The 571,830-nt window shown below is 42.3% G+C and overlaps 29 protein-coding genes, 1 long non-coding RNA gene and 5 pseudogenes across 33 annotated transcripts; 1 reads left to right on the forward strand and 34 right to left on the reverse strand.

Annotated features, from left to right (window-relative positions):
* Positions 1 to 27,194: 27,194 nt before the first annotated feature.
* FOCAD (focadhesin) lies at positions 27,195 to 228,258 on the forward strand. 3 transcript variants are annotated; one of them, XM_074953460.1, is made up of 44 exons: positions 27,195 to 27,334; positions 43,257 to 43,346; positions 46,599 to 46,673; positions 49,153 to 49,307; positions 55,900 to 56,004; positions 72,788 to 72,889; positions 77,070 to 77,274; positions 85,692 to 85,898; positions 87,255 to 87,342; positions 88,075 to 88,283; positions 93,734 to 93,991; positions 118,728 to 118,832; positions 119,250 to 119,351; positions 122,263 to 122,393; positions 124,812 to 124,938; positions 143,727 to 143,861; positions 146,625 to 146,675; positions 147,295 to 147,378; positions 149,358 to 149,487; positions 153,213 to 153,401; positions 153,815 to 153,936; positions 172,296 to 172,388; positions 175,692 to 175,780; positions 178,579 to 178,620; positions 181,985 to 182,093; positions 185,942 to 186,058; positions 188,434 to 188,672; positions 190,471 to 190,560; positions 196,845 to 196,992; positions 199,826 to 199,945; positions 203,727 to 203,849; positions 208,083 to 208,160; positions 208,574 to 208,645; positions 208,835 to 208,937; positions 211,202 to 211,282; positions 212,226 to 212,354; positions 215,306 to 215,421; positions 217,359 to 217,619; positions 218,314 to 218,403; positions 219,781 to 219,958; positions 222,432 to 222,529; positions 224,072 to 224,323; positions 226,775 to 226,850; positions 227,838 to 228,258. In XM_074953460.1, the coding sequence occupies exons 2-44, from the start codon at positions 43,290 to 43,292 to the stop codon at positions 227,909 to 227,911; spliced, it is 5,415 nt and encodes a 1,804-aa protein (XP_074809561.1). In that variant the 5' UTR covers positions 27,195 to 27,334; positions 43,257 to 43,289; the 3' UTR covers positions 227,912 to 228,258. The 3 variants fall into 3 exon arrangements, with proteins under 3 accessions (XP_074809561.1, XP_074809560.1, XP_074809562.1); XM_074953459.1 differs by lacking the exon at positions 27,195 to 27,334 and adding an exon at positions 27,369 to 27,647; XM_074953461.1 differs by lacking the exon at positions 27,195 to 27,334 and adding an exon at positions 27,370 to 27,647 and having other exon boundaries at positions 88,075 to 88,277.
* Positions 120,031 to 141,981, reverse strand: LOC141987751 (uncharacterized). The gene is made up of 4 exons (XR_012639612.1): positions 141,796 to 141,981; positions 140,888 to 140,979; positions 138,498 to 138,664; positions 120,031 to 120,222 (listed from the first exon to the last, which is right to left on the reverse strand). It is a non-coding gene; the product is annotated as an uncharacterized LOC141987751 (long non-coding RNA).
* Positions 228,259 to 228,294: 36 nt separating the features above from the next.
* Positions 228,295 to 254,919, reverse strand: HACD4 (3-hydroxyacyl-CoA dehydratase 4). Of its 2 annotated transcripts, none has more exons than XM_074953462.1 (7): positions 254,122 to 254,919; positions 244,618 to 244,721; positions 243,743 to 243,870; positions 239,553 to 239,662; positions 235,108 to 235,214; positions 234,297 to 234,428; positions 228,295 to 232,915 (listed from the first exon to the last, which is right to left on the reverse strand). In XM_074953462.1, the coding sequence occupies exons 2-7, from the start codon at positions 244,712 to 244,714 to the stop codon at positions 232,833 to 232,835; spliced, it is 657 nt and encodes a 218-aa protein (XP_074809563.1). In that variant the 5' UTR covers positions 244,715 to 244,721; positions 254,122 to 254,919; the 3' UTR covers positions 228,295 to 232,832. The 2 variants fall into 2 exon arrangements, with proteins under 2 accessions (XP_074809563.1, XP_074809564.1); XM_074953463.1 differs by lacking the exon at positions 254,122 to 254,919 and adding an exon at positions 249,012 to 249,029.
* Positions 254,920 to 259,152: 4,233 nt separating this feature from the next.
* Positions 259,153 to 259,827, reverse strand: LOC141988274 (interferon kappa-like). The gene has a single exon (XM_074954109.1). The coding sequence runs from the start codon at positions 259,728 to 259,730 to the stop codon at positions 259,167 to 259,169; it is 564 nt and encodes a 187-aa protein (XP_074810210.1). The 5' UTR covers positions 259,731 to 259,827; the 3' UTR covers positions 259,153 to 259,166.
* Positions 259,828 to 274,165: 14,338 nt separating this feature from the next.
* On the reverse strand, positions 274,166 to 274,723 carry LOC141987964 (interferon beta-like). The gene has a single exon (XM_074953794.1). It carries the CDS (start codon positions 274,721 to 274,723, stop codon positions 274,166 to 274,168), a length of 558 nt encoding a protein of 185 aa, XP_074809895.1.
* A 27,748-nt stretch (positions 274,724 to 302,471) lies between these two features.
* LOC141988275 (interferon epsilon-like) lies at positions 302,472 to 303,406 on the reverse strand. The gene has a single exon (XM_074954110.1). The coding sequence runs from the start codon at positions 303,039 to 303,041 to the stop codon at positions 302,472 to 302,474; it is 570 nt and encodes a 189-aa protein (XP_074810211.1). The 5' UTR covers positions 303,042 to 303,406.
* A 19,714-nt stretch (positions 303,407 to 323,120) lies between these two features.
* Positions 323,121 to 323,719, reverse strand: LOC141987966 (interferon alpha-1-like; annotated as a pseudogene).
* Positions 323,720 to 330,384: 6,665 nt separating this feature from the next.
* Positions 330,385 to 330,960, reverse strand: LOC141988276 (interferon epsilon-like). Its single transcript, XM_074954112.1, has one exon. The coding sequence runs from the start codon at positions 330,958 to 330,960 to the stop codon at positions 330,385 to 330,387; it is 576 nt and encodes a 191-aa protein (XP_074810213.1).
* Positions 330,961 to 342,310: 11,350 nt separating this feature from the next.
* Positions 342,311 to 342,886, reverse strand: LOC141988277 (interferon beta-like). Its single transcript, XM_074954113.1, has one exon. It carries the CDS (start codon positions 342,884 to 342,886, stop codon positions 342,311 to 342,313), a length of 576 nt encoding a protein of 191 aa, XP_074810214.1.
* A 4,398-nt stretch (positions 342,887 to 347,284) lies between these two features.
* LOC141987967 (interferon beta-like) lies at positions 347,285 to 348,517 on the reverse strand. The gene is made up of 2 exons (XM_074953795.1): positions 347,944 to 348,517; positions 347,285 to 347,328 (listed from the first exon to the last, which is right to left on the reverse strand). The coding sequence occupies exons 1-2, from the start codon at positions 348,515 to 348,517 to the stop codon at positions 347,285 to 347,287; spliced, it is 618 nt and encodes a 205-aa protein (XP_074809896.1).
* Positions 348,518 to 354,768: 6,251 nt separating this feature from the next.
* LOC141988278 (interferon beta-like) lies at positions 354,769 to 355,343 on the reverse strand (annotated as a pseudogene).
* Positions 355,344 to 365,778: 10,435 nt separating this feature from the next.
* Positions 365,779 to 368,544, reverse strand: LOC141987968 (interferon beta-like). Its single transcript, XM_074953796.1, has 2 exons — positions 367,971 to 368,544; positions 365,779 to 365,822 (listed from the first exon to the last, which is right to left on the reverse strand). The coding sequence occupies exons 1-2, from the start codon at positions 368,542 to 368,544 to the stop codon at positions 365,779 to 365,781; spliced, it is 618 nt and encodes a 205-aa protein (XP_074809897.1).
* Positions 368,545 to 374,963: 6,419 nt separating this feature from the next.
* Positions 374,964 to 375,539, reverse strand: LOC141988279 (interferon epsilon-like). Its single transcript, XM_074954114.1, has one exon. It carries the CDS (start codon positions 375,537 to 375,539, stop codon positions 374,964 to 374,966), a length of 576 nt encoding a protein of 191 aa, XP_074810215.1.
* A 9,761-nt stretch (positions 375,540 to 385,300) lies between these two features.
* On the reverse strand, positions 385,301 to 387,332 carry LOC141987969 (interferon beta-like; annotated as a pseudogene).
* A 4,186-nt stretch (positions 387,333 to 391,518) lies between these two features.
* On the reverse strand, positions 391,519 to 392,746 carry LOC141987970 (interferon beta-like). Its single transcript, XM_074953798.1, has 2 exons — positions 392,173 to 392,746; positions 391,519 to 391,562 (listed from the first exon to the last, which is right to left on the reverse strand). The coding sequence occupies exons 1-2, from the start codon at positions 392,744 to 392,746 to the stop codon at positions 391,519 to 391,521; spliced, it is 618 nt and encodes a 205-aa protein (XP_074809899.1).
* A 1,564-nt stretch (positions 392,747 to 394,310) lies between these two features.
* LOC141987971 (interferon beta-like) lies at positions 394,311 to 394,670 on the reverse strand. Its single transcript, XM_074953799.1, has one exon. The coding sequence runs from the start codon at positions 394,668 to 394,670 to the stop codon at positions 394,311 to 394,313; it is 360 nt and encodes a 119-aa protein (XP_074809900.1).
* Positions 394,671 to 399,331: 4,661 nt separating this feature from the next.
* LOC141988280 (interferon epsilon-like) lies at positions 399,332 to 399,907 on the reverse strand. Its single transcript, XM_074954115.1, has one exon. It carries the CDS (start codon positions 399,905 to 399,907, stop codon positions 399,332 to 399,334), a length of 576 nt encoding a protein of 191 aa, XP_074810216.1.
* Positions 399,908 to 408,675: 8,768 nt separating this feature from the next.
* On the reverse strand, positions 408,676 to 409,287 carry LOC141987972 (interferon beta-like). The gene has a single exon (XM_074953800.1). It carries the CDS (start codon positions 409,285 to 409,287, stop codon positions 408,676 to 408,678), a length of 612 nt encoding a protein of 203 aa, XP_074809901.1.
* Positions 409,288 to 414,639: 5,352 nt separating this feature from the next.
* Positions 414,640 to 416,076, reverse strand: LOC141988281 (interferon beta-like). Its single transcript, XM_074954116.1, has one exon. The coding sequence runs from the start codon at positions 415,213 to 415,215 to the stop codon at positions 414,640 to 414,642; it is 576 nt and encodes a 191-aa protein (XP_074810217.1). The 5' UTR covers positions 415,216 to 416,076.
* Positions 416,077 to 426,529: 10,453 nt separating this feature from the next.
* LOC141988282 (interferon beta-like) lies at positions 426,530 to 427,105 on the reverse strand. Its single transcript, XM_074954117.1, has one exon. It carries the CDS (start codon positions 427,103 to 427,105, stop codon positions 426,530 to 426,532), a length of 576 nt encoding a protein of 191 aa, XP_074810218.1.
* A 5,640-nt stretch (positions 427,106 to 432,745) lies between these two features.
* LOC141987973 (interferon beta-like) lies at positions 432,746 to 433,978 on the reverse strand. The gene is made up of 2 exons (XM_074953801.1): positions 433,405 to 433,978; positions 432,746 to 432,789 (listed from the first exon to the last, which is right to left on the reverse strand). The coding sequence occupies exons 1-2, from the start codon at positions 433,976 to 433,978 to the stop codon at positions 432,746 to 432,748; spliced, it is 618 nt and encodes a 205-aa protein (XP_074809902.1).
* Positions 433,979 to 440,177: 6,199 nt separating this feature from the next.
* On the reverse strand, positions 440,178 to 441,528 carry LOC141988284 (interferon beta-like; annotated as a pseudogene).
* A 9,697-nt stretch (positions 441,529 to 451,225) lies between these two features.
* Positions 451,226 to 452,458, reverse strand: LOC141987974 (interferon beta-like). The gene is made up of 2 exons (XM_074953802.1): positions 451,885 to 452,458; positions 451,226 to 451,269 (listed from the first exon to the last, which is right to left on the reverse strand). Exons 1-2 carry the CDS (start codon positions 452,456 to 452,458, stop codon positions 451,226 to 451,228), a joined length of 618 nt encoding a protein of 205 aa, XP_074809903.1.
* Positions 452,459 to 457,811: 5,353 nt separating this feature from the next.
* Positions 457,812 to 459,248, reverse strand: LOC141988285 (interferon beta-like). Its single transcript, XM_074954118.1, has one exon. It carries the CDS (start codon positions 458,385 to 458,387, stop codon positions 457,812 to 457,814), a length of 576 nt encoding a protein of 191 aa, XP_074810219.1. The 5' UTR covers positions 458,388 to 459,248.
* An 11,449-nt stretch (positions 459,249 to 470,697) lies between these two features.
* Positions 470,698 to 471,273, reverse strand: LOC141988286 (interferon beta-like). Its single transcript, XM_074954119.1, has one exon. The coding sequence runs from the start codon at positions 471,271 to 471,273 to the stop codon at positions 470,698 to 470,700; it is 576 nt and encodes a 191-aa protein (XP_074810220.1).
* Positions 471,274 to 483,759: 12,486 nt separating this feature from the next.
* LOC141988287 (interferon tau-2-like) lies at positions 483,760 to 484,335 on the reverse strand. The gene has a single exon (XM_074954121.1). It carries the CDS (start codon positions 484,333 to 484,335, stop codon positions 483,760 to 483,762), a length of 576 nt encoding a protein of 191 aa, XP_074810222.1.
* A 10,439-nt stretch (positions 484,336 to 494,774) lies between these two features.
* Positions 494,775 to 496,007, reverse strand: LOC141987975 (interferon beta-like). The gene is made up of 2 exons (XM_074953803.1): positions 495,434 to 496,007; positions 494,775 to 494,818 (listed from the first exon to the last, which is right to left on the reverse strand). Exons 1-2 carry the CDS (start codon positions 496,005 to 496,007, stop codon positions 494,775 to 494,777), a joined length of 618 nt encoding a protein of 205 aa, XP_074809904.1.
* A 7,176-nt stretch (positions 496,008 to 503,183) lies between these two features.
* LOC141987977 (interferon beta-like) lies at positions 503,184 to 505,201 on the reverse strand (annotated as a pseudogene).
* A 4,200-nt stretch (positions 505,202 to 509,401) lies between these two features.
* LOC141987978 (interferon beta-like) lies at positions 509,402 to 510,625 on the reverse strand. Its single transcript, XM_074953804.1, has 2 exons — positions 510,052 to 510,625; positions 509,402 to 509,445 (listed from the first exon to the last, which is right to left on the reverse strand). Exons 1-2 carry the CDS (start codon positions 510,623 to 510,625, stop codon positions 509,402 to 509,404), a joined length of 618 nt encoding a protein of 205 aa, XP_074809905.1.
* A 6,593-nt stretch (positions 510,626 to 517,218) lies between these two features.
* On the reverse strand, positions 517,219 to 517,794 carry LOC141988288 (interferon beta-like). The gene has a single exon (XM_074954122.1). It carries the CDS (start codon positions 517,792 to 517,794, stop codon positions 517,219 to 517,221), a length of 576 nt encoding a protein of 191 aa, XP_074810223.1.
* Positions 517,795 to 527,519: 9,725 nt separating this feature from the next.
* LOC141987979 (interferon beta-like) lies at positions 527,520 to 528,752 on the reverse strand. Its single transcript, XM_074953805.1, has 2 exons — positions 528,179 to 528,752; positions 527,520 to 527,563 (listed from the first exon to the last, which is right to left on the reverse strand). Exons 1-2 carry the CDS (start codon positions 528,750 to 528,752, stop codon positions 527,520 to 527,522), a joined length of 618 nt encoding a protein of 205 aa, XP_074809906.1.
* Positions 528,753 to 534,311: 5,559 nt separating this feature from the next.
* Positions 534,312 to 534,887, reverse strand: LOC141988289 (interferon beta-like). Its single transcript, XM_074954123.1, has one exon. It carries the CDS (start codon positions 534,885 to 534,887, stop codon positions 534,312 to 534,314), a length of 576 nt encoding a protein of 191 aa, XP_074810224.1.
* Positions 534,888 to 543,689: 8,802 nt separating this feature from the next.
* LOC141987980 (interferon beta-like) lies at positions 543,690 to 544,301 on the reverse strand. Its single transcript, XM_074953807.1, has one exon. It carries the CDS (start codon positions 544,299 to 544,301, stop codon positions 543,690 to 543,692), a length of 612 nt encoding a protein of 203 aa, XP_074809908.1.
* A 5,355-nt stretch (positions 544,302 to 549,656) lies between these two features.
* Positions 549,657 to 550,232, reverse strand: LOC141988290 (interferon beta-like). Its single transcript, XM_074954124.1, has one exon. It carries the CDS (start codon positions 550,230 to 550,232, stop codon positions 549,657 to 549,659), a length of 576 nt encoding a protein of 191 aa, XP_074810225.1.
* Positions 550,233 to 562,528: 12,296 nt separating this feature from the next.
* On the reverse strand, positions 562,529 to 563,104 carry LOC141988292 (interferon beta-like). The gene has a single exon (XM_074954125.1). It carries the CDS (start codon positions 563,102 to 563,104, stop codon positions 562,529 to 562,531), a length of 576 nt encoding a protein of 191 aa, XP_074810226.1.
* Positions 563,105 to 571,830: the final 8,726 nt, after the last annotated feature.

Here is a 571,830-nt window from a genome sequence, read left to right on the forward strand (position 1 = left end):
TCTGCAGCAGTTACTTAAAAGTGTCTCCTAAGTGCCTTAATGATAGAAATTTACTAGAAGTTGTCAGTTTCTAAGAGGTATGGGGGCTGAAAACGTGTTTGCATTTTGGAGTCTGTTGGATTGCATCAGAAGAACTAGTATTAACCCGCTTACAAACACATGATGCAACTAGCAGACTTAAAATAGCAAATAACGTTAATACGTACTGCAATGTGTATAAATTGGATTACGACCTTTATGCGCTTTAGTAACAGCGAATATAATCCATATAAGAGTACTAATCTGGTTAAATTCCTGAGTGACAAACAACTAGTTGCTCCCCAAGCTCTGCTGACACAAATGTTCAGTTCTAGTTATTATCTGATCGATGTCAGGAGAACCGGCATGGGGGGATGGCATTATTTCATTTCAAGAAAGAGATCAGATAACCATTACCACACTGTAGCAGTCAGGAAGCACAATAAGCGATTGAGTGGAGTAAAAGTAGAACGGTTTATCCCTAGTTTGGTGGGAGTGAAGAAAGGAGAAAACGGTTTTCTAGAGTTGGCAAAATAACAGCAAAGCTTCCGTAATCTCTAAAGCCCCTTTCCACCCTTACAGTCAGGGAGACTCTTTGATCTCATTCAGGTTATATGCTTTTTGTCAAACCTGCCCATCCTTAGAGTCTTGTAACTTCTACTCCAGTACCCAAGAAATTTTACTCCAACGTCAAATTTTATCAGCCCAACAGCGCTCTGTTTCTTAACAGGGAAATCACAAGCAAGTATTTTGAAAGATACTCTCCAGTAAAATTTGGGGCAAAATTCAGACGTTACAAAGTTTTTTAAATTAGCTAGAAATGTTTCCGTGGGTTCTTTTTCACTTTTAAAAAAAAATCAGAACCTATGATATTTTCCACCTAAACTTAGTGTCTGAAAGCATAGTGTATAAAAACGTGGAAATGAAATTGACTAGAAAATGACTATGAACAAAATGGAAACTCACTAGTCTCTTTTCTTTGCCTAAATTGAAAGAAAGGTAAAAAGTAAATAAGCAGCAAAAAGCAAACTCGTTTAAGTTTAATAATTTCAGTTTTAACAACCTAGGGGTCCTGTCCTTCAAAAACTACACACTTGATTAACTTTATTCAGGCCAATAGCCCTTTTGAAGTCTGGGGCTACTTACCTGAATAAAGGTATTTAGGTGGATACCTGTTTGCTGGATCAGGCCCTGCAGTATTATTTGTAATATAGGTATCAAACATGTTGGTTTTAAATACGATTTTTGAGCCTGAGTGTCTCTTTACATTTTTCAAATTACAATATATTAGAAAAAAAAGATGTTCACCTTTTCCATTGATGGGCTGTATTAGGCCTCACCCTCTAGAAGATCTATAATGAAAATAAACAATATGTTAAATACACCATATGTTAAATACACCATAAAAACATATTTAAAAAATGGAACTTTCAAAGCCCAAGCTTCCATCCTGGCTATTCAAACAACCTAATATTTCTGGAGAACTATAATTTACAGACTATAAAAGCCCTTTTAGCAAACAAAGCAAGGAAATATGCTAAACATGCATTAATTGAACAAGTATCACAAATGGTGATGGGTAGTAGAAAGAACACAGGATTTAAGTTTATTTAAATACTGTTTGCGTCACCTACTAACTGGTTGAAAACATTACTTTAAAAAACTTTAGATCCTTTCTATAGCATATATAATAGAAAATGCTTGCTCACAGCACAGAAATATGGCAACGAGAAATTAGACACTTGATTTACAGTGAGCTTCTGGGTCAGAGTGCTTTATTCTGTTTGCTGAGTACCTTCTAAGTCTACACGAATAATATTTTTGCCACATATAAAGTACTAAATTATCCTGTTTTAGTAATGATAATTGCAGCTGATTATGTCAATAATAAAAAAAATCAAACCCTTACGGGCTGGTATTTTTAATGAACTGTACTTAAAGCCAGTTTGAAATATCCTCTCTGGAAACTATAGATGTTACCAGCAGATGGCGCAGTGCGTCCTTGAACTGACGTCCTCACTTGACCTCTTCAAAAAGAACTAAATAATCCCAGACCCGTTGTATTCTCCTCTCTATTCGACCTGAGTTACTCATATGCATATCATTAACAATATTTTACAACTATATTCAGCTAAATTTACCAGTACAATCAACATCATGTTGAAACAAGTAGCTGAATTATATATTTTTATATCCATTATTTTAAATTAGGGGTTTTTTTCACCTACATTTAGAAGGATAAGTAAAAAACACCACTTTTGCTAGCTTCATTCTAAAATGTGCCTATAAGATCTTTTAGCCTTAAAAAATGAAATAGTAAAACCAGTGCTAACTAATCAAGAGTCAAGAAGGAACTAGAAATTATTTAAATAGAACAAACCACAATATGGAGAATAATATAATAACATTTACCCATCAACTATACATATATTTTTTGAAAATTGAATCATTTGAACTTTAGATTGTCTTATACGTCTATTCTATATTGTTTGTAGGGCTGGATCTAGCAAGCCATCATGGATAGAACTCCCACTGATGTTGGTAGAGTGCCTAATTCTGCATCCTGCATATCATGATAGTAACCCTTACAAGAAGTCCCAGTGAAGACAAAGGGACTACTCAGATGAGTAATGCTTGCTCATATGAGTAAGAATCCCTCGGCCAATTAATTCAATGAGGCTTTGCATGAGTACAATGGTTCACCTGAACAGAGCAGTTTGCCAGCTTAGGGTCCTAGAGACTGTAAGATCTTTTGGGACAGGGTCTTATTCTACATAGTGTTCAGCATCTCCTCCAAAATGCTAAGTACCTCAATTGTTTTCATGGGAGTTGGAGGCACTTAGCACCTCCCAGAAGACACACAGGGTGGAATTGATGAAGGGATTTAGGAGTTGCAATGCTGAGCATCACAATGGCTAACTTTTAGGAGCCTAGAAAAATTGCAGGAACACCTCTTCTATCCAAAAAGCCAAGTTAGGTGCCTAGGCTCCCTGAACAATGAACGGGGAGATAGGTGCCTTAGACTGGGATCCACAAAGCCAGCATGCTAGGCAGCTCCCTGCCTAATGTAGCCAATGGGAGATGCCAAAGTACTAAGCCCCAGCCAATGTTCCCTCTAATTTTTGACAGGCTGTGTGTGCAAAAAATTTCTTCTGTGCAAATTTTTGACAGGCCGTGTGCACAAAAAATGTCTTCTGTGCAAATTGTTGTGCTTCTGTGCAAATTTTTGTGCATGCGGTGTTTCGTCATGTGCACGGGGTTTAAGATCTGTGTGCATGCGCACACATGCACAGCTTAGAGGGTACAGTGGCCCCAACCCCTTTCTCAGAGATAGGCACTTAGCTCTGCTAGTGATCCATGACCAGGAACCCCTCTCCTGGCTTAGGTGTCTATGTAATTTCTTGCGTGAGTGAGTTAAGTGCCTGCCTCACTCCACACAAAACAGCTTGGGGAAGAGGTGGTGGTGCCCACTTTATAACTTTGAGACCAGAGTGCTCACCCTGGATGTGGTAGACCGAGGTTCAATTGCCCCCTCTTTGCCAGAGGGGGAGAAAGGATTTGAACAGGGGGTCTTCCACTTCTCCCAGGAGGGTACTCCAATCACTGAGCTATGGGATAGTCGGACGTGGGGCTTTCTCAGTCTCTCCTGTTGAAGCTGTTCCACTCTGGATAAATAATGAAAGAGTAGGAATGACTCTAGTCCAGGGATAGAGCACCCACCCACCTAGTCCAGGGATAGAGCACCAGGGATAGAGTAAGATACCCTTGGTCAAGTTCTCCTGCTCCACTCACTCTTTCACCAAACCCCCTGTAGGTACTGAGTGAGTTTAGGTACCTACGGGGTTCAGCAGTTTTGTGCATTTCATGGGGGGGACTTAGGCACCTAAAAATGGGATCCTGGGGCTTAAATCTGGGTTTAGGTGCCTAAGAAGCTTTGTGGATTCCACCTACAGGTCCTTGTAGGTTTGATTCCTATGTCGTCTTCTATGTTTGTACAGGGCTGAGTACATATTCTGCTCTCAATAAATAACAATAATATATACTGTAATAATACTCTGCATGTATAGATTACGTTTCATCCAAGGATCTCAAATGACTTTACAAACATTATAATATTCTTAGGTGATAAGTAGGTATAATTATACCCATTTTACAATGGGGTGAAGTGAGGCACATAGGTTATGACTTTCTCAAACCTACACCTTAATACAGTTGCAAAGCTGGGAATAGGATTTAGGAGTATTGGTCAAAATCTTCAAAAGTGATGAGTAATTTTGGGTGCCTCAATTCTTGGATGGTCAATTTGAAACACCTTGTAAGAGCCTGATTTTCAGAGAAGGGGCACACAGCTCCTTTATAGAGTGCCTTGAGTTGGGCACCCAAAATCTGAGCTGTCCATATAATCAGTAAGGTTTGAAAATCTTGCTTGACTATTAGTCCATTACTCACAGCACTAACGAACTCTCCACTAATACACTAGTTGTAGTATTTAAGCAGATTAATAATTTCCCTTCCTTCCCTTTGCTTCACCTCCAATTAGTAACTGAATACACATTACTGGTAAGCCTCACTGCAATCTTATGAAAAAAACAATTTTCAATGAAGAAAAAGACTCATACAGCTTCTTGATATCCAAACCCATTCTTAATACAGTACATGTACAGTGTTTTTAACAACCACTGTATGATCAAAAGCTTCATCTTAAATGTCATTACTTTAAAAAAAGTGTAAAATGATCAAATTTAATTCATTACATCTTGAAATCTTCTTGATAGTGAGAGCACACATTAATGTGGTTAATTAGTAAGTCCACAATTTTGAAACTACATTTAGACACCTAAATTGGTATTTAAGCACCTAAATATGTGGTTTAATTTTCAGAGTCAGTTAGCACCTGAAGTTCCCACTGACATCACTGGGAACATGTAAGAAATGTGCGTAGGTACTGTCCTAAAGAAGGATACTTTTCTGAAGGGACTACTCTCATAAGTTATGGCTGTAGGATCAAGCCCTAAGAGCCCAATCTTGCATTTCTCGTGTACCCAAAACTCCAATTAACTTCAGGAATACAGTACTGGGCTCTAAAATATGTAGGGGGTTGTATGTACTGTGTCAAAAGAATACATGAAGTAGAAACAGACATTATTTTATTAAGTAAACTTACAGGTGAATATTTGCAGCTTAAAATTCTATTATATTTGAACTTCTGTCCTCAATAAATCTTGCAAGCTAGAAGGTAAATTAATTTACAGCATCTTTCTGTATTTCTGGGCAACTCTTCAGAAATCTTGGCTGCCTGTTTGTAGTTTTCTTCCTTGTTTACATAATTGTTTGACATTGTGAAAAATATATGTACTACTCTGCAACACCACTGAAGTGGTAGTGGGCACCTATATCCCTATAATGCATTTATCATCACTTTTTGGAGAGCATATAAGGACTAAATAAACAAATTGTTCATATTATTAGACTAAATAGGAAAAATATATAATAGACATATTTTGTGTGACCCACACTATGTTCTTCTGGCTGGATAGAAAGAAGGCAGAAAAACAAAGTAATGAAAAGAAAAGACATTATTTGTTGATGTTCTTCTTGCCAACCTCCCCTGGCCTTCTCTCCATCCCCAAAATATCTTGAATTAGTCTCCCCACATTTGTTTTGGAAACTATTATTAATGATTATGATTGTTGCTTTGGGTACGTTTAGACTGATGGATTCTCCTTCCACATAAAAGCAAAAGCTGTCTGTAACTATGGATTCAATGGGAGGTCACAGAAGGGCTGATCCTGAAATGTACAGAAAGCATTCACTATTCATTGACTACAATAAGAAATAAGGGGTGAGGATCTGACTGGACGGCCCTCAATACCTCTGTTAAGGAGCTGAACACTTTGCAGTATGTGACCTATGAAGACTTATTTCTAGACCTAATATATTTGTAAGTACGTAAAGTTATTCATCCACGGTTTTTTCAAATGGCTACAGTGCGAGGTTTTGAGTTTTCCCTTTTCTTTCCCATGTTCATTTTCTTAATAGTGAGGGTTCTTGAGGTCTGGCACAATCACAACAAATGTATATTATAAAATAGAATAAATCGCACAAGGAAAAAAAGAGTTGTTTCTACTCTAAAAAGACTGTGCCTATGCTAGCTGTTTCACTGAAGTTCACTAGTAAGGAGTTCAAGTCACATCTGAATCAGATGGAATTTTTCCTGAAGGCCATAAAACTCTAACCATGTTAATGGTAGTTTTGTCTGCTTCTCGTTTTATGATGCCTTTGGTATTTTTTGCTTTATTAGACTTAGAATGTAGACTTATACAGCACCTTTTAATTACATGCAAGTCACTTTACAAGATAATGAATTGGATTCTGGTAATGCAATGACTGTATAAGCAAACAGACCAGCTATTAGGCATTCAACAATAGCTTCCACACAGCCTGGGATATCTGAACCTGTTTACTAAAAGAGGGAGTGTGGCCAAGACACAGGGGATATCCCCTACCCTTTTTGAAAAGACCCATGGGATCTTTAATTTCCACCTGTAGAAACAACAGAGAGGTAAAAAGAAATCTGAGTACAATGTTTCACTTGAAGAGCAGTGAGCTTTATTTCCAGTGGTTCTGATGTTGCGTGTCTTCTCTCAAGGCCAGCTTGGGTTGCTGCAGAGAATGAGCTGAAGTAAGGGTTTGGGTCATTGGGAAAGCAGTAATTGAAATACCCACTAATTTTTAATGGGTATCAGTGAAATAATTCTCTTTATGAGGTCCCTTTAAAAGATACTGTAACAAGGTGGCTTGCCCCAGGGGCTGCAGAGCCTGGAGTTAAGCCAACCCTGATTACAGAATGAATTCCACTTGAGAGGAATCAGGTGATGCCAGTATAAAAGGAGCAGGAAGTTACACAGAAGGGAGAAAGCTCAAAAAATTACAGCTATGTCTGTAAACACTGTAGGGAACAGAAAGAAGGCTACTGTGAGACTCAGAGTTAGTAGGGGGGGTCACCATATGAGAAAGCTGGAGGGGGAGAGCAAACTCCAGGCAACAGGTGGAAGAAAGCAAAAAGTCAGTCCCTCTGGGAAGAGGGGCTGTGCCCACTTGAAAGTGGGATAAAGACTGTGTGAGTTTGTGTTCTATTTGAAAGACTTGGTTATTTTTAGAATACCTGGAGAGAGACCCTGAATTAGGGTTAGGGCCTAGAGGGCCAGTATGTACCTGAGAACTCGATAAATTGGACCTTCAGGAGAGGACTTTTCTGAACTACCCTAGAACTGAGTTCTTAAGGAGCCCTGAAATGCTGGGAGAGAGGGGAGCCCTGCCCTGCACTACAAGGCTTCTGGTCCTAGGCCCTTAAAGAAACAGTAGCATAGATTTCCCCGAACACTTATTTCCGCAGGACATCTTCCTCTCTTCCAGTACCTGTCTCTGCCTTTTCTTTTGCGTTTGTCGACTCAAGAAGCCCCAGGAACTTTAAAGTGACACACCATGGTACAGGGCTGACTGACCCATCAATGGCTATTAGCCCACATGGTCAGGAGTGCAACCCTATGCTCTGGGGTGTCCCTAGCCTCTGATTGCCATAAGCTGAGAGAGCACAACAGGGGATGGATCACTCAATGATTGCCTGTTCTGTTCATTCCCTCCAAAGCACCTGGCATTGGCCACTTTTAGAAGACAGGATACTGAGCTAGGTAGACCATTCTGAACCAGGGTGGCCATTCTTATGAGCCACAGTCTTTACTACCCTGGAAGGGGTCAGTCCCCTGATACAATACAGTAGTTAATTCTGGCACTTAAAGGAATGTGAAATTGCTTTTAAAGGTATAACAACACTGAATTTTTCCATAATTTTACATCTTTAACTTCTTTATACAGCCTATATTTAAAATCATGTAGTGGTCTTATTGCAAGCTAGATATTTTGATTACAGACCTAAGACACTGGTCTGACTTATGAGCCAAAACAAACTGAGCCTAAAGATGTGATCATAAAACAAAGAATATCTGTATATTGCTATGAAATGTCATTCGGCCTGCCAGGAAATAATGGCAAAATATTCTAAGAGGTTTGGCTCTTCCTTGAATTACCTACATTTACACACACTGATCTAAAGCCAAGTAGCCTGGGCCAGGCTATGAGCTTGTTTAGAAGTTTTATTGGCTTGTCCGCTTCTAATCACGAGTAAAATAGAAAATGAGCACTTTAGTCGGCAAAGACCTTTACAAGTGATATTTGGATATTTTAGAAAACAATATAAAATGGTTTATAACTCACCACCAACCACTTCACTAGGTGGGAGAAAGGACAACAGATAAATTCAAAAGGAAGTCGTAGCTACGTACGATAACACAGTATGGATGGTAAAAAAAATAACAACTTTAGAGGACTCTAGGGACATATAAGGAAACCTGTTCAGAGTGGAAAGTCTTGTTGAGAGACCTACAAGGAAGTATTTCGTTTTTGGTTTCCTCACGATGCTATAGTCCCTAGAGGAAATAGTCTTGTAAAACAAATAAAGGAATGCAGAGTCAAATTCTGCTCTCAGTTAAGCCAGTGAAATATCTGAATCCAAAGGAGTGACTCTACGTTTATACCACTATAGCTGGGCCTGATTCCGATCACACTTGTGCTGAAGTTAATAAAGATTAACTCCATTGAAGTCAATATCCCTGATTCTTTTCTACATGAAAATCTCCTCAGTGCTGGAGAGAGCCTGTGAAGGAGCTAGATACAGCTCCCTGATTGTCATCATGCCAGCCCATTTCCTGTCCTGCCATAAGTTAGAGCTGTCTTGAGGCTTCTCTAAATTTGTGCCAGCTAACACTGTTCCATATGGAACTGTACACCAGCTGAAGATAATTGGAGTGCAGTGTGCTCTTGTCACAGGCTTTACATTCCTCCTGTGCCAGGGCTTTGTTGGGGGACGTCACATGGGCTGGGTATACTGTCTCTCTCCAGGTAAAAGCTCCCCTCTACTGGAGGAATTCTCAGCTGGCCAGCCCCAGGTGCTTTCCAGCACCACTGGAGCAGCACTAAAGGACTAGAACACAGAGAAGAATATGACTTTGTGGCATTACATGGGCATAAAGCCAATCTGGGAACCCAGAATTAGGCCCACAGAAAATAGAATTTGGACCTAAGAAAAGGAAAAGTCAATGAAACAGGTAGAAACATATAACAAAAAACAACATGGGAAGGAGAAAGAGGTTGGACAAAGAACAATTAATGAAAAATATCTGTCAAATGTTGGATTCAAAAACCATTGCAAGAGTTGATGAATATATGCTACGTGTTTGCAGGATCAGGGCCTCAGAGTTTAGAAAGGCCCAATTCAGAAATTTAAACATGAATCATGAGAATGGAAAATAGTTGCATTTACACATGAGAAAGCTGTAAAGCAAGACTGTTCAACATATGGATGTTTGGGAGCCAGTTTGGAATCACTGCAGTACAAGAGAGCTGGAGGTAATTTTATGAAGGCACGGAGGGGGGCAAAGCAGAATAATATGGGGTGGAAATACTCTGCAAACTGTTGGAAGGGGAATGGTAGCTCTGCAGCATACAGATTCCTCCCTGTCCCAGAGATTTCAGCTCTGTGTGGTCCATGGAACCCAGTAGACTTTGGGAGCAGAGAGGCAGAGCAGCTGCACTCAGTTTACACTACTCCTAATGGTATGCACCCTTCGACGCATGCTGGATTTCCTGTCAGAAGACTTTCTGCCACCACATGACTTTAATTCCAGGCACTTTTCCATATATTAATGTATTAAAATAAAACATTGGAGCTAACAAGATACAAATGTAACAAGCATGATCTCATTGCTTTTCCCTATTATAACTCATTCTCCAATACCCCAGGCTCCTTTTCTTTGTCATCCCTCACCATATAACTTCAGATTCAGATTTGAAACTGCACAGAGCAGGAGTCTATCAATTGTATTTGTCTGTTAAGTGCCATAAATGCCTATGTTACTACATAAATAACAATGGTAATGAGTAATCAGAGCACCATTCATTCCTGTGCTGCACCTGCATCCTTCTTGGAGAGAGTGGTTCTGAACAGTGGTGAGGAGAGATGCCAAAAGCGAGCACTGGTCCTAAGGAATCTGGGGTGCCAGGATGAGGAAAAGGAGGAGCTGGGCAATATTTCTGATGTGGCAGCTCCCTTGTGGGTACATCTGGGATGTGTGGAATCTGCCTTGGGAGTGCAGACTTACAGGCAGGCAGGGTTTAGAGTCCTCCCATTCTACCTCTTGCACAGGGCTCCATGAGCTGATAACTAAAGGGAAACATTTAGCAGAAACTCTTCAGGTTTGACCTGGTGGGCTTTTTTCAGAAGATGGGAGGGATGGGCCAAAGAAATGCTTTTCATCTCCAAATGTAGTTCAATTTATGTTAGTCCCAGGAATGGAAAGTGATTGATTCAGTAGTGAATGAAAATATAGAGGATCCCAGAATGCAAAATTTGAGATCGAGTAAAAAGAACAGTTATTTAAATGTGCCTCAGAAAAATAAGATGACAGAAATATTGTTCTAAAAGATCTCTGAAGAACATAATTGGAAATAGGAATCTAAGAAGGCCAGGAAGCAGTTGTGACTGAAGAGAAAAATAAAGGCGTGGCAACTAAACTAAACTTAGTGTTATTGAATAGCTTTTCTCAATGAATAAATGGTTTTCACTAGAAAACTTACTCTTGTGAGTAGTCCTTTCTCGTGTTATTGGTCTCCCTTATGTCAATGGAACTATTTGTATGAGTAAGGACTACACGTGAGTGATGTATTGCAGAGTTGGACCCTGAAAGGTACACATACTTTGTAGTTTTAAGCCTCACATATCAATGGTCAAATCCTGTTTACTCAGGTAAACTTTCACTGACTTCAGTGGGAGCTTGAATCATTAAAAATGAAGGCCCCGATCCTGCTAAAACTTATGCATGAGAAACTTTAAACACATAAGTAGCCCCAATGACTTAATTGACACTAATGGTGCTATCATGTTTAAAGAACTCATGTACAAAATCTTTGCAGGACTGAAGTCTAAGGAACTGAACTAATGCCCACTGAAGTCAATGGAGAGTCCTATTACCTTCAATGGGGCGTGGGAAGAAGCCCTAAATAAAAGGTTCTCCTGCCAGTGCACCTCCTTGATGTGGATGAAATGACAATTCTCACTTGGGCTAATGATGGTGGTAGTGTTTGTGATAAAGACACGTGTTCACTCACATTTCACAGAAGTCACATTTTCTTATTTGTGTCTATTATTCAAATGCTGCTCCAATCTGCTGGCAAACTCTGTGGAATCTAATTAGGCTGCGTTGCTCTTGGAAGGAAAAGAATCACAAGACGTCATTCTGATTCTTGGAATCCTTACACCGTCAGAGACAATGTTTTCCTCCCTTCTGTCTGGCTTCTTCATTTGGAATTTACAAAAGTGTAAATGTATACTGCTCTGAGATGAGCTGTCTGAGAAGCAGAGGGTGGAATGTGAGCAGCAGGACTGTAAAGCTCAGCAGTTCTAACCCCATGTAGCTTGAACTGTGAATTAGGTACCTTTAATTCAAATAGAGGTGAACCTCACAAAGGTTTACAAAGCAATTGTAAGAATACCCGCTTTATGTTTTAAAGAGACAATGTCAAGATGACATCCCTTTGCTCCAGTGGGGTTGCACAGTGTACCTGGAGGTGGAATTTACCCCCATTTATTATTTTTATTATATATTAATTGTTTTGTGGTAGTGCCTAGGAGCCCCAGTCATGAACCAGGGCCCCAATATGCTAGGCACTCTACAAACACAGAATAAAAAGATGGTCCCTGACCCAAAGAGCTTGTAATTTACATAATTTGCATTTTACTAAATAAAAATATAGGGCTAGATTGTGATGCTGAGCAGAGTTCTGAGCAAGGAGTTGAGCACAAGCTGCAGCAATTCAAGAGTAGCCCCAGGGTACATTCTGCTCAGAGACACTCCACAGAGGCACAATTCCTCTCCTACATCCTCCTTGCTCTAGGAGAACATATTAACTAAGGGTATGTCTACACTACGGAATAAGGTCGAATTTATAGAAGTCGGTTTTTTAGAAATCGGTTTTATATATTCGAGTGTGTGTGTCCCCACAGAAGTGCATTAAGTGCATTAACTCGGCGGAGTGCTTCCACAGTACCGAGGCTAGAGTCGACTTCCAGAGCGTTGCACTGTGGGTAGCTATCCCACAGTTCCCGCAGTCTCCGCTGCCCATTGGGAATTCAGTCCCAATGCCTGATGGGGCTGAAACATTGTCGCGGGTGGTTCTGGGTACATATTGTCCGGCCCCCGTTCCCTCCCTCCCTCCGTGAAGGCAAAGGCAGACAATCGTTTTGCGCCTTTTTTCCTGAGTTACCTGTGCGGACGCCATACCACCGCAAGCATGGAGCCCGCTCAGGTAACCGTCACCGTATGTCTCCTGGGTGCTGGCAGACGCGGTACGGCATTGCTACACAGTAGCAGCAACCCATTGCCTTCTGGCAGCAGACGGTGCAGTATGACTGATAGCCATCCTCGTCATGTCCGAGGTGCTCCTGGCCACGTCGGCTGGGAGCGCCTGGGCAGACATGGGCGCAGGGACTAAATTTTTGGTGACTTGACCAGGTCATTCTCTTTAGTCCTGCAGTCAGTCGTATTGAACCGTCTAATGGTGAGCAGGCAGGCAATACGGATTGCTAGCAGTCGTATTGTACCATCTTCTGCCGGGCAGGCAAGAGATGACGATGGCTAGCAATCGTATTGTACCATCTTCTGCCGGGCAGGCAAGAGATGAGGATGGCTAGCAATCGTATTGTACCATCTTCTGCCGGGCAGGCAAGAGATGAGGATGGCTAGCAGTCGTACTGTACCATCTTCTGCCGAGCAGCCATGAGATGTGGATGGCTTGCAGTCCTTCTGCACCGTCTGCTGCCAGCCAAAGATGTAAAAGGTAGATGGAGTGGATGAAAACAAGAAATAGACCAGATTTGTTTTGTACTCATTTGCCTCCTCCCCTGTCTAGGGGACTCATTCCTCTAGGTCACACTGCAGTCACTCACAGAGAAGGTGCAGCGAGGTAAATCTAGCCATGTATCAATCAGAGGCCAGGCTAACCTCCTTGTTCCAATAAGAACAATAACTTAGGTGCACCATTTCTTATTGGAACCCTCCGTGAAGTCCTGCCTGAACTACTCCTTGATGTAAAGCCACCCCCTTTGTGGATTTTAGCCCCCTGAAGCCAACCCTGTAAGCCGTGTCGTCAGTCGCCCCTCCCTCCGTCAGAGCAACGGCAGACAATCATTCCGCGCCTTTTTTCTGTGCGGACGCCATACCAAGGCAAGCATGGAGTCCGCTCAGCTCACTTTGGCAATTAGGAGCACATTAAACACCACACGCATTATCCAGCAGTATATGCAGCACCAGAACCTGGCAAAGCGCTACCGGGCGAGGAGGCAACGTCAGCGCGGTCACGTGAGTGATCAGGACATGGACACAGATTTCTCTGAAAGCATGGGCCCTGCCAATGCATGCATCATGGTGCTAATGGGGCAGGTTCATGCTGTGGAACGCCGATTCTGGGCTCGGGAAACAAGCACAGACTGGTGGGACCGCATAGTGTTGCAGGTCTGGGACGATTCCCAGTGGCTGCGAAACTTTCGCATGCGTAAGGGCACTTTCATGGAACTTTGTGACTTGCTTTCCCCTGCCCTGAAGTGCATGAATACCAAGATGAGAGCAGCCCTCACAGTTGAGAAGCGAGTGGCGATAGCCCTGTGGAAGCTTGCAACGCCAGACAGCTACCGGTCAGTTGGGAATCAATTTGGAGTGGGCAAATCTACTGTGGGGGCTGCTGTGATGCAAGTAGCCCACGCAATCAAAGATCTGCTGATATCAAGGGTAGTGACCCTGGGAAATGTGCAGGTCATAGTGAATGGCTTTGCTGCAATGGGATTCCCTAACTGTGGTGGGGCCATAGACGGAACCCGTATCCCTATCTTGGCACCGGAGCACCAAGCCAGCAAGTACATAAACCGCAAGGGGTACTTTTCAATAGTGCTGCAAGCTCTGGTGGATCACAAGGGACGTTTCACCAACATCAACGTGGGATGGCCGGGAAAGGTACATGACGCTCGCATCTTCAGGAACTCTGGTCTGTTTCAAAAGCTTCAAGAAGGGACTTTATTCCCAGACCAGAAAATAACTGTTGGTGATGTTGAAATGCCTATATGTTTCCTTGGGGACCCAGCCTACCCCTTAATGCCATGGCTCATGAAGCCGTACACAGGCAGCCTGGACAGTAGTCAGGAGCTGTTCAACTACAGGCTGAGCAAGTGCAGAATGGTGGTAGAATGTGCATTTGGACATTTAAAGGTGCGCTGGTGCAGTTTACTGACTCGCTTAGACCTCAGCGAAACCAATATTCCCACTGTTATTACTGCTTGCTGTGTGCTCCACAATATCTGTGAGAGTAAGGGGGAGACGTTTATGGTGGGGTGGGAGGTTGAGGCAAATCGCCTGGCTGCTGGTTACGTGCAGCCAGACACCAGGGCGGTTAGAAGAGCACAGGAGGGCGCGGTACGCATCAGAGAGGCTTTGAAAACCAGTTTCATGACTGGCCAGGCTACGGTGTGAAAGTTCTGTTTGTTTCTCCTTGATGAATCCCCCCGCCCCTTGGTTCACTCTACTTCCCTGTAAGCTAACCACCCTCCCCTCCTCCCTTTGATCACCGCTTGCAGAGGCAATAAAGTCATTGTTGCTTCACATTCATGCATTCTTTATTCATTCATCACACAAATAGGGGGATGACTACCAAGGTAGCCCAGGAGGGGTGGTGGAGGAGGGAAGGAAAATGCCACACAGCACTTTAAAAGTTTACAACTTTAAAATTTATTGAATGACAGCCTTCTTTTTTTGGGGCAATCCTCTGTGGTGGAGTGGCTGGTTGGCCGGAGGCCCCCCCCACCGCGTTCTTGGGCGTCTGGGTGTGGAGGCTATGGAACTTGGGGAGGAGGGCGGTTGGTTACACAGGGGCTGTAGTGGCAGTCTGTGCTCCAGCTGCCTTTGCTGCAGCTCAACCATACACTGGAGCATACTGGTTTGGTCCTCCAGCAGCCTCAGCATTGAATCCTGCCTCCTCTCATCACGCTGCCGCCACATTCGAGCTTCAGCCCTCTCTTCAGCCCACCACTTACTCTCTTCAGCCCGCCACCTCTCCTCCTGGTCATTTTGTGCTTTCCTGAAGTCTGACATTATTTGCCTCCACGCATTCATCTGTGCTCTGTCAGTGTGGGAGGACAGCATGAGCTCGGAGAACATTTCATCTCGAGTGCGTTTTTTTTTCTTTCTAATCTTCACTAGCCTCTGGGAAGGAGAAGATCCTGTGATCATTGAAACACATGCAGCTGGTGGAGAAAAAAAAAGGGACAGCGGTATTTAAAAAGACACATTTTATAAAACACTGGCTACACTCTTTCAGGGTAAACCTTGCTGTTAACATTACATACATAGCACATGTGCTTTCGTTACAAGGTCGCATTTTGCCTCCCCCCACCGCGTGGCTACCCCCTCAACCCTCCCCCCTCCCTGTGGCTAACAGCGGGGAACATTTCTGTTCAGCCGCAGGCAAACAGCCCAGCAGGAATGGGCTCCTCTGAGTGTCCCCTGAAGAAAAGCACCCTATTTCAACCAGGTGACCATGGATTATATCTCACTCTCCTGAGGATAACACAGAGAGATAAAGAACGGATGTTGCTTGAACGCCAGCAAACATACACTGCAATGCTTTGTTGTACAATGATTTCCGAGTACGTGTTACTGGCCTGGAGTGGTAAAGTGTCCTACCATGAAGGACGCAATAAGTCTGCCCTCCCCAGAAACCTTTTGCAAAGGCTTTGGGAGTATATCCAGGAGAGCCGCGAATGCCAGGGCAAAGTAATCCTTTCACATGCTTGCTTTTAAACCATGTATAGTATTTTAAAAGGTACACTCACCGGAGGTCCCTTCTCCGCCTGCTGGGTCCAGGAGGCAGCCTTGGGTGGGTTCAGGGGGTACTGGCTCCAGGTCCAGGGTGAGAAACAGTTCCTGGCTGTCGGGAAAACCGGTTTCTCTGCTTGCTTGCTGTGAGCTATCTACAACCTCGTCATCATCATCATCTTCTTCGTCCCCAAAACCTGCTTCCGTATTGCCTCCATCTCCATTGAAGGAGTCAAACAACACGGCTGGGGTAGTGGTGGCTGAACCCCCTAAAATGGCATGCAGCTCATCATAGAAGCGGCATGTTTGGGGCTCTGACCCGGAGCGGCCGTTCGCCTCTCTGGTTTTCTGGTAGGCTTGCCTCAGCTCCTTCAGTTTCACGCGGCACTGCTTCGGGTCCCTGTTATGGCCTCTGTCCTTCATGCCCTGGAAGATCTTGACAAAGGTTTTGGCATTTCGAAAACTGGAACGGAGTTCTGATAGCACGGATTCCTCTCCCCATACAGCGATCAGATCCCGTACCTCCCGTTCGGTCCATGTTGGAGCTCTTTTGCGATTCTGAGACTCCATCATGGTCACCTCTGCTGATGAGCTCTGCATGGTCACCTGCAGCTTGCCACGCTGGCCAAACAGGAAATGAGATTCAAAAGTTCGCGGTTCTTTTCCTGTCTACCTGGCCAGTGCATCTGAGTTGAGAGTGCTGTCCAGAGCGGTCAAAATGGAGCACTCTGGGATAGCTCCCGGAGGCCAATACCGTCGAATTGTGTCCACAGTACCCCAAATTCGACCCGGCAAGGCCGATTTAAGCGCTAATCCACTTGTCAGGGGTGGAGTAAGGAAATCGATTTTAAGAGCCCTTTAAGTCGAAATAAAGGGCTTCATCGTGTGGACGGGTGCAGGTTTACATCGATTTAATGCTGCTAAATTTGACCTAAAGTCCTAGTGTAGACCAGGGCTAATAGACATACCTAGAAAGTTAAAGGAAACACAGTGAAGCACCAGAAAGAAGTCAGTGTCTGATCAGTGATAATTAGCAGTTACATATATTATGTCTGATTACTTGGTGCAATAGGATTTTAGTCAACCTTGTATCTCAATATATCTATCTTAGGTACTTACATGCCCCTCACCATCTCTTTAATGCATTTATCCTCCCAACCCCTCCGTGGTTACAAATGGGGAAAACAGGCACAGAGAGATTAAGTGATCTGCCCATGGTCTGTGGTGGAGGAGAGATTTGAACATGGTCTACAAAGGTCTCTGTGAGTACACTAACCACTAGACAATTCTTCCTCTTTTCAAGCAAATATCACTTTATTTACTGTATTTTAATTATTAGTATTATTTGCTTTTGTGCAACATTGGCAATATGCTCATCACTGTCAAATAGACAAAAATAAAGACCGTCACTGCCCCCAAACCACTTTAATCTAAATGAAACACCCACAGCAGACAGGCTGCTGGGTCATCCAGAGCTTCATATTTATATGTGATTAGATATAAGAAATTAAAACTACAAAATATTTTGGTTTCAGAGTAACAGCCATGTTAATCTGTATTCGCAAAAAGAAAAGGAGTACTTGTGGCACCTTAGAGACTAACCAATTTATTTGAGCATAAGCTTTCGTGAGCTACAGCTCACTTCATCGGATGCAACCGATGAAGTGAGCTGTAGCTCACGAAAGCTTATGCTCAAATAAATTGGTTAGTCTTTAAGGTGCCACAAGTACTCCTATTCTTTTTGAAAATATTTTGGGTGGGACTTTGAAAGCCACTTTGCGATTGAATTCCCCCTTTGGGATTTGGGTGTCCAAATAAAGATATATAGCCTTTTTCATAATCATTCTAAACTCACTTCTTGTAAACATCATGGAAGAAATGGATTTTCAGAAGGAGTTAATATGATGCTACTGTCATCATCACGTATTATGAAAAACACCACTGCCAATAAACCTCTACTTTAGAGTAAGTAGGTGTATAGAAATTCCAGTATGGAACCTGCATTCTTAATTAAAGGGGTCATTTCCCATTTTTATAGACTTTTTGGCATTTAAATATATGGTGAAAAAAGTCTTTTTTTACTTTAAATATTTTGATTAGCAATGTGGTTTTTAGAATCTGAAATGGATGAAGGTACTTTGGAAAAGTCAGAAACATTACTCAGATTGCTCTTTTGTTTGTGTTATTAACTGTGAGGTTTAGGATAATAAAATAAGCCTACATGATTATATTCCTATCGGCCTTTTTCGAGGAAGTTTTGCAGATTGTGCTGAAATGGTCATTTGAAAATACAGATCGCAAAAGCAAGGAATGTAAGCAAGTGTTTGCTAAAGAAACTTCACTAGCAGTTGAAGTAATGGAGGGCAGGATTTGGCTTTATAAATACATTTGACAGTATTTCAGACTTCCTAATTTCAGTTTCTTAAACTGGAAGTGGTGAGGTCTGATACGGAGAAGGTTGTGGGAACAGAATGAGAATGGACACAGGCTATGAGGAAGGTGGGGCTCTGTCCATCAGAAGTGAGGAAAGAAATAACAGTGGGAGATTCTGACATGAAATAGCCATAAGCAGGGGGAGAGGATAAGTGTTTAATAGTTAGTGCTTCAGGAACGGATCAAAGACTCTTCATTACCCTTCCCTCATCCATCCTGGGTTGCCATCAGAGACAACTATGAAAAAGAGGGAAGAAGCCATGAGGCAGGTCCCATGCTTGAAATTCTGCCCCTAATGAAGTCAATGGGGTCAAAAATTCATCCCATGGGTGCATCCTGTTATGATATAAAAAGTGTCCATCTGAAGCCAGATATCTGAACTTTGACTGAAATTTGGCTATCCATTGAAACTTGAAATTTAATTCAATCCAAGTCACAAGGATGCAATACTATGCCACAAACTTTGTAATAGAATATCAGGACATCATTCCACAACTTTGTGGCTCTCCATAGAAGTGATGATGCTTGAGCTCTAAGGTATTATAACCAAGAGCTGTAGTATTTCTTTACTCATATCTGCACTCTTCCTCCCTCTTCCTTTTTCCATTTCTTGTTTAGTTCTTTTTTCTTTCCAGTTGCAATGTCCCAGGCAAGTTGCTTGTCCTCTGCCTACTTGTAATTTACTTTGGGATCAATGATGTTAGATTATCATTAATATTTGAAAACTAACCACTGTATATGCGCAGAAGTTACTTTTCATGCCTTTATTGCCCACTCTGTGAATTACATCGGTGACATGTTATAGTGACACTGAATTTAGACTGAAGTATCACAGTGTATACTTACTAGCAAAATCAAGGCAATTTTTGATAGCGCTAAAAGAAAGCTATAATGACTCTAGCAGAATTGTTTTGGGTCCCTTGGCCTTTATGACCTAATAATTTTTAGTGGAATTGTCTTAGAGCACATTTTTCTTAATAGTGAAATACCAAGTAATGGGATTTTTTCCACTGTGCCATATTCTTAATGGACAAAATATTGTAAGAGGTTCAGAGGCTGAGCTGTAGTAGTGTTGATAGAACTATTCTATTCCAGTTTTGTTCACAGAGGACCAAATATAGGCCCTAAGTGTTTCTGGTTTGGACATGAGCCAAAGCTGCATTACTGTGAGCCCATATTCAGATAGGCTACAATCCCAATTATTACCCTTCTCTGCAGATTGTGTCTGCCAGGTGCAGAAATAATAATGTGTGAGAGGTGGGATAGACACATTAGGACCATAATTGCTAAAACATATGGAAAACATCCCACTGAAATGCCTTCTCTGTAGCTCCAGACCCTCTGCAGATTTGGGGGCAGCACAGAATAGGTAGAAAGGAGCTGTGTGGCTTCCTGATTTTGCATATATGCACAATCGGTAGGTTGGATTTGACCCATTGTTTTGAATATATCTCCCGCCGACATAGCTACTGCTGCTCATTGGTTTAATTATGCCGGCAGGAGAGCTCTTTCCTATCAGCATAGAGCAGCTAGACATGAGACCGTACAGCGGCACAGCTGCAGTGGTACAGCTGTGCTGCTGTTAGGTCCATAGTGTAGACACAGCTGTAGTGTTCAACTCCTTAAACTTTTTTTCTGAAAGATCCTTTGGGACCAAGAGGTTGAACTTCTTTGAAATTTTGGAGAAAATTCTGCTGTCATTTGCATTATGTAGCTGTGAAGCACACACACACTTCCATTTCTAAAATGTCTTCCTCCTGCAAAAAAATGTTGTTAATGCTACATGACAGCTGAAAATTTAAACACAAAAAGTCAGCAAATTCTCTGTTAGATTTCCAACACCAGCCCAAGAATATCCAGGGAGGCATGATCTGAGTTCATGTCTGAGGGATGAGAACTCCCACATTTCTAATTCTAGCTTTCTTTTACTAGATTCACAGTAGGTCTTGGCAAGTTACTTAAGGTCTCTGACTCTGTTTCCTCATCTGTAAAATGTGGATAATACTACTTTAGTTAATGTTTGTAAAAATGCTTCAAAGATAACCATTAAATATTATTGTTATCCCTCAGTCCAATCACCAACTTTAACTGTGCCCTGTTGCTCACACACATGAGGGACCTAATCTAAGCTTATTAAAGTAAACGGAAAGATTCTCAGGTCTTTTAGAACAAGTCCTATAACATGAACACACACAGGTAGTAATAAAAAATACCAGCTTTACACATCTAAGGCTACAGAAAAAGATATAGGGTCAGATCCCCTATTGACTTCAACTGAACCACCCTGAGTCACACCAGCTGAAGACTTTTCCCACAGTTTTTGTATTATGTTACCCAGAATGTTTGACCAGATAATGAAAGCCCTTTATTGTAATTAACGTTGGGAGAACCTAAAAAGGTTGGTTTCAAATAAGAATCCAATGCTAGGAACCTTAAGCCATGGATATTTAAACCATGTCACTTGGGGCCCAATTCTTCAGTAATTCTATTCTCAGAACTCCACCTGAAGTCATGGGAGTTTGTGGTGTAGGAACATGCAAGACTGATGACAGCTTTCAAGGAGAATGAACCTTAGAATAAAGAAAAAAACCCTTGTGATATTAAAACCTTCCTGGGATTCCATTATTTTATACGTAGTCATGGCTCATCGATCCAAATCTGCTTGCAATCTCCATTTTTATGTGCTCAAAAATTAAATCAAATTAACAGCTCAGCAATGCATAAATACCATCAGATTGCTTACCCAGGTACATGGACAAATCAAGCATGGATTAACTATATTCAGGGACAATAAAATCTGCAGGTAAGTAAAGTCAACACAGAATGAGTGGATATGAAGTCACTGCCTGGACTTTGCTGTGCAGTATGAAGGATTTAATTCAGGGTTTCTCAAACTGGGGGTCAGAACCCCTCAGGGGGTCACAAGATTATTACATGGGGGGTCACGAGCTGTCAGCCTCCAGAATTTATAATGGTGTTAAAAGTGTTTTTAATTTATAAGAGGCTTGCTATGTGAAAGAGGTCACCAGTACAAAAGTTTGAAAACCACTGATTTAATTTGAACAAATAAAGGGCCTGATTCCATGATGCACTGAATACCCATTAATGTGAATGGGGACCGAAAGTGCTCATCATTTCACAGGCTTAGGTTCAGACAATGTTCAGCCCTTCTGTTTGTGAAGGTAGTTTCTCACTGCAGATCAATTCACTACTGTCTTATTGGCTCTTTGTTAAACAAAAACAATATAGCACCAGATATGTGAACACTTTACTCATCTTTAAGTATTATCTTCAGAACAGTTTAGATTATGTAAATGTTTTCACATTTACACCGGTTTGTCCAAAACCAAAACACCTATTTCTAGTCATTGTGTGAGACAAATGCTTCACTACTGTGGAGAGCCCTGACTCAATGAAACTTGTAATAAAAGGGGAAGACAGAATTTGGGGACCCTCTTGATGAGGCTCTGCATCCACTACATGATGCAGAGTTTTGTGGCACAAGGGCTCCCTGCACTCCAGCATGTGGAGGTTAAAAACACTGGAAGGTAAACCATGCGCTGGGCTGGTAAATGTGCCTAGACAGCTTCACCAGCCATTCTCCCCTATTCTCTCCAGCTCCGCTATAGAGCTGGAACACCCCAGGTAAAAGAGCTACTGTCTGCTGCTTCTCTGTGTACTTGGAGCAGGGAGGATTCTTTCTCTCCTCAACCCACATGGTGATCCTGAGCATGCATCCCAGCCACTTGGACTGTGCCCCTAGAGGCCAAATGTTCAAAAGGTATACACACCACACTGAGCCCAGATTTTCCATATTGTCCACACATGAGGTAATTGCACACTTTTGGGCTGGTTTTCCTGACCCATTATTCAGTCTGAACGTATAACTCAGGCATTGACGCTTGAAAATGTAGCCCTCCATCTTAAATACAAAATAATTATTGTTAATCAACCATACATTAATATACTGTATACCTAAGACATTTTTGTTTCGAGTACCCTTAACTTGTATATCAAATTCAGGAAATCTTTGAGGTTAGTAATACAGATGTAGATAGCAACATACGGTCACATCATCCTCTCCAAGCTCAGACACTGAAGGGATAGTAGTAGAAGAAATACTAGCCAGTATGGCAGGCAAAGGGAATTAGAACCTAAAAGAGGCACCATTCCCCTTCCCCCAAGTCCATGGAGTATGCCCCTTACTCATGAACACTATGTTGTGGAAGATCTGTGGGTTTTTGGTGGAAAACCTAACCAAAAGGAAGAGGGTGATGTCAGGTATAGTCACTCCATGCAGCATCATCTCCTGGTAAACCCACAGCATTTCCAGTGGAAGTTAATACTGCCAATGTCAGCAATAATTGTGATTCTATGACTCTTCAGAGAGCTTGTAATATGTGTAACTGGGAGAGAGAGAACCAGTGGCAGCATAATTCTAGAAGTAACTGCGCTGTCAGAAGGGAGCAGCCCTCTGGTTTCTCAAACTTCTGCCAGGGGATGATTCAACCACCTAGCCAGCCCAGGATGTGGGGAGGTATATGGGTGTCCTAGAACCTCCATTGCTTCAATGTTCCTCCAAATGGCACCAAGTGTGAGCTCATCAGGGTATTGAAGACTGAGCTCTGAGATTTTATTTCTTGGCCCCGGTCACATGACAAGGGCCAGGATAACAAGGGTTATATACTCCGAGTCCTGATCTATGACAGGAGCAATATCCAGTGACTCACAGGTTACCGTTACACTCCCTAACCCTATCCAGACCTGTAAATCACTCACCCAAGAAAGGAGAAGGTCTAGTGTTTACTAAGGCCTCAAGGCTGTGGAAAAAAATATACCTATTTTTTTCTTTGTGACTGTGCAAGGAAAAGGGTGATTTAGCCTATATTTCAGATGTTCCTATATTTGTATTCCTACCAAACATACAGTATCCACAAAACTAACTAAAAAGGGACCACTTTTGACATCTCGATCCAAATTCTTCTCTAGAATGCATGGCCTTGACTTCAATAGGAATTGTATGTGCATATATAGTTGGTTCTCAATCTACCACATTTTGCTGTTTTGGAGAAAACTTCCAGAAATTTTGGGCCTAATTTTGCATTCCTTGTCTAGCCCAGCCTCTCACTGGAGCCAATGAGAGTTTGGGGTGTCCAAGTAGTGTGTGAGTTGACCTTTTGCTAGGATTTTCCACATTTTTATATTGTCCCAGATTATATTTGAAAAATATACTAACCATTCAGTTGAATAAATTTATATCTAGGACCCTATGTGGTAGAGACTTTGGAAATTATACACAACTCTGAAGTCCCTATGAATGCTTAACTCCCACTAAAGTCAATGGGAATTTTTATATGTGTAACCATTGCAGGATCACATTCTTTAAGAGATTTCAGGCCCAATACTTTGACCTACTGAATGCCTCCTGGGAAGTGCTAAGAAACCTCAACTTACACTGACGTCAGAGGGTGCTGAGATACATATCACTTCCCAGTATCAGGGACCTAGGGCCCAATCTTGTCATCATTCCACACACAGAACTGGCACTGAAGCCTATGGAAGTTTTGTGTGTGAAGTAAGGCCCCTGTATAGCCTAGTATTATTCGTGGTGAAAGCAGCTGCATCTAAAAAACTGTGGTTTAAATCAGCCTTAATCTTAGTAGTGATGGTTAATGTTATAGCTGACAAGCCGCATTTGCTAAACTTATTTTTATTACCAGAACTAAGAGATTTTAAATAAATATTGTTTTTAAACATGGCAGGGTTTACTGCTATTGAATCATGTAATACATTGTTAACTTTGAGGTTCCTTATTCCAGTCCTCATTTTTTTTAAGCTACAATACTTCCTAGTTTAGATGGAACTCTGTTTAAGAAATGAGATTTTCATTTTCAGTGGCTGCTCCTGAATGATTTGTATTTACATACCATCTTTTAACAGAAAAATGTCAAAGTGCTTTACAAAAGCTGTAAGGAGAAGGTACTAGTAACTGTAGTACTTTGAGATCGTTGGCTCTGCACATTCATTCTTGTGGAATAAGCAACTACTCATGCACAAACTTGGACTCTTCCTAAGAACCGATTGGTCAGGGTCATTAACCTCCCCTTATCCTCCCCCCTGAAACAGAGTTCTCTGGGTACAAAAGTGGGAGTTTTCTTAAAGTAGATTACTCTAGGGTTAACAAAAGCTGTTGTTCCATGTATTGGAGGTTGGTGAACTGATTTGGTAGCCCACTCCACCCTCACAGAATTCAAAGACAACTTGTACTGTTTCAAGTGCATTAGACAGACCAAGTTAAAACCGGTAGAGGACCATCTCAGGTCTACTCTCAGAATAGCGAATTTGATTTGAATTGGAGTAAGTGAAAGTGGATTGCCCAGCAAAGCTTGTAGCTGCTTTAGTGTAGAGCATGAACCACCCCAATTATGGCTCGGCAGTCAGGATTCTAAGGACTCCAGTGACTTCCTTTTTGCTGAGTAAAAGGGCTTGATTTATTGTGACCCTTCATGGAACCATAGACAATACAACCCTGTTCTGAGGACCAGTTCTTGGAAGATCTCCAACCAAGAAGGCCCTCACAATCAAAAGCAAGACCCTTGATCCCAGAGACCTGAGCTCACTAAACAGGGCTCTATGCGGAAGAGCTCTCCTTTGACTCAGGCAAGACCTCGGTTTCTGATGCAATCTACAGGCCCTTAATATGAAAGGATCTTCTGGGTTAACTTGCCCTTCTCTTTGATGGCGCCATGCCCTTGGCGCTGTACCTGGTCAACCTGGATGATATCCGGGACCTTGAAAATGGCAAAGTTGGGCCCTTGGCACTGGACTCAGTCAACCCTGAGGAACCAAAGTCTCTTATACCAGACATAAAACCACCCTGATGAGCAGCCTATGGAAGTGAAATGCTTCTTAGCATAGACAGGGCCAGACCATCAGCACCAAAACAGTACAAAGGGACAAACTCTGACAAACCCAGGGATCTCAAGTCACTTACACCTGGGAGAAAGCCTTCATGGCAAGTGTTCTTTGGAGCAGACAGTGCCAGACTTTCAGCACTGTACTCGTTTGACTAGGGTGTCTGCAACATGGAGATACCATTTCCTTTGGTTTGTTTTAAAAGGAAAAAATGAAAAACTAACCAATTAATGGGCAGTGTGATGGAGTATACACACCCCTCACCAGCCAGGAAAGGGTTAATGAGCTGCTGTGGGCTCAGCCAGCCCCAATCCAGTGTACCTGCATTAGGGGTCAGGCTTGGAGACGGGGGCCAAAAAGGGGGGAGAGTCCATTTCAGTTGGGTGCTGGGTGAGAGGGAGACCACACCTCCAGTTCTCATTCTGTGAGACAAGCCTGGCTAGGGTTAGGAATGGACTGCAGCCTGCCACAACCTCCCTGAGGGAAGGAAATCCTAAGCCGGGACCATTGTTCTGATTTTCTACCAGTCACTTGCCTATTGTTGCGGAGCCAGACTGTTGCAGGAGGTGCCCTCCTGAAGAGAGTGACAACCAACTAAAATCCTTTGTCTTCTGCACCTGACTGGGGATGCAGCAGCAGGTTGTTGTAAGTCCAGGAGTGAAAATGGTCACAGGTGGGAAAAAATAATAATAATTTAAAAAAAAACAAACAATGAGGAAGGTGCAAGGATACCAAGTGAGTTCACAGCATTTTCAACAGTCACAAGAACACAGTGGCTGTTGGGGGCCACTCCCCAATTTATACTCTCAGAACCCTAGGTGAAGCAGGAGTGTAAATGGCCCCAACAGACACTGCTTTCTAGAAGATTCTGAGCTGAGGGCAGGCATGTCCCATTATGTAGAGCAGTAGTTCTCAACCAGGGATACTCATCTAGCCTTGTCTCCAACAGTGGACAGTAAGACCCCTCTTTTACAGCACGGGGCCATGGTTGCTGGCAGAGATAGTGATGCTTCCCCACCCCCTTGTATGATCTCAGTTCTTAAACTGCCCCTGAATTTGATTCCCCCAGAGGTCAGATGTTCAAACCCTCCAAATCAATGGTGGCCAGTACTGGATGCTCCAGTGGAAGCTCTAAGAACCCAGCAGTTAATCTGCCCACATCAGATTTTATCCTGACCTTTAAAAGAGATTGGTTTACTCCCTGAAAGTTTAATATCCCTTCCAAAATGTTTGTTATATAGGAACAGATCCTTCTGTAAACTTTTGAACCTTATAGAAATTAATTTCAGGGTTGTTTTATTTTGTGAAAATTTTATAAAAATAACTTTTTTTTTTTAGTATGTTTTACCTGAGGGTCCTGAACCAAAAACCTGGTTCCAAACAATCCAGACTTTAGGAAAGTTTGCATCCAGCTCTGCACATTGTGGTCAGCTCACCTCTCCATAATGGACCAATGCAAAACTGTTAATTCAAATGCTCCCACATTTTGGATCTGGACCCAAACTTTATGGTCAGGCAGAGACTTATTTTTAGATTAGAGATGGACTAAATTCTATTCTTGGTAACACCTGTCAAATCCATCAAAATCAGTGGGGCTGCAAGAGTGTGAACAACAGAAGTTGGCCCTGAACCTCTAATAACAACACAAGGCACACCGGTGGGGCAGTGGAGAGCACGGGACATGCCACGTTCTCTGAGCTAGACCAGCTCTTGATTTTGCTTTCAGCCGCAGTACAGAGACACACTGCCCTGGGCGCTGTCTCTTTTGCGCTGGATCAGAGGGTGAGGGCAGAGCGAGGGCAGCGGCTTCATGGCTGCAAGTGCGCATGTCGGGATCTCTGGTCAGCTGCCTCGCGCCTAGGGAGCACAATCTCACGCTACAGTCTCTCCTTTGCCCGGCAGCTGGGGGAGAGAATTGACGCGGCTGCGTAACGCCCCGGTGGCACGTGGGCGGGGAACGTAGCTGCAGCTTGCGGGGCGGGTGGCTAAGTCAGGTAAGCGGCGCAGTGGGGTTTCCAGAATGCGGGGGGAACGGCTGCCCGCTCTCAGCCCCCTGGGCGGTGTCCGTTGGAGCGCCGGCGGCTGCGGCGTTCCTAAGGCCCGGCAGGTCAGCCGCGTAGGCCGGGGGGCCGCCAGGCTGCGCTGGGCAGGGCGGCGAGGCGCCTGGAGCGGACGCATCGCCCTGCTTTCGAGCCCGTGATGCGGGCTGGGTCTGGTGCGTCCCCTGGGCTGTGCGAACGTCTGCCCGGGAAACAGAGCCCCGGAGGCGTGGCAGTGGGCGCAGAAGTGCTCGGTGTCAGGGATACGGTGGGTAGCTGCCCCCGCCGGCGGCTCTGACTGTGGGGGGCTGGAGAAGGACAGCGCCCCACCCCCCCCCGGTCCCCCCGCTGTGGGAGCGCCTTTGTAAACATCGAGGTGCACCAGCAGCAGGGCTGTTTTTCTCCAGTTAGGACTGGGGCGAGGCCTTCCCCCCACACACACTCCGGGTGTGTGTGTGTATGTGGGGGTCTAAAAGCCTCTCGGACTGCGGAGGATAGAGTTTGCTGCGTGCCGTCTTCCTCCTTCAGGTGGCCGCATCCTTAGACACCACTCAAGCCAGGGGGTTGTATCCAAGTGAGTGCCCTAGCCTGAACAGTTGCCTTGAGGCCTCAAGTCTTGTTGATTTCAGTGGGAGTTGAGAGTGAGCACCCCATCTCACAGGCCTGGGTTGCAAATCCGGTTTTTGCAAACTCTCTGTCATACGAATAATGCACATTCAGCCTAACAAGTAGAAAGTCTTACTACTCCCTATGACTCTAGAGTTCACAACTCTGACTGAAGTTGTTCCGGGAGATTTTTTCCCCCAACGTGACATAATGTCATTTTCTTTAAATATCCTATTAAAAGCTCCTGGATTGCTTTCAGTAGTCAGCGGGAGATCGATGCCAGTTCCAGGAGACTCCAGGCCAAACCTGGAGGGGTGATAACCCTACCTGTTCTCTAAGCCTTTCTGATGCTGTACTCCTCCCTTCCTGCCCCACCGCCCTTTTCAGGGCAGGCTGTCAAAGTCAGGATTATTGTCAATCTAATAGCTGCTGTGGGAAACACAGTAAGCCATTAAAAGCATTCTACAAATTTATAAATAAATCTGATCATTCACAATGTTTTCTGCATTTTTCCCTCTCAATTTGTATTGCTGTGGACATGGGACCTCTTTGTTTTTTGAAAAATTCACTTGTTCCTGTTACTTATTCTCCATCCTACTCTTGTATTTGTGATATAGTCATTTCCATAGCAATTCTGACATAGAATTGTGATTGTGACTTGGAGTGAGGAGTGGGTGGTAGGAGCAGATACTCTTAGAATACTGAGGTTAAAAGTTTATGTCTACGCTACCCACATTACAGTGCAACCGCGGCAGTGTAGACATGCTTTATCGCCGGGGGAGAGCTTTCCTGGTGATTTAAAAAAAAACCCCCAACACCCCGAACAAGGGGTGGTAGCTTTATCGCTCCCGGCGATAAAGCACTGTCTAGACTGGCGCTTTTCAGTGCTAAAACTTTTGTCACTCGGGGTGTGTTTTTTCACACCCCTGAACTACAAAAGTTTTAGTGCTGGAAGTGGCAGTGTAGACACAGCCTAAGAAGTCAACCTGTTAAATGGCTCTCAATAATGGGTCCCATTCAGCTGGAGTTGAAAATGCCTTAATTGAAGTGTAGACAGGACAAAAAATATGTTCAGCACTGTGTGTGAAAGAAACCATGACTGAGACTTGTAGCTGGATCCTCCACTGTGATCTGGCTGCTTTGTGCTCCTCTGCTGGTAAACCAGTTTAAACTAGCTACCTGGGGATTTCCCTAGTGTAAGAATTCATCCCTGTCATAGAACTAGCATAGTGTCTCTACACTCCTCACACCCACAGGCCCTTTAGCATAGGGAGTCTTCATACTGAAGAGGGATGTGGCTGGAACACACTTGCATTCTTGGGGGAATTCCCATTTGCTAATTTTTTTTAAAGCCCTAAACAGATGGGCACAATTTTGTACAGCCCTTGGCCACCCCTAGGATTGGGGATCAGTAAGAATGCTCTAAAGCCACCTTTGTGCTCCGCACCCCCCCTCCCCCACCAGCTGGCCAAGTGCTTCCCTAGCATGTCTAAGGGTTGGATTTTTGGAGTGTGATAGTGTGACTGACACTAGTTCAGCTGTGAGGTATGGCCCTATACCAAGGGTAATCAATTATTTTTTTGTCAAGGTCCAGATTTCTTGGACAAGGTACAGTCAAGGTCCAAACTCCAGAGAAAATAATACAGAAATAATAACAATAATGATAATAAGTAAAAAAAAAATAAAGATTTCGTGGTCCATTCAAAAGCATCTGATGGTCTGGATTTGGCCCGTGGTCTGCTTAATGACTACCCCTTCCCTATACTGTTAATGGCTAATGGAATGCTGCTTTAGCTCAACAAAGCATGACTCACTTTTTAACTGTGTAAAATGATTTTATTCTGCCTATATTGGTAATTAAAGGGATATTGTAAATTTACGAATCTTATAACAAGAATACGTTCACTTTTTCAAGAATCACCTGAGATCACTATAACTGCCTATAATCCTATAAGGATTAGGAAAGAGATGTTTCTCTAATTTTTCTATTATGTTTATTTTGTGCATTTGATAGCATGTAGGGTGTACAGTCATTTCCCCTGGTTTTCTTCGTGTGTGTGTGTTTTGGGGGGGGATGGGATGTGGTCTTGCTCACAGGAACAGAAGATACAATCACATTTTCCCATTTTTGAAATGTTTTTCTAGGATCACAAATAGTCTGGAAGAACTCAGGTGCCTATGTAGTATCCAAAACTACTTTAAACTAATTTATTTTTAGATTGACTACTTTTCAGGTTGATGGTTTTGTCACTGACTCAGTGGAACAAATCATTGTCATTATTGTAGAGTAGACCTATAACTTCTTTGGAAGTAGGGTGACCAGATGTCCCGATTTTATAGGGACAATCCCGATATATGGGGTTTTGTCTTTTATAGGCCCCTATTATCCCCCCATCCCGATTTTTCACACTTGCTGTCTGGTCACCCTATTTGGAAGTCAAATTGGACTTCCTGTTGCTTAAAGAATGCAGGACTGAACCTTTAAGAAACAAAGACCTTGATTCTGATTTCATTCAAATGCTCCCAGTAAGTAGAAAGCAGTATGAGGAGGAGTATAGGAACTACTATTGGAATGATCTGAATAGAATGTTTTCTGTAATGTCATTTAGTCTGGTTTAACTTACATACTGTGGTGGGTTTTTTACTTATTTTTCTGCAAACTGTCACAATACAAGTCCTAGGTCTGGATGGCAGAACTGTCCTTTCTGTTAGAATTGACCTAGTCTTGGCCATCCCTCACAGCTTTACCAATTTGATGATGTATTATGTATCAGGATACTTCTCATGCAAGTTGGCGTTGTTAGGAAAAACAGAGGAGTCTTTCCTATAGCTTGTGTTCTTTATTTATCCTTTGCTCTTGTGGGTTTTCTTTTTATTCCTGCTCTTTAGCTGCTTGATGTGTGTAAAGTGCCTCTTCACCAGTCAGACTAGGAAAAATCTTATTGTCCAGTAGCTGAGGACAAACAAAAACCCAGTCAGGACAATTGAAATTTAATTACTTACTGCTAACAAGGCAGGCTGCTGACCTACTACTTAGGAGGCTTGAGGGGGTATTTAGTGCCCCATGTGTCCAAACTGAGACAAACAATTTTGGGTCTAAACTTCTTTCCCTGCTTTTATTTAGTAAATGAATGTCAATTATTTAAAATTACCTAGTATTATAATAGTATTGGGAAGAGGAATAATTGTCTTCCTGTGAAAAATATGATGGCACTTTTGCTTCTATTTTCTGGAGGAAAAGCATGCGGGGAAAATAACTTCCAGCTCAGTCTGATGGTTTATTGGGAGTGAGGTGGATTTGTTTTAAAGGACTACTGCTCTATTTTCTTTGGCATTTTATAAAATATTACCTATGCAAGAGTTCAGCATCTGATGTGGTGGGATAGTAAATTACATAGCATTCATGGCATTTTAAAGATTGAAACAACTTGATCATTTCTTATTTGTTTGAGGCCAAATCCTCCCCCCAGCGCACAGTCTGAGAACCTGGAATGTGTGTTAGGGCAGAGGTTCTTAAACTGTGTTTCATAGTGGTTTGCAAAGCACTTGTTGGTTCATAGAAACCTGACGGCTCACATGGGTGCTGGCTCTCTAGCTGTGTTCTAATGTGGAAACAAGGAAAAATATATTAAATACTTTTCTAATGTTACTTGTCCATACAAGCAATTGTTGTTGTTGCCATGTGGCTGTTACATTATTGGGAAAGGGGGAGGAAGTGCTCCGTATGCTCCAAAAGGGGAGGGGAGTTAGTCTATGAGTCAATCTTTCTGTGAAATAAGGTACATGCTATGAAAATGCTGATGAATCCCTGTGCTAAAGTGATGTGTGAGTGGGAGGAAATCCTTTCCCTAGGCCATGCAGTGGCAGTGCAACTGTTCTGTAGCTTGAGAGTTGCCATCACGCCCTGGCTGCAATATGCCCTCTTGACTAGCAGGTGAGTATGCAAAATAACTCTGATGCACGTAGTTGCTGCTTAACCACAAAGTACCTTGGGGTTCCCAGTTGGAATGAGGGACAACATTGGCTTTGGCATCATAGAATAAGGCAGTGTTTGGTACAGTACAGTGTATTTTAGTGGCTGCATTTTTAAAATTATGTCAACAAATGGCTTTGAATTAAGTATTAAACTAAGGTTGTTTTGTAAACTGAAGTAGAAACACAACAAACATTGGTTCTTTTGACTTCTTTCTGATTGGCTCAGTTTTGACTCAACAGGTGCAATTTTCATGAAGATAGTGCAGTTGGATAAGAAAATGACCGAAATGAAAACATACTTGAACTCAGCCTTGTGAATGGTAGCACGATTTCTTTTTCTCTTTTTTGCACACTAAGGGAAGGGACTTACAAGGACACTGTATATTTTTTCATGTTCATTGGCCCCTTGAGGTCAATGGTTTAGTTTGAATGACTGCAGTATTGGTAGATGACTTATTTTTAAGCAAAAAGAGCATAATAATGTTAGTGATCTATATGCAGAAGGAAAGTATGTGTGTATTGTATAAATTCCAGTATGAGGTCACCTACCTTTAGCAGTTAAACTGCTAGAAGCTCTGCTTCTGTTCCTAGACTTTGCCTTCACTCTCCATCCTTCTGTCTCATGTAGCATAGGCCCCAGAGAGGTCCATCAAATGATTGTCACAATGTTTCCACCATATGTGGCAATATCTGTACATGGGAAGACCAGAAATGGAATAAATTAACATACTGAAAGTCAGGATGTGAATGGGTTGGCTGCATGATTGGAGGTTTGCCTGCATAAGGCTGTGCTTAGGCTCCCCTTTTAATGGGCCTTAACTTCAGTGAATATTGTCTGAAACCTCTTCCACTCAACCTCCCCATGAGAGTAAAAGTTTAATAGAACTTCAGTAATGCTGTCTATAATACATATTTAAACCAGTTTTTGTTGCGTGTTAGGGCTGTAAATGTAAATAATGCTCCAGTCAATTTAGTGTTCTGGGGATTAATAGTCTTCGTACTGATGCACTTTGCATGGATGGGCAAATGTGAAAACATACTGCTGTGTGTTTGGAGAATATGAAGCTTTCCTCAAAACTGAATAGCCGTACATACGTGGCTAAGGGGAAGATAGTCAAAGCACAAATGGGACTTGAGCACATATCTAGATGCCCTTTGTGCCTTTGAAAAATCTCTCCTTGAGAATTTTTGACTGGAATTATTTTATTTTACTTTTTCTATTTATAATACTATATTTAATATTTGCCAAAAAATGTTTCATCCTTACTATCAGATATTTCTATTTCTGGTATTTTTTAAGAGAAGCGCTCTTTTGCGCCTCTTTAAGTGCTTTGCTGAATTGGAAGGGACTTAAAGCGAAGCATGTGTTTATGTGCTTTGCTGAAATGAGATCTACATAGGTGGCACTCATCTTTTCAAGTTATTACTGAACAGACGCTCTTAGCATCTTGCATAGGGGACTCTATTTCAGATGGGTTATAAGTCAGATTGACCATTTCTACTTTTTGAAAATTTTTTGCAAGTTTAGGAGTGACAGATTGCTTTCATAACCAAATTCCAGTTGGAGAAGATGAATGCATATTTAGGAGACCAAAATGTAGTTTCCATCACATATGAGATTCTTCCAATTCATCTGCACAATGAGTAGTTTTACTACGTGGTATTACACTGATCCTGCTTTCTATCTCAGGGGAGGCTGCCTTTCAGTTGTAGGGAGTTGATTGCTGTATTTGTGCAACGCAGGGTATCATTGAAATTTAAGGTAGTATTATACTGTAATCTGGGTGCAGCTGCAGCAAAGTTTCTTTGATCTAGTTCAGTGGTGGGCAAACTGTGGCTCCTGGGGCGCACATGGCCTGTCAGGGTAATCTGCTGGCAGGCCGCGAGACAGTTTGTTTACATTGGCACAGCTGCCCGCAGCTCTCAGTGGCCGCGGTTTGCCATTCCTGGACAATGGGAGCTTGGGAAGCAGCGCCGGCCGCAGGGACGTGCTGGCCGCCACTTCCCGCAGCTCCCATTGGCCGGGAAAGGCGAACCACGGCCACTGGGAGCTGCGGGCGGCTGTGCCAATGTAAACAAACTGTCTTGCGGCCCGCCAGCAGATTACCCTGTTTGTTTACATCGGCACGGCCACCTGCAGCTCCCAGTGGCCGTGGTTCGCCATTCCCAGCCAATGGGAACTGCGGGAAGTGGCGGCCAGCATGTCCCTGCGGCCCGCGCTGCTTCGTGCAGCTCCCATTGTCCAGGAATGGCAAACCGCAGCCACTGGGAGCTGTGGGCGGCCGTGCCAATGTAAACAAACTGCCTCGCTGCCTGCCAGCGGATTACCCTGACAGGCCACAGGTTATCCACCACTGATCTAGTGGTTTGCTAGAACAAAGTTCAAAACTGAATTAATGGAAGTATCTGTCCGTAACTGGAAAGAATGTTGCTTTCTACTTCATTCTAGTGTGGCGTTCAATTATCCCCTTGCATCGCTATTTGTATTCTGATAGTGCCCAGAACGTTCAAAGCACTGTTTACAGACACACATGAATAAGGAATCTGGGCCTCAGTGAGTTTATATTCAGGTATAATGCCCTGATTCTGAAAAGCACTTAAGTGCATGCTTACATTTCACCTTTACTGCTGTAAAAGTTAATGCAGAGTGCATGAGGGGGAAATATTGCTGCCCTTGTTCTCATGACTCCCATTGAAGATGATGGATGAGCAATTTGACCTAAAATGTATAAATACTTGGCTAGTTCATATGTTGTACATTTAATGTCACTGATAGATTCATAAAATACTTACTACAGCGGAAGACATACTACGTTGGAGGGTTATTGTAGAAAAGGCAATAGTTGCTTACGTTAAATAATAGACTTTTGTTTTATCTATAAACTGGGACATCTGATTCCAGTTTGTATAGAAGATTCAACACTTTTAATGATCCTATATTGTTACTACTTTTTAACGTGAATAATAAAAAGTAGCTCACTGACAAGTTGTAGTCAGAAATGAATCTGTCTGCAAGATAGAGACTATCATAAATATAAAGGGAAGGGTAAACCCCTTTAAAATCCCTCCTGGCCAGAGAAAATCTCCTCTCACCTGTAAAGGGTTAAGAAGCTAAAGGTAACCTCGCTGGCACCTGACCAAAATGACCAATGAGGAGACAAGATACTTTCAAAAGCTGGGAGGAGGGAGAGAAACAAAGGGTATGTGTGTCTGTCTGTATTCTGTCTTTGCCGGGGATAGACCAGGAATGAAGCCTTAGAACTTTTAGTAAGTAATCTAGCTAGGTACGTGTTAGATTATGATTTCTTTAAATGGCTGAGAAAAGAATTGTGCTGAATAGAATAACTATTTCTGTCTGTGTATCTTTTTTTGTAACTTAAGGTTTTTGCCTAGAGGGGTTCTCTATGTTTTGAATCTAATTACCCTGTAAGGTATTTACCATCCTGATTTTACAGGGGGGATTTTTTTTTATTTCTATTTACTTCTGTTTCTATTAAAAGTCTTTTTGTAAGAAAACTGAATGCTTTTTCATTGTTCTCAGATCCAAGGGTTTGGGTCTGTGGTCACCTATGCAAATTGGTGAGGCTTTTTATCCAACATTTCCCTGGAAAGGGGGGGGTGCAAGTGTTGGGAGGATTGTTCATCGTTCTTAAGATCCAAGGGTCTGGGTCTGTAGTCACCTAGGCAAATTGGTGAGGCTCTTTACCAAACCTTGTGGTTTTGGGAAGTATTTTGGGGGGAAAGACGTGTCCAAACAGCTCTTCCCCAGTAACCAGTATTTGTTTGGTGGTGGTAGCGGCCAATCCAAGGACAAAGGATGGAATATTCTGTACCTTGGGGAAGTTTTGACCTAAGCTGGTAAAGATAAGCTTAGGAGGTTTTTTTCATGCAGGTCCCCACACCTATACCCTAGAGTTCAGAGTGGGGGAGGAACCTTGACAGAGACCGTATCTAGTTCCTCTGTTGGTCTACCGTATGAATGAATATCTGCTTTGTGCAATAAAATAAAATAAAATGTATTTTTATACAATAGGGATTGATAGGGACACTGATCTGAATAGTCCTTACTCTCACAAGAGTTCCATTGAAGTTAATGGAATTACTCTTGTGAGTAAGTTTGTAGAAATGTAACTCTCAAATACTGGGAGACATGACCCTGATTTAGCTAACAGGGGTTTGGGTTAATTGAGGTTGTAACAATTATCCTGTGATTGGTGGATGTGATTCTCCTTCTATTGTGAGTTGCACCATAAGACATAACAGGCGCCAGGGCCTGATTCTGCTCCAGTCAAAATCAGTAGAGAAATTCTCATAGATTTCAGTAGAGGCAGGAATGGGCCATCCATGTGTAGTGAAGCACAGATCTGAAACATGTGCGCATATATATATTTTTTTTGTATGAGTGCTTTTGTACATGTAGAATTATTTTTTAAAATTTCAGTCCACACTAGATTTTTTTTTAATCTGTTCCTGTGTTACAAAGGACATATTATTAAACTGGATCCAAACTTATTGCTTGATATTTATACTGTTCACACTTCAATTTGAACGGTGAGCCAAGGCAAGTCAGATTCTAATTATTTTCAAGTTCTGGTTCTTGTGCACTGGCACAATGTTGCTATTGTGTTTGGGAGCTCAACCTGGCTTGGTCCATTCCAGAAACAAATCAAAATTATTTTTTAAGATATAAACAATTTCTTAAGAATATTTTATACATTTTTAAAACAAAATCTAAATGTGTCTGTCTTAGGTGAGAAATTATTTGAATTGTTTTTTCTTTTTAAATGTAAAAGGATGCTGTGAATAAACAGCCTATAGTTGGAGGATTCAGAAAACAAATGTTCAAATAGCCATAAGTAACTATGGATGCATCTCAGCAATTTGGTTCATTCTGAGGTGTCCCTTTTTGAAATCAACAGTGCATGGATTGATGATCCTGCAGCCAAACTTGTTATTTAAAGAAACGTTTGACCTTATGTTGTACTGTTGGGGGACTACATCTTGACTTTAGTAAAGTTTTTGATACTGTCTTGCATGACCTTCTCATAAACAAACTAGGGAAATGCAACCTAGATGGAGCTACTAAAAGGTGGGTGCAAAATTGATTGGAAAACCATTCCCAGAGAGTAGTTATCAGTGGTTCACAGTCATATTGGAAGGGCATAACGAGTGGGATCAGGGATCAGTTCTGGGTCCGGTTCTGTTCAATATCTTCATCAGTGATTCAGATAATGGTATGGAGAGTACACTTATAAAGTTTGCGGACGATACCAAGCTAGGAGGGGTTGCAAGTGCTTTGGAGGATAGGATTAAAATTCAAAATGATCTGGACAAACTGGAGAACTGGTCTGAAGTAAATAGGATGAAATTCAATAAGGACAAACGCAAAGTACTCCACTTAGGAAGGAACAATCAGTTCCACACATACAAAATGGAAAATGACTGGCTAGGAAGGAGTACTTCGGAAAAGGATCTGGGTGTCATAGTGGACCACAAGCTAAATATGAGTCAACAGTGTCACACTGTTGCGCAAAAAAAAAAAAAGCGAACATCTCTGGGATGTATTAGCAGGAGTGTTGCAAGCAAGACATGAGAAGTAATTCTTCCGCTCTACTCTGTGCTGATTAGCCCTCAACTGGAGTATTGTGTCCAGTTCTGGGCTCCACATTTCAGGAAATATGTGGACAAATTGGAGAAAGTCCAGAGAAGAGCAACAAAAATGATTAAAGGTCTAGAAAACATGACCTATGAGGGAAGATTGAAAAAATTGCGTTTGTTTAGTCTGGAAAAGAGAAGACAGAAGCTACGTCTGCACTAGAAACTTCAAAGTGCTCCCACGGCAGCACTTTGAAGTGTGAGTGTGTGAGCACTGGGAGAGAGGTCTCCCAGTGCACCTGGTAATCCACCTCCACGAGGGGAATAGCTCCAAGCGCTGGAAGCGCGGCACCCAGCACTCAGAGTCTGTCCACACTAGTGCTTTAAAGCGTTCAAACTTGCTGCGCTCAGGGGGGTGATTTTTCACAAGTTTGGTGTAACTGTAACCTTCAAAGTATGCAGTGACTGTACTGGGCAGTGTAGACAAGGCCTAATTTTGTTATTTCTGTATCTGCAGCTCGACAGTGATTATAGTGCTGCATTCTTCTGTTGATTTTTCTAGTGTGCCCCTCCTTTCAGTTACTTTCCCTGCTTGGGGTCCTAAGATCACCAATGGGTTTTATACTCACATTTTGGAAAAAGAATACATTTTTTGGCAGTGCAGGATACTAGATTTCCACCCTTCACATGGGGTATTGTGAAGAAGAATACATTAAAAATTGTGAGGTACAGATACTACAGTAGTGGGAGACATATAAGTATCTTCGATAGAAATTCACTTCACAGGCATGGCCTGATTCTGAGAGTTGCTGGGCATCTACACTTCTCATTGCAAGAGTGGTAAGTGCTCAGCACTTCTCAGGATCAGGACCTTTGGGGCTTTGCAACATGCAGATGCCTGTGATGATGACACATCAAGGATTAGTCTGCAGGTAACTACGTTGTGGTTCATCCAGGGGATAGAGAACTGGGACATCCTGCCTCAGTTATTCACTCTAGCCATTCATGTGACCTTGGGATAGTTACTTAACCTTGCATAATGACAGGTTTCAGAGTAACAGCCGTGTTAGTCTGTATTTGCAAAAAGAAAAGGAGTACTTATGGCACCTTAGAGACTAACCAATTTATTTGAGCATAAGCTTTCGTGAGCTACAGCTCACTTCATCGGATGCATACTGTGGAAAGTGTAGAAGATCTTTTTATACACTCAAAGCATGAAAAAATACCTCCCCCCACCCCACTCTCCTGCTGGTAATAGCTTATCTGAAGTGATCACTCTCCTTACAATGTGTATGATAATCAACTTGGGCCATTTCCAGCACAAATCCAGGGTTTAACAAGAACGTCTGGGGGGGCGGGGGTAGGAAAAAATAAGGGGGAATAGGTTACCTTGCATAATGACTAAGCCACTCCCAGTCTCTATTCAAGCCTAAGTTAATTGTATCCAATTTGCAAATGAATTCCAATTCAGCAGTCTCTCCCTGGAGTCTGGATTTGAAGTTTTTTTGTTGTAATACCGCAACTTTCATGTCTGTAATCGCGTGACCAGAGAGAGTGAAGTGTTCTCCGACTGGTTTATGAATGTTATAATTCTTGACATCTGATTTGTGTCCATTTATTCTTTTACGTAGAGACTGTCCAGTTTGACCAATGTACATGGCAGAGGGGCATTGCTGGCACATGATGGCATATATCACATTGGTGGATGTGCAGGTGAACGAGCCTCTGATAGTGTGGCTGATGTTATTAGGCCCTGTGATGGTGTCCCCTGAATAGATATGTGGGCACAGTTGGCAACGGGCTTTGTTGCAAGGATAGGTTCCTGGGTTAGTGGTTCTGTGGTGTGGCATGTGGTTGCTGGTGAGTATTTGCTTCAGGTTGGGGGGCTGTCTGTAAGCAAGGACTGGCCTGTCTCCCAAGATCTGTGAGAGTGTTGGGTCATCCTTCAGGATAGGTTGTAGATCCTTAATAATGCGTTGCTGGGGTTTTAGTTGGGGGCTGAAGGTGACGGCTAGTGGTGTTCTGTTATTTTCTTTGTTAGGCCTGTCCTGTAGTAGGTGACTTCTGGGAACTCTTCTGGCTCTATCAATCTGTTTCTTCACTTCCGCAGGTGGGTACTGTAGTTGTAAGAATGCTTGATAGAGATCTTGTAGGTGTTTGTCTCTGTCTGGGGGGTTGGAGCAAATGCGGTTTTATCGCAGAGCTTGGCTGTAGACAATGGATCTTGTGGTGTGATCAGGGTGAAAGCTGGAGGCATGTAGGTAGGAATAGCGGTCAGTAGGTTTCCGGTATAGGCTGGTGTTTATGTGACCATCGTTTATTAGCACTGTAGTGTCCAGGAAGTGGATCTCTTGTGTGGACTGGTCCAGGCTGAGGTTGATGGTGGGATGGAAATTGTTGAAATCATGGTGGAATTCCTCAAGGGCTTCTTTTCCATGGGTCCAGATGATGAAGATGTCATCAATATAGCGCAAGTAGAGTAGGGGCGTTAGGGGACGAGAGCTGAGGAAGCGTTGTTCTAAGTCAGTCATAAAAATGTTGGCATACTGTGGGGCCATGCGGGTACCCATAGCAGTGCCGCTGATTTGAAGGTACACATTGTCCCCAAATGTAAAATAGTTATGGGTAAGGACAAAGTCACAAAGTTCAGCCACCAGGTTAGCCGTGACATTATCGGGGATAGAGTTCTTGACGGCTTGTAGTCCATCTTTGTGTGGAATGTTGGTGTAGAGGGCTTCTACATCCATAGTGGCCAGGATGGTGTTATCAGGAAGATCACTGATGGATTGTAGTTTCCTCAGGAAGTCAATGGTGTCTCGAAGATAGCTGGGAGTGCTGGTAGCGTAGGGCCTGAGGAGGGAGTCTACATAGCCAGACAATCCTGCTGTCAGGGTGCCAATGCCTGAGATGATAGGGCGCCCAGGATTTCCAGGTTTATGGATCTTGGGTAGTAGATAGAATATCCCAGGTCGGGGTTCCAGGGGTGTGTCTGTGCGGATTTGATCTTGTGCTTTTTCAAGGAGTTTCTTGAGCAAATGCTGTAGTTTCTTTTGGTAACTCTCAGTGGGATCAGAGGGTAATGGCTTGTAGAAAGTGGTGTTGGAGAGCTGCCAAGCAGCCTCTTGTTCATATTCCGACCTATTCATGATGACAACAGCATCTCCTTTGTCCGCCTTTTTGATTATGATGTCAGAGTTGTTTCTGAGGCTGTGGATGGCATTGTGTTCCGCACGGCTGAGGTTATGGGGTAAGCGATGCTGCTTTTCCACAATGTCAGCCCATGCGCATCGGCGGAAGCACTCTGTGTAGAAGTCCAGTCTGCTGTCTTGACCTTCAGGAGGAGTCCACCTAGAATCCTTCTTTTTGTAGTGTTGGTAGGGAGGTCTCTGTGGATTAGTATGTTGTTCAGAGGTATGTTGGAAATATTCCTTGAGTCGGAGACGTCGAAAATAGGATTCTAGGTCACCACAGAACTGTATCATGTTCGTGGGAGTGGAGGGGCAGAAGGAGAGGCCCTGAGATAGGACAGCTGCTTCTGCTGGGCTAAGAGTATAGTTGGATAGGTTAACAATATTGCTGGGTGGGTTGAGGGAACCATTGCTGTGGCCCCTTGTGGCATGTAGTAGTTTAGAAAGTTTAGTGTCCTATGACCATCACAGGGCCTAATAACATCAGCAACACTATCAGAGGCTTGTTCACCTGCACATCCACCAATGTGATATATGCCATCATGTGCCAGCAATGCCCCTCTGCCATGTACATTGGTCAAACTGGACAGTCTCTACGAAAAAGAATAAATGGACACAAATCAGATGTCAAGAATTATAACATTCATAAACCAGTCGGAGAACACTTCAATCTCTCTGGTCACGCGATTACAGATATGAAAGTTGCGATATTACAACAAAAAAACTTCAAATCCAGACTCCAGGGAGAGACTGCTGAATTGGAATTCATTTGCAAATTGGATACAATTAACTTAGGCTTGAATAGAGACTGGGAGTGGCTAAGTCATTATGCAAGGTAACCTATTTCCCCTTGTTTTTTCCTACCCCCCCCCCCCCAGACGTTCTTGTTAAACCCTGGATTTGTGCTGGAAATGGCCCACCTTGATTATCATACACATTGTAAGGAGAGTGGTCACTTTAGATAAGCTATTACCAACAGGAGAGTGGGTTTGTGTGTGTGAGGGGGAGGGCGGGAGGAAACCTGGATTTGTGCTGGAAATGGCCCAAGTTGATTATCATACACATTGTAAGGAGAGTGATCACTTCAGATAAGCTATTACCAGCAGGAGAGTGGGATGGGGGGAGGTATTTTTTCATGCTTTGAGAGTATAAAAAGATCTTCTACACTTTCCACAGTATGCATCCAATGAAGTGAGCTGTACCTCACGAAAGCTTATGCTCAAATAAATTGGTTAGTCTCTAAGGTGCCACAAGTACTCCTTTTCTTTTTACTTAACCTTGTGCTGCTTCTTACCCCATGTGTCAAATGAATAGAATCCGACCAAGTTCATGGTCAATTTTGGTCAATTTCACGGTCATAGGCTTTTAAAAATCCTCAATCTCATGGTTTGAGATATTTACATGTGAAATTTCACAGTGTTATAACTATGGGGGTCCCAGCCTAAAAGAGGATTGAGCGGGGTGGTGGTGTTGGAAGGCTATTGTAGGAGGGGTGTGGTATTACCACTCTTATTTCTGCACTGCTGCTGATGGAAGTGCTGTCTTCAGAGTTGGGCAACCGGAGAGCAGAAGGCAGTGCAGATATGAGGGTTTCATGGTATGGGGGGGGTCATTACTTTTTGGGATGGCAGGACTGTCCTCTTGGGGGGCAATGGCAAGGGTGCCGGAACCTTTGTAGAAGTGGGGGGCCACCAGTGCCAGAACTGGGGAGACTTGGAGCCATGCCCACCTCTTTTTAACATGGGCAGCATTTTGGGAGGCAGGGGGCAGCATTGTCCCCCCCCTCAAACTGCAAGCCTTGGGCAGCTGTGGAGCGGTGCCAGCTGGGGCTGCGGTTTGCAGTGGAGGAGCTGATAACGGTGCCCCCCCCACAGCGGTGGTATCTCTAGCTTCTGTTTGCCAGAAGCTAAGAATGAGTGACAGGGGATGGATCACTTTGTGATTACCTGTTCATTCCCTCTGGGGCACCTGGCATTGGCCACTGTCGGAAGACAGGATACTGGGCTAGATGGACCTTTGGTCTGACCCAGTAGGCCGGTCTTATGTTCTTATGACCCCTCCTCCCGTGGCTGGGGAATGATGGGGCAGGAAACGTGGCGGGGTTGTGAAGCTGCCTGCAGCTGTGGGAGGTTCCCAGAGGTTGGTTTGAATTAGCCCCATGAGTGACCCCTGCAGGGGAAGAGGAAATCCCATCCCTCCTCAGCCCTGCCAGGACTAGCAGCTGGAGTCTGGTGCATGGTAGGAGCCCTGGCTGGGGCACCCTAGCTCTGCCCCTCCCCAGCAGATTTCACGGGGGAGACTAGTTTTCGCGGGCTGTGATGCATTTTTCACGGCCATGAATTCGGTAGGGCCCTACAAATAAACCTACTTATGGTTGATGCTTGTAATCCTAAGTGATTCTTAGATCTTGCTGTCTAAGTGCAATGTAATACATCTTTAGTACTGTTTATTCCTCATGTGTAATATGCCTTCTTTCCTAGTCCTAAACAGCATATTTTTAATGTATGTTGCAGAACCTAAATTAATATCATGTGAAAGAACCAGAAATGTCAGACGATATCAAGAAGCGGCTGGAATTTCCTAACACGCTTATTCAGTCACAGGTAATTAATTTTTTAATACTAACCTGGTGAATTGTCACATTCAGAACTTTTCATTTTATACACATACCTTTCCACAAAGCCTTCTGCACCCCTGCAGTAAAGAGACAAAAATAACATTTCCCCCCTCTGCCATTATAGCTGTAAAATCAAAGCCAGCAGAGCTTTCTCCTATAATAAACACTGGCTAATCAGCCTGACTGCACAATCCAAACATCAAACCCATTCACCCACCGCTGCAAAGAGCTCTCATCTTACTTTGCAGAATAGATCAACTGAATATGACAGGAACTCTCCAAGTCTGCAAACTCTAAATGAGGCCGGATGGCATTAACCACCCAACTGCCTTGACAGAGTTTGACCCTTGTTGATGCCTTGTAGCTCTGGAAGTCCTTGGGAGTATTTAAGCTACCACCTACTAAAAACAGATCCTTGCTACACACACTTGGCAAGATGGAGCCAGTAGAGAGCAGCTGCACCCATCAGAGAATGGCTGAGGGTGCTGACTGTTGAAAGTTACATTCTGATTGGCTGGCTAAGCCTCTCTTATGATGTCACAGCCATAAACCAACTCACAGTGATAGAGTTGGAATCTCATCATGCAAATAAAAATGTATCCCTACGCCCATTATTTTTAATGGGTCAGAGAAGAATAATAGAATATGGATGAAAATATGTCGTCCCTACACCTATGATTATTTTTCAATCATTAAAAAAAAAATATCCATACTGTTTTTAGCTGCACAGACTATTAAACCTATAACCAGCTTCCACCTTTCCCTTTGCTTTTCTCTTCTTCCTGCTGCTCTGCCTTAAAAATTGAAATGCCATGCAAAACTCATAATTTTTGTGGCAACCTTCTTCCTCAACAGGACAGGTCACTGTGAATGCAGTCTGTATAACTTGGAGCCTTTGCATTGCTTCCACATTTAACCCCAGCTACACTGATTTACTAGTAAATCCTGTCTGTCGAAGATGTATGTAGAGCAGTGTGGCTAGATCCTTGTGTTGTGGGAATGGGTGGAGTTTCCAAAAAAGCTGGAGGTAGAAGGAAGTTATTTTTCATCACTGATGAAACCAGATCACTGAGACTGAATGAGAAGTCAAACAGGACCCTGACACTTTGAACCACTTGATAAACCAGTATCAGATTCCTTCAGTGGAAAAGGACAGTATCCTGGCTAGTTCTTTGTAGCATTTACCCCTTTGAAACAGTGAGATTTGGCATTCTCTCCTGCTATCCATTGCCGTGGGTGGTTATCTTTTAAGGTCACTAGTTTTGTGTTTGTGCTTTGATTACTCCACTAGCCCCCACTTTGCTTCTGTTGCCCATTCCAGAGTTTTGCCATCAATTCATCAGGAGCCAACTTTCAGAACCCAATGGTATAAATGACCACATCTCTGTCTGTGACACCCCCCTCCCCCCCCCAAGAAATCTGCACTCTGGGACAATGTGGCTTACAAAGCCCAGGATAAAGATGTGAGGGCCATGTTCTTGGTCAAGGCGGTTTGCCTGTGAAATGATGTCCCAGAGGAGGCTAGGTTGATCCCAGAGTATTACCACCTTTATTGTACACTGCAAAGCCCTCTATTGATAAAGCTTTCCCACCCTAACCAGAGTGTCTGTAAGGATGGGGTTGTGAATGTATATCTGAAGAACAGCTGCTTATAATCAGGAAAGAGATGAACAGAAGGCTCACTGAAGTGCACCAGGACAGTGTCATGCAGATCTAAGCAGTTAACTAGTGTGGGGCTCTCCATAGAAAATCTTAGATATCTGACTTTTTGCCATTCTCTGTCTTGGTTTACATAATAACTAGACACACAGATAATAACCCATCTATTTTTTTCTTTTTTTGGTAAAACATGTTAAAATACTTAAAACAGTGAATTGAATAACCTCCTTCTCGTAATGTTGGACAGAGTGAACTGGTTATAATTTGCGGTTGTGTTTTCTGGAAATGTGAACTGTTAACTAGAAGTATTATTGCTGGTTTACGTTTATAAAATCATGGCATGCTATCAACTAGTGTCTGAAGGAAGATGTAATTAAACTATAAAAGGAGGAAGAGGGAGCTTGGAAATGTTTAAAACAATCTGCATTCCTGTTCCTTCATCATTTCTTTACACACTAATGAAATAGATGTGCTATTTTTTCTTTTAGCTGGCATCCCAGTTTTTCCTCTCAGACACTAATGATCTGCTCTAGCTAGTGATGAATAAATTCGGCTGTTCTTTTGGATACAGTAATACTGCTGAGCATCTTTGTATTTTTATTGTGAAAGGATCTCTCACAAAGGCTTTCTGTTTCGAGACAGCAACACAAATGAAACAAGAAAGAGCAAAGAATTAGATATGAGCCAAAACTGTGGCTCCAAACACCCGTACATGTGCAGTTGTTTAAAATCTGAGCTGGAGTTGAGAATTTCAAGCAGTCTAGGGGACTTTGACACATCTTCCATTAAATTAAAATCTCAACCCTCTTTCTAAATTTTACTAATGAACCTTATTATTGTAATGGATATAAACAAAATGCCAGATCTGAATAATCCTTGAACTTCGGAGGTTTTTGAAATTCAGATATGAATTTGTTTCATGAGCCCATCTCTACAAAAGATACAACTTAAGTTGAATACAAGGGTTAAAGGTAACTAAGCATATTTGGCATTAACTACTCTGTGCACTGTGGCTTTTAGAAGCAGTGGGCCTCATTTAGGGCTGGAAGTCAGGAGGCTATGGCCCTGTTCCCAGCTCTGCCACTAATTTGCTGTGTGACTTTGAGCAAGTCACTTAATTGCCCCTTATCTCAGTTTCCTCACCTGTCTGGGTGGGGGCATATAATGGTGTGTCTGTAAAACACTTAGAGATCTGTGGACAAACAGAGCTGTATACGTGTCTGTTGTTAGAGCTGATGTTCTAAAGTATCAACAACTTTTGCTTAGGCCTGATTAGGGTTTAGGTCTTAAACATGCAAGTTGTTCCATGTGGATGGACCCTCATGCAGAACTCTACTGAGGTTAGTTTCTGATAGGATAATAGTACAAGGTGATATCGCTGGAGTTTGGTGGTTCTATGATATATTTCAACTTCTCTAACAAATTGTTGATTGGCATCTCTTTTTATCCAGATGTTGCATTAACAAGTTCTTTGGCTGTCCTAGCAGTGCAGCTGCAGCTTTGATCTTGGTCTCCTTTCTAAACAATAGTGCAGAGTGCTTCTTTTGTTGCATATTTTAATTACTTCTGTCTTTTGTAGGCGGTGGGACATCTTATTGCTGCAGTGCTAAAAGAAAATGTTTTATTCGACAAGATCAGTCAGTCTACTAACCAGGTCTGTATTTGTTTTCAGCTTCTCTCCTACATCAGATTCCAAGCTTCTTCTGTGGTCTCCCATATTCTCTGGTTCATGTTTAATAAAGTTGCAAATACTATGTTATGTTTCAGAGCATACAGGTGGAGATTGTAAATCTCTGTGATCTGAAGGGTAACTTTTTTTTCCATTTTGAGACCCAGTGGCTAATAGTAACTGACAATAAAGTGATAATGTTTAACTGGCTGCTAGACTCAGGCTGATGACAGTTTTGTATTCTAAAATTTGCGTCACTGCAGACAAGAATTTCATTGATGCTAATGAACTGTTTGTATATTAAAATCTTGCAGGTTAGACCTCAGAGTTAAAATTGCAGGACATATTTAATTTCAAATCTCTGTAGCTAAATGTGTCCTTTTGTATTAGAAAATTAGGGTTCATATTTCCTTATGAGACAACGTGACTCAAGGCCATAATTTACTTTTCAGTTTGTCCAACCTTTGTTAGTTGAGCCGCGTAGAAAATGCCAGTCATGATGAGTGTCACAGAGCACCATAGGAGAGGGCTCAGGGTTGGCATTTCCTTTTCTCTAAAGGTGACCTGTAAAAGGGGAGAAGGAAGGAATGGTTTTGTGGCTTTTTTGTTTGTTTTTGGATAGATAAAGACCTGAAAGATATAATTTAAAAAGGTGGGGTTTTATGTGTTTTCCTTTAAGATATCAGGCATACTAAGACTTGTTTTTTTGTTTTTTGTTTTGAAGTTCTTGAATGACTAAAATGTTTCAGAGTTTGTCTACACTGGCAATTAACAGCGCTGCAACTTTCTTGCTTGGAGTGTGAAAAAACACCCCCCTGAGCGCAGCAAGTTGCAGCACTGTAAAGCGCCAGTGTAAACAGTGCCCCAGCGTGAGTACTGTGTGCTTGGCACTTCTTAGGAATGTGTATATATAATTTATGGATTACACCAAGATGGGAGGAGTTACAAGCACTTTGGAGGACAGGATTAGAATTCAAAATGGAGAATTGGTCTGAAATCAACGAGATGAAATGCAATAAAGGACACACAGGAACGAAAAATCAAATGCCCAACTACAAAATGGGGGATAGTTGTTTAGGCAGTAATACTGGTGAAAAGGATCTGGATCAAAAATTAAATATGAGTCAGCAATCTGATGCTGTTGTGAAAATGGCTAATATAATTCTGGGTTTATTAGCCAGGGTGTCATATGCAAGATATGGGAGGTAATTGTCCTGCTCTGCTTGGCACTGGTGAGGCCTCCTTTTATGAAAGATATGGACAAATTTGAGAGGGTCCAGAGGAGAGCAGCAGAAGTAACAAAAGGTTTAGAAAACCTGACCTATGAGGAAAGGTTGAAAAAACTGGGTATGTTTAATCCTGAGAAATGAAGACTGAGGGGGGACCTGGTAAGTCTTCAAATATGTTAAGGGCTATTATAGAGGATGGTGATTAGTTGTTCTCCATGTCTGCTGAAGATAGGACAAGAAGCAGTGGATTTAATTTGCAGCAAGGGTTAAGTATTAGGAAAACTTTCTAACTATAAGGATAGTTCTAGTTACATATTCCGTGTTCTCATTGTAAAGGTTTCAGAGTGTTGATTTGTTAGAGTTTAAAAACATGTATTATCCTTGTACCTCTGCTCACAAATCAAATAGTAAATCAACCAATTAACAGATGTGTAGCATGAAAATAACAAATAAAGGGCCTGATCCATAACACAATGAAGTCAGTGGATTTTGGATCAAGCTTCCCTGTATTCACAACTCCAGGTTAAGAACACATTTTGCTTAAGGTTGAAAGAATTTTAAGTCACTTCAGTTCTACAGAGGGATTATTGCCTGTCTATAGCAAATTCAGACATTTGGAAATGCAGCAATTCTTAAAGCAGTGGTCCCCAAACTTTTTCCATCATCTCCCCCCACTCCCCCCTTATCCATAATGGAACCTGTCCATGGCCCCCGCCTGGGAACCGAACTGAAACTTTTCATGGGAAAATATTGCTTCCAACAATAAATTTTGAACAGAGATTATTAATTTGAAATTTCTCATGGGAAAACAAACTGCATTGGTAGCAAAAAGTATCTCAGACTATCAAAACTTTCAGATTTAGTAATCTAAGGTAGTAGTAATAACGTAGGTAAGGAAAATGTTTAGGACATTAACATGACAATGTTGCTTTGAAGTTTGAAGTTTTTGTGTGTTTTTTAACAGAAAGTAAGAGATTTTTATAAATGACCTGCTTTGGCAGCTTCATTGGATAACAGAGGTTTGGTTGGTTTTGTCTTGCCTTTGTGTTTACTAAATACAGTAATGCCCAAAGAAAGCAGAGAACCTGATCTTAGTTTCACCTACTCTCTACTTTAAGCTGCAGCTCTGGGAAAAGGATTTCAGGCAGGGTTTTGTCTAATAGAATACTTAGAGTGAACAGTATTTAACTTCTGTCAGCATCCTAAATGCTTGTTCCCCATGCTTTTTATTTCAGACTCCTGCTTTGAACTTGCTCTGGGAGAAGTGCTGCAGTGAGAATGTGGTTGTGCGGATGGCCTGCTGCGAAGGCCTGGTGGCCCTTGTTGCACAGGATTATGCTGAGTTCAGTTATGTTCTCAATACAGCTCTCAACCTGATTCCCTCTGCCAGGTAACATTCATTTACAGTATTTGGGGCCTTTTGTTTGTGAGTACTTTATGCACTTGAAGTAGTTGCACGGATTTATTGGGACTTCAGTGCATAAAGTTGAGCCCATAGTAACACTCTGCAGGTTTGGAGCCTTGCTTATTGATGTAAAAAGACTGATTTTTTTTTTAATCACCATCTAATTAAACATAGCACACGTACTTTCCCCTCCCATTTCAGCTTTTATTCAACTGAATTTCAAATATAGAGAATCCGCATGTCTTGTAGCTTTTTAATAAACAGATTAATTAAAAATAGGAAAAAGAATTGCAAAGACGTGATTTCTTGATGTGGGAACTACAAACCAGGATGAGGTCAAGGTAGGGTAGCAAACAAGGAAAGGGATATCTGACAGGTTTTTTCTTAGAGATGTCTAATGCAGCAGTTCTGCAAACAATAAAGCTCATATGTAATTTGACCCATGTGGGTAGTCCCATTTATTTCATGTATGAGAGTAATTTTGTGTATATGAATAATCCCACTGGAATGTTTAGGATCTTGTCTGAAAATATTGATGGGGATGCAGGAGAGCTGGTTTCTGGTCCCAGTGCTGCTGCAGATTCACTGTGCAACTAAGGGCAGATCAATTAACCTCACTGTGTTACTTCCTCTGTAAAATGGGAATAATAACACTTAGCATCTCTCAAGGGTGTTTGGGGATAAATGTGTTGTGTAGTGCATAGATATTATACTGCTGAGCATCATAAAAAGCCTACACATAAAAACGTGAATGTAGTCAACTGCATGAGTGTAATAATGTTTGAAGATGTATTTTGTTAGTCTCCTTACTAAGGAGACTAAAGTCGCATTGCCAAACTCAGTGAGATACTATTCTGTCTGCTGACTTATGGCAAGTGTTTGGTTTTTAGCACTAAACCATTCTGCATAGAAAACACTAGTATATTTTCTTGCTCAGAGCTGCTAATTGATGCTACACCTGTGCTGTATTATGGGGTCGTGGTAGTGACCCCATAGTCAAGGTTGCAGGAACTATGCCATTCAAAACATATTTGTAACTAACCCCTTCTAACTTTCACTAAATTAGGTTTAGGATGAAATTTCTTGTGCTTAACTTCAGCCAAAGGTGATTTTAAGTTCGTGTAAACTCAGCTGAACCATTTTTGAGTAATTCAGCTGATTTAAAAAAAATGCAGTTTTGTTTTTAAAAATTACATTTCAGTCATTCCCAGCAGATAATTCAAAATTAGATTACTCTGAAAACTTGCTACGAGGATGCCTGCTTTAGACCAGGTTTACAATATTTTGATTAGAATTCCCGGACAAAAGTATTGTAAATCTGTATTGCAGGAAACTGGCTAGTGTGTGCACATGTTGCCCTCTACAGGATAGAAGCAGAACAGTTCAGCTGTGTGTCATAGCTAACAAGCCGTAGGTATACTTTTGGAGCATGAGGATCTCAGTCCTATCCCTGCTGCTGCTATGAAGTTTTCATTAGTTGTGGTTAGCAGGCTAGTGACAACTGTGAAATTCCTATATGGTTGTGAGTTTGCTACAGTAGTAATAATTTAAGGAGAATATAATTGTAATCAAATTTTGTACTTTAGAAAATGTGTGTAAACCAGGACATTCAAAGTCAAGGTTAACGTTAAAAACAAATGTGTGAGAAAGTTGAGTTAGGGTATTTCAAACGACTTTAACTGTGCTATCGTTTTCACACCACTCTGTTCACCCTGCCTGTGAAACAGATCCATGCCTGTGACTTGTATCTCAGATGGTTGATATGTTAACCACTGGCTATGTTGGCAGTTTACCCATGAAACCCATATAATATATAAAAATCTAGTATATTTTTACATTTTCCCTCTGACTCCAAGAATTCAAACCACATCCACTATGATTTGCAAAACAGTATATGTTTTGCCGAACCACAAGGGGTATATGGGTTTAAAATGTTTTCAGCCACAGGGAGTAATGACTGACTAACCTAGCCTTTTCATCCTGGTTCATTTTAACATTAATCTCTTTTTGACCCTCCCAGGACCATGGCAAGCCGTTCCTTCATCCTGTTCCCTGCCAGTTTTTTATTCAGATTTGTTGTGGGCTTGAGTGCACTGTGTCTTTAAAGGCATGTAAATACGAAATTGACAGTCAGTGGCAGCACAGCAGAAAGGTCATTAAAACTGCTGGGCTCCTTCCACTTCTGTTTAAAGCAGGTGTGTGTTGTGACAGTGGAGAAGACTATGTTCTGCCCTCAGCAACTCTCTGCATCTTCTACAACATTGGTTCTCAAACTTTTGCATTGGTGATCCCTTTCACACAGAAAACCTCTGAGTGCGACCCCCCCCCCCTTAAAAAATTTTTTTGTTAATGTTTAACACTATTATAAATGCTGGAGACAAAGCGTGATTTGGGGGCGTAAGCTGACAACTCGCGACCCCCCACATAATAGCCTCGTGATCCCCTGAGGGGTAATGACCCCCAGTTCGAGAACTCCTGTTCTACAATGACCTTGGCGGGGTGTTTAGCATACCTGCTCGTCTTTCTGCTGTGCTACCTATTTCATATGCCATGAAGGACAACCTGTATTCTGGGATGGCACTCCAGAGCTCACATGATTTGATATTTTGCATGTGACACCTAATCATTTCACATTCAAATTATCATCCTCACTTCCCCATGAGTTTCCTCCTCAGTCAGTTTTAAAGCTCTGCTGATTTCCTCTGATCCTTTAATACTACCTCCCTTACAGAATACTCCTATGGAATTTCATCTTATGAGGTTTTTTAACAGCACTTTTTACATAGAAATCTAAAACGGGCAGTTTTTTTTTTAGAAAACACTCGTGAGAGAGACTGATCAATGCTTTACAGAACAATCATTAGGAATTAGACCCTTTGATATTACATAGTACTATTTAGAAAAAGATAATATTTACTTCATGGACTGTCTTGAAGTATCTTTAACTTTCCTAAGAATATCACTCTTACAAGGAATATTTGTTATCCCAGGCTTCCATGCCCTGTTTCTCAGCATAAAGACAATGGAGCAGCTCCTTAACTGGTGCAAATTGTCATAGCTCCATTGACTTCAGTGGAGTTGCATTAATTTACACCATCTGAGGATCTGCCCCAATAGTGGATGAAATTCGATGGCTTGTATAGTGCAGGAGGTCAGACTAGATGATCGTAATGGTCCCTTCTGGCCTTAAAGTCTATGAATCTTTGCCATTATTGTTACATATTTTGGAAATTATTGTAAACAAACACTTGTTTGCACGGGAAAAGTCTTTTAAATGATTTTTCTCACGTTAGGATTAATGCACACAGTGAGAACAGAACCTTCCTCCTTGCATAATTTAGTGAGGAGATCTTTTGGCTTAGTTCATCAGTTACATACACATCCTAACACACGTCCCTCCCCCAATTCCAGGTGGGAGCTAGGACTGGATATTGTTGATATTTTGTTACGAAAAGTGAGGCCTGCTGTTTTGTTTTGCTCAATCACTTCATAGTTACTCTTCTTTGATTGAGTGACATGCGTTAGACACCAGAGGCTCGTTCACCTGCACATCTACCAATGTGATATATGCCATCATGTGCCAGCAATGCCCCTCTGCCGTGTACATTGGCCAAACCGGACAGTCTCTACGCAAAAGAATAAATGGACACAAATCTGACATCAGGAATCCTAACATTCAAAAACCTGTAGGAGAACACTTCAACCTCTCTGGCCACTCAATAAAAGATTTAAGGGTGGCAATTTTGCAACAGAAAAGCTTCAAAAACAGCTTCAAAAGCTTCCAACGAGAAACTGCTGAGCTTGAATTAATATGCAAACTAGATACTATTAACTTGGGTTTGAATAGAGACTGGGAGTGGCTGGGTCATTACACATATTGAATCTATTTCCCCATGTTAAGTATTGTCACACCTTATTGTCAACTGTCCAAATGGGCCATCTTGATTATCACTACAAAAGTTTTTTTTCTCCTGCTGATAATAGCTCATCTTAATTAATTAGCCTCTTACAATTTGTATGGCAACTTCCTCGTTCTGTGTGTGTGTGTGTGTATATATATATATATATATATAATACACACACACTTACTATATGTTCCATTCTATGCAGCTGATGAAGTGGGCTGTAGCCCACAAAAGCTTATGCTCTAATAAATTAGTTAGTCTCTAAGGTGCCACAAGTACTCCTGTTCTTTATGCGTTAGTAAGTTAACCATGCTGAATTTTCCCTAAGGCCAAACATTCCAAAAATTGACCCTCCCTCCACCCCATATCTGCCAGCTAGTATACCAACTTCCAGAAGCCTACTGCAGTCATCTTTTTCTGTTGCCTGGCAACAGGATTGTGAATAAAGCTGTAACCTCTCCTACAGTAAGATTTTCAATGTTTTGATGCTGAGGAGTCATGACAGCCTGTAATTTTAATGATTACAAACATCTTAGAACTGGACCATTTACTTTAAAAAAAAAAAACAAAAACAAAACCAAAATACCTAGCAACAGCAGTCTATCAATAATGAACTGCGCAACGTTTAATAGTACCTTTTGCAGGAGTGCAGAAGACACATCTGTGGGAAGAGATGGACTACTCACTGTACTTTGCATCTTGGAGATCAGTGTAAATTCTTGGGTAAGGAATCCACTCTGGAGAGTCTGAAATTTTAGAACCTCATGCCAATGACTCCCACCAATTGTTGTATAAACTTATGCTGAGCATTCATTTTGAAATGGTTGTCCGTGTTGATAAAAATAATAAAGATGTAGCAATCAAGTGATTTTGCATGTTTCTGATTTCTTCTTAGGAATGACATGGATTTAGGATTATTGCGCTGTAGAGATGATGATAGTTTGTCCCTAATATAACTCCTTTTATTGATGAATCTCAAAGCCTTTGTATATATTAATCAAGCCCATAAATTCCTTGTAAGATAAGTTGTATTATCCCATCAGTGGAGGCTGATTATGTTTTAAGGTCTTGCCAACATGAGAAAGATGTACCGATTTAGTTAAATAGATAGCTATATATGTTCAACTTTCTTGTGTACGCAAGTCATGTGGGTGTCAATGAAACTGATGTGCAAAGGTCCATTAAGAGCCAATTTATAGTAGCAAGTGTAGAGCATAATGTTCCTTGTACAAGTCACTTCATGTTACTGTACCTCAGTTTCCACATCTGTAAAATAAGAATAGTAGTGTTTACTTGCCTTCTTCAAGGCACCTTTGAGAGCTATGCATGAGCATTGTATAAATGTGATCAGAATCAAATGAGCTAAATCTGCCTGATGATTAGGTGCTTCTACTGGTTCGTATTTCACAGACTGGGAAATTGAGATACAGATTAAGTGACTTGCTTAGATGTACTGCTCCCAGTGAAAAAAGGAGAAAGACTGTCATAAAATGTGTGGCTGTCAGTTTTCTTCTCCTGCCCACCCCATTTGTTGTTTAAAGGAATTTCTCCCCATGTCTTAATGTCATTTTATTCCTTTTCTCTTTCTGTTAGGCTTTTCATTCATGTAATGAGTTGCTATCCCTTCTCTTTCTGCCAGTGGATATGTACTCATTTTGTAATAACTGAAATAAAGTTGGGGCAAAACCCAATGCGAAGCTTTTAAGGTGTATTTAGAGCACCCTGAAGTGTTGCTTATTCATTTTTAAAAATAATGGCTTCTTTTTCTCCTCTACTTTATTTTAACCAAGGACTTAAAATTCATGCTATTTACCTGAGGTGGAATCAAGTTGTTCCTAGTATGTTCTGGTTTTGGAAGCTCTGGAACAAAAAATTAATTACAAGGTATTAATTACAAAAAAGTAAACAAAACACTCAGGACTGCCCCCCTGCAGAACTCAGCCAATGGACTATTGAAATCATGGTCTAGCAAAAATTTCTGATTGCCCAGCCAGTGTATTTGTTTTTCCTCTGTCTAGACTGCAGTAGCTTCTGTTAGAGCCTCTCAAGAGGCTTTTGAAGATTATAGGGAATCCTATAAAACTTCCAGAAATCCTATTGCTGCTCAGTAGGTTTTCATGAATAGTAAATGAGGTAAGGTGGGAAGAAGGAGATAAAGCAATTTCATGGAAGGGCCCCCTTACTGCTCCAGTCAAAAGTCAGAAGAGCAAACCCATTGTCCTGAGATTCTCTTTGTAGTTAATTTTCAGTGTGGGGGATTTAGATGCATGACACTTGATAATTAGAGTTGCATGGTAAAATCTGTGCATATTTACCTTTTTTATTCTTGCAGTCAGGAACCTGTGTTGGTTTTAATATGATAAAAATACTGCATTAGAGTAAATTAGTAATAGTAAATTAGTGCATGTGGAAGGGTTTTCATCTTCAAACTGCTTCACAGACATGGATTGATCTGTTAATTCTCGATTATAGGTAAGTAATATCTCTATTTTGCTCATAGGTTAAGTGTCTTGCCTTCGAGGCAGTAACTGTCAGCTCAGGGAGTAGAACTCAGGAGATCTGAGATCTCAGTTTTGTGCTTGGATAACTAGATCATACTTCTCAAGGAAGGGTCAATCAATCCACTGTCCTTTAGATGATGATAACGTTATATATTCATTGTGTTTCAACAGAAATGTACACGGTTTGGTAAAAATTATTGGGAAATTACTACAGATGCAGGCCGTTACGGTGGGAAAAAGTGGAGATGAAGCTGTTCGGGATTTGTATGCAGTCAGGTGAGCTTCATGTGTGCGGAGTGTATGTGTTTTAATAATCATTGTTTTGAAATGACAAAAACTTGCACATATAAGTATTTACTAACCCTCTGATACAAAAAACAGTCATTCTGCCACTGGGGCTAAAGGAGAATTTACATTAGCTAATGAGTAGTAGTCATCCTAAAAGCAAAGGTTTCAACCCTTGGTCAAAATGTTTCAATAACATCAGCCCCTTCCTTTAAATGGAGAAAGCAGAATAGAAGACTTGACTGAGCTTAATGGAAGAAATGCATAGTAATCCCTGAAAGAATAGGAGGTACTTAAAAGAGGAGACATTGGATGCCTGGGAGAGAATCCTAGAGAGATACTCATTTTATACTCACTAGTCCACAAAAGATACAGAGCTAGCATCTGTGTGCTGTAGTGCTGCCGGAACTGGGGATCTGTAGAGCCCCTGGAATATGGTCCCACAATAATAATAGTTGCATGCAGTTACTAGAGCCTTTACCAAGACTCAGCTTTTCTGATACATGCATAAAATGCTTGCTGCCATTAAGGTGTAATAATATGATTGAGGAAAACTGGATTTTTTTTATGGTAACTATAGAGCTTTTGCCATTTGTTTAAATTTATGTACAATGCTATTTATCAGGGTTATGTTATTTTGTTATATTTAATTTTGTAATAAGTGAATAATTGTTTTCCAGGCAACATAGTGCTCTCTTGGTGAGTTTTGCAACAATACTTTACATATATGGAGTCTTTCAGATTCCCAAAGCACTTTTAGTCTGCACCTTCCTCTTGACCAGAGGAAAATTTCCTTTCTTGCCAACATGTGACAGTGGTAGGATACGAAGTGAAGAATGCTGTGAAATAGTTGAAATTACCGGGGAGTCTAGGTTGGCAGAATGTAACTGTCTGAAGTGGTGATGAATCAGGATCCCAGTGGTAATGCCCATGTAACATAGTTATGGGGTACAGAAGAGCCTTATGCCATTTTAAATGTTAGTCATCAGATGACACTGATTCACTTAGACCACATAGATTTTCATACCTGGACTGTAGTTTACCTGTGAGAGAGAGAGAGAATAATTTTGAGGGTCCTTCTTACTACAAGAAAGATATTTACCCAGTCCATCCAGTTGTACCACTGGACGTTAGATTAGAAAAAATGGTCAGTACAGCTAAGAAGGAAGTGGTTCTGGGTGAAGCAACCAGAAGAAGTGTTGGATTTGATATCTTCCTCTCTGATACCTGCCTTTTGTTACTCATGTTTGCAGTCTAGGGCAGTGGTCCTCAAAGCCGGTCCACCGCTTGTTCAGGGAAAGCCCCTGGCGGGCCGGACCAGTTTGTTTACCTGCCGCGTCTGCAGGTTCGGCCGATCGCGGCTCTCACTGGCCGTGGTTCGTTGCTCCAGGCCAATGGGGGCTGCGGGAAGGGCGGCTAGCATGTCCCGTGGCCCGCACCGCTTCCCACAGCCCCCATTGGCCTGGAGTGGCGAACCGCGGCCAGTGGGAGCCGTGATCGGCTGAACCTGCGGACACGGCAGGTAAACAAACCGGTCCGGCCCGCCAGGGGCTTTCCCTGAACAAGCGGCGGACCGGTTTTGAGAACCACTGGTCTAGGGGACCTGTTGGTTCATCAGCTGTTCCAGATGGTCTAGATAGCAGCAATACTAAAGTGATTTTTGTTGTTGTTCTGCACTTTCATATAGGCAGAATATTGAAATGTTATCACAGTCATAACACAGTTGTCACTTATTGGTTGGCGTACTGCAGCATGTTTTGTCTGGGTCTGATGGCAAAGGCTAGAAGCTGCATATGACAGGTTCCCCACAGGGTTCCACCCGGAACTGGAGTACCACTGAGCCTGCCTGACCCATCAGCCTGGGCTCCCTTTCCCACTGTGGTGCTGTGATAAGTTGCAAAGCTCTCCAAACTTGCTCTTTCACCAGCATACACATAGATAGGGACATACCCAGCTGCAGCTTCACACAGATGCTGAGATCAGCTCTGCATGGGAAAGCTCAGCTAAGGCATCTCCCAGTTGCTAAGGCACGCACCCCCCTCTGGAGTGTAAAACCAGAATTATACCATCTTGCACTGCACAAGGAACTGTACAGTGTAAGCTCATAAAATTCGCCCCCTCCCTCAATGTGGAGAGAGATATGCAACAGCTTTCTGCCCCAAGTTATAATTTCCACACACTGATTTTAGACAAAACAAAAGCAAATTTATTAACTACAAAAGGATAGATTTTAAGTGATTATAAGTGATGGAAAACAGATCAAAGCAGATTACCTTAGTAAATAAACAAAACCGCAAACTGAGCTTAACAGATTAGATAGGTAGGATATGAATTAGCAAATTCTCACCCTGTATGACAAACAGGCTGGCAGTTTCCTAAGGCACAAGCTGCCTTGGCTCTGCAGCTTGGGTTTTCCAGGTTTTCATACACAGGCTAGAAATCCCTCTAGCCTGGGACCATCACTTCCCACAGTTCAATCCTTGCCCCTCAGGTGTTTCCAGGTGTGTTGTTGTAGGGAGAGTGAAGTCCCATCATGATGTCATTGTCTCCCTTTTATGTCTTTTTTCCACTTGCTAGAAAGCTCTTTTGCTGTGACCTGGGTCAAACAGTTCCCGTTGTGTAGTGCTATCTCTGAGAGGTTTCTATTGTACACATTTCCTGGGCTAATCCTTGTGCTTGTGTGGATTTCCTCAATAAGCCATTAACATTGTTTGGCCTTTTTACTGTTGTCCTGAAAGGCTGCTTGTGGGTGTTTTCAACCTCACAACATGTTTCAGTAACACATACGTAGCCAAACTTCATAAGCTTCACATACGATGATAGCACATACAATCCAATGAGATATTACTGTCTAGCAGATCAAGACATTTAGAATGATACCTCACAAGGCATATGTTGTACAAAACATATCCTAATTGACAGTGGTGAGTATTGGGGTCCAAGGGTATCACACTGCAGTTGATGTATTACATAACATCTCATCTCGTCAGTAGGGCATATAAACAAGTTCATGGCTTCAGTGCTCAGCAGTCTTCAGTAGCTTCTAATATAATTCTGGAATTATTTCAAGGTCTTGGTGATGATATTTTAAAACCTTGAATATGCTAGAAGTGGAATATCTCTCAGCCCATCTCTGTCTCCATAACATGTCACAACAACTACGATCAACAGAGATGGTGAAGCTGAGACTGATCATCTTAGGGGAAACTCCAGTTAACCTGGGACTGGGCATTTTTGATGGAAGCTCCTAGGTCATGGAATCACTTACCACTGGAGATGTGTGACCAAGTCTTGCTGCTTTTAGAATACAGTGCCAAGCCTTCTTTGCGCAGGACTTTCCTTAGGAGTAGAACTGAACTGTGGCTGGCCAGGCATTGGGCTCTTTGAAGTCTATCACCAAACTGATCCCACCTAGGAAAACAGATATCAAGAACGCAGTGTGGGGAGCATCTTGGTACTAATTTGTGTGTGTGAATGCACTGAAACTTTATTATGCACCTGGATACTATGGTGAGATCCCCTTTAGTGATGATTAGCTGAATAGAAACTAGATTGCCTTTCTCTCACTTGTGACCGTAAACCGCTGGACACAGCTTTGTTTTTTCTATCAAATTATGTTTCCTTTCTATCTCCTTCTCTTGATAAATTGGGTGGCACATAAAAATAGTCCATATGTCCCCAAAATTACTACACAGAGGTATCTGCAATACTGTAATATTAGCACAGGGAAATGCTTTAAGATTTCAGCTAGCTCTATAGTAACGCTGAGTAAATGTTGACTTGCTAGTGGCCACCACTATATCTGCTTTCCCAGACATGGATCTTGGTTTTGTAAAATCCCATAATACTATGGAAACTCCTTTTTATGACAAAGAAAGAAAGCTGTTGACATAGTAGTTTTCATCAGGAGAGAGCTATATAGGGATAGATGTGGCTGAACTTTGGAAAATTAATTAGCAGCTTAGTGGTAGTTAGGATTTTTGTATGCAGATGGAGAACACTTAATTCCCAGTTTCTTTGTCCCTAGCCAGCTATAGTGGTGTTGTCCAGCTCTGAAACCTCTTTGGCTAAAATTATGATGATGTAAATTAGTGTGAGAAGGGATGGTTAGAACTGCTACAAGAATGTAGAACCTCCCTCTCCTCAGGGGAGAGAAGGACTTCCAAAGAATTATAGCTGCTGACAGAGTGTGGAAGGTGATGTTTAACAGTAATTTTAAAGCTGTTTAAAGTAATTAAGAACTGAAACTAGGCATCATGACAAATCAAGCCTTGTAGACTCAGCCAGTGTATTGCAGCAGGCTTTTGTTGCTGCTGGTTAATTTCTTGAAGAAGTAGATTCAAATGGAAAAAAAACGGATCTAAATTTTGAATACATAGGAGTTCAGTGTGTTGAGATTCTGGGTTTTGGCTTAAAGCCCTTCTGTACATGAGGAACGAACGCTTTTTAAAAAAAATTCAAAGACTTGTCAGGTTACATTTTTAGTTGCACAATTTTATCAACTCCTATACTATATTTCCAGCTTGTAACTACTGTGTTGCACTTGAGGTTAATGTGAAACTGTCACAAGATTTTCTTTCCTAAAGAAAAGTGAGAGTATATCCAATAACTCCTGATGGGTAACCTTATTTTAACAACATTCATGTAGTGCGCTGTCAGGTATGCAAAAATGTTCAATACAAAAATCATTGGAGGATTGATGAAGCACCAAAATGTGAAATAAACAATTATTGTCATCTTTTCTGGCATCTTTTAAAAATTATAGTACAGGTTAAATAAACTTTAGGGCTTAGTGATATTTTCTATTGACTAAAACCAACTTATTATGGCCTATCTATTGTGGTAACATCACACTATGAAGAATTCTTAGAAGGAAATTGAAGATCCTGATGTCTTGCAATTGCTTTTGTTTTTTGTTTCTTTAACATTTGACACTCTCACCAATTATTTCTTTGTCTCCAATTTTGTTGTCTTTTGAGGAAAATTATTAGGGAGGTTGTGGCAATGTAGCTATGGCTCTATTAATTCCCTATAGTCTAGTCTACTGCTATAAACTAATCAGCCTGTTTCTCCTGTGAAAGAAAAATGAATGAGATTTTTCTATTTTTAAATCATAGAATCCTAGACATGTAGGGTTGGAAGGGACCTCAAGAAATCATCTAGTCCCCCTTCTCCCCTAACCCGCCCTGTGCTGAGGCAGGATTAGGTATGCTGCACCGTCCTTAACATCTGTATTCTGACAGATGCATAAGAGCTGTTCATTTGATCTCCATGATAGTATGTAAGTACTTAGATTTTTATACCCCACCCTTCCCTCCGGTATTGGAGTTAGGAGTTTCTTGACCCTTTTCAGTATGGTTTTAAACATGATTATGTAGACTTCACTAGTCTCTTTGGTCAATGAAGTCCTTCTGATGATGGATAAAGACCAAAACAAAGATTTTTTTTTAAAGGTGCTTAAAGTTCATAGTCCATATTTAAAATGCTTAAGTATGTGTTTTGACTTTAAAATCAATTGGCGCTTCAGGATGCTCAGCACTGTTCAACAGTTCATAAATTGGAATCGGCTTTGGCACTTGAGTTGGATGTCCTAGATTGGCATGTCCATGGTCTGGGATCAGGCATTCCCCATGGAGGGCCTTCAATTCTGAAACAGAGCCTGGTTTTGATGACTTTCAGGTCATATTGCAAAACCTATATGTTAACTCAGGCCTGAATGGATGAATTTTAGTGGCAGGTGAGGATTTTTTGGGGCAGCGTTGTAGACGTTGTCAATGTGGATCAGTGGTCTCCAACCTTTTTACCCCCAAGATCACTTTTTGAATTTAAGGGCAACCCAGGATCTACCCCGCTCCTTCCATGAGACCCCGCCCCGCTTACTCCATCCCCCCGCCTCTGTCGCTTGCTCCCCCCCCTCATTCATTTTCACCGTGCTGGGGCAGGAGGTTGGGGTTTGGGAGGGGTTGCGGGCTCTGGTCTGTGTCAGAGGGTTGTGGTGCAGGAGGGGGTGAGGCAAGTAAACTCTGGGAGGGAGATTGGGTGCAGGAGGGGACTCTGGGCTGGGGCAGAGTGTTAGGGTGCAGGAGGGGGGTATGGGGTGCTGGCTCTGAGACGGTTAGGGCTGGGGCAGGAGGTATGGAGTGAAGGAAGGGGTATGGGATGCCGGCTCCAGGACGGGGGTTGGAGTGAGGGCTTCCGCCAGGCGGAACTTACCTTGGGCAGCTCCCAGTTGGCGGCGCAGTGGGGCTAAGGCAGGCTCCCTGCCTGCCCCAGCCCCATGCTGCTCCCGGAAGGGGCCAAAGTCTCCCTGTGGCCCCTGGGGGGGAGCACGTGGCTCCTCGCACTGCCCCTCTCTGCAGGCACCGCCCCCGCAGCTCCCATTGGCCACAGTTCCCCGTTCCCAGCCAATGGGAGCTGCGGGGGTGGTGCTTGCAGACAGGAGCAGCACACGGAGACCGCTACTCCTCCCACGGGGCGTGCTGGCTGCTTCTGGGTATTGTGTGGGGCTGGGGCAGGCCCTGCTGCACCACCAGAGATTGCAATTGACTTATAGCTTATCTTGGATGGATGTATACAGTTTAGTTTTCTGACCACTAAATAAACTTGAATAAATAAATAAACACAAATAAAATAATTTTTTTCATTGTGGGTTTATTCTGTTTGATTTATATTTCACCAGATCGCTGCTAAACCTTATGAGACTGGGAAAAGTGCAGTAATAGTAAGGGTGTTCAATATTAAAGGGTGTTCAATATAAAAAGAATATTTTAAAATTAAGTGGAACAGAATTTCAGTAGCAAAGTCAACAGAATAGAGGAAAGAAATTGGCTATAAAATGTTGAGATCAATGTCACTTTTGCAAGTCGTCTTAAAAAGCCTGGGGTGGAAACAATGAAAGAGCTTATTTATCGTTGTATGTGTCAGTACTTTCTGATATGTTAATTTTTTTTCCTCCTTAGCCTCCTTAATTTCTTTTCAGTGAATGATTTGACTCTTCTGTATTTTCCATAACTATTCACCATTTTTGTTTTTATTGTGTTAAAATGTTGAAAAGCTGTTCCCCCCCCACCCCTTCCAATCAGCAGTCTGAAATAAAAATTCAGAACAGGTAGAAAAAAGCTTTTAAAATGCATATTTGATGTAGTAAAGTGCTGTGCTTTGTTTCTGAAAGAGTCAGAGTCACAGCTGCATACATGTCAATGCATGGTGAATGCGACATTGTTTCCTCGAACAGAAAAAGCAATCTGTCCATCACTGAATTTATGACGTAAATTGAATTGTAGGTCTCCTATGTTCAAAGATGTAACAAAAGGGTTGAGGTGACCTAAAGGTTAGAAATAACTTTTGATTTCATTGTTGCCTACCATAAGACTAATCTTTTTTGATTGTCTTTAGATGGATGTATTTACACTTGGATAGTTGGAGCTGGTCGCATGTCTTGCCTTATCCTAGGTTCCTCCCAATAGGATCAAGAACATTGCATTTTCATTTTTTCAGTTAAAGTGCAGATGTTACAGCACTTTGCTAGCAAAGCTGAATTTAAGATTGAAAAGAGATTTCCACCCGCAACCTGTCTTTTGTACTATTTATAACTTTTCCAAGTTGAAACATGAAAAGATTCAGCCCCAAATAATTCATTTTAAAATCACTCTGATTGACCACAATATTTTATTCTGTTTTTAATTTGATGAAATTTGGTCCAGATGTCTGACCTTTAAGAGCCCACAGAATCAGAATCCTTCTAAATTTAAAATGTTTTCTGTGTTCTGACTTGAAACCAGCTTAACTTTAGAACCTGATGCCTGGCATACCATTAGTCCTTGAGGGCCCCATTGACTTCAGTATAGAAACAAGACCTGGTAGAAGCAAGATCAGGAACTTAATGAAGACTAATTATTTTACCTAGTTAGAAGAAAATGTATTTAAAATATAATTGAATATGCAGCTGCCTTAGGCCAGAATGTACACAGCCCTGCTTTTTCAGAGGCTCCACATCATATGTAAATCATATACCTAATCTGACAGTGAGAGAGCCATCTCATATTCCCGGGTTTGTGATCCTGTCTCATTAATGCCAGCATAGGGAATTAATTTCTATCTCGCCTTTCACACTACCCTTTGGAAACTTGCATTTCAGCACTGTATTTTGCCCTCCCAGTCCATCTAAGGAAGTCACTGGGACCAAAGAGCTTCACTAAAAGGTGCAGGAAGGAAGGAGTTAGACAGGGTGGGTGTATTGTGGGTCTGCACAGGGATGTGTGTGTGTGGGAAACAGTTACAGGCAAGGAAGGGAGAGGGTGGAGTTATGCCCTTTACTTCTGTTAGGTCCCTAAAAATCTGGGGCCAAACCTGGGCAAGGCATGCACAGTTGGTCATTTTTCATTACATCGATATCAGTAGGAATTCTCTGAACATCCTACAAATATCCCATCACATCAGCCAGCTTGACATTTGAACAGCTGTCATTTTTGATAGTGAAGAAACTTTGTATATTCTGTTCTGTATATTCATGAGAATTGCTTTCGATGGCATAGTAGGGAAACCTATTTTGTTCAGTTGACTTGAGATTTACAAGGCTAGTACGAGGGTTTTTTCCTTCTGGTATCTTTATGCATGACAGTTAATGTCCTGGAAGTTGGTTGCTTTACAGCCATGGATGTAGAAAGATCCTGAGCTCTCCAAACTGTACTGAGCAAACTTATACAAAACCTACAGTAGAGAAATGGAAATGTCACTCGTGGTGAACACTGATTACTACCCCTGTCCAGCCATTATGTAACTTGATAATAAAACTTTACATTTACCTAATGTCTGCCATCTGAGGAACAAAACATGCTCAGTCATTACAAACGTTAATTAATCTAGCATCCTGCTAGGTGGATATTACTTCTGTTTTATTGATGAAGAAACTGAGGCACATAGAATCATAGAATGTCACGGTTGGAAGGGACCTCAGGAGTCATCTAGTCCAACCTCCTGCTCAAAGCAGGACCAATCCCCAACTAAATCATCCCAGTCAGGGCTTTGTCAAGCCTGACCTTAAAAACCTCAAAGGAAGGAGATTCCACCACCTCCCTCGGTAACGCATTCCAGTGCTTCACCACCCTCCCAGTGAAAAAGTTTTTCCTAATATCCAACCTAAACCTCCCCCACTGCAACTTGAGACCATTACTCCTCATTCTGTCATCTGGTACCACTGAGAACAGTCTAGATCCATCCTCTTTGGAACCCCCTTTCAGGTTGAAAGCAGCTGTCAAATCCCCCCTCATTCTTCTCTTTAGCAGACTAAACAATCCCAGTTCCCTCAGCCTCTCCTCCTAAGTCATGTGTTCCAGGCCAGTAATCATTTTTGTTGCCCTCCGGTGGAAGCTTCCCAATTTTTCCACATCCTTCTTGTAGTGTGGGGCCCAAAACTGGACACAGTACTCCAGATGAGGCCTCACCAGTGTCCAATAGAGGGGAACGATCACGTCCCTTGATCTGCTGGCAATGCCCTTAGTTATACAGCCCAAAATGCCGTTTGCCTTCTTGGCAACAAGGGCACACTGTTGACTCATATCCAGTTTCTTGTCCACTGTAACCCCTAGGTCCTTTTCTGCTGAACTGCTGCAGAGCCATTTGGTCCCTAGTCTGTAGCGGTGCATGGGATTCTTCCGTCCGAAGTGCAGGACTCTGCACTTGTCCTTGTTGAATTTCGTCAGATTTCTTTTGGCCCAATCCTCTAATTTGTCTAGGTCCCTCTGTATCCTATCCCTACCCTCCAGCGTATCTACCTCTCCTCCCAGTTTAGTGTCATCTGCAAACTTGCTGACGGTGCAGTCCACGCCATCCTTCAGATCATTTAACGAAAATACTGAACAAAACCAGCCCAAGGACTGACCTTTGGGGCACTCCACATGATACCGACTGCCAACTAGACATGGAGCCATTGATCACTACCTGTTGAGCCTGATGATCTAGCCAGCTTTCTATTCACCTTATAATCCATTCATCCAGCCCATACTACTTTAACTTGCTGGCAAGAATACTGGGGGAGATCGTATGAAAAGCTTTGCTAAAGTCAAGGAACAACATGTCCACTGTTTTCCCCTCATCCCCAGAGCCAGTTATCTCATCATAGAAGGCAATTAGATTAGTCAGGCATGACTTGCCCTTGGTGAATCCATGCTGACTGTTCCTGATCACTTTCCTCTCCTCTAAGTGCTTCAGAATTGATTCCTTGAGGACCTGCTCCCTGATTTTTCCAGGGACTGAGGTGAGGCTGACTGACCTGTAGTTCCCAGGATCCTCTTCCTTCCTTTTAAAGATGGGCACTACATTAGCCTTTTTCCAGTCGTCCGGGACCTCCCCCAAGAGACTTAGTGACTTGGCCATGCCATAGACTTTCTCTGTGACGTTGATCTCCTGATGGAGATCTCCTGACTTTTGGTCCCACATGCCTTTCTATCTGCTTGTTAAATTTCATTTGTCCTCCAGTTACAAAACTGACAGTAAATCAAACCAAAATAAGTAGTGGATGGATAAGTACATTCTAAGATGAATTAGGGATGCAAGGGTAGCAGCTTTATTTCAAAGTTGTTTTGGGTGTTGCAGTTAAAGCAGGACTAAAATCCCTCTGTTTTAGTTATTGAGTTTCTCCTCCAAATATAACACACCAACTGTCATAGTTTGCTGGCTGTAAGTCTTAGTTTGCCTAACACACGGTAGCAATAGAACCTTTGATGTTTTTGGTTTGCTGTTCTGAACACAGTCCAATTCTAGGATTACTGTACAGTTGAGCAAGATGAGAGTCTTGAGACCAGATGGTGGAATTGTCATGGTCTTTTTAACATGAACTTCCTTGCTCCAAAGAGACTTGTCACTGTTTGATTATTTCTTGAGCCCACTCTGTTTTTACAGCTGAACTCAGGGCAATAGAATAACAAAGGAGCCTGGCATGCAAGGTGTACAGGGTCTGTTGCTCTCTGTAAGACATGTTTTCTAATCCTTTGCTCATTCTTGTGGCTCTTCTCTGACCCAATCCAATTTTTCAACATCCTTCTTGGATTGAGGAGAGCTGAATGCAGTAATCCAGTAGTGGTTGTACCCGTGCCACATACTGTATATTTCAGAGTTAAGTGGTACTTAAATAAAGTTTCTGTATATAGAGATATAATGGGAGTAAGTTACTATCTGCAATTCTAAATTTTTCCAGAGAAGCCCATCATGTTTGTTTAAAGAGGAAAATTGTCTTCATGTCCAAATGCAATGGAGGGTATTGCAGCCTCCTTACACCTTTTTTAACATGTACTCCCAGGCTTAGCAGCCTGGTTCTATCTATCTGCAGAAGCAAGCAAGCACTAACTTTTTTTGGGGGCACCCTAAAGAACGTTAACAAAATGCAAGTAATTTATGATGATGATAAAATTATTAATCTGACATTTATACAGCCGCATCACAAACATTCTTCTATAGCAAATAGTTCTCACAAGTCAGATCAGGATCCATTTTCTTGGCAAGAAACAATACACTGGAACTTGCTTTCACTTTAGATGCCACAGAATTTTTATTAAGAGTAGGATATTGCAGATCTTAAAAACCCTGCAGTTATGCAGTATGAGCTGAACTCCAAGCCTGCAGAGTTCAGGGAGTCGTGTTCCACTGTAACCTCTTAGTAGAGGAGAGACAATAATATTTGCAATTTTCTTGGCTGTTAGCTTTCCTCTGACAAACTCCTAAAGAAACAAGGAGCATTAGGTATGAAAGATCATTCTGCAGTCAGCTTATGTAACCCATCAGCCATTTCATTTGGATAATGGTGACATTTATTACTCTTTAAGTAAACTGAAATCCAGTCAGTTACCCAGTATTCTAATAAGGTCAGAGAGAATAAAGTACCATAATATGGAGCACCTCCTTTTGTTTTAAGAAAATGTATCTTTTAGTTTATTTTTCAGAAATGTGTTACTGGGCACAGCATTTTTGTATTCAGGGTCATATTTACAGCAGATGGGTATGGTCTCACTAGTTCAATGACAGCCTGAAGGCACCATCATACTATTTAGTCAAACTGTGATGTATAATAGAGAAAAGAACTTATACCTTGTTTTTTCAAAGTGCAGAACTCCTGCATATACCATTGGCTGCATTTGGAGCTGGGATTACTCAGCACTGCTGAAAATCAGGCCATAAACATTTCTGTGTAATGTGAAATAATGTAAGAATGTCTGAATTTGTTTATATTTTTAGTGTTTTACAATGAGACACCATCCCAGGCTTGGGCTCTCCTAACAATATTTATTTAAAAAAAGAATACAGACTCCATCTAATATCCTGGTAAACAGACTCCATCAAATACCCTGACAACAGAAATACAACTTAATTTAAATTTCCTAACAGTGTCTCCATCAGAGTCCACCATGCACTGCTAGCCAGCCTTGCCCATCACCAGTCTCCTTATGGGCCAGAGAGGAAAGATGGGCCTGCAGCATACCCAGAAGTTTAGAAAAATTTGGGCAATTATGTGGAAAGGGGGTTGGCTAGTGAATTCAGAAGGTATAATGGAACTCCAACTCAGGCGCCCCCACTGACTATGATTATGGTATTATCTCCTGGGCAGAGAGGTGGCCTCTTAGCTTGGTAGGTCTCAGGTTATTTAGTGCTTTATAGATCAAAACCAGCACTTGAAGATTTACCTAGGAACAATTGGCAGCCAGTGCAGATGTTGGAGCATAGACTTGATGTGCTTGTGAAAAGAAACACTTTAACAAACTGAGGACAGAATTCTGGACCAGTTGCAAGTTTCCAGAATTAAAATGTAGTCCTATCAAGACTGCTAAGTGTCATGTATTGGATGTGCACTCCCACATTCCCTGCTTCTCATTCATTTCTGCAGCCCGGTTTAAATCTCATGTTTCCAGCAGGACTTTTCCTGCAACTTCCCTTCTTGGTCACTGGGGGGAAATTATGGCACCAGGTGTCAATATTGAGGTCAGGGAGACTGTCCTGTGTTCTTAATGTGCCCCTTGCTGGCAGCAGTGGCACCAGTCTGTCTTGTTTGCAGTTGGTGAGGAGCAGAATGGGGTTTGGATGGGCCTGGTGAGAGCAGGGTGGAAGGAGCAAGGGCAGGCACAGGGAACAGAAACTGGAAAGGGCTGGTTAAGAACAGAAGGGGCAGCAGGTAGTGGTGAGCTGGGGCAGGATTGGGGAGCTGCACCCCACTTCCAACAACTGTCGTCATAACAAGCTCCCCGCCACCAAAATTCCGCAGGTGGATTTCATGTTTAGGCTCCCATTCCTTTCCCCTCTCCACAAACAAGCTCCCATTCCACATTTTTTCATAATCCCTCCAATAACGTTTGTCCCCATTGGCTTATCCAGGCTCCCAGTGCTCACCAAAGCTGGTTTTGATTTTGCTTCTGCAGGGTGCAAGGGATAGGCTTCAGTCTCCAATCCCTCCCCCTGTTCACACACCTGTCCACTGCTGAGGGGCACTCTAGGGAGAAATCCATGACCATTTTTCCCTGGTGAGAAATGTGTCACGTGGAGTATCACAAAACTTGCCTGTTGTAGATATATCCCAGTGTATTGCAATAGTTTAGTTCTGGAGGTGGCAAAGGTGTTGACTAGAGGGCTGCATCAGAACGAAACAGTTGCAACCTCTTGGCTGTGTAAATGTGGCTTAGTAGCTACAGTAGCAATCCAGACACTTGTATTGTAATGAAAGTAGACCTGCCCTTTCTAAAATAACACCCTTGCACTCATGTTCCTCTCGTGGTGTCCCCCTCAACCACTATTTGGCAGTTATCTACCCTGATAGTTGTTTCCATACTCTTGTTTCCTTGTGTGTAGTCCGAGAGAGGGTGCAGGAGAACACATACTGAACATGATATGCAGGCCCCTCCTTTTGCAGCTGGACCCACTTCTCCTTCATGGAGATGAAAGCTGATCTCTCTTTGATTCCTGATTCCAAGCTGGTTTAGTGATGTGTGCTGGCCTTGGACCACAATTAAAATCCCCTTGCTTGGCATTGGGAACACTTCAGCATCCACGAAGCACGTGGAATAAAGAGGAGAGCCTGGAAGTGGGGTAGGATGGTGGTGGTGCATGAATGTCCCAGAGGGAACTAAATTACTAAAAGGTAGTAATGGGAGGAGGAGAAAGAAGTGGAGCAGACCAACGACAGAGCCAGTGCAGGGGTGACTCCATGGAGACAGCTGCATGAGGAACTGCTTCTGTTCCAGACAGACTGGAGACAGACTATATGCAACCTGCAGTAGGCGAAGGCACACCTCCAAAAAGCAAACACTTCTGCCAAAGAGTCATTTCAAGGGCTGGCCACCTTTGGGAAGCTTAGGTGGGCTCTGGGTGTTTTGGTTTTTGCTGGGAAAGGATGGCTGTAAAATCATTGGTTTCAGAGTAGCAGCCATGTTAGTCTGTATTCGCAAAAAGAAAAGGAGTACTTTTGGCACCTTAGAGACTAACCAATTTATTTGAGCATCAGCTTTCGTGAGCTACATGCTTATGCTCAAATAAATTGGTTAGTCTGTAAGGTGCCACAAGTACTCCTTTTCTTTTTGTAAAATCATTTACTCTCCAGCCATCAAAGGCCCTTTGAAAGCTACAACTGACCCTGTTATGGGCTGGAGAAAAAAGAAAAGTATTAATACACTTGTCAAGGTTCCTCTCCCACTCTGAACTCTAGGGTACAGATGTGGGGACCTGCATGAAAACCTCCTAAGCTTACTTTTACCAGCTGAGGTTAAAACTTACCCAAGGTACACATTAATTTTATCCTTTGTCCTTGGAATAACCATTGCCACCACCAAACTCTAACTGGGTTTACTGGGAAACGTAGTTTGGACATGTCTTTCCCCCCAAAATCCTCCCAGCCCTTGCACCCCACTTCCTGGGAAAGTTTTGGTAAAAATCCTCACCAATTTGCATACGTGACCACAGATCCAAACCCTTGGATCTGAGAACAATGAAAAAGCATTCAGTTTTCTTACAAGAAGACTTTTAATAGAAATAGAAGTAAATAGAAGTAAAGGAATCACCCCTGTAAAATCAGGATGGTAGGTACCTTACAGGGTAATTAGATTCAAAACAGAGAGAATCCCTCTAGGCAAAACCTTAAGGTACAAAAAAGACACACAGACAGAAATAGTCATTCTATTCAGCACAATTCTTTTCTCAGCCATTTAAAGAAATCATAATCTAACACATACCTAGCTAGATTACTTACTAAAAGTTCTAAGACTCCATTCCTGTTCTATCCCCGGCAAAGCAGCATACAGACAGACACAGACCCTTTGTTTCTCTCCCTCCTCCCAGCTTTTGAAAGTATCTTGTCTCCTCATTGGTCATTTTGGTCAGGTGCCAGCGAGGTTACCTTTAGCTTCTTAACCCTTTACAGGTGAGAGGATTTTTCCTCTGGCCAGGAGGGATTTTAAAGGGGTTTACCCTTCCCTTTACATTTATGACAACACTGATAGTCATCTGGTCTGGTAATATGTCAAACAGCAAAAGTGGTGGCAGACTTTAAAGACCAGGTTTGAGAAGCTGCAACTTCTGCTTCAGTGGACCAGGCACTATGGGCAGCTTCTCCCGCTGAAGAGATGCATCTGTAGTTGAAAGACTCCAAAGAGCTGGGTGATGTGCAGATCAGAACTTTTGTCTGGGTACTACTTATAAGCTAATAGGTATAGGTTATGTGCTTTATACCTTCTCTCCTCCATTTTTTTTGTTGTCATTAAATAATTATTCCAAAGATTTTTCCCCTCCTATTTGTGTTAAGTGATTTATGTTTTCTTCTTTAATAATTAGTCTTGTCATCTGTAGCTTATTGAGGTACCTGAAGCATTTCAGAGTATTTTGGGCTAGTATCTTAATTTTGGGGAGGCCTCCCCTTAATTGGGGAGAGGTTTAATACCCCCCATACATTGTGAGCTCCTTTGTTTTACTTGGTAATAAAATGTTTTAATATCCTGCGGTATGTGTGACGCTTATTGTTGAGTAGATAATGGCTGCTTTTATGGGTTAATCAGTTGATGCACTTCTGGTATCCAAGTCCATTGCTTTAGACAGTGTTTAAGAATCCCTTAAGTATGAAACAAAAAGAAAAGGAGTACTTGTGGCACCTTAGAGTCTAACCAATTTATTTGAGCATGAGCTTTCGTGAGCTACAGCTCACTTCTCACGAAAGCTCATGCTCATATAAATTGGTTAGTCTCTAAGGTGCCACAAGTACTCCTTTTCTTTTTGCGAATACAGACTAACACGGCTGTTACTCTGAAACCTGTCATTAAGTATGAAAGGTGCTCTATGACAATAAAGACGAAGAATTTAAAATATGAGATCCTAAAGACAAGATTGTGGAGGGAGACTTTCAAAGACACAAAGGGCAGTTCGGCATCCAACTCCCACTGAACAGCAATGAGTGTTAGGCACCTAACATACCTGTGTGTTTCTGAAAATCTCCCCGTCTGTCTGTATTTAAATAAATTACGTGATTTTTAGGCACCTATTTATGGGCATGTTAATTTAACTATAAGCACTCTTTGGAAAAAGTCTTTGCCTAAATCTGTATCTAAAAAACAGTTCATTTGAATATTGTTTCCAGGGGATCCCAAAAATTATACTAGTTCAATGTATAGCATCTTGATGAAACTCGTAAAGGAAGTTGGTAAAGGCAGGGGTTAAATTTTGTACATCTACAGCTGTTATCTTGAAGATAGTTACCTCACATGTTTGCCTCCTGCATTACAGATCCAAACACGATTTCTCTGTGTTTCAGGTATCCTCCTCATCCACTGATCACTGTACTTGAAAACAGACCTGATTGCTGGCCAGTTCTCTTGCAGCAGATAACAGTATTTTTCCAGCAATGTCCAGAGAGGTAAAAATCAAATACAGTTCAATTGTTTGTTTATATCTGTAGAACATGTACTAATTCCACAAAGAAGTGCTTGCTGAAGTTACAGGGTAAAGTACGTGGTTGTATGTTTTTAAAAAAGAACAACAAAACCCTCTTAGGGTATGTTTAAACAGCAAAGAAAATCCCTATGGGGTGGAGGGTTCCCAGAGCCCAGGCTCCAGCCCGAGGCTGGAATTTTACACAGCAATGAAACAGCCCCGCGAGCCTGAGCTGGCTGGCATGGGCCAGCGGCAGGTTTTTCTTTGCTGTGTAGACATACTCTTACATTTCTTCGAATAATACATACTGTCAGTTAGAGCTGGTTGAAAAATGGTTATTTTTTAGCCAAAGATTGTATTTCAAAGTTTTTTTGTTTCCAAGTGTTGGAAAATTTCTAAATATCTAAAATTGCTAAAGTTCTTAATCAAAATAGTTATTGTAAAAGTTATTCAAAATGCTGTGGAAATGGTATCTGAATTTTTGATAACAATTTTGATGTTTTAGATGATGCCTTCGATTTGAAAAAGTCACTAATTTTTCATTAAAAATGTAGTTTCTGAAAAAAGGTCATTGTTGGATGAAAACTTTGAATTCAAAAATTTAATTCTCTTTTGTTATAGACCATGTAGTTATGAAACCAAATATTAAGTATAACTTTGGAAGATTGTCACAGAAATGGTCTAGCCCAGGTAGAAAATCCACTACAGTGAGGATGTTAATGGAAACATTAATAGTTCACTAAACAAACCAAAAAATTATTTCCCTATGTTAATTGGCCAGTTGGCTTTTGAATGGATACAAAATTTGTATTTTGGAGGATTGGGACTGCTTAGTTTGGAAAGGAGACAAGCTGGGACGTCAGTTAAACGAAATAGTGAATGATTTAGAGAAGGTAAACCAGAAGTTCCTATGTACCTTTCTCATAACATAAGCACAGGAGGATGTTCAGTTCATTCACATTTAAATCTGATAATAGCAATTATGTTTTTGTTTTACACAACACATAATGAATCTGTGGAACTTGCTGTCCATGACATTGTCATTGAGTCCAAGAGCTCAGACAGACTTAGAAAAAGAGTAGCTATTTACATGGGCAATGAGAAAATCCTCTATATTAAATACCTAAGTAAAAAGTCGGAGTATTAACCCTCAAGCCACCTGCCCAATAATGAGGCATGAATACATATGGGCAGGTGGGTTTCAGGTACTTTCCTTTGAGGCGTCTGGTACTGTTGCTGTTAGACAGGATACTGGAATAGATGGACAGTTGGTGTGTTCTGGTGTGGCAATTCATGTGTTTCTAGGAGTTTTCTGCTTTCTTCAGTGTTGATATTTTTCTTACTACAACTCTGTTCTTTTGGGAAAGACTATGCTGAACAGAAGGCCATTTAAAAGTCAACATTTGCAAAGCATTACCACAGAAGTATCAGAGGTGCCTGCTAATATGTGGCTGGGGAAACTGTGTTAATCTCAAATGTCACTGTGTGATAACTTGGCAATTGCTGACATTTTAATGGCTAAAGCTGTATAACAGCACAGTCTGTCCAATGACAAGGTCCATGAATATCTTTTATACAACATGACTTCATTGCAGGTAAAATGGGAGCTTTTCTTCTGGGATCGTGCAGCAACCTAGTACCACAGCTACAAGCCATTTTTCCTGTTAAGTTTAAATGATAGTGATTTTAAATGGTGGCTTTTGAAGATGCTTGCTTTTTTATTTAAAAAATTGAATTACAAAGCCGCCGCCTTTATAAAAATTGTCTGTTTAAAAAAACAGACCCATACCATTTACGTATACATGAAGAGCTAAAAGGACACTGTCAAATAGAAATCTAATCTTGAAAAATGAGTTTAAAGCACTATCAAGTATTATACCAGCCCCTGCGTTACTGACCATTTTTTGTAGTTTTACAAAACATATTTCCCTATATTTTTAAAAATGTCTTTTCTCTGTTGCTTTGTGAAAGACTCTCACAAACAGGGGAACTGACTGTAGTAATACAGTGAAATTAACTACATATATAGTGCTCTGTTGCAGAAAATAGACAACTGGGGTAAGAGAAATATTTTTCAATATAAATATTTTTCTCTTTATTCTCTTTATTTTATGAATTTAGGTGTTACTTGTGATGATAGAAGTTAAGGAATCTTCAAACAGAAGTTTGTTTTAAGTTGATGTCAAATTAAAAAGGCAGATTCATTTTAAAACAAAATATTAGAAAGACAGATCCTCCAGTCTCTTTACAATTCTGGAATTCACTGTTCATAAAGAATTCTGTCATAAGTGGATGTGATATAATCTGTTGTTGAATGGGCAGCAGAAAAAGTGTGAAACCTTGACCTCATTGAAGTCTATGGCAAAACTCCCATTGACTTCAGTGGGACCAGGATTTCACTCTTCAGGTATAAGGCCTGTCTGTTTCCTTAAGTGTGATCCTGCATACACTTACTGAAGTCAGCAGGACTAGTCACATACATAAAGTTGAGTGGATGAATAAGAGTTTGCAGAATCAGGGTCTTAGTGTTTTGTTTTAGTTGTATTTTTTTTCCCCCCACAGGGGATGGCCTGATGGTGATGTGGGTGTGACTGGAGGAGATAGTATGGCTGTTTGGGAATTGTTATTGATCTATTAAAATGTTAATGACTGTTATTCAAGGAGCTCAGAAAACAGGGAGGCATTGTGAAAATTTGACATTACGTTTTTCTGTTTTTCATGGGAAAGTTTTTATTTGAAATTTTCTGAACTACTGTAATAACACCTAGAGCTGGAGCTAGAGATTTATAATGAATTAAAATAAAAAAATTTGTTTCTTGCAGATAACTACAGAAGATTTTAAAATGTATTTCATTTTTGGTCCAATCCCACAATCTTTACTGAGGCAAAACTCTCACTGAAGTCAGTGAGTAATGCCTGAGTAATGAATGTGTTCTGTCACGAATACATGCATTCTCCAGTACTGAAATCATAATAGAGTATTTTAAAATGTATGCAGAAGGGGAAAGCCACAGATAGCTTTTCATAACCTCTCAGGGAATTGAGTCCTGATTCAAATTACTTGGAAGTCAGTGGAGAAATTCTGATTATGCATTCAGTCTAAACCATACTGAAGTTAATTATTATGGCCCTGATCCTCCCACTGAAATCGATGATAAAATTTGCAGTGACATTGGAGGGTGCCAGAAAAACTTTATTTTATATGGTATTTAGTATATATTTAGGTGTATAGTAGGTATTTTGTGTGATGAATGGGAATATGGAGGGACAACTGGTTAATTTTTTTTGACAATAGCTGCATTCTTTGGAAGAACCCACTTGTCCTGTTGTTCTTCCTGCCACTTTTTATCCAAAGGCTTTTATAGCATAAAATCCTAGATCTAGAATATAGTGATCCAGATGTATTACTGATTTTTTTAAAGACATGAATGGGAGAAGATGAAAGGTTTCTGGAGGTACTTAATTATTTAACAATATCTGGGCATTGTAACAGTATTGTGACTCCCAGTTTTGAGATCATGAGTCATAAATGGATCAACAATTGGATATTTTTTTAAAATGTGTAGTTGTGAGTTTCTAGCAAAGTGAATCCAATAAAACAATACAGTGATACTCTTTGCCCCGTAGCAACCCTTGTTGAAGCAGTACTTTGTTTTGATCACTGTTGGCGTGGTAACTTTCAAACAATAAGTTATTTTGTGTTTGATTTATAGTGATGAACAGTCAGATTTTATAATTGTATTTCTGAACAACATTATCCAGATACCACATAATTTGGTACAGCAATATCTATGATATTTAGCACAGAAAACAGCTTTCTAAATTGTTGAGGAAAAAAATCAAATATAAAATGCCATTGCAATATCTAAGAGTATAAAGTGAGGTGTTATTCGTGCAGCAGTACAGAGTAAGTATATTGGCAATGCACTTTAATTGCACCTTTACTATACAAGAGCTCATTATATTGTTCTGTGCCAGTAAATCAAATTGTTACTGCTTATTGTGAGATTTCGCAATGACTGTCATGGTGTCTTCTCATAATTAGTATACATCCTGCACAATGTTGATACCTATAGAGGCTGTGAATGTTATGTTGCTTGGGTTTCACTGTTCACTGACTTTTACTAGTAAGTGCTCTCAGAAAACTTATTTTTGAAATGCAGGGCACAGAGTTCATGCGTCTGTATAATGACCCCATTTTTAAGATACCTGTATTGTGAACCATCCCAATTGGGGGAGAATGCGGAACTGCGAATGGGTCTACTTAAAATCTTACTTCAGCCACATGGTCCTGAGAACAAAGAGGCACCTTCTACACTAGAACACCTTATTCTTCAGCTGCTTTGTGACTTGATTCCACATTTTCAGGTAAAAGTTAATTTAGTGCTTGGCCCTGCCTTCTGCAAATAAACTTAGTTAAAGCAGCTTTGTTATTGTATTACTCTTTTGTGTGTTCACATGCAATGCTGCATTCCAACTCCCACAAACTAGATTTGATCAGCAGCTTGGAAATCCAGAACTGATAAGTCTGCTTTTCTCGGGGAAGGTAATATAATTTTTTTAAGTGATCAAATCTGACCATGCAAGGTCTAACTGGAAACAAGTGTTGTCTGTGATAGTAACTAATGATGCTGATGGCCTTGTATACAGTTTAAGCTGGGAGAGCAGCATGTGAGAGACAGAATGTTATTGTCCTGAACCAATCACAATCTGCTGTTCTTCTTTGAGTGTTTGCTCATGTCGATTCCATCTAGGTGTGCACGCGTCCACATGCGCGTCCGTCAGAGATATTTGCCTTAGCGGTACCCATAGGGCTGGCTGTCGCATCCTCTGGAGTGCCACGCTCATTCGGCGGTATATCAGGCACCACCGGCCCTGTGTCCTCTCAGTTCCTTCTGACTGCCCGTGGTGGTCGGTCGGAGTGCCTTTATTGCTTAGCAAGCGCTAGCAGTTTCTACCATTCTGAACTTCACGCCTTAGAGCCGTTGTACATAGTTTGCATTTGATAGTTAAGTGTTAGTTAGTAGTTAGGGTCCAAGTGGGACTTTGCCCCAGGCAGAGCATGCCCTGGTCTCCCAGGTTTAAGCCCTGCTCAGACTGCAGCAGGCCTATGCCTGTGAGTGACCCCCATGGCAGCTGCCTTAAGTTCTTCGGGGAGTCACATGTTCAGGAGTGGTGCTGGATCTGCAAAAACGTTCAGCCCTGCACCCAAAAGGAGCAGGATATCGGTCTCAGGGCTATCCTAATGGAGTCCGCCCTCTGCCCGGCTTCCAAGCCGTCCAGACAGGTTGCACCGAGTGCCTCAGCCTCCATGCACAGTGCTTCACTGGCACCAAGCTCCTCCTGGCATTGTTCGCCGAGGCTGAAGAAGAAACCAAGAAGTGCTCCCTGGCACTGAACAAGAAGGCCCAGGGGTCATCTAGCAAGGGACCTGGGCTTGCCAGTCAGGCTACTCCGGGGCCATGTGATCATGCCTCCCCAGCTGGGGCTCCCAGCCCTCTTAAAGATCCGCCACCGACTCCTGGGAGCAGTATGGGACCCACACTCCTGCCTGCACCTTCATCGTCCCAGGCTCCCCAGGCACAGAGAGAGCACAGGTCTCCACCTGCTCTGATGAAGACCCCTATGCTGCAGAACCCGGCTAAGGTTTCCCACGAGGGCAAGCCCACCCTTAAAACCCCTCAGGAGCAGGAGAACAATGCTCTTGCCAGACAGAAGATGTTGATCTTCTCCGCTGTGTCTGGAATCCAGGGGCAGATCCCAATCACATTGTTGATTGCCCAGGCAAACTTCCAGATCCCCTCGGCGCTACTCACCGGCACGGGGTTGATGCTCCCCTTACTATTCCTGGCACTGCTCACTCTCTCGATGGTCATCCTCTAGGCATCAGGCCCGATCACCAACACAGTGGGAAAGTTCCCCATCCCGGTACTGGTCTCTGCAGCACTGGTACCACTCTCCACGGTACAGTTATTGTTCAGTTACGCCTGTGCAATGGTCGTCGGTAGCCACGACCAGTAAACAAACACAGGCGTTGTCGGCTCCTCCCTGGTCTTCGGAAGGTGGTTCCTCTGGTACGGAGGGCCAGTTCAGCCCATCATCAAGGTCTCATCGGTGTGATTGGGCACTGGAGCCCGCTCCCTTGTCTCTGGCACCAGAATGGCAACACGGCCAGTGGCCAGCGCAGTGGCCTTATTGAAGCGCATGAGGCATACTGGTTGTGACGATGCCTCTTTTGCAGCACTCCTTGGTGGCTGCGGTGGAGCATTGGTTGGTGGCCCCACTGGCACTGGGCCCAGTACTGAAAGCTGGGGTGGAGGAACCTGTGCCCACCCCAAAGCCGCCTTGGGTGATGGTGGTTGAGACCTCAGCACCCCCACCGGCAGTCCAGTCTTCCTTGTCATCCCCAGACAAGGCAGTCTTGGGACCTTCCAGAGCTAGCCCGCTGGATGACTTTAGGGAACATCAAGCCCTTCTCCGGTATATGGCCGAGAACTTGGGGCTCGAGGTATAGGAAATGGCAGAGCAGGAGGACACTCTCTTCAACGTCCTCTCGGCCTTTACGCCCGACCGGGTTGCCTTGCCTGTACATGAGGGGGTCCTCGAGATAGCCACGGCCTTGTGGCAGACCCCGCCCTCTTCATTCCGCTCACCTCAAAACGGGCTGAGAAAAAGTGCTTTGTGCAGGCCAATGTTTTTGAATACCTTTATACTCACCCACCCCGAGGTTCTCTGGTTGTATCTGCTATCAATGAAAAAGACAATCAGGTCCCCACCTCCTCGACTCCCAAAAACAAAGAGGCTAAGAAACTATTTATTTATTCAACCGCCAGCCTGCAATTTTGGGTGGCGAACCATCAGGCCCTGCTGGGCTGGTACAGTTTTAATCTCTAGGATGGTTGCAGAAAGTCCCAGGAATCCGTCCCTCTGAGACTGGCCCAAGAGTTTGGCACTGTGGTGGAGGAGGGTACTGCGGCGGCCAGATGTTCTCTGCAGATGGCATAGGATGCGTCAGACTTGGCAGCAAGGGTGGTCACATTGGCGGTGGTCATGCGAAGCAGCTCCTGGCTCCAGACAGCAGGCCTCTCCGAGGAGATGCAGGCCTCGATCCAGGACCTCCCCTTTGATGGAGTTGGTCTGTTCTCGGATCTGACGGATACCAGGCTGCACGGGTTGAAGGACACGAGGGCTACCCTTCACTCGTTGGGCATGCACATGCCACAATCAGCCAGAAAGCCCTTCCGACCACCGCCACTGCCAAGACCCTGCCAGCGTTGTCCGGGATCTATGAGAAGAGATGCTAATTTTGGTCATCATCGCCCTTCTTCCTTATGTTTGCCAGCCCAGCCTGGGGCCGCCAAACACCCAGGGGGCCAGAAGCGATGCCCCACTCAGTTGTCCGGTTCCTACCCACCTTTTCCTCAACCGCCTCTCTCCCCACCGCTTGGCCTGGTTGCGGGTTATGTCGGACCGCTGGGTCCTGGACATAGTGACTTGGAATTATACCCTGCAGTTCTTGGGCACCCCTCCTTCCTGCCCCCACACCTTCATTCCCTCATTTCCCTGTCCCTCTTCAGGGACCCTTCTCAAGAGCAATCGTTCAAGAAGCTCCTGGGCTTGGGGGCTGTGGAGGACGTTCCTCGGGACATGGAAGAAAAAGGATTCTACTCCTGCTACTTCCTAATCCCGAAGGCCAAAGGGGGCCTCAGACCCATCCTGGACCTGCGTGGCCTCAACAAGTCTCTCAAGAAGTTGAAGTTCTTCATGGTCTCCCTGGCCTCCATCATTCTTTCTCTGGATCCGGGGGATTGGTACACCACTCTCAACTTAAAGGACACTTACTTTCATGTCTCCATACTGCCGGGCCACATGCGTTTCCTGTGTTTCATAGTGGCTGGGCATCACTTCCAATTCACGGCGGTACCCTTTGGCCTGTCCTCGGCCACCAGGGTCTTCACAAAATGTGTGGCGCTGGTCGCGGCTTACCTGAGATGTCGGGGGGTCCTGATCTTCCCTTATCTCGATGACTGGCTCAAAAAGGGCAGGTCTCGGGAGCAGATGCAACATAGACTCAATCTGGTGCAGTCCATCTGTCCAACGAGCTGGACATGTTAACTCCAGTCCAATGTATAGAGTTTGTCGGAGCATTTCTCAACTCGATGCGAGGTGGGGCCTTCCTTCCAGAAGTGTGCTTCCAGGCCATGTCAGACTTGATTGCTCACATAAAGAGCCATCCGCTCACCACAACCCACACGTGCCTTTGACTAATGGACCACATGGTCACGTGCACGTACGCGATCATCCATGCCTGACTTCATCTACAGCCTCTGCAGGCGTGGCTTGTCCTGGTCTATATCCCCAGCAGGCACGCCCTAGCCCGAGTGGTCATGGTGCTGAGTACATCCTCTTGGACTGGTGGCTGGATCCCGAGTCAGTGCTCCAGGGGGTTCCCTTTATGATCCCGTCTCCGTCACTTACCCTGGTCTCAGACGTGTCGGACCTGGTCTGGGGAGCCCATCTGGGCGAGCTCAACACCCAGGTTCACCGGCTACACAGTGATCTGGCTCTTCATATGAATGTCATGGAGCTCAGAGCAGATTTCCTGGCCTACCAGGCATTCTTGCCCCACCTGGCAGGAAGGTTCAAGTCCTGACGGACAGTACAGCCATGATGTATTACATCAACAGGCAGGGCGATGCTAGGTTTTCGGTCCTTTGTCGGGAGACGCTCAGCCTCTGGGACTTTTGTGTGTAGCATGCCATTTATCTGGTGGCCGCCCACCTGCCTAGAACCAGGAACATCCTGGCAGATCGCCTCAGCAGGACCTTCTCGTATCGCCACGAATGGTCGCTTCCTCCGGAGGTGGTCTGCTTGATCTTTCGCAGGTGGGGGACTCCCAGAGTGGACCTATTTACGTCCAGGCATAACAGAAAGTGTCACCTGTTCTGTTGTCTGTGGGGCAGGGACCAAGGGTTCCCTGTTGGACGCCTTCCTGATTCTGTGGTCGGGAGCGCTGATGTACGCCTTCTTGCCTGTACCATTGATCCACAAGGTATTGCTGAGGGTGAAAGAAGACAGAACATCTGTTATCCTCATAGCCCCAGCGTGGCCTTCTCAACACTGGTTCGCCATGCTGCTGAGTCTTTCAGCAGGCACCCCATTGCAGCTACCTCTTTGGCCAGATCTGCTGTCCCAGAACCATGGCAACCTGCTGCACCTGAACTTGGCATCGCTGCACTTGACGGCTTGGCTGCTGTGTGGCTAAGTATGAATGAACAGGAGTGTTCCACTGGTGTCCAACAGGTTTTGCTGGGCAGCAGGAAACCATCCACCACGGCTACCTATGTGGCAAAGTGGAAGCGGTTCACGTGTTGGGCCTCGGACCGACATATTCGTGCGGAAGAGGCCCAGCTGCAGGACATCCGGGACTATTTATTGCACCTTAAGCTTCAGGGTCTGTCGCCATCTTCGATCAAGGTACACCTAGAGACCATTTCGGCATTCCACCCTCGGTTTCAAGGCCACTTTGTCTTCTCCCATCCCATGACAGCGCACTTCTTAAAAGGTCTAACATGCCTTTACCCGCATGTCCGGGACCTGGTCCCCTCTTGGGACCTGAATCTTGTGCTGTCGAGGCTCATGGGTCCTCCCTTGGAACCCTTCCTGCCACCAGTCCAAGAGGATATAGCTTCCTGCTTCCTCCTGCCTTTCTCCTGGAAGGTCTCCTTCTTGGTCGCTATAACTTCAACCTGTGAAGTGTCCGAGATCAGGACGCTAACGTTGGAGCCACCCAATATGGTCTTCTATAAGGACAAGTATAGCTGCATCTGCACCCTACCTTTCTGCCCAAGGTCATCTCCCAGTTCCACACTGGTCAAGACATTTACTTACCAGTCCTTTATCCAAAGCCTGCTGTCACTGACAGGATGAAAGGTTGCCCAGTGTCAGCCCAGAGAATCTCGTCTTGGATCACGGCCTATATCTGCTTTTGCTATGAGCTAGCAAAGGTGTCCCCACCGGCGATTGTGACAGCTCATTCAACTAGGATGCAGGCATTATCATCAGCCTTTCTGGCGCAGTGCTGATCCAAGAGATCAGTCGGGCCGTGACCTGGTCGTCCGTCTACACTTTCGCGTCTCACTATGCGGTGACTCAGCAGGGTCAAGATGATGCTGGCTTTGGCAGAGCAGTGCTGCAAGCAGCAAGACTGTGAACTCCGAGCCCACGTCCATTGATTCTGCTTGTGAGTCACCTAGAATGGAATCGACATGAGCAAGTATTCGAAGAAGAAAAAATGGTTATCTACCTTTCGTAACTGTTGTTCTTCGAGATGTGTTGCTCATGATCATTCCATTTCCCGCCCTCCTGCCCCTCCGTAGGAGTTGTCAGCAAGAAGGAACAGAGAGGGTGTAGGGCCGGCGGCGCTTGATATTCTGAGGCATGAGTGCAGTACTCCACAGGGCGCCATAGCCGGCCCTACTGGTACCGCTAAGGCAGAAATCTCAGACGGCTGCGCACGTGGGCACGCACGTATCTAGAGTGTAATGAACATGAGCAAAACATCTTGAAGAACAACAGTTATGAAAGGTAGGTAATCGTTTTTTACAGCCAGTTCTTAACATCATGAGCTGTCTTGAGAAAACTCGTAACACTTGAAATTGGATGGGTTGGTTTTAAAGTGTGAAATGGGGTATACAAAGTTCTTGTGTTTTAATAAGAACACAAATTCTGCCCTTACGTAAATAAGTGTGACATTCTCTGAAGCCAGTGGGACTGTGTACCGGAAGGCACAACTGTACTCTGTGTAGGCTGGGATTGTCAGAGGGGCCTACCTCTCACTGAAATTCAGTGCAAAGTAGGGTGCCTAATTGTCTTGGGCCTCTTTCAAAATCTCAGCCATAGCTCATTGAGGAGAAGAGGGGAAGAATGGTCCAGTGTTTAGGTTGCAAGCCTGAGACTCAGGAGATGCGGGAGGGACTTCCCTGCTTCATCACAGACTTCCTGGGAGAGCTTTGGCAACTCCCTTAGGTCTGGTCTGTGCTTTATGGTTAGGTCAACGTAAGCTGCCTTGCATCGACCTAGCTGTGGAAGTGTTTTCTCGTAAATTTGGATCCCACCCATGTAAGTGCCTCTCTGTGCCTACGTAGTAACACCCCCTCCCCGAGTGGTGTAGAGTCACTGTCAATATAATTGGATTGACACAGTGTCAGTGTAGACACTGCATTGTTTATGTTGACTGTTACTGGTTTTCAGGAGCCATCCCATAATCCCCATACTGACAGTACAATTGATACAAGTGCTCCTCGTGAGGACATGCACCACTAACACAAGGAGCCAAGTGTGTACACACAATAATTTAATAACTGTGGTGACTGTATGATGACATAAATAATTTTGTAATGTAGACATGACCGTAACCTCTTTCTGCCTTAGTTCCCTGTCTGCAAAATGGGAATATTAGGTGCAGTGAAGATAAACACATTAAAGATTGTAGGATGCTAATAGACTTCAAAAGGGATACAGAAAACTTCTCAGAAAAATAGTTATGAACCTGCTTTATTCCCCAAAAACCAAAACACACAACTATAGGAGTGCACTCTGTTTTGCTAGAAATCACTTATATTTTCTTAAATGTATACTAAGCTTAACATTCTCTTCACTGTCCCCTTGTCCACAGTGTGTCTTTCACTGCAGCTAGGAAAATCTTTGGCCCAAGAACTCATAAGCTTGTTTTCATAACCTGTCCTTTCTTCCTCCTACGATCCCCAAGCCCTTTTTATCCTTTCTTTATCTAGCCCCTCGTTTAGTCCTGCTACTGTGTATTGCATAAATGCTGAAAGCTTCCTAATCATTTTGTTGTCTTATGGCGGCAACCACTGGTGAAAGGTTCAGCTGGTCACCTGCAGACTTTCCTCTTGATGAATTCAGCAGACACAAGGCTCCTGATTAGAGCAGATGGTTCATTGTTCTTAATCCTTTGCAATAAATGCCAATGTGGGTGAGATCGAAACCTTATTCATAACAGCAGCTCCAGAATTTTGATTAGAACAGCTGGGTTTGGTTGGAATTGGAATTTGCAAGAGCAGAACATCTTTCCTATCTAACACATTAACCTATTGAGAAACCCTGCCATTTGAATCCTCTTCTGCACTGCTTCCAAATATAGAATGATACTTTTGGTCAAGACACTAGAATACAATTTTTTTTTCTGTAGATAAACTTACATGGTGCTTCAGGGGAATAAGATACTGACTTGCTACCTCTGGAGACTGAAGTTGGAATCAAGATTAGATAATAAGAAAAGTGATGCGGGGGGGGAATCTCAATAATAAGAAAATTTCAGCGTTAGAAAACCTCTGCACTGCTTGTTCTATTTGGCAATCACTAACCCAGAGAAGCTCAGGAATTGAATTGCATGCAGTAGCAAATCAGGAATGAAGGACCCAAAACCAAGGATGTCTGCCTGTTGTCCCTCTTAAGGAAAAGGGCAGTGCTTGTTAATTCTTTAAGTTTTTGTCTGATTTTACTGCTGAGTTTCAAACTGCAGATAGGCTTGTCTGTTTCAAGACTGATCCTGCCATCAGGCATAGAATGTTAGGGTTGGTAGTTTATCTCTTGATATGTTTTTTGCAAGGTTCTTAGAAAAGTTCGCAATGAAGAAGTTATACAACTCTTAGGGCCAGCTGTAGAAATTGAAACTCTTTCACACATCATGTAAGGGAGAAGGAAAATAAATAAAAAAAGTGTGTGCGTATGTGTTGTAAGCTATCTCTTTTTCTCGACAGATAAAGGACTTGCCACAAATAACGGAAGCATTGTTCTTTCTAGAAGAATTATTCCGCAGTCTGCTTCGGTACCCTGTTTTTTGGAAAGTCCAGTTATCCCAGCTTTGTCTGCAGATTCTGTGCTTCTGTGAGATTTGTCTGAATGTGACAGGGGAATGTTCATCTACAATTTGCTTAATAGAGCAAAATGTTGAGCTCTTGCAAGAGGTAAGAATTTGGGAGAAGATACAAAAAGCTACATTAAATGGAAAGATTGTTGCCATTTTAAAGGTGGTCTTTCAAAGTGGATCTATATATGCAGTTATTTTTTCTTGCTAAGAATCTTTGTTTAAAATGCTCATCTGTGCTGAAAAAGTCAATCAAAGGTTCTCATTATCCTCCCTGTGAGACCAACACAAAGTTAATAGAAAATTCATAAGCAAATAGCATGTCCTGTATTTGCAACAAGCACCATCTTCCAATATATTGAATTTTTACAAGTTAAGAAATCTGAAATGTTTTGATCAGGCTGTAATCCTCAATCAGGGTTTGCAGTTTCAAATCATTGGGACTTGTGCTCCTAAATTGCATAGGTGCTTTTTAAATCTCAGCCTTCGGTGTCTAAATATAGCCTTAGGAGCCTAATGCATTTTTGAAAAGATTGGGCTATATGTCTAAAACAGTTCACAATAACTTTTAGTGTATTGGAAGTCTAAATAACTTTTCATTATTAATGTTGAAGTAGCTTTATTTTGAAGTGACAAAAGTTTTTTGCTACCTAGAGAAAATTGCTCCACCCTATTAGAAACATGATCTAGGAGCAGAGTTTGACCATTGTAGAGTTCAGATTGCCACTGTCTGTGAATTTCACTGCTTCAGGCCCAGTATTTTCACAGAAATTTGTGTATTATGGATAAAATTGCCAGCACAGGTTTTTAAAAAATGCAGATTACCCAGAAGATCGTACTGACACCAACAGAGGATGCTTAGCACTTTAGACATCCAGGTACTTATTTAGGTCCTTAGAATATGGTTTTAGGAGCCTAATTTTAGGCACCCATTTTTGAAGATCTCTAGGCCTATGTAGAGTGCATAGACATTGAACTGTTTTATCTAAACTAATAAGGCTTTTACCATAGTGTTTGCTTATGGTAGATATATGAAGCCTGGGTTTAATTTTGTTGTTGTTGTTTCTTCGTTGCAAAACTAAAAAGCCAGAAAATTTAAAATTATGAAGTCCCCATATCTCAACTGCTATGTTTTAGTGCTGACTGGTTAGATTCAATGTAGACTGTTGTGTAGGGAGCTGGCCAGTATAGGTTAAACCAAATTATAGAGAAACTAATCAGAATCTTGTGGCTATTTAATAAAAGACTTGAATTGTATTGGAGCTCATGCTTCCAGTTGATTACCTTTATTGAAAGGTTGCTGCTTTTAAATTGCAAGGTTTGAACAGGTACACTGTGTTCAGTATATACTGTGTGCATAAAAAAGACATGCAATATTGATATGTTTGTTTATTTCACACCCAATCTGGCTCAAAACTGAAGTCTTCAAACAACATTTTTTTTTCTACCTCTTCAGGACTTTCCAGTTGAACAGGCCATAATTGGATTAGGTTTACTTCTGCTACAGTCTCCAGCGTGTCAGCAGAAACCCATCTTAAACCTAGGTAAAGTTCTACTTGGAATATCCAGTTTCCAAGATCATGGTTTCCTGTTTGTTTTGTTTCCTTAAATTTAAGACATTGTCTTTTTGTAGTCAGTCTTCTTTGAAGTTAGATGCAGTGATTGGAATGCTCATTGTATTAAGCTGTAATTTTTTGTTGTTAAAAAATAAAAGTTTGATCTGGTGGAGCCAAAGGCGAAAACAGATTTTTTCCCCCCTCCTGTTTCCCGTCATGGATGTTAGCATGTGCTGGCTTGTTCTTCCTTTGTATCGGGGTTTAAATTTTTCTAGCCAGCAGCAGGATAGCCTTAGCACAGGGTTCAGGCCTCCTGAACCTGTTACTTCTGACAGTTCTTCTGATCTCATGTTTGACAATCTTGAGGGCACAGCGTATAGCTTATTTGTTTGGCTGGGCTTTTGACTTATTGGTTTAGTAATAGAGAATAGACTTTTCCTGCTGATACATTAACAAGCAGGGGTTTCTGTTATATTCCATTTCCGTGTTTATTGATGTAAGGTGCTCAGGTGGCTTGGTATAAATGGCATGAAATGTAAATTTGGTGATGTGGTCCTTATCAGGAAAGTAGTTTGCACTGTGGCAGTATAATGTATATATATTGCAACTCTTTTGGGGACTGTTACTGTGCTTGACCAGAGTGTTTGCTAGAAAATGTGTATGTCATACTGAAAAGTATAACTCTTTTTTCCACCTAATTTTTTTCTCTTGCTCAAATAGCTTGCAAGCTCCTTTCCTGTACAGAAACTCAGAAAATTCCAGCCACAGCCATCATCTTGGTGATGCCTGTGTTGCAGATCTTATCTTCAACAGCAGTTGAGGACTGCATATCGGAGGAAGATTCTGACCCCACTAGGCAACAGCTGGCTATAAATCTTCTGGAAATGGTACAGCAGGAGGGCATAAAGGATAAAAAGAAATTGGTAAAGGTTTAATTGAGGCTTTTCCCTTCTTTTGGGGCGGATTGGGTTAGGGGGAATATAACAGTTTCTCTGCGTTGTTACATGCAGTAATTTACATTAGAGACTTCTAAAGGTGGTGTGTGTGTGTGCTTTTTAAACTTGACATGGAAACTGTCAACACGTATATTAAAGATGAGTAAAATGGGAAGTACTGGGAAGGCAGCAAAAACTAATTTTGCTCTTGGGCATCGCTTCTACCTGTATGGTTGGTTTTTTTTTTTTTTTTTTTTTACAGCCTTATATCAGCTCATACAGATGTAAAGGTATAAATACATCTTCATCCTGTGCTGTTAGCCAAATAGCAGCACTCAATAGAACGCAAAACTTTTGCCTCCTTCAGACTCTTGCTTATGGTACTCTTACTCATCCCCTTCCTTGTAACAGTATAGTCTCATCAACCACCACTCTTTTCTTCTCTTTCCACTTTGTTGGGGAAGGGAGGGAGAACAAAGGCAAAGGGGGCATAAAAGTACCACCTATTATGGTGTCAACTGATCATCTTGGAATCTTTTTGTACTTACTTGCTGCTCCCCTCTTATTTATTGATACGTGATCTTGAGCCTGAGAACTCTCCCTCCCTCCCACACAGAATCATAGAAATGTAGGTCTGGAAGGGACCTTGAGAAGTTATCAAGTTCAGCCTCCTGCACTGAGACAGGACCAAGTAAACCTAGATCGTCCCTGACAAGTATTTGTCCAGCCTGTTCTTAAAAACTTCCATTGCTGAGGATTTCCACCATCTCCCTTGGAAACCTATTCCAGTGCTTAGCTACTCTTATAGTTAGAAAGTTTTTCCTGGTATTTAACCTAAAGCTCCCTTCCTGTAGATTAAGCCTATTACTTCTTGTCCTACCTTCAGTGGACATGGAGGGCAACTGACCACCATCCTCTTTATAATAGCCCTTAACAGACCTGATTGCTGTTTTCAGGTCCACCCTCAGTATTCTTTTGTCAAGACTAAACATGCCTGTTTCTTTTAACCTTTCCTCATGAGTCAGGTTTTCAAAATCCTTTATCATTATTGTTGCTCTCCTCTAGACTCCATCCATATGTTCATAGAATCATAGGGTTAGAAGGGACCACAAAGGTCATCAAGTCTAACCCCCTGCCAAGATGCAGGATTTGTTGTCTAAATCATCCGAGACAGATGACTATCCAGCCTCCTTTTGAAAATCTCCATCCAAATGTTCTGCGGATAGGTGAGAGCTGCCCGCCACATCCTCAGCACTGTAGAAGTTAGGCTCCATTTGCCTCTTTACAGCTGTTTTCAACTGTTTCTGGAGATTAGTCAGGTTGGTGGTGCATTTGAGACAGCAAAACGTACCATTTCTTCTGGTTTCTGCATCTAATATCCATTTATCCTAGAGGATAGCTCCCTAGATCTTCCTAGGGGAGATGTTTTAAGGACTTGTATCCCAGATTTTCCCCTCAAGGCTCCAGAAACCTTGTTACTGTACTGGCTGATGAGCTATGGAGATGTGTGATAACCTGTAGCTTTTAAAAACCATAAGAATGGCCCTACTGAGTCAGACCAATGGTCCATCTAGCCCAGTATCCTGTCTTCTGACAGTGGCCAGGGCCAGATGCTTCAAAGGAAATGAACAGAACAGGGCAATTATCAAGTGATCCATCCCCCCCCCCCCACCCCATCCCAGCCTCTGGTAGTCAGAGGCTTAGGAACATCCAGAGCATAAGGTTGCTAATGGCCATTGATAGGTCTATCGTCCATGAACTTGTCCCATTCTTTTTAGAACCCATGTATAGTTCTGGCCTTCACAACATCCCCTGGTAACAAGTTCCACAGGTTGACTGTGTGTTGTGTGCAGAAGCACTACTTTCTTGTTTGTTTTAAAGCTGCTGCCTGTTAATTTCATTGGATCAACCCTGGTTCTTGTGTTATGTCAAGGAGTAAATAACACTTACTTTCTCCACACTATTAATGATTTTATAGTCCTCTATCATATTCCCCCCAGTCATCTCTTTTCTAAGCTGAACAGTCCAGTCTTTTTAATCTCTCCTCATATGGAAGCTGTTTCATACCCCTAATCATTTTTGTTGCCCTTCTCTGTACCTTTTCCATTTCTACTATATCTTTTTTGAGATGGGATGACCAGAACTGCATGCAGTATTCAAGGTGTAGATGTACTATGGACTTAAATAGTGTCATGATGATATATGATATGATATTCCTTAACTTTAGGACCAGAAATGTAGATTTTTTTAGTGTTCCCACATGCTTGGTGAATTTGTGCACCAGGGTCAAATCTCTAACAGAATATAATCTTCAATGGACTTTCCACGTGTACTTTTTCATGCTTTATGCTGTGTTCCTACAGGGAAAAGCCTTATCAGTGTCATCTTCATCTCTTGCCTCAACTTCTCTAATTTGCTAGGTCTCTGAGCTTCTAATTTGTGTCCTCCAGGCCACCCAGAATGCTTGTGTGAATAGCATTTTCCCTTCCAGACCACATCCCATCCCCTCTTTGATCCTTAACTGGCAACCGTCACCTCTTGTATCAGTGAGGTTCCTAGTACAGGCCCTCAAGGCTTTACTTAACTCTGCTCGTGCCTGATATTCTGCTCTCCTTTCTTCCTGTGATTTAAAAAACGGACTGCCCTAATACTCAGAGATCCCAATAAGAATTAGAACTCCACTGTGGCAGATGCTGTATAAAAATAACAGTCCCTGCCTCCAGGGCTCGCAATCAGAGAATCCCCCTTTCCTCTGCCCAGCTTTACCAGCTCCATTTATCTTTCTGTCACGTGCCTCTTTGAGTCTTTTTCTGGGCTGTCCCCTCTGAACCAGAATCCTCTCTCCAATCATACTCCTATATATTCTCTCTTTCAGTGAAGCCTCAGTAATGAGCCACTGCAGACACAATTTTTCAATCAATCAATACTAAACATAAAAAAAGATTCTTCTTTGCCCACCTAGTATATTGTAACCAGTTTATGGGCACTTACAACTACTTGACTTCTGCTTTGCTGCTCACAAATCGTAGCAACATGGGGCTACAACTTGAATCCTCCTTCTCTGACAGCACAAGCCTTTACCACTTAAGACAGAAGAATCTTCATTAGTTATGTCCTTCACTGCTATGACATACAACTGAACAGTTACTTCATTTAGTAAAAGGCACTGGCACATGTATGCTGTGTCTGTACTGTCTGTCTAAATGAGATTGTAAACCCTTGGGACAGGCATCCCATGGAACATGGAACATATTGTCAGACCTCAATATACATTGTCAGAGCGCAGTAAACAAATACTGAGCTGCTGAATGTTAATGCTAGCCATGACTAAACTTTGCTGGCAAATTTTCTGTGAATAAACAATAGCACTCCCAAAAAATATGGAGGGGAAAGGGACATGATTCTCTAGAGGGGAGGAGAATCATGGTAACATAAAGTGCTGTAAGGGCTTGTATTTTTCCAGCTCCACGGCATATAGTTATTATGAAGAAATTATTACCGCCACAGTCATTGTTCATTTCAGTAAAATGCAGAAATACAAATGAAATTGTTCCGATTAAATGCTGAGACTCCCTCCCCTCTCTTCCCAAGAGAGCAATGTGTCAGAAAGGGAGTAAGTCATTGGGAGAGAATGTTATACGCCTGTGTAGGTTACTACTGTTCCTGCTGTTTAATGGTAAGGAAAACAAACATATCTCCAGAGAACAGTATCTGAATCACCGGATTCAGTAGAAAACATGCCTGAACTATGGTTTTGTTTTTTGTTTTTTCAAATATTTTGAAAAATGCAACAACAAAACTGATCTGTCTCTGCCAGTAAGGGGTATATTTTCTGTTAGGGCTGGCACAGTTCCAGTGGAAGTTGCCCAGCTAGATTTCTGCCCAGGGCAGTCCTCAGACTGGAATGGCAGTGATTATATATTTTTCCTTTCTAAACCCCAAAGCACTTAAGGTGTTCCAGCTTTTAAAGCTTTATTCAACTTGCAGTAGTGAGAAATTTGAGGTATGGGTATAACCACCTGTAGCCCTCAATTCTAGTATTGGTTTCAGCTATGGTGAAATTACCTCTTAGGGACTGATCCTGATTTTCAGATGCCTGAGGGAGCTGAATAAGCCAATATCCTGCTGGATCAGGCCCCTAACAATAGAACCTACTGATCCTGAACTTCCTCATTAGGCCACATTCTGATCTTAAATCAGCCTTTGTGACAACAGCTGAAGTAAATGGGAGACCCCTGGGTACCTCTGAGGGGAGAATTTGGCTCTAAGTAATCTCATCCGAGAAAGGGACAGTGGGTTGCAGGTTGTTGAATTTTTCACATACAATAACTGATGGAATAAATATTGGAGTAAGAGTTAATTCTAATTTAAATGCTATTATAAAAAGGTCATTTAAAGTACAGGGATATTATAGTTCTCATTAATCAAAATAAATTTACATTACATTAAACAATGTGATTAAAGTTAAGGTGTGAAGATTTATGTAGAACTGCTATGGCTGCTCATACAGAATATCTCTTTCACTTCGAAATTCAAGGGTGAACAGGTCCTGTCCCTGACTGAGTCTGAATTATGGGTCAATTTCTAGTTTCCAGCTGGAAACCTCCTTTCAAATTCCTTCCTTCCTTCCTTCATATATAAAATGTATTGCATCTAAATGCTTCCTCCCCTAAGGCTGCCTCTCAGTTATAATCTAGATTTGGGTGTGGAAGACCACTTGGAAAACATTTCCTTTTATAAGAGAATTCAGTTTTAATAAAAAATGTTAGGTAGTTTAGGTTCTGAATTAGTGTTGTCTTTTAATTAACTCTAACATGCATTGAAAATTTTCAGTGATTTAAAAAAAGAAATATCTAACAGATTCTTCTTGGGATTGTAATCTTTCCCTGTTATTTCCAACCCAAATATTACACAACCACACCTGTGCTGGAACATGAGAACTAAAAAATAACAGTGTTTAGTTTAGTATTATTGGCCAAAGCTGGATGAAATGCAAAAAAGCAAACCAAAAGCATAACAAGTCACGAGTAACTTACATTTTCTCTTTCAATTCATAACCTGGCAGTTTAAAGCAACATGAGGCAGTCTCCAAAATGGCAGGCACTTTGTCAGAAAAAGGTACTTTTAATATACTCCAGTTTCATTTTCTCCACTTCAGTTGGGAAATAGAACCATAATTACCAGCAGGAATAGTGATGATTGCTGCTAAGCAGGGAGGGGAACTTCAAAACAGTGAATTTGAATCATGTTGCTCTTTAGTGACAGAACCCATGGACAAGCAAGTAAAGAGAGATTTAGTGATGATTTGATTTAATTTTTTTTCTTTAAGGAATAGGGTATCTCAAATGAAAAGTTTAGGCGGGCAAAATTTGGATTTGTTACTTTTTTGTTTTTCAAGATTTGGACTTAACCATTCATAATGCTTATTTGTCTGTGTTTTCCAGTCATCCTGCAAGGTCATCTTTCCTATAACCAGTACGTACAATTTATTGTATACAACCTGGAGGATCCTAGAGCACATGAAAGAGAAGTCTGCAGTGTCTGCCTGGTTGTCTTCCATTAAATCACTGCTACCTATTATGAATCAAGTCCCCACTCATGTTTTCCTTCTACTTGCTTACCTCCTGGTTCAAGAAAATGGAGAGAGTCTTCGTGGAGTACTGAGTGCTACTGTGGACATAGCCAAGGCAGATTCCTCTCAGGTAAAATCTGACCATTAATGGATTGCTCTGTTGTGTTTGCACCAGCAGTGTTCATTGAGTGCATATGGGTGGTGTGCTTAAAGTGTTTTTTGTATCTGTGTAAAATCGCTCACTAGCCTTTTTTATTTAATGTTGGTGAAGAGAGAGATCTTTTATTGCTGTGCAGTAACTGAAGAGTTTTTAGTTTTTCAGGAATGTTTTTCAGGGTGTGGAATGCAATAAAATAAGGTTTTTAAAAAATAAACCAAAATAGCCTCTTTCCAAGAATGAGTTCTGAGAGTTGTGACTTTTTCATTCTGGTGGCTGCATAGTGGTGACAGTCTTGAATCTGCCATTTATAAATAGTGAATCACTGGAGCTATAAAAGCATTGTTATTAAAGTGTTATGGTGTTGGAAGTGGTGTTATGCCAGTCTAATATTGGTGTGACATAATGGAGAATTAAGCCCTTTGTTTTCACTGGTTTAATATTTAGAGCATATCATGAGGACGTGGGAGATAAGTCTTCTGTTCCTGGTTCTGTCATCAACTTGCTGTGTGAATTTGGGCCAGTAGTGCTGCAGTTTTTCCAGTCTGTAAAAGAGGGCTAATCTCTCAGGGGAAGTAGTAAGGATTAACTAAAGTTTGTGAAACATTGTGAGACCTTTAATAGGAACTGTTATGGAAGTGCAAAGTAGTAGTATATGCTTTTAGCTATATGTCTATTTGAATGTTCTGGGGACTAAGTCCAAAATGGTGTTGAGCATATTCTTGTGGTAACTTTTGAAACTTTAATTAGAAAAAGGTTTTTCAAACTATATAAGGTGTTTATGCTTCAGCACATTCACTTTTTTGTAATGATCTCCCTTTTTAGATTATTTTTCTCTTCTTTTTTTAGTTGTAAGCTGTGCAAGGTTAGAAAAATGACTTTTATTTGTAGTCTTACCCAATATATATGAAGAATACAATGCAAGAAAATTGAGAAAAGTCTACTAAGCCATTTCTGGCTTCTCATGACCTCCTAAATCACAGCCCTCTTGTGGTTACTATGATGATCTCAGAGTCCCTTGATGTCTGTAGACTTACATTTCAAAATTACCTGAATAGTCTGTGCTATCTTTTTGTCTGCTTCACTCCCTCTAAATTCAAGCCAGGTTTTTCACAATATCCATATACATATCTGCATAAGTTGAAAGACAAAAATAGATACTAGGCTTTATAATTTAGCAATCATAACACCAGATTGTCCTATGTGTGTATTATTTAAATCAGGGTTACTAAACTAAGACAATACAGTAGATTATAAAATATTCATATTTTTATGTTGGACAACATGGATCACTTCTGCTGTCTTGGCTCAATTCTTACCAGTTCACTTAACCTTGATAGGGAACTTGATGCTAAAATCAGCAAAGCTTAAATTACCTTTGGCAAACTCTCCTCATGTCTTTGTAACAACAAGTTGCTAACCCTGAACAAAAAGGTGTCTGTTTATCAGGCTTGTGTCCTTAGTACCCTCCTTCACAGTTGTGAAATCTGGTTTGCGTACTCCAAGCAGGAGCAGAGATTGAACAGTTTCCACCTCCACTGTCTTAGAAAAATGCTTGGAGTTACTTGGCACCAATGAATCACTAATAATGAGATCCTTGACAGAACTGGCCTACAGTCTATGCAGACTATGCTGGACGCTCACAGGTGTTGCTGGTTGGGAGACATGGAGTGCATGCCTAACGATCGTCTCCTGAAGGCTGTGCTCTATGGACAACTTAAGAACTGCCCACGACGTGGAGGAACGCCAAAACTCTGTTACGGTGACAAGGTCAAGCAAAGCTTCAAGAAATTCAGTGTTCTCACTGACAACTGGGAAAATCCTGCCCACAGTAGTTCAGTTTGGAGAAGCCGGGTTTAGTCTGGTGCAGTCACTGCAGAGAGCCATCAGAGGCTGAGGCCCACAGGCGAGCTAGGAAGCAGAATACGCTTCAGCTTCAATCTGGAGTGTGGGAAGATTTGCCACTCGCGCATCGGGCTCTTTTCTGATATCATTGTTAAGCACCACTGACAGACCGACTTTGTCACATCTCCTTTCATCTGTCAAGATGTTGGATGGCCATATATGGTTGGAAAGCAAGAGAGAGTCCTTTAAAAGTTCGAGATGTTCCTGTAACATAAAGGCCAGCTTTATTTGTCTATTTCTTAAATGGACTTTTGTTTCAAATGTTAGTTTGCACGCCCTTCAGAGCAGGATTTGGCAACATGTGGCTTGAGGAGTATGGGTTTGTTTCTGTAGGATGCTGGGTGCTCTGGTCCTGATCCAGTGAAGCATTTAGTCACATTGAATTGAATGGGACTACTTGAGTGCTAACATTTGAGCACATGCTTAAGTGCTTTGCTTGATCAGGGCCATCATGTGTTGCCTTCAGAGGTAACTGTACCTCTGGTACTGGTACTAGCACTGTGTTGCCTTTTGAACTCCTACTATTAATCTTCCTCTCTTTTTCTCTTCTCAGTGTTCTTTGTGCTTATGTCTTTTTTCTTTTTCTCTTTCTCTTATTCTGTGTGTGTGTCTGTCTGTCTGTCAGGTGGAGTGGGCTGCATATGCAATGGGTTTGGAGGGCATATGAATTTTTTTTTGTTTTTTGTTGGATTTTTTTATGCTTTTGAGTTTGGTATTTTTCTTTTGCTCATGTCTTTTTTTCCCCTTGTAGCTTTGTATTTGTGTTTGGCCATGTTTTTTGAGATTTTTCCTTTGTTTTTAATTTTCCTATCCCTTTTTTTGAAATATATATATTTTAAAAACACATCACTTCAAACCCCCATTTTTAAACATTCCTTTTATTTATATTTTTTGGCAGATTTAAAAGTATTGGGCCTCAAATATGCTGGCCAGGTCACATGGAAATATTAGCTGACCCCTTTCATTCTCAGACGTATGACAACAGATTTAAAAAAAATATGGCTTTCAGTCTGGAAAAGATTGCAAACTCCTGTTCTGGAGTTACTCATCAAGTTTATGAGCATTGTGTGGGCATGGAAGAATCTGTAGAATGTGTTAATTTACATGAACTGCAAGCTCGCTACTGTGAAAAAAGGATAAAATGTATTATTTATGTGTAAATCAACAAAAAGGCCTTTGGATGCATTGCTCTGCAATGTAGTTAAGGTTCCAGGAATTGGATAACCCTCTGAAGTCATTTTACTCATGGTTTCTCTCAGACTACCAAGAGGGAACCCACACGTACAGTGCTTTGAAAAAGATCTATGTGCATATGGAGGGGTAGTTTGCTGCCACTTCTGTGTCCATAAGGCTGATTAAGTCTGGAAGTAAACGATGGGTGTAATACATTAGCAAGAGACATGGCAATAAAGAGAAGTAGACAAAATTGCAAACCAAAGTTAAGGGTTATATCCACCTCAGTCTGTAGCAAACTCATCTAATGTGCATTCCAAACTCCATGTAGCCATCAGTGGAGTGGAAAGAGGTTATATGATATTTCACCCTTGTAGTATTTCCATGCATTTAGAATATCAGAGTTGGAAGGGACCTCAGGAGATCATCTAGTCCAACCCCCTGCTCAAAGCAGGGCCAATCCCCAGTTTTTGCCCCAGATCCCTAAATGGGCCCCTCAAGGATTGAACTCACAACCCTGGGTTTAGCAGGCCAATGCTCAAACTACTGAGCTATCCCTCCCCCCAAAGGGTTTGTATACCAGGCCTGACCTCCTTCCATAGGATATCAGGGCTGGAAGGGACCTCAGAAGGTCATCTAGTCCAACCCCCTGCTCAGAGCAGGACCAATCCCTGATTTTTGCCCTGATCCCTAAATGGCCCCCTCAAGGATTGAACTCACAACCCTGGGTTTAGCAGGCTGATGCTCAATCCACTGAGCTGTCCCTCCCCCCTAGGAGGTGCTATGTTTTGTTCATTTTATTATCATTTGAAGTTCTTAAGTCGTGCTATGCACAAAATTTATTCAGCTATCATTGAGCTATCATTGTCTCATTCTAGAGAGTTCCAGGTAGTTGTAGATTCAAGTTAACACTATTTGCACAGAGACTGGACAGCAATTGGTATTTGCAGAGTTCCCAGGATAAGCTGTGTAGTCTGCAGGCTAGCTCTGACTAAGCAGTGTTAGGAAAATTTTAACATGAAGCAGTTATGCCAACCGACAGCATTCCTTTGGACAAGGATTTGATTCTTTGATTTGATAATTATTTTTATTATTTGTTCAGTGTGCTGTGTGCTATATTGAACAGATATTAGAACACAGGCTGCCCCAAGGAGCTTACAGTCTAAGGCCCCAATCCTGTAAAGATTTATGCATGTTCTTAACTTTCAGCACGAGAGTAGTCCCACTGAGAGAAAGAGAAACATAGAAAACAAAGCACCATTCTTTCTTTCCCAGCTATCTTGCGCCACCCTAACTGATTGCTTTGTTAACCATTCCTAGTCTCTCACTGTAGTTTTGCATGCCAATGACTCCCGCCCCTTGCACCACAACAGGTTCGTAGTCCTTCTCAACTGTTATATCTATCCCTCTCTGCCTTCTAGAGAGCAGCTGCATATCACAGAGTAAAGACAAAAAGGACGTAAGCTAGTCAGAACTTTACACTAGTGGTGTTAGACAAAAGGGGGCTCCTCAGATTACTGTGGCAAGAGGGTCTGCTGGAATCTGCCTCTGTTGTGCCACGTGGCTCTGGACTCCCATTGCTTCCCTCACCTGCACTCTCCAATCCTAAAAGACATCCTTGTCTAACAATTCAGTGTAAAATGCCCTTGCTTTTTTGTTTTTTCAGATATCACCCTTAGATTGTGTCATACCTGGTTGCAAAGACCTTGAGTATATAGAGGAAGGAAAACAATGACTTGGAAATCCTACCCCTAGACCAAGGGTGGGCAAACTTTTTGGCCTGAGAGCGACATCGGGGTTGCGAAACTGTATGGAGGGCCAGGGTAGGGAAGGCTGTGCTTCCACAAAAAGCCTGGCCCTTCCCCCCCATCTGACCCCTCCCACTTCCCGTCCCCTCACTGCCCCCCCCCGGGACCCCAACCCCTATTCAACTCCCCCTGCTCCCTGTCCCCTGACTGCCCAGATCCCATCCACATCTCCGCCACTGACAGGTCCCCTGGCACTCCCATGCCTTTCCAACCTCCCTGTCCCCTGACTGACCCCCAGGACCCCCTGCCCCTTATGGAAACACCCCCACCCCCCCCGCTCCCTTACCAAGTCACTCAGAGTGGCAGGAGGTTGCTGCCCAGGAGGAGCAGCGGACCAGAGCGCTGGTGGTGCGGCAGGGCTGCGGGGGAGGGGGGATAGCGGGGGAGGGACCGGGGGCTAACCTCCCCGGCCGAGAGCTCAGGGGCCAGGCAGGACAGTCCTGCGGGCCATAGTTTGCCCACCTCTGCCCAAGACTTATTTTCCTGATAAGTCTTTTGCACCTGAAAAACATCAACTTGCAACACAAAAGCCCAAAGTGACTCTAACTAGACAACTTTCCACCACCATGGTGGTGGTGCTGCTTGGTGGGAATTGCAGTCTGCAGATGTCTCTTTGAGGAAGGTTTATACTGTAAACTGTACTGTTTATACTTAATTCAATACAGATAAATGTAAACTATTTTGGGGAAAAGTGGGAACTTTGGGAATTTTTTAAACCTTCCTTCTCAAATGGCTTCGCATGCCTTTGCTTGAGGTCTTCAGTTGGGAATAAAAATTGCTTTTGAGGCTGAGTAATGGGGAATACAAAGATTTGTACTGAAATGTGCACTGTGCCAGTGGCAGTCTGTTATAAATTATTTGCATAGTCATGGATCAGAATATGGGATAAACCCAGGTCATCATATTTGCTGCTATAAAAATGCATTTTGGATTTGAAAAACTCAGGTATTTAAATTGTAAAGTGTTTCATTGTTGAATTTATTATTAGCAGGTCGTCTCTGGTTTTTATCACAGAATCTTTCTTTTAATCTAAAAATGTGAGCTATAATGGATTCAGAATTTTTATATGAAATACATTGTCAGCTAAAAGACCTTTATTGATAACTAGGGTTCAGATGGTTCTTTATCTTCCATGGTCAATTCTTATGCTTGAGAGGCAAACCTCATTCCTCTGTGGCTCGTATGAGCTATCAGGTACAGGAGAGATGGGGCAAACGTTTTTACTTTATTCACACAATAAAACTTTGATGTGTTAATCAGAATCAGGCCACATTTAAAACAAACAAAAAAAAATCTAATGCTTCACTCCAGGAAGCATACACGTGGTTTTAAAACTGGCATGCTAGGAACAGCACAAAAGCACTGACCAATAATATTGGCATAGTGTACATTGCATATAAAACTGTAATATAAGTGAGGGGAGAGCGGCTGATCAAAATGATAAGTGTCAGAGTGTAAAACTTATAGGCAACAGAAGTTGGTGGCCAGACACGATATTGTGGTCTCAAGCCAGCGGTGATGGATAAGTTTATAGGACATTCTATTTGGGTATGTTTCTTAAGGCAGTTGCATTATTTTGCTTAGCAGAGGAGGGGGTTATATTGCTGACGTCTGCTTTCTTGACATAACTCTCTTGGCAACAGTTGTCTAATAAATGGAAATCCATTGCCAAAGTAGGTCTTCAATTAAATCAGAAATATGTAACCAGATTGAAGGAGCAGGCTAAGCAAAAGCAAACTAAACTTAAAGCAGTATTGTATCTGAAGGTGAAACTGAGCTGATTGAAATACACTACATTCCTCCTTATAGTCATTAACTCTGTTTTCTTCTTGCAAGGCAATTCCTGGGTTAAGTTTTAGCATTTAAAACAAACCCTAATAGCATATAATCCTCTCTCTGATTGGTACATGTGTTTACTAACAAATTTAAATATAGGGCACATGACATAGCAGCAGATTGAATTAGATGCTCTGTAGCTGAGCTGTGTGTGTGATTAAATAATAGTACGTTCCACAGCTTGAAACAGTGAATGTTAATGCCTCGCTTTCTAACCTTTTAATATGGTTGTTCAAAATTCAATAAAGAAATAATTTAAAAAGAAAGAGAGAGAATATTAACCTACAGAAATCTGCAGACTGCAATACCTAAGCAGAATGAGTTGAGTTGAAGGCCTATGGACAGATTCTGCTCTCAGTGATTCTGGTGTAATTCTGGAGTAACTTCACTGACTTCACTTTAACAGATTCTGAGAGAAATTTAAATGCAAGTCAGTGGAGTTACACCAGATTCATAGAGGTGTGGCGGAGCAGAATTTGACCCAGACTGTAACTTCTAATATGAAGTGTCTTGCAATTGCTTACTGTATGACGAAACCTTAAGGATAGGCTTTTGTGTGCTAATATAGTAAAGATTGACAGAGGCAGCATCAAACATTAGATTAGGTGGTCTGTCTTCACTGTAAGTAGGAGGGCCCTCCTGGCTAGGGGAATAACCTCTGCTAATATTGTGGAATATTTGGATACAAGTAGTTCCAGTGACCTATCACAATGATGAAGCAAAGTTTAAAATTACATTGGGTCCAAATGGATTGGGAATTACTACATAAAACCTGAAACTCAAACCCTAACTATTTGTTGTTCTCTAATTGGGTCAGATTTGGTCTGCAAACAGGCACTGTGCAGACAGTGACTTTTTGTTTTAGATTATTGTAAATTTTAAAATGCTATTCTGCAAAGAATGTAAAATATCTTACTTCAAGTATCTTCTTACAAGTATCACATAATAGTATTACAGTTGTCATTCTTGTAGGTAATCTTTTAAAACTTGGAACAAGTAGTATACTGTGGAGTTTAATTTTGTGGGGATGTATCCCCTGTTGGTCTCTTGACGAGTGCTGCCAGGGAGATGCGAATGCTTTGTATGGAGGGTTGCATAATAATACCATTGTACATTTATATAGCACTTTTCATCCCAAAAGATCCCAAGGCCTTTTACAGACTGTGGGCCAGATTGTTCGGTCTGGCTGAGCTGTGCAGAGTGCAAGGTAGAGGTGGCGCTGGGGGAGTGAAGCAAAGGTGGAACTAAACCACCACTGCGCCTCCCCAGTCCTGGGGCCATCTTCCTCCGGGCCAGTGCCTGGCATAAATTAGAGCAGTCCTGAGGCTGTTCTCATTTATGCTGGCTGCTCATTGTGCCAAAGGGACATGGGGGTCACCATGACGAAGGAATATTTTAGCCATACTCCCTTTTCAGTTGCCAAGGGCCAGAAGGGGAGACTAGCTAGGAGCTGCTACAGCAGCTTCATGGAATGGTTCAAAGCAGGTTGACTGGACCAAACAGTCCATCCTATGCATCTACAACACTGGAATCACGTTCCCAGTGTGTTACTAGTGCTTCTAGGGTTGAGCGTGGAAGCGAGGTAGTCATCTGGTGTATAGCAACTAATCCATTTTGCATTCCTAAATAAAAATCAGTTCTCCCCATCCATTAAGTAGTTTTGCATTCCCAAGTAAAATAATCCCTGAACTTTCGTACTACATCAGTTAATCAAATCTGCCAACTCTGCCTTCCAAACATCAAAACCAATTCTGATATGTACACCCCACATAATCTCCCAGTTAGTAAATTCTGGGCTCTTTCCTAGTTAATGAATTCTATGCTCTCCCCTCCCCTTCCAATTTCCCCTCCCCCTCCAGGGTTTTCTTCTGTCCTGCCCAGGTAAATGAAACTTCAGTCCCTATCTCTTTTTATAACGGGCTGTGCTTCTTCCACTGGTGCTTTCCTGAATGTGTGGGAGATTAGCACCACTGGCTACCTGGCTCCACTTGCCCAGTTAAAATTTCTGCTTGCCCTGAGTGTTTGAATAGGTGGGATTTTTAAGTGCTCTGCATAGGCAGTCTTGATAAGTGATACCTGAAGGGAAGAAGAAAGAATTTGGGTTTTGGGTTTAATAATTAGGAAATTTGGAAATGGAAATTGCTAAATTAAAATATAGCCATTTTTCTTTTTCATTCACAGGAAAGTAGTTAACAAAGAACTTTCTGGACAACCTATATTGGTGGAGGGAAAGGCAGGTATATGAATACCAACAAGCTTTTACAAAGAATGCGTGCCAGTAACTTAGAATATCTTTAGGGAAACTAAGTGGCTTTGGGGATAGCTATTCTATGTGTCTTCATAAATGTATATGTTAGTTTACAGTAGGTGAAGAATGTAAAATGGTGTGTAGAGGTTCGGTGCCTTTATTCTAGGGGTGGGGAGATTTTTTCTTCATTATGGCAAATCCCAAAGGCATGTGGCTTCCTTGATGTAGAGAACCATTTGGATTGACCTCTGGCAGGGTGCTTAAGGTGGTCCAGCTGTACATTCAGTTTACGTCCATGATTGATCATTTTATTGCGCCAGTGAAGCTTTTGGTGCACACCTGATCTCCGGATGTATAGTGACATTCTTTGGTATACGTAGATCAGAATTTGTTGGTCTTCCATTCTAATATGTCCATATCAAGAAAGTCACTGAAACCAAAGCAGTGCTGATGGAGGCAGTTGCTGGGTTCAACTTTGAATATCCTCAAATCTGATCTTGTCCCGCCACTTGATATGGCGGAGCCAATGAAGTCGATGAGAATTGAAAATGTCATTTTGATGTTTTTGAGTCTTCCTCCATACCCATGGTTCACTTCCATAGAATAGTTAGTAGATCTGTGATCCTATAGATCTGCAGCCTCATGGCAAATTCTGAAGGGCCCAAAGTGTGGCAGCAGATGCTGCTATCCAAGTATCCACATCTTCTGAGCATCTTCCAGTACTGTCTGTGATGCTATTCATGTATTTGACAGTTGCCATCTGCTCACTGTCCTATCCGGATAGGTTAATACTGAGTTGTTTGCAATCTGGGACTGGAGACTGCTAAATGAAAATGGCCAGGGACTTAGTTTTATCCAGATTAATAACCAGATCAATGTGCACTGCTTCTTGTCTGACCAGATCAGCCACCATCCACTGTGATTTACCAAAATGAGCTAACAAGACAATGCTTCAGTGGCTTTAAGCAATTCAGAATAGAAAGCCATCTGATAGCTTGATTGTAATAAAAGATGTTGGTTGAATTGGACTAATTTTGGCCTATTAACTGTCTGTCTTCAAAGTTGGCGGCACATTTTTGTTAGCAGAAGCCAGTGGTCAGTGTGAACTTCAGTACCAGTACCTCAGCATACTAATACTGTTGATCTCCAGTGAGGACATGATCGACAACAGCCCTAGGGAAACCATTGGGGCTGTATCAGGTCTGCTTGTGAAGAGTGAGTCAGGCATCACCATGACATGTGGCAGACTCAAATTTCAGTGGTCACTACCCATTCCTGTTTTTCTGCCTAATACCAAACTTCCAAAGAGTATTTGCTCACGTATCCTCCTTTCCTACCTGCGATTTGAAGTAACCCAGGGTCATATCTTTTTGTTAGTGTCATTACAGATTAACTGTAGCTGCTGGTTTAAAAAAATAATTTATCTGCAGCCACATCATTGGCCTTGCTGTTTGTGGGTCTACACACTGGGATGGAAGTAAGATGCCCACAGCTGGTATGGAATCAGATGCTGATAAGTTGCTCATTAATCTCTTGCCAACCCTTCAATGCTCATTGAGCATTAGGCAAGAATACAACCCATCAGCAACCTGGAGCAACCTGACACTCCAGCCTCGACAAAACATATGGTCCTTAACTTTCTTTTCACCATGTCATGGCCAGCACGCTTCAGATAAAGTGCAGATGTCCGTACTCCAGCTTTTCAACGGCTTGACAAGGGTGACAGCTTTAGTTGTTTTGGACGATGGTCGAACATTCCAGGCACTGATCTTGCATTTGCCTCCAAAACATAGGATATCAGAATGGCCTTTTTGCAAGGTTCCATTAGTCATTTTAAACTCAGTGGCAGGGGGGCATAGATCAGCGTTCATATTGCACTCCCCGTAGGTACCCGACCCAAGCCACGGAAACTAAGGATCCAACCAACAGACCAAATTTGGTGATGATTCCTTGTCATGTGCCACCTGAGGCATGTTGCGCATACACTAAGAAGAACCTCAGTGGCAGATAAACCCTTGATTGTTTTCGCTACAGGGAAAATTGACCAGATTGTCACAGGTGGCTGGCTTCAGTATAAACTGATCTCAGAGGGCAGGAGTAGGGAAAAGGCTTATCACAAAAAAAAAAAAAAATTTGCTAAAGCACAGAAGTAGAATGTCCATGCATTCTCCTCTTCTCTTCTCAAAAACTCTGAAGGAGACAGAGGAAGTTGGCACACAGTGCATTAATTAGAGGCTATTCCCAAGTAAGGGAGGTATAAGAGCAGCCTGTCCCTTTAAAAGCCAGAGGCCTGGGGCCAATCTGCTCTGTTCAGTTATCAGATCCAGCTGGGAAGAGGCTAGGTGTTTCCTCTAAAGGGCTAAAACAGCTCAGTTGAAGAGGGCTGCAGAAAGGAACTTTGGCTCCTGTGACTACCCCTGGAGCAGAGTGAAAGGCTCTTAAGTCCTAGCAGCCTCTACTAACAGCGCTTTTAGTGTTACTTTGGAGTTTTGTTTTAGCTTCTCAAAATGGTGTCCAGGAAGAAGGGCCTGAAAGGCTCTGGAGGATGGCAGTGAGTCCTTAATGGGTTGGGGAGACCAGCACCTCACACATGGTGGAGAGAGCAGGAAGGCGACTGGCCCCTGAGTGAGGTAGCAGCTAGTCTGAAGCCAGACCACCGAGGCAGTGTTTCATTAGTACAGGGTAAATCTGAATGCAGGTTAAGTTGAATAAGTGGAACTTTAATAAATCCTGAAGACTGCTCTGTCCAATTGGCTGCATTGCTTCCTGCCCATTCCTCATATTCTGTGTTTTCCTAGTGTTTCCTCAATAATACTCCCCCCCAGCCCCCCCAGGGAGCATGGATCCTCTGACTCCAGTTCTACTGATCATGATACAGGTGGTGCTGCAATAGGAGGAGGCACGACAGTCTGAAAGTTATGAGTGGGAGTAGGAGACAAAAGCTCTAGTACACTAGGGACATTTTCCAAAATTTTGCAACCATTACTAACACACTTCAGCTCCGCTGATGTTAGCAACATTTGGATGACTACTATAGATGGGTGACGGGCTGCTGCTGCTGATCTTAGCATCATGTTGTTGTAACCCTGATCTGAACAGGTCTAAGTGAGCTTTGACAAGACTTAGGATTCAGAAGAGAGAGTGATGGGTGTATAGGTAGAATTGAATGAAGAGATGCAGAATGGAGCAAAGTGGTGGGATACTCTTGACATAGAAGAGTTTGTGGAGGTGCTCAAATGCCATGGTGATGAATACAGTATAAAAAGCTAGCTAGCTGTAAGAAAAGATACAGGAGGAATTTTGTGCAGTCCGTTTTAGTATTCACAATAATCAGTGGTTCTACTGCTGATGTAATTCCACTGCTTTGTGATGCTGATGATTAGTGCAAAGCTAGAGATACTTTATGATTCAGGTCTAGTCTGTATGTGGCAGTGATGTGCTGCAAGATGGAAGAGGATCAGGGAGAGGATGTCTGAGTAGAATCCTATCTTTATTGCTTGAATTTAGCTGCACAGACTTTACATCTCTTCCTTAGGTTTTGCATTTATTTTAACTCTACTTCATGAGAGTGACTGGGGCTCAAAAACAGGTCTTCCATTTTAATCTTGAAATACCTTTTGACACTGACACTACAGTATATATAATAAATTAATGGAGCATTGCAGAAATTTTCATAATAAAAATGATTGCAGTAACCAGTTTTGCACACAACACCCCGCTCTCTTTTCCACCTCTCTTTTCATAATGCCTATGGATCACTTTTTTCTTTGCTTTTTCTGTTTTTTCTCCTACCCTAGTGCAGAAGCCTGAAAGCCTGTTTTATTGTTCGAGATGAGTGATTATATCTGATCAGTTTTTAGATATCTTACCAGCTGAAAAGTGTTGAAGTAATGTTCTGAAACATTCTGGAAGAAAGTCCAGAAATCTTTTTAAAAGGCCAAAGAATGAATAGCGGTGCATATATTATCAGGCTGTCTTAAATCAAATCATTACTGAGCTGCACTGACACATGCTGTTCATGAACGACTTTATACAGTCCTTTTAATCGGATGAATTGTCTTGTTGTGCAAAAACTGTTATTACATTGTGTGTGAAACCAACCGTGCTGCAGGGGGAAAAAATTAAATCGTCTGACTGAGAGGTCACTTGTGAATAGTAACACAAGATCTATTACCGTTATTAGGGGATTATGAGGCTCTAGAGGACATTCACTCTTTTATGGTTTTCAACTGCTGGAATGAAATATTTTAGTGGTAAATGACACCCTTCTGGGAAATTCATCTAACGATGCATTATCGCCTGTCTTTCGGAGGGGGAAAAAAGTGGGGGTGGAAGGGGGAAGATGACAAAAAGCAAAATATGTTCTCCTTATTCATCTAGAAACTATGTGTAAAAATCCATTGAACTTGATGTGGCTGTCTGAAAAGGGTCTTAAGTAATACTCGATGGCACTATTCTAAGTCTGCTGCTGTTAATACCAGAGAATGGCTTTGGGGGAATGGACATATTACAATACATTCTGTGGACAGAATCTTGGAGGGATGTTTGCTACAAGTTTATTAGGATGCTGAAGCACATGCAGTTTTATAGAGCATATGGACCAGATTCTCATAAGTGTTCAGAACCACATGGGCCAAATATTAAAAAACCCCACTCATGTGGGCACCCAAATGAAGTAACCAGATTTCCAGGAGTGCTCAGCATTCAGCAGCTCTCACTGTTCTCACTGGAAACTGCTCTGTGCTGAACTCTTTCGAAAACTGGCCATTTCATTTAGATGCCTACATGGGAAATGTTGGAGTGTGAACTCTGGAAAAGCTAGTCCTATGAATCCAGTGTTGTAAACTTTTGAAGTAAAACCTAGAAAACTCATTGCAGTTCCATTTGCTTTTTGTTTGCAGTGATGAGAGGATCTTACTCTTGCTAATACTGTATGATTAAGGTAGATGAATTCTCCCATGCAATCTGTATTTAGGTTAAGAAAGTGAGGCATGAATGAAGAGCCATTGATACGAGGTCAATGTTCTACAACCAGGTTGTTAAATTGAGAATTGGATTTTTTTAATTGTGGATCATAATCCTTGTAAAGTGTTGTTTTGTTTGGGTATAGTTTTTTTTTATTGTGCTAATCTCAGGAGAATTTTATTAGCAGCTGTAGCAGAGGAGCTGTTTGGGGAAAAAATCCATTAAAAAATTCAGATAGGGAGAAAGGAAAGGGGGAATGATGGATTCTGTTTCCCCCCCTACTCCCTCCAGTCAATCAAAGCATCTGCTTTTAAAGAGGCTAATTGTTTTGTAGCTTAAAAATAAATCACCAAATTGCAGAGAACGTGTGAATGTGCACATAAATCCTGTTGGTTTGGGGAATAGCAGCTTTTGCTACAGTTAGATCTTTGTGTAGCATATTTAAGCTTCTTATTAAAAGAGGTTCTGTTGGGATACTTGAACATCTTTTTCAAACAGAATAATTAAAACAAACCCAAAATAAACAAACATAACAAAACCCTGGAAACCCTTGTTGGGGTGCTAATGAGAGGCTTGACCCAACTGCTCCATCTTTGGGGATGATGAGGGATGTAAAATGCACTGTTGCTAGGCAACACATTTGTCGCCTTCTGAGCATGTTCATATGCACTAAGAGCTAATGAATCTTCATGTTGGCTTTTTGAAACTGTTCAACAACTGATGAAGAGTTAATATTTATTTATCTTTGACGGTTACCCAGGCCATTCTTGTTTATCCATTAAATTAGGGGAGAGGGGTTGTGATACTAAAGCATTTTGTTTTTCTAAACTCTCAATGTATAGTGAAGTTGTTTTTTAACTGTAAAAAGTTCGAAAGGAAATACCAATAGAGGATTGTGTAACTGATACTAGCAAGTGCTTAATGTTTCTCATAGAGCTTCAGACAATATTTCAACAGCTACTAACAAAAAAAATCATTTACTGTGGGGGATAATAATTGTTACAGAACACCAGGCAGTCTTCTCGAATTCAGATCACACAGATAATGAGCTGATATTGAACACAGCAGATAATGAGGTAATACAGACCCTCGATCTCAAAGTCAGCTTCTCCTAGCCACTGCAGAGTGAGGATGGGACTGAGGAAATGTCCGTTCTGAATTTCCTTTTTTCAGTTTTTCATAGCTTTCCCAAACAAATCCCTTTGTGGCTGAAATTGTCCAGGCCTGGTGTCATCCCAAAGATTTATTTTCACAAACACTTTCTGTGGCACGCCTGCAGAGTCAATAGATGAAATCCTGGCCCCACTGAAGTCAAAGGGAGTTTTGCCACTAATGTCAGTGAAGGCAGGATTTCACTCTCAGCTCTGCAGGACTGCAATTTTTATCAAATCAAGGAGCTTTCAAGCTCTGTTGTCACAGCTAGTGGATCTTGTAAACTCTCAAGGGCCACGGGACTTAGGATCTTTCTCTCTAATTTTTTTCTTCTTTACATAACAGGATAATTAAATGCAAAAAAGTCTAGTTTTGATGGAATTTTCTGGTTACAAAATTAAACTGTCAAAAGTCAAGACATTCCAAAAAGTTAACACTGGAAATGTAACTCATCCACACTGTGTATGTATATAATGTCCCTTCTTCCTCATTTCCTTGCTACATGTAATCTTTAGATTATCACATATGTGAAAAGGATAGGATATGTGTTGTGACCCAATTAATAATGTGGAAGCAGTCTAATTTCTAGAGAAACCTATTTTTCCTTGCTTGTTTTTTCTTATAATTGAGGTAGTAATACATTTGCTGCTTTTAATTGATCATAAAGCTAAAACATCTTAAGACCAAAAAGAAACGAAGGGGTGGAGGAGAGGCATGATTGGCTTAAAGAATGCTGCATTTTTAAGCAGTGATATACACTAGTCATTAATTTCACCTAAGAGGGCCAAAACTATGAAAAGTCATTGTTAGAAAGCCAGACAAACTTTTTGACTTTGAAGAATTTTTCAGTCCCCCCCTCCAAAAAAAAAAAAAAGATACGTAGATTGTCTGATCACTAGAAGTGAATATCTTATTATTATTGTCTAGAAAACAGGATCTGTAAGTGTAAGGTGATAAGAGATAAACGGTCCTATTAGAGTGAGGCTTAGTTTATAAACTTCATTTTTCATAGAATCATAGAAATGTAGGACTGGAAGGGACCTCAAGAGTTTATCTAATTCAGCCCCCTGCACTGAAATGGGACCAAGTATATTTAGTATACCACGACAGGTGTTTGTTGAACCCTTTTTTTAAAAAACCTGCAATAACAGGGATTCCACAACCTCTCTTGGAAACATATTTCAGTGCTTAGCTAGACTTAGAAAGTTTTTCCTAATATCTAACTTAAATCTCCCGTGCTGCAGATTAAGGCCATTATTTCTTGTCTTACCTTCCATGGACATGGGGAACAATTGATCACTGTCATCTATGGAACAGCCCTTAATATATTTGAGGACTTATCAGGTCTCCTCTGCTCCCTCAGTCTTCCTTTCTCAAGACTAAACATGCCCAGTTTTTTAAACCTTTCCTCACAGGTCAGGTTTTCTTTGATCATTTTTGTAGTTCTGCTCTGGACTCTCTCCGGTTTGTTCAAATCTTCCGTAAAGTGTGTTGCCCAAAACTGGACACACTGTTCCAGCTGAGGCCTCACCAGTTCAAGTAGAGTGGGAGAGTTACCTCCCATGTCTTGCATATGACAGTCTTGTTAAAAAAAAAAAAAACAAAAAACAGAATCATATTAGCCTTTTTTGCAACTACATCACTTTGTCTCATATTTAATTTGTTGATCCATTATAAACCTCAGATCCTTTTCAGCTGTACTACTGCCTAGTCAAGTATTCCCCATTTAATATATGTGCATTTGATTTTTCCTTCTTACGTGTAGTGCTTTGCACTTGCCTTTCTTGAATTTCATCTTGACAATTTCAGACCAATTCTCCAATTTGTCAGGGTTGTTTTGAGTTCTAATTCTGTACTCCAAAATGCTAGCAAATCCTCTGACCTTAATGTCTTGCTAATTGAGTAAGCACATTGTTTACTCTATTATCCACGTTAATGAAAATATTGAATGGTATCAGACCAAGAACAGACTTCTGTGGGACCCCATTAGATATGTCCTCCCAATTTGACAGCAAACCATTGATAAATACTCTGAGTGTGGTTTTTCAACCAATTATGTGATCTTGGAACTGTTAACAGTTATTTTCGACAACTCATGGAGGATGGTGAAATCCCAGAGGACTGAAGAAGGTTCAGGTTTTCTTGTTTTCACACTCCTAATTTTTTCTTACCTTAAGTTTTGTATTAATAAACTCTGAAAGCTGTTATGCTAAGAGAGAACCCTTTATCCAGATAAGTAAAATTTTAGTTCTCAATTTTTTGCCAGTAAAAAGACTATTTTAAGAAATGCTGAGAAAATGAATGAATGGAAGTATGAGTGATGTAAGAAATAATAACGATCTTAGTAGGTCATTGATCACATCCAAAATTTGTAGTGGTTTAGAGGAATTGTTCCATCTGTATCCCCACAGAGAAGGGGGGCCAAAACTGCACCCGTGGAGTGATCTCTTGTTGTTCACATGATCTTCACATTTTTGGAGTATGTGTGTTGCAGTTTGGTGAGATATATTGTTACACGTCTGCCAGTAAGAGAGAGAGAGAGGACTTACTAGGCTGGCCAAAGGTCAAGCTTGTTCACTCTCAATCTGGATTGGACTGTGAGATTTGTGGTCCCCTGATTTTCTCAGAAGGCTTCTAGGAGTGAACTGGATTACAACCTTAAAGATCCAGGTAAATATGTAAGAAGGTGCAATTCTTCCAGGGCACCACAATACCAAGAAGGGCTTCTGCCTCTCCTTCCCCTAGGAAGGAGGAGACCAAGACTACAATAGAGCTATCCTGTTCTCAAAGTAACCGTTTCCCCCCTCTTTTTTTGGGTAATCTATCTGGCAGGGATGCCTGATTTTTTTTCCCCCTCTAACACTTTGTGTGTGTGTGTGAGAGAGAGAGAGAGGGTGTGTGTGTATGTGTGTGCACGCGCGCGCTTGTGAGTGTTTAAGAAATAGCGCAGGCTTGTTCAAGTTTTGAGTAAATACTATCCTAAATCACTTTGTGTCACCATGGGTTATAAAAGAATGTTTCCAGAAACTACTCTGTCCTAAAAAGGAATGTTAGATGTGGTTAGTCACTCTGTATCGCAGTTACTAGATACATTGGGGAGGGAGGGGAAGTTAATCCTAGATGTCACCTTGTAATAGCGACCTTGAAGGAGTTTAAGTACTGCTTTATAAGGCTGAGAAGTAGACTTTGCCTCCTTAGGTGTTCAGGTTTAATATGTGTAGGAATTGATTACATGTTATGTTAACGTCATGATTTAAATCTTGATTGGGGTCATCCAATGATTTAGTCAGTTGCTGATTTTATTCCATATTGTCAGCTTGATTTGTTAACTCAATTCCAGTTGTTATAGTTGTACTGTTTTATCCTTAATTAGTTAGTAAGATATGTAATAGTTAGTTTTAGCTAGAATATTAATTGATTTTAAGTCTGTCTTTTCATTAATTTGTAATAAAACCAATAAAAATCATACAGCTGGGTTTTCTTTCAAAATTACAACAAGGGTCACAAAACTCTTCCCAAGGTCCTGGGTTATTTAGCTGCCTACAAGCTACTTAGGTCTATCCCTAAATTAGTACTTATGTCTCTCACAACAACCATATTTTCATAATAAAAAGTTGGGACACTTGCAGCAACGTGTTATAAGGTTGTGAACTAATCATATAAAAAGACAAAAGTGCACTTTAAAAATTATATATGTATGCATGTATGCAAGTGCTGGTGTTACTACCTCCAGTCTCTGACTCAGCGGTGGCTCATGCATATTTCTTTATTTTGAACAAAAGAACAGCTTTGATAATATCTGCTCATTTGACTTTTCTCTCCAAATTTTGTTCATTACACTGAACAGTTGTTCCATGGGACTTTCTATTCCTGCTATACATGGAGCAAGTTCTGATCACTATAATATGATGCCTTGAACAAACATTTTGTAATTTCAAAACCAAAATCAGGGTGTTTCATGATGATATGAGAAGCCAGGACTATATTGGTAAAGTTGGGATTTATAGTCCCCTTATATAAGAAGTAATGAGTATTTCATGTATGAATTAGAAGTGAAATAAATTTGTTTGATGCCTTGGTCTTAATCTGCAAAGCTATCAAGGGATCAGGACTGTACTACATCAGATTCCATTTATGACTCTTCTGGGCAGCTGCACTCTTCCAGATCAGTGCAGCTAACTAGGTCAAAGTTTTCTGAGTACTGGAGATAGAGCATTTTTGATTAAGGACTCAACTTTTGGAATGAATATCAAATGAAACCAAAGTCTTGCTGTTTATGGAGTGCACTACAAGGCTCATTGATTTTTCAAAGCCTTTCATCTGTAACTGTTAGGGACTGGCACGTGTGCGTCTGTGCCTAATGCTTGGTGTGGGAGTCAGGCCTAGTACTCTCAGCAGATGTCAGGAACCCCCACTCAGAAGCCAGGTGCCAAAGCCAGGGATCAAAAGTCAGGAATCTCAACTGGGTTACCTGGAGTGAGACAAGGCAGGAACACAGGGTGGGACCAATGCTGGGAATGAGCAGGTGCAGGAGCTATCGCAGCAGCGGGCGAATGCTTTGAGCAGCCAGTGCCCTGCTGCTGATTTTAAGAGAAGAGCTGCTAATTCTCTCAACCAGTCAGGCATCTTGGCCAATCAAGAGGCTGAAACGGGGTCCAACGGCACTTGTTAGACTGCCTGGGGTTAAGCTAGCAGATATGCAGGCTAGAAGTTAGTCCTTACTTCTGACCATAACATAATGGGGTTATTAATATAGGGAGGGGAGGAAAAAACCCTAGAAGAACACCTAAGAAAGGCAAAGAGCTGAATCCACTTTGAAGTCTGCCATGGAGAGGAGTTTGCAGATCTAAATTATCTGTTCAGAACCCAGATGCTATGGTGATAAGCATGATAGTAATAACTTAGATAAATAAATAGTCGCATTGAAACGTTTTAAAAAGCATTAAACATTTCAATTGATATCTTTTGTAATTGCTAGTTTTATAAATCCTCTGTTTTGGGCTTCATCATCGTCACGGGAATTCCCAAAGTGATGTAGCCTCCTTGCAGATTATGCACCACCCAGATCAATCTCTAGTTAGATCTTCAAGGGGGTCTAGCTGGATATTCAAGCTTTTGGAGACCACATGATTGCCAGCCATCTAGCAGCAAACATGTTTCACACTTCATTGGTCTTCCATCCTAATATATGTCTATACCAGGAACACCACTGAAACTGAACCAGTGATGATGGAGGCAGTTGTTGGGTTATGTTTCAATTAACCTCATTTCTGATCTTCTCCTGCCATTTGATATGGAGCAGCTGATGAAGACAAGAATCAAAAATGTCACTGTGGTGCACTTCAGTTTTCCTCAACACTCATGTTTCACTGACTTACAGTAGAGTTGGTATAACTGTGTGGGTCTATGGATCCACAGCTTTGTAGCAAGCTTATTGTCACGACATCCCCACTGTAGCTGCTGAAGGGCCCAAAACACAACAACTGCTGCTATACAAGTGTCCACATCTTTCAGGCATCCTCCAGCCTGTGATGCTACCCCATTATTTGACAGTTGCCATCTGCTCGATGTCCCATCCAGACAGGTTAATACTGAGTTGGTTGTAATCTGGAGCTGGAGGCTGCTTGGTGGCAGGGACTTAGTTTTATCTGGATTGTAATGGACCCTTGCTCTCCCGCTCGGAGGGAGGCCACTCATTCAGGTTTCCTTCGGGCTTGTCTGGCCAAGACAGGAAGCTGCAGAACAGTCTAGGGCCCTTGTCTCCCCACCAGCTACAGGGGGCTGGCTTCGGCCAGGCAGGGCTCTGGCCCCTAGCAAGGCAATCACAGTCTATGGAGCTGGTGCAGGCCTGGGCTTGAGGAGGCTCAGACTGCCAGCAAACAAACAGTCTCAAGGCTGGCTTTAGCCTGGGTGGGGCTCAGGCAGCCAGCAAAGCAACAGTCTATAAGGGAGCTGGTAGGGGAGGCTCTTTCTTCAGAGCGGGAGCTTCTCTGCACAGTGTAGGGAGTTGGCCACCCCAGGGTAAGGTGGCAGGGGGAAGCGGGCCCACCCTACTCCACCATGTCCCAGACCAGGGCCCTGGCAGAAGCAGGATTGGCTGCTCCTGTATCAGTGGGGATACAGTCGCAACACGCCGACTGAGCCACACCTGGCTCCGCAACTAGCTGCTCCATGGCTGCCCTGGGCCACTTCCTGCTTCTCCGGGGTTTGGTACCTCTCACTTCCAGCGCTCCTTGGGTTCCTTGTGGTACACCGCGGCCACTCCTCATCGGGGTCTCCCACTTCTGTGGCTATGGGACAGCCGGGTGTAAGTTCCCCTCCTGGGCACGGCAGTACAGCAGGAGTGTCCTCCTCTGGGGATTCTGCCCCAACTGTGCTACATGGCCTTCCTCTTATACTTCTGGCCCTGCCCCAGCACTTCTGGCGAGGGGGACAGGGCAGGCTAGGCCCTGCCCAGCAAGGGGAGTGTAGTGGGCCCTCCCTCTCCCCCTCGGAGGGAGGCCACTCAGCCTCACTACATGGATTAATAACCAGACTGACGTGCTGTTTCTTGCCCAGTCAGATCAGCCACAGTGATTCACCAGCTGAGATAACAAGCCATCTAACGGCATCTCTTAATGTATCCACACCTCTAATTTTGTATATGTAGTAGGTCCTATATTGTTTTAAAGGGTTGCAGCCAGGAAGTTGTAAACTAATCCATGACCACATTGCTATTCTATTTGCAATTATTTAGTAGGTTCATCTGTGTCTTAAAATTTAAAAGTAAAATTTAATATTTAAACATTTGGGTAAAAATTAACCTAAAGTACCAGATTTTCAAGATATAGCCCATACAGAGTCTTGTTTACAGAAGAAATTATCATGCATGTTAAATGGGAGGATGTGAAAATGGAGCCTAAAGAATTAGTTTGTCCCAAATCAACACAGTTCAAGCTTGATATCTGCCTGACTTCCTCCCTCCGCCTGTTCCTTTTTCCTTTCTGGCTTCATTCTTCTCTGCCATCCTCTTCATAAATTAAAATATTTTTTTATTAAAAACACAATTCCTACAAAAATGAAGAGCTCTCCAGTTTCTTTATTAATTCTACAGAAGATTGAAAGCACAGAACAAGGAGCAAGGAAAAAAGGACACTTTCAGATTGACATAGCAATCAGAAAGAGAACTGTGTACTATGAAACTTGCATTAAAAATGCCCCTTTGGGTGAAATTCTACTCTTAACGTGCATTTTCTTAAATTCTCAGACTCCTTTATAGTTTCTGCTACATGATAGCATCACAAACCCTTTGTTACATTCACAGCAGAGCTATTGTTATCTCTTAACTTATCTAAGAGTTGCTTTCTTTATTGGTGGTGGGTCATCTTCTTGAAAAGTAGGGGGACAGAAATAATAGTAAAAACTTTGTGAGAGAAAAATCTTAACAAAAGGGACTATTTTTGCTAAGGGATTCCAAATAACTAATTTGAAAGCCTATAAGAGATGTTTTTAAATTTAAATTAATTTTATAAATATTAAGTCTCGGCCCCCAGATGAAAAATTTGGAGCTGGCTTTAAAATTCTTTAAAAATTGCGGAAGTACAGATCTGTGGCTTGGTTTGATCCATTTATAAAGACAGTGGCAATTTGCAAAACAAATTGCTGGATTTTTGGTTTGGGACCATCTCTGATAATACATAGATATTTGCAACCTGAAGATTATAAAATCCCAGCGCTCACTAGAGAATCTTTCTCCCATTACAAGATCAATGGCTTTCATTTGCTGGGACGGATCTTTTGTATGCTGTGAGATTTTATCATGTTGTGGAACACTGTGGGATGTAGATAGGCACCAGGAGAAAACTACTGCAGTATTCTGCAGTCATAGTACAGAACACTACATCTTGAATGCATAAAGTGTTGGCCAAACCATACTGAATTTTTTTCAGAGAGGTTTGGGATCTGTTTGACTTACCACTACTTTGAGGGATTTAGGATTAGGGCTGCTCTGTCTTTTATCTGAGCCTATTTACCCATTGCTAATAAGTATAGGTTTTGGTTTCAGGTTATCCTCATGTTTCCGGACAACAAAATTGTCCAATCTTGGGTTCATTGAAAAAGTTCTGAGGTTACAGTAATTTTAGGTAAAAGAGAAAATTTGGAACAGTGATCCACTCAAGAAGCAAATACTAAGACCGAAATGGAGAGCTCTGTGTACTCCAGTGACAGTATAATGAAAATAATTGCTTAAAATCCAAAAGACTTGGAAATAATCAAATCCACATATTACAAAATACTGAATTTCCTAACGTGCCTTATTGCTCAAGGAGAATGATGGGATCCCCTGATGCAGGTTGTTTCATGAAAGGCTAACTCCTGTGGTTAAATATAAGACAGTATTTTATCTGATATCTGAAGGAAAGGGGAACTTAGGGTTAAGTAACATTCCTTTTTCTTCATTGTCACTTAGTGGGGGCAATACTTAGAAGAATGCTACCAGACATTTAAAAATGCAGTAAATCATGTTGTAAACTCATATATGCTGAGAGTTGTGATACAGGGTCATGGGTCATGAGAATTCTGGTAGAATGACAGAATCAAATTTCAGTTTTTTCTTCATTGACATGGTATGTGGATTTTTCTGATGTATCTTCTGTTTCTTTCAATGGAAGTTTGGAATGAAAGTTTCAAACTAAAATCAATTTGTTATTCAAGCTAGATAAAGAGAAATTGAGAACTTTTCAATGGGTTCCACTAAATCTGTGCACTCAAGAGGTTGAGGCCATTTTATTGTAAGCAAACAATGAGAAGACTTTAAATTTTTACTTGTGCCCAACAAGACTGAAAATTTGTGTTAATTGTTATGAAAACAATGAAATATAAACTGGTGACCCTTAAGCTTGCTAATTTTGATTTAAATAAATTGCTACCCTCACCTCCGTATTTTCAGTATTCCGTATACTTCTACGTTCTGAATATGAAGAATATTTTAAATACTCTAAGGCCTCAGCAAGTTTTCAAGACTGACCTGTGTGAAGTGTTGTACTATGCGGTATAACAAAGGTTATGCTTTCAACTAAGCTTTGCTTCTGGAAGTGAGGTGGTGTAGCTGAGGAGCATTCTTGTCCAATGGTTAGATCATGAGACTGGGAATTGAAATTTGGCTTTAGTTCTTGCTGCTTTCTTGCCATGTGACCGTGAGCATATAATTTAACCTCTCAGTGATTCAATTTCCCCATCCGTAAAATGAGGCTAATCTACTACTTATTAACTCATCAACCTGTGTAAGTCTTTTTAAGATCTATGGATGAAAATGGCTGTGTAAGAGTTGCTTGTGATTCTTACTGTTTTTATTAGCCTAACATTTATTGCCAGTAGTTTGATTTTTTTTCCCCATTAAGTCAGCTGAGGGTACAGGACTTGTAGGTTCCAAGAGGGCAACTAAAAAAAGCTCTAAATGAATCCTATGAAGAGTCAGTTTTTCAATTCCACTCCCCTTATTTTAATGCAAGAAGAGTGTTGGGGTGCATGTTCACTCGGATTTATTTTTGGTCTTTACATAGTCTGTTAACCATGTCATAACAATTGGCTTCTTTAATACAAGTGGTGTTTGTATGTATTACATGTTCTCCATTTATTTTAGGTCCCAAATCTAATCCCAGTTCTGATGTTTAAGTTGGGAAGGCCACTGGAGCCTTTTTTGTACCGGGATATTTTATATACTTTGCCTTCTCTGGGTGTACACAAGGTCAGTATGAATAGAAATCATACTTCATCCAAAAATGATTTTTAATAAAGGGAATATTGTATTAGTAAGTAACTAGTTACATTGAATGAGTGAATGTAGACATGGATATGCATAACTTGCTTAAAATTATAAGTGATTTGTGAGTTTCTCCATAACTTGTTACTTAATATTTATGATGGGAATATGACAACTAATTTTAAGGGATGAATTATGTATTGTGCTTTAACTATCTATAGTGTATTTGTGTATATCATGAAAATGTTCTTTAGGATCATTATGCACCCAAATCTGTTAGAAAATGACTCCCCATTTCTTTTTGATTCTGACGTGGCCTTTGAGATATTTGACACAAATGAAGCATCTCCTTGTTCATGGATATTAAAATAACAAATGCATGTGGTGAAAAATCTCTTTCAGGTCTGCATCGCTCAGATTCTGCATGTGATACAGGTGCTGGGGAGCACGCCAAAGCTTAGACCTATTACTTTACGCTTGATGACGTCCTTATGGGAGAAACAGGTTAGAAAAAAGTTGTGCAGTCTGTAATGTTTTGGAAATCATCCATACCAATAAAGGGTTCTTTCACTGTCTGCCTTATAAGTTTGGGTGCTTAATGCCATGCTGCTATGGCTCAGAGCCTTGACACCAGTAGCCAGCCTGTAAACATAAAGGTCTCACCCTGGCTTCCGCCAGCCTAGTTATTCCTTGCAGGGTGACCTCAACAACACTTCTGGTCCCAAGTCTCCCTAAGTTTATCTACCCCTAGTTCTTAACTACCAGACACTTGGACTTTCCCCCTCTGGTTTGTCACCCCCGAAGGAGTGAAACCCTCCCCAGTTATCCATTCACTTTGGTACATACACAACACACAGTTTGCACAATAGAGATCTGCTTGGGGTAAAAATAAACAAAAGGTTAATTTAATAGAAAAATTACAGACTCAAAGATGAAATAGCAAGGTAAACAAACACATATAAGTTACATAGAAAATAAACATAAAGATGCAACTTCAAGATTTGCACTTCTATATTAGATAAATTCCCCTTTCTAATAAGTGTTACCTGTTGCCTTTTAACAGCTTCTCAGCATGCCCCTGTCATAGAGGGGATCCAGCACTCAAAGGACTGCACCTCGTGTAGATGCTGGCCTTCAGTTTCTGGATGCCAAACCTCCGACACAAGCCTGCTTTAAAAAGGCCTGTTGTTTTCTCTCTTGTTCGTCAGAGTGGGGGAAACTGCTTCCTTTCATACTTTTCCAAGGCTGGGGTTTTCTTTCAGTTTCAATGTCTTTCCATTAATTTTAATGGTCTATCATTTGCCTTTTCCTGGGTTGTACAATGTTTGGTGCTTGGAGCTAATCTTGTCTGGTTGGGGAGGCAGCCCCTCCCTGCCTGTTGTGAGGAGGAGTAAATGTTGCAGCACAAATTATGAGCATAGTTTTTTTTATCTACCCAACTACATAAATTCATTACTACAGTTTGTATGCATATCTCATAATGACCATCATGTTCAGAACATTACAAGCTTTCATAAAAGACCGTACTTGACACATTTTTAAATCAATAACATTGTATCCAACCAGTTGATTCTATTGTTTATTCTTTGGGGGTTCAACACCTTCTCCCCGTTGGGATGTTGTCACATTTCAGGGTACAATCCACACCAGTGAGGGGTTGTCACTGCCTCCTCTACAACCTGGGGTGCCACACAATGCTTTCCTGTTGTAGCTCCAAGCCTGGGCCGCTCACAAACAGCCTACCAGCGTGGGTCACATCCTGAGTATCTGTGTATAGCTACAGCTTTGGTCCAGCAACTCTTACTCCAGCAGCCTGTCAGCAACACACCAGCCAAAATCTGCCTTCCACCAGCCTTGATTACTACTTCCAGGGTGACCACAACATACTTGCAGTCCCGAATTTTTGCAAAAACATGTGTTCAGCTCTGTCCAGCTCCCTCCTGGGTAGCTCAGATATTATAGGTTCATTGCCCTTGTAAAGGGTCAATATTTGACAGTTCTGCTACATTAAATGGAGTTACCAAGCAATTTACTTTAAACACAACACTGGATTAGTTTATATTAAAAAAACAAGTTTATTTAATGACGGAGAGATTTTAAATGAGCACAGGTATAATGTATTAAAGTCAGAAATGGTTACAAGAGAAATAAAGGTAAAATGCTTTCTGGTTGCTAAAACTTAACAAGCTAGGCTTGGTTCAAGGTCAAATCCTTACCACAGGTTCTCAGCAACATTGCTGATCAAGTTCTCAGGTCAGGAGCTCCCCCAAACTCAAAGGGCTGGTTCCTTTGTCCTCTTAGGTGAAAGAGGGAGAGATAGAGGGAGAGATTGGGAAAGATGCCTTGGGGTATTTTTGTCCCTCACTTGGATGGGCCACTCACCCTTTGAAGTGGATTATTCTGAGGCTTACGCCTCAAAGCAAGTTTATTCAAACAGTAAAGAAGGCATCCTGGAGTCTGGTGGTGAAAGTGGCTCCATGCTCTTTCTTCTCCACTATGCTGAAATGCAGATTTGCCCTGTCTCCTGCCATTTATCCCTCTTGTTGTCTCAAAGACCCAGTTACTACTTGTGTAAATTGAGGTAAACACACATTCCTTTATTTGGGATCGACATTCTTAACAACTTTTGCCTAGTCAGGGCTGTGTGGTTTGAATATAGGGAAACATTATCATATAGGGGAATTCAGAGGTTTACCTATAATGTTGCTACATACATTTCATCATGATGATTTTGATGAGCAAGTTACTAGTCTTCGAATGATACCTCACAAGGCATATTTGCAGAAAGATTATTGCAGTGTTGGGTAGGGTGTGGATACAGCGGTGCTTTCGGTCACAGGTGTCTGCATCCCGCTTGTCACACAGTCTCCCAAACATAAACTAAAGTGGATATTGTTTTACATGCTTTCCCCTGGTAGGGAGAGTACATCATTTGGAATGATTGATTATACTAGTGCCTGATTATTAGCTGTGGAAAGCAAATTGTGTCAGTGATGCATTTATTAATTCTGCTGTATTGAACAGCATCTGCAGTTGGTCTTTCATGGAGCCTGTTATGCATCTCATTGAGTCTTGGAATGAAATTATGAAATAATTTTGTTTATGAAAGATGTCTTTATACTACTTTACTCTGATGCTTTCAATGCATTATGCAATGAGTGATAAGTCATTTCTATTTGGTTGCATGTTAATAGATTACTTTTTAGTTTATGGGGGAAAATGTATAGATTCTGTGCAAAGAAACCACTTAAATCACAGCACAGTATTCTTCTCCACTGATGAACCAAAATGCAATGTGATTTGCAATGTAAATGTTCCTTTAGAAGCTGTGTAAAGGCTTTAGCAGCATAAAATCATGTCACCAACTTTTAGAAACTTCTTTATATATTTTAAAGATCAAATGTTTTTTTTCTAGGATCGGGTTTACCCAGAACTGCAGAGGTTCATGGCAAAGTCCGATATGCCCTCTTTGTCCATGGGGAAGGATACTCTGTGGGAAAAGGTGATAGCTAAAGCTGCTTCCATCAGAGATATATGCAGGCAGAGGTAAGAATGAGTGTTCGTTATCCAACTTGGAGAAGGTGCAGGGTGTTTAAAGGAAAGCTGTGCTGGTCACTTCTGATGAGCCCATTATCTTAATTGTGGGGCTTATGGTTTTTGATGGGGGCTGTAATAAATACACATTGTCTTAGGCAATACTTCAGAAGCTAGTAAGTATAATGTGTATACATATATTTTTAATATGAACAGAATGGGACTATATGAAGGCCTGATAGGAAGCACATATAAATAAAACACAGTGCTTCCTATCAGGGTTTACAAAGGAATTCTGCTTTTTCAGGCCTTTCTGTGACAGAGTTTAAGTGAGACATCCCATTTGTGCAAAATTTACTTGGCGTCCACAATGGAAGAGCCAGAATCATACCACATGGATTCAACTGTGTGTTTTGTCCACCATTAATATGCTGATATAGAACCACTGTTTGAATGTTGTCTTAGATATGGAAATGAATGAGCCATGCAGCTAGCTGACACCCCAACTGTCCTCTTGGACATTGGGGGTTATGTCTACACTGCATATTAAGGCCAGGCTCCATCTCAGGTTTGACCCCAACCTCCCCTTCCATCCACACACAAATCATTCTGACTTGTTGAGCTTACTCTGAGGACCATAACTTCTGCATTTCCTGATTGAGTGGACAAAATTATAATCCTAACATTATATTAATGTAAGTTTTTGTATTTAATTTGTTATTTTTTCTAAAGGAAAAAACCCTCTGTTCTAATTTCACTGTGTACTTTAATGTCTGCATAATCAGCGCTGTAAATGGGAGTTATGTACTGAAGAGTGACTATATTAAAAAGGCTCCTCCTTATTCATTCCTACTCCATATGTAAATTTTGAGACATAGCTGCTTACTTTATTGACTGAAAAACGTTTTTAGTACTTTTGATTCTTGGTTGCACTGAAGAGCTAGCACATCTCTGGAGGGTGAGATGGATTTTATTTTGGCTCATGCATTGTCAATCAAATAATGAACTAAATTCTGATTGTAGAATCTTTAGCTTGGTGTTTCATCATAAGCCAGAGGGATCCCATTTTTACTGTCAGGTTCCAGGTTTTGATGGCAGGGCTGACAATTTTTAATTTGTAAATTGAGACCATTTGATGTAGAATTATTGAGATACAAACATAGAACCTCCACAATGCCATTTTTATAAAGTCACATTTCAGAGCAGAACCACTTTCTCTGGTCAGATTCTTAAACCATGTGAAATTCAGTCTACACATTTAAAGTAGCAGAGAAAGGCATAACAAGAACTGATGGCTGGAAACGAAAGCCAGACAAATTCAGATTAAAAATAAGGCACACATTTTTAACAGGGAGGGAGATTAACCATTGGAACAAACTACCAAGTGAATTTTAGGTTCTCTTGATGTCTTCAGTCCAAGACCAGATGCCTTTCTGGAAAATATGTTTTAGTCAAACACAAGCTATTGGGCTCAGAACAGGGGTAACCGGGGGTATGTCTACCTGAGCACAGACCCAGGGTGGGCTTGGACTCAGGTGGCTAGCCTATGCCACTGCTGCGTTTTCCATGGTGCTATTTTTAGTGTGCCAGCTCAAGCTGACCTAGTGCACATCTGTCTACCTGCGATGGGAATCACACCTCTCAGCTGCAGTGTAGACCTACCCCGAGTGAAATTCTGTGGCCTGTGTTATGCTGGAGATCAGACTAGATGAGCTAATGACTTGTGTCCTTAAAATCCATGAACATTAGTGTTATATATTTACATTATTCCATAGTCCTAAAAATATTGTCTTTAAACCTAAAGTAGTTTTTCCCTTGTTCATGCAAAACTAGTTTTTTCAGTTGCTTGTAAGTGTTGTGGGGTCTTTTCTCCCACTTCCACTTACCTACCTGGAGACTAGTCTTGTGTGAAGACCACATACCTGGGATGATTCATACCTCTTGTGACATACAGTACTGTCTGAGTTATGACGGCACAGAAAAAAACCATACTCTTTTTAGAGTAGAAAAATGTGTGATTTATTTTGATCATGGTTTATTTCAGCCAAAAGAATTTTTTGGGGGAAGTTACAAGCATCTGAAACCTGGGTTATAAAAGGAGTCTCAATGTAACTGTAATATTCGCTGCCAAGTGAACGCTATAATTAGAGTTGAAAGTTTAAATGGGATTTGTGATAGCACAGTGGAAATGATTTAGAGGCTATAGAAAGAAAACTTAGAAAGCCTAAACATGCTGTACTTACATCATCCGGTCAGATGATTTATTTATCCAAGTTGCTTAAAGAAATAGTCATTAAGTGTTAAATAGGAAGCAGTTCTGTGTAGAAGAATATGTGCTTGGAAATATTTCTCTACATGTCAAGAAGCTTTGAGGGGTGGAACTGAATTTTTTAAAGTACTTTGCCTTCATGTAATATTGTTTTCCACTAGGCCATATCAACATGGAGCTGATATGTTGGCTGCAATTTCCCAGGTATTGAATGAATGCACAAAACCTGATCAAGCCACACCTGCTGCTTTAGTGTTACAAGGTCTTCATGCACTTTGCCAAGCTGAGGTAAGGTTAATTTGGACTGTCCTTTTTTTGAGTACTGCTCTTCATTGCACGTTTCCATTTTCTAGTAGGCGTTGCTGTAGAATAGTACCATGTTTCCTTCTGTTAAATTAAACTTTTATCTTTTCCTATTTATTAATTATTCACTGGGAAATTTAATCTGAGTGTTTCCCTGATCAGTTGCTGTGATATCCTTCCAACAAGGGGCCAGGAATTTTAAGTCACTTGCAGGAGAGGCATAAGGCACACTCAGAATCTGCTTCCTATTCTGCACTTGAGCCAGTGCAATGGCACAACTATGTACATGGGCTTTTGGCGCAAAACATTGTTGAGTCCTTAAAAAGGTGGTCTGATCTTTAACGAATGTTTGTAAAGCATTTTGAGATGCTCAAGTGAAAGTTCCTGTATAAGTGAATTTATAGTAAAACTTGCGGTAGTACTAATATTTTGGTCTAAAAATTGTAGAAGAATAGTTTTCAGTTGAGTTGGATGTAATAATTGTTTGGTATGCCATGTATACATAAAGTAGGTACCACTGTACATGAATTTTTAGAGCATTTGGGTGATTTATGAAGAAGGCTAAATCTTCCTTTTTGCTTTTGTGTAACAGAGACCTTTAAATGAAACTATAGTATGCACTGACTTGCATGTCAAAATTGTAAAATATACAAAGTAGTTCTTGCCAGGCCACATTTACTAATTCTGGGCAAATCTTATTTTTTTGCCAGCATGATTTCAACAGAAGCCAGCATACTTCTGAGAGGCTGTCTATCCTGGTTTCTAATTGATTTCATGTGTAAAGTGTTGTATGCAGGCCAAGAAAGATTCAAGAATGAAAATGCTAAGCATAGTTGTTTTTTTAAAAACCTCTTCCAGGCTGTTTCTGGAAGTGGTTTCTTGCTGTTTGCTCTGCAAGTCCACATTTATCTTCTGTCTTTGACCAAAAAAAGGGAACTGGCAAAGTGGAGGAGTATAGCGAAATAAAAATTATGCAGATGACAAATTATGCTAACCAGTGAATTGGATGTTTAGTGGAAATTGCAATGTTGGACAGTCTTAAAACAGTGTGCATTAATAACTTGGCTATTAAAACTAAGGTTAAACATTTTTTACTCTTAATACATGGAGAAACTAAGATTGTGGTTTGAATTTTTTTCCCTTGGGTTAAGATTTCCCTTGTGTCCTTTATCGAGTCCTGTTGATTCATCATCACCACTCAGGTATTTTTCTTAGTCTTATGTTCCTAGCTACTGATGTTTTGGTTATGTTCAGCTCCTTCAGCCAGGAGTACAGATGCTATTCTTTAATTGTCCAGAAGGGTTGCTAGTGAGAGATGCAAGGTGCATTCTCCTCCTTACTTCAATTGCAGCCCTCCCAGGACAGTGGGCTCCCTCCACAGCATTCCTATCACTCTCAGAATGAGTAAGCAAGAGTGTGGGACTGGAAATCCTACCTGCCTGTGTCTCCCCAGTAGTATGGAGAACTTTGATTCATCTGGTTGGTGGGAATTGGAGACTTTCTGAAAGGTTAAAGAGGTGCTCGACAACCTCCATTCTGTATTCATCTGCTTCTCCCACCAATGTGTCTCTGCTTTGTGCAAGCCCACTACCTTCTCCTCATTCAACTCACATACCAAAAAGTATGTAAAAATATAGTCATTGAGGTTGCAAAGTCAAGCACTTCAAGGTTAGGAATTACCAGAATTAAGTTAGTATGGCCAACCTTAATTCATCTTTGTTATGTGTGTACATTATGCTACAGTCTCAAATTAATGATCACGCACTCTTTTGTCCCTAAGATCCCTACTTCTTTCATTGTTAGGCGACCTAAAGATTTGGTTCATTGTTACTTCCCCTATGATAGTTTTCACCATGCTTTGCACTAGCTTTTGTTGAGTAACTGCACAGTCTTATTGGTGTAACCCTGTTTTTTTGCCCCATCCATCCTTTTCCTAACCCTGTTATTCTGTTACTCTTTTTGTCGCATCATATCTGAATTTATTTTGTAATTTCCTAAGGACAGCAATGAAGACTGACCATATCTTCTTTATACTTCAAGGCAGCTAGTACACTTATGGTCTCTATAATATAGTAAGTAGTAATAAAAATATAGTTAGCTTCAATTTGACTTTTAATTCAACAGTATGCTTTAAATGGGGAGTCCATTTTTTTATGAAAGTTTTTTTTTTTCTTAAACTCCATCAGTTCTTGGGCTTAACATTTTTTCAGAACAAAGGTAAACCTTAAACTGTATTTCTTTAAATATTATTTGCAACAAACTTGGCTTTTTATCTGGAAAAAGGTTCTATATATTTTCAATTTCTATTCATGCAACAGTGTGCTAAGTTTTCTATATGCATATAGTAAGACAAATGTTAACAGCCCCTGTAGATTGTAAGAGCTCTTAAGAACTCATAGACTAAATAGAAAACAGTCTAAGTAGTCAACAAAGAGTCTTCTCTGACATGCAAATATAGGACTTTCAGATTATGAGACTAGTGAGGCACCTGCTGTATCATGAAGGCGAGCATAGCCATAAATGATGTGAAACCCTGTTGTAAGAGATTGAACCTCCCCTACTGTGGCAGTTACGATCAAGTGTGATCTTGCTCCCAAGACTTCTGCCTTTGTACTTGAACCTCTTGGTGGTTCACCAAAGCCCAAGTTTTTGGCTCACTTTTGGGCATTGTGCAAAGTGTATTTTGTTGGTTTTGTTTACGTTATTCTTGCAGCTTAGCTGTCCACAAATTTTATATAGCAGCAGTGGTCATTTTTATTATGCACAATGCATTGTGAGTTCATATACAATTTTATTTTCGCAAATAGCTCGTAGTTGCTACAGCTGTAAATACTCTCTAAATTACTGAATGACTATACCACTTTGAAATGGAGGGTAAGTCTGATGGGTTTTGCTGTAGTTGCGTGTTCTAGAAAAAGTTCTAATAGGAGCTGTAGTTTAGTGCATAATCTAAATATTTCAGATGGTGACTGTGATGGATGTAGAGCTGCTCTTAATAACCTATGAATGCTAATGCTATATGTTGACTTGGTTATTGGGATGTTTACCGTATGAATATGTCGGTTTTGTTTAATAGTAGCCTGTATGGAAAAACAAGCAGGCAGGGGAGAAAAATAACTTAAGATATGCCATGCCTCAGCAAACACTTGAGGGTTGTTCCAATGAGTTTGCCTGGACCTGCTGCTGAGCCTACTGGGGCAAAAGCCTGGGAACTGAGAAGAACAAAGAGATTCTGTCTGGATTAAAAGAGTCTCTCTCTCGTTAGGGGAACCAGACTGACACATGCTTCTGCTGTGGTGTCTGAAGAAGCTAGGCCTTCCTAGCTAACTATCACATGATGGTAGGGCTGTAGGCAAGGTAGATGTGCATATAGACTGTTGTTTTAAAATCCTTTTTCTCTTTTGCTTCACTCCTACTGTGAGAATAAACAACAGTTTGGTTTAAGAAGGCTGTCTGGTCACTGTATCCATCACTGCTCACAGGCTCCTGAAGGGAAGACCTGCAGGTGCCAAACCCACTTCGTTTAGTTGGTATCTTACCTAAAGCCCTGCCATACATGGTGACCTAGGCAGGCCTAGCATCTTCAGACACCCCAGCGGGTGCCTGTGTCAGTCTGGTTTCCCCAAACAACTACCTCCCCTCCCTCCCTCCCTCCCTCGAGAGAGAGCATGAGAGCAAGCGTGCCCCTTTTAATCCATCCAGAGTCCCTTTGTTTTTGTAAATTCTCAGGCTTTTTCCCTTATTAAAACCATTTTGGTAGGTTAAGTAGGAGGTCAAGGCAGATTCCTCTGAGCCTATGGCTCTGCCATTGTCCTGTAACAACCCTCAAGTGTTTGCTGAGGCATGGCTTATCTTTAGCTATTCTTCTCCCCTTCTTTCTGGATAAGCATAGTTGATATACAGGTACTGTGCCACCAGGCCTGGTCTAAGAGTGGGAAGAATTGTGGAATTGCGTCCCAGGATGCGTAAAAGCATGAGGCCAGAGTTTGGGGGGTGCATTCAGAGAAATGGAGGGGGGACAGAGATACAGATAACCCTCCAACTGTTCGTTCTTATAACCACATTACTACTGATTGTGCCAGTAGCCACATGAGGTCTCACGATAAATGGATGTGTTATTTGTCTCAGGGAGTAAATTTACTTAAAATGCCATCCTCTCTTCTCCCACTCCCTTCCCCCAGTTCAGTACAGAAAGTTAATTAAAATATGCCCTCACAGTGCTGCTCCTCTCCTTGTGATCAGTAGGTCTGAATAACTAAAACTTTCCTTTCCAGCAAATGTATTTCCAGACAGTGTTCTGTCCAGCAGTGAGATATGCATTTTAAAACTAAAAAAAGCAAAGACAAAACTGACTTGACCAGAAATCCTGAAAGCCCATAAATTATAAAGGTTGCTAATTTTTCAAGATGGAAATGATCTGTCAATCTAAACAAAAACAGAACCAACGAGTATAAAGACAAAAACAAATGTTCAAAGAATTTGCACCAAAAGCCTTAGATTAGAGAGTCTGGATTTATGAACATGCTTTTTCTAATCGGCAACAATTCTGTTGCGGCAAAAATTAATAGGCGCCTCGGCATCATGAAGAAAAGCTCTTTCATCTCGCTCAGTTCCTAGAGGGTGTTGTTTTTTCAAAGAGAAGCATTGTACAATTGAGCAATAACTATTGAGGCACAGGGCATTTCCTGGGGATTCATGACCGGCAGAGAGAGTTCACCTCAGGCTGTTTATCACAGTCAGCTATTCCTCCGGAAATGCGCCATGCCAAGGTTGTTATTGCTATTATAACTACTTATTTATTTACTTTTTAAAAATGAAGTGTTTGGAGAGCAAAGTACTTCTTCCCTCTCTTTGCACCCACCATTGTTTCTTCACAACACTACGGGGTGGATGATTTTCAGTGGGGCTGCTGCTGTGTTGGACAATTCTAGAGAATTATTTCCTTGTAAAAGGAGCCAATCAGAATTCTAGATTTTAACATTTTTAAGGGGTATAAAAATAATTTATTATGGAATTTTGGAGGCGTAGCTGGAAGCCCATAAATGGCTGGCCAGAGTGCACAGCTGTGTACTGTAAGGTTTTTTAGTAGACTGTAGCTTCTATATTTATTACATTCCAGAGATTTTTTAATAGTGTGGTTCAATAGTGTTACTTTTTTAGATCTATTCATATGTTTTATTTGGTGCCATTTCCCAGTCAGAAAATTCACTGGATCATCTTTTCCTCAAGCAGAAGTCTGGGGCAAGGAGTATTTGTGCACAGACAAGACCTATTCTAAATTCTAGTCTGACTCAAAACAAAGCAGTAATTTGTAAGCTGTGAAGTCTTCTTCCAATGTACTCTTCTTTTGTAGAACCTGCATGACTTATTTTCATCAAAGAATTTGCCTCTCTCCATTATTCTTAAGTTATATATGGATACAACTCATATAGGGCTCTAAATTGTCTCCTATTGTTTTATTGCATTATTGTGACATACATATTCTATTTATTGTACTCTTGCTAGCAGCAAGAAGTTTAAACCAGGAAAAAAGTCACTTCTTGAAAGTCCTAGAACAATCTGAACTGTGGAAGCAGGCTATTAAGGGCGCATGCATGCAATATGTTGTTTATATGTGAAGCATGCAAAGTAGAGTGTTTCTTTGCCTTGTTTGTCTTTTTTATCTTGTTTGTTTTGTTGTGGGGGGGAATAAAAATCATTGTTGCTACAAGGATTATTTTTTTAAAAGTATATCAAGGGAAAATCATATAAAATACCCAGCAGTAAATGTTTAAGGTTAGTTGCTTTTGATGTCTAGTACATTTATTAGACTGTGTCCTTAAATGTTATAGCTCTTGAAATATTACAATACTACATGAGCTTTGGAAATAGTATCATGATTTTCAGATTTTCTTCCCCCATCCCCACCCCCTCTCCACAGAGAGCGAGATTTTCAAATGTGTGTACAAAAGTGGCTCCTGTATTTTGGGTTATAGAATGGCAAAATGGACAGTTTTCATACTTGAGCTGATACGATTAGTTCAATGGGCTAATAGATTGGTGCCTTATTGGAGCATCTGCTTTAAATTAGAAAACTCTATTGCGGGTGTTCTGTGTCAGAATACAAGCACTGTTCTGGGTAATGTGGGTGAATTGCAGGATCTTAGTGAAGCTCTGAGGGATCTTTAAAAGATCAAATCAGACACTGGGAAGGTTTTAATTTTGTCAGTTAGCAGCAGAGGAGCCTGGCTCAATGGCTGCAAAGCATGATAATCTGAATTAACCACCACTGGGCTGGAAAGAATATCATGACTCGGACTGTGATAATTGTTTGTGCAACTGTGCTATTTCAGTGAATAAAGAATATTTATATAGGTTTATGCCTTTCCTTGGGTTGCCATGTTACTTTGAATTTGGAATGGTGCTTGAATTCAGCACATGTGCCCAAATAGAATGGTCATGGGAGCCCTGTAACTGAGTCATATTTCAAGATATAGTGTTTTAATTAGTTATTGGATGTGATACCTCTGAGCCTGCCTAAACCAGATGAGTCATTCCTGAGCCAGAGCGTGTGATAAGTATCAGAGGCAATTACCTGCAGGTCTTGTGATAGGCCCCATGCCATTAACGAGGGTTCAGGCTATCCACAGGCAGGATCCCATTCAGGTGATCCTGTTGGGATCCGGGAAGTGGGCAGGCAAAGCCCGTCCACTGCCAAAGGATCCCCCCCCCAGCCTAAGAGGGGGATCCACAGGACCTGGACACCAAATAAATCCGGGGGACAACTAATGAAATAACAGGGACAGGAGTGTGGTCAAAGGGTCAAACGCAGGGAACCGGACCCATTCAGGTGATCACAAGGCAGGTAGTCAGTCTCCTAAGTGAAGCAGTCTCTCCAGTCTGTTCAACATCACTACCTGCCCAGGAACAATCCCATTGCCAGTATTTTCAATGACTGGCCATGGTGCAGCCTACTAAGGCTCCAGCTGACCCTTGCTCCAGACTTCTCCTGTTCTAACTGTGCCTGTTTCCATGCTAGCCAGCCCCTGCTCAGGCCTGCATCTGCTCCTGCCTCAGATGGCTGCCTGGTGACTCTGACATTAGAGTAGTATGTGCTTTTCTAATTTTGGAAAACACTGGCAATAGAAAATTCCATTGACATTTAAGATGGGTTATTTAGTTGCATACATGGCTAGTTAACTGAGCCACTGAAAGGAATCCAGTATTTAGCAGAACTCCCAAGTGCCACATGCTGAGGAAGGGAGAGCCTCTCCATCAAAGGCAAGAGCATCCTTGTTCTGTCTCTCAAGGATGAGAGCCCTTGTGCCACTCAGTCCTGTTGACATTTCTAAGTTCAGCGGGTCTTGAAGCTTCTGTCCTGCTGAGCTTATAAGCTGCATAAGAGTGGAGCTATGTAGCCAGCAGACTCTGGGAAGCTAACTGATTTATAATAACACGGGTGTTGGCCCAGTAGCTGGCTGGTACCTGTGTGCCCATTATCCAAATCTTTAATTATCTAAAAGTTATGGGTGTCCCCTCAACTTGCAGGTAGTTGGGGTTGTATTATGTGGGTTAAAGGAAGCTCCAAGCTCCACAGCAAAACTGCCTTTAGAGGCTTTTTTTTGGTTTGTCCCCTACCCCTTTGTTTCTTTTAAAAATCCTAGGAAATTGAATGTAAAAATATCTGTGAATGTGAAGGTAAGTGCTTAGAAGACAAGTATCACTAAAGCCAACGTTGAACACAACCTTATCTTGACACATTTGTCCTAAGCAGTATGATACAGCTTTCAGTTACGTGTCCTTATTTCTCAAACTATTCCTTAATACAACTTTTCTGGTGACTCTACACGTATGTATATGGAGCTGTGTGTTGTTGTGCAAGCCATAACATTCCATTACAATATTCAGTTACATGAATACTACACACTAAAGCCCTGATTCAACAAGATACTTAAACTTCTCTGTAACTCTTAGCATGTGAGTAGCCCTATTGACTTTAAGAGTAGCTATAGTTAAAAGCATTATAAGCTGGCACATGTGAGTTGACAAGTAAAATATTTCAATAACTGTCAGTATCAATAAGGCTCAGTTAATAAATCTTACTGTAAGTACACTATACCTATATAGTGCAATCAAATACTTAGCCCCAGGAAACCCAAAGCATTTTTATGTCAGCCTGTGGAAAAAATCACTTTCCAGTTGACTTGTGTCTATGACGTTAGACATAAAACAATATATTTCAGATTAGTGGTGTACAAATATAAATTCTATGCACAGTATTCTTGTGCAAAACTGAAGGTACAGATTCACAGTATTGTAAAGACAGTATAACACTAATATTTGGTGAAAGTAAGAACTAAATATCCCTTTTAAATTAAACATACATGTGTAGTTGGTGATAAAACAATTAAAATACAGAATAGTTGAAGTCAAACAAGGTCAAAGTTAGATGATACTTGGGTATTTATGACAATGAAATTATTGTAGTGTACGAGATCATGTGTCTCTAAAAGTGTCGCAAACATTGCATGTATTATATTGTATTGTTTGATAAATGATTTGATCATGTAATTAAATATTGTATTTATCATGCATATGTACATGAGCAGGTGCTAGTTTCCTTGGTATCCAAACAACTATTCATTGAGCATGTATAAGTTTTATGGTTAGGTTGGTTTCCTACATTTTCTTCACCTGTATTTAGTGGTGTATACTTCTGTTTTACCTTTACTACAAACTGTGCAGCATAGCTTGCATATTTTTGATTAATGGCCGTATTCAGTTGAGCAGAGTAGATTTTGATTTTTGCAATGTGTGTTAGAGATGCTTACAAAATTTACAAGTTGTGGGGTTGGTATGTGGTTAGAAAACTGTAATAGAACTGAAATAGTATGCACTTACGAGTATTTTAAAAAATACTCTACAAATGTTAATGAAATAATTCCTTTATGGTCACACTGTGTTAGCAATAGATGTAACCCTCAACTTCAGAAGAAGGGCTTTTAAAATCCATTTTTCATAATGGGTTGAATACATAGAGCTAATACATGAATCAACAGTTGATAGGTGTGTTTTTTTTAAGAAAGTACAGTAATATTTAATCCATGAAGATAAGTAAAGAATGTTTTGCTACACAGATGCAGAGCACAGGATTCAGAGCTCCAGCAAAACAGCTCTGTGTTAAATTTCTCCTGAGTAATTGCATCATGTCAAACACAAACTATCATCAACTGCTATGGAAAACTTTTCAGGCTCAGACCACTTGTCCCTGTGAGCACATTCCCTCAGGTATCAGGCCTTGTTTCTGTCTCAAGGTGGAATTTTGCAAATACGCCAGTCACAGACTGAGCCCTGAACTATGGTACCCTGTGTATCAACCATTATTAGACCACAGGTCTGACTGAGTTTGGGCAGCTGTGGTTCTTTCCTTTGAAAGCTTGTGACCAGTGGTATACAATGATTCAACAATCTCCTTAAAACAAAAGTATTATTATTTTAGCAATAGAGCAAAGCATGGCTATCTTACCTCAAGGCTTACTATTCTCTGCTCACGACCTAGGCAGGCCTAACTTCTTTAGATACATCCATGGGGGTCCTGGTGTTTCAGTCTGGTTCCCCCGATCAACCACCATCTCTCTTTATAGTCCCTATCTCTGTAACTCTTTTGTTCTTCTCTGTTCCTGGGCTTTGTCCTTTCTGTAGACTCAGCAGGAGACTAAGCCAGAGTCCTAAGGGTCTGTGGTACTGATATTGTCCCTGAACAACTGTCAAGTGCTTTCTGAGGGGTGGCTTTTTTTGTGCCATTCTTTTCCCTCCTGCCTTTTTTTTCCAAATGCTGTTGTTGAGATAACCCAATAAATTCATCCCCCCAAAACCAAGCCAACATACAATATTGCAAATTGTCACAAGACGGTTCCAAATCAGTCATACCACCCATCCTCTATCACGTTGTCTTCTGACTGCCCAGTATGGTTTGCCTTCACATTCTGGGTGCTAGGCCATTAGCATTCCCTTTTTGTCAGCTGTTTGTAAGACTAGAAGCTCACTGGAGTTCAACAAATAAAAGTATGCTGATGTTAGCTGCTAACTACTCAAGAATAGTTGCCTTTTTTAAAAAATACATGTAGACAGTGAGCTTTAAAGTTATGGTTGCCAGATGTCCGGTTTTCGACCGGAACACCCAGTCAAAAAGGGATCCTGGTGGCTCCATTCAGCACCACTGCCTGGGCTGTTAAGAGTCCGGTTGGTTGGACTGGCAGGCTCCCTACCTGGCTCCATGCGGCTCCCAGAAGCGGCGACATGTCCCTCTGGCTCCTAGGCAGAGGGATGAGCGGGGGGGATGGGGGGGCTCTGCGCACTGGCCCGTGCGCCAGCCCCGCAGCTCCCATTGGTCAGGAACCACAGCCAGTGGGAGCTGCGGGGCCGGCACCTGCAGGTGGAGGCAGCGCGCACCGCACAGAGCCGCCTGGCTGCTCGTATGCCTAGGAGCCAAGGAACATGTTGCTGCTTCCGGGGAGCCTCCCTGAGGTAAACGCCACCCAGAGCTCACTCCCAGCACCCCCTCCTGTGCTCCAACCCTCTGCCCCAACTTTGAGCACCCTCCTGCATCCCTTTCCACATCCCTACCCCAGCCTGGAGACCCCTCCCACACCCAAACTCCCTCCTGGAGCCTGCACCCCACACACCACCTCCCACACCCCAACCTCCTGCCCCAGCCCAGAGCCCCCTCTTGCATCCTGAACCCTTCATTTCTGGCCTCACCCCAGAACCCACACCCCTAGCCCAGAGCCCATACCCCCTCCGGAGCCCTTTCCCACACTCCGAACCCCTTGGCTTTACCCCCGCCAGCCCAGAGACCTCCTGCACTCTGGCCCCAGACCAGAACCTGCACCCCACAGCCAGAGCCCTCACCTCCTCCTGCACCCCAACCCTCTTCCCCAGCCCAGTGAAAATGAGCGAGTGAATAAGGGTGGGGGAGAATGAGTGACCGGGGGGGGGGCGGATTGATGGGGGGGCCTTGGGACAGAGCGGGAGCCCAGAGAAGGGGTGGAGCAGGGGGTGGGGCAAGGGTGTTCAATTTTGTGCAATTAGGAAGTTAGCAACCCTATTTAAAGCCCATGAATGGGTGCATCTGCACTAGAAAAATGGGTTGAGTGTCTTTGTTGACTAACCCGGACTAAACCACCTTTTTGCCAGTGTAGGCACTTTGCAACACCTTTTCACTTTAGCAGGTCAAAGTATATATCAGTTAACACAGTCTGATCTAAGCTTGGGCTTGTCTACATTACAAGAGTGATTCAAAGTGTATCAGCAGTGGCTGTTAACCCCTTCTGTGGATTCCAGTCTCAGATATTTATTCTGATAAAATTATTGGGGTCATAGCTTTACATATTTTGCTACAGTAAAAATAGCTGCACAGGTAATTACATTTGTCCTGGCAGTAGTGGTAAACGGATGTCCGAGGAATAGACAGCAGACATTCTGCAGAAAGGTTGAAGATAGATGCAGCAGGAGTTAATGGTACTTATAAGTAATTCAAATGATTCTGAAATGTAGCAAGACTTTCCTTCTTTCTGCCCTTGAGGATCTGCATTTAGGGGAGATTTGAAACACAACTCAGTCTGTTCTCCAGGATAGACATCTTTTTTAGTTTGCAGAACTTCAGATTTCTTAATTAAGAATATGGAGATGCCATCCTGCTTCAAGATCTGCATCCTGAATCTCTCTATCTTGCGGTGTTGTTCTCTGTTATATGCAGCTTGCTTGTTCTCTGATGTATGCTAAGATTACCTGCTCAAGACCCAACCTTCTATGAACTGTCTGCAGACTTCCCTTCCAAATCCCTCACAAGTGGGCTAGATTATATATTCCATCCTATTTATCCTGTGTGCCACTTTTTTCATACAGAATAAAACAGATCCTCTTTGTAAATGAAGGAAAGGAGATATAACTTAACTTTCCTCCCATCTTCCTCTCTATCTCTTCAGTCACCAAGAAAACTCAAACAGAAAAAACATGAACAAAGATTAAAAACGAAACTGAGAAAGCTGGACGATACTTAAAAGTATTTTTGACTATATGGAGTTCAGAAAACTAGCCATCATTCTGCATGCACCTTCAACCCTTTTATGTTCTATTTTTAGTGAGAGGAAATGTTCATTATGTTCTGCTATCTCAAGATGTATTTTGGTAGCTATGCTAATGCTGAGAGGGCATTTACTCTAAGCCACTTATTTACCATACTTATTGCAAACCATTATGGTCTGTCTGGTAAATCTGTCCTGGGAGAATTTTGGTGCAGAAGTATAGTGTTGCTATTAGAGTCCTTACGCGAATCCATACAAATCCTCCTTTGTTTTTGTGATTTTAGTCCTGGCAGAACTATTCCAAAGGAAATACCAAAAGTGCCATGTTAATCCAAACAGGATTTTCAGTTTGCTTTTAATTCTTATCTTGTTTTCATATTGGTTTTTGGGTTTGACATTCTCTTATGAACCCTTGTATCGCTGGTACAGGGCATCAGAACACAAGTCAGTATGAAATAAACTGATCCCAGGTAGCATGGTGTGGACCATATTTATTAATATTTTTCTAGGAAGCAAGTTAAGCATGCATGGTACTGCTCTGTCTTCTGTGGGATTACTACAATATAGGGTATTGTTTCACAGCTAATATTGGTATCATGGCTATGCTGTAGAATAAGTGATACTGTAGACCTCAGGCTTCCTGACTAACTTGTATTTCAAAGGCTTTTTATGCATGTTTAATGTGAGCTAGTACTATGTGGAGGGCTACAACACACAGTTTCAGGTAAACAGCAAAGAAGCAATATATACCCTCAAAAAAAAATCCACTTAGTTGATAGAGGAAGACATTTGTTATATATTGTAGTTCTTTCAGTCTTTGCTGCCTTGTTCTGTCTTGGAGTTCAATACACAACATAAATAACATGTCTGGTCATTGCATGTGATCTGCCATTGGACATGAATGTGACTCAATTATATGCTAAATTGAAGCTGCTTTCAGAGTACTGTCTCTGTTATGGTTTACTGGAGTTGGAGAGCTTAAATGATTCATAGGAAAGTCAACATGAAAGTGTACTTTGCTGCACTTATTAGTTTTGTACTTTTCCTGAACTACAGTACTTGAGCAGACTCCACAATGTATATTTGTTTTTCTCCACATGATAAATCAAGATGCCTCATTTCCTAAATGACCAGCACATAAAGTTGTACCTCTTCAAATCCTAGAAGATTTCTCTGTCTTTGTGCACAGTGAAGTAGAATTAGTCTTTCTAATTCTTGAGAATGGTGTTTTTAAAAATGGGGATAGAGGTTTGTCATTTTCACTCAACATGTAGTGAGATTACTTTTCGGTAGCTGTCAATGTTAGTTACCATGAAAACATATTTGTGGATATGCCTGTTCCTAAAATGGACTTAATAGGCATTCATAAAAGCTTCATCTTTACAGATTTGAAATTGTTCTCTAAAGTGTTTTCACAGTCACTGAAATAACTGCTTAATTCAGCAATTGCTTCTGAAAAAAAACAAATACTACACTTACCTAACAGATGGGAACCGCATTCTCTGTGTGTGCGCACATTGGAGAGAGCTGGACATCAAGAATTTTTGGGTTCAGTGGAGCAGTGCCAGTTTTCTCATTTTTATGCCATCACTTGCAGCCTTCAAAGCACATTCTCTGTTTATCTTATTTGTAAAGTGCTATGTCCACTGCACAAACGAAAAATAAATGTGTGCATTTAGCTCTGATAAAATTACGTAGCAATAATACATTTCACTTCTAGAGTGTCTTCCATCTGAAGAGCTCAAATTGCTTTATAAACATTGGCTAAGCTGTGCAACGCACCTGTGAGGCAGGTAAGTATTACTCCATTTTACAGTTGGGAAAAACTGAAGCATTGAAAGGTTTATTTGCTCAACGTCTCAAATGAGACAGAACCCAGGTATCTCCTAATTCCCAGACCTGTCCTGTAACCCAGGAGATCATCCTTCCTCTTTTAACTGTAAAATTATATGCAAATTAGGTGCAACTCTTGGCAAGTTATCAACACAGGCCAGGTTTGCACCACTGACTTTAGTTCTTTAATTGTGAAAGCAGTTTTCTAGCTCTTATTAGGAAAAGATCAGATAGCTCTGTTTTCATAGCACAAAGCTTTCATAAAATTCTTCCTTTGTTGAATTGAGCATTGGATGAAATTTTTTTTAAAAAAAACCTCTCCTGAATTTCTGGAAGTAGATTTGAAAGTACCACGATAGTTATTGGCAAATTATTTAGGAACTGGTTTTGTTTCCCTGTAGGAACAAAACCATACCTAGATCTGTCTGTGAATCCGAGCCAAGGAAACATTCATGGCCGCCTTATTTAGAAAGTCTGCATTAAATATTCTGTATGAAAGCTGTATGCTCAGATTTTAAATCAACCTGAATACTACACCGTTCTCATCGTTTCCTCTCATACATGGTGGCATAACGTAAAAGTTTTATTAGCATGAGTTTGAGATGCATCCATTAACTAAACAGATGCAGTTTAAAATCTATTTTTAATTAATTAGGTAACTAATAGTGCCTTACAAATCTAAGTCTGAAATCTGTTTTAAAACCATCATGTATAATTTTAAGTTTATAAGTTGTCATGTATTCAGTGAAACTACTCACATACTTAAAGTTCAACATAAGCCTAACAACCTTGTTGAATCTGGGCCTAAATGTTTTTGGAGTGAAGTATAAAAAGTTTCCAAAGCCAATCTTCCAAACAATTCCCCTGAGATATTTAACAATCTATTGTTTTGATAAATTGAGTTAATAATCTCATGTCTAGTAATACCATGGTTGGTCTAAATATATTTTTAAATACACTGAATTCTTTTTTTTATTGGATTTAATTCTTGTAACCATCAAGAGACACATCTGATAAGGGCAAAAAAAATCAACATTTTCACTTTAATTATGAAACAGTAAATTTGAGAGGGATGAAAAGAAAAATGAAAATAGCACTTTGGAACTAGTAATACCATTCAAGTATAAAGAAATATATTGTAAGATAATGTCATATTATTGTCTCCCAGGTTACAAAAATCTTGTTTGGGTCCTGGCTATCAGATAGGGATTCTGTGATTCTTGCACTTTCTCATATGTTGGTTGAATTTGTGCTCGTTGGTATACTGTATGTAACATTTCTCCTTTCAAACTGGCTTTACTTTAAGATCCATTTTTAAGGCCTCATATAAAACGTTTCCTTGTTATTCTCTTGTTTTTTCTTGAGAAATACCTTGAACTCGTATGTCAGGGATCCTAGAAGCAGCCTTCCCTGGTCTCCCACAGAGACTGCTGTGAGGGGAAATCCAAGCCCTTGTGCTCTGGATCCCCTGGGATATGTTAAGCTTCTGGAACCTCAGCAGGCTGCAGAACTGGTTCTGCCATTGGCCTCTCTGGCACACTGCCAGGGCACTGACTGTCGTCTACCACTTCTTGGAAATGGGGCTCCTCAGCCCACCTGCCCTAGGACTGGGACCAGCGCTGATCCCTGAGATACCTGAGTTACTTAAACACACTCCTGTGCCAGAACTCTGTACCAAAAGTGTGAAGATTCTGGTTTCAGTATAACTCTCTCAGGGGTGTGCAGCAGTTGTGAAGCTGTCAACACACATACACTTTGCATAGACTAACACTTCTATGCTCTTATACTTAATCATGTAAAGCTCAGATCATACAAAACTATAAATGCTAAACACGTGTGGCATACCAGGGTATAATCTAGACTAATGAGCAGCTGTGTCACGCCTGCCCTGCAACCTTGGGTACCTTACAATGCCTTGCTGAAGTGGTTTCCCCAGGGCTGCTCACAAACAGCGTTCCAGCATGCAAGCCACACCCTCAATGTCTGTGTGTAACTGCAGCCTGCCAGCCACACTTGGGTTACACTCTGGCTCTCACCAGCTTTGATTATACTTCAGGGTGACCCCAGCACACGGCCAGTCTGAGATTCTTCCCTCAGAAATGTATGTCCTGTACAGCGTAGTCCTCTCCTGCACAATACAAGTTACAGTGCCATCTTATTATTACAAATAGTTATTCAGATACTTCAGTTTAAATACATTTGAATAGATAAAACAAGTGTATTAACTACAAAGAGACTTTTAGTGAGTACAAGTAATGAGGCATCAAAGTCAGAAATGGTTACAAGAAAAATGAAGATACAATGCTACTCGTGCCTTACTTAACAAAGGATACTAAATTCAAAGCAAAGTTTACTCACCACATACTCCAGCTGTATTACTGACCAAATTTCTAAGGTCACAATCCCTCCCTCAGTGCAACAGCTACTTCCTTGGTCCATTAGGTATAGTGAATCGAAGGGGGGGCGGAGGGGAAAGGGTCCTTTGGGTGTCTGTCCCTTCTTATTGTAGACCTGTCTCCTCTTTGAGAAGCATTTCCAACTGGGAACAAGGCAACAGGCAGACTGTGTGGAAGGGAACTCCATGCTGTTTCTTTGCTATGGTGTAGTTTTTTTTGCCCCTGCCATCTTTCCTGCCAAAGAATGACCACTTCGCAGGTAATGGTCCATCAGCCTTGTTTACACCTGGTTACAGTGTCAGTTTATGCTTTGTCTCTGTGGGCCTGGTTTGGCCACTCCCCAGACTTTTCTGGAAAACATACTTTTAGTCATGATCTGAGCTTAAATTTATAATTTCACATTTTCCATGGTAATATTGATCAGCAAATTGGGTTTTTAAATGATACCTTACAAGGCATACTTTGTATAAAGATTATTACAGTAGTGTGTGGGATCTGAACACACGGGTGTATTCTGTCACAGCATGCCCCTGCCTCTGTTTGCTTACCACTCCAGGACATTCTTTGGGCTGCGGTCCGAATCCCGTAGGTTGTCCAGAGTCTATGGGGCCATGTGGTCTCAGGAAAGTAGGCAGAACTCCCCTGCCCCATGAGGCTGCTACATACTGGGAACCTCTCCCTCCTGGAACTCTTTACCCAGCCTCTGTAAGAGAATTTGTTCTCTCTTGCCCTATGCTTCCTCTTCCTGCCTGGCTCCTGTTCTTGTGTGTTTCTTTATTTAAATCCCTCCTGGTCACATGGTCTCTTTCTACTCCTAGTAAGTTTCCACTGTTCCTACCTTCCCCCCTCCCATCAGAAGAATCAGCTGCTAAACTGATTTTCTAAAGAGGTAACTCATCCATTGTCCTGAGATGTTTGAACCTGAATAGGTTCAGTAAGTCCAGAGAAGCATTCTGTTGTATTGTCAGGGCTTCTACAGGGTTTGTCAGCAATGGTGGATCCACATACATATAGGCACTCATAATACGGCAGTTTTTCGTAATACAACTTCACAACATCATTCTGAATTTACAGGTTGTACAGACACAGCCCCAATTCATCACAAAATACATTTCAGAATCTAACTTAATTCTCAGGCATTTCTGTTTTTCTTTCTGCAGACATTAGATTTGGTCAGGATCTTTTTTGTTAAAGTGTTATTCCCCTCATTGGCTTGTATTTGGTTTTCAGTGATTTCTAATCTCTTTTCAAAAGTGCTGACCTTTGAATCCAGGTGCCCTATCCTGCAAGTTGCTGGAAGCTTTCAACTTCCATTCACATTCACTGGGGTTGAGAGGTGCTTGTTATCTTGCCACACTCCCTCTCCCTCCCCCCCACCCCCATTAGTTAACTAAATGGACATGTTTTCCAGTATATTTTCTATTCCTTACATGGCACAGAAGCCTGCAGTTTATTTAGTTAACAATGTTGCCAAATCACAATATTTGGTGTTTCTCTGAAAGCCACAGTGATCAGAATCAAGAGATTGCATGAGAATCTCTTACTTTTTTTTTTTCAAATGAATGTTTCCAGCCCTGTTGTTTGCAGAGAAAAGTTTTTGAAAAGGTGAAGCAAGTGCATCCTAAGGACTCAGAAGCCAGAAAGCATATACTCTTCCTCCTCATCCCCCAAATTTATTATTTAAAAGAAATCCCATGATTTTTAAGCCAATCTCAGATTTTTGGGGTGCTTGACTCTCATGATTTTTGAAAGCTTGCAGCTGGAAATACTGTTGTACTGTCTCATAAAGCAGAGTTAGTGTTGTTTTTCAGGGTTCTGGCCTGCTCTCTATTTCACTGGAGCAAGTTGGTTCTGAGAAGTTTATCTGTACTGTGGTGTGGCTCAAAAAAACTTTTTAATGCTTATTTTGCCTTGATACTTTAGGTTTTTGATAGATTTTAGACCCCAGCAGTATTTTCTCTTCCCTTCTGTCTGTTCGGCAAACTTCTCAAGATTTGGTTGGCTTTAGTGATTTAAAAGCATTCTGTTGTGCATAGCTCTGATGGAGTGTGGCTGCTCCTGCTTGCAGCCTGCTAGCAGCACTCCCACATTCAGCTTGATTTTAAGCTAACTAAAACACATGAAGTAGGGTAGTTATGACACATCCTGCAATTTGCTGGTTCATGTGCACCAGCATGATCTCCTCCTGCTTGTCCAGGGCGCTCTGGAAACCAAAAGTTATTTTTTGCCTTCCCTCCATAAAGATAACACATTTCAAACAGCTGCATTATCTGGAGAGATGTTATTTACTGTTACATGACGTTGCTTAATGTACTGTGAGACTGTTAATTAGTGAAGTCTTAACATGTTTGCCATATTTATAATGTGTCCTGTATTAATTACTGCTTCAGCATAGATCGGCAGAAAAGTGCTGAAATGAATATTGTGAAATGTAAGTTGAGACCTCCAGTGTTAATGATGCATTCCTGTCCCTTTGCAGGTAGTTTGTATTCGCTCTACGTGGAATGCACTCTCACCAAAGTTGAGCTGTGACACCCGTCCACTCATTTTAAAAACACTGAACGAATTGTTCGCCCTGGTTCCTTCATTAAAAGTGAATACAAATGAGTATGAGGTATGTGTCCCAGGTCTAAAGTGTATTTCTTCTCTTAGTGGCAGCTTTAAATGTGTCTGATCATTTAGGGATGTTTCAAGTCACTCTCCTGACTAATAATTAGCTATATCTTTATATTTAAATAGCACTTTGTTTTTGAAGGGCTTTACAAGTATTAGCTACTTAATCCTGTGAGGAAGGTAAGTGCATACCTGTTAGCTTCCCACCACTGCAGTGCTGAACAGAGGCTCAGAATCCTGGACACGTAGTCAAGGATAGGAGTACTTGTGGCACCTTAGAGACTAACAAATTTATTAGAGCATAAGCTTTCGTGAGCTACTGTAGCTCACGAAAGCTTATGCTCTAATAAATTTGTTAGTCTCTAAGGTGCCACAAGTACTCCTTTTCTTTTTATGGATACAGACTAACACGCCTGCTACTCTGAAAGTAGTCAAGGATGTTCTGTTTGTGGTACAAATAAAATTTTGGGGCTTTTTTGAAGTAATGTTTTCAATTGCTTCCTCCTCCCCCTTTTCCTCCAAGGTGACCAATGAATGAATGTGGGGTTGGCAGCCATATCCCTCTGGTAATTGCGTGACACAAGGGGTGGTTTTGTCTTATGGCGGCTGCAGACTTAGGAATGAATGAAGGGTTGGGCTTTTGTCCAGATGCATGTGTGCCTCTCTGCTCATCCTGATTTTTTGTGACAGGGCGTGGAGAAGAACAGGATAGCCATAGAGATCCACTGAGGATTGAATATGGGGTGTAGTATCAACTGCAGTTGGATACAAATGTGATAGGTGCCCGAGGAATACCTCAGAGAGATCAGTATGTTGATGATATACAGTTGTGTACCTCTTGCCCTACAAACCTTGTTAGCGCCGTCTACCCCAGAACAGTGCTTTGGTTCTACCACTGAGCTGTATCCGCTCCACAGCCCTGGGAAAACAGATGTCTCAGTAGTGGGTATAGCCTGTCTATAAGAGATGACTCTCATTTCCTTCGTAGAAGCATAATTCCCAGGCAGGTTGCCAGATTAAGTGTTTTGACATTTTATTTTCAACCACTCAGCAGTGTATGGAAAGCCACCTGTGCTTTTGTAACTACTCAGCCCTCTTAACTAAGCTTTTATCAGAACTTTTCCTTTGCTTCTATCTCTTTCCAAATGCAGAAGTTCCACCGTTATGCCTTATATTGGCAAGTTACTGCACTGTTGCTGTTGAGGCCTCTAGACAATAGAACTCTCATCCCTTTGATATCTGTTTAATTCTTTCACTTCCTACTTTTCTTTTTCACTGTTAGCCATTGCATAGAGAACCTTTCCACTTTTTCTCCTACTTTGGAGTATCCACTGTGTTTGGCTTTGGTTTTGAGGTTGGAGGGTGGGGTTTTTTTTAATTATACTATTACTTTCATTGTGTTTGATCATGGTTTTTTTCCTTGTATTAACTTTTACATCCCATCAAAACAAGTCTGAGTGCACTTTGAGCCATTTAATAGGCTAATGTAGGGGTGGGCAAACTACGCCTCATCCAGCCCTTCAGACGTTTTAATCTGGTCCTCAAGCTCACGCTGGGTAGCGGGGTCTGGGGCTCACCTCACTCCGGCGCTCCAGCCAGGGAGCGGGGTTGGGGGCTTGCCCTGCTCTGTGTGTGCCGTGGCTCTGTGCAGCTCCCGGAAGCAGCGGCATGTCCCCCCTCCGGCTCCTACATATAGAGACAGCCAGGGGGCTCCGCATGCTACCCCTGCACCAAGCACCACCCCCGCAGCTCCCGTTGGCTGGGAACTGAGGCCAATGGGAGCTGTGGGGGTGACTCCTGTGGATGGGGAAGCACGCAGAGCCGCCTGGCCGTGCCTCCACATAGGAGCCAGACGGGGGACATGGCACTGCTTCCAGGAGCTGCTTGAGGTAAGCGCTGCACGAGGCCTGGACCCCTGCCCCCCTCCCACACTCCAGCCCCCGTCCCAGCCCGGATCCCCCTCCGAACCCATCAGTCCCAGCCCGGAGTACCCTCCTGCACCCCCAACCCCTCATACCCAGCCACACGCTGGAGCCCGCACCCCCCACCCCGGACCCTAACCACCTGCCCCAGTCTGGAGCCCCCTCTTGCACTCTGAACTTATTTCTGGTCGCCCCCCCAGATCCTGTACCCCCAGCCGTAGCCCTCACCCCTCCCGCACCCCAACCCCTAATTTTGTAAGAATTCATGGCCCGCCATACAATTTTCATACCCAGATGTGGCCCTTGGGCCAAAAAGTTTGCCCACCCCATGGATAATAAATCAAAGGATAGGTGTGAAAATCCATCCTGAGTCTCCTGCAGTGACATTTTTTGCTAAACTATTTTTGCTTGCACACACACTCCCTTTCTCTGTTGTCTTTTCCATGTAGACAGACGTTAAAAGATAAGAGCCCCCATCCTGCAAATGCAGGCATTGAATTCACTGGCACTACATGCATTCTTAAAATTAAGCACATACATAAGTGTTTGCAGGACTGGAGCCTTGGACTGTATTTTTATAGAATAGTTTCTACCACCTGAAGTATTATAAAGATGGAGCTAATCTAACCTACAGTATCTAGGTGTTTTTACTGCAGCCATCTCCATGGTATCTAAGTGCCTCACTGTGAAAAATCCATAATGCTGAATGTACAGTATATTTTCAGTTGCTGATAACTGCTCATAACTCATTGTATCAGTTTTGTCCGTATTACTTAATGAAATAGGCACATGGGGCTATACAGTTTCTATCTATAACTAAATATTTGTTTTTTATTTAATAGAAATTTAAAGCCCAAGTTGTCAGCTCACTTTGGAGCCACACTCAGAGCAAGGTAAGTGAGGTGCCAGGAGAATGTTAATTAAGGTGGGTAGTGGGCACACGTTAAGGATTCCCCTCGTCCCCCTTTGAAAATATTGGTATCTGTGTCATTTATTTATTTTCTGCAATATTTCCTTGCCTGTCAGTGCTGAGTTCGTTCTCGTTCTCTCTCTCTCTCTCTCTCTCTCTCTCTGTCTGAGGGAGGTAGACTGACAACCTTGGGGACAAATTTTTTCTGCTTCTCCTCAGAGCCAGGACAGTGTGGTCAAGACCAGTTGAAGCTTCCCCACATTGCCTGTGCTTCCCCTATACGTCTCATCCTTGGCCTGGTTGGGTCCACTCTTAGGGCAGGAGGGTTTCCATTAATAATAGACCTCTCTGTTGAGACTACCAACAAGGGTGTCGATTTTGATAGTGGATTTCCCCCAGTTGTGCTTTATTGCATACAGAAAATAACGGGTTGAGTATACACTTCACAGGAGACTTCGTTACATATAACAAAGACATTTATAAAACAGTGCAGCATTCAACTGTTAGTGGATAAACTCCCTTAGCTTAGTGGGTAACCAAATGAGTTCTGTCTCCACTATGCAGAAATGATGCCTTCTATGCTTGTGATATTTTTTTCCTAGGATTCCATTGTAGCAATTTCAGCATATAAATCTCTGTCAGAATTTGGTTCGGAAGAACACACCATCCTTCATCTTCCCGAACAGGTAGACATTTTGTACTTTAAAGGGTGAGAGCATGTGCCACTTCCTTAGAAATGAAATGGAAAAGTAAAAAGCAAAACCACATGAAAAGAGGGGAATACTTGTTTGCTATCCTAGATTAAGTAATAAACAGCAGAATCAGAGGCAAAATGGCCTAGGGATGTAGCTGGTTGTCTCTCCTCAGTAAAAGGCACAGCTACCAGGAGAGTGCTGGATAAGCTCCTGAGAGGGAGAATGCTAACTGAACAGTTCAGTGATGCCTATGTGATCAGAGAGAAGGCAGCTTTTATTACTTCATTAATTAGTAAGTGGAGCTACACAGGTGAGAGAGAGAGTGCCCTTGATTTGTATCTTTTGTTATTCTGAGAGCGTTTTGGACCAGGCTTTGTATTATAGGGAAGTAGTTAGAGAGACAGACTCTGTTGGAAGTTGTATCTCAAAGTAATAATCCCCTGAGCTCATGCTTAATGCTTCAATTTTTGAGACAAACTTGTCCATTTAGGTACTAGGTGTTTGTTTTGAATCAAGATAAAATCTTGCCTTCCTGTGTTCCATATACTTTTAAGGTACTTTGCCTCCGTTTTGGGGGAGGCAGGTGGAAAGAAAATTGTTATTTGTTTCATGGTTTTATGTACATGTAAAGGACTGTTTCCTCTTATATTTTACCATGAAAAATTCCTGACTCAATACACGTACACAGTGGAAGAGTACATGGAGACTCTCATGTAAGGTCATCTATATGAGAGTGTAGGCAGTAATGGGTAATCACTGCTACTTTATGGTTCTGGTAAATACTTCTGTATGTTTTGATTTCCTACAATATTACAAAATTGGCTCCATATGGTGCTATGGCTGTATATCATGAAAATGTAATAAACAGATTTTTTAAAAGAGCCCATACTTTATGGAAACTTGTGAAGAAATGTCCAGTGAATACCTGGTGAAGTGCTCTGTGTAAGCTCGAAAGCTTGTCTCTCTCACAAGCAGAAGTTGGTCCAAAAAGAGAGATTACCTCACCCACCTTGTCTCAGGGATAGTCTACACTACCGCGCTACATCCGCGCAGTTGCATCGTGTCCAGTGAAGACACGCTATACCGATGGGAGAGCATATTTCTGATGGCATAATTACTCCACCTCAATGAGAGGCAGGAGCCATGTTGTCAGGAGAGCGTCTCTTGCAGACATACCATGGTATGGACACTGCTTTAAGTTGATGTAATTTATGTCACTCGTTTTCACACTCCTTAGCGACGTAACTTACATCAACTTAAGCGGTTGTGTAGACAAACCCTTAGTGAACACCTACAAATGAAAAGGGAAGGCATTTTGTCACAAGAGAAGAAGATACAAATTAAGGACAAATCTCTAAATGCTAGAGTGATAATAAATAAATCTCTGAGTGCTGGCACATAGGCAATATCCTGGTAATTGAACCTGGTATAATGTTGCATCAGAAAATGTAGAAGATTAGTAGGTTCGTTTATTTAAAGGCCTAATCAGTTAGAAATATGTTGCAGATTTTAGTGTAATGAAAAGAAGAAAAAATACTTGTTACTATTAGAAATGTGCTTTATAGGTTGAATATCAATACAAAAATAAAACATTTTATTTTCCTGAATTGTTACAGAAGGGTCAGACTAAGAGTCAAGTCCAAGGCCCAGTAGTACTACAAGTACTGCCATTCAGTCCACAGATGCCTTGATTATTTTTACCACTAATGATATCTTGGAATTTATATGGCTCACTGCTTTTATAAGCCTATTGTGATCTACATACAGTCTTCAGCCTGGTAGAAGAAAGACGTTCAGTTGATCAGTTTCAAGACTTAAATTCATTAAACTGGAGGGCATTCCTTACTGAAATAGTGATCCTTATCTTTGTCACACTGGACCTTGAAACGAAACATGGATTAAGAGGCAATGTTTATTTCTATATTTATTTATTTTTGTTTTGTTTTACTGCTGCCTTTGTCCTCCTTCAGGCAAGACCAGAAGTTGGTCCATCAGAAGAGATGGACATAAATGAAGAGGAGGAGAAGGAGGTGGACCTTTCTGTTCCTGGCTCTTCATATATCAAACTGTTGTCTCTAACTCTTCCTTCTGTTTTGCCAGGTAGAGCATTTTCATAAGAGGAAGCTACTATACAGCTTTAGAATCTGAGTGACTCTGTATGGGTATAGAGTTCTACCTACATGAAGAAACTTGTGGGGTTGGGACCTTACTTTGTTTATCTTCCATAAAAATTATATCCTAAAACACTTCACCAATTTAAATAATAGTAACATTAAGAGCTCCTGGCAGTGAATAAAGGTGTTTTCAAGGATGTTAACTGAGAATTCTTCTTGTAAATGCTATTCATATTTTCTCTTTTCTATAGTTATATAATTGGTTACAAGTTACTATATTTCAAATACTTGTTCGCTAATTATGGTTTAGGCCTAACGTAGAGAACTGAAGGACAACATTTTAAGGCAATTCTGAATTTTGAATGAAAATAAAACAGCAGAAATACAAAGTTACAGGATTTATACATGTATTTGCTTTATGTAAGTAATTATACTCTTTGATATTTTTTCCAGGTAATGTATTTGCGAAGAGGGTGCATAGTGCTCTGAATGACAGTCAAATAATTAAGTAAACAATATTAAGCTATTATGCAGTATAAAACATAATTAATAAAGGTGTGAATATGAAAAATAAGAGTAACGATAAGCATTAGTGAGACTTAAGTAGTATAAAGAGATACTCCCATGGCTGACAGGTTCATTTTGACACCTGTACAACTGATTCATCTTAAAAAATAACATTTATTTTTAAAATGTTCACTTGATTATAGTTTTAATGCTAGCTATCCACTAAAGTCAGCAGTGCAACAGTCACTCCTCAGGACAGGGACTGTCTCTTATGTGTTTGTACAGTTCCTAGCACAGTGGGGTCCTAGTATATGAGTATGGTCCCTAGATGCTAGCATAGTATAAATAATAATAAATCTCTATGTAATATTTCTTTCATGGGAACTTCTCCTACATGCATCTGGGGAAGGATACCATCGTCTGGTCCTCAGGTCCTTTCACCAGGGTTGACTGGGACCTGTGTGGACTCTCCAGGAGGTATCAGACTGGAGGATATATGCTGCTTCCATGTGGGGAAGCACTTTCCACACTCTGAATGTAAGGCATTCGTCCACTTAGGAAACTTCACAGGGAAACCCCAAGTAAGCCATTTAAACAAAGGAGAGCAGTGCCTGCTGTCAAAGACACAAAGCTGGGCAAGTGCACCCTGAGTGACATTGTTTAGCTTAAGAGGAGGCTAGGAAAACTGAAAATAAGAATTTGTAGAAAAGGGCTATTTGTAGAATAGTCAGGGCTATTGATGTGGATGAACAACTCTAGTGATGGAGTAAGATAGTGGGTGCTCAAAGCAATGATGATCTTTCAGAGACCACTAAATCTTGTGTACGGGTGAGACTGTGGAACCGGGTCTAATTGAACAGATGTTAGATGTTACCAAGATCATTCACAGTTTCCTTGCTGCTGGCTAAGATGGCAACCCATGGGAAGGTTTAGGCCAACAGTCCCTATTTTCCCTGATGTCCTTGCTAATGGGCACCATGTTGACTGGAGCTTCCAGAGGATGATTTTTACGAGCTTTGGCTGAGACCTCTGTTCTCCTTGGGCTTCTCTGGATGATTCCCTTAACTCAGAGCTTTCTCTTCTCACCTTCCTCTCCCCGCTCCCCTTATTCGTGGGGAAAATTCTTTCCTAGCCTTCATATGCTACTTCTGGAAGAGATGAATTCTTATTCCTATGGTAACTGGAGCTAAAATCCAGAGTTCCAATCAAAAGGCAGTTTCTCTTGTGGAGTTCGTGCTGAATGTGGGATTGTCTTTTCATGAGCCTTCCTCTGCTCTGGAGGGCAAAACTGTCTTTGCTCACAAATAAATCCACCTGGGTTACCTCAGCTACACAGCTGAAAGGAAAAATACTAATAAACCCTTAGAGTTTCTGGAACAGAAGCACACCACACTTCCCATTTACTGTCTTAGCATCTACGTTTGTGTGAGCCAAAGGAAACAGAAATTGGGAAAACTTCTCTGAGCTCCTTAGGGGCCCAGCAACACTGTCAATTTCAGCTGCTAAGCTGTATTCTCTCTCTACTCCCATTGCTGGCTCTGTTTCTGTGAGGACAGAAACAGAGCCGGCAATGGGAGTAGAGAGAGAATACAGTTGCACACACAAAGCATCCATATTTTCAGTAAACCCATTTAATCCTTGATTGTTATTTGGTGGGTGTCATATGCAGTCTAGAAATGAGTACCTTTAAAAAAGAAAAAAAAGTTCATCCCATACAACACAATGTGATATATGTGCATTTTAAAGGACAGCAGTTGAATCCCTTTTTTTCTTATTCAATGGTAGATGGATATACAGAAGATAGGTCAGTATTTTGGTTCATAATACATTCAGTGGTGGTTGCCTGTTTTTCTTCAGATTTGTACCAGCCCTTAAAGTATGATGCATTATCATTTGCTTCAGAATCAGGTGGTCTTTCATGAAGTTCAGCTAGGTTTCCCTGTTTGGTTTATGCCTGGCATTCTGGATCATTAGGTGCATTTATTTGCCATTGTGATCAGAAATAGTGAACTCATTGATAGGCATTTTGAAAGCAACAAGTTCTTTGTTATAACCAGTTTTTTTAAAAAAAGCTTGGAATTTAAAGAAATCTATGGGGAGACATTGCAATAATAATTAGACTATGTAGCCATGGACAGACACCCAGCTGCAGGTGCCTAGGTACATATTTATCTCTAAAACAGGGCTCTCTTTTATGACATTTTGCAGTCTTTTTCTCGTGTTTATACTGTTAATGAAATAAGAAATGAAAAAGAAGGAAATGCTGCTAAAATAATGGGTACTAACTGAAAATGACCAAAGTGAGGAAGTTCCAGGATAAGATGTCTTTCCATTAACTTGTTCCAAGGTACCTCAGGTATTGCCAGGGTCTCAGAAGAGTGGGTAAAAGCTCTTTCAACCCATATGTGCTCCAATTCCTAGGAAACCAGCATTGCATCTGGTTTGGGAACTTATACGCCAGAGTTTCAAGAGTAATGTGAAACAGTTGTTATAAATCTTTAAAACTTGGTCATATAATGAAAGCACTAACAGACTCTTAAATCTATCAGCATTGCCAGGTGCTGGTCTAATGTTGGCTTCATGTTGGGAAGCAGTAACATTGCACACATCTACCATAAGGGCTACTTTAATCTAACTTCACAACCAAGCAATAGCATTACTTCTTTACACTGTTGAACCCAGATAAACCATAAAAAGCCCAAGTTTGAGAGCGTACCACCATATAAACAGTACCTACAACTGTGTTTAGAGAAATTATAGTACCAGTTGTTTATTTTTTATGGTGAAAAAGCCTATAAGGAAAAAAACTCATTTACGAGGAACATTTTATTTACATTGACAAATATAAATGTCAGTTTAGTTTCTGACTGTCCGTTCTTTAAGTTTGTGACTGTGTCATTGGCATAACAAACAAAGACCACATTGATCAACAGCACTGAGAACAGTTCAGGCTATTTTTCTTCTGAGTTTGAGCATCTGACATCACTTATTCAGAGCTTCCTGAGCTGCAGTTTGAGTGGAGGTGAACATAGAGTCAGGAAGACTTGCCAGGCGTTCTAAATCCCTGACCTTGGAGCTTGCATCTGAACGTGTAGTTGCTAGTTTTGTTAAGCATAACTGCCCTGAAGCTGTGGTTTTGGGTTTGTTGGGATTTCTTGGCCTCTCTTCAGCCCCTGACTTTTTTCTTCCACCCACTTCCTCCAGCATTTGAAGAGTTTGTGGTGTCACTTGTGAAACAGGAGATGGCCAATATGCCCCGCGGAGTGTATCATTCTGCACTGAGAGGAGGGGCCACGCGCTCGGATCAAGGAAAGACCGTAGCAGGGGTTGCCAACTTCATGCTGAAAATGTATGAGAGGAACAAGCAGCCAGGCCTGAAGCCTGGCCTTGCAGGTGAGCTTCTCCTATCATTGGTCACATCACTCCCTTGACTAATGTTTCAAAATGTATGGTATTTTTTCTCTGAATGTGGTGTTGGCCCTGATTCAGAAAAGCTTGTCAGGACATGCTTAAGTCCAAACTTTTTCAGGACAGCATTTTAGCACAGCATTTTAGCGGGCCACGTGTTTGAGACCCCTGCTGTAAGTGATGAGTCCTAATACCCAGCAGCATTGGAAGTATGAATCATTAAGTGACTCCAGAATGTTCTTCCCCACTGGCCAGTGTCACTCTTATTTTAAAATGTAACTTTAAAAACATGATATGATCTTTCTTAAAATTTGCATTCAGCTGTTGTGCATGAAACTCTTTTTTTGCCCTATTTAGCAGTATTTTATCTTGATGCATTTATATGGATTTTTTTTAAGGTGGCATGTTGTTATGTTATGACCTTCCAATCCACATGGGCAAAGATGGCAAACCTATCAGTCGTTTTCTGGCTAGCAGAGGGCGCAATTTCCAACAGATGTTAATAGCTCTCATTCATGAGGTAAGTATTCTCGGCTTTTCTTCCCTTTTCAGAAATGTTGTGCTGCTTTCTCCTCCCTGCTCCCCACAGAGTCACATTTGCTTATTTTAATTAGGAAATACTAGCTACAAGCTATGTGATGTTTTAATGCACCATAATTAACTAAAGTTGCTGTGAGGGACAATTAACATGAATAGAACGTGTAAATACATTTAATAAAATGCTCTCTTTGCTGAAATGCTCCCTCTGAAAATCGTTGGTGTAAATTGAAACTGACATTCTCCTTTTGCCCCTTCTCTCAATAGTGGTGTCTAATCAGGCTACAGTGCTCTAGTATTTTAGTGTGTCTGAACAACAATTATGGGATTCCACCATAGGGAGTGACCTCCGCCTCCTCGTTAGAGTAGTAATAACACAGCATATCTTTTAATTGTTTCCAACTCCCTGGAATATTATGCTAATGTGGCTGATCCTATGCAGTGAACTTTGGTAAACTGGAGCTGTAACATCTAAATTTGTGTGGTTTTGGAAAAGGTACAAGAAATGAACATCCAGTTAATCATTACAGAAAATAAGAAAGAGCTTGTTATCAAATCTTACAGGGAGTTTAGAATTATGGCATTACAGTTGATACGAAAACTGATCTTTGGAAACTGCAGAGACTGGGAAAACAAATAAGTAGCTAGACAGGAGCTTGGGAAATGAATGTTCGTTTCCCATTTTTCATGTCGGTTTGAGCATTTACTACCACAAGCAGACATGTGTTAGAGTCTCTCTGAGTTCATAAAAGAAAGAAGAGTTAATATGATCAATTTGCATTACTGGGGAGATTTATGATGTGCTTCTTAGGGTGAAGATTCTCTTCACAGGTCGTAAATGAGCATGTCAGAATTATACAAATCTATTCTGTCATGTGTTAGACAAGCAGGAGAGCATACATGATTATAAAAATACCTTTTGTAAAAAATCTAAGTCTGGGCCCAGAATAGCTCCTCTAGGAATGATAACAATATAGTGATAGATGTACATTTTAAAAGTGCCTTCAGAACAATGCCAAAAACTATTTCTTTATTCATGCAACCACAAAATAAAGGTTCAGAAGACAGAACTGCCCTGCTTGTTCCCTCTGTCCCTTGTACTGGCAGTAGCCATTCTCCCTCATAAAAATAACTGGAAGTTATAATTATAGGTGAAGTTGGTAGTGCCACCTATAGTTAAGGCTGATCAACACTCTCTGTTACAAGAACATGTTTTCGGTTGTTTATAACTTTAACAAATTTCATCTCTTTTGGCTGAAATTTTCCATGCCAGGTGTTTGCGTCAGGCTGATTTTTATTTTTTTTTTTAAGGTTCAGCTAAAATTGTTTCTAAAGAATGAGATTGGGGGAAAAAATGTGCTCATATTTTAAAGAATGCTTAAACTGTTTGTTGAGCAGATCTAGCTCCTCCATGTTTGGAGGCAGGGCTTGCAATTTGGCTGGGGGTGTTGCCAATTTGGTCAGGGACATTCCATAAAAAATTGACCAAGTTTTAAGGCTCTGAAGAATCTCAGTTCACACATAGTAACCTGCTAGTTTGGCAGCTAAATTCTCCAAAAAGCCACCTGCACTGAGCATGCTCCAGCCTGAGTTGCAGGAGCAGAACAGTATTTTGCCTGCAGTTGCTCCTCCTGGCAGCCAGAGCTGGCTGTGGCATCAGGCACAGGACCTAAGAGTAAGGAGTGTGTCTCTCTAGTGCTCTCGGTGGTCCCCCTTCTGGGCACAGGCAGTGTGGAGGAGGAGGAAGACTGACTGAAATGCGGAGGGCTGGGGAGTTTTGTGGGAGGGTAGAGATTGGGTTAAAGTCTGTGCAGGATAGATTGGGATCTGAGGGGGCAGAGAGAAATAGTAGGACTGGGAGCCAGGGTATGAAACTGGGACTGGGTAGGTATAGAAGTTGATATTAGCAGCCAGGGAAGGTACTGAGTGAAGATAGATGGACGAAGAACTGTTTATGTAGGCGTGGGGAGATTGGGACTGGGTAGGCAAAGTGACCAGGTTGAGAAGAGGGAAGGGGTCCAAGGTAGGGAGACTGAGAGTTGGAATGGGAGCCAAGTTGGGGGAAAACAGGGATTCTGACAAGGAGCCCAGAGGGAGAGATTGGGACTGGGATGAGGAACTTAGGGCATGCTTGGAGGTTGGGGCTGGGATGAGGAGCTGGGAGGAGAATGGGATGAGGAACTGGGGTGTAGGGAGGAGACAAATCTGGGACAAGTACAGCCAGAAGGGGTCAAGCTTGGCGAGAAAAGGGGCAGAAGGTTCTGTGCCCACTTGAGAACACTGCAGAACCTGGAATTAACCCCTAGATTTTTGAGTGTCTGTATTCCATTGCTGTCAGCAAAAATCTGTGAAACCCACTAATAAAATTATTTTCAGCATGCTCTAGTGGCTGGTTCACCTAGAAGATGACCTACGGCTGCTATCAGTTACTTCAGGGTTACCAAGCTATGGCCCAGGGGCAATACAAGACCCACCAGAGTATTTCGTAAGGCCCTTGGCCTGCTTCAACACAGTATACTAATGGCCGATTCGTTAGCATTTTGTCATCATGTTTACATCTGTCAAGGTTCCTCCCCCACTCTGAACTCTAGGGTACAGATGTGGGGACCTGCATGAAAACCTCCTAAGCTTACTTTTACCAGCTTAGGTTAAAACTTCCCCAAGGTACAAATTAATTTTATCCTTTGTCCTTGGAATATCCACTGCCACCACCAAACTCTAACTGGGTTTACTGGGAAACGTAGTTTGGACACGTCTTCCCCCCCAAAATCCTCCCAACCCTTGCACCCCACTTCATGGGAAAGGTTTGGTAAAAATCCTCACCAATTTGCATAGGTGACCACAGACCCCAACCCTTGGATCTGAGAACAATGAAAAAGCATTCAGTTTTCTTACAAGAAGACTTTTAATAGAAATAGGAGTAAATAGAAGTAAAGGAATCACCTCTGTAAAATCAGGATGGTAGGTACCTTACAGGGTAATTAGATTCAAAACATAGAGAATCCCTCTAGGCAAAACCTTAAGTTACAAAAAAGACACACAGACAGAAATAGTCATTCTATTCAGCACAGTTCTTTTCTCAGCCATTTAAAGAAATCATAATCTAACACATACCTAGCTAGATTACTTTCTAAAAGTTCTAAGACTCCATTCCTGTTCTATCCCCGGCAACAGCAGCATATAGACAGACACAGACCCTTTGTTTCTCTCCCTCCTCCCAGCTTTTGAAAGTATCTTGTCTCCTCATTGGTCATTTTGGTCAGGTGCCAGCGAGGTTACCTTTAGCTTCTTAACCCTTTACAGGTGAGAGGATTTTTCCTCTGGCCAGGAGGAATTTTAAAGGGGTTTACCCTTCCCTTTACATTTATGACAACATCATTTTAGTTTACACAACTGTGTAAATAAAGAATAGCGTACATAGAAACATGTCTAAATACATACAAAACAAGCTGAACTTAAAATATAAATCAATAGTGGTGACTTTAAATCTTATTAAAATAAGTAGAATGTGTGTGGCCCACACAAGGTTGTGGTTAGGTTTATGTGGCCCTCCTGTGTAATAAGGTTGGTCACCACTGAGTTACTCCATTAGCTCAAGTGTCAGACATCTGTTCAGTGGATCTAACTGGTCCAAACCTGCTGATGACCCCTGTGGATGTCAGTGTGATGTCACATGATAGATTTTGTTTTTTTTCAGTTTGTTTTATTAAAAAACCTTGTGAAATCATCCATAAAAAAGTACTTTAAAAACATTAAGGTTGAAAAATCAAGCACTCAAAAGTTAGGCAATGCCTAATTAAGGTAGTTCTTCGAGTGCTGTTCCTGTAGGTGCTCCACTTCAGGTGTTGGCGCCTCCCAGCACTGCTGATCAGAGATTTACAGTAGGAGTGACCGCGCAGGTCGCCTTGCAGTGCTGCATGTAACATGCGCACGACCCAAGCCCTCCAGTTCCTTATCAACTGTCCTCGGCTGAAGACTGAGCTCTGGGGCAGTGTTAGTTAGATAAAAAGTTATAGTTAGCATTAGTGTTAGTTTATTTGGGGGAAAAAAAAAAAGTTTTATTTCGTTAGCTGCTTCCCCTCAGGGGATGGTTACCCGTTAAGATGCCTGGTTCTCCAGGCTTCAAATGCTGCGGCTCCTGCCTCAAAGCTATGCCTGTTTCAGACGGGCACTCGTGTGTAAGCTGTCTGGGTGAGGGGCATATCCCCCCAAAATGCCCCTACTGCAGCAATTTGAAAGCCAGAGCCCGACGTGAAAGGGATCTGCGGCTAAAAATGATTTTAATGGAGAAATCCCTCCAGCCAGAGTCAGACAAGCAGACTGCCTCTCTGGGAACTCCACCAAATGGGAAAGGAGACAGACCCTCTGAAAGACCAAAAAAGACTTTTCTCCTCAGAGAGCACTGAGAAAACAAAGGCAGTCTCCTACCAGATCACTACCCCCGGTGCCCACATATGCTCAGGTGAGCACCTATGATGCTCCAGCACCTCTGGCACCACTGAGGTCTGAGTGAAGGAGACTGAGTCCAGGTACAGACAAAGACATGCCTCCTCCATTGCATCAAGTTCACTGGCACGGGACTTGGCACCGAGTGTCTCCTCAGGCGCCATGCCTCCGCCCCCAGCACTGACAGCGCAGTCGGCATGGGTGGACAAAAACAAGTCAGCACCGACTAAACAGTCACAGCATCGGATGGCACCAATGGCAGCACTGGCGAGAGCTGACCCTGCAGCACCGATGGCCCAGACATTGGCACCGACACAGTCTCTGCTACACCAGAAAGACTTGGTGATATCGTTGGCACTGCACTCCCCGATATTTGGTACTGAGGGCTCCCCAACAGGCTACAGAGGAGATCCCAGCAGCTCTCATGACATTGCACAATCTTCCAGCAAAGATGAGGATGAGGTGTAGGAGCAAAACACCTTCTCACCACACCACTCCTCACCAAAAGCACACCGAACACCGTGGAGCCATATGGGACCAAGATACCACCAGATGACTCAACCATGGTGCGAATCACAGTGGATGTACCCCCCTATGGCCTTCTCCATGACATGGGCACATTAGGAACCCTGGGCATCTTACAGGAGTCCACATTCCAGGCCTATCACAGTGCACAGACGCAAACTGTGCTCTAACCCTGTGTCTCCCACACCGCAACCCATAGAAGCTCAGGATGTAGGAGAGGACACAGAAACTGGCACAGACCAAGAAACCACGTCTCCTTATTACAGTCCTTCCTCCTCCCCAGATGAGGCTATTATGCCCCCACCACCAGCTTCGGCGGACAATTTCAAGCAATTTCAGGACTGTTTAAGCAGGTCGCTCACAGCCAGGACATCCCGCTAGAGGAGGTGCAGACAAAACAGCATGTGCTGATACAAATACTACAAGCATCATCTACCTCCAAGATCGCTCTTCCCATCAATGATTCCATCTTGGATCCGGCAGAGACTGTTTGGCAGACACCAGCCTCAATACTGCCAACGTGCAAAAGAGTGGATAGAAAGTACTACATACCCTCAAAAGGGGCAGACTTTCTCTTTGCACGTTTGCCCCCCAACTCCTTAAATCAAAACCACAAGAGAAAGAGCACAAGACCTGTTTGGGCGTAAAGTGTACTGTTCAGGCATCCTACAATTCAGAGTGGCCAATTATTCTGCATTGTTAGTAAAATATGACTATGATAACTACAGCAAATGTAGCTAGTTCACAGCAGAGCTCCCAGAGGAGAAACAGTCACAATTTCAAGCCATCATCAATGAGGGTCATCTGATAGCCAAAACAGTCCTACAGGCGTCACTAGACACCATGGATATGGCAGCCAGAACCACGGCCACAGTGGTAGTAATGTGCTGGGTATCCTGGCTACAGGCCGCGGGTATACCCAAGGAACTCCAAACAAAGGTAGAAGACCTACCTTTCGATCGAGAAAAGCTTTTCTCAAAAAAAACTGATGAGGTGTTTCATTCGATGAAGGACTCTGGGGCCACACTCCACACTTTGGGGATTTATATCCCACCTATGAAGAGAAGGAGGTACCAGCCGTATCAGAGACTTAGAGGATCATCTAACAATCGGCAACGACATCAGTCAACGGCAACGCTCACAGTGTCAACAAACACCCCAGTCACAGGCACCCACTCCCCAATTGGCTCCTCCAAAACCACAATTTTGAAAAGTTGGTCGAGGGTTTGAACGACTTCCCTCACAAGACAGCACCTATGCCTGACCCATCTCCAATTTTTGGTCATCAACTTCACCCTTTTATTCACATCTGGGCCTCAATAACATCAGACTAATGTGTTTTAGAAGTAGGTCGGGATATACCATCCCCTTTACCTCCCGACCACCTACCCTACCCTCTTCTCTGTCCTCCTTCAGGGGCCATTCTCACGATCACCTGTTACGACAAGAAGTCGATCATCTTCTACAACTAGTGGCTGTGGAACGAGTTCCATCACAATTCAAAGGGAAGGGATTCTACTCCCATTATTTCCTGACCCAGAAGAAGAATGGGGTATGGAGGCCTATCCTGGACCTAAGGAAGCTCAACAAGTTTGTACGCTCCCAAAAGTTCAAAATCGTCACATTGGGCACGATTCTCCCAGTACTGCAACAGGGGGAGAGGTTTTCAGCCCTCCACCTCCAAGATGCTTATTTCCATATCACCATTCATCCTGCTCACAGGAAATTTCTGCATTTCATGATAGGACAGGAACACTTCCAGTACAGAGTACTACAATTCGGCCTATCCACTCCACCAAGAGTTTTCTCCAAAACCCTAGCTGTGGTAGCAGCACATCTACTCAAACAGGAAATTATGAACTTCCCCTACCTGGACAATTGCCTTCTCAAAGGCCCAATTCTACAAGAAACAATGGACACAGTCCAGACCACTATTACACTCTTCCAGGAGCTAGGGTTACAAATAAACGAACGGAAATCGACTGTAATCCCGGTTGAACAACTGGACTTGATCGGGTCACACCTCGATGCCATGTAAGCCAAGGCATCCCTGCCCCCAGCCGGATTCACAACTCTCACAAACCTTATCTCCAAGGTACGAGCCAGCCCCCAAATATAGGCTCGTACTGTCCTGCAACTACTAGGACACATGGCAGCTACAACATTCGTGGTATGATACACAAGACTACATATGCGGTGCCTACAAGGCTGGTTAAGCACGGTATACATACCCAGCAAATACAGCCTACACAAATGACTCGCAGTACCACCCAGTGTCCTGGACTCTTTACAATGGTGGACACGACCACAAAACGTTTGTATGGGCATCCCATTTCAAAAGGAACCCCCATCAATTGTGATCACCACAAATGCCTCCCTGATAGGTTGGGGCACACATATGAATCAACACACGATTCAAGGCAAATGGTCTCCGGTGGAGACTCAGTTACACATCAACTTACTAACACTACATGCAGTCCACAATGCCTGCAGCCATTTCCTACCTCCTATAAAGAACAAGTGCATTTGCATCCTGACTGACTATATTGAATGCATGTTTTACATCAGCCGCCAAGGAGGAGCTTGTTCACACTCGCTATGCACCGAAGCTATGGAACTGGTGCATACAACACAACATAAACATCTCAGCATCCTACCTACCCAGCCATCAGAATGCGATGGCGGACACACTCAGCAGGTACTTCTCCCAAGACCACAAATGGTACATGAATGGCAAGGTTCTGAGATCAATCTTAAATGGGTCATTCCCATTATCGACTTGTTTGCATCCCCGATGAACTGCACATGTGCAGTGTTCTGTACGCGGGACTGGGACTACGATCACTGGGGGACGCCTTCCTCATCAAATGGGAGGCGCAACTCGTGTGCATTTCCGCTGATTCTGCTGATATCACGTGTGATACACAAGATGTGAACAGACAGGGCCAAGGTTATCCTCATAGTCTTGACATGGCCCAGACAAGCATGGTACCCTTACCCGATGCACATGGCAATATGCGCTCTGTGAGCTCTCGCTCATCATCCGGATCTGCTGTCTCAGCACAACAGTCCCTCAAGTGTCTCCTAAACGTTTACCCAGAAGTTCGGGGTTGTACCCCGGCATGGGACCTCAACCTGGTTCTGAAATGCCTCACCAGACCACCGTTTGAACCATTAGCCACCTGCTCCTTGCTACATTTATCTATGAAAGTGGCTTTTCTGGTCACTATTACGTCTGCCAGCTGGGTGAGCGAGATTGGGGCGCTCATAGCTGATCCATTCTTCAAAGACAAGGTCATGCTACATCCACACCCTAAATTCCTATAAAAAAATAACTTCAACTTTGTATATGAACCAACCAATCCATCTCCCTACATTCTACCCTAAGCCTCATGGGACTCCAACAGAGGCCACCGTGCACACATTGGACGTTAGGCATGTGCTGGCGTTTTACCTTGAAAGGACTAAACCTTTCTGGAAATCCCCTAGACTTTTCATCTCTACTACCGAGCGCTCGAAAGGAGACACTATATCCACTCAGATTGTCTAAATGGATCTCCACATGCATTCAGATGTGCTATCGTATCCGGAATACAGAACCACCTGAACACATTAGAGCACATTCTACTTGATCAGTTTCAACTTCAGTAGCATTCCTAAATAATGTTGCAATACTAGAGATTTGTAAAGTGGTCCCTTGAGCCTTCATCCACATGTTTGCTGAGCACTGTGCAATCACTCATGTCTCCAGGGCTGACACCACAGTGGGCCTCGCAGTGCTTACTTCAATGACTCAAAAGAACCCGAAGTCCCCCTATCACTCTGAAGGGCACTGCTCTACAGTCACCTGAACTGGAGCACCCACAGGGACAGCACTTGAAGAAGGGAAGGTTACTCACCTTGTGCAGTAACTCAGGTTCTTCGAGATGTGTGTCCCCGCAGATGCTCCACTACCCGCCCTCCTCTCCTCTACTTCAGAGTTCTCAGTAGGGACTCTGCGGTATAAAAGGAACTGGAGGGCTCGGATTGTGTGCACTACATGCGGCACCAAGAGCACCATGAGACCCGTGCAGACACTGCTACATAAATCTGCGATCAACAGCCCTGGGACGCACCGACACGTGAAGTGGAGTATCCACATGGACACACATCTCGAAGATCCTCTGTTACCGTACAAGGTGAGTAACCTTCCCTTGCCTGTGCAAACTTAAGGCCCCTTTGTGCGTATGCATTATGATACAGTCTTTAATTAGATTATCAGATACTATTTTTTCTGCCTCGTTCACTGCACAGGATGGACCATACCGTAGGGACCAATATGTATAATACATGCACACAATGAAAGTGAGGTGCCATTTGTCACTTTTCAAAATATAAGCCATATCATTTGTATGTATGTGCATACTATAATTATTATTTTGTGCGTATTATGGTAGTGCCCAGGGGCCAAGCAAGAACAGGGAAACATTATGTTAGGGACTGTACAAACCCAGAGTAATAGACAGTCTCTTCCCTGGAGAGCATACAGTATATACATAGAGCCCTGCATGGATAAAAAATTTATATCTGCAGATATAAAGTGGATATTTGGGAAGCTGCAGGACTCTACCAGGAACTTTCTCTGTTTTCTCTATCTCATGTGACTCTTTTATTCAAAATAACTGTAGTATTTTACTAAAGCAAGTGCTTAGAGTCTAGCCTATGAAGCATGCTACTCAGCATTATAGAACCTCCAAGGACACAGCCCTTAGCTAACATTATTGAAAAGACTTAAAATCAGCGTTAATTTGGAGGCAGCAAATACTAACTTATTTGATCCTTTATTGAAAAGATCAACCAAAGAGCACCCTGTGGTCATCTAATTGGTTAAGGATTAGAGATTATCAGTGTAATGACCACAATGGCACACTCAGGTTTGTCACTTTCTAGGGACTTATTCTGGGCTCACCACTGTGAATATTTACTTGGGGGATTGCAGTAATTGTATGTGGAAAATAAGTTGTGTAATTACATTTGTATTTTTGCATGTGTGTTTTTTTGAAAACCGAGCTCCGAATTTGTGATGAAAAGTGGGGCTTGAGGCCACCAAGTTTGTAGTGAGACTTATCCAATGTATAGATTAAAGAGGTTCTGCTCTGTGTGTGTGCATATCTGAGAAAAAGATATAGGCTGTGTATCCAAGGAGGAGGAATATTATGTAAATCATTCCATGTGCTCAAGTATCTATAAAACAAAAACAAGTTTAAAAAAAAAAACCAACTGTTTTTAGCTGCTGTTTAAATGTCACTATAACAATAGCACAATGGTAATTTCCTATTAAATCTTAAGGGACTAGGCTGTTACTGTTTGTCTCCTAGATGCTATCCTAGCTAAGGCATTGGATGCAGGTATAATGTCTGTCAAGAAGAGTAGATTAAGATGCAGGGGTATTTTTTTCCCCCACATTATTTGAGCTGGTTTCTCATGGGAAGCAGAACATGCCTTCAATAAACAGTGGCGTGTTTGAAGTATCGTATTGCCCTTTACTGGTCGCTAGTGACTTGAAGGAGCAGCTTGTCTCTCCCCCCGCAAGTGTTTGAGCACTGTTTTATTGTTTGGTAAAGGAAGCTTGGCAATGTGCCTTTGAAAGAACATTTGAGTTACTGTAGTCACGTTGGTCAAAGGTCACTTAAATCATGTGTGTCTACTTTATTATTTTTAAAGGGCCCACCTCACCATGCATCTGGGCTTGTATTGTGCAAGAAATCTCTTAAAGTTTATCGCTATCACTTGGGCTAGACTGGCCAATAATTACCTGCTACTGTTTCAACAGTTTGGAGTCATTATCTATGATGGGCTTACAGGGAATAATTCCTTTTAGGCTTCACTTGTCTTTATTATGAAAATGAATCTGTAGGAATAGTCACATATGTTCACATCATGGCCCATATGTTTTGATGGTTCTGTAAATGTATGCTTTGGGTTAGATGCATTAAAGCTGTTAAGCATTTACCCAGCTACTGTTCTTTTATTTCCTTAATGGAGATGAAGTGGACTGTGTTTGTTACATATAAATGGTATCTAAAGCAGTCTTCTTTTGGTACAAAAGTATAGTGAACAGTGGCATCTTAATTCCTGATTGCTGGAGTGTCTTTAAAACAAAGAAGGCCTATTAGAACCAAATTCTTTAGCGTTATTATCTATTATTATGATTATTTGTATTGTGATATTGCTACAAGCTGCAGTGAGGATTGGGGCCCCACTTAGATTGTAAGTTCTTTGAAGCAGGGACCACCTTTTGGTTATGTTTGTACAGCACCTAGCACAATGAGGTCCGGGTCCATGACTGGGGCTCCTAGATCGAGCCCTGTGCGGGACTACTGTAGAGCCCTGCAGCAGGACTAGGATCCGACAGGTCTTGCAGGACTCACAGCCATAATAGCGGGAGTGGGTGGGAGTGGGATTTTAAAAAGTCCCACACTGGACTCTACCCCTAGGCACCATCACAATACAAATACTAAATGATGATGCTTTAGGCACCATGCACACACACATAATGACAAACAGTCCCTACTCCAAAAAATTTACAATCTAAGTAAGCTCTTCAGTTGTACCATGATGAAATGTGTCTTTGTGAAACACAGGGAAGATCACCATGTGCTCATTTTTGTGCTGGTTTGGTTTTAGTATAATCACATAATTAAAAGGGTTTATGCAGCCTAATATCCTGTAACATTAGGAGTTATATTTGGGATATATAAAGGTGGGAAAATTCATAACAATAGCCCAAACTAGTTCTCGTGTGCCCTTTTGTGTCTAGACATTGTGCCATTTATGTGCTTTTTAGTCCCTGTTCCTACAGTTGGACTAAGCTGCATGGGACCCATTTCTGCAGCAATATTCAGTAATCTGCATTATGGATGGCGTTGCAGCCTTACCTTTGGATGTTTATTTCCAAATATAATATGTAGAAAGAAAAAGAGAGAGAGTTCTACCTAGGAATAATAGAGTCCCTATTTTACTGATGGGGAAACTGGGCCACAAAACAGTTAAGGCCTTAGTTCAGTAAAGCATTAAAATATTTATGTAGGTCCCCATGAGTTCAGTTGGATTTAAGAACGTTCTTATGTATGTTCTTATTCAGAAAAGCAGTTAGTCTCTGATTCAGGAAAGTATCCACATTCAGGAAGGACACTTAAGCATGTGCTTAAAGCTAGGCATGGGCTTATGTTCTTTGTTAAACTAAGGCCTAGGTGACTTGCTCAAGGTCACACACACAACCTGTGGCACCCATGGTTCCTGACTCCCAAATCTCTGCTAAGCTTAGTTTCTATTGAGGTAAACAGGATCCCTAATATTTTCTTTAAAGTGACATGATCACAGTTTTAGGCCTCAAATTAGCCATTGTAACAGTATTATCCTAAGAAAGAATGAGGAGTACTTGTGGCACCTTAGAGACTAACAAATTTATTTGAGCATAAGCTTTTCTGGGCGAAGGCCCACTTCATCAGATGCATACAGTGGAAAATACAGTAGGAAGATAGATAGATAGATATACACGAGACCAATTGATTAAAGTGGGCTATTATCAGCAAGAGGAAAAAAAAAACTTTTGTAGTGATAATAAGGATGGCCCATTTCAAACAGTTGACAAGAAGGTGTGAGTAACAGTAGGGGGAAAATTATCATGGGGAAATAGTTTTTAGTTAGTGTAATGACTCATCTACTCCCAGTCTTTATTCAGGCCTAATTTAATGGTGTCCAGTTTGCAGATTAATTCCAGTTCTGCTGTTTCTCATTTGAGTCTGTTTTTGAAGTTTTTTTGTTGAATAGTTGCCAATTTTAAGTCTGTAATTGAGTGTCCAGGGAGGTTGAAGTGTTCTCCAACTGGTTTTTGAACGTTATAATTCTTGACATCTGATTTGTGTCCGTTTATTCTTTTGCGTAGAGACTGTCCGGTTTGGCCAATGTACATGGCAGAGGGGCATTGCTGGCACATGATGGCCTATATCACATTGGTATATGTGCAGGTGAACGAGCCTCTGATAGTGTGGCTGATGTGATTAGGCCCTATGTTGGTGTCCCTCGAAGAGATATGTGGACAGAGTTGGCAATGGGCTTTGTTGCAAGGATAGATCCTGGGTTAGTGGTTCTGTTGTGTGGCGTGTGGTTGCTGGTGAGTAGTTGCTTCAGGTTGGGGGGCTGTCTGTAAGCAAGGACTGGCCTGTCTCCCAAGATCTGTGAGAGAGAGGGATCTTCCTTCAGGATAGGTTGTAGATCTTTGATGCGCTAGAGAGGTTTTAGTTGGGGGGCTGAAGATGACGGCTAGTGGCATTCTGTTACTTTCCTTGTTGGGTCTGTCCTGTAGGTGACTTCTGGGTACTCTTCTGGCTCTGTTAATCTGTTTCTTCTCTTCAGCAGGTGGGTATTGTAGTTGTAAGAACGCTTGATAGAGATCTTGTAGGTGTTTGTCTTTGTCTGAGTGCATATCCTAAGTGCATATTGCCAAGAAATGTACAAAATTAATAGGGTTTATTTTGCTATTCTCATAAAATGTCACGTGTGCTCTCTGCTGCCTATGTATTTGCAGTGGATGAACGAACACTGTTGACAAAGGATGGCCCATAGCAGGGTGAAGGCAAATGCTGAGAGAGAAAATGTATCCAAATCCTCTCTCTGGCTTGGGTTTTATTTTATGGCTTCTGGTTTTACCCAAATTGACACCATTTTTCAGAATTCTGTAGCTCCATTCTTGCCTCTCACTTTTACAAATATTTAACTAAAAAAATACAAACCCAGAAAAGTACAAATCCATAGAGTAGCTCCTCCTGTATTTTCCCAGAGCTCCCTGCGCAACCTCTTTGTGTCTCATGTGACAGAAAAAACACCCTTATTTTAAGGTGTTAAGCCTAAATAGACTGAGCTGCATGTAGCTAGCTAGCTCCCTGCTGGTAGTGTCTACCTGAGCTGCTGCTGAATCTAAGCTGGGAATTCTCCTCCAAAACATCAGGCTGCCTGGCTTGGCAGACCTTCTCCTAAGAACACCACTGGAGCGGGATGTGGCAGAGCTCCATGATCTCTTGCAGGGGCTCCAAAAGACCTGTTCCGTGGTCGAATACAAAAATTACATATTCACAAAGAATTTGCTAGTATTGGGGCTCTGGTTTGATCCAGCATCATCCAAGCCTGTTAGTACTTATAAATCCACAATGTTTCAGAGGTCATCAGGATTGTACATCCAATGTTGAGTGTATTAAATCCACCAGGGCTCTTTATAAAAAGCTATGGTCATCAAGGGAGGGAACAGAAACAAAGCCATTTGACTTGAGTGTCCAACTTCTGAGCAAGAGTAAAGAACGTCAGCCCTGACTCTCTTGCAGATTCTTAACAGAGACTGAGAGTTATTCAAAGTAATGTATACTGAATATTTTTAAATACAGAATATAGCCACAAAGCAAAGACAGCTTCATGGATTTTTTTGCAAAAAATCCAGTATATGGTGGGGTTTTTTCACTGAATACTCTTCAAGCAACTTTATTCAGAAAACTCTGACGACATGATGCTGATGCAGAAAGATGATTTACAGTTGCAAGGCACTATATTCTGCTGATAATTCTGTTTGCTTCGGTAGTGCTTTTGATTCAAACATATCAAAGCACATTACGAACAGCATTCCTGTTCCTCCTCCATGAAAACATGGAAGTTTATAAAGGCCTGCTCTTACTCTCATTTAAGTCAGTTTGGATTTCCCCTTTTGCTTCGATCAGCACAGGATCAAGCAGGCCTAAATAAGCTGATTTCTACACTAGAAGACAAGGTGGAAGGACTGCTGTTGAAATTAGGGGAAACCAGGGAAGTTGAACAGGATAAATCACAAAGATGCAGCAGACTGAGACCACAAATGAGATCAAGGTGGAGGAAGATGATGGAAGAAAATATTAACATGGAAGGAAATAGCTGTTCTCTCTTTCTGTATGAAGAATTTGAAGGGGATCATATTGAGAAGAGACTAAAGACAGACATCAGCCAAGCCAGAACTCAAAATAAATAATTATTTAAAGAGAGCCACTGGAGAAGAAAAGATAAACTAGACTGATTGGTGATCCTTTGATTAGGAAGGGACAAGATCAGAGATGTGACAATACAGGCAAACAGCATCTTTATTAATACTGAGGTAGGGCATGGTTTGTTTGATAGGGTTTGGGGGAAGAAGGAGGGTATGTTTTGGGGGTCAGAGGCTTTTCTGGAGTTTTTCCTCTTTTGTTATCTCCATTTGATTATTTAAAACTGCTGGCTGTTGGTGTTAATTTATTTGTGTTTTAATATTAATTTTGCCAGCAAAATTGTAGCAATAACCTTCTGGGATTAAGCCTCACAGCGTTGTTTACTGTAGGTAGGCCTTAGACTAGGTATGACGAGAGTGGTGTTGGTATGTGTAACAGAGAATCTGGCATGTTCTTTTAATTTAAAAGTGAAAAGTATAGACCTTAAAAAGTGGATATGGAAATATATCCCGTCTCACCCAACCTGACATGTTGCTTTTTCCTATTAAAAATGTATTACCCTGGAAACCTTTGATATTAAATAATTTGTTTCCAGTGGACTCCAATGACTCTCATGACAGTTTTTTATGTTTTTGGTAAAGGCAGACAGTAGACATAATTGGACACTAGCAACAACAAAAATTAATTTTTTCTGACCACCATGGAATATTGAGAGATATAACAATGCACAGCAGTCATTTAAATTACAGAGCTTGCTTTTGTTGTGGGCCTGAAAATACTGCTGTTAAAAAGGGGGTAGTGAGGGAACCAAATCGTGAGCCTCCATCTTCTTTTAATAAAATGTTGTTATAATTAAGGTGCTAAACAGAGAGAGAAAAGTATTACACCATTTAGTTTTTAGTATTTTATCTGCCTGTTTAGTAAACTCATTTCTATAAACTTGTAAATTCTAACAAACCAAAATTTCTTTAACGTTCATTTTTATTAAAAATGTCATTCAAAGGAGTCTAAGGATCTTGATGATTGGGTATGTAGGATGGGAAACTGAGCCACAAGTAAACCCAATTTAGGCTTAATCAATTTTTGCCTTTATTTATACAATTTCAGGCAGAATTATTATTACTTAGTGTCTGGACATAAATTTAAGACAGACAAATAATAACAGACAAGACAGAATAGGTAAATGGGCCCAAGTTACCACATTAAAGAGCACTGAGAAGTCCTTCCATGATGGCCGTCGTCGCCTCCCTTGATCTCCTTGTCTGGTCCTTCAGTCCCATCCTTTAGTTTGTGGTGCAGTGCTTCTCCAGTTTGGGCCCATGTTCACTTGGATCCTTATAAATCTTCATATTACAAATTATTTAATCTTTATCCAGCTGGCTTTTAGCATATCATCACTTGTTTTTTTTTTTAAATGTAACCCTTACATTACTCATGTCCAAGCTTCAGTTATGCAACTTAGGCATTTTTCCTGTTGGTTTTGGTGTTTCTGGGTCATGTTATCCTGTGTCATCCAGAAAAAGGTGGGAGGGTTAATTATCATTACTTGTTTGAGTACCTCTTAATTACTACTTCCAATATGATACATTATTTATCTTGCCAGCAACAATATAAATTTAAACAAATCAGCAATCTGTATCAAAAAGAATTGGCAAAAACACACTCAGGTCAGGCAAAGTCTTGACTAAATGTTACCTGAACTATACTCATTTACTATCCATAATTAAAATCTCTTAAAAAAAAAAAAGGCTTTCAAAGCTCTTAATCTTATAATTAACAATCCTTCATTTTTATTTCTCTTTGTGTATGTGTATGTATGTGTTACTCTTTTCTACCATTTAATCTATTGAGGGGTGGGGTGGAGGGCACTCTGATTCTTTAATGTTAACATTTCTTTATCTTCTGCAAGCGTACGTTTGTCAGGGGATTTTTTATTACTCAAACTCCAGAACCTTGTATTGGTGTATTGCCAAACCTTGTCAGGTTTTTTTTCTGTTACAGATTTTGAGGTCCTTGTGGTTTTTGGGTCTTGATATTTAGTTGCTTTCAATGATACCCCAACGTAATTAAATTATTCCAGTTCCTTTGGCAAGAATTTTTCTTTGCTATATTTCACCTATGGTTGGAGCTCATGATTCTGTAAATTTAGGCCCTGATCCATCAAAGCACTTGGGCATATGCTTAGTTCTAAACACTTGAGCAGTCCCATTAAGTGTAGCTTGCTACTTTCTGGTGCAGTACAACAGCTTTAGTAAACAAACTGTTGTTAAACTGCATGAATGGTTAACAGAGGCAGGCTCTGTGGAGATGAACAGCTGGATACCAATTTACCAATGGGTAGAAAATGAAGATGTTGTTATTAAGACCACTTGTCTTGTCTTGATTTCAGCTGTGAAATTTCCAGTCTGAGTTTAAAGCTAGAATATTTCATAGATACATTCCTTTGTTTAAAAAAATGCTTGTCCATAAAATTGGGTCCAAATCTACTCTGTTGCCCCAATGCAGCTATCTTGACTAATAACCCCACCTTCCATCCCTCTTTAAAACTCACTGCTTTGATTAACCTGACACAACTAATCTCCGTTTTTGTCATTTACTTTTGTTCTTGTGTGTAACATAGCTCTTCTAAAATAGAACTTGAATTTAAAGAAAAAAAAAATTTGGAACTGTCAAGCCAAACTACAATTGCAAATGAAGACGAACTAAATCACACTCTTTTCTGTTACACCCCCTGTTTGTTATGTGTTTAGTTTAGGGCCCAAACCTGCCAACGCTACTAAGTGTAGTGCTTCCTACTGTGAATAATGCACTGACCTCACTGGGATCAATTTATCAATTCAGTAGCATTTGAATATTGAAATAGCATCCATCAGCGTAGTAGCTAAGTGCTGCTGTAAACTAATCATAGCAGTGAGTATTGTACTTGGGTGTTTGTAGGATCAGCTCATTAATCTGTAAACTCTTCTGAGCATATGGATATTGTCTTATGCTTGTAAAGCATGTAACATGCATGACACTGCAGAAATTGTAATTGAATTCAGTGGCATTTCAGTTGTGTGGTTTAAAGCAGAGTTTGACCCATTAAACTTAATACCATTCTATTCAAAAACTTTCAAATACCCCTTCAGTTAGATAGATTGTCTTTAGCTTTGGTATTTTATTTTTCTTCGGACAGTTAAGTACAGTACAAAAAAAATCGTATGTCTTTATTCTTAAAATGCTAGTGATGGATATGTTTCATAGTAGCAGCCGTGTTAGTCTGTATTCGCAAAAAGAAAAGGAGTACTTGTGGCACCTTAGAGACTAACAAATTTATTTGAGCATAATAAATCACATTCTTGTTAAATTAATTCTAATATAACTTAATCCTGTTTGGTATGTCATGCAGGTTAGCATCCAGCCTTCTGAATGGCACCGCTCTCTCCTTCTTCCTCAGTGCTGGCTGGGATTTATGAGTAGAACGTACCATGCAGTTTTACAGGTAATTTGAGTTGTTTGGTGTTTAGTGTATTTTGAGGTTTACCATCAAGGACTTCCCTACAAATATCAACTTTTTTTAAAAAGACTCTGCATTTTAACTTGAATGCAAGAAAATTAAATAAACACAAGGCAAGTCTTCAAGTTAAAGGTTGATAAGAGTTCAGCCACAGCCAGTGTCTGATGAAGGCAAATTTCACAGAGGTCTGGTTCTTGCTCAAGAATTGACACTCCTATCCTTACTCCTGTTCAGAGTCCCACTGGAGTCAATGGTTCAGACTGTGTGTCACTTTTAGAATTTGGGCTCTGACCTTGAATTTTAATCAATTATTCATTACTGAAAGGAATTGTATGAAAATACTGGAGAGTGGGGCAATGTGGTGGATAGAAAAAAAACTGAGCTCCCCCTCCAAAAAAAAAATAAAAATGTTTCATATAAGTCTTTTTTCTCCACACACACACCCCCCTTTCTCTTTGTACTCCCTTGTTTCAGTCAGGACTAGAAAGAGAAATGCTGTATTACAAAAAGAGAGAATATACTGGCAGTATTTCTGACCCACCCCAAAGCAGGAAGTACTGGAAATTTGACCAGAGAATCTGTTCCAGTGAGATTACGCAGCCTGATTTCCAGACCACAGAGGTTCCAATCTATAAAATTGTAGCAATAAACAGCTTCCCTGTCAAAAGCAATGTATGGTTGGCTTTGTCCTGCTATCAGGGATGATTCATGTTTTCTCCCCATGTATGTCAAGTGATACTGGACACTTTCACAATCTGAGCAAAAAAAAAAAGGTTTCATGGAAGTATCGTCTTTGGGGAGATAATGTAACAGAATTTATACATGATGAGGGACCACTAGAGATACCATTTTCAAAGCAAATCACTTTTTAGTGAGCAGCAAAATGTCAGATTTAAACACAGCTTTGTTACAAAACAGAACTAGCAAACCTACTTTTTAAATAGTAATTTAGGTCTTAACGATGGAGAGTGCTACTTGTTGCCTATATTTTGTTATCCTCCTCTTTCATCCGTCTACCTTGAACACTAAGATTTCGTGAGAAGAACAGCTTTTACCAGCTCTGCTTCTGAAATCCTCTCTAGGATTTTCTGTCATTTACTAGAGCATTGAAGCATACCATTGTACCTTTGAAGTCTGCTCCCATGTATTTACTTGCTCCTCTTTTCAGATACTAGAATAATAATTATACCTTATGCTTCTGTAGCATTTTTCATCTGATGATGTCAAAGTACTTTACAAATATAAGTTAGTTAGGTCACACAAATAAGTAGTTCAGTATGCCTATGAGTAAGTGAGGGAGTTATATACCCATTTTACAGATTGAGGACTGAGGCAAAGAGAGCCTAAGGGCTCAGTCCTGCAAGGTGCTGAGCACTCTATACCCAATCTAGCAAAACACTTAAGTATGTGTGTTGCTTTAAGCACCTGAAAGTCCCATTGATTTCATTGAGAGTATGTGGGAAGGGATAGCTCAGTGGTTTGAGCATTGGCCTGCTAAACCCAGGGTTGAGAGTTCAGTCCTTGAGGGGGCCATTTAGGGATGTGGGGCAAAAATTGGGGATTGGTCCTGCTTTGAGCAGGGCGTTGGACTAGATGGCCTCCTGAGGTCCCTTCCAACCCTGATATTCTATGATTCTTTGTACATGCTTAAGTGCCTTGCAGGGTTGAGCCTTAAAGGTATATCTACACTGTAGCTGGGAGTGCGCCTTCCAGCCCAAGCGGACAATCTTCTACTAGCAGACTAGTGTGCTAAAAATAGCAGTGTGAATGTTGCTGCGCTGGCGGAGACTCAGGCTAGGCACCCAAGCTCGGACCCAGGGGGTCAGGTGAGCTTGCACTCGAGTGGCTAGCCTGAGCCTCCATTGGTGCAGCAATGTCCATTTCACTATTTTTAGTACATTGGCTCAAGCCCCACTAGTTCGAGTCTGTTTATTGGGGCTGGGACGCACGCTCACAGCTGCTGTGTAGATATACCCACTGTGACTACGGTCATACAGGCCTGAACTTAGCAATGTGTACAAACACATGCTTAGGTGCCTTGTGAAATTGGAATGGGCTTAAGCACATGCTTAAAGTTAAGGATGTGTTTAGATGCTCTACTGAATCTGGGTCATAGAGAATCAGTGGCAGAGCTGGGAATGGAACATAGGAGTCCTGGCTCCTGGTCCTGTCTCCAACTACTATGATGAGACTTCTTTATTTGGGCTTAGTGCTTGTTTGTATCGAGTTTTAGTGCATAGTAAGACAGAATGTGAATCTACAGCAAACTAGCTGGCCATGTGACCTTGCTGCCACACACTAACAGTTCCACAGTGTGCTTGAAATGGAAGTGGGTCAGAACATATTATGGACTCTGTTGTTGTGCACTAGAAGTTCCATGGTGTGCTTTGACGTACTCCCCTTTTAAGCTCACTGTGGAAGTTCTAGAGCGCAGCAGCAGCAGGGTCCACATGGTCAGTTAGTACGTGGCAAGCTAGTGCACTGAAGAGTCACACTGTGGCTTGCCATGCACTAACTCTTTGTGTAGACAAGCCCTGATTCACATTTTGTGAATGACATTTGGATTTTGCAGAGATTACTCTCTTGTGTTCTCAAGCTTTCATGATTATGCCATGTAAAGATGTTGAATGTTTGAAAAACAGTGCTTGTGCTCATATTTTTCCATCAAGACTTAATAAAATCAGTGGTTGCCTTGGGGGTAGAAGCTAAACCTAGACACCCATTCTCAGTCTCCTGCTAAACAGATTTGCTTAACACCTTCCAATCAGTCCTTCTCAGATCACAAAAGCATCCCATAAACCACTGTGGTGAATTCAACAGCACATCCTTTGAGGCACAGGTAGAACTGGCATGAAGGATTGCTAAGAGGACAGTCATAGCAAGTAAAAGGTTGAGAAATTCTGCTTTAAATGATGCATTAAGAAAACAATAGGTTTTGCTGCGATTGTACCTTTGAGGTAGTTGGTTTCCAAATCTTCTTCCGTGTGGGATACAAGTTTGTCAATCCTTCTTTGTTACAAGGGAATAAGATTCCTTCCATCATTAGGAAGCTGGAGCGATTATTTCTATCTGTAGCAATCACTCCACTCTTCCCAGAATCAAAAATTGCAGTTCTTTCACTTAAGACCTTGTATATTACAATGGGATATAGTATCAAGAACAATTAGGTCCAGTCATGATATGGATCTCAAGGGAGAGGTTACATCTGTTACCCAAGTGTTCCCCGCAGAAATCTCAGGATTATTACCCATGGAAGATCTCCTTCTGATTTATGTTGTGATTCTGCAGGGGAGACAGGCAGAGCTGGAGATGCAGTTAAAACATGGAAAAGAGGATCCTGAAGAAGTGCAGTACAAACAATTTACAGCCTGGCTCTGGTAAGAGAATGACTGTCTGCTCCTCATCACTTGTAACTGCAAGTGAGGGGCCAAAAGGGCGGGGATACTTCAAAGGCTTTAATGTTGCAAGTTTAATCATCAGTATGAGTGCTAATGAGAAAAAACAGATATGATCTCTAATTTTACAGATATGAGCTCTAATTTTTAAAAAGATGGAGAGAAAAGAGTGTAGGTAAGGATGCTTATATTTACAGGTAGCTAACCCTTTGCAGTTTATGGAATCCAGTAGTGACAGTAGCTGGAAGGAATTGAAAACTGCAGTTATTTTATATCCTGTTATATGAAAACCTTTTGCTGAGTGCATAATTGAGTGACAGGGACAAAAATTATGCTGGCTTTATTGAGTATGACTTTATATCATGTCAAGGCTTACATTTCTTGTAAAATCACAGGTTTCAGAGTAGCAGCTGTGTTAGTCTGTATCTGCAAAAAGAAAAGGAGTACTTGTGGCACCTTAGAGTCTAACAAATTTATTTGAGCATAAGCTTTTGTGAGCTACAGCTCACTTCATCGGATGCATGCAGTGGAAAATACAGTGGGGAGATTTTATATACACAGAGAACATGAAACAATGGGTGTTACCATATACACTGTAAGGAGAGTGATCAGGTAAGGTGAGCTATTACCAGCAGGGGAGAGAAAAACAAACAAACACCACCTTTTGTAGTGATAATCAAGGTAGGCCATTTTCAGCAGTTGACAAGAACTTGTGCTCGTCAACTGCTGGAAATGGCCCACCTTGATTATCACTACAAAAGGTAACACCCATTGTTTCATGTTCTCTGTGTACATAAAATCTCCCCACTGTATTTTCCACTGCATGCATCGATGAAGTGAGCTGTAGCTCACGAAAGCTTATGCTCAAATAAATTTGTTAGACTCTAAGGTGCCACAAGTACTTAATTTCTTGTAAAGACAGTCTTGGAGAAGGGAGATTGGGGGTGCATTCTCAAATACCATGATGATGGGTACATTATAAAACTTAAGGATGTGTTTTTGTGTGTGTGTGTGTTTTTAAAGACGTGTACTCTCACCCAGATCTTCAGCTGGTGTATATTAGTTTAGTTCCATTGAAGTCAATGGAGCTATGTTGCTTTGACAGCAGAAGATTTAGTCGTGTGTTTATTATAGATGTCTCTATTTCTCTCTCTCTCTGTATTTTATATGTTTTTGTACACATTCACATACACACAGTCAGGATGATCCTTAAAATAAATTAAACCTTGAGTTGGTATAAAGTCATATTCAATAAGGAAAATGTAATTTCTCAGTTATTTTATTCAACTAAGCACTGAGTATATGGTAGGTAAAATAGGCCTGATTCCCTCTTCTCTTGAAGGAGATTTTTGCCAATGGCACTGTATTTGATCCTCTGTATCCCAATAGGTATAAGGAGAAAAGTGTCTGCTCTCCTAGAACTTCTGAGTTAGGGTGGAAGTAGAAGACATTCTTGCAAAATTGCTTTTTAGGTCAGGGGACCAACAAAATCTGCCTTAGCCTCCTCTCCCCAATGTTTGTAATTGCTCAGCCTAAACTGTTAAATTAAACAATTTTTTAAAAACTGATTTAAATTTGTGCAGGTGCAGATGTAAGTGCTAAGTCAGCAAAGGAAGTGGGTGCCCAGTTTTAAGGTTAAGAGTCTCTCCAGGCCCTTCCTCATGGGCTCAGTCCTGCAAGATGCTGAATACCCTCAGTTCCCATTGACTTAAAAGAGATTTGAGGGTGCTGTGCACCTTACAGGATCAGGTTAGGGTAAAAGGAGGGGCCAACGCTCAGAGGGCCTATTAGGTATTTATCAATATTGCCCACTCTGAAATCTGACCTTGACGTTTGCTACAGTGGAGAGGTCAATACAGAATTTTACTGTTTTAATGCATTTTTGCACCATTATATTGAAGTTTTCCATTAATGGTTATGCCATTCAGTGTAAATGCTTTCAACTTAGGTGGGTTTTTTTAGTGACTGTGCAAAAACAAATACTGTGCTTAAAATGAAACATTGATTTTATTCTTTAAAGTATGAGTGACCTGTACACTTTGTTTTATAGCTATAATTTCAAACATTTTATTATGTGTTGTAGAAATTTCATTGAAGGATAGATATCTTTTCGGGTTGGATGACAGTCCTAGATAAGATTTACTACTTCATATTGTAAATTGTGGTGTATGGGATTTATATATTAAAAAAACTTGTCAGTATAAGAGATTTATGGCAGCTCATCCTCTGGATATGAATGCAAAACTAAACAAATGAAGTCAAATAATGTGTTGTAAATTGAACACAGTAACATAGAATGTATTCTAAATGACCCTGTAGCTTTCATTTCAATACATTTAGACTATTGCACCACCTGATAGCTTAACCACACATAGTTATGTTCTGAAGTATAATAAATGTTGGATAAATTGTTATAGTTCTCCATTGTAGAATATTTACATTTTATTAGGCTGGGGCATAGAACATCAACCTGGAAAGCTATCTGCAATAGCTAGATGATCAGATTTATGGCTGTTGCATGAACGTGTATTTTCCACAATGTGGTATAAAATCAGATAAGAGCCTTTTTAGAGGACAGTTTTAATGGATTTAAGGATGTGAAAAATGTAAGATTGTATGTGACAATTTTTACTAGTTTACACTAAGTTTTATAAAATAAGTATTGGATGTGATGTTTGCTAACATAGAGTGCTCAATTAGAGGACTAGAGGGAAAATGGCCAAGTTCATGCTGCAATGTAAAGTATAATGTGCTAACTTTACTTTTTGTCTCTCCTGCAGGGTCAGAGACATGCTGACTGATGTTATCAAGGGTGCTTCAAAGTAAGAATTGTTCCTTTATTAGAGGCTAGAGAGTTATTTCCTCTGGATTTTTTTCACTGTCGGTGATGCAAGCCAATATTACCTATTAATGTGATTTCAACTCATAGCCACAAGTATAAGGATAGCAGCTTTCCCTCCATGTGCTGCATTGTACAGTTGGCTAGGTGTGTTATCTGAAGCATTAGGCATAGACTGCTCAAAAGGCAGAATACCACTTTATGCACTAGTGGTCCAATCTTATATGGCAGATGATTTTACTTAAGTCATTCTTTTTATCATTTTATTCCTCTCAGCTGTCTCAAGGGTGGAGCATCACCTCTTCAAAGCTAACCCATTGTCTCTCACTCTTAAGGGTTCATGCTTGTATCCAGACCCCTCTCCCTCCTGAAGATAGATGCAGATATATGTTTTCAGACTGACACTGGCATGTTAGCTCATGGCATTGGGTTAACAATGAACGCTCTGGTCCCATCCTCAAACACCACTGAAAGGCTTTAGGGATGGTTGCTAGTGGCTTGATTTCTTCCCTGCATACACGTACTTCATTGATGGACATCACTTCAATGTGCTCTCCAGTTGGTTAACCTGGATAACAGCTTCTTGTACTCTACCAGACAGAAGTGCCAAAAGCCACTAATCTGAATAAAAATAACTCTTAAAATCACAGGCTCTGTCATGGAGATTGCAGCAGTGATAGAACCACAGTGCTATTTATCATAGGCTGATTCAGTGGGTGGTACTTGCTGGAGCTGCAGAGAAGATTAGTTTTAAATATATTGGGAAATTCAAGAGTTCTGGCAGTTCTAGATATTCAAATTTTCTGTAAAGATTTTGAAGGTTTTTGCCTCTTTAACCATGCAGCTATTCTTGGTGAATGCTGCTGTTAGAAATGTTCACATCCACATGCTTCCCTCCAATCCACCTTCAGATAGTTCACTCCTGGGTGGAGGATGGGATGAAGAAGAGGAACTGATTAAAATTGAACTCTATATTTTAGCTACTCATTAAATGCCTATGAAAAGTTAGAGAACTAAAGGTTGAAATCCTTTGTGTAACTGCTATAAAGAGCAAGATACAATACAGAGACATAATGAACTCTCAGAATGTCATTTCCTGGCTCTAAGTAACAAGAGCCAATGTCTTGAAAAAGAATGTACAAGGTTTTTGTCATGAAAATAATTCACTGGTCAAATTAGTTCATTAGATAACTTTTCACTGTTGGTTCCTAGGGTTACACTGTCTTCATGTCTAGCTTCAAGGGATTCCCATGGACAGACCATGCCGCTGGAACTTTTGCTATGTTTTGTGTTTTTTTCTAGTCTAACTTCAGTAAATTCCAGGATAGAATGGTCTAGTTTTTGAAACATTTTTGTTTTTTCTCATAGAACCTACTGGTTTGGGGGCCTGTGTTGTTGGTCTTTATGCTGACAGGCTGATATTTTGTTCTATGACAGTGGATTGTTTTTTATGAATTTAAGGCACCCAGGTGAGGTGGGGACAATTTAAAAGTGTCTAACAGCTGAGGCATTTTAGAGTGCAACCACTGTCACTTAGCACTAGACATAAAAATAAATGACTACATCAATAAATTCAGAAGTGATTTAAGGTAACATAAGAAGAATACTCTGAGCAATGAACTAGCCACCTAATCAAAATTATTTTAACTATCTTTGATCCAGAGTGGTCTGGATATAGTGTCCCAGAGCTGAAAAGTCAGTGACATTCCATTAAGACGCTCATCTGCCTTATCAAAAAACTATTTTCAGATGCAAAAAGAAATCTCTAAAGACAGGAGAATGGGTTTGAGCTTTCAGAGTAGTACATATTTATAGTAGTAGTTGAGCAGTCTTTCTGGATATGCAATACAGTGATGCAGTGTGTAAAAACAGAAACTGAAATGTAGAATACTTCATCTAACCATTACTGTACACTATATCAACATCCAGTATGATGGTATTTCACATATTCTATTCTACATAATACCTAAAAGGTAGACTACAGGATGACAGAGAAGTACTTGGAGCCTATCTTTGCAGTCCCTTTTCTGGACATAAACTGAACACCAATGTCTTTGTTTTAGGAAAATCTTAAGAAAAAGTATCAAAAAGAATTTAGCAGGAAAGGCTCACAAGAGTACCTGTTCCCTAGCAATTTTCAAAATCAAGAGGATAGCAATCTCAATTTTAATTGATGGGAAAACTTGGATATGAAAACCCAGTTTTCTTCTTCCTCATTTCCACCACATACACAAGCACAGAGCATAGATCAAAAAGTGCCTAACAGTGACTTTAGTGCATAATTCATATTTAAAAGTGTCAGTGCTGGTCATAACTCCAGTTGTACCTGATGTCTCACAAGGTAAAAAACTTGGTGCTGGTTTTCTCCCTATAATTTCATTGACACTTAGGAATTTGTTATGTGTTTTAACCTTGCAGACATGATTACTGCTTCACTGCCTGATCCCTATATGCTGAAAGAGTATGGCTAAGCCACTCGTGCACCTAAATTCCACAGCTGTTGGAAACTGATCTGTTTATAAACAAGAAACTTTAAAATAACAAAATACTTAGGGAGCATACATTTGTCCAGCATTGTCAGCAATTCCTGTGCACAGCTGTGAGAGTGTTCCAATCTGTGTACCAGGGAAGAGTTGCATTTCTGTGCTAGCACATATTGGAACTTTTCTTTATTACATTTGTATGAAATCTTAATGCTCTGTGGTAAGAATGCCACACAACACTTAGCTGCATAAAGGTTTATAGCCAGGTGAGACTGAGACCTGTTTTGTGGCTGTGTGCGTTGTGTGTGTTTACATGCCGCTGTTGCTGCTACTATAATAAGCACCTACCTCTCCAATCATTGCATCCTTTTGAAAGAGTGTGGCTGCTAGACTCAGCCATGTTAAGATTTTTGCAAGATTAGTACCATCATCAGACAAATGATTCTGTAGAAAGAATTTTATATCTTTTCAGCAAAAGCAAAATATATAAATGGTGTGAGGCAGACTATTTAGCTTCTACAGACTTTCTTTAGCAACTTGAATGCAACAATAGTCTCTCTCTCTCTCATATACATATACACACGTTTGTGTTAGGCTTCGGGTGATAAAGAGGAAAAAAAGAAAACTATTGAAACAGTAAGCTTAGTTTCCTCTCCCATCTCACTGTGATGTGAGGGTGAGATGTGGGGCACTTCCATTGGGTCAGTGAACCATCTGAGATAGTTGTTAGCTTTGAGAATCTCGCTGAAAGGTTGGTATTTGCTATGCAGGACTCTGGTGGCATGTGCTTTCCCAATTATTACAGTGTGTTTCATTTTCTGGATCTCTTGTCTCTCATTAATTACTGTTTATTCTTTTCAATAGGGACAGCCCAGTGGTGAAAGGAAACTCTATCTTAGCTTTAACTGGCCTTGCAGTTGCTGTGGCAAAATATGAAAATAGCCTTTCTTCAGACACTGAAGTAGGACCAGAGGTGAGTTAAAGCTTAGAAACACTGTTTTATCATCTTAATGTGACTTACAATCAAAACAAAAGCACTGGGAGGTTGCATGGCTGGGAGAGCTGATAAAGGAATGCAGAACCCCTCACTCTCTCAGCCGTTCATATCCAGTCCTGCTCAGTAGTGACCATCTGCTAGCTCTGCTCTGTGCGCAGTGAGTTTGGTGGTCTCAATCTGACTGTGTCCTCCTCACACAAAAAGTCACAGTTGACACATTTGTTGTCAGTATTGTCAGAGCAGAGAAAGATCCAGTGGATATTGCGGCTCCCCCTCCTGCTTTCTCCAGATCAGATTTAATAAAATGTTTTGAGGGAGGTTGCATTGCCACTGTCTGTGCTCTACCTGTACTGCAGCTCAATAGAGGACTTCGCTTTCTGGGACTGGCAATCTGGCACTGGCCATGAGCTCTAAATTTGCACATGGAAAATATCATTTGTTTTAGAAATAGATATATCCACAGTATGTGTGATTTGTGTGTATAATAATTACACACACAACTTTTGTCATTGTGTCCTCTGCCGCAGAGTATGGGCATTGGCATTCTTCTTATGTTGACCTCAAATCCTTAACCTTGGTTCATTATTTGGTCAGGAAAGAAGAACACCCGTTCTGCTTGAAGATCATTATTAACATGGATCTATTTTTCAGCTGGTAAAGTGATGACAAGTTGTTGGTATTTCCCAGTATAACAACAGTACAAATTTATAGATAGTGTGGCTCAAGAAGCTGCTTTATATACCCGAAAATATAACCAGGAGGAGAGGGAAATGTGGATTGTAGCTAAATGTGAAAAGTAGGATTATTATGCCCAACTTTTCAGTGTAATAGAAACACCACAAACTAGTAGTCTGAATCTGTTTTATGTTAATTACCTTCCCACTGGATCTGCATGGATTGGAAGAGCTGTAAAGGGCCCCAGCAGCTGGGAATGCCACACACTGTTCTCCACTGACCACTCTGTCGACGGCAGGAACAGTTTTGACAGGCTCTGGAGGGACAGTAATTCAGCCTTTTTATTGATGAAAAACAGGGTCATGATGCAAAGCCTTAAGGAGGTTAAAGTGGAAAAAATATATATATCTTTAAGAGTGAGAGGAATGAAGATTTACTTGGTACATTGTGGTCTCCCAGTATTCTTGCCCCAGTGCCAGAAAACTCTGCCTGTTGTCTCCACCATGTACCTGGCTTTCAGCTTGTTGACTTCCTGAAGATTCTTCTGAAAACCAGTCTCCATTAGGTTACTGTGGTGTCCTGCTGCTAGGTCAATCTTTGTCACAGTTATTTGGCCTCACTGTTAATATTTGTTTCATTCTTGCATTTTTTAGTGTTTTTACTTTGGTTAATAGCATCTGTCAGAACAGGGTGGGGCATTTTACAGTAGTGTGTGTTTGAGATTTTGCTTGTGTGGCCAAAGTGTTGAAGACCCTACTTGTGTAAGCGCCAAAGAAGGCTGGAACTTGAATTTGATTTAATCAACTTATGTTTCCAGAAAGTCAGCCTTATTCTCAGAGGTGTGACATTAGCACTTATTAGGGACCTGAGGACACAGCTAAAGAGCTATAGAGCCTTTTCAGTTATGGGTCACCAGTTTGACTCTAGACCAGCTCAGTGGCAGTTAAAAGTTGTTCCTACCTAATGGCATCATAGAATCATAGACTTTAAGGTCAGAAGGGACCATTATGATCGTCTAGTCTGACCTCCTGCACAATGCAGGCCACGGAATCTCACCTACCAACTCCTGTAACAACCCTCTAACTTATGTCTGAGCTATTGAAGTCCTCAAATCGTGGTTTAAAGACTTCAAGGTGCAGAGAATCCTCCAGCAAGTGACCCCGTGCCCCACGCTGCAGAGGAAGGTGAAAAACCCCCAGGGTCTCTGCCCTGGAGGAAGTTTTGGTAGTTTCTGTATGAGGGGTGTGGAGTGTGTCCCACTCCAGGTTCCATATCACAAACTCATTCCCATCTCTTTTCACTAGATTTTAAGCTCTTTGGGGCAAGGGCAGTCTCTTATGAATGTGTTTGTGCAGTGCCGAGCACGATGGCTGGTTGGATTCTCTAGCAAGATCTCATGAAACAGGGACAAAAATTGCATTGTGTGTGATTAATTTGTAAGAATTGGCAACACTGTAAATTGCCACAGATAATTATGGGTAGGAAGAGTTCAGAAATCAGAAAACAGACCCCAAAACCATGATTTTATCATTTCACGCTTTTTGGGTTGGCAATACTGAATTTTTGACATGAGTGACCTTCAGGAGCCTGTCCAGTCAGTTTTACCAGGATACCAAGTAGGGAAGCATTAGTAAATAGCCCCCTTAGAAAACTGACTTCTGAATTGTGGGGGAAACTACCTCTGTATCTCAGTACGTTTGTTCAGCTATGATTTTAAACAGATCTTATCAAGCTAATGAGCAAAAAATATAATGACATATGTTCTGTCTGCAAGTTCCTGGGTCATGTTAGTAGAAATAGTGCTGCTGGGAAATTGAATGAAGTTCTTCTCCATAAGGGGTGCCAGAGAACAAATTCAATCAAGCGAATTCATAAAATATTTGTATCCTGAACACCCACAACTACTATTCACTTACACCTACTAAATTAACTTGTTACAACATGGAATATAGAAATAGGACCATGTGATTTCCTATGCCAAACGGTAGCTATTTTCATCTTTTCTCAAGTGGAATAATAATCTTTGTTCTGCCCTGGGTTCTGTTTCTAGCTCTGTCATAGTCTTTAGGGGACCTTGGGCAAGTTTCAGTCTATCTGAGCCCGTTTCTTTGGTTGTACAGTGTCCCAGACATATTTTAAGGCTGGATTTGTTCATTTTGTAAAGCACCTTGAGAGACCCAGGTGGCAAGCACTACATAAGCACACAATATTTGTTGTTACTGTTTTGCTAACAATGTTATGACTGAGGCACATACTGCTTCCTGTTTCTGAGAAAATTGTCTGTTACCCATTTTATTTCTGTCTCAAGGGGAAAAGGTCTTTTTAGGACTGATTTCCAGAAGGGAAATTACAGCCTGCTACTGAGGGCATGGGTCAGGGGACTGCATTGTTAGAGGTACCATCCATACATGGCACACATTAATCCAAGCATAATTTATTGCATTGGTAAATTGCACTTCCTGTGTCACAATGACACCTCAGTTTACTGTTTATTTTGTGTGTGCATGTTCTGTTTGTGCATATGTTGTTTTAATACATTCTATTCTTGTTACAGCACAAACCATTAAACAAAATATGAAAAGACGCCCTTTGACTGAGACACAAGTTGTGGTCCTGTTTGCCCATATATAGTGGCTATCCATGTAAAATTAAAGATCCCATGTCATTTTTCAAGAGAGCAAAATATTTAACCATAGTGTCCTTGGAGAATATCATGCTGTTCATTCAGGCTGAAATTTTTCAAGTTTTCATCCATGATTTTTGTTTCCACATTTAATTTATGCCTTGCTCTAGGAGAATTGATACAGCCAGTTACTTGCTCATGTTGAGCCATAACAGTTTAGGGCTGTGGGTTTTTTCCCCTACTGCTGTTAGTTTGAGGCCTGATTCAGCCATCTTTGCTGTCATTGAATAATACCTTATTCTGCCAACTTCATGGAATGATTTGTGGGAATAAAATGTGCTACTCGTGAGTAAGAGTGGCAGAATTAGACCCTCGTTGAGTAGCTAAATACTTCATAGCTGGCACCTCAGCTGCTGAATCTGTCTTCTGTCCTTGAGTGTGGCCTGGTTTAAGAATAGAAATGAATTAATATTTGGAAGCTGTTATTTAATGTTTATTGGCTTACGTCATTTTTCATTTCCTGTAGACTGAACCTGATTTTCTTCCCACAAAACACTGGATTTCTATGGTGATAGAAACACTCCTTAGTATTGTGAACAGTCGCTATCGTGCTAAAGGTCAAGTTTTCCCATGGTTCTACCAGGTACATCTAGAAGTATAAAAACATATAGAGAAAGAGGTTAAATCAGTAACTATTATGGGCAAGAGAATAGATATTTGGATTTAGTGATCTTAATGTCGATGACTGTATGAAATAATTGTTTAATCTTGGTTTTATTGATGCTATTAATTCTTGCAAAAAGACGTGTGGGAGGATGTGGGCTTTATTTTATTTTTTAGCAAATTTGCTTCTTATTTTTATATTTTTTCTCTGATTTTTTTCCTTCAACTCTCTTTTGAATTTTCTTCTCTGTTTGAGTTTCAGCAGTTATTGGTATCTATTTCATTATTATTATTATTATTATTATTATTTTGCAGTTTAAAAAAAAAACAACCCTAACCTCCATAACATTTCTACCTGCATGTAGAAAACTTAACAATAAAACGTTAGCATATCAACCTAAATAGATTCTCATACCACACCACAAATCAAAATTCTGAGTTTGAGTAAAAACATGGCTCTTAAATCATGCTCTGTAGGTTGTGTAACTCTGACTCTGAATGGGGAGTTATGCAGTCAAGGTCCTTCCCCTGAAAATGCCTTGTTCAACTCTCATATCTAGGGACCATTAGCAGAAACGTCCTTTCTGATTTCAAACTGATAACTAGAACCTAAAGTATGAACCTGAACCCCTTGAATAGCATCTGGACGTGAACTGGAAGCCAGTGTAGTCTTCATGAAACAGGTGTCATATGTTCTGTGCAGATACCACTGCTAAGTACACTGCAGCTGTGTTCTGAATTAGCTAAAGCTTCCTTTCTAGATTATCTTCAAAACGGTATACTTGTGTAGAACACCTTGCAGGAGGAGCCTTCAAGGGCACTGAATGACAGTGAGCATTATTGATAAAGGGTGAGCAAACTCCTTTCCCATGGAAGACACCACTTCTGTCCCTCTCTAAGTTCTTCCATCTACCTAATAATATCAAGTTGGTCTGAGCTTCAACCACCTCGTCATTATCTATGTTTCTGTCTTGGCCAGTCTGCAGGAAAAGCAAAGAAACCACACAGGTTGGGTTAGATGAGAGGAACATAGAGTGGGGGGTAAGCCATGTGATGGAACCGCAGCTCCAGCCCTCTCACCGTCTCCCCTAGTGGCCTCACATAGACTGAACAGAAGGGGGGTAATAGAATGGTTCCTGTGAGAGGTCCCTCATGCAAGAGGTGGCTCATGGTGAATGAGCATTTGTACACAAACTCTCTCTGTAATCTTTCTTAAGGAACTGATCCATAAAAGGCGGTCACATCTAGCCACATCAACAAAACATCAAGGGCAACAGTACTGAAGACTGATAGATCTAAAAGAGTTAATATCAACCCTAGACCTCTGTCATTACTGGGGGAGGGCCCAGACGACCAAAATCAGTGCAATTTTAACACCACTTGCAAATATAATGCCAGACTGCCAAGGTCAAAGGAAATCCAGGGACTCAGTTGGTACTAGAGTTAATATGTTGCAGTCTTCCAAACCATCTGCCTCCAGAAGTGGTACAATTTAAAAATACATTGTATTTTTGAGACAGATCCCAGGGACTTCATTCACAGCAGTTCCCTCTTCCAAAAATACAATATATTTTAAAATATGTTTTTTCTTTCTCAGTCTGTAAATTTCAAAGGACAAAGCCTCCTGTAGAAATCACTGCTCTACAGGATACCTGGCATTCTGATTTGAGTAGTTTTCTTTTTCTTCCCATAATTATATATAAGCTAATGCACGTATAGTAGGCTATTGCGTATAATCAGCTTTTATTTATAGCTTTGTAAATAGAGGCAGTTACAGGGATTTCAGCTTTTAAAATGAAAAGGAATTTAAAGCCTTTGTGATGAATAATCTATCTCCTGGGAAGCTTTTCCACCAAAAATTTTGCAGGATCTGCTGCTGATCCTCCACCCTGGACTTGATGTTTCCCCACCGCTAAAGCAGCTTTTTTTTCTTCTTGATAAATTCCTGGCTTTGTGTAATTACAGAATCACATGCCTGTTTTTATTTACACATACATGAGTTGGATCACTCTGCTGAATATTTTAGCAAGAAAGCTGACTATGAGAACAGATAAGTGTATTTATTCTCAGACCAGCTATTGAATTCCTATTTCCCTCACACACTTTGTTTTTAATTCCATATTTACTCATCCTATTTTCATTCTAGAATGTATATTTTCAATTACCATATTATTAGACTGGTTATGAGGGGAAAGGAAATGTTGCTGGAGGCAAAGCCATGAAATACTATATGCTCCCAAATAGAAATGCAATTATAGTACTGTATGCAGTATACTTTTATATTCCTAAAATACTGTTTTCCCTCACAAATTGGAAAAAAGAACAAAAAAATCTTTTTTTTTTAATGTGTCCTAGAAATCCTATTCTGGTGGAAACACAGCCAGTGCTATTGCTCGCTCCTGTGCAGCCACTGCTTTGTCTCTCTTGGTGCCAGTTTTCATTGTATCCTGCAAGGAGAAGGTTGAGGAAGTCCTGAGTGTACTGACTGCCAGGTTACCTGGGAAACCAAATGCTGATGAGTCTCAAGCTGTTCAAATCCACATAGGCCTTGCTTTGGGGATGTTTATCTCACGTTTGTGTGAAGAAAAAGTCAGGTATGGATTACAGTCTAAAGCAGGTGTGTAAATAACTAACTTCCTCCCCTTCCCGTAATGTGGTATTTAAGTTCTGCAGAATAAAGTGTTTACATTTTGTAGTCTAATGATTCCCAAGGTCTTTTGCAAGATTACTTAAAACATCTTTTTTATTTCTTGATTAATCTCTTCTTCTTCCCCTCCTCTGTTATTGGTGCCATACTATGCTAGGTGTGCTTGTTTAAATACAGCATCACACCCTCAAGATTAATGATGCGTTTTAGTTTTCATAATTGTGTAGGTGTTAAGATGCTCGTGTGACTCACTTCAGTGATACAGCCACAAAAAGAATGTTAAGGGGATTAGCTTCCCTTATGTATATCATTGTGTGGTGGTATTCACAATTGTAAGAACATGATTGTCACTGTTTGTGTTAAGCTATATGCTGCAGAAGTATGACATACAACAAGAATGTCTGGTTTCTTGCACCTGATACTAAACCTCTTGGCTACATCATGAAACACACCACTTTCTAAAAGCTGTGTGTATCCAGTATAACGGACCTTCTTGAAAGTGTATCATTACTCTGTGGGGTGATGACAGCATTCTCAGGGACTGTTCGGTAGAAGTTACCTTACAGCATATCTGTGCAAGGTTGAAAGGAGACTCTCCAAGATGATTGTCACAGATTCCTGAATGTTGCCAAGAAATTCAGGCACTCAGCTTAGGCTATGGATGTTTTTAACTTCATGACTTTTAGGGTTTGTGTTTGCTTATACCCATAGTAAAATACAGGTACTTGATTTAGGTCTTGCTGGCATAGCTATTATTTTTATCCCTTCAAGCTGAAGCACCTCCCTTGGCTAAAATGCATTTTGCATTCATGCGCTACCCTGATATTCAGTACTAAGGGAATAATGGGAAAATAAGATTGCCCTGCTTTTTAAAAACCTACAGCACAGTTTGAGGATACATTGCCTCTTGATAATTAGTCAGTAGTGACAACTGAGCTACAGATAAGCCATAAAAGCCTTCTGAGAAAACAGGATTAGATCATCACACTGTACCAGGGGACCTGAACTATAGTTTGACTTTTTTTTTTTTTTAAAGGAGAATAGCAAGAGGACATTTTTTAAAAATTCCTTGCATATTAAGGCAGGTCGGTTTTTGCTTTTTTGCCACCAAATTTTCTTGCTTGTCATAGTAGATATTCCTTAAATTCAGCTACCAAACTCTGACTTAGGAAACTATTCATGTTGAACCTAGAGATAATTTACACCAAAGCCTTCCTACTCTTTAAGAGGATTTTCAGCACATTCTGTAAGCAAGAAATCCCTTGGGGGTTAGTTCAGGATGTTCAGGCCTCTTTCTCCAAATAAGATCCAAGGATTTTGCTTTTCATTTGTGGTGCTGGTGGTGAGGGAGCAACTTTTCAAGAGCAAGCCACAAAATTAAGTCTCTGAAAACATTAAGCCTGTGAAAAATTAAAGGTGCAGCTGCAGCCAAGTTTTATGGGCCATGTACTACTGTGGTTTTCTTCCTTTTTGGTGTTAGCAGTAAAGGTCTCAGGCTTCTGTGTGAGTGCTGCCTCATTACAACTGAGCCAGTAGAAACAGTGGTGGGTGCTGAAGTGGATTCGTGGACTTCAGCTGTACATGTGTTTGTGTAAAAGCACAAAAAGTGAACAATCATGCACTTATGTAGTATGAAATCTATTTTTTTTAGCAAATAAAAAACAGTGTTGAATGGCAAGTTCATTCTTACCAATATCACAAGGAGCTTGAAGAGCTGAACAGTATCTTTTCTATTTTTTTTGTAGTGATGTATCTGGCCAACAGATGAATTTACTTCTAATGAAGTCCCTTGATGCATTGGAAGATTGCTGCTTTGACACCAGTCTGGAGTACAAGTAGGTTTATTCCATTACTGATGTCAGTATTTACTATGATTTTTACCATTCTTATAGTCCATTAGGGCTTCAACCCACAAATTCTGAATTTAGGACCCCAAACCTATTGCTATGAGGAGACTGATCCTGTCCGTCCGTGAATACTTCTACCTGTCTTGTGTCTTCTAAATCCCTTACCGTGCTCATTTTAACATACATGTTAGGATTAAAAATTCAATTATCTTGTTCATTGGCGATGGAGCAGCAGGCAGTGGCAGCAATTTGAGGTGGAGCATTGTTGCGCACCTTACCTGCACGTGTTCGTTAATGAAAGACTCTTTTGAAAGTGCCCCTCAGTGTTCTTTGATGGCTGCCAAGATGTTCAATGGAGTCTAGCTGCTGCTGCTGCTTTGGAGCCTATTGCTGGAATGTGCATGTGTGCACAATATAGTCTGAGCCATAGGAGCAGATGCCTCTCATGGCTCCTTTATCTGGGAGAGCCAGTCTGTTCAATTAACAGCTGTGGATGGCACGAAAAATATGAAGGGAGGCAAATGTGTGTCATATGCTGCGGGTGCCTTGAAGGGAGCAGCAGTATGTCAGCAGGGCAAGACATTGTTGAAGAATATTCATAGTTACCAACATAGGCAAGCCCAAAAGTATCCGCATACTGAATTATTTCCTGTATATTAGTTGCCACTTAGCAATCAACATGTACCACAGAATGGCATCTCAGATATGATAGTTACTTTCTATTCTAGGAACAGAGAAATATCTGCAATATCTCAGGTATCACTGTAAGTAAATGTTAACTTCGTAATGATGACCACTTATGTTGATTCTTCTGTTACCAAAGGCATCAGAGCAACAATTTCTGTTCTTCCCCTCCCTCTTTGTACTTCTTCAAAAGCCCAGGAGGAGTCACAGCTATACTTCATTGGGCTCTGAAGTTGGAAAGATTAGTTTGGATTCTGATTTGAATTTCTCTGCCCTTGGCTGGCATAGAATGCACAGGCAGTTGTATCAGCTGCATCACATTGTTATACCCACCGCTGCTTAAGATAAAAGCTTCACAGTAACAGCCAAAATAGTCCCTCCGCTCCCCCGCACCTGCCAGCGAGAGGCGGACAGAAGAACACAAAACAGTGGAGAAGAGAAGAGGAAAGATTAAAGCCTTTTTTCCCCTGTTTGATATAAGTGTAAAGTGAGTGGGGGGGTGGCGGGGGAAAGAGTGTTAAGCTAGTTATAAAATTGGTGTGCAGTGTGAATCCTTAACTTGAAACTGAGCAAGGAAGTATTTTTAGGCTTTAGTTGCTATTGATTCTTGTCCAGCTAAAACAATAGCTGTTTTTAAAGTGGGTTCCTTTAGCCTTTATATTTTGCACCATAGACACTCTTGTCTATGTGACTTCAGTAGTATGTTTATTTCATTTGGACTTCATCTGCTGGAGATTGTCTGAAGATACTCTGGTGTTCTGTTCCATCAAAAATATGCTACAAACTGTCTGCAAATAGATATAATATGTTACATAAATAAGGGAAAAGTTCAGTTTTACACCCAACATATGTTCCCTCTAAATGTGGTTGGAATAAAGTTGCTTCTATTTAATATGTTTCTGGGAGAGTTGCTTCTGGTGATATAAGTCACCAAGAGCAAATTCATCATGCTGGCCTGATTTAAAAGGTGTGTAGCTTTTATTAAGAGATCTCTAGCTGCTTTGAGCTGCCATGTGCTTGGAGAGGATATGTCTTATATCTTATTGCCATCTAGTGGAAAAGACATCACTTACTACCATATTTTTTCACTGTTGTACAGTAGATCTTTTGGTTTGTATACATTTTTTTGCAAACTAGTGGCTCAGTACTGCTTTCTAATACATGATATGCACCATTTAGGAGATGCAGTGAGACATCCTATGTATCGAAGAGCATTACAGATTTTTTCCTTGTGTGCCTATTTAATATAAAAATTCAGTGCAGTGTGTACTGCACACACTGGAATTCACATAACACTGTACACTTTTGACTGATACGTTGACTGTCTATGTTGATAGTAGTGTTGTTCACACTAGTGCTGTTGTTCAGTTTAATTAGGATAATTCTCTCTTGCATTTTTTGTTAGTATACTAATTCTTTATATTTTAAGGCGAAAAAACAAAAGATAGGGAGCTATTTCACATAAGCAATAAATATTGTAATAAGCAACAAGATTACATGAATATCAATAAAACATCTGTTCAACTAAACCAACAAATGATTGTTTACACCATCATATTGTACTATTATAGAGCTGCAAGTCTGCGTAAATTACAGAAAAAACTTAAAATCTTGCAAAACCTTTCTCTTCCAATAGGCCACCATAAGAATGACACAGTATTGACACTCCCTCTTACCCAAAAACCCAAGCAACCAACCAAACATACAAAAAATCCTACCCTGAAACAAATCAGCCTTAAGGGGGGAAGAACCCTAGTAACATTTTAGAAAACCAAAAACTTTACTCCGCCCCCAAAAGGAGACATGTCAGACACTCCAAGCAATCAGATAGGGACTTTGGTATTGCTATTGATTTTACATGGAAGATGCTCAGATGCTACAGTGATGTGTGGTGGTATAAAACCCTAAGATAGAGAATTAAATAAATATTGTTTAGAAACCTATATTCACACACATTACTGTTGAGTGTATGTGTATGTGTAAATATATATAAAATGGGGGATTTTGACAAGTAACTCAATGATTAAGTCACCAGTAGAGTCATTAGGCTCTCTCTCTCAACATTATTGACACACAGAAGGTTCACTATGTGTTTGCATTCATAGTTATATAATGCCTTTTTATGTTGTTGTTCTAATTTACATTGAATATATTATCTCTCTAAACAAATTCAATTCTACAAGTATCACAGAGAAAGCAAGGTGAAAAGAACCAATCCAGAGAGAACATCCAGTTTCATCCAATTGTTACAACACAATATACAGATAGCGAATATATTGAACAACATATGGTCCTTGTTTTATTATGTATTGGCTTGGGAATTTTTTTCCTTTTCAACCTAAGAAAAACAGTGTGTGTTGAAGATGGGGTTAACTTTGACCTCTCTATAGTTTATGTATGCTCCAAATGTTGAAGTATGCCAAGATAAGTCACATATAAGTGGTAGTATTTGTGGCTTACCAAATATATATTTTCCTTCCTTAAGGTATATTTTTATAGAGCCTTTCAAATGTTTGGTTACTATATTGATCTATGGTATAGCTGAACTAGTCTACAACTACTTGAAGAACAAACAAGATAGGACAAAAAAGTTTGATTGTGGGCAAAAGATGAATGTTAATGCTTATCTGTTCAGTATATGTGCAATAATGAGCCTGATAAATCTGAAATTTTCAAGGCATTAAATGGCCTCCATTCAAATAATCATCTAACATCTGTGCACAATAAATTGATTTGCCTCTGCAAAATGTTTAATATGATCAAATATCTGCTTGACAGCAGTACAGGGTAAGTTTCAAACATTTTCAATACAGAGCTCCATCATTAAACCTTCTTATAGATTACTGGTCCAACTGTAGTCAATGGCAAAAATTCCTGTTAACATCAGTTGTTTCAGGATTTAGCCCTTATGCATAATATTGGCCCTTTTAACTTTTATTTTTGTATTAATTATTTGTGAAGCACTTTGTGGAGCAATATACTCTACAGTACTATATATGGTTGAATTATTCTGCTGAGAAGAGAAAATACCATTATTGTCATTATGTCAGAAATATTACAGTAAGATCCCATAGAGCATGCTGTGGCACTTTCACTGGTATGTTTTTAATGACCGTATAGACACAATTTGAAAAGAGAGAAGTAAGAATTATCACTAATAAATTCACTGTTTTCCTCACAAAACTTTATTCCTCCTACACTCTCCTATGAAATGTAAATAATTTTTAAAGCATTGTTACACTGGAAATTGTTGTGATTGGAAATCTAACTATATCAAACACATTTTTTCTTTTAGCCAAACTTTGTCTCTAATTTTTGCATATTTTTATGGATAAATTATAATATAAAATTTATGTATGATAACTTGCGATAATTCTAAATATTTAATTTTCCAATTCTTCATTAGTTCATATATCACAGTGATACTTAGGAGTATCTGTTGCTGAGGTTTATCTTCATTGTCCTCTGAGGCGTAGATAGAGACTGGGAAAAAATGTCTCTGATCCTTGTAGCCACTGCCAATTGCTGTTGGAAAGTGTTAAATATTTAAAGATAATGCCAAAGTATTTCTTGAAGTTATTTTTTAAACAGGATATCCTAAGTTTTAACAAGAATCCCCAGAACTTTAAGCAGTCCTTTAAGGAGATTAGGTATCAGTCACAGTAGTAGTGTATATGCAGTTGAAATGCCATATAGGTTCAAATTGAGTTTCTACAGCTCAGTATCCTGAGTAGTATTGAAAAATAGATCCAAAAGGAGCCTAGGCTTCCTTAACTCTTCCCAATCCATCGGTGATCTTCTTGAAAACACCATCCTGGCCACTATGGATGTAGAAGCCCTCTACACCAACATTCCACACAAAGACTACAAGCCGTCAGGAACAGTATCGCCGATAATGTCACTAGGAACGTGGTAGCTGAACTTTGTAACTTTGTCCTCACCCATAACTATTTCACATTTGGGGACAATGTATACCTTCAAATCAGCGGTGCTGCTATGGGTACCGCATGGCCCCACAGTATGCCAACATTTTCATGGCTGACTTAGAACAACGCTTCCTCAGCTCTCGTCCCCTAATGCCCCTACTCTACTTGCGCTATATTGATGACATTTTCATCATCTGGACCCATGGAAAAGAAGCCCTTGAGGAATTCCACCATGATTTCAACAATTTCCATCCCACCATCAACCTCAGCCTGGACCAGTCCACACAAGAGATCCACTTCCTGGACACTACGGTGCTAATAAGCGATGGTCACATAAACACCACCCTATACCGGAAACCTACTGACCGCTATTCCTACCTACACACCGCCAGCTTTCATCCAGACCACACCACACGATCCATTGTCTACAGCCAAGCTCTACGATACAACCGCATTTGCTCCAACCCCTCAGACAGAGACAAACACCTACAAGAGCTCTATCAAGCATTCTTACAACTACAGTACCCACCTGCTGAAGTGAAGAAACAGATTGACAGAGCCAGAAGAGTACCCAGAAGTCACCTACTTCAGGACGGGCCCAACAAAGAAAATAACAGAACGCCACTAGCCATCACCTTCAGCCCCCAACTAAAACCTCTCCAACGCATCGTCAGGGATCTACAACCTATCCTGAAGGATGACCTATCACTCTCACAGATCTTGGGAGACAGGCCAGTCCTTGCTTACAGACAGCCCCCCAATCTGAAGCAAATACTCACCAGCAACCACACACCACACCACAGAACCACTAACCCAGGAACCTATCCTTGCAACAAAGCCTGTTGCCAACTGTGTCCAAATATCTATTCAGGGGACACCATCATAGGGCCTAATCACATCAGCCACTCTATCAGAAGCTCGTTCACCTGCATATCTACAAATGTGATATATGCCATCATGTGCCAGCAATGCCCCTCTGCCATGTACATTGGTCAGACTGGACAGTCTCTACGTAAAAGAATAAATGGACACAAATCAGACGTCAAGAATGATAACATTCAAAAACCAGTTGGAAAACACTTCAGTCTCTCTGGTCACTCGATTACAGACCTAAAAGTGGCAATTCTTCAACAAAAAATCTTCAAAAACAGACTCCAACGAGAGACTGCTGAATTGGAATTAATTTGGAATTAATTTGCAAACTGGATACAATTAACTTAGGCTTGAATAGCAACTGGGAGTGGATGGGTCATTACACAAAGTAAAACTATTTCTCCATGTTTATTTCCCCCCCCAACCCCCCACTATTCCTCAGACGTTCTTGTCAACTGCTGGAAATGGCCCACCTTGATTATCATTACAAAATCCCCCCCCCCCCCCCCCGCTCTCTTGCTGGTAATAGCTCACCTTAAGTGATCACTCTCTTGTTACAGTGTGTGTGGTAACACCCATTGTTTCATGTTCTCTATGTATATAAATCTCCCCACTGTATTTTCCACTGAATGCATCCGATGAAGTGAGCTGTAGGTCACGAAAGCTTATGCTCAAATAAATTTGTTCGTCTCTAAGGTGCCACAAGTAGTCCTTTTCTTTTTGCGAATACAGACTAACACGGCTGCTACTCTGAAACCTAACCATTTTATGTTTTCTCTTCTTTTTAAGCACTGGATGCATCTTGGGTGTAGGACTGGTTCTTTCATTTATGAGTCACAGCAGCCAAACAGAATCACGGGTTCATGTCTCTGCCTCTCTGAGGAAACTCTGTAACTACCTGGATGACAGTGAAGAGCAAAGCAGAACGTTCCAGGAGGTAGGACTCTTTTTTTAAATCATAACTTTCTATCCCCTCCACCTTTCCTTTGTCCCCACCCATAACATTGATTTTTACTGAAGACATAGCCATACATCCCAGACTAATGATACACAATTCCAAGGTATGTTTCTTTTATGCATGAACCTTTGACTTCTAGTTTTTCTTTTATCATACCATTCTAGCTTTATATTTATTAAACAAAGCTTATTTGATATTCTATGTTTTTTATTTAATACAGCACCGGCACTAAAAAATAATGCATCAAACTGTTTTTAGATAGAAACTTTGTCTCTTCTTAGGTAGAATCCTTGCTGCAAGGGATAGTCTCCCAGAAAGCACAAAGCAAGTTACTGATAAACAAGGATAACCCTTCCTTTAAAGTGGTCTCTGCTCCTTTCTTTGAAAGTTCGTTTTGCTTGCTCCTGTGATTGTAGCACTAAGGAATGCTACTGTGGCTGAGAGTTTGTCAGCATTTCCCATTATAACAGTTTTCAAGTGTTTTAAAACTCAGATGAGTGGGGTTTAAGCATAACATTATTTATATAGTGCCAAAATGCATGACACTTAACAGACAAATGAGATGTCATCCCTGCCCCAAAGAGTTTACAATTCAAGTTGAGATGTAACTTCATTAGTGAGGCTGACAAAACTGGGGAAACTGTAATGGAGACTGAGAGAGAGAGAGCAAATTAGAGCATGTGCTTATATTTAAAAAAAGCCTGTTCCTGTCACATTTAAGCCCATTGCATGCTGAATAGTTGAATTACATAATCCCCTGTTTTTCTAAGGGATTTATAAGCCATCAGTACAGAGTTCTACTTTTTTTGTACAGCACTAAAACTTTTCTTTTCTTTTTAAAAATAAAGGTATATTTTTATATAGTTCAGTTTTTGCTGGCAGTCAATATATGTTGTGGATTAGCCTTCTATAGTTCTTGGATTTTGCAATGAAGTGTTTTATAGCTATAAAGTAATGTTTCATCCCCATTGATTCTAGAGTGCTTTACCGAACCTTAACTGATGTACAAATTTTACACAGGGTTCAGTGCAGCAACTGCTGGAGTGAAATGCAGCAGCTGTTTAACATTACAAAAGACTTTGGGATAAGAAGTAAAGCATACTTCTTTTCAATTTGAAACTCCATAGGGAATTTAGGGAGAAGGTATGTAATTACGCCAGTTACAGTTTGCCCAGGATACTGAGACATGACTACACTTACAAAAAAAAGCCATGGAATCTTTGATGACCAGAAGTGGTTGGGACCGTAGCTTACCATTTGTGTTTGTGGGGAAGGTTTCTGCACTCCCTGTCTTATTCCTGTCCAATATGTTCAACATTCCACACCTGCATCATACAGGGTTAATCCCTGACTCATCAATATTGTATCCTGTTGCACTAGTGTGTTCTTTGGAGGTCTCCCATCCAAGTACTGACCTGGTCCAACCTTGCTGCGTCTGAGAGCTGATGGGATCACAGCACATTGTGGTATAAACTCAAAGTATTTTCTTTCATTGTGTGATCTCCTGATTACACATACTGAAAAATGTGACTCTGTGTGTAGAAGGTCAAACAAAATTTTACCAAAAATATTTTTAAGCATGTAGTTTTGGACTTAAGCACGAAAAATATCAGTCCAGAGGATGAATCTTTCTAGGAAATTAAAAACAGCTGAAAATAAGGCTTATAATTGTAAAAAAACTTCTTTACCGTAACTATAATTATGCCAGAACAGCACCGCATGTTTTTAAATACATAAGCCATCAGCATCCTGCATTGCCTGGGACAGGGGTTCTCAACTTTTTACTTTCTGAGATCCCCCACAACATGCTATAAAAACTTCCTGGCCCACAACTGTTTTTCTGCATATCCAGTAGATTAAAAACCAGGGCAGGCATTAGGGAGTAGCAAGCAAGGCAGTTGCCCTAGGCACCACACAACAGGGGCCCCACAAAGCTAAGTTACTCAGACTTTGGCTTCAGCTCCAGGTGGTGGGGCTTCTGACCCACACAGTGGGGCTTCAACTTTCCACCCTGCATTCTAGCAAGTCTAGCAACCCTGCTTGACGGACCCCCTGAAACCTGCTTGCGGCCCCCCCGGGGGGCCCTAGACTCCCATCTCTTATAATCTTATGTAAAGTTTCTGTTCACAACACTGAAGAATTTAGGATGATCTTTAAATGTCACAACTCTGTCTCCAGACGGACAATAAATACAAGCATTGTGCTAACACTGGATTGAATAAAATATACAAAGGCAAAGGAGACCAGAGTTAAGGCAGCAATTACAATTTACTACTTTGGTTTAGATATAGGAATTCATAAACATTTCAAAATACTAGGTACGTCTCTTACTATCTGTAGTACCTGGGCACAGAAGTTTGGGCTGAGGGCATATGTTTAGCTCTCAACATTAGATTTCCTTTGGTTTGGAGTATCAGTTAGTCAGTAGTGTAATTTTAATGTTTGATTGTTTGTCCGTTAATGGCCAGATACTGTAAATTTGAGTGCTATCACAATCCTGACATGTAGCATGCAGCAGCATTGGAAACCACATGGAAAGCTTGTATTGGTCTGGTTATTTTACAGTGGACTTATTCCTATACTAAATGACTGTATCCACAATTTATTTCACTTGTTTCCTAGAATTAGGTATCCTTGAATACATTTGGGGTGGGTTACTCATTATCTGGGCTGGGGTGGGGGAATGAGGTGCCTTGGTGTATATCTACAGTATTCATTAAAAGCTGTTTCCTATGTGTTCCCACCCTGGGAAATGTTAACCTGTCTTTTTTTTTTTTTTTTACCTGTATTTTCCCCCTTTCCCTTTATTCAGATCCTTGCCTACTCCATTGCCTGTTCCTGCGTGTCTGCTTTCAGCATGAAAATCATAGAGGCAGTGGAGGCTGAAGAGATCATGAACAAGTTGCGGACATTAGCGGAAAATAATCAGCAGGTTATATCCACAGTTTGGACCGCTTTCTTTCATTATATTAGTTTCTTTTCCTATGTATCTTTAACACTGCACCCATGTCAGCATAAGATGGAAATTCCTTGATTTCTTGGGTATTTGTTTGAAAGTGTGTGATTTGAGGAGTATACAATGAAGGCCGGTTGTTTGATATGTATATTCCCTATAACTGTTCATGAACAAAGGGTGAGACAAAAACTGAATTTATATATGCTGACCATGTTTAAGGGAAAAGCTTACATTTTGATTTCAGGGTGTCTCAGCACCTTGAACCTCCCAATTAATATCTTCTTCCTAGTTCTGTTCTTGAGATCTTCTCTCACTGGGGAAATAGCCTTTCTCTGGGTTCTCTTGAATTATTGGTAAGGCTACGGTTTTGTCACGGAGGTCGAGGAAGTCACAGAATCCATGACTTCCAAAGAACTCTGTGACTTCAGCCCTGCAGCCACAGGGGGCAAGGGGCCCCAGCAGTGCTCCCCTGCTGTCATGGAGGGCAGGGGGATCCCCACAGTGCTCCCTGCCACTGGGAAGGGGGCAGGGGACCATACAGCTCCCCTCTGCCACTGGTGGCAGAGGGTCCTGGAACTCTGAGTCCCCACCAGTGGTGGGGGCCCCAGAGATCCCAGCCACCTCGCAGCTGCCCAGTCCCTTCTCATTTTATCATGGATATTTTTAATAAAAGTCAGGACAGGTCAGGGGCTTTTTTTCTTGATTTTTCTTTATTGCCCGTGACCTGTCCATGACTGTTACTAAAAATATCCATGATAAAATCTTAGCCTTAATTATAGGCAACTGAATTTCTACTCTTTCTATAGACTCCATACTGCAGATCACAAACACAACCCTAATAGCTTGGTGTCTCAACCACAACTTCTTCTAGGGTTTCCCTTTCCACACAGTCAGTGTTCTAGGACAGCGATTCTCAAAATGTTGGTCACGACCCCATTTTCATGGCGTTGCCAGGGTTGGCTTAGACTTGCTGGGGCCCGGGGCCCAAGCCCGAATGCTTCAGCCCTGGGCAGCAAGGCTCAGGTTACAGGCACCCTGCCTGGGGCTGAAGCCCTTGGGCTTTGGCTTTGGTCCCCCGGCCTGGGGAGATGGGGCTTTGGCTTTACCTCCACCCATGCCCTGGGCTGGCGGGGCTTGGTTGGGCTCAGGCTTTGATCCCCCTTCCTGGGGTCCTGTAGTAATTTTTGTTGTCAGAAAGGGGTCATGGTGCAATGAAGTTTGAGAACCCCTGTTCTAGGATCTCCATCTAACAGATGATCAAAACAGCATTCTTTTGTTACTTCAGCATCCCTTGACTGGCCTTCTGTCACAGTTTGACTCCCTTCGCTCCAACAGCCTTGTTTCAGCACTGCTTCTTTCTCCTCGTCGAGCCAATCTCTACCAATGGGAAAAGAGAAGTGCTGTCACCGAGAGGAAATGCTGACAGGACTGTTCACAATAATCAGCAGACTAGTAAATGTATCTGGAAATGGGAGGCAAATCAACATTTACTTTTGTAATCCTTTTTCTTCACATCAGAAAACCGTCCTCGAAAACAGAGACTCCTGCATCTTGGTCCCTGGGGCACTTGCTGGTGGTCTGCAAACAGCTGGCTGGTCATATGATACTAGTCATATGATAGTCATATAACTAGTTTCATATTCATACTAGTCATGATACTGTGATACTAACTTGCCAGCAAGTTAAAGTAGTATGGGCTGGATGAATGGACTATAAGGTGGATAGAAAGCTGGCTAGATCATCGGGCTCAACGGGTAGTGATCAATGGCTCCATGTCTAGTTGGCAGCCAGTATCAAGCGGAGCGCCCCAAGGGTCGGTTCTGGGGCTAGTTTTGTTCAGTATCTTCAATAACCATCTGGAGGATGGCGTAGATTTTACCCTCAGCAAGTTTGCAGATAACAGTAAACTGGGAGGAGTGGTAGATACGCTGGAAGGTAGGGACAGGATACAGAGGGACCTAGACAAATTAGAGGATTGGGCCAAAAGAAATCTGATGAGGTTCAACAAGGACAAGTGCAGAGTCCTGCACTTAGGACGGAAGAATCCCATGCACTGCTACAGACTAGGGACCGAGTAGCTAGGCAGCAGTTCTGCAGAAAAGGAGCTAGGGGTTACAGTGGACAAGAAGCTGGATATGAGTCAACGGTGTGTCCTTGTTGCCAAGAAGGCTAACGGCATTTTGGGCTGTATAAGTAGGAGTATTGCCAGCAGATCGAGGGACGTGATCTTTCCCTCTATTCGACATTGGTGAGACCTCATCTTGAGTACTATGTCCAGTTTTGGGCCCCACACTACAAGAAGGATGTGGAAAAATTGGAAAGAGTCCAGTGGAGGGCAACAAAAATGATTAGGGGGCTGGAACACATGACTTAGGAGGAGAGGCTGAGGGAACTAGGATTATTTAGTCTGCAGAAGAGAAGAATGAGGGGGGATTTGATAGCTGCTTTCAACTACCTGAAAGGGGGTTCCAAAGAGGATGGATCTAGACTGTTCTCAGTGGTACCAGATGACAGAATGAGGAGTAATGGTCTCCAGTTGCAGTGGGGGAGGTTTAGGTTGGATATTAGGAAAAACTTTTTCACTGGGAGGGTGGTGAAGCACTGTCACGGGTTACCTAGGGAGGTGATGGAATCTGCTTCCTTAGAGGTTTCTAATGTCAGGCTTGAGAAAGCCCTGGCTGGGATGATTTAGTTGGGGATTGGTTCTGCTTTGAGCAGGGGGTTGGACTAGATGACACTTCCAACCCTGATATTCTATGATTCTGTGATTCTAGTTCCTTCTTTTTTCCAGCTGCTAAATCACATTAAAGAAGCTAAAAATACATTATGCTGTTGCCTAATGTGACTGTTTCATGTAAACAATTGCTGCAATTGCAACAAGGGTGTTGTGTAATTGTGAAGTAGGTATTCTGTCAATGGGAGGGGATGTGGTCTAGGAGACAATGTTGATATTAAAATGTGATCCATACTGAAGAAGGTTGAGAATTCCCTGCCTTAAGGCACGGACTTTGTCCCACAGAATCGAGGAGTAGAAACTTGTAATGAGAATCCACTCTGATCATGATGAGTGTCTATACAGCTGCTGATGTCCTAATAGTTGCATTATTAACTAATTTGCATTCCACTAGTTCCTTCCTTGTCACCAGGTTAAGGCAAAGGAGGCCTTGATGTTGTCTGGTATAGTTACAAATATATATGTTGCAAATAACGCACACAGTTACGTACATGCTTAATTTTAAGTACATGCGTAATGCCATTGACTTAAGCAGGTGCTTAAGCTTTTGCTGATGGTGGCCTAAATATCTCTCTGAACTACAACACTTGTTCTTCAGCTCTCAAAAAACAGGTATCTGTCACTTGACCTAAAGAAGTCCATTGACTGATAGCAGTAGCAGTCTCTATCCTTTTTTCAAGCCAGTCATTAGAGGGCAACATCATTCCCTGTTATGTATACATAGACACACACCAAACTGGTAGATTACAACATGACAGGGCTCAACATCGTAAAACTGGATGCTTCATATAATTCAATTTCCTGAAATTGATACCTGTAGTTTTGTCTCTTTGTTTCAGTCAACTATTGGTTTTAAAAGCACCTGCTATTTTGAATGATGATGTAGCTTGTGTTAATGAACATATCAGTAGGAAGTACTGCATCTGGAAAATGCGGGATGTTTTTCTTTTGAAAAAGGAATACATGGGCTTTTGTGAAATCTGTTTTATAATCTGTGTTTTTGACATCTTGTGTTTCCTGCAGACATCCGGTTTTGCTTTGGCATTGGGTAGCATAGTTCACGGTTTGTCAGTCTGTGGACATGGGAAAGCAGAAGATTTGAGTAACAGACTGCTTCCTGCCTGGATGAAAATTGTGCTTGCAGAGGTAGAGGAGCTGTCTGTCTGTCCTTTTAAAAAAAATAAATTACTAATGAGCTTATTTCATTAAGGAGAAGGAAATAGTTAAGAATAGTTTGAATTATTTGAGCGGGCAATTAGATTCACATTTAGAAGCAAGAATCTCTCTGCAATCTGTTTAAAGAAAAAGCAACATTTTCTTCTTTGCATGCTTGCGCATGTCCATTCCATGATAGGTGTGCTTGCACTGTGTGCACGGTCACTGGAGACTTTTCCCTCAGTGGTATCCATCGGGCCGGCTCTAGTGCCCTATTCTGTTGTGTGCTCATGCACCAATATAAGGAGCCTGCTGTCTCTGCATCCTTTCAGGACCTTCTTACCACCCATGACGGTCACTGGAACAGCTCCTCCTGCTTTGACAAACTCTTACTCAGTGATCTTAGTTTAGTCCTTTTCCCTTGTTTCTCTATCCTAGTTCTTTATTTTCTCAGTTTAGACTGTTGTAGATTAGTTGTATGTAGTTAGTTGGTGCTTCTCACCCTATTAGTGGAGTTTCATCTGGTGCTGGGGCATGCCTCAGTCCCCAGGTTCGAAGCTCTGTGCCTCCTGCAGCCAACCCATGCCTGTGAGTGACCCGCACTCCAGTTGTCTGAAGTGCCTGGGAGAGACTCATCAGGGACCTCTGTTGGAATTTCAGGTCCCATACAAAGAACAACAAGGAGGCCAGGTTGAAGTCCCTCCTGATGGAGGCAGCACTTAGTCCCTCATTGGAGCCGAGAAGGTCCCACTCAGCACCCAATGCCTCAGAGTTAGTGCGGAGTGCTCCTCCCACTGTGGGAGTCTCTTGGCACCATTCTCTTTCACCTGTGCCAAAGGAAAAACATAAGATTCAGCTGGCCAAGAGGGGACTCTGAAGAGAGCCAAGCATGGGGAGCACAGTGGAATGTGGCCTGAGTGAGGCCACTCCTCTGCCCCCGCTCTGAGGGGGGCACCACTGAGTTGGCCTCATATGCAGGCTCCATTGAGTCCAGTCCCAGACAATCCCTCGGCATCAGAGGGGCAATACAGCACCAGTGGGATCACGGTACTGTCTACTCTGGAGGCGTTCATTGCAGCCAGGGACCTGCTGGCACTATCGGTAAGGCTCGTTTGTGTCACGGAGGTCATGGAAGTCACAGAATCGGAATCCATGACTTCCAGAGACCTCCATGACATTCTCTGCTTCAGCCCCAGGGCTGCAGGACTCTGGAGCTGACAGCCAGTGGAGCCCTGGCAGGGTTCCGGTGACAGGTGACAGCAGCAAGAAGCGACAAGGGGGACCCTGCAAAGTTCCAGTGACAAGTGACAGACTCCTGAGGGGGCCCTCCTCAGGGTTCAAGCAGTGGGCGACAGCCTCGCATCGGGGGAGGGGGATGCCTCGGGTAAGCGGCTCGGGTGTCCCATTTTCTTTTTGGGAAATAGTCACCCTGCAGCTCCCCGCCACTGTGGGTGGAGGGGGAACCCCTCAGATCCCAGCCACTAAGGTGGTGGGGGGAAAGCATGGAGCTGCAGCAGTAAAAGTCACAGATAGGTCACGGCTTCTGTGAATTTTTGTTTATTGCGTGTGACCTGTCCGTAACTTTTACTAAAAGTAATCATTACAAAAACAGCCTTAGCTATTGGTACTGCTTTTGCCAGCAGTACAAGAGTCGGTGGTGTCATTGCTGGGGAGCAAAAGGGAGCACATGGCCACTATTAGAGCGACTTACCCTGCCAAATGGAAGCGTTTTCTCCATGTGGTCCTCCCAATGAGACCTCTGACCTGCTAGATCACCTCTCCAGTCAATGCTGCTTCTTCTGAAACAGCAGGGCCTAGCCATTTCATCTATTTAAGGTACACCTAGCAGCCATCTCAGCCTTCCACCCTCTGGTGGAGGATAGTCGTTTTTTTTCTCACAAAATGTCCATTTCCTTCTTCAAGGGTTTAGAGAGATTATACCTGCAAATTCACGAACCCATTCCCCCGTTGGACTTTAAGGTTTAAGTCCAAAGATGCAAACAATTCGATGTTTATTGGGGTGAACTTCCAGCAAAGATGATTCCAGTTTCCTTTCTTAGTGTCTCCCTTCCCAGCTCTGACACCACAGAGCCTTACCTGTGTCCGTGTTCCCATTCCCCCCATTAGCAAAACATGATTCCAGTTTCCCCACCCCCATTCCCTGTTCCCATTCCCCCCCCCCCGTTTATTTCCTGATTGACAGCAGACTATATAGTAAAACTTGAGTTCTGCTTAGCTATACCTTAACCTATCATTTTACTGAAGTTTAACTAGCCAATCCTAACATATTGTAACATGATTATTTAACCAATTATATCCCACCACCTTAATTAGTTTACACCCAGCAAAATTCATTATACAGCAGATAGAAACAATCACAGAACCAGACAGAGTTATACAGACAAACAATAGGGAAATGGGGACTACAATGATAGAACAACACAGAAATGAGGATTTCACATCCCAGCTATTGATAAGTGAGTTCTTGCCAGACAGGATGCTATCAACCTAAGTTTCCTTTTACATTTTCTAGGCACTTCCCTTTCTCTGGAGGTGATAGGCACTATCAGGACAGGATTGTATTCCTAACAGCCCAGTAGCACCTTACTTCAATTATACTAGTTTTGAATGTGAGGATGTGACCGTTCGCTTCCCAGCTTTTGGCTGCCTCTGCTGCTTAGCCAAAGGCCTTAGCCTAAGAACAGGGCCTCAGATGGTCACAGTAAGAGAAGGCCCTTACACTGGCAGACAGTGATTTTGATTCTTTCTTTTTTACCTCTATAACTAGCTAAGTGATCAGAATACACCTAAATTCTTAGAGTATAGGCCTTTACAGACAGGCCTGCATATCTATATCCTAACATACGCCATCACCCAGCAGGCTAGAGATGATGCTGGGTTTGGTAGAGCAGTGTTGCAATCTGCATGTCCATGAACTGTCAGCCTAACTCCTAAGCTATTGCTTGGGAGGCACCTAATGTGGAATGGACATGAGCAAGCATTCAAAGAAGAAAAAATGGTTAATAACTTTTCTGTAACTGTTGTTTTTTGAGATATGTTGGTCATGTCCATTCCACGACCCACCCTCCTGCCCCTCTGTCGGAGTTAGCCTGCAAGAAGTAACTCAGAGGTTGTGGAGCTGGCTTGGCTCCTAATACTGGTGCACCAGAGGGCGCTAGAGCCAGCCTGATGGATACCACTGAGGGAAAAATCTCTGGTGACTGTGCACCCAGCGTGCTCATACCTAATGTGATATGGACATCTTGAAGAACATCAGTTACAGAAAGGTTACTAACCGTTGGGTTTTTTTTTATAAGCAACAAGGTAATGTAAGACAGCTCTCTACCAAAAATATTCCAGATAGTCTGTGAGAGCTCAACTGCATTCTTTACTCACATTGAGTAGTATCTTAGTCCATGAGTAGTCACACTGACATTGAGATTACTTATGAAGTAAGGTGGTACTTAACAAAAATTAAACTGGCAAATGGAATTGTTGTGTTTTGCTGTTCACTGTAAGTTCACTCTAAGCGCATATTTCATTAAGTAATAAATGGCTTTAGCTCTACTTTTATCAGCCTGTAAATTGCCATCTGTATGCCCAGTGAATACCGAAGCTACGCTGTGATGCTTAGATTGCGTTTAGTGTAGTAGGTGGAACTGAACAATTCTAGACCTACTGAAGGCAACATTAATCACTGTCATTTAACTGAATAGAAAATTGAGTGAAATGCATTCATTTATTATGCTTACAATTCCGTAGTAAGGATTTATCCCATTGTGCCAAAAAATTACATATGAAATGTAATTTTAAAAGCAGATCCTAAATGAATCCTCCAAGATGGGATTTGAAGGTAAATATTAATAACAGCAACACAAAATTTTGACAGTCTGTATGAAGACTTGGTCATCTCAGCATGTTCTTATGGGTGATGCACTTCAAAGATGTTAGACTGGAACATGCTGTAGTGGGAGATGCTACATCAATGAGAAATATACTGTTGTTTGAGAAAAGGAGCAAATCCCAGAAATGCTATTTATTTCAGAACCTTGGTAACATAGTTGGGTCTCACACTCAGAGGCGAGCATATGAGTTTGTTGGGGAAGAGTCTGTATAGTTCAGAATTAAAATGAAAGTCTTTTCTTGGAGGAAAATGCCTTTGCTGTTCAGTGTTTTGCCACCTTCCACCCCTTTGTCATGTGTTGGTTTTGCTTGGATTTATAGGGGTCTCCCACAATGCAGCGTCTGGCTGCTGTCAATGGGCTGGTCGCATTGGTGGGTTCTGAAGCATCCATGATACAGGTAAAAAGACATAAGCACATGATACTTGTGTTTCCTTTAGAAACAAAGTTAAAGATTCAGGCTGGAAAACAGAATGGGATCACATCTCTATGAGCACCTATAACACCAGAATGGATTTTTTTTTTGGTGGGGGGGGGGGCGGAGGTGGTGTTTAATACATTGAATAATTAAATAACTAGGCTTACTTAATAGCAAAACAGTCAGTTTGCTGCAGAGTTTTGAATTAACTGTACAAACATTTATTTCCTCTGTCAGAATAATATCTTTGAAAAGAAAATTTGGTCCTTAGGTTGCTTTCAACAATATTTGTTGGGTATGAGGGCTACACCTGTTCCTCCACCATCAGTTATGCATTTCATTGTTTTGCTTTTCCTTCAGATGTTCACATAGTTTTGCTTATTTTTTCCTGGCAGCTGAAATCTGAGGCTATCCAGTCCTCCCAGTTTCAAAATAAACTTAATGAAATCATCAGAACCCTGACGCAGGTGAGAGGATCATGTCTGTCTCCAATAATGTGTGATGTGAACTGTACTACAGTACCTTGTGTGGAGGATCCAGATTTAATTAAAAAAAAAAAAGTACCATTGTTTTTGTGTCCAGCTTGCTGTTGCAACATGGAATGGAGAGATAATGAGACTAGCCTACAAATTCATGTCCAATGATTGCCTTCACAGATAGTCAGTTTTTCTGGGGTGATTGGTCTTCAAACAAATGCAGCTTGGCTTTTAGGACACCTTCATCAATCCAGTTTGTCCTCAACCCAGAACAGAACGTCTGGTAAGATGCTTCCGTTGTTGTTGTTTAAGAATAGATGACAGGCTTTAGGGGGAGGCCCTTGTGCTAGAACACTGCAGCCACGTAAAATGAAAAGACAATCTTTGGTTCTAAAAGCTCACAATCCAAGGCATGAACTTGGAAGTTGTCACATGCAATCAGATCCTTATACCCGTGCAGAGCCTCATTAAAGTCAGTGAAAAGAACAGGAGTACTTGTGGCACCTTAGAGACTAACAAATTTATTAGAGCATAAGCTTTCGTGGGCTACAGCCCACTTCATTGGATGCATAGAATGGAACATTTAGTAAGAAGATATATATATATACATACAGAGAAGGTGGAAGTTGCCATACAAACTGTAAGAGGCTAATTAATTAAGTTGCGCTATTATCAGTAGGAGAAAAAAACTTTTGTAGTGATAATCAAGATGGCAAATACTCTCCAGCAACCACACAACAAAAACACTAACGCAGGAACCTATCCTTGCAACAAAGCCCAGTGTCAACTCTGTCCACATATTTATTCAAGTGGCACCATCACAGGACCTAATCACATTAGCCACCCTATGAAGGGCTCGTTCACCTGAAGATCTACCAATGTGATACATGCCATCATGTGCCAGCAATGCCCCCCTGCCATGTACATTGGCCAAACCGGACAGTCTCTATGCAAAAGAATAAATGGACACAAATCTGACATCAGTAATCATAACATTCAAAAACCGGTAGGAGAACACTTCAGCCTCTCTGGCCACTCAGTAAAAGACTTAAGGGTGGCAATTTTGCAACAGACAAGCTTCAAAAACAGACTCTAGTGAGAAACTGCTGAGCTTGAATTAATATGCAAACTAGATACCATTAACTTGGGTTTGAATAGAGACTGGGAGTGATTGGGTCATTACACATATTGATTCTATTTCCCCATGTTAAGTATCCTCACACCTTCTTGTCAACTGTCTAAATGGGCCATCTTGATTATCACTACAAAAGTTTTTTTTCTCCCACTGATAACAGTGGATACAGACTAACACGGCTGCTACTCTGAAACCTGTCATTAAAGTCAGTGGTGTTGAGTGCAAGGGTCTCTTCACATGTTTCTGCTTGCAGAATCAGAGTCTAAGAGCTCACGAGCTAAACTTTTCCAGTCCAATCTGTATTTTAAAATTAATTTAAAAAATTCTGTGTTGTAAATTTAAAACTAGAAAATAATTCATAATTGTTTTAAAATTAGATTTGTGCAGGAGGATCTTGAACTGTGTTTTGCAACTGAAATATTTATACTGTGCTCTGAGAGCTAATTGGATTTCCAGTTTTGCTGACTTCTTATTTCAGCATCTTTTCCCCTTAAATATTTTAAACATTTAAAAACCAACAAATACAAAGAAAGGACAATAAATGCGATTAATTTTTCAGAACTGTACTCCTACAGGTGAGCTATTCTCTGATTAGCTAAAAGGCATAACTAATCTGTCTTCATAAGCAGTCCAGTACAGCTATTCATGAAGGATGAAATTAACCTCTGTGCAGAGGGTCAGCATGAGGGCTATGCATCACTTAAGTCCCACTTAAGCCTATAAAAGAGCATAAGTGGGATTTAAATGGTACATAGACTCTTTACTGGCCCTCAGTGCAGGTGTGAATTTCTCCTAATGGTATGGAGTGACCAATTATAACTGCACCAGTAATCCACCAGGTAAATGATTGCAGGGCAAGGTGACTGATGAAATATAATTCAATAGAGGGAGCTAAATATAGGCCATTAGTTTTAATCTGACTCAAATTGTAAATGAGTCAGTAGCATCAAGAAAGGACACATGGCCACACCACAAAAACAACCCTCAATCCTCTTGGTGGCAGTCTTGGCAGAGAGGCCAAGGACTTAGTGGGTATGGAGTGTAACCTGTGTTGTTATCCTTCGCAGTGTTCCCTACAGGTTAGGGTAAAGCCCTATAAACTGAGGTGTGGGGAGAAGTTTACATACCACAATAGCTTTTTAGTGGATAAATGAATGAATCTGTTCCTCATTGCTGGCAGTCCAGCATCTTTCATCAACACTAAATTCACATGGAAAGAAAGATGGGTGGGGGGGAAGCCAGTGATAACATCTGCATCAGTCTTTTGATCTAATAGAAATAGTCACTATCAGTGTGTTAACCAAGGATCAGTTCATAAATACCTCATTTTGCCTTTGAATGTATAGGGTAGTTGGAAATTATTATTTGTCCTGCCAAATTGCTGGCTTATTTCATAATTTTTGTCTTCACAGTTCCTCCAGACTTCAGCTACTTGCCTGAAAACAGCTTTATCAGGGCAGCTATTGACTTTGCCATTGAAGGAGGAAGGAAAGGTGAGATGGAGCAAATTCCATAATGATGTGAAAATGTGCTGTTTCTGTCAAATGTGATTTGACCTATGTTTTTACCTGTCAAAACCTATAAAAAAATCACTAATGAATTATATTAAAAATAGAAATTTCAGTGAAGAATATTTTAATATAAACCATGTTGGAACCTTGTTAAATTTGTGTAGAAAATCAGAGTGGAGATAAGGTAGTTTTTTCTACGGAATAGCTAGTTGAGGCCAGCCCTTTACTCCAGTCGGACTTTATATTGAGTTAGCTATCTTGACGTTTAAAAAAACAAATCCCACCTTCTTTGCAGTAAAGACAAAGCCTTCGACTTGGGCTTGGGTAGAAGTTAAATGAGGGCTAGAATTTGCATTGTAGATGTCTGTTGGATGGAACTAGGGGAACTGGTGGCAAAGCTTTGCTCTGTTCCGAATTCTGGTGCTGATTTTCTGTGTGAATATGGATAAATCATGCAATCTCTCTGCATCAGTTTCCCTGCCTGTAAAATGAAGACAATAACTGACCTCAGAGAAGTGGTGTAAGGCTTAATTTATTAATGTGTGTAAAGTGCTTTAAGAGTTTCGGATGGAAGTTGCTGTAGAAGTACAACTTATTTTAAAGTATTTTTATTTCTAAAATTAATTTTAGACTAGCTCCCCTTCAGCAGAGACAGAAGAAGACTTCTTTAGCAGACCGTTCTTTGTATAATCCAACAACTGCATTCCAAAAAGTTTGCAGCATATTCAGCCAATTGCAGTCAATACAAATGACAGAATATTTTTAGGTGCTTTTATAATGTCTTTGTCTTTCATTACAAATTGTTTTTCAGTCCAATATGTAATACTGTAAATTCATGTCTTATGCTTTTATATTCCTTGTTTTGGTTATTTTACCCAATTTGCTCATCATGAAATTCAAGTGATAGTTGGTTGTTCTGTTGCAGGCCCTGAATCCATTCCCCCTCACTTGGTGAAAGTAGCTTTGGCACCTGTAGCTTTAGTTGGAGAAAGCTACCAGTATCCACCTGTCAACTGGGCTTCAGTTCTTTCTCCTTTGGTGAGACTAAACTTTGGTAAGTTTAATGATTTTATGAGTCCTTTGGATCATTTTCATGTGACTTGTGTTCAAAAGATCATACTGTAAAACTCGAGCTCTTTCAAGAGTGTAGAGCATTTAATACACCCTGAAGTATGATATTTTTGTTTCTGAGCTTATGTTTGCAAACATTCCCATGGGGACATTGGAATTCCAATACTGGAACAAATTAGAGAAGAATCAGAGCCACAAAGTTCAGATCTAGATCTGAAATTCCCCAGAATTCAGGAGTTTCTGGATCGGATTTGGCCCATTTTAGTAATAGGAGCCTACTGCAACATTGGGACCTGGATCTAAACTTGTCAGTGTCCACGGTAAGGGAGAAGCTGGAAGTTGCCATACAAATTGTTCTTGGATTTAGATTGTGTGGCTTTGGAGGGCTCAGTAATAGGGAGGCTGCACTTATTTCTTGCTGTTAGCCATTTTATTTATTTACAAGGTGCTCTTAAATCCAAAATTCTGGAAATTATGAAACTGTCATTGTGGAAAGCAAAGCCCTTGCCAGATGTAGAAAGATCATAGGAGGTTTTGCTGATATTTTTGCCTGATGATGTGTTCTTTCAATGAATTCTCTTAAGTTATATAAGAGAAATTTGCAAGAGTATTTCTCATATTGAACCAAATTGTCCATATTGCTGTAATACCTGAATGGTGCTTTGAATGTGGAAACTTGTTTAACACACTGGGAAAAATTGTGTGTCCTTTTTTACCGAAGAAAGAGGAGTTTCATGTTATTGTAAACCACAGAAGTTCCAGAAGAAACAGTGCATCCGTTTAGTTCCTTTGTTTTAATTCGAAGGAACAGTGCATCCGTTTCATTCCTTCGTTTGAGACTGCTTGGTCTTTGACATATAAACTCTTCTCATTGTACCTGAGTAGAATTATGGAAGTTAAATATATGCATGAAGAAGTGAATAGATACCCCTTTGTATTAGTAGTGGGTGGTTCGTGAGCAGTGCTGATGTTGGGCTGCAGAAGCAGAAAGCAGAGCAATTGTATTTTAGCCTGACATCCAAACTGGAAATGTGAAACCCTGAAGTAATTTTCAAGAAACATGATCATGAATATTTTTGTGATACATACTGAGTTCAGTCATAATAATAGTTATTCATGAATATTTGGATGAGGGATGGGTATTTGTGAATATGGTTATGAATCCTGAAAGTTTCACATGTTCTAACATGAATGATTTATTCATCCATAAACTGATAACAAAAGCAGATTATTTTCCTGTTTTAAAAAGTTCAGTGCTGCATTCGTGGAGCAGAAACAACACTATGTGATTTAGGATAGGCATACCTCACAACTACTGAATAACAAATAGCTTGGGTGAACAGTTTGCAAACAATCTATAGTCTGTAAATTATTAATCCAAACTATTTGGTGAATGCTTACAAATGACAAATACTTTTGTAGCAATCTGGATTGGGTACCAAACAATATGCTAAAGAAAAAGGCTAAATTTCTAAGTCAGATTCTCAAAATCACGAGCATAATGTTAGGCTCCTAAATCCATATTTAGACATTGAAGTGAATTACCTTATTTCAGAAGTAAAACTACTCAACAGCATCCATTCCAGTCAACTTTAGGCTCCCATTTTTGAAAATTTTGGCCCAAATAAATAAGATTAATAACAAATGGTTCCACTTTCAAGTATTCTGGAAATGTATATAAAGCAAAGTTGAATTAAGATTAAGCTTGATAAATTTATGGAGGGGATGGTATGATGGGACTGCCTAAAATGGCATGTGGCCCATCAGTGACTGCCAGTAGCAAAAATTCCCAACGGCTGGTGATGGGACACTAGATGGGGAGGGCTCCGAGTTACTACAGAGAATTCTTTCCTAGGTATCTGCCTGGTGGGTCTTTCCCATAAGCTCAGGGTCTAACTGATTGCCATATTTGGGGTCAGGAAGGAATTTCCTCCTGGGTCAGATTGGCAGAGACTCTGGGGGGGTTTCGCCTTCCTCTGCAGCATGGGGCACAAGTCACTTTCAGGTTTAAACTAGCATAAATGGTGAATTCTCTGTAACTTGAAGTATTAAAAGCATGATTTGAGGACTTAAGTAACTCAGCCAGAGGGTAGGGGTCTATTTCAGGAGTGGGTGGGTGAGGTTCTGTGGCCTGCAATGTGCAGGAGAGCAGACTAGATGATCACAATGTTCCCTTCTGATCTTAAATCTGTGAGGCTAACTTTAAATGTCAGCATTAAATTTGAAATCCCTGTCCTTCGTGTGCGGCTACAATAGAATGAACTGTTATGAAAGCCATTCCATTGTGCAAAGCAAACTCTTTTCAGATTTGTATGGTTATCTTTATCAAGGGACGGACAATTTCAGATTTTTGGGGAGCCTGAACAGGACCCACTAATTAGGAATTCAATAATTAACATAAGAACTCTATTCTTTAGAAAGATCCCCTACACCCAGACCAGAAGAATGTCTGTGCCCATGCTCCAACAGCAATAACAATGATTCACCTGTAGTTCTGCGAAGTTGACATTTACACTGGTGCACAGCATGCTGAATGTAAATGGAGCAGAACAGGCTGAGCTTAGCAAAAAAGGAATATCAATCCTTGGTTCCCCTTCAAGGGGTTCTTTAATAGTTTGATTATTCTCTCCATTTAGCAAAGAACATTGATTCTTTTTATTCTCCATGTTCACATTTTAATGCTTTTCTTCTCAATTAAATTTGAGTGAATGCCACATGCTTGGATTCTGGACACATCCAAGGGTAATAAAGAAGTTACATAAATAGAGAGAGAGGTCTGCTCTAAATGTTACCAGTGGTGTCACAAAAACACAACATATTTCTGCTAGAATAAAAACATTTACCTTCGTTTTTATTTTTTCAGCATTATGGGCTGAGAACAAATTGAAAGTTAAAAGAATTGCATTGTAAACTATTCACTTTCTTCTCTTTTAGGGGAAGAGATTCAGCAACTGTGTATTGAACTTGCGGTGACCCAGGCTCAGTCATCTCAGAATGCTGCAATGCTCTTGGGGATGTGGGTAGTACCACCTCTAGTCTACAGTCTTAGCGTATGTATATCAGCGTAGAGCTCCAGAAGGCTTATGAATACTCTGTCCTCTTTTCTGTGTACAAGCTTCCTTACACAGGAAAGCACATCTTAATCCTGCGCACCTACATGCTTACTATTCCAGCCCTGCATTTCATCCAAACGCAAAGTGACATTTGTGCAGAATTTTCTAAAAGTTTTGTTAGATCAGCAAATGGCTTTTAATGGCTCTCTGAAATTACTTATAACAGAGACTTCAAACTCAAGGCAGACTTGAGACTTTCCATCACCTATTTACTTATTTTTCACTGAATGCATCCGATGAAGTGAGCTGTAGCTCATGAAAGCTTATATGCAAATCAATTTGTTAGTCTCTAAGGTGCCACAAGTCCTCCTTTTCTTTTTGAGGATACAGACTAACACGGCTGATACTCTGAAACCTGTTATTTATGTTAGTTATTCATCTTGCTTTCCTTCCTTTCTGTTCCTCTAAATTAATCTTTATACAGTTGAAAGGGTAATCTGTGTTAGCATCAAAATTCGTGCTATCCTCAGATGAAAAGTGGGAATCAAGTTGTGGAAATTCAGTATGGGCGCTACAAGGCCCCCAGCAACACATGAAATTAGTCCTTTAGAAATCCTGCAAACTTCCACATCAACCATAGCTAGGATCAGTAATGTCGCTCTGATGACTTCAATGGAGCTGTGCTGATCTACACCAGCTGAGAAGCTGGCCCAAAATCATTAGAAGAAAATCCTGCTCAGTTTAGTCTATGATCGTCCAGTTCTCCATGGTTTAGTGAATTGGTAATCCATTTGAGTTGGTAAAGATGTTAAAAGTTTTGGGATTTGGTAAGGGGTTTGTCACTGGCAAGGAGAAGACTCGAGTTTGAGCCTCTCATTTCTCAACACACAAGGGCAGTGCATTCAGCTCCACGAAGTGGAGAATTTAGCCTCGTCCTGAAAATTGAGAAGCAATCTTCAAGAGGTTTGAAGTACACTGCTTCTGCACTTCTCTGCCAAAGAATTGTACTGGGTTGTGCATTTTGTGTTGCATGGGTCAAGAGTTCTGCTGGAAGGCCCCAGTTGTACTCTATCTGATAGGACACAATCCTCAGTATGTGAGAGAACCTGAGGAAAACTTAACAGATCACAAGGGATTAAATTACTGCTTCAACTAGTGTTCCTAAGCACTATGGTAATACAAATAATAAATAATAATAATAAAGAAGTGGGAGAAGCATCTATAGTTATTTGGGATGAAAAAAATTCAGAAGTGCCTCAAGTCCCAGTGACTTCGGCACTTTTGAAAATTTTACCCTTTGTCTATAGCTGAGGGACAATGGAGGTTTTGATCTAAAACTAAGAGAAGGTGGAGTCCAAATTTTTTAGCATAGAAGAAAAAAAACTATCTGAGTCACTGGTAAATCTCTTCTACTTTCTGCTATAAATCATACTGGAAGATTAAGTTCTGTGTTCTGGGTACTGTACTCTAGAGCCATTTAAAACTTTCCAATTTTGCCTCTAATAATTAGTTAATGTTACCTCAATATTATTAAAAAGAAAAGGAGGACTTGTGGCACCTTAGAGACTAACAAATGTATTTGAGCATAAGCTTTCTACAGCTCACTTCATTGGATGCTCACGAAAGCTTATGCTCAAATAAATTTGTTAGTATTTCAAATGCATTCAAAAGATTTTATAGTGGACAGTGTGGCTGATGAGGATAATGAAATATAGAGCTTTCCAACTCCAGGTGCCACAAGTCCTCCTTTTCTTTTTGCGGATACAGACTAACACGGCTGCTACTCTGAAACCTATCAATATTAGTAGTATTCCCTATACTTAATAAAAGGAATCACCTTAGGAATAGTGAGATAATGGTATTAATTATCTAAGGTAGTAGGAAAGACTTTGAGCACAACCAATGTCCAGTAATGCCCTGTATTTGCCCTTCAGATGAAAACCAGGAAATATATTTTTACTACTTTGCCCCTGTGGATGAAACACGTTGCAGAAGACAAACTACAGACTTTTATTGAAGTGTTTTTAGTACAGCATTTTGAAACGAAGAAACACCCAAAAAATCCTGAGCTTTGCCAGAGCATCTTACAAGGACTCAGCCAGGCTATGAAACTTCCAAGCCCTGCCCAATACTGCTGGAGCCTTCTGTGCCAGGCTGCAGAGAAAATATTTGAGCTTTTGCCAGAAAAGATTCAGGTAAGAGAAGTAAATATTCACATTCTAGTACAGAATTTTAAGGTTTTGGTTTTTTAGGGTAGGGAAGGTTTAGGGAGCAAGGCTGGATGGAGAGATAAAAAAGCCACTATAAGATGTTTGCCTGAGTTTTCCACTGTTGGCAAAACCTTTTTTTTTTTTTTTTTTTCATGAAATCTGCACTGAGCCATTGGATTTAAAATTTGAAGCAGGTGTTTTGGGTAAATAATCTAATACCATTCCGGTGAAAATATCTTCAGATACTCTTTAGATTATGGTAATTTGTAGTGGACTTTGCCTCACAAATAATTAGGCAATTTAAAAAAAATAAAGAATTTGTACTGAGGTAAAATAATTGTTGAAATGGAAGCAGAGAATAATCATGGGAAAAAAACAATTTTAGACAGAAAATTTTTCACAGTGGCAAATTTCTTGAGGACAACAAACAGAAAATACATAAAAGGAAAAGCACTTTTCTTTAGAAGTTTTCAACTTCTTGTTTTTGTTAAATAGTCAAATTAAATACATTCAAGTCCAGCATAAATGCAAAATAAGTGATATATTTTCCAGCTTCATTTTACTTAGAAACTTTATTAAATGATCCCAATGAATAAAAAGGCCCTTAGCGTCTTCATTACTTTAATGATATTAAAATACAGTTATCCATGTACAAATACACGTTTTTTTCTTTTTCCAGAGAAGTGAAATGGAAATGTATATTGAGGTAGCAAAATGCCTCTCAGAAATGGCCGATGCAGAGATTGACCGGATTGCCCAGTTCTCCAAGGTGATCGTGTTTCATTCTAGGCTTCTAGAACTCTCCCCAACACTTGTTTATGTATGGGATGAAGACTCACCTGTACAGTTTTATACATCATCTAGAATATTTTAACACCTCTCAAATATTGATTAATGTATCCTCACATCAACCCTGTGTGGTAATGTCATTATCCTCAATTTACAAATGGGAAACTGAGGTAATGGGAAAAACTCCTATTGACTTCAGTGGGCTTTGAATCAAACCCTAAATGACTTCCCAAATTCAGACAAGTCTGTAGCAGGGTCAGTAACAGAAACTAGGTCTCCTGAATCCCAGTCTAGTGGTTTAACCACAAGACCAACCCCTTCTATACATTGGCCATCTGATTCTTTAAACATACTAAATACAATGTTGTAACCCACTGTGTCTGAGTTGATGTATCCTGGACACTGTTGCAAAATTGAAAAAGTGTATTGCAATTTTTTGATTTCACACTTGTCACTATTATAGATTTACCACACAGTATTTCAAATGCATTCAAAATATTTTATAGTGGACAGTATGGCTGAGGAGGATAATGAAATGTAGAGCTTTCCAACTCCAGGTCACTTGCTCAAATAGAGTTGAGATTAATAGTGATCCAAAGTTAAGATCTGGTGATGAAGTGACCTCTGTGGAATGAGTTGGTGATCTCAGATCAAGCCCCCTTATATGCGGGTGTCAATATCACATAACCACCATGGTACCCTTGCTGGCAGACTCTGAGAGCAGTCCAAAAATTTTAAACAGGCCTTTGAAACTGAACTATCCTCTCACTACGAGGTTAGTCCCTTGGGGTCAGGATGAAGTCACATTGGAAAAGCAGTATGAGAAAATCTGCATTGCTACAGTCCATGTTATTCTTGTTTTGTGCAACTAAGACTTACACCAGGGTTGTCACTTTGATCCCTTCCATAAGCACTAATCATTGTTTACAAGTGTAAGCAGGGTCTGATTGTACTGACTTACGTGCATTTCATAGAATATCAGGGTTGGAAGGGACCTCAGGAAGTCATCTAGTCGAACCCCCTGCTCAAAGCAGGACCAATCCCCAATTTTTGCCCCAGAACCCTAAATGGCCCCATCAAGGAATGAACTCACAACCCTGGGTTTAGCAAGCCAATGCTCAAACCACTGAGCTATCCCTCCCCCCTTTCATGTGCTATTATATGACCCCACGTGATATGTATTATACACTGTATCCTGTCCAATTCATTTAACCTCCCCCACCAAAAAAAAAAAAAAAATCAGCTGGCTTAATGATTGAAGATTCCTCCCATCTCTATACAGAGACATGTAGTATCTTTTACTGTTCTCACCCAGGAAGAATGTATTACTTTAATCAAGTTTTTGTTGCTTTTGCAGAACAATATAGAAAAGACCACTTTCATCAAAGTGTATTTAGTTTCTCAAGGCCGACTGTGTTTGTTGAGCTTGAATGATGTGATTGGTATTGCGGTAAGATGCCAGCAGAAAGAAACTATGGCATGGATGTTGTTTCATAGTTTCTACCATGCCCGAATTGTAAGCCATGAAAATACAGGTAAGGCCACACTGAAGGAAGAAGCGAAAAAGCTTAATGAATCTGCACGAATTATTTTAAATAAAAGTTTTGGTCCAATCAAGTCTTTCTAGGTGTGTTATGTATTACAGTGGACCCTCGCTAGAGCGCGCATCGCTAGAGCGCGGATTCACATATTGTGCGGTCATGGCGATGGATCCCAAATTTAAATATTTAAATTGGGACCCATGGTAACGCGGCCCCTGCTATAATGCGATCCCCGCGTTAACGTGGTACCCTGCATGGATCCCGAACCCCGCGATCTAGCGAGGGTCCGGTGTATTTCTGAAGTATTATAAATGGATGTGAGGATTTTTATCGACCAAAATACAAGGTCACTGCTCTCCAAAATTTAAAGCCTAACTTATACAAATACAAATGGATAGGAGTTTAAATGGAAAGGACTTCAGACGTATTCTGTGTTTGAAGGATTTGCAAGAGTGCTGTATTTGATTGAAATAAGGGAGGTTACTTAATATGTAAGCAGTGAGATGCATGAAAGAAGACACAAAACTAAGAGTAGCAGGAGATGATAAAAGGAGCAACTAAGAGGCAAGCTAGGAAGGAATGGAGTACACACCCAATTTGCGCGTGGAAAGTGGTTGGTGTTTTGTTTGGATAAAGAAGGCAGGACTGTGTTTTGGATTAGCCAGGTCTGACTGATTGATGAAAAGACTGTGATTGATCTTGGTAGCTCTGACAAAAACTCAGTGAGGCAGTTATAGGGAAGGAATCTTATGGTTATACTGAACAGTTATATGGTGGTAAGCAGTGGTGAGCTGGAGCCGGTTTGCACCAGTTCGCGTGAACCGATTGTTAAATTTTGAAGCAGTTTTAGAACTGGTTGTTAACCCGCTTCCCTGCAGGGGGCGCTGAGGCTTTGATGGGCTCAGGCTGGGAAGTGATGTAATTCCTCCTCCAGCCGCCGGGGGCGCTGCGCTGCGGGAGCCATGTGGCTGCTGCCTGGCCCTGGGCATGAGCCCTGTTGCTGCTGCTCCCCTGGCCCTAGGACTCCCGATGCTGCCTGGTGGGTCCCTGGCTGCTCTGCTGGGCCTGGGCTGCATCCTGCTGCTCTCCCCATGAGTACCCACCCCCTGCCCTGCCTCCAGCCACCCCCGCATCCCCTGCCTGCAGCCAGCCCCTGTCTCCAGCCACCCCCGCACCAGCCCCTGCTGCACCCCCTGCCTGCAGCCAGCCCCTGCCGCACACACCCCCTGCCCTGCCCGCACCAGCCCATCTCCAGTCACCCCCGCACCCCCTGCCCTGCCCGCACCAGCCCCTGTCTCCAGCCACCCCCGCACCCTCTGCCCTGCCCGCAGCCAGCCCTGCACCCCCTGCCTCCAGCTAGCCCTGCCCCATGCCCCTGTCTGCAGCTGGCCCCACATCCACTGGTGCCTTGCAGTTTCCAGGGCAGTAACCCTGCACACCTGCTTCAATGAGGGGGGCAGGGAGCAGCTGGGACCCACACATGTGCACACCCTAGGGTGACCAGACAGCAAGTGTGAAAAATCAGGACGGGGGTGGGGGGTAATAGGAGCCTATATAAGAAAAAGACCCCAAAATCAGGACTGTCGCTATAAAATCAGGACATCTGGTCACCCTAGCACACCCCCAGGGAGCGGCGGGGACCCACACATGTGAAACGGAGCTCATTTCTAGTTCAGGCCCATCTTTTTAAAAAAGAACTTTAGGCAAGGTTAACATACATCCGTATTTTCCCGGACAGGTCAGGCTTCTTGGTTCTTAAATCGCCATCCGGGAGGAATTTTTAAAATACAGACGTATGGTAACCCTGTTGATACAAAAAATACATACTGGGGCACATCCCTTAAATCAGAACTTTTTATAGGGAACCGGTTGTTAAGATTTTGGCAGCTCACCACTGGTGATATGCCCTTGGGTACTGGGAGGCTCCTTAAAGCACTAAGACTAGTTGATTAGGCATATAGTTACTGTATTAATTGTATTGATCAAATCTGCACTGGAAGAGGTTTTACACACCACTTCTTATACTCCCCAGATTCTTTCCCAACATGCACTGGACTCAACGCAAAGCCTAGATTTATTTGATTGGGGGGGTGATCTCTTCTGTGTTAGTACGTCATAATCAGGAATCTATATGGGATGTCCACAGAGCAGATCAGTGATATCTGCAGGATGGAATTATTATGAAAGATTATTTTTTCATTATCTTTTTCAATGTATTGTTTTTAGTTTGCTAGCTTTAGGGATTGTTGCAGCCACATTGTCTATGTTATAATGTGAGTTTCAGCTGTTATTATTAAGGTGCCTATATGCCTTTTGGCATGGGCACACAAAAATTAAATGTTATGATTGTTGCTATTATTCCTCCCCTGGCCTGCTGTTTGATTGCTATGGTGGTTCCTGGTACTTGCTTTTTAAAGAAGGAGTATTTGCTATCATTTTACATAAGGCAATATTCTTGTTCTTACAGGAGTATTGAAAAGAATGGACTGGCTGTTAGAATTGATGGGCTATATCAGAAATGTTGCTTACAAGTCAATATCTATACAAAATGTGGATTTTAAAGAGGTACATCCTGTGAAAATAATATGTAGCTTTCAGAAAAAAATGGTTTCTAGTGTAATTTGTCCTTTCCAAGGAACAAGTATTCCCTCACTTTTTATCTTTTAGAATAATGTCCTTTTATCTCCATAAGGAAAATCACTGATCGTCCTCAAAAGGTTTTTAAAATGTGCATATATTTGAAGTCTTTTAAATAAGTAAGTCTAGCACCTAACCTCTGAGAACAATGACGGAGTATAAAAGGAACCTATATCATGTAGAATGCTATACACTTAGAACTGTTAAAAGGAAAAAGCTCCTTTACAGTATGTTAATTCATCTGTGGCATTCATTGTCCCAGTAGTTCAGAGTACTGCAGCTGCATTTTTTTACAAGGGTTGGACAGTTTCAGGGCTACCAATATTATTCGTAGTTATGCTTGCTAAGGTACTTAAATCTCATGCTTTGGGGCATTGCTTGATTGCTGCAGAGGTCAGAAAGGATCCTCCTCCCTTGTTATACAGTATTCCAATACAGTATAGTACTATTGGCCCTGTGCAGTAAGGAGGTGAGCATGTGGCTAATCCTCCTAGAGCAGAGGAGAGCAAACTACGGCCTGGGGGCTGCATCCGGCCCTCCAGCCGGTTTAAACCGGCCCTTGAGCTCCTGCTGGGGAGTGGGGTCTGGGGCTTGCCCTGCTCCAGCCAGGGAGCGGGGTCAGAGGCTGCTCCGCACACGTGTGCTGTGGCTCCTGGAAGAAGCAGCATTTCTCCCCTCTGGCTCCTATGTTCAGGGAAGCCAGGGGGCTCCCTGTGCTGTCCCCGCCCCAAGCACCACCCCACAACTCCCATTGGCCGGGAACTGCAGCTATTGGGAGCTGCAGGGGCAGTGTCTGCCGACAGGGCAGGGCGCAGAGCCACCTGCCGCACCTCTGCATAGGAGCCGGAGAAGGGACATGCCGCTGCTTCAGGTAAGCACCGCCTGGAGCCTGCACCCCTGACCTCCTCCTGCACCCCAACCCACTGCCCCAGCCCGGAGCCTACTCCCACACCCTGAACTCATTTCTGGCCCCACCCCAGAGCCCTTACCCCCAGCCAGAGCCCTTACCCCCTCCTGCACCCCAACCCCAATTTCGTGAGCATTCATGGCCCACCATACAATTTCCATACCAAGATGTAGCACTCAGGCCAAAAAATTTGCCCACCCCTGTCCTTGAGCATCAGCTGTTGGTTGCTGCACGGAACAGGATGCCAGACTTGTTGAAATGCCTGTCCATAAAGCATTATTTTCCAGTGTAGATAAAAAAAAAAATGAAGAAGTTCGTTGCTAAAGAAGTCTGGTTCAGAATTGTTTCCATTTGCTTCCCTTGCTTTAAGGATTGTAGTTTTTAAATACTGTTGTACTACTTTAAAGTACAAAAGCCAGACCATTAAACTGCCTTTAGTCTTTCTCTTTTAAAGTTTGAGTATTCAGTTGCCTAGGATTTATCCTGGAGAATAAGATGTCGTAACACTTTTTTTCTTCTTTATTATTTAACTAATGAACCAAACTTGTCTGTTTCCTGTTTAGGCTGTAGACTTCCTGTTGTGGATATTTGCAGCTTCTGTGGTTGCCTGGGCTGACCATGCTACACCACTTCTACTTGGCCTCAGTGCCAGCTGGTCGTCATGGAAACACAAAGAAGTATTGCCAGAATTGTCTGCAGATGATTTTGGCGAGCATCCAATTGAAAAGCTCTCTGTGCAGGAGACTCTTACTCTCCTTCCAAACAGTGTGCAGGTTTTGCTGGCTAAAGAGCCTTGGAAAGAACAAACACAAAAGGTAAAGCTGCACATAATTTACTTTCTAAAGGCCTGATCATGCAAGATGTTAAGCACTTTCTGAGGGTGACAGATCACCCTCAGTTCTCAATGGAGTCAGCTCAGGTCTTATGTGAGGCTGCTGTTCTTTCCTCTGTATCTACTGCATCTGACTTGAGCTCTCATTTTTCTTTATCACAGTCAGATATGACTTACTTAAAACATGCCCTTAAGATGCAAGTTGATAAGTGTTCTTTAAGGGTTGGTTGTTTAACATTAAGTAGGTTTACTTAGGGGGGAGGGGCACATGCATGTGCATACTTACTCCTGCATATGGCTAGTTCGGCATGCAAACACTTAGGGGCAGATCCTCTGCTAGTGTAATTTACACCAGTGGACGATCTCTCCCTTCCCCCCACAGTTTATTGTGCACATCATTTACTTGCAAGCCTAAATTAAGTATGCACAAGTGTGTGCGTGAGATTGTATGTGCCTAATTTGGGAAATCTGACTTGAGTTTCCTGTAATGTATATAAATGGTGACTTCTGTACATTGACATTTAATTATTTTAAACAAACATGTATGCATTAAGGACTGGATCTTGCCTTCTTTGCATGTGCAAAACTCCCACTGAAGTGAGAGTTTGGAGGATGTGAAGAATGCAGAACTAGGCCATTAATGTGCAAATTTGTGATTAGGTTTTCGTAAAGCATTTGAGTCTGTGCCTTGAAAAAATAAACTACCCAGATATATCGGAAATATTGTATTCTCCTCTAGGCAACAGACATTACCAGAAAGACAACAAAAATTGGAGGAAAGTAAAAAGTAAAAAAAAAAAAAAAAGTGATTAAAAATGATCTGGGTGCTGAAGGCATTGACTTTGGGAAGTCTGGCTAAGGATATGTCTGTGCAAAAAAACCCCAAAAAACCCCCAGAAGTAAGTCTCAGAGCCAGGTTCAACTGACTCTAGCTTGCGGGGCTAGCACTATGGGGCTAAAAATAGCAATGTAGATGTTCTTGTGCAGGCTGGAGCCCAGTCTCTGAGATCCATTCCCTTTGCCAGGTTACAGAGACCAGGCGCTGGCCCGAGTGAGAACATCTACACTGCTTCTTTTTAGCCATGTAGTGTGAGCCTTATGAGACTGAGTCAGTTGACCAAGGCTCTGAAATTCACTGCTGAGGTCTCTTTTTGCAATGTAGACATACCCTTACAGACTGATATAGGAGGATGAGTGCAGATATTTAAAGGCGTAAACATCAAATATGGAGATGAATTATTTACTGTGCTTGCTATGCTACAAAGTAGTATAACTGGGGATAATGGAATGAAGGGAAATGTCCCCAGAAGGCAAAATTCAGACTGTCAGGCAAAATCTTGTGACAGTAAGTTGTACTAGGCTATATTAAGCTGTGGAATATTCTTCCAAGGGAAATGGTGGAAACTGCATTGCATGGAATATTTAAAATTAGACCGGACCAAATATTTGAACACTTACTAAGTGACCAATTCTGCATTGACGGGGAGATGCACTGAGTGATCTAAAATGTTTTTTCCATCTCTTATTACTATGATTCTCCAACTCCTCTCAATCCACCCTAGTTCTGCAGTGTTTTGTTTTATTATTTTGCATGTCCGCTATTTTAGTTGGTGTTTTGCGTGAGTAAAGTTCAGAACTTTATTAACTGTTTTCTTTAGCAATTTTGTGTATTACAAACCACAGCGTCAGCATGCCTTGCAAACAAAATATCAAGTCAGCCAAATGGCTCACTGCTCCTTTTTTGCCCTAATGTCTGTCCCATCCTACCCAAGCCTGATGATTAAAAACTTAAGTAGCAGATGTGCAAACAAATAGCCTTTGAAAAATAATTATAAAATCTAACATTAGACAGTAACTTTTGCCCTTTGACATGAAAGCTGGCTCTAAGCTGCAATCTAGTTCTAAATCTGTTTTACATCCATAACAATTTCTAATAGCTTAACAATGATTTTTGGAAAAAATATAAACATAGTGACTCTCATTTTCTATTTGATTTTTTCTCTACACCACTCCTGAGTTACTACTTTATAGATTTAATAGTAAGACAATGAATATTATATGTCCGTGCTAGGAATAAACAAGGTTCACCAGCAACCAAATAAATGATGTCTTGGGAATTCACTGATCAAAGATGAGTATCATAATAGAAATAGTCAACAGTAAGGGCTTGCCTCATTTTCATACTGCAGAAAGAAATAACTTTGATAATCACTCAGATAATTCCTGTACTGTTGTGTTAAATGAAATACTAATGGACTGTTGTAATGCAGTGATGGGCAAACTCTAACATGGGTGGATTTGCCATTCAGTCCGAATATACTGTAGCTAAACTTAAGTAGGGTGCATGTCTTAAGCCAGTCTGGTCAGACAGAATTTGTGGTGTTCTGATATGGACATTCTTTTAATTTACAACTGCTATTCATTTTAATCTTAGTTTATTGACTGGCTGTTTAATATAATGGAGAGCCCTAAAGAAGTGCTATCTGAATCCTCCAGAGACTTGTTGAAAGGTAATGTATTTCTGATATTGTTTATTCCTATATTTCCTTCAGCAGAGGAAAACAGCATTAGTCTGTTAAAGAAGCTAAATATTTGTAGGTTAACAACACGTTGATGACAGAATTACATATTGGCTTTAAGATAACCTCCACAGACAAATAAACATTTTTCTCTTTTTAAATCCTTTTTCAGATTGTTTGATCCCTCCTTTTATCTCACTCACCATGCAACTGAAAATCCAGATAGAATAATGTTTTGCTCTCAGTTTTAGCATAAAATAGTGTAAAACGCTAAAAACTTTGTTAATGTCCAGTTAAGGTTACTGGCACATATCAATGGCTTGAGTACATGTTATTTTTAAGGAAAGTTAGTTACAAAAAATATATATTTTTAAAAATTTCAAGTGTTAGTGCAAGCTTTGTTCTGCATTTCCTAGTGTGTCATTGTTCTGAGAAGACCAGTAATCCAATCAGTTAATGTGGCCTTTAATCTTTGACAGCCAGTTTAAAATTATTTAACTGCTTCAGGACTAACCATTTTCCTAAATTTTTTCAGAGTGCATCCGGGGATGCTTTTGCAGGGACAGGGAAGTGTTTGTAGTGGCCATGAACAGGTTGGGTCCCATGGGAGGAGCAAATTGTGATATGATCAACCTGCCCTTGCTAGAAATTATACACACTTCCTTAGCTAATCCCTTTCATGGTGTCCTGCCGTTCATATGGAAGCATCAAGGGGTTTGGGGAGTAACAGGGAAGAGCATGGAATGAGGTGAGATTATTTGCAAGAGGAGGAGATGGGAGAAAAGTTTATTTATTATTATTTTGTATTGTGGTTGCACCTGGAGCCCCCGGCTCAAATACCATCCCTCTTGTACTAGCTTCTGCAGAACCCTGCAAACAGCCAATGAAAATAATATAGAAATAATTGTGATACAGGTGATTCTTGTCTTTTACTATACAGTCTGTACATAATCATGTGACTTGTCCTTGTTTTCTCAGCTACACTTCTGGCCTTGAGGTTTCTACCAGAGTTCAAGAAGAAAGCAGTATGGACTAAGGCTTATGGTTGGTAGCCACAAGACAGCATCATCATATCTGATAAAGAGACGGCCCTTAATACTGAGAGAAAAGTGAATAGAAGAAATGTTCAGTCATCCATAAGTGTCATTCCAGAGAAATTTTATACTATGGAGTATTAAGGGATTTTCTTCCCAGGGATTCCGAGAGAGGAAAAGTCATTTGGTTTGACTGGTCAGTAGGCCAGCTCCTATTGTGTGTGAGCTGTCTTGCCCTGGTATGAGGACAAGCTTTGGGCTACATTTTGAATGTGAGATAGAAATTTTAATTTTTCAGAGGTATTTAAATAGTGTAGTGAAAGCTGCAGACAGCAGAAAGCTTTATATGAATAGGTGGAAAAATTAAAAACAAATCTTGCAAAACTGTTGTTTGACATAGTGTATTTATTAGAAGACATATTTCTTTATTCTGGCTTTTAAATTAGCTTTAATTTCAACTGACAACATTTCTGTTAACATTATGATCCTGCCATATTATAGCATTCATCATCCATTGTTGTTATATCATGAACAACGCTATTTTTGTGATAGTAGCATAGTTGCTAACCTTGTAACAATTTTACCAGGGACACTTATCCAGGTAAGTGTGGGATCTGGGCGTTGCTAGATACATTTTGATGAATGTCAGGTTCATTTAAACATGAATATTCCAATTCAGGGCCTCAGAAAATTGGGATCTTGATAATTTTCCAGAAGCTTGGATACTTTTCAAAACCTAAGACGACCCCATCTCCCTTACGTTCCAGAATGTTCCATCTCCTCAAATCTCCCACTCCAACAACACCCTTTCCCTGCCTACAGAGATAGCTTCAACTTTCAGCAGGGGGGAGGACAGCAGGTCTTTTCTACCTTTTGCCATTTTAAAAGGAAGATGGCAGGTCTGTTCTCTCCTTAGCATCTTAGTGTCTCTGAGAGGCATAGGACTTCTCCTTTCTTCCCAGCAAGAATATGGAGCTACTCTTATTGGGGAGTCCATTTTCTCACCTCCCTCTAAGTGCCTTCATTTCTCCTGCTATTGAAATCTTATTTCCCTCTTCCTTTTTTCTAATGTTACCCTCCTGGCTCTGTGCCCTCCCATTTATAAGTCCCCTTTCTGAATCTTATTTTGGCCTGGTCCCTCTTCTTACCTTTAACCCATGTGCCTCACAATTTAGCTGCCTATGTCTCCAACTTAAATAGGGAAAAATATACCCCAATGCAAGGGTCCACACAAGATGGAGCTTAAAGAGCAGCTTAATTGGTGCTTAGGTTCTTGAAGAAGCCCCCTCTGCACTGGGGTAAACGTCACCAGTAACTGACTGAGTAATCCCATACTGGTCCCTAGTGTCTACTGCAGTGACCTTAGTCTGAGCAGTGTATAATTTAGCTATCCTATATATGGTGGTTTTCTCAGTTAAGTATTCATCTTCATAATATGCCACACTAGTATATTTATTCTCTTATTACTATTCCCAGTTTAGTATTCTTAACAGCTGAAGTGAATGAATAAATCTTCTATGCCTGCTATTTGCCTCTTTTAACCAAGACCCTTTAAACAGTGAGAATCTGGTACGGTACTTGTGTATGCTTTATATTGCAGTAGACATATGCATTCTCAAGACGTGTGTTTTCATTTTGGCTGTGTCTATACTATGACCTAGGGGTGTGATTCCCAGCTCAAGTACACATACTCACATTAGGTCTCATCAGGCTAGTGCGAGTATAAATAGTAGTGTAGCTATGGCAGCATAAGCAATGGTGGCATAGCTCCACTACACTGTGTACATGTACCTGGGGGTTTCAAGGGGCTAAGCCATGCTGCCGTTCTCATTCTTATTAATGAGAGCTAGTGCAAGTACATGTACGTGAGCTGGAAGTCACACCCCTAGGTCACAGTGTAAATGTAGCCTTTGTATTATCATTAACATGCCAGTAGTGATTCTTAAGAACCATCTAGACCACTGGTTCTCATCCCGTTTATGTGGGCTGCGTATATAGGTCTCTGTGTTATGTGGGCTGCATCCACACACACACACACACACACACACACTATGGCCCTGAGGATGTCACATGGGGCACAGTTGTGTGCTGACTGGGCTACAAGCAGGCCACAGCTTGAGCACCACTGATCTAGATCATGAGTGCATGATTCATCAAATCAGCCTGTTAATTCTTTGAGTAGTTTGAGATTAACTAAACACACTTTTCTGCAGCTGCAAACGTAGTATCTGAGTTTGAACACCTGGCCCACGACAGCTTCACCCTGCTAGTGCAGAATCAGTGTTGACTGATATACACACTGTAAAAATGAAAGCCATTTACATGCTCCAGGTGCCCATGTGCGGATAAATGAGGTTTGGTAGTAACTTCCATATTTTCAACCAAAGATTTTTTTAAAATAGGTTTGCTATAATTCAAAATTAAAAGGAAAATAACTGCAGATTAAAAATAATGTTCACTAAGTAAATATGAATGTATCAAACTGAAATACAATATTAGTGGTGGGATTTTACACATAAGTATGGTTCAATGTAAAAACAGTGAATTAAATGGTAAAGCTAATTGCCAACACCAGCAACTACAATAGGTCTGTGGATCAGTAAAGTTGGCTTAAGTTCAGATTTAGGCCCCTATATAAGAATGGCTTGATTCTCAAAAGCAGTCAATACCTACAACTCCCTCTCTTCATTTGGTGGAGCGGGTGCAAAGTTCAGCTGAAAAATAAGCCAGTTGTTAGGGTGCTGAAACATAGACTTAAAGCATCTTACTTTAGGAAGCTGAGTTTGAAAATTTTGACCAGACTATACCATGTAAACAGAATGGAAAATATCAGCATTTTTCAACAAATGTTAGGAATCAGCCATCCTTTTACTCTTTCAGGATATGCTTTATAAGGTGAGATTCTGGGCTGTGCCTCTAAGAGATACAGCACAGAGCTCCCAGCCTGCAGAATGGTTTGGCAGGGGTGTGCTAAGTTCATTTTGACCCACCTTTTCAGCCCTTGTGAAACTGGACTGCTCCAGAGGCTAAAGTGGCCTCAGGTGGGCTGTCAACATTACAGCAGCATGTCCCCAGCTAACTGTGCTGTCTGGACTCTCTGCTGGGTAACATGCTACAGCCCTGCCTCCAATACTCCCTTCCCACACCAGGCACAGCTGCTACCCAGGATTCTTAAGAGGGTCCTCTGTCTTTCTCAGATCCTGCACTGAGAATTCTCCCCTGCTCAGATCCCATAAATCCATCCTTCAATAGATAACATGATCATTGTTAAAAACATCACGTTTGCTTTTGTAACTAAACAACATTACAACAATATTCACTATTTCCTGAATGCAGGCAACACTATATTTACCTCTTTTCTAAAGCGCTTTGAGATCTACTGACCAAAAGTGCTGTATGTTAGCCACATACACAATAATACCTAGATGCAAAAGCAAAGTGTTTAATGGTACCCAGTCTAGTGTACTGTTCCTAGGTAACATACAAATATACTTGTCTAAGGCTATGTCTACAGTATGAGCTAGGAGTGTGATTCCTTTGATCATGCACACGTACTCAAGCTAGTTCAAGCATAAATAGCAGCGTAGCCGTGGTAGCACAGGTAGGGGCAGTTCAGATACAGCTGAGCTGCCTGACTGTGGCTCTGGACTTGTCCTAGAGCCACTAAATCATCAATTTGAAATGCTCTTCACTCATTGGTTATTCAAATGTTGTCTTAAGACAAAAGCCTACTTAAGTTTCACTTTTTCAGAGGCTTAAATAGGAAAGAGAATTTTCATGACCAGAAATGTTTTCATTTCACTCTTTAATCCACTTCATTTTTTCAAGCCCAAAGGGTGGTGGGAAATAGTACCAATGCGGAACAAGTCAGCGTATGGTTATTTCCAAGTAACTTGTACAGTCAGAAAAGTAATTTATCCCCCAGGAAAACCTATCCTATTTTCTTGCTTCTTCTCATATAAGTAGTTCCCCACCTCATGGGACCAAATCCTAATTACTTTTGTTGCACAAATAACCTCACTGACAGCAATGGGCAATTCTCATGTGTGAAACAATTTGGATTTGGCCCACAGTTTATATAATCCCTTGTCTTATTTTTAAAGGCAGAGTATTTCTTGGACTGACTATATCACACTGAGTTAAAGTAAGAGTGAGTGTGTCTGTCTGTCTTGTTTCTTCAATTCCAAAATAATCTGGATGTCACCAGTAAGAAAAACGGATTCCTCAATAGTGTCTACTGGAAATATATTAGAATCGTAACTTCTACTTCTGTACGTTAAATGCCCTCTAGGACTTGTATTGAATAGATACTGTAACTGCATTTGTCACTTAAAGTAAATGTAAGAATGTGGGGGCAAGTGGAGGAGGATGGGTTTTCTGTGAACAGTTTTACCTGTTGGTATTTGTGTGAATGTGGCAAAACGCAGAACCACCAGCTTCTGCTTCATAATCTGTTGGAGTTCCAGCAAATCTGATATTCATACATCTGATTTACATTGTATTATCATCTCACCTGTTAGACTAACGAAATACCATTGACATTTTACTTTAATATAAAATGCAGAATACATGCTACTGCTGCAATAGGAAACCATTATTAAAATATAGGAAATGCTGATATTTGACATTTTTTGCCACAGTTTGTAACCTGTCATTTTATGTTCCAAAAAGATAGAGTAACTTCTGAGGCCAAGACTTTAAAAAGTGACGGGAGATTTGAGGTGCTTATGTTTGAGTGCCCAATGTGAGATGCCTTAAAAGGCCTCATTTTCAGAAAGTGTGGAACACCTGCCCTCATAAATTGGGAACCTCTAAGGCGCTCCAAGTTGGGCACATAAGATCACTAATCACTTCTGAAAATCTCAGTCTAAATTTCCACACAATGTGCTATCATAGATAGTTCTAGAGAATTTTCCTCATTATGAAACAAGATATCAACTTAGCTCCTTTTCTCTTTCATGTAGCTGGCTCCTAGGTGAGCTTTCCTTTCTGAGCAGAGGTACCTGGTGATGAAGTACATACCTAAATTGAAACATAAAATGTAAGTGCAGGGAAGCAGACTCCAAAAGGGCCAGCATTCACCTAGAAAGAACAGGTGGACCTAGACCTGCACCTGAAAACCCTAATGGGATGAGTCCAGTCGACCCAAATGGTCCTGTGGGTGGTCTCAATAAACCCACAGGAGTAAGGCTTTTCAGACAGATTCTATATTCTTGTAGCTACCACACTATATTTTTAGGTATCTCATTATATGAGATATAATGCCAGATCCAGGCAAGGTCTCTGTGCAGCCAATCAGTATTGCTGGGGCCTTCGTGACAGCCCTTTGTGCCGCAACACACACGATGCACATTATCGATGAATGCCCGCTGACTAGCTTCAGCAGTGGCCTAGAACTGTATTATGCCACTGAAGATGCCTTCGCTTGGCTAGACGACTATGCACACACTAAATTATGAGACCTCAGTAAATAAATCTAGCCAATGCAGCTCCTGAAACATTTTCCTGGAACCCTTAAAGCACACCTACTATATATAGGGTAATTATAATACTGCAGTTATTGCCATTACATTGATGCATATGTACACATTTTTTCAGATTAGCAGGTCCACCCCACAGCCACCATCATGACTAGTGTCCTCATTTTACTGGTCAAGGATTGAACAAGAATCCCTTATAAACCAGCCAACGCTGTACTTCATCTAAAAGGATCAATGAGTTTTTTAAAAACAGATGGGCCCATGCTACAAAAATTAGCACCCTTTACCCAAATGTGAGGGGGTTCAGATGCGGTCAGCCAGAAAGTTAGATGTAGACACAAACTTCTCCAAAGCGCAGGCCTGTTTGGATCCAGGGTTTTGCTGCAACCCACAGTAACTGTAAGTGAGGGAACAAGCTATGAAGTTTGGATTTAGCTCCAAACCTCCTCCAGCCTTCAGGAGTTTTAGTACAGGATGTCAGACCTAGTTTAAAAGAACACACACTGTGGGCCTAATCTAATGCCCACTGGAAATAAGTGGAAAGGTTTCCATTGACTACAAATGGCAGCAGAATCAAAGCTTGACTCAGGACTTTGTTGAATTAACATCTATAATGATGAAGGTGGCTCAAACACACTATATTCATTTTCCATCCACTTTTTTCTTAATAGTTCTTTTCCCCACACTCCCTCTCTCTAGAAACAGATAATTCACTTCCAAATGGGATGCTGGAATTCAAACCAGTCAACTCCTGAGCAACATGAACTAAACTCCCCCTTAACACACAGCTGTCAATGCAGGAACTGACTAGGAGAAGGCACAGCTTACAAAGAATTTTCATTGATTCGATTTTTGCCACCTCAGGTTTGTGAATTCCAGCACAGTGGCATTAAGATCCTTCTCACAAGAGATGAAAATCTTACCTACAAACAGCATTGCCAGGTACATTTTTAGTATGTACGGGAAGCAGATCGATAAGGCAACTGGAAATGGCAGCTTGGTGGAGTATGTGCCGAAGGATTCAAAATAAGGCAGTGATTCATAGATGGCAAATGCTGCAAAATAATGTTTTGATGTTTTTTAAATCTGGAGTTATAGTGAAAGGCCATCTCTAAGAAAACTACATTTAAGGCATGAAAATGGGTCTTGGTCTACTGCCTTATCTTGTGAAATGTATGAAACACTATACTTGGCATGCATGCATGGCTTTACTTTTAATTCATTTTCTTGGGACTGAAGTTGTAATCATTTTGATAACTAGGATTAGCAAATATTTACTTAGTCCTCCTCGCTGCTGGGGTTTTCAGCTACAGGTATAGTGTACACACCTAGTCTAGATACAGTAAACTGCTATAAGCCACAATGGTACCATGCATAAGTTGGTTTCAAGTAGGGTCAGCTGCACCAGTGCATTTGCCAGCTTTGCACTGGGTGCCTAGAGTTAAGCTACACGAAGGACTGCAGAAAAGTGTCAGCATCCTAGGTTGAAGTTCTGTGGCTTTCGTTGCACTAACATTGTTAATTTTCCAGAGAAAGGAACTGTCCTGTAGAAACCAAGAAACAAAGAGAAAGAAACAGAGAAAGGGAAAAGAAGGATGAAAAAATGTGTAGATAAGAGTAAAGGGGTTAAATGTGTCTTATTTCTCAAAAACACTGATCATCAAAATGATCAAACTATACTGAGTGAGATTCAGAAAAAAGTAATTTGCCTCCTGTCTACTCCCTCCCTTTTACCTTTAGCGAGAATTGACAGGGGATATACTGGAATCCATAGTGTGTAGTTCAGCCATGTCAAAGCTTCATAGTACGTTCCTGTCTCTGATAACATGCAGTAAGTGTATCTGGAATTTAAAAAAAAAAGGCGGGGGGGGGGGGTGAACTTGTTTATTTTTCAAATTCTGATAAAATAGGAATGAATAAACATCTTACTCTTTAAAACAGTCACCTATATAGAGAAATTGATGGATTCCAGATTCCTGTACTCTAATCGTTTTAGCCACTCAGGTGGAATGCTGGACATTTGTTAAAGAAAAATTGCACCCATTTTATTTCGTGTCAAACTCTCATCGGCACCCAGAGACAGCTAACTTGCTGAAAAGTTTTTATTTGTGACACTGGCATAGGGTGGGGAGATAAAAACAATAATATGGTGCATTCTGTGTTGTGCTTCTGGTCGTGAAGGCTCTCATGCAAACCAGTTTCCAATGTGCTTTCATATTGGTTTGTCAGAAAATGGGCTTCAGGTATGCATGTAACTTCAATGGGAGGCTCATACATGTAACGGACACTAGAATATAGTCCATTATAGTTGTTTTTAGATCATATACTATTATTGCTAAATTACTGAAGCAGGCTAGAAGTTGGATTACTGCCATGGTTCTACAGATGGCACTACTGTTCAGTAAGAGGGCAGCCCCCCCATCACGGGGCCCAGAAATGCACACTGGAATATTTCCCTTATCTTCACTGTGCAAAAAACTGAGGGTCAGAGTTAGTAACTACACAACATGGGTGTTCTTAAAAAGTTTTGAGGTGGATATAGGGACTCAGAAGAATACCAAGGACCTAGCAGCCCTCTCAGAAAGGGCCCATCAATAAGTCTCCATATCCCAATTATGTACACTCTTGAATCCTCAGATGATTTTAGTAGGAGGTTAAAAAAAGCCCATAGGGCCCCTTGTGTCAAGAAATGCAGGCTAATGCTTCTTAGAGGAAGAACTCTAAGAACATTTTGTTGCTCAGTCTGTGTCCCCCCTTCAGTATGTCTCACTGTCTCTCCCTGTAGGGTCTGGGAGTAGGATTTGGCCATCTCAGAAGAGTAAAATGGAAAACTGTATGTGTACTAGCACAAGAATTCCAGAATACTGGTAGATTGTCAGCTAAGTGGAATGCCTGCTGCTTCATAATGGAGACTTCTTTCCTAGGGCTTTATGGCAATTAGCCATCTCCTCTGAAATTGAACAGTCATCATGCATAATGGGAATCCAGAACTCCTGGCTGTTAGACTCTCAAGGTGGTCTAATTCTTACCAGCTTGTTTGAACGGAGTGACCCAGTAACTTTCTGAAGATTTGAGACTGGTTTGATCACATTTTTGGTCAGTTGAAAGGCCTATGCTTACTGTAGATCGCTTTAAAAAAGTGCTTAAGCCACCATTAGCTGGGACTGTTTCTGGCAGATAACACAGCCCTCAGCAAACTTCCTGGTGGCCCCAGTATTAACTTTCTGTGAAATCCTGGGTGGTACACCTGATGGAAAGGTAAATAGGTTAGGGAAACCTGTGCTGTTCCTTCTCCTCTCTCCCTTTATTTTTCACCAGATTTTTTTTAAAGCAAACCTGCAATACAATAGAAAATGCAGATTGTGCACTTGGTAATAAGCAAGAAAGATCAGATGTGTAGGGGTAGGCAGAATTCACCCTCCCTGTGTCATTAGCTCTAACGCTCAGAAAACTTCATCTCTTTTAAGAATGTATCTAGAAGTGGTTGTTAAGGTATGAAAGAAGAGCCTCCTTCTGGCTCTATCACCAAAGCATCCCCTTTTGCTAGTGTGATCTTCCCCACACCATGCCCACGGGATCTACCAGTGCTGTGGCACAAAGCTACTATACCTCACTAGAAAATCTGCCCCAAAATGTGGAACCGAATTCTGTAATTTCAAATAATGCTTTCTCAGATGCTCAACCATAATCAGTAAATAAAGACAATGTAAGTATTCCCTAGAGGCTGGGAAACATTGAAAATAAATATAACCTTTGAGAGCTGCTGTTTTTCTGGGGTTTGTCTCCAGTGAATTTTCTGTTGGTATGTTTTAAAATATAGTTGAAGGAAATTCTCTTAAGGAGCAGGTACTTCTCCTAAACAATACTTAAATCATTCCTCAAGCAAAGTTTACTATTAATTTACACTATATACTCAAAAAGAAAAAGGAGTACTTGTGGCACCTTAGAGACTAAAATATATACTCAAACAGTCCTAGATCTTGATCTTTAGTGCATAAGACAGACATCATTTCTAGTAAACTCAAGTAGTTACTATTGTTCTAGTGTTACACTGGGATTGCTCAAGTCTTCTGTTCCTCAGGCATAAAAGTTATAGTACCTCCTAATGTTTGTTACTTTGCAATATAAGCAATTTTTTTTTGTTCTGGGCTAAAATGTGTCCAGTTGCTCTGGAATAGGCAAAGGAGGATGTGCAATAAGCCCCCTCCCCTTATGCCCCTGTACATCAGCTGTGTACAATTGCATTCCATTGTAACTGAGGGACTTCTCCATCTATACACCTCAAAAGATTAGTGAGGATGTTGGGCCTTTACATACCAACCTAACAGCTGGTTAGGTGCAGAGGAGAGACGCTGCTGTACTCCCAGGATTCTGCCACATCACCCCCCAAGGAAGTTGCGCCTCAAAGGCATAATAGAACACTTAATGAGTCTAACACAATCAAGCAGACAGGGCTAATGTATCCATTACCGATGGCTGATTGTGATGCAAATCTGATTAAGTCTATATCTATCTACACACACACCCCCGTGGTAAACAAACGAAGGAAAGGGAACTAGACAGATATGTTCTCCGTAGATAAGGAGGAACTATAAAGTAAACTAGATTCAAAATATTTCTAAATCAATACTAACATTTTACATTATTTGAACCATACATTTATGTTGGAGACAATATTATGTAGGAGGTCTCATCCGTTTGCATACTCGATGGTTGCCGTTATTTTGACTGTAATAGTTGGTATTTAAGGATTATAGTTAATAATTACATATTGACAATTCTATGCTGGAGCTTTTTGTTTCTGATGTTTTCTTTTTCACATTAGCTGAAGAGTGCATTTTCATTGGGTTTTATTTTACCTTTGAATCTTTAAAAATTAAAAAAAATGGGATATGAATAATTAAAACAAATTCACCTAGAACCCGAACAAACTGATCCCATCTGCCATTCATCTTCCTTCTCCAGCTCTCTTCATACCATACATCTTTCAGCTACCTCTCCAGTGCTAACCCTGACATCAAGGTCATCTCAGTACAAATGAATGAATTTTAAATAATGGAACAAAACGCATCCAAGGTGAAAATCATCCCTTTGCAGAGGACTGGTGCAAGGGCTATGCACTGCTTAAGTGCCACTTAAGCCTACATGTCTTCCTTGATGTAAGTAAAGAAACAGAAATCCAGAGGCACATTGTTCCTGCACAGGGTGAGTTTTATGTCCAATGCAAAAACTAATAGGGTGGGATTGTAAGTGACTTAACACACACTCCATTGAAAGTCACCTGTAACTTCATGCTGTGTAAATCTTTTTTCTATTCCTATGCTCTTTGCCTACTGCGATTTCTCCCTGTGTCATTTATATGCCCTATCTAGCCTAAACTTTCAGGTCACAGGGGCAAGAACTAGGTCCCTTTGCAGTCTGAAATGCATTGTCCACTTGATATATAACGATCAAAATCTTAATGAAGGGCCTGCAGTTGTGAGTTACTGTGCTACAAGTCTTGTGTCTAAGGCTGTCTTCCCCCTGCTCACTTACACGTATTTGCAGTAGCTCTCACTGAGCTGGCAGGAGTAAGAATAGCCGTGTATCCAGGGGCATGGGCAGCAGCAGCAGAGGCATGGCTGACCCATGCACAGTATAAACCTGCCTGAAACCGGTGGGTGCGGGCTCAGCCATACCTCTGCTGCTACTACAGTGGCGCTGCTGCTGTTTCCACTCACGCTAGCCCAGGGACAGCGGCTGCGAGAACGTGTACGTGAGCAAGGGAATCACCCCCTAGCGTGTAGCATAGACGTGGCCTACACAAGCTGTAAAAAGGAGATGCTGCTTTTATACCTCAAAGCAAAGGTATTGGAGATAGCGTTCGGGAACGGCCTTCCTTAAAGGCTGGGCTGCTGTTCTCAACTGGTGTCAGAAAGGTCAAATCTTTTGAAATAGAAAACTTGAATGCAGGGGCTGACTCTTGTAATATGGTAATAGGTTTTCAGTTTGCCTAACTAATACACCAGTTATTCTAGAAACCCCAGGGTGCCTTATCAAATACGAACATTTGTGTAAAATGTAAAAGTGTTTCTGCCGAGGTCAAAACAATGAAAAAATCAGATGGCATGCACTGGGTTTGGATAGCTCCATGTGACAGAAGCGTTTGCTTTACTTTTATGAGGTGACTGATTTCTTACCTGACCACATCCAGTAAATTCCAAAGGAAAAATAAAACGCACACAATGTATTTCCCTTGAACTTCTTCTTGACTGGTGATAACAAATAAAATGATGATTCTCTCAGTTATCTGACAAGAAAAAAAATTACAGTAATAATGACCTTCTACTCGTATGCATGGTTTGTGTATCTCTGACTTCTGGATCACTTCAGCAACAAGGATGTCATGACACTCTAGTGTGTATTAAACTAAGTCTGGCATCCCTGTTCTTTCCTTCAGCTTAAGTCCCCAGGCTGCATTCATGCCTTTAGCAGTAACAAAAATCCTGAAGGCCTGTGTAATCCTCCCAAAAGCCTGACATTAATCCACTCTGGATTATACTTGCATTGAAAGTGTTTAAAATATAGGGACAAATTCTCAGCTGGTGTAAACCAAGATAGCTACACTGACGTCATACCAGCTGAGCAACTGACCCACACAATCTGTTCTGTTAAATTATTTAATGGGCAATCTACCCACCCACTTATGAAGTCATGAAAGGAACACTGCATAACTAAAATAGAATGTCTGTACAACACTTTTTCTATATCTTATTTACCAGTTCCTGTGTGGAACTCTGGGCACAGACTATAATTTTAACAAACAATAAAGCTCTTCCACATCTGTCAGATACAGCAGAATGTCCACGCATCATCTTATTCTTCATCAAACTGATGCGAGAACGGATTTCCTGTTGCCAGCCCCTAGTTATCTAGAAACAGAACACAACCCTCCCTGCTGGATCCAGTTCCTCCTCTTGAAAATCTTTAACGTATGCCACAGATTTTAAGCTTTGCTCTCTGGCCATATCTTCCCCTTCAGATGTTAACACAAAGTAAACTCTTAGAGGGGAGTGAATCAGACTCCAGTCTCAGCCAGGGAGCAAAGATGAAAGGGACTAACAGAGCAGCCTTCAGAAATTAAACTAAAAAACTGCCAGCAACAACCCTGCTTAAGTCAATGGGGCAGAGCAGCTGACAGAGTTAGTACCTTAGTAAATTGGGAAGAAAGTAGGGGTTTTTTTGTTTAAAGAAAAAAAATTCCACTTTTTGTGTAAATGACGGTTTGCATGTGGCTTTGTGTTCTCGCTCTTACAGTCCCTAATTGACTATGGTAAAGTATTTGCCCCGATACTCTTAAAAAAAAATTCCACTAGAAACCAGGTCTTTTCATGTCCTTAAAAAGGGAGAAGGAAGCATGTGCAGTCATTTCACAAAATGTAAACAGTATGGTTTTGTTTTTCATTCGTCCTCATTCAGTACATGAAGATCAAAGTGGAATTTCCTCTCTTTGTTACCCCATCCCAGCATCCACTCAGTCCTGTACGCAAGCTCAAATTTCCACAGTACAATTTGACCATTTTAAGAGTAAGCAAGACAGCAAGAAATCAGATTCAATCAGGACAAAATAGATTGCACAATCCCTCTTTGTAAACATTCAAATCTCTCCTTAAAATTCACCTCGGCTGTGCTGTCTAGAGAACAATGCACCGTGGCCAGGCAACCAATGTGCTGTGATTGCTGCTTGTTACACTTACCATAAACATTAACGGTTACCTTGTGCTCCCCCATCCATCTGTTATATCCACTTGTCTTTCATCTTATATGGTAAGCTCTTTGGCACAGGGACCAGGTGTGCATACATGAACACTGCCCTGGAGGAGGCCTTTAAGTGTATGTCCTTAGTCGCAGAGTTAGCCTGGGTAATCAGTACCCAGGCTTAGCCTAATTCAGGTGTGAACAGCCACACTCTAGTTAACTGCATCCTCAGTAGTGCTGCGCTCATCCATGAGTGGTGCTTGGACTTCTGGCAACATATCCCATGGTTCTTTGTGATCCACTCTGATTCTTTCAGAGTGAATTGTGGAGTAATTTGTCTGTCCTTCCGGGCACATGGGGGCAATTGTGGGAAGGCATTGGAGAACTGTATCAACACTTGAGTTATTTAACCTGTATCTTCACTGCAAAGTGGGCAGATTACCAGCTTGAGTGAAAGCAGCACCCAGGTTCTAACCCATACCCCCAACTATGCCAGCTTGCCTGGGTTGAAACTAACATCAAGTGAGCTGGGTTTTTTTTGTGTGGACAGGAGGAAGGAGCCTGGACTAACTCTGCAGTGAAGTCATAACCCAAGTCCAACTATAATACAAATAATACCTGCTCATATCCTTTCCTGACCCATTCCTACCCAGTTCCGAGACCCCACCTGCAATCCTCTCCATGCTGCCCTGATGAGCACTGCAGTGATTCATAGTGTGCAGTGGATGCAGAGTTTTCTTGCATGGTCTCTCCATGGCTTGCCTAATTTGCACAGTGGAAACAGTAGTTTTACTGTAATTAGAGTCTTCTCCCTGACAGGATGGGAAGGGGGGAGTGCTGTGAAAGGCAGCCTTTGGCCCATTGTCTACAGAGGCTGTGGCAGCTCTCCAGTTGTCAGTTATTTCTTCCATGACTACCATCTAACCTCGTTTATCCACAGCAATTGTATTGTCATGGAATCGTGTCTTCAGGCTGGCTTTCCTGCTCTGAGCTTCCATAGTAAATTCCATTCATAATAAAGTCTATGTCAGTACTAGAGAACGTGTGAGCTCAGCCAAGACTGACCTCTGTGCAATAAATAGTCTTAGCCTTAGCAGATAGCTGTTCTCTAAGAGATGAGGCGTGTGTGCATTTGCCTCAGGATACATTGGACAGCACACTTTTGTGTGCGCGTGCATAGGAGTGTGTGGACTTGTAAGAATTTGTATTTTCAATTTAAAAGTTAGCTGCATTTTGATGAATTTCTACATTTGACACCATGCCTGAGAATCAGCACTCAGGATAAAAATCTGTATTAGTCAATCCCTTTTTTAAATGCAGATTTCAAAAGAGATACATCATCTATTCTGGGCATCATTTGAAAAGAGGGGGTTACCCAAAATACTAAAAACACAACTAAATGTGTTTGTCTTTGCACCACAGACAGTAGCACCAGTTTCATCAATATTCACCTGTTAAGGAATAGGAGGTGTGGAGTTCTTGGCTTTTCAGTTCCTAGAGAGGAAGACCAAAAAGCTCAAGTTTAAGTTAACTCCAAAGCAGAGAACAAGAGAGTTCCCAGGAGAACATAACACAAAATTCTCTCGTTCTCTGCCAGAGCACATAGTTCGTGTTTCTCCTCTTTCTTTGCTCCCACAACAAAAGGTATGCACTTAAATTCCTATAAAATGTCACAACCCCTGGAGCCTTTTATAAGTTGATTATATGTCTGGACATGTGATTGTGCTAACTTTTTGACCTTTAGTCAAAAAAAGGAACTGCTCTTTCCTCCTACCCAGCCTAGCCATAGCCCTTCCTCTCTCCCTGCCCACCCCTCTCTAAAAGAGATCCTCCCCTCAATGAGCACCAACAAACGGTGCCTCCTTCAGGCAGCTTGAGCCTGTTGAACTGCTGGGAAGGGTTTCTCAGCCACCACTTTGCAATCCAGTTGCTGTTCCTCCTCACACGTGGTTATGTATGTGGTGCCTCCCCGTTGCTCGTTCCTGCCTTAGGGAACTGGTTAGGAACTGGCAGCTAGGCAGGCTGAGCACAGCAGGGGGAAAGCAGAGCCAGTTGGAATTCACTAAAGGTGAGGTTTGTGCCCTGACTACTTCCCAATGGCCCAGCTCCTTTCTTTTCTCCTGACAGTACCTCCTAGTGATCCCTCAGAGCCTTAGACAGTGGCAGGTCCCCAAGCTGTTTAATACCTTGAATACAAGGGTCTCTCATTGAAGTCAAGGAGATATACTTATCTTCCAGGACAGAAGTGGGGAGAATTCAACTCCTCAGAATTAGCCAGTCTCCTACTGACTATAAACACTGCTCCAGAAAGCACTCAATTGTCCATGGAGGGAGTCTTCCCTTCATTCTCCTCTACTGGTCACCCAGTAAGTTACGTTGTGTTTGTTTTTCTTTTTTCCATTATACATTTGGGGATTCTGATACCCACCATGCTGGTCTGCTGATGAGCATACACTTAACTATAGGGAAGGGGCAAGGAAGTGAGTTAGAGCTGCTGGAAGTTACATTAGGAATTATGCTGGGGCATTCTGTCCTGTAAGTATCTCCTAGTCACCAACTGCAGCTCAGGTTAAATCTGTATGTCAAATCAGAAAGAGACAGAGATTCTTTGGTGCAGTATAAATTGACTTACCTGTAAAAACCTTGGGAGAAAACGGTTTTTTTCAATGCCAACTAGAACGTGCAGGAGCTCTAATATGGACAACGACTGGCAAAGGCACATTACGAGTCCTATAGAATAGAAGGTATCGGCCAAAGAATCTACAACCGCAGGGAAGAAGAAAAAACACAGTGCTATTATTTAAATCTCTGAATCCTTTCTATGCCAAGCCTTGGATACGTCCACTCAGGTGTTAAAAAGTAAACTTCTCATGCCACTGACCTTTTGAAACAGACAAGCACAGAAAGAATGCCTGGGAAGTAGTATACATAGTGGGGAAGCTAAGAAGGGCATGGGATAGTCTACATCTGACATACTTTTTTTTAAGTGAAGTGGCTATAACGACCACTGAATAAATCTGTGCAGGACCTGGATATTTGGTTTCAAAAACATTCCTCTGCAATAGAGGAAGGTTTGATGTTTAATAAAATATCTGCTACCCGGACTTTATAGTTTATGTGTAAACCATTGTCCTTTGTATTCCCAATATTTGTCATTTCTTTTTAACTCTGAAGTCAGTTATTTTCTATCCCTGAACTTCAGTCAACATAGGGCCAAAAATATTAAGGCAGGTCAGATCAAATACTGTGGAATATTAATTGTCCTTAGCAGAAGAGACAGCATAGCAGCAAGAACTGTAAAAATAGTGCAGATGTATTAGTATTGTTTTGTTCAACCAATCCAATGGTCATCTGCATTGAAAGATGCAGTATTTTATCAATCTAACTGAAATTATAACTTGACATAGTAACACAAAGAGAGTCCTACATTTGTTCAAAAGTTTGTTATGTCCAGTTTAGGGATTTTAAAGTAAAATGATAAAGCAATGTAAAATGAATGAGTCTTACCTTTCCCAAATGACAAGAACCTGATGGTCATATTTGTAAATATCCAGGAATGTCCACAGAATTGGATTAAATAATAGATGAAGAGATAAGTGTTCATTGTACAGCTGTAAAGGCAGGAACAGTAAAGTAAATAAGCAAACCCACAATACATTACTTTGTATTATGTTACTATCTGTGCCAGTGTCGCAAAGCAAATTATACCCCCCCCCCACACACACACACACACACAGAGAATACATCTACCACTGCCAGGAAGTGGAGCTGAAACTTTAAAGAAGTGTGTCTATGTCACTAACCAGAAAATCATGCTCCTTCCTTGTTGACATACATAAATCACTCCAAGGTGCTTTTAAGGCTGCCATCACTTCTGTATCTGAGTGCCTCACAATCTTTCATGTATTTATCCTCACAGCACCCTAGTGAGGTAGGGGAATTCTGTTATTCCCATTTTACATGTGGGGAATTGAGAGAGAGAGAGATTCGGCTAGGTCTACACTGCAGCTGCGCCGCTGTAAAGTCTCCCGTGTAGCTGCTCTATGCCAGTGGGAGAAAGCTCTCCTGCTAGCATAATTAAACCACCCCCAGGAGTGGCGGTGGGTATGTTGGCAGGAGAGCATCTCCCACCGACACAGCGCTGTCCATGCCAGCACTTTTGTCAGTTAAACTTGTGTTTTTTCACACCCCGACCAACAAAAGTTTTATCAACAAAAGTGCAAGTGTAGACATAGCCTTGATATTTACCTAAGGTCACACAAAGTCCAAGGTAGAGCAGGGTCTTAAACTAAGTCTCCCCCATCCTAAACTAGTTCATTACCTACGGGACCATCCATTATCTTGCATGGTGATCAACATATTCATGTCCTCCAGGCTTGATTATTGCAACTCATATCTAGGAATTAACCCTCACAGCCAGAATAAAGCTCCAACTGATATACAACAAATCAGCCCAACAGGCCACCATGAGAATATCACTCCAGTGTTTTGCTCTCCTTGCTATCTGCCCACGAGCTATCGAGTCCAACTCAGGCGCTCCCTCCTGATATACAAGGGATAAGCCCTGGTTGCCTGGAAGATCTCTTCTCCAATCACCAGGGCCTTCCACAACGGTTGTGTTTTACTGGAAGCATGTAAATGTCAACCAACAGTGGGATTTTTGTGAGCATGGGAGACCGAACTCTCACAGGAGCTGGACCTAGACTGTGGAATTTGCTCCTGCAACGTCTAAGGATGACCCAGACACTGAATGGCCTAAATCAGAATTAAGTGCAAACTCATCTCTTTGACATGACTTTCCCTTTGTAATGTCTGTCTTCCTCTCTCACACATAACAGCCAATCAAGCTATTTCTCCCACAAGCCAGGAAGGAAGATAGATAAATTGATTGTATTATTTCTATTTTCCAGTACTCTGAGGTGCTCCAGTGTTCTAGCTCCCACTGTCATATTACATACATTCGTACAAACCCCTTATGGAAAAGTCCTATACAGTTTAATAGAGATTAAGCCAACAGGGATGTATAGATATCACTAAAACCCTACAGGATTTAATAGTGGCTGACATCCTCTGGGTTGTGTAGCTTACTGCACTAAGAAGAAAAATTCCTAAAACGGAAAAGTAAGTTACTCCGAACATGAACATTGCTGTCAAGTGCCATTAATAACCAGTAACTGGTTCCATATATTATAACAATAGGAAAAGTATGAACAAGTTGTTAGATATTAAGAGGTTCTGGCAAGATCCTTCATTGCTTAGTCAAAAACCACCACAGTTTAATGATAGTACCTGGGCTTTGCACTGTGTTTATATCCTTTGTAATTCATATATTCTCTCTCTCTCATATGTACAATTTGTAGCATTTTCCTCAATATAGTTTGAAACTATTCCAAGAATTTTGGGGTATTCCTCTGAACCTATCATCAGCCAAATATCTGGAGCATGTGAACTCAAACCACTTATGTGAGAACAAATGGTAACCAAGAGGATGTTTATAAATACTAACTATGCGCTAGTGTTCTCCAATGTTTGGCCAATATACCTGTCGTTTTGTTTTAAAACTCATCCTGATGAGCCGTGTAAGTGTGTAAGGGACTATGTTGTAACTGGCATCAATACGTAATGTTAGGCACTAACTGCAGTACCCAAAAATAAGAGAGCTTAACATTATTTAAGTGAAGGGTTGACCTGGAGGATGGCATTCCACACTATCTTATGAGGGACCACACTGAACTCTGGGGCTTTCCTACACCAGGCTGGCAGTGGCTAAGAACATAGTGTAAGTAGCACATTTAGGCTGTTTGTTGGAAGTACTTTTCTTCATTCCACATGGACTTCTGGCACTAAACAAGAAGTGTCTTTGAGGAGCTCCAAAAGGAGTCTTACCCAGCCCTCTTCACCCATGGAAGGTTCCTACCATGCAGAGCCTTTGAGGGAAGAGGGGAAATCTGTCGAGGAAGAAAGATGATTTAAATGGAATGAAAAATAATAAATTAGAAAGTCCAATTGTTTTGCTATGATATTTCCTATATGTGAGTTGCAGCATCTTTTATGTCTGAGGAGCAAAAATAAATGCTCTGAGAGGGAACCTGTTACACAGACCTGATGCAAAACTCCACTGTCATTGTTTCCACTTAAAGGGTCAGTGTCAAAGGTGTTTGGCTTTAATTAGATTTCCTGCTTTTTTGGGGCTCACAGCAGGAATCCATCCACATTTACATTGGATTGCCCGATCCTGCAGCATTCTTAGGAGCATGGCCTACTGGATAAAGCACAGGATGGGATGTCTGGAGATCGCTGTTCTATTCTTACCTCTGTCACACACACACACTCACTGTACCTTTCTTTCACCATGTCTATAATGGGGGTGACATACTTCTCTACTTCACAGGGGTGATCTAAGAAAACATCCCTTAATATTGTCAACTGCTTTTAAGATCCTCAGATGAAAGGTTCTTTAGGAACATTATGCATTTCAATACCCTGCCTGTTTTGAGAATTGAATGGAGAGACAGAGTGATATGCATCATTGCAAACAAACCCAGCCCACTGAGTTCATTATGGACAGTGCTTTAGTTGTAATTTTTATAATGCTATAATTACTACTTTGCATAAATACATTGAAACCTCTATGATGCTGTGACCCAGTGGCGGATCCCAACTTGTTCAGAAGAAAAAGTTTGCTTTTTCTTGCACACCCACAGGTCTGGGAAAGTGAGACTGCATTAGATAACAGATCTCTGTTTTCCCTCAGCATGCATAACTCGCAAAACGGGGGTGTCCTATTTAGTCCTAAAATATACAGGCAAATAGCATATACCTGCTTATGCTTTAGTTGTCCAGCCGAGAATCCAAGATGGTAACAGCTTTAGTTTGGAAAGTCAGATTTTTTCAGAAATAGGATGATTACAGAACTACATATTACTACTACTCTTATTATTTAATAGTATTGTGTTTCTGTGATGACTGTCACCATTAGCACCTGGGTGTGTGCATTTGACAGTGGGCTTGTAAACCTCCACTGTACCCTCTAGAGCAGTGGTTCCCAAACTTTAACAGCCTGCGAACCCCTTTGACTAAGTTGTGAAATCTCGTAAACCCCCTCCTAAAAATGAATATTTCTGGGGATTTAAGTTTAAATTTCCTCTGCACTCTGCAGGGCTCCTGCTGCTGGGCCCTGTTGACCGCCCCAGTCAACTGAGATCAGGCTGCAGGTCCCACTGACCACCGAGGCTCAGGCTGCCAGCCCCAACTGCCCGGCCCCGCTCTCCCTGGGGCTCGGGCTGCCAGCCCCAACTGCCCGGCCCCGCTCTCCCTGGGGCTCGGGCTGTCTGCCCTGCAACCGGGTCCCACCTACTGCTTCCAATGCCCAGGTCTTCTGGCCGCCATTAGTGAATTTTTTCTGGCGAACCCCCTGTAACATTTTGCGAACCTCTGCTCTTAAGGCTTCTCTCCATTATGATACTAAATAGTACATCCAAAGGACAGAGATCATGACAACCTGGGTAGATTTTGGCACAGACTATGGCCAGGATCGCTTCCTGCTCCAAGGGAGGAATCTCCCAGAACAGCTTAAAGAGCTGAACAGTACCCCGTTGTAGCTATACAGTTCCACACCACCCCCAAGGGAACACTTGCTACCTAATGAAATAGACACCGATGAAGCAACAGCTCATGGAAAACGAAGAGTGAGGATTTAAAAAAAAAAAAAAAAAAATCTGGTAGAAAACCCCATCTGCTGCCCTTGTTTCCTTTGTCCTACTGATCTGAGCTCCTAGTTCAACTCTCCCCACCCCCCACAAGCTTTACAGCTGAGGGGGGCAGGGAAAGAGGATAAACAGCTGAAAACCAGCACAAAAGTATGTTGTTTCCTCCTGCATGCATATCCCTCCCCCCTTTACCTTCCCCTCTTCTCTGCAGTTGAACGGTTGAATTGCTGGTTTTGCCTTTGCTCAAGAGTTACCAGTTGGTGTGGAGATAGGTCACTGCTGCTGCATCTGTCTCTGTCCCTCTCTGGTCACAGCTGCAACAGCTGTTTTCTAGGAGGCTACCCCGTCCTCCTTTCTCCCCCCAGAGTCACTGAAAGCAGCACTGCAAAGAAGTAGACACTTTCCTAGTAAAAAGGAAGGAACCACTAACTCAAGGGATCCTCATTCATTTTATCATTCTTCTGCAGGCACTACCTCAGGCCTGTTTTTTGCCTTATTACAAATAGTCCCTCTGGACTCAGTTCCACTAGTTTTTGCAGTTAGTCAGAAGAGGTATTTTCAAAGGCCAGTTGAGAGTAAGCATGCAAAATTAAATGCAGATTATTCTGGAGAAGAGTGTAGGGTGATACAGAAGCCAGTTAAAAAGTATCCATAAATAGAAAAGAAAGTGATGGTATTTAATTTTCAGCAGACTCTAAGTGACTCCAAAGCAAATAAATGCTGTTTCAGTTACTTCACTGGAAATGGAGACTGCACTTTTTATGCCTATAGTGTGGAAATGTGCAAATGTTTGGTCAGATGCGATCCTGTATATACAAGATTTGCTGGGTGTGTGTTTGATTTATTTAATCCAGATATTTGCATTTTAAATAATTTAGAAGATTAATATATTAAATAACTAGACATGACAAAATATATCAAAGTAGCAAGAATACACATAATGAGACACAGGACAAAGCAAGCTACACTGTCACGGATGGAGTAGATTAATAGACTATATTAATTATCACTTTAGAGGCCATCCAGAAGTTAGGATACCCGTATTTTATCTTGTTTGATATAATTTAATTTGTAGCTTATTACAGTGCTTTACCCTGTATTTTTGTAATGTTTTAACTGACTTATCCACTTATAAATATTGCAAAATTAGAGCCAGATAAGCAAGAGGTAACAGGAGTGGTTGGGGATGGAAATACTCACAGATGTAGAGAGATTGTAAAGACAAACTGAGGAGACAAATCAGAGGGGAAACATGACAAAAAAAAATATACAAAATATTTAATGGCCTACAGAAGGTAAGGAAGGAATGTGTGTTCCCCTCCCTCATAGTACAAGAGCAAGAGGATATTCAGTGACCTTGTGACTCAAAATGTGGGGGAAGAGAACACAGATACTCCCTTGCCATTGCCCACAGAGCAGATAATGAGGAAGTGAAGGGTGGAGAGTGAGAGGAACCATGGCTCATTTCCTCCATCCCCAGTAAGATTAGCTGACTGGTGCACAGCAAAGAGTGAGCAAAACACTGGATGAAAAGGGGTGAAGTAACTTAGCTGCTTCCCAGGGCAGGAGTGGAATTGTGACTCATTGTCTTGGCTGCTCCTGGAGCCATGCAGCTGTACACTCTCCCTCACTCAGGAAAGATTATAAGGTTACAGTCTCGCTCAAAAGGAAGAGAGACAGATCTCTATGTTGTGGTTTTTAAATGCACTGTACAAACAATAACCACATCCCTAAAGCCCAAGAGCTGTGAGCAAAGTAACTGTTTAAAAATAAACTCTTTCCAAACTTTTATTTGACAAGTACTTTTGAATCTTAAATACCTTCTATTTGGGGGCCTTATTCTTTTAATCTTTGTGAGAGTGATTATTTCAACCAGACATTGTACTAGGAAAGATAAAATTGATGTAGAGGAACAGGTAATAGAAAAAGTTAACTGGAATATTTAAAATATTTAATATTTCTCTTGCTCTGGTCTTCTCTGCTTCTGCAGAGAGGGTTATCTGAGTCTAAAAAACATGGTTGTCATAAGTCAGGGCAAAACAAATTACTATGGGCCAGATTGTGAGCCTCGTGTTTACGGTAGTGAGCAGTTACATGAGTAGTCCCACTTGATTTCTGTTGAACTACTTGTGTGAGTAACTGCTTACCAGTGCGGGCAAGAGGCTCACAGGCTAGCCCTAAACATTAAGAGCCCAGTCTGGCAAGGTGCTGAGTGCCACTCGCCAAGTCCTATGCGCCTTCAACTCTCATTGACTTCTGACGATGGCAGGAGACTCTCAACCCTTTCCAGGATATGGCCCTAAATTAAAATGTTCACCATCTTAAAATCAAACTTTTTGAGTCTTTATGCTGGCTTGAAAGGTGCTAATGGCTGCCATGAAGGGAATCATAGACCTCATTAAAGCCAATGGATGTGCCAACTGCTCTCTTACAGGCTCAATAGGAATTGCAAAAAAAAAAAAAAAAAAAAAAAAAAGGGGGGGGGGGGCTACTGCCCAAGAAAATACCCTATATTTCAGGTAAGAGCTAAACCATGTGGACTGAGCTGTTTCCCTGATTGCAAAAGCAGGGGCTAGGATATTGGTTTGCACTCTGTGTTTGAGACAGAGGAAAGCCAGGGGAAGAAGTGAGCATGACTGTGAGAGGAAGCAGAGAGACATGGCTTCTAAAGCCAAGAGCTCACTAAAACAGTGATTGTGAAGATTTCCGAGCAAAGGAACTGCCTGCCGTTATGTTTCTACCGTGTTCAGGAAAACCAGACAGTGTTCAGTTTTTGTAAATAAAAAAAAGTTACACTGAGAACATCCCTAACTCATAATCAATTTCTTATCCTAATGGAAACAACCCTGCAAGGCTGAATACCTGGGTGAAAGGGGAAACACATCTAGAAATGTGTGTTTATTTATGTCCATGTGAAATAAAAAGACCATCAGAAGAGAAGTGGTGGCTGATGGAAGAGTCCTTGCCTGTACAGCTCAGGCGGAGCAGGGCTACCAGAAAGCTAGAGGAAGTTCAGGGGACCTGAAGCCAGGGAAGAGATTCTGGGAGCCAAACTCTCCAAAGAAATGATCTAGAGAAAACTCTAAGGGGTACCTCATGGAGTTAACCTTAACTTATCCGCTGAAGTGAGCTGTAGCTCATGAAAGCTTATGCTCAAATAAATTTGTTAGTCTCTAAGGTGCCACAAGTACTCCTTTTCTTTTTACCCTCTCCTGTAGCTCTTTTTTCAATGTGAGGAGGTGATTTGACCTTTACATTGCACTTTGCTACTCCCCCTCTGACACACAAATGCAAACACATTATGTTTTATTCATTGTGTAGGCATATGTGGATTTGGGGTGAAAAATTGGGGAATCACCACCTCAGACCACAGGATATTAATCAAGAACTTAACACCACACAGCCAAGTACTCCTACATTGGAATAAACACTAATTTTTTTTCCAATAATGGATCTTAATCCATGTATAAAAATCAGTGCTGCACGGAAGTTGCTTGAGTTTATGATGTAGTAAAGAACTGCTATCATCTGAGCTGACCACTATAAAGCATTGTTTATAATTGCTGTTTAAGAAGCTGAATCTAATATAAATGTCAACAGTTCATTTTTAAAATCAATAGAAAAATGTCAATTTATATTTTTAATGGAGCTTTTTAAAAAAAAAATAAATAAAAATAAAAATCCAGTGTCTAACAGAAGACCCTTTAAATAGTATCTATTTTTTTTTCTTTTAAATTCCTTAACTCTTACCAGGGCTCTTTTGCTTCCCAGTGGATGCCTAGAAAAAAAAAGTCTTCAGCACAGCAAACCCTCTTTTAATGTGTGTGTGTGAAGCTGCAACAGGACTCAATCTCATCACTAAGGCAATGGTGTAAATTTTATTATGGAGCAGCAAAAGTTTATTTAAGATATTCAAAATAATAAAAAAAAAATCTGCAAAAGAGCCAGTGGGATTTTGCCCAGATAAGGAGTTCAGGGCTGTACCCAATGGTGGAGGTGGCTAAATGGAGAACATTGTGTATCAGGAAAGGAAATAAGACAAAATGAGGTATAAGGTATTATTTTTTCAGTGAACCATTGGAAACAATTCTAGGTATTTTTAGCAGTTGAAGAAATATTTTTTGTTTTATACACAAAGTTTTCCAGATATTTCTTATCAAGGAAGACAAACTATAAACAGTCAGTATTCAAGCTATAGTACAAAGGAAGCAACACAGCCTCTGGCCTGCCAAGATAAGAAACCTTAGGACTACAGTTGACAGTAAGAGCAAAAGCAAATGACTCAGAAGCAAGGCTGGATCTTTGTAAGTAATTGGCAGTATGAAGAAAAAATTTAACAAAGACAGAGAATAAGAGGAAGGTGAATATAATGACACTGATAATGAAAATGTATGACCTGATTTTTCAGAGGTGCTGTGTGTTCACCATGTCCTGTGGCTCTTTTAATGGGAGAGGGTGATCTGGTCCATAGATTCCACTTTGATTCTCACCCTTTTACACATATATGCAAAAACTATGCTCCATTCATTGTTTAGGCATGTGGAGGTTTTGAATAAAGTTACCCCTGAAACATTTATCCACCAGCCACCTCCCTGACTTCAGTGGTAGCTGCAAGTGCTCAGCCCTTCTGGAACGCAAACCTTTGTTTTGTTAGAGGATTGAGGTTGCTAGTTATTTGGCCAATTACACTCTGAAATCCAGTGGGGAAAAGTTTTGGTTTTTTTCTAAAATGGTTCCATCTCCCACTCTGCCCAGGTATCAATATCCCATAGTTAACAGCCACCCCCCCCCCCCAAAAGAGAGAGGCCTAAAACCAAGCTTTCCAAATTTCATCCAAGAACCCACTAACTCCTTTTGTTGCCCCTATCCAAGCAACCACGAATATCTTCCAATCAGAAAAGGAGACGGGGGAGGGGGAAGGAACAACACTCGAGCCTGAAGTTAGGACTCAAAAATCCGTATCTGGGAAAGGAGCTTGCTCTTCAGAAAAGCTGAGCACCTACAAATATAAATGAGGTCTACAGGAATGGAGCCTATTCAGCACCCCTAAGAAGTCGGGCTACTTCTACTTATTTAAAATTTACTTTTAAATAGGGACATAGGAGCCTAACTTTAGGCACTCATGTTCTAAGACTGTCAGCCTGAGCGCACAGATTAGCCTTGCGGCACGTCCTGAAGGGCAGTAACTTCAGGTTCCAGCAAACGTAAGGCACGAACTGGAATTCTACAGCGGCTCAGCAGCCCACGCAGCAAGAACACGGTTCCCGCAGCCCGCAGATACACCCGGAGGTTATTCGCTCACGTGTCTTTGATGATCGACGGCAGCACGCAGGAAGAAGGAAGGTGATCTCCGAGCTCAATCTCTTTATAGAGTCTTAAATCGCACCCGGAAACCAAGGAGCTTCCAGCCTGCGGCGTCCTGAGGCAAGGACTCCGGCGGGCACGTGTGTGCGGCGCTAACGCCCTCGCAGCCCCAGCGCGCAACTAACCCGCAAAACCGCGCGCGGTGGAGTTGGTCTTTAAGGGGCGCATCTTTCCATCCCGCCCCCCTGGCCCCAGGGGCGTTTCCGAGGGCCAATCAGCAGTCTTCTTTAGCTCTGTGGGTCCCGCACAAGCAGCCGCGTTCTGGCACCCCGGTAAAGCGTACGGTCATTGGGGTTGCATTAGGAGGTTCGCATTCAAAACCCGTGTTCCAGCGACACGAAGCGGGGTCTGGCTCTTAGAGAGCTTCCGGACTTCGCAGGCATTTTACCGTCAGCGCTATGGCTGGGTGATTATTTGCTTTTGCCGTTTTCTGCAGGGTCTTTTGCGTGGTCATTCCTCGTTCTCCCCCTCGGCTGGCTCTGGCCGATCCGGAGTAGGAAGGTATTTGTCTTGGCTCTCTTACGCTGTCTGTGAACATCCAGCGTCCCTCCCACCAGCCCCCTTTTGGTTTTGTTCGGCTTCATCCACCAGACTTCCGCGCTGAAGCTGGTCTTACTCCCCGGGCTGTGCACCCAGAGGACCTCCCCCTCGCAGCGGGGACTTGCCCAGCTAAACCAGCGGGTGCCCTGATGTAGAAGAGCCTCCTGCAGCCGGTGTCTCTCAAGAGTTCTTGCTTTCAGCGGGGTTAGCTGGACTTTAGCGGCAGACAGCAGCTTGCCCTCCCCCCCCCCCAGCATTGGTGACCGCCCCCATGGGGGTATTTGGAGGGAGCTCTCAGAATAGTGAACGCTAGTAAGAAGCGTTCACAACGCGGGGTTCCTTTTAACCAGCTGGACCTACGCGAGGTAAACTCAGCCCCCAGAGCAAACCGAGGAATGGCGGGAGCTCCCAGACTTTTCCCTTTTATTGTTTCTTTGGTCCCTGGTACACTCCCCCCCGCACCGAGCAGAGGTTTCTTGCAATTACCCCTTTCCCCCGCCAGAGGCCGCTGTGCCCACGGTGCCGCCCGAGGGGCGGGAGCCGCCGGAGGTCACACAAACTGGGGTTTCGAAGGGCTATTGGGGGAACACTGGGCTGGGGCACAGGAGCTGGCAGGGGTGCTGAGAGCCATTGAATCAAGCTGTAAACCCTGTATAGGATGGGAACCACTTCAAGCCAGGGGGTGCTGCAGCACCTCTGGGAGCTAGTGGGGTGACAACATTGAGCCAGGGGCTGAATGGGAGTGAGGGGTGCAGGGCCATGTGGGGACAGGGGGTGTGTAGGGGTGCAGCGACACATGAGCAGAGGGGCAGATGTGCCTGACTGAGTGGGAGAGGCTAGGGGTCAGCCAGGGTCTGCATGAGGGAGGCTCCACAACTCCCTAACAATCTCCTCCCCCCCCCCGACCAAAAAAAAAAAAGTTCCAGACTTCTCTCACCCACACTCAACAAACCCACAGGTTCACTCCCTAGTACTTTCCCAACGATTACTTCCCCTTCCCTCAGCTCCTCCATCACCCCTGTAAGTCCCCCAAACCTTTGCACTGCTACTCAGGGGGTGCCAGAAATTTCTCTGTCACACAGACATACACACAGTCTGCCCCACCCCTCCATCTATGAGGAAATTGCTGACTCCTTCTTATTGGGGTGAACATTAATCTAGGGAGCCTCTCCTTTGAAGTCTTATGGCTCCCACTATCGGTGCGCCCAAGCTGCGAAGGCTTATGCCTGTAAGTAGTTCTGTTATTGTCAGTGGGACAACTCAGGTGTGTAAGGTTCGTCACACAGGCATGGGGGTTTGCAGGATTGGGCCTAAAATTTAGAGATTTTAGAAAACAACGATGGCATAACAGGCTAAATTCTAAAATTCTTGGTCTTGTCTGCTCAAGGAAATTGACTGGAATCGGTAACGCAAAATAAACGTCCTCCTATTCCCCTGTGATTCTTACTGTCTTAAAGGCACTGAACAATTTTACTGTGGCATTTTAGCTATAATCTCACTTTGCCCTCTAGTGCCCAATGTAACATAGTTTCTGCATTGCACAGTATACCTTTGATTGAAATAATTTCCATACATTTGTAGTCAGCAGAGATTACATTGCAAAAAATAAGAGTGGTTGACTAGGAACTGAAAAGAGAAGCTTACTGAGCTGAGAGTTTATGGAATGATTAGAGGACCCTGTGCTAATATTCTGTCACTTCTCACCAGCTGAGAAGGGTTGGATTGGATTGATGCTTGAATGGGAAATCCTCGAAACAACCTCAGTGCTTTATAACATGATGTTCATGATGTCATAGATAACACTTCTATCAGAGGGCTCATTCCTGAAGTCCTTATGCATTCCCATTGATTTCAAAAGCAATTTTGCCTGCTTAAGAACTACAAAATCAAGCTCCTGTACTGAGAATATGCACAGCAGGATGCTGGGAAGTACTGTGGTGTGCAGTCTGTCATTAAAGATCCTATGCATCTTTTCTTGAGACTAAGTGTGTTAATGGACAAATTAATTTTGAAGTAATTCTTTTCAGCTTTCCTAAATCTCCCCCCAGTTTCAGTTGGATATTTACCGTATTCTTCACTTCCTTTCTTAAACTGTGTAGTTTTATCATATGCTCTTTAATAATTACTGTGAGTTCCAACATTTAACATTTTAATGTAACTTTTACATTTCAATAAAATTTGCCATTGAGATTTCAACATACTATATTGCAGCAGCATGCTAGTGTATCTGAAACAGAAAGTGAAACTGACTAACTGATTTTCATAGTATAGGCTTCAAAAAGTACACAAAGTAGCCAAACAATAGAAATAACCATACATTTGTGTTTAAACATTCTTGCAGCTGTAATATTAAAGTGTATTGTTAGTAACATGAGCAAAGAAAGTTAATTTTATAAACCATATTTTGACTAGTGTCTCATTAAAAAGAGGGTGGGTTTCTGTCTTCGCTTTGTTTCCTCAATCTTTCTTTTTTGTTCTCCCAGATCCTGATTCCTTCTGTACTTCATTGCATTTGTGATGTTTCTGTTTCAGATCTGCTGTCCTTGGACCTTAGTCTTTTTAGCTGAGCTTGATTTTTTTGCTTTTATCCACAACTGGATATCAGGGACAAAAGTTAGTAGGTACATCCTGCAAAGAGACCTGTGACACCTGTACTGTCTTAATGGCTGTGGAGTATCATTGTCTTCATTGTTTTCCACTGAATGCATCCGATGAAGTGAGCTGGAGCTCATGAAAGCTTATGCTCAAATAAATTGGTTAGTCTCTAAGGTGCCACAAGTACTCCTTTTCTTTTTGCGGATACAGACTAACACGGCTGCTACTCTGAAAATTGTCTTCATTGTTATCCTTGATCTTTTATCAGATTGAATTTTACCATTACAACTTTGCATCCTGGTTTCTTGAACTGCTGAAGATGTGCTTTCCCCTGAATAACACACATCAAGTTACGAGGGGAAAACTAGGAGCTAAAGCTGATTGAATTATCAGTGAATATTTACACAAGGGTAAATTCTGGACCCATATAAGTCAATGGCAGATTTGTCATTGAGTTCAACAGAGCCCAGGATTTCACCCCTAGTAAGTTTAGCATTTTGAGGAACTCGTTTACTTTGTAACTATTATGTTCAGGACCATGCGGCTTTTGTTTAAAATATGTTGGAATCAATGTTCCCTCTAATTTTTGACAGCCCATGTGCACAAAAAATTTCTTCTGTGCAAATTTTTGACAGGTCGTGTGTGCAAAAAAATTCATCTGTGCAAATTTTTGTGCGTGTGGTGTTTCACCATGTGCACGGGGTTTAGGATCTGTGTGCGCATGCACACACGCAAGGCTTAGAGGGAACAGTGGTTGGAATACCAAAGGCTAACTCTTGCCACTGGTTGCACTTCCAAACAAAGGGTAAGGGACAGAAAATTTTAAGTAGTAATTAAACAGTGTGAGTAGCGGTGTGTGAGATTTCAGCAGCCAGCTTGAAGACACACACAGAGCACTAAGAGGTGTAGTTGGCTAACATCGCCCTAAGGTGTGTCTACACAGGGAAAATAAGGCAGGGTATGAATTTAAAACATGATAGATGTGCTGGAATACCTCCCTGTATCGACACTCATATGCTGCTCTGGTCAATTTCCCTCTGTAGACAAACCCTTAGAGGATAACTTGAACTGCTTGAACAAAGCAAACATTGAAATTAATCAGACACAATATCAGATACAGCAGCAAAGGGTCCTGTGGTACCTTATAAACTAACAGATGTATTGGAGCATAAGCTTTCGTGGGCGAATAAATCCGACGAAGTGGGTATTCACCCACGAAAGCTTCTGCTCCAATACGTCTGTTAGTCTCTGAGGTGCCACAGGACTCTTTGCTGCTTTTACAGATCCAGACTAACATGGCTACCCCTCTAATATCAGATACATTACTGGAAATAGCATATCTTGAAAGAGTGATGAATTATTTTAAACAAAAATATAATTTAAACAAATATAGCAGAAAAATACAATTATTTTATTTTTAATCCAAATAATTGATTTACATGATTCCTGGTCATGGCTTGGTGGTTGCTTCAGAATTAAGAGATCTTGTGTAGGCAGGTGAAATGGGAACTAAAATAAATAGCACACTTTTCTCAGAAGGGAACACTACAGCAATAATGTTAATTGCCACAAAATTACCACTTTCCTATGCAGTCATAGTTTCTGAAAATTATGTGGGTTATTTTATGGTCAGTGTGCAATTATTTGTTTAATAAAGTTTTATTGTTTATGAATAAAATATTTCTTTGCAATAATTTAAATGCAACAATACATAATTGGCAAATATAAATAGTAATAGAAATTCAGTGAAATTTAACTAGAAGCATTTTCACAATGAAGGTAGATAACTTAAAATGAATTCTTTTTTTTTTTTTCTGATTCCAATTCTCAGATCAAAATGTGTATACCTTAGTTTCTAAGCCTTCTTATAACTTTGTCAATAAACTGAAGACATCTCCTCATTTCCAGGCGGATGATCTCCCAGGAACACAGGCTGTATTGTTTGTCTTTTAGAAAATTATCTATCTTTTGGAAGTACTTTTTCAGTTTCAGTCTAATGATTTCCTCCTTCCTTGAGTAGGGTTGTTTCTTCTCCATCTTCTCTGTCAAACATGCTTCCAGATGCTCAATTTGCTGATTAAGTCTATTTTGGAATCTTTCAAGAGCTCTTCCATCCCAGGCAGCTAAGGTTAGATTTTTGGTAAAGACATAGAAGGTCTGTTGCAGGATCTCCTGGATTTCCACCTTGGCATTCTCTTTCTGTCTCAGCTTTAGAAACTGCTCAGGGAACTTGAAGTGCATTTTCTCACTTTGACACTGCTCAGGAAATTGTTGACCCATTTTGTTCAGAAGGTGTAAATTCCCCTGGATCACTTTGTTGTGCAGAAGGGGAAGAGTATTACAATCCAGAGTTGAGATTTTGGTGGTGCACAGCAGCACAAGGCTAATTTGCAGCAAACAAAAAGTGGTCATGATAATGATGATGTCTTACACTTCTCAACTGAGTATAAATCCAGACAGACACACTGGAATGTTTTGAAGGTCTTTTGTAGATGCCTGACTTTTTCTTCCATAGCTATAAACTTAATTATTCGTTAGGAGAAGTTTTCTTTCATCATTTTTGGTTTTCAAGGATTTTCCCCAATGTTTTTGAAACTTACCACTTTCACTTTCTGCTTAATGACTTCATTGTCTTGTACCACTTTCCTTTTTCTTTTGATCAGAAAATTAAAATACGGTATCTCCCCTTAGGTCATCTAGTCCATACTCCTGCCAATTCTCTATTGCAAATTTACTCTGGATTGAAAGAGGTCTCAAAGAAGTGCCAGATCTGTTATGGAAATGTCATTAGTTCTTAATATTTTAGCACCAGAAGAGCTTGTTTAAATACATGTATAATGTTACCATTTCCCTGTGGGGACAGGAAAGTTTTTAACACTATTTAGCAGGACTTACTCTTCCTGAAATTCAGTTAAGCAGTCTCTGCCTCAGTTCCCCATCTGTAAAAATGGTATATTTCTGTTCTCCTTTGCTTTGTTTAATCTGATGTGAGGAAGTGTGAATAGAAAAGCAGAGAGGACTGCTGTTTAGGAATTTGTATAGTAAGCTTGTGGCAATGTCATTGATATTAGGATCTTGATAAGTAATGCTCAATTTTAGGTTTCTTCTGCTGTTTTCCTTTCTTTCTGTTTTCTCCTGTGCTAGTTTCTGGTCACCTCTCACTAGCCAAACAGAGTTGGACTGGCTTGATTCTTGAATGAGGGAGAGTGCTCATCTTTCCCCCACTTTCCCTCAAGGTTTCAAAGAGCACTTCAGAGCTTCAGGAGTGGTATTAATAATGCAAAAACGGACAGTCTTATCTGAAGGTCTATTTTTGCAGGTAAATTCCCATTGACCTCAGTGGAAGTTTTGCCAGCTTAGGCCCCTCTTGAGTAGGCCCTCAGTGTGTTTTGAATCCATGCACAGCTTGCTGTCAGAGGGCAAGTTTTACATAAGATGTATTACATGGGTCTTTAGTATTCTCTATTATGTTGTGTTGTTTTAATCTTGGAAACTATTTGGTTATAAAGCAAACAATCAATAAGAGTGTCTTCTGAAACAGCCTGTCATTTCCCCTTGTTAAGGGAATATGACTATATTCTTTACAGAGAAAAATCTCAATTTTAAATCTACCCAAAGAATTATAGAAACATTCTTAATGGGAATGATTTCTCTAATAAGTACTCAATCTTCAGTTGTTTAACTTTAGTGGAAACATGTATAGTTGGGAAATTTTTTACTTCTAACCTCATATTTCCACTTAAAAGCAAAAATCTTTGTTTATTCCTTAAATGTTCGATATGGTATAGACTCACCTTGTGATGTTCATTTGCAAATGTTTTGTATTTAAATGAAAACATCTAAAATAACTTGCTGATATCATTATGTGAACAGTGAGATTTTATGTATCAATATAGAATCAAATTACCTGGTAATTGGCTAAGAAGTCACGAGTATAAAATTATTTATATTAACTGGGGAATTAGTTATCAGACACCGCTTAAATAACTTTCTCACCATGCTCAAAGACAGAAAGCACCTCTCTAAGAATTGTTAAGAGAAAGTGTCTTCTTTGATGATCATTTAAGTTTAAAGACTGTTTTAAAAATCTTTTAAGTTTAGAAAGACTTTTAAAGCTGAAAGGCTTTTTTTAGAAAAAGAAGTCATTTGAAACATATTTCAACTCCTATTAAATACTGAGGGAACTAAAAGAATATCTCAGCAAATGAGCTAAACAAAAGAGTTAAAATTCTAATGTCAATGATGTTCTGAGAATTTTCTTGTCACAAAGTCAAAAGGAAGATGACCATAAAATTAAAGATGATTTACAGTCCTGCTACATGTGCATTGGTAGATTGTGTATGAGCTGAAGAAGCTACCAGGACATTATAGTGTTGAATCAATGAAAAGGTGATAGCAGCTGATATTTCAATCCAGCCAAGCCCCTGAAAGAGTTGTCTTTTAACATCACATATAGACTGTGAAAAGAAAAAAGTGTAAATCTCTCTAAATCTAGCACTTCTTTCACTATTCAGTGCATCTTGGTGTAACACAGTGAACACAACTGGAATGCATGCAGATAATTCTCAGTGGCTATTGCCAGCTTGAGGGAGGAAGTGTTAAGATTGCATTGTCATGTACCTTAATTGTGTATTTCCTGGTTTTCAGAAGTTTCGTAAGCCATGGCATTAAGGGTAGATGGGGTCTCCCAGGATCACAATAGGCATTTCAACTTCCCCTACGGTGATCTTCTTGTCCGGGAAGAAAGTCCCTGCTTGAAGCTTCCTGAACAGGCTAGTATTCTGAAAGATGCATGCATCACGCACCTTTCCGGACCAGCCTGTGTTAATGTCTGTGAAACTCCCACGGTGATCTACAAGCGCCTGGAGAATCATAGAGAAATACCCCTTAATGTACTCAATGGCTAGGTGGTCTGGTGCCAGAAGTGGAATATGCGTGCCATCTATCACCCCTCCACAGTTAGGGAAGCCCATTTATGCAAAGCCATCCACAATGTCATGCACGTTGCCCAGAGTCACGGTCTTTCGGAGCAGGATGCCATTAATGGCCCTGCACACTTCCATCAACACAAGTCCACCGGTCGACTTTCACACTCCGAACTGGTTAGTGACCGATTGGTAGCAGTCTGGAGTAGCCAGCTTCCACAGGGCAATCACCATGCGCTTCTCCAATGGCAAAGCCACATTAATGGGACTGTGTGAGGAGCTCGCCCCAGCCCTGCGGCACAAGGACACAAGAATGAGAGCTGCCCTGGCATTGCTCCAAGCGAGGGATCGCCTGGTGCGTGGAGCAGGTGTGGCCACCTGGAAAGATGCGTGGAGACCGCTGCACGTATCACCGAGCAAACAGGAAGGGGACTTTCAAATTTGCAAAGGAATTTACGGGTGGGGATGACAGTTGGTCGCCTGAGGGCAGGGCAGTAGATTCAAACTGATGACCAGAGAGGTGAGAACAGGCATTGTGGGACACCTCCCGCAGGCCAATTGCAGCGCTGTAATTGACCAGGGTGTCTGCACTGGCACCACAGCGCTGTAACCCCCGCGCAGAAAGCTCTACACCTCTTGTCGGGGTGGGTTTTTTTACAGTGCTGCAACTGTGCAGTTTCTGTGCACTAAGCGGCTTGGCAGTGTGTTCACCTCCGGAGTTATGCCGCAGAAAGCTGCTTTAATGCGCAGAAACTTGCCAGTGTAGACAAGGCCTAACTCAAAGTGACACTGTTAAATACCAGGTTTGAACAGATTGTTTAGCATAAGTAGTTAACGCATTTCAAGGGATCATTCAACGTGAAGTGAACCGTTATACCCCTCCATTTGCCATGCACCAATCCTGAACTGGAAACCTTTTTAAAGTCACATTTTCAATATCCCAAGGCGGGCTGTGGGAGCCGTGCACTTGCTGGGTAAATGGTGAATGACTGGGATCAGTTGTGCAGTGGGGATGATCAGAGCCAGAGTTTGAGCCCCAGTTCTGTGCAACGAAAAAAAAAAATTGAATGTGTCAGCTTTAAGAAATGCTGTATCTTGGGAACTCCCTTGCTCCGTTGACCCCCCAAAGCCAGATCAGTAACCCTACCCGAGAAGACACCCCAAACATCAAGGCAATCCACCTAAGCATGTAGAGTTTAGAATTGTCCTTTAAATAGGAACCTCTCAACCTTAGTTAGCAAAGGATGGCATGGAGGAACATTCAGGAGAGCGTGGCAGGGCCTCGGTCAGCCCCCACAGGGGATGCAGGGGGAGTGCCACCCAGCCCTGCCACAAGCTGCATCCCCGCTGCACTCAGCCTTTACCTCAGCCCTGCTCCTGGCCCCAGCTCCAGCCTCTCACCCTGGCTCTGAGGGGGAGGGGCAGCACACAGATTACATTACGGGTAAGGGGGGTGGGGTGCACAACAAAAAAAAATAGTTTTGGGACCACCTTTCTAGCCTATACATTTTTAGTGTTCTTTGCAATAGTTTCTTGGTACTCAACACTGTTAGGATATAGGCCTGTCTGTAAAGGCCTATACTTTAAGAATTTAGCTATATGTTTATCACTTAGCTAGTTATAAAGGTATAAAAGAAAGAATCTGTATAAGGGCCTTCTCTCACTGTGACAGTCTGAGGCCCTGTTTTTAAGCTAAGACCTTTGGCTAAGCAGCAGAGGCAGCCATAAGCTGGGAAGCCCACGGTCACACTCTCGTAGTCCAAACTAGTCACATTGAAAGAAGGTGCTATTGGGCTGTTAGGAATACAATCCTGTCCTGATAATGCCTATCGCCTCCAGATAAAAATGGTTAAAGAAAACTTAGTTTGATAGCATCCTGTCTGGCAAGAAATCACTTCTCAATAGCTGTGGTTGTGAAACCCCCATTTCTGTATGTTTTATCTTTATGGCCCCCACTTTTCTATTGTTAATCTGTCTGGTTCTCTAATTGTTTCTGTCTGATGTATAATTAATTTTGCTAGGTGTAAGTTAATTAAGGTAGTGGGATATAATTGGTTAGAGAATTATGTTACAATATGTTAGGATTGGTTAGGTAGATTTCAGTAAAATGATTGGTTGAGGTATAGCTGAGAATATTACTATTTAAATTAGGGGCAAACAGGAAGTAAGTTGGGATTCAAAAATAAGGAAAAAGGAACTTGGATTTAAGCTTGCTCAAAGTTCACCCCAATAAACATCAAATTGTTTGCACCTTCACACTTCGGGTATTGTTGCTCTCTGTCATGCAAGAAGGACCAGGGAAGTGGGAGAGTGAAGGAATAAGCTCTCTAACATCTTGGTGCCATGACTCGGATGAATTGCATCGGATAGGTGAGTGTCAGCCTGTAAGTCCCCCTCCCCAACAGTCCACGCAGCTGCTTGGGGGGAGGGAGGGTATGGTGAATTCTCGTGATGGTAGTTGCGGGTTCTGGCAAGCTGAGGTAATGGATTTTTTGAACAAATGGATAAGGAAGAATCAGGACCCATACCAGGTGAAGGGGTTCACCTGGGATGAGATTGAGAAGGAGATGGGGGAGGTTTTAGGAGACCCCAAGGTAAAAGAGTGTAGGAAAAAGGGAATGGTATTACAAGGTTTATGTGCTGGGATGGCATACTGGGTAAAAAGGGAAGCCGATCTCCTCCAACACATTAAGGATTTGGAGGGGATTGTGGATCAGCAATGGATTTTAACAGAAAAATCCATGTTGGTGGTAGAGGTAGCAGATTTGAAGGCACGGGGTGCTGCACGGACAGAGGAGTCTTGTGAGGCAATCCGGAGAGGGATGAACTGCTGGGGAGAGTAGGAGACTTAGCGGAGGAATTGTATCAATGTAAACATGGGGGCAATGGACTAATGGAACTGAAGGAGACACCTTCACCACCCTACCTTGAAAAAACACTGTACCCACCACTGCCAGTGGACATTGTAAGCTGGCGATCCACAGTTACAGCCCCTGCGAGAGAGGCTACCCGGGAGGAACTGCAGGAGGCAGGAATAGTGGCCCCGATTGCGGGGTCGGGGGAACATGCCCCACAAGTAGTAGAACAGGCAGAAACCCGCCCCTTGTCCCTGAAGAACAGGGAGGCAGTACTGGGCCATTTGGGAAACGTACCCCGGGATGAATGGGATCAGTTTGTGCTGTGGCTAGTGGAGGTAGGCAGGGAGATAGAGGGTCTAACTCGTGAGGACCAGGTGATCATATGGCATAGTCTTTTGGGACGGGGCACCTTAGGAATCAATGTGGCAGGATTGGCACATCCATTTCTAATCCCCGGACAGGTGGCAAAACAGTTGTTTGGGGTGTATTCTGTGGGGATGAATAAGATGAAGAGAATCCCTGGGGAAACAGGGCGGGATACACTTAATCGCATACAGGCATGGGCATGGTGCTGGGTGGATCCCCTGGACGGTCCATGGGTGATACCCCAGACAGGGGCACCAGGACCTGGTGGAGGTGTGGAGCAGGGCAGGGGTGGGGAATTGCTGGAGAAATGGTTGGAGCTGAGCGATCCACAGTTCGTGGGGTATTTAAGGTTGCAGCACCCTGAATTTTCTCCCAATCAGCTACCCCAGTTTCTGGAACAGGCAGATGTGTGGAGGCAGATGCATTGGCGGGAGAGCCAGTCCATGTTATTACTGTGGGGGATCAGTACAAGGTGGAAAGGGGTGGGTCAGCCCGGAGGGGAGGATGTAGAGGGAGAGATTGTGGCTTTGGGGGTGGGGTAGGGTAGTCAAGGACAAGTGGGCAGCTATAGAGCAACAGATCCAGAGACTGCAGGCTAAACTTACTATCCAGGATCTTACCAGATCAGGGGGAAAGTGGCCCTGGAGGCCAGGGGACGGGGACTGCCTGAAATGCCAGGCACACAATTTTGCTTGGAGACAGGAATGTGTTCGGTGCCAGGACCCCCAGCCCCCACTGTGAACCAGTGGGAGGGACAGAGGTGGGTGCTGTGACTAAGGGGTTTCCTGTCCATGTTCTCAGTTTAGGACGGGACACATCTGGTCGCCCCATGCTCCAGGGATTGATTGAAGGGAGTCCCATGAGGGATTTTTTGATAGACACTGGAGCAGCCATCAGTTTAACCACATGGGGGCAGGGGAGACACTCAGAAGGAACTGTGACAATTGTAGGGGCAACGGGAGGGGAGACACAGTTAACCCTGAGGTGGGGACAGATTAAAGGAATTTGGGGGGAAGGGGAGATCATGTGGGGCTGTAATGATATGCTTAATCTGTTGGGGGAAGCAGATTTACACAAACTGGGATTTATACTGAATTTAGCCACTTGGGTGTGTTTACTGGGGCAGACACAGGATGGTCAGGGCTATACCATTCCCATGGGGATAGCCACTATGACCATTAAAGCGGCACATGCCCTTCCACCACCCCCGGCAGGGTAGGAACACACCCCTGTGTGGGATAAAGATAACCTGGATTGTGGTAGGGGCAGCATGGAGGTACTGCTAGAGGGAGGAGACCCTCCCCCACAGAAACAATATCCTATTCCTCGGGAGGCATTGGCAGAGGTGGGGGTAACGATTGGGGAATTGGAACAGAGGGGATTGATTAGAGCGGTTGCATCCCCTTGTAATGCTGCTGTGTGGCCAGTGAGAAAGCCCAACAGTACATGGCACCTCACTGTTGATGACAGGGCACTAAATGCTCTGGCCAATTCACCAGCCTCAGTAGTGGCAGCATACCCAGAAATGCTAGCCCGTATTGGACCTCAGTTCCGAATTTTCTCTGTTTTGGACATAGCTAATGGGTTTTGGTCTCTGCCATTAGCTACCTCGTGTCAGTATAAAACTGCATTCACATGGGAGGGCAGACAATTCTGTTGGACAGTCCTACCCCAGGGATATTGGAACTCCCCTGCAATTTTTCACAGATACATGAGACAGGGTCTGGAGGGGGTGGATTCAGCAAGGTGCATACAATATGTAGACAACCTGTTGCTAATGTCAGAGACAGAGGAGGAAGACAGGAAACTAACCAAGCAGATCCTGCAAGCTTTGGCAAGAGCAGGGTTGAAGGTCAATGGGAAAAAGGCTCAGATGGGACAGACAAGAGTGACCTACTTAGGAGTGGAAGTGTCCCAGATGGAAAGGGAAATTGATCCAGTCCCTGCCACTGCCTACGGATTTTAAAAGTTTGCAAAGTTTTCTGGGTCTAAATGGATTTTGCAGGGATTTTGTGGCCAATTATGCAGAAATAGCCCAGCTTCTATTTGACCTAACCCGAGCCTCAACTTGGGAGTGGTCAGAAGAGTGTACTGAGGCAGTGAGAGTACTAAAGGAAAACCTGGTCAGTGCACCAGTGCTGGCCTCCCGCAGATGGGGAGAAACTCTTTTATCTGTACCCTTTGGTATCGGACACTACCATTGATTGTGCGTTAACACAGGAGTATGGAGCAAAGGACCGACCTGTGGCCTTTGCCTCTCGGCTTTTGAGTGTTGTGGAACTGAAGTAGGGATGGTGTGAAAAGGTGCTGTTTTGCACCTACCGGGGGGTAGGGAAATTCAAATACCTCCTGGGAATGCAGAAAGTAATAGTCCAATCTCATCATGACCCCCTGCGGCTGTTAAACAAGCACACTGTCTTACAGGGACCAGTGAGTGGGTAGCATATTGCCAAATGGTTGCTGGCTCTACAGGCAGAAAACATTAAAGCAGAAGTGTTAAAGGAACCCATAATCTGGGTAGCCGGATTACATCTGGCTGGCATCCCACACCAATATGAAGTCAGCCCAGGTAAAACCCAACATCAGGTGTTTCAGGCGGCTAACCCCAACCAGATAAAGGAGGGGACACTGGTATGGTTTTTGGATGAAAGTTGTAGGTATCGGGGGGACATAAAACTGCAGGCTTAGCTGTTGTGGGAATCAGAGGAAATGAGACAGTCAGCACCGTTGGTTTCTCACTAGAAGCAAGGTCAGCTCAGGAGGCAGAACTGGCAGCCTTGCTAACAGCTTTAAATGAAGTGGATCCCAAATTTGAGCCAGAATGTTGGGTGGTGGTAGATTCAGATTATGTATTTCGTGGGGCCACATTAATGCTGAGATGGTGGGTGGATAATCATGTCAGGGCAACAGACGGCTCCACAACCAAGCATGCTACCTGGTGGAAGCAAGTGGAGGAGCTCAGTCACCGTTTTACATGGATCAATGTGGTAAAGGTAAAGGCACATAAGAAAACAGAACCCCTCAGCAAAGAAAATAATCTGGTTGATGCAGAGGCCAAGCAAGCTGCAACAGAAGCACCCCCATGGCCCTGGGAGCCAGAAGAGAGCGTTCTTGTAGCAGTGATAACAAGAAGTGGGCTGGATATAGATCACAGAGGGCGAATTCGAGAGTTGCAAGAATCTGATCCAGGACTGGAAGGCATCATGAAACATCATGATACCCCGGGTTTGAGGATGCTGTGGAAACTTTAAAAAGATTGTGCTGGTGGCCAGGAATGGCAGCTGATTTAAAATCACATCTGGAACATTGTTTGGACTGTGCCAGGCACAACCCACTTCACAAGGTGTTAAGGCGAGAATTAATGAGACAAACGCCAAAGGGACCTTGGGAAAGAATACAACACCCCTTTCTACCCTACACTAGGGTATGTTAATTCTAGCACCTGAACAAATTAATTCTCAAATCCCCCGTGCAGTTTCCATTAGATACCAACACTAATTTCTTCTTCTAAATTGTTTTATAGTGTTGCTATATTCTTTAAAATTAGAGTTCTTTAAAATCCTAGCCGTAGTTTCCTAGTTAGCTATGGCCTAATCCTAGTTATTTTATTTAAATGAGTAGTCTCATTAAAATCCCTCATGGTTTAATGAGTGGGATTTGGCCCTTTTCATTTATTTTGACAGGATAGTAGCAAGAGATGAATCCCTGCCGTGTCCCCAGAATTCTAACAACTAGTAAATCAAGTGGGAATAAATCAAAGGCAATGATCACATGGGAACATGTTTGGTACACTCTTGCATTTAATTTACTGGGTGTTCTAGGAATGCAGAATCAGAGTCACTGAACTTGCTGCAAGGTGACATGGTTGTGTGATAAATACATAAATCAACAGGCGTCACTGCTGCTTTGGAGTAACTATCACAACTGCAGTAGTTTTCTATATTATAAAAATATTTATTTACAAATAGTGTGATAAGATTCAAACATAAATATGGCTACAAAGTGTTTTCAGTTTAGGAAACACAAGTAATAGTTTTAAAAACTCAACTCTTTAGATAATAACTTTGTATAAACTGTTTTGTTTGATCCAGGACCTGATCTTTATATCAGACTTTACTCAACATCATCAGAAGGCTTAAACAGATCATTTTGTTTCTGTTTGGAGAATTTCTCAGCCATGCAGGCTGTATTGCTCACCTTTTGGGAAATAGGTCTTTGCAACGTTTTATTCCCCTTTCAGTGTCAGGGTAAAGCTTTAGATCCACAAACTTCCTGAATCTATTTTTTTGCCTCCAAATCTGCATCTGAACATGTCTCCATGATGTTTATTTTGGCATGTCTTTATGGAATTACCGTTCCAGGCAATTTGGGTGAGATTTTTATTAAAGGCACTGAAGATCTGATGTACGATCTCTTGGACTGTCATCTTAGCATTTGCAGTAGACACATAGCTGTCAAGATCATATAGTATTACACTCCTTGTCGGTTAATAAACTGCAGATTGTAAAGTCTTTTGCAGACTCAATATTTTTCATCCATGTCTCTGAATTGATTTATGTCCAAGTCTTAAAACTTTTTTTTTAACAAGGTGGTTTCCCTGCTGCACCACCATCATTTTCCTCTTCCATGAATTTTAAATGAACAAAGCATTTCAAAATATCATGAACGTGACATTTGATAATACAGACAGAGGTGAAAGTAAGCCGGTCCGGCGTACCAGCAAGAGCCAGTACACCACATTGGACCAGACCAGCTTCCCCAGGCTGGCGCTTTAAAGGGCCTCGGGCTCCACACAGCAGCCAGAGCCCTGGGCCCTTTAAAGCGCCCACCGAACCCTGCTATCAGAGCCCCAGAGTAGTGGCAGCAGGGCTCCAGCCATGCTTTAAAGGGCTTGGGGCTCCAGCTGCTGCAGGGAGTCCCAGGCCCTTTAAAGTACCCCTGGGGCTCCCTGCAGTGGCCGGAGCCCCTGGGCCCTTTAAAGCGCCACCTGAGCCCTGCTGCCGGAGCCCCAGGGTAGCAGTGGCAGGGCTCTGGCAGTGATTTAAAGAGCCCGGAGCTCCGCTGCAGTAGCGGCAGCCAGAGCCCGGGGCCCTTTAAATCAACCCTGAGCCCCGGGGCTCCCAGGTGCCTCTGCAGCTGGTAGCTCTGGGGGTGATTTAAAGTCCCCAGGGCTCCCAGCCTCAGCCAGAGCCCTGGGGCCTTCAAATCTTGATTTAAAGGGCCCAGGTATTTAAATGCCCTGCCTCTTCTGGCCAAGGCCACGCCCCCTGTTCAGGACTCCATAAGTCCTTTAAGTTACTTTCACCCCTGAATACAGAACATGTGTAGAGTGCATGTTATCTCAGTCTGTTGCTTCGTTCAAAAGGCAGAAACTTTTCACTTGGAAGAGGCAACTGAGATGTGAGATTCTGGTGTAGAATATTTCATTCAGTTGTGTTTGTATCTGTAGCTGAAGTACTGATAATTCCAAGCTGGAATGAAGAGGGAAATAGTTCAAACACACAGTCCATTTCTAAATGGATCTTTAACAAATGTTTTCAGAAATGTGCATCTATCTCAGGGGTTGGCAAACTGTGGCCCAGAGGCCACATCCGGCCCTTCTGATGTTTTAATCTGGCCCTCAATCTCCTGCCAGAGAGCAGGGTTGTGGGCTTGCCCTGCTCCGCGTGTGCCGTGGCTCCCGAAAGCAGCAGCATGTCCCCCCTCCCGCTCCTATGCAGAGGTACAGCCGGAGCAGGGACATGCTGCTGCTTCCAGAAGCTGCTTGAGGTAAGCGCCGCCCAGATCCTGCACCCCTGAACCCCTCCCATGCCCCAACCCCCTGACCCAGCCCTGATCCCCTTCCTGCTCTCCTAACCCCTTGGTCCCAGCCTGGAGCACTCTCCTACACCCCCAACCCTCATCTGCAGTCCCATCCCAGAGCCTACACACACACACACACACCCCTGCACCCCAACCCTCTGCCCCAGATTGGAGTCCCATCCCGCACACTGAACTCCTCATTTCTGGCCACACCCCAGAGCCTGCAATCCCAGACAGAGCCCTCACCCCCTCCCACACCCCAATCCCCAATTTTGTGAGCATTCATGGCCTGCCATACAATTCCATACCCAGATGTGGCCCTTGGGCCAAAAAGTTTGCCCACCCTGATCTATTTTAAGATTAATGCAAGAAAGTTTGGAAGTTAAAGGTGCTCTTGTGTACAAACCAAAGCAAAGTAAGATTTATTGGCTCTGTATAGCCATGAAGAATAAGAACAGAAAAATTCTGCTTATCCCTTTCAGCCTGCCCCTCACTCCCTCTCTAACAGGAGTCACTTATTTAGTTATAATGCAATATGGGGATGGAATATTCACTCAAGATGACACTTCTTTTTAGGACAGGGGTGGTCAAACTTTTTGGCCTGAGGGCCACATCGGGAAATATAAATTGTATGGCGGGCCATGAATGCTCACAAAATTGGGGTTGGGGTATGGGAGGAGGTGAGGGCTCTGGCTGGGATTGAGAGGTCTGGAGAGCAGGAGTGGGATCAAGGCTCCAAGCGGCGCTTACCTCAAGCAGCTCCTGGAAGCAGTGGCATATCCCTTCTCCAGCTCCTAGGCATGGCACGGCTCTGGATCCTAGGTGTCGTGTGGCCCCTGACCTGGCACCCCAGCAAGAGCTTGCGGGCTGGCTTTAAATGGCTTGCGGGATGGATTCAACCCATGGGCCGTAGTTTTCCCACCCTTGGTTTAGGGCAACAAAGTTGAGGAAGATGGAATGGAGAGGAGAAAATGCTCCCTCTAAACCTTCAACCTATAGGAAATAATTATATTCCTGGATATATAATATGTGTGTGATTATATAAACAAAAAATATAAGTGAAAAGGGATTTGTGCCTCCTGAGAGTGGCAAAGCTGTATAGAACACACAGAAAAACTTATGAATTTTGAAGCCTGTAAGGATTACTGAAAGTTCATCCTTTTTAATGGAAAAGGGGACACTTAGAATCTATTCTAGTCCCTCAGCGTTAGAAGAAAATGCTCGGTGCCCCATTTGAAAACTTAGAATCTCCCTTTTCTGGTATAAAGGTTCTGGCCCGAAAGTGTCAAGCACCCAGTCTCTGAAAGTTGAGTCCTTTTAATGTCAAGGTGGGCACCAAAATCACTAGGTACTTAAACAAAAGCTAAAACTCCCACACCTCTTGACTGAGTTTCTAGTTCTGATTGGTTGTATCATGTCTGACTTTAAAACGGTCACCTGTTCAGAACTGAAGGTTATTGCCTTGGGCTTCAAGCTAGTGTATTTTGGGGGAGGGAGGGGGGAGAGTACACATTTGAGGGTGGAGGGGAAGGAAACATTTTTGGCAAGCTTTTAAAAATATGTAAAGACAGCAGTTAGGGGTTTGCAATATTTGAACTATTACCAGCAGAGATGGATTAGTGGGCTGGGCTCAGGTGAGGCTATCAAGGGGACTGAAATACAATGTATCACCTAGATATTATCACCCTATTGTTACATGGCATCTTATAAAGAGAAAAATAGACATACCATTACAAATCCAGTGGTATTAATTTACAGCACCTACACAGTAAAGGAAGGTAGTCATCTGATCTTGCTACTATTGAAGTCAAAGAGTTTAGCCAATGGTTTCTGTGGGAAGAGAACCCTAAATACAGTAACTCCTCACTTAATGTTGTAGTTATGTTCCTGAAAAATGCTACTTTAAGTGAAATGTTGTTAAGCGAATCCAATTTCCCCATAATTAATGTAAATGGGGGGGGGTTAGTTTGCAGGGAAATTTTTCCCAGACAAAAGACATTATGTGTGTGTACCCACATACGCTACAAGTTTTAAACAATTTAATACTGTACACAGCAATGATGATTGTGAAGCTTGGTTGAGGTGGTGGAGTCAGAGGGTGGAATATTGCCCAGGGAATGCCTTACTGCTAAATAACGAACTAGCAGTCCGTTGAGCCCTCAAAATTTAAGACGTTGTTTATGTAGCCTCACATGCTACAAGGCAGCATGAATGGAGGGAGGGGAGACAGACTGGCAGAGAGACAGAGACACACACCTTGTGTGTGTGTGTGTGTGAATGTGAGAGAGAGAGATGCACATTGTCCCTTTAAGGACACTGACCCGACTCTAAGTACATTGTCTTTTTAATTAGATCAGCAAGTTGAGACAGCAGCTGCTGCCAGCTAACTCCCTCTCCCCCGTGTCCCCCTCTCCCCCAGCTCTGTGGATGGGGTAAAGGAGCAGGGAGTGGGGGACACCCTGACATTAGCACCCCTCCCCTGCACAGCAAGCAGGAAGCTCCGGGGAGCAGCTCCAAGGCAGAGGGCAGGAGCAGCACATGGCAGTGGGGGAGGGACAGTTGAACTGCCGGCAATTGGTAGCCTGCTGGGCAGCTGCCACACAGGGAACTTAGGGGAGTGGGGAGCTGATGGGGGGCTGCTGGTCCACCCTAGTTCCAAGCCTCCACCTGCTAGCTCCAACAGGCAGCTCTTTCTGCAGGCATTGGACAAAGCAGGCGGCTGCCAAACAATGTTATAAGGGAGCATTGTGCAACTTTAAACAAGCATGTTCCCTAATTGATCAGCAACGTAACGTTAACTGGGACAACTTTAAGTGAGGAGTTACTGTATATTAAATTCCACTGCATGCCTTTTGGGTTGAAATAATTATTCTGAGGATAATATTTATACCTTACCTTAGGTTTGAAGCCTTATTATCAGCTGGTCAACAACAAAAAAAAAAAATCTTCCCATTTCCAAGCGGATGGTCTCCGAGGCACACAAGCTATATTGTTTTTCTTTCAGAAAATCCCTGATTCTTTGGAAGTATTTCTTCAGTTTCAACATGTGGAACAGGAGTTTCTCATTCTCCATCTCTGAATACAAACATGTCTCTAGCTGTTCAGTTTGCTGGTGAAGTCCATTTTGTAATGTCTCTACAGAACTCCTGTCCCAGGCAGCTTGCGTAAGGTTTTTGCTGAAGATATTGAAGATCTGCTGGAGGATCTCCTGGATTACCACCTTGGCATTCTTCTCCTGGGACTCTCTAGGCCTGAGAGCTGTCTGGGCGAACCTGAAGTTCCTATTTTCATTTAGGCATTGTAGAGGAAATTGTCCACCCATTTTGCTCAGAAGCTCTAAGCTTTCCATGTTCACTTTATTTTGCTGGAAGTGAAGCATTTTACAGTCCAGAGAAGAGATTTCAATGGAGAACAGCAGCACAAGGCAAATGTGCAGCAAACACATGGTGGTCATGAGGTCTTCTTTTACTCTGCCTCTGTGTGAAGTGTCCTGGAGACAGGAGCTTATGCAGTGTCTTTCAGAGATGTATTTTTAATCCATGTCTGTGATTTAAATACACTGTAGGTGAAGTTCTTTCATCATTTTCTGCATCTCAAGTTTTCCCTTCTTGAGGCTTATTTGCACTTTGTCTAATTACTTTATTTTTGGTACTTTTTCTACTCTCCCTTTTTTATGGAAGTGAGCAAATTACAAAGATTGTAATATAAAGGCATACATGTTTGTCATTAATTATATAAATGCTGTTATGTATAATGTACTAACTATGGCATTCTACAACATTTCAGTCCTGAAATTATTCAATTAGACCTTTCATTTTTAGATACAATATCTGCTGGTATTCCAATATCTAGAGTTGAAGTGGGCCATATGTGTCACTGCACTTCAATTTAAAACCGCCTTGTGTAGTAACTGTCACTCCTGTACAAGTGTTATATATGAATAGAGGTATCCTTACTGTAATGGTTACTAATTCAATGTGCTAAGCAGACACAAACTGCTGTTTCTAAGTCAAGTGCCTCCTCAGAGGTTTCCCAAGGTTTATCTGCTTCTTCTAAAGATACAGTTAGTAGTTAAACCCACAACTATTTGTTCAGAAAAGAGTGAAAACGCAATCATTAGTCTCACTATTACACTAACTTGCTTTCAAAGTTATATCTTTTTAATTTCATCTGGTTACCCAACAGCAAGCACATGCAAGAGATGTAGGGAAATGTAATGGGTTCAGAGCAGGCTAATGGAGTATTGTAATGGTGGGCACATGACAACTAGAAAGGAAGCTTCTGAAATATTGTCTGTTCACCCTGAACTGACTGTTATTACTGGAGGGGAAAACCTTTACTGTGCTGAAAGACATTCCTTAACTAAAATGTATGCAGACAGACATGAGTAAACTGATTATACAACATGAAGTTAATGCCCCCTTATTTACATGTCATACTGTGTAATAAAAGGGGGGTTACTTTTATGCTGTATAATCAGTTTACTCATGACTGTCTGCATTCATGCCATGTCTCTGGTCTTTGCACATTTGCACAGCAACCTGTAGCATTCCTTTAGCCTGTGGGCGTGCTGATGCCTCAAGTGCTCCTTGGCCTTTGTCTCTACTGGTTTTGGAGTTGGGATCTGCTGCGCCCTCGACCTCTCTGGCTGGAGAATTACCTCCCTTGCTCAGGAGGAGTCTCCCTAATTGCTTCTTCATGGAAGAGTGCCCCGCCTTTCCACACACAAAGCATTCAGGTCCATCCATCAGCATTTCTCCGCTCCTGGCCTGACCACAGCCAGGAATCAGGCTACCACCTGGGACATTCAAACTCTTTTTGTCCTGGTTTCCTACACTGGAAACAGGAGCCCTGGGCATTACTCTTGCTGATGGTGGTGGGCCTCCTGTCCCTGCTGCCGATTCTGCTGGGCTGACCACAGCATCTCTTACTGCCTCTGCTGATCTTGCAGGAGTTTCAAGAAGATAGTCACACCAGGGACTGCAGTATCTCCTTCATCGTGCTCTCTGTTGCTGCACCGTTGGCCTTCTTGATGGAAGGGGAGGGGATGTTACAGATCCTGCTGACAAGGCCTGTTGTCATAGAGCTGACCACTTCTTCATGGCCCAGGGTCACACTTTAGGCAGCCTGCCTCAGTTTCTCCTCTTCAGGGGCTTTTAAACTCCACTCCCCAGTCCAAGGTTAACTTAAAACATTGCCCTCCTAGAGTCCAATTTATTAGTCCTTACAGCATTTGGCCCTCATGGCCCAACCCCCATTTAATGTCTTTCTCCCCTTAGATTCAGAGTCCTCAGCCCACCTTCCCAGAGCTGGGTTCCAATTCAATCACTGTTCCCAAGCCTTACCTGGGTGGACGTCAGATTTCTAGCTCTGACTTCCAAGCACCCCTGCTAGAATCTCTCTCACTCTTTGCCATTTCCTGAACTCACTATAACTTCCTGCTGCTGTTATAATAGAATCACCTGATCTCTCTCAGGTGTCTCTTCAATAATGAGGGTTGGCTGTCCCCATGCCTCTATCCCTTAAGGGACAAGCCACACAGTTACAATCATCTTACTGAAGAAATATGTAACCTGTGTGTTGTCACATATGCTCACCTTAGTAGCATACATTTTCCTACCACTTTGTTACTATAACTCTTCAGAATTAATCACAGCTATAAGAGCAAGCTGGATTTTATTCTGGCTTGTTTAACATCACTAAAATTGACCAGTTCTCAAGTGCAGGACTCAAGAAAGGAATGTTCTGGAATAATATGCCCTATGGAATCTTTTCACCCCAAAGGCTCCCAGACTGATTTTGCAGCACTGTCAATTAGGAAAACACATCTTATCTTTTAAACTGAGCACTTTGATATGGAGCCATTAAGGCATAACAAACATGGACTCACACAATGCCATTTTTACAGCAGCACTTTTCAGGGTAGTACTGCTTTTTAAACTGTAAAGGATTTTCTGGTTATATTATTGTGCAATCTATTGTAACATGTTGTATCCTTCACTTCCATTACTACCTGTATTTGAGAGAGAGAGAGAGAGAAATAGGGATATATCAAGTGTGGTAATCCAATGAGTGACTCCTGTTTGTGAGGGAGGAAGCTTTGTCAGTGAATGAGTATTCCCTCCACTCCCACCTTCCAAAAAATATTAACCTCGAGAGATGCAGTTTCCAGCAAACTGAAAAGCGCAGTTATAACTTGAGACGGAAGCAAGAAGCGATTTGCAGAGGACATTGAGAAACTGGAACATTCATCAATGCAATAGATGCCAGTCCTGAGAAATTTGTGTTCCTGAAGACCAGGTATAGTTGTAGAATATGAATTTGCTTTGCCTTTTGGCTAGTTTAAAATTTAGGAATCCACAGATTAAATCACAATATAACCTCCATTCATCTGTGTGGGTCTTTTATTAGTATATTTAATAGATATAGAGGACTTTGTTGTGGTAAATCATACTGTCTATTTAAAAAAAAATTACTTGTATTACTACTACATCTTTGATGATCAACACTAACCATTTTAAAGACCTAATTTACTTTTCTTTATTTATGCTGGATGTTTCAGTTTTACATTTCACACGTGTTGGACAGGGAAACTGGAGCTGTTTCACTTTCTGTTTTCATGTCCTAGCACAATGCTGATTTGTTGAAGTTTCCATCACTGAAGGGGAAGATTTTAATTAAAAAAAGAAAAGTATTTTGTTAAATTAATATTTTTCTGTTAAATTAATTTCTGTTCATAAATGTTAATAAGTCTGTCTTGTTACATTTGTTAGTATTAATAAATCCTACCTATGGCTTATTTAAACAGTCTAAAATTGGGTACGAAGATATTTCACTGTATCTGATATATCAGGGACCCAACACAGTCTGTGGCTATACACCACAGTCTCCCGTTATCTTCATTGGTCACTCTGGGAGCATATCCCATGGATGGCTCAAGTGATATGTGCAGATAAAAAAAAATTAAAACAAATGAAGAAATGTAATGTCAACAAAAAACACCAATGTGGCAACTTAAACAAAGGCCAAATATATATATATATATATATATATATATATATATATATATATATATATATATAAAATAAATAGGCATAGAAGTAACCTATTTCTTGAGGAAAATATTTATAGATATGGCTGATATTGCTAAGCTGCTGCAGTCATTCTTCACCAAATTAAAACTACCATCTCCTCAGAGGAGTTCGCCACACTGTCAGGAAGCATACCAAATGTCGTCTTTGGAGTCTCCTGTTCCCAGCAAACTTACAAAGGGCTTCTGTCCAAGCCAACTGCCAAAATCTTCTGCACAAGCAGGAGACTTTTGGGAGAAGGAGGGATACAGAAGAAAAGCCTCTTTGGGAAAGAGGCCTAGTTATCTGAAGCATCAACACAAAGTACAGAGTGGTCCTCCAATTAAACACAAATACACAAGTATAGCAATTTTTTAGGGAGTGGAGAGGAATCTTTCAGCAACAGCAACTTTCCTAGGAGACGTTCCTCTTTATAAGGCCAAAGGGATCTGCCTACCTGAGAGATTGCCTGTCTTTCCATGCCAAAGTAAAAGTGCTTGAGCTTGATCCCCTCACGACAATGGAAGGGGTGCAGTAGGGCATTGGCCTTGAGGGCCCAATGGCTCTGGAACACCCCTCTAGTCTGAAATAGCATCAATTTGTTGAATTTCAGGATTCATTACAAAAGCTATCATACATAACCTGGGGAGGGGTTCTGGAGTGAAATGTAATATTTACTGGCTACTATGATGGGAGACCATGTCCTCTTTTGGTTCCTGAAGGGCATGGGAATACCACAGGACCTAGGAGAATATCCTCTCAGCTATAACTTCAAGGTAGAGACTGCTTGAGGAAACACTACAATTAAAGACTACCTGTAACCAATGAGGCACTAGCTCACATCACATGCTCCCCTTGTTCTGCCCTCATGTATCATCATGGTTCATGGACAGACTCCACCAAATGAAGTACAAAACAGAACATTTGAAGAGACATGGTGAAAGAATTCACTTTTCATGGACAATAACATCACGAGGCTCAGCATCAGTTATATATCACATTGACAGAGGCCAAAAAAACCTTCTCAATTGCAAAAGCACCACCAAGGAACCCAAAAGATCTGTTGTAGACACTGAACTGCATGGTCAACCTAAATAGGAGGTGTCCTTCAGCAGATAAGAACACCAGCAAGGGAGGAAAACAATTTCTGTTCATCTGGGTTTGAAAGCAAACAAGAATTCATAACTATTCAGGAACTGGATAGTTTCCCTTTCCTTATTTAATAGGTTCCCTCAGGTATCCTGAGAATGCTACTGGGCTCCAGCTGATTCTGGCCCCTATCCATTAGCCTCTTGGATCCCATCATAGTCCCAGATAGGAAACCCTCAATTTCTTGGCCCACCCTCTTTCCTCATAAATAATGCCATAGCTTTCAGTCTCTCACAGACTCAGACTTCTCCACGTGTGATGAGCTCTCCTATTTCTTTGCAAAGAAGACTGGCAAAATCAGACATGACTTTTTATAGACTGTAAGAGGGAAACAATGAACTAGTGCATGACCTACTCCCAAATGCCCAGTATGATGTAGGTCCCTTAAACTAGACTTGATCGATCCCTGAAATACCTGCAATTTGCCCAACCCATCACTTGTGAATCAAATCTATGCCCCTCCTGGCTAGTGAAGATGAACAAAGTACAACTTGGCCTCTTCCTAATGAATATCAATGTCTCATTCAAACAATTCCCTACAAGTTACCTTGAAGCATACCTATTTCAGCCAATCCTGGAAAAGATTATCCTTGATGCAGGGGAATTTGCAAAGTATTTCTCCATTTCCAACCTATCCTTCACAAGCAAAGTCTTTGAGCAGGGTGGATCAGACTGAGAAAATTGACTCTCAGGGTATGTCTTTGCTGCAGAGTTAGCCCAGGTGTGTGCAGCTATGCTGTAAAGCCACACACAAATTATTGTGTCCTCATTGGTGCTAAATTCCACCCTATGTATTTCTAGGATTCCTGGGGAAATATCCCATGATTCTTTATGCTTCAGTAAGATGAACAGTTCTATGATGCTTTCCTAGTGAATTGTGAGAGAACTTGGCTGTCCTGGGCACTGTGACAAAACTCTGTCCTTGCCTCCATGGGTCCCGCATTTCCTGGCAGATTTCGCTAGCCTCAGAGGCTCACCGTGACCCTGCACATAACCCTTCTCTCTCTAGAGACAAGGGTCACAGTCTACTGAGCCATTTTCATCATAAGCCAGCAAGGGAGGTGAGGAGAAGTTATCCTTCCTTGCACAGTGTCTGTTGTCTCCCAGTCTCAGTGATTAATCAGGGGGCAAAGGTGGGGGGGGGGAAGCCCAGGCCCACCCTCTACTCCGGGCTGCAACCCAGGGACCCTAATAGTATCAGCTATGGTAGCTGACCTTTTAGAAACATGACATGTATAATTCCCTGGGCTACTTCCCCCACAGCAGCCCTCACTTCCTCAAGCTCCACTTCACCCTTACCTCAGGGCCTCCTTCCTTGTGCCTGATATGGTGTGTACTACTCAGCCTCTCTAACAGCACAGCTTCCTCCCACAGCTCCTGACATGCGCCCCCGCCTGACTGACTGGGAGGCTTTTAACTAGTTTCAGCCAGCCCCTGATTGGCTTCAGGTGTCCCAATCAACCTAGCCTTCCCCCTGCCTTCTGGAAAATTCTTAATTGGCCCCAGGTGTCTTAATTGACCTGGAGCAGCTGCCATTTCACTTATCCTGGTACCAGGGATTTGTTTAGCCTGGAGCTAATACATCTATCTCCCACTACTTTTCTATAGCCATCTGGCCTTGCCCCGTCTCAGCACATAGGGGAAATTGTAGGAAGGCACTGTAGTACTAGCAATACTTTAGTGGTTTAGCCTGCATCCTCACTGCAAAGTGGGTAGGTTATCAGCCTGAGTAAAGGTGGAACCTGGGATCTACCCAGGAACCACACCCCTAGCTAGGTCAGCTAACTCAGGTTGAAAGTACTACTAAACTTGGGTGAAAGGGTTCTCTGTGTGGATGGATAGATTGGAGTGGGGGTGGTGAGGGGTCACTTTGGTTAAAAGCCTGGGCTAACTCTTGAGGAAGACATCCCACAGCTTGCCTGGACAAATAAGAAGAACTGCAGTTAATGCTGTGAATGGTGACCAGGGTAGGTCACAGAAGGAACTGGGCTCATTAGGAGAATGCAAGTTGGTTCCCTTTCATTCCTGTAATTTAAGAGGAACATAAGAATAGCCACACAGTGTCGGAGCAAAGGTCCATCTAGCCCAATATCCTGTCTTCCAACACTGGCCAATGCCAGGTGCCCCAGAGAGAATGAACAGAACAGGTAATCATCAAGTGATCCATCCCCTGTCACCCATTCCCAGCTTCTGGCAAACAAAGGCTATAGACACCATCCCTGCCCATCCTGGCTAATAGCCACTGATGGACCTATCCTCCATGAATTTATCTAGTTCTTCTCTGAACCCTGTTATAGTCATGGCCTTCACAACATCATCTGGCAAGGAGTTCCACAGATTGACTGTACATTGTGTGAAAACTTATCTAATTTAGCTTGAAGGGTAGGGTAGGATTATATGATATTAGATGTGTGTGATGGTTCTTAGCTGTTTTAAAATCCTCTTTTTCTCTAATGCTTTATTACAACTGCTACATACAAATATTTTGTCTTAAGAAGGCTGTTGGTCAATATCACTGTTCACAGGTTCCTGAAGGGAGGAAATACAGATGTCCAAAAGCCATTTGGACCTACAGGGTGATAAGTGATTGGTATGCATAGGGTAGTGTATGTGGGTCCTGATCTAAGTGGAAGCCAGATTCCACCTTGAGACAGGTTAAGGGAAGAGGCAGAACACTTGAGGGGGATGTACTCAGAAAGACCAGAAAGGGGGAAGAGGTAAAACTTGCCCTGCAACCACCCTTCAGAATCATAGTATCTGTGTTTGTACAAGTTTAGCAGCGATAAAATCAATAGTGTAGTTATGAGGAGATAACGCTATGGACCTATTTCTGGATTCTTTGCATAAAATTCAAAATCAACAGGAGTTTGGGGGTGTGAAAAGGAATACAGGACTAGATTCTTTTCCCTGAGCAGTCACAATGCATTTATTGCAAGAAAATGTGATCATTTTGTGGTAATTTACATGGTGAGACCCCAATCCTGCAAGCTTTAACACATGTGCTTAATTTTGAGAATATCTGTAGTATTATTTAGTTCAGTGGACTGCTTATGTGCTTAAAGTTTAGGATTGGGGCCTAAATGTGTAATTAACTCAAGTAACTGTTTTTTCTCAGGTTAAATTAGTAATTAATCCAAGTCACTTATGCAGTAGGCATCTGTTTTTATGAAGAAATACTTTATTACATATGTGACATTCTAAACCTGTAACCCCCATATTCCTCATTTACATATAATTGTGATATTGCATATAAAGCATGCCTTGTAAGATATGATGGGAAAGGTTATGATCTGTTGAAACCAACTGTTCCATCTAAATATGTACATCATTAATGCATATGAAGTGATGAGATTGTGTTTTATGGTTGTCAGTAAAACATGCTGTAAGTTGGGGAATCGGCCAGCTATTAGCTCCCCAGAGACAACAGCAAGAAAAGTAACCAATGCCCGGGTCGGTGTCAAACAACCATCAACAGCCATTGTCCAGCAAGGGAGTTACAATTCAATGACTCACCTACGTAAGGCCACACCAGGGGAATTGCTTAACCTTGCCTGGTGACTCAGCAATGCCCACCAGACATGCCTGGACTTGTGTTCTCCAAGCACATGACTATGGGTATAAAAAAGAACACAAGGGCCCCATGCTGGGCCTTTTCTCCTTCCTCCACTTATGCGGCAAGCAGCAAGGATGCTCAGAAGACTGAAGACTCCAACAGAGGAGACTGGCCCAGGTTTCAAGGGTGAATCCTGGGTACTCTGAACTGCAATATCCAGTGGGGTGAGAAAAACTGCTTAATCTAGATGTTGCTCAGTCTAATGGAGTTGAGAATTTAGACTCCATGCTTATGTTTTATTTTCTTTTGGTAACCACTCTGACTTTTTGGCTATCACTTATAATCACATAAAAACTATCTTTTGTAGTCAATAAACTTGCTCAAGAAACTCCCTGAAAAAGCACAAGATCAAATCCGCACAGACACACCCTTGGAACCCCGACCTGGGATATTCTGTCTACTACCCAAGATCCATAAACCTAGAAATCCTGGGCGCCCCATCATCTCAGGCATTGGCACCCTGACAGCAGGATTGTCTGGCTATGTAGACTCCCTCCTCAGGCCCTATACTACCAGCACTCCCAGCTATCTTCGAGACACCACTGACTTCCTAAGGAAACTACAATCCATCGGTGATCTTCCTGAAAATACCATCCTGGCCACTATGGATGTAGAAGCCCTCTACACCAACATTCCACACAAAGATGGACTACAAGCCATCAGGAACACTATCCCCGATAATGTCACGGCTAACCTGGTGGCTGAACTTTGTGACTTTGTCCTCACCCATAACTATTTCACATTTGGGGACAATGTATACCTTCAAATCAGCGGCACGGCTATGGGTACCCGCATGGCCCCACAGTATGCCAACATTTTTATGGCTGACTTAGAACAACGCTTCCTCAGCTCTCGTCCCCTAATACCCCTACTCTACTTGCGCTACACTGATGACATCTTCATCATCTGGACCCATGGAAAAGAAGCCCTTGAGGAATTCCACCATGATTTCAACAATTTCCATCCCACCATCAACCTCAGCCTGGACCAGTCCACACAAGAGATCCACTTCCTGGACACTACGGTGCTAATAAGCGATGGTCACATAAACACCACCCTATACTGGAAACCTACTGACCGCTATTCCTACCTATATGCCTCCAGCTTTCACCCAGACCACTCCACACGGTCCATTGTCTACAGCTAAGCTCTACGATACAACCGCATTTGCTCCAACCCCTCAGACAGAGACAAACACCTACAAGATCTCTGTCAAGCATTCTTACAACTACAATACCCACCTGCTGAAGTGAAGAAACAGATTGACAGAGCCAGAAGAGTACCCAGAAGTCACCTACTACAGGACAGGCCTAACAAAGAAAATAACAGAACACCACTAGCTGTCACCTTCAGCCCCCAACTAAAACCTCTCCAACGCATTATCAAGGATCTACAACCTATCCTGAAGGACGACCCATCACTCTCACAAATCTTGGGAGACAGGCCAGTCCTTGCTTACAGACAGCCCCCCAACCTGAAGCAAATACTCACCAGCAATGACATACCACACAACAGAACCGCTAACACAGGAGCCTATCCTTGCAACAAAGCCCGTTGCCAACTGTGCCCACATATCTATTCAGGGGACACCATCACAGGGCCTAATAACATCAGCCACACTGTCAGAGGCTCGTTCACCTGCACATCTACCAATGTGATATATGCCATCATGTGCAAGCAATGCCCCTCTGCCATGTACATTGGTCAAACTGGACAGTCTCTACATAAAAGAATAAATGGACACAAATCAGATGTCAAGAATTATAACATTCATAAACCAGTCGGAGAACACTTCAATCTCTCTGGTCATGCGATTACAGACATGAAAGTTGCGATATTACAACAGAAAAACTTCAAAACCAGACTCCAGCGAGAGACTGCTGAATTGGAATTCATTTGCAAATTGGATACAATTAACTTAGGCTTGAATAGAGACTGGGAGTGGCTAAGTCATTATGCAAGGTAACCTATTTCCCCTTGTTTTTTCCTACACCCCCTCTCCCCCGTTCCTCAGACATTCTTGTTAAACCCTGGATTTGTGCTGGAAATGGCCCACCTTGATTATCGTACACATTGTAAGGAGAGTGATCACTTTAGATAAGCTATTACCAGCAGGAGAGTGGGGTGGGGGGAGAGAAAACCTTTTGAAGTGAAAAACACCCATTTTTTCATGGTCTGTGTGTATAAAAACATCCTCACTGCATTTTCCACTTTTATGCATCTGATGAAGTGAGCTGTAGCTCACGAAAGCTTATGCTCAAATAAATTGGTTAGTCTCTAAGGTGCCACAAGTACTCCTTTTCTTTTACTGTTTATCTTTACCCGTGATTTTGCCTGAAATGTTGGTAAATCTGCTCAGGTTTGCAAAGGCTGGTGTATATCCACTTTCCATTGATGAAGTGGTGAACCGATTAATAAAATTGCACCTCTCATCTTGAGCAGTGCAAGACAGTGCATTCCTGAGGTACAAGGCTGGGAGCTGGGGGGATCTGGCTGGTGCCTTTTCCTGTGTGATTCATGAGTGGCTCTGGGAGCATTCATGCACTCTAGCTGCGTGTGGGGCTCAACATGCTGTTGTGCTATGTGACACTAGTGCCTGGAGGGGTTTGTTGCTTGTCACTAGCAAAGCATTGTGAGAGACAACCCAGGCCGGAGAGATAAGGGGGCACAGTGGCTCCACAGGCCCAAGCTGCACCCCAGTGATCCTGTCACAACATAATACAAATGTTTGTTTGATATTATAAATAAAGGTTGACTAGTCTGATAAAGAGCACTACAGATCCAGTGAAATGACCTGAAAATAGTTTGACAGTGCACTTAAAGATTATGTACTAACAGTGCTTACTAACAGTACTAACAATTATAATCTACTACCTTTAGAACAGCTTTAGGCATAAAAGGGTATTGCTTGTTTCATTTATGTCTAGACAAAATGTTTGTTTGCCTTAGTTTTAAGCCTCCTGTGAGTTTGTCAATAAATAGAAAGTATCGTATTTCTACTCAAATTGTCATTCAGGAACAGGGTCTGTATTGCTTTTATTTTGGAAATAGTTCATTCTTCGGAAATATTATTTTTCTGGTGAGCTGGAGGCCCTTGCTTCTTAAGTAGGTTATCTCCTTCTCCATCTCTTTACTCAAACATGCCCACAGCTGGTCAGTTTACTGGGTGAAGTCCATTTTTGAATGTCTGTTGTGAACTCCCATCCCAGGCAGCTTGGGAGAGATCCTTCCTCTAGATGTTCCACATGAGTTCAAGGATTTCTTGGATTGCCACTTTAACATTCTCTTTCTGGGACTATTCAAGCTTCAGAACCCCGTGAGGGAACATGGAGTGTGTCATTCTGTTTAGATATTGCTGAGAAAATCCCACCCATTTTAAAATTATCAGAACTTGAGAGCAGTCTTGGTTCACATTGTCTTGCTGGAAACGAAACGTTACAGTCTAGAGATGAGATTTCAGTGGGGAAAAGTAGCATGTGGCTAACTTTCAGCAAACACACAGTTGCTGAAATGATCAAGATGTCTTACAGTTCTTGTCTTTGTGAATAACTGTAAAGGTTGGAGCTTGTTAAATCTTTCATAGACTCCTTTGTTTTTCTTTGATGTTTCTTTATTGATTTATATTTATGCGGCTTATTACTTTGCCCTTCTGTTTAGTAACTTGTTTTCTAGCACTTTTTCACCAACATCCTTCTTATTTAATTTTGATAAACTAAGCAAAGCAATACAGTAATATAACATGCAGATGGCATTTTCATAGCAGGGTGATACTATTGTGTAATTCAAGGTATAACATTTTAACTTGATGGAAATAATTATGGGAAGAAGCAACTTAACAACAAGCGCATCCAGTGCCCACATCAGTTTCATTTCACTGTTTTCATTGAATCAGAAATAGAAGCATAAATGAAAAAGAGGAAATATTTTAAAACTCAGATGGTCAATTTCTGAGTACTTCCCTATTAAATGTTTTCTAAAGTATGCATGAGAAAATAAATCCTAATCCTTCTTGCATTAATTTTACTCCAATTAGTCCTGTTATAAATGATTTTACTAAAACATTTTAAGCTAAACAAAACCAATAATTTCAAAATAAAGCCTCAGCAGAAGCTATCACCTTAAATATAGTGCAGATTTTTAAAAGGCATAGAATATTCTCTCAAGTTTCTGGGATCCTGACTGGAATGGCATCTTGATTGGAGACTGTTTAAAAGGGGTTCATCTTTGTTCTCATCCGTACCCCATCAAAATATTAGGCCAAATTACATCCTGGGATATCTATTTTTATAAGGTGTTTCTATTACTGTTGAAAACCATTTAAAGGCATTGGTTTGGAATAACTGCATGATTCACAAGTGGTGAAACAATGTACACCTCAGAGTACAAGAAGAAAAGATAACATACACATTTTTAACAACTCAAAAATTAAGTATTTTATCTATAAAAAAATCACAGTTCTAAAATTCAATATGTCTATTCCTGTCCTGGTTAAAAATAAGTGCTGAGTGTCCCACTGGAGAACTGGGAATCTGTTTTCTGGTAAAATGCTTCTTTTTCTTTCTTGAGCTATCTGACATTAAAATTGTCACTGACTCTGGAATATTCCAATTTGTGTTACTCTTCTTCAGTTAACTCAGAACTATCTATCTGCAGATGTCACTCTAAGGCAGGTAGGAATGTCTGCTACCACAACAGAAGCTTCCTTCTGACAAAGTTATGACATTATGTGTAGGGAAAATGGTTGTAATATTGCAGATCTCATTTCTCTATATAGTCATAAAATGTCCTGACAGCATCAAAATGATGATGTGGTCTTTCTTGTCTGTGTGACCATGACATTGTCTATATCCTTTGAGGAATTTTAAAAGTATAGATTGTGGGGAAACACTTCTGTAGGAGAATCAAGAGAGTATTGACAGATAATACTGGAAAACTTGCTCATGTATCCAGGACTAATCCTGAAAAAAAAGTCCTATACCCAAAGAACAGTTACATTTGGAGGATGTGGAGGTCTTGAACTGCTCATCAGTTCTGTGTAATTTTCCTTGATGAAAAATGGTACATGGGGAGTAATTCATAAAACGGATTATGCAATTATCAATAAATGTTGAGGAGAAAGAGAACCCCATGTCCTTTAAAACATACCTTGATTGGCAAAATGTGTGTTTCAGCTGTTATCTCAATAGAGTTAGTTTAATATGACTGAAGAGTTCTGTCAAGATGGAGAGTAGTGCATTTGAAACAGTGTTAACTGGCTTTGCATTAGCAGAGTCTCCCCCACTAGATTTAAAAAAAAAAAAAAACAACCCAAACAGCTAAAACAGCTTCAAATGTTAGCCTGTGTCTTGACTGGGTTTTTAAATCATGTTAAGCTAAACTGAGTGCAGCTAACACATTTGAAAAACACCCGTTTTGCCTGTCTAGACACAGGGCCTTTTATAATACTTTAAAAGGAAATAATTATAAAGTCATATTGTGTATATATTTAAAACCTTAAATACATTACCATTGTTACCCTAGATTATTAACATTTAGATATTTTAGTAAACTACTTTGACTTTTACCATTTATGCTATATTAGTGACATTATTGTTTCTGTCTTTGTTTTATTTTAACACTTTGGATTTTACTTGGTTTGGACAGAGAAACTGGACTGGCCTGTTTTAATCTGCTTCCTGCGGTCAAATTTCATTTTCTGATTTTCATGCTCTAACACCAGTCTGGTATGTTGGAGTTTAATCATTTCAGGGGGCAGAGAGACCTTTTAATTGAAGAAAAAAAGAAAACATTTCCCCACAAAATTAAGAAAGCAAAAAGGCATGAACAAAACATGACAACCTTTCTATTCATATTAGTTTGGGTAATACCCCCAGGCTCACAATGTACTTTCCTTTATCAGAAACTAAAGACAGCCCTAAATTAGTGTCTCTTTAAAGAAAATAAATCTGCTTATGTTCATGCAACAATATGAGTCACTGTGATTGGCTCTGCACTGAAAGCTTCCATTAGTAGTTATTCTGGTTGTTTATCATATGTCAGGATGGAGTTGCAAGAGAGGATGACTAAGATAAACAAACAAATTAAGAAGTAAAAATACTAACGGGAAAGGCTAAAGTATCAGATAAAAAATGGTTCAAAGAAGTAAAGGCACACTCTTTGAATAAATCAGAATGTTAACAGCAAGCAGACGCAGAAGTTACCCTGCTCACTGGCAAATGTTAGTTAGGGAACCATTTTGCCTTCAAGACCCATGGATCCTTAATTTCCAGGACCCTGTGGATTGTTCTTTATGGGACTGGGATCAGAGTTAGTGCAGGTCCTGAGGTAGGTATGTGGGGGTGGGGTCAGACAGTCACAGGGCAAATCCTTGGAGCTGTATCTTTCCTTCATCACCTCCATGCAGATTTCACTTAAAGATAGGCCTTAGGGATAGTTAGAGAAGACTGTGGATGTAACAGAGCTATTCTACCAGGGATCTGGAAGAGGGACAGAGCATCTAATGGTTCCCCAGCACTGACTCTTTTAGGCCTGGTCTACACTAGGAGTTGAGGTCGAATTTAGCAGCATTAAATCGATTTAACCCTGCACCCGTCCACACGACGAAGCCCTTTTTTTCGACTTAAGGGCTCTTAAAATCGATTTCTTTACTCCACCCCCGACAAGGGGATTAACACTGAAATCGGCCTTGCCGGGTCGAATTTGGGGTAGTGTGGACGCAATTCGATGGTATTGGCCTCTGGGAGCTATCCCAGAGTGCTCCATTGCGACCTCTCTGGACAGGACTCTCAACTCAGATGCACTGGCCAGGTAGGCAGGAAAAGGACCGTGAACTTTTGAATCTCATTTTGTGTTTGGCCAGCGTGGCAAGCTGCAGGTGAATGCAGAGCTCATCAGCAGAGGTGACCATGATGGAGTCCCAGAATTGCAAAAGAGCTCCAGCATGGACCGAATGGGAGGTACGGGATCTGATCGCTGTATGGGGAGACGGATCCGTGCTATCAGAACTCCGTTCCAGTTTTTGAAATGACAAAACCTTTGTCAAAATCTCCCAGGGCATGAAGGACGGAGGCCATAACAGGGACCCGAAGCAGTGCCTCATGAAACTTAAGGAGCTGAGGCAAGTCTACCAGAAAACCAGAGAGGCAAATGGCCACTCCAGGTCAGAGCCCCAAACACACCGCTTCTATGATGAGCTGCATGCCATTTTAGGGTGTTCAGCCACCACTACCCCAACCCTGTGCTTTGACTCCATCAATGGAAATGGAGGCAACATGGAAGCAGGTTTTGGGGGCGAGGAAGATAGCTCACAGCAAGCAAGCGGAGAAACCAGTTTTCCCGACAGCCAGGAACTGTTTCTCACCCTGAACCTGGAGCCAGTACCCCCCAGGCCCACCCAAGGCTGCCTCCTGGACCCGCCAGGTGGAGAAGGGACCTCTGATGAGTGTACCTTTTTAAATGGTATACATGGTTTAAAAGCAAGCGTGTTTAATGATTAATTTGCCCTGGCATTCACGGCCAGTACAGCTACTGGAAAAGTCTGTTAACGTGCCTGGGGATGGAGCGGAAATCCTCCAGGGACATCTCCATATAGCTCTCCTGGATGTACTCCCAAAGCCTTTGCAAAAGGTTTCTGGGGAGGGTAGCCTTATTCCGTCCATCATGGTAGGACACTTTACCACGCCAGGCCAGTAGCACGTAGTCGACAATCATTGCAGAACAAAGCATTGCAGCGTATGTTTGCTGGCATTCAAACAACATCCGTTCTTTATCTCTCTGTGTTATCCTCAGGAGACTGATATCATTCATGGTCACCTGGTTGAAATAGGGTGCTTTTCTTAAGGGGACATTCAGAGGTGCCCGTTCCTGCTGGGCTGTTTGCCTGTGGCTGAACAGAAATGTTCCCCGCTGTTAGCCATGTGGTGGGGGGAGGAGGGAGGGGTTAGCCACACGGTGGGGGGAAGCAAAATGTGACCTTGTAACGAAAGCACATGTGCTATGTATGTAATGTTAACAGCAAGGTTTACCGTGAAAGAGTGTACCCATTGTTCTATAAAATGTGTCTTTTTAAATATCACTGTCCCTTTTTCTTCCTCCATCAGCTGCATGTATTTCAAGGATCACAGTATCTTCTCCTTCCCAGAGGCTAGCGAAGATTAGAAGGCGAAAAAAACGCAGTCGTGATGAAATGTTCTCTGAGCTCATGCTGTCCTCCCACACTGCAGAGCACAGATGAATGCGTGGAGGCAGACAATGTCAGAGTGCAAGAAAGCACAAAATGAACGTGAGGAGAGGTGGCGGGCTGAAGAGAGGGCTGAAGCTGACAGGTGGCAGCAGTGTGATGACAGGAGGCAGGATTCAATGCTGAGGCTGCTGGAGGATCAAACTAATATGCTCCAGCATATGGTTGAGCTGCAGGAAAGGCAGCTGGACCACAGACTGCTGCTACAGCCCCTGTGTAACCAACCGCCCTCCTCCCCAAGTTCCATAGCCTCCTCACCCAGACGCCCAAGAACGCGGTGGGGGGGGGCCTCCGGCCACCCAGCCGCTCCACCCCAGAGGATTGCCCAAGCAACAGAAGGCTGGCATTCAATAAGTCTTAAAGTGCTGTGTGGCCTTGTCCTTCCCTCCTCCACCACCCCTCCTGGTGCTTCTCTCCTCCACCACCCCTCCCGGGCAACCTTGGCAGTTATCCCCCTATTTGTGTGATGAATTAATAAAGAATGCATGAATGTGAAGCAACAATGACTTTATTCCCTCTGAAAGCTGTGATTGAAGGGGGGAGGGGAGGGTGGTTAGCTTACAGGGAAGTAGAGTGAACCAAGGGGCGGGGGGGTTTCATCAAGGAAAAACAAACAGAACTTTCACACTGTAGCCTGGCCAGTCATCAAACTGGTTTTCAAAGCTTCTCTGATGCGCACCGTGCCCTCCTGTGCTCTTCTAACTGCCCTGGTGTCTGGCTGCACGTAAGCAGCAGCCAGGCGATTTGCCTCAACCTCCCACCCCGCCATAAACGTCTCCCCCTTACTCCCACAGATACTGTGGAGCGCACAGCAAGCAGTAATAACAATGGGAATATTGGTTTCGCTTAGGTCTAAGTGAGTCAGTAAACTGCGCCAGCGCGCCTTTAAACGTCCAAATGCACATTCTACCACCATTCTGCACTTGCTCAGCCTGTAGTTGAACAGCTCCTGAGTACTGTCCAGGCTGCCTGTGTATGGCTTCATGAGCAATGGCATTAAGGGGTAGGCTGGGTCCCCAAGGATAACTATAGGCATTTCAACATCCCCAACGGTTATTTTCTGGTCTGGGAAGAAAGTCCCTTCCTGCAGCTTTTGAAACAGACCAGAGTTCCTGAAGATGCAAGCGTCATGTACCTTTCCCGGCCATCCCACGTTGATGCTGGTGAAATGTCCCTTTTGATCCACCAGTGCTTGCAGCACTATTGAAAAGTACCCCTTGCGGTTTATGTACTTGCCGGCTTGGTGCTCCGGTGCCAAGATAGGGATATGGGTTCCGTCTATGGCCCCACCACAGTTAGGGAATCCCATTGCAGCAAAGCCATCCACTATGACCTGCACATTTCCCAGGGTCACTACCCTTGATATCAGCAGATCTTTGATTGCGTTGGCTACTTGCATCACAGCACCCCCACAGTAGATTTGCCCACTCCAAACTGATTTCCGACTGACCGGTAGCTGCCTGGCGTTGCAAGCTTCCACAGGGCTATCGCAACTCGCTTTTCAACTGTGAGGGCTGCTCTCATCTTGGTATTCTGGCGCTTCAGGGCAGGGGAAAGCAAGTCACAAAGTTCCATGAAAGTGCCCTTATGCATGTGAAAGTTTCGCAGCCACTGGGATTCGTCCCAGACCTGCAACACTATGCGGTCCCACCAGTCTGTGCTTGTTTCCCGGGCCTAGAATCAGCATTCCACGGCATGAACCTGCCCCATTAGCACCATAATGCCCAAATTGCCAGGGCCCGTGCTTTGAGAGAAGTCTGTGTTCATGTCCTCATCACTCTCATCACTACGCTGATGTCGCCTACTCGCCCGGTTTCGCTTTGGCAGGATCTGGTGCTACATATACTGCTGGATAATGCATGTGGTGTTTAATGTGCTCCTAATTGCCAAAGTGAACTGAGCAGGCTCCATGCTTGCCGTGGTATGGCGTCTACATGGAAAAAAGGCGCGGAACGATTGTCTGCCGTTGCCCTGATGGAGGGAGGGGCGACTGACGACATGGCTTACAGGGTTGGCTTACAGGGAATTAAAATCAACAAAAGGGGTGTTGATCATCAAGGAGAAACAAAATCGACTGTCACGCAGAATGGCCCCCTCAAGGATTGAACTCAAAACCCTGGGTTTAGCAGGCCAATGCTCAACCCACTAAGCTATCCTTCCCCCTGGTATTCCAGGCAGGATTTTTCAAGGTGCCCCTGACAGACCTCACCGAAACAATTGTCGGCCGTTGATTTCACAGAGGGAGGGAGGGAGAGAGGGGGGAGCAAATGAATACAAAACAAATCTGGTCTACTTCTTGTTTTGATGCACTCCATCTATCTTTTACATCTTTGGCTTGCAGCAGACGGTGCAGTAGGACTGCTAGCCATCCTCATCTCCTGGCTGCTCGGCAGAAGACGGTGCAATACGACTGCCAGCAGGACTAAAGAGAATGACCTGGTCGAGTCACTCTTATTTATGTCTCAGTGCCCATGTCTGCCCAGGCGCTCCTGACTGACTCCCCCGAGGCAGCCAAGAGCACCTAGGACATGATGACGATGGTTATCGGGCCTATTGCACCATCTGCTGCCACAAGGCAATGAGCTGCTGCTGTGTAGCAATGCAGTACTGCATCTGCCAGCACCAAGGAGACGTACGGTGACAGTGAGCTGAGTGGGCTCTATGCTCGCCGTGGTATGGCATCTGCACAGGTAACCCTGGAAAAAAGGCGCGAAACGATTGTCTGCCATTGCTTTCATGGAGGAAGGGAGGCAGGGAGGGAGGGCCTGACGACATGTACCCAGAACCGCCCGCAACAATGTTTTTGCCCCTTAAGGCATTGGGATCTCAACCCAGAATTCCAATGGGCGGCGGAGATTGCGGGAACTGTGGGATAGCTACCCACAATGCAACGCTCCGGAAGTCAACGCTAGCCTCGATACTGTGGAAGCACTCCGCCGAGTTAATGCACTTAGAGCATTTTGTGTGGGGACACACACAATTAACTATATAAAAATGATTTCTAAAAAACCGACTTCTATAAATTTGACCTAATTTCGTAGTGTAGACATACCCTTACTCAATCTGCAGAGAGACTCTGTAGATACTCTGTGACTTACCCATATATCAGGGGATCCACCGAGTACGGGGATGGACTTGTCCCTGCAATGACAGAACAATTTGGGATGAGCTGAGTGAGGGGTCCTGGCAGAGTTTTTCTTTCCTTTATTTCTCCCACTCATGGATTTTTTTCCGAAGGAGAGTCTGGTCTGCCCAAAATATGAGTGATATCGCCAAAGAGCTAAATGAATTTTTCAACTTTATCTTTTTTAAAGAAAGGCGGAAACTAGTGTAGAAGCTCCTAAACTGGACTATGTGCTTTTTAGAAGAAAACAGAATGAATATTGATATGTTTTGCCCACTGCACTGGAAGGGATAACGAGGTAGACAGACACTCAGGACGAATCAGTCCCAACTGAATTGCATCTTGTAACTCTGAACAAAGTAACAAAGTAAACAGGAACCAGCTCAGCAAAGTTATTTCGCAGACAGGAATCAAGACTCCCCATAATGGTAAAGGGTGTTTGGAGGAAAGAGTGTGGATTCCATGTTAAAGAAAGGAAGAAGAGCGCGTCCAATATACTACAGGCCTATAAATCTGTAGTTGCTGAGTTCTCCCATGACTTCCCTTTTGCTGATGTCTCCAAATCTTCAGGAACTTTGCTTCTTGTTTTCCAGACTCTTGCATCTCTGTAAGTATATCAGCTGTATTCCACTTCATTGTAACTCTGTCTGATTGGGTAGCAGCCCTCTTGGCTTTTGAGGAAATCCTCCTGGACCAGCATTTCTCCGTTCTAGATTTTGCCTTTTCAGGCATGCATATCGTATGGGGGATACAGTCACTGAGGTTCAGTTAACCAGGGCCCAGAATCTATGAGCAGTATGTGTCAGAACTCACTTCTTCCCTCAGTAGCGTGGGACAGCATTGGCTCAGTGCCCAGCTGGCCTCTATGTAGGATTTTTTGGGAGCAGGGTTGCTAGGAAATATAGACAGCAGCCCACTTGTCATCATGGTCTCTGGGAAGCACCCTGGTTTTATCTACTCCCTTATATCCCAGATTCCCCCCACATTCAGGAAGAGCAGGAAGGAGGCTGGTTAAGATGATGAGCTTTTTTCCTGAAAATGTACCCAACTTAACCCATTTGTCTTAGTTTATTTTGCCTATAATTGTTTTAAAGGCAAATGCCTCTAAGGAGGATCTGCACCAGTTTCTAAAAAGAGCGTGGATAGTTGGGAGTGACTTGCTGGGGCAAACTGAAACAAAGCTCCTAACAGGGTAAATATATTTTGAAGTCCAAAGGCCTGGCTTTTATTTGTCTGTTCTTTGGCCTGCCACAGAGATATCAGGAATACTTCTAAGGGGTCAAGACTACATTTAGATTCACACACATTCAGAAAATGACACCATCTTTCAGATGGCAACATAACTTTTTATGTTGTTAATGTTTTGTAAAGCATGTTGAGATTTTTGATGGAAGGTCTTACATAAATGCAAATTACTATCACCATGGGAGAAATCCTGGCCTTATTGGAGTTAATGACAGTTTTGCTATTGACTTCAAAGGGGCCAGAGTTTCACTCTCTGTCTTTATTTGACTAAAAGGACAAACTTGGGTTTTGCCACATAAAACAGCAAAGACACATCACACGACAGTGGTGTGAGATGACTTTTTATACAGCCTGAAAGTTACTTCAAGACTATGAAATATTCTACTAGCTGGGCAGGGATGGATCACATCGCTACTACTGTACATGACTGCCACTTCCCCTGACCTTCCAAAGAGCACCTAAAATCTTCAGGAAGTAGTGTTTGTAATGTGGCAGATGGCAATTTGTGTGGAGCTATTCCTGCAGTCTATGAGCCTGATGGAAAGCCCAGTGGAGTTAACGGAAAAATTTCCATTAACTTCAATTGACTTTGGATCAGGCACTATAAATGGCTTTATCCGTCATTGACTTTAGTAAGAGTTTTACTTGCTTAAGTGCTGCAGCAGTAGGCCCCATGTCATTATGGAATGCCTCTCTATCTTGGTGTTGGGGTACTGTGGTGCTGAATGGTGCCATTTTCTTTTATGTAAGTAAAACAAAGACCGTGAGCAGTGTGGTCATTGAAGACACCTGGAAATTTTTTCTGAATTTTAGGAGTGTTAATTCCAGTTTCCTGGCTGAATTTCAACTTAGTTATTCATATTCCAATACAATTATGTTCTTCTTGCAGTTTCATATAGATACAGAATTTTTCTTCACTTCCTCTTGTGCACTAATTTCTAGTGTTGCTGCATGCTACTAAACAAATGAGTATTCCCTCATGAAAGTGGCTAATTTGGGGGAGTGGCAAAAATCCTCCTTTCATATCCCTTTCTTACTTGGTAGGGCCAAATCCTGTTGTCTTTATCTTGTTTGTTTGCTTGTGTGTGTATAATCTGTGTGCAGCAGCTACATACGAGAATTAATTTAGTCAGAGATTTATACATTAACAGATTTTTATTGGTGATATGCACAATTTCTGGAAAGAACTGCACCAGAACTAACTATAAGCATTTCTCTAAAGAACCAGCTCCTTGTAAATGCAGCTATAACAGTGATTCACATGCTGTAGTCTCTGGATCATCAGCACTTGTGGTCTGTAGAATGTTTGATGGCAGGCCCTGAAGAACTGTCAGGTGAGATTGTCCTGGAGCTCCTTGTTTCTGTATGGTCTAGAATATTACAAACAGTTAAAAATACATGCTATCCTAATTTTACTTGGCAATATAAACATCTTCTGTAGTTGCCACAGGGATATTATACTATTACCCATTTTTGACCCAAATGGTTAGCTGAAATTCTGGGTCCTGTGGGTTGTTTAGGTTAGGAGGAGAAATTGATGATGAAAGCAGGTATTTTTGATGCAGTTCTGCTTATTTACAATGAATGTACAAAGTGCGGTTTTCCTGAACACAACGGGAGTCAAACAGCAGGATACAGTTTCTTTGCTAACAGGTCCAAGTTCCTTTCTAGCCAGCACTTAGTTTTTCAAGCTTTTTTGGGGGGGGCCAAGCTCCCAGTGCCTCTGTGGCTGTTTCTGGTGCTTCCATGGTGACATCTACCTCAGCTTTTTTTGACTTTGTGCCTTTCTTTCACAGACACACAGACTTTCACAAAACAATGTCCAGTTAAACCCATCCTCCTGCATGCTTTACATGAGCCTTTATTTTGGACGGTCCCTGTGTTTTAGATGGAGGCTGCTGTTTCAGCTATCTGGTTGCATAAAAGAGCTTAGCTGTTTCTTACATTTTTCCCAAATGAAGGATGGCTGATACACCCACCAGTGTCAATGAAATTTAGCCCAACCCATAATATGGATGCCTCTCCCCAGATCCTGTTGTGGATTTGCAGACAGTGGACTGCATTTCCCCATAATAGAAAACCAGATTGGAGGGACCATCCAACGGGAGAGGTGCCTACTGGTAAAATTCTCAGGAGGCAGGTCAGAGAGCTACAGGGGCAGGTGGGAGAGCTAGAGGAGGTGGTGGCTAGGCTGAGGAGCATCCATGCACAGGAGGAAATCATTAAAAACATGCATATGGAGCCCTCCAAGTTTGAAGAAAAAATCCAGCTGGAGAGCACTGTACTTGCAGGGGAGAAGGAAACTGCTCCTTCACAGGGAGGAAACTGGCTGCTGGTTACTTCTGGCAGCAGGCAGTACTCCACACTATTCCCAATCCACCATGCACAGAGATAAAAAAAATCTGCCCTGGCAACGAGGGATGAGAAATCACCCCCAGAGATGAAGGAGGAGAAGCCATGTGCCCCCAAGTTTGGAAGGATCGCAGCCACCACTCCCAAGAGGAAACAAAAGGTGGTGGTGGCTGGTGACTCCCTTTAAAGGGCCTGACCTGGCATCCTGGGAGGCATGCTGCCTGCCTGAGGCTTGTATCCAAGATGCTACTGAAATATTGCTGAGGATTGTCTTGCCCTCTGACTACTACCTCATGCTGCTTATCCATGTAGGCACTAATTGCAAGGTATGACCCTGAGAAGATCAGAAGTGACTACAGGTCTCTGGGAGTGAGGGTGAAGGAGCAGGGGGTGCAGGTGGGGTTCTCATTGACCACCTGCAGGTCAAGGGAAGTGGTCTGGGCCAAGACAGACACATTCTGCAGGTAAATACATGGCTGCATGAATGGTGTTGCCAGCAGGGCTTTGGCTTCCTCAACTATGGGATCCTGTTTTGGGAAGATTGACTGCTGAGTCGGCAGTCATGTGAAGTATTCCACCAAGTTTCTGGGATGCCAGTTATGTCATATTTGTGATTATTCACTAGTATTTCTAGTTCTTCCTGTTTATTCCCCATACTTGCATTAGTATACAGACATCTAAGATGTTTGTTAGATTTTCCCTCTATATGCCCTCTTGTCTCTCCTAGCTTATGCCGCAACTTCCCATGTTCCCCCCAGATTCCAACCCTTCACCCAGGTCTCCATGTTTGGACTTACTTATGGGCTTTTGTCTCCTGCCCCCATCGAACGTGGTTTAAAGCCCGCCTCACTAGATTAGCCAGTCTATATCCAAAGATGCTCTTCCCATTCCTTGATACATGAACCAGAAACTTGGTGGAATACTTCACATGACTGGAATATTGGTACAGAAGGATACAGCTTGTTCAGAAGGATAGGCAGGGGAAAAGAGAGGGGGCATTGCCTTGTATATAAAATATGTATACACTTTGCACTGAGGTTGAGAGAGAAGGGGGAGGCAGACCTGTTGAACTTCTCTGAGTAAGGTAAAAGGGGAAAAAAAACCAAGGGTGATGTCATTGTAGGGGTCTTCTATAGACCACCTAACACAGAAGAAGAGGCAAAGGAGACTATTTTTGAACACCTAACAAAATCATCAAAAACACGGGACGTAGTGATGATGAGGGATTTCAACTACCCAGATATCTGTTGGGAAAATAATACAGGATTTGGATAACGGCATAGAGAGTACACTTATAAAATTTGCAGATGTTACCAAGATGGGAGGGGTTGCAAGTGCTTTGGAGGACAAGACTAGAATTAAAAATGATCTTGACAAACTGGAGAAATGGTCTGAATTAAACGGTATGAAATTCAATAAGGACAGATGCAAAGTACTACACTTAGGAAGGAACAATCAATTGCACAAATGCAAAATGGGAAATGACTGTCTAGGAAGGAATACTACAGAAAAGAATCTGGGGGTTATAGTGGATCACAAACTAAAGATGAGTCAACAAGAGCAAAAAAAGTGAGCATCATTCTGGGTTGTATTAGCAGGACTGTTGTATGCAAGACATGAGAAATAATTCTTCCACTTTGCTCAGCACTGATAAGGGCTCAACTGGAGTATTGTGTCCAGTTCTGGATACCACGTTTCAGGAAAGATTCAGGACAAATTAGAGAAAGCCCAGAGGAGAGCAACAAAAGTGGTCTAGAAAACATGAGCTATGAGGGAAGACAGAAAAAACTGGGTTTGTTTAGTCTGGAGAAGAAAAGACTGAGAGGGGACATGATAACAGTTTTCAAGTACATGAAAGGTTTTTATGAGGAGCAGGAGGAAAAAATTGTTCTTCTTAACCTCTGAGGATCGGACAAGAAGCAATGGGCTCAAATTGCAGCAAGGGAGATTTAGGTTGGACATCAGGAAAAACCTTCCTAACTGGCAGGGTAGTTAAGCACTGGAACAAATCACTTAGGCTCTCGCTACACTACACAGCGTACAGGGGTGTAGCTGCATTGCTGTAGCACTGCTAGTGCCGATGCTCTACGCCAGCGGGAGAGAGCTGTCCTGTCGACTTAATTACTCCAGCCACCGCGAGCGGCAGTAGTTATGTCGGCGCTTCAGTCGGCATAATTTACATAGCGCAGGGCAGTGGCTTATTCCCACCCCTGAGCGACATAACTTATACTGACTTAAACTGTAATGTGTACATAGCCCTAAGGAGGTTGTGGAATCTCTGTCATTTGTGGTTTTTAAGAACAGGTTAGACAAACACCTGCCAGGGATGGTCTAGATCAGGGGTCCCCAATGTGGTGCCTGTGGGTGCAATGGCGCCTGCCAGGGAAGTTGTGTGCACCCGCAGGACACCGCAACACCGAAATGCCACCGCCGAAGAACCACGTGCCGAAATGCTGCCAAGAAGCGTTGCCGTTTCTCCGCAGCATTTTGGCGGCGGCGTTTCTTGCTGCTGCCGCTTCTTGGCGGCATTTCGGCGGTGGGGTGTCTGGCGCCCGCCACCATCTTCTGGGAATAGGAATATGCTATTCACACAGAAAGGTTGGAGACCACTGGTCTAGATAATACTTAGTCTTGCCTCAATGCAGGGGACTGAACTAGATGACCTATTGTGGCCCCCTCCACTCCTACATTTCTATGATTTCTGTGAATATGATCACTAATGGCAGGGAAGCTGGTCCATGAAACAATCATTGTCATAATGTACAAAACATCTCAATAGTATGAAACACCCTCTTCCACACTATAAAAATGGCTGAGAATGCCTGAGAGCCCAAGGAGAGGCAAGCCTGTCTTCAATAATGCCATCTGGTGACTTGTTCCCACCCCACTGAAGTAATTCACTTTAGATTTTGTTTTAATGGAAATACTATCATGAATAAAGGCATAAGGATTTGGTTATAAAATGCTCTGACATCTGCTCTATATAAGTTCAAGGTATGAATAGCAATAATTTATATTAATATTTTATCCTTATTACATCATCTTCATTTAAGAAATATTTTATTATTATATGAAATGCAGGCTTGATTTTGAAAGGATCTCAGAAAAAAAACTAGCCTTATTGGACTCTTCAGAATCACAGGTGTCTGATGTGTACAGGTAGAGTGGGAATAAATTCAGTAAATATCAGGAGATAACAATGGGGGTCTGGTCCTGCACTCCTGGTCCTGAACATCTAAGACGTCAATTCCTGGCAATAGTAGTTTGGAAGTACAAGGAATGCAGATTCATGCCATATAATGGAAAGATTGATTACCACACAATTGGTGGTATTTTCTAAGGAAGTGTGAACTTAAAGTAAATCACTTCTGAGGTAAATGTTATGGTAAATATGTAAATATTTTAAGGTACCATCATTTTAATGGAATTAACTCAGACCATTTCTGTAATAGATTTATAGTTCAAATAAAATAATTTTATTTATAAATATAAATAAGGGCAATAAGTACATGTATAAATAAATAAATAAATAAATAAATGTTGGCCTGTGGATAAATTATGACCATTCCAGAAAAATGATCTGAAAATATTTTCACAGTAGAGAAAGAGAGTAAATTAAAGCAGTTTGATGCATCCCACTTTTTGCATTTTAAAAAGTGAGCAAAACATTAAGGTAAGAAAACCTAATATATAAAATATATCTGGGTGAGTTGGCTGCTTAATTCAAGGTACAAACTTTTAACTTGGTAAAAGTAACTATTAGAAGAAGCAACTGAGACAGAAAAGATTCCAGCATAGGGTGCAGTTTCATTCAGCTGATTTCATTACTTCAGTAGTAAAAGTGCCCACCATCACGAGCTGCAATGAAAGAGGAAAATGGTTCAAACACAGACAGCACTTCAATAGTGAAATATTTAGAAAATGATGATGACTCTGTATCATAAGTCCTAAGCTGTCTTCCAGTAAGCCTAACAAAGAACTCTTTTTACAAAAGGTTTTTACTAAAACTGTTAAACTTTATAGGTGAACAGAGCCAGTGAAAGCAGATAGGGAATTCTGCCTGTCCTCCCCTGCAGAAGACCTTGATCTAAAGATAGCATGGGATAAAAAGGGATGGATTTTCTGGTGTTCTGAGTGGAAAGTTATCTTGATTGGTATTTGTCTAGAGCAGGCCAGTTTTTATTCCCCTGTCCATTTCATCAATCTATTGAACAAAGTCATATCCCTGGATATATTATATGAGGTGCATATATCACTTTTGTATATCAGCAGTATAAACAGGATATTCTCTAATAAAGGATACAACAGAACCTATAGAATAGTTTCTAAATGAAAGCATAGCATGTTTTACCTGTTTTTCCCCAAAACTATTATTTCAGTTACTCTAGAAAAAGTGTTTTGTAAAATACCTTAGTTTTTAAGCCTTTTTGTGAGTTGGTCAATAAACAGAAAACATCTTCTCATTTCCTCACGGATGATCTCAGAGGCACACAGGCTGTATTGCTTTTCTTTCAGGAAATTGTCTATCACATGGAAATATTTCTTCACTTTCAGTATGGTGAAGTCCTCATTTTGTGGGTAGGTGGTCTCCATCTTTTTTTCTCCATTGAACCATGTCTTCAGCAGCTCAATTTGATGGTGAAGTCCATTTTGGAATGCAACCATGGAACTCCTATCCCAGGCAGTCTGGAGTTGACTTTTGCTGAAGATGTTGAAGATTTGTTGGAGGATCTCCTGGAGTGCCACAATGACATTCTCCTTCTGGAACTCTCTGGAGCTGAGAACATTCTGGAGGGATATGAAGTTTGAATTTTCATTTAGACATTGCACAGGAAATCGTCCTCCCATTTTTTCCAGAAGCTGTAAACTAGCTTGGTTCACTTTGTTTTGCTGGAAGTGAAGCATATTACTGTCCACAGATGAGGTTTTGGTGGAGAAGAGCAGGACAAGGCAAATGTGCAGGAAACTCAGGGTGGTCATGCTGATGATGACTTAGATTCCTTGTTTGTGTGTAGAGACTGGAAGACTGGAGGTTGTGCAATGACTTTCATAGGCTGGTGTGTTGTACTTTTACCCATGTCTCTGAATTTAAGTATTCTGTAGTTTTTCTTTCGTCACTTTCTGCATCTCAAGGTTCCCATTCACTAATTAGGACTTTTTATTTTCACTTTTCTGTTTTTTTTTAAATACTTTTTTGTTAGTTGGTACTTTTCAGCATTTCTTTCCTTTTTAAAAGAAAGTGAGCAAATTATTAAAAGCATAACAAGTTGCCTAATATCTGGTATTATTTGTGTTATTGTTATAGCAAATTTCCATTTGATCTGAAACATTTCCCAAACTGTAAATAGATCAGTTAGCTGTACTAAGACATGAAAATCCCTTGTAAAAGGGCCATCTGTCCCCACCCCTTCCTAACCGTAATTCAGAACTCCTTTTAATGTTTACTAATCAAAGTAGTTTAATGAGTACATAAACTGATAATGGAAGAATAAACACACTTGGAGAGGTTTTGGGCCAGATCTCGAGGACTAGTCCTTTGCTGGCCAGAATGACTCAGAAGGCTTATGCATAAATGTGGCAGAACAGTGTGTTCTTAATATTGTTCCTTTTTTCTATCCATCCCCATCGCCTCCTCCACTGCATGCTACACCTATGCATAGAGCACATAGACACACAGAAAACTGTCTTCTGTAGCATAATAACAGCAAGTCCAAGAGAAACAAAAATCCTCTTTCCATATAATATTCATGATATATCCTATGGAACACCTAATCTCGGCGTGCTCCTGTGGACTTGTCTGTGAGTCTCTGCCAATACTTACATTAGTCAGTAATATTTTCTTTTCTTCTTCACACTGGTTTAACTAATCATGTTTCTAAATTACTTAGGAACCTCTTTTAATTGTAAAGTTAATTTTTTTCCATTGGGGATAATTACAATTTACAACAGTCCAGACTGAGAAAGTTTCTTTACACTAGTTAAAATTTCCACTTTTGAGTAATTGCGATGCAACAAATAATTATAATTGTCAAAGTTATGTGAATTCTAGTGACCAAAATTAGACTTTTATTCCTAATAGTCTTGCAGAGACTCAGCTTCTACAGGAGGAAGTGGGTGGGGCAGCTGGCTATTATATTCTTTTCCATTGCTGGATGTTAAGACATTTTTTCTCTTTGAAAATTGAGAGTGTTGGAGATGGAGTCAGATACACTAAACATGGAACCCGTCCTGCTTTTTGTTTAAAAAATGATTTAGTTTTCAGAGTAAAACCTCACTTAAAACTGTATGTGGATTTGTAAAAGAAAGGAAGACCCATATGGATGGGTTGGATGAATTTTCTATTTTGGCTAGAAGCGGGTTTTCATGATAAAATGTTTACTTTCCTTTCACTTTCTTATTAACAACCTATATTACGAAAAAGGACATTATTTTAAAAATCTAATTGACTTTGCACCATATACACTTTTTATCATTGGTTTTCAACTTTTTCATTTCACTCAGCAAGGACTGGTAAAGTAGACTGGTCTAGTTAATTGAATTAAATTCCTTTGGTCAGCTTCACTTTCTTCTCCGTATGTCACAGCCTGAGGCTGGTGCATTGGAGTTTCCATCTCTAAAGGATAGTGGTTCGGTTACTGTAATCTAAAAAAGAAAGCTATTTTCACTGAAATGAAAAAAGGAAAAAAACCTCATGACCACATGTATATTTATTGGTTTGGGTAAATCCCCTGGGAGCAATATGCACATTCTTTTCACATAATCTATATTTGAGGCCTTAAGTGTTTGGCAATGTGTCTTTCAAGACATGAAAGCATTGGAGTATGCATCTAAATTATCAGATTTCCAGTGTTGCCATGAATTTATGTACCTTATTCTCTCACAGTCTTCAGTGGGACTTCTGGAAGCATAGCATATCCCATAGTAGGATCAAGCCCCAAAGGAGGATGATTAAAAGAGAGAAACCAATTAAGAAGGATGAATGTTTAGAAACTCTTAGTAACAAATTAAAGTCATGCAAGTAAAGAGAAATCTCTTTTAATAAATCTGTATATTAAAAGCGAGTAAACATATAGGTAGTTTTCAGAGTAGCAGCCGTGTTAGTTTGTATTCGCAAAAAGAAAAGGAGTACTTGTGGCACCTTAGAGACTAACAAATTTATTTGAGCATAGGCTTTCATGAGCTACAGCTCACTTCATCGGATGCATTCAGTGGAAAATACAGTGGGGAGATTTATATACATAGAGAACATGAAATAATGGGTGTTACCATACACACTGTAACAAGAGAGTGATCACTTAAGGTGAGCTATTACCAGCAAGAGAGCGGGGGTGGGGAGGAAACTTTTGTAGTGATAATCAAGGTGGGCCATTTCCAGCAGTTGACAAGAACAGTCTGAGGAACAGTGGCGGGTGGAGGGGGGAATAAACATGGGGAAATAGTTTTACTTTGTGTAATGACCCATCCACTCCCAGTCTCTATTCAAGCCTAAATTAATTGTATCCAGTTTGCAAATCAATTCCAATTCAGCAGTCTCTCGTTGGAGTCTGTTTTTGAAGTTTTTTTGTTGAAGAATTGCAACTTTTAGGTCTGTAATCGAGTGACCAAAGAGATTGAAGTGTTTTCCAACTGGTTTTTGAATGTTATAATTCTTGATGTCTGATTTGTGTCCATTTATTCTTTTACGTAGAGACTGTCCAGTTTGACCAATGTACATGGCAGAGGGGCATTGCTGGCACATGATGGCATATATCACATTGGTAGATCTGCAGGTGAATGAGCCTCTGATAGTGTGGCTGATGTTATTAGGCCCTGTGATGGTGTTCCCTGAATAGATATGTGGACACAGTTGGCAACGGGCTTTGTTGCAAGGATAGGTTCCTGGGTTAGTGGTTCTGTGGTGTGGTGTGTGGTTGCTGGTGAGTATTTGCTTCAGGTTGGGGGGCTGTCTGTAAGCAAGGACTGGCCTGCCTCCCAAGATTTGTGAAAGTGATGGGTCGTCCTTCAGGATAGGTTGTAGATCCTTGATGATGCGTTGGAGAGGTTTTAGTTGGGGGCTGAAGGTAATGGCTAGTGGCGTTCTGTTATTTTCTTTGTTGGGCCCGTCCTGTAGTAGGTGACTTCTGGGTACTCTTCTGGCTCTGTCAATCTGTTTCTTCACTTCAGCAGGTGGGTATTGTAGTTGTAAGAATGCTTGATAGAGCTCTTGTAGGTGTTTGTCTCTGTCTGAGGGGTTGGAGCAAATGCGGTTGTATCGTAGAGCTTAGCTGTAGACAATGGACCGTGTGGAGTGGTCTGGATGAAAGCTGGAGGCATGTAGCGGTCGTAGGTTTCCTGTATAGGGTGGTGTTTGTGTGACCATCGCTTATCAGCACCGTAGTGTCCAGGAAGTGGATCTCTTGTGTGGACTGGTCCAGGCTGAGGTTGATGGTGGGATGGAAATTGTTGAAATCATGGTGGAATTCCTCAAGGGCTTCTTTTCCATGGGTCCAGATGATGAAGATGTCATCAATGTAGCGCAAGTAGAGTAGGGGCATTAGGGGACGAGAGCTGAGGAAGCGTTGTTCTAAGTCAGCCATAAAAATGTTGGCATACTGGCATATGGGACCATACGGGTACCCATAGCAGTGCCGCTGATTTGAAGGTATACGTTGTCCCCAAATGTGAAATAGTTATGGGTGAGGACAAAGTCACAAAGTTCAGTCACCAGGTTTGCTGTGACATTATCAGGGATAGTGTTCCTGACGGCTTGTAGTCCATCTTTGTGTGGAATGTTGGTTATCACTACAAAAGGTTCCCCCTCCCGCACCCCGCTCTCCTGCTGGTAATAGCTCACCTTAAGTGATCACTCTCTTGTTACAGTGTGTATGGTAACACCCATTGTTTCATGTTCTCTATGTATATAAATCTCCCCACTGTATTTTCCACTGAATGCATCCGATGAAGTGAGCTGTAGCTCACAAAAGCTTATGCTCAAATAAATTTGTTAGTCTCTAAGGTGCCACAAGTACTCCTTTTCTTTTTGCATATCGGTAGTGTGGTTCCACGGGGAAAATTAGTTAGTTATAAAGCCCTCAGCTCTTGCTTCCAAGATCCATACTTGGCGGGGGTGTTGTGGCAGTGCCTCTGATCTGTCCTGGGGTGGGGGGGGGGAGTGGGAGAGAATATGTGTGTGCGAATATTGGCATATGGAGTTGGCTGCCTACGAGCATCATTCTCTCCTTTCCTGGGTTGCAGAAATTGTTCTGCATGGAATTAGAAATATGGAGGTGAGGGGGGAAGGGACTAGGCTGGACTGTGCTGAGGGTGGATCCTATGGGCTACATCACCCTTCCACCAGCCTCACATAGATTATTCTTCAATGGAAATCCCAGGAGAATCTGTCACCTGATGGAACCCTAGTAGTGTGGCTGTCATGGAGCTAAGCTACTAGAGACCAGCAGAGGCTCTTGTGCTCCTGAAAAGTGGCAAAAGCAAAGAGCACCTGTGCAGAGATCCTGAACATTTCCTGCATTCTACACAGAAACCAGAGAGTTTTCTGAATTTGGGAAAAGAAGCTGGTTCCATGGGAAATGGGGCAAACCCCTCCACCACCCCAATCCTGACGGAACAATTTGAGTGGAACTGTGTGAGGAATGCTGGTGGAGTATTCCTCTCTTTTTGATCCCCTATGATGTGTTTTCTCACAGGAGGGGCCAACTGAGCCAAGAGATGAGTGATGTCCCCAAGAAGGAAGAAGCTAGTGTAGCATCTTGCACAGTGGGGTATGTACGTTCACTGAACAATTGAATGAGTGGGAATAGGGTTCCCTTGCACAGATGTTGATAATGAAACAGTTAGACATTATGAAGAATCAGTCCCAGATTAATTCTCATAAGTAACAAGGTAAATGGGAACTTGCACAGCAAAGTTGTTTCATAATTAAGAGCCAAGATTTTATCATAAAAATTGGAGTAGTGGTATGGAATACATGATAAAGAAAGGAAGAAGAAACCCTCCATTCAGGGAAATCCTTCCAGGCCTATACATTTGGAACTGTTTGGTAGTTTTATGTCTTCCCTTTTGAAGGTAAAATTCATGTGATGGGATTTCTGGTTGTTTTCAAGGCTATTGCATCTCTCTGTCGGTATATTTGCCCTTTTCTATTTCATTGTAACTTTTTTCTGTTGCGTAAGACATTAGTAAAGTATGTAGCAGCCCCGCCCAGTATAAAACATTTAGAATTGTATAATAAAGATATCCAGCATGGTTGATTTAGGTTGAAAGCCTAGCCTCAGGGATTCTGAGTTCTAATTCTGGCTGTCACTCTACAAATCAGTTAAACTTTCAGAGCCACAGTTTATCTATAAGATGGGAACAGTAATATTTGACATAAGTCATAGATAAGTTAGCAAAGGGCTTAGAGATTCCCAGATATAAGGTTTTATCTAAATCAGAGGTTCTCAAACTGAGGGGAGCACCCCCTGCGGAGGTATGGAATATATTCTGGGGAGGCGTGAGAAGCTTTAGGGAAAAAAACAATTTACTGGGCACATTTTACTCACACCAATGAATAACGAGCAAAGCTGATTCCTCCAGACATATCAGATCTTCAAATGGCGCTGTGCATTTGACTCGAGCTGGCGCTGTGCATTTTGGTGGATTTCTGTTAAGCTTGCACAGCATTATACAAAGTCATTGCCATCTGTACATTAATCCGTTTGCTACGATGTGGTGTGCACATGTAATTGTAAGCATGGACCACAATCACAGTTTTGCTTTTGCTCTTATTACAATCCATCGTTGGCTCATTTGTGCAATTTGTGGAATTTCTCTGCTCCAAAAAACAGGCACACCCGTCACACTAGTAACAACAGCGTAATGCCAGTAAGCAGTATCTCACTTAAAATGGACACTACTACATACTTAAATGGCTCTGTTTGAATCAATGACTTACTGTTTTTAATATTAGTGAGAGTTGCATGTTGATATTTGTCATCAGTATGTGTACTTGTGTGGCAGGAGGGGGGGCGTAAACAACTACAGACACAAAGCAGGTGGGGAGCAACCAAATAAGTTTGAGAACCATTGTCTAAATAACAATGATATCATCATCATTTCATCTTTTGAATATTTTTCTGATTGGACAAACTTGTGCATTTCTACATGATAATACAGTTGTGGCACATGGCATCATGGTGTTGAAAGTCAATGTTTCAGACAGCTTGAAAGTTACTACCCTGTAATGTGTTTCTAAATGGGTGGGGATGGACTAGAAGGCATCATCACTTTGTCCTGACCTTTTAAACACCCTGGAGCTTCAGGAAGTGATCCAGGTGATCCAGTAGGTGACACTGTTATGTGGACACCCTGATCAGTCTACCCTGAATAATTGGAGGACTAGGCCCTAAGTCAATACTGAATCCATGTCCAGCATGGTACTAGGGGCACTTTAATGCTGGATATTATCTTCTGTGGGAAATGTAGACCAAAGTGGGAATGGCGGGGCTCCCTAGCTCAGAGGTAACTGGAGGGGGAACCAGAAATTTTAAGCCCTGAGTTGAGGGTGAAATTGGAAACTCTAAGAGGGACAGTCTTGGGCCTGAAGGGCCAAAGTAGACCACACTTCCTAAAGAGTTAATAAATTGGACTGCAGGCAGGGGAACTGTAAGTACTCTGAATTGCAAACATATTATTGGGAGGGCTAGGAGGCAACTGAGGGCAGCGTGCCTGCCAGGACACGCTGTCCTCAAAGCTCATCTGCTCTTCTTATAACTGTGTTTTATGGCAGAGATTAGAAACATTTCTGAGAGGCAAGATTATAAAGCTGTTTCAATCATACAGTTTACAGATTGAGAAGAGACTATTAAAGTTGGCAACTTTATGGTGAGAGCATAAACTTGTGTATTTGGTAAAGGACCAGGAAACAGGGAAATTGTGTTCTAATCCTGGTTTGAAATTGACACATTGTAAGACTTGGGTTGCCCACCCAACCTTAATTTAGCCCCCTTGTGCATCTGTGTTATGACAATTCAACATCAACCTCACACAGCTATTAGTGTTTGAGGAAAAATAAATAGGCAAAGGGCTGAAGTGCAAAAGGGGCACTGAGCTAAAGTCATGATGCATGGAGTCATAGTGAACTTAGGTCCTGATTCGGCAATGTACTTAAGCATGTTCACAATTTTAAGCACTGACTTCAATGGGACTGTTCATATGCTTAAGGTTAGGGATGTGCTTAAATACTGTTGTTGAATGGGTATATTAAGGCAGAACAATAATGGGTTTTTTATTGGTTCATTTTTGTAAAAATAAAATTAGTAGAAATCACCGTTATAACGAGTTGCTATTTTAAAAGTAAAATTATACTTTAATTTTTATGTAAAAATTAATAAAGATAAAATTTCTCTGATAAAAACATAAATAAATAACTAGAAATTGACCAATAGATATTTACTGTTATACAACGAGTAAAATGATCTGAAAATGTTTTCCTAATACAGTAAGAGAATAAATATTAACAATAATTAAAAATTCCAGTGCACTTCATTTTAAATAACATATAAAGGAATTATATGCAGTGTTGTTGTAGCCATGTCAGTCCCAAGGTATTAGAGAGACAATGTGTGTGAGGTAATATCCAATATTGGACCAATTACTCATTTCAGTTCTTCACAAAATGCTAATATGTTAGTTTCTAAAGCTTATTGTGAGTTAGTTCCTACTCTGAAGGTGTCTTAATTCCACTTGGATTCTGTAGCCAGCACTGAAAGCAAACTGTTTGTTCCAAAAAAATTGGTATCCCTACAGTTCCAGCCTCAGTAGCTGTAGGCCATACTTCCTAAAAATGGTACCCCGCTTTCCATCATTGAAATCAAACATTTCTCTTCCTGCTCAGCTTCTTGGTGAGTCCATGTTGGAGCTTCTATCACAGCCAACATGGGAGATATTTTTGCAAAAAATGTAGGAAGTCTGTTGGAAGAGTTCCTGGATTGCCACCTAGATGCTCGTCTTCAGAGACACTGAAGTGAAGTGTGTTACAGTTCAGAGATGCAATTTTGGCGGAGAAGAGCAATATAATGCAAAAATATAGCTAACGCCTAATGTCAGCAATAATTAAGAAATTTTATGATCCATTCCTTTCTTTTTAAAATGCTTCTTTGTCTTCTGACTTTTTCTTACCAATATACTTCATTCTGCATTTTAAAAAGTGAGTAAACCAATAAAGTATTATCACATAAAATGTAACGTGCAGTTGGAATTTCGTAAGAGAGTGAGTCAATTGCACAGAGCAAGGTCAAGAGTTATGGTGTCTCAGAAGTTACTGTTGGAAGAGGCAATGGAGGAGGGATTCCATTGCACAGTGCAGTTTGATTCAACTGTTTTAACAACATCCAAAGTTGTAGCATCAGCTGGAATGAAAAGGAGAATTGTTCAAACACATAGGAATGTGGCATAATTTTAAAAACCTCAACAAATTAAATGAAAATATCTTTCCTATACAGAATATCACTGGTTTTCTGACAGATTGTTCATATTTTTACATGTCTCTCTGAAGTGTCTCAGGGCTGGCAATATGAGAAATAATTCTTGTGATGACATGTTTAAAAATAGCAATAATAATAATAGTTAATCATACTCCATAAGTAGAAGAATGTAAGTATTATTTGATTGTGCTGGTGAGGTGAGTAACTGTTCTGGATATATACAATTTATTGTATGTTCTACCATTTAGCCATTGCATAAGATCATCTCATATAGGGTGGTTTACAAACATGTGCAAACATAAATAATAGTAGAAATACTTCCAAATGCTATTACAAATCTATGTAATTTCAAATCCATTTTCAGCACAAAATGGGAAGAGCCTGATGTTGCTACAGTGGATATCAGTTGCAATTTGGCCAATAATTATGTGGGAGAAGGACTGGGTCCTATTTAATAACACTTGAAATATTATTGGCTATCTCTGTTCAGCAGTGTAATTGACAGTAATGTTAATTCAGTTACTGTAGGCAAAAGTTTTGTACTGTACCTTAATTTTTAAGCCTTTTACTGAGTTTCTCAATCAGCAGAAAACATCTCTGCAGTTCAGCGTGGATGGTCTTCCAGGCACACGGGCTGTATTGCCTTTCTTTCAGGAAAGTGTCTATCCCCTGGAAGTATTTTCTCACTCTCCAACTGGTGAGCTGGAGGTCCTCACTTTCCAGGCTGGTTAACTCTTTCTCTAGACTATCTATGCACCCAAACATACTTCCAGCCACTGAATTTACTGATAAAGTCAATTTTGGAACCTGGCTATGGAGCTCCTATCCCAGGCTGTTTGGGTGAGGTTTTTGCTAAAGATGGTGAAGATTTCTTGGAGGATCTCTTGGTTTGCCACGTTGGCATTTTCCTTCTGGGACAGTTGGAGTTGGACAACATCCTGGGTGGGCTTGAAACCTTTCATTTCATTTATGAATTGTGAGGGGAAATTTCCACTCATTTTCTTCAGAAGCTCTAAGCTCTCTTTGTTCACTTTGTTCTCCTGGAAGTGAAGCATGGTACAGCGCCGAGAGGAGATTTCAGTGGAGAAGAGCAGTACAAGGCAAACATTCAGCAAACACCTGAGTTTCATCTGTGTGAGCCCATTAAGATAATCACTGGTGTTCCTAAGGCAAGAATGTTGTGTGTAAAGTCAGTATTATTGGTGATCTATACAAGTTAAAGAAAAACTACCTTGTCTCTCAGATGCCAGGCTGAACTGACAGGTAAAAGGCTATTTACCTAAAAACTAATCAAATATCATCTAAAGGCAATTAGTGACTAACCCTGGTGACCCCACAGTATTATATTTTTAGCAATCTCATTTTAAGAGCACAGATGCATTTTGAACTATACTTTTATTTGTAAATCTACACTTTATCCACTTAATCAGCAGGAGGAAACTGTTCCCCTTCCGGATAGGCAGTGAAAATCATAAAAGACTCCTATCAACCGGTAATTCTCCTTCATACCCTGCTTCATTTGAGAGAAGGAAATGGTGTAGGTATATTTAAAGTTGCTTAATCCAGGAGTAACTATGGGAGTAAAAGCTCAGGAAATATTGGTTAAACTGCACTTTTCAGATTTCATGCAGTTTAAAGAGTATACTTAACAATTTTTTCCAGCATCAACATTTTATCTTGGGCACTGAGAAAAAGGAACCTTCATTTACTGTCAACAGATCTGTAAATACAATGCAATTAGTGATGGATGTGGTTTACAGTGTGATTAAAAGGAGGTTTTGAAGCGAAGACATACTATGTATTTTTAATAAGTGTGTTGCTGGAATATAATAATTAAAAGAATTTTTTAAAAAAATCAGATTTGTGTTCACCATTGCTGCTGGTCCCTTGTCTTTTAATTTTTGCCTTTCCCTTGGCTTGGACAGGGAAATTCTTATGGTTTCTTTAATCCTCTTAACTTTCTGTGGTTACATTTCACTTTTTGGTTCTCATGCCCTAGCACAAGACTGTTGTGTTGGAATTTCCATCACTGCAGGGAAGTGTGTTTTACTCAAAAAAGTAAACTATTTTCACTGTAATTAGAAAATTCCCATAAAGAAAATATGAAAATGTTTCTGTTCATATTAATTTGGGTAGAGCTCCCAGGCTCCCCATGCACTTTCTTGTTAACAGATTCAACATTTCTGCTTCAACTATTTGACAGGGACTCTTTAAAGAATCATAGGGCTAGAAGGGACCTCAAGAGGTCACCTAGTCCAGGGGTTCTCGACCTTTAACTTTCTGAGGCCCCCCCAGCACACTATAAAAACTCCCTGGTCCACCTGGTTTTCTGTGTATAAAAGCCAGGGCCGACATTAGGGAGTAGCAAGCAGGGCAACTGCCTGGGGCCCCATTGACATCGTCAATATTCCTAACCTTAGATACAGAAATGATACATGCATACAAATTGGATAATCACATTCAGTAAATCATAACCTTTCCGATGATACCTTATAAGACCCATCTTGCATAAAATATATCAGTTATGCCATATCCATATCATAAGCATATTTCCATAAAGAATATGGGGTGTAACGTCACATCTGGTTTTTTAACCTTTCCTTATAGGTCAGGTTTTCTAAGCCTTTTATCATATGTTCTCCCCCTGACTGTCTCAAATTTCTTCACGTCTTTCTTAAACTTTGTTGAAGAAAAGTGAATGCAATACTCCTGCTGAGGCCTCACCAGTACTGAATAAAGCAGAACAATTACCTCCCATATCTTACATATGACACTTCTGTTAATATTTGTCTTTTCTGCAACTGCATGACTTTGGTGTCTCATATGCAATTCATTATCCCACTATAACCCCCAGATCTTTTCCTGCAGAAGAGATGCTTATCTAGTTACTACACTTGTCTCCACTGAATTTCATCTTGCTGATCTTAGACCGATTATCCAGTTTATTAAAGTCATTTTCAATTTTAATCGCAGCCTGCAAAGTGTTTGCAACCCCTCCCAGCTTGGTGTCATCTGCAAATTTTATCAACATATTCTCCACTCTGTTATTCAAGTCATTAATGAAAATAGTGCATACTACTAGACCCAGGACAGACCCCCTCAAGACCTAACTAGATATAGAATCATAGAATCATAGAATATCAGGGTTGGAAGGGACCTCAGGAGGTCATCTAGTCCAACCCCCTGCTCAAAGCAGGACCAATCCCCAATTAAATCATCCCAGCCAGGGCTTTGTCAAGCCTGACCTTAAAAACTTCTAAGGAAGGAGATTCTACCACCTCCCTAGGTAACGCATTCCAGTGTTTCACCATCCTCCTAGTGAAAAAGTTTTTCCTAATATCCAACCTAAACCTCCCCCACTGCAACTTGAGACCATTACTCCTTGTCCTGTCATCTTCTACCACTGAGAATAGTCTAGAACCATCCTCTTTGGAACCACCTCTCAGGTAGTTGAAAGCAGCTATCAAATCCCCCCTCATTCTTCTCTTCTGCAGACTAAACAATCCCAGTTCCCTCAGCCTCTCCTCATAAGTCATGTGTTCCAGACCCCTAATCATTTTTGTTGCCCTTTGCTGAACTCTCTCCAATTTATCCACATCCTTCTTGTAGTGTGGGGCCCAAAACTGGACACAGTACTCCAGATGAGGCCTCACCAATGTCGAATAGAGGGGAACGATCACGTCCCTCGATCTGCTCGCTATGCCCCTACTTATACATCCCAAAATGCCATTGGCCTTCTTGGCAACAAGGGCACACTGCTGACTCATATCCAGCTTCTCGTCCACTGTAACCCCTAGGTCCTTTTCCGCAGAACTGCTGCCTAGACATTCGGTCCCTAGTCTGTAGCTGTGCATTGGGTTCTTCCGTCCTAAGTGCAGGACCCTGCACTTATCCTTATTGAACCTCATCAGGTTTCTTTTGCCCCAATCCTCCAATTTGTCTAGGTCCCTCTGTATCCTATCTCTGCCCTCCAACGTGTCTACCACTCCTCCCAGTTTAGTATCATCTGCAAATTTGCTAAGAGTACAATCCACACCATCCTCCAGATCATTTATGAAGATATTGAACAAAACCGGCCCCAGGACCGACCCCTGGGGCACTCCACTTGACACCGGCTGCCAACTAGACATGGAGCCATTGATCACTACCCGTTGAGCCCGACAATCTAGCCAACTTTCTACCCACCTTATAGTACATTCATCCAGCCCATACTTCTTTAACTTGCTGACAAGAATACTGTGGGAGACCGTGTCAAAAGCTTTGCTAAAGTCAAGAAACAATACATCCACTGCTTTCCCTTCATCCACAGAATCAGTAATCTCATCATAGAAGGCGATTAGATTAGTCAGGCATGACCTTCCCTTGGTGAATCCATGCTGACTGTTCCTGATCACTTTCCTCTCCTCTAAGTGCTTCAGGATTGATTCCTTGAGGACCTGCTCCATGATTTTTCCGGGGACTGAGGTGAGGCTGACCGGCCTGTAGTTCCCAGGATCCTCCTTCTTCCCTTTTTTAAAGATTGGCACTACATTAGCCTTTTTCCAGTCATCTGGGACTTCCCCCGTTCGCCACGAGTTTTCAAAGATAATGGCCAATGGCTCTGCAATCACATCCGCCAATTCCTTTAGCACTCTCGGATGCAACTCGTCCGGCCCCATGGACTTGTGCACTTCCAGCTTTTCTAAATAGTCCCTAACCACCTCTTTCTCCACAGAGGGCTGGCCATCTACTCCCCATGTTGCGATGCCCAGCGCAGCAGTCTGGGAGCTGTCCTTGTTAGTGAAGACAGAGGCAAAAAAAGCATTGAGCACATTAGCTTTTTCCACATCCTCTGTCACTAGGTTGCCTCCCTCATTCAGTAAGGGGCCCACACTTTCCTTGGCTTTCTTCTTGTTGCCAACATACCTGAAGAAACCCTTCTTGTTACTCTTGACATCTCTTGCTAGCTGCAGCTCCAGGTGCGATTTGGCCCTCCTGTTTCAGAGTTTCAGATGTTCATATGTTTCAGAGTAGCAGCCGTGTTAGTCTGTATTCACAAAAAGAAAAGGAGTACTTGTTGGTTAGTCTCTAAGGTGCCACAAGTACTCCTTTTCTTTTTGCTAACTAGATATGTCCTTCCAGGTGACAGCAAACCATTGATAACTACTCTTTGAGGACAGTTTTTTAAACAGTTTTGCACCCACCTTACGGTCATTTCATTTAGCCCACATTCCCTTAGCTTGTTTATGAAGAGAAAGCATGTATATCTAATGTGCCAGAGCCCCAGTCCTGCCATGGGGTGTGCACCCCAAATGGAGGTTTTGGGTACGTATCACACAATAAGGGCAAGTCCCAGGAATGCTGAAGAGACAGTGAAATTAGTGAAATAATATGAATACTAGCAGGAAAGACCAAGGTAGCAGAGTAAATGCAGGCTAACGAAAGAACAGAATCTGTTTCAGTAAATCTGTATGTTCACAGCACATAGGCACAGAAGTTGTATAGTGTCTGAGGAAAGTTAGTTACAAAAGCCACAGAACCTGCCCCAGAGGCTTCATGCTGGGATAGAACTCTGCGTGTGAGCATCTCAGCTGCTCCACATGGAAGTGTGTGTGATGAGGGCTGAGGTGGAGTAGGGTCTGCTGCCTTCACCCATCATTCCCTCTTTCCTGGGACCCCATGGATTGTTTTCCATAGGGTTATGATCTGTGTCAGGGGCCTGTACAGAGCAGACTTGTATTGGGTAGGGCAGTCCTATTGCAGCTCTGCAGGGTGCATCTCACTAACCAGCTGCACAAATATTACACGTGAAAAGGTTGTCTGAGGCAATTGCAGCCTGCAGCCACCTTGGAAGATACTACTTGGCACTGAAAAGATGCGGGGTGGGAAAGTCTAATGGTACCAGAGCTGAGACAGATGCTGCAGATCTCTGTGTGGCGAGACCTTTTTGATCAGCACAGAAACCATTGACTCTGCTGAGTCTGGAGATGGAACGACAGCCACTTCCATGAGGAAGACTGGGGACAAACCTGCCCCTCCTTACTTCTGCCCACCAGTGGAAGGATGTGGGACAACCTAAGTGGGGGATATTTACAAAGTTTAACTCTCTTTTAGGAAATGCAAGCTGGGATTCCCCAATGGTGTGGCTCTTCCTTATGATACGGGTGATACTGTCAAAGAGCTCAACTGAATTCTCTGCTCAGCATGGCCCTTTTATTATTAAAGGTCAGATGGGATGAATGGGAATGGGACCACCCCCCAGCACTGAATAGGTTTGAGGTAGTTTAAAAATCAAATTCAGTGTTCACCATTTTTGCTGGTTCCTTGTCTTTTAACTTTTGCATTCCCCTCGGCTTGGGCAGGGAAACTTGTCTGGTTAGTTTAACCCTCTTCACTTCCTGTGGTCACATTTCATTTTCTGGTTCTAAAGCCCTAGCACAGACTGTTGTGCTACAGGTTCCATCATGACAGGGAAATGTGTTTTAATTCAACAGGAAAACTATTTTCATTGACATTAAAAAAGAAAAATCACATGAAGAAACCATGAAAACATTTCTGTGCCTATTAATTTGGTTAGAGTCTCCCGAGTCTTTCTCCACTTTTATAAGAAATTTCAGAGTTTTGCTTCAACTACATGAAGGTTTCTGTGAAGTAGAGAAAGCAGACTTACCAGAGCCCCCAGATTGCCATGGGCTACGCTCCCCATTCTCGCATTACTTTCCATGGGTGTTGCGGACGTGTATTCCACACCAGGGTGAAGTCCAAAGGAAAGATGTACAAGAGAGAGGGAAATAAGTAATATGAATACTAGAAGGAGAGGCTAAGGTGACAAAGTAAACACAGGCCAATATGGGGAAAGCCAGATCATCTCTTTCAAGAAATCTGCATGTTAACAGCAATTCAGGGGCCCTGGAACAGTTGTTATAGTGGGGGTGCTGAAAGCCATTGAACAAAAATGTAAACCCCGTATATGATGGAAACTAATTGCTAATATTACCTTAAGCTGCACACCCCTAGTTCCAACTACCCTGAAGCAAGTATGCAAACAACTAGTTTATTAATTGAGGAAAATTAGTTAAAAAGGCCTCAGAGCCTGCTGCAGAGGATCCATGCAGGCATAGGTGCTGACTCCGTGGGTGCTCCAGGGCTGGAGCACCCAGGGGGAAAAAATGGTGGGTGCTGAGGACCCACTGTCAGCCCCCCATCAACACTTCCCCCTCCCTCCCTGCCCTTCTCTCCTGCTGCAATCAACTGTTTCGCGGCATGCAGGAGGCTGGCAGGGAAGCGGGAGGAGCGAGAATGCGGCATGTTTCGGGGAAAGGGTGGAATGGGGTGGGAAGATGCAGGGCGGGGAGGGAGCCGGGGTGGAAAGAGGTGGGGGGGGCAGGACAGGGGTGTGGTCTTGAGGGAAGGGGTGGAGTGGGGGCGGGGCCTGTGGCCCAGCTGGTGCTGGTCAAGCCTCCCCCACCCCGGCACAATGGAAAGTCCTCTGCATGTGACTCTTACCTGTGCCACGTGGAAGTGTGTGTGGGGTGAGATGAGGTGCCATGGAGTCAGGTGCTTTTGCCCCAGTTCCCTCTTGGGTTGTTCTCCGTACAGTTATGATCCATGTGTGGGGCCTTCAGTGAGCAGACCCACATTGGGCTTGGGCAGTGCTAGTCCAGGCCTGGTGGGTGCCTCTCCCTATGCCAGCTGCACAAAAATGACAGGCTGCAACAGCAGCCTGAGGAAGCCCTGGTAGGGTGGCTGTGTTGGAGCCACGCTGACAGCAACTGGAAGGGGGGTCTGACAGGTCCCAACAGGTGATGCAGACACTCGGGAGCTCTGTGCGGAAAGACCCGGTGTTTTGTACAGAAACCGTGGGCTCATCTGTTTCCATGATGAATGCTGCGACTAACCTCCTGCCTGCCAGTGGAAAGATAAGGGAGAGGTTAAGTGGGGATGTGTTAGTAGCATTTTCCTCATTTTTTATCCCCCTGTGGTTGGCTTTCCCACAGGAAGGCATAAAATCATAGATGATAGAAATCATCAAATGGCTTCTTAAGTAGATGAATGGATTCTTCCACATGGCACACCTCTAAAACAGTGTGATAGAATGAATGTCAGGAGGTTCCACTCTGCATTATAGGGGTCATGAAGTAGTTAGACTTTGCTGAAGAGTTTGAATGGCTCCCAGGTGCTATATGACTGTCGTGTTCCACCAGAGACGGGGGATACATTTTGGAGGTTGCGAACCAATCTATTTATAATCCTTGACTTGTTCACGCAGTCTATTTTGGCTCTCATTATTTACACATTAATAGTATTTTGCCAAGATAAACTGTAGGCTTCAACTACACCAAAGAATGAATAAAGGCAGAGAGACTTGGGCAGGAAAGAACTTCTACTGCTGATAGGCACAGCTACTGAAAAAAACCTGTACCACGAGACATGATAGGCGTTTGTTTTAGAGTTAACTTTTTCTACATGCCTCTAAATCAGCAGGTCGCAGACTGAGGTTCATTATTCCACGGTGGTACATGGAGTACTGGATGGTGGTATTCAGAGAACTGACAGTTCCCACTTTCCTTTAAAGACAGCTCAAAGTATATAAATATGTTCCTAGTACTACCTTTCTTTGTAAGCATTTGGTGTACCTGCCATGAAGGTGTTACCTGATCTCGAATGGGAGGGGAAATGGTCAATAGAACAATTTTGGTAAGATTAGGCCCACATCATGAAATGTTTGAGAACCCCTGCGATAAAGACAAGTAAAGGCTTCTGCAGTGTTTCCATCTGTTGACTTCAAGGAATTTACAGAGGCTCCTATTAGTGACTCCATCGTTTGGGTTGTGTTAGAGAAGGGATTTCCAATGGGGCATACATTCCTGTTTTTCCCCATAAAGGCAGGTTACCAATAAGTGTGAAAATTCACACACAGTTTGTTTTCATACTCTTTGAACATTTAATGGAATGGTTGTTTGATTTCTCTTAATAACTTTTTAATTAGAAACCTTCAGATTTAGGCTCTGTCCTAGGCAGTGCTATAATTGAGTAGCAGTTCTTCAGAATTACTATCTACAGATGCAAACTTGGCAGAGAGGTAGATCCTCACTAGATCAGGTGCAATGGCTAGTTTTGTGTTGTTTTTGTTTTTCAATTAATTTTTAACTATTGGGTTTAGGATAATTTTTAGTCATTATTCACAGCACAACTGAAATTTTTATGCACGGTGCTCATAAACTGGTGGTTGGTGGTGGAACATGCAGTCCATGACCTTACAAGCTTGATTTTGGGCCAGCAGGGAAAGGACAAAAGGGTGCAGCACCAGCCGTTTACAAACCTGACTGACAGGAAGCGTGGTTTCATATAAGCGTGATGCTGTTTGTGAGCCAAGTGTATCCTAGCCTGATTGATGAAGGGGGGAAATTAGGCCCCGGCAAGCCTGATTGGTGGCAGATAGGGAGTCTGGGCACTTGGAAACCTGACTGATAGGGTGGCAGTTTGCCCACATATCTCATTAATGGGAGGAAGGGAGAGAGGGAGGGACAAGCAACTTTGTATCACAACAGCCTGCCCTCTTGGAACCCCAGTCTTTCCAACACCCCTTTCATCAGCCTTTACCAAACTAGCCTATTTCATCACAATGAACTACTGCATCAAACACCCACAACTACAAATATTGGGGGGAAATAATCTGGTAACAGGCAGAAATGCAACAACTGCAGAGTTGAAGCTGTGATTTGTTGGAGTAGTAAAACAAATTACCATAGCTATTTTTCGTACGGAGTCACTGCTGAATCATGGTTTATATTCACAATGTATTTCAGCAGGTTCTCAACGTTAACCACTGATGTCAAGGGAGGCTTATGTACTTAAAGTTAGGCAAATGTTGACAAGTCCTTTGCTGACTGGAGTCTTCAGGCAGAACAAGAGAAGATTTTTATTGGGTGTTTGCTTTTTTAAATATTTAATTAATATAAATCACTACTGCTGTAGGTTGCTATTTGGTATGAATAAATATTTATAAATATAAAATATCTCTGAAAAATGATAAATAAGAGCAATAAATAAATATTAGAAATATATAGGAGTTGAACAACATCAAAATATTGTTACAAATCCAGTAAAATTGTCTGAAAATAATTTTCTCAGTGCAGGAAGAGAATATAGGTTAGCAATAGTTTAAAATTCAAGTGTCCCTAATTATAAATGACCTAGAAATTGGGATGCTCTTTTTTTTTAATCCTTGCAGAGAAACAGGTCTCCAGAAGCTCCATTTTCTTATGAGTACATGTTAGGATCTTTGAATGCGACTGTCATTCCAGGCAGCTAGGGAGAGAATGTGGTATGAGATGTAGGAAATCTGTTGGAGGATCTCCTGAATAGCAAATGTGGCAGTCTCTTTCTGAGTCTCTCTGGGCTTGAGAAACTTTTGGGGCCACATTAAGTCTCTCTCTTCTTTCTGACTTTATAGGAAAATTATCCTTCCGTTTTGTTCGGAAGTTGTCCTGGTTCACACCTGTAATGCTGAAGCAAAGCCTGTTACAGTTCAGAGGTAAGATTTCCTTTTTAAGAGCAGCCCAAGGCAAATTCTGAGCAAATGTGTAACATCAGTGATTTGGAAATCATAAGGTTTTTCTCCTTTGGTTCAAATATTATGTTGTCTTCTGGCATATTTTCAGAAATATCGTTTGTTTTACATTTTCTCATGTGAGTAAATCAATCTGGTCATGGCAAGAAGTATATAAATTGTGCAGTTGGAGTTCTGTAGGAGTTGGTCCCTTGTTTAGTGCAGGGCAGACTGATAAGAGTCTGGAAAGGTGCTGCTAGTAGAATCCACTGAGAGACGAAGGACTCCAGTGGAGGTGCCGTTTCACTCAGCAGGTTTCATAACATCCTCACCTGAAGTATCATATGCTGGAATGAAAAAGGAGAATGATTCAAACATACATACACAGTTTCAAATGTCAAATATTGTCCCTGCGGCAAAGAGTCCTGTGGCACCTTGTGGACGAACAGACATATCACAGCATAAGCTTTCGTGGGTGAACACCCACTTTGTCGAATATAGTCCCTGTTTTTCTAAGCAGATGTCAAATCATAAATACTAAGCCTTAGTGCACTTATCATCTTGTGACAATTTTTTTTTTAACTAAACCTGTTGAAATGTAGGGGTAAACTGAACAAAGAAAACCAGAATAAGTACCCTTGACCATCCTAGGTGCAGAGGTAACTGGCAGAATTCAATGGTGGGATTGAAGTGTGTGGAGACAGACCCTCAGTTTTCTGGTGTCCTGACTGGAATGTTGGCTTACTAGGCAGTTGTGGAAGAGAGGCGTCTCGCTGTTCTTTTCCCCAATTAAGACACTTACTGGGCAAAGTTATGTTCAGTATCGTGAGTTATCACTCACAATATTTTGTCATTAGTTAGCAGTTATGATGTATTTCTATGTTTTTCAAATGGAATATTGTGTGTGGTACGAAAACACTAGACTATATGCTACTCTAAAACAGTTTTATTAACATGAGTTTGAAATAGCTGAAATTACTATGGGACAAACAGTGGGACCAACGTAATGCAAGTTATAAAACTACCATCCATCTCTCTTCAGTTGTTTTATTGAAACAATATGATTTAGTTTCCTAGAAAAATACAAATATCTTCATTTTTAAGCCAATCTGTCAGTACATCAAGAATTAGAAAATATCTGGATATTTCTGCACGGATGATCTCCAGGCACACCGGCTGTATTGCTTTTCTTTCAGGAAATCCTCTATTGTCTGGAAGTATCTCTTCAGTTTGAGGCCGGTGAGCAGGAGGTCCTCATTTCCTGGGTAGGTTATCTCCATTCCCTTCTCAGCACTCAAACACGTCCCCAGCTTCTCAATCTGCTGGTGAAGTCCATTCTGGAATTCCTTCATAGAAGTCCCATTCTAGGCAGCTTGGATGAAATTGTTGTTAAAGATATGGAAAAGCTCTTCGAGAATCTGCTGGATGGCTACCTTGGCATTCCCTTGCTGGGACAGTCGGAGCTTGAGGATATCTCTGGGCTTGAAAGCTGTCCTTTCATCTAGACATTGGAAGGGAAAGTTGCCACCCATTTTCTCCAGACGCTCTAAACTCTCGCTGTTCATTCTGGTTTGTAGAACATGCAGCCTGTTACAGTCCACACATGAGATTTCACTGGAGAAGAGCAGCACGAGGCAACATTGCAGCAATGACCTGCTGATCATGATGATGTCTTAGATTCCCTGTGTTTGTGTAGAACTTGAGCAACTGGTGTCTGTTCAAGGTCTTCTGTAAACTTTTGTGTTTTCGACCCCTGTCTCTGAACTTAAGCATTCTGTCGGAAAAGATTTTTCTTTCATCACTTTCTACTTTTCAGGTTTTTTTCTGCTTTTTACTTTTGGTTTCCTTCTTTTTCGTTAGTGGAAGCGAACAAGTCATTAGAAGAACCAAATCACAGTTGGTAACTACTTTAATATTACTGAACCCCAACATTTGTTTCCTTCATTCCCCCCTGCCCTCTTAGATAACGAAAATGTAAAGGGTAAGAAGAATATGATGATGAACAGTGTCATCCAGTTACAGGTTAGAGTAGGGACCTGTCCGTCTGCTCCCAAGTTCCTGTAGTTAGCACTGCTAGGCAGGTCTGAATGTCTGTCACATCAGCAAGACTATCCATGCTTTTAAGTGATAACAGTGAATTTTGGCAGACGGGAGGAACTACTGCAGAGCTTCTTTTTGCTAGACTCTGCAAATAACAGCAGTGAAGTGATGTGTAAAGCTGCTGTTCCTTCACTTTGCCAGCAGGTGGAAAACTTTCCCTTTCTGGTGTGGCACTCAAAATCAGAAAAGCCTGCTGTGCTCTGGCTGTCTCATTCCTTCCTTCCAGCCTTTGAGAGGGAGTAATACTATAGGGACCTCTTAATATTTGATAAGCCTGGAAAGAAATCCTGTGGGAGATTGGGGCCAGAGAAGTCTCTATTAGTCTCTTGCAATTTCCTGGCCATTTGAAATATGAGAGATGAAAAACCATGTGTGTAGGCCAATACCAGAGGATGGACAGATAGCACTGAGAAACTGTGAGGTTTACTTAAGAACCTGATACCAGTTGTGAAAAGCCCAAGGAACAGATACAGTTGAAGGGTGTGAACATGCTGTCTTCTTGGGCACTTCTGAGTAGTTCCCAGTGATGTAGTGTAGTGACATGGAAGGGAGTTGTCCGAAAAGATTGTGTGGCTGCTAATAAATATGCTAGAGCGACTGACATAAATGAATGTCACTTTCTAATGTGTTTCCCTTTTCACCATTCAAGCTTTACTCTTTTTTCAATGTGCATTTCACTGAGCTTGGACATTGAAATTCAAGTGGTCTGATGAGTGAAGTTTGCAGCCTTCATTCTGTAGCAAGTTTCACTTTCTGTTTTTCATACCATAGCACTAGGCTGTCATGTTGGAGTTTCCATCAGTGAAGGGGAATGGTTTGCAACCCAAAAATTGAAAAGGAATGTTTTCATATTAATTTTAAAGAAGGAAAAGAAGAAAACATGAACATATTTCTGTTCCTGTCACTTCTTTTGCATCTACCTCTCCATCACCTCAAGCACTTTTAAAAATCATAATCTAGAGTTTGGCCTAAACGATTCGGAAATGTCACTTTAAAGAATGCAGTTTATTGTACATAAGTATACCACATAAGGGACCCAATCATACCAGAGGCGCTGCACCCCAATCTTGCATTTACTCCACTGGGAGTTCTGCGTGTGCATTTCCTGGCAAGTTGAAGCTTCAGGAGATAATAGTTATGTGAAGGAGAGAAATTAAATAATCTGAATGTAAGCTTTTCCTGTTAAATTAAGAAAGCTATGGGAGGAAAGACACATAGTCTTTCAGCATATTTTCATCAGTAATGAGCCTGTTTTCTGGGAAAGGTTAGATGGAGACTGAGCTGGTTGAAATATTTGCTAGAATTTGATGAAATCCTGTCCATTTAAATTTCAGTGAAAATAGCAGGAAATATTATTGGAATATTTTTCTTCTGTGTCAGCCAGCTTAATTTGAATATGAAATAAGAGATTAGTTTAGCCCATTTTCCTATTTGCAAATAATCTGCAAAGAAATTCAGAATTTGCCAGTGTATTTATTTAAAATGATTTGACAAATGATTTATACACATTCCACTCTGATTGCTCAGGACCTTGTCACCACATCTTCTCCCTATGAGTATTTGCTGTTCATAATATGCTGCTTGTTCTGTGTGATGGTTCACCTGAGTCAGTGCTATTGTGTCTGTTCCTGGGATGGTTGCCTTCAAATTCAAAACTGCTTTCCAGATGGCTACAGGAACTTTTCTGGAGAAAAGTCTCTTTAAAATATGTATTTATATGAGTGTTTCTTATACTTTCTGACTGCAGAGATATTCTTTTCCAACAAAAACTCACACGTACAAATATTTCAGAAAATGTTTACAGAGGGCCAAACATTTTTCATAAAGGTTTAATCAGTCTCAAATGTTCAGGCTGTGGCTGAATTATGTGTTTGGCAGCGCTACTGTTGACTGATAGCTCTTCAGAACTACTATCCACCGACACCAAACTTGGTAGAGAGGAGGATCCTCACTAGATCTGATGCCACCGGCAGGTTTATTACTATAATTTTAAATGTTGGGTTTAGGTAATTTTTAGGCATTGTTGATGTTATAACTGAAAGTTTAATCCATTCTGTGCACCAAACTGGTTGTTGGTGGCAAGGAGCACGCACACCTGATTTGGAGGGTGTGGAGGGGTGGCACCAGCTGGTCAGAAAACTGGGGGATAGAATTGCTGACTTGAGTGTACACAAGCCTGATTCATATGGCTTGATTTTTGTATGTGTGTGTGTGTGTGTGTCAGGCGGAGGCCGGGGGAAGGAGGGGAAGTCTCTGTAAGACTTGTTAATTTTAAAGTGATATTATGAAGTTGTTGTCATGAAATTTCCTCATCATAGGAAACCTCTTTCTATGTGTATCCATCCGGTTGGACAGGACCTCCAGAAGGTACTCACTAGGCTGAGGACAATGGGAAACCAGTTGGGAAACCAGTTTGGTGAAGTTGGTGTTAAGGAGAATGGGGCTTAGGAGTGGAAAGTTACTGAAGGTCAACAAGGAGACAGATGACAAAACCAAAAGGTTCTAAAAGAAATCACAAGGGGAAGACCCACAGGACATTTGGGCAAGAGGAAGGAAGGGGATGAACTGGCCAAGGCCAGGTTATGTGAGCTGGAGGAGAATGCTCTGTTTTTGTGCATATAAGTGATGCATTGCAACAGAAGGATGTTGGATGACCCCAAGTGATTCTGATACAGGCTCATAGAATGGCCTGGTGTGTTGAGGAAACTGAAGCAGGGAATTGTGGATAGGGTTTACAATTTTTGTTCTATTTTCTGTATTTTCCGAGTGATTAAGTAAATAGCAATAGTGTGTTAGAATCCTGTGCAAAGTGTCTCCGTATTATAATCTACACATACTACATGGCCCCTGGAAGAGGTAAACACCTCTGGGTATATTTCTGGGAGACAACATGTTAAAGCACATTCTGAGCTTCAAAGACTACCCAGTTGACATGTTGGATGAGCCCCTACTTGTAACGCCGACAGACCGAAGTTGTCAGAGGCAGGATTGAACCTTGGACATTTGAACCTTAGTGTATGAGCCTTGACTGTGTGAACATGTGATAATGCCTCTTAAGCCATGGTTGTAGCAGACTCCTCAATCTCTAAATGGTTGAGGTGCCAGTAGAGGGTGACAGAGCACTACACAAACCAGGCACAGGTTGCATACTTCCCCTCACTGAGGAAGCCCAAGCCAAGCTTCAGAGACTTCCCAGCTGATATCCCAGCTAGGGTGACCAGACAGCAAGTGTGAAAAATCGAAGCGGGGGGTAATAGGCGCCTAGATAAGACAAAGCTCCAAATATGGGGACTGTCCCGATAAAATCGGGACATCTGGTAACCCTAATCCCAGCGGCCCAAAAATGACACTTTAAAAGGTTGTCTGGGGCAACTGCATGCAGCCTGGAGCAGCCCTGGGAAATACTACTTGGCACTGAAAAGACTGGGGCAGAGAATCTAATGGGACCAGAGCTGAGAGAGATGCTGCAGATCTCTGTGTCTGGAGAGACCTTTTTGATCGGTGCAGAAACCATAGAATCTGCTGAGTGTGGAGATGGAACGACAGCCACTTCCATGAGGAAGTCTACGGACGAACCCCCGCCTCCTTCTTCCTGCCCCTGAGTGGAAGCATGTGGGAGAATCTCAGAGGGAGATATTTACAATTTTTTCCTCTCTTTTAAGAAGTGTGAGCTGGGCTTTCCCACAGGCATGGCTGCTCCTTATGATACGGGTGATATTGTCAGAGCTCAGCTGAACATTGCGTTCAGCATTCCCCTTCTTTTATTAAAGGTGTGATGGAATGAAGGGGAATAGTTTTCCCCCAGAGCTGAATGGGTTTGGGGTTGTTAGACTTTTTCAGAAGAATTCCATAGTTTTCGTGGGCAGTAACTGACTGACGCATTCCATCCAATGGGGAAATGCGTTTTAGAGGTGACAAAGAGAAACTTTGATAATTCTAATACAGAATCCCCCTTTCCTGCTCTCATTATTCACATGTAATTGGTGTGTGTTAAGGGGTGCATGCACTCTTGCTTAGTGGGGGAAAGGGCACCAATCTAGCCTCTTCCAACACAACTGTCTACTACACCAAACACCCAAATTGACAAGTTTTTGGGGGGACAAGTAACCTGGTACAAAGTAGAATGGTAAAAGGTGGCAGAATTCAGGTATGGTGTGTGGTCTGTTTGAATGGAAAGGCTAATTATCGTTCTATAACGATTATTTTTAAAATGGAATTAGTGCAAATTGGGACACTGATTCATCAATGTATTGAAGCATGTTCCCAACTGGAAGCACTAACATGAGTGGGATGGCTCACCTACTTTAAGTTAGTCACATGCATAAGTACTCTCTGGAATTGGGGTTTTCAGGCTGAACAATTACAGGGGTTTTTTTATTCTCCTTTTCTTTCTTTTTGGTTCAATCGGTATTTTATTCAAATCATTACTGGTATAGGTTGCCATTTTATATAAAATAATTATTTATTGGTAAGTAACAAATATCTATGATAAATACATAAATAAGAACAATAAATAAATAATAGATTGACATAAATGCCCTGTTACAGATATCGTAAACGGATCTGAAAATATTTTCAGAAGATATAGTAACACCACCTTTTAAAATTCCACTGCATCAGATTTTAAATCATGTAAAAATTATTCCTTGATTTCGGTTAGTACTTCTAAAAATGTTGATATTTAAATTTCTAAACTTCTTTGTGAGTTTATCCGACATTTGAAAACCCCATAATTCCTCATGGATTCTCCTGGTAGCAGAGAGGCTGAACTGCTTGTCTTTTATGAAAGAATTGGTATCTCTTCCCGTTCATCCTGGGAAACTGTTGGTCCTTTCTTCCTGGTCAGAGAGTCCCATTTTCCATCGCTGCAGCCAAACGTCTCCAGGTGTCCAACTTGCTGATGAGTCTGCGCTGTAATCTCTGAATGGAACTCCCACCTCAGGTAGTTTTGGAGAGATTTTTGCCAAAGCGGCAGGAAATACGTTGGAAGATTTCCTGGATTGCCACTTGGGCATTCCCCTTCAGGGACACTCGAGGCCTGAAAACCTCTTGGGGCCACCTGAAACATTTCTCTTCGTTTCGACATTAGAGGAAAATTATGCACATCTTTTTTGTTGGAAAGTTTTTCCAGTTCACATTTGTTTTGCTGTTTTATTGTGGTTAAGCTGCATGTTACGGTTCAGAGATGAGATTTGATCAGAGAAGAGTTGAACTACAGAGCAAACATATTTTGAGTGAGTGTATTGCATAATACAAGGTCAAGTATTATGGAGTCTGAGAAGTCTTAGACGTCACTGTGGGAAGGATCAGTAGAGAGGACGGAATCCACTGAACGGTACAATTTCATCCAACTGTTTTAACCCCTGTAGTCGCTGCATCCTCAGCTGGAGTGAAATGAGATTTGGTTGAAACACAAAGGAAAAAATACAATAGAAAATTTATGATTGTCAATCTTTTCTGCACCTCATCATCTTATGAGTCTGACGCTATGTTCATGTTTTTTATAAATGTCTCTAGGAAACTTCTCAAGCTGTGGTATAGGATGAGGACAGATTAATAAATAGCAACCATGCTCATAATAGAAACATACTACATGTATAGAAGTCAGAGTACTTTGGGGGTATCATTATTTGATGACCAAAGTACTGGTGAGGTGGCTAAGGATTCCAAATATACGTACTTTGTTGCATGGTCTGCCAATTATGCAATACATAACATCACCTGATATGTGAGAGATTATGAAGAATCGCAAACCTAAATGACAGTAGAAACACAGAAAAATAATGACAGGTTTCAGAGTAACAGCCGTGTTAGTCTGTATTTGCAAAAAGAAAAGGGGTACTTGTGGCACCTTAGAGACTAACCAATTTATTTGAGATTAAGCTTTCGTGAGCTACAGCTCACTTCATCAGATGCATCCGATGAAGCGAGCTGTAGCTCACGAAAGCTTATGCTCAAATAAATTGGTTAGTCTCTAAGGTGCCACAAGTACCCCTTTTCTTTTTACAGAAAAATAAATCCATGTAATTGCAAATCCATTTCCAGGACAGGACAGGAAGAGCCTGAAGCTGCTGCCAAGGAAATCAGTTGCGATTTGGCCATTGACCCTGTAGAAGAAGGATCAGGCCCTATATAAGCAGAGTTATAAAATATCCGTTATCTCTGTTCAGCTGTATAAATTACCTTAATGTGAATTCATTTACTCCAGGGAAAAGTTTTGTACTGTACCTTAGTTACTCAGCCTTCGAGTGAGTTTGTCAACCAGCACAAAACATCTGGGTATTTCCACGCGAATGATCTCCCAGGCACACAGGCTGTATTGCTTTTCTTTCAGGAAAGCATCTATCCCCTGAAAGTATTGTTTCACACTCCGACTGGTGATCTGGAGGTCCTGACTTTCCGGGTTGGTTAATTCCTTCTCCATCTGTGCTCTCAAACATGCCTCCAGCCGCTGAATTTGCTGGTAAAGGCCATTTTGGAACTTGACTATGGAAGTGGCATCCCAGGCACTTTGGGTGAGGTTTTTGCTAAAGATATTGAAGATCTCTTGGAGGATCTCTTGAATTGCCACCTTGGCATTCTCCTTCTGGGCCACTGAAAGTTGGACAATATCCTGGGTGGGCTTGAAAGTTGCCCTTTCATTTGTGCATTGCGAGGGGAAATTTCTGCTCCTTTTCTGGAGAACCTCTAAGCTCTCTTTGTTCACTTTGTTCTGCTGGAAGTGAAGCATGGTACAGAGCCGAGATGAGATTTCAGTGGAGAAGAGCAGTATGAGGCAAACGTGCAGCAAAAACCTGGTGGTCATGATGATGCCTTTTCGCTCCTTTACTTTGTGTGGAATCTTGAGCCTGGAGTTCGTTGAGGGTCCTACGTAGACTGCTGTGTCTTTCTTTTTTGTCTCTTAATTTAAGTATTTGGTTGGAGAATGTTTCTTTGATCATTTTCTGTTTACAAGATTTTCCTTCTTGAAGATTTCAGAATTTTTCTTTCTGTTTTTCTTGCTGTTTTCTAGTTCTTTTACCACATTTCCTTTTTCTTTCTTTCTTTCTTTCTTTCTTTCTTTCTTTCTTTCTTTCTTTCTTTCTTTCTTTCTTTCTTTCTTTCTTTCTTTCTTTCTTTCTTTCTGTGTGTGAAAGTGACCACCCCTGACATACAGGCATTTTGTCATATTTTAATTTCTGTGATTGAAGAAGGTCGGCCACAATTCCACAGAAGGTACAGAAAAGACCTCCAATTGGTCAGACAGTGCACTTGCCATTCATTACCTCCTTCATTTGAGAGACAGAAATAGTTTAGGAATATTTAAAGTTCACCAGGCATTGAAGAAGTAAATGTGGGAGGAACGGGTTAGGCCTCCCAAAAATATTGGCAAATCTCTACTTTAACGATTTCCTCCGTTTAGAAGGCACATTTAAAATCTAGAAAGCACAAACCATCGGCATCTTCCTTCTGTGAAACCATAAGAGAGAGAGTGCTCTGAGAAAATGACACCTTAACTCATTGTTATTTCCAGGTCTTAATATACACAGTGGAGCTTAGGAATAGATGAAGCTGAAAGGTGTGAAAATCACGTCCTGTCGATCACTCCAAGTAGCTGACAGGAGTAAAAAATTGAGAAGAATTCATAAAACAGGATGAGCAATTAGTATAGTAACACATGCTAGAGAGGTACCCACGTGGATGACTATGATTTACAATGTGGTCAGAAGGAGGTTATGCAGAGAAGTCACATTATGTATTTTTTACCAAGTGTGTCCTGGAATGAAAGAATTCAAATATATTTTTTTTAAATGAAATTCAGTGTTCACCATTTTTGCTGGTTCCTTCTCTTTTAATATTGGCCTTCCCTTGAGCTTGGGCAGGGAAATTCTTCTGGTTTGTTTAATTCTCTTCACTTCCTGTGGACACGTTTCATTTTCTGGATCTCAAGCCCTAGCACAGACTGTTGTTTGGAGTTTCCATCATGGCAGGGAAATCTGTTTTAATTTAAGAAGAAAACTATTTTCAGTGAAATTAAAAAAGAAAAATCACATGAAGAAAGTATGAAAACATTTTTGTGCATATTAATTTGGTTTGAGTCTCCCAAGTCTTCCTGCACTTTTGTAAGAAATTTGAGATTTTAGCTTTAAATTTTTGAAAGACACCCTGCAAAGCAGAAAAAGCAGACTTACTGCAGCCCCCAGGTTGTAATGGGCTCTGCTCCCTATTCTCCCATGACTTTCTAGGGTTGTTGGGCTTCTGAAATCCCAGGGGAAGACATTGCAGGGTACTGAAAGCAAATGAGCAAAACTGCAAACCCAGGATATAAATGAGACCATGCTTTTGGTCGCTCTTATTGAAGTTTCACACCCCCAGCAGCCATTGTTCCAGCTTGGGGCAGCCCTGACAGGGTGACTGTAATGGAACCACGCTGATAGGGACCGGAAGGGAGGTCTGACAAAGCCCTAGAAGTGATGCAGACACTCAGGCGCACTGTTTGGAAAGATTTTGTGTTCTGTGCAGAAGCCATCGTGTCATCAGTTTCCCCAGCTTTCATCACAGAAATCATTTCCTCCTGCCTGCTAGTGGAATGAAAAGGGGGAGCTTAAGTGGGGATGTATTGGTGGTGTTTTCCTTCCTTTTGTCCACCTGTGGTTGGCTTTCCCACAGGAAGACCTAAAGTCATAGATGATGGATAACACCAAATGGCTCTTAAGTAGATTAAAAGCTTCTTCCACGCAGCACAGCTTCAAAACAATGTGATAGAATGATTGTCAGGCAGTTCTCCTCTGCACGATAGGGGTAGTGAAGAAGTTAAACTTTGAAGAAGAGTTTGTATGGCTCCAGGTGCAATGTGACCAGGTCAAGGCCCCTCTTCAGCCACTCCCCAAAATTGAGGTTCTGTTTCAGCATGTAGCTGTGGATATTCTGGGTCCTTTCCATAAGAAAACACCCAGAAGAATGGTGAACAAACTGACTTGCAGGGCCGCAAGAGCAGGGCCAGCACCTCCTCTGGCCACAAGTTTCATAAAGATGTGTCCAGCTACTGAAAATCTAATCCTCCCAGAAGAAATGGAACAGTTTCATGGTGAGACATTCTACACCTCGTGGGAACAGCCTACACCTCCGTGTTCATCCTTATAATATGATTGTGTGGTATCTAATGCAAAGTTTGTTGTGTCAGGTGTCTTTGGAAGACTCAAGATGCACTGAGCATTGTGGTCATAGTGATGTGATAGTAATTGTTGTTACTGCAGTGTTATAGTAATGTTATAGGTTCTAATTCCATGTCTAGAGTTGTGAGGCTGAAAATGTGTCTTCATGGCTTAAAATAAGCCAAAGCAAAAACTCTCCAAGAGCAGAGAGGCAGTTCACGCCTCATCAGGGCATGTACAGGAGAAAGCCAGCCCAGCCTCACAGGAACAAAGGATGCTGGCCTAGGCAGCAACAAAAGAATCTGTTGGACTCTCCAGTGAGTCACCGCCCCCCGTTCCTGTGGACAGTTTGGGACTGCGATGGGGTAATGCTCACCTGACTTTGAAGTGGTGGGCAGGGGACAAAGCCAAGAGGGAAGAAATAACATGAAAAAAGGGAGAGATGTTTGCCATGCTCTTCCTCTCTCTTCCAGCTACGTCTACAGCCACCACACCAAGCCACTGAAGGGCTGATGATAGGGGAGAGCTTGGCTGAGGAGCAACCCTCCCAGAAGACATGTAACATATTCATGGAGTCTCATTGTGATTGTGATATGTTTTCACCCAATAGTGTACAGAACTCCATTGGTGAAATGCTGTTGAACTAATATGGAAGCATAATTAGTCCAAATAAGAAGGTCCAAATTATGGTAATCTTTGCTCGTGGGGTACTTCACAGTAAGGCAGGGAGAGCTTGTATTGAACAAACTACTTGTATTTAAACATAGTGGAACACAGTAACCAGGGCCTGGACTAGTCAACCTAGGGGTGGCAGAATCTGGCCCAACATGAGAACAATGGGCCAGATCCTCAGCTCATGGAATGCAGCCTGGCACCATTGGCTGGCTCAATATCATTAGAGGAAAACAGATAAGCCAGAGTAGAAGTCAGTTATAGTGATTGGTGTAAGAGGGTCAGAGCCAGAGGCTGAGAATAAAATTAATTTACATATGGAGAGAGAGAGATGAACACTCAGAGATCATCCAGAGCTCTGAGATGATACTAATAGAGAGCCCCTGACTGAACCAGCCGTGATACCAGAATGGGCCCCACCTGAGAGAAATTAGGTGATTCCAGGTTTAACTGCTGAGTGGGCCCAGCTAAGGAAGGGCTGAAGGAAAGAAAATGCAGGGAGTCAGAAGGTGCCTGCAGGGTCTTGAGTGATCAGGGAGGCACCCAGAATAACCAGGGGACAGATTGGAAGACCTAGAAGGGAAGTAAAGAGGTGAGGAAGGAAATGGCGCAGGGAAAACTGCAATATGGGTAGAGGATTTGACGTAGCTGTGCAGTATTCTCCATAGATCGTGCTGCTTTGGAACAATAAATAAACTCCAAACTAGAAAAGGCACAAAACAAAAATCTGTTTCTTTACGGATTGTTTTCCCCTCAATTTAACATAGACGTGGTAACTTGTTGTAGGGAGTTAGGAGAACTCACCTTGATGGTGTCCCTTCTTGGCGTGCAAATATTTTATTTATAAAAGTGGATATTATTGTTACTGACCTTCTGGGAAGGACTTACGGACAGGCAGAAGATATCGAAAAGGTGGCGGCAATCTTTCAAAGCCAGTAAATAAATTAGCTATCTGCTTTAGAAGTAGGTTTTAGTTTCCTGTTTGAGTGCTAGCTAACAGATCTTTTAGAGCCAAACCTCGGCATTTGCACCAAGTGTTATGCAAATCCAGAAACTACATGTAACTGACCAATTTGCCTTGCAAATAAATCTGCCTACAAATGTTGAGGAAGCCTTTCAGGAGGTCTGTTAAACATTTGGCCCTGAGAGTCATACAAGAAAGGTAGAAATGTAAAACTTGTTCCACTTATTTGTCGCAGATTGCTTCTCTAATGTCCATGTCCAGCATATGTACGTGTGTCTTTATGACAACAGTTAAGGGACTGGGTGAATCCGCTTTAAATTGAAAAATCTGGTGGGAAGAGGGACATTGTCGGTAGCCTCTGTTTGCCCGAAGTTGGGAATGGGCGATGGGTTGGATCACGTGATGATTACCCGTTCTCTTCATTCCCTCTGAAGCACCTGGCATCGGCCACTGTTGGAAGACACGGTACTGGACTAAATGGACCTTTGGTCTGACCCAGTATGGCCATTCTTGTGTTGAATACGTTTCATTAAAGATGTGTTCAGCTTTTCAGGATCTAATCTTCCCAGAAGAAATGAAACCTTTTCATGGACTCTTGTTGTGCCGGCGCCCGACTCTGACCGCAAGGGTTTCGCTACATAGTTTACCTCATTCAGCTGCCTGATGACCTTCAAGGGCCCATCCCAGGCATCCTGTAGTTTGTCCATTGTCAAGGGAATGGGAACCGTCACCTGGTCCCCGGTAGCATAGGAGCAGGCACACGCTGAGGGGTCGTACCAGTCTTTTTGCTTCCGTTGGGCCCTGGCTAAATTCCCCCTGGTCAAGTCCGTGAGCTCAGCAAGCTTTTCTGGGAAAGTCAGTACGTACTCCACCACTGATTTTTTCCATCTGGGGAAGCCTTTCCCTCCCATTCGTCCTTCATCAAGTCTGGGGTCCCCTCACTCTCCACCCATAAAGGAACTGGAAAGGAGAGAACCCGGATGATTCCTGGGGCACTTGCCAGTACGCGAACAGCAGGTGGGGTAAATGCTTGTCCCAGTCCTGTGGGTGCTGGTTCATAACGGTTTTCAGAATCATCTTTAGGGTCCCATTGAACCTCTTCACCAGCCCGTTGGACTGAGGGTGATACGCTGAGGCCCAGGTGTGTCGTATCCCACGCCTCTCCCACAAGCACCGGAGCAGAGTTGACATGAAATTGGAGCCCTAGTCTGTAAGGACCTCCTTGGGGAACCCCACTCTGCCGAAAAGAGTCAGCAGTGCATCTGCCACAGTGTCTGCCTCGATAGAGGACAAGGCCACCGCCTCTGGACAGGGAGTAGTGAAATCTACCACCATCAGGATGTATTTTTTCCCTATCCGAGTTGCTTTGCTGAGGGGTCCCACTATGTCCAGGGTCACCTTCTGGAGAGGCTCCTCTATGATGAGCAGGGGCCTCAAAGCTGCTTTCCCTTTGTCCCGGGCCTTCCCCACCCTCTGGCAGGGGTTGCAGGACCTGCAGTACTTCTGGATGGTATCAAAGATCCTGGGCCAGTAAAAGTACGGTAGCAGCCTCTGCTTGCTGCACTGGATTCCCTGGTGTCCCGAGAGAGGGACATCGTGGGCCAGGTACAGTAGCCTGCGGCGGTACTTCTGGGGGACCCTCCTCCAGCTGGGCTCCCACCCAGTTAACCCTTTGAGGGCTCAGTTTGCTCATCCTGTCCCTGAGCTTTTGGCACAGGGCCCATCTGTGGGCCCCCCTGCCCACAGTAATTACACCGCAGGTCCAGCTGGTCCTCTTGGTGGGCCTATCCCCCTGGGATTTCATTCCATATCCCGACCTGCTGTCTACAAACTCATCAGGCAGCTGCCCTGCATGGCGCAGGTCCTTCAGCCTCCTGTCCATGAACCACATCCTCAGGTCAAGGGGACGGAGTTCATATCATCGCTCCAGCCCCATTAGTTCAATCACATCCTCCTTGGTCTGGACCCTGGCCCCATTTACCGATTGGTGGGTGTATTTCCCCCATCAGCGTGCCCAGTTTCAGATAGGTCATCCCCTGGGTCTTCTGCGCACTCCAGAACCTTTTCCTGTATGGCTCGGGGTCAGCTCAGATGTGCACAGCAGGGCTGGTTTGAAGAGTTCATTGTCCCCTGCTTCCACCTCATCTATCTGGCTGAACATCTCTATGGCTTTGGGACCCAGTAAGGGGGCCAGATGCCGAAGCCCGTCTGCAAGCCAACCTGGTGCACATTGCAGGGCTTCTCAAAGGCAGTGAGGAAGGCATCTGTATCATCCCCTTCCTTAAACGGAGGCAGTTTCAATCCCATTTCCAACTCCAACCGTCTCAGCTCCACCAACTGGGAACTCGGTCGGGAAGATCTCCTTCTGGTCAGATAAGTGGATCCTGGGGCTGCCTGGCTGCTTTCAGCCCCTCCCGCATCCCCGGTTGGGTCGGTGGCTGGGATGACCCCAGGGGCTGCCTGGCTGCTCTCAGCCTCTCTCGCGGCCCCAGCTGGCTCAGGAACCGGCTACTTAGTGTGATCATTCTCTTCCAACTGGGCAATCAGCTGTGCCTTGGTGAATTTTCCAATTCCAATGCGCAGCCTTCTCCCTTTGCACAGCTCTACAATGTCTGGCTCAGGATTTCCAAGATGGACTTGGCTGAAAGTCACCGAAGTCTGTAAAGCAAGCTCCGTTCTACGCTGTGTTCCTGTTGATGACTAAACCTTCTGTTAACGCTGGCTAAGAGTCACCTCTGACTAGGGAGTTGGGGCACAGGGCCCTTTCGCTTCCCCAGGACCCCGCCTGTGCGGACTCACTGTGGGAAGCGCACAGTGTGAAAAGGGGATGCTGAATACTCTAAGGTCAGACCCAGGAAGGTCGAAGCTGTGTAAGCTTCTTGCCCTGGAAACACTATGGTCAAAGAGAGGAGGCATGCTCCCCCAGAGTCCTGACTGGCTTCGTATGGAGTAGTTCCAGAGCGTTGCACAGTGACTCTGCGACAACTGGAATCAAATGTGCACCGCGTGGACAGAGAATCCTGCAGTAACTGACTGGAGAGCAGCAAAACAAAGGAGGATGAGCGAGAGACAGGCATGCTGCAATCTCCAAGAGGTGAAATTACAGGAGGCGGAGGAGCCTACGGCTTAACCGGTGGCCGCAAGGCCAGAGGGGGGCCGGTGGCTGCAAGTTTTGTGAAGCTGTTGTGCTAAATGAAGGTGGGGAGGTAGCTCCCTTTTATGGACAGCCAGTTAGATGTAAAATCCATCGTAGCAGCTGTTCTCTACTTGCTTTACCTGTAAAGGGGTAAAAAGGCTCTTTGCAAAGCATAAGTGAAAGGAAGTGGGTGGTCACCATGCTGGAACTTCTTAAAATGGAGGACAAACTCTCCCTTTATCTGTCTGTCTGTCCTCCCAACTGGAGAGTTCGAGAAGGCAGCAGCTCTGCTGTCAGAAGCCTGGGGCCAGGTTTGAAATATCATCAGTATCATACCTAGAAACTACTCATTTGAAACCCCAGATATCTACATAGATCAGGAAATGTCTAGAAAGACGCAATTAGCTTTCTCTATCTCTCTTTTTTTTTTAATATTTACCTTTTTTAAGAACAGGGTTGTATTTTTGGTGTCTTACAAGGTTTGTGCACATGGTTTTTAGTTAGCTGGTGGCAACAGCTGATTTCTACTTTTTTTTCCTTTTCTTTTCTCAGCTCTTCCCTGGAGGGGGAGTGAAATTATAGCGATAAACCTGCTGGTGACATCAGATCTAGTGAGGGTCCACCTCTCCACCAAGTTTTGTGTAAGTGGATCGTAGTTCTGAAAATACTCTTTGTCACTGAAAGGACTGGGGCAGGGAATCTAATGGGACCAGAGCTGAGACAGATGCTGCAGATCTGTGTCTGGAGAGACCTTTTTGATCGGTGCAGAAACCATAGAATCTGCTGAGTGTGGAGATGGAACGACAGCCACTTCCATGAGGAAGGCTGGGGTCCAACCTGCTCCTCCTCCTTCCTGCCCACCATTGGAAGGATGTGGGAGAACTTCAGTGGGGGATATTTACACAGTTTTCCTCTCTTTTAAGAAATGGGAGCTGGGATTCCCCACAGGCATTGGCTGCTCCTTATGATACAGGTGATATTGTCAAAGAGCTCAACTGAATTCTCCACTCAGCATGGCCCCTTTTTAAATTCAATGTCTGCTGGCATGAATGGGAATAGTTTCTCTCTGGCACAGAATAGGTTTGGGGCAGTTAGACTTTTTCAGAAGAACTCAGTATTGTTCTTGGATAGTAACTGATTGATGTATTCCCCCTGTCATAAGTATAAAGGGAAGGGTAACACCTTTCTGTATACAGAACTGTAAAATCCCTCCTGGCCAGAGGCAAAACCCTTTCACCTGTAAAGGGTTAAGAAGCTAGGATAACCTTGCTGGCACCTGACCAAAATGACCAACGAGGAGATAAGTTACTTTCAAAGCTGGAGTGGGGGGGAACAAAGGGTCTGTCTGTCTGTCTGTGTGATGCTTTTGCCGGGAACAGATCAAGAACGCTCTTCAGAACTCCTGTAAAAAGTTAGGAAGCAATCTAGCTAGAAATGCATTAGATTTCCTTTTGTTTAAATGGCTGGTAAATAAGCTGTGCTGAATGGAATGTATATTTTTGTAACTTAAGGTTTTGCCTAGAGAGATTCTCTATGTTTTGAATCTGATGACCCTGTAAGGTATTTACCATCCTGATTTTACAGAGGTGATTCTTTTACTGTTTCTTTCATTAAAATTCTTCTTTTAAGATCCTGATTGCTTTTTCATTGTTCTTAAGATCCAAGGGTTTGGGTCTGTGTTCACCTATGCAAATTGGTGAGGATTTTTGTCAAGCCTTCCCCAGGAAAGCGGGTGTAGGGCTTGGGGGGATATTTTGGGGGGAAGACCTCTCCAAGTGGGTTCTTTCCCTGTTTGTACCTTGAGGAAGTTTTTAACTTAAGCTGGTAAGAATAAGCTTAGGGGGTCTTTCATGCAGGTCCCCACATCTGTACCCTAGAGTTCAGAGTGGGGAAGGAAGCTTGACACCCCCAAACTGGGGGCTGCATTTTAGAGGTGACAGAGAAGCTTTGATAATCCTCATTCGAATGCCCTATTCCCGCTCTCATTACACACATGTACTTTTGTTTGTGTTGTGCACTCAAGAATGAATTTTGTCTGTGCTGCACTCACACAAAAATGATGGAACCGAATGTGTGTGTGGGACACACAAATGATGAGCATTCATGGAAGCCCACACTTAATGGGCGGGGGTGGTGCTTGTAAATGTATTGTGGGGAGGTGGTATGTGAAGGCACACAAACCTGATTGACGGAGTTATGAGCAAGCTAATTAAATGGTAACTTAACTGGTGTGTGTTTGAGGGTGTATACTGTCTTGATTGCTGCCCTCTTCTCCCCTCCCCTACCCCTCCCGGCAGTAGTTTGGCCTCTTCCACCACATCTACTCCACCAAACATCCACAAGAAGAAGTTATCTGCTCGGGGAAAACAACCAAGGAAAAAGTAGCAGAGGAAAAAGAGGCAGAGATCAGGTGTGGTGCATGGTTTGTTATCGTGGAAAGATTAATTATCACTCCATACCTCCTTTTTTCCTATGGAAGTACAGTAAACTTGCACACTGATTCATCCATGTATCTAAGTATGTTCCCAACTGGAAGCATGAACACCAGTAGGATGGGTCACATACTATAAGTCACGTGCATAAGTACTTTCTGGACTTGGGGTTTTAAGGCTGAACAATAATAGAGTGTTTGGTTGGATTTTTTTTAACCAAATCATTACCACTCTGTTGCCATTTTGTATAAAATAATAATTTATTCCAATTAATCTACGATAAAATATAAATAAGAGCAATAAATAATAGACTGATATAAATATCCTGTTACAAATATCATAAAATGCCCTGAAACTATTTCCACAATGCACAAATAGAATAAGTAGTCACAACAGCTTTTAAAATTCCACTGTATCTCATTGTAAATCATGTCTAAAATGTTCTTTGATTTCAGTTAGTCCTTCTAAGACGGTTGGTATTTTTAACTTCTAAACTTCTTTGTGACTTTGTCCTGTAATTGAAAACTGCGTAATTCCGCTTGGATTCTCTTGCCAGCGCTGATGCTGAACTGCTTGTCTGCTAGAGGAAATAACTGGTATCTCTTCACCTTCATCCTGGTGAGCTGAAGGTCCTTCCTTCCGTCCTGGTAAAAGAGTCCCGCTTTCCATCATTGCAACCAAACCTGTCTCCAGATGCCCAGCTGGTTGATGAGTCTACGTTGGAATCTCTGAATGGAACTCCCGCCTCAGGCAGCTTGTTTGGAAGCTGTTCCAGTTCACATGTGTTATGCTGTTACACTGTGGTTATACTGCATGTTACAGTTCAGAGGTGAGATTGGATCAGAGAAGAGATCATAGAAATATAGAGCAAACACACAATGTCAACAATGTTTAAGGTCCAACCCTTTCTTTTAAAATTCTTAGTTGTCTTGTAACTTTTTTGCATCGATATCCTTCATTTTGCATTTTAAACACTGAGTAAATGAACAGAATATTATCACATAAAATGAAATTTGTGCAGTTGGAATTTCATGAGAGTGAATGTATGGCGTAATATGTCAAGCACTATGGCGTGTTAGACGTCACTGTGGGAAGAATCTGCAGAGAGGAGGGATTCCACTGTATCCGTCTGTCTTCACCTCAGGAGTTGCAGCATCCGGAGCTGAAATGAAATTGGAAATAGTTGAAACACAAAGGGAAAAAATATAATCTTCATTGAATTGATCTCAAGAAATTAAATGACAATATCTTTTCCACACGTAAGCTCGCAAGTCTTTTAGTATGTTCATATTTTTTTAAAAAGTCTCTAGGAAGCTTCTCAAACCTTGGAATACTAGAAGTAGTTCTCATGAGGACAGATTAATTAATAGCCATGCTGATAATTGTAGAAACACAGTATGTATGTCGAAGTCAGAGTACTTTGGTAATCAGATAATGATACTTCCTTCCCTCCCACACCACAAAGTGCTGATGAGATGCCGAAGGATTCCACATATGTGTACTTCGTTGCATGGTCTGCCAATTCCCTACTGCACAACGGTACTGATATGTGAGAGATTATGAAGATGTGCAAAAATAAACAATAGTAGAAACACCAAAAAGTAAATCCATGTCACTGAAAATCCATTTCCAGGACAGGACAGGAAGAGCCTAAAGCTGCTGCCATGGAAATCAGTTGCGATTTGGCCACTGATCCTATAGAAGAAAGATCAGGCCCTATATAAGCAGAGTTATAAAATATCTGTTATCTCTGTTCAGCTGTATAAATTACCTTAATGTGAATTCATTTACTCCAGGGAAAAGTTTTGTACTGTACCTTAGTTACTCAGCCTTCGAGTGAGTTTGTCAAGCAGCACAAAACATCTGGGTATTTCCACGCGAATGATCTCCCAGGCACACAGGCTGTATTGCTTTTCTTTCAGGAAAGCATCTATCCCCTGAAAGTATTTTTTCACTCTCCGACTGGTGATCTGGAGGTCCTGACTTTCCGGGTTGGTTAATTCCTTCTCCATCTGTGCTCTCAAACATGCCTCCAGCCGCTGAATTTGCTGGTAAAGGCCATTTTGGAACTTGACTATGGAAGTGGCATCCCAGGCACTTTGGGTGAGGTTTTTGCTAAAGATGTTGAAGATCTCTTGGAGGATCTCTTGAATTGCCACCTTGGCATTCTCCTTCTGGGACACTGGGAGTTGGAGGACATCCTGGGTGGGTTTGAAAGCTGCCCTTTCATTTATGCATTGTGAGGGGAGATTTCCGCTCACTTTCTCCAGAAGCTCCAAGCTCTCTTTGTTCACTTTGTTCTGCTGGTAGTGAAGCATGGTACAGAGCTGAGCTGAGATTTCAGTGGAGAAGAGCAGTATGAGGCAAATGCGCAGCAAACACCTTGTGGTCATGCTGATGTCTTCCACTTCTTTTCTTTGTGTGGGACCTTGAGCCTGGAGTTTGTTGAGGGTCCTATGTAGACTGCTGTGTCTTTCCTTCATGTCTCTGATTTTAAATAATTGGCTGCAGAATTTTTGTTTCATCATTTTCTGGTTTTTTTTTTAAAGGTTTTTCCCTCCTGGAGGGTTCAGTCTTTTTCTTTCTGTATAATTCACTGCATTCTAGATTCTTTTACCACACTTCCTCCTTTTTGTATTGTTGTGAAAGTAACCAAGCCCCTTTCACTTATGCTGGATCCACATACACAGAGGCTTTTCATGGTGCATTAATGTAAAGATCTATTTTGATAAGATCATCCACACTTCAGAAGTGGTAGAGAGAAAACCGCAAATTCATCAGACCCTACACTTCCCATTCATCACTTCCTGCGTTTGAGAGACAAAACTAGTTTAGGTATATTTAAAGTTTTGAGGCCTGGAGGAAGTGGGAGGAAAGGGTTGGCCTCAGGGGAGCTGGAACAGTTTGTGTAGTGGGGCTGTTGAGAGCCATTGAACCAAACTGTAAACTGTGAATATGAAGGAAACCACTTCAAGCCAGGGGGTATGGCAGCACCTACGTTAGAGCCTGCTGCAGAGGATCCATGCAGGGGTAAAGCAATTTGTTTCTGCCTCTTCCCTGTGCCACATGAAAGGGTGTGTGGAGTGAGATGAGGTGCCCTGGAGTCATATGCTTTTGCACACAGTTCCCTCTTGGGGTGTTCTCCATACAGTTATGATCCATGTGTGGGGCCTGGAAGGAGCAGACGCGCATTGAGCTGGGGCAGTGCTACTACAGGTCTGGTGGGTGCATCTCTCCATGTCAGCTGCACAAAAATGATACCTACAGAGAGTGTCTGAGGCAACTGCAGTCTGAAGGAAGCCCTGGTTTCATGGCTGGAATGGAACCTCGCTGACAGGGACCGGAACGGGGCTCTGAGTGGGCCCAACAACTGATGCAGAAACTCAGTAGCTCTGTGTGAAAAGACCTAGTGTTCTGTGTAGAAGCCACAGGCTCATCTGCTTCTATGATGAAGGCTGGGGACACACCTGTGAGTATCCCCTCCTGCCTGCCAGCGGAAGGATAAAAGTGAGCTGAAGTGGGGATGTATTATTAGCATGTTCCTCCCTTTTTATCCCCCTGTGGTTGGCTTTCCCACAGGAAGGCCTGAAATCTTAGATGATACATGTCATCGAATGGCTTCTTCAATAGATGAATGGATTTTTTCCACCTAGCACAGCTTATAAACAATATGATGGGATGAATGTCAGGAGGTTCCCCATTGCACTCCATGGGCCACAAAGCAGTTAGAGTCTGAAGAGTGTGTATGGCTCCCAGGCTCCTATATGACGGCTATGTTCCATCAGAGGGAAGGGGATACATTATGGGGGTGGTGATTTTGTCATCCTCGACTTTTTCATGCAGTCTATTTTTGCTCTCATTATTCTCAGATGATTGTGTTTTGTCAATCTAACCTTTGTCTGCAACTACATGAAGCAATGAATGAAGGGAGAAAAATTTGGGCAGGAAAGAACTTGGACAGCTGATGGCTACAGCTCTTGGAAAAAACTGCACCATAAGAAAGGAGAGGCATTTGTTTTAAGAGTTAACTCCTTGTACATGCCTCTAAACCAGCAGGTGCCAAACTGAGTTTCCTGAATCAGTGGAAGTACATGGAGTACTGGGTGATGGTCTTCAGAGAACTGGCGGATCCCACGTTCCTTTAAAGACCGCTAAAATTATATAAATGTGTTTCTAGTACTACCTTTCTTTGTAAGCGTTTGGTGTACCTGCCACACAAATGTTACCTGATCCTGAATGGGAGGGAAAAGGATCAATTTTTGTAAGATGAGGCCCACATAATGAGATGTTTGAGAACCCCTCAGCTGTAGAGAACAGAGGGCAAAAGCTTCTGCAATGCTGCCATCTGTTGACTGTGAAGAATTTAGTCTCCTATTAGAGACACCATAGTTTGGACTGTGTTACAAAAGGGATTTAAAATGGGACATACCTTCCTGGTTTTTTTCCCAAAGGGAGTCTTTTCCCAATCAGTGTAAAAATTCACACGCACTTTGTTTTTTTTACTATTTGAACATTTAATGTAGTGGTTGTTTGACTTCTTTAAAAACTTTTAAATAAGAAATCTCCAGATTTAGAGTGTGGCTTAAATTAATGCTAGACAATGATGGGACTAACTAATAGCTCTTCAAAAATACTATCTACATACCCAAACTTGGCAAGAGATCCTTACAAGATTTGTTCCAATGGATGGTTTTTGTTTTTGTTTTTTGCTTTCAGGTAATTTTTAACTATTGGGTTTAGGGTAATTTTTAGTCATTCACAGCTCAACTGAAATTATGATGCACTGTGCTCCTTCAGCTGGTGGTTATTGGTGCAACATGCAGTCCCTAAGCACACACGCTTGTTTTGGGAGCACCCGGGGAAAGCAAAGGTAAGCAGCAGCAGATGCTTACAAGCCTGAGTGACAGGAGAGTTTGGGTATGTACAAGCTTGATGGTGTTTGTGAGCCAAGTGTACCCAAACCTGACTGGTGGAGGGGGAAAATTAGACCCACGTAAGCCTCCCTAATGGTGGTGGTGGGGGAGATACGGAGTCTGCGCACATGGAAACCTGACAGTTCACACACATCTCATTGGGGAGGAAGGGGACAAGCAACTTTGTACCAGGACAGACTGAAGTCTTCCCCTTAGGATGCCTGTGTCTCCATCCTCCCTTTCATTTCATCACAATGAGCTCCTACTCCAAACACTTGCTACTACAAATGTTGTGAAAATGATCTGTTAACAGGCAGAAACACAAAAGCTGCAGAGTTGCGGTTGTGGTGTGTGGTCTGTTGGAGTGGTCAAACTAGTTACCCTAGCTATTTTTCTTATGGAGTCACTGCTGAATCAGGGTTTATGTTCAAAATGTACTTGAGCATGTTCTCAAGTTGAACTACTTATGTCAAAGGAAAGCTCCTGTACTTAAAGTTAGGCAAATGTTTACAAGTCATTTGCTGAACTGGAGTCTTAAGGGAAAACAAGAGAAGATTTTTATTGGGTCTCTGTTTTTTTAAAAAAATCTAATTAGTACAAATCACTACTGCTGTAGGTTGCTATTTTGTAGAAATAAATATTTATTTATAAATATTGTAAAACCTCTGAAAAAATAAATAAAAGCAATATATTAATATTGTGAATAAATATAAATGGGTCAACATAAAAACGCTTTTACAAATCCAGTAAAATGATCTGAAAATCTTTTCACAGTGCAGGAAAAGAATATATATTTGCACTAGTTTAAAATTTCAGAGTGCCTAATTATAAGTGACCTAGAAACTGGGATATTCTTCTTTCTTTGTTATACTTTCCGCAAAATACACCTCCAGAAGTTTCCCTTGCTTATGAGTCCATGTCAGGATCTTTCCATGCGACTGTCGTTTCAGGCAGCTAGTGAGGGTATTTTGCATGAGATGTAGGCAGAGGTGAAAGTAAGGCGGTCCGGTCCGAAATACTGGCAAAAGCCTGTACACTGTGCCATACCAGATCGGCTTCCTGAGGCTGGCCATTTAAAGGGTCTAGGGCTCCTGGCAGCGGCCAGAGCCCAAGGCCCTTTAAATTGCCGCCAGAGCCCTGCTGCCAGAGCCGCTGGGTAGCGGAGGCAGCTCAGGCCATGATTTAAAGGGCCCTTTAAATCCCCACCGAAGCCCCTGGCCACTGCTGCTACACCGGAGGCTCTGGCAGGGGGCTCGGATAGCGATTTAGAGAGCCTGGGGCTCCAGCCGATGCAGGGAGGCCCAGGCCCTTTAAATCTCCACTAGAGCCCCAAGCCCTGGGGTAGTGGAGGGAGCTGAGAGCCCCTGGGCCTCTGTTGTCGATTTAAAGTTCCCAGGGCTCCACTGCGGTAGCGGCGGACGGAGCTCCAGGCCCTTTAAATCACCCCCGAGCTCCGGGACACCCAGCCGCCTCTGCAGCTGGTAGCCCGGGATTTAAAGACCTGGGATTTAAAGACTGGGCCTTCTCCAGGTGAGGCCACGCCTCTTCCGGTTGAGGCCCTACCCCCTGCTCAGGACTGTGGCATACTGGTAAGTCCTTTAAGTTACTTTCACTCCTGGATGTAGGAAATCTATTGGAGGATCTCCTGGATGGCCACTTTGGCAGTCTCTTTCTGGGTTTCTCTGGGCTATTTTCAGCAAAATCTTATGTTTTACATTTTCTCAAGTGAATAAATCAGTCTGGTAATGGCAAGGAGGACATAAATAGTGTAGTTGAAGTTTGGCAGTTTGCTTAATTCAAGATGGACTGATAGGAGTCTCGAAAGCTGCTGATTCGAGAATCAATTTACGGATGATGGACTACAGTGGAGGTGCAGTTTCATTCAGCTGTTTTCATAGCATCATTACTGGAAGCATCACGTGCTGGAATGAAAAAGGGGAATGGTTCAAACATGGAGAGATTCAAATGCCTAATAGAGGCCATCTTTTTCTAACCAGATGTCAAATCCTAAATCCTGAGCCTTAGTGCACTTGTCATCTTGTCACAATTTGTTGTTACTAAAGCTGTTGAGGTTAGGGGTAAACAAAAGAAAGAAAAGCAGAATAAGAACCCTCCGCCATCCCTATGTGCAAAATGAGCTGATGGGATAGAAGAGCGTGAACACGGACCCCCCATTTTCTGGTGTCCTAACTGGAACGTTGTCTAACGAGGCAGTTGTTGAAAGCGGGCTTCTCACTGTTCTTTTCTTTTTGGCATAGTTAGTTATCACTTAACAATATTTTGTCTTTAGTTAGCAGTTATGATATATTTGTCTATTTTTCATATAGAATATTGTGTGTGGTAGAGAAGCACTAAATTATATGCTACTCTGAAAAGATTGGAGCACGCGTTTGAAATAGCTGTATGCATAAAATTACTGTGGGAGAAAGATTGGGCCCGACGTATTAGGATTTATAACCCTATCAGCCATCTTTCACCAGCTGTTTTATTCAAATAATATTATTTGAGTTTTTCTAGGAAAAAAGAAAAGATGGTACCTTCATTTTCAAGTCTCTTGGTGAGTTTGTCGAGCATGAGGAAACATCTGGATATTTCCACACGGATGATCTCCCAGGCACACCGGCTGTATTGGTTTTCTTTCAGGAAATCCTCTATTGTCTGGAAGTATCTCTTCAGTTTGAGGCTGGTGAGCAGGAGGTTCTCATTTCCTGGGTAGGTTACCTCCTTTTCCATCTCAGCACTCAAACACGTCTCCAGCTTCTCAATCTGCTGGTGAAGTCCATTCTGGAATTCCTTTATGGAAGTCCCACTCCAGGCAGCTTGGGTGAGATTGTTGTTAAAGATATGGAAGAGCTCTTGGAGGATCTGCTGGATGGCTACCTTGGCATTCTCTTGGTGGGACAGTCGGAGCTTGAGGATATCTCTGGGCTTGAAAGCTATCCTTTCATTTAGACATTGGAAGGGAAAGTTGCCACCCATTTTCTCCAGACGCTCTAAACTCTCGCTGTTCATTCTGTTTTGTAGAACATGCAGCCTGTTACAGTCCAGACATGAGATTTCCCTGGAGAAGAGCAGCACGAGGCAAAATTGCAGCAAACTCCTGCTGATCATGATGATGTCTTAGATTCCCTGTGTTTGTGTAGAACTTGAGCAACTGGTGCCTGTTCAAGGTCTTCTGTAAACTTTTGTGTTTTCGACCCATGTCTCTGAATTTAAGTAGGAATTTAAGGATTCTGTAGGAAGAGATTTTTCTTTCATCACTTTCTACTTTTCAAGCTTTTGCCTGCTTGAGGTTTTTACTTTCATTTTCCTCCTTTCTATTTAGTGGAAGCGATCAAATCATTGGAAGAAAAAAATCACAGTCATTAACTTTTTTTAGAAGAAAGAATCCCTATATTTCTTTCCTTAGGGCCCCCCGCCCCACCCTCTTAGATAAAGAAAATTTAAAGAGTAAGAAGAGTGATGATTAACTGTTTCATCCAGTTACAGGTTAGAGTAGGGACCTGTCTGTCTACTCCCAAGTATCTGTAGTTAGTAGTGCTAGGCAGATCTAAACATCTGTTACATCAGTAAGTTACATCAGCAAGACTATCCGTCTTATGAGAGAGGAAAATCCCTGTGTGTAGGGAATTGCAGAGGATGGACAGAGGGCACTGAGAAACTGGGAGGTTTACTTAAGAAACTGATAACTGAAAATACTGTTCCAGAGTAGCAGCCGTGTTAGTCTGTATTCGCAAAAAGAAAAGGAGGACTGGTGGCACCTTAGAGACTCACAAATTTATTTGAGCACAAGCTTTCGTGAGCTACAGCTCAATTTGTTAGTCTCTAAGGTGCCACAAGACCTCCTTTTCTTTTTGAAAAGACTGTATGGTTGGTAATATGCTAGAGTGACTGACATAAATGAATGTTACTTTCAAACGTGTTTCCCTTTTCACCATTCAAGCTTTATTCTTTTTTTCAATGTGAATTTCACTGAGCTTGGGCATTGAAATTCAAGTGGGCTGATGAGTGAAGTTTGCATCCTGTAGCAAGTTTCACTTTCTGTTTTTCATACCATAGCACTAGGCTGTCATGTTGGAGTTTCCATCAGTGAAGGGGAATGGTTTTCAACCCAAAAATTGAAAAGGAATATTTTCATATTAATTTTAAAGGAGGAAAAGAAGAAAGCATGACCATATTTCTGTTCGTGTCACTTCTTTTACATCTCCCTCTTCCATCACCTCAAGCACTTTTTAAAATCATAATCTAGAGTTTTGCCTAAACTATTTGGAAGCGTCACTGTAAAGAAGGCAGTTTATTGTACATAAGTATGCCATATAAGGGACCCAATCATACCAGAGGCGCTGCACTCCAATCTTGCATTTACTCCGCTGGGAGTTCTGTGTGTGCATTTCCTGGCAAGCTGAAGCTTCAGGAGAGAATAGATATATGAAAGAGTGAGAAATTAAAAAAATCTGAATCTTAGCTGTTCTTGTTCAAGTAAGAAAGCTATGGGAATAAAGACACAAAGTCTCTCAGCATATTTTCATCAGCAATGAGCCTGTTTTCTGGGAAAGGTTAGATGCAGACTGAGCTGGGTGAAATATTTGCTAGAATTTGATGAAATCCTGTATATTTAAACTTCAGTGAAAAGAGCAGGAAATTTTATTGGAATATTTTTCTTCTGTGTCAGCCAGCTTAATTTGAAAGTGAAATAAGAGATTAGTTTAGCCCCTTTTCCAATAGGCAAATCTGCAAATAAATTCAGAATTTGCTAACGGATTTATTTAAAGTGATTTGACAAATGATTTATACACATTCCACTCTGATTGCTCAGGACCTCGTCACCACACTCATTTCCCTATGAGTATTTGCTATTCATAATTTGCTACTTGTTCTGTGTGATGGTTCACCTGAGTCAATGCTATTGTGTCTGTTCCTGGGATGGTTGCCTTCAAATTCAAAACTGCTTTCCAGATGGCTGCAGGAACTTTTCTGGAGAAAAGTCTCTTTAAAATATGTATTTATATGAGTGTTTCTTATACTTTCTCACTCCAGAGATGTTCTTTTCTAAGAAAAACTCACACGTACAAATATTTCAGAAAATGTTTACAAAGGGCCAAACATTTTTCATAAATGTTGAATCAGTCTCAAATGTTTAGGCTGTGGCTGAAGTATGTGGTTGGCAGCGCTACTGTTGACTGATAGCTCTTCAGAACTACTATCCACCTACACCAAACTTGGTAGAGAGGAGGATCCTCACTAGATCTGATGCCACCGGCAGGTTTATTACTATAATTTTAAATGTTGGGTTTAGGTAATCTTTAGGCATTGTTGATGTTATCACTGAAAGTTTAATCCATCCTGTACACCAAACTGGTTGTTGGTGGCAAGGAGCACACACGCCTGATGTGGAGGGGTGGCACCAGCTGGTCAGAAAACTGGGGGATAGAATTGCTGACTTGAGTGTACACAAGCCTGATTCATATGGCTTGATTTGTTTGTGTGTGTGTGTGTGTGTCTGTGTGTCAGGCGGAGGCCGGGGGAAAGGGGAGGAGTCTCTGTAAGACTTATTACTTTTAAAGTGATATTACGAAGTTGTTGTCATGAAATTTCGTCATCATAGGAAACCTCTTTCTATGTGTATCCATCCGGTTGGACAGGACCTCCAGAAGGTACTCACTAGGCTGAGGACAACGGGGACACTTAACTTTAAAAGTGTGTTTCCGAGTTGGGAAACCAGTTTGGCAAAGTTGGTGTTAAGGAGAATGGGGGTTAGGAGTGGAAAGTTACTGAAAGTCAACAAAGAGACAGATGACAAAACCAAAAGGTTCTAAAAGAAATCACAGGGGGAAGACCCACAGGACATTTGGGCAAGAGGAAGGAAGGGGATGAACTGGCCAAGGCCAGGTTATGTGAGCTGGAGGAGAATGCTCTGTTTTTGTGCATATAAGTGATGCATTGCAACAGAAGGATGTTGGATGACCCCAAGTGATTCTGATACAGGCTCATAGAATGGCCTGGTGTGTTGAGGAAACTGAGGCAGGGAATTGCGGATAGGGTTTACAATTTTTGTTCCATTTTCTGTATTTCCGAGTGATTAATTAAAGAGCAATAGTGTGTTAGAATCCTGTGCAAAGTGTCTCCGTATTATAATTTACACATACTACATGGCCCCTGGAAGAGGTAAACACCTCTGGGTATATTTCTGGGAGAGGACATGTTAAAGCACATTCTGAGCTTCAAAGACTTCCCAGTTGACATGTTGAATGAGCCCCCACTTGTAACGCCGACAGGCTGAAGTTGTCAGCAGGCAGGATTGAACCTTGGACATTTGAACCTTAGTGTCTGAGCCTTGACTGTGTGAACATGTGATAATGCGTCTTAAGCCAGGGTGTAGCAGACTCCTCAATCTCTAAATGGTTCAGGTGGCAGTAGAGGGTGACAGAGCACCACACCATCCAGGCACGGGTTGTATATTTCCCCTCACTGAGGAAGCCCAAGCCAAGCTTCAGAGACTTCCCAGCTGATATCCCAGCTAGGGTGACCAGACAGCAAGTGTGAAAAATCGGGGCAGGGTTGAGGGGTAATAGGCACCTTGATATGACAAAGCTCCAAATATGGGGACTGTCCCGATAAAATCTAGCTGCCCAAAAATGACACTTTAAAAGGTTGTCTGGGGCAACTGCATGCAGCCTGGAGCAGCCCTGGGAAATACTACTTGGCACTGAAAAGACGGGGGCAGAGAATCTAATGGGACCAGAGCTGAGAGAGATGCTGCAGATCTCTGTGTCTGGAGAGACCTTTTTGATCAGTGCGGAAACCATAGAATCTGCTGAGTGTGGAGATGGAACAACAGCCCATTCCATGAGGAAGTCTACGGACAATCCCACCCCTCCTTCTTCATGCCCCTGAGTGGAAGTATGTAGGAGAATCTCAGAGAGAGATATTAACATTTTTTCCCTCTCTTTTAAGAAGTGTGAGCTGGGCTTTCCCACAGGCATGGCTGCTCCTTATGATACGGGTGATATTGTCAGAGCTCAGCTGAACATTGCGTTCAGCATTCCCCTTCTTTTATTAAAGGTGTGATGGAATGAAGGGGAATAGTTTTTCCCCAGAGCTGAATGGGTTTGGGTTTGTTAAACTTTTTCAGAAGAATTCCATAGTTTTTGTGGGCAGTGACTGACTAACGCATTCCACCCAATGGGGAAATGCATTTTAGAGGTGACAAAGAGAAACTTTGATAATTCTAATACAGAATGCCCCATTCCTGCTCTCATTATTCACATGTAATTGGTGTGTGTTAAGGGGTGCATGCACTCTTGCTTAGTGGGGGAAAAGGCACCAATCTAGCCTCTTCCAACACAACTGTCTACTACACCAAACACCCAAATTGACAAGTTTTTGGGGGGACAAGTAACCTGGTACAAAGTAGAATGGTAAAAGGTGGCAGAATTCAGGTGTGGTGTGTGGTCTGTTTGAATGGAAAGGCTAATTATCGTTCTGTAAGGATTATTTTTAAAATGGAATTAGTGCGAATTGGGACACTGGTTCATCAATGTATTGAAGCATGTTCCCAACGTGAAGCACTAACATGAGCGGGATGGCTCACCTACTTTAAGTTAGTCACATGCATAAGTACTCTCTGGAATTGGGGTTTTCAGGCTGAACAATTACAGGGTTTTTTTTATTCTCCTTTTCTTTCTTTTTGGTTCCATCGGTATTTTATTCAAATCATTACTGGTATAGGTTGCCATTTTATATAAAATAATTATTTATTGGTAAGTAACAAATATCTATGATAAATACATAAATAAGAACAATAAATAAATAATAGATTGACAAAAATGCCCTGTTACAAATATCGTAAACGGATCTGAAAATATTTTCAGAAGATATAGTAACACCTTTTAAAATTCCACTGCATCAGATTTTAAATCATGTAAAAATTATTCCTTGATTTCGGTTAGTACTTCTAAAAATGCTGATATTTAAATTTCTAAACTTCTTTGTGAGTTTATCCGATATTTGAAAACCCCATAATTCCGCATGGATTCTCCTGGTAGCAGAGAGGCTGAACTGGTTGTCTTTTATGAAAGAATTGGTATCTCTTCCCGTTCATCTGGGAAACTGTTGGTCCTTTCTTCCTGGTCAGAGAGTCCCATTTTCCATCGCTGCAGCCAAACGTCTCCAGATGTCCAACTTGCTGATGAGTCTGTGCAGGAATCTCTGAATGGAATTCCCACCTCAGGTCGTTTCGGAGAGATTCTTGCCAAAGAGGCAGGAAATATGTTGGAAGATTTTCTCGATTGCCACCTTGGCATTCCCCTTCAGGGACACTCAAGGCTTCAAAACCTCTTGGGGCCACCTGAAACGTCTCTCTTCGTTTCGACATTAGAGGAAAATTATGCACATCTTTTTTGTTGGCAAGTTTTTCCAGTTCACATTTGTTATGCTGTTGTACTGTGGTTAAGCGGCATGTTACGGTTCAGAGATGAGATTTGATCAGAGAAGAGTTGAACGATAGAGCAAACACATAATGTCAACAATGTTTAAGGTCTAACCCTTTCTTAATTTTCTTGTAACTGTTTTGCATCGATATTCTTCATTTACAATTTAAATTTTGAGTGAGTGTATTGCACAATACAAGGTCAAGTAGTATGGAGTCTTAGAAGTCTTAGACATCACTGTGGGAAGGATCAGTAGAGAGGAGGGAATCCACCGCACGGTCCAATTTCGTCCAACTTTTTTAACCTCTGTAGTCGCTGCAACCTCAGCTGGAGTGAAATGAGATTTGGTTGAAACACAAAGAAAAAAATACAATAGAAAATTTATGAATGTCAATCTTTTCTGCACCTCATAATCTTACGAGTCTTACGCTATGTTCATATTTCTTATAAATATCTCTAGGAAACTTCTCAAGCTGTGGTATAGGATGAGGACAGATTAATAAATAGCAACCATGCTCATAATAGAAACATACTACATGTATGGAAGTCAGAGTACTTTGGGGGTATCATTATTTGATGACCAAAGTACTGGTGAGGTGGCTAAGGATTCCAAATATATGTACTTTGTTGCATGGTCTGCCAATTATGCAATACATAAGATCACCTGATATGTGGGAGATTATGAAGAATCGCAAACCAAAATGAGAGTTGAAAAAATAAATCCATGTAATTGCCAATCCATTTCCAGGACAGGACAGGAAGAGCCTGAAGCTGCTGCCAAGGAAATCAGTTGTAATTTGGCCACTGACCCTGTAGAAGAAGGATCAGGCCCTATATAAGCAGAGATATAAGATATCCGCTATCTCTGTTCAACTGTATAATTGACACTAATGTTTAATTCATTTACTCCAAGGAAAAGATTTGTACTGTACCTTAGTTACTCAGCCGTCGAGTGAGTTTGTCAATCAGTACAAAACATCTGGGTATTTCCATGCGAATGATCTCCCAGGCACACAGGCTGTAATCCTTTTCTTTCAGGAAAGCATCTATCCCCTGAAAGTATTGTTTCACACTCCGACTGGTGATCTGGAGGTCCTGACTTTCCGGGTTGGTTAATTCCTTCTCCATCTGTGGTCTCAAACATGCCTCCACCACTGAATTTGCTGGTAAAGGCCATTTTGGAACTTGACTATGGAAGTGGCATCCCAGGCATTTTGGGTGAGGTTTTTGCTAAAGATGTTGAAGATCTCCTGGAGGATCTCTTGAATTACCACCTTGGCATTCTCCTTCTGGGCCACTGAAAGTTGGACAATATCCTGGGTGGGCTTGAAAGCTGCCCTTTCATTTATGCATTGTGAGGGGAAATTTCCGCTCCTTTTCTGCAGAAGCTCCAAGCTCTCTTTGTTCACTTTGTTCTGCTGGAAGTGAAGCATGGTACAGAGCCGAGATGAGATTTCAGTGGAGAAGAGCAGTATGAGGCAAATGTGCAGCAAAAACCTGGTGGTCATGATGATGTCTATACGCTCCTTTGCTTTGTGTGGAACCTTGAGCCTGGAGTTCGTTGGGGGTCCTACGTAGACTGCTGTGTCTTTCCTTTTTGTCTCTGAATTTAAGTATTTGGTTGGAGAATGTTTCTTTGATCATTTTCTGTTTACAAGATTTTCCTTCTTGAAGGTTTCAGAATTTTTCTTTCTGTTCTTCTTGCTGTTTTCTCGTTCTTTTACCACATTTCTTTTTTCTTTTTCTTTCTTTCTTTCTTCCTTTCTTTCTTTCTTTCTTTCTTTTTGTGTGTGCGTGAAAGTGACCACCCCTGACATACACGCATTTTGTCATATTTTAATTTCTGTAATTGAAGAAGGTCAGCCACAATTCCACAGTGGTACAGAAAAGACCTCCAATTCGTCAGACAGTGCACTTGCCATTCATTACCTCCTTCATTTGAGGGACAGAAATTGTTTAGAAATATTAAAAGTTCGTTAGGCATTGAAGAAGTAAATATCAGCGGAAAGGGTTAGGTCTCCCAAAAATATTTGGCAAATCTCAACTTTAATGATTTCCTCTGTTTTGAAGGTACATTTAAAATCTAGACAGCACAAACTATTGGCATCTTCCTTCTGTGAAACAATAAGAGAGAGAGCGCTCTGAGAAAATGACCCCTTAACTCATTGTTATTTTCAGGTCTTAATATACACAGTGGAGCTCAGGAATAGATGCAGCTGAAAGGTGTGAAACTCATGTCCTGTTGATCACTCCAAGTAGCTGACAGGAGTAAAAAATTGAGAAGAATTCATAAAACAGGATGAGCAATTAGTATAGTAACGCATGCTAGAGAGGTACCCACGTGGATGACTATGATTTACAATGTGGTCAGAAGGAGGTTATGCAGAGAAGTCACATTATGTGTTTTTTACCAAGTGTGTCCTGGAATGAAAGTATTCAAATATTTTTTTAAAAACTGAAATTCAGTGTTCACCATTTTTGCTGGTTCCTTCTCTTTTAATATTGGCCTTCCCTTGGACTTGGGCAGGGAAATTCTTCTCGTTTGTTTAATTCTCTTCACTTCCTGTGGACACGTTTCATTTTCTGGATCTCAAGCCCTAGCACAGACTGTTGTTCTGGAGTTTCCATCGTGGCAGGGAAATCTGTTTTAATTCAAGAAGAAAACTATTTTCAGTGAAATTAAAAAAGAAAAATCACATGAAGAAATCATGAAAACATTTTTGTGCATATTAATTTGGTTAGAGTCTCCCAAGTCTTCCTGCACTTTTATAAGAAATTTGAGATTTATAGCTTTAAATTTTTGAAAGACACCCTGCAAAGCAGAGAAAGCAGACTTACCACAGCCCCCAGGTTGTAATGGGCTCTGCTCCCCATTCTTCCATGACTTTCCAGGGTTGTTGGGCATCTGTATTCCACACCCGGGTGAAATCCCAGGGGAAGATGTTGCAGGGTACTGAAAGCAAATGAGCAAAACTGCAAACCCAGGATATGAATGAGACCATGCTTTTGGTCGCTCTTATTGAAGTTTCACACCCCTAGCAGGCATTGTTTCAGCCTGGGGCAGCCCTGACAGGGTGACTGTAATGGAACCACGCTGATAGGGACCGGAAGGGAGGTCTGACAAAGCCCTAGAAGTGATGCAGACACTCAGGAGCTCTGTTTGGAAAGATTTTGTGTTCTGTGCAGAAGCCATCGTGTCATCAGTTTCCCCAGCTTTCATCACAGAAATCATTTCCTCCTGCCTGCTAGTGGAATGATAAGGGGGAGCTTAAGTGGGGATGTATTGGTGGTGTTTTTCTCCCTTTCGTCCACCTGTGGTTGGCTTTCCCACAGGAAGACCTAAAGTCATAGATGATGGATAACACTAAATGGCTCTTAAGTAGATTAAAAGCTTCTTCCACGCAGCACAGCTTCAAAACAATGTGATAGAATGATTGTCAGGCAGTTCTCCTCTGCACGATAGGGGTAGTGAAGAAGTTAGACTTTGAAGAAGAGTTTGTATGGCTCCAGGTGCAATGTGACCAGGTCAAGGCCCCTCTTCAGCTGCTCCCCAGAATTGAGGTTCTGTTTCAGCATGTAGCTGTGGATATTCTGGGTCCTTTCCCTAAGAAGACACCCAGGGGAAAGGTGTACATACTGACTTGCAGGGCCGCAAGGGCAGGGCCACCACCACCTCTGGCCACAAATTTCATAAAGATGTGTCCAGCTACTGAAGATCTAATCCTCCCAGAAGAAATGGAACAGTTTCATGGTGAGACGTTCTATACCTCGTGGGAACAGCCTACACCTCCATTTTCATCCTTATAATATGATTGTGTGGTGTCTATTGCAAAGTTTGTTGTGTCGGGTGTCTTTGGAAGACTCAAGATGCACTGAGCATTGTGGTCATAGTGATGTGATAGTAATTGTTGTTACTGCAGTGTTATAGTAATGTTATAGGTTCTAATTCCATGTCTAGAGTTGTGAGGCTGAAAATGTGTCTTCATGGCTTAAAATAAGCCAAAGCAAAAAACTCTCCAAGAGCAGAGAGGCAGTTCACGCCTCATCAGGGCATGTACGGGAGAAAGCCAGCCCAGCCTCACAGGAACAAAGGATGCTGGCCTAGGCAGCAACAAAAGAATCTGTTGGACTCTCCAGTGAGTCACCGCCCCCCGTTCCTGTGGACAGTTTGGGACTGCGATGGGGTAATGCTCACCTGACTTTGAAGTGGTGAGCGGGGGACAAAGCCAAGAGGGAAGAAATAACATGATAAAAGGGAGAGATGTTTGCCATGCTCTTCCTCTCTCTTCCAGCTACGTCTACAGCCACCACACCAAGCCACTGAAGGGCTGATGATAGGGGAGAGCCTGGCTGGGTAGCAACCCTCCCAGAAGACATGTAACATATTCATGGAGTCTCATTGTGATTGTGATATGTATTCACCCAATAGTATACACAACTCCTTCTGTCCACCAAAGTACCATTGCTCCGAGATGGAGTTTCTACAGCAAAGGAAAACCCCTTCTGTTGCTGTAGTCTGTCTACACTACACACTTACAGCAGCATAGTTACAACACCGTAACTATGCTGCTGTAGTGCCCAGGGTGTAGACATGGCCTGAGTGCAAGCAAGGCACTGTTGGTATCCATCTGCCGCTCAAAGGGGTCATGTGTGGCCGATGGGTGAAGAGCATGACCATAGACACACCCCTTATATGCACATGCAGTAGTGGTGGGCGGAGTGGGGTGGCCGTAACCCTCCAGGCAAGTGTGTGTCGGCCTGCACCAAAGAGAACATGTATTATTGTCGGTCTGTAGATGCAGCAATTGCCACTTGAGGGGCACTGTGAGAGTATGCTCCCAAGACTAGGAATGCCTTTAGCCTCCACCACTCAGGCAGTGCAGCTCCCCCTCCCACTCTTAGAGCCATAACTGAGTGCCACATGCGTGTATTTGTTCTAACATTGCATTGGCCATGAAGCATCACTTTATATTGTTCATGCTACATTGTGACTGTAAGATCATATTTCCTTTTGTCAAGATGTAACCACCTTATGTAAAATTGAGCAAAATGCTTTAAATGGGTCAGGCAGATGATGTGAGGAAAATATACACACTGAAACTGTGTTGTGGTTACAGACGTATGTCCCAGGCCGATCGCGCTCAGTCCTGCGTCTCAGGGTATACGACACTCTAGATCTGCTAGAAGCTGTACAAAGGGAGACTGTCTCTACAGTGTAAACAGGTGAAGTGGTCTAAGACATACTTGCTTTTCTTGGGCAAGATCTCATAAGGTCAGGCGACATGTCCTTCCATTTTGCTCAGTTTTGCTGTGTATCAGAATGAAAGCCGGCACCTCCTAGAGCAGAAAACCTCCCAAACATTTTAGAAACTAATCAGCCACTATATTAAGTCACACGTGCTACCCTCCCCTCTGTTTATGTACAAAGCAGAATACAAGCAGAATATCTGTACTGTGCTGAGAGCAGGGTGTGCTGGGAGGTCGCTACGCCCCTTGGACTCTGTCGTGCCTTTCTTAGCAACAGAATGGAGGGCTGTGGGTGTCGCCACTAGACAGGTCTGTGCTGCAGTTGGTGACAACCAGAGTATGAGGTTGTCTCTACCACTAGAGCACCAGTGCAGCTATTCCATGCCAACCCAGCAGGCTCAGGGGCAAAATAGTCCACCGAAAGCCAGAATTTTGAGCTTTGTTGAGAGGTGGCACCATTTGGCCCCATGTGTTCTGTATTTCTTGCCTCATTTCCTTGCTAAGGATATTTGCATATCATAATCTTCCCCTTTCTGTGACCACATAACTTCCTTAGCGAGTTGTTTCTAATGTCATAAGCAGTGGTGACATGTGGTAGATAAGCAGCAGTAGATGACCTTAAAACGTACAATGCGTAGCATGTCCTCAAGCTTAAGGGGGAGAAAGCCTGTGTATTGATTTGTTCTTAATCTTTATTTACAGCCTTCTACCACATTTTCTGAATTTATTTGAACACATTGATTAGAATGAACAATCCTGGATCCTTTGGTAATGAGGGTAATTTAATGACTAATAACAATGGAAACCAAGTGCTCCACCTAAAAAAAAAGTAATAACTTGGGAGTTCTCAGGACTAGGCAGATACAGGGCCAGAATAAGGTGTAGTGATCCTTTCCCCAAGTACAGGGTATATATCTAGCGCTCAAGATAATGTTAAAAGGTGCAGTCCAGGTACCCCACGCTGCAGCTCACTTCATCGGATGCAATGGAACCCTCCACACCCTCCACTTTCTGTATAATTCACTGCTTTCTAGATTCTTTTCCCACACTTCCTCCTTTTTGTATTGTTGTGAAAGTGACCAAACCCCTTTCATTTATGCTGGATCCACATACATACAGGCTTTTCATGATGCATTAATTTAAAGATCTAATTTAATAAGATCATCCACACTTCAGAAGTGGTAGAGAGAAGACCGCCAATTCATCAAACCCTACACTTCGTATTCATCACTTCCTGCATTTGAGAGACAAAACTAGTTTAGGTATATTTAAAGTTTTGAGACCTGGAGGAAGTGGGAGGAAAGGGTTGGCCTCAGGGGAGCTGGAACAGTTTGTGTAGTGGGGCTGTTGAGAGCCATTGAACCAGACTGTAAACCGTGAATATGAAGGAAACCACTTCAAGCCAGGGGGTATGGCAGCACCTGTGTTAGGCCTCCCAAAAATAATGGTAAATTTCAACTTCAGTCATGCAACCTGAAAAGCACACTTAATATGTAGACACCAGAAAATATCGGTGTCTTCCTTCTAGGAAAATACAGGAGATAGAGAGTGAGCTCTGAGAGAATGGAACCTTTTTTCATTTTTTGTTTACTTCCAGATCTCAATGTATATACTGAAGCTGAGGAATCGATGCAGTTAGACGGTGTGAACATGTTGTCCTATTGATCACTCTGAGTAGCTGACAGTGGCGAAAAATGGAGTGTAATTCATAAAACAGGATGAGCAATTAGTTACACATACTAGAGAGGTACCCACATGGATGATTGTGATTTCCAGTGTGGCCAGAAGCAGGTTGTGAAGAGAAGTCCTGATTTGTATTTTTAACAGGCATATCACTGGGTATAGTCATTCAAAGAATTTTTTAAAAATCAAAATCAGTGTTTACCGTTTCGACTAGTTTCTTCTCTTAACTTTTTTCTTTTCCCCTTGGGTGGGCAGGGAAATTCTTCTGCTTTGTTTTAGCCTCTTTGTTTCCTGTGGTCACATTTCATTTTCTGGTTCTCTTCCCCTAGCACAGACTGTTGTGCTGGATTTTGCCATCGTGGCAGGAAAATGTGTTTTCATCCAAAAAGAAAACTATTTTCACTGAAATTAGAAAGGAAGAATCACATGAAGAAACCATGAAAACATTTCTGTGCATATTAATTTGGTTAGAGTCTCCCAAGGCTTCCTGCACTTTGATAAGAAATATCAGAGTCTTGCATCAGCAACGTGAAAGTTTCTGAATAGTGCAGAGAAAGCAGACTTACCAGAGCCCCCGGATTGCCATGCACTACGCTCCCCATAATCGCATTACTTTCCATGGGTGTTGGGGATGTTTATCCCACACGAGGGTGAAGTCCAGAGAAGATGTTGAGGAGAGAGGGAAATAAGTACTGTAATATGAATACTAGGAGAGGATAAGGTAACAAAGTAATCGCAGGGTAATGTGGGGTGGGGGAGCCAAATCATCTTTTTCAGTAAATCTATACGGTGACAGCAATTTAGGGGCACTGAAATACTTGTTGTTGTGTGGCTGCTGAAAGCCAGTGAACAAAACTGTAAACCCTGTATAGGATGGAGACCATGCATTCACTTGCTAATATTACGTGACGCTGCTCAACCCCAGCACCCCTACTTCCATCTTCCCTGCAGCAAGTAGGCAAAGAACCAGTCTATTATTTGAGAAAACTTGGTTACAAGGGCCTCAGAGCCTGCTGCAGAGGATCCATGCAGGGGTAGAGCCCTCTGCTTATGCCTCTTCCCTGTGCCACATGGAAGTGTGTGTGGGGTGAGATGAGGTGCCGTGGAGTCAGAAGCTTTTGCACCCAGTTCCCTCTTGGGGTGTTCTCCATACAGTTATGACCCATGTGTGGGGCCTGGAATGAGCAGACGCGCATTGAGCTGGGGCAGTGCTACTACAGGTCTGGTGGGTGTATCTCTCCATGTCAGTTACACAAAAAGGACACCTACAGAGAGTGTCTGAGGCAACTGCAGTCTGAAGGAAGCCCTGGTTTCATGGCTGGAATAGAACCTCGCTGACAGGGACCGGAACGGGGCTCTGAGTGGGCCCAACAGCTGATGCAGAAACTCAGTAGCTCTGTTTGAAAAGACCTTGTGTTCTCTGTAGAAGCCACAGGCTCATCTGCTTCTATGATGAATGCTGGGGAGAAACCTGCGAGTATCCCCTCCTGCCTGCCAGCGGAAGGATAAAAGTGAGCTGAAGTGGGGATGTATTATTAGCATGTTCCTCCCTTTTTATCCCCCTGTGGTTGGCTTTCCCACAGGAAGGCCTGAAATCTGAGATGATACATGTCATCAAATGGCTTCTTCAATAGATGAATGGATTGTTTTCCACCTAGCACAGCTTATAAACGATATGATGGGATGAGTGTCAGGAGGTTCCCCACTGCACTCCATGAGGAACAAAGCAGTTACAGTCTGAAGAGTTTGAATGCCTCCAAGTGCTATATGATGGCCATGTTCCATCAGAGGGGGGAGATACATTATGGGGGTGGTGATTTTGTCATCCTTGACTTTTTCATGCAGTCTAATTTTGCTCTTATTATTCTCAGATGATTGTGTTGTATCAATATAACCTTTGGCTCCAACTACATGAAGGAGTGAATGAAGGGAGAAAGATTTGGGCAGGAAAGAAGTTGGACAGCTGATGGCTACAGCTCTTGGAGAAAACTTCACCACAAGAAAGGAGAGGCATTTGTTTTAAGAGTTAACTCCTTGTACATGCCTCTAAACCAGCAGGTGCCAAACTGAGTTTCCTGAATCAGTGGTAGTACATGGAGTACTGGGGGATGGTCTTCAGAGAACTGGCAGATCCCACGTTCCTTTAAAGACCTCTAAAATTATATAAATGTGTTTCTAGTACTACCTTTCTTTGTAAGCATTTGGTGTACCTGCCACACAAATGTTACCTGATCCTGAATGGGAGGGGAAAGGATCAATTTTTGTAAGATGAGGCCCACATAATGAAATGTTTGAGAAACCCTCAGCTAAAGAGAACAGAGGGCAAAAGCTTCTGCAATGCTGCCATCTGTTGACTGTGAAGAATTTAGTCTCCTATTAGAGACACCATAGTTTGGACTGTGTTACAAAAGGGATTTAAAATGGGACATACCTTCCTGGTTTTTTTCCCAAAGGCAGTTTTTCCCCAATCAGTTGTAAAAATTCACACACACTTTGTTTTTTTACTATTTGAACATTTAATGTAGTGGTTGTTTGACTTCTTTAAAAACTTTTAAATAAGAAATCTCCAGATTTATAGTGTGACTTAAATTAATGCTAGACAATGATGGGACTAACTAATAGCTCTTCAAAAATACTATCTACATACACAAACTTGGCAACGAGATCCTTACAAGATTTGGTCCAATGTATGGTTTTTGTTTTTGTTTTTTGCTTTCAGGTAATTTTTAACTATTGGGTTTAGGGTAATTTTTAGTCATTCACAGCTCAACTGAAATTTTGATGCACTGTGCTCCTCCAGCTGGTGGTTGTTGGTGCAACATGCAGTCCCTAAGCACACACGCTTGTTTTGGGAGCAACCAGGGGAGAGCAAAGGGAAGCAGCAGCAGATGCTTACAAGCCTGAGTGACAGGAGAGTTTGGGTATGTACAAGCTTGATGGTGTTTGTGAGCCAAGTGTACCCAAACCTGAGTGGTGGAGAGGGAAAATTGGACCCACGTAAGCCTCCCTGATGGTGGTGGTGGGGGAGATACGGAGTCGGCGCACATGGAAACCTGACAGTTCACACACATCTCATTGGGGAGGAAGGGGACAAGCAACTTTGTACCACGAAAGCCTGAAGTCTTCCCCTTAGGATGCCTGTGTCTCCATCCTCCCTTTCATTTCATCACAATGAGCTCCTGCTCCAAACACTTGCAACTACAAATGTTGTGGGTGAAAATGATCTGTTAACTGGCAGAAACACAAAAGCTGCGGAGTTGCGGTTGTGGTGTGTGGTCTGTTGGAGTGGTCAAACTAGTTACCCTCGCTTTGTTTCTTATGGAGTCACTGCTGAATCAGGGTTTATGTTCACAATGTACTTGAGCATGTTCTCAAGTTTAACTACTTATGTCAAAGGAAAGCTCGTGTACTTAAAGTTAGGCAAATGTTTAAAAGTCCTTTGCTGAACTGGAGTCTTAAGGGAAAACAAGAGAAGATTTTTATTGGGTCTCTGTTTTTTTAAAAAATCTAATTACTACAAATCACTATTGCTGTAGGTTGCTATTTTGTAGAAATAAATATTTATTTATAAATATTATAAAACCTCTGAAAAAATAAATAAAAGCAATACATTCATATTGTGAATAAATATAAATGGATCAACATAAAAACACTTTTACAAATCCAGTAAAATGATCTGAAAATCTTTTCACAGTGCAGGAAAAGAATATATATTTGCACTAGTTTAAAATTTCAGAGTGCCTAATTATAAGTGATCTAGAAACTGGGATATTCTTCTTTCTTTGTTATCCTTGCCACAAAATACACCTCCAGAAGTTTCCCTTGCTTATGAGTCCCTGGCAGGATCTTTCCATGCGACTATCTTTCCAGGCAGCTTGTGAGGGTATTTTGCATGAGATGTAGGCAGAGGTGAAAGTAAGGCGGTCCGGTCCGGTCCAATATAACGGAAAGAGCCGGTACACCATGCCATACTAGACCAGCTTCCCGAGGCTGGCCATTTAAAGGGTCTAGGGCTCCTGGCAGCGGCCAGAGCCCCTGGGTAGCGGAGGCAGCTCAGGCCGTGATTTAAAGGGCCAATTAAATCCCCACCGAAGCCCCTGGCTGCCGCCGCTACACCGGGGGCTCTGGCAGGGGGCTCAGGGAGCAATTTAAAGAACCCGGGACTCCAGCCGATGCAGGGAGCCCCAGGCCCTTTAAATCTCCACCAAAGCCCTAAGTCCCGGGGTAGCGGAGGCAGCCGAGAGCCCCTGGGGCTCTGTTGGAGATTTAAAGGGCCCGGGGCTCCACTGTGGTAGCAGTGGATGGAGCCCTAGGCCCTTTAAATCACCCCCAAGCTCCGGGACACCCAGCCGCCTCTGCAGCTGGTAGCCCGGGATTTAAAGACGTGGGATTTAAAGGCTGGGCCTCTTCCGGTTGAGGCCACACCGCTTCCAGTTGAGGCCTACCCGCTGCTCAGGACTCTGTCATACCGGTAAGTCCTTTAAGTTACTTTCACCCCTGGATGTAGGAAATCTGTTGGAGGATCTCGTGGATGGCCACTTTGGCAGTCTCTTTCTGGGTTTCTCTGGGCTTGAGAAAATTTTGGCGCCATGTTAGGTGTCTTTCTTCATTCTGCCTTTGCAGAAAAATTATCCTTCCATTTTTTTTGGAAATTGTCCTAGTTCATATTTGTTATGCCGAATCAAAGCCTGTTACAGTAAAGAGGTAAGATTTCATTTTTAAAAGCAGCCCAAGGCAAATTCGGAGCAAACGCATAATATCAATGATTAAGAAATAGTAAGGTTTTTCTCCTTCGGTTCAAATACTACGCTGTCTTCTGCAATATTTTCAGCAAAATCTTCTGTTTTACATTTTCTCATGTGAATAAATCAGTCTTGGTAATGGCAAGGAGGTTATAAATAGTGCAGTTGAAGTTTGGCAGTTTGCTTAATTCAAGATGGACTGATAGGAGTCTCGAAAGCTGCTGATTCGAGAATCAATTTAGAGACGAAGGACTCCAGTGGAAGTGCAGTTTCATTCAGCTGTTTTCATAGCATCATTATTGGAAGCATCACGTGCTGGAATGAAAAAGGGGAATGGTTCAAAGATGGAGAGATTCAAATGCCAAATAAAGGCCATCTTTTTCTAACCAGATGTCAAATCCTAAATCCTGAGCCTTAGTGCACTTGTCATCTTGTCACAATTTGTTGTTACTAAAGCTGTTGAATTTAGCGGTAAACAAAAGAAAGAAAAGCAGAATAAGAACCCTCAGCTGTCCCTAAGTGCAAAATGAGTTGATGGGATAGAAGTGTGTGAACACAGACCCCCCGTTTTCTGGTGTCCTAACTGGAATGTTGTCTAACGAGGCAGTTGTTGAAAGGGGGTGTCTCACTGTTCTTTTCTATTTGGCATAGTTAGTTATCACTTAACAATATTTTGTCTGTAGTTAGCAGTTATGATATATTTGTCTATTTTTCATATAGAATGTTGTGTGTGGTAGAGAAGCACTAAATTATATGCTACTCTGAAAAGATTGGAGCACGCGTTTGAAATAGCTGTATGCATAAAATTACTGTGGGAGAAAGATTGGGCCCAACGTATTAGGAGTTATAACCCTATCAGCCATCTTTCACCAGCTGTTTTATTCAAATGATGTAAGCAGAGTCAGGATGGGCTCCACCCTGACATCTGGTGGTGAGGTGTGGCAAGTAGTGGAAAAGAACTTCAGGGGCTGATCTCAATTTGCATAGGCACACCCACCCCGCCTAGAATGAGGCCATAACTGCCCAAATGGTCACTTTGGCTGTTGTGGGATCCCCAGTGTCTTTGTTATTGGGGCGGGAAGAGTAAATTGTTATTACCCTGATTATGGGAACTGTGCTTGGAACTGTACTTGGCCTTTTGTTATGATGGAGGGACTCACCATCAACTGAGTAGCACTCGCTAGGCAAGGGACATGGGTTCCAAAACTCTGTGAAGGGAGAGAGACTTGAGACAGGTATTAGTACCTGGTGGTGTGGGCCCCTTTGTGAGGGCCTGAAGCACCAATTGCACCTCTGTCTCTCTCCACTGTGGAATGTCAGAGCTAATTTTGGGTCTATTAAGAGTCTTGCTACAGGTACTGTGCTGCATTCACTTTGGCCTTATGGTGCACCAGCACTAAGGCCCCCACTCCTATGAGCTGAAATCACTGAGATCTGAAATCACTAAGAGCTGAAATCACTGAGCACTGTGTCAAGTAGTGGGGAGCCGGAAGATCTAGAGTGCAGTAGTGCTGTTCGTGAGACGGCGAGCTGTGCAGAGCGGAGCCGTTCGCGAGACGGCTAGCTGAGCAGAGCTGTTCGTGGGACGGCGAGCTGTGCAGAGTGGAGCTGTTCGTGAGACGGCGAGCTGAGCAGAGCTGTTCGTGGGACGGCGAGCTGTGCAGAGTGGAGCCGTTCGTGAGACAGCGGTGTGTTCGTGAGACGGCGAGCTGAGCCGAGCTGTTTGTGAGACGGCGAGCTGTGCAGAGCGGAGCCGGTCGTGGTGGAGCGGAGCGGTCGTGGTGGAGCGGAGCCGTTCGTGAGACGGCAAGCTGAGCAGAGCTGTTCGTGAGACGGCGAGCTGTGCAGAGTGGAGCCGGTCGTGGTGGAGCGGAGCCGTTCGTGAGACAGCGTAGCAGAGCAGAGCCCTGTGGGGCAGTCAGCTTCAGGACACGTAAGGTACCCCTTACCTCTTTCCCCCACACACAGGCACATTTTAGCCAGACTGGGGAGTAACACTCTGCAGATGAACTTTTGAACTCTGGGGCTGGACTTTTTGGATTTTGGGTGATTTGAGGATTGCTGGACTCAAGAGACATTTGGGTTCTGGGACTCAAGAACCCGAGGGAAAGGATGTGGCCCAATTTTCTGGGGTGGGTCTTTGCTCATGGTTTGGTTAATGAACACTAGTTGTGGTGTTTTCCCAATTTAATGCTGATGTCGTTTACCTCATGTTATTAAAGATTCTCTACTACACCGAGACTCCGTGCTTGCGAGAGGGGAAGTATTGCCTCTTCGAGGCGCCCAGGGGGTGTGTAAGATTTTCCCAGGTCACTGGGTGGGGGCTCGAGCCAGTTTTGTATTTGCTTTGATGAGAGGGAACCCCTGTGTACTGAACCCGGCCCTTGCTGCTATCAACTTGGCCTGGCAGAAGGGTTACATAATATTATTTGAGTTTTTCTAGGAAAAAAGAAAAGATGGTACCTTCATTTTCAAGTCTCTTGGTGAGTTTGTCGAGCATGAGGAAACATCTGGATATTTCCACACGGATGATCTCCCAGGCACACCGGCTGTATTGCTTTTCTTTCAGGAAATCCTCTATTGTCTGGAAGTATCTCTTCAGTTTGAGGCTGGTGAGCAGGAGGTTCTCATTTCCTGGGTAGGTTACCTCCTTTTCCATCTCAGCACTCAAACACATCTCCAGCTTCTCAATCTGCTGGTGAAGTCCATTTTGGAATTCCTTTATGGAAGTCCCACTCCAGGCAGCTTGGGTGAGATTGTTGTTAAAGATATGGAAGAGCTCTTGGAGGATCTGCTGGATGGCTACCTTGGCATTCTCTTGGTGGGACAGTCGGAGCTTGAGGATATCTCTGGGCTTGAAAGCTGTCCTTTCATTTAGACATTGGAAGGGAAAGTTGCCACCCATTTTCTCCAGACGCTCTAAACTCTCGCTGTTCATTCTGTTTTGTAGAACATGCAGCCTGTTACAGTCCAGACATGAGATTTCCCTGGAGAAGAGCAGCACGAGGCAAAATTGCAGCAAAGTCCTGCTGATCATGATGATATCTTAGATTCCCTGTGTTTGTGTAGAACTTGAGCAACTGGTGCCTGTTCAAGGTTTTCTGTAAACTTTTGTGTTTTCGACCCCTGTCTCTGAATTTAAGCATTCTGTCGGAAAAGATTTTTCTTTCATCACTTTCTACTTTTCAAGGTTTTTTCTGCTTGAGGTTTTTACTTTTGGTTTCCTTCTTTTTAGTTAGTGGAAGTGAACAAGTCATAAGAAGTACCAAGACTATCCATGCTTTTAAGTGATAACAATGAATTTTGGCAGATGCGGGGAACTACTGCAGAGCTTCTTTTTGCTAGACTCTGCAAATAACAGCAGTGAAGTGATGTGTAAAGCTGCTGTTCCTTCACTTTGCCAGCAGGTGGAAAACTTTCCCTTTCTGGTGTGGCACTCAAAATCAGAAAAGCGTGCTATGCTCTGGCTGTCTCATTCCTTCCTTCCAGCCTTTGAGAGGGAGTAATACTATAGGGACCTCTTAATATTTGATAAGCCTGGAAAGAAATCCTGTGGGAGATTGGGGCCAGAGAAGTCTCTATTAATCTCTTGCAATTTCCTGGCCATTTGAAATATGAGAGAAGAAAAACCATGTGTGTAGGCCAATACCAGAGGATGGACAGAGAGCACTGAGAAACTGTGAGGTTTACTTAAGAACCTGATACCAGTTGTGAAAAGCCCAAGGAACAGATACAGTTGAAGGGTGTGAACATGCTGTCTTCTTGGGCACTTCTGAGTAGTTCCCAGTGATGTAGTGTAGTGACATGGAAGGGAGTTGTCCAAAAAGATTGTGTGGCTGGTAATAAATATGCTAGAGTGAGTGACATAAATGAATGTCACTTTCAAATGTGTTTCCCTTTTCACCATTCAAGCTTTATTCTTTTTTCCATGTGCATTTCACTGAGCTTGGACATTGAAATTCAAGTGGTCTGATGAGTGAAGTTTGCAGCCTTCATTCTGTAGCAAGTTTCACTTTCTGTTTTTCATACCATAGCACTAGGCTGTCATGTTGGAGTTTCCATCAGTGAAGGGGAATGGTTTTCAACCCAAAAATTGAAAAGGAATGTTTTCATATTAATTTTAAAGAAGGAAAAGAAGAAAACATGACCATATTTCTGTTCCTGTCACTTCTTTTACATCTCCCTCTCCCATCACCTCGAGCACTTTTAAAAATCATAATCTAGAGTTTTGCCTAAACGATTCGGAAATGTCACTTTAAAGAATGCAGTTTATTGTACATAAGTATACCACATAAGGGACCCAATCATACCAGAGGCGCTGCACCCCAATCTTGCATTTACTCCACTGGGAGTTCTGCGTGTGCATTTCCTGGCAAGTTGAAGCTTCAGGAGATAATAGTTATGTGAAGGAGAGAAATTAAATAATCTGAATGTAAGCTTTTCCTGTTAAATTAAGAAAGCTATGGGAGGAAAGACGCATAGTCTTTCAGCATATTTTCATCAGCAATGAGCCTGTTTTCCGGGAAAGGTTAGGTGGAGACTGAGCTGGTTGAAATATTTGCTAGAATTTGATGAAATCCTGTCCATTTAAATTTCAGTGAAAATAGCAGGAAATATTCTTGGAATTTTTTTTCTGTGTCAGCCAGCTTAATTTTAATATGAAATAAGAGATTAGTTTAGCCCATTTTCCTATTTGCAAATAATCTGCAAAGAAATTCAGAATTTGCCAATGTATTTATTCTAAATGATTTGACAAATGATTTATACTCATTCCACTCTGATTGCTCAGGACCTTGTCACCACATCTTTTCCCTTTGCTGTTCATAATTTGCTGCTTGTTCTGTGTGATGGTTCACCTGAGTCAATGCTATTGTGTCTGTTCCTGGGATGGTTACCTTCAAATTCAAAACTGCTTTCCAGATGGCTGCAGGAACTTTTCTGGAGAAAAGTCTCTTTAAAATATGTATTTATATGAGTGTTTCTTATACTTTCTGACTGCAGAGATATTCTTTTCCAACAAAAACTCACACGTACAAATATTTCAGAAAATGTTTACAAAGGGCCAAACATTTTTCATAAATGTTTAATCAGTCTCAAATGTTCAGGCTGTGGCTGAATTATGTGGTTGGCAGTGCTACTGTTGACTGATAGCTCTTCAGAACTACTATCCACCTACACCAAACTTGGTAGAGAGGAGGATCCTCACTAGATCTGATGCCACTGGCAGGTTTATTACTATAATTTTAAATGTTGGGTTTAGGTAATCTTTAGGCATTGTTGATGTTATAACTGAAAGTTTAATCCATCCTGTACACCAAACTGGTTGTTGGTGGCAAGGAGCACACACGCCTGATGTGGAGGGGTGGCACCAGCTGGTCAGAAAACTGGGGGATAGAATTGCTGACTTGAGTGTACACAAGCCTGATTCATATGGCTTGATTTTTGTGTGTGTGTATGTGTGTGTGTCAGGCGGAGGCCAGGGGAAGGGGGGGGAGTCTCTGTAAGACTTGTTAATTTTAAAGTGATATTATGAAGTTGTTGTCATGAAATTTCCTCATCATAGGAAACCTCTTTCTATGTGTATCCATCCGGTTGGACAGGACCTCCAGAAGGTACTCACTAGGCTGAGGACAACGGGAAACCAGTTGGGAAACCAGTTTGGTGAAGTTGGTGTTAAGGAGAATGGGGGTTAGGAGTGGAAAGTTACCGAAGTTCAACAAAGAGCAGATGACAAAACCAAAAGGTTCTAAAAGAAATCACAGGGGGAAGACCCACAGGACATTTGGGCAAGAGGAAGGAAGGGGATGAACTGGCCAAGGCCAGGTTATGTGAGCTGGAGGAGAATGCTCTGTTTTAGTGCATATAAGTGATGCATTGCAACAGAAGGATGTTGGATGACCCCAAGTGATTCTGATACAGGCTCACTGAATGGCCTGGTGTGTTGAGGAAACTGAGGCAGGGAATTGTGGATAGGGTTTACAATTTTTGTTCCATTTTCTGTATTTTCCGAGTGATTAAGTAAATAGCAATAGTGTGTTAGAATCCTGTGCAAAGTGTCTCCGTATTATAATCTACACGTACTACATGGCCCCTGGAAGAGGTAAACACCTCTGGGTATATTTCTGGGAGAGGACATGTTAAAGCACATTCTGAGCTTCAAAGACTTCCCAGTTGACATGTTGAATGAGCCCCCACTTGTAACGCCGACAGGCTGAAGTTGTCAGCAGGCAGGATTGAACCTTGGACATTTGAACCTTAGTGTATGAGCCTTGACTGTGTGAACATGTGATAATGCCTCTTAAGTCAGGGTTGTAGCAGACTCCTCAATCTCTAAATGGTTGAGGTGCCAGTCGAGGGTGACAGAGCACCACACCAACCAGGCGCGGGTTGCATACTTCCCCTCGCTGAGGAAGCCCAAGCCAAGCTTCAGAGACTTCCCAGCTGATATCCCAGCTAGGGTGACCAGACAACAAGTGTGAAAAATCGAAGCGGGGGGTAACAGGCGCCTAGATAAGACAAAGCTCCAAATTGGGACTGTGCCTATAGAATCGGGACATCTGGTCACCCTAATCCCAGCTGCCCAAAAATGACACTTTAAAAGGTTGTCTGGGGCAACTGCATGCAGCCTGGAGCAGCCCTGGGAAATACTACTTGGCACTGAAAAGACAGGGGCAGAGAATCTAATGGGACCAGAGCTGAGAGAGATGCTGCAGATCTCTGTGTCTGGAGAGACCTTTTTGATCAGTGCAGAAACCGTAGAGTCTGCTGAGTGTGGAGATGGAACGACAGTCACTTCCATGAGGAAGTCTACGGACGAACCCGCCCCTGAGTGGAAGCGTGCAGGAGAATCTCAGAGGGAGATATTTACAATTTTTTCCTCTCTTTTAAGAAGTGTGAGCTGGGCTTTCCCACAGGCATGGCTGCTCCTTATGATACGGGTGATATTGTCAGAGCTCAGCTGAACATTGCGTTCAGCATTCCCCTTCTTTTATTAAAGATGTGATGGAATGAAGGGGAATAGTTTTCCCCCAGAGCTGAATGGGTTTGGGGTTGTTAGACTTTTTCAGAAGAATTCCATAGTTTTCGTGGGCAGTAACTGACTGACGCATTCCACCCAATGGGGAAATGCATTTTAGAGGTGACAAAGAGAAACTTTGATCATTCTAATACAGAATGCCCCATTCCTGCTCTCATTATTCACATGTAATTGGTGTGTGTTAAGGGGTGCATGCACTCTTGCTTAGTGGGGGAAAGGGCACCAATCTAGCCTCTTCCAACACAACTGTCTACTACACCAAGCATCCAAATTGACAAGTTTTTGGGGGGACAAGTAACCTGGTAAAAAGTAGAATAGTAAAAGGTGGGAGAATTCAGGTGTGGTGTGTGGTCTGTTTGAATGGAAAGGCTAATTATCTTTCTGTAACGATTATTTTTAAAATGGTATTAGTGCAAATTGGGACACTGGTTCATCAGTGTATTGAAGCATGTTCCCAACGTGAAGCACTAACATGAGCGGGATGGCTCACCTACTTTAAGTTAGTCACATGCATAAGTACTCTCTTGAATTGGGGTTTTCAGGCTGAACAATTACAGGGGTCTTCTTATTCTCCTTTTCTTTCTTTTTGGTTCAATCGGTATTTTATTCAAATCATTACTGGTATAGGTTGCCATTTTATATAAAATAATTATTTATTAGTAAGTAACAAATATCTATGATAAATACATAAATAAGAACAATAAATAAATAATAGATTGACATAAATGCCTTGTTACAAATATCGTAAACGGATCTGAAAATATTTTCAGAAGATATAGTAACAACACCTTTTAAAATTCCACTGCATCAGATTTTAAATCATGTAAAAATTATTCCTTGATTTCGGTTAGTACTTCTAAAAATGTTGATATTTAAATTTCTAAACTTCTTTGTGAGTTTGTCCGACATTTGAAAACCCCATAATTCCTCATGGATTCTCCTGGTAGCAGAGAGGCTGAACTGCTTGTCTTTTATGAAAGAATTGGTATCTCTTCCCGTTCATCCTGGGAAACTGTTGGTCCTTTCTTCCTGGTCAGAGAGTCCCATTTTCCATCACTGCAGCCAAACGTCTCCATGTGTCCAACTTGCTGATGAGTCTGCGCTGTAATCTCTGAATGGAACTCCCACCTCAGGTCGTTTCGGAGAGATTCTTGCCAAAGAGGCAGGAAATATGTTGGAAGATTTCCTGGATTGCCACTTGGGCATTCCCCTTCAGGGACACTCAAGGCCTGAAAACCTCTTGGGGCCACCTGAAACGTCTCTCTTCATTTCGACATTAGAGGAAAATTATGCACATCTTTTTTGTTGGAAAGCTTTTCCAGTTCACATTTGTTTTGCTGTTATACTGTGGTTAAGCTGCATGTTACAGTTCAGAGATGAGATTTGATCAGAGAAGAGTTGAACTATAGAGCAAACATATTTTGAGTGAGTGTATTGCATAATACAAGGTCAAGTATTATGGAGTCTGAGAAGTCTTAGACGTCACTGTGGGAAGGATCAGTAGAGAGGACGGAATCCACTGAACGGTACAATTTCATCCAACTGTTTTAACCTCTGTAGTCGCTGCATCCTCAGCTGGAGTGAAATGAGATTTGGTTGAAACACAAAGGAAAAAATACAATAGAAAATTTATGATTGTCAATCTTTTCTGCACCTCATCATCTTACGAGTCTGACGCTATGTTCATATTTTTTATAAATCTCTCTAGGAAACTTCTCAAGCTGTGGTATAGGATGAGGACAGATTAATAAATAGCAACCATGCTCATAATAGAAACATACTACATGTATAGAAGTCAGAGTACTTTGGGGGTATCATTATTTGATGACCAAAGTACTGGTGAGGTGGCTAAGGATTCCAAATATACGTACTTTGTTGCATGGTCTGCCAATTATGCAATACATAACATCACCTGATATGTGAGAGATTATGAAGAATCGCAAACCTAAATGACAGTAGAAACACAGAAAAATCATGACAGGTTTCAGAGTAACAGCCGTCTTAGTCTGTATTTGCAAAAAGAAAAGGAGTACTTGGGGCACCTTAGAGACTAACCAATTTATTTGAGCATAAGCTTTCGTGAGCTACAGCTCCCTTCATCGGATGCATCCGATGAAGCGAGCTGTAGCTCAGAAAAGCTTATGCTCAAATAAATTGGTTAGTCTCTAAGGTGCCACAAGTACCCCTTTTCTTTTTACAGAAAAATAAATCCATGTCATTGCAAATCCATTTCCAGTACAGGACAGGAAGATCTTGAAGCTGCTGCCAAGGAAATCAGTTGCGATTTGGCCATTGACCCTGTAGAAGAAGGATTAGGCCCTATATAAGCAGAGTTATGAAATATCTGTTATCTCTGTTCAGCTGTATAAATTACCTTAATGTGAATTCATTTACTCCAGGGAAAAGTTTTGTACTGTACCTTAGTTACTCAGACTTCGAGTGAGTTTGTCAACCAGCACAAAACATCTGGGTATTTCCACGCGAATGATCTCCCAGGCACACAGGCTGTATTGCTTTTCTTTCAGGAAAGCATCTATCCCCTGAAAGTATTGTTTCACGCTCCGACTGGTGATCTGGAGGTCCTGACTTTCCGGGTTGGTTAATTCCTTCTCCGTCTGTGCTCTCAAGCATGCCTCCAGCCGCTGAATTTGCTGGTAAAGGCCATTTTGGAACTTGACTATGGAAGTGGCATCCCAGGCACTTTGGGTGAGGTTTTTGCTAAAGATGTTGAAGATCTCTTGGAGGATCTCTTGAATTACCACCTTGGCATTCTCCTTCTGGGCCACTGAAAGTTGGACAATATCCTGGGTGAGCTTGAAAGTTGCCCTTTCATTTGTGCATTGTGAGGGGAAATTTCTGCTCCTTTTCTGCAGAAGCTCCAAGCTCTCTTTGTTCACTTTGTTTTGCTGGAAGTGAAGCATGGTACAGAGTCGAGATGAGATTTCAGTGGAGAAGAGCAGTATGAGGCAAACGTGCAGCAAAAACCTGGTGGTCATGATGATGTCTATACGCTCCTTTGCTTTGTGTGGAACCTTGAGCCTGGAGTTCGTTGAGGGTCCTACGTAGACTGCTGTGTCTTTCCTTTTTGTCTCTGAATTTAAGTATTTGGTTGGAGAATGTTTCTTTGATCATTTTCTGTTTACAAGATTTTCCTTCTTGAAGGTTTCAGAATTTTTCTTTCTGTTTTTCTTGCTGTTTTCTAGTTCTTTTACCACATTTCCTTTTTCTTTCTTTCTTTCTTTCTTTCTTTCTTTCTTTCTTTCTTTCTTTCTTTCTTTCTTTCTTTCTTTCTTTCTTTCTTTCTTTCCTTTTGTGTGTGCGTGAAAGTGACCACCCCTGACATACACGCATTTTGTCATATTTTAATTTCTGTAATTGAAGAAGGTCAGCCACAATTCCACAGTGGTACAGAAAAGACCTCCAATTGGTCATACAGTGCACTTGCCATTCATTACCTCCTTCATAGTCATAGATGATGGATAACACTAAATGGCTCTTAAGTAGATTAAAAGCTTCTTCCACGCAGCACAGCTTCAAAACAATGTGATAGAATGATTGTCAGGCAGTTCTCCTCTGCACGATAGGGGTAGTGAAGAAGTTAGACTTTGAAGAAGAGTTTGTATGGCTCCCAGGTGCAATGTGACCAGGTCAAGGCCCCTCTTCAGCTACTCCCCAAAATTGAGGTTCTGTTTCAGCATGTAGCTGTGGATATTCTGGGTCCTTTCCCTAAGAAGACACCCAGAGGAAAGGTGTACATACTGACTTGCAGGGCCGCAAGGGCAGGGCCACCACCACCTCTGGCCACAAATTTCATAAAGATGTGTCCAGCTACTGAAGATCTAATCCTCCCAGAAGAAATGGAACAGTTTCATGGTGAGACGTTCTATACCTTGTGGGAACAGCATACACCTCCATTTTCATCCTTATAATATGATTGTGTGGTGTCTATTGCAAAGTTTGTGGTGTCGGGTGTCTTTGGAAGACTCAAGATGCACTGAGCATTGTGGTCATAGTGATGTGATAGTAATTGTTGTTACTGCAGTGTTATAGTAATGTTATAGGTTCTAATTCCATGTCTAGAGTTGTGAGGCTGAAAATGTGTCTTCATGGCTTAAAATAAGCCAAAGCAAAAACTCTCCAAGAGCAGAGAGGCAGTTCACGCCTCATCAGGGCATGTACAGGAGAAAGCCAGCCCGGCCTCACAGGAACAAAGGATGCTGGCCTAGGCAGCAACAAAAGAATCTGTTGGACTCTCCAGTGAGTCACCGCCCCCCGTTCCTGTGGACAGTTTGGGACTGCGATGGGGTAATGCTCATCTGACTTTGAAGTGGGGGGCGGAGGGGACAAAGCCAAGAGGAAGAAATAACATGATAAAAGGGAGAGATGTTTGCCATGCTCTTCCTCTCTCTTCCAGCTACATCTACAGCCACCACACCAAGCCACTGAAGGGCTGATGATAGGGGAGAGCCTGGCTGGGTAGCAACCCTCCCAGAAGACATGTAACATATTCATGGAGTCTCATTGTGATTGTGATATGTATTTACCCAATAGTATACACAACTCCTTCTGTCCACCAAAGTACCATTGCTCCGAGATGGAGTTCCTACAGCAAAGGAAAACCTCTTCTGTTGCTGTAGTCTGTCTACACTACACACTTACAGCAGCATAGTTACAACACCGTAACTATGCTGCTGTAGTGCCCAGGGTGTAGACATGGCCTGAGTGCAAGCAAGGCACTGTTGGTATCCATCTGCCGCTCAAAGGGGTCATGTGTGGCCGATGGGTGAAGAGCATGACCATAGACACACCCCTTATATGCACATGCAGTAGTGGTGGGCGGAGTGGGGTGGCCGTAACCCTCCAGGCAAGTGTGTGTCGGCCTGCACCAAAGAGAACATGTATTATTGTCGGTCTGTAGATGCAGCAATTGCCACTTGAGGGGCACTGTGAGAGTATGCTCCCAAGACTAGGAATGCCTTTAGCCTCCACCACTCAGGCAGTGCAGCTCCCCCTCCCACTCTTAGAGCCATAACTGAGTGCCACATGCGTGTATTTGTTCTAACATTGCATTGGCCATGAAGCATCACTTTATATTGTTCATGCTACATTGTGACTGTAAGATCATATTTCCTTTTGTCAAGATGTAACCACCTTATGTAAAATTGAGCAAAATGCTTTAAACGGGTCAGGCAGATGATGTAAGGAAAATATACACACTGAAACTGTGTTGTGGTTACAGACGTATGTCCCAGGCCGATTGCCCTCAGTCCTGCGTCTCAGGGTATACGACACTCTAGATCTGCTAGAAGCTGTACAAAGGGAGACTGTCTCTACAGTGTAAACAGGTGAAGTGGTCTAAGACATACTTGCTTTTCTTGGGCAAGATCTCATAAGGTCAGGCGACATGTCCTTCCATTTTGCTCAGTTTTGCTGTGTATCAGAATGAAAGCCGGCACCTCCTAGAGCAGAAAACCTCCCAAACATTTTAGAAACTAATCAGCCACTATATTAAGTCACACGTGCTACCCTCCCCTCTGTTTATGTACAAAGCAGAATACAAGCAGAATAGCTGTACTGTGCTGAGAGCAGGGTGTGCTGGGAGGTCGCTACGCCCCTTGGACTCTGTCGTGCCTTTCTTAGCAACAGAATAGAGGGCTGTGGGTGTCGCCACTAGACAGGTCTGTGCTGCAGTAGGTGACAACCAGAGTATGAGGTGTATAGGAACCCTTTTGTCTCTACCACTAGAGCACCAGTGCAGCTATTCCATGCCAACCCAGCAGGCTCAGGGGCAAAATAGTCCACCAAAAGCCAGAATTTTGAGCTTTGTTGAGAGGTGGCACCATTTGGCCCCATGTGTTCTGTATTTCTTGCCTCATTTCCTTGCTAAGGATATTTGCATATTATAATCTTCCCCTTTCTGTGACCACATAACTTCCTTAGCGAGTTGTTTCTAATGTCATAAGCAGTGGTGACATGTGGTAGATAAGCAGCAGTAGATGACCTTAAAACGTACAATGCGTAGCATGTCCTCAAGCTTAAGGGGGAGAAAGCCTGTGTATTGATTTGTTCTTAATCTTTATTTACAGCCTTCTACCACATTTTCTGAATTTATTTGAACACATTGATTAGAATGAACAATCCTGGATCCTTTGGAAATGAGGGTAATTTAATGACTAATAAAAATGGAAAAGAAGTGCTCCACCTAAAAAAAAAGTAATAACTTGGGAGTTCTCAGGACTAGGCAGATACAGGGCCAGAATAAGGTGTAGTGATCCTTTCCCCAAGTACAGGGTACATATCTAGCGCTCAAGATAATATTAAAAGGTGCAGTCCAGGTACCCCACGCTACTACATTGCCCAAGGAAATGTGGTTCACTAACAAGGGGGCAAAGCTATGCACCAACTAGTGCATTCCAAGGTAATACATAGTCGTCATCTTCTGCACAGAAGTACAATGTATATGCATGGTCATGAACAAAATGATGCTTGCTTGACTAATGGCAGAATTGTCAATTCCATATCCATGCCATCTTATTTTATCCTTTTGTCTGACCACTTTTCCTTGCCAAACTCTAAAGCAAAGATCAAGCAGAGTGCACGCTAGCTGTTCTGAAGCACCAAGGTAAACCAGTTGAATGTCAAAATTGCAAAACCGATACGGAGTGGAGCTAACCCAGATATGATCCCATATTTTATTGCATTTGATAACGTGCCACACAGGATTGAAAGTGGTGGTATATTACCCTATAATACCAACAAAATGGGTTTTCTATATTTCCCAAACTTGGATGACCTGCTGAGGGGGAAAATTGCTCTAATGAAACCACTAGAGTTTAGCATATCAAGTGTAGACACTTTACTTTGACAGAATGGGCAAGAAAAATATTGGCCTAGCCAAAGCATTGAAGCAACTTGATGTAACCTCTCTTCAAGCAGGCCATTTTAACTCTTCACTTTTACATACTATCTTCAGAGGCTTTCTGTAACCCCCCCGTCAGTAATGACTAAACTGGGAAAAGTATAGGATAGAAAAAGCAGATGTAGATCATCCAAATAGACTGTTGTTGCCAAGTCTGTTGGCATCTACAGAAAACCAAGAAGGTCAGCAAGGCCAGGGCTGGCGCCGACTCTTCATGAAAAAAAAAAATCCCATTTTTAGACCCACTCATGAGATTTTGGCTACTTTATACCTGGACCTGGAAGAAGCACACCTACTGATTTTGGGATCTGTTTTTGATTCTTAACCATGGAGCAAATTCATATCCCACCTGTGAAAAAACACGGAAAGCGAGAGATATTTTTCCTGTGGTGGTTTCTTTTCCCAATTTTTAGTGTCTTTTTTCTTCATGTTCATCCCTGTATATTTATACAAGGCACCCAGTTTACTGTTCCACCGTTTTTGTTTTGGGGAGGATGTTTTCTCCATTCTACTAGACACTGCTATGTTTATTGTCCTGCTGTACGGGGAGATTTTGGCAAACCAGGAAAGCGCCTTAAACCACGATTGCTTATTGCATGTGTGTATTGTCATCAGGCCGTAAAGTGGCCATGCAGAAGCCTCAGCTTGACCAAGGCAAGAGGGGTGGGGCATTTGGGTGCCATAGAAAGAGCAGCTCAACCCCGTGTCCTTCCTGATAAGAATTGTGTTGAAGTTGCTGACACATGCATTTTAGAAGAGCAGGATGTGCCCTCAGGAATGTCGAATAGGACCTCAAGGCTGCAAACTCTGGGAAAAACCCACACCTGGGTAATCAATAATCAGAAGAAAACCTCTTGCTTGACCACTGAAACCGCTTGCTTAACAAGTTTTCTTTAAGGAACATGTTGTTAGGATGTAGATATTCAGGCCTGTCTGTAAAGGCCTATACTCTAAGAATTTAGGTGTATTCTTATCACTTGGCTAGTTATAGAGGTACAAAAGAGAATCAAAATCACTGTCTGCCGGTGTAAGGACCTTTTCTTACTGTGACAGTCTGAGGCCCTGTGCTTAGGCTAAGGCCTTTGGCTAAGCAGCAGAGGCAGCCATAAGCTAGGAAGCGACAGGTCACATCCTCACATTCCAAACTAGTCACATTGAAAGAAGGTGCTATTGGGCTGTTAGGAATACAATCCTGTCCTGATAATGCCTATCACCTCTAGAGAAAGGGAAGTGCCTAGAAAATGTAAAAGGAAACAGCATCCTGTCTGGCAAGAACTCACTTATCAACACTGGGATGTGAAATCCTCGCTTCTGTATTGTTTTGTCATTATAGTTCCCACTTTGTTATTGTTTGTCTGTATAATCTCTGTCTGGTTCTGTGATTGTTCCTGTCTGCTGTATAATTAATTTTGCTGGGTGTAAACGAATTAAGGTGGTGGGATATAATTGGTTACATAATCATGTTACAATATGTTAGGATTGGTTAGTTAAATTTCAGGAAAATGATTGGTTAAGGTATAGCTAAGCAGAACTCAAGTCTTACTATATAATCTGTAGTCAATGAGGAAGTGAGTGGGCGTGGGTGGGAGAGGGTGGGTGTGGGTGGGGGTGGGGTGGGTGTGTGGGTGGGTGGGGGAGATGGGAACAGGGAATGGGGGTAAGGAAATTGGAACCATGTTTTGCTAAAGGGGGAAACGGGAACAGGGAATGGGGGTAAGGAAATTGGAACCCTGTTTTGCTAAAGGGGGAAATGGGAACAGGGAATGGGAGTAAGGAAACTGGAATCCTTTTTGGCTAAAGGGAGAAATGGGAACAGGGACACAGGTGTAAGGCTCTGTGGTGTCAGAGCTGGGATAAGGAAGGAAACTGGAATCATGCTTGCTGGAAGTTCACCCCAATAAAAATCGAATTGTTTGCACCTTTGGACTTCGGGTATTGTTGCTCTCTGTTCATGCGAGAAGAACCAGGGAAGTAAGTGGGTGAAGGAATAAGCCCCCTAACACATGTCATTGTTTTATAATGTGTCAAATAAGGGGGAAAAGTTTGAGGTAGTGGGACTCTTCAGGACGGGACTCTCCCTCTGGATGTATCTTGCGTTCTCCAGCGGCAGATGGGCTGCCGCTGTGTCACTCGAGAGCCACACTCAGCTTGGATAATTATCAAGGGTTGGGGGTGTTTTACTAACCTGTTGAGACTGAGTAAAGTTTAGCTTTAAGTGAAAGCACTCTTGTCTTGTTCTGTTTGTGCCAGCCATCTGTCATTCGGACGGCCATGTCTCCCCTGATTTATTTCCTGACAGCAGGTCACACACAGTAAAAGTTACCAAGAGCTTTGGGTTGAAAGAACCCCGGGTAACACTGCCACCACCATAAAAACTGTTTCACAAAGCTAGAATCTAATGGGACCAGAGCTGAGACGGATGCTGCAGATCTGTGTCTGGAGAGACCTTTTTGATCGGTGCAGAAACCATAGAATCTGCTGAGTGTGGAGATGGAACGACAGCCACTTCCATGAGGAAGGCTGGGGTCCAACCTGCTCCTCCTCCTTCCTGCCCACCATTGGAAGGATGTGGGAGAACTTCAGTGGGGGATATTTACAGTTTTCCTCTCTTTTAAGAAATGGGAGCTGGGATTCCCCACAGGCATTGGCTGCTCCTTATGATACAGGTGATATTGTCAAAAAGCTCAACTGAATTCTCTACTCAGCATGGCCCCTTTTTAAATTCAAGGTCTGCTGGCATGAATGGGAATAGTTTCTCTCTCGCACAGAAGAGGTTGGGGGCAGTTAGATTTTTTCAGAAGAATTCAGTATTGTTCCTGGATAGTAACTGACTGATGTATTCCCCCTGTCATAAGTATAAAGGGAAGGGTAACACCTTTCTGTATGCAGAACTATAAAATCCCTCCTGGCCAGAGGCAAAACCCTTTCACCTGTAAAGGGTTAAGAAGCTAGGATAACCTTGCTGGCACCTGACCAAAATGTCCAACGAGGAGATAAGTTACTTTCAAAGCTGGAGTGGGGGGGAACAAAGGGTCTGTCTGTCTGTGTGATGCTTTTGCCGGGAACAGATCAGGAACGCTCTTCAGAACTCCTGTAAAAAGTTAGGAAGCAATCTAGCTAGAAATGCATTAGATTTCCTTTTGTTTAAATGGCTGGTAAATAAGCTGTGCTGAATGGAATGTATATTTTTGTAACTTAAGGTTTTGCCTAGAGGGATTCTCTATATTTTGAATCTGATGACCCTGTAAGGTATTTACCATCCTGATTTTACAGAGGTGATTCTTTTACTGTTTCTTTCATTAAAATTCTTCTTTTAAGATCCTGATTGCTTTTTCATTGTTCTTAAGATCCAAGGGTTTGGGTCTGTGTTCACCTATGCAAATTGGTGAGGATTTTTATCAAGCCTTCCCCAGGAAAGCTTGGGGGGATATTTTTGGGGGAAGACCTCTCCAAGTGGGCTCTTTCCCTATTTGTACCTTGAGGAAGTTTTTAACTTAAGCTGGTAAGAGTAAGCTTAGGGGGTCTTTCATGCAGGTCCCCACATCTGTACCCTAGAGTTCAGAGTGGGGAAGGAAGCTTGACACCCCCAAACTGGGGGCTGCATTTTAGAGGTGACAGAGAAGCTTTGATAATCCTCATTCGAATGCCCTATTCCCGCTCTCATTACTCACATGTAATTTTGTTTGTGGTGTGCACTCAAGAATGAATTTTGTCTGTGCTGCGCTCACACAAAAATGATGGAACCGAATGTGTGTGTGGGACACACAAATGATGAGCATTCATGGAAGCCCACACTTAATGGGCGGGGTGGTGCTTGTAAATGTATTGTGGGGAGGTGGTATGTGAAGGCACACAAACCTGATTGATGGAGTTATGAGCAAGCTAATTAAATGGTAACTTAACTGGTGTGTGTTTGAGGGTGTATACTGTCTTGATTGGTGCCCTCTTCTCCCCCCGGCAGCCCCCTCCCCAGCAGTAGTTTGGCCTCTTCCAGCACATCTACTCCACCAAACATCCACAACAAGAAGTTATCTGCTCAGGGAAAACAACCAAGGAAAAAGTAGCAGAGGAAAAAGAGGCAGAGATCAGGTGTGGTGCACGGTTTGTTACAGTGGAAAGACTAATTATCACTCCATACCTCCTTTTTTCCTATGGAAGTACAGTGAACTTGCACACTGATTCATCCGTGTATCTAAGTATGTTCCCAACTAGAAGCATGAACACCAGTAGGATGGGTCACATACTATAAGTCACGTGCATAAGTACTTTCTGGACTTGGGGTTTTAAGGCTGAACAATAATAGAGTGTTTGGTTGGATTTTTTTTAACCAAATCATTACCACTCTGTTGCCATTTTGTATAAAATAATAATTTATTCCAATTATTCTACGATAAAATATAAATAAGAGCAATAAATAATAGACTGATATAAATATCCTGTTACAAATATCATAAAATGATCTGAAACTATTTCCACAATGCACAAATAGAATAAATAGTCGCAACAGCTTTTAAAATTCCACTGCATCTCATTGTAAATCATGTCTAAAATGTTCATTGATTTCAATTAGTCCTTCTAAAAAGGTTGGTATTTTTAATTTCTAAACTTCTTTGTGACTTCGTTCTGTAGTTGAAAACTGTGTAATTCCGCTTGGATTCTCTTGCCAGCGCTGATGCTGAACTGCTTGTCTGCTAGAGGAAATAACTGGTATCTCTTCACCTTCATCCTGGTGAGCTGAAGGTCCGTCCTTCCGTCCTGGTAAAAGAGTCCCGCTTTCCATCATTACAACCAAACCTGTCTCCAGATGCCCAGCTGGCTGATGAGTCTACGTTGGAATCTCTGAATGGAACTTCCGCCTCAGGGAGCTGGTTTGGAAGCTGTTCCAGTTCACATGTGTTATGCTGTTACACTGTGGTTATACTGCATGTTACAGTTCAGAGGTGAGATTGGATCAGAGAAGAGATCATAGAAATATAGAGCAAACACAATGTCAACAATGTTTAAGGTCCAACCCTTTCTTTTAAAATTCTTAATTGTCTTGTAACTTTTTTGCATCGATATCCTTCATTTTGCATTTTAAACCTGAGTAAATGAACAGAATATTATCACATAAAATGAAATTTGTGCAGTTGGAATTTCATGAGAGTGAATTTCATGAGAGTGAATGTACGGCATAATACGTCAAGCACTATGGAGTGTTAGACGTCACTGTGGGAAGAACCTGCAGAGAGGAGGGATTCCACTGCATCTGTCTGTCTTCACCTCAGTAGTTGCAGCATCCGGAGCTCGCAAGTCTTTTAGTATGTTCATATTTTTTTAAAAAGTCTCTAGGAAGCTTCTCAAACCTTGAAATACTAGAAGTAGTTCTCATGAGGACAGATTAATTAATAGCCATGCTGATAATTGTAGAAACACACTACGTATGTCGAAGTCAGAGTACTTTGGTCATCAGATAATGATACTTCCTTCCCTCCCACACCACAAAGTGCTGATGAGGTGCCGAAGGATTCCACATATGTGTACTTCGTTGCATGGTCTGCCAATTCCCTACTGCACAACAGTACTGATATGTGAGAGATTATGAAGATGTGCAAAAATAAACAATAGTAGAAACACCAAAAAGTAAATCCATGTCACTGAAAATCCATTTCCAGGACAGGACAGAAAGAGCCTAAAGCTGCTGCCATGGAAATCAGTTGTGATTTGGCCACTGATCCTATAGAAGAAAGATCAGGCCCTATATAAGCAGAGTTATAAAATATCCGTTATCTCTGTTCAGCTCTATAAATTACCTTAATGTGTATTCATTTACTCCAGGGAAAAGTTTTGTACTGTACCTTAGTTACTCAGCCTTCGAGTGAGTTTGTCAAGCAGCACAAAACATCTGGGTATTTCCACGCGAATGATCTCCCAGGCACACAGGCTGTATTGCTTTTCTTTCAGGAAAGCATCTATCCCCTGAAAGTATTTTTTCACTCTCCGACTGGTGATCCGGAGGTCCTGACTTTCCGGGTTGGTTAAGCCCTTCTCTGTCTGTGCTCTCAAACATGCCTCCAGCCGCTGAATTTGCTGGTAAAGGCCATTTTGGAACCTGACTATGGAAGCCCCATCCCAAGCACTTTGGGTGAGGTTTTTGCTAAAGATGTTGAAGATCTCTTGGAGGATCTCTTGAATTGCCATCTTGGCATTCTCCTTCTGGGACACTGGGAGTTGGAGGACATCCTGGGTGGGTTTGAAAGCTGCCCTTTCATTTATGCATTGTGAGGGGAGATTTCCGCTCACTTTCTCCAGAAGCTCCAAGCTCTCTTTGTTCACTTTGTTCTGCTGGAAGTGAAGCATGGTACACAGCTGAGATGAGATTTCAGTGGAGAAGAGCAGTATGAGGCAAATGTGCAGCAAACATCATGCCGATGTCTTCCACTTCTTTTCTTTGTGTGAACCTTGAGCCTGGAGTTGTTGAGGGTCCTATGTAGACTGCTGTGTCTTTCCTTCATGTCTCTGATTTTAAATAATTTGCTGCAGAATTTTTGTTTCATCATTTTCTGGGTTTTTTTTAAAGGTTTTTCCCTCCTGGAGGCTTCAGTCTTTTTCTTTCTGTATAATTCACTGCTTTCTAGATTCTTTTACCACGCTTCCTCCTTTTTGTATTGTTGTGAAAGTGACCAAACCCCTTTCACTTATGCTGGATCCACAGACATACAGGCTTTTCATGATGCATTAATTTAAAGATCGAATTTAATAAGATCATCCACACTTCAGAAGTGATAATGAGAAGACCGCCAATTCATCAAACCCTACACTTTTCTCATTCATCACTTCCTACATTTGACAGACAAAACTAGTTTAGGTATATTTAAAGTTTTGAGGCCTGGAGGAAGTGGGAGGAAAGGGTTGGCCTCAGGGGAGCTGGAACAGTTTGTGTAGTGGGGCTGTTGAGAGCCATTGAACCAAACTGTAAACCGTGAATATGAAGGAAACCACTTCAAGCCAGGGGGTATGGCAGCACCTATGTTAGGCCTCCCAAAAATAATGGTAAATTTCAACTTCAGTCATGCAACCTGAAAAGCACACTTAATATGTAGACACCAGAAAATATCGGTATCTTCCTTCTAGGAAAACACAGGAGACAGAGAGTGAGCTCTGAGAGAATGGAACCTTTTCTCATTTTTTGTTTACTTCCAGATCTCAATGTATATACTGAAGCTGAGCAATCGATGCAGTTAGACGGTGTGAACATGTTGTCCTATTGATCACTCTGAGTAGCTGACAGTGGCGAAAAATGGAGTGTAATTCATAAAACAGGATGAGCAATTAGTTACACATACTAGAGAGGTACCCACATGGATGATTGTGATTTCCAGTGTGGCCAGAAGCAGGTTGTGAAGAGAAGTCCTGATTTGTATTTTTAACAGGCATATCACTGGGTATAGTCATTCAAAGAATTTTTTAAAAATCAAAATCAGTGTTTACCGTTTCGACTAGTTTCTTCTCTTAACTTTTTTCTTTTCCCCTTGGGTGGGCAGGGAAATTCTTCTGCTTTGTTTTAGCCTCTTTGTTTCCTGTGGTCACATTTCATTTTCTGGTTCTCTTCCCCTAGCACAGACTGTTGTGCTGGATTTTGCCATTGTGGCAGGAAAATGTGTTTTCATCCAAAAAGTAAACGCTTTTCACTGAAATCAGAAAGGAAGAATCACATGAAGAAACCATGAAAACATTTCTGTGCATATTAATTTGGTTAGAGTCTCCCAAGGCTTCCTGCACTTTGATAAGAACTATCAGAGTCTTGCATCAGCTACATGAAAGTTTCTGAATAGTGCAGAGAAAGCAGACTTACCAGAGCCCCCAGATTGCCATGCACTACGCTCCCCATTCTCGCATTACTTTCCATGGGTGTTGGGGATGTTTATCCCACACGAGGGTGAAGTCCAGAGAAGATGTTGAGGAGAGAGGGAAATAAGTACTGTAATATGAATACTAGGAGAGGATAAGGTAACAAAGTAATCGCAGGGTAATGTGGACCAGGGGAGCCAAATCATCTTTTTCAGTAAATCTATACGGTGACAGCAATTTAGGGGCACTGAAATACTTGTTGTTGTGTGGCTGATGAAAGCCAGTGAACAAAACTGTAAACCCTGTATAGGATGGAGACCATGCATTCACTTGCTAATATTACGTGACGCTGCTCAACCCCAGCACCCCTACTTCCATCTTCCCTGCAGCAAGTAGGCAAAGAACCAGTCTATTATTTGAGAAAAGTTGGTTACAAGGGCCTCAGAGGCTGCTGCAGAGGATCTATGCAGGGGTAGAGCCCTCTGCTTATGCCTCTTCCCTGTGCCACATGGAAGTGTGTGTGGGGTGAATTGAATTGCTGTGGAGTCAGAAGCTTTTGCACCCAGTTCCCTCTAGGGGTGTTCTCCATACAGTTATGACCCATGTGTGGGGCCTGGAAGGAGCAGACGCGCATTGAGCTGGGGCAGTGCTACTGCAGGTCTGGTGGGTGCATCTCTCCATGTCAGCTGCACAAAAAGGACACCTACAGAGAGTGTCTGAGGCAACTGCAGTCTGAAGGAAGCCCTGGTTTCATGGCTGTAATGGAACCTCGCTGACAGGGACCGGAACGGGGCTCTGAGTGGGCCCAACAACTGATGCAGAAACTCAGTAGCTCTGTGTGAAAAGACCTAGTGTTCTGTGTAGAAGCCACAGGCTCATCTGCTTCTATGATGAAGGCTGGGGACAAACCTGTGAGTATCCCCTCCTGCCTGCCAGCGGAGGGATAAAAGAGAGCTGAAGTGGGGATGTATTATTAGCATGTTCCTCCCTTTTTATCCCCCTGTGGTTGGCTTTCCCATAGGAAGGCCTGAAATCCTAGATGATACATGTCATCGAATGGCTTCTTCAATAGATGAATGCATTTTTTCCACCTAGCACAGCTTATAAACAATATGATGGGATGAATGTCAGGAGGTTCCCCACTGCACTCCATGGGCAACAAAGCAGTTAGAGTCTGAAGAGTGTGTATGGCTCCCAGGTGCTATATGACGGCTACGTTCCATCAGAGGGAAGGGGATACATTATGGGGGTGGTGATTTTGTCATCCTCGACTTTTTCATGCAGTCTATTTTTGCTCTCATTCTTCTCAGATGATTGTGTTTTGTCAATATAACCTTTGGCTCCAACTACATGAAGGAATGAATGAAAGGAGAAATATTTGGGCAGGAAAGAACTTGGACAGCTGATGGCTACAGCTCTTGGAAAAAACTGCACCATAAGAAAGGAGAGGCATTTGTTTTAACAGTTAACTCCTTGTACATGCCTCTTAACCAGCAGGTGCCAAACTGAGTTTCCTGAATCAGTGGTAGTACATGGAGTACTGGGGGATGGTCTTCAGAGAACTGGCGGATCCCACGTTCCTTTAAAGACCGCTAAAATTATATAAATGTGTTTCTAGTACTACCTTTCTTTGTAAGCGTTTGGTGTACCTGCCACACAAATGTTACCTGATCCTGAATGGGAGGGAAAAGGATCAATTTTTGTAAGATGAGGCCCACATAATGAGATGTTTGAGAACCCCTCAGCTGTAGAGAACAGAGGGCAAAAGCTTTTGCAATGCTGCCATCTGTTGACTGTGAAGAATTTAGTCTCCTATTAGAGACACCATAGTTTGGACTGTGTTACAAAAGGGATTTAAAATGGGACATACTTCCTGGTTTTTTTCCCAAAGGCAGTTTTTCCCCAATCAGTGTAAAAATTCACACACACTTTGTTTTTTTACTATTTGAACATTTAATGTAGTGGTTGTTTGACTTCTTTAAAATTTTTTAAATAAGAAATCTCCAGATTTAGAGTGTGACTTAAATTAATGCTAGACAATGATGGGACTGAGTAATAGTATTTTTGAAGAGCTATCTACATACCCAAACTTGGCAACGAGATCCTTACAAGATTTGGTCCAATGGATGGTTTTTGTTTTTGTTTTTTGCTTTCAGGTAATTTTTAACTATTGGGTTTAGGGTAATTTTTAGTCATTCACAGCTCAACTGAAATTTTGATGCACTGTGCTCCTTCAGCTGGTGGTTATTGGTGCAACATGCAGTCCCTAAGCACACACGCTTGTTTTGGGAGCACCCAGGGGAGAGCAAAGGGAAGCAGCAGCAGATGCTTACAAGCCTGAATGACAGGAGGGGTTAGGTATGTACAAGCTTGATGGTGTTTGTGAGCCAAGTGTACCCAAACCTGAGTGGCGGAGGGGGAAAATTAGACCCACATAAGCCTCCCTGATGGTGATGGTGGGGGAGATACGGAGTCTGCGCACATGGAAACCTGACAGTTCGCACACATCTCATTGGGGAGGAAGGGGACAAGCAACTTTGTACCACGACAGCCTGAAGTCTTCCCCTTATAATGCCTGTGTCTCCATCCTCCCTTTCATTTCATCACAATGAGCTCCTGCTCCAAACACTTGCAACTACAAATGTTGTGGGTGAAAATGATCTGTTAAGTGGCAGAAACACAAAAGCTGCAGAGTTGAGGTTGTGGTGTGTGGTGTGTGGTCTGTTGGAGTGGTCAAACTAGTTACCCAAGCTATTTTTCTTATGGAGTCACTGCTGAATCAGGGTTTATGTTCACAATGTACTTGAGCATGTTGTCAAGTTTAACTACATATGTCAAAGGAAAGCTCGTGTACTTAAAGTTAGGCAAATGTTTATAAGTCCTTTGCTGAACTGGAGTCTTAAGGGAAAACAAGAGAAGATTTTTATTGGGTCTCTGTTTTTTAAAAAAAATCTAATTAGTACAAATCACTACTGCTGTAGGTTGCTATTTTGTAGAAATAAATATTTATTTATAAATATTATAAAACCTCTGAAAAAATAAATAAAAGCAATACATTAATATTGTGAATAAATATAAATGGATCAACATAAAAACATTTTTACAAATCCAGTAAAATGATCTGAAAATCTTTTCACAGTGCAGGAAAAGAATATATATTTGCACTAGTTTAAAATTTCAGAGTGCCTAATTATAAGTGACCTAGAAACTGGGATATTCTTCTTTCTTTGTTATCCTTGCCACAAAATACACCTCCAGAAGTTTCCCTTGCTTATGAGTCCATGTCAGGATCTTTCCATACGACTGTCGTTCCAGGCAGCTTGTGAGGGTATTTTGCATGAGATGCAGGCAGAGGTGAAAGTAAGGCGGTCCGGTCCGAAATACTGGCACTAGCCGGTACACCGTGCCATACCAGATCGGCTTCCTGAGGCTGGCCATTTAAAGCGTTTTGGGCTCCTGGCAGCGGCCAGAGCCCAAGGCCCTTTAAATTGCCGCCAGAGCCCTGCTGCCAGAGCCGCTGAGTAGCGGAGGCAGCTCAGGCCATGATTTAAAGGGCCCTTTAAATCCCCACCAAAGCCCCTGGCCACCGCTGCTACACTGGGGGCTCTGGCAGGGGGCTCGGATAGCGATTTAAAGATTTAAAGAGCCTGGGGTTCCAGCCGATGCAGGCCCTTTAAATCTCCACTAGAGCCCCAAGCCCCGGGGTAGCGGAGGCAGCCGAGAGCCCCTGGGGCTCTGTCGTCGGTTTAAAGGGCCCGGGGCTCCACTGCGGTAGCGGCGGATGGAGCCCTAGGCCCTTTAAATCACCCCGAGCTCCAGCACACCCAGCCGCCTCTGCAGCTGGTAGCCCGGGATTTAAAGACGTGGGATTTAAAGGCTGGGCCTCTTCCGGTTGAGGCCACGCCTCTTCCGGTTCAGGCCCAACCCCCTGCTCAGGACTGTGGCACACTGGTAAGTCCTTTAAGTTACTTTCACCCCTGGATGTAGGAAATCTGTTGGAGGATCTCGTGGATGGCCACTTTGACAGTCTCTTTCTGGGTTTCTCTGGGCTATTTTCAGCAAAATCTTCTCATGTGAATAAATCAGTCTGGTAATGGCAAGGAGGCCATAAATAATGCAGTTGAAGTTTGGCAGTTTGCTTAATTCAAGATGGACTGATAGGAGTCTCGAAAGCTGCTGATTCGAGAATCAATTTAGAGAGGAAGGACTCCAGTGGAGGTGCAGTTTCATTCAGCTGTTTTCATAGCATCATTACTGGAAGCATCACGTGCTGGAATGAAAAAGGGGAATGGTTGAAAGATGGAGAGATTCAAATGCCAAATAGAGGCCATCTTTTTCTAACCAGATGTCAAATCCTAAATCCTGAGCCTTAGTGCACTTGTCATCATAATTTGTTGTGACTAAAGCTGTTGAATTTAGCGGTAAACAAAAGAAAGAAAAGCAGAATAAGAACCCTCAGCCATCCCTATTTGCAAAATGAGCTGATGGGATAGAAGAGTGTGAACACAGACCCCCCGTTTTCTGGTGTCCTAACTGGAACGTTGTCTAACGAGGCAGTTGTTGAAAGGGGGCTTCTCACTGTTCTTTTCTATTTGGCATAGTTAGTTATCACTTAACAATATTTTGTCTTTAGTTAGCAGTTATGATATATTTGTCTATTTTTCATATAGAATGTTGTGTGTGGTAGAGAAGTACTAAATTATATGCTACTCTGAAAAGATATGAGCACGCGTTTGAAATAGCTGTATGCATAAAATTACTGTGGGAGAAAGATTGGGCCCGACGTATTAGGAGTTATAACCCTATCAGCCATCTTTCACCAGCTGTTTTATTCAAATAATATTATTTGAGTTTTTCTAGGAAAAAAGAAAAGATGGTACCTTCATTTTCAAGTCTCTTGGTGAGTTTGTCGAGCATGAGGAAACATCTGGATATTTCCACACGGATGATCTCCCAGGCACACCGGCTGTATTGCTTTTCTTTCAGGAAATCCTCTATTGTCTGGAAGTATCTCTTCAGTTTGAGGCTGGTGAGCAGGAGGTTCTCATTTCCTGGGTAGGTTACCTCCTTTTCCATCTCAGCACTCAAACACGTCTCCAGCTTCTCAATCTGCTGGTGAAGTCCATTTTGGAATTCCTTTATGGAAGTCCCACTCCAGGCAGCTTGGGTGAGACTGTTGTTAAAGATATGGAAGAGCTCTTGGAGGATCTGCTGGATGGCTACCTTGGCATTTTCTTGGTGGGACAGTCGGAGCTTGAGGATATCTCTGGGCTTGAAAGCTGTCCTTTCATTTAGACATTGGAAGGGAAAGTTGCCACCCATTTTCTCCAGACGCTTTAAACTCTCGCTGTTCATTCTGGTTTGTAGAACATGCAGCCTGTTACAGTCCAGACATGATATTTCACTGGAGAAGAGCAGCACGAGGCAATATTGCAGCAAAGTCCTGCTGATCATGATGATGTCTTAGATTCCCTGTCTTTGTGTAGAACTTGAGCAACTGATGTCTGTTCAAGGTCTTCTGTAAACTTTTGTGTTTTCGACCCCTGTCTCTGAATTTAAGCATTCTGTCGGAAAAGATTTTTCTTTCATCACTTTCTACTTTTCAAGGTTTTTTCTGCTTGAGGTTTTTACTTTTGGTTTCCTTCTTTTTAGTTAGTGGAAGTGAACAAGTCGTTAGAAGAACCAAATCACAGTTGGTAACTACTTTAATATTAATGAACCCCAACATTTCTTTCCTTCGGTCCCCCCTGCCCTCTTAGATAACGAAAATGTAAAGGGTAAGAAGAATATGATGATGAACAGTGTCATCCAGTTACAGGTTAGAGTAGGGACCTGTCTGTCTGCTCCCAACTTCCTGTAGTTAGCACTGCTAGGCAGGTCTGAATGTCTGTCACATCAGCAAGACTATCCATGCTTTTAAGTGATAACAATGAATTTTGGCAGATGGGGGGAACTACTGCAGAGCTTCTTTTTGCTAGACTCTGCAAATAACAGCAGTGAAGTGATGTGTAAAGCTGCTGTTCCTTCACTTTGCCAGCAGGTGGAAAACTTTCCCTTTCTGGTGTGGCACTCAAAATCAGAAAAGCCTGCTATGCTCTGGCTGTCTCATTCCTTCCTTCCAGCCTTTGAGAGGGAGTAATACTATAGGGACCTCTTAATATTTGATAAGCCTGGAAAGAATTCCTGTGGGAGATTGGGGCCAGAGAAGTCTCTATTAATCTCTTGCAATTTCCTGGCCATTTGAAATATGAGAGGTGAAAAACCATGTGTGTAGGCCAATACCAGAGGATGGACAGAGAGCACTGAGAAACTGTGAGGTTTACTTAAGAACCTGATACCAGTTGTGAAAAGCCCAAGGAACAGGTACAGTTGAAGGGTGTGAACATGCTGTCTTCTCGGGCACTTCTGAGTAGTTCCCAGTGATGTAGTGTAGTGACATGGAAGGGAGTTGTCCAAAAAGATTGTGTGGCTGGTAACAAATATGCTAGAGCGACTGACATAAATGAATGTCACTTTCAAATGTGTTTCCCTTTTCACCATTCAAGCTTTATTGTTTTTTCAATGTGCATTTCACTGAGCTTGGACGTTGAAATTCAAGTGGTCTGATGAGTGAAGTTTGCAGCCTTCTTTCTGTAGCAAGTTTCACTTTCTGTTTTTCATACCATAGCACTAGGCTGTCATGTTGGAGTTTCCATCAGTGAAGGGGAATGGTTTTCAACCCAAAAATTGAAAAGGAATGTTTTCATATTAATTTTAAAGAAGGAAAAGAAAAAAACATGACCATATTTCTGTTTGTGTCACTTCTTTTACATCTCCCTCTCCCATCACCTCGAGCACTTTTTAAAATCATAACCTAGAGTTTTGCCTAAACGATTCGGAAATGTCACTTTAAAGAATGCAGTTTATTGTACATAAGTATACCATATAAGGGACCCAATCATACCAGAGGCGCTGCACCCCAATCTTGCATTTACTCCACTGGGAGTTCTGCGTGTGCATTTCCTGGCAAGTTGAAGCTTCAGGAAGCTTCAATCTGCTGGTGAAGTCCATTTTGGAATTCCTTTATGGAAGTCCCATTCCAGGAAGCTTGGGTGAGATTGTTGTTAAAGATATGGAAGAGCTCTTGGAGGATCTGCTGGATGGCTACCTTGGCATTCTCTTGGTGGGACAGTCGGAGTTTGAGGATATCTCTGGGCTTGAAAGCTATCCTTTCATTTAGACATTGGAAAGGAAAGTTGCCACCCATTTTCTCCAGACGCTCAAAACTCTCGCTCTTCATTCTGTTTTGTAGAACATGCAGCCTGTTACAGTCCAGACATGAGATTTCCCTGGAGAAGAGCAGCACGAAGCAAAATTGCAGCAAAGTCCTGCTGATCATGATGATGTCTTAGATTCCCTGTGTTTGTGTAGAACTTGAGCAACTGGTGCCTGTTCAAGGTCTTCTGTAAACTTTTGTGTTTTCGACCCATGTCTCTGAATTTAAGTAGGAATTTAAGGATTCTATAGGAAGAGATTTTTCTTTCATCACTTTCTACTTTTCAGGCTTTTGCCTGCTTGAGGTTTTTACTTTCATTTTTCTCCTTTCTATTTAGTGGAAGCGAACAAGGCATTGGAAGAACAAAATCACAGTCATTACCTTTTTTTAGAAGAAAGAATCCCTATATTTCTTTCCTTAGGGCCCCCCGCCCCACCCTCTTAGATAAAGAAAATTTAAAGGGTAAGAAGAGTGATGATTAACTGTTTCATCCAGTTACAGGTTAGAGTAGGGACCTGTCTGTCTACTCCCAAGTATCTGTAATTAGTAGTGCTAGGCAGATCTAAACTTCTGTTACATCAGTAAGTTACATCAGCAAGACTATCGGTCTTATGAGAGAGGAAAATCCCTGTGTGTAGGGAATAGCAGAGGATGGACAGAGGGCACTGAGAAAATGAGAGGTTTACTTAAGAAACTGATAACTGAAAATACTGTTCCAGAGTAGCAGCCGTGTTAGTCTGTATTCGCAAAAAGAAAAGGAGGACTTGTGGCACCTTAGAGACTAACAAATTTACTTGAGCACAAGCTTTCATGAGCTACAGCTCAATTTGTTAGTCTCTAAGGTGCCACAAGACCTCCTTTTCTTTTTGAAAAGACTGTATGGTTGGTAATATGCTAGAGTGACTGACATAAATGAATGTTACTTTCAAACGTGTTTCCCTTTTCACCATTCAAGCTTCATTCTTTTTTTCAATGTGCATTTCACTGAGCTTGGGCATTGAAATTCAAGTGGGCTGATGAGTGAAGTTTGCATCCTGTAGCAGGTTTCACTTTCTGTTTTTCATACCATAGCACTAGGCTGTCATGTTGGAGTTTCCATCAGTGAAGGGGAATGGTTTTCAACCCAAAAATTGAAAAGGAATATTTTCTTATTAATTTTAAAGAAGGAAAAGAAGTAAACATGAACAGATGACAATACGAAAAGGTTCTAAAAGAAATCACAGGGGGAAGACCCACAGGACATTTGGCAAGAGGAAGGAAGGGGATGAACTGGCCAAGGCCAGGTTATGTGAGCTGGAGGAGAATGCTCTCTTTTTGTGCATATAAGTGATGCATTGCAACAGATGGATGTTGGATGACCCCAAGTGATTCTGATACAGGCTCATAGAATGGCCTGGTGTGTTGAGGAAACTGAGGCAGGGAATTGCGGATAGGGTTTACAATTTTTGTTCCATTTTCTGTATTTCCGAGTGATTAATTAAAGAGCAATAGTGTGTTAGAATCCTGTGCAAAGTGTCTCCGTATTATAATCTACACGTACTACATGGTCCCTGGAAAAGGTAAACACCTCTGGGTATATTTCTGGGAGAGGACATGTTAAAGCACATTCTGAGCTTCAAAGACTTCCCAGCTGACATGTTGGATGAGCCCCCACTTGTAACGCCGTCAGGCTGAAGTTGTCAGCAGGCAGGATTGAACCTTGGACATTTGAACCTTAGTGTATGAGCCTTGACTGTGTGAACATGTGATAATGCCTCTTATGCCAGGGCTGTAGCAGACTCCTCAATCTCGAAATGGTTCAGGTGGCAGTAGAGGGTGACAGAGCACCACACCATCCAGGCACGGGTTGTATATTTCCCCTCACTGAGGAAGCCCAAGCCAAGCTTCAGAGTCTTCCCAGCTGATATCCCAGCTAGGGTGACCAGACAGCAAGTGTGAAAAATCGGGGCATGGGGTGAGGGGTAATAGGCACCTAGATACGACAAAGCTCCAAATATGGGGACTGTCCCGATAAAATCGGGACATCTGGTCACCCTAATCCCAGCTGCCCAAAAATGACACTTTAAAAGGTTGTCTGGGGCAACTGCATGCAGCCTGGAGCAGCCCTGGGAAATACTACTTGGCACTGAAAAGACTGGGGCAGAGAATCTAATGGGACCAGAGCTGAGAGAGATGCTGCAGATCTCTGTGTCTGGAGAGACCTTTTTGATCGGTGCAGAAACCATAGAATCTGCTGAGTGTGGAGATGGAACAACAGCCACTTCCATGAGGAAGTCTACGGACAAACCCACCCCTCCTTCTTCCTGCCCTTGAGTGGAAGTATGTAGGAGAATCTCAGAGAGAGAGATTAACATTTTTTTCCTCTCTTTTAAGAAGTATGAGCTAGGCTTTCCCACAGGCATGGCTGCTCCTTTGATACGGGTGATATTGTCAGAGCTCAGCTGAACATTGCGTTCAGCATTCCCCTTCTTTTATTAAAGGTGTGATGGAATGAAGGGGAATAGTTTTCCCCCAGAGCTGAATGGGTTTGGGGTTGTTAGACTTTTTCAGAAGAATTCCATAGTTTTCGTGGGCAGTAACTGACTGACGCATTCCACCCAATGGGGAAATGCGTTTTAGAGGTGACAAAGAGAAACTTTGATCATTCTAATACAGAATGCCCCATTCCTGCTCTCATTATTCACATGTAATTGGTGTGTGTTAAGGGGTGCATGCACTCTTGCTTAGTGGGGGAAAGGGCACCAATCTAGCCTCTTCCAACACAACTGTCTACTACACCAAACACCCAAATTGACAAGTTTTTGGGGGGACAAGTAACCTGGTACAAAGTAGAATGTTAAAAGGTGGGAGAATTCAGGTGGGGTGTGTGGTCTGTTTGAATGGAAAGGCTAATTATCATTCTGTAAGGATTATTTTTAAAATGGAATTAGTGCGAATTGGGACACTGATTCATCAATGTATTGAAGCATGTTCCCAACTGGAAGCACTAACATGAGTGGGATGGCTCACCTACTTTAAGTTAGTCACATGCATAAGTACTTTCTGGAATTGGGGTTTTCAGGCTGAACAATTACAGGGGTTTTTTTATTCTCCTTTTCTTTCTTTTTGGTTCTATAGGTATTTTATTCAAATCATTACTGGTATAGGTTGCCATTTTATATAAAATAATTATTTATTGGTAAGTAACAAATATCTATGATAAATACATAAATAAGAACAATAAATAAATAATAGATTGACATAAATGCCATGTTACAAATATCGTAAACGGATCTGAAAATATTTTCAGAAGATATAGTAACACCACCTTTTAAAATTCCACTGCATCAGATTTTAAATCATGTAAAAATTATTCCTTGATTTCGGTTAGTACTTCTAAAAATGTTGATATTTAAATTTCTAAACTTCTTTGTGAGTTTGTCCGACATTTGAAAACCCCATAATTCCGCATGAATTCTCCTGGTAGCAGAGAGGCTGAACTGGTTGTCTTTTATGAAAGAATTGGTATCTCTTCCCGTTCATCCTGGGAAACTGTTGGTTCTTTCTTCCTGGTCAGAGAGTCCCATTTTCCATCGCTGCAGCCAAACGTCTCCAGATGTCCAACTTGCTGATGAGTCTGTGCAGGAATCTCTGAATGGAATTCCCACCTCAGGTTGTTTCGGAGAGATTCTTGCCAAAGAGACAGGAAATATGTTGGAAGATTTTCTCGATTGCCACCTTGGCATTCCCCTTCAGGGACACTCGAGGCTTGAAAACCTCTTGGGGCCACCTGAAACGTCTCTCTTTGTTTCGACATTAGAGGAAAATTATGCACATCTTTTTTGTTGGAAAGTTTTTCCAGTTCACATTTGTTATGCTGTTGTACTGTGGTTAAGCTGCATGTTACGGTTCAGAGATGAGATTTGATCAGAGAAGAGTTGAACGATAGAGCAAACACATAATGTCAACAATGTTTAAGGTCTAACCCTTTCTTAATTTTCTTGAAACTATTTTGCATAGATATCCTTCATTTACAATTTAAATTTTGAGTGAGTGTATTGCACAATACAAGGTCAAGTAGTATGGAGTCTTAGAAGTCTTAGACATCACTGTGGGAAGGATCAGTAGAGAGGAGGGAATCCACCGCATGGTCCAATTTCGTCCAACTTTTTTAACCTCTGTAGTCGCTGCAACCTCAGCTGGAGTGAAATGAGATTTGGTTGAAACACAAAGAAAAAAATACAATCGAAAATTTATGAATGTCAATCTTTTCTGCACCTCATAATCTTACAAGTCTTACGCTATGTTCATATTTCTTATAAATATCTCTAGGAAACTTCTCAAGCTGTGGTATAGGATGAGGACAGATTAATAAATAGCAGCCATGCTCATTATAGAAACATACTACATGTATAGAAGTCAGAGTACTTTGGGGGTATCATTATTTGATGACCAAATTACTGGTGAGGTGGCTAAGGATTCCAAATATATGTACTTTGTTGCATGGTCTGCCTATTATGCAATACATAAGATCACCTGATATGTGGGAGATTATGAAGAATCGCAAACCAAAATGAGAGTTGAAAAAATAAATCCATGTAATTGCAAATCCATTTCCAGGACAGGACAGGAAGAGCCTGAAGCTGCTGCCAAGGAAATCAGTTGCGATTTGGCCATTGACCCTGTAGAAGAAGGATCAGGCCCTATATAAGCAGAGTTATAAGATATCCGCTATCTCTGTTCAACTGTATAATTGACACTAATGTTTAATTCATTTACTCCAAGGAAAAGATTTGTACTGTACCTTAGTTACTCAGCCGTCGAGTGAGTTTGTCAACCAGCACAAAACATCTGGGTATTTCCATGCGAATGATCTCCCAGGCACACAGGCTGTAATCCTTTTCTTTCAGGAAAGCATCTATCCCCTGAAAGTATTGTTTCACACTCCGACTGGTGATCTGGAGGTCCTGACTTTCCGGGTTGGTTAATTCCTTCTCCATCTGTGCTCTCAAACATGCCTCCAGCCGCTGAATTTGCTGGTAAAGGCCATTTTGGAACTTGACTATGGAAGTGGCATCCCAGGCATTTTGGGTGAGGTTTTTGCTAAAGATGTTGAAGATCTCCTGGAGGATCTCTTGAATTACCACCTTGGCATTCTCCTTCTGGGCCACTGAAAGTTGGACAATATCCTGGGTGGGCTTGAAAGCTGCCCTTTCATTTATGCATTGTGAGGGGAAATTTCCGCTCCTTTTCTGCAGAAGCTCTAAGCTCTCTTTGTTCACTTTGTTCTGCTGGAAGTGAAGCATGGTACAGAGCCGAGATGAGATTTCAGTGGAGAAGAGCAGTATGAGGCAAATGTGCAGCAAAAACCTGGTGGTCATGATGATGTCTATACGCTCCTTTGCTTTGTGTGGAACCTTGAGCCTGGAGTTCGTTGAGGGTCCTACGTAGACTGCTGTGTCTTTCCTTTTTGTCTCTGAATTTAAGAATTGTGTCTCAGAATTGTTCTTTCTGTTTTTCTTGCTGTTTTCTAGTTCTTTTACCACATTTCCTTTCTTTCTTTCTTTCTTTCTTTCTTTCTTTCTTTCTTTCTTTCTTTCTTTCTTTCTTTCTTTTGTGTGTGCATGAAAGTGACCACCCCTGACATACAGGCATTTTGTCATATTTTAATTTCTGTAATTGAAGAAGGTCAGCCACAATTCCACAGTGGTACAGAAAAGACCTCCAATTGGTCAGACAGTGGACTTGCCATTCATTACCTCCTTCATTTGAGAGACAGAAATTGTTTACGAATATTTAAAGTTCGCTAGGCATTGAAGAAGTAAATGTCGGCGGAAAGGGTTAGGTCTCCCAAAAATATATGGCAAATCTCAACTTTAATGATTTCCTCTGTTTTGAAGGCACATTTAAAATCTAGACAGCACAAAGTATTGGCATCTTCCTTCTGTGAAACAATAAGAGAGAGAGTGCTCTGAGAAAATGACACCTTAACTCATTGTTATTTTCAGGTCTTAATATACACAGTGGAGCTCAGGAATAGATGAAGCTGAAAGGTGTGAAAATCATGTCCTGTCCAAGTAGCTGACAGGAGTAAAAAATTGAGAAGAATTCATAAAACAGGATGAGCAATTAGTATAGTAACGCAGGCTAGAGAGGTACCCACGTGGATGACTATGATTTACAATGTGGTCAGAAGGAGGTTATGCAGAGAAGTCACATTATGTGTTTTTTACCAAGTGTGTCCTGGAATGAAAGTATTCAAATATTTTTTTAAAAACTAAAATTCAGTGTTCACCATTTTTGCTGGTTCCTTCTCTTTTAATATTGGCCTTCCCTTGGGCTTGGGCAGGGAAATTCTTCTCGTTTGTTTAATTCTGTTCACTTCCTGTGGACACGTTTCATTTTCTGGATCTCAAGCCCTAGCACTGTTATTCTGGAGTCTCCATCATGGCAGGGAAATCTGTTTTAATTCAAGAAGAAAAATATTTTCACTGAAATTAAAAAAGAAAAATCACATGAAGAAAGCATGAAAACATTTTTGTGCATATTAATTAGGTTAGAGTCTCCCAAGTCTTCCTGCACTTTTATAAGAAATTTGAGATTTTTAGCTTTAAATTTTTGAAAGACACCCTGCAAAGCAGAGAAAGCAGACTTACCGCAGCCCCCAGGTTTTAATGGTCTTTGCTCCCCATTCTTCCATGACTTTCCAGGGGTGTTGGGCATTTGTATTCCACACCCGGGTGAAATCCCAGGGGAAGATGTTGCAAGGTACTGAAAGCAAATGAGCAAAACTGCAAACCCAGGATATGAATGAGACCATGCTTTTGGTCGCTCTTATTGAAGTTTCACACCCCCAGCAGCCATTGCTTCAGCCTGGGGCAGCCCTGACAGGGTGACTGTAATGGAACCATGCTGATAGGGACTGGAAGGGAGGTCTGACAAAGCCCTAGAAGTGATGCAGACACTCAGGAGCTCTGTTTGGAAAGATTTTGTGTTCTGTGCAGAAGCCATCGTGTCATCAGTTTCCCCAGCTTTCATTACAGAAATAATTTCCTCCTACCTGCTAGTGGAATGATAAGGGGGAGCTTAAGTTGGGATGTATTGGTGGTGTTTTTCTCCCTTTCATCCACCTGTGGTTAGCTTTCCCACAGGAAGACCTAAAGTCATAGATGATGGATAACACTAAATGGCTCTTAAGTAGATTAAAAGCTTCTTCCACGCAGCACAGCTTCAAAACAATGTGATAGAATGATTGTCAGGCAGTTCTCCTCTGCACGATAGGGGTAGTGAAGAAGTTAGACTTTGAAGAAGAGTTTGTATGGCTCCCAGGTGCAATGTGACCAGGTCAAGGCCCCTCTTCAGCCACACCCCAAAATTGAGGTTCTGTTTCAGCATGTAGCTGTGGATATTCTGGGTCCTTTCCCTAAGAAGACACCCAGAGGAAAGGTGTACATACTGACTTGCAGGGCCGCAAGGGCAGGGCCAGCACCTCCTCTGGCCAGAAGTTTCATAAAGATGTGTCCAGCTACTGAAGATCTAATCCTCCCAGAAGAAATGGAACAGTTTCATGGTGAGACATTCTATACCTCGTGGGAACAGCCTACACCTCCGTGTTCAACCTTATAATATGATTGTGTGGTGTCTATTGCAAAGTTTGTTGTGTCGGGTGTCTTTGGAAGACTCAAGATGCACTGAGCATTGTGGTCATAGTGATGTGATAGTAATTGTTGTTACTGCAGTGTTATAGTAATGTTATAGGTTCTAATTCCATGTCTAGAGTTGTGAGGCTGAAAATGTGTCTTCATGGCTTAAAATAAGCCAAAGCAAAAACTCTCCAAGAGCAGAGAGGCAGTTCACGCCTCATCAGGGCATGTACGGGAGAAAGCCAGCCCAGCCTCACAGGAACAAAGGATGCTGGCCTAGGCAGCAACAAAAGAATCTGTTGGACTCTCCAGTGAGAGAGAGACTCTCTAGAGCTCACTTCATCGGATGCAATGGAACCCTCCACACCCTCCACTTTCTGTATAATTCACTGCTTTCTAGATTCTTTTACCACACTTCCTCCTTTTTGTATTGTTGTGGAAGTGACCAAGCCCCTTTCACTTATGCTGGATCCACATACATAGAGGCTTTTCATGATGCATTAATTTAAAGATCTAATTTAATAAGATCATCCACATAGAATCATAGAATCATAGAATATCAGGGTTGGAAGGGACCTCAGGAGGTCATCTAGTCCAACCCCCTGCTCAAAGCAGGACCAATCCCCAATCAAATCATCCCAGCCAGGGCTTTGTCAAGCCTGACCTTAAAAACTTCCAAGGAAGGAGATTCTACCACCTCCCTAGGTAACGCATTCCAGTGTTTCACCACCCTCCTAGTGAAAAAGTTTTTCCTAATATCCAACCTAAACCTCCCCCACTGCAACTTGAGACCATTACTCCTTGTCCTGTCCTCTTCTACCACTGAGAATAGTCTAGAACCATCCTCTCTGGAACCACCTCTCAGGTAGTTGAAAGCAGCTATCAAATCCCCCCTCATTCTTCTCTTCTGCAGACTAAACAATCCCAGTTCCCTCAGCCTCTCCTCATAAGTCATGTGTTCCAGACCCCTAATCATTTTTGTTGCCCTTCACTGGACTCTCTCCAATTTATCCACATCCTTCTTGTAGTGTGGGGCCCAAAACTGGACACTTCAGAAGTGGTAGAGAGAAGACCGCCAATTCATCAAACCCTACACTTCCCATTCATCACTTCCTGCATTTGACAGACAAAACTAGTTTAGGTATATTTAAAGTTTTGAGGCCTGGAGGAAGTGGGAGGAAAGGGTTGGCCTCAGGGGAGCTGGAATAGTTTGTGTAGTGGGGCTGTTGAGAGCCATTGAACCAAACTGTAAACTGTGAATATGAAGGAAACCACTTCAAGCCAGGGGGTATGGCAGCACCTATGTTAGGCCTCCCAAAAATAATGGTAAATTTCAACTTCAGTCATGCAACCTGAAAAGCACACTTAATATGTAGACACCAGAAAATATCGGTATCTTCCTTCTAGGAAAACACAGGAGATAGAGAGTGAGCTCTGAGAGAATGGAACCTTTTTTCATTTTTTGTTTACTTCCAGATCTCAATGTATATACTGAAGCTGAGCAATCGATGCAGTTAGACGGTGTGAACATGCTGTCCTATTGATCACTCTGAGTAGCTGACAGTGGTGAAAAATGGAGTGTAATTCATAAAACAGGATGAGCAATTAGTTACACATACTAGAGAGGTACCCACATGAATGATTGTGATTTCCAGTGTGGCCAGAAGCAGGTTGTGAAGAGAAGTCCTGATTTGTATTTTTAAGAGGCATATCCCTGGGTTGTAGTCATTCAAAGAAGTTTTTAAAAAGCAAAATCAGTGTTCACTGTTTTGACTAGTTCCTTCTCTTAACTTTTTTGTTTTCTCCTTGGCGTGGGCAGGGAAATTCTTCTGCTTTGTTTTAGCCTCTTTGTTTCCTGTGGTCACATTTCCTTTTCTGGTTCTCTTCCCCTAGCACAGACTGTTGTGCTGGATTTTGCCGTCGTGGCAGGAAAATGTGTTTTCATCCAAAAAGAAAACTATTTTCACTGAAATTAGAAAGGAAGAATCACATGAAGAAACCATGAAAACATTTCTGTGCTTATTAATTTGGTTAGAGTCTCCCAAGGCTTCCTGCACTTTGATAAGAAATATCAGAGTCTTGCATCAGCTACATGAAAGATTCTGCATAGTGCAGAGAAAGCAGACTTACCAGAGCCCCCAGATTGCCATGCACTACGCTCCCCAATCTCGCATTACTTTCCATGGGTGTTGGGGATGTTTATCCCACACGAGGGTGAAGTCCAGAGAAGATGTTGAGGAGAGAGGGAAATAAATACCGTAGTATGAATACTAGGAGAGGATAAGGTAACAAAGTAATCGCAGGGTAATGTGGGGCGGGGGAGCCAAATCATCTTTTTCAGTAAATCTGTATGGTGACAACAATTTAGGGGCACTGGAATACTTGTTGTTGTGTGGCTGATGAAAGCCAGTGAACAAAACTGTAAACCCTGTATAGGATGGAGACCATGCATTCACTTGCTAATATTACGTGACGCTGCTCAACCCCAGCACCCCTACTTCCATCTTCCCTGCAGCAAGTAGGCAAAGAACCAGTCTATTATTTGAGAAAAGTTGGTTACAAGGGCCTCAGAGGCTGCTGCAGAGGATCTATGCAGGGGTAGAGCCCTCTGCTTATGCCTCTTCCCTGTGCCACATGGAAGTGTGTGTGGGGTGAGATGAGGTGCAGTGGAGTCAGACGCATTTGCACGCAGTTCCCTCTTGGGGTGTTCTCCATACAGTTATGATCCATGTGTGGGGCCTGGAATGAGCAGACGCGCATTGAGCTGGGGCAGTGCTACTACAGGTCTGGTGGGTGCATCTCTCCATGTCAGCTGCACAAAAAGGACACCTACAGAGAGTGTCTGAGGCAACTGCAGTCTGAAGGAAGCCCTGGTTTCATGGCTGTAATGGAACTTCGCTGACAGGGACCGGAACGGGGCTCTGAGTGGGCCCAACAACTGATGCAGAAACTCAGTAGCTCTGTGTGAAAAGACCTTGTGTTCTCTGTAGAAGCCACAGGCTCCTCTGCTTGTATGATGAAGGCTGGCGACAAACCTGCGAGTATCCCCTCCTGCCTGCCAGCGGAAGGATAAAAGTGAGCTGAAGTGGGGATGTATTATTAGCATGTTTCTCCCTTTTTATCCCCCTGTGGTTGGCTTTCCCACAGGAAGGCCTGAAATCTTAGATGATACATGTCATCAAATGGCTTCTTCAATAGATGAATGGATTTTTTCCACATAGCACAGCTTATAAACAATATGATGGGATGAATGTTAGGAGGTTCCCCACTGCACTCCATGGGCAACAAAGCAGTTAGAGTCTGAAAAGTTTGAATGGCTCCAGGTGCTATATTACGGCCATGTTCCACCAGAGAGGGGGGTATACATTATGGGGGTGGTGACTTTTTCATGCAGTCTAATTTTGCTCTCATTATTCTCAGATGATTGTGTTGTGTCAATATAACCTTTGGCTCCAACTACATGAAGGAGTGAATGAAAAGAGAAATATTTGGGCAGGAAAGAACTTGGACAGCTGATGGCTACAGCTCTTGGAAAAAACTGCACCATAAGAAAGGAGAGGCATTTGTTTTAAGAGTTAACTCCTTGTACATGCCTCTAAACCAGCAGGTCCCAGACTGAGTTTCCTGAATCAGTGGCAGTACATGGAGTACTGGGTGATCTTCTTCAGAGAAATGGCAGATCCCACGTTCCTTTAAAGACCGCTAAAATTATATAAATGCGTTTCTAGTACTACCTTTCTTTGTAAGCGTTTGGTGTACCTGCCACACAAATGTTACCTGATCCTGAATGGGAGGGGAAAGGATCAATTTTTGTAAGATGAGGCCCACATAATGAAATGTTTGAGAACCCCTCAGCTAAAGAGAACAGAGGGCAAAAGCTTCTGCAATGCTGCCATCTGTTGACTGTGAAGAATTTAGTCTCCTACTAGAGACACCATAGTTTGGACTGTGTTAGAAAAGGGATTTAAAATGGGACATACCTTCCTGGTTTTTTTCCCAAAGGCAGTTTTTCCCCAATCAGTGTAAAAATTCACACACACTTTGTTTTTTTACTATTTGAACATTTAATGTAGTGGTTGTTTGACTTCTTTAAAAACTTTTAAATAAGAAATCTCCAGATTTAGAGTGTGGCTTAAATTAATGCTAGACAATGATGGGACTGAGTAATAGCTCTTCAAAAATACTATCTACATACCCAAACTTGGCAAAGAGATCCTTACAAGATTTGGTCCAATGGATGGTTTTTGTTTTTGTTTTTTGCTTTCAGGTAATTTTTAACTATTGGGTTTAGGGTAATTTTTAGTCATTCACAGCTCAACTGAACTTTTGATGCACTGTGCTCCTTCAGCTGGTGGTTGTTGGTGCAACATGCAGTCCCTAAGCACACATGCTTGTTTTGGGAGCACCCGGGGGAGAGCAAAGGGAAGCAGCAGCAGATGCTTACAAGCCTGATTCACAGGAGGGGTTGGGTATGTACAAGCTTGATGGTGTTTGTGAGCCAAGTGTACCCAAACCTGACTGGTGGAGGGGGAAAATGGAACCCACATAACCCTTCCTGATGGTGGTGTTGGGGGAGATACGGAGTCTGCGCACATGGAAACCTGACAGTTCGCACACATCTCATTGGGGAGGAAGGGGACAAGCAACTTTGTACCACGACAGCCTGAAGTCTTCCCCTTAGAATGCCTGTGTCTCCATCCTGCCTTTCATTTCATCACAATGAACTCCTGCTCCAAACATCTGCAACTACAAATGTTGTGCGTGAAAATAATCTGGTAATGGGCAGAAACAGAAAAGCTGCGGAGTTGAGGTTGTGGTGTGTGGTGTGTGGTCTGTTGGAATGGTCAAACTAATTACCCAAGCTATTTTTCCTATGGAGTCACTGCTGAATCAGGGTTTATGTTCACAATGTACTTGAGCATGTTGTCAAGTTTAACGACTTATGACAAAGGAAAGCTCGTGTACTTAAAGTTAGGCAAATGTTTAAAAGTCCTTTGCTGAACTGGAGTCTTAAGGGAAAACAAGAGAAGATTTTTATTGGGTCTCTGTTTTTTTAAAAAATCTAATTAGTACAAATCACTACTGCTGTAGGTTGCTATTTTGTAGAAATAAATATTTATTTATAAATATTATAAAACCTCTGACAAAATAAATAAAAGCAATACATTAATATTGTGAATAAATATAAATGGATCAACTATAAAAACACTTTTACAAATCCAGTAAAATGATCTTTTCACAGTGCAGGAAAAGAATATATATTTGCACTAGTTTAAAATTTCAGAGTGCCTAATTATAAGTGACCTAGAAACTGGGATATTCTTCTTTCTTTGTTATCCTTGCCACAAAATACACCTCCAGAAGTTTCCCTTGCTTATGAGTCCATGTCAGGATCTTTCCATGCGACTGTCGTTCCAGGCAGCTTGTGAGGGTATTTTGCATGAGATGTAGGCAGAGGTGAAAGTAAGGCGGTCCGGTCCGGTCCAATATAACGGCAAGAGCCGGTACACCATGTCATACCAGACCGGCTGTTACAGTAAAGAGGTAAGATTTCATTTTTAAAAGCAGCCCAAGGCAAATTCGGAGCAAACGCGTAATATCAATGATTAAGAAATAGTAAGGTTTTTCTCCTTCGGTTCAAATACTACGCTGTCTTCTGCAATATTTTCAGCAAAATCTTCTGTTTTACATTTTCTCATGTGAATAAATCAGTCTTGGTAACGGCAAGGAGGCTATAAATAGTGCAGTTGAAGTTTGGCAGTTTGCTTAATTCAAGATGGACTATTAGGAATCTCGAAAGCTGCTGATTCGAGAATTAATTTAGAGAGGAAGGACTCCAGTGGAGGTGCAGTTTCATTCAGCTGTTTTCATAGCATCCTAACTGGAAGCATCACGTGCTGGAATGAAAAAGGGGAATGGTTCAAACATTGGAGAGATTCAAATGCCAAATAGAGGCCATCTTTTTTCTAACCAGATGTCAAATCCTAAATCCTGAGCCTTAGTGCACTTGTCATCTTGTCACAATTTGTTGTTACTAAAGCTGTTGAATTTAGCGGTAAACAAAAGAAAGAAAAGCAGAATAAGAACCCTCGGCCGTCCCTACGTGCAAAATGAGTTGATGGGATAGAAGTGTGTGAACATAGACCCCCCATTTTCTGGTGTCCTAACTGGAATGTTGTCTAACGAGGCAGTTGTTGAAAGGGGGCATCTCACTGTTCTTTTCTCCAACTTAGACACTTACTGGTCAAAGATCTATTTCGCATAGTTAGTTATAACTTAACGATATTTTGTCTTTAGTTAGCAGTTATGATATATTTGTCTATTTTTCATATAGAATATTGTGTGTGGTAGAGAAGCACTAAATTATATGCTACTCTGAAAAGATTTGAGCACGCGTTTGAAATAGCTGTATGCATAAAATTACTGTGGGAGAAAGATTGGGCCCGATGTATTAGGAGTCATAACCCTATCAGCCATCTTTCACCAGCTGTTTTATTCAAATAATATTATTTGAGTTTTTCTAGGAAAAAAGAAAAGATGGTACCTTCATTTTCAAGTCTCTTGGTGAGTTTGTCGAGCATGAGGAAACATCTGGATATTTCCACACGGATGATCTCCCAGGCACACCGGCTGTATTGCTTTTCTTTCAGGAAATCCTCTATTGTCTGGAAGTATCTCTTCAGTTTGAGGCTGGTGAGCAGGAGGTTCTCATTTCCTGGGTAGGTTACCTCCTTTTCCATCTCAGCACTCAAACACGTCTCCAGCTTCTCAATCTGCTGGTGAAGTCCATTTTGGAATTCCTTTATGGAAGTCCCATTCCAGGCAGCTTGGGTGAGATTGTTGTTAAAGATATGGAAGAGCTCTTGGAGGACCTGCTGAATGGCTACCTTGGCATTCTCTTGGTGGGACAGTTGGAGCTTGAAGATATCTCTGGGCTTGAAAGCAGTCCTTTCATTTAGACATTGGAAGGGAAAGTTGCCACCCATTTTCTCCAGACGCTCTAAACTCTCGCTGTTCATTCTGTTTTGTAGAACATGCAGCCTGTTACAGTCCAGACATGAGATTTCCCTGGAGAAGAGCAGCACGAGGCAACATTGCAGCAAACTCCTGCTGATCATGATGTTGTCTTAGATTCCCTGTGTTTGTGTAGAACTTGAGCAACTGATGTCTGTTCAAGGTCTTCTGTAAATTTTTGTGTTTTCGACCCGTCTCTGAATTTAAGCATTCTGTCGGAAAAGATTTTTCTTTCATCACTTTCTACTTTTCAGGGTTTTTTCTGCTTGAGGTTTTTACTTTTGGTTTCCTTCTTTTTAGTTAGTGGAAGCGAACAAGTCGTTAGAAGAACCAAATCACAGTTGGTAACTACTTTAATATTACTGAACCCCAACATTTCTTTCCTTCGGTCCCCCCTGCCCTCTTAGATAACGAAAATGTAAAGAGTAAGAAGAATATGATGATGAACAGTGTCATCCAGTTACAGGTTAGAGTAGGGACCTGTCTGTCTGCTCCCAAGTTCCTGTAGTTAGCACTGCTAGGCAGGTCTGAATGTCTGTCACATCAGCAAGACTATCCATGCTTTTAAGTGATAACAATGAATTTTGGCAGATGGGGGGAACTACTGCAGAGCTTCTTTTTGCTAGACTCTGCAAATAACAGCAGTGAAGTGATGTGTAAAGCTGCTGTTCCTTCACTTTGCCAGCAGGTGGAAAACTTTCCCTTTCTGGTGTGGCACTCAAAATCAGAAAAGCGTGCTATGCTCTGGCTGTCTCATTCCTTCCTTCCATCCTTTGAGAGGGAGTAATACTATAGGGACCTCTTAATATTTGATAAGCCTGGAAAGAATTCCTGTGGGAGATTGGGGCCAGAGAAGTCTCTATTAATCTCTTGCAATTTCCTGGCCATTTGAAATATGAGAGAAGAAAAACCATGTGTGTAGGCCAATACCAGAGGATGGACAGAGAGCACTGAGAAACTGTGAGGTTTACTTAAGAACCTGAAACCAGTTGTGAAAAGCCCAAGGAACAGGTACAGTTGAAGGGTGTGAACATGCTGTCTTCTCGGGCACTTCTGAGTAGTTCCCAGTGATGTAGTGTAGTGACATGGAAGGGAGTTGTCCAAAAAGATTGTGTGGCTGGTAATAAATATGCTAGAGTGACTGACATAAATGAATGTCACTTTCAGATGTGTTTCCCTTTTCACCATTCAAGCTTTATTCTTTTTTCAATGTGCATTTCACTGAGCTTGGACGTTGAAATTCAAGTGGTCTGATGAGTGAAGTTTGCAGCCTTCTTTCTGTAGCAAGTTTCACTTTCTGTTTTTCATACCATAGTACTAGGCTGTCATGTTGGAGTTTCCATCAGTGAAGGGGAATGGTTTTCAACCCAAAAATGGAAAAGGAATGTTTTCATATTAATTTTAAAGAAGGAAAAGAAGAAAATATGAACATATTTCTGTTCCTGTCACTTCTTTTACATCTCCCTCTCCCATCACCTCGAGCACTTTTTAAAATCATAATCTAGAGTTTTGCCTAAACGATTCGGAAATGTCACTTTAAAGAATGCAGTTTATTGTACATAAGTATACCATATAAGAGACCCAATCTTACCAGAGGCGCTGCACCCCAATTTTGCATTTACTCCACTGGGAGTTCTGCGTGTGCATTTCCTGGCAAGTTGAAGCTTCAGGAGATAATAGTTATGTGAAGGAGAGAAATTAAATAATCTGAATTTAAGCTTTTCCTGTTAAATTAAGAAAGCTATGGGAGGAAAGACACATAGTCTTTCAGCATATTTTCATCAGTAATGAGCCTGTTTTCTGGGAAAGGTTAGATGGAGACTGAGCTGGTTGAAATATTGCCTAGAATTTAATGAAATCCTGTCCATTTAAATTTCAGTGAAAATAGCAGGAAATTTTATTGGAATTATTTTTTTCTGTGTCAGCCATCTTAATTTTAATATGAAATAAGAGATTAGTTTAGCCCATTTTCCTATTTGCAAATAATCTGCAAAGAAATTCAGAATTTGCCAATATATTTATTTTAAATGATTTGACAAATGATTTATACACATTCCACTCTGATTGCTCAGGACCTTGTCACCACATCTTTTCCCTTTGCTGTTCATAATTTGCTGCTTGTTCTGTGTGATGGTTCACCTGAGTCAATGCTATTGTGTCTGTTCCTGGGATGGTTGCCTTCAAATTCAAAACTGCTTTCCAGATGGCTACAGGAACTTTTCTGGAAAAAGTCTCTTTAAAATATGTATTTATATGAGTGTTTCTTATACTTTCTGTCTACAGAGATATTCTTTTCCAACAAAAACTCACACGTACAAATATTTCAGAAAATGTTTACAAAGGGCCAAACATTTTTCATAAAGGTTTAATCAGTCTCAAATGTTCATGCTGTGGCTGAATTATGTGGTTGGCAGCGCTACTGTTGACTGATAGCTCTTCAGAACTACTACCCACCTACACCAAACTTGGTAGAGAGGAGGATCCTCACTAGATCTGATGCCACCGGCAGGTTTATTACTATAATTTTAAATGTTGGGTTTAGGTAATTTTTAGGCATTGTTGATGTTATAACTGAAAGTTTAATCCATTCTGTACACCAAACTGGTTGTTGGTGGCAAGGAGCACGCACGCCTGATTTGGAGGGTGTGGAGGGGTGGCACCAGCTGGTCAGAAAACTGTGGGATAGAATTGCTGACTTGGGTGTACACAAGCCTGATTCATAGGGCTTGATTTGTTTGTGTGTGTGTGTGTGTGTCAGGCGGAGGCCGGGGGGAGGGGGGAGAGTCTCTGTAAGACTTGTTAATTTTAAAGTGATATTATGAAGTTGTTGTCATGAAATTTCCTCATCATAGGAAACCTCTTTCTATGTGTATCCATCCGGTTGGACAGGACCTCCAGAAGGTACTCACTAGGCTGAGGACAACGGGAAACCAGTTGGGAAACCAGTTTGGCGAAGTTGGTGTTAAGGAGAATGGGGGTTAGGAGTGGAAAGTTACCGAAGGTCAACAAAGAGCAGATGACAAAACCAAAAGGTTCTAAAAGAAATCACAGGGGGAAGACCCACAGGACATTTGGGCAAGAGGAAGGAAGAGGATGAACTGGCCAAAGCCAGGTTATGTGAGCTGGAGGAGAATGCTCTGTTTTTGTGCATATAAGTGATGCATTGCAACAGAAGGATGTTGGATGACCCCAAGTGATTCTGATACAGGCTCATAGAATGGCCTGGTGTGTTGAGGAAACCGAGGCAGGGAATTGCGGATAGGGTTTACAATTTTTGTTCCATTTTCTGTATTTCCGAGTGATTAATTAAAGAGCAATAGTGTGTTAGAATCCTGTGCAAAGTGTCTCCGTATTGTAATCTACACGTACTACATGGCCCCTGGAAGAGGTAAACACCTCTGGGTATATTTCTGGGAGAGGACATGTTAAAGCACATTCTGAGTTTCAAAGACTACCCAGTTGACATGTTGGATGAGCCCTCACTTGTAACGCCGACAGGCTGAAGTTGTCAGCAGGCAGGATTGAACCTTGGACATTTGAACCTTAGTGTATGAGCCTTGACTGTGTGAACATATGATCATGCATCTTAAGCCAGGGTTGCAGCAGACTCCTCAATCTCTAAATGGTTGAGGTGCTAGTAGAGGGTGACAGAGCACCACACCAACCAGGCACGGGTTGCATACTTCCCCTCGCTGAGGAAGCCCAAGCCAAGCTTCAGAGACTTCCCAGCTGATATCCCAGCTAGGGTGACCAGACAGCAAGAAGAATTCAGAAGAATTCCATAGTTTTCGTGGGCAGTAACTGACTGATGCATTCCACCCAATGGGAAAATGCATTTTAGAGGTGACAAAGAGAAACTTTGATCATTCTAATACAGAATGCCCCATTCCTGCTCTCATTGTTCACATGTAATTGGTGTGTGTTAAGGGGTGCATGCACTCTTGCTTAGTGGGGGAAAGGGCACCAATCTAGCCTCTTCCAACACAACTGTCTACTACACCAAACATCCAAATTGACAAGTTTTTGGGGGGACAAGTAACCTGGTACAAAGTAGAATGGTAAAAGGTGGGAGAATTCAGGTGTGGTGTGTGGTCTGTTTGAATGGAAAGGCTAATTATCATTCTGTAAGGATTATTTTTAAAATGGTATTAGTGCAAATTGGGACACTGGTTCATCAATGTATTGAAGCATGTTCCCAACTGGAAGCACTAACATGAGCGGGATGGCTCACCTACTTTAAGTTAGTCACATGCATAAGTACTCTCTGGAATTGGGGTTTTCAGGCTGAACAATTACAGGGGTTTTTTTATTCTCCTTTTCTTTCTTTTTGGTTCAATCGGCATTTTATTCAAATCATTACTGGTATAGGTTGCCATTTTATATAAAATAATTATTTATTGGTAAGTAACAAATATCTATGATAAATACATAAATAAGAACAATAAATAAATAATAGATTGACATAAATGCCCTGTTACAAATATCGTAAACGGATCTGAAAATATTTTCAGAAGATATAGTAACAACACCTTTTAAAATTCCACTGCATCAGATTTTAAATCATGTAAAAATTATTCCTTGATTTCGGTTAGTACTTCTAAAAATGTTGACATTTAAATTTCTAAACTTCTTTGTGAGTTTGTCCGACATTTGAAAACCCCATAATTCCGCATGGATTCTCCTGGTAGCAGAGAGGCTGAACTGCTTGTCTTTTATGAAAGAATTGGTATCTCTTCACGTTCATCCTGGGAAACTGTTGGTCCTTTCTTCCTGGTCAGAGAGTCCCATGTTCATATTTTTTATAAATGTCTCTAGGAAACTTCTCAAGCTGTGGTATAGGATGAGGACAGATTAATAAATAGCAACCATGCTCATAATAGAAACATACTACATGTATAGAAGTCAGAGTACTTTGGGGTTATCATTATTTGATGACCAAAGTACTGGTGAGGTGGCTAAGGATTCCAAATATACGTACTTTGTTGCATGGTCTGCCAATTATGCAATACATAACATCACCTGATATGTGAGAGATTATGAAGAATCGCAAACCTAAATGACAGTAGAAACACAGAAAAATAATGACAGGTTTCAGAGTAACAGCCGTGTTAGTCTGTATTTGCAAAAAGAAAACGAGTACTTGTGGCACCTTAGAGACTAAGGTGCCACGAAAGCTTATGCTCAACTAAATTGGTTAGTCTCTAAGGTGCCACAAGTACCCCTTTCCTTTTTACAGAAAAATAAATCCATGTAATTGCAAATCCATTTCCAGTACAGGACAGGAAGAGCCTGAAGCTGCTGCCAAGGAAATCAGTTGCGATTTGGCCATTGACCCTGTAGAAGAAGGATCAGGCCCTATATAAGCAGAGTTATAAAATATCCGTTATCTCTGTTCAGCTGTATAAATTACCTTAATGTGAATTCATTTACTCCAGGGAAAGGTTTTGTACTGTACCTTAGTTACTCAGCCTTCGAGTGAGTTTGTCAACTAGTACAAAACATCTGGGTATTTCCACGCGAATGATCTCCCAGGCACACAGGCTGTATTGCTTTTCTTTCAGGAAAGCATCTATCCCCTGAAAGTATTGTTTCACACTCCGACTGGTGATCTGGAGGTTGTGACTTTCCAGGTTGGTTAATTCCTTCTCCATCTGTGCTCTCAAACATGCCTCCAGCCGCTGAATTTGCTGGTAAAGGCCATTTTGGAACTTGACTATGGAAGTGGCATCCCAGGCACTTTGGGTGAGGTTTTTGCTAAAGATGTTGAAGATCTCTTGGAGGATCTCTTGAATTGCCACCTTGGCATTCTCCTTCTGGGCCACTGAAAGTTGGACAATATCCTGGGTGGGCTTGAAAGCTGCCCTTTCATTTATGCATTGTGAGGGGAAATTTCCGCTCCTTTTCTGCAGAAGCTCTAAGCTCTCTTTGTTCACTTTGTTCTGCTGGAAGTGAAGCATGGTACAGAGCAGAGATAAGATTTCAGTGGAGAAGAGCAGTATGAGCCAAACGTGCAGCAAAAACCTGGTGGTCATGATGATGTCTATACGCTCCTTTGCTTTGTGTGGAACCTTGAGCCTGGAGTTCGTTGAGGGTCCTACGTAGACTGCTGTGTCTTTCCTTTTTGTCTCTGAATTTAAGTATTTGGTTGGAGAATGTTTCTTTGATCATTTTCTGTTTACAAGATTTTCCTTCTTGAAGGATTCAGAATTTTTCTTTCTGTTTTTCTTGCTGTTTTCTAGTTCTTTTACCACATTTCCTTATTCTTTCTTTCTTTCTTTCTTTCTTTCTTTCTTTCTTTCTTTCTTTCTTTCTTTCTTTCTTTCTTTCTTTCTTTCTTTTTGTGTGTGTGTGAAAGTGACCACCCCTGACATACAGGCATTTTGTCATATTTTAAGTTCTCTAATTGAAGAAGGTCAGCCACAATTCCACAGTGGTACAGAAAAGACCTCCAATTGGTCAGACAGTGCACTTGCCATTCATTACCTCCTTCATTTGAGAGACAGAAATAGTTTAGGAATATTTAAAGTTCACCAGGCATTGAAGAATTAAATGTGGGAGGAACGGGTTAGGCCTCCCAAAAACTTTGGCAAATCTCTACTTTAACGATTTCCTCCGTTTAGAAGGCTCATTTAAAATCTAGACAGCACAAACCATCAGCATCTTCCTTCTGTGAAACCATAAGAGAGAGAGTGCTCTGAGAAAATGACCCCTTAACTCATTGTAATTTCCAGGTCTTAATATACACAGTGGAGCTGAGGAATAGATGAAGCTGAAAGGTGTGAAAATCATGTCCTGTCGATCACTCCAAGTAGCTGACAGGAGTAAAAAATTGAGAAGAATTCATAAAACAGGATGAGCAATTAGTATAGTAACACATGCTAGAGAGGTACCCACGTGGATGACTATGATTTACAATGTGGTCAGAAGGAGGTTATGCAGAGAAGTCACATTATGTATTTTTTACCAAGTGTATCCTAGAATGAAAGAATTCAAATGTATTTTTTTAAATGAAATTCAGTGTTCACCATTTTTGCTGGTTCCTTCTCTTTTAATATTGGCCTTCCCTTGGGCAGGGAAATTCTCCTCGTTTGTTTAATTCTCTTCACTTCCTGTGGACATGTTTCATTTTCTGGATCTCAAGCCCTACCACAGACTGTTGTTCTGGAGTTTCCATCATGGCAGGGAAATCTGTTTTAATTCAAGAAGAAAACTATTTTCACTGAAATTAAAAAAGAAAAGTCACATGAAGAAAGCATGAAAACATTTTTGTGCATATTAATTTGGTTTGAGTCTCCCAAGTCTTCCTGCACTTTTATAAGAAATTTGAGATTTTTAGCTTTAAATTTTTGAAAGACACCCTGCAAAGCAGAGAAAGCAGACTTACCGCAGCCCCCAGGTTGTAATGGGCTCTGCTCCCTATTCTCCCATGACTTTCCAGGGGTGTTGGGCATCTGTATTCCACACCCAGGTGAAATCCCAGGGGAAGATGTTGCAGGGTACTGAAAGCAAATGAGCAAAACTGCAAACCCAGGGTATGAACGAGACCATGCTTTTGGTCGCTCTTATTGAAGTTTCACACCCCCAGCAGCCATTGTTCCAGCTTGGGGCAGCCCTGACAGGGTGACTGTAATGGAACCACGCTGATAGGGACCGGAAGGGAGATCTGACAAAGCCCTAGAAGTGATGCAGACACTCAGGTGCACTGTTTGGAAAGATTTTGTGTTCTGTGCAGAAGCCATCGTGTCATCAGTTTCCCCAGCTTTCATCACAGAAATCATTTCCTCCTGCCTGCTAGTGGAATGAAAAGGGGGAGCTTAAGTGGGGATGTATTGGTGGTGTTTTCCTTCCTTTTGTCCACCTGTGGTTGGCTTTCCCACAGGAAGACCTAAAGTCATAGATGATGGATAACACCAAATGGCTCTTAAGTAGATTAAAAGCTTCTTCCACGCAGCACAGCTTCAAAACAATGTGATAGAATGATTGTCAGGCAGTTCTCCTCTGCACGGTAGGGGTAGTGAAGAAGTTAGACTTTGAAGAAGAGTTTGTATGGTCCAGGTGCAATGTGACCAGGTCAAGGCCCCTCTTCAGCCACTCCCCAAAATTGAGGTTCTGTTTCAGCATGTAGCTGTGGATATTCTGGATCCTTTCCCTAAGAAGACACCCAGAGGAAAGGTGAACACACTGACTTGCAGGGCCGCAAGGGGAGGGCCACCACCACCTCTGGCCACAAGTTTCATAAAGATGTGTCCAGCTACTGAAAATCTAATCCTCCCAGAAGAAATGGGAGTGATCGGTGTAAGAGGTGATCGGTGTAAGAGGGTCAGAGCCAGAGGCACACTGACTTGCAGGGCCGCAAGGGGAGGGCCACCACCACCTCTGGCCACAAGTTTCATAAAGATGTGTCCAGCTACTGAAAATCTAATCCTCCCAGAAGAAATGGGAGTGATCGGTGTAAGAGGTGATCGGTGTAAGAGGGTCAGAGCCAGAGGCTGAGAATAAAATTAATCTACATATGGAGAGAGAGAGATGAACACTCAGAGATCATCCAGAGCTCTGAGGTGATACTAATAGAGAGCCCCTGACTGAGCCAGCCGTGATACCAGAATGGGCCCCACCTGAGAGAAATTAGGTGATTCCAGGTTTAACTGCTGAGTGGGCCCAGCTAAGGAAGGGCTGGAGGAAAGAAAATGCAGGGAGTCAGAAGGTGCCTGCAGGGTCTGGAGTGATCAGGGAGGCACCCAGAATAACCAGGGGACAGATTGGAAGACCTAGAAGGGAAGTAAAGAGGTGAGGAGGGAAATGGCGCAGGGAAAACTGCAATATGGGTAGAGGATTTGACGTAGCTGTGCAGTACAGGGCCCTGGGCTGTAACCCAGAATTGAGGTTGGGACTGGATTCCCCTACCAGCCCCAAGGAAGTGGTGCGCAAGGGTAGTTTGAGCCCAGCGAGGGGGCTACAGGCTGAATGTGACCTCGCTGAAGAAGAGCTGTGGAGAGGGTGGAAGCTTTTCATTTCTGTTCAGATAGTTTTGAACTTTAGTTTGGATAGCTGACCCTGGAAGGAACGGGCTAAAGACTGTGCCCTGGCTGGAGGGATGAGTTATCTGAAAGAAACCACCACAGCCCCAGAGTGACTGGTGACCAGGGCTGCTACCCCACAAGGACACTGTGATGCCAGGCCTGGCCCTGAGGAAGTGCATCATGGTGAGTAAACCCTGTTACAATGCTTTTTCTTACATTACTGTAACTGCAGCATGTCTGAAACAACGATATTTTTGTAGTTTTCCTTGTCTACTCTTTTTTCCTACACCCCATGACAAGCACTGTATCTCTGCCCTAGTCTATATCCAGCTCCTTCTTCCTTCAAAGGCAGTCTCACTGATGATATCACCTTTTGCATAAACTAAATGACGGACTGTCCTTGACCACTTTTATATTGTGTGAGTACACGTGCTGCCAGACCCCTATCTGCAGAAGGGACTCTTTCAGCAGCAAGTTAACAAGAAGTGATTTACTTTGCCCGTATTGGGCACACGGTTAAGGGGCTGGGGGTGGAGAATCACCCCAGGTTGCGCTTACTTTTGAAATCTTTGCTTCCATGTTCCATAAGTCCTTTGGAAGAAATTTCATACAAAATGAAATCAAAGATTGCCTACTTGAAATTTCTTTTTTGGATGGGTAAGTATTGCTGGTAAGTCATATAAATAATTGTGCTGCTAAGATTTGAATTTACTTAGCTCCTGGCCTAGCCCAAATGTGTGTGGTTTTTTTGTTTGTTGTTGTTGTTGTTTTTTAATTCTCCATAGATTGTGCTGCCTTGGAACAATAAATAAACTCCAAACTAGAAAAGGCACAAAACAAAAATCTGTTTCTTTACTGATTGTTTTCGCCTCAATTTAACATAGACGTGGTAACTTGTTGTAGGGAGTTAGGAGAACTCACCTTGATGGTGTCCCTTCTTGGCGTGCAAATATTTTATTTATAAAAGTGGATATTATTGTTACTGACCTTCTGGGAAGGACTTACGGACAGGCAGAAGATACCGAAGAGGTGGCAGCAATCTTTCAAAGCCAGTAAATAAATTAGCTATCTGCTTTAGAAGTAGGTTTTAGTTTCCTGTTTGAGTGCTAGCTAACAGATCTTTTAGGGCCAAACCTCAGCATTTGCACCAAGTCTTATGCAAATCCAGAAACTACATGTAACTGACCAATTTGCCTTGCAAATAAATCTGCCTACAAATGTTGAGGAAGCCTTTCAGGAGGTCTGTTAAACATTTGGCCCTGAGAGTCATACAAGAAAGGTAGAAATGTAAAACTTGTTCCACTTATTCGTCGCAGATTGCTTCTCTAATGTCCATGTCCAGCATATGTACGTGTGTCTTTATGACAACAGTTAAGGGACTGGGTGAATCCGCTTTAAATTGAAAAATCTGGTGGGAAGAGGGACATTGTCGGTAGCCTCTGTTTGCGCGAAGTTGGGTCTGGGCGATGGGTTGGATCACGTGATGATTACCTGTTCTCTTCGTTCCCTCTGAAGCACCTGGCATTGGCCACTGTTGGAAGACAGGCTACTGGGCTAGATGGACCTTTGGTCTGACCCAGTATGGCCATTCTTGTGTTGAATACATTTCATTAAAGATGTGTTCAGATTTTGAGGATCTAATCGTCCCAGAAGAAATGTAACCTTTTCATGGACTCTTGTTGTGCCGGCGCCCGACTCTGGCCGCAAGGGTTTCACTACATAGTTTACCTCATTCAGCTGCCTGATGACCTTCAAGGGCCCATCCCAGGCATCCTGTAGTTTGTCCATTGTCAAGGGAATGGGAACCGTCACCTGGTCCCCGGTAGCATAGGAGCAGGCACACGCTTAGAGGTCGTACCAGTCTTTTTGCTTCCGTTGGGCCCTGGCTAAATTCTCCCTGGTCAAGTCCATGAGCTCAGCAAGCTTTTCTGGGAAAGTCAGTACGTACTCCACCACTGATTTTTTCCATCTGGGGAGGCCTTTCCCTCCCATTCGTCCTTCATCAAGTCCAGGAGTCTCCTCACTCTCCACCCATAAAGGAACTGGAAAGGAGAGAACCCGGTTGATTCCTGGGGCACTTGCCGGTACGCGAACAGCAGGTGGGGTAAATGCTTGTCTCAGTCCTGTGGGTGCTGGTTCATAACGGTTTTCAGAATCATCTTTAGGGTCCCATTGAACCTCTTCACCAGCCCGTTGGACTGAGGGTGACACGCTGAGGCCCAGGTGTGTTGGATCCCACGCCTCTCCCACAAGCACCGGAGCAGAGTTGACATGAAATTGGAGCCCTAGTCTGTAAGGACCTCCTTGGGGAACCCCACTCTGCCGAAAAGAGTCAGCAGTGCATCTGCCACAGTGTCTGCCTCGATAGAGGACACGGCCACCGCCTCTGGACAGGGAGTAGTGAAATCTACCACCATCAGGATGTATTTTTTCCCTGTCCGAGTTGCTTTGCTGAGGGGTCCCACTATGTCCAGGGTCACCTTCTGGAGAGGCTCCTCTATGATGGGCAGGGGCCTCAAAGCTGCTTTCCCTTTGTCCCGGGCCTTCCCCACCCTCTGGCAGGGGTCACAGGACCTGCAGTACTTCTGGATGGTATCAAAGATCCTGGGCCAGTAAAAGTACGGTAGCAGCCTCTGCTTGCTGCACTGGATTCCCTGGTGTCCCGAGAGAGGGAAATCGTGGGCCAGGTACAGTAGCCTGCGCCGTACTTCTGGGGGACCCTCCTCCGGCTGGGCTCCCACCCAGTTAACCCTTTGAGGGCTCAGTTTGCTCATCCTGTCCCTGAACTTTTGGCACCGGGCCCATCTGTGGGCCCCCCTGCCCACAGTAATTACACCTCAGGTCCAGCTGGTCCTCTTGGTGGTCCTGTCCCCCTGGGATTTCATTCCATATCCCGACCTGCTGTCTACAAACTCATCAGGCAGCTGCCCTGCATGGCGCAGGTCCTTCAGCCTCTTGTCCATGAACCACATCCTCAGGTCAGGGGGACAGAGTTCATTTCATCGCTCCAGCCCCATTAGTTCAATCACATCCTCCTTGGTCTGGACCCTGGCCCCATTTACCGATTGGTGGGTGTATTTCCCCATCAGTGTGACCAGTTTCAGACAGGTCATCCCCTGGATCTTCTGCACACTCCGGAACCTTTTCCTGTATGCCTCGGGGTCAGCTCAAATGTTGGCAGCAGGGCTTGTTTGAACAGTTCATTGTCCCCTGCTTCCACCTCATCTATCTGGCTGAACATCTCTATGGCTTTGGGACCCAGTAAGGGGGCCAGATGCCGAAGCCCTTCTGCAAGCCAACGTGCTGCACATTGCAGGGCTTCTCAAAGGCAGTGAGGAAGGCATCTGTATCATCCCCTTCCTTAAACGGAGGCAGTTTCAGTCCCATTTCCAACTCCAACCGTCTCAGCTCCACCAACTGGGAACTCGGTCAGGAAGATCTCCTTCTGGTCAGGTAAATGGATCCTGGGGCTGCCTGGCTGCTTTCAGCCCCTCCCGCATCCCCGGTTGCGTGAGTGGCTGGGATGACCCCAGGGTCTGCCTGGCTGCTCCCAGCCTCTCTCGCGGCCCCAGCTGGCTCAGGAACCGGCTACTTAGCGTGATCATTCTCTTCCAACTGGGCAATCAGCTGTACCTTGGTGAATTTTCCAATTCCAACGCGCAGCCCTCTCCCTTTGCACAGCTCTACAATGTCTGGCTCAGGATTTCCAAGATGGACTTGGCTGAAAGTCACCGATGTCTGTAATAGCAAGCTCCATTCTACGCTGTGTTCCTGTGGACGACTAAATCTTCTGTTAACGCTGGCTAAGAGTCACCTCTGACTAGGGAGTTGGGGCACAGGGCCCTTTCGCTTCCCCAGGACCCCGCCTGTGCGGACTCACTGTGGGAAGCGCACAGTGTGAAAAGGGGATACTTAATGCTCTAAGGTCAGACCCAGGAAGGTTGAAGCTGTGTAAGCTTCTTGCCCTGGAAACACTATGGTCAAAGATTGGAAGCATGCTCCCCCAGAGTCCTGACTGGCTTCGTATGGAGTAGTTCCAGAGCGTCGCACAGTGACTCTGCGACAACTGGAATCAAAGTGCACCGCGTGGACAGAGAATCCTGCAGTAACTGACTGGAGAGCAGCAAAACAAAGGGGGATGAGCGAGAGACAGGCATGCTGGAATCTCCAAGAGGTGAAATTACAGGAGGCGGAGGAGTCTACGGCTTAACCGGTGGTCCCAAGGCCAGAAGGGGGCCGGTGGCTGCAAGTTTTGTGAAGCTGTTGTGCTAAATGAAGGTGGGGAGGTAGCTCCCTTTTATGGACAGCCAGTTAGATGTAAAATCCATCGTAGCAGCTGTTCTCTACTTGCTTTACCTGTAAAGGGGTAAAAAGGCTCTTTGCAAAGCGTAAGTGAAAGGAAGTGAGTGCTCACCATGCTGGAACTTCTTAAAATGGAGGAAAAACTCTCCCTTTGTCTGTCTGTCTGTCCTCCCAACTGGAGAGTTCGAGAAGGCAGCAGCTCTGCTGTCAGAAGCCTGGGGCCAGGTTTGAAATATCATCAGTATCATACCTAGAAACTACTCATTTGAAACCCCAGATATCTACATAGATCAGGAAATGTCTAGAAAGACGCGATTAGCTTTCTCTCTCTATCTCTCTCTTTTTTTTTAATATTTACCTTTTTTAAGAACAGGGTTGTATTTTTGGTGTCTTACGAGGTTTGTGCACATGGTTTTTACTTAGCTGGTGGCAACAGCTGATTTCTACTTTTTTTTCCTTTTCTTTTCTCAGCTCTTCCCTGGAGGGGGAGTGAAATTATAGCGATAAACCTGCTGGTGACATCAGATCTAGTGAGGGTCCACCTCTCCACCAAGTTTTGTGTAAGTGGATCGTAGTTCTGAAAATACTCTTTGTCACTGAAAGGACTGGGGCGGGGAATCTAATGGGACCAGAGCTGAGACAGATGCTGCAGATCTGTGTCTGGAGAGACCTTTTTGATCGGTGCAGAAACCATAGAATCCGCTGAGTGTGGAGATGGAACGACAGCCACTTCCATGAGGAAGGCTGGGGTCCAACCTGCTCCTCCTCCTTCCTGCCCACCATTGGAAGGATGTGGGAGAACTTCAGTGGGGGATATTTACACAGTTTTCCTCTCTTTTAAGAAATGGGAGCTGGGATTCCCCACAGGCATTGGCTGCTCCTTATGATACAGGTGATACTGTCAAAGAGCTCAACTGAATTCTCTACTCAGCATGGCCCCTTTTTTACTTCAAGGTCTGCTGGCATGAATGGGAATAGTTTTTCTCTCGCACAGAATAGGTTTGGGGCATAGACTTTTTCAGAAGAATTCAGTATTGTTCCTGGATAGTAACTGACTGATGTATTCCCCCTGTCATAAGTATAAAGAGAAGGATAACGACCTTTCTGTGTGCAGAACTATAAAATCCCTCCTGGCCAGAGGCAAAACCCTTTCATCTGTAAAGGGTTAAGAAGCTAGGATAACCTTGCTGGCGCCTGACCAAAATGACCAACGAGGAGATAAATTACTTTCAAAGTGGAGTGGGGGGGAACAAAGGGTCTGTCTGTCTGTCTGTCTGTCTGTGTGATGCTTTTGCCGGGAACAGATCAGGAACGCTCTTCAGAACTCCTGTAAAAAGTTAGGAAGCAATCTAGCTAGAAATGCATTAGATTTCCTTTTGTTTAAATGGCTGGTAAATAAGCTGTGCTGAATAGAATGTATATTTTTGTAACTTAAGGTTTTGCCTAGAGGGATTCTCTGTGTTTTGAATCTGATGACCCTGTAAGGTATTTACCATCTTGATTTTACAGAGGTGATTCTTTTACTGTTTCTTTCATTAAAATTCTTCTTTTAAGATCCTGATTGCTTTTTCATTGTTCTTAAGATCCAAGGGTTTGGGTCTGTGTTCACCTATGCTTAGGGGGTCTTTCATGCAGGTCCCCACATCTGTACCCTAGAGTTCAGAGTGGGGAAGGAAGCTTGACACCCCCAAACTGGAGGCTGCATTTTAGAGGTGACAGAGAAGCTTTGATTTTCATTCCAATGCCCTATTCCCTCTCTCATTACTCACATGTAATTTTGTTTGTGGTGTGCACTCAAGAATGAATTTTGTCTGTTCTGCGCTCACACAAAAATGATGGAACCGAATGTGTGTGTGGGACACACAAATGATGAGCATTCATGGAAGCCCACACTTAATGGGCAGGGTGGTGCTTGTAAATGTATTGTGGGGAGGTGGTATGTGAAGGCACACAAACCTGATTGATGGAGTTATGAGCAAGCTAATTAAATTGTAACTTAACTGGTGTGTGTTTGAAGGTGTATACTGTCTTGATTGGTGCCCTCTTCTCCCCCCGCACCCGCTCCCAGCAGTAGTTTGGCCTCTTCCAGCACATCTACTCCACCAAACATCCACAACAAGAAGTTATCTGCTCAGGGAAAACAACCAAGGAAAAAGTAGCAGAGGAAAAAGAGGCAGAGATCAGGTGTGGTGCACGGTTTGTTACAGTGGAAAGACTAATTATCACTCCATACCTCCTTTTTTTCCTATGGAAGTACAGTGAACTTGCACACTGATTCATCCGTGTATCTAAGTATGTTCCCAAGTGGAAGCATGAACACCAGTAGGATGGGTCACATACTATAAGTCACGTGCATAAGTACTTTCTGGACTTCGGGTCTTAAGGCTGAACAATATTAGAGTTTTTGGTTGGATTTTTTTTTAACCAAATCACTACCATTCTGTTGCCATTTTGTATAAAATAATAATTTATTCCAATTAATCTACGATAAAATATAAATAAGAGCAATAAATAATAGACTGATATAAATATCCTGTTACAAATATCATAAAATGATCTGAAACTATTTCCACAATGCACAAATAGAATAAATAGTCCCAACAGCTTTTAAAATTCCACTGCATCTCATTGTAAATCATGTCTAAAATGTTCATGGATTTCAGTCCTTCTAAAAAGGTTGGTATTTTTAATTTCTAAACTTCTTTGTGACTTTGTCCTGTAGTTGAAAACTGTGTAATTCCGCTTGGATTCTCTTGCCAGCGCTGATGCTGAACTGCTTGTCTGCTAGAGGAAATAACTGGTATCTCGTCACCTTCATCCTGGTGAGCTGAAGGTCCGTCCTTCCATCCTGGTAAAAGAGTCCCGCTTTCCATCATTGCAACCAAACCTGTCTCCAGATGCCCAGCTGGTTGATGAGTCTACGTTGGAATCTCTGAATGGAACTCCCGCCTCAGGTAGCTTGTTTGGAAGCTGTTCCAGTTCATATGTGTTATGCTGTTATACAGTGGTTATACTCCATGTTACAGTTCAGAGGTGAGATTGGATCAGAGAAGAGTTGAACCACAGAAATATAGAGCAAACACACAATGTCAACAATGTTTAAGGTCCAACCCTTTCTTTTAAAATTCTTAATTGTCTTGTAACTTTTTTGCATCGATATCCTTCATTTTGCATTTTAAACCTGAGTAAATGAACAGAATATTATCACATAAAATGAAATTTGTGCAGTTGGAATTTCATGAGAGTGAATGTACGGCGTAATATGTCAAGCACTATGGAGTGTTAGACGTCACCGTGGGAAGAATCTGCAGAGAGGAGGGATTCCACTGCATCCGTCTGTCTTCACCTGAGGAGTTGCAGCATCCGGAGCTGAAATGAAATTGGAAATAGTTGAAACACAAAGGGAAAAAATATAATTTTCATTGAATTGATCTCAAGAAATTAAATGAAAATATCTTTTCCGCACGTAAGCTCGCAAGTCTTTTAGTATGTTCATATTTTTTTAAAAAGTCTCTAGGAAGCTTCTCAAACCTTGGAGTACTAGAAATAGTTCTCATGAGGACAGATTAATTTATAGCCTTGCTGATAATTGTAGAAACATACTACGTATGTCGAAGTCAGAGTACTTTGGTCATCAGATAATGATACTTCCTTCCCTCCCACACCACAAAGTGCTGGTGAGGTGCCGAAGGATTCCACATATGTGTACTTTGTTGCATGGTCTGCCAATTCCCTACTGCACAACAGTACTGATATGTGAGAGATTATGAAGATGTGCAAAAATAAATAATAGTAGAAACACCAAAAAATAAATCCATGTCACTGAAAATCCATTTCCAGGACAGGACAGGAAGAGCCTAAAGCTGCTGCCATGGAAATCAGTTGCGATTTGGCCACTGATCCTATAGAAGAAAGATCAGGCCCTATATAAGCAGAGTTATAAAATATCCTTTATCTCTGTTCAGCTGTATAAATTACCTTAATGTGTATTCATTTACTCCAGGGAAAAGTTTTGTACTGTACCTTAGTTACTCAGCCTTCGAGTGAGTTTGTCAACCAGCACAAAACATCTGGGTATTTCCACACGAATGATCTCCCAGGCACACAGGCTGTATTGCTTTTCTTTCAGGAAAGCATCTATCCCCTGAAAGTATTTTTTCACTCTCCGACTGGTGATCCGGAGGTCCTGACTTTCCGGGTTGGTTAAGCCCTTCTCTGTCTGTGCTCTCAAACATGCCTCCAGCCGCTGAATTTGCTGGTAAAGGCCATTTTGGAACCTGACTATGGAAGTGGCATCCCAGGCACTTTGGGTGAGGTTTTTGCTAAAGATGTTGAAGATCTCTTGGAGGATCTCTTGAATTGCCACCTTGGCATTCTCCTTCTGGGACTCTGGGAGTTGGAGGACATCCTGGGTGGGTTTGAAAGCTGCCCTTTCATTTATGCATTGTGAGGGGAGATTTCCGCTCACTTTCTCCAGAAGCTCCAAGCTCTCTTTGTTCACTTTGTTCTGCTGGAAGTGAAGCATGGTACAGAGTTGAGCTGAGATTTCAGTGGAGAAGAGCAGTATGAGGCAAATGTGCAGCAAACACCTTGTTGTCATGCCGATGTCTTCCACTTCTTTTCTTTGTGTGAACCTTGAGCCTGGAGTTTGTTGAGGGTTCTATGTAGACTGCTGTGTTTTTCCTTCATGTCTCTGACTTTAAATAATTGGCTGCAGAATTTTTGTTTCATCATTTTCTGGTTTTTTTTTTAAAGGTTTTTCCCTCCTGGAGGCTTCAGTCTTTTTCTTTCTGTATAATTCACTGCTTTCTAGATTCTTTTTCCACGCTTGATCCTTTTTGTATTGTTGTGAAAGTGACCAAACCCCTTTCACTTATGCTGGATCCACATACATACAGGCTTTTCATGATGCATAAATTTAAAGATCTAATTTAATAAGATCATCCACACTTCAGAAGTGGTAGTGAGAAGACCGCCAATTCATCAAACCCTACACTTTTCTCATTCATTACTTCCTGCATTTGACAGACAAAACTAGTTTAGGTATATTTAAAGTTTTGAGGCCTGGAGAAAGTGGGAGGAAAGGGTTGGCCTCAGGGGAGCTGGAACAGTTTGTGTAGTGGGGCTGCTGAGAGCCATTGAACCAAACTGTAAACCGTGAATATGAAGGAAACCACTTCAAGCCAGGGGGTATGGCAGCACCTATGTTAGGCCTCCCAAAAATAATGGTAAATTTCAACTTCAGTCATGCAACCTGAAAAGCACACTTAATATGTAGACACCAGAAAATATCGGTATCTTCCTTCTAGGAAAACACAGGAGACAGAGAGTGAGCTCTGAGAGAATGGAACCTTTTCTCATTTTTTGTTTACTTCCAGATCTCAATGGAAATACTGAAGCTGAGCAAACGATGCAGTTAGACGGTGTGAACATGTTGTCCTATTAGTTACTCTGAGTAGCTGACAGTGGTGAGAAATGGAGGGTAATTCGTAAAAGAGGATGAGCAATTAGTTACAGATACTAGAGAGGTACCCACATGGATGATTGTGATTTACAGTGTGGCCAGAAGGAGGTTATGAAGAAAAGTCCTGATTTGTATTTTTAAGAGGCATGTCCCTGGGTATAGTCATTCAAAGAATTTTTTAAAAATTAAAATCAGTGTTCACCGTTTTGGCTAGTTCCTTCTCTTAACTTTTTTGTTTTCTCCTTGGCGTGGGCAGGGAAATTCTTCTGCTTTGTTTTAGCCTCTTTGTTTCCTGTGGTCATATTTCATTTTCTGGTTCTCTTCCCCTAGCACAGACTGTTGAGCTGGATTTTGCCATCTTGGCAGAAAAATGTGTTTTCATCCAAAAAGAAAACTATTTTCACTGAAATTAGAAAGGAAGAATCACATGAAGAAACCATGAAAACATTTCTGTGCATATTAATTTGGTTAGAGTCTCCCAAGGCTTCCTGCACTTTGATAAGAAATATCAGAGCCTTGCATCAGCTACATGAAAGTTTCTGTAGTGCAGAGAAAGCAGACTTACCAGAACCCCCAGATTGCCATGCACTACGCTCCCCATTCTCGCATTACTTTCCATGGGTGTTGGGGATGTTTATCCCACACGAGGGTGAAGTCCAGAGAAGATGTTGAGGAGAGAGGGAAATAGGTACTGTAGTATGAATACTAGGAGAGGATAAGGTAACAAAGTAATCACAGGGTAATGTGGAGCGGGGGAGCCAAATCATCTTTTTCAGTAAATCTATACGGTGACAGCAATTGAGGGGCACTGGAATACTTGTTGTTGTATGGCTGCTGAAAGCCATTGAACAAAAGTGTAAACACTGTATAGGATGGAGACCATGCATTCACTTGCTAATATTACTTGATGCTGCTCAACCCCAGCACCCCTACTTCCATCTTCCCTGCAGCAAGTAGGCAAAGAACCAGTCTATTATTTGAGAAAACTTGGTTACAAGGGCCTCAGAGCCTGCTGCAGAGGATCTATGCAGGGGTAGAGCCCTCTGCTTATGCCTCTTCCCTGTGCCACATGGAAGTGTGTGTGGGGTGAGATGAGGTGCCGTGGAGTCAGAAGCTTTTGCACCCAGTTCCCTCTAGGGGTGTTCTCCATACAGTTATGACCCATGTGTGGGGCCTGGAATGAGCAGACGCGCATTGAGCTGGGGCAGTGCTACTACAGGTCTGGTGGGTGCATCTCTCCATGTCAGCTGCACAAAGATGATACCTAAAGAGAGTGTCTGAGGCAACTGCAGTCTGAAGGAAGCCCTGGTTTCATGGCTGGAATGGAACCTCGCTGACAGGGACCGGAACGGGGCTCTGAGTGGGCCCAACAACTGATGCAGAAACTCAGTAGCTCTGTGTGAAAAGACCTAGTGTTCTGTGTAGAAGCCACAGGCTCCTCTGCTTGTATGATGAAGGCTGGGGACAAACCTGCGAGTATCCCCTCCTGCCTGCCAGCGGAAGGATAAAAGTGAGCTGAAGTGGGGATGTATTATTAGCATGTTCCTCCCTTTTTATCCCCCTGTGGTTGGCTTTCCCACAGGAAGGCCTGAAATCTTAGATGATACATGTCATCAAATGGCTTCTTCAATAGATGAATGGATTATTTTCCACATAGCACAGCTTATAAACAATATGATGGGATGAATGTCAGGAGGTTCCCCACTGCACTCCATGAGGAACAAAGCAGTTAGAGTCTGAAGAGTTTGAATGCCTCCAAGTGCTATATTACGGCCATGTTCCACCAGAGAGGGGGGTATACATTATGGGGGTGGTGACTTTTTCATGCAGTCTAATTTTGCTCTCATTATTCTCAGATGATTGTTTTGTGTCAATATAACCTTTGGCTCCAACTACATGAAGGAGTGAATGAAAAGAGAAAGATTTGGGCAGGAAAGAACTTGGACAGCTGATGGCTACAGCTCTTGGAAAAAACTGCACCATAAGAAAGGAGAGGCATTTGTTTTAAGAGTTAACTCCTTGTAGATGCCTCTAAACCAGCAGGTCCCAAACTGAGTTTCCTGAATCAGTGGCAGTACATGGAGTACTGGGTGATGGTCTTCAGAGAACTGGCAGATCCCATGTTCCTTTAAAGACCGCTAAAATTATATAAATGCGTTTCTAGTACTACCTTTCTTTGTAAGGGTTTGGTGTACCTGCCACACAAATGTTACCTGATCCTGAATGGGAGGGGAAAGGATCAATTTTTGTAAGATGAGGCCCACATAATGAAATGTTTGAGAACCCCACAGCTAAAGAGAACAGAGGGCGAAAGCTTCTGCAATGCTGCCATCTGTTTACTGTGAAGAATTTAGTCTCCTATTAGAGACACCATAGTTTGGACTGTGTTAGAAAAGGGATTTAAAATGGGACATACCTTCCTGGTTTTTTTCCCAAAGGCAATTTTCGGATCCGTGTAAAAATTCACACGCACTTTGTTTTTTTACTATTTGAACATTTAATGTAGTGGTTGTTTGACTTCTTTAAAAACTTTTAAATAAGAAATCTCCAGATTTAGAGTGTAGCTTAAATTAATGCTAGACAATGATGGGACTGAGTAATAGCTCTTCAAAAATACTATCTACATACCCAAACTTGGCAAAGAGATCCTTACAAGATTTGGTCCAATGGATGGTTTTTGTTTTTGTTTTTTGCTTTCAGGTAATTTTTAACTATTGGGTTTAGGGTAATTTTTAGTCATTCACAGCTCAACTGAACTTTTGATGCACTGTGCTCCTTCAGCTGGTGGTTGTTGGTGCAACATGCAGTCCCTAAGCACACATGCTTGTTTTGGGAGCACCCGGGGGAGAGCAAAGGGAAGCAGCAGCAGATGCTTACAAGCCTGATTGACAGGAGGGGTTGGGTATGTACAAGCTTGATGGTGTTTGTGAGCCAAGTGTACCCAAACCTGACTGGTGGAGGGGGAAAATGGAACCCACATAACCCTTCCTGATGGTGGTGTTGGGGGAGATACGGAGTCTGCGCACACGGAAACCTGACAGTTCGCACACATCTCATTGGGGAGGAAGGGGACAAGCAACTTTGTACCACGACAGCCTGAAGTCTTCCCCTTATAATGCCTGTGTCTCCATCCTCCCTTTCATTTCATCACAATGAGCTCCTGCTCCAAACACTTGCTACTACAAATGTTGTGAAAATGATCTGTTAACGGGCAGAAACACAAAAGCTGCAGAGTTGCGGTTGTGGTGTGTGGTCTGTTGGAGTGGTCAAACTAGTTACCCTAGCTATTTTTCTTATTGAGTCACTGCTGAATCAGGGTTTATGTTCAAAATGTACTTGAGCATGTTCTCAAGTTGAACTACTTATGTCAAAGGAAAGCTCCTGTACTTAAAGTTAGGCAAATGTTTACAAGTCATTTGCTGAACTGGAGTCTTAAGGGAAAACAAGGGAAGATTTTTATTGGGTCTCTGTTTTTTTAAAAAAATCTAATTAGTACAAATCACTACTGCTGTAGGTTGCTATTTTGTAGAAATAAATATTTATTTATAAATATTGTAAAACCTCTGAAAAAATAAATAAAAGCAATATATTAATATTGTGAATAAATATAAATGGATCAACATAAAAATGCTTTTACAAATCCAGTAAAATGATCTGAAAATCTTTTCACAGTGCAGGAAAAGAATATATATTTGCACTAGTTTAAAATTTCAGAGTGCCTAATTATAAGTGACCTAGAAACTGGGATATTCTTCTTTCTTTGTTATCCTTGCCACAGAATACACCTCCAGAAGTTTCCCTTGCTTATGAGTCCATGTCAGGATCTTTCCATGCGACTGTCGTTCCAGGAAGCTTGTGAGGGTATTTTGCATGAGATGCAGGCAGAGATGAAAGTAAGGCGGTCCGGTCCGAAATACTGGCACTAGCCGGTACACCGTGCCATACCAGATCGGCTTCCTGAGGCTGGCCATTTAAAGGGTCTTGGGCTCCTGGCAGCGGCCAGAGCCCAAGGCCCTTTAAATTGCCGCCAGAGCCCTGCTGCCAGAGCCGCTGAGTAGCGGAGGCAGCTCAGGCCATGATTTAAAGGGCCCTTTAAATCCCCACCGAAGCCCCTGGCCACCGCCGCTACACCGGGGGCTCTGGCAGGGGGCTCGGATAGCGATTTAAAGAGCCTGAGGCTCCAGCCGATGCAGGGAGCCCCAGGGCCTTTAAATCTCCACTAGAGCCCCAAGCCCTGGGGTAGCGGAGGCAGCCGAGAGCCCCTGGGGCTCTGTCGTCGATTTAAAGGGCCCGGGGCTCCACTACGGTAGCGGCGGACGGAGCTGCAGGCCCTTTAAATCACCCCGAGCTCTGGCACACCCAGCCGCCTCTGCAGCTGGCAGCCCGGGATTTAAAGACATGGGATTTAAAGGCTGGGCCTCTTCCGGTTGAGGCCACGCCTTTTCCGGTTGAGGCCCTACCCCCTGCTCAGGACTGTGGCATACTGGTAAGTCCTTTAAGTTACTTTCACTCCTGGATGTAGGAAATCTATTGGAGGATCTCCTGGATGGCCACTTTGGCAGTCTCTTTCTGGGTTTCTCTGGGCTATTTTCAGCAAAATCTTCTGTTTAACATTTTCTCATGTGAATAAATCAGTCTTGGTAATGGCAAGGAGGACATAAATAGTGCAGTTGAAGTTTGGCAGTTTGCTTAATTTAAGATGGACTGATAAGAGTCTCGAAAGCTGCTGATTCAAGATTCAATTTAGAGACGAAGGGCTCCAGTGGAGGTGAAGTTTCATTCAGCTCTTTTCATAGCATCATTACTGGAAGCATCACGTGCTGGAATGAAAAAGGGGAATGATTCAAACATGGAGAGATTCAAATGCCAAATAGAGGCCATCTTTTTCTAACCAGATGTCAAATCCTAAATCCTGAGCCTTAATGCACTTGTCATCTTGTCACAATTTGTTGTTACTAAACCTGTTGAAGTTAGGGGTAAACAAAAGAAAGAAAAGCAGAATAAGAACCCTCGGCCATCCCTATGTGCAAAATGAGCTGATGGGATAGAAGAGTATGAACACAGACCCCCCGTTTTCTGGTGTCCTAACTGGAAGGTTGTCTAACGAGGCAGTTGTTGAAAGGGGGCTTCTCACTGTTCTTTTCTATTTGGCATAGTTAGTTATCACTTAACAATATTTTGTCTTTAGTTAGCAGTTATGATGTATTTGTCTATTTTTCATATAGAATGTTGTGTGTGGTAGAGAAGCACTAAATTATATGCTGCTCTGAAAAGATTTGAGCACGCGTTTGAAATAGCTGTATGCATAAAATTGCTGTGGGAGAAAGATTGGGCCCGACGTATTAGGAGTTATAACCCTATCAGCCATCTTTCACCAGCTGTTTTATTCAAATAATATTATTTGAGTTTTTCTAGGAAAAAAGAAAAGATGGTACCTTCATTTTCAAGTCTCTTGGTGAGTTTGTCGAGCATGAGGAAACATCTGGATACTTCCACACGGATGATCTCCCAGGCACACCGGCTGTATTGCTTTTCTTTCAGGAAATCCTCTATTGTCTGGAAGTATCTCTTCAGTTTGAGGCTGGTGAGCAGGAGGTTCTCATTTCCTGGGTAGGTTACCTCCTTTTCCATCTCAGCACTCAAACACGTCTCCAGCTTCTCAATCTGCTGGTGAAGTCCATTTTGGAATTCCTTTATGGAAGTCCCATTCCAGGCAGCTTGGGTGAGATTGTTGTTAAAGATATGGAAGAGCTCTTGGAGGATCTGCTGGATGGCTACCTTGGCATTCTCTTGGTGGGACAGTCGGAGCTTGAGGATATCTCTGGGCTTGAAAGCTGTCCTTTCATTTAGACATTGGAAGGGAAAGTTGCCACCCATTTTCTCCAGACGCTCTAAACTCTCGCTGTTCATTCTGTTTTGTAGAACATGCAGCCTGTTACAGTCCAGACATGAGATTTCACTGGAGAAGAGCAGCACGAGGCAAAATTGCAGCAAAGTCCTGCTGATCATGATGATGTCTTAGATTCCCTGTGTTTGTGTAGAACTTGAGCAACTGGTGCCTGTTCAAGGTCTTCTGTAAACTTTTGTGTTTTCGATCCATGTCTCTGAATTTAAGTAGGAATTTAAGGATTCTGTAGGAAGAGATTTTTCTTTCATCACTTTCTACTTTTCAAGCTTTTGCCTGCTTGAGGTTTTTACTTTCATTTTCCTCCTTTCTATTTAGTGGAAGCGAACAAGGCATTGGAAGAACAAAATCACAGTCATTACCTTTTTTTAGAAGAAAGAATCCCTATATTTCTTTCCTTAGGGCCCCCCCCCCCTCTTAGATAAAGAAAATTTAAAGGGTAAGAAGAGTGATGCTTAACTGTTTCATCCAGTTACAGGCTGGAGTAGGGACCTGTCTGTCTACTCCCAAGTATCTGTAGTTAGTAGTGCTAGGCAGATCTAAACTTCTGTTACATCAGTAAGTTACATCAGCAAGACTATTCGTCTTATGAGAGAGGAAAATCCCTGTGTGTAGGGAATAGCAGAGGATGGACAGAGGGCACTGAGAAACTGGGAGGTTTACTTAAGAAACTGATAACTGAAAATACTGTTCCAGAGTAGCAGCCCTGTTAGTCTGTATTCGCAAAAAGAAAAGGAGGACTTGTGGCACCTTAGAGACTAACAAATTTATTTGAGCACAAGCTTTCGTGAGCTACAGCTCAATTTGTTAGTCTCTAAGGTGCCACACGACCTCCTTTTCTTTTTGAAAAGACTGTATGGTTGGTAATATGCTAGAGTGACTGACATAAATGAATGTTACTTTCAAACGTGTTTCCCTTTTCACCATTCAAGCTTTATTCTTTTTTTCAATGTGCATTTCACTGAGCTTGGGCATTGAAATTCAAGTGTGGTGATGAGTGAAGTTTGCATCCTGTAGCAAGTTTCACTTTCTGTTTTTCATACCATAGCACTAGGCTGTTATGTTGGAGTTTCCATCAGTGAAGGGGAATGGTTTTCAACCCAAAAATTGAAAAGGAATGTTTTCATATTAATTTTAAAGAAGGAAAAGAAGAAAACATGACCATATTTCTGTTCGTGTCACTTCTTTTACATCTCCCTCTTCCATCACCTCAAGCACTTTTTAAAATCATAATCTAGAGTTTTGCCTAAACTATTTGGAAGCGTCACTGTAAAGAAGGCAGTTTATTGTACATAAGTATACCATATAAGGGACCCAATCATACCAGAGGCGCTGCACCCCAATCTTGCATTTACTCCACTGGGAGTTCTGCTTGTGCATTTCCTGGCAAGCTGAAGCTTCAGGAGATAATAGTTATATGAAAGAGCGAGAAATTAAAAAAATCTGAATCTTAGCTGTTCTTCAAGTAAGAAAGCTATGGGAATAAAGACACAAAGTCTCTCAGCATATTTTCATCAGCAATGAGCCTGATTTCTGGGAAAGGTTAGATGCAGACTGAGCTGGGTGAAATATTTGCTAGAATTTGATGAAATCCTGTATATTTAAATTTCAGTGAAAAGAGCAGGAATGTGAAATAAGAGATTAGTTTAGCCCCTTTTCCAATAGGCAAATCTGCAAATAAATTCAGAATTTGCTAACGGATTTATTTAAAGTGATTTGACAAATGATTTATACACATTCCACTCTAATTGCTCAGGACCTCGTCACCACACTCATTTCCCTATGAGTATTTGCTATTCATAATTTGCTATTTGTTCTGTGTGATGGTTCACCTGAGTCAATGCTATTGTGTCTGTTCCTGGGATGGTTGCCTTCAAATTCAAAACTGCTTTCCAGATGGCTGCAGGAACTTTTCTGGAGAAAAGTCTCTTTAAAATATGTATTTATATGAGTGTTTCTTATACTTTCTCACTCCAGAGATGTTCTTTTCTAAGAAAAACTCACACGTACAAATATTTCAGAAAATGTTTACAAAGGGCCAAACATTTTTCATAAATGTTGAATCAGTCTCAAATGTTTAGGCTGTGGCTGAAGTATGTGGTTGGCAGCGCTACTGTTGACTGATAGCTCTTCAGAACTACTATCCACCTACTCCAAACTTGGTAGAGAGGAGGATCCTCGCTAGATCTGATGCCACCGGCAGGTTTATTACTATAATTTTAAATGTTGGGTTTAGGTAATCTTTAGGCATTGTTGATGTTATCACTGAAAGTTTAATCCATCCTGTACACCAAACTGGTTGTTGGTGGCAAGGAGCACACACGCCTGATGTGGAGGGGTGGCACCAGCTGGTCAGAAAACTGGGGGATAGAATTGCTGACTTGAGTGTACACAAGCCTGATTCATATGGCTTGATTTGTTTGTGTGTGTGTGTGTGTGTCTGTGTGTCAGGCGGAGGCCGGGGGAAAGGGGAGGAGTCTCTGTAAGACTTATTACTTTTAAAGTGATATTATGCAGTTGTTGTCATGAAATTTCGTCATCATAGGAAACCTCTTTCTATGTGTATCCATCCGGTTGGACAGGACCTCCAGAAGGTACTCACTAGGCTGAGGACAACGGGGACACTTAACTTTAAAAGTGTGTTTCCGAGTTGGGAAACCAGTTTGGCAAAGTTGGTGTTAAGGAGAATGGGGGTTAGGAGTGGAAAGTTACTGAAAGTCAACAAAGAGACAGATGACAAAACCAAAAGGTTCTAAAATAAATCACAGGGGGAAGACCCACAGGACATTTGGGCAAGAGGAAGGAAGGGGATGAACTGGCCAAGGCCAGGTTATGTGAGCTGGAGGAGAATGCTCTGTTTTTGTGCATATAAGTGATGCATTGCAACAGAAGGATGTTGGATGACCCCAAGTGATTCTGATACAGGCTCATAGAATGGCCTGGTGTGTTGAGGAAACTGAGGCAGGGAATTGCGGATAGGGTTTACAATTTTTGTTCCATTTTCTGTATTTCCGAGTGATTAATTAAAGAGCAATAGTGTGTTAGAATCCTGTGCAAAGTGTCTCCGTATTATAATTTACACATACTACATGGCCCCTGGAAGAGGTAAACACCTTTGGGTATATTTCTGGGAGAGGACATGTTAAAGCACATTCTGAGCTTCAAAGACTTCCCAGTTGACATGTTGAATGAGCCCCCACTTGTAACGCCGACAGGCTGAAGTTGTCAGCAGGCAGGATTGAACCTTGGACATTTGAACCTTAGTGTATGAGCCTTGACTGTGTGAACATGTGATAATGCGTCTTAAGCCAGGGTGTAGCAGACTCCTCAATCTCGAAATGGTTCAGGTGGCAGTAGAGGGTGACAGAGCACCACACCATCCAGGCACGGGTTGTATATTTCCCCTCACTGAGGAAGCCCAAGCCAAGCTTCAGAGACTTCCCAGCTGATATCCCAGCTAGGGTGACCAGACAGCAAGTGTGAAAAATCGGGGCAGGGGGTGAGGGGTAATAGGCACCTTGATATGACAAAGCTCCAAATATGGGGACTGTCCCGATAAAATCTAGCTGCCCAAAAATGACACTTTAAAAGGTTGTCTGGGGCAACTGCATGCAGCCTGGAGCAGCCCTGGGAAATACTACTTGGCACTGAAAAGACGGGGGCAGAGAATCTAATGGGACCAGAGCTGAGAGAGATGCTGCAGATCTCTGTGTCTGGAGAGACCTTTTTGATCAGTGCGGAAACCATAGAATCTGCTGAGTGTGGAGATGGAACAACAGCCCATTCCATGAGGAAGTCTACGGACAATCCCACCCCTCCTTCTTCATGCCCCTGAGTGGAAGTATGTAGGAGAATCTCAGAGAGAGATATTAACATTTTTTCCCTCTCTTTTAAGAAGTGTGAGCTGGGCTTTCCCACAGGCATGGCTGCTCCTTATGATACGGGTGATATTGTCAGAGCTCAGCTGAACATTGCGTTCAGCATTCCCCTTCTTTTATTAAAGGTGTGATGGAATGAAGGGGAATAGTTTTCCCCCAGAGCTGAATGGGTTTGGGGTTGTTAGACTTTTTCAGAAGAATTCCATAGTTTTTGTGGGCAGTGACTGACTGACGCATTCCACCCAATGGGGAAATGCATTTTAGAGGTGACAAAGAGAAACTTTGATAATTCTAATACAGAATGCCCCATTCCTGCTCTCATTATTCACATGTAATTGGTGTGTGTTAAGGGGTGCATGCACTCTTGCTTAGTGGGGGAAAGGGCACCAATCTAGCCTCTTCCAACACAACTGCCTACTACACCAGACACCCAAATCGACAAGTTTTTGGGGGGACAAGTAACCTGGTACAAAGTAGAATGGTAAAAGGTGGCAGAATTCAGGTGTGGTGTGTGGTCTGTTTGAATGGAAAGGCTAATTATCGTTCTGTAAGGATTATTTTTAAAATGGAATTAGTGCGAATTGGGACACTGGTTCATCAATGTATTGAAGCATGTTCCCAACGTGAAGCACTAACATGAGCGGGATGGCTCACCTACTTTAAGTTAGTCACATGCATAAGTACTCTCTGGAATTGGGGTTTTCAGGCTGAACAATTACAGGGTTTTTTTTATTCTCCTTTTCTTTCTTTTTGGTTCAATCGGTATTTTATTCAAATCATTACTGGTATAGGTTGCCATTTTATATAAAATAATTATTTATTGGTAAGTAACAAATATCTATGATAAATACATAAATAAGAACAATAAATTAATAATAGATTGACAAAAATGCCCTGTTACAAATATCGTAAACGGATCTGAAAATATTTTCAGAAGATATAGTAACACCTTTTAAAATTCCACTGCATCAGATTTTAAATCATGTAAAAATTATTCCTTCATTTCGGTTAGTACTTCTAAAAATGCTGATATTTAAATTTCTAAACTTCTTTGTGAGTTTATCCGATATTTGAAAACCCCATAATTCCGCATGGATTCTCCTGGTAGCAGAGAGGCTGAACTGGTTGTCTTTTATGAAAGAATTGGTATCTCTTCCCATTCATCTGGGAAACTGTTGGTCCTTTCTTCCTGGTCAGAGAGTCCCATTTTCCATCGCTGCAGCCAAACGTCTCCAGATGTCCAACTTGCTGATGAGTCTGTGCAGGAATCTCTGAATGGAATTCCCACCTCAGGTCGTTTCGGAGAGATTCTTGCCAAAGAGGCAGGAAATATGTTGGAAGATTTTCTCGATTGCCACCTTGGCATTCCCCTTCAGGGACACTCAAGGCTTCAAAACCTCTTGGGGCCACCTGAAACGTCTCTCTTCGTTTCGACATTAGAGGAAAATTATGCACATCTTTTTTGTTGGAAAGTTTTTCCAGTTCACATTTGTTATGCTGTTGTACTGTGGTTAAGCTGCATGTTACGGTTCAGAGATGAGATTTGATCAGAGAAGAGTTGAACGATAGAGCAAACACATAATGTCAACAATGTTTAAGGTCTAACCCTTTCTTAATTTTCTTGTAACTGTTTTGCATCGATATTCTTCATTTACAATTTAAATTTTGAGTGAGTGTATTGCACAATACAAGGTCAAGTAGTATGGAGTCTTAGAAGTCTTAGACATCACTGTGGGAAGGATCAGTAGAGAGGAGGGAATCCACTGCACGGTCCAATTTCGTCCAACTTTTTTAACCTCTGTAGTCGCTGCAACCTCAGCTGGAGTGAAATGAGATTTGGTTGAAACACAAAGAAAAAAATACAATCGAAAATTTATGAATGTCAATCTTTTCTGCACCTCATAATCTTACAAGTCTTACGCTATGTTCATATTTCTTATAAATATCTCTAGGAAACTTCTCAAGCTGTGGTATAGGATGAGGACAGATTAATAAATAGCAACCATGCTCATAATAGAAACATACTACATGTATAGAAGTCAGAGTACTTTGGGGGTATCATTATTTGATGACCAAAGTACTGGTGAGGTGGCTAAGGATTCCAAATATATGTACTTCGTTGCATGGTCTGCCAATTATGCAATACATAAGATCACCTGATATGTGGGAGATTATGAAGAATCGCAAACCAAAATGAGAGTTGAAAAAATAAATCCATGTAATTGCCAATCCATTTCCAGGACAGGACAGGAAGAGCCTGAAGCTGCTGCCAAGGAAATCAGTTGTAATTTGGCCACTGACCCTGTAGAAGAAGGATCAGGCCCTATATAAGCAGAGATATAAGATATCCGCTATCTCTGTTCAACTGTATAATTGACACTAATGTTTAATTCATTTACTCCAAGGAAAAGATTTGTACTGTACCTTAGTTACTCAGCCGTCGAGTGAGTTTGTCAATCAGTACAAAACATCTGGATATTTCCATGCGAATGATCTCCCAGGCACACAGGCTGTAATCCTTTTCTTTCAGGAAAGCATCTATCCCCTGAAAGTATTGTTTCACACTCCGACTGGTGATCTGGAGGTCCTGACTTTCCGGGTTGGTTAATTCCTTCTCCATCTGTGGTCTCAAACATGCCTCCACCACTGAATTTGCTGGTAAAGGCCATTTTGGAACTTGACTATGGAAGTGGCATCCCAGGCATTTTGGGTGAGGTTTTTGCTAAAGATGTTGAAGATCTCCTGGAGGATCTCTTGAATTACCACCTTGGCATTCTCCTTCTGGGCCACTGAAAGTTGGACAATATCCTGGGTGGGCTTGAAAGCTGCCCTTTCATTTATGCATTGTGAGGGGAAATTTCCGCTCCTTTTCTGCAGAAGCTCCAAGCTCTCTTTGTTCACTTTGTTCTGCTGGAAGTGAAGCATGGTACAGAGCCGAGATGAGATTTCAGTGGAGAAGAGCAGTATGAGGCAAATGTGCAGCAAAAACCTGGTGGTCATGATGATGTCTATATGCTCCTTTGCTTTGTGTGGAACCTTGAGCCTGGAGTTCGTTGAGGGTCCTACGTAGACTGCTGTGTCTTTCCTTTTTGTCTCTGAATTTAAGTATTTGGTTGGAGAATGTTTCTTTGATCATTTTCTGTTTACAAGATTTTCCTTCTTGAAGGTTTCAGAATTTTTCTTTCTGTTCTTCTTGCTGTTTTCTCGTTCTTTTACCACATTTCCTTTTTCTTTTTCTTTCTTTCTTTCTTCCTTTCTTTCTTTCTCTCTTTCCTTCTTTCTCTCTTTCTTTCTTTCTTTCTTTCTTTCTTTCTTTTTGTGTGTGCGTGAAAGTGACCACCCCTGACATACACGCATTTTGTCATATTTTAATTTCTGTAATTGAAGAAGGTCAGCCACAATTCCACAGTGGTACAGAAAAGACCTCCAATTCGTCAGACAGTGCACTTGCCATTCATTACCTCCTTCATTTGAGGGACAGAAATTGTTTAGAAATATTAAAAGTTCGTTAGGCATTGAAGAAGTAAATATCAGCGGAAAGGGTTAGGTCTCCCAAAAATATTTGGCAAATCTCAACTTTAATGATTTCCTCTGTTTTGAAGGTACATTTAAAATCTAGACAGCACAAACTATTGGCATCTTCCTTCTGTGAAACAATAAGAGAGAGAGCGCTCTGAGAAAATGACCCCTTAACTCATTGTTATTTTCAGGTCTTAATATACACAGTGGAGCTCAGGAATAGATGCAGCTGAAAGGTGTGAAACTCATATCCTGTTGATCACTCCAAGTAGCTGACAGGAGTAAAAAATTGAGAAGAATTCATAAAACAGGATGAGCAATTAGTATAGTAACGCATGCTAGAGAGGTACCCACGTGGATGACTATGATTTACAATGTGGTCAGAAGGAGGTTATGCAGAGAAGTCACATTATGTGTTTTTTACCAAGTGTGTCCTGGAATGAAAGTATTCAAATATTTTTTTAAAAACTGAAATTCAGTGTTCACCATTTTTGCTGGTTCCTTCTCTTTTAATATTGGCCTTCCCTTGGACTTGGGCAGGGAAATTCTTCTCGTTTGTTTAATTCTCTTCACTTCCTGTGGACACGTTTCATTTTCTGGATCTCAAGCCCTAGCACAGACTGTTGTTCTGGAGTTTCCATCGTGGCAGGGAAATCTGTTTTAATTCAAGAAGAAAACTATTTTCAGTGAAATTAAAAAAGAAAAATCACATGAAGAAATCATGAAAACATTTTTGTGCATATTAATTTGGTTAGAGTCTCCCAAGTCTTCCTGCACTTTTATAAGAAATTTGAGATTTTTAGCTTTAAATTTTTGAAAGACACCCTGCAAAGCAGAGAAAGCAGACTTACCACAGCCCCCAGGTTGTAATGGGCTCTGCTCCCCATTCTTCCATGACTTTCCAGGGTTGTTGGGCATCTGTATTCCACACCCGGGTGAAATCCCAGGGGAAGATGTTGCAGGGTACTGAAAGCAAATGAGCAAAACTGCAAACCCAGGATATGAATGAGACCATGCTTTTGGTCGCTCTTATTGAAGTTTCACACCCCTAGCAGGCATTGTTTCAGCCTGGGGCAGCCCTGACAGGGTGACTGTAATGGAACCGCTGATAGGGACCGGAAGGGAGGTCTGACAAAGCCCTAGAAGTGATGCAGACACTCAGGAGCTCTGTTTGGAAAGATTTTGTGTTCTGTGCAGAAGCCATCGTGTCATCAGTTTCCCCAGCTTTCATCACAGAAATCATTTCCTCCTGCCTGCTAGTGGAATGATAAGGGGGAGCTTAAGTGGGGATGTATTGGTGGTGTTTTTCTCCCTTTCGTCCACCTGTGGTTGGCTTTCCCACAGGAAGACCTAAAGTCATAGATGATGGATAACACTAAATGGCTCTTAAGTAGATTAAAAGCTTCTTCCACGCAGCACAGCTTCAAAACAATGTGATAGAATGATTGTCAGGCAGTTCTCCTCTGCACGATAGGGGTAGTGAAGAAGTTAGACTTTGAAGAAGAGTTTGTATGGCTCCCAGGTGCAATGTGACCAGGTCAAGGCCCCTCTTCAGCCGCTCCCCAGAATTGAGGTTCTGTTTCAGCATGTAGCTGTGGATATTCTGGGTCCTTTCCCTAAGAAGACACCCAGAGGAAAGGTGTACATACTGACCTGCAGGGCCGCAAGGGCAGGGCCACCACCACCTCTGGCCACAAATTTCATAAAGATGTGTCCAGCTACTGAAGATCTAATCCTCCCAGAAGAAATGGAACAGTTTCATGGTGAGACGTTCTATACCTCGTGGGAACAGCCTACACCTCCATTTTCATCCTTATAATATGATTGTGTGGTGTCTATTGCAAAGTTTGTTGTGTCGGGTGTCTTTGGAAGACTCAAGATGCACTGAGCATTGTGGTCATAGTGATGTGATAGTAATTGTTGTTACTGCAGTGTTATAGTAATGTTATAGGTTCTAATTCCATGTCTAGAGTTGTGAGGCTGAAAATGTGTCTTCATGGCTTAAAATAAGCCAAAGCAAAAACTCTCCAAGAGCAGAGAGGCAGTTCACGCCTCATCAGGGCATGTACGGGAGAAAGCCAGCCCAGTCTCACAGGAACAAAGGATGCTGGCCTAGGCAGCAACAAAAGAATCTGTTGGACTCTCCAGTGAGTCACCGCCCCCCGTTCCTGTGGACAGTTTGGGACTGCGATGGGGTAATGCTCACCTGACTTTGAAGTGGTGAGCGGGGGACAAAGCCAAGAGGGAAGAAATAACATGATAAAAGGGAGAGATGTTTGCCATGCTCTTCCTCTCTCTTCCAGCTACGTCTACAGCCACCACACCAAGCCACTGAAGGGCTGATGATAGGGGAGAGCCTGGCTGGGGAGCAACCCTCCCAGAAGACATGTAACATATTCATGGAGTCTCATTGTGATTGTGATATGTATTCACCCAATAGTATACACAACTCCTTCTGTCCACCAAAGTACCATTGCTCCGAGATGGAGTTTCTACAGCAAATGAAAACCCCTTCTGTTGCTGTAGTCTGTCTACACTACACACTTACAGCAGCATAGTTACAACACCGTAACTATGCTGCTGTAGTGCCCAGGGTGTAGACATGGCCTGAGTGCAAGCAAAGCACTGTTGCTATCCATCAGCCGCTCAAAGGGGTCATGTGTGGCCGATGGGTGAAGAGCATGACCATAGACACACCCCTTATATGCACATGCAGTAGTGGTGGGTGGGGTGGGGTGGCCGTAACCCTCCAGGCAAGTGTGTGTCGGCCTGCACCAAAGAGAACATGTATTATTGTCGGTCTGTAGATGCAGCAATTGCCACTTGAGGGGCACTGTGAGAGTATGCTCCCAAGACTAGGAATGCCTTTAGCCTCCACCACTCAGGCAGTGCAGCTCCCCCCCCCACTCTTAGAGCCATAACTGAGTGCCACATGTGTGTATTTGTTCTAACATTGCATTGGCCATGAAGCATCACTTTATATTGTTCATGCTACATTGTGACTGTAAGATCATATTTCCTTTTGTCAAGATGTAACCACCTTATGTAAAATTGAGCAAAATGCTTTAAATGGGTCAGGCAGATGATGTGAGGAAAATATACACACTGAAACTGTGTTGTGGTTACAAACGTATGTCCCAGGCCGATCGCGCTCAGTCCTGCATCTCAGGGTATACGACACTCTAGATCTGCTAGAAGCTGTACAAAGGGAGACTGTCTCTACAGTGTAAACAGGTGAAGTGGTCTAAGACATACTTGCTTTTCTTGGGCAAGATCTCATAAGGTCAGGCGACATGTCCTTCCATTTTGCTCAGTTTTGCTGTGTATCAGAATGAAAGCCGGCACCTCCTAGAGCAGAAAACCTCCCAAACATTTTAGAAACTAATCAGCCACTATATTAAGTCACATGTGCTACCCTCCCCTCTGTTTATGTACAAAGCAGAATACAAGCAGAATAGCTGTACTGTGCTGAGAGCAGGGTGTGCTGGGAGGTCGCTACGCCCCTTGGACTCTGTCGTGCCTTTCTAAGCAACAGAATGGAGGGCTGTGGGTGTCGCCACTAGACAGGTCTGTGCTGCAGTTGGTGACAACCAGAGTATGAGGTTGTCTCTACCACTAGAGCACCAGTGCAGCTATTCCATGCCAACCCAGCAGGCTCAGGGGCAAAATAGTCCACCGAAAGCCAGAATTTAGAGCTTTGTTGAGAGGTGGCACCATTTGGCCCCATGTGTTCTGTATTTCTTGCCTCATTTCCTTGCTAAGGATATTTGCATATCATAATCTTCCCCTTTCTGTGACCACATAACTTCCTTAGCGAGTTGTTTCTAATGTCATAAGCAGTGGTGACATGTGGTAGATAAGCAGCAGTAGATGACCTTAAAACGTACAATGCGTAGCATGTCCTCAAGCTTAAGGCGGAGAAAGCCTGTGTACTGATTTGTTCTTAATCTTTGTTTACAGCCTTCTACCACATTTTCTGAATTTATTTGAACACATTGATTAGAATGAACAATCCTGGATCCTTTGGTAATGAGGGTAATTTAATGACTAATAACAATGGAAACCAAGTGCTCCACCTAAAAAAAAAGTAATAACTTGGGAGTTCTCAGGACTAGGCAGATACAGGGCCAGAATAAGGTGTAGTGATCCTTTCCCCAAGTACAGGGTATATATCTAGCGCTCAAGATAATGTTAAAAGGTGCAGTCCAGGTACCCCACGCTGCAGCTCACTTCATCGGATGCAATGGAACCCTCCACACCCTCCACTTTCTGTATAATTCACTGCTTTCTAGATTCTTTTCCCACACTTCCTCCTTTTTGTATTGTTGTGAAAGTGACCAAACCCCTTTCATTTATGCTGGATCCACATACATACAGGCTTTTCATGATGCATTAATTTAAAGATCTAATTTAATAAGATCATCCACACTTCAGAAGTGGTAGAGAGAAGACCGCCAATTCATCAAACCCTACACTTCGTATTCATCACTTCCTGCATTTGAGAGACAAAACTAGTTTAGGTATATTTAAAGTTTTGAGACCTGGAGGAAGTGGGAGGAAAGGGTTGGCCTCAGGGGAGCTGGAAGAGTTTGTGTAGTGGGGCTGTTGAGAGCCATTGAACCAGACTGTAAACCGTGAATATGAAGAAAACCACTTCAAGCCAGGGGGTATGGCAGCACCTGTGTTAGGCCTCCCAAAAATAATGGTAAATTTCAACTTCAGTCATGCAACCTGAAAAGCACGCTTAATATGTAGACACCAGAAAATATCGGTGTCTTCCTTCTAGGAAAATAGAGGAGATAGAGAGTGAGCTCTGAGAGAATGGAACCTTTTTTCATTTTTTGTTTACTTCCAGATCTCAATGTATATACTGAAGCTGAGCAATCGATGCAGTTAGACGGTGTGAACATGTTGTCCTATTGATCACTCTGAGTAGCTGACAGTGGCGAAAAATGGAGTGTAATTCATAAAACAGGATGAGCAATTAGTTACACATACTAGAGAGGTACCCACATGGATGATTGTGATTTCCAGTGTGGCCAGAAGCAGGTTGTGAAGAGAAGTCCTGATTTGTATTTTTAACAGGCATATCACTGGGTATAGTCATTCAAAGAATTTTTTAAAAATCAAAATCAGTGTTCACCGTTTTGACTAGTTTCTTCTCTTAACTTTTTTCTTTTCCCCTTGGGTGGGCAGGGAAATTCTTCTGCTTTGTTTTAGCCTCTTTGTTTCCTGTGGTCACATTTCATTTTCTGGTTCTCTTCCCCTAGCACAGACTGTTGTGCTGGATTTTGCCGTCGTGGCAGGAAAATGTGTTTTCATCCAAAAAGAAAACTATTTTCACTGAAATTAGAAAGGAAGAATCACATGAAGAAACCATGAAAACATTTCTGTGCTTATTAATTTGGTTAGAGTCTCCCAAGGCTTCCTGCACTTTGATAAGAAATATCAGAGTCTTGCATCAGCAACGTGAAAGTTTCTGAATAGTGCAGAGAAAGCAGACTTACCAGAGCCCCCGGATTGCCATGCACTACGCTCCCCATAATCGCATTACTTTCCATGGGTGTTGGGGATGTTTATCCCACACGAGGGTGAAGTCCAGAGAAGATGTTGAGGAGAGAGGGAAGTAAGTACTGTAGTATGAATACTAGGAGAGGATAAGGTAACAAAGTAATTACGGGGTAATGTGGAGCGGGGGAGCCAAATCATCTTTTTCAGTAAATCTATACGGTGACAGCAAATTAGGGGCACTGGAATACCTGTTGTTGTATGGCTGCTGAAAGCCATTGAACAAAACTGTAAACACTGTATAGGATGGAGACCATGCATTCACTTGCTAATATTACTTGATGCTACTCAACCCGAGCACCCCTACTTCCATCTTCCCTGCAGCAAGTAGGCAAAGAACCAGTCTATTATTTGAGAAAACTTGGTTACAAGGGCCTCAGAGCCTGCTGCAGAGGATCCATGCAGGGGTAGAGCCCTCTGCTTATGCCTCTTCCCTGTGCCACATGGAAGTGTGTGTGGGGTGAGATGAGGTGCTGTGGAGTCAGAAGCTTTTGCACCCAGTTCCCTCTTGGGGTGTTCTCCATACAGTTATGACCCATGTGTGGGGCCTGGAATGAGCAGACGCGCATTGAGCTGGGGCAGTGCTACTACAGGTCTGGTGGGTGTATCTCTCCATGTCAGTTACACAAAAAGGACACCTACAGAGAGTGTCTGAGGCAACTGCAGTCTGAAGGAAGCCCTGGTTTCATGGCTGGAATAGAACCTCGCTGACAGGGACCGGAACGGGGCTCTGAGTGGGCCCAACAGCTGATGCAGAAACTCAGTAGCTCTGTTTGAAAAGACCTTGTGTTCTCTGTAGAAGCCACAGGCTCATCTGCTTCTATGATGAATGCTGGGGAGAAACCTGCGAGTATCCCCTCCTGCCTGCCGGCGGAAGGATAAAAGTGAGCTGAAGTGGGGATGTATTATTAGCATGTTCCTCCCTTTTTATCCCCCTGTGGTTGGCTTTCCCACAGGAAGGCCTGAAATCTTAGATGATACATGTCATCAAATGGCTTCTTCAATAGATGAATGGATTGTTTTCCACCTAGCACAGCTTATAAACGATATGATGGGATGAGTGTCAGGAGGTTCCCCACTGCACTCCATGAGGAACAAAGCAGTTACAGTCTGAAGAGTTTGAATGCCTCCAAGTGCTATATGATGGCCATGTTCCATCAGAGGGGGGAGATACATTATGGGGGTGGTGATTTTGTCATCCTTGACTTTTTCATGCAGTCTAATTTTGCTCTTATTATTCTCAGATGATTGTGTTGTATCAATATAACCTTTGGCTCCAACTACATGAAGGAGTGAATGAAGGGAGAAAGATTTGGGCAGGAAAGAAGTTGGACAGCTGATGGCTACAGCTCTTGGAGGAAACTTCACCACAAGAAAGGAGAGGCATTTGTTTTAAGAGTTAACTCCTTGTACATGCCTCTAAACCAGCAGGTGCCAAACTGAGTTTCCTGAATCAGTGGTAGTACATGGAGTACTGGGGGATGGTCTTCAGAGAACTGGCAGATCCCATGTTCCTTTAAAGACCGCTAAAATTATATAAATGTGTTTCTAGTACTACCTTTCTTTGTAAGGGTTTGGTGTACCTGCCACACAAATGTTACCTGGTCCTGAATGGGAGGGGAAAGGATCAATTTTTGTAAGATGAGGCCCACATAATGAAATGTTTGAGAAACCCTCAGCTAAAGAGAACAGAGGGCAAAAGCTTCTGCAATGCTGCCATCTGTTGACTGTGAAGAATTTAGTCTCCTATTAGAGACACCATAGTTTGGACTGTGTTACAAAAGGGATTTAAAATGGGACATACCTTCCTGGTTTTTTTCCCAAAGGCAGTTTTTCCCCAATCAGTTGTAAAAATTCACACACACTTTGTTTTTTTACTATTTGAACATTTAATGTAGTGGTTGTTTGACTTCTTTAAAAACTTTTAAATAAGAAATCTCCAGATTTATAGTGTGACTTAAATTAATGCTAGACAATGATGGGACTAACTAATAGCTCTTCAAAAATACTATCTACATACACAAACTTGGCAACGAGATCCTTACAAGATTTGGTCCAATGTATGGTTTTTGTTTTTGTTTTTTGCTTTCAGGTAATTTTTAACTATTGGGTTTAGGGTAATTTTTAGTCATTCACAGCTCAACTGAACTTTTGATGCACTGTGCTCCTCCTGCTGGTGGTTGTTGGTGCAACATGCAGTCCCTAAGCACACACGCTTGTTTTGGGAGCAACCAGGGGAGAGCAAAGGGAAGCAGCAGCAGATGCTTACAAGCCTGAGTGACAGGAGAGTTTCGGTATGTACAAGCTTGATGGTGTTTGTGAGCCAAGTGTACCCAAACCTGAGTGGTGGAGAGGGAAAATTAGACCCACGTAAGCCTCCCTGATGGTTGTGGTGGGGGAGATACGGAGTCGGCGCACATGGAAACCTGACAGTTCACACACATCTCATTGGCGAGGAAGGGGACAAGCAACTTTGTACCACGAAAGCCTGAAGTCTTCCCCTTAGGATGCCTGTGTCTCCATCCTCCCTTTCATTTCATCACAATGAGCTCCTGCTCCAAACACTTGCAACTACAAATGTTGTGGGTGAAAATGATCTGTTAACTGGCAGAAACACAAAAACTGCGGAGTTGCGGTTGTGGTGTGTGGTCTGTTGGAGTGGTCAAACTAGTTACCCTCGCTTTGTTTCTTATGGAGTCACTGCTGAATCAGGGTTTATGTTCACAATGTACTTGAGCATGTTCTCAAGTTTAACTACTTATGTCAAAGGAAAGCTCGTGTACTTAAAGTTAGGCAAATGTTTACAAGTCCTTTGCTGAACTGGAGTCTTAAGGGAAAACAAGAGAAGATTTTTATTGGGTCTCTGTTTTTTTAAAAAATCTAATTACTACAAATCACTATTGCTGTAGGTTGCTATTTTGTAGAAATAAATATTTATTTATAAATATTATAAAACCTCTGAAAAAATAAATAAAAGCAATACATTAATATTGTGAATAAATATAAATGGATCAACATAAAAACACTTTTACAAATCCAGTAAAATGATCTGAAAATCTTTTCACAGTGCAGGAAAAGAATATATATTTGCACTAGTTTAAAATTTCAGAGTGCCTAATTATAAGTGATCTAGAAACTGGGATATTCTTCTTTCTTTGTTATCCTTGCCACAGAACACACCTCCAGAAGTTTCCCTTCCTTATGAGTCCCTGGCAGGATCTTTCCATGCAACTATCTTTCCAGGCAGCTTGTGAGGGTATTTTGCATGAGATGTAGGCAGAGGTGAAAGTAAGGCGGTCCGGTCCGGTCCAATATAACGGAAAGAGCCGGTACACCATGCCATACTAGACCAGCTTCCCGAGGCTGGCCATTTAAAGGGTCTAGGGCTCCTGGCAGCGGCCAGAGCCCCTGGGTAGCGGAGGCAGCTCAGGCCGTGATTTACAGGGCCATTTAAATCCCCACCGAAGCCCCTGGCTTCCGCCGCTACACCGGGGGCTCTGGCAGGGGGCTCAGAGAGCAATTTAAAGAGCCCGGGACTCCAGCCGATGCAGGGAGCCCCAGGCCCTTTAAATCTTCACCAAAGCCCTAAGTCCCGGGGTAGCGGAGGCAGCCGAGAGCCCCTGGGGCTCTGTTGGAGATTTAAAGGGCCCGGGGCTCCACTGTGGTAGCGGTGGATGGAGCCCTAGGCCCTTTAAATCACCCCCAAGCTCCGGGACACCCAGCCGCCTCTGCAGCTGGTAGCCCGGGATTTAAAGACGTGGGATTTAAAGGCTGGGCCTCTTCCGGTTGAGGCCACACCGCTTCCAGTTGAGGCCTACCCGCTGCTCAGGACTCTGTCATACCGGTAAGTCCTTTAAGTTACTTTCACCCCTGGATGTAGGAAATCTGTTGGAGGATCTCGTGGATGGCCACTTTGGCAGTCTCTTTCTGGGTTTCTCTGGGCTTGAGAAAATTTTGGCGCCATGTTAGGTGTCTTTCTTCATTCTGCCTTTGCAGAAAAATTATCCTTCCATTTTTTTTGGAAATTGTCCTAGTTCATATTTGTTATGCCGAATCAAAGCCTGTTACAGTAAAGAGGTAAGATTTCATTTTTAAAAGCAGCCCAAGGCAAATTCGGAGCAAACGCATAATATCAATGATTAAGAAATAGTAAGGTTTTTCTCCTTCGGTTCAAATACTACGCTGTCTTCTGCAATATTTTCAGCAAAATCTTCTGTTTTACATTTTCTCATGTGAATAAATCAGTCTTGGTAATGGCAAGGAGGTTATAAATAGTGCAGTTGAAGTTTGGCAGTTTGCTTAATTCAAGATGGACTGATAGGAGTCTCGAAAGCTGCTGATTCGAGAATCAATTTAGAGACGAAGGACTCCAGTGGAAGTGCAGTTTCATTCAGCTGTTTTCATAGCATCATTATTGGAAGCATCACGTGCTGGAATGAAAAAGGGGAATGGTTCAAACATGGAGAGATTCAAATGCCAAATAGAGGCCATCTTTTTCTAACCAGATGTCAAATCCTAAATCCTGAGCCTTAGTGCACTTGTCATCTTGTCACAATTTGTTGTTACTAAAGCTGTTGAATTTAGCGGTAAACAAAAGAAAGAAAAGCAGAATAAGAACCCTCAGCTGTCCCTAAGTGCAAAATGAGTTGATGGGATAGAAGTGTGTGAACACAGACCCCCCGTTTTCTGGTGTCCTAACTGGAACGTTGTCTAACGAGGCAGTTGTTGAAAGGGGGTGTCTCACTGTTCTTTTCTATTTGGCATAGTTAGTTATCACTTAACAATATTTTGTCTGTAGTTAGCAGTTATGATATATTTGTCTATTTTTCATATAGAATGTTGTGTGTGGTAGAGAAGCACTAAATTATATGCTACTCTGAAAAGATTGGAGCACGCGTTTGAAATAGCTGTATGCATAAAATTACTGTGGGAGAAAGATTGGGCCCAACGTATTAGGAGTTATAACCCTATCAGCCATCTTTCACCAGCTGTTTTATTCAAATAATATTATTTGAGTTTTTCTAGGAAAAAAGAAAAGATGGTACCTTCATTTTCAAGTCTCTTGGTGAGTTTGTCGAGCATGAGGAAACATCTGGATATTTCCACACGGATGATCTCCCAGGCACACCGGCTGTATTGCTTTTCTTTCAGGTAATCCTCTATTGTCTGGAAGTATCTCTTCAGTTTGAGGCTGGTGAGCAGGAGGTTCTCATTTCCTGGGTAGGTTACCTCCTTTTCCATCTCAGCACTCAAACATGTCTCCAGCTTCTCAATCTGCTGGTGAAGTCCATTTTGGAATTCCTTTATGGAAGTCCCACTCCAGGCAGCTTGGGTGAGATTGTTGTTAAAGATATGGAAGAGCTCTTGGAGGATCTGCTGGATGGCTACCTTGGCATTCTCTTGGTGGGACAGTCGGAGCTTGAGGATATCTCTGGGCTTGAAAGCTGTCCTTTCATTTAGACATTGGAAGGGAAAGTTGCCACCCATTTTCTCCAGACGCTCTAAACTCTCGCTGTTCATTCTGTTTTGTAGAACATGCAGCCTGTTACAGTCCAGACATGAGATTTCCCTGGAGAAGAGCAGCACGAGGCAAAATTGCAGCAAAGTCCTGCTGATCATGATGATGTCTTAGATTCCCTGTGTTTGTGTAGAACTTGAGCAACTGGTGCCTGTTCAAGGTCTTCTGTAAACTTTTGTGTTTTCGACCCCGTCTCTGAATTTAAGCATTCTGTCGGAAAAGATTTTTCTTTCATCACTTTCTACTTTTCAAGGTTTTTTCTGCTTGAGGTTTTTACTTTTGGTTTCCTTCTTTTTAGTTAGTGGAAGTGAACAAGTCATAAGAAGAACCAAATCACCGTTGGTAACTACTTTAATATTACTGAACCCCAACATTTCTTTCCTTCGGTCCCCCCTGCCCTTTTAGATAACGAAAATGTAAAGGGTAAGAAGAATATGATGATGAACAGTGTCATCCAGTTACAGGTTAGAGTAGGGACCTGTCTGTCTACTCCCAAGTTCCTGTAGTTAGCACTGCTAGGCAGGTCTGAATGTCTGTCACATCAGCAAGACTATCCATGCTTTTAAGTGACAACAATGAATTTTGGCAGATGCGGGGAACTACTGCAGAGCTTCTTTTTGCTAGACTCTGCAAATAACAGCAGTGAAGTGATGTGTAAAGCTGCTGTTCCTTCACTTTGCCAGCAGGTGGAAAACTTTCCCTTTCTGGTGTGGCATTCAAAATCAAAAAAGCCTGCTATGCTCTGGCTGTCTCATTCCTTCCTTCCAGCCTTTGAGAGGGAGTAATACTATATGGACCTCTTAATATTTGATAAGCCTGGAAAGAATTCCTGTGGGAGATTGGGGCCAGAGAAGTCTCTATTAATCTCTTGCAATTTCCTGGCCATTTGAAATATGAGAGATGAAAAACCATGTCTGGAGGCCAATACCAGAGGATGGACAGAGAGCACTGAGAAACTGTGAGGTTTACTTAAGAACCTGAAACCAGTTGTGAAAAGCCCAAGGAACAGGTACAGTTGAAGGGTGTGAACATGCTGTCTTCTCGGGCACTTCTGAGTAGTTCCCAGTGATGTAGTGTAGTGACATGGAAGGGAGTTGTCCAAAAAGATTGTGTGGCTGGTAATAAATATGCTAGAGTGACTGACATAAATGAATGTCACTTTCAGATGTGTTTCCCTTTTCACCATTCAAGCTTTATTCTTTTTTCAATGTGCATTTCACTGAGCTTGGACGTTGAAATTCAAGTGGTCTGATGAGTGAAGTTTGCAGCCTTCTTTCTGTAGCAAGTTTCACTTTCTGTTTTTCATACCATAGTACTAGGCTGTCATGTTGGAGTTTCCATCAGTGAAGGGGAATGGTTTTCAACCCAAAAATGGAAAAGGAATGTTTTCATATTAATTTTAAAGAAGGAAAAGAAGAAAATATGAACATATTTCTGTTCCTGTCACTTCTTTTACATCTCCCTCTCCCATCACCTCGAGCACTTTTTAAAATCATAATCTAGAGTTTTGCCTAAACGATTCGGAAATGTCACTTTAAAGAATGCAGTTTATTGTACATAAGTATACCATATAAGGGACCCAATCATACCAGAGGCGCTGCACCCCAATTTTGCATTTACTCCACTGGGAGTTCTGCGTGTGTGTTTCCTGGCAAGTTGAAGCTTCAGGAGATAATAGTTATGTGAAGGAGAGAAATTAAATAATCTGAATTTAAGCTTTTCCTGTTAAATTAAGAAAGCTATGGGAGGAAAGACACATAGTCTTTCAGCATATTTTCATCAGTAATGAGCCTGTTTTCTGGGAAAGGTTAGATGGAGACTGAGCTGGTTGAAATATTGCCTAGAATTTAATGAAATCCTGTCCATTTAAATTTCAGTGAAAATAGCAGGAAATTTTATTGGAATTATTTTTTTCTGTGTCAGCCATCTTAATTTTAATATGAAATAAGAGATTAGTTTAGCCCATTTTCCTATTTGCAAATAATCTGCAAAGAAATTCAGAATTTGCCAATATATTTATTTTAAATGATTTGACAAATGATTTATACACATTCCACTCTGATTGCTCAGGACCTTGTCACCACATCTTTTCCCTTTGCTGTTCATAATTTGCTGCTTGTTCTGTGTGATGATTCACCTGAGTCAATGCTATTGTGTCTGTTCCTGGGATGGTTGCCTTCAAATTCAAAACTGCTTTCCAGATGGCTACAGGAACTTTTCTGGAAAAAGTCTCTTTAAAATATGTATTTATATGAGTGTTTCTTATACTTTCTGTCTACAGAGATATTCTTTTCCAACAAAAACTCACACGTACAAATATTTCAGAAAATGTTTACAAAGGGCCAAACATTTTTCATAAAGGTTTAATCAGTCTCAAATGTTCATGCTGTGGCTGAATTATGTGGTTGGCAGCGCTACTGTTGACTGATAGCTCTTCAGAACTACTACCCACCTACACCAAACTTGGTAGAGAGGAGGATCCTCACTAGATCTGATGCCACCGGCAGGTTTATTACTATAATTTTAAATGTTGGGTTTAGGTAATTTTTAGGCATTGTTGATGTTATAACTGAAAGTTTAATCCATTCTGTACACCAAACTGGTTGTTGGTGGCAAGGAGCACGCACGCCTGATTTGGAGGGTGTGGAGGGGTGGCACCAGCTGGTCAGAAAACTGTGGGATAGAATTGCTGACTTGGGTGTACACAAGCCTGATTCATAGGGCTTGATTTGTTTGTGTGTGTGTGTGTGTGTCAGGCGGAGGCCGGGGGGAGGGGGGAGAGTCTCTGTAAGACTTGTTAATTTTAAAGTGATATTATGAAGTTGTTGTCATGAAATTTCCTCATCATAGGAAACCTCTTTCTATGTGTATCCATCCGGTTGGACAGGACCTCCAGAAGGTACTCACTAGGCTGAGGACAACGGGAAACCAGTTGGGAAACCAGTTTGGCGAAGTTGGTGTTAAGGAGAATGGGGGTTAGGAGTGGAAAGTTACCGAAGGTCAACAAAGAGCAGATGACAAAACCAAAAGGTTCTAAAAGAAATCACAGGGGGAAGACCCACAGGACATTTGGGCAAGAGGAAGGAAGAGGATGAACTGGCCAAAGCCAGGTTATGTGAGCTGGAGGAGAATGCTCTGTTTTTGTGCATATAAGTGATGCATTGCAACAGAAGGATGTTGGATGACCCCAAGTGATTCTGATACAGGCTCATAGAATGGCCTGGTGTGTTGAGGAAACCGAGGCAGGGAATTGCGGATAGGGTTTACAATTTTTGTTCCATTTTCTGTATTTCCGAGTGATTAATTAAAGAGCAATAGTGTGTTAGAATCCTGTGCAAAGTGTCTCCGTATTGTAATCTACACGTACTACATGGCCCCTGGAAGAGGTAAACACCTCTGGGTATATTTCTGGGAGAGGACATGTTAAAGCACATTCTGAGTTTCAAAGACTACCCAGTTGACATGTTGGATGAGCCCTCACTTGTAACGCCGACAGGCTGAAGTTGTCAGCAGGCAGGATTGAACCTTGGACATTTGAACCTTAGTGTATGAGCCTTGACTGTGTGAACATATGATCATGCATCTTAAGCCAGGGTTGCAGCAGACTCCTCAATCTCTAAATGGTTGAGGTGCTAGTAGAGGGTGACAGAGCACCACACCAACCAGGCACGGGTTGCATACTTCCCCTCGCTGAGGAAGCCCAAGCCAAGCTTCAGAGACTTCCCAGCTGATATCCCAGCTAGGGTGACCAGACAGCAAGAAGAATTCAGAAGAATTCCATAGTTTTCGTGGGCAGTAACTGACTGATGCATTCCACCCAATGGGAAAATGCATTTTAGAGGTGACAAAGAGAAACTTTGATCATTCTAATACAGAATGCCCCATTCCTGCTCTCATTGTTCACATGTAATTGGTGTGTGTTAAGGGGTGCATGCACTCTTGCTTAGTGGGGGAAAGGGCACCAATCTAGCCTCTTCCAACACAACTGTCTACTACACCAAACATCCAAATTGACAAGTTTTTGGGGGGACAAGTAACCTGGTACAAAGTAGAATGGTAAAAGGTGGGAGAATTCAGGTGTGGTGTGTGGTCTGTTTGAATGGAAAGGCTAATTATCATTCTGTAAGGATTATTTTTAAAATGGTATTAGTGCAAATTGGGACACTGGTTCATCAATGTATTGAAGCATGTTCCCAACTGGAAGCACTAACATGAGCGGGATGGCTCACCTACTTTAAGTTAGTCACATGCATAAGTACTCTCTGGAATTGGGGTTTTCAGGCTGAACAATTACAGGGGTTTTTTTATTCTCCTTTTCTTTCTTTTTGGTTCAATCGGCATTTTATTCAAATCATTACTGGTATAGGTTGCCATTTTATATAAAATAATTATTTATTGGTAAGTAACAAATATCTATGATAAATACATAAATAAGAACAATAAATAAATAATAGATTGACATAAATGCCCTGTTACAAATATCGTAAACGGATCTGAAAATATTTTCAGAAGATATAGTAACAACACCTTTTAAAATTCCACTGCATCAGATTTTAAATCATGTAAAAATTATTCCTTGATTTCGGTTAGTACTTCTAAAAATGTTGACATTTAAATTTCTAAACTTCTTTGTGAGTTTGTCCGACATTTGAAAACCCCATAATTCCGCATGGATTCTCCTGGTAGCAGAGAGGCTGAACTGCTTGTCTTTTATGAAAGAATTGGTATCTCTTCACGTTCATCCTGGGAAACTGTTGGTCCTTTCTTCCTGGTCAGAGAGTCCCATGTTCATATTTTTTATAAATGTCTCTAGGAAACTTCTCAAGCTGTGGTATAGGATGAGGACAGATTAATAAATAGCAACCATGCTCATAATAGAAACATACTACATGTATAGAAGTCAGAGTACTTTGGGGTTATCATTATTTGATGACCAAAGTACTGGTGAGGTGGCTAAGGATTCCAAATATACGTACTTTGTTGCATGGTCTGCCAATTATGCAATACATAACATCACCTGATATGTGAGAGATTATGAAGAATCGCAAACCTAAATGACAGTAGAAACACAGAAAAATAATGACAGGTTTCAGAGTAACAGCCGTGTTAGTCTGTATTTGCAAAAAGAAAACGAGTACTTGTGGCACCTTAGAGACTAAGGTGCCACGAAAGCTTATGCTCAACTAAATTGGTTAGTCTCTAAGGTGCCACAAGTACCCCTTTCCTTTTTACAGAAAAATAAATCCATGTAATTGCAAATCCATTTCCAGTACAGGACAGGAAGAGCCTGAAGCTGCTGCCAAGGAAATCAGTTGCGATTTGGCCATTGACCCTGTAGAAGAAGGATCAGGCCCTATATAAGCAGAGTTATAAAATATCCGTTATCTCTGTTCAGCTGTATAAATTACCTTAATGTGAATTCATTTACTCCAGGGAAAGGTTTTGTACTGTACCTTAGTTACTCAGCCTTCGAGTGAGTTTGTCAACTAGTACAAAACATCTGGGTATTTCCACGCGAATGATCTCCCAGGCACACAGGCTGTATTGCTTTTCTTTCAGGAAAGCATCTATCCCCTGAAAGTATTGTTTCACACTCCGACTGGTGATCTGGAGGTTGTGACTTTCCAGGTTGGTTAATTCCTTCTCCATCTGTGCTCTCAAACATGCCTCCAGCCGCTGAATTTGCTGGTAAAGGCCATTTTGGAACTTGACTATGGAAGTGGCATCCCAGGCACTTTGGGTGAGGTTTTTGCTAAAGATGTTGAAGATCTCTTGGAGGATCTCTTGAATTGCCACCTTGGCATTCTCCTTCTGGGCCACTGAAAGTTGGACAATATCCTGGGTGGGCTTGAAAGCTGCCCTTTCATTTATGCATTGTGAGGGGAAATTTCCGCTCCTTTTCTGCAGAAGCTCTAAGCTCTCTTTGTTCACTTTGTTCTGCTGGAAGTGAAGCATGGTACAGAGCAGAGATAAGATTTCAGTGGAGAAGAGCAGTATGAGCCAAACGTGCAGCAAAAACCTGGTGGTCATGATGATGTCTATACGCTCCTTTGCTTTGTGTGGAACCTTGAGCCTGGAGTTCGTTGAGGGTCCTACGTAGACTGCTGTGTCTTTCCTTTTTGTCTCTGAATTTAAGTATTTGGTTGGAGAATGTTTCTTTGATCATTTTCTGTTTACAAGATTTTCCTTCTTGAAGGATTCAGAATTTTTCTTTCTGTTTTTCTTGCTGTTTTCTAGTTCTTTTACCACATTTCCTTATTCTTTCTTTCTTTCTTTCTTTCTTTCTTTCTTTCTTTCTTTCTTTCTTTCTTTCTTTCTTTCTTTCTTTCTTTCTTTTTGTGTGTGTGTGAAAGTGACCACCCCTGACATACAGGCATTTTGTCATATTTTAAGTTCTCTAATTGAAGAAGGTCAGCCACAATTCCACAGTGGTACAGAAAAGACCTCCAATTGGTCAGACAGTGCACTTGCCATTCATTACCTCCTTCATTTGAGAGACAGAAATAGTTTAGGAATATTTAAAGTTCACCAGGCATTGAAGAATTAAATGTGGGAGGAACGGGTTAGGCCTCCCAAAAACTTTGGCAAATCTCTACTTTAACGATTTCCTCCGTTTAGAAGGCTCATTTAAAATCTAGACAGCACAAACCATCAGCATCTTCCTTCTGTGAAACCATAAGAGAGAGAGTGCTCTGAGAAAATGACCCCTTAACTCATTGTAATTTCCAGGTCTTAATATACACAGTGGAGCTGAGGAATAGATGAAGCTGAAAGGTGTGAAAATCATGTCCTGTCGATCACTCCAAGTAGCTGACAGGAGTAAAAAATTGAGAAGAATTCATAAAACAGGATGAGCAATTAGTATAGTAACACATGCTAGAGAGGTACCCACGTGGATGACTATGATTTACAATGTGGTCAGAAGGAGGTTATGCAGAGAAGTCACATTATGTATTTTTTACCAAGTGTATCCTAGAATGAAAGAATTCAAATGTATTTTTTTTAAATGAAATTCAGTGTTCACCATTTTTGCTGGTTCCTTCTCTTTTAATATTGGCCTTCCCTTGGGCAGGGAAATTCTCCTCGTTTGTTTAATTCTCTTCACTTCCTGTGGACATGTTTCATTTTCTGGATCTCAAGCCCTACCACAGACTGTTGTTCTGGAGTTTCCATCATGGCAGGGAAATCTGTTTTAATTCAAGAAGAAAACTATTTTCACTGAAATTAAAAAAGAAAAGTCACATGAAGAAAGCATGAAAACATTTTTGTGCATATTAATTTGGTTTGAGTCTCCCAAGTCTTCCTGCACTTTTATAAGAAATTTGAGATTTTTAGCTTTAAATTTTTGAAAGACACCCTGCAAAGCAGAGAAAGCAGACTTACCGCAGCCCCCAGGTTGTAATGGGCTCTGCTCCCTATTCTCCCATGACTTTCCAGGGGTGTTGGGCATCTGTATTCCACACCCAGGTGAAATCCCAGGGGAAGATGTTGCAGGGTACTGAAAGCAAATGAGCAAAACTGCAAACCCAGGGTATGAACGAGACCATGCTTTTGGTCGCTCTTATTGAAGTTTCACACCCCTAGCAGGCATTGTTCCAGCTTGGGGCAGCCCTGACAGGGTGACTGTAATGGAACCACGCTGATAGGGACCGGAAGGGAGATCTGACAAAGCCCTAGAAGTGATGCAGACACTCAGGTGCACTGTTTGGAAAGATTTTGTGTTCTGTGCAGAAGCCATCGTGTCATCAGTTTCCCCAGCTTTCATCACAGAAATCATTTCCTCCTGCCTGCTAGTGGAATGAAAAGGGGGAGCTTAAGTGGGGATGTATTGGTGGTGTTTTCCTTCCTTTTGTCCACCTGTGGTTGGCTTTCCCACAGGAAGACCTAAAGTCATAGATGATGGATAACACCAAATGGCTCTTAAGTAGATTAAAAGCTTCTTCCACGCAGCACAGCTTCAAAACAATGTGATAGAATGATTGTCAGGCAGTTCTCCTCTGCACGATAGGGGTAGTGAAGAAGTTAGACTTTGAAGAAGAGTTTGTATGGTCCAGGTGCAATGTGACCAGGTCAAGGCCCCTCTTCAGCCACTCCCCAAAATTGAGGTTCTGTTTCAGCATGTAGCTGTGGATATTCTGGATCCTTTCCCTAAGAAGACACCCAGAGGAAAGGTGAACACACTGACTTGCAGGGCCGCAACGGGAGGGCCACCACCACCTCTGGCCACAAGTTTCATAAAGATGTGTCCAGCTACTGAAAATCTAATCCTCCCAGAAGAAATGGAACAGTTTCATGGTGAGACATTCTACACCTCGTGGGAACAGCCTACATCTCCGTGTTCATCCTTATAATATGATTGTGTGGTGTCTAATGCAACGTTTGTTGTGTCGGGTGTCTTTGGAAGACTCAAGATGCACTGAGCATTGTGGTCATAGTGATGTGATAGTAATTGTTGTTACTGCAGTGTTATAGTAATGTTATAGGTTCTAATTCCATGTCTAGAGTTGTGAGGCTGAAAATGTGTCTTCATGGCTTAAAATAAGCCAAAGCAAAAACTCTCCAAGAGCAGAGAGGCAGTTCACGCCTCATTAGGGCATGTACGGGAGAAACCCAGCCCAGCCTCACAGGAAAAAAGGATGCTGGCCTAGGCAGCAACAAAAGAATCTGTTGGACTCTCCAGTGAGTCACCGCCCCCCGTTCCTGTGGACAGTTTGGGACTGCGATGGGGTAATGTTCACCTGACTTTGAAGTGGGGGGCGGAGGGGGCAAAGCCAAGAGGGAAGAAATAACATGAAAAAAGGGAGAGATGTTTGCCATGCTCTTCCTCTGTCTTCCAGCTACGTCTACAGCCACCACACCAAGCCACTGAAGGGCTGATGATAGGGGAGAGCTTGGCTGAGGAGCAACCCTCCCAGAAGACATGTAACATATTCATGGAGTCTCATTGTGATTGTGATATGTTTTCACCCAATAGTATACAGAACTCCATTGGTGAAATGCTGTTGAACTAATATGGAAGCATAATCAGTCTAAATAATAAGGTCCAAATTATGGTAATCTTTGCTCGTGGGGTACTTCACAATAAGGCAGGGAGAGCTTGTATTGAACAAACTACTTGTATTTAAACATAGTGGAACACAGTAACCAGGGCCTGGACTAGTCAACCTAGGGGTGGCAGAATCTGGCCCAACATGAGAACAATGGGCCAGATCCTCAGCTCATGGAATGCAGCCTGGCACCATTGGCTGGCTCAATATCATTAGAAGAAAACAGATAAGCCAGAGTAGAAGTCAGTTACAGTGATCGGTGTAAGAGGGTCAGAGCCAGAGGCTGAGAATAAAATTAATCTACATATGGAGAGAGAGAGATGAACACTCAGAGATCATCCAGAGCTCTGAGGTGATACTAATAGAGAGCCCCTGACTGAGCCAGCCGTGATACCAGAATGGGCCCCACCTGAGAGAAATTAGGTGATTCCAGGTTTAACTGCTGAGTGGGCCCAGCTAAGGAAGGGCTGGAGGAAAGAAAATGCAGGGAGTCAGAAGGTGCCTGCAGGGTCTGGAGTGATCAGGGAGGCACCCAGAATAACCAGGGGACAGATTGGAAGACCTAGAAGGGAAGTAAAGAGGTGAGGAAGGAAATGGCGCAGGGAAAACTGCAATATGGGTAGAGGATTTGACGTAGCTGTGCAGTACAGGGCCCTGGGCTGTAACCCAGAATTGAGGTTGGGACTGGATTCCCCTACCAGCCCCAAGGAAGTGGTGCGCAAGGGTAGTTTGAGCCCAGCGAGGGGGCTACAGGCTGAATGTGACCTCGCTGAAGAAGAGCTGTGGAGAGGGTGGAAGCTTTTCATTTCTGTTCAGATAGTTTTGAACTTTAGTTTGGATAGCTGACCCTGGAAGGAACGGGCTAAAGACTGTGCCCTGGCTGGCGGGATGAGTTATCTGAAAGAAACCACCACAGCCCCAGAGTGACTGGTGACCAGGGCTGCTACCCCACAAGGACACTGTGATGCCAGGCCTGGCCCTGAGGAAGTGCATCATGGTGAGTAAACCCTGTTACAATGCTTTTTCTTACATTACTGTAACTGCAGCATGTCTGAAACAACGATATTTTTGTAGTTTTCCTTGTCTACTCTTTTTTCCTACACCCCATGACAAGCACTGTATCTCTGCCCTAGTCTATATCCAGCTCCTTCTTCCTTCAAAGGCAGTCTCACTGATGATATCACCTTTTGCATAAACTAAATGACGGACTGTCCTTGACCACTTTTATATTGTGTGAGTACACGTGCTGCCAGACCCCTATCTGCAGAAGGGACTCTTTCAGCAGCAAGTTAACAAGAAGTGATTTACTTTGCCCGTATTGGGCACACGGTTAAGGGGCTGGGGGTGGAGAATCACCCCAGGTTGCGCTTACTTTTGAAATCTTTGCCTCCATGTTCCATAAGTCCTTTGGAAGAAATTTCATACAAAATGAAATCAAAGATTGCCTACTTGAAATTTCTTTTTTGGATGGGTAAGTATTGCTGGTAAGTCATATAAATAATTGTGCTGCTAAGATTTGAATTTACTTAGCTCCTGGCCTAGCCCAAATGTGTGTGGTTTTTTTGTTTGTTGTTGTTGTTGTTGTTGTTTTTTAATTCTCCATAGATTGTGCTGCCTTGGAACAATAAATAAACTCCAAACTAGAAAAGGCACAAAACAAAAATCTGTTTCTTTACTGATTGTTTTCGCCTCAATTTAACATAGACGTGGTAACTTGTTGTAGGGAGTTAGGAGAACTCACCTTGATGGTGTCCCTTCTTGGCGTGCAAATATTTTATTTATAAAAGTGGATATTATTGTTACTGACCTTCTGGGAAGGACTTACGGACAGGCAGAAGATACCGAAGAGGTGGCAGCAATCTTTCAAAGCCAGTAAATAAATTAGCTATCTGCTTTAGAGGTAGGTTTTAGTTTCCTGTTTGAGTGCTAGCTAACAGATCTTTTAGGGCCAAACCTCAGCATTTGCACCAAGTCTTATGCAAATCCAGAAACTACATGTAACTGACCAATTTGCCTTGCAAATAAATCTGCCTACAAATGTTGAGGAAGCCTTTCAGGAGGTCTGTTAAACATTTGGCCCTGAGAGTCATACAAGAAAGGTAGAAATGTAAAACTTGTTCCACTTATTCGTCGCAGATTGCTTCTCTAATGTCCATGTCCAGCATATGTACGTGTGTCTTTATGACAACAGTTAAGGGACTGGGTGAATCTGCTTTAAATTGAAAAATCTGGTGGGAAGAGGGACATTGTCGGTAGCCTCTGTTTGCGCGAAGTTGGGTCTGGGCGATGGGTTGGATCACGTGATGATTACCTGTTCTCTTCATTCCCTCTGAAGCACCTGGCATTGGCCACTGTTGGAAGACAGGCTACTGGGCTAGATGGACCTTTGGTCTGACCCAGTATGGCCATTCTTGTGTTGAATACGTTTCATTAAAGATGTGTTCTGATTTTGAGGATCTAATCGTCCCAGAAGAAATGTAACCTTTTCATGGACTCTTGTTGTGCCGGCGCCCGACTCTGGCCGCAAGGGTTTCACTACATAGTTTACCTCATTCAGCTGCCTGATGACCTTCAAGGGCCCATCCCAGGCATCCTGTAGTTTGTCCATTGTCAAGGGAATGGGAACCGTCACCTGGTCCCCGGTAGCATAGGAGCAGGCACACGCTGAGCGGTTGTACCAGTCTTTTTGCTTCCGTTGGGCCCTGGCTAAATTCCCCCTGGTCAAGTCCGTGAGCCTAGCAAGCTTTTCTGGGAAAGTCAGTACGTACTCCACCACTGATTTTTTCCATCTGGGGAGGCCTTTCCCTCCCATTCGTCCTTCATCAAGTCCAGGAGTCTCCTCACTCTCCACCCATAAAGGAACTGGAAAGGAGAGAACCCGGTTGATTCCTGGGGCACTTGCCGGTACGCGAACAGCAGGTGGGGTAAATGCTTGTCCCAGTCCTGTGGGTGCTGGTTCATAACGGTTTTCAGAATCATCTTTAGGGTCCCATTGAACCTCTTCACCAGCCCGTTGGACTGAGAGTGACACGCTGAGGCCCAGGTGTGTTGGATCCCACGCCTCTCCCACAAGCACCGGAGCAGAGTTGACATGAAATTGGAGCCCTAGTCTGTAAGGACCTCCTTGGGGAACCCCACTCTGCCGAAAAGAGTCAGCAGTGTATCTGCCACAGTGTCTGCCTCGATAGAGGACACGGCCACCGCCTCTGGACAGGGAGTAGTGAAATCTACCACCATCAGGATGTATTTTTTCCCTGTCCGAGTTGCTTTGCTGAGGGGTCCCACTATGTCCAGGGTCACCTTCTGGAGAGGCTCCTCAATGATGGGCAGGGGCCTCAAAGCTGCTTTCCCTTTGTCCCGGGCCTTCCCCACCCTCTGGCAGGGGTCACAGGACCTGCAGTACTTCTGGATGGTATCAAAGATCCTGGGCCAGTAAAAGTACGGTAGCAGCCTCTGCTTGCTGCACTGGATTCCCTGGTGTCCCGAGAGAGGGACATCGTGGGCCAGGTACAGTAGCCTGCGCGGTACTTCTGGGGGACCCTCCTCCAGCTGGGCTCCCACCCAGTTAACCCTTTGAGGGCTCAGTTTGCTCATCCTGTCCCTGAGCTTTTGGCACCGGGCCCATCTGTGGGCCCCCCTGCCCACAGTAATTACACCTCAGGTCCAGCTGGTCCTCTTGGTGGTCCTGTCCCCCGGGATTTCATTCCATATCCCGACCTGCTGTCTACAAACTCATCAGGCAGCTGCCCTGCATGGCGCAGGTCCTTCAGCCTCTTGTCCATGAACCACATCCTCAGGTCAGGGGGACAGAGTTCATATCATCGCTCCAGCCCCATTAGTTCAATCACATCCTCCTTGGTCTGGACCCTGGCCCCATTTACCGATTGGTGGGTGTATTTCCCCATCAGCGTGACCAGTTTCAGATAGGTCATCCCCTGGGTCTTCTGCACACTCTGGAACCTTTTCCTGTATGCCTCGGGGTCAGCTCAAATGTTGGCAGCAGGGCTTGTTTGAAGAGTTCATTGTCCCCTGCTTCCACCTCATCTATCTGGCTGAACATCTCTATGGCTTTGGGACCCAGTAAGGGGGCCAGATGCCGAAGCCCGTCTGCAAGCCAACGTGGTGCACATTGCAGGGCTTCTCAAAGGCAGTGAGGAAGGCATCTGTATCATCCCCTTCCTTAAACGGAGGCAGTTTCAGTCCCATTTCCAACTCCAACCGTCTCAGCTCCACCAACTGGGAACTCGGTCAGGAAGATCTCCTTCTGGTCAGGTAAATGGATCCTGGGGCTGCCTGGCTGCTTTCAGCCCCTCCCGCATCCCCGGTTGCGTGAGTGGCTGGGATGACCCCAGGGTCTGCCTGGCTGCTCCCAGCCTCTCTCGCGGCCCCAGCTGGCTCAGGAACCGGCTACTTAGCGTGATCATTCTCTTCCAACTGGGCAATCAGCTGTGCCTTGGTGAATTTTCCAATTCCAACGCGCAGCCCTCTCCCTTTGCACAGCTCTACAATGTCTGGCTCAGGATTTCCAAGATGGACTTGGCTGAAAGTCACCGATGTCTGTAATAGCAAGCTCCATTCTACGCTGTGTTCCTGTGGACGACTAAATCTTCTGTTAACGCTGGCTAAGAGTCACCTCTGACTAGGGAGTTGGGGCACAGGGCCCTTTCGCTTCCCCAGGACCCCGCCTGTGCGGACTCACTGTGGGAAGCGCACAGTGTGAAAAGGGGATGCTTAATGCTCTAAGGTCAGACCCAGGAAGGTCGAAGCTGTGTAAGCTTCTTGCCCTGGAAACACTATGGTCAAAGATTGGAAGCATGCTCCCCCAGAGTCCTGACTGGCTTCGTATGGAGTAGTTCCAGAGCGTCGCACAGTGACTCTGCGACAACTGGAATCAAAGTGCACCGCGTGGACAGAGAATCCTGCAGTAACTGACTGGAGAGCAGCAAAACAAAGGGGGATGAGCGAGAGACAGGCATGCTGGAATCTCCAAGAGGTGAAATTACAGGAGGCGGAGGAGTCTACGGCTTAACCGGTGGCCCCAAGGCCAGAGGGGGGCCGGTGGCTGCAAGTTTTGTGAAGCTGTTGTGCTAAATGAAGGTGGGGAGGTAGCTCCCTTTTATGGACAGCCAGTTAGATGTAAAATCCATCGTAGCAGCTGTTCTCTACTTGCTTTACCTGTAAAGGGGTAAAAAGGCTCTTTGCAAAGCGTAAGTGAAAGGAAGTGAGTGCTCACCATGCTGGAACTTCTTAAAATGGAGGAAAAACTCTCCCTTTGTCTGTCTGTCTGTCCTCCCAACTGGAGAGTTCGAGAAGGCAGCAGCTCTGCTGTCAGAAGCCTGGGGCCAGGTTTGAAATATTATCAGTATCATACCTAGAAACTACTCATTTGAAACCCCAGATATCTACATAGATCAGGAAATGTCTAGAAAGACGCGATTAGCTTTCTCTCTCTATCTCTCTCTTTTTTTTTAATATTTACCTTTTTTAAGAACAGGGTTGTATTTTTGGTGTCTTATGAGGTTTGTGCACATGGTTTTTACTTAGCTGGTGGCAACAGCTGATTTCTACTTTTTTTTCCTTTTCTTTTCTCAGCTCTTCCCTGGAGGGGGAGTGAAATTATAGCGATAAACCTGCTGGTGACATCAGATCTAGTGAGGGTCCACCTCTCCACCAAGTTTTGTGTAAGTGGATCGTAGTTCTGAAAATACTCTTTGTCACTGAAAGGACTGGGGCGGGGAATCTAATGGGACCAGAGCTGAGACAGATGCTGCAGATCTGTGTCTGGAGAGACCTTTTTGATCGGTGCAGAAACCATAGAATCTGCTGAGTGTGGAGATGGAACGACAGCCACTTCCATGAGGAAGGCTGGGGTCCAACCTGCTCCTTCTCCTTCCTGCCCAGCATTGGAAGGATGTGGGAGAACTTCAGTGGGGGATATTTACACAGTTTTCCTCTCTTTTAAGAAATGGGAGCTGGGATTCCCCACAGGCATTGGCTGCTCCTTATGATACAGGTGATACTGTCAAAGAGCTCAACTGAATTCTCTACTCAGCATGGCCCCTTTTTTACTTCAAGGTCTGCTGGCATGAATGGGAATAGTTTTTCTCTCGCACAGAATAGGTTTGGGGCATAGACTTTTTCAGAAGAATTCAGTATTGTTCCTGGATAGTAACTGACTGATGTATTCCCCCTGTCATAAGTAAAAAGAGAAGGATAACGACCTTTCTGTGTGCAGAACTATAAAACCCCTCCTGGCCAGAGGCAAAACCCTTTCATCTGTAAAGGGTTAAGAAGCTAGGATAACCTTGCTGGCGCCTGACCAAAATGACCAACGAGGAGATAAATTACTTTCAAAGTGGAGTGGGGGGGAACAAAGGGTCTGTCTGTCTGTCTGTCTGTGTGATGCTTTTGCCGGGAACAGATCAGGAACGCTCTTCAGAACTCCTGTAAAAAGTTAGGAAGCAATCTAGCTAGAAATGCATTAGATTTCCTTTTGTTTAAATGGCTGGTAAATAAGCTGTGCTGAATGGAATGTATATTTTTGTAACTTAAGGTTTTGCCTAGAGGGATTCTCTATATTTTGAATCTGATGACCCTGTAAGGTATTTACCATCTTGATTTTACAGAGGTGATTCTTTTACTGTTTCTTTCATTAAAATTCTTCTTTTAAGATCCTGATTGCTTTTTCATTGTTCTTAAGATCCAAGGGTTTGGGTCTGTGTTCACCTATGCAAATTGGTGAGGATTTTTATCAAGCCTTCCCCAGGAAAGCGGGTGTAGGGCTTGGGGGGATATTTTGGGGGGAAGACCTCTCCAAATGGGCTCTTTCCCTGTTTGTACCTTGAAGAAGTTTTTAACCTAAGCTGGTCAGAATAAGCTTAGGGGGTCTTTCATGCAGGTCCCCACATCTGTACCCTAGAGTTCAGAGTGGGGAAGGAAGCTTGACACCCCCAAACTGGGGGCTGCATTTGAGAGGTGACAGAGAAGCTTTGATAATCCTCATTCGAATGCCCTATTCCCGCTCTCATTACTCACATGTAATTTTGTTTGTGGTGTGCACTCAAGAATGAATTTTGTCTGTGCTGCGCTCACACAAAAATGATGGAACCGAATGTGTGTGTGGGACACACAAATGATGAGCATTCATGGAAGCCCACACTTAATGGGCGGGGTGGTGCTTGTAAATGTATTGTGGGGAGGTGGTATGTGAAGGCACACAAACCTGATTGATGGAGTTATGAGCAAGCTAATTAAATGGTAACTTAACTGGTGTGTGTTTGAAGGTGTATACTGTCTTGATTGGTGCCCTCTTCTCCCCCCGCACCCGCTCCCAGCAGTAGTTTGGCCTCTTCCAGCACATCTACTCCACCAAACATCCACAAGAAGAAGTTATCTGCTCAGGGAAAACAACCAAGGAAAAAATAGCAGAGGAAAAAGAGGCAGAGATCAGGTGTGGTGCACGGTTTGTTACAGTGGAAAGACTAATTATCACTCCATAGCTCCTTTTTTTCCTATGGAAGTACAGTGAACTTGCACACTGATTCATCCGTGTATCTAAGTATGTTCCCAACTGGAAGCATGAACACCAGTAGGATGGGTCACATACTATAAGTCACGTGCATAAGTACTTTCTGGACTTCGGGTTTTAAGGCTGAACAATATTAGAGTTTTTGGTTGGATTTTTTTTTAACCAAATCACTACCACTCTGTTGCCATTTTGTATAAAATAATAATTTATTCCAATTAATTTCGATAAAATATAAATAAGAGCAATAAATAATAGACTGATATAAATATCCTGTTACAAATATCATAAAATGATCTGAAACTATTTCCACAATGCACAAATAGAATAAATAGTCGCAACAGCTTTTAAAATTCCACTGCATCTCATTGTAAATCATGTCTAAAATGTTCATGGATTTCAGTTAGTCCTTCTAAAAAGGTTGGTATTTTTAATTTCTAAACTTCTTTGTGACTTTGTCCTGTAGTTGAAAACTGTGTAATTCCGCTTGGATTCTCTTGCCAGCGCTGATGCTGAACTGCTTGTCTGCTAGAGGAAATAACTGGTATCTCTTCACCTTCATCCTGGTGAGCTGAAGGTCCATCCTTCCGTCCTGGTAAAAGAGTCCCGCTTTCCATCATTGCAACCAAACCTGTCTCCAGATGCCCAGCTGGCTGATGAGTCTACGTTGGAATCTCTGAATGGAACTCCCGCCTCAGGTAGCTTGTTTGGAAGCTGTTCCAGTTCACATGTGTTATGCTGTTATACAGTGGTTATACTGCATGTTACAGTTCAGAGGTGAGATTGGATCAGAGAAGAGTTGAACCACAGAAATATAGAGCAAACACACAATGTCAACAATGTTTAAGGTCCAACCCTTTCTTTTAAAATTCTTAATTGTCTTGTAACTTTTTTGCATCGATATCCTTCATTTTGCATTTTAAACCTGAGTAAATGAACAGAATATTATCACATAAAATGAAATTTGTGCAGTTGGAATTTCATGAAAGTGAATGTACGGCGTAATATGTCAAGCACTATGGAGTGTTAGACGTCACTGTGGGAAGAATCTGCAGAGAGGAGGGATTCCACTGCATTCGTCTGTCTTCACCTCAGGAGTTGCAGCATCTGGAGCTGAAATGAAATTGGAAATAGTTGAAATACAAAGGGAAAAAATATAATTTTCATTGAATTGATCTCAAGAAATTAAATGACAATATCTTTTCCGCACGTAAGCTCGCAAGTCTTTTAGTATGTTCATATTTTTTTAAAAAGTCTCTAGGAAGCTTCTCAAACCTTGGAGTACTAGAAATAGTTCTCATGAGGACAGATTAATTAATAGCCATGCTGATAATTGTAGAAACACACTACGTATGTCGAAGTCAGAGTACTTTGGTCATCAGATAATGATACTTCCTTCCCTCCCACACCACAAAGTGCTGGTGAGGTGCCGAAGGATTCCACATATGTGTACTTTGTTGCATGGTCTGCCAATTCCCTACTGCACAACAGTACTGATATGTGAGAGATTATGAAGATGTGCAAAAATAAATAATAGTAGAAACACCAAAAAATAAATCCATGTCACTGAAAATCCATTTCCAGGACAGGACAGGAAGAGCCTAAAGCTGCTGCCATGGAAATCAGTTGCGATTTGGCCACTGATCCTATAGAAGAAAGATCAGGCCCTATATAAGCAGAGTTATAAAATATCCGTTATCTCTGTTCAGCTGTATAAATTACCTTAATGTGTATTCATTTACTCCAGGGAAAAGTTTTGTACTATACCTTAGTTACTCAGCCTTCGAGTGAGTTTGTCAACCAGCACAAAACATCTGGGTATTTCCACGCGAATGATCTCCCAGGCACACAGGCTGTATTGCTTTTCTTTCAGGAAAGCATCTATCCCCTGAAAGTATTTTTTCACTCTCCGACTGGTGATCCGGAGGTCCTGACTTTCTGGGTTGGTTAAGCCCTTCTCTGTCTGTGCTCTCAAACATGCCTCCAGCCGCTGAATTTGCTGGTAAAGGCCATTTTGGAACCTGACTATGGAAGCCCCATCCCAAGCACTTTGGGTGAGGTTTTTGCTAAAGATGTTGAAGATCTCTTGGAGGATCTCTTGAATTGCCACCTTGGCATTCTCCTTCTGGGACACTGGGAGTTGGAGGACATCCTGGGTGGGTTTGAAAGCTGCCCTTTCATTTATGCATTGTGAGGGGAGATTTCCACTCACTTTCTCCAGAAGCTCCAAGCTCTCTTTGTTGACTTTGTTCTGCTGGAAGTGAAGCATGGTACAGAGCTGAGATGAGATTTCAGTGGAGAAGAGCAGTATGAGGCAAATGTGCAGCAAACACCTTGTGGTCATGCCGATGTCTTCCACTTCTTTTCTTTGTGTGAACCTTGAGCCTGGAGTTTGTTGAGGGTCCTATGTAGACTGCTGTGTTTTTCCTTCATGTCTCTGACTTTAAATAATTGGCTGCAGAATTTTTGTTTCATCATTTTCTGGGTTTTTTTTTAAGGTTTTTCCCTCCTGGAGGCTTCAGTCTTTTTCTTTCTGTATAATTCACTGCTTTCTAGATTCTTTTTCCACGCTTCCTCCTTTTTGTATTGTTGTGAAATTGACCAAACCCCTTTCACTTATGCTGGATCCACATACATACAGGCTTTTCATGATGCATTAAAGATCTAATTTAATAAGATCATCCACACTTCAGAAGTGGTAGTGAGAAGACCGCCAATTCATCAAACCCTACACTTTTCTCATTCATCACTTCCTGCATTTGACAGACAAAACTAGTTTAGGTATATTTAAAGTTTTCAGGCCTGGAGAAAGTGGGAGGAAAGGGTTGGCCTCAGGGGAGCTGGAACAGTTTGTGTAGTGGGGCTGTTGAGAGCCATTGAACCAAACTGTAAACCGTGAATATGAAGGAAACCACTTCAAGCCAGGGGGTATGGCAGCACCTATGTTAGGCCTCCCAAAAATAATGGTAAATTTCAACTTCAGTCATGCAACCTGAAAAGCACACTTAATATGTAGACACCAGAAAATATCGGTATCTTCCTTCTAGGAAAACACAGGAGATAGAGAGTGAGCTCTGAGAGAATGGAACCTTTTTTCATTTTTTGTTTACTTCCAGATCTCAATGTATATACTGAAGCTGAGCAATCGATGCAGTTAGACGGTGTGAACATGTTGTCCTATTAGTTACTCTGAGTAGCTGACAGTGGTGAAAAATGGAGGGTAATTCGTAAAAGAGGATGAGCAATTAGTTACAGATACTAGAGAGGTACCCACATGGATGATTGTGATTTCCAGTGCGGCCAGAAGGAGGTTATGAAGAGAAGTCCTGATTTGTATTTTTAAGAGGCATGTCCCTGGGTATAGTCATTCAAAGAATTTTTTAAAAATCAAAATCAGTGTTCACCGTTTTTGCTAGTTCCTTCTCTTAACTTTTTTGTTTTCTCCTTGGCGTGGGCAGGGAAATTCTTCTGCTTTGTTTTAGCCTCTTTGTTTCCCTGTGGTCATATTTCATTTTCTGGTTCTCTTCCCCTAGCACAGACTGTTGTGCTGGATTTTGCCATCGTGGCAGAAAAATGTGTTTTCATCCAAAAAGAAAACTATTTTCACTGAAATTAGAAAGGAAGAATCACCTGAATAAACCATGAAAACATTTCTGTGCATATTAATTTGGTTAGAGTCTCCCAAGGCTTCCTGCACTTTGATAAGAAATATCAGAGTCTTGCATCAGCTACATGAAAGTTTCTGTAGTGCAGAGAAAGCAGACTTACCAGAGCCCCCGGATTGCCATGCACTACGCTCCCCATTCTCGCATTACTTTCCATGGGTGTTGGGGATGTTTATCCCACACGAGGGTGAAGTCCAGAGAAGATGTTGAGGAGAGAGGGAAATAAGTACTGTAGTATGAATACTAGGAGAGGATAAGGTAACAAAGTAATCACAGGGTAATGTGGAGCGGGGGAGCCAAATCATCTTCTTCAGTAAATCTATACGGTGACAGCAATTGAGGGGCACTGGAATACTTGCTGTTGTATGGCTGCTGAAAGCCATTGAACAAAATTGTAAACACTGTATATGATGGAGACCATGCATTCACTTGCTAATATTACTTGATGCTGCTCAACCCGAGCACCCCTACTTCCATCTTCCCTGCAGCAAGTAGGCAAAGAACCAGTCTATTATTTGAGAAAAGTTGGTTACAAGGGCCTCACAGCCTGCTGCAGAGGATCCGTGCAGGGGTAGAGCCCTCTGCTTATGCCTCTTCCCTGTGCCACATGGAAGTGTGTGTGGGGTGAGATGAGGTGCCGTGGAGTCAGACGCATTTGCACCCAGTTCCCTCTTGGGGTGTTCTCCATACAGTTATGATCCATGTGTGGGGCCTGGAATGAGCAGACGCGCATTGAGCTGGGGCAGTGCTACTACAGGTCTGGTGGGTGCATCTCTCCATGTCAGCTGCACAAAAATGATACCTACAGAGAGTGTCTGAGGCAACTGCAGTCTGAAGGAAGCCCTGGTTTCATGGCTGGAATGGAACCTCGCTGACAGGGACCGGAACGGGGCTCTGAGTGGGCCCAACAACTGATGCAGAAACTCAGTAGCTCTGTGTGAAAAGACCTAGTGTTCTGTGTAGAAGCCACAGGCTCATCTGCTTCTGTGATGAAGGCTGGGGAGAAACCTGCGAGTATCCCCTCCTGCCTGCCAGCGGAGGGATAAAAGTGAGCTGAAGTGGGGATGTATTATTAGCATGTTCCTCCCTTTTTATCCCCCTGTGGTTGGCTTTCCCACAGGAAGGCCTGAAATCTTAGATGATACATGTCATCAAATGGCTTCTTCAATAGATGAATGGATTATTTTCCACATAGCACAGCTTATAAACAATATGATGGGATGAATGTCAGGAGGTTCCCCACTGCACTCCATGAGCAACAAAGCAGTTAGAGTCTGAAGAGTTTGAGTGCCTCCAAGTGCTATATGATGGCCATGTTCCACCAGAGAGGGGGGTATACATTATGGGGGTGGTGACTTTTTCATGCAGTCTAATTTTGCTCTCATTATTCTCAGATGATTGTTTTGTGTCAATATAACCTTTGGCTCCAACTACATGAAGGAGTGAATGAAAAGAGAAAGATTTGGGCAGGAAAGAACTTGGACAGCTGATGGCTACAGCTCTTGGAAAAAACTGCACCATAAGAAAGGAGAGGCATTTGTTTTAAGAGTTAACTCCTTGTAGATGCCTCTAAACCAGCAGGTCCCAAACTGAGTTTCCTGAATCAGTGGCAGTACATGGAGTACTGGGTGATGGTCTTCAGAGAACTGGCAGATCCCACGTTCTTTTAAAGACCGCTAAAATTATATAAATGCGTTTCTAGTACTACCTTTCTTTGTAAGCGTTTGGTGTACCTGCCACACAAATGTTACCTGATCCTGAATGGGAGGGGAAAGGATCAATTTTTGTAAGATGAGGCCCACCTAATGAAATGTTTGAGAACCCCACAGCTAAAGAGAACAGAGGGCGAAAGCTTCTGCAATGCTGCCATCTGTTGACTGTGAAGAATTTAGTCTCCTACTAGAGACACCATAGTTTGGACTATGTTACAAAAGGGATTTAAAATGGGACATACCTTCCTGGTTTTTTTCCCAAAGGCAATTTTCGAATCCGTGTAAAAATTCACACGCACTTTGTTTTTTTACTATTTGAACATTTAATGTAGTGGTTGTTTGACTTCTTTAAAAACTTTTAAATAAGAAATCTCCAGATTTAGAGTGTAGCTTAAATTAATGCTAGACAATGATGGGACTGAGTAATAGCTCTTCAAAAATACTATCTACATACCCAAACTTGGCAACGAGATCCTTACAAGATTTGGTCCAATGGATGGTTTTTGTTTTTGTTTTTTGCTTTCAGGTAATTTTTAACTATTGGGTTTAGGGTAATTTTTAGTCATTCACAGCTCAACTGAACTTTTGATGCACTGTGCTCCTTCAGCTGGTGGTTGTTGGTGCAACATGCAGTCCCTAAGCACACATGCTTGTTTTGGGAGCACCCAGGGGAGAGCAAAGGGAAGCAGCAGCAGATGCTTACAAGCCTGAATGACAGGAGGGGTTGGATATGTACAAGCTTGATGGTGTTTGTGAGCCAAGTGTACCCAAACCTGACTGGTGGAGGGGGAAAATTAGACCCACGTAAGCCTCCCTGATGGTGGTGGTGGGGGAGATACGGAGTCTGCATACATGGAAACCTGACAGTTCACACACATCTCATTGGGGAGGAAGGGGACAAGCAGCTTTGTACCAGGACAGCCTGAAGTCTTCCCCTTAGGATGCCTGTGTCTCCATCCTCCCTTTCATTTCATCACAATGAGCTACTGCTCCAAACACTTGCAACTACAAATGTTGTGGGTGAAAATGATCTGTTAACGGGCAGAAACACAAAAGCTGCGGAGTTGAGGTTGTGGTGTGTGGTGTGTGGTCTGTTGGAGTGGTCAAACTAGTTACCCTAGCTATTTTTCTTATGGAGTCACTGCTGAATCAGGGTTTATGTTCACAATGTACTTTAGCATGTTGTCAAGTTTAACTACTTATGTCAAAGGAAAGCTCGTGTACTTAAAGTTAGGCAAATGTTTAAAAGTCCTTTGCTGAACTGGAGTCTTAAGGGAAAACAAGAGAAGATTTTTATTGGGTCTCTGTTTTTTTAAAAAAATCTAATTAGTACAAATCACTACTGCTGTAGGTTGCTATTTTGTAGAAATAAATATTTATTTATAAATATTATAAAACCTCTGAAAAAATAAATAAAAGCAATACATTAATATTGTGAATAAATATAAATGGATCAACATAAAAACACTTTTACAAATCCAGTAAAATGATCTGAAAATCTTTTCACAGTGCAGGAAAAGAATATATATTTGCACTAGTTTAAAATTTCAGAGTGCCTAATTATAAGTGACCTAGAAACTGGGATATTCTTCTTTCTTTGTTATCCTTGCCACAGAATACACCTCCAGAAGTTTCCCTTGCTTATGAGTCCATGTCAGGATCTTTCCATGCGACTGTCGTTCCAGGCAGCTTGTGAGGGTATTTTGCATGAGATGCAGGCAGAGATGAAAGTAAGGCGGTCCGGTCCGAAATACTGGCACTAGCCGGTACACCGTGCCATACCAGATCGGCTTCCTGAGGCTGGCCATTTAAAGGGTCATGGGCTCCTGGCTGCGGCCAGAGCCCAAGGCCCTTTAAATTGCCACCAGAGCCCTGCTGCCAGAGCCGCTGAGTAGCGGAGGCAGCTCAGGCCATGATTTAAAGGGCCCTTTAAATCCCCACCGAAGCCCCTGGCCACCGCCGCTACACCGGGGGCTCTGGCAGGGGGCTCGGATAGCGATTTAAAGAGCCTGAGGCTCCAGCCGATGCAGGGAGCCCAAGGGCCTTTAAATCTCCACTAGAGCCCCAAGCCCTGGGGTAGCGGAGGCAGCCGAGAGCCCCTGGGGCTCTGTCGTCGATTTAAAGGGCCCGGGGCTCCACTACGGTAGCGGCGGACAGAGCTGCAGGCCCTTTAAATCACCCCGAGCTCTGGCACACCCAGCCGCCTCTGCAGCTGGTAGCCTGGGATTTAAAGACATGGGATTTAAAGGCTGGGCCTCTTCCGGTTGAGGCCACGCCTCTTCCGGTTGAGGCCCTACCCCCTGCTCAGGACTGTGGCATACTGGTAAGTCCTTTAAGTTACTTTCACTCCTGGATGTAGGAAATCTATTGGAGGATCTCCTGGATGGCCACTTTGGCAGTCTCTTTCTGGGTTTCTCTGGGCTATTTTCAGCAAAATCTTCTGTTTAACATTTTTTCATGTGAATAAATCAGTCTGGTAATGGCAAGGAGGACATAAATAGTGCAGTTGAAGTTTGGCAGTTTGCTTAATTTAAGATGGACTGATAAGAGTCTCGAAAGCTGCTGATTCAAGATTCAATTTAGAGACGAAGGGCTCCAGTGGAGGTGAAGTTTCATTCAGCTCTTTTCATAGCATCATTACTGGAAGCATCACGTGCTGGAATGAAAAAGGGGAATGATTCAAACATGGAGAGATTCAAATGCCAAATAGAGGCCATCTTTTTCTAACCAGATGTCAAATCCTAAATCCTGAGCCTTAATGCACTTGTCATCTTGTCACAATTTGTTGTTACTAAACCTGTTGAAGTTAGGGGTAAACAAAAGAAAGAAAAGCAGAATAAGAACCCTCGGCCATCCCTATGTGCAAAATGAGCTGATGGGATAGAAGAGTATGAACACAGACGCCCCGTTTTCTGGTGTCCTAACTGGAACGTTGTCTAACGAGGCAGTTGTTGAAAGGGGGCTTCTCACTGTTCTTTTCTATTTGGCATAGTTAGTTATCACTTAACAATATTTTGTCTTTAGTTAGCAGTTATGATGTATTTGTCTATTTTTCATATAGAATGTTGTGTGTGGTAGAGAAGCACTAAATTATATGCTACTCTGAAAAGATTGGAGCACGCGTTTGAAATAGCTGTATGCATAAAATTACTGTGGGAGAAAGATTGGGCCCGACGTATTAGGAGTTATAACCCTATCAGCCATCTTTCACCAGCTGTTTTATTCAAATAATATTATTTGAGTTTTTCTAGGAAAAAAGAAAAGATGGTACCTTCATTTTCAAGTCTCTTGGTGAGTTTGTCGAGCATGAGGAAACATCTGGATACTTCCACACGGATGATCTCCCAGGAAAGTTGCCACCCATTTTCTCCTAAACTCTAAACAGCTCTAAACTCTCGCTGTTCATTCTGTTTTGTAGAACATGCAGCCTGTTACAGTCCAGACATGAGATTTCCCTGGAGAAGAGCAGCACGAGGCAAAATTGCAGCAAAGTCCTGCTGATCATGATGATGTCTTAGATTCCCTGTGTTTGTGTAGAACTTGAGCAACTGGTGCCTGTTCAAGGTCTTCTGTAAACTTTTGTGTTTTCGATCCATGTCTCTGAATTTAAGTAGGAATTTAAGGATTCTGTAGGAAGAGATTTTTCTTTCATCACTTTCTACTTTTCAAGCTTTTGCCTGCTTGAGGTTTTTACTTTCATTTTCCTCCTTTCTATTTAGTGGAAGCGAACAAGTCATTGGAAGAACAAAATCACAGTCATTACCTTTTTTTAGAAGAAAGAATCCCTATATTTCTTTCCTTAGGGCCCCCCCCCTCTTAGATAAAGAAAATTTAAAGGGTAAGAAGAGTGATGCTTAACTGTTTCATCCAGTTACAGACTGGAGTAGGGACCTGTCTGTCTACTCCCAAGTATCTGTAGTTAGTAGTGCTAGGCAGATCTAAACTTCTGTTACATCAGTAAGTTACATCAGCAAGACTATTCGTCTTATGAGAGAGGAAAATCCCTGTGTGTAGGGAATAGCAGAGGATGGACAGAGGGCACTGAGAAACTGGGAGGTTTACTTAAGAAACTGATAACTGAAAATACTGTTCCAGAGTAGCAGCCGTGTTAGTCTGTATTCGCAAAAAGAAAAGGAGGACTTGTGGCACCTTAGAGACTAACAAATTTATTTGAGCACAAGCTTTCGTGAGCTACAGCTCAATTTGTTAGTCTCTAAGGTGCCACACGACCTCCTTTTCTTTTTGAAAAGACTGTATGGTTGGTAATATGCTAGAGTGACTGACATAAATGAATGTTACTTTCAAACGTGTTTCCCTTTTCACCATTCAAGCTTTATTCTTTTTTTCAATGTGCATTTCACTGAGCTTGGGCATTGAAATTCAAGTGTGCTGATGAGTGAAGTTTGCATCCTGTAGCAAGTTTCACTTTCTGTTTTTCATACCATAGCACTAGGCTGTTATGTTGGAGTTTCCATCAGTGAAGGGGAATGGTTTTCAACCCAAAAATTGAAAAGGAATGTTTTCATATTAATTTTAAAGAAGGAAAAGAAGAAAACATGACCATATTTCTGTTCGTGTCACTTCTTTTACATCTCCCTCTTCCATCACCTCAAGCACTTTTTAAAATCATAATCTAGAGTTTTGCCTAAACTATTTGGAAGCGTCACTGTAAAGAAGGCAGTTTATTGTACATAAGTATACCATATAAGGGAGCCAATCATACCAGAGGCGCTGCACCCCAATCTTGCATTTACTCCACTGGGAGTTCTGCTTGTGCATTTCCTGGCAAGCTGAAGCTTCAGGAGATAATAGTTATATGAAAGAGCGAGAAATTAAAAAAATCTGAATCTTAGCTGTTCTTGTTCAAGTAAGAAAGCTATGGGAATAAAGACACAAAGTCTCTCAGCATATTTTCATCAGCAATGAGCCTGATTTCTGGGAAAGGTTAGATGCAGACTGAGCTGGGTGAAATATTTGCTAGAATTTGATGAAATCCTGTATATTTAAATTTCAGTGAAAAGAGCAGGAAATTTTATTGGAATATTTTTCTTCTGTGTCAGCCAGCTTAATTTGAATGTGAAATAAGAGATTAGTTTAGCCCCTTTTCCAATAGGCAAATCTGCAAATAAATTCAGAATTTGATTTCATAAATGTTGAATCAGTCTCAAATGATTTCATAAATGAAATGTTGAATCAGTCTCAAATGATTTCATGAATGTTGAATCAGTCTCAAATGTTTAGGCTGTGGCTGAAGTATGTGGTTGGCAGCGCTACTGTTGACTGATAGCTCTTCAGAACTACTATCCACCTACACCAAACTTGGTAGAGAGGAGGATCCTCGCTAGATCTGATGCCACCGGCAGGTTTATTACTATAATTTTAAATGTTGGGTTTAGGTAATCTTTAGGCATTGTTGATGTTATAACTGAAAGTTTAATCCATCCTGTACACCAAACTGGTTGTTGGTGGCAAGGAGCACACACGCCTGATGTGGAGGGGTGGCACCAGCTGGTCAGAAAACTGGGGGATAGAATTGCTGACTTGAGTGTACACAAGCCTGATTCATATGGCTTGATTTGTTTGTGTGTGTGTGTGTCAGGCGGAGGCCGGGGGAAAGGGGAGGAGTCTCTGTAAGACTTATTACTTTTAAAGTGATTATGAAGTTGTTGTCATGAAATTTCGTCATCATAGGAAACCTCTTTCTATGTGTATCCATCCGGTTGGACAGGACCTCCAGAAGGTCTTCACTAGGCTGAGGACAACGGGGACACGTAACTTTAAAAGTGTGTTTCCGAGTTGGGAAACCAGTTTGGCGAAGTTGGTGTTAAGGAGAATGGGGGTTAGGAGTGGAAAGTTACTGAAAGTCAACAAAGAGACAGATGACAAAACCAAAAGGTTCTAAAAGAAATCACAGGGGGAAGACCCACAGGACATTTGGGCAAGAGGAAGGAAAGGGATGAACTGGCCAAATCCAGGTTATGTGAGCTGGAGGAGAATGCTCTGTTTTTGTGCATATAAGTGATGCATTGCAACAGAAGGATGTTGGATGACCCCAAATGATTCTGATACAGGCTCATAGAATGGCCTGGTGTGTTGAGGAAACTGAGGCAGGGAATTGCGGATAGGGTTTACAATTTTTGTTCCATTTTCTGTATTTCCGAGTGATTAATTAAAGAGCAATAGTGTGTTAGAATCCTGTGCAAAGTGTCTCCGTATTATAATCTACACATACTACATGGCCCCTGGAAGAGGTAAACACCTCTGGGTATATTTCTGGGAGAGGACATGTTAAAGCACATTCTGAGCTTCAAAGACTTCCCAGTTGACATGTTGAATGAGCCCCCACTTGTAACGCCGACAGGCTGAAGTTGTCAGCAGGCAGGATTGAACCTTGGACATTTGAACCTTAGTGTATGAGCCTTGACTGTGTGAACATGTGATAATGCGTCTTAAGCCAGGGTGTAGCAGACTCCTCAATCTCTAAATGGTTCAGGTGGCAGTAGAGGGTGACAGAGCACCACACCATCCAGGCACGGGTTGTATATTTCCCCTCACTGAGGAAGCCCAAGCCAAGCTTCAGAGACTTCCCAGCTGATATCCCAGCTAGGGTGACCAGACAGCAAGTGTGAAAAATCGGGGCAGGGGGTGAGGGGTAATAGGCACCTTGATATGACAAAGCTCCAAATATGGGGACTGTCCCGATAAAATCTAGCTGCCCAAAAATGACACTTTAAAAGGTTGTCTGGGGCAACTGTATGCAGCCTGGAGCAGCCCTGGGAAATACTACTTGGCACTGAAAAGACGGGGGCAGAGAATCTAATGGGACCAGAGCTGAGAGAGATGCTGCAGATCTCTGTGTCTGGAGAGACCTTTTTGATCAGTGCGGAAACCATAGAAACTGCTGAGTGTGGAGATGGAACGACAGCCCATTCCATGAGGAAGTCTACGGACAATCCCACCCCTCCTTCTTCATGCCCCTGAGTGGAAGTATGTAGGAGAATCTCAGAGAGAGATATTAACATTTTTTCCCTCTCTTTTAAGAAGTGTGAGCTGGGCGTTCCCACAGGCATGGCTGCTCCTTATGATACGGGTGATATTGTCAGAGCTTAGCTGAACATTGCGTTCAGCATTCCCCTTCTTTTATTAAAGGTGTGATGGAATGAAGGGGAATAGTTTTTCCCCAGAGCTGAATGGGTTTGGGTTTGTTAAACTTTTTCAGAAGAATTCCATAGTTTTTGTGGGCAGTGACTGACTAACGCATTCCACCCAATGGGGAAATGCATTTTAGAGGTGACAAAGAGAAACTTTGATCATTCTAATACAGAATGCCCCATTCCTGCTCTCATTATTCACATATAATTGGTGTGTGTTAAGGGGTGCATGCACTCTTGCTTAGTGGGGGAAAAGGTACCAATCTAGCCTCTTGCAACACAACTGTCTACTACACCAAACACCCAAATTGACAAGTTTTTGGGGGGACAAGTAACCTGGTACAAAGTAGAATGGTAAAAGATGGCAGAATTCAGGTGTGGTGTGTGGTCTGTTTGAATGGAAAGGCTAATTATCGTTCTGTAAGGATTATTTTTAAAATGGAATTAGTGCGAATTGGGACACTGGTTCATCAATGTATTGAAGCATGTTCCCAACTGGAAGCACTAACATGAGCGGGATGGCTCACCTACTTTAAGTTAGTCACATGCATAAGTACTCTCTGGAATTGGGGTTTTCAGGCTGAACAATTACAGGGTTTTTTTTATTCTCCTTTTCTTTCTTTTTGGTTCAATCGGTATTTTATTCAAATCATTACTGGTATAGGTTGCCATTTTATATAAAATAATTATTTATTGGTAAGTAACAAATATCTATGATAAATACATAAATAAGAACAATAAATTAATAATAGATGGACAAAAATGCCCTGTTACAAATACCGTAAACGGATCTGAAAATATTTTCAGAAGATATAGTAACAACACCTTTTAAAATTCCACTGTATCAGATTTTAAATCATGTAAAAATTATTCCTTGATTTCGGTTAGTACTTCTAAAAATGTTGATATTTAAATTTCTAAACTTCTTTGTGAGTTTATCCGATATTTGAAAACCCCATAATTCCGCATGGATTCTCCTGGTAGCAGAGAGGCTGAACTGGTTGTCTTTTATGAAAGAATTGGTATCTCTTCCCGTTCATCCTGGGAAACTGTTGGTCCTTTCTTCCTGGTCAGAGAGTCCCATTTTCCATCGCTGCAGCCAAACGTCTCCAGATGTCCAACTTGCTGATGAGTCTGTGCAGGAATCTCTGAATGGAATTCCCACCTCAGGTCGTTTCAGAGAGATTCTTGCCAAAGAGGCAGGAAATATGTTGGAAGATTTTCTCGATTGCCACCTTGGCATTCCCCTTCAGGGACACTCAAGGCTTCAAAACCTCTTGGGGCCACCTGAAACGTCTCTCTTCGTTTCGACATTAGAGGAAAATTATGCACATCTTTTTTGTTGGAAAGTTTTTCCAGTTCACATTTGTTATGCTGTTGTACTGTGGTTAAGCTGCATGTTACGGTTCAGAGATGAGATTTGATCAGAGAAGAGTTGAACGATAGAGCAAACACATAATGTCAACAATGTTTAAGGTCTAACCCTTTCTTAATTTTCTTGTAACTTTTTGGCATCGATATCCTTCATTTACAATTTAAATTTTGAGTGAGTGTATTGCACAATACAAGGTCAAGTAGTATGGAGTCTTAGAAGTCTTAGACATCACTGTGGGAAGGATCAGTAGAGAGGAGGGAATCCACCGCATGGTCCAATTTCGTCCAACTTTTTTAACCTCTGTAGTCGCTGCAACCTCAGCTGGAGTGAAATGAGATTTGGTTGAAACACAAAGAAAAAAATACAATCGAAAATTTATGAATGTCAATCTTTTCTGCACCTCATAATCTTACGAGTCTTACGCTATGTTCATATTTCTTATAAATATCTCTAGGAAACTTCTCAAGCTGTGGTATAGGATGAGGACAGATTAATAAATAGCAACCATGCTCATAATAGAAACATATTAGATGTATGGAAGTCAGAGTACTTTGGGGGTATCATTATCTGATGACCAAAGTACTGGTGAGGTGGCTAAGGATTCCAAATATATGTACTTCGTTGCATGGTCTGCCAATTATGCAATACATAACATCACCTGATATGTGGGAGATTATGAAGAATCGCAAACCAAAATGAGAGTTGAAAAAATAAATCCATGTGATTGCAAATCCATTTCCAGGACAGGACAGGAAGAGCCTGAAGCTGCTGCCAAGGAAATCAGTTGTAATTTGGCCACTGACCCTGTAGAAGAAGGATCAGGCCCTATATAAGCAGAGATATAAGATATCCGCTATCTCTGTTCAACTGTATAATTGACACTAATGTTTAATTCATTTACTCCAAGGAAAAGATTTGTACTGTACCTTAGTTACTCAGCCGTCGAGTGAGTTTGTCAATCAGTACAAAACATCTGGGTATTTCCATGCGAATGATCTCCCAGGCACACAGGCTGTAATCCTTTTCTTTCAGGAAAGCATCTATCCCCTGAAAGTATTGTTTCACACTCCGACTGGTGATCTGGAGGTCCTGACTTTCCGGGTTGGTTAATTCCTTCTCCATCTGTGTTCTCAAACATGCCTCCAGCCGCTGAATTTGCTGGTAAAGGCCATTTTGTAACCTGACTATGGAAGTGGCATCCCAGGCACTTTGGGTGAGGTTTTTGCTAAAGATGTTGAAGATCTCCTGGAGGATCTCTTGAATTACCACCTTAGCATTCTCCTTCTGGGCCACTGAAAGTTGGACAATATCCTGGGTGGGCTTGAAAGCTGCCCTTTCATTTATGCATTGTGAGGGGAAATTTCCGCTCCTTTTCTGCAGAAGCTCTAAGCTCTCTTTGTTCACTTTGTTCTGCTGGAAGTGAAGCATGGTACAGAGCCGAGATGAGATTTCAGTGGAGAAGAGCAGTATGAGGCAAATGTGCAGCAAAAACCTGGTGGTCATGATGATGTCTATACGCTCCTTTGCTTTGTGTGGAACCTTGAGCCTGGAGTTCATTGAGGGTCCTACGTAGACTGCTGTGTCTTTCCTTTTTGTCTCTGAATTTAAGTATTTGGTTGGAGAATGTTTCTTTGATCATTTTCTGTTTACAAGATTTTCCTTCTTGAAGGTTTCAGAATTTTTCTTTCTGTTCTTCTTGCTGTTTTCTAGTTCTTTTACCACATTTCTTTCTTTCTTTCTTTCTTTTTCTTTCTTTCTTTCTTTCTTTCTTTCTTTTTGTGTGTGCGTGAAAGTGACCACCCCTGACATACACGCATTTTGTCATATTTTAATTTCTGTAATTGAAGAAGGTCAGCCACCATTCCACAGTGGTACAGAAAAGACCTCCAATTGGTCAGACAGTGCACTTGCCATTCATTACCTCCTTCATTTGAGGGACAGAAATTGTTTAGAAATATTAAAAGTTCGTTAGGCATTGAAGAAGTAAATATCAGTGGAAAGGGTTAGGTCTCCCAAAAATATTTGGCAAATCTCAACTTTAATGATTTCCTCTGTTTTGAAGGTACATTTAAAATCTAGACAGCACAAACTATTGGCATCTTCCTTCTGTGAAACAATAAGAGAGAGAGCGCTCTGAGAAAATGACCCCTTAACTCATTGTTATTTTCAGGTCTTATTATACACAGTGGAGCTCAGGAATAGATGCAGCTGAAAGGTGTGAAACTCATGTCCTGTTGATCACTCCAAGTAGCTGACAGGAGTAAAAAATTGAGAAGAATTCATAAAACAGGATGAGCAATTAGTATAGTAACGCATGCTAGAGAGGTACCCACGTGGATGACTATGATTTACAATGTGGTCAGAAGGAGGTTATGCAGAGAAGTCACATTATGTGTTTTTTACCAAGTGTGTCCTGGAATGAAAGAATTCAAATATTTTTTTAAAAAATGAAATTCAGTGTTCACCATTTTTGCTGGTTCCTTCTCTTTTAATATTGGCCTTCCCTTGGACTTGGGCAGGGAAATTCTTCTCGTTTGTTTAATTCTCTTCACTTCCTGTGGACACGTTTCATTTTCTGGATCTCAAGCCCAAGCACAGACTGTTGTTCTGGAGTTTCCATCGTGGCAGGGAAATCTGTTTTAATTCAAGAAGAAAACTATTTTCAGTGAAATTAAAAAAGAAAAATCACATGAAGAAAGCATGAAAACATTTTTGTGCATATTAATTTGGTTAGAGTCTCCCAAGTCTTCCTGCACTTTTATAAGAAATTTGAGATTTTTAGCTTTAAATTTTTGAAAGACACCCTGCAAAGCAGAGAAAGCAGACTTACCACAGCCCCCAGGTTGTAATGGGCTCTGCTCCCCATTCTTCCATGACTTTCCAGGGTTGTTGGGCATCTGTATTCCACACCCGGGTGAAATCCCAGGGGAAGATGTTGCAGGGTACTGAAAGCAAATGAGCAAAACTGCAAACCCAGGATATGAATGAGACCATGCTTTTGGTCGCTCTTATTGAAGTTTCACACCCCTAGCAGGCATTGTTTCAGCCTGGGGCAGCCCTGACAGGGTGACTGTAATGGAACCACGCTGATAGGGACCGGAAGGGAGGTCTGACAAAGCCCTAGAAGTGATGCAGACACTCAGGAGCTCTGTTTGGAAAGATTTTGTGTTCTGTGCAGAAGCCATCGTGTCATCAGTTTCCCCAGCTTTCATCACAGAAATCATTTCCTCCTGCCTGCTAGTGGAATGATAAGGGGGAGCTTAAGTGGGGATGTATTGGTGGTGTTTTTCTCCCTTTCGTCCACCTGTGGTTGGCTTTCCCACAGGAAGACCTAAAGTCATAGATGATGGATAACACTAAATGGCTCTTAAGTAGATTAAAAGCTTCTTCCACGCAGCACAGCTTCAAAACAATGTGATAGAATGATTGTCAGGCAGTTCTCCTCTGCACGATAGGGGTAGTGAAGAAGTTAGACTTTGAAGAAGAGTTTGTATGGCTCCAGGTGCAATGTGACCAGGTCAAGGCCCCTCTTCAGCCGCTCCCCAGAATTGAGGTTCTGTTTCAGCATGTAGCTGTGGATATTCTGGGTCCTTTCCCTAAGAAGACACCCAGAGGAAAGGTGTACATACTGACTTGCAGGGCCGCAAGGGCAGGGCCACCACCACCTCTGGCCACAAATTTCATAAAGATGTGTCCAGCTACTGAAGATCTAATCCTCCCAGAAGAAATGGAACAGTTTCATGGTGAGACGTTCTATACCTCGTGGGAACAGCCTACACCTCCATTTTCATCCTTATAATATGATTGTGTGGTGTCTTTTGCAAAGTTTGTTTTGTCGGGTGTCTTTGGAAGACTCAAGATGCACTGAGCATTGTGGTCATAGTGATGTGATAGTAATTGTTGTTACTGCAGTGTTATAGTAATGTTATAGGTTCTAATTCCATGTCTAGAGTTGTGAGGCTGAAAATGTGTCTTCATGGCTTAAAATAAGCCAAAGCAAAAACTCTCCAAGAGCAGAGAGGCAGTTCACGCCTCATCAGGGCATGTACGGGAGAAAGCCAGCCCAGCCTCACAGGAACAAAGGATGCTGGCCTAGGCAGCAACAAAAGAATCTGTTGGACTCTCCAGTGAGTCACCGCCCCCCGTTCCTGTGGACAGTTTGGGACTGCGATGGGGTAATGCTCACCTGACTTTGAAGTGGTGAGCGGGGGACAAAGCCAAGAGGGAAGAAATAACATGATAAAAGGGAGAGATGTTTGCCATGCTCTTCCTCTCTCTTCCAGCTACGTCTACAGCCACCACACCAAGCCACTGAAGGGCTGATGATAGGGGAGAGCCTGGCTGGGGAGCAACCCTCCCAGAAGACATGTAACATATTCATGGAGTCTCATTGTGATTGTGATATGTATTCACCCAATAGTATACACAACTCCTTCTGTCCACCAAAGTACCATTGCTCCGAGATGGAGTTTCTACAGCAAATGAAAACCCCTTCTGTTGCTGTAGTCTGTCTACACTACACACTTACAGCAGCATAGTTACAACACCGTAACTATGCTGCTGTAGTGCCCAGGGTGTAGACATGGCCTGAGTGCAAGCAAAGCACTGTTGCTATCCATCAGCCGCTCAAAGGGGTCATGTGTGGCCGATGGGTGAAGAGCATGACCATAGACACACCCCTTATATGCACATGCAGTAGTGGTGGGTGGGGTGGGGTGGCCGTAACCCTCCAGGCAAGTGTGTGTCGGCCTGCACCAAAGAGAACATGTATTATTGTCGGTCTGTAGATGCAGCAATTGCCACTTGAGGGGCACTGTGAGAGTATGCTCCCAAGACTAGGAATGCCTTTAGCCTCCACCACTCAGGCAGTGCAGCTCCCCCTCCCACTCTTAGAGCCATAACTGAGTGCCACATGCGTGTATTTGTTCTAACATTGCATTGGCCATGAAGCATCACTTTATATTGTTCATGCTACATTGTGACTGTAAGATCATATTTCCTTTTGTCAAGATGTAACCACCTTATGTAAAATTGAGCAAAATGCTTTAAATGGGTCAGGCAGATGATGTGAGGAAAATATACACACTGAAACTGTGTTGTGGTTACAGACGTATGTCCCAGGCCGATCGCGCTCAGTCCTGCGTCTCAGGGTATACGACACTCTAGATCTGCTAGAAGCTGTACAAAGGGAGACTGTCTCTACAGTGTAAACAGGTGAAGTGGTCTAAGACATACTTGCTTTTCTTGGGCAAGATCTCATAAGGTCAGGCGACATGTCCTTCCATTTTGCTCAGTTTTGCTGTGTATCAGAATGAAAGCCGGCACCTCCTAGAGCAGAAAACCTCCCAAACATTTTAGAAACTAATCAGCCACTATATTAAGTCACACGTGCTACCCTCCCCTCTGTTTATGTACAAAGCAGAATACAAGCAGAATATCTGTACTGTGCTGAGAGCAGGGTGTGCTGGGAGGTCGCTACGCCCCTTGGACTCTGTCGTGCCTTTCTTAGCAACAGAATGGAGGGCTGTGGGTGTCGCCACTAGACAGGTCTGTGCTGCAGTAGGTGACAACCAGAGTATGAGGTTGTCTCTACCACTAGAGCACCAGTGCAGCTATTCCATGCCAACCCAGCAGGCTCAGGGGCAAAATAGTCCACCGAAAGCCAGAATTTAGAGCTTTGTTGAGAGGTGGCACCATTTGGCCCCATGTGTTCTGTATTTCTTGCCTCATTTCCTTGCTAAGGATATTTGCATATCATAATCTTCCCCTTTCTGTGACCACATAACTTCCTTAGCGAGTTGTTTCTAATGTCATAAGCAGTGGTGACATGTGGTAGATAAGCAGCAGTAGATGACCTTAAAACGTACAATGCGTAGCATGTCCTCAAGCTTAAGGGGGAGAAAGCCTGTGTATTGATTTGTTCTTAATCTTTATTTAAAGCCTTCTACCACATTTTCTGAATTTATTTGAACACATTGATTAGAGTGAACAATCTTGGATCCTTTGGTAATGAGGGTAATTTAATGACTAATAACAATGGAAACCAAGTGCTCCACCTAAAAAAAAAGTAATAACTTGGGAGTTCTCAGGACTAGGCAGATACAGGGCCAGAATAAGGTGTAGTGATCCTTTCCCCAAGTACAGGGTATATATCTAGCGCTCAAGATAATGTTAAAAGGTGCAGTCCAGGTACCCCACGCTGCAGCTCACTTCATCGGATGCAATGGAACCCTCCACACCCTCCACTTTCTGTATAATTCACTGCTTTCTAGATTCTTTTCCCACACTTCCTCCTTTTTGTATTGTTGTGAAAGTGACCAAACCCCTTTCATTTATGCTGGATCCACATACATACAGGCTTTTCATGATGCATTAATTTAAAGATCTAATTTAATAAGATCATCCACACTTCAGAAGTGGTAGAGAGAAGACCGCCAATTCATCAAACCCTACACTTCCTATTCATCACTTCCTGCATTTGAGAGACAAAACTAGTTTAGGTATATTTAAAGTTTTGAGACCTGGAGGAAGTGGGAGGAAAGGGTTGGCCTCAGGGGAGCTGGAAGAGTTTGTGTAGTGGGGCTGTTGAGAGCCATTGAACCAGACTGTAAACCGTGAATATGAAGGAAACCACTTCAAGCCAGGGGGTATGGCAGCACCTGTGTTAGGCCTCCCAAAAATAATGGTAAATTTCAACTTCAGTCATGCAACCTGAAAAGCACACTTAATATGTAGACACCAGAAAATATCGGTGTCTTCCTTCTCGGAAAATACAGGAGATAGAGAGTGAGCTCTGAGAGAATGGAACCTTTTTTCATTTTTTGTTTACTTCCAGATCTCAATGTATATACTGAAGCTGAGGAATCGATGCAGTTAGACGGTGTGAACATGTTGTCCTATTGATTACTCTGAGTAGCTGACAGTGGCGAAAAATGTTCATAAAACAGGATGAGCAATTAGTTACACATACTAGAGAGGTACCCACATGGATGATTGTGATTTCCAGTGTGGCCAGAAGCAGGTTGTGAAGAGAAGTCCTGATTTGTATTTTTAACAGGCATATCACTGGGTATAGTCATTCAAAGAATTTTTTAAAAATCAAAATCAGTGTTCACCGTTTTGACTAGTTTCTTCTCTTAACTTTTTTCTTTTCCCCTTGGGTGGGCAGGGAAATTCTTCTGCTTTGTTTTAGCCTCTTTGTTTCCTGTGGTCACATTTCATTTTCTGGTTCTCTTCCCCTAGCACAGACTGTTGTGCTGGATTTTGCCATCGTGGCAGGAAAATGTGTTTTCATCCAAAAAGAAAACTATTTTCACTGAAATTAGAAAGGAAGAATCACATGAAGAAACCATGAAAACATTTCTGTGCATATTAATTTGGTTAAAGTCTCCCAAGGCTTCCTGCATTTTGATAAGAAATATCAGAGTCTTGCATCAGCAACGTGAAAGTTTCTGAATAGTGCGGAGAAAGCAGACTTATCAGAGCCCCCGGATTGCCATGCACTACGCTCCCCATAATCGCATTACTTTCCATGGGTGTTGGGGATGTTTATCCCACACGAGGGTGAAGTCCAGAGAAGATGTTGAGGAGAGAGGGAAATAAGTACTGTAGTATGAATACTAGGAGAGGATAAGGTAACAAAGTAATTACGGGGTAATGTGGAGCGGGGGAGCCAAATCATCTTTTTCAGTAAATCTATACGGTGACAGCAAATTAGGGGCACTGGAATACCTGTTGTTGTATGGCTGCTGAAAGCCATTGAACAAAACTGTAAACACTGTATATGATGGAGACCATGCATTCACTTGCTAATATTACTTGATGCTACTCAACCCGAGCACCCCTACTTCCATCTTCCCTGCAGCAAGTAGGCAAAGAACCAGTCTATTATTTGAGAAAACTTGGTTACAAGGGCCTCAGAGCCTGCTGCAGAGGATCCATGCAGGGGTAGAGCCCTCTGCTTATGCCTCTTCCCTGTGCCACATGGAAGTGTGTGTGGGGTGAGATGAGGTGCCATGGAGTCAGAAGCTTTTGCACCCAGTTCCCTCTTGGGGTGTTCTCCATACAGTTATGACCCATGTGTGGGGCCTGGAATGAGCAGACGCGCATTGAGCTGGGGCAGTGCTACTACAGGTCTGGTGGGTGTATCTCTCCATGTCAGCTGCACAAAAAGGACACCTACAGAGAGTGTCTGAGGCAACTGCAGTCTGAAGGAAGCCCTGGTTTCATGGCTGGAATGGAACCTCGCTGACAGGGACCGGAACGGGGCTCTGAGTGGGCCCAACAGCTGATGCAGAAACTCAGTAGCTCTGTTTGAAAAGACCTAGTGTTCTGTGTAGAAGCCACAGGCTCATCTGCTTCTATGATGAATGCTGGGGAGAAACCTGCGAGTATCCCCTCCTGCCTGCCAGCGGAGGGATAAAAGTGAGCTGAAGTGGGGATGTATTATTAGCATGTTCCTCCCTTTTTATCCCCCTGTGGTTGGCTTTCCCACAGGAAGGCCTGAAATCTTAGATGATACATGTCATCAAATGGCTTCTTCAATAGATGAATGGATTGTTTTCCATATAGCACAGCTTATAAACAATATGATGGGATGAATGTCAGGAGGTTCCCCACTGCACTCCATGGGCAACAAAGCAGTTAGAGTCTGAAGAGTTTGAATGCCTCCAAGTGCTATATGATGGCCATGTTCCATCAGAGGGGGGAGATACATTATGGGGGTGGTGATTTTGTCATCCTTGACTTTTTCATGCAGTCTAATTTTGCTCTTATTATTCTCAGATGATTGTGTTGTATCAATATAACCTTTGGCTCCAACTACATGAAGGAGTGAATGAAGGGAGAAAGATTTGGGCAGGAAAGAACTTGGACAGCTGATGGCTACAGCTCTTGGAGAAAACTTCACCACAAGAAAGGAGAGGCATTTGTTTTAAGAGTTAACTCCTTGTACATGCCTCTAAACCAGCAGGTGCCAAACTGAGTTTCCTGAATCAGTGGTAGTACATGGAGTACTGGGGGATGGTCTTCAGAGAACTGGCAGATCCCATGTTCCTTTAAAGACCGCTAAAATTATATAAATGTGTTTCTAGTACTACCTTTCTTTGTAAGCGTTTGGTGTACCTGCCACACAAATGTTACCTGATCCTGAATGGGAGGGGAAAGGATCAATTTTTGTAAGATGAGGCCCACATAATGAAATGTTTGAGAACCCCTCAGCTAAAGAGAACAGAGGGCAAAAGCTTCTGCAATGCTGCCATCTGTTGACTGTGAAGAATTTAGTCTCCTACTAGAGACACCATAGTTTGGACTGTGTTACAAAAGGGATTTAAAATGGGACATACCTTCCTGGTTTTTTTCCCAAAGGCAGTTTTTCCCCAATCAGTTGTAAAAATTCACACGCACTTTGTTTTTTTACTATTTGAACATTTAATGTAGTGGTTGTTTGACTTCTTTAAAAACTTTTAAATAAGAAATCTCCAGATTTAGAGTGTGACTTAAATTAATGCTAGACAATGATGGGACTGAGTAATAGTATTTTTGAAGAGCTATCTACATACCCAAACTTGGCAACGAGATCCTTACAAGATTTGGTCCAATGGATGGTTTTTGTTTTTGTTTTTTGCTTTCAGGTAATTTTTAACTATTGGGTTCAGGGTAATTTTTAGTCATTCACAGCTCAACTGAAATTTTGATGCACTGTGCTCCTTCAGCTGGTGGTTGTTGGTGCAACATGCAGTCCCTAAGCACACACGCTTGTTTTGGGAGCACCCAGGGGAGAGCAAAGGGAAGCAGCAGCAGATGCTTACAAGCCTGAGTGACAGGAGAGTTTCGGTATGTACAAGCATGATGGTGTTTGTGAGCCAAGTGTACCCAAACCTGAGTGGCGGAGGGGGAAAATTAGACCCACGTAAGCCTCCCTGATGGTTGTGGTGGGGGAGATACGGAGTCTGCGCACATGGAAACCTGACAGTTCGCACACATCTCATTGGGGAGGAAGGGGACAAGCAACTTTGTACCACGAAAGCCTGAAGTCTTCCCCTTAGGATGCCTGTGTCTCCATCCTCCCTTTCATTACATCACAATGAGCTCCTGCTCCAAACACTTGCAACTACAAATGTTGTGGGTGAAAATGATCTGTTAACTGGCAGAAACACAAAAGCTGCGGAGTTGAGGTTGTGGTGTGTGGTTTGTGGTCTGTTGGAGTGGTCAAACTAGTTACCCTCGCTTTGTTTCTTATGGAGTCACTGCTGAATCAGGGTTTATGTACTGATTATGTACAATGTACTTGAGCATGTTCTCAAGTTTAACTACTTATGTCAAAGGAAAGCTCGTGTACTTAAAGTTAGGCAAATGTTTACAAGTCCTTTGCTGAACTGGAGTCTTAAGGGAAAACAAGAGAAGATTTTTATTGGGTCTCTGTTTTTTTAAAAAATCTAATTACTACAAATCACTATTGCTGTAGGTTGCTATTTTGTAGAAATAAATATTTATTTATAAATATTATAAAACCTCTGAAAAAATAAATAAAAGCAATACATTAATATTGTGAATAAATATAAATGGATCAACATAAAAACACTTTTACAAATCCAGTAAAATGATCTGAAAATCTTTTCACAGTGCAGGAAAAGAATATATATTTGCACTAGTTTAAAATTTCAGAGTGCCTAATTATAAGTGACCTAGAAACTGGGATATTCTTCTTTCTTTGTTATCCTTGCCACAAAATACACCTCCAGAAGTTTCCCTTCCTTATGAGTCCCTGGCAGGATCTTTCCATGCGACTGTCGTTCCAGGCAGCTTGTGAGGGTATTTTGCATGAGATGTAGGCAGAGGTGAAAGTAAGGCGGTCCGGTCCGGTCCAATATAACGGAAAGAGCCGGTACACCATGCCATACTAGACCAGCTTCCCGAGGCTGGCCATTTAAAGGGTCTAGGGCTCCTGGCAGCGGCCAGAGCCCCTGGGTAGCGGAGGCAGCTCAGGCCGTGATTTAAAGGGCCCTTTAAATCCCCACCGAAGCCCCTGGCTGCCGCCGCTACACCGGGGGCTCTGGCAGGGGGCTCAGAGAGCAATTTAAAGAGCCCGGGACTCCAGCCGATGCAGGGAGCCCCAGGCCCTTTAAATCTCCACCAAAGCCCTAAGTCCCGGGGTAGCGGAGGCAGCCGAGAGCCCCTGGGGCTCTGTTGGAGATTTAAAGGGCCCGGGGCTCCACTGTGGTAGCGGTGGACGGAGCCCTAGGCCCTTTAAATCACCCCCAAGCTCCGGGACACCCAGCCGCCTCTGCAGCTGGTAGCCCGGGATTTAAAGACGTGGGATTTAAAGGCTGGGCCTCTTCCGGTTGAGGCCACACCGCTTCCAGTTGAGGCCTACCCGCTGCTCAGGACTCTGTCATACTGGTAAGTCCTTTAAGTTACTTTCACCCCTGGATGTAGGAAATCTGTTGGAGGATCTCGTGGATGGCCACTTTGGCAGTCTCTTTCTGGGTTTCTCTGGGCTTGAGAAAATTTTGGCGCCATGTTAGGTGTCTTTCTTCATTCTGGCTTTGCAGAAAAATTATCCTTCCATTTTTTTTGGAAATTGTCCTAGTTCATATTTGTTATGCCGAATCAAAGCCTGTTACAGTAAAGAGGTAAGATTTCATTTTTAAAAGCAGCCCAAGGCAAATTCGGAGCAAACGCGTAATATCAATGATTAAGAAATAGTAAGGTTTTTCTCCTTCGGTTCAAATACTATGCTGTCTTCTGCAATATTTTCAGCAAAATCTTCTGTTTTACATTTTCTCATGTGAATAAATCAGTCTTGGTAATGGCAAGGAGGTTATAAATAGTGCAGTTGAAGTTTGGCAGTTTGATTAATTCAAGATGGACTGATAGGAGTCTCGAAAGCTGCTGATTCGAGAATCAATTTAGAGACGAAGGACTCCAGTGGAAGTGCAGTTTCATTCAGCTGTTTTCATAGCATCATTATTGGCAGCATCACGTGCTGGAATGAAAAAGGGGAATGGTTCAAACATGGAGAGATTCAAATGCCAAATAGAGGCCATCTTTTTCTAACCAGATGTCAAATCCTAAATCCTGAGCCTTAGTGCACTTGTCATCTTGTCACAATTTGTTGTTACTAAAGCTGTTGAATTTAGCGGTAAACAAAAGAAAGAAAAGCAGAATAAGAACCCTCAGCTGTCCCTAAGTGCAAAATGAGTTGATGGGATAGAAGTGTGTGAACACAGACCCCCCGTTTTCTGGTGTCCTAACTGGAACGTTGTCTAACGAGGCAGTTGTTGAAAGGGGGTGTCTCACTGTTCTTTTCTATTTGGCATAGTTAGTTATCACTTAACAATATTTTGTCTGTAGTTAGCAGTTATGATATATTTGTCTATTTTTCATATAGAATGTTGTGTGTGGTAGAGAAGCACTAAATTATATGCTACTCTGAAAAGATTGGAGCACGCGTTTGAAATAGCTGTATGCATAAAATTACTGTGGGAGAAAGATTGGGCCCAACGTATTAGGAGTTATAACCCTATCAGCCATCTTTCACCAGCTGTTTTATTCAAATAATATTATTTGAGTTTTTCTAGGAAAAAAGAAAAGATGGTACCTTCATTTTCAAGTCTCTTGGTGAGTTTGTCGAGCATGAGGAAACATCTGGATATTTCCACACGGATGATCTCCCAGGCACACCGGCTGTATTGCTTTTCTTTCAGGAAATCCTCTATTGTCTGGAAGTATCTCTTCAGTTTGAGGCTGGTGAGCAGGAGGTTCTCATTGCCTGGGTAGGTTACCTCCTTTTCCATCTCAGCACTCAAACACGTCTCCAGCTTCTCAATCTGCTGGTGAAGTCCATTCTGGAATTCCTTTATGGAAGTCCCATTCCAGGCAGCTTGGGTGAGATTGTTGTTAAAGATATGGAAAAGCTCTTGGAGGATCTGCTGGATGGCTACCTTGGCATTCTCTTGGTGGGACAGTCGGAGCTTGAGGATATCTCTGGGCTTGAAAGCTGTCCCTTCATTTAGACATTGGATGGGAAAGTTGCCACCCATTTTCTCCAGACGCTCAAAACTCTCGCTGTTCATTCTGGTTTGTAGAACATGCAGCCTGTTACAGTCCAGACATGAGATTTCACTGGAGAAGAGCAGCACGAGGCAAAATTGCAGCAAAGTCGTGCGGATCATGATGATGTCTTAGATTCCCTGTGTTTGTGTAGAACTTGAGCAACTGGTGTCTGTTCAAGGTCTTCTGTAAACTTTTGTGTTTTTGACCCATGTCTCTGAATTTAAGCAGGAATTTAAGGATTCTGTAGGAAGAGATTTTTCTTTCATCACTTTCTACTTTTCAATCTTTTGCCTGCTTGAGGTTTTTACTTTCATTTTCCTCCTTTCTACTTAGTGGAAGCGAACAAGTCATTGGAAGAACAAAATCACAGTCATTAGCTTTTTTTAGAAGAAAGAATCCCTATATTTCTTTCCTTAGGGCCCCCTGCCCCACCCTCTTAGATAAAGAAAATTTAAAGGGTAAGAAGAGTGATGCTTAACTGTTTCATCCAGTTACAGGCTGGAGTAGGGACCTGTCTGTCTACTCCCAAGTATCTGTAGTTAGTAGTGCTAGGCAGAACTAAACATCTGTTTCATCAGTAAGTTACATCAGCAAGACTATCGGTCTTATGAGAGAGGAAAGTCCCTGTGTGTAGGGAATACCAGAGGATGGACAGAGGGCACTGAGAAACTGGGAGGTTTACTTAAGAAACTGATAACTGAAAATATTCTTTCAGAGTAGCAACCTTGTTAGTCTGTATTCGCAAAAAGAAAAGGAGGACTTGTGGCACCTTAGAGACTAACAAATTTATTTGAGCACAAGCTTTCGTGAGCTACAGCTCAATTTGTTAGTCTCTAAGGTGCCACACGACCTCCTTTTTTTTTTGAAAAGACTGTATGGTTGGTAATATGCTAGAGTGACTGACATAAATGAATGTTACTTTCAAACGTGTTTCCCTTTTCACCATTCAAGCTTTATTCTTTTTTTCAATGTGCATTTCACTGAGCTTGGGCATTGAAATTCAAGTGGTCTGATGAGTGAAGTTTGCAGCCTTCTTTCTGTAGGAAGTTTCACTTTCTGTTTTTCATACCATAGCACTAGACTGTCATGTTGGAGTTTCCATCAGTGAAGGGGAATGGTTTTCGACCCAAAAATTGAAAAGGAATATTTTCATATTAATTTTAAAGAAGGAAAAGAAGAAAACATGACCATATTTCTGTTCGTGTCACTTCTTTTACATCTCCCTCTCCCATCACCTCAAGCACTTTTAAAAATCATAATCTAGAGATTTGCCTAAACTATTTGGAAGCGTCACTGTAAAGAAGGCAGTTTATTGTACATAAGTATACCATATAAGGGACCCAATCATACCAGAGGCGCTGCACCCCAATCTTGCATTTACTCCACTGGGAGTTCTGCATGTGCATTTCCTGGCAAGCTGAAGCTTCAGGAGATAATAGTTATATGAAAGAGCGAGAAATTAAAAAAATCTGAATCTTAGCTGTTCTTGTTCAAGTAAGAAAGCTATGGGAATAAAGACACAAAGTCTCTCAGCATATTTTCATCAGCAATGAGCCTGTTTTCTGGGAAAGGTTAGATGCAGACTGAGCTGGGTGTAATATTTGCTAGAATTTGATGAAATCCTGTATATTTAAACTTCAGTGAAAAGAGCAGGAAATTTTATTGGAATATTTTTCTTTAGTGTCAGCCAGCTTAATTTGAATGTGAAATAAGAGATTAGTTTAGCCCCTTTTCCAATAGGCAAATCTGCAAATAAATTCAGAATTTGCTAATGGATTTATTTAAAGTGATTTGACAAATGATTTATACACATTCCACTCTGATTGCTCAGGACCTCGTCACCACACTCATTTCCCTATGAGTATTTGCTATTCATAATTTGCTACTTCTTCTGTGTGATGGTTCACCTGAGTCAATGCTATTGTGTCTGTTCCTGGGATGGTTGCCTTCAAATTCAAAACTGCTTTCCAGATGGCTGCAGGAACTTTTCTGGAGAAAAGTCTCTTTAAAATATGTATTTATATGAGTGTTTCTTATACTTTCTCACTCCAGAGATGTTCTTTTCTAAGAAAAACTCACACGTACAAATATTTCAGAAAATGTTTAAAAAGGGCCAAACATTTTTCATAAATGTTGAATTAGTCTCAAATGTTTAGGCTGTGGCTGAAGTATGTGGTTGGCAGCGCTACTGTTGACTGATAGCTCTTCAGAACTACTATCCACCTACACCAAACTTGGTAGAGAGGAGGATCCTCGCTAGATCTGATGCCACCGGCAGGTTTATTACTATAATTTTAAATGTTGGGTTTAGGTAATCTTTAGGCATTGTTGATGTTATCACTGAAAGTTTAATCCATCCTGTACACCAAACTGGTTGTTGGTGGCAAGGAGCACACACGCCTGATGTGGAGGGTGTGGAGGGTTGGCATCAGCTGGTCAGAAAACTGGGGGATAGAATTGCTGACTTGGGTGTACACAAGCCTGATTCATATGGCTTGATTTGTTTGTGTGTGTGTGTGTGTGTGTGTGTGTGTCAGGCGGAGGCCGGGGGAAAAGGGAGGAGTCTCTGTAAGACTTATTACTTTTAAAGTGATATTATGAAGTTGTTGTCATGAAATTTCGTCATCATAGGAAACCTCTTTCTATGTGTATCCATCCGGTTGGACAGGACCTCCAGAAGGTACTCACTAGGCTGAGGACAACGGGGACACTTAACTTTAAAAGTGTGTTTCCGAGTTGGGAAACCAGTTTGGCGAAGTTGGTGTTAAGGAGAATGGGGGTTAGGAGTGGAAAGTTATTGAAGGTCAACAAAGAGACAGATGACAAAACCAAAAAGTTCTAAAATAAATCACAGGGGGAAGACCCACAGGACATTTGGGCAAGAGGAAGGAAGGGGATGAACTGGCCAAGGCCAGGTTATGTGAGCTGGAGGAGAATGCTCTGTTTTTGTGCATATAAGTGATGCATTGCAACAGAAGGATGTTGGATGACCCCAAGTGATTCTGATACAGGCTCATAGAATGGCCTGGTGTGTTGAGGAAACTGAGGCAGGGAATTGCGGATAGGGTTTACAATTTTTATTCCATTATCTGTATTTCAGAGTGATTAATTAAGGAGCAATAGTGTGTTAGAATCCTGTGAAAAGTGTCTCCGTATTATAATCTACACGTACTACATGGCCCCTGGAAGAGGTAAACACCTCTGGGTATATTTCTGGGAGAGGACATGTTAAAGCACATTCTGAGCTTCAAAGACTTCCCAGTTGACATGTTGGATGAGCCCCAACTTGTAACGCCAACAGGTTGAAGTTGTCAGCAGGCAGGCTTAAACCTTTGAACCTTAGTGCATGAGCCTTGACTGTGTGAACATGTGATAATGCGTCTTAAGCCAGGGTTGTAGCAGACTTCTCAATCTCTAAATGGTTGAGGTGCCAGTAGAGGGTGACAGAGCACCACACCATCCAGGCACGGGTTGTATATTTCCCCTCGCTGAGGAAGCCCAAGCCAAGCTTCAGAGACTTCCCAGCTGATACCCCAGCTAGGGTGACCAGACAGCAAGTGTGAAAAATCGGGGCAGGGGGTGAGGGGTAATAGGCACCTAGATACGACAAAGCTCCAAATATGGGGACTGTCCCGATAAAATCGGGACATCTGGTCACCCTAATCCCAGCTGCCCAAAAATGACACTTTAAAAGGTTGTCTGGGGCAACTGCATGCAGCCTGGAGCAGCCCTGGGAAATACTACTTGGCACTGAAAAGACTGGGGTAGAGAATCTAATGGGACCAGAGCTGAGAGAGATGCTGCAGATCTCTGTGTCTGGAGAGACCTTTTTGATCGGTGCAGAAACCATAGAATCTGCTGAGTGTGGAGATGGAACGACAGCCACTTCCATGAGGAAGGCTGGGGTCCAACCTGCTCCTCCTCCTTCCTGCCCACCATTGGAAGGATGTGGGAGAACTTCAGTGGGGGATATTTACACAGTTTTCCTCTCTTTTAAGAAATGGGAGCTGGGATTCCCCACAGGCATTGGCTGCTCTTTATGATACAGGTGATATTGTCAAAAAGCTCAACTGAATTCTCTACTCAGCATGGCCCCTTTTTTAATTCAAGGTCTGCTGGCATGAATGGGAATAGTTTCTCTCTCGCACAGAAGAGGTTGGGGGCAGTTAGACTTTTTCAGAAGAATTCAGTATTGTTCCTGGATAGTAACTGACTGATGTATTCCCCCTGTCATAAGTATAAAGGGAAGGGTAACACCTTTCTGTATACAGAACTGTAAAATCCCTCCTGGCCAGAGGCAAAACCCTTTCACCTGTAAAGGGTTAAGAAGCTAGGATAACCTTGCTGGCACCTGACCAAAATGTCCAACGAGGAGATAAGTTACTTTCAAAGCTGGAGTGGGGGGGAACAAAGGGTCTGTCTGTCTGTCTGTGTGATGCTTTTGCCGGGAACAGATCAGGAACGCTCTTCAGAACTCCTGTAAAAAGTTAGGAAGCAATCTAGCTAGAAATGCATTAGATTTCCTTTTGTTTAAATGGCTGGTAAATAAGTTGCGCTGAATGGAATGTATATTTTTGTAACTTAAGGTTTTGCCTAGAGGGATTCTCTATATTTTGAATCTGATGACCCTGTAATGTATTTACCATCCTGATTTTACAGAGGTGATTCTTTTACTGTTTCTTTCATTAAAATTCTTCTTTTAAGATCCTGATTGCTTTTTCATTGTTCTTAAGATCCAAGGGTTTGGGTCTGTGTTCACCTATGCAAATTGGTGAGGATTTTTATCAAGCCTTCCCCAGGAAAGCTTGGGGGGATATTTTGGGGGGAAGACCTCTCCAAGTGGGCTCTTTCCCTGTTTGTACCTTGAGGAAGTTTTTAACTTAAGCTGGTAAGAATAAGCTTAGAGGGTCTTTCATGAAGGTCCCCACATCTGTACCCTAGAGTTCAGAGTGGGGAAGGAAGCTTGACACCCCCAAACTGGGGGCTGCATTTTAGAGGTGACAGAGAAGCTGTGATATTCCTCATTCGAATGCCCTATTCCCGCTCTCATTACTCACATGTAATTTTGTTTGTGGTGTGCACTCAAGAATGAATTTTGTCTGTGCTGCGCTCACACAAAAATGATGGAACCGAATGTGTGTGTGGGACACACAAATGATGAGCATTCATGGAAGCCCACACTTAATGGGCGGGGTGGTGCTTGTAAATGTATTGTGGGGAGGTGGTATGTGAAGTCACACAAACCTGATGGATGGAGTTATGAGCAAGCTAATGAAATGGTAACTTAACTGGTGTGTGTTTGAGGGTGTATACTGTCTTGATTGGTGCCCTCTTCTCCCCCCGGCACCCCCCTCCCCAGCAGTAGTTTGGTCTCTTCCAGCACATCTACTCCACCAAACATCCACAACAAGAAGTTATCTGCTCAGGGAAAACAACCAAGGAAAAAGTAGCAGAGGAAAAAGAGGCAGAGATCAGGTGTGGTGCACGGTTTGTTACAGTGGAAAGACTAATTATCACTCCATACCTCCTTTTTTCCTATGGAAGTACAGTGAACTTGCACACTGATTCATCCGTGTATCTAAGTATGTTCCCAACTGGAAGCATGAACACCAGTAGGATGGGTCACATACTATAAGTCACGTGCATAAGTACTTTCTGGACTTGGGGTTTTAAGGCTGAACAATAATAGAGTGTTTGGTTGGATTTTTTTTAACCAAATCACTACCACTCTGTTGCCATTTTGTATAAAATAATAATTTATTCCAATTATTCTACGATAAAATATAAATAAGAGCAATAAATAATAGACTGATATAAATATCCTGTTACAAATATCATAAAATGATCTGAAACTATTTCCACAATGCACAAATAGAATAAATAGTCGCAACAGCTTTTAAAATTCCACTGCATCTCATTGTAAATCATGTCTAAAATGTTCATGGATTTCAGTTAGTCCTTCTAAAAAGGTTGGTATTTTTAATTTCTAAACTTCTTTGTGACTTCGTTCTGTAGTTGAAAACTGCGTAATTCCACTTGGATTCTCTTGCCAGCGCTGATGCTGAACTGCTTGTCTGCTAGAGGAAATAACTGGTATCTCTTCACCTTCATCCTGGTGAGCTGAAGGTTCGTCCTTCCGTCCTGGTAAAAGAGTCCCACTTTCCATCATTACAACCAAACCTGTCTCCAGATGCCCAGCTGGCTGATGAGTCTACGTTGGAATCTCTGAATGGAACTTCCGCCTCAGGGAGCTGGTTTGGAAGCTGTTCCAGTTCACATGTGTTATGCTGTTATACAGTGGTTATACTGCATGTTACAGTTCAGAGGTGAGATTGGATCAGAGAAGAGATCATAGAAATATAGAGCAAACACAATGTCAACAATGTTTAAGGTCCAACCCTTTCTTTTAAAATTCTTAATTGTCTTGTAACTTTTTTGCATCGATATCCTTCATTTTGCATTTTAAACCTGAGTAAATGAACAGAATATTATCACATAAAATGAAATTTGTGCAGTTGGAATTTCATGAGAGTGAATGTACGGCATAATACGTCAAGCACTATGGAGTGTTAGACGTCACTGTGGGAAGAACCTGCAGAGAGGAGGGATTCCACTGCATCCGTCTGTCTTCACCTCAGGAGTTGCAGCATCCGGAGCTGAAATGAAATTGGAAATAGTCTAACACAAAGGGAAAAAATATAATTTTCATTGAATTGATCTCAAGAAATTAAATGAAAATATCTTTTCCGCACGTAAGCTCGCAAGTCTTTTAGTATTTTCATATTTTTTTAAAAAGTCTCTAGGAAGCTTCTCAAACCTTGGAATACTAGAAGTAGTTCTCATGAGGACAGATTAATTAATAGTAGAAACACAGTATGTATGTCGAAGTCAGAGTACTTTGGTCATCAGATAATGATACTTCCTTCCCTCCCACACCACAAAGTGCTGATGAGGTGCCGAAGGATTCCACATATGTGTACTTCGTTGCATGGTCTGCCAATTCCCTACTGCACAACGGTACTGATATGTGAGAGATTATGAAGATGTGCAAAAATAAACAATAGTAGAAACACCAAAAAGTAAATCCATGTCACTGAAAATCCATTTCCAGGACAGGACAGGAAGAGCCTAAAGCTGCTGCCATGGAAATCAGTTGCGATTTGGCCACTGATCCTATAGAAGAAAGATCAGGCCCTATATAAGCTGAGTTATAAAATATCCGTTATCTCTGTTCAGCTGTATAAATTACCTTAATGTGAATTCATTTACTCCAGGGAAAAGTTTTGTACTGTACCTTAGTTACTCAGCCTTCGAGTGAGTTTGTCAACCAGCACAAAACATCTGGGTATTTCCACGCGAATGATCTCCCAGGCACACAGGCTGTATTGCTTTTCTTTCAGGAAAGCATCTATCCCCTGAAAGTATTTTTTCACTCTCCGACTGGTGATCCGGAGGTCCTGACTTTCCGGGTTGGTTAAGCCCTTCTCTGTCTGTGCTCTCAAACATGCCTCCAGCCGCTGAATTTGCTGGTAAAAGCCATTTTGGAACCTGACTATGAAAGCCCCATCCCAAGCACTTTGGGTGAGGTTTTTGCTAAAGATGTTGAAGATCTCTTGGAGGATCTCTTGAATTGCCATCTTGGCATTCTCCTTCTGGGACACTGGGAGTTGGAGGACATCCTGGGTGGGTTTGAAAGCTGCCCTTTCATTTATGCATTGTGAGGGGAGATTTCCGCTCACTTTCTCCAGAAGCTCCAAGCTCTCTTTGTTCACTTTGTTCTGCTGGAAGTGAAGCATGGTACAGAGCTGAGATGAGATTTCAGTGGAGAAGAGCAGTATGAGGCAAATGTGCAGCAAACATCATGCCGATGTCTTCCACTTCTTTTCTTTGTGTGGAACCTTGAGCCTGGAGTTTGTTGAGGGTCCTATGTAGACTGCTGTGTCTTTCCTTCATGTCTCTGATTTTAAATAATTTGCTGCAGAATTTTTGTTTCATCATTTTCTGGTTTTTTTTAAAGGTTTTTCCCTCCTGGAGGCTTCAGTCTTTTTCTTTCTGTATAATTCACTGCTTTCTAGATTCTTTTACCACATTTCCTCCTTTTTGTATTGTTGTGAAAGTGACCAAACCACTTTCACTTATGCTGGATCCACAGACATACAGGCTTTTCATGATGCATTAATTTAAAGATCTAATTTAAAAAGATCATCCACACTTCAGAAGTGGTAATGAGAAGACCGCCAATTCATCAAACCCTACACTTTTCTCATTCATCACTTCCTACATTTGACAGACAAAACTAGTTTAGGTATATTTAAAGTTTTGAGGCCTGGAGGAAGTGGGAGGAAAGGGTTGGCCTCAGGGGAGCTGGAACAGTTTGTGTAGTGGGGCTGTTGAGAGCCATTGAACCAAACTGTAAACCGTGAATATGAAGGAAACCACTTCAAGCCAGGGGGTATGGCAGCACTTGTGTTAGGCCTCCCAAAAATAATGGTAAATTTCAACTTCAGTCATGCAACCTGAAAAGCACACTTAATATGTAGACACCAGAAAATATCGGTATCTTCCTTCTAGGAAAACACAGGAGACAGAGAGTGAGCTCTGAGAGAATGGAATCTTTTTTCATTTTTTGTTTACTTCCAGATCTCAATGTATATACTGAAGCTGAGCAATCGATGCAGTTAGACGGTGTGAACATGTTGTCCTATTAGTCACTCTGAGTAGCTGACAGTGGTGAAAAATGGAGGGTAATTCGTAAAACAGGATGAGCAATTAGTTACAGATACTAGACAGGTACCCACATGGATGATTGTGATTTCCAGTGCGGCCAGAAGGAGGTTATGAAGAGAAGTCCTGATTTGTATTTTTAAGAGGCATGTCCCTGGGTATAGTCATTCAAAGAATTTTTTAAAAATCAAAATCAGTGTTCACCGTTTTTGCTAGTTCCTTCTCTTAACTTTTTTGTTTTCTCCTTGGCGTGGGCAGGGAAATTCTTCTGCTTTGTTTTAGCCTCTTTGTTTCCTGTGGTCACATTTCATTTTCTGGTTCTCTTCCCCTAGCACAGACTGTTGTGCTGGATTTTGCCATTGTGGCAGGAAAATGTGTTTTCATCCAAAAAGTAAACTCTTTTCACTGAAATCAGAAAGGAAGAATCACATGAAGAAACCATGAAAACATTTCTGTGCATATTAATTTGGTTAGAGTCTCCCAAGGCTTCCTGCACTTTGATAAGAACTATCAGAGTCTTGCATCAGCTACATGAAAGTTTCTGAATAGTGCAGAGAAAGCAGACTTACCAGAGCCCCCAGATTGCCATGCACTACGCTCTCCATTCTCGCATTACTTTCCATGGGTGTTGGGGATGTTTATCCCACACGAGGGTGAAGTCCAGAGAAGATGTTGAGGAGAGAGGGAAATAAGTACTGTAGTATGAATACTGGGAGAGGATAAGGTAACAAAGTAATCACAGGGTAATGTGGAGCAGGGGAGCCAAATCATCTTTTTCAGTAAATCTATACGGTGACAGCAATTTAGGGGCACTGAAATACTTGTTGTTGTGTGGCTGCTGAAAGCCATTGAACAAAACTGTAAACCCTGTATATGATGGAGACCATGCATTTACTTGCTAACATTATGTGATGCTGCTCAACCCCAGCACCCCTACTTTCATCTTCCCTGCAGCAAGTAGGCAAAGAACCAGTCTATTATTTGAGAAAACTTGGTTACAAAGACCTCAGAGCCTGCTGCAGAGGATCCATGCAGGGGTAGAGCCCTCTGCTTATGCCTCTTCCCTGTGCCACATGGAAGTGTGTGTGGGGTGAATTGAAGTGCCGTGGAGTCAGAAGCTTTTGCACCCAGTTCCCTCTAGGGGTGTTCTCCATACAGTTATGACCCATGTGTGGGGCCTGGAATGAGCAGACGCGCATTGAGCTGGGGCAGTGCTACTGCAGGTCTGGTGGGTGTATCTCTCCATGTCAGCTGCACAAAAAGGACACCTACAGAGAGTGTCTGAGGCAACTGCAGTCTGAAGGAAGCCCTGGTTTCATGGCTGGAATGGAACCTCGCTGACAGGGACCGGAACGGGGCTCTGAGTGGGCCCAACAACTTATGCAGAAACTCAGTAGCTCTGTGTGAAAAGACCTAGTGTTCTGTGTAGAAGCCACAGGCTCATCTGCTTCTATGATGAAGGCTGGGGACAAACCTGTGAGTATCCCCTCCTGCCTGCCAGCGGAGGGATAAAAGTGAGCTGAAGTGGGGATGTATTATTAGCATGTTCCTCCCTTTTTATCCCCCTGTGGTTGGCTTTCCCACAGGAAGGCCTGAAATCTTAGATGATACATGTCATCAAATGGCTTCTTCAATAGATGAATGGATTTTTTCCACATAGCACAGCTTATAAACAATATGATGGGATGAATGTCAGGAGGTTCCCCACTGCACTCCATGAGGAACAAAGCAGTTAGAGTCTGAAGAGTTTGAATGCCTCCAAGTGCTATATGACGGCCATGTTCCATCGGGGGGGGGGATAAATTATGGGGGTGGTGATTTTGTCATCCTTGACTTTTTCATGCAGTCTAATTTTGCTCTTATTATTCTCAGATGATTGTGTTGTATCAATATAACCTTTGGCTCCAACTACATGAAGGAATGAATGAAAGGAGAAAGATTTGGGCAGGAAAGAACTTGGACAGCTGATGGCTACAGCTCTTGGAAAAAACTGCACCACAAGAAAGGAGAGGCATTTGTTTTAAGAGTTAACTCCTTGTACATGCCTCTAAACCAGCAGGTGCCAAACTGAGTTTCCTGAATCAGTGGTAGTACATGGAGTACTGGGGGATGGTCTTCAGAGAACTGGTGGATCCCATGTTCCTTTAAAGACCGCTAAAATTATATAAATGTGTTTCTAGTACTACCTTTCTTTGTAAGCATTTGGTGTACCTGCCACACAAATGTTACCTGATCCTGAATGGGAGGGGAAAGGATCAATTTTTGTAAGATGAGGCCCACATAATGAGATGTTTGAGAACCCCTCAGCTGTAGAGAACAGAGGGCAAAAGCTTTTGCAATGCTGCCATCTGTTGACTGTGAAGAATTTAGTCTCCTATTAGAGACACCATAGTTTGGACTGTGTTACAAAAGGGATTTAAAATGGGACATACCTTCCTGGTTTTTTTCCCAAAGGCAGTTTTTCCCCAATCAGTGTAAAAATTCACACACACTTTGTTTTTTTACTATTTGAACATTTAATGTAGTGGTTGTTTGACTTCTTCAAAAACTTTTAAATAAGAAATCTCCAGATTTAGAGTGTGACTTAAATTAATGCTAGACAATGATGGGACTGAGTAATAGTATTTTTGAAGAGCTATCTACATACCCAAACTTGGCAACGAGATCCTTACAAGATTTGGTCCAATGGATGGTTTTTGTTTTTGTTTTTTGCTTTCAGGTAATTTTTAACTATTGGGTTTAGGGTAATTTTTAGTCATTCACAGCTCAACTGAAATTTTGATGCACTGTGCTCCTTCAGCTGGTGGTTATTGGTGCAACATGCAGTCCCTAAGCACACACGCTTGTTTTGGGAGCACCCAGGGGAGAGCAAAGGGAAGCAGCAGCAGATGCTTGCAAGCCTGAATGACAGGAGGGGTTAGGTATGTACAAGCTTGATAGTGTTTGTGAGCCAAGTGTACCCAAACCTGAGTGGCGGAGGGGGAAAATTAGACCCACATAAGCCTCCCTGATGGTGGTGGTGGGGGAGATACGGAGTCTGCGCACATGGAAACCTGACAGTTCGCACACATCTCATTGGGGAGGAAGGGGACAAGCAACTTTGTACCACGACAGCCTGAAGTCTTCCCCTTAGAATGCCTGTGTCTCCATCCTCCCTTTCATTACATCACAATGAGCTACTGCTCCAAACACTTGCAACTACAAATGTTGTGGGTGAAAATGATCTGTTAACTGGCAGAAACACAATAGCTGCGGAGTTGAGGTTGTGGTGTGTGGTGTGTGGTCTGTTGGAGTGGTCAAACTAGTTACCCTCGCTTTGTTTCTTATGGAGTCACTGCTGAATCAGGGTTTATGTTCACAATGTACTTGAGCATGTTCTCAAGTTTAACTACTTATGTCAAAGGAAAGCTCGTGTACTTAAAGTTAGGCAAAAGTTTACAAGTCCTTTGCTGAACTGGAGTCTTAAGGGAAAACAAGAGAAGATTTTTATTGGGTCTCTGTATTTTAAAAAAAATCTAATTAGTACAAATCACTACTGCTGTAGGTTGCTATTTTGTAGAAATAAATATTTATTTATAAATATTATAAAACCTCTGAAAAAATAAATAAAAGCAATACATTCATATTGTGAATAAATATAAATGGATCAACATAAAAACACTTTTACAAATCCAGTAAAATGATCTGAAAATCTTTTCACAGTGCAGGAAAAGAATATATATTTGCACTAGTTTAAAATTTCAGAGTGCCTAATTATAAGTGACCTAGAAACTGGGATATTCTTCTTTCTTTGTTATCCTTGCCACAAAATACACCTCCAGAAGTTTCCCTTGCTTATGAGTCCATGTCAGGATCTTTCCATGCGACTGTCGTTCCAGGCAGCTTGTGAGGGTATTTTGCATGAGATGCAGGCAGAGGTGAAAGTAAGGCGGTCCAGTCCGAAATACTGGCACTAGCCGGTACACGTTGCCATACCAGATCGGCTTCCTGAGGCTGGCCATTTAAAGCGTTTTGGGCTCCTGGCAGCGGCCAGAGCCCAAGGCCCTTTAAATTGCCGCCAGAGCCCTGCTGCCAGAGCCGCTGAGTAGCGGAGGCAGCTCAGGCCATGATTTAAAGGGCCCTTTAAATCCCCACCGAAGCCCCTGGCCACCGCTGCTACACCGGGGGCTCTGGCAGGGGGCTCGGACAGCGATTTAAAGATTTAAAGAGCCTGGGGTTCCAGCCGATGCAGGCCCTTTAAATCTCCACTAGAGCCCCAAGCCCTGGGGTAGCGGAGGCAGCCGAGAGCCCCTGGGGCTCTTTCGTCGATTGAAAGGGCCCGGGGCTCCACTGCGGTAGCGGCGGATGGAGCCCTAGGCCCTTTAAATCACCCCGAGCTCCAGCACACCCAGCCGCCTCTGCAGCTGGTAGCCCGGGATTTAAAGACGTGGGATTTAAAGGCTGGGCCTCTTCCGGTTGAGGCCACGCCTCTTCCGGTTCAGGCCCAACCCCCTGCTCAGGACTGTGGCACACTGGTAAGTCCTTTAAGTTACTTTCACCCCTGGATGTAGGAAATCTGTTGGAGGATCTCGTGGATGGCCACTTTGACAGTCTCTTTCTGGGTTTCTCTGGGCTATTTTCAGCAAAATCTTCTCATGTGAATAAATCAGTCTGGTAATGGCAAGGAGGCCATAAATAGTGCAGTTGAAGTTTGGCAGTTTGCTTAATTCAAGATGGACTGATAGGAGTCTTGAAAGCTGCTGATTCGAGAATCAATTTAGAGAGGAAGGACTCCAGTGGAGGTGCAGTTTCATTCAGCTGTTTTCATAGCATCATTACTGGAAGCATCACGTGCTGGAATGAAAAAGGGGAATGGTTCAAAGATGGAGAGATTCAAATGCCAAATAGAGGCCATCTTTTTCTAACCAGATGTCAAATCCTAAATCCTGAGCCTTAGTGCACTTGTCATCAAAATTTGTTGTTACTAAAGCTGTTGAATTTAGTGGTAAACGAAAGAAAAGCAGAATAAGAACCCTCAGCCATCCCTATTTGCAAAATGAGCTGATGGGATAGAAGAGTGTGAACACAGACCCCCCGTTTTCTGGTGTCCTAACTGGAACGTTGTCTAACGAGGCAGTTGTTGAAAGGGGGCTTCTCACTGTTCTTTTCTATTTGGCATAGTTAGTTATCACTGAACAATATTTTGTCTTTAGTTAGCAGTTATGATATATTTGTCTATTTTTCGTATAGAATGTTGTGTGTGGTAGAGAAGCAGTAAATTATATGCTACTCTGAAAAGATTTGAGCACGCGTTTGAAATAGCTGTATGCATAAAATTACTGTGGGAGAAAGATTGGGCCCGACGTATTAGGAGTTATAACCCTATCAGCCATCTTTCACCAGCTGTTTTATTCAAATAATATTATTTGAGTTTTTCTAGGAAAAAAGAAAAGATGGTACCTTCATTTTCAAGTCTCTTGGTGAGTTTGTCGAGCATAAGGAAACATCTGGATATTTCCACACGGATGATCTCCCAGGCACACCGGCTGTATTGCTTTTCTTTCAGGAAATCCTCTATTGTCTGGAAGTATCTCTTCAGTTTGAGGCTGGTGAGCAGGAGGTTCTCATTTCCTGGGTAGGTTACCTCCTTTTCCATCTCAGCACTCAAACACGTCTCCAGCTTCTCAATCTGCTGGTGAAGTCCATTTTGGAATTCCTTTATGGAAGTCCCATTCCAGGCAGCTTGGGTGAGATTGTTGTTAAAGATATGGAAGAGCTCTTGGAGGATCTGCTGGATGGCTACCTTGGCATTTTCTTGGTGGGACAGTCGGAGCTTGAGGATATCTCTGGCCTTGAAAGCTGTCCTTTCATTTAGACATTGGAAGGGAAAGTTGCCACCCATTTTCTCCAGACGCTTTAAACTCTCGCTGTTCATTCTGGTTTGTAGAACATGCAGCCTGTTACAGTCCAGACATGAGATTTCACTGGAGAAGAGCAGCACGAGGCAAAATTGCAGGAAAGTCCTGCTGATCATGATGATGTCTTAGATTCCCTGTGTTTGTGTAGAACTTGAGCAACTGATGTCTGTTCAAGGTCTTCTGTAAACTTTTGTGTTTTCGACCCCTGTCTCTGAATTTAAGCATTCTGTCGGAAAAGATTTTTCTTTCATCACTTTCTACTTTTCAGGGTTTTTTCTGCTTGAGGTTTTTACTTTTGGTTTCCTTCTTTTTAGTTAGTGGAAGCGAACAAGTCGTTAGAAGAACCAAATCACCGTTGGTAACTACTTTAATATTACTGAACCCCAACATTTCTTTCCTTCGGTCCCCCCTGCCCTCTTAGATAACGAAAATGTAAAGGGTAAGAAGAATATGATGATGAACAGTGTCATCCAGTTACAGGTTAGAGTAGGGACCTGTCTGTCTGCTCCCAAGTTCCTGTAGTTAGCACTGCTAGGCAGGTCTAAATGTCTGTCACATCAGCAAGACTATCCATGCTTTTAAGTGATAACAATGAATTTTGGCACATGGGGGGAACTACTGCAGAGCTTCTTTTTGCTAGACTCTGCAAATAACAGCAGTGAAGTGATGTGTAAAGCTGCTGTTCCTTCACTTTGCCAGCAGGTGGAAAACTTTCCCTTTCTGGTGTGGCACTCAAAATTAGAAAAGCCTGCTATGCTCTGGCTGTCTCATTCCTTCCTTCCAGCCTTTGAGAGGGAGTAATACTATAGGGACCTCTTAATATTTGATAAGCCTGGAAAGAAATCCTGTGGGAGATTGGGGCCAGAGAAGTCTCTATTAATCTCTTGCAATTTCCTGGCCATTTGAAATATGAGAGATGAAAAACCATGTGTGTAGGCCAATACCAGAGGATGGACAGAGAGCACTGAGAAACTGTGAGGTTTACTTAAGAGCCTGATACCAGTTGTGAAAAGCCCAAGGAACAGGTACAGTTGAAGGGTGTGAACATGCTGTCTTCTCGGGCACTTCTGAGTAGTTCCCAGTGATGTGGTGTAGTGACATGGAAGGGAGTTGTCCAAAAAGATTGTGTGGCTGGTAACAAATATGCTAGAGTGACTGACATAAATGAATGTCACTTTCAGATGTGTTTCCCTTTTCACCATTCAAGCTTTATTGTTTTTTCAATATGCATTTCACTGAGCTTGGACGTTGAAATTCAAGTGGTCTGATGAGTGAAGTTTGCAGCCTTCTTTTCACAGAAGTTTCACAGTTTCACTTTCTGTTTTTCATACCATAGCAGTAGGCTGTCATGTTGGAGTTTCCATCAGTGAAGGGGAATGGTTTTCAACCCAAAAATTGAAAAGGAATGTTTTCATATTAATTTTAAAGAAGGAAAAGAAAAAAACATGACCATATTTCTGTTCGTGTCACTTCTTTTACATCTCCCTCTCCCATCACCTCGAGCACTTTTTAAAATCATAACCTAGAGTTTTGCCTAAACGATTCGGAAATGTCACTTTAAAGAATGCAGTTTATTGTACATAAGTATACCATATAAGGGACCCAATCATACCAGAGGCACTGCACCCCAATCTTGCATTTACTCCACTGGGAGTTCTGCGTGTGCATTTCCTGGCAAGTTGAAGCTTCAGGAAGCTTCAATCTGCTGGTGAAGTCCATTTTGGAATTCCTTTATCGAAGTCCCATTCCAGGCAGCTTGGGTGAGATTGTTGTTAAAGATATGGAAGAGCTCTTGGAGGATCTGCTGGATGGCTACCTTGGCATTCTCTTGGTGGGACAGTCGGAGTTTGAGGATATCTCTGGGCTTGAAAGCTATCCTTTCATTTAGACATTGGAAGGGAAAGTCGCCACCCATTTTCTCCAGACGCTTTAAACTCTCGCTGTTCATTCTGGTTTGTAGAACATGCAGCCTGTTACAGTCCAGACATGAGATTTCCCTGGAGAAGAGCAGCACGAAGCAAAATTGCAGCAAACTCCTGCTGATCATGATGATGTCTTAGATTCCCTGTGTTTGTGTAGAACTTGAGCAACTGGTGCCTGTTCAAGGTCTTCTGTAAACTTTTGTGTTTTCGACCCATGTCTCTGAATTTAAGTAGGAATTTAAGGATTCTGTAGGAAGAGATTTTTCTTTCATCACTTTCTACTTTTCAAGCTTTTGCCTGCTTGAGGTTTTTACTTTCATTTTTCTCCTTTCTATTTAGTGGAAGCGAACAAGTCATTGGAAGAACAAAATCACAGTAATTACCTTTTTTTAGAAGAAAGAATCCCTATATTTCTTTCCTTAGGGCCCCCCGCCCCACCCTCTTAGATAAAGAAAATTTAAAGGGTAAGAAGAGTGATGATTAACTGTTTCATCCAGTTACAGGTTAGAGTAGGGACCTGTCTGTCTACTCCCAAGTATCTGTAGTTAGTAGTGCTAGGCAGATCTAAACATCTGTTACATCAGTAAGTTACATCAGCAAGACTATCCGTCTTATGAGAGAGGAAAATCCCTGTGTGTAGGGAATAGCAGAGGATGGACAGAGGGCACTGAGAAAATGAGAGGTTTACTTAAGAAACTGATAACTGAAAATACTGTTCCAGAGTAGCAGCCGTGTTAGTCTGTATTCACAAAAAGAAAAGGAGGACTTGTGGCACCTTAGAGACTAACAAATTTACTTGAGCACAAGCTTTCATGAGCTACAGCTCAATTTGTTAGTCTCTAAGGTGCCACAAGACCTCCTTTTCTTTTTGAAAAGACTGTATGGTTGGTAATATGCTAGAGTGACTGACATAAATGAATGTTACTTTCAAACGTGTTTCCCTTTTCACCATTCAAGCTTTATTCTTTTTTTCAATGTGCATTTCACTGAGCTTGGGCATTGAAATTCAAGTGGGCTGATGAGTGAAGTTTGCATCCTGTAGCAGGTTTCACTTTCTGTTTTTCATACCATAGCACTAGGCTGTCATGTTGGAGTTTCCATTAGTGAAGGGGAATGGTTTTCAACCCAAAAATTGAAAAGGAATATTTTCTTATTAATTTTAAAGAAGGAAAAGAAGTAAACATGAACAGATGACAATACGAAAAGGTTCTAAAAGAAATCACAGGGGGAAGACCCACAGGACATTTGGCAAGAGGAAGGAAGGGGATGAACTGGCCAAGGCCAGGTTATGTGAGCTGGAGGAGAATGCTCTTTTTTTGTGCATATAAGTGATGCATTGCAACAGATGGATGTTGGATGACCCCAAGTGATTCTGATACAGGCTCATAGAATGGCCTGGTGTGTTGAGGAAACTGAGGCAGGGAATTGCGGATAGGGTTTACAATTTTTGTTCCATTTTCTGTATTTCCGAGTGATTAATTAAAGAGCAATAGTGTGTTAGAATCCTGTGCAAAGTGTCTCCGTATTATAATCTACACGTACTACATGGTCCCTGGAAAAGGTAAACACCTCTGGGTATATTTCTGGGAGAGGACATGTTAAAGCACATTCTGAGCTTCAAAGACGTTCCAGTTGACATGTTGGATGAGCCCCCACTTGTAACGCTAACAGGCTGAAGTTGTCAGCAGGCAGGTTTGAACCTTGGACATTTGAACCTTAGTGTATGAGCCTTGACTGTGTGAACATGTGATAATGCCTCTTAAGCCAGGGCTGTAGCAGACTCCTCAATCTCTAAATGGTTCCGGTGCCAGTAGAGGGTGACAGAGCACCACACCATCCAGGCACGGGTTGTATATTTCCCCTCACTGAGGAAGCCCAAGCCAAGCTTCAGAGACTTCCCAGCTGATATCCCAGCTAGGGTGACCAGACAGCAAGTGTGAAAAATCGGGGCAGGGGGTGAGGGGTAATAGGCACCTAGATACGACAAAGCTCCAAATATGGGGACTGTCCCGATAAAATCGGGACATCTGGTCACCCTAATCCCAGCTGCCCAAAAATGACACTTTAAAAGGTTGTCTGGGGCAACTGCATGCAGCCTGGAGCAGCCCTGGGAAATACTACTTGGCACTGAAAAGACGGGGGCAGAGAATCTAATGGGACCAGAGCTGACAGAGATGCTGCAGATCTCTGTGTCTGGAGAGACCTTTTTGATCGGTGCAGAAACCATAGAATCTGATGAGTGTGTAGATGGAACAACAGCCACTTCCATGAGGAAGTCTACGGACAAACCCACCCCTCCTTCTTCCTGCCCCTGAGTGGAAGTATGTAGGAGAATCTCAGAGAGAGATATTAACATTTTTTTCCTCTCTTTTAAGAAGTGTGAGCTAGGCTTTCCCACAGGCATGGCTGCTCCTTATGATACGGGTGATATTGTCAGAGCTCAGCTGAACATTGCGTTCAGCATTCCCCTTCTTTTATTAAAGGTGTGATGGAATGAAGGGGAATAGTTTTCCCCCAGAGCTGAATGGGTTTGGGGTTGTTAGACTTTTTCAGAAGAATTCCATAGTTTTTGTGGGCAGTGACTGACTGACGCATTCCACCCAATGGGGAAATGCATTTTAGAGGTGACAAAGAGAAACTTTGATAATTCTAATACAGAATGCCCCATTCCTGCTCTCATTATTCACATGTAATTGGTGTGTGTTAAGGGGTGCATGCACTCTTGCTTAGTGGGGGAAAGGGCACCAATCTAGCCTCTTCCAACACAACTGCCTACTACACCAGACACCCAAATCGACAAGTTTTTGGGGGGACAAGTAACCTGGTACAAAGTAGAATGGTAAAAGGTGGGAGAATTCAGGTGTGGTGTGTGGTCTGTTTGAATGGAAAGGCTAATTATCATTCTGTAAGGATTATTTTTAAAATGGAATTAGTGCAAATTGGGACACTGGTTCATCAATGTATTGAAGCATGTTCCCAACTGGAAGCACTAACATGAGCGGGATGGCTCACCTACTTTAAGTTAGTCACATGCATAAGTACTCTCTGGAATTGGGGTTTTCAGGCTGAACAATTACAGGGGTTTTTTTATTCTCCTTTTCTTTCTTTTTGGTTCAATCGGCATTTTATTCAAATCATTACTGGTATAGGTTGCCATTTTATATAAAATAATTATTTATTGGTAAGTAACAAATATCTATGATAAATACATAAATAAGAACAATAAATAAATAATAGATTGACATAAATGCCCTGTTACAAATATCGTAAACGGATCTGAAAATATTTTCAGAAGATATAGTAACACCACCTTTTAAAATTCCACTGCATCAGATTTTAAATCATGTAAAAATTATTCCTTGATTTTGGTTAGTACTTCTAAAAATGTTGACATTTAAATTTCTAAACTTCTTTGTGAGTTTGTCCGACATTTGAAAACCCCATAATTCCGCATGGATTCTCCTGGTAGCAGAGAGGCTGAACTGCTTGTCTTTTATGAAAGAATTGGTATCTCTTCCCGTTCATCCTGGGAAACTGTTGGTTCTTTCTTCCTGGTCAGAGAGTCCCATTTTCCATCGCTGCAGCCAAACATCTCCAAATGTCCAACTTGCTGATGAGTCTGTGCAGGAATCTCTGAATGGAATTCCCACCTCAGGTCATTTCGGAGAGATTCTTGCCAAAGAGACGGGAAATATGTTGGAAGATTTTCTGGATTGCCACCTTGGCATTCCCCTTCAGAGACACTCGAGGCTTGAAAACCTCTTGGGGCCACCTGAAACGTCTCTCTTTGTTTCGACATTAGAGGAAAATTATGCACATCTTTTTTGTTGGAAAGTTTTTCCAGTTCACATTTGTTATGCTGTTGTACTGTGGTTAAGCTGCATGTTACGGTTCAGAGATGAGATTTGATCAGAGAAGAGTTGAACGATAGAGCAAACACATAATGTCAACAATGTTTAAGGTCTAACCCTTTCTTAATTTTCTTGTAACTGTTTTGCATCGATATCCTTCATTTACAATTTAAATTTTGAGTGAGTGTATTGCACAATACAAGGTCAAGTAGTATGGAGTCTTAGAAGTCTTAGACATCACTGTGGGAAGGATCAGTCGAGAGGAGGGAATCCACCGCACGGTCCAATTTCGTCCAACTTTTTTAACCTCTGTAGTCGCTGCAACCTCAGCTGGAGTGAAATGAGATTTGGTTGAAACACAAAGAAAAAAATACAATAGAAAATGTATGAATGTCAATCTTTTCTGCACCTCATAATCTTACGAGTCTTACGCTATGTTCATATTTCTTATAAATATCTCTAGGAAACTTCTCAAGCTGTGGTATAGGATGAGGACAGATTAATAAATAGCAACCATGCTCATAATAGAAACATACTACATGTATAGAAGTCAGAGTACTTTGGGGGTATCATTATTTGATGACCAAATTACTGGTGAGGTGGCTAAGGATTCCAAATATATGTACTTTGTTGCATGGTCTGCCTATTATGCAATACATAAGATCACCTGATATGTGGGAGATTATGAAGAATCGCAAACCAAAATGAGAGTTGAAAAAATAAATCCATGTAATTGCAAATCCATTTCCAGGACAGGACAGGAAGAGCCTGAAGCTGCTGCCAAGGAAATCAGTTGCGATTTGGCCACTGACCCTGTAGAAGAAGGATCAGGCCCTATATAAGCAGAGTTATAAGATATCCGCTATCTCTGTTCAACTGTATAATTGACACTTATGTTTAATTCATTTACTCCAAGGAAAAGATTTGTACTGTACCTTAGTTACTCAGCCGTCGAGTGAGTTTGTCAACCAGCACAAAACATCTGGGTATTTCCATGCGAATGATCTCCCAGGCACACAGGCTGTAATCCTTTTCTTTCAGGAAAGCATCTATCCCCTGAAAGTATTGTTTCACACTCCGACTGGTGATCTGGAGGTCCTGACTTTCCGGGTTGGTTAATTCCTTCTCCATCTGTGCTCTCAAACATGCCTCCAGCCGCTGAATTTGCTGGTAAAGGCCATTTTGGAACCTGACTATGGAAGTGGCATCCCAGGCACTTTGGGTGAGGTTTTTGCTAAAGATGTTGAAGATCTCCTGGAGGATCTCTTGAATTACCACGTTGGCATTCTCCTTCTGGGCCACTGAAAGTTGGACAATATCCTGGGTGGGCTTGAAAGCTGCCCTTTCATTTATGCATTGTGAGGGGAAATTTCCACTCCTTTTCTGCAGAAGCTCTAAGCTCTCTTTGTTCACTTTGTTCTGCTGGAAGTGAAGCATGGTACAGAGCCGAGATGAGATTTCAGTGGAGAAGAGCAGTATGAGGCAAATGTGCAGCAAAAACCTGGTGGTCATGATGATGTCTATACGCTCCTTTGCTTTGTGTGGAACCTTGAGCCTGGAGTTCGTTGAGGGTCCTATGTAGACTGCTGTGTCTTTCCTTTTTGTCTCTGAATTTAAGTATTTGGTTGGAGAATGTTTCTTTGATCATTTTCTGTTTACAAGATTTTCCTTCTTGAAGGTTTCAGAATTTTTCTTTCTGTTCTTCTTGCTGTTTTCTAGTTCTTTTACCACATTTCTTTCTTTCTTTCTTTCTTTCTTTCTTTCTTTCTTTCTTTCTTTCTTTCTTTCTTTCTTTCTTTCTTTCTTTTTGTGTGTGCGTGAAAGTGACCACCCCTGACATACACGCATTTTGTCATATTTTAATTTCTGTAATTGAAGAAGGTCAGCCACAATTCCACAGTGGTACAGAAAAGACCTCCAGTTGGTCAGACAGTGCACTTGCCATTCATTACCTCCTTCATTTGAGAGACAGAAATTGTTTACGAATATTTAAAGTTCGTTAGACATTGAAGAAGTAAATGTCAGCGGAAAGGGTTAGGTCTCCGAAAAATATTTGGCAAATCTCAACTTTAATGATTTCCTCTGTTTTGAAGGCACATTTAAAATCTAGACAGCACAAACTATTGGCATCTTCCTTCTGTGAAACCATAAGAGAGAGAGTGCTCTGAGAAAATGACCCCTTAACTCATTGTTATTTTCAGGTCTTAATATACACAGTGGAGCTTAGGAATAGATGAAGCTGAAAGGTGTGAAAATCACGTCCTGTCGATCACTCCAAGTAGCTGACAGGAGTAAAAAATTGAGAAGAATTCATAAAACAGGATGAGCAATTAGTATAGTAACGCATGCTAAAGAGGTACCCACGTGGATGACTATGATTTACAATGTGGTCAGAAGGAGGTTATGCAGAGAAGTCACATTATGTGTTTTTTACCAAGTGTGTCCTGGAATGAAAGAATTCAGATATTTTTTTAAAAATGAAATTCAGTGTTCACCATTTTTGCTGGTTCCTTCTCTTTTAATATTGGCCTTCCCTTGGGCTTGGGCAGGAAAATTCTTCTCGTTTGTTTAATTCTCTTCACTTCCTGTGGACATGTTTCATTTTCTGGATCTCAAGCCCTAGCACAGACTGTTGTTCTGGAGTTTCCATCTTGGCAGGGAAATCTGTTTTAATTCAAGAAGAAAACTATTTTCACTGAAATTAAAAGAGAAAAATCACATGAAGAAAGCATGAAAACATTTTTGTGCATATTAATTTGGTTAGAGTCTCCCAAGTCTTCCTGCACTTTTATAAGAAATTTGAGATTTTTAGCTTTAAATTTTTGAAAGACACCCTGCAAAGCAGAGAAAGCAGACTTACCGCAGCCCCCAGGTTTTAATGGTCTTTGCTCCCCATTCTCCCATGACTTTCCAGGGGTTTTGGGCATCTGCATTCCACACCCAGGTGAAATCCCAGGGGAAGATGTTGCAGGGTACTGAAAGCAAATGAGCAAAACTGCAAACCCAGGGTATGAATGAGACCATGCTTTTGGTCGCTCTTATTGAAGTTTCACACCCCCAGCAGGCATTGTTTCAGCCTGGGGCAGCCCTGACAGGGTGACTGTAATGGAACCACACTGATAGGGACCAGAAGGGAGGTCTGACAAAGCCCTAGAAGTGATGCAGACACTCAGGCGCACTGTTTGGAAAGATTTTGTGTTCTGTGCAGAAGCCATCGTGTCATCAGTTTCCCCAGCTTTCATCACAGAAATCATTTCCTCCTGCCTGCTAGTGGAATGAAAAGGGGGAGCTTAAGTGGGGATGTATTGGTGGTGTTTTTCTCCCTTTTGTCCACCTGTGGTTGGCTTTCCCACAGGAAGACCCTAAAGTCATAGATGATGGATAACACTAAATGGCTCTTAAGTAGATTAAAAGCTTCTTCCACGCAGCACAGCTTCAAAACAATGTGATAGAATGATTGTCAGGCAGTTCTCCTCTGCACGATAGGGGTAGTGAAGAAGTTAGACTTTGAAGAAGAGTTTGTATGGCTCCCAGGTGCAATGTGACCAGGTCAAGGCCCCTCTTCAGCCACTCCCCAAAATTGAGGTTCTGTTTCAGCATGTAGCTGTGGATATTCTGGGTCCTTTCCCTAAGAAGACACCCAGAGGAAAGGTGTACATACTGACTTGCAGGGCCGCAAGGGCAGGGCCAGCACCTCCTCTGGCCAGAAGTTTCATAAAGATGTGTCCAGCTACTGAAGATCTAATCCTCCCATAAGAAATGGAACAGTTTCATGGTGAGACATTCTACACCTCGTGGGAACAGCCTACACCTCCGTGTTCATCCTTATAATATGATTGTGTGGTATCTGATGCAAAGTTTGTTTGTCGGGTGTCTTTGGAAGACTCAAGATGCACTGAGCATTGTGGTCATAGTGATGTGATAGTAATTGTTGTTACTGCAGTGTTATAGTAATGTTATAGGTTCTAATTCCATGTCTAGAGTTGTGAGGCTGAAAATGTGTCTTCATAGCTTAAAATAAGCCAAAGCAAAAACTCTCCAAGAGCAGAGAGGCAGTTCACGCCTCATCAGGGCATGTACGGGAGAAAGCCAGCCCAGCCTCACAGGAACAAAGGATGCTGGCCTAGGCAGCAACAAAAGAATCTGTTGGACTCTCCAGTGAGTCACCGCCCCCCGTTCCTGTGGACAGTTTGGGACTGCGATGGGGTAATGCTCACCTGACTTTGAAGTGGGGGGCGGAGGGGGCAAAGCCAAGAGGAAGAAATAACATGATAAAAGGGAGAGATGTTTGCCATGCTCTTCCTCTCTCTTCCAGCTACGTCTACAGCCACCACACCAAGCCACTGAAGGGCTGATGATAGGGGAGAGCCTGGCTGGGGAGCAACCCTCCCAGAAGACATGTAACATATTCATGGAGTCTCATAGTGATTGTGATATGTATTCACCCAATAGTATACACAACTCCTTCTGTCCACCAAAGTACCATTGCTCCGAGATGGAGTTCCTACAGCAATGGAAAACCCCTTCTGTTGCTATAATCTGTCTACACTACACACTTACAGCAGCATAGTTACAACACCGTAACTATGCTGCTGTAGTGCCCAGGGTGTAGACATGGCCTGATTGCAAGCAAGGCATTGTTGGTATCCATCAGCCGCTCAAAGGGGTCATGTGTGGCCGGTGGGTGAAGTGCATGACCATAGACACACCCCTTATATGCGCATGCAGTAGTGGTGGGCGGAGTGGGGTGGCCGTAAGCCCTCCAGGCAAGTGTGTGTCGGCCTGCACCAAAGAGAACATGTATTATTGTTGGTCTGTGGATGCAGCAATTGCCACTTTAGGGGCACTGTGAGAGTATGCTCCCAAGACTAGGAATGCCTTTATCCTCCACCACTCAGGCAGTGCAGCTCCCCCTCCCACTCTTAGAGCCATAACTGAGTGCCACATGTGTGTATTTGTTCTAACATTGCATTGGCCATGAAGCATCACTTTATATTGTACATGCTACATTGTGACTGTAAGATCATATTTCCTTTTGTCAAGATGTAACCACCTTATGTAAAATTGAGCAAAATGCTTTAAACGGGTCAGGCACACGATGTGAGGAAAATATACACACTGTGTTGTGAATTACAGACGTATGTCCCAGGCCGATCGCCCTCAGTCCTGCGTCTCAGGGTATACGACACTCTAGATCTGCTAGAAGCTGTACAAAGGGAGACTGTCTCCACAATGTAAACAGGTGAAGTGGTCTAAGACATACTTCCTTTTCTTGGGCAAGATCTCATAAGGTCAGACGACATGTCCTTCCATTTTGCTCAGTTTTGCTGTGTAACAGAATGAAAGCCGGCACCTCCTAGAGCAGAAAACCTCCCAAACATTTTAGAAACTAATCAGCCACTATATTAAGTCACACGTGCTACCCTCCCCTCTGTTTATGTACAAAGCAGAATACAAGTAGAATATCTGTACTGTGCTGAGAGCAGGGTGTGCTGGGAGGTCGCTACGCCCTTGGACTCTGTCGTGCCTTTCTTAGCAACAGAATGGAGGGCTGTGGGTGTCGCCACTAGACAGGTCTGTGCTCCAGTAGGTGTCAAACAAAGTATGAGGTGTATAGGAACCCATTTGTCTCTACCACTAGAGCACCAGTGCAGCTATTCCATGCCAACCCAGCAGGCTCAGGGGCAAAATAGTCCACCCAAAGCCAGATTTTTGAGCTTTGTTGAGAGGTGGCACCATTTGGCCCCATGTGTTCTGTATTTCTTGCCTCATTTCCTTGCTAAGGATATTTGCATATCATAATCTTCCCCTTTCTGTGACCTCATAACTTCCTTAGCGAGTTGTTTCTAATGTCATAAGCAGTGGTGACATGTGGTAGATAAGCAGCAGTAGATGACCTTAAAACGTACAATGCATAGCATGTCCTCAAGCTTAAGGGGGAGAAAGCCTGTGTATTGATTTGTTCTTAATCTTTATTTACAGCCTTCTACCACATTTTCTGAATTTATTTGAACACATTGGATTAGAATGAACAATCCTGGATACTTTGGTAATGTGGGTAATTTAATGACTAATAACTATGTAAACCAAGTGCTCCACCTAAAAAAAAAGTAATAACTTGGGAGTTCTCAGGACTAGGCAGATACAGGGCCAGAATAAGGTGTAGTGATCCTTTCCCCAAGTACAGGGTACATATCTAGCGCTCAAGATAATGTTAAAAGGTGCAGTCCAGGTACCCCACGCTGCAGCTCACTTCATCGGATGCAATGGAACCCTCCACACCCTCCAATTTCTGTATAATTCACTGCTTTCTAGATTCTTTTTACCACGCTTCCTCCTTTTTGTATTGTTGTGAAAGTGACCAAACCCCTTTCACTTATGCTGGATCCACATACATAGAGGCTTTTCATGATGCATTAATTTAAAGATCTAATTTAATAAGATCATCCACACTTCAGAAGTGGTAGAGAGAAAACCGCCAATTCATCAAACCCTACACTTCCCATTCATCACTTCCTGCATTTTAGAGACAAAACTAGTTTAGGTATATTTAAAGTTTTGAGACCTGGAGGAAGTGGGAGGAAAGGGTTGGCCTCAGGGGAGCTGGAAGAATTTGTGTAGTGGGGCTGTTGAGAGCCATTGAACCAAACTGTAAACTGTGAATATGAAAGAAACCACTTCAAGCCAGGGGGTATGGCAGCACCTATGTTAGGCCCCCCAAAAATAATGGTAAATTTCAACTTCAGTCATGCAACCTGAAAAGCACACTTAATATGTAGACACCAGAAAATATCGGTGTCTTCCTTCTAGGAAAATACAGGAGATAGAGAGTGAGCTCTGAGAGAATGGAACCTTTTTTCATTTTTTGTTTACTTCCAGATCTCAATGTATATACTGAAGCTGAGCAATCGATGCAGTTAGACGGTGTGAACATGTTGTCCTATTGATCACTCTGAGTAGCTGACAGTGGTGAAAAATGGAGTGTAATTCATAAAACAGGATGAGCAATTAGTTACACATACTAGAGAGGTACCCACATGGATGATTGTGATTTCCAGTGTGGCCAGAAGCAGGTTGTGAAGAGAAGTCCTGATTTGTATTTTTAAGAGGCATGTCCCTGGGTTGTAGTCATTCAAAGAAGTTTTTAAAAATCAAAATCAGTGTTCACCGTTTTGACTAGTTCCTTCTCTTAACTTTTTTGTTTTTCCCTTGGTGTGGGCAGGGAAATTCTTCTGCTTTATTTTAGCCTCTTTGTTTCCTGTGGTCACATTTCCTTTTCTGGTTCTCTTCCCCTAGCACAGACTGTTGTGCTGGATTTTGCCATCAAGGCAGGAAAATGTGTTTTCATCCAAAAAGAAAACTATTTTCACTGAAATTAGAAAGGAAGAATCACATGAAGAAACCATGAAAACATTTCTGTGCTTATTAATTTGGTTAGAGTCTCCCAAGGCTTCCTGCACTTTGATAAGAACTATCAGAGTCTTGCATCAGCTACATGAAAGTTCCTGAATAGTACAGAGAAAGCAGACTTACCAGAGCCCCCAGATTGCCATGCACTACGCTCTCCATTCTCGCATTACTTTCTATGGGTGTTGGGGACGTTTATCCCACACGAGGGTGAAGTCCAGAGAAGATGTTGAGGAGAGAGGGAAATAAGTACCGTACTGTGAATACTAGGAGAGGATAAGGTAACAAAGTAATCGCAGGGTAATGTGGGGCGGGGGAGCCAAATCATCTTTTTCAGTAAATCTGTATGGTGACAGCAATTTAGGGGCACTGGAATACTTATTGTTGTGTGGCTGCTGAAAGCCAGTGAACAAAACTGTAAACCCTGTATATGATGGAGACCATGCATTTACTTGCTAACATTATGTGATGCTGCTCAACCCCAGCACCCCTACTTTCATCTTCCCTGCAGCAAGTAGGCAAAGAACCAGTCTATTATTTGAGAAAACTTGGTTACAAGGGCCTCAGAGGCTGCTGCAGAGGATCTATGCAGGGGTAGAGCCCTCTGCATATGCCTCTTCCCTGTGCCACATGGAAGGGTGTGTGGAGTGAGATGAGGTGCCGTGGAGTCAGATGCTTTTGCACCCAGTTCCCTCTTGGGGTGTTCTCCATACAGTTACGATCCATGTGTGGGGCCTGGAATGAGCAGACGCGCATTGAGCTGGGGCAGTGCTACTCCAGGTCTGGTGGGTGCATCTCTCCATGTCAGCTGCACAAAAAGGACACCTACAGAGAGTGTCTGAGGCAACTGCAGTCTGAAGGAAGCCCTGGTTTCATGGCTGGAATGGAACCTCGCTGACAGGGACCGGAACGGGGCTCTGAGTGGGCCCAACAACTGATGCAGAAACTCAGTGGCTCTGTGTGAAAAGTCCTTGTGTTCTCTGTAGAAGCCACAGGCTCATCTGCTTCTGTGATGAAGGCTGGGGACAAACCTGTGAGTATCCCCTCCTGCCTGCCAGCGGAAGGATAAAAGTGAGCTGAAGTGGGGATGTATTATTAGCATGTTCCTCCCTTTTTATCCCCCTGTGGTTGGCTTTCCCACAGGAAGGCCTGAAATCTTAGATGATACATGTCATCAAATGGCTTCTTCAATAGATGAATGGATTTTTTCCACATAGCACAGCTTATAAACAATATGATGGGATGAATGTCAGGAGGTTCCCCACTGCACTCAATGGGCAACAAAGCAGTTAGAGTCTGAAGAGTTTGAATGGCTCCAAGTGCTATATTACGGCCATGTTCCACCAGAGAGGGGGGTATACATTATGGGGGTGGTGACTTTTTCATGCAGTCTAATTTTGCTCTCATTATTCTCAGATGATTGTTTTGTGTCAATATAACCTTTGGCTCCAACTACATGAAGGAATGAATGAAAAGAGAAAGATTTGGGCAGGAAAGAACTTGGACAGCTGATGGCTACAGCTCTTGGAAAAAACTACACCATAAGAAAGGAGAGGCATTTGTTTTAAGAGTTAACTCCTTGTACATGCCTCTAAACCAGCAGGTCCCAAACTGAGTTTCCTGAATCAGTGGCAGTACATGGAGTACTGGGTGATGGTCTTCAGAGAACTGGCAGATCCCACGTTCCTTTAAAGACCGCTAAAATTATATAAATGCGTTTCTAATACTACCTTTCTTTGTAAGCGTTTGGTGTACCTGCCACACAAATGTTACCTGATCCTGAATGGGAGGGGAAAGGATCAATTTTTGTAAGATGAGGCCCACCTAATGAAATGTTTGAGAACCCCACAGCTAAAGAGAACAGAGGGCAAAAGCTTCTGCAATGCTGCCTTCTGTTGACTGTGAAGAATTTAGTCTCCTATTAGAGACACCATAGTTTGGACTGTGTTACAAAAGGGATTTAAAATGGGACATACCTTCCTGGTTTTTTTCCCAAAGGCAAGTTTCCAATCCGTGTAAAAATTCACACGCACTTTGTTTTTTCACTATTTGAACATTTAATGTAATGGTTGTTAGACTTCTTTAAAAACTTTTAAATAAGAAATCTCCAGATTTAGAGTGTGGCTTAAATTAATGCTAGACAATGATGGGACTGACTAATAGCTACATACCCAAACTTGGCAACGAGATCCTTACAACATTTGTTCCAATGGATGGTTTTTGTTTGTTTTTTTTTTTGCTTTCAGGTAATTTTTAGTCATTCACAGCTCAACTGAAATTTTGATGCACTGTGCTCCTCCAGCTGGTGGTTGTTGGTGCAACATGCAGTCCCTAAGCACACACGCTTGTTTTGGGAGCACCCGGGGGAGAGCAAAGGGAAGCAGCAGCAGATGCTTACAAGCCTGAGTGACAGGAGAGTTTGGGTATGTACAAGCTTGATGGTGTTTGTGAGCCAAGTGTACCCAAACCTGACTGGTGGAGGGGGAAAATTAGACCCACGTAAGCCTCCCTGATGGTGGTGGTGGGGGAGATACGGAGTCTGTGCACATGGAAACCTGACAGTTCACACACATCTCATTGGGGAGGAAGGGGACAAGCAACTTTGTACCACGACAGCCTGAAGTCTTCCCCTTAGGATGCCTGTGTCTCCATCCTGCCTTTCATTTCATCACAATGAGCTACTGCTCCAAACACTTGCAACTACAAATGTTGTGGGTGAAAATGATCTGTTAACAGGCAGAAACACAAAAGCTGCAGAGTTGAGGTTGTCGTGTGTGGTCTGTTGGAGTGGTCAAACTAGTTACCCTCGCTTTGTTTCTTATGGAGTCACTGCTGAATCAGGGTTTATATTCACAATGTACTTGAGCATGTTCTCAAGTTTAACTACTTATGTCAAAGGAAAGCTTGTGTACTTAAAGTTAGGCAAATGTTTAAAAGTCCTTTGCTGAACTGGAGTCTTAAGGGAAAACAAGGGAGGATTTTTATTGGGTCTCTGTTTTTTTAAAAAAATCTAATTAGTACAAATCACTACTGCTGTAGGTTGCTATTTTGTAGAAATAAATATTTATTTATAAATATTATGAAACCTCTAAAAAAATAAATAAAAGCAATACATTAATATTGTGAATAAATATAAATGGATCAACATAAAAACACTTTTACAAATCCAGTAAAATTATCTTTTCACAGTGCAGGAAAAGAATATATATTTGCACTAGTTTAAAATTTCAGAGTGCCTAATTGTAAGTGACCTAGAAACTGGGATATTCTTCTTTCTTTGTTATCCTTGCCACAAAATACACCTCCAGAAGTTTCCCTTGCTTATGAGTCCCTGGCAGGATCTTTCCATGCGACTGTCGTTCCAGGCAGCTTGTGAGGGTATTTTGCATGAGATGTAGTCAGAGGTGAAAGTAAGGTGGTCCGGTCCGAAATACTGGCACTAGCCGGTACACGGTGCCATACCAGATCGGCTTCCTGAGGCTGGCCATTTAAAGGGTCTTGGGCTCCTGGCAGCGGCCGGAGCCCAAGGCCCTTTAAATTGCCGCCAGAGCCCTGCTGCCAGAGCCGCTGGATATAGGAAATCTGTTGGAGGATCTCCTGGATGGCCACTTTGGCAGTCTCTTTCTGGGTTTCTCTGGGCTATTTTCAGCAAAATCTTCTGTTTAACATTTTCTCATGTGAATAAATCAGTCTGGTAATGGCAAGGAGGACATAAATAGTGCAGTTGAAGTTTGGCAGTCTGCTTAATTTAAGATGAACTGATAAGAGTCTCGAAAGCTGCTGATTCGAGATTCACTTTAGAGATGAAGCGCTCCAGTGGAGGTGAAGTTTCATTCAGCTGTTTTCATAGCATCATTACTGGAAGCATCATGTGCTGGAATGAAAAAGGGGAATGGTTCAAAGATGGAGAGATTCAAATGCCAAATAGAGGCCATCTTTTTCTAACCAGATGTCAAATCCTAAATCCTGAGCCTTAGTGCACTTGTCATCTTGTCACAATTTGTTGTTACTAAACCTGTTGAAGTTAGGGGTAAACAAAAGAAAGAAAAGCAGAATAAGAACCCTCGGCCATCCCTATGTGCAAAATGAGCTGATGGGATAGAAGAGTGTTAACACAGACCCCCCGTTTTCTGGTGTCCTAACTGGAACGTTGTCTAACGAGGCAGTTGTTCAAAGGGGGCTTCTCACTGTTCTTTTCTATTTGGCATAGTTAGTTATCACTTAACAATATTTTGTCTTTAGTTAGCAGTTATGATATATTTGTCTATTTTTCGTATAGAATATTGTGTGTGGTAGAGAAGCACTAAATTATATGCTACTCTGAAAAGATTTGAGCACGCGTTTGAAATAGCTGTATGCATAAAATTATTGTGGGAGAAAGATTGGGCCCGACGTATTAGGAGTTATAACCCTATCAGCAATCTTTCACCAGCTGTTTTATTCAAATAATATTATTTGAGTTTTTCTAGGAAAAAAGAGAAGATGGTACCTTCATTTTCAAGTCTCTTGGTGAGTTTGTCGAGCATGAGGAAACATCTGGATATTTCCACACGGATGATCTCCCAGGCACACCGGCTGTATTGCTTTTCTTTCAGGAAATCCTCTATTGTCTGGAAGTATCTCTTCAGTTTGAGGCTGGTGAGCAGGAGGTTCTCATTTCCTGGGTAGGTTACCTCCTTTTCCATCTCAGCACTCAAACACGTCTCCAGCTTCTCAATCTGCTGGTGAAGTCCATTTTGGAATTCCTTTATGGAAGTCCCATTCCAGGCAGCTTGGGTGAGATTGTTGTTAAAGATATGGAAGAGCTCTTGGAGGATCTGCTGGATGGCTACCTTGGCATTCTCTTGGTGGGACAGTCGGAGCTTGAGGATATCTCTGGGCTTGAAAGCTGTCCCTTCATTTAGACATTGGAAGGGAAAGTTGCCACCCATTTTCTCCAGACGCTCAAAACTCTCGCTGTTCATTCTGGTTTGTAGAACATGCAGCCTGTTACAGTCCAGACATGAGATTTCCCTGGAGAAGAGCAGCACGAGGCAAAATTGCAGCAAAGTCCTGCGGATCATGATGATGTCTTAGATTCCCTGTGTTTGTGTAGAACTTGAGCAACTGGTGCCTGTTCAAGGTCTTCTGTAAACTTTTGTGTTTTCGACTCATGTCTCTGAATTTAAGTAGGAATTTAAGGATTCTGTAGGAAGAGATTTTTCTTTCATCACTTTCTACTTTTCAAGCTTTTGCCTGCTTGAGGTTTTTACTTTCATTTTCCTCCTTTCTATTTAGTGGAAGCGAACAAGGCATTGGAAGAACAAAATCACAGTCATTACCTTTTTTTAGAAGAAAGAATCCCTATATTTCTTTCCTTAGGGCCCCTCCCCTTAGATAAAGAAAATTTAAAGGGTAAGAAGAGTGATGCTTAACTGTTTCCTCCAGTTACAGGCTGGAGTAGGGACCTGTCTGTCTACTCCCAAGTATCTGTAGTTAGTAGTGCTAGGCAGATCTAAACTTCTGTTACATCAGTAAGTTACATCAGCAAGACTATTCGTCTTATGAGAGAGGAAAATCCCTGTGTGTAGGGAATAGCAGAGGATGGACAGAGGGCACTGAGAAACTGGGAGGTTTACTTAAGAAACTGATAACTGAAAATACTGTTCCAGAGTAGCAGCCCTGTTAGTCTGTATTCGCAAAAAGAAAAGGAGGACTTGTGGCACCTTAGAGACTAACAAATTTATTTGAGCACAAGCTTTCGTGAGCTACAGCTCAATTTGTTAGTCTCTAAGGTGCCACAAAACCTCCTTTTCTTTTTGAAAAGACTGTATGGTTGGTAATATGCTAGAGTGACTGACATAAATGAATGTTACTTTCAAACGTGTTTCCCTTTTCACCATTCAAGCTTTATTCTTTTTTTCAATGTGCATTTCACTGAGCTTGGGCATTGAAATTCAAGTGTGCTGATGAGTGAAGTTTGCAGCCTTCTTTCTGTAGGAAGTTTCACTTTCTGTTTTTCATACCATAGCACTAGACTGTCATGTTGGAGTTTCCGTCAGTGAAGGGGAATGGTTTTCAACCCAAAAATTGAAAAGGAATATTTTCTTATTAATTTTAAAGAAGGAAAAGAAGAAAACATGACCATATTTCTGTTCGTGTCACTTCTTTTACATCTCCCTCTCCCATCACCTCAAGCACTTTTTAAAATCATAATCTAGAGATTTGCCTAAACTATTTGGAAGCGTCACTGTAAAGAAGGCAGTTTATTGTACATAAGTATACCATATAAGGGAGCCAATCATACCAGAGGCGCTGCACCCCAATCTTGCATTTACTCCACTGGGAGTTCTGCATGTGCATTTCCTGGCAAGTTGAAGCTTCAGGAGATAATAGTTATGTGAAGGAGAGAAATTAAATAATCTGAATTTAAGCTTTTCCTGTTAAATTAAGAAAGCTGTGGGAGGAAAGACTCATAGTCTCTCAGCATATTTTCATCAGCAATGAGCCTGTTTTCTGGGAAAGGTTAGATGCAGACTGAGCTGGGTGAAATATTTGCTAGAATTTGATGAAATCCTGTATATTTAAATTTCAATGAAAAGAGCAGGAAATTTTATTGGAATATTTTTCTTCTGTGTCAGCCAGCTTAATTTGAATGTGAAATAAGAGATTAGTTTAGCCCCTTTTCCAATAGGGAAATCTGCAAATAAATTCAGAATTTGCTAATGGATTTATTTAAAGTGATTTGACAAATGATTTATACACATTCCACTCTGATTGCTCAGGACCTCGTCACCACACTCATTTCCCTATGAGTATTTGCTATTCATAATTTGCTACTTCTTCTGTGTGATGGTTCACCTGAGTCAATGCTATTGTGTCTGTTCCTGGGATGGTTGCCTTCAAATTCAAAACTGCTTTCCAGATGGCTGCAGGAACTTTTCTGGAGAAAAGTCTCTTTAAAATATGTATTTATATGAGTGTTTCTTATACTTTCTCACTCCAGAGATGTTCTTTTCTAAGAAAAACTCACACGTACAAATATTTCAGAAAATGTTTACAAAGGGCCAAACATTTTTCATAAATGTTGAATCAGTCTCAAATGTTTAGGCTGTGGCTGAAGTATGTGGTTGGCAGCGCTACTGTTGACTGATAGCTCTTCAGAACTACTATCCACCTACACCAAACTTGGTAGAGAGGAGGATCCTCGCTAGATCTGATGCCACCGGCAGGTTTATTACTATAATTTTAAATGTTGGGTTTAGGTAATCTTTAGGCATTGTTGATGTTATCACTGAAAGTTTAATCCATTCTGTACACCAAACTGGTTGTTGGTGGCAAGGAGCACACACGCCTGATGTGGAGGGGTGGCACCAGCTGGTCAGAAAACTGGGGGATAGAATTGCTGACTTGAGTGTACACAAGCCTGATTCATATGGCTTGATTTGTTTGTGTGTGTGTGTGTGTGTCTGTGTGTCAGGCGGAGGCCGGGGGAAAGGGGAGGAGTCTCTGTAAGACTTATTACTTTTAAAGTGATATTACGAAGTTGTTGTCATGAAATTTCGTCATCATAGGAAACCTCTTTCTATGTGTATCCATCCGGTTGGACAGGACCTCCAGAAGGTACTCACTAGGCTGAGGACAACGGGGACACTTAACTTTAAAAGTGTGTTTCCGAGTTGGGAAACCAGTTTGGCAAAGTTGGTGTTAAGGAGAATGGGGGTTAGGAGTGGAAAGTTACTGAAAGTCAACAAAGAGACAGATGACAAAACCAAAAGGTTCTAAAATAAATCACAGGGGGAAGACCCACAGGACATTTGGGCAAGAGGAAGGAAGGGGATGAACTGGCCAAGGCCAGGTTATGTGAGCTGGAGGAGAATGCTCTGTTTTTGTGCATATAAGTGATGCATTGCAACAGAAGGATGTTGGATGACCCCAAGTGATTCTGATACAGGCTCATAGAATGGCCTGGTGTGTTGAGGAAACTGAGGCAGGGAATTGCGGATAGGGTTTACAATTTTTATTCCATTTTCTGTATTTCCGAGTGATTAATTAAAGAGCAATAGTGTGTTAGAATCCTGTGCAAAGTGTCTCCGTATTATAATCTACACGTACTACATGGCCCCTGGAAGAGGTAAACACCTCTGGGTATATTTCTGGGAGAGGACATGTTAAAGCACATTCTGAGCTTCAAATACTTCCCAGTTGACATGTTGGATGAGCCCCCACTTGTAACGCCAACAGGCTGAAGTTGTCAGCAGGCAGGATTGAACCTTGGATATTTGAACCTTAGTGCATGAGCCTTGACTGTGTGAACACGTGATAATGCCTCTTAAGCCAGGGTTGTAGCAGACTCCTCAATCTCTAAATGGTTGAGGTGCCAGTAGAGGGTGACAGAGCACCACACCATCCAGGCACGGGTTGTATATTTCCCCTCACTGAGGAAGCCCAAGCCAAGCTTCAGAGACTTCCCAGCTGATATCCCAGCTCGGGTGACCAGACAGCAAGAGTGAAAAATCAGGGCATGGGGTGAGGGGTAATAGGCACCTAGATACGACAAAGCTCCAAATATGGGGACTGTCCCGATAAAATCGGGACATCTGGTCACCCTAATCCCAGCTGCCCAAAAATGACACTTTAAAAGGTTGTCTGGGGCAACTGCATGCAGCCTGGAGCAGCCCTGTGAAATACTACTTGGCACTGAAAAGACGGGGGCAGAGAATCTAATGGGACCAGAGCTGAGAGAGATGCTGCAGATCTCTGTGTCTGGAGAGACCTTTTTGATCGGTGCAGAAACCATGGAATCTGCTGAGTGTGGAGATGGAACAACAGCCACTTCCATGAGGAAGTCTACGGACAAACCCACCCATCCTTCTTCCTGCCCCTGAGTGGAAGTATGTAGGAGAATCTCAGAGAGAGATATTAACATTTTTTTTCCTCTCTTTTAAGAAGTGTGAGCTAGGCTTTCCCACAGGCATGGCTGCTCCTTATGATACGGGTGATATTGTCAGAGCTCAGCTGAACATTGCGTTCAGCATTCCCCTTCTTTTATTAAAGGTGTGATGGAATGAAGGGGAATAGTTTTCCCCCAGAGCTGAATGGGTTTGGGGTTGTTAGACTTTTTCAGAAGAATTCCATAGTTTTTGTGGGCAGTGACTGACTGACGCATTCCACCCAATGGGGAAATGCATTTTAGAGGTGACAAAGAGAAACTTTGATAATTCTAATACAGAATGCCCCATTCCTGCTCTCATTATTCACATGTAATTGGTGTGTGTTAAGGGGTGCATGCACTCTTGCTTAGTGGGGGAAAGGGCACCAATCTAGCCTCTTCCAACACAACTGCCTACTACACCAGACACCCAAATCGACAAGTTTTTGGGGGGACAAGTAACCTGGTACAAAGTAGAATGGTAAAAGGTGGGAGAATTAAGGTGTGGTGTGTGGTCTGTTTGAATGGAAAGGCTAATTATCATTCTCTAAGGATTATTTTTAAAATGGAATTAGTGCAAATTGGGACACTGGTTCATCAATGTATTGAAGCATGTTCCCAACTGGAAGCACTAACATGAGCGGGATGGCTCACCTACTTTAAGTTAGTCACATGCATAAGTACTCTCTGGAATTGGGGTTTTCAGGCTGAACAATTACAGGGGTTTTTTTATTCTCCTTTTCTTTCTTTTTGGTTCAATCGGCATTTTATTCAAATCATTACTGGTATAGGTTGCCATTTTATATAAAATAATTATTTATTGGTAAGTAACAAATATCTATGATAAATACATAAATAAGAACAATAAATAAATAATAGATTGACATAAATGCCCTGTTACAAATATCGTAAACGGATCTGAAAATATTTTCAGAAGATATAGTAACACCACCTTTTAAAATTCCACTGCATCAGATTTTAAATCATGTAAAAATTATTCCTTGATTTCGGTTAGTACTTCTAAAAATGTTGATATTTAAATTTCTAAACTTCTTTGTGAGTTTGTCCGACATTTGAAAACCCCATAATTCCGCATGGATTCTCCTGGTAGCAGAGAGGCTGAACTGCTTGTCTTTTATGAAAGAATTGGTATCTCTTCACGTTCATCCTGGGAAACTGTTGGTCCTTTCTTCCTGGTCAGAGAGTCCCATGTTCATATTTTTTATAAATGTCTCTAGCAAACTTCTCAAGCTGTGGTATAGGATGAGGACAGATTAATAAATAGCAACCATGCTCATAATAGAAACATACTACATGTATAGAAGTCAGAGTATTTTGGGGGTATCATTATTTGATGACCAAATTACTGGTGAGGTGGCTAAGGATTCCAAATACATGTACTTTGTTGCATGGTCTGCCAATTATGCAATACATAAGATCACCTGATATGTGGGAGATTATGAAGAATCGCAAACCAAAATGAGAGTTGAAAAAATAAATCCATGTAATTGCAAATCCATTTCCAGGACAGGACAGGAAGAGCCTGAAGCTGCTGCCAAGGAAATCAGTTGTGATTTGGCCACTGACCCTGTAGAAGAAGGATCAGGCCCTATATAAGCAGAGTTATAAGATATCCGCTATCTCTGTTCAACTGTATAACTGACACTAATGTTTAATTCATTTACTCCAAGGAAAAGATTTGTACTGTACCTTAGTTACTCAGCCGTCGAGTGAGTTTGTCAACCAGCACAAAACATCTGGGTATTTCCATGCGAATGATCTCCCAGGCACACAGGCTGTATTGCTTTTCTTTCAGGAAAGCATCTATCCCCTGAAAGTATTGTTTCACACTCCGACTGGTGAGCTGGAGGTCCTTACTTTCCAGGTTGGTTAATTCCTTCTCCATCTGTGCTCTCAAACATGCCTCCAGCCGCTGAATTTGCTGGTAAAGGCCATTTTGGAACTTGACTATGGAAGTGGCATCCCAGGCACTTTGGGTGAGGTTTTTGCTAAAGATGTTGAAGATCTCTTGGAGGATCTCTTGAATTACCACCTTGGCATTCTCCTTCTGGGACACTGGGAGTTGGACAATATCCTGGGTGAGCTTGAAAGCTGCCCTTTCATTTATGCATTGTGAAGGGAAATTTCCGCTCCTTTTCTGCAGAAGCTCTAAGCTCTCTTTGTTAACTTTGTTCTGCTGGAAGTGAAGCATGGTACAGAGTCGAGATGAGATTTCAGTGGAGAAGAGCAGTATGAGGCAAATGTGCAGCAAAAACCTGGTGGTCATGATGATGTCTATACGCTCCTTTGCTTTGTGTGGAACCTTGAGCCTGGAGTTCGTTGAGGGTCCTACGTAGACTGCTGTGTCTTTCCTTTTTGTCTCTGAATTTAAGAATTGTGTCTCAGAATTGTTCTTTCTGTTTTTCTTGCTGTTTTCTAGTTCTTTTACCACATTTCCTTTTTCTTTCTTTCTTTCTTTCTTTCTTTCTTTCTTTCTTTCTTTCTTTCTTTCTTTCTTTCTTTCTTTCTTTCTTTCTTTCTTTTTGTGTGTCCGTGAAAGTGACCACCCCTGACATACAGGCATTTTGTCATATTTTAATTTCTGTAATTGAAGAAGGTCAGCCACAATTCCACAGAGGTACAGAAAAGACCTCCAATTGGTCAGACAGTGCACTTGCCATTCATTACCTCCTTCATTTGAGAGACAGAAATTGTTTACGAATATTTAAAGTTCGCTAGGCATTGAAGAAGTAAATGTCGGCGGAAAGGGTTAGGTCTCCCAAAAATATATGGCAAATCTCAACTTTAATGATTTCCTCTGTTTTGAAGGCACATTTAAAATCTAGACAGCACAAACTATTGGCATCTTCCTTCTGTGAAACAATAAGAGAGAGAGCGCTCTGAGAAAATGACACCTTAACTCATTGTTATTTTCAGGTCTTAATATACACAGTGGAGCTCAGGAATAGATGCAGCTGAAAGGTGTGAAACTCATGTCCTGTTGATCACTCCAAGTAGCTGACAGGAGTAAAAAATTGAGAAGAATTCATAAAACAGGATGAGCAATTAGTATAGTAACGCATGCTAGAGAGGTACCCACGTGGATGACTATGATTTACAATGTGGTCAGAAGGAGGTTATGCAGAGAAGTCACATTATGTGTTTTTTACCAAGTGTGTCCTGGAATGAAAGAATTCAAATATTTTTTTAAAAAGTGAAATTCAGTGTTCACCATTATTGCTGGTTCCTTCTCTTTTAATATTGGCCTTCCCTTGGACTTGGGCCGGGAAATTCTTCTCGTTTGTTTAATTCTGTTCACTTCCTGTGGACATGTTTCATTTTCTGGATCTCAAGCCCTAGCACTGTTGTTCTGGATTCTCCATCATGGCAGGGAAATCTGTTTTAATTCAAGAAGAAAACTATTTTCAGTGAAATTAAAAAAGAAAAATCACATGAAGAAAGCATGAAAACATTTTTGTGCATATTAATTTGGTTAGAGTCTCCCAAGTCTTCCTGCACTTTTATAAGAAATTTGAGATTTTTAGCTTTAAATTTTTGAAAGACACCCTGCAAAGCAGAGAAAGCAGACTTACCGCAGCCCCCAGGTTTTAATGGTCTTTGCTCCCCATTCTCCCATGACTTTCCAGGGGTGTTGGGCATCTGCATTCCACACCCAGGTGAAATCCCAGGGGAAGATGTTGCAGGGTACTGAAAGCAAATGAGCAAAACTGCAAACCCAGGGTATGAATGAGACCATGCTTTTGGTCGCTCTTATTGAAGTTTCACACCCCCAGCAGGCATTGTTTCAACCTGGGGCAGCCCTGACAGGGTGACTGTAATGGAACCATGCTGATAGGGACTGGAAGGGAGGTCTGACAAAGCCCTAGAAGTGATGCAGACACTCAGGAGCTCTGTTTGGAAAGATTTTGTGTTCTGTGCAGAAGCCATCGTGTCATCAGTTTTCCCAGCTTTCATCACAGAAATAATTTCCTCCTACCTGCTAGTGGAATGAAAAGGAGGAGCTTAAGTTGGGATGTATTGGTGGTGTTTTTCTCCCTTTCATCCACCTGTGGTTGGCTTTCCCACAGGAAGACCTAAAGTCATAGATGATGGATAACACTAAATGGCTCTTAAGTAGATTAAAAGCTTCTTCCACGCAGCACAGCTTCAAAACAATGTGATAGAATGATTGTCAGGCAGTTCTCCTCTGCACGATAGGGGTAGTGAAGAAGTTAGACTTTGAAGAAGAGTTTGTATGGCTCCCAGGTGCAATGTGACCAGGTCAAGGCCCCTCTTCAGCCACACCCCAAAATTGAGGTTCTGTTTCAGCATGTAGCTGTGGATATTCTGGGTCCTTTCCCTAAGAAGACACCCAGAGGAAAGGTGTACATACTGACTTGCAGGGCCGCAAGGGCAGGGCCAGCACCTCCTCTGGCCAGAAGTTTCATAAAGATGTGTCCAGCTACTGAAGATCTAATCCTCCCAGAAGAAATGGAACAGTTTCATGGTGAGACATTCTATACCTCGTGGGAACAGCCTACACCTCCGTGTTCAGCCTTATAATATGATTGTGTGGTGTCTATTGCAAAGTTTGTTGTGTCGGGTGTCTTTGGAAGACTCAAGATGCACTGAGCATTGTGGTCATAGTGATGTGATAGTAATTGTTGTTACTGCAGTGTTATAGTAATGTTATAGGTTCTAATTCCATGTCTAGAGTTGTGAGGCTGAAAATGTGTCTTCTTGGCTTAAAATAAGCCAAAGCAAAAACTCTCCAAGAGCAGAGAGGCAGTTCACGCCTCATCAGGGCATGTACGGGAGAAACCCAGCCCAGCCTCACAGGAACAAAGGATGCTGGCTTAGGCAGCAACAAAAGAATCTGTTGGACTCTCCAGTGAGAGAGAGATTCTCTAGAGCTCACTTCATCGAATGCAATGGAACCCTCCACACCCTCCACTCTCTGTATAATTCACTGCTTTCTAGATTCTTTTACCACACTTCCTCCTTTTTGTATTGTTGTGAAAGTGACCAAACCCCTTTCACTTATGCTGGATCCACATACAAACAGGCTTTTCATGATGCATTAATTTAAAGATCTAATTTAATAAGATCATCCACATAGAATCATAGAATCATAGAATATCAGGGTTGGAAGGGACCTCAGGAGGTCATCTAGTCCAATCCCCTGCTCAAAGCAGGACCAATCCCCAATCAAATCATCCCAGCCAGGGCTTTGTCAAGCCTGACCTTAAAAACTTCCAAGGAAGGAGATTCTACCACTTCCCTAGGTAACGCATTCCAGTGTTTCACCACCCTCCTAGTGAAAAAGTTTTTCCTAATATCCAAGCTAAACCTCCCCCACTGCAACTTGAGACCATTACTCCTTGTCCTGTCCTCTTCTACCACTGAGAATAGTCTAGAACCATCCTCTCTGGAACCACCTCTCAGGTAGTTGAAAGCAGCTATCAAATCCCCCCTCATTCTTCTCTTCTGCAGACTAAACAATCCCAGTTCCCTCAGCCTCTCCTCATAAGTCATGTGTTCCAGACCCCTAATCATTTTTGTTGCCCTTCACTGGACTCTCTCCAATTTATCCACATCCTTCTTGTAGTGTGGGGCCCAAAATGGACACTTCAGAAGTGGTAGAGAGAAGACCGCCAATTCATCAAACCCTACACTTCCTATTCATCACTTCCTGCATTTGACAGACAAAACTAGTTTAGGTATATTTAAAGTTTTGAGACCTGGAGGAAGTGGGAGGAAAGGGTTGGCCTCAGGGGAGCTGGAATAGTTTGTGTAGTGGGGCTGTTGAGAGCCATTGAACCAAACTGTAAACCGTGAATATGAAGGAAACCACTTCAAGCCAGGGGGTATGGCAGCACCTATGTTAGGCCTCCCAAAAATAATGGTAAATTTCAACTTCAGTCATGCAACCTGAAAAGCACACTTAATATGTAGACACCAGAAAATATCGGTATCTTCCTTCTAGGAAAACACAGGAGATAGAGAGTGAGCTCTGAGAGAATGGAACCTTTTTTCATTTTTTGTTTACTTCCAGATCTCAATGTATATACTGAAGCTGAGCAATCGATGCAGTTAGACGGTGTGAACATGCTGTCCTATTGATCACTCTGAGTAGCTGACAGTGGTGAAAAATGGAGTGTAATTCATAAAACAGGATGAGCAATTAGTTACACATACTAGAGAGGTACCCACATGGATGATTGTGATTTCCAGTGTGGCCAGAAGCAGGTTGTGAAGAGAAGTCCTGATTTGTATTTTTAAGAGGCATGTCCCTGGGTTGTAGTCATTCAAAGAAGTTTTTAAAAATCAAAATCAGTGTTCACCGTTTTGACTAGTTCCTTCTCTTAACTTTTTTGTTTTCTCCTTGGAGTGGGCAGGGAAATTCTTCTGCTTTGTTTTAGCCTCTTTGTTTCCTGTGGTCACATTTCATTTTCTGGTTCTCTTCCCCTAGCACAGACTGTTGTGCTGGATTTTGCCATCGTGGCAGGAAAATGTGTTTTCATCCAAAAAGAAAACTATTTTCACTGAAATTAGAAAGGAAGAATCACATGAAGAAACCATGAAAACATTTCTGTGCATATTAATTTGGTTAGAGTCTCCCAAGGCTTCCTGCACTTTGATAAGAAATATCAGAGTCTTGCATCAGCTACATGAAAGTTTCTGTAGTGCAGAGAAAGCAGACTTACCAGAGCCCCCAGATTGCCATGCACTACACTCCCCATTCTCGCATTACTTTCCATGGGTGTTGGGGATGTTTATCCCACACGAGGGTGAAGTCCAGAGAAGATGTTGAGGAGAGAGGGAAATAAATACCATAGTATGAATACTAGGAGAGGATAAGGTAACAAAGTAATCGCAGGGTAATGTGGGGTGGGGGAGCCAAATCATCTTTTTCAGTAAATCTGTATGGTGACAACAATTGAGGGGCACTGGAATACTTGTTGTTGTGTGGCTGATGAAAGCCAGTGAACAAAACTGTAAACCCTGTATATGATGGAGACCATGCATTCACTTGCTAATATTACGTGACGCTGCTCAACCCCAGCACCCCTACTTCCATCTTCCCTGCAGCAAGTAGGCAAAGAACCAGTCTATTATTTGAGAAAACTTGGTTACAAGGGCCTCAGAGGCTGCTGCAGAGGATCTATGCAGGGGTAGAGCCCTCTGCTTATGCCTCTTCCCTGTGCCACATGGAAGGGTGTGTGGAGTGAGATGAGGTGCCGTGGAGTCAGATGCTTTTGCACCCAGTTCCCTTTTGGGGTGTTCTCCATACAGTTATGATCCATGTGTGGGGCCTGGAATGAGCAGACGCGCATTGAGCTGGGGCAGTGCTACTCCAGGTCTGGTGGGTGCATCTCTCCATGTCAGCTGCACAAAAAGGACACCTACAGAGAGTGTCTGAGGCAACTGCAGTCTGAAGGAAGCCCTGGTTTCATGGCTGTAATGGAACCTCGCTGACAGGGACCGGAACGGGGCTCTGAGTGGGCCCAACAACTGATGCAGAAACTCAGTAGCTCTGTGTGAAAAGACCTAGTGTTCTCTGTAGAAGCCACAGACTCCTCTGCTTCTATGATGAAGGCTGGCGACAAACCTGCGAGTATCCCCTCCTGCCTGCCAGCGGAAGGATAAAAGTGAGCTGAAGTGGGGATGTATTATTAGCATGTTTCTCCCTTTTTATCCCCCTGTGGTTGGCTTTCCCACAGGAAGGCCTGAAATCTTAGATGATACATGTCATCAAATGGCTTCTTCAATAGATGAATGGATTTTTTCCACATAGCACAGCTTATAAACAATATGATGGGATGAATGTCAGGAGGTTCCCCACTGCACTCCATGGGCAACAAAGCAGTTAGAGTCTGAAGAGTTTGAATGGCTCCAGGTGCTATATTACGGCCATGTTCCACCAGAGAGGGGAGTATACATTATGGGGGTGGTGACTTTTTCATGCAGTCTAATTTTGCTCTCATTATTCTCAGATGATTGTGTTGTGTCAATATAACGTTTGGCTCCAACTACATGAAGGAGTGAATGAAAAGAGAAAGATTTGGGCAGGAAAGAACTTGGACAGCTGATGGCTACAGCTCTTGGAAAAAACTGCACCATAAGAAAGGAGAGGCATTTGTTTTAAGAGTTAACTCCTTGTACATGCCTCTAAACCAGCAGGTCCCAAACTGAGTTTCCTGAATCAGTGGCAGTACATGGAGTACTGGGTGATCTTCTTCAGAGAACTGGTGGATCCCATGTTCCTTTAAAGACCGCTAAAATTATATAAATGCGTTTCTAGTACTACCTTTCTTTGTAAGCGTTTGGTGTACCTGCCACACAAATGTTACCTGATCCTGAATGGGAGGGGAAAGGATCAATTTTTGTAAGATGAGGCCCACATAATGAAATGTTTGAGAACCCCTCAGCTAAAGAGAACAGAGGGCAAAAGTTTCTGCAATGCTGCCATCTGTTGACTGTGAAGAATTTAGTCTCCTACTAGAGACACCATAGTTTGGACTGTGTTAGAAAAGGGATTTAAAATGGGACATACCTTCCTGGTTTTTTTCCCAAAAGCAGGTTTCCAATCAGTGTAAAAATTCACACGCACTTTGTTTTTTCACTATTTGAACATTTAATGACAGGTTTCATTTAATGTAATGGTTGTTTGACTTCTTTAAAAACTTTTACATAAGGCATCTCCAGATTTAGAGTGTGGCTTAAATTAATGCTAGACAATGATGGGACTGAGTAATAGCTCTTCAAAAATACTATCTACATACCCAAACTTGGCAAAGAGATCCTTACAAGATTTGGTCCAATGGATGGTTTTTGTTTTTGTTTTTTGCTTTCAGGTAACTATTGGGTTTAGGGTAATTTTTAGTCATTCACAGCTCAACTGAACTTTTGATGCACTGTGCTCCTTCAGCTGGTGGTTGTTGGTGCAACATGCAGTCCCTAAGCACACATGCTTGTTTTGGGAGCAGCCGGGGGAGAGCAAAGGGAAGCAGCAGCAGATGCTTACAAGCCTGATTGACAGGAGGGGTTGGGTATGTACAAGCTTGATGGTGTTTGTGAGCCAAGTGTACCCAAACCTGACTGGTGGAGGGGGAAAATGAAACCCACATAACCCTTCCTGATGGTGGTATTGGGGGAGATACGGAGTCTGTGCACATGGAAACCTGACAGTTCGCACACATCTCATTGGGGAGGAAGGGGACAAGCAACTTTGTACCACGACAGCCTGAAGTCTTCCCCTTAGAATGCCTGTGTCTCCATCCTGCCTTTCATTTCATCACAATGAACTCCTGCTCCAAACATCTGCAACTACAAATGTTGTGCGTGAAAATAATCTGGTAATGGGCAGAAACACAAAAGCTGCGGAGTTGAGGTTGTGGTGTGTGGTGTGTGGTCTTTTGGAGTGGTCAAACTAATTACCCAAGCTATTTTTCCTATGAAGTCACTGCTGAATCAGGGTTTATGTTCACAATGTACTTGAGCATGTTCTCAAGTTTAACGACTTATGTCAAAGGAAAGCTCGTGTACTTAAAGTTAGGCAAATGTTTAAAAGTCCTTTGCTGAACTGGAATCTTAAGGGAAAACAAGAGAAGATTTTTATTGGGTCTCTGTTTTTTTAAAAAATCTAATTAGTACAAATCACTACTGCTATAGGTTGCTATTTTGTAGAAATAAATATTTATTTATAAATATTATAAAACCTCTGACAAAATAAATAAAAGCAATACATTAATATTGTGAATAAATATAAATGGATCAACATAAAAACACTTTTACAAATCCAGTAAAATGATCTTTTCACAGTGCAGGAAAAGAATATATATTTGCACTAGTTTAAAATTTCAGAGTGCCTAATTATAAGTGACCTAGAAACTGGGATATTCTTCTTTCTTTGTTATCCTTGCCACAAAATACACCTCCAGAAGTTTCCCTTGCTTATGAGTCCATGTCAGGATCTTTCCATGCGACTGTCGTTCCAGGCAGCTTGTGAGGGTATTTTGCATGAGATGTAGGCAGAGGTGAAAGTAAGGCGGTCCGGTCCGGTCCAATATAACGGCAAGAGCCGGTACACCATGTCATACCAGACCGGCTGTTACAGTAAAGAGGTAAGATTTCATTTTTAAAAGCAGCCCAAGGCAAATTCGGAGCAAACGCGTAATATCAATGATTAAGAAATAGTAAGGTTTTTCTCCTTCGGTTCAAATACTACGCTGTCTTCTGCAATATTTTCAGCAAAATCTTCTGTTTTACATTTTCTCATGTGAATAAATCAGTCTTGGTAACGGCAAGGAGGCTATAAATAGTGCAGTTGAAGTTTGGCAGTTTGCTTAATTCAAGATGGACTATTAGGAATCTCGAAAGCTGCTGATTCGAGAATCAATTTAGAGAGGAAGGACTCCAGTGGAGGTGCAGTTTCATTCAGCTGTTTTCATAGCATCCTAACTGGAAGCATCACGTGCTGGAATGAAAAAGGGGAATGGTTCAAACATTGGAGAGATTCAAATGCCAAATAGAGGCCATCTTTTTTCTAACCAGATGTCAAATCCTAAATCCTGAGCCTTAGTGCACTTGTCATCTTGTCACAATTTGTTGTTACTAAAGCTGTTGAATTTAGCGGTAAACAAAAGAAAGAAAAGCAGAATAAGAACCCTCGGCCGTCCCTACGTGCAAAATGAGTTGATGGGATAGAAGTGTGTGAACATAGACCCCCCATTTTCTGGTGTCCTAACTGGAATGTTGTCTAACGAGGCAGTTGTTGAAAGGGGGCATCTCACTGTTCTTTTCTCCAACTTAGACACTTACTGGTCAAAGATCTATTTCGCATAGTTAGTTATAACTTAACGATATTTTGTCTTTAGTTAGCAGTTATGATATATTTGTCTATTTTTCATATAGAATATTGTGTGTGGTAGAGAAGCACTAAATTATATGCTACTCTGAAAAGATTTGAGCACGCGTTTGAAATAGCTGTATGCATAAAATTACTGTGGGAGAAAGATTGGGCCCGATGTATTAGGAGTCATAACCCTATCAGCCATCTTTCACCAGCTGTTTTATTCAAATAATATTATTTGAGTTTTTCTAGGAAAAAAGAAAAGATGGTACCTTCATTTTCAAGTCTCTTGGTGAGTTTGTCGAGCATGAGGAAACATCTGGATATTTCCACACGGATGATCTCCCAGGCACACCGGCTGTATTGCTTTTCTTTCAGGAAATCCTCTATTGTCTGGAAGTATCTCTTCAGTTTGAGGCTGGTGAGCAGGAGGTTCTCATTTCCTGGGTAGGTTACCTCCTTTTCCATCTCAGCACTCAAACACGTCTCCAGCTTCTCAATCTGCTGGTGAAGTCCATTTTGGAATTCCTTTATGGAAGTCCTATTCCAGGCAGCTTGGGTGAGATTGTTGTTAAAGATATGGAAGAGCTCTTGGAGGACCTGCTGGATGGCTACCTTGGCATTCTCTTGGTGGGACAGTTGGAGCTTGAAGATATCTCTGGGCTTGAAAGCTGTCCTTTCATTTAGACATTGGAAGGGAAAGTTGCCACCCATTTTCTCCAGACGCTCTAAACTCTCGCTGTTCATTCTGTTTTGTAGAACATGCAGCCTGTTACAGTCCAGACATGAGATTTCCCTGGAGAAGAGCAGCACGAGGCAACATTGCAGCAAACTCCTGCTGATCATGATGTTGTCTTAGATTCCCTGTGTTTGTGTAGAACTTGAGCAACTGATGTCTGTTCAAGGTCTTCTGTAAACTTTTGTGTTTTCGACCCGTCTCTGAATTTAAGCATTCTGTCAGAAAAGATTTTTCTTTCATCACTTTCTACTTTTCAGGGTTTTTTCTGCTTGAGGTTTTTACTTTTGGTTTCCTTCTTTTTAGTTAGTGGAAGCGAACAAGTCGTTAGAAGAACCAAATCACCGTTGGTAACTACTTTAATATTACTGAACCCCAACATTTCTTTCCTTCGGTCCCCCCTGCCCTTTTAGATAACGAAAATGTAAAGGGTAAGAAGAATATGATGATGAACAGTGTCATCCAGTTACAGGTTAGAGTAGGGACCTGTCTGTCTACTCCCAAGTTCCTTTAGTTAGCACTGCTAGGCAGGTCTGAATGTCTGTCACATCAGCAAGACTATCCATGCTTTTAAGTGACAACAATGAATTTTGGCAGATGCGGGGAACTACTGCAGAGCTTCTTTTTGCTAGACTCTGCAAATAACAGCAGTGAAGTGATGTGTAAAGCTGCTGTTCCTTCACTTTGCCAGCAGGTGGAAAACTTTCCCTTTCTGGTGTGGCACTCAAAATCAGAAAAGCGTGCTATGCTCTGGCTGTCTCATTCCTTCCTTCCATCCTTTGAGAGGGAGTAATACTATAGGGACCTCTTAATATTTGATAAGCCTGGAAAGAATTCCTGTGGGAGATTGGGGCCAGAGAAGTCTCTATTAATCTCTTGCAATTTCCTGGCCATTTGAAATATGAGAGATGAAAAACCATGTCTGTAGGCCAATACCAGAGGATGGACAGAGAGCACTGAGAAACTGTGAGGTTTACTTAAGAACCTGAAACCAGTTGTGAAAAGCCCAAGGAACAGGTACAGTTGAAGGGTGTGAACATGCTGTCTTCTCGGGCACTTCTGAGTAGTTCCCAGTGATGTAGTGTAGTGACATGGAAGGGAGTTGTCCAAAAAGATTGTGTGGCTGGTAATAAATATGCTAGAGTGACTGACATAAATGAATGTCACTTTCAGATGTGTTTCCCTTTTCACCATTCAAGCTTTATTCTTTTTTCAATGTGCATTTCACTGAGCTTGGACGTTGAAATTCAAGTGGTCTGATGAGTGAAGTTTGCAGCCTTCTTTCTGTAGCAAGTTTCACTTTCTGTTTTTCATACCATAGTACTAGGCTGTCATGTTGGAGTTTCCATCAGTGAAGGGGAATGGTTTTCAACCCAAAAATGGAAAAGGAATGTTTTCATATTAATTTTAAAGAAGGAAAAGAAGAAAATATGAACATATTTCTGTTCCTGTCACTTCTTTTACATCTCCCTCTCCCATCACCTCGAGCACTTTTTAAAATCATAATCTAGAGTTTTGCCTAAACGATTCGGAAATGTCACTTTAAAGAATGCAGTTTATTGTACATAAGTATACCATATAAGAGACCCAATCTTACCAGAGGCGCTGCACCCCAATTTTGCATTTACTCCACTGGGAGTTCTGCGTGTGCATTTCCTGGCAAGTTGAAGCTTCAGGAGATAATAGTTATGTGAAGGAGAGAAATTAAATAATCTGAATTTAAGCTTTTCCTGTTAAATTAAGAAAGCTATGGGAGGAAAGACACATAGTCTTTCAGCATATTTTCATCAGTAATGAGCCTGTTTTCTGGGAAAGGTTAGATGGAGACTGAGCTGGTTGAAATATTGCCTAGAATTTAATGAAATCCTGTCCATTTAAATTTCAGTGAAAATAGCAGGAAATTTTATTGGAATTATTTTTTTCTGTGTCAGCCATCTTAATTTTAATATGAAATAAGAGATTAGTTTAGCCCATTTTCCTATTTGCAAATAATCTGCAAAGAAATTCAGAATTTGCCAATATATTTATTTTAAATGATTTGACAAATGATTTATACACATTCCACTCTGATTGCTCAGGACCTTGTCACCACATCTTTTCCCTTTGCTGTTCATAATTTGCTGCTTGTTCTGTGTGATGGTTCACCTGAGTCAATGCTATTGTGTCTGTTCCTGGGATGGTTGCCTTCAAATTCAAAACTGCTTTCCAGATGGCTACAGGAACTTTTCTGGAAAAAGTCTCTTTAAAATATGTATTTATATGAGTGTTTCTTATACTTTCTGTCTACAGAGATATTCTTTTCCAACAAAAACTCACACGTACAAATATTTCAGAAAATGTTTACAAAGGGCCAAACATTTTTCATAAAGGTTTAATCAGTCTCAAATGTTCAGGCTGTGGCTGAATTATGTGGTTGGCAGCGCTACTGTTGACTGATAGCTCTTCAGAACTACTACCCACCTACACCAAACTTGGTAGAGAGGAGGATCCTCACTAGATCTGATGCCACCGGCAGGTTTATTACTATAATTTTAAATGTTGGGTTTAGGTAATTTTTAGGCATTGTTGATGTTATAACTGAAAGTTTAATCCATTCTGTACACCAAACTGGTTGTTGGTGGCAAGGAGCACGCACGCCTGATTTGGAGGGTGTGGAGGGGTGGCACCAGCTGGTCAGAAAACTGGGGGATAGAATTGCTGACTTGGGTGTACACAAGCCTGATTCATAGGGCTTGATTTGTTTGTGTGTGTGTGTGTGTGTGTGTCAGGCGGAGGCCGGGGGGAGGGGGGGAGTCTCTGTAAGACTTGTTAATTTTAAAGTGATATTATGAAGTTGTTGTCATGAAATTTCCTCATCATAGGAAACCTCTTTCTATGTGTATCCATCCGGTTGGACAGGACCTCCAGAAGGTACTCACTAGGCTGAGGACAATGGGAAACCAGTTGGGAAACCAGTTTGGCGAAGTTGGTGTTAAGGAGAATGGGGGTTAGGAGTGGAAAGTTACCGAAGGTCAACAAAGAGCAGATGACAAAACCAAAAGGTTCTAAAAGAAATCACAGGGGGAAGACCCACAGGACATTTGGGCAAGAGGAAGGAAGGGGATGAACTGGCCAAAGCCAGGTTATGTGAGCTGGAGGGGAATGCTCTGTTTTTGTGCATATAAGTGATGCATTGCAACAGAAGGATGTTGGATGACCCCAAGTGATTCTGATACAGGCTCATAGAATGGCCTGGTGTGTTGAGGAAACTGAGGCAGGGAATTGCGGATAGGGTTTACAATTTTTGTTCCATTTTCTGTATTTCCGAGTGATTAATTAAAGAGCAATAGTGTGTTAGAATCCTGTGCAAAGTGTCTCCGTATTGTAATCTACACGTACTACATGGCCCCTGGAAGAGGTAAACACCTCTGGGTATATTTCTGGGAGAGGACATGTTAAAGCACATTCTGAGTTTCAAAGACTACCCAGTTGACATGTTGGATGAGCCCTCACTTGTAACGCCGACAGGCTGAAGTTGTCAGCAGGCAGGATTGAACCTTGGACATTTGAACCTTAGTGTATGAGCCTTGACTGTGTGAACATATGATAATGCATCTTAAGCCAGGGTTGCAGCAGACTCCTCAATCTCTAAATGGTTGAGGTGCCAGTAGAGGGTGACAGAGCACCACACCAACCAGGCACGGGTTGCATACTTCCCCTCGCTGAGGAAGCCCAAGCCAAGCTTCAGAGACTTCCCAGCTGATATCCCAGCTAGGGTGACCAGACAGCAAGAAGAATTCAGAAGAATTCCATAGTTTTCGTGGGCAGTAACTGACTGATGCATTCCACCCAATGGGAAAATGCATTTTAGAGGTGACAAAGAGAAACTTTGATCATTCTAATACAGAATGCCCCATTCCTGCTCTCATTGTTCACATGTAATTGGTGTGTGTTAAGGGGTGCATGCACTCTTGCTTAGTGGGGGAAAGGGCACCAATCTAGCCTCTTCCAACACAACTGTCTACTACACCAAACATCCAAATTGACAAGTTTTTGGGGGGACAAGTAACCTGGTACAAAGTAGAATGGTAAAAGGTGGGAGAATTCAGGTGTGGTGTGTGGTCTGTTTGAATGGAAAGGCTAATTATCATTCTGTAAGGATTATTTTTAAAATGGTATTAGTGCAAATTGGGACACTGGTTCATCAATGTATTGAAGCATGTTCCCAACTGGAAGCACTAACATGAGCGGGATGGCTCACCTACTTTAAGTTAGTCACATGCATAAGTACTCTCTGGAATTGGGGTTTTCAGGCTGAACAATTACAGGGGTTTTTTTATTCTCCTTTTCTTTCTTTTTGGTTCAATCGGCATTTTATTCAAATCATTACTGGTATAGGTTGCCATTTTATATAAAATAATTATTTATTGGTAAGTAACAAATATCTATGATAAATACATAAATAAGAACAATAAATAAATAATAGATTGACATAAATGCCCTGTTACAAATATCGTAAACGGATCTGAAAATATTTTCAGAAGATATAGTAACAACACCTTTTAAAATTCCACTGCATCAGATTTTAAATCATGTAAAAATTATTCCTTGATTTCGGTTAGTACTTCTAAAAATGTTGACATTTAAATTTCTAAACTTCTTTGTGAGTTTGTCCGACATTTGAAAACCCCATAATTCCGCATGGATTCTCCTGGTAGCAGAGAGGCTGAACTGCTTGTCTTTTATGAAAGAATTGGTATCTCTTCACGTTCATCCTGGGAAACTGTTGGTCCTTTCTTCCTGGTCAGAGAGTCCCATGTTCATATTTTTTATAAATGTCTCTAGGAAACTTCTCAAGCTGTGGTATAGGATGAGGACAGATTAATAAATAGCAACCATGCTCATAATAGAAACATACTACATGTATAGAAGTCAGAGTACTTTGGGGTTATCATTATTTGATGACCAAAGTACTGGTGAGGTGGCTAAGGATTCCAAATATACGTACTTTGTTGCATGGTCTGCCAATTATGCAATACATAACATCACCTGATATGTGAGAGATTATGAAGAATCGCAAACCTAAATGACAGTAGAAACACAGAAAAATAATGACAGGTTTCAGAGTAACAGCCGTGTTAGTCTGTATTTGCAAAAAGAAAACGAGTACTTGTGGCACCTTAGAGACTAAGGTGCCACGAAAGCTTATGCTCAACTAAATTGGTTAGTCTCTAAGGTGCCACAAGTACCCCTTTCCTTTTTACAGAAAAATAAATCCATGTAATTGCAAATCCATTTCCAGTACAGGACAGGAAGAGCCTGAAGCTGCTGCCAAGGAAATCAGTTGCGATTTGGCCATTGACCCTGTAGAAGAAGGATCAGGCCCTATATAAGCAGAGTTATAAAATATCCGTTATCTCTGTTCAGCTGTATAAATTACCTTAATGTGAATTCATTTACTCCAGGGAAAGGTTTTGTACTGTACCTTAGTTACTCAGCCTTCGAGTGAGTTTGTCAACTAGTACAAAACATCTGGGTATTTCCACGCGAATGATCTCCCAGGCACACAGGCTGTATTGCTTTTCTTTCAGGAAAGCATCTATCCCCTGAAAGTATTGTTTCACACTCCGACTGGTGATCTGGAGGTTGTGACTTTCCAGGTTGGTTAATTCCTTCTCCATCTGTGCTCTCAAACATGCCTCCAGCCGCTGAATTTGCTGGTAAAGGCCATTTTGGAACTTGACTATGGAAGTGGCATCCCAGGCACTTTGGGTGAGGTTTTTGCTAAAGATGTTGAAGATCTCTTGGAGGATCTCTTGAATTGCCACCTTGGCATTCTCCTTCTGGGCCACTGAAAGTTGGACAATATCCTGGGTGGGCTTGAAAGCTGCCCTTTCATTTATGCATTGTGAGGGGAAATTTCCGCTCCTTTTCTGCAGAAGCTCTAAGCTCTCTTTGTTCACTTTGTTCTGCTGGAAGTGAAGCATGGTACAGAGCAGAGATAAGATTTCAGTGGAGAAGAGCAGTATGAGCCAAACGTGCAGCAAAAACCTGGTGGTCATGATGATGTCTATACGCTCCTTTGCTTTGTGTGGAACCTTGAGCCTGGAGTTCGTTGAGGGTCCTACGTAGACTGCTGTGTCTTTCCTTTTTGTCTCTGAATTTAAGTATTTGGTTGGAGAATGTTTCTTTGATCATTTTCTGTTTACAAGATTTTCCTTCTTGAAGGATTCAGAATTTTTCTTTCTGTTTTTCTTGCTGTTTTCTAGTTCTTTAACCACATTTCCTTATTCTTTCTTTCTTTCTTTCTTTCTTTCTTTCTTTCTTTCTTTCTTTCTTTCTTTCTTTCTTTCTTTTTGTGTGTGCGTGAAAGTGACCACCCCTGACATACAGGCATTTTGTCATATTTTAATTTCTGTAATTGAAGAAGGTCAGCCACAATTCCACAGTGGTACAGAAAAGACCTCCAATTGGTCAGACAGTGCACTTGCCATTCATTACCTCCTTCATTTGAGAGACAGAAATAGTTTAGGAATATTTAATGTTCACCAGGCATTGAAGAATTAAATGTGGGAGGAACGGGTTAGGCCTCCCAAAAACTTTGGCAAATCTCTACTTTAACGATTTCCTCCGTTTAGAAGGCTCATTTAAAATCTGGACAGCACAAACCATCAGCATCTTCCTTCTGTGAAACCATAAGAGAGAGAGTGCTCTGAGAAAATGACCCCTTAACTCATTGTAATTTCCAGGTCTTAATATACACAGTGGAGCTGAGGAATAGATGAAGCTGAAAGGTGTGAAAATCATGTCCTGTCGATCACTCCAAGTAGCTGACAGGAGTAAAAAATTGAGAAGAATTCATAAAACAGGATGAGCAATTAGTATAGTAACGCATGCTAGAGAGGTACCCACGTGGATGACTATGATTTACAATGTGGTCAGAAGGAGGTTATGCAGAGAAGTCACATTATGTGTTTTTTACCAAGTGTGTCCTGGAATGAAAGTATTCAAATGTATTTTTTTTAAATGAAATTCAGTGTTCACCATTTTTGCTGGTTCCTTCTCTTTTAATATTGGCCTTCCCTTGGGCAGGGAAATTCTCCTCGTTTGTTTAATTCTCTTCACTTCCTGTGGACATGTTTCATTTTCTGGATCTCAAGCCCTACCACAGACTGTTGTTCTGGAGTTTCCATCATGGCAGGGAAATCTGTTTTAATTCAAGAAGAAAACTATTTTCACTGAAATTAAAAAAGAAAAGTCACATGAAGAAAGCATGAAAACATTTTTGTGCATATTAATTTGGTTTGAGTCTCCCAAGTCTTCCTGCACTTTTATAAGAAATTTGAGATTTTTAGCTTTAAATTTTTGAAAGACACCCTGCAAAGCAGAGAAAGCAGACTTACCGCAGCCCCCAGGTTGTAATGGGCTCTGCTCCCTATTCTCCCATGACTTTCCAGGGGTGTTGGGCATCTGTATTCCACACCCAGGTGAAATCCCAGGGGAAGATGTTGCAGGGTACTGAAAGCAAATGAGCAAAACTGCAAACCCAGGGTATGAACGAGACCATGCTTTTGGTCGCTCTTATTGAAGTTTCACACCCCCAGCAGCCATTGTTCCAGCTTGGGGCAGCCCTGACAGGGTGACTGTAATGGAACCACGCTGATAGGGACCGGAAGGGAGATCTGACAAAGCCCTAGAAGTGATGCAGACACTCAGGTGCACTGTTTGGAAAGATTTTGTGTTCTGTGCAGAAGCCATCGTGTCATCAGTTTCCCCAGCTTTCATCACAGAAATCATTTCCTCCTGCCTGCTAGTGGAATGAAAAGGGGGAGCTTAAGTGGGGATGTATTGGTGGTGTTTTCCTTCCTTTTGTCCACCTGTGGTTGGCTTTCCCACAGGAAGACCTAAAGTCATAGATGATGGATAACACCAAATGGCTCTTAAGTAGATTAAAAGCTTCTTCCACGCAGCACAGCTTCAAAACAATGTGATAGAATGATTGTCAGGCAGTTCTCCTCTGCACGATAGGGGTAGTGAAGAAGTTAGACTTTGAAGAAGAGTTTGTATGGTCCAGGTGCAATGTGACCAGGTCAAGGCCCCTCTTCAGCCACTCCCCAAAATTGAGGTTCTGTTTCAGCATGTAGCTGTGGATATTCTGGATCCTTTCCCTAAGAAGACACCCAGAGGAAAGGTGAACACACTGACTTGCAGGGCCGCAACGGGAGGGCCACCACCACCTCTGGCCACAAGTTTCATAAAGATGTGTCCAGCTACTGAAAATCTAATCCTCCCAGAAGAAATGGAACAGTTTCATGGTGAGACATTCTACACCTCGTGGGAACAGCCTACATCTCCGTGTTCATCCTTATAATATGATTGTGTGGTGTCTAATGCAACGTTTGTTGTGTCGGGTGTCTTTGGAAGACTCAAGATGCACTGAGCATTGTGGTCATAGTGATGTGATAGTAATTGTTGTTACTGCAGTGTTATAGTAATGTTATAGGTTCTAATTCCATGTCTAGAGTTGTGAGGCTGAAAATGTGTCTTCATGGCTTAAAATAAGCCAAAGCAAAAACTCTCCAAGAGCAGAGAGGCAGTTCACGCCTCATTAGGGCATGTACGGGAGAAACCCAGCCCAGCCTCACAGGAAAAAAGGATGCTGGCCTAGGCAGCAACAAAAGAATCTGTTGGACTCTCCAGTGAGTCACCGCCCCCCGTTCCTGTGGACAGTTTGGGACTGCGATGGGGTAATGTTCACCTGACTTTGAAGTGGTGAGCGGGGGACAAAGCCAAGAGGGAAGAAATAACATGAAAAAAGGGAGAGATGTTTGCCATGCTCTTCCTCTGTCTTCCAGCTACGTCTACAGCCACCACACCAAGCCACTGAAGGGCTGATGATAGGGGAGAGCTTGGCTGAGGAGCAACCCTCCCAGAAGACATGTAACATATTCATGGAGTCTCATTGTGATTGTGATATGTTTTCACCCAATAGTATACAGAACTCCATTGGTGAAATGCTGTTGAACTAATATGGAAGCATAATCAGTCTAAATAATAAGGTCCAAATTATGGTAATCTTTGCTCGTGGGGTACTTCACAATAAGGCTGGGAGAGCTTGTATTGAACAAACTACTTGTATTTAAACATAGTGGAACACAGTAACCAGGGCCTGGACTAGTCAACCTAGGGGTGGCAGAATCTGGCCCAACATGAGAACAATGGGCCAGATCCTCAGCTCATGGAATGCAGCCTGGCACCATTGGCTGGCTCAATATCATTAGAAGAAAACAGATAAGCCAGAGTAGAAGTCAGTTACAGTGATCGGTGTAAGAGGGTCAGAGCCAGAGGCTGAGAATAAAATTAATCTACATATGGAGAGAGAGAGATGAACACTCAGAGATCATCCAGAGCTCTGAGGTGATACTAATAGAGAGCCCCTGACTGAGCCAGCCGTGATACCAGAATGGGCCCCACCTGAGAGAAATTAGGTGATTCCAGGTTTAACTGCTGAGTGGGCCCAGCTAAGGAAGGGCTGGAGGAAAGAAAATGCAGGGAGTCAGAAGGTGCCTGCAGGGTCTGGAGTGATCAGGGAGGCACCCAGAATAACCAGGGGACAGATTGGAAGACCTAGAAGGGAAGTAAAGAGGTGAGGAAGGAAATGGCGCAGGGAAAACTGCAATATGGGTAGAGGATTTGACGTAGCTGTGCAGTACAGGGCCCTGGGCTGTAACCCAGAATTGAGGTTGGGACTGGATTCCCCTACCAGCCCCAAGGAAGTGGTGCGCAAGGGTAGTTTGAGCCCAGCGAGGGGGCTACAGGCTGAATGTGACCTCGCTGAAGAAGAGCTGTGGAGAGGGTGGAAGCTTTTCATTTCTGTTCAGATAGTTTTGAACTTTAGTTTGGATAGCTGACCCTGGAAGGAACGGGCTAAAGACTGTGCCCTGGCTGGAGGGATGAGTTATCTGAAAGAAACCACCACAGCCCCAGAGTGACTGGTGACCAGGGCTGCTACCCCACAAGGACACTGTGATGCCAGGCCTGGCCCTGAGGAAGTGCATCATGGTGAGTAAACCCTGTTACAATGCTTTTTCTTACATTACTGTAACTGCAGCATGTCTGAAACAACGATATTTTTGTAGTTTTCCTTGTCTACTCTTTTTTCCTACACCCCATGACAAGCACTGTATCTCTGCCCTAGTCTATATCCAGCTCCTTCTTCCTTCAAAGGCAGTCTCACTGATGATATCACCTTTTGCATAAACTAAATGACGGACTGTCCTTGACCACTTTTATATTGTGTGAGTACACGTGCTGCCAGACCCCTATCTGCAGAAGGGACTCTTTCAGCAGCAAGTTAACAAGAAGTGATTTACTTTGCCCGTATTGGGCACACGGTTAAGGGGCTGGGGGTGGAGAATCACCCCAGGTTGCGCTTACTTTTGAAATCTTTGCCTCCATGTTCCATAAGTCCTTTGGAAGAAATTTCATACAAAATGAAATCAAAGATTGCCTACTTGAAATTTCTTTTTTGGATGGGTAAGTATTGCTGGTAAGTCATATAAATAATTGTGCTGCTAAGATTTGAATTTACTTAGCTCCTGGCCTAGCCCAAATGTGTGTGGTTTTTTTGTTTGTTGTTGTTGTTGTTGTTGTTTTTTAATTCTCCATAGATTGTGCTGCCTTGGAACAATAAATAAACTCCAAACTAGAAAAGGCACAAAACAAAAATCTGTTTCTTTACTGATTGTTTTCGCCTCAATTTAACATAGACGTGGTAACTTGTTGTAGGGAGTTAGGAGAACTCACCTTGATGGTGTCCCTTCTTGGCGTGCAAATATTTTATTTATAAAAGTGGATATTATTGTTACTGACCTTCTGGGAAGGACTTACGGACAGGCAGAAGATACCGAAGAGGTGGCAGCAATCTTTCAAAGCCAGTAAATAAATTAGCTATCTGCTTTAGAGGTAGGTTTTAGTTTCCTGTTTGAGTGCTAGCTAACAGATCTTTTAGGGCCAAACCTCAGCATTTGCACCAAGTCTTATGCAAATCCAGAAACTACATGTAACTGACCAATTTGCCTTGCAAATAAATCTGCCTACAAATGTTGAGGAAGCCTTTCAGGAGGTCTGTTAAACATTTGGCCCTGAGAGTCATACAAGAAAGGTAGAAATGTAAAACTTGTTCCACTTATTCGTCGCAGATTGCTTCTCTAATGTCCATGTCCAGCATATGTACGTGTGTCTTTATGACAACAGTTAAGGGACTGGGTGAATCCGCTTTAAATTGAAAAATCTGGTGGGAAGAGGGACATTGTCGGTAGCCTCTGTTTGCGCGAAGTTGGGTCTGGGCGATGGGTTGGATCACGTGATGATTACCTGTTCTCTTCATTCCCTCTGAAGCACCTGGCATTGGCCACTGTTGGAAGACAGGCTACTGGGCTAGATGGACCTTTGGTCTGACCCAGTATGGCCATTCTTGTGTTGAATACGTTTCATTAAAGATGTGTTCAGATTTTGAGGATCTAATCGTCCCAGAAGAAATGTAACCTTTTCATGGACTCTTGTTGTGCCGGCGCCCGACTCTGGCCGCAAGGGTTTCACTACATAGTTTACCTCATTCAGCTGCCTGATGACCTTCAAGGGCCCATCCCAGGCATCCTGTAGTTTGTCCATTGTCAAGGGAATGGGAACCGTCACCTGGTCCCCGGTAGCATAGGAGCAGGCACACGCTGAGCGGTTGTACCAGTCTTTTTGCTTCCGTTGGGCCCTGGCTAAATTCCCCCTGGTCAAGTCCGTGAGCCTAGCAAGCTTTTCTGGGAAAGTCAGTACGTACTCCACCACTGATTTTTTCCATCTGGGGAGGCCTTTCCCTCCCATTCGTCCTTCATCAAGTCCAGGAGTCTCCTCACTCTCCACCCATAAAGGAACTGGAAAGGAGAGAACCCGGTTGATTCCTGGGGCACTTGCCGGTACGCGAACAGCAGGTGGGGTAAATGCTTGTCCCAGTCCTGTGGGTGCTGGTTCATAACGGTTTTCAGAATCATCTTTAGGGTCCCATTGAACCTCTTCACCAGCCCGTTGGACTGAGAGTGACACGCTGAGGCCCAGGTGTGTTGGATCCCACGCCTCTCCCACAAGCACCGGAGCAGAGTTGACATGAAATTGGAGCCCTAGTCTGTAAGGACCTCCTTGGGGAACCCCACTCTGCCGAAAAGAGTCAGCAGTGTATCTGCCACAGTGTCTGCCTCGATAGAGGACACGGCCACCGCCTCTGGACAGGGAGTAGTGAAATCTACCACCATCAGGATGTATTTTTTCCCTGTCCGAGTTGCTTTGCTGAGGGGTCCCACTATGTCCAGGGTCACCTTCTGGAGAGGCTCCTCAATGATGGGCAGGGGCCTCAAAGCTGCTTTCCCTTTGTCCCGGGCCTTCCCCACCCTCTGGCAGGGGTCACAGGACCTGCAGTACTTCTGGATGGTATCAAAGATCCTGGGCCAGTAAAAGTACGGTAGCAGCCTCTGCTTGCTGCACTGGATTCCCTGGTGTCCCGAGAGAGGGACATCGTGGGCCAGGTACAGTAGCCTGCGCGGTACTTCTGGGGGACCCTCCTCCGGCTGGGCTCCCACCCAGTTAACCCTTTGAGGGCTCAGTTTGCTCATCCTGTCCCTGAGCTTTTGGCACCGGGCCCATCTGTGGGCCCCCCTGCCCACAGTAATTACACCTCAGGTCCAGCTGGTCCTCTTGGTGGTCCTGTCCCCCGGGATTTCATTCCATATCCCGACCTGCTGTCTACAAACTCATCAGGCAGCTGCCCTGCATGGCGCAGGTCCTTCAGCCTCTTGTCCATGAACCACATCCTCAGGTCAGGGGGACAGAGTTCATATCATCGCTCCAGCCCCATTAGTTCAATCACATCCTCCTTGGTCTGGACCCTGGCCCCATTTACCGATTGGTGGGTGTATTTCCCCATCAGCGTGACCAGTTTCAGATAGGTCATCCCCTGGGTCTTCTGCACACTCTGGAACCTTTTCCTGTATGCCTCGGGGTCAGCTCAAATGTTGGCAGCAGGGCTTGTTTGAAGAGTTCATTGTCCCCTGCTTCCACCTCATCTATCTGGCTGAACATCTCTATGGCTTTGGGACCCAGTAAGGGGGCCAGATGCCGAAGCCCGTCTGCAAGCCAACGTGGTGCACATTGCAGGGCTTCTCAAAGGCAGTGAGGAAGGCATCTGTATCATCCCCTTCCTTAAACGGAGGCAGTTTCAGTCCCATTTCCAACTCCAACCGTCTCAGCTCCACCAACTGGGAACTCGGTCAGGAAGATCTCCTTCTGGTCAGGTAAATGGATCCTGGGGCTGCCTGGCTGCTTTCAGCCCCTCCCGCATCCCCGGTTGCGTGAGTGGCTGGGATGACCCCAGGGTCTGCCTGGCTGCTCCCAGCCTCTCTCGCGGCCCCAGCTGGCTCAGGAACCGGCTACTTAGCGTGATCATTCTCTTCCAACTGGGCAATCAGCTGTGCCTTGGTGAATTTTCCAATTCCAACGCGCAGCCCTCTCCCTTTGCACAGCTCTACAATGTCTGGCTCAGGATTTCCAAGATGGACTTGGCTGAAAGTCACCGATGTCTGTAATAGCAAGCTCCATTCTACGCTGTGTTCCTGTGGACGACTAAATCTTCTGTTAACGCTGGCTAAGAGTCACCTCTGACTAGGGAGTTGGGGCACAGGGCCCTTTCGCTTCCCCAGGACCCCGCCTGTGCGGACTCACTGTGGGAAGCGCACAGTGTGAAAAGGGGATGCTTAATGCTCTAAGGTCAGACCCAGGAAGGTCGAAGCTGTGTAAGCTTCTTGCCCTGGAAACACTATGGTCAAAGATTGGAAGCATGCTCCCCCAGAGTCCTGACTGGCTTCGTATGGAGTAGTTCCAGAGCGTCGCACAGTGACTCTACGACAACTGGAATCAAAGTGCACCGCGTGGACAGAGAATCCTGCAGTAACTGACTGGAGAGCAGCAAAACAAAGGGGGATGAGCGAGAGACAGGCATGCTGGAATCTCCAAGAGGTGAAATTACAGGAGGCGGAGGAATCTACGGCTTAACCGGTGGCCCCAAGGCCAGAGGGGGGCCGGTGGCTGCAAGTTTTGTGAAGCTGTTGTGCTAAATGAAGGTGGGGAGGTAGCTCCCTTTTATGGACAGCCAGTTAGATGTAAAATCCATCGTAGCAGCTGTTCTCTACTTGCTTTACCTGTAAAGGGGTAAAAAGGCTCTTTGCAAAGCGTAAGTGAAAGGAAGTGAGTGCTCACCATGCTGGAACTTCTTAAAATGGAGGAAAAACTCTCCCTTTGTCTGTCTGTCTGTCCTCCCAACTGGAGAGTTCGAGAAGGCAGCAGCTCTGCTGTCAGAAGCCTGGGGCCAGGTTTGAAATATTATCAGTATCATACCTAGAAACTACTCATTTGAAACCCCAGATATCTACATAGATCAGGAAATGTCTAGAAAGACGCGATTAGCTTTCTCTCTCTATCTCTCTCTTTTTTTTTAATATTTACCTTTTTTAAGAACAGGGTTGTATTTTTGGTGTCTTACGAGGTTTGTGCACATGGTTTTTACTTAGCTGGTGGCAACAGCTGATTTCTACTTTTTTTTCCTTTTCTTTTCTCAGCTCTTCCCTGGAGGGGGAGTGAAATTATAGCGATAAACCTGCTGGTGACATCAGATCTAGTGAGGGTCCACCTCTCCACCAAGTTTTGTGTAAGTGGATCGTAGTTCTGAAAATACTCTTTGTCACTGAAAGGACTGGGGCGGGGAATCTAATGGGACCAGAGCTGAGACAGATGCTGCAGATCTGTGTCTGGAGAGACCTTTTTGATCGGTGCAGAAACCATAGAATCTGCTGAGTGTGGAGATGGAACGACAGCCACTTCCATGAGGAAGGCTGGGGTCCAACCTGCTCCTTCTCCTTCCTGCCCAGCATTGGAAGGATGTGGGAGAACTTCAGTGGGGGATATTTACACAGTTTTCCTCTCTTTTAAGAAATGGGAGCTGGGATTCCCCACAGGCATTGGCTGCTCCTTATGATACAGGTGATACTGTCAAAGAGCTCAACTGAATTCTCTACTCAGCATGGCCCCTTTTTTACTTCAAGGTCTGCTGGCATGAATGGGAATAGTTTTTCTCTCGCACAGAATAGGTTTGGGGCATAGACTTTTTCAGAAGAATTCAGTATTGTTCCTGGATAGTAACTGACTGATGTATTCCCCCTGTCATAAGTATAAAGAGAAGGATAACGACCTTTCTGTGTGCAGAACTATAAAATCCCTCCTGGCCAGAGGCAAAACCCTTTCATCTGTAAAGGGTTAAGAAGCTAGGATAACCTTGCTGGCGCCTGACCAAAATGACCAACGAGGAGATAAATTACTTTCAAAGTGGAGTGGGGGGGAACAAAGGGTCTGTCTGTCTGTCTGTCTGTGTGATGCTTTTGCCGGGAACAGATCAGGAACGCTCTTCAGAACTCCTGTAAAAAGTTAGGAAGCAATCTAGCTAGAAATGCATTAGATTTCCTTTTGTTTAAATGGCTGGTAAATAAGCTGTGCTGAATGGAATGTATATTTTTGTAACTTAAGGTTTTGCCTAGAGGGATTCTCTATATTTTGAATCTGATGACCCTGTAAGGTATTTACCATCTTGATTTTACAGAGGTGATTCTTTTACTGTTTCTTTCATTAAAATTCTTCTTTTAAGATCCTGATTGCTTTTTCATTGTTCTTAAGATCCAAGGGTTTGGGTCTGTGTTCACCTATGCAAATTGGTGAGGATTTTTATCAAGCCTTCCCCAGGAAAGCGGGTGTAGGGCTTGGGGGGATATTTTGGGGGGAAGACCTCTCCAAGTGGGCTCTTTCCCTGTTTGTACCTTGAGGAAGTTTTTAACCTAAGCTGGTAAGAATAAGCTTAGGGGGTCTTTCATGCAGGTCCCCACATCTGTACCCTAGAGTTCAGAGTGGGGAAGGAAGCTTGACACCCCCAAACTGGGGGCTGCATTTGAGAGGTGACAGAGAAGCTTTGATAATCCTCATTCGAATGCCCTATTCCCGCTGTCATTACTCACATGTAATTTTGTTTGTGGTGTGCACTCAAGAATGAATTTTGTCTGTGCTGCGCTCACACAAAAATGATGGAACTGAATGTGTGTGTGGGACACACAAATGATGAGCATTCATGGAAGCCCACACTTAATGGGCGGGGTGGTGCTTGTAAATGTATTGTGGGGAGGTGGTATGTGAAGGCACACAAACCTGATTGATGGAGTTATGAGCAAGCTAATTAAATGGTAACTTAACTGGTGTGTGTTTGAAGGTGTATACTGTCTTGATTGGTGCCCTCTTCTCCCCCCGCACCCGCTCCCAGCAGTAGTTTGGCCTCTTCCAGCACATCTACTCCACCAAACATCCACAAGAAGAAGTTATCTGCTCAGGGAAAACAACCAAGGAAAAAATAGCAGAGGAAAAAGAGGCAGAGATCAGGTGTGGTGCATGGTTTGTTACAGTGGAAAGACTAATTATCACTCCATAGCTCCTTTTTTTCCTATGGAAGTACAGTGAACTTGCACACTGATTCATCCGTGTATCTAAGTATGTTCCCAACTGGAAGCATGAACACCAGTAGGATGGGTCACATACTATAAGTCACGTGCATAAGTACTTTCTGGACTTCGGGTTTTAAGGCTGAACAATATTAGAGTTTTTGGTTGGATTTTTTTTTAACCAAATCACTACCACTCTGTTGCCAATTTGTATAAAATAATAATTTATTCCAATTAATTTCGATAAAATATAAATAAGAGCAATAAATAATAGACTGATATAAATATCCTGTTACAAATATCATAAAATGATCTGAAACTATTTCCACAATGCACAAATAGAATAAATAGTCGCAACAGCTTTTAAAATTCCACTGCATCTCATTGTAAATCATGTCTAAAATGTTCATGGATTTCAGTTAGTCCTTCTAAAAAGGTTGGTATTTTTAATTTCTAAACTTCTTTGTGACTTTGTCCTGTAGTTGAAAACTGTGTAATTCCGCTTGGATTCTCTTGCCAGCGCTGATGCTGAACTGCTTGTCTGCTAGAGGAAATAACTGGTATCTCTTCACCTTCATCCTGGTGAGCTGAAGGTCCATCCTTCCGTCCTGGTAAAAGAGTCCCGCTTTCCATCATTGCAACCAAACCTGTCTCCAGATGCCCAGCTGGCTGATGAGTCTACGTTGGAATCTCTGAATGGAACTCCCGCCTCAGGTAGCTTGTTTGGAAGCTGTTCCAGTTCACATGTGTTATGCTGTTATACAGTGGTTATACTGCATGTTACAGTTCAGAGGTGAGATTGGATCAGAGAAGAGTTGAACCACAGAAATATAGAGCAAACACACAATGTCAACAATGTTTAAGGTCCAACCCTTTCTTTTAAAATTCTTAATTGTCTTGTAACTTTTTTGCATCGATATCCTTCATTTTGCATTTTAAACCTGAGTAAATGAACAGAATATTATCACATAAAATGAAATTTGTGCAGTTGGAATTTCATGAAAGTGAATGTACGGCGTAATATGTCAAGCACTATGGAGTGTTAGACGTCACTGTGGGAAGAACCTGCAGAGAGGAGGGATTCCACTGCATTCGTCTGTCTTCACCTCAGGAGTTGCAGCATCTGGAGCTGAAATGAAATTGGAAATAGTTGAAATACAAAGGGAAAAAATATAATTTTCATTGAATTGATCTCAAGAAATTAAATGACAATATCTTTTCCGCACGTAAGCTCGCAAGTCTTTTAGTATGTTCATATTTTTTTAAAAAGTCTCTAGGAAGCTTCTCAAACCTTGGAGTACTAGAAATAGTTCTCATGAGGACAGATTAATTAATAGCCATGCTGATAATTGTAGAAACACACTACGTATGTCGAAGTCAGAGTACTTTGGTCATCAGATAATGATACTTCCTTCCCTCCCACACCACAAAGTGCTGGTGAGGTGCCGAAGGATTCCACATATGTGTACTTTGTTGCATGGTCTGCCAATTCCCTACTGCACAACAGTACTGATATGTGAGAGATTATGAAGATGTGCAAAAATAAATAATAGTAGAAACACCAAAAAATAAATCCATGTCACTGAAAATCCATTTCCAGGACAGGACAGGAAGAGCCTAAAGCTGCTGCCATGGAAATCAGTTGCGATTTGGCCACTGATCCTATAGAAGAAAGATCAGACCCTATATAAGCAGAGTTATAAAATATCCGTTATCTCTGTTCAGCTGTATAAATTACCTTAATGTGTATTCATTTACTCCAGGGAAAAGTTTTGTACTGTACCTTAGTTACTCAGCCTTCGAGTGAGTTTGTCAACCAGCACAAAACATCTGGGTATTTCCACGCGAATGATCTCCCAGGCACACAGGCTGTATTGCTTTTCTTTCAGGAAAGCATCTATCCCCTGAAAGTATTTTTTCACTCTCCGACTGGTGATCCGGAGGTCCTGACTTTCTGGGTTGGTTAAGCCCTTCTCTGTCTGTGCTCTCAAACATGCCTCCAGCCGCTGAATTTGCTGGTAAAGGCCATTTTGGAACCTGACTATGGAAGTGGCATCCCAGGCACTTTGGGTGAGGTTTTTGCTAAAGATGTTGAAGATCTCTTGGAGGATCTCTTGAATTGCCACCTTGGCATTCTCCTTCTGGGACACTGGGAGTTGGAGGACATCCTGGGTGGGTTTGAAAGCTGCCCTTTCATTTATGCATTGTGAGGGGAGATTTCCACTCACTTTCTCCAGAAGCTCCAAGCTCTCTTTGTTGACTTTGTTCTGCTGGAAGTGAAGCATGGTACAGAGCTGAGCTGAGATTTCAGTGGAGAAGAGCAGTATGAGGCAAATGTGCAGCAAACACCTTGTGGTCATGCCGATGTCTTCCACTTCTTTTCTTTGTGTGAACCTTGAGCCTGGAGTTTGTTGAGGGTCCTATGTAGACTGCTGTGTTTTTCCTTCATGTCTCTGACTTTAAATAATTGGCTGCAGAATTTTTGTTTCATCATTTTCTGGGTTTTTTTTTAAGGTTTTTCCCTCCTGGAGGCTTCAGTCTTTTTCTTTCTGTATAATTCACTGCTTTCTAGATTCTTTTTCCACGCTTCCTCCTTTTTGTATTGTTGTGAAATTGACCAAACCCCTTTCACTTATGCTGGATCCACATACATACAGGCTTTTCATGATGCATTAAAGATCTAATTTAATAAGATCATCCACACTTCAGAAGTGGTAGTGAGAAGACCGCCAATTCATCAAACCCTACACTTTTCTCATTCATCACTTCCTGCATTTGACAGACAAAACTAGTTTAGGTATATTTAAAGTTTTCAGGCCTGGAGAAAGTGGGAGGAAAGGGTTGGCCTCAGGGGAGCTGGAACAGTTTGTGTAGTGGGGCTGTTGAGAGCCATTGAACCAAACTGTAAACCGTGAATATGAAGGAAACCACTTCAAGCCAGGGGGTATGGCAGCACCTATGTTAGGCCTCCCAAAAATAATGGTAAATTTCAACTTCAGTCATGCAACCTGAAAAGCACACTTAATATGTAGACACCAGAAAATATCGGTATCTTCCTTCTAGGAAAACACAGGAGATAGAGAGTGAGCTCTGAGAGAATGGAACCTTTTTTCATTTTTTGTTTACTTCCAGATCTCAATGTATATACTGAAGCTGAGCAATCGATGCAGTTAGACGGTGTGAACATGTTGTCCTATTAGTTACTCTGAGTAGCTGACAGTGGTGAAAAATGGAGGGTAATTCGTAAAAGAGGATGAGCAATTAGTTACAGATACTAGAGAGGTACCCACATGGATGATTGTGATTTCCAGTGCGGCCAGAAGGAGGTTATGAAGAGAAGTCCTGATTTGTATTTTTAAGAGGCATGTCCCTGGGTATAGTCATTCAAAGAATTTTCTAAAAATCAAAATCAGTGTTCACCGTTTTTGCTAGTTCCTTCTCTTAACTTTTTTGTTTTCTCCTTGGCGTGGGCAGGGAAATTCTTCTGCTTTGTTTTAGCCTCTTTGTTTCCCTGTGGTCATATTTCATTTTCTGGTTCTCTTCCCCTAGCACAGACTGTTGTGCTGGATTTTGCCATCGTGGCAGAAAAATGTGTTTTCATCCAAAAAGAAAACTATTTTCACTGAAATTAGAAAGGAAGAATCACCTGAATAAACCATGAAAACATTTCTGTGCATATTAATTTGGTTAGAGTCTCCCAAGGCTTCCTGCACTTTGATAAGAAATATCAGAGTCTTGCATCAGCTACATGAAAGTTTCTGTAGTGCAGAGAAAGCAGACTTACCAGAGCCCCCGGATTGCCATGCACTACGCTCCCCATTCTCGCATTACTTTCCATGGGTGTTGGGGATGTTTATCCCACACGAGGGTGAAGTCCAGAGAAGATGTTGAGGAGAGAGGGAAATAAGTACTGTAGTATGAATACTAGGAGAGGATAAGGTAACAAAGTAATCACAGGGTAATGTGGAGCGGGGGAGCCAAATCATCTTCTTCAGTAAATCTATACGGTGACAGCAATTGAGGGGCACTGGAATACTTGCTGTTGTATGGCTGCTGAAAGCCATTGAACAAAATTGTAAACACTGTATATGATGGAGACCATGCATTCACTTGCTAATATTACTTGATGCTGCTCAACCCGAGCACCCCTACTTCCATCTTCCCTGCAGCAAGTAGGCAAAGAACCAGTCTATTATTTGAGAAAAGTTGGTTACAAGGGCCTCACAGCCTGCTGCAGAGGATCCGTGCAGAGGTAGAGCCCTCTGCTTATGCCTCTTCCCTGTGCCACATGGAAGTGTGTGTGGGGTGAGATGAGGTGCCGTGGAGTCAGACGCATTTGCACCCAGTTCCCTCTTGGGGTGTTCTCCATACAGTTATGATCCATGTGTGGGGCCTGGAATGAGCAGACGCGCATTGAGCTGGGGCAGTGCTACTACAGGTCTGGTGGGTGCATCTCTCCATGTCAGCTGCACAAAAATGATACCTACAGAGAGTGTCTGAGGCAACTGCAGTCTGAAGGAAGCCCTGGTTTCATGGCTGGAATGGAACCTCGCTGACAGGGACCGGAACGGGGCTCTGAGTGGGCCCAACAACTGATGCAGAAACTCAGTGGCTCTGTGTGAAAAGTCCTTGTGTTCTCTGTAGAAGCCACAGGCTCATCTGCTTCTGTGATGAAGGCTGGGGAGAAACCTGCGAGTATCCCCTCCTGCCTGCCAGTGGAGGGATAAAAGTGAGCTGAAGTGGGGATGTATTATTAGCATGTTCCTCCCTTTTTATCCCCCTGTGGTTGGCTTTCCCACAGGAAGGCCTGAAATCTTAGATGATACATGTCATCAAATGGCTTCTTCAATAGATGAATGGATTATTTTCCACATAGCACAGCTTATAAACAATATGATGGGATGAATGTCAGGAGGTTCCCCACTGCACTCCATGAGCAACAAAGCAGTTAGAGTCTGAAGAGTTTGAGTGCCTCCAAGTGCTATATTACGGCCATGTTCCACCAGAGAGGGGGGTATACATTATGGGGGTGGTGACTTTTTCATGCAGTCTAATTTTGCTCTCATTATTCTCAGATGATTGTTTTGTGTCAATATAACCTTTGGCTCCAACTACATGAAGGAGTGAATGAAAAGAGAAAGATTTGGGCAGGAAAGAACTTGGACAGCTGATGGCTACAGCTCTTGGAAAAAACTGCACCATAAGAAAGGAGAGGCATTTGTTTTAAGAGTTAACTCCTTGTAGATGCCTCTAAACCAGCAGGTCCCAAACTGAGTTTCCTGAATCAGTGGCAGTACATGGAGTACTGGGTGATGGTCTTCAGAGAACTGGCAGATCCCACGTTCTTTTAAAGACCGCTAAAATTATATAAATGCGTTTCTAGTACTACCTTTCTTTGTAAGCGTTTGGTGTACCTGCCACACAAATGTTACCTGATCCTGAATGGGAGGGGAAAGGATCAATTTTTGTAAGATGAGGCCCACCTAATGAAATGTTTGAGAACCCCACAGCTAAAGAGAACAGAGGGCGAAAGCTTCTGCAATGCTGCCATCTGTTGACTGTGAAGAATTTAGTCTCCTACTAGAGACACCATAGTTTGGACTATGTTACAAAAGGGATTTAAAATGGGACATACCTTCCTGGTTTTTTTCCCAAAGGCAATTTTCGAATCCGTGTAAAAATTCACACGCACTTTGTTTTTTTACTATTTGAACATTTAATGTAGTGGTTGTTTGACTTCTTTAAAAACTTTTAAATAAGAAATCTCCAGATTTAGAGTGTAGCTTAAATTAATGCTAGACAATGATGGGACTGAGTAATAGCTCTTCAAAAATACTATCTACATACCCAAACTTGGCAACGAGATCCTTACAAGATTTGGTCCAATGGATGGTTTTTGTTTTTGTTTTTTGCTTTCAGGTAATTTTTAACTATTGGGTTTAGGGTAATTTTTAGTCATTCACAGCTCAACTGAACTTTTGATGCACTGTGCTCCTTCAGCTGGTGGTTGTTGGTGCAACATGCAGTCCCTAAGCACACATGCTTGTTTTGGGAGCACCCAGGGGAGAGCAAAGGGAAGCAGCAGCAGATGCTTACAAGCCTGAATGACAGGAGGGGTTGGATATGTACAAGCTTGATGGTGTTTGTGAGCCAAGTGTACCCAAACCTGACTGGTGGAGGGGGAAAATTAGACCCACGTAAGCCTCCCTGATGGTGGTGGTGGGGGAGATACGGAGTCTGCATACATGGAAACCTGACAGTTCACACACATCTCATTGGGGAGGAAGGGGACAAGCAGCTTTGTACCAGGACAGCCTGAAGTCTTCCCCTTAGGATGCCTGTGTCTCCATCCTCCCTTTCATTTCATCACAATGAGCTACTGCTCCAAACACTTGCAACTACAAATGTTGTGGGTGAAAATGATCTGTTAACGGGCAGAAACACAAAAGCTGCGGAGTTGAGGTTGTGGTGTGTGGTGTGTGGTCTGTTGGAGTGGTCAAACTAGTTACCCTAGCTATTTTTCTTATGGAGTCACTGCTGAATCAGGGTTTATGTTCACAATGTACTTTAGCATGTTGTCAAGTTTAACTACTTATGTCAAAGGAAAGCTCGTGTACTTAAAGTTAGGCAAATGTTTAAAAGTCCTTTGCTGAACTGGAGTCTTAAGGGAAAACAAGAGAAGATTTTTATTGGGTCTCTGTTTTTTTAAAAAAATCTAATTAGTACAAATCACTACTGCTGTAGGTTGCTATTTTGTAGAAATAAATATTTATTTATAAATATTATAAAACCTCTGAAAAAATAAATAAAAGCAATACATTAATATTGTGAATAAATATAAATGGATCAACATAAAAACACTTTTACAAATCCAGTAAAATGATCTGAAAATCTTTTCACAGTGCAGGAAAAGAATATATATTTGCACTAGTTTAAAATTTCAGAGTGCCTAATTATAAGTGACCTAGAAACTGGGATATTCTTCTTTCTTTGTTATCCTTGCCACAGAATACACCTCCAGAAGTTTCCCTTGCTTATGAGTCCATGTCAGGATCTTTCCATGCGACTGTCGTTCCAGGCAGCTTGTGAGGGTATTTTGCATGAGATGCAGGCAGAGATGAAAGTAAGGCGGTCCGGTCCGAAATACTGGCACTAGCCGGTACACCGTGCCATACCAGATCGGCTTCCTGAGGCTGGCCATTTAAAGGGTCATGGGCTCCTGGCTGCGGCCAGAGCCCAAGGCCCTTTAAATTGCCACCAGAGCCCTGCTGCCAGAGCCGCTGAGTAGCGGAGGCAGCTCAGGCCATGATTTAAAGGGCCCTTTAAATCCCCACCGAAGCCCCTGGCCACCGCCGCTACACCGGGGGCTCTGGCAGGGGGCTCGGATAGCGATTTAAAGAGCCTGAGGCTCCAGCCGATGCAGGGAGCCCAAGGCCCTTTAAATCTCCACTAGAGCCCCAAGCCCTGGGGTAGCGGAGGCAGCCGAGAGCCCCTGGGGCTCTTTCGTCGATTTAAAGGGCCCGGGGCTCCACTACGGTAGCGGCGGACAGAGCTGCAGGCCCTTTAAATCACCCCGAGCTCTGGCACACCCAGCCGCCTCTGCAGCTGGTAGCCTGGGATTTAAAGACATGGGATTTAAAGGCTGGGCCTCTTCCGGTTGAGGCCACGCCTCTTCCGGTTGAGGCCCTACCCCCTGCTCAGGACTGTGGCATACTGGTAAGTCCTTTAAGTTACTTTCACTCCTGGATGTAGGAAATCTATTGGAGGATCTCCTGGATGGCCACTTTGGCAGTCTCTTTCTGGGTTTCTCTGGGCTATTTTCAGCAAAATCTTCTGTTTAACATTTTTTCATGTGAATAAATCAGTCTGGTAATGGCAAGGAGGACATAAATAGTGCAGTTGAAGTTTGGCAGTTTGCTTAATTTAAGATGGACTGATAAGAGTCTCGAAAGCTGCTGATTCAAGATTCAATTTAGAGACGAAGGGCTCCAGTGGAGGTGAAGTTTCATTCAGCTCTTTTCATAGCATCATTACTGGAAGCATCACGTGCTGGAATGAAAAAGGGGAATGATTCAAACATGGAGAGATTCAAATGCCAAATAGAGGCCATCTTTTTCTAACCAGATGTCAAATCCTAAATCCTGAGCCTTAATGCACTTGTCATCTTGTCACAATTTGTTGTTACTAAACCTGTTGAAGTTAGGGGTAAACAAAAGAAAGAAAAGCAGAATAAGAACCCTCGGCCATCCCTATGTGCAAAATGAGCTGATGGGATAGAAGAGTATGAACACAGACGCCCCGTTTTCTGGTGTCCTAACTGGAACGTTGTCTAACGAGGCAGTTGTTGAAAGGGGGCTTCTCACTGTTCTTTTCTATTTGGCATAGTTAGTTATCACTTAACAATATTTTGTCTTTAGTTAGCAGTTATGATGTATTTGTCTATTTTTCATATAGAATGTTGTGTGTGGTAGAGAAGCACTAAATTATATGCTACTCTGAAAAGATTGGAGCACGCGTTTGAAATAGCTGTATGCATAAAATTACTGTGGGAGAAAGATTGGGCCCGACGTATTAGGAGTTATAACCCTATCAGCCATCTTTCACCAGCTGTTTTATTCAAATAATATTATTTGAGTTTTTCTAGGAAAAAAGAAAAGATGGTACCTTCATTTTCAAGTCTCTTGGTGAGTTTGTCGAGCATGAGGAAACATCTGGATACTTCCACACGGATGATCTCCCAGGAAAGTTGCCACCCATTTTCTCCTAAACTCTAAACAGCTCTAAACTCTCGCTGTTCATTCTGTTTTGTAGAACATGCAGCCTGTTACAGTCCAGACATGAGATTTCACTGGAGAAGAGCAGCACGAGGCAAAATTGCAGCAAAGTCCTGCTGATCATGATGATGTCTTAGATTCCCTGTGTTTGTGTAGAACTTGAGCAACTGGTGCCTGTTCAAGGTCTTCTGTAAACTTTTGTGTTTTCGATCCATGTCTCTGAATTTAAGTAGGAATTTAAGGATTCTGTAGGAAGAGATTTTTCTTTCATCACTTTCTACTTTTCAAGCTTTTGCCTGCTTGAGGTTTTTACTTTCATTTTCCTCCTTTCTATATAGTGGAAGCGAACAAGGCATTGGAAGAACAAAATCACAGTCATTACCTTTTTTTAGAAGAAAGAATCCCTATATTTCTTTCCTTAGGGCCCCCCCCCCTCTTAGATAAAGAAAATTTAAAGGGTAAGAAGAGTGATGCTTAACTGTTTCATCCAGTTACAGACTGGAGTAGGGACCTGTCTGTCTACTCCCAAGTATCTGTAGTTAGTAGTGCTAGGCAGATCTAAACTTCTGTTACATCAGTAAGTTACATCAGCAAGACTATTCGTCTTATGAGAGAGGAAAATCCCTGTGTGTAGGGAATAGCAGAGGATGGACAGAGGGCACTGAGAAACTGGGAGGTTTACTTAAGAAACTGATAACTGAAAATACTGTTCCAGAGTAGCAGCCGTGTTAGTCTGTATTCGCAAAAAGAAAAGGAGGACTTGTGGCACCTTAGAGACTAACAAATTTATTTGAGCACAAGCTTTCGTGAGCTACAGCTCAATTTGTTAGTCTCTAAGGTGCCACACGACCTCCTTTTCTTTTTGAAAAGACTGTATGGTTGGTAATATGCTAGAGTGACTGACATAAATGAATGTTACTTTCAAACGTGTTTCCCTTTTCACCATTCAAGCTTTATTCTTTTTTTCAATGTGCATTTCACTGAGCTTGGGCATTGAAATTCAAGTGTGCTGATGAGTGAAGTTTGCATCCTGTAGCAAGTTTCACTTTCTGTTTTTCATACCATAGCACTAGGCTGTTATGTTGGAGTTTCCATCAGTGAAGGGGAATGGTTTTCAACCCAAAAATTGAAAAGGAATGTTTTCATATTAATTTTAAAGAAGGAAAAGAAGAAAACATGACCATATTTCTGTTCGTGTCACTTCTTTTACATCTCCCTCTTCCATCACCTCAAGCACTTTTTAAAATCATAATCTAGAGTTTTGCCTAAACTATTTGGAAGCGTCACTGTAAAGAAGGCAGTTTATTGTACATAAGTATACCATATAAGGGAGCCAATCATACCAGAGGCGCTGCACCCCAATCTTGCATTTACTCCACTGGGAGTTCTGCTTGTGCATTTCCTGGCAAGCTGAAGCTTCAGGAGATAATAGTTATATGAAAGAGCGAGAAATTAAAAAAATCTGAATCTTAGCTGTTCTTGTTCAAGTAAGAAAGCTATGGGAATAAAGACACAAAGTCTCTCAGCATATTTTCATCAGCAATGAGCCTGATTTCTGGGAAAGGTTAGATGCAGACTGAGCTGGGTGAAATATTTGCTAGAATTTGATGAAATCCTGTATATTTAAATTTCAGTGAAAAGAGCAGGAAATTTTATTGGAATATTTTTCTTCTGTGTCAGCCAGCTTAATTTGAATGTGAAATAAGAGATTAGTTTAGCCCCTTTTCCAATAGGCAAATCTGCAAATAAATTCAGAATTTGATTTCATAAATGTTGAATCAGTCTCAAATGATTTCATAAATGAAATGTTGAATCAGTCTCAAATGATTTCATGAATGTTGAATCAGTCTCAAATGTTTAGGCTGTGGCTGAAGTATGTGGTTGGCAGCGCTACTGTTGACTGATAGCTCTTCAGAACTACTATCCACCTACACCAAACTTGGTAGAGAGGAGGATCCTCGCTAGATCTGATGCCACCGGCAGGTTTATTACTATAATTTTAAATGTTGGGTTTAGGTAATCTTTAGGCATTGTTGATGTTATAACTGAAAGTTTAATCCATCCTGTACACCAAACTGGTTGTTGGTGGCAAGGAGCACACACGCCTGATGTGGAGGGGTGGCACCAGCTGGTCAGAAAACTGGGGGATAGAATTGCTGACTTGAGTGTACACAAGCCTGATTCATATGGCTTGATTTGTTTGTGTGTGTGTGTGTCAGGCGGAGGCCGGGGGAAAGGGGAAGAGTCTCTGTAAGACTTATTACTTTTAAAGTGATTATGAAGTTGTTGTCATGAAATTTCGTCATCATAGG

Source organism: Natator depressus, chromosome 5, assembly GCF_965152275.1.
Source record: "Natator depressus isolate rNatDep1 chromosome 5, rNatDep2.hap1, whole genome shotgun sequence".
Lineage (NCBI taxonomy): Eukaryota > Metazoa > Chordata > Testudines > Cheloniidae > Natator > Natator depressus.

Bases quoted from the DNA above. Each gene is read 5' to 3' on its own strand.
- LOC141988282 (XM_074954117.1), bottom strand. From the start codon at position 427,105: ATGACAACAAGGTGTTTGCTGCACATTTGCCTCATACTGCTCTTCTCC.
- LOC141987967 (XM_074953795.1), bottom strand. From the start codon at position 348,517: ATGATCAGCAGGAGTTTGCTGCAATTTTGCCTCGTGCTGCTCTTCTCC. The intron at 347,329-347,943 runs GTACCATCTTTT...TTTTCATTCCAG, and splicing joins CAAGAGACTTGAAAATGAAG to CACGTGATGCTTCCAGTAAT.
- LOC141987972 (XM_074953800.1), bottom strand. From the start codon at position 409,287: ATGATCAGCAGGAGTTTGCTGCAATGTTGCCTCGTGCTGCTCTTCTCC.
- LOC141987974 (XM_074953802.1), bottom strand. From the start codon at position 452,458: ATGATCAGCAGGACTTTGCTGCAATTTTGCCTCGTGCTGCTCTTCTCC. The intron at 451,270-451,884 runs GTACCATCTTTT...TTTTCATTCCAG, and splicing joins CAAGAGACTTGAAAATGAAG to CACGTGATGCTTCCAATAAT.
- LOC141988279 (XM_074954114.1), bottom strand. From the start codon at position 375,539: ATGACCACCAGGTTTTTGCTGCACGTTTGCCTCATACTGCTCTTCTCC.
- LOC141988288 (XM_074954122.1), bottom strand. From the start codon at position 517,794: ATGACCACCAGGTTTTTGCTGCACATTTGCCTCATACTGCTCTTCTCC.
- LOC141987971 (XM_074953799.1), bottom strand. From the start codon at position 394,670: ATGATCAGCAGGACTTTGCTGCAATTTTGCTTCGTGCTGCTCTTCTCC.
- LOC141987978 (XM_074953804.1), bottom strand. From the start codon at position 510,625: ATGATCAGCAGGACTTTCCTGCAATTTTGCCTCGTGCTGCTCTTCTCC. The intron at 509,446-510,051 runs GTACCATCTTTT...TTTTCATTCCAG, and splicing joins CAAGAGACTTGAAAATGAAG to CACGTGATGCTTCCAGTAAT.
- LOC141987979 (XM_074953805.1), bottom strand. From the start codon at position 528,752: ATGATCCGCAGGACTTTGCTGCAATTTTGCCTCGTGCTGCTCTTCTCC. The intron at 527,564-528,178 runs GTACCATCTTCT...TTTTCATTCCAG, and splicing joins CAAGAGACTTGAAAATGAAG to CACATGATGCTTCCAGTAAT.
- LOC141988275 (XM_074954110.1), bottom strand. From the start codon at position 303,041: ATGACCACCCTGAGTTTCCTGCACATTTGCCTTGTCCTGCTCTTCTCC.
- LOC141987980 (XM_074953807.1), bottom strand. From the start codon at position 544,301: ATGATCAGCAGGAGTTTGCTGCAATGTTGCCTCGTGCTGCTCTTCTCC.
- LOC141988290 (XM_074954124.1), bottom strand. From the start codon at position 550,232: ATGACCACCAGGTTTTTGCTGCACGTTTGGCTCATACTGCTCTTCTCC.
- LOC141988292 (XM_074954125.1), bottom strand. From the start codon at position 563,104: ATGACCACAAGGTGTTTGCTGCACATTTGCCTCATACTGCTCTTCTCC.
- LOC141988280 (XM_074954115.1), bottom strand. From the start codon at position 399,907: ATGACCACCAGGTTTTTGCTGCACATTTGCCTCATACTGCTCTTCTCC.
- LOC141987973 (XM_074953801.1), bottom strand. From the start codon at position 433,978: ATGATCAGCAGGACTTTGCTGCAATTTTGCCTCGTGCTGCTCTTCTCC. The intron at 432,790-433,404 runs GTACCATCTTTT...TTTTCATTCCAG, and splicing joins CAAGAGACTTGAAAATGAAG to CACGTGATGCTTCCAGTAAT.
- LOC141987964 (XM_074953794.1), bottom strand. From the start codon at position 274,723: ATGACCACCATGTGTTTGCTGCACATTTGCCTTGTGCTGCTGTTCTCC.
- LOC141988274 (XM_074954109.1), bottom strand. From the start codon at position 259,730: ATGACCACTTTTTGTTTGCTGCAAATTAGCCTTGTGCTGCTGTGCACC.
- LOC141988286 (XM_074954119.1), bottom strand. From the start codon at position 471,273: ATGACCACAAGGTGTTTGCTGCACATTTGCCTCATACTGCTCTTCTCC.
- LOC141988289 (XM_074954123.1), bottom strand. From the start codon at position 534,887: ATGACCACCAGGTTTTTGCTGCACATTTGCCTCATACTGCTCTTCTCC.
- LOC141988281 (XM_074954116.1), bottom strand. From the start codon at position 415,215: ATGACCACCAGGTTTTTGCTGCACGTTTGGCTCATACTGCTCTTCTCC.
- LOC141987968 (XM_074953796.1), bottom strand. From the start codon at position 368,544: ATGATCAGCAGGACTTTGCTGCAATTTTGCCTCGTGCTGCTCTTCTCC. The intron at 365,823-367,970 runs GTACCATCTTTT...TTTTCATTCCAG, and splicing joins CAAGAGACTTGAAAATGAAG to CACGTGATGCTTCCAATAAT.
- LOC141987975 (XM_074953803.1), bottom strand. From the start codon at position 496,007: ATGATCCGCACGACTTTGCTGCAATTTTGCCTCGTGCTGCTCTTCTCC. The intron at 494,819-495,433 runs GTACCATCTTTT...TTTTCATTCCAG, and splicing joins CAAGAGACTTGAAAATGAAG to CACGTGATGCTGCCAATAAT.
- LOC141987970 (XM_074953798.1), bottom strand. From the start codon at position 392,746: ATGATCAGCAGGACTTTGCTGCAATATTGCCTCGTGCTGCTCTTCTCC. The intron at 391,563-392,172 runs GTACCATCTTTT...TTTTCATTCCAG, and splicing joins CAAGAGACTTGAAAATGAAG to CACGTGATGCTTCCAGTAAT.
- HACD4 (XM_074953462.1), bottom strand. From the start codon at position 244,714: ATGAACACTTATCTCTTCATCTATTATTTAATCCAATTCTGTGGACAT. The intron at 235,215-239,552 runs GTAAGAAATCAG...TTTAAATTCCAG, and splicing joins AATTTACTGGATGTGGTCAG to ATACACTTACTGCATGTTAT. The intron at 232,916-234,296 runs GTAAGATTTTCA...GTTTCAATTTAG, and splicing joins CCTGGCAATGCTGTTTGTAG to GTATGTACTTCATCACCAGG.
- LOC141988277 (XM_074954113.1), bottom strand. From the start codon at position 342,886: ATGACCACAAGGTGTTTGCTGCGCATTTGCCTCATACTGCTCTTCTCC.
- LOC141988287 (XM_074954121.1), bottom strand. From the start codon at position 484,335: ATGACCACCAGGTTTTTGCTGCACATTTGCCTCATACTGCTCTTCTCC.
- LOC141988285 (XM_074954118.1), bottom strand. From the start codon at position 458,387: ATGACCACCAGGTTTTTGCTGCACGTTTGGCTCATACTGCTCTTCTCC.
- LOC141988276 (XM_074954112.1), bottom strand. From the start codon at position 330,960: ATGACCACCAGGTTTTTGCTGCACGTTTGCCTCATACTGCTCTTCTCC.
- FOCAD (XM_074953460.1), top strand. From the start codon at position 43,290: ATGTCAGACGATATCAAGAAGCGGCTGGAATTTCCTAACACGCTTATT. The intron at 188,673-190,470 runs GTATGGATTACA...TTTTTTTTGTAG, and splicing joins TTGTGTGAAGAAAAAGTCAG to TGATGTATCTGGCCAACAGA. The intron at 199,946-203,726 runs GTTATATCCACA...TGTTTCCTGCAG, and splicing joins TAGCGGAAAATAATCAGCAG to ACATCCGGTTTTGCTTTGGC.